We start from the raw sequence: 576,716 nt of genomic DNA on the forward strand, positions 1-576,716 counted from the left end.
CCCATATGCACGCGCAGATGTGCGAACATTGCTCGGGGCGAACGAGCGGCCACTTACGAGCGGCTCTGAATCAGGCCCTCAGTTTCAATGATCAGATCGGTCAGACTAGGCAGATGATATCAACCAAAAAGGTACCGATATTGTACAATAGGCCTGATTCTGCAAGGAATGCACGCACTCTGCCGATGTTGGCGAACTGCGCATGTGTATGCATCGCACTGCGCGTGTGCGCAGTGTGATCGGGTTAGGGTACACAGACTACACGCAGTGTGTATGCAGACCCAGAGCCGGATTTAGACCTCACGGGGCCTTAGGCAAGACATTGTTTAAGGGTCCCCTTCTTCAAACAATCCTGTGCATATATTACAGTAGGTGTCACTGGAGCAAGACGCATCAATATATACAGTTTTCTTTCTCCAAAGGAAACCCTGTCCGATCTGTGGAAAGGAATAGGCGGCACTCTTGAATCCTTACGAAAAGGTCTTAGGACCTTGAAACGTTGACTATGTATTTAATCCATCGGTGAGCAATACACATTTTTTTGGAGACAAAAGAATGCCGCCTATTCTTTTCCACACTGGAAGGGCCAGGTTTTCCTTATCCTGCTCCAGTGACACCTACTGTACTATATGCACAGTTACTACAGTCTTCCTAGATCACATTATTATATATATATATATATATATATATCATCCTGTAACAAATATTGACATGAAATGAATGTGCATGTATGTGTGTGTGTGTGTGTGTGACGGTTCTAGGTGTGGGCTAACAGGGCAGTCGCCCAGAGCGCCGTCACCTAGAGGGCGCCACTGAGTCCCCCCCACCTGAAAAAAAACCTAGAAGGAAGAAAAAAATAAAATAAAAATACGCCGGTGACCCCCCCCCCCCCCGCCAGCCACCGCAGGGTGGCTGCATTTGCCGGAGCCCGCTGATATTTGTTATCAGCAGGCACCCGGCCCCCTCCCTGGAGCGGCAGCCGAAAGCCAGAGCTCACTCCTGAGCTCCGGCCTCCGGCATAGAGAGTACTATGGGAGGGACGTCATAATGTCATGATGTTTCCCCATAGATCCGAGGAGCCGTGGTCGGTCTGGACGGCAGCAGAAGCAGGAGCGGGGCTAAAGGTAAGTATTGTGTTTTGTTTTTTTTCAGTCCGAAGCACCAGCACTGGGGGCACGATTATAGGGGCATTACTACTGGGGGGCATTACTACTGGGGGACGACTATAGGGGGCATTACTACTAGTGGGCACAACTACAGGGGGCATTATTTCTGGGGGCATTACTAATGGGGGCAGTACTACTGGGGAGCATTACTAATGGGGGCTCTACTAATGGGGGCTCTACTAATGGGGGCACTACTATAGGGGGCATTACTGTGGGCAATACTACTGGGGAGAATTATTAATGGGGGCACTACAATTGGGAGGATTACTAGGGAGCATTACTAATGGGGGCACTACTATAGGGGGCATTACTAATGGGGGATTACTACTGGGGAGCATTACTAATTGAGGGCATTACAACTGGGGGAACTACTATAAGAGACATTACTACTGTGGGCATTACTACTGTGGGCACTACTAATGGGGGCATTACTACTGGAGAGCATTACTACTGTGGGCACTACTAATGGGGGCATTACTACTGTGGGCACTACTAATGGGGCATTACTACTGGGGAGCATTACTAATGGGGGCACTACTATAGGGGGCATTTCTAATTGGGGGATTACTACTGTGGAGCTTTACTACTGGGGGAACTACTATAGGGGGCATTACCACTGGGGGTACTACTAATGTGGACACTGCATGGGGGACACCACTACTGGGGCCATTGTTTAAGGGGCACCACTGCTGTGGGCATTGTATAAGGGGCACTACTACTGTGGGCCTTGTGTATAAGGGACAGTAATTTTGGCATTATGTAAAAGAGGCACCACTGTGTATCATAACATAAGGGAGTACTGTGTGGTGTAATTTGAATTGGGGATAATGTATTATAAAGGTAATTACTGTGTGTGGCACAATGTATTATACAGGGCATTACCGCATGTGGCATAATGTGTTATAAAGGGCATTACTGCACGTGGCATAATGTGTTATTACTGCGTGTGGTATAATGTGTTATAAAGGGCATTACTGCGTGTGGCATAGTGTTATAAAGGGCATTACTGCGTGTGGCATAGTGTTATAAAGGCATTACTGCATGTGGCACAGTGTTATAAAGGCATTACTGCGTGTGGCATAGTGTTGTAAAGGGCATTACTGCGTGTGGCATAATGTTGTCTTATCTAAAATACTGGGAACTTTCGCCCTGAGCTCCACAATGTCTAGAACCGGCCCTGCATACATACTTAAAGAGTGTGATAGGCGAGACGGGGAACAGGGAAAAGATAGGAGGAAATATAGTGTGAGACTGTAGGAAAGGGGGATGAAACAGAGGGAGACGGGAGAAGGTGAGGGAACAGAAAATAAGTTAAAAACACCTTCACAATAGGTAGTAACTCAGCAAATTATATATAATATATAATCTAGTGACATTGTAAAAACTGTGCATAAATCCAGTAGGTGTCACCAGATCAAGTCTTGACCTAGTGACACCTACTGGATATATGCAGTTTTTATATATACAGATATATATATATATATGTACACATATATATACATATATATATATATATATATATATATACACACACAAATATATATATATGTATATATATATATATATATATATATATATTTGCTCCCATTGACATATACATTTTCATAGGCCCTACCTGCCTGGCCTTGCAGGGTGCTGCTGGTGGGCGGCGGTGGTCCTGAAAGGCTGGCAGAGTGGCTGCGGTGGGGCCCGGCTAGATGGGTGATGGACGGATTATCAGATGCGAGGGAAAGGGCGGCGGGCGAGTCACTCTATCTCATTGCAAGTGTGGAGACCTGGCTTCTCCTAGCAAGCAGCCGCAGGCAGGCTGCCGGGCCTAGTACTGTCTCTCTCCTTGACAGAGAGACAGAAGCGCGGGACTCTCTGGGAGAGGAGGAGGCGGGACCGTGTGACGTTGTGACGTCACGCGGTCCCGCCTCCTCCTCTCCCAGAGAGGAGCACTGTCATCGAGTAATTTCTAAGGGCAAAGGGCCCCGTCCACGGGCCCCTTGGGTCCCACCGGGCCCTAGGCGAGCGCCTTGGATGATTAGCGGGAAATCCGGCCCTGCGCAGACCCCTCTGACACTGATTTACAGGTAGTGCCGTTTGTGGGTGGTGACGAGGGGTGGTCAGGCGAACGCAGGTGTCATAACGCCGTCATAGGGGCATGCATAATTAAGGCAGTGCGGCGGCATACGCAGCCATACCGTAAGCTGTACACAGGAAGCACCCACAATCCTGCGGCAGGTCAGGTCAACCACTACACTATTATGCTAATGGTTCAGATGGTTCTCAATGTTACTGATGTTTAGGCTATCTTGCGTGCTGATCAGGCAAAGTAAAGGGAGATGGGTGGCTTAGTATGGGGCTGGGCTTCTGCATCTTGTGCTGCGGTCTCTGTGCGTATGCATTGATTAGCATATGCTCGCAGGGGAGGGGTGCGTGCGTTGCATCCGTGCGTTCCTTGCTGAATCAGGCCCAGTTTGTTTACCTCATCATTCTTGTGGGCGGGCCTATGCAAATGATCAGTGCCTGAGCCAAAACTATCAGCAGATTTCTCATTTAAAATGTATACTGTGTGCTGCCTGTATGTATGTTTGCATGTCTGGAGCATCCAGAGGACTCTCTGTGCAACAGCGATACTGGCTGCAGGGTGCCGTTCCAAGGTGTGTCTGCAGCGACAGTGCCGTCCAGGGTGCTGTGCTCTCTGTGCGGCGGCATCGCTCACTCTCACTCTCCTCTAGTTGCGGCCCTGAGTATAGGTAACACTATCTCAGTAGGGAGTTACCTAGTTGTGGAAAGCAAGCTTATCTGCTGCTTGATAGACTGACCATAGACGCCACAGGCTATGGACATGGATTTCTCTATGGTATCCATGCTATTAAATCGGAGGAAGCCATGATAACCCCTTTTTCGTACAGAAAAGTCAGATAAAGGGGTAATCACAGCTTCATAAATAGACCCCTATGTGCTCTATTTGCCACAGTTAAATTGCACTGAAAGCAGGCTTGCCTACCCTCCCGATTTAGCCGGGAGCCTCCCGATTTTCGGGTGCCGCCCCGGAAAGGCAGGCAAGCCTCCCGGAAACCTGTGACCCTCCCTATCTTCCCACAGAAAAAAATAGAAACCCCCGCAGCATGGAGGCCGGTGACGTGGTTCGCGCTGAATCCCGTCATCGTGGCCCCGCCCGCTGTTTCACAATGCCTAAAATAACGGCATTGTGAAGAGGGGGCGTGGCCACGATGACGTGATTGCACGGCCCCGCCCTGGCTCCACCCCCAATGTGCTGTCATTGGCCAGATCAGAATCCCGGCACCGGCAATTAGCGGGCTTGGGGGGACGGTTAAGGTTAGGCACTAAGGGGGGAGGGTTAGGTTTAGGGTGTGGGGAGAGGGAGGTTAGGTATAGGCACTAAAGGGGGTGGTTTGTTTCAGGAACTGGGGAGGAAGGGTTAGGGTAGGGAGAGAGGAAGGGTTAGGGTAGGGAGAGAGGAAGGGTTAGGGTAGGGAGAGGGGAAGGGTTAGGAGGATACCTACAGGTGTTGGTATGCTAACCCTGTCGGGATGCCGGCGTCAGGATTTTGACCACCGGGATCCTGAGTGCCAGCATTCCCATACCCATTCCGTTTTGCACTACAGTAGCTGTTACCAGGTTGGTTTCTGGTCATTGGATATAGAATGAAGTACCATTGCCAGTGGAAGGCCCATCTCCCTATTGATTACATGGGGTTGCCAGGCAGTAATAGTACTTTCGTTTCTAGCAAAGCTTAAAGAGTTCAGTGCACAGGGCTAGGATGATCACGCATTCTGGTCAGAGCACATAGAACATGGATCATGCACTCTAATGTAGCTATTAAACTAAATCTAAAATAGATAAATAAATAATTGTAAGCACCCATTTGCCATTCCCTGGCGGACAATAAGGAAAGCCTGGGATTTGCACTGTGGATGATAAATCTGTGTGGCACGGAATTTGGAGCTGCTAGGCCGCTGCTGATAACACTAAAATGTTTTATTAAGTTAGAGATTAAAATGTGTCCTCTGCAAAAGCCTGTGATGGGGCAGCAAGTAAATGATTTATCATGACTCTTGTTTTCAAACTCTGTGATGCTTTAATTAGATTATTTATCATAATTATTATTAATTGATCTCAGAAGAGAAACATATGCTAATGTTTTTTGTTTTTTTAATCAATGAAAACTAAAGGACATGTAGCTAATGGAGTAGACCTGGAGAATTGTGTATAACCTCAGCGCTGCACACTTATCATAATCACGTTCACAGTTAACATAAAAACACTTAATAATGCATGTTAGTTCATTGGATGGTGTTCAAGGCTCCGTCTATCCCACCTCATCTAAATATGCTGTTCACTGAGAGAGATGTGGGACAATTAGCCTGATATTAGCCAAAAATGAGCCCAATGGCTGATAATAAACAGAATTGATCAATTTATTATGCATGTATGTGCTCCTGGCCACACTAATGGGCACCAATGAAGAGGAAGAGTCTGGCCGCTTGTTTTGGCCAGTTTGGCAACAGATGTGGACATAATGGGCCTGATTCAGAGGCGCTCGCTATTTGCGAGCGCTCGCTCTGAATCAGGGCGTTTTTTTTTTTTTTTTAATGTTTCGGCCTCCAGGCCGCTTGGAAAGCTGTGGGTGATCACCCACAGCTAGTGTGAGCGGCCTGGCGATGGTCGCGATTATCGCGACCATCGTGCTTGCGTCGAGACCCCTGCGGGAGGGTCTCGGCTCTCGCAAGCCCGAGTGGACTTCTTGCTCTAATAGAGCAGGAAATCCACTCGTGATGTCAGTAGGGCCGCCCACAAACGGCAGGCGTTCCTAAGGGAACGACTGCGTTTGTGCAGCCACCCCCCCGCCCCGCCTACAAAACGGGTCGAGCTGTCAATCAACATCGACAGCCGCCCCGTCTTGTAGTGAGCCCCGGAGTGACGGAGCTGTCGTCGCTCGCGCATGCGCATACCGGAGATGGCGCATGCGCAGTGGGGGAACATCGACCCGCTTGCGAGCGCTGTGCGCCCGCGAGCGGGTCTGAATCAGGCCCAATGCCCCTTCACTAAGGTGCTGAGCAGCGCAATATCGGCCCACATGTGACTAGTTTTATTGGTTGCTCTGTAATATTACGCCACAAGTCCTATACCATAGAAGTTACAGTATGTTTCCATGTCATGCAGGTCATAAGCTAAAAGCAGTTATATGAAATCAAGCCGGAATATAAACAGGCCAGCGTGTGGTGGAGTTTTGCACTATGAGGTACTTCAGTTATTTATATACTAATACTATAGATCTGCCCCATCCCACCTACGTACTTCCCCCACACTGTAATACCTACCTGGGCCAACGCAGGTTTCGGTCTGTGTGTATAGTTATCTGCAAGGACTTCTGCTAATACCGCTTTTATACCGAAACTCCGGGTCTGACCCAGAGGTTGGAACAGGGTTCCAATCCGGAATTTCCCCAGCGCCGACCAAGGATATTCCTGTTCACACCGGAGCCGGGTCTGCAGAGACCCGGCTTTTCCGGCGTTGAAGTGGACGCTTGGAGATGACGTCATCTCCAAGCGCCACTGAAGCCGGCCAATCGGCAGGAGAGCGGCATGATCCAGGTCACCTTCACCAGGATTGCGCAGTCTACACTGCAGGGTTTCACGGGTTACTCCCGTGTTAAACCCTGTTAGTTACCGGAGTTGGATTGCTGGGTCACTCGACCTAGCAATCCAACCCTCTCCCCTTTTACACCAAGGAGCTACCCGGGTAAACCCTGTAATAACCCAGGTTTTAGCTCTGGTGTAAAAGGGGCATTAGTGGCTTTAATGTCTCTGTGCACAATTCATGAAAATACATTTCAGATGTATCAAACCTTTTAAAGAGTAGCCAATAGCAACCAATCATCTTCCAGCTATCATTTCCTAGAATGAATTAGATTATTGATAGCTAACAGCTAATTGGGCAACTAGTCCACGTGCCCTTTTTTTAGGTTTGATACATTTTTACCTTACAGATTTAACAGTGAATCACCTCCCTACATAAGGGAGGGGATCCCCTATCTCTGGGCTGTGGGGACCACATGCACAGCAGACTAAGTACTAAGCTCTCCGTCAGGGCTGTCCCCCAACTGTGTTGTTTTGCTTTCCCAACCTCATGAGATTTAATGGAAATGTCCCGGAACCCTTGTTACAATGTTGGCACTTTTCCAGTGGCAGCAGCTGTCATAGCTTTGCTGATGTAAATGAAGGGTCACCCTCACGCAACGCTGGTGACACATTGCCGCCAAGAACAACCAAGTTCTTGCTTTGATTTGCCAAGTACAAAACATCCCATTGAAACTGAGATAACTGTGGTTTTTCACCTCACTCATAGGGGCCTATTCATCATTGGGAGACGTTTGGGTGGGACACTTTAGTATCCCCCTTACCGTGGGGGATACTTATCACTGGAGCAATTCAGAATTGCTCTGGTGCAGGGACAACTGCTCTGAAAAGCAGCTGTCACCGCGATTAGTGGCGCAGCTACAGAAGTATCTGCGTTACTTACCTTTCTCCGACGCTGGCTCCTGCGAATGTGTGATCTGAGGGCACGCATATGCAAATACGCCGGGGAGCCAGCGAGGAGGCGGCAGAGGGATCCGCTCGGAACCCTCTTTGCATCCCCGGATCTCCTTCCCATAGGAAGGAGCAGGGCTCCAAAAACAAGCGCCATCTGATGATGGCGTTTGCTCTCGCCAGCACACTCCGAAAACTTTTAAGTTTTCTATAGTTTACTGAATATCAGGTGGTCTTATCGGACTCCTGAAGATGAATGGCCCGTTACCTTAAATACTGTATGCGGGAAATTAGGGTTTCTGCATGGTTAATGGGCCGTGTTAAGTGAATTACTTTCAAAGTCAGTAATATTCCCATTGAGGGGTAAATGTCAGTAACACAGCCTCGGTAATATTATGTAACGGCTCCTGAGACAAATAATGTATCTTTAGTATCCCCAGCAGGACATGGTTTCAGGATTTCTTTTTAATGATGTGATTAATTAATCTGTGTGAGAGATCCCTTACACACAGTCTGCTGGAGACCCTGGCAGACTGGGCTGACAATTAGCACCATAATGGAAGTGTGTGTGTGTGTAATGGCCGGTAATTTTTTCTTAACATTTTGAACTAAAAAACACCAAACTAAAGGTAAGTAGTAATAAAAAAAACCTAACATACTGTGCTTTCTGTAATGTAGAAATGATATAATATTACATATACTGTAGGAAACAAAGGACCAACCCAGCAATAGAAATGATGGAAGATAATATTATTTTGGATAAATGTTAAAGTGATCAGCAGGCTTAAATGATAGCTGTTTTGGAGCTACAAGTCTCACTATGCCCTATAAACCAGCTTGACGCTACTCAGGCTTGCTGGAACACTAATTAGAGAGCCGGCTTGCCAATTGTTGTGGAACAACAGCTCCTAGCATTTTATGGCATGCTGGGACTTGTAGTTCCATGGCTGCTGCAGAGAGCCATATAGGCTGCCTACTCCTGTTGTAAGCAAATAATAGCAAAACTGATTGCTGTGAATGTGTTAGACTGTCATTGTAGTACTACCTGGTCCCACAAGGTTAAATAGGAAAGAGTGAATATGTTTATTACTGAGCATCTACATTTGTTAAAGTGAAATACACTTACAGTATGCTATTTATCATCATTTTCATTTGCAATATACGTGTTCTCAAATGTATACTAATTACTTGTACAAATATCATTGTGCCTCCATTTGTATCTTAACACAAAGCAACAAAACAACTACAGCCACAGTAAAAGCAATATAAAACTGTAATAGGTTTATACTCTAAAGTGTCTAATGTTTTGTGGTTGCCAGAATACTTTCAGCTGGACACAAACATTTACCTGAAATATTTGATTTGAAGGAGGGGTGTGTTATCTATATACTGTAGCCATGAGCATCATTTGACAATATATTTTAGTAACATGTAGTAAATGTGGCTTTTATTAGTACAGGACAGAGGATGAAAAGGAGCTTTGTACCAGGACAGAACACAGACTCCACTGCAGACCTGACTATGCTTATCCAACTTTTATTTGATTGTAATATCAATATTATCAGATTGATATAAATATGTTTAAAAACTGTGCAATTTCATGCTGCTCCTGCTAATTTCTTATATACAGACAGTACAGTATACAGCATAATAATATATATACAAAAACAGAGGTGAATGGGATCATCTTCCCCATAACAAATCCTATCTTCAAAAACTTTGATGCAGTAGGGGGCAAAACAGACTGTGGCAACAAAAGTTACCAATGCTTCTGTCCAATGATTTTGCCCAACTTCTCTGAAGTCCCATATGAATAATATCCAATATTAGAAAGTCACACTGTCCACAGATTGCCCCAGCATGCAGAAGACATGTGGGGGTGATCACATTGGTCCCGGAATGCCTCACCATCACAACAACATCCATTCACACTGGTCCTTTATTGTTGGATATTTCAGAAGTCCCATCCAGAAGTGTGTCCATCATTAATAGATTAGCTGGACTTGCTCAGGGACTTCATAGTCCTCAGATGTCTATGGGACCAATGTGGCCAAAGAAGATCCAGGTAAGGCTATGTCCCCTTGGAGTTGTTGAGAAGGGTGGTAAGCTCCTCAATGTAAGAGATGGTGCACTTTAACGTCTGTATCTTGGTGAGAGGTTGCCTGCCCTGGCTGTACATTGGAGGTAAATTTGTCCTCAGAGTGTGGAGCGCCTCAGCTATGCCTCTCATTCTCATCTTCTCCCTCTCACTGGCCTTTCTCCTGCGTTGGGAACTCATAACAGCTTTGAGACTTTGCTGACCCCGTTTGCCATGTCCTCCTTTGCTACTTTCCAGTTCACGCTGGCAGTCAGTAGGGTACTGCAGCAACCTGTAGGCAACCAGGTCATCGCCGTAAGATATCTCCTCCAGGCTGGATGGATGTGAGCAACCAGAGAATGGAGACTCATAGGAGGCAGCAGGCGACAAACTTTGAGGAGATGGGGTCTGGCTTAGAGAATAGTTCTCAGTGTTTTGTTTCCAGTCCCAAGATCTGGACAAGTAAGCGGATTCTGGATCAGAGTCTGAACCCAGGACGTAGTCCTCTTCCATCTTTATAATAGGCTGATGCACAGGGTCCATGACAGGAACAAGAGCAGGCAGTGAGGCCTGGGAAGATACCTGAGCCATGGAAATCAGCAGATGACATCCAGCTTCTCTGTGTTGTGTTGACTAGTTCTGTGTAGGAGGGGGGGTGGAGACCCTTTTATACAGACCTGACAAATCTGCAGTGGGTGTCTAAATGGAACAGTTCAAAGGAGTCTGCAAAGTGTTAACATGGAAAATGAACTCCTGAAGTGTGACTTTACTCTCATGGAGAATTATCAGCTCTCAGCTAAATTGTCTTTCAATAAACAAGACCGGGAGAGCAGGGGAGAGGAGGTTGGGGGGATAGATCTTAAAGATGCAAATGGACATATTAAAGAAAAAAAAAAAGTGTGCAAGACTTTAAAATGCAAGTTATTTTCTCAGTCATTTTTATATCAGCTAATTAGGGGGGAAATTAGGTTTTGCATCTGGGCAATTTTATACAACCATCATTTTACATAGGACTTTAGGTACAGTACTATTGTTTTAAAACACTATGGGCCGTATTCAGTTAGAAGCGAAAGTCAGTTTCGGCAATAATTTTTCGCCCGATGACGTCATTTTCGCCAGTTTCAACTTATCCCCTTATTCAATTTCAGCGTCTTTTCGCTGGTGCAAAAACGCAATGCAATGTAATTTAGCGAATAAGTTTCGTCTATGAATAGACGGCGGAAAAAAGTGCAGAATTGGGGTTTTGGGATGCAAACTTGTGGGAACCGCCCTACACCCTTTGGACACCCCCCTTGACGCTAACTGCGTCAAAAAATGCAAAAAAACCAACAAAGGACACGCCAAAAAAGCACTTTGAAAATGCTTGACTTTAGCAACTTTAAAATATGCTTGCACCCATTTTCATGTACCCCAAATTTGATGGGACTACTTTTTTGCCCCCCCAAAAAGTTGCTAAATACTATTCTTCACCACTTAACCAAAGACGCTAAATTGCTCCTATTGAGACCATTTAAAAAACCCAAATACCTTTAGCAGGGCTGTTCGGGGATACCCATAGTGATCCCCCATTTCAGAGCATCTTTAGGGGGGTGTCAGGCTGATTTCCCCAAAAACTACAGGACTTTTCGCCAATTTCGATGGGTCCCGTTTTCGCACATTTGCAATTGAATACGGCGATTCACGGGATGCACTGGCACCTGCCATACACTTTTTACTCCAGAGTTTTGACTATAAAAATTATTAGAATAATACAAAGAAGATATTTATAATACTTTTTTTTATTTTTCTTATAATTTTTATAGTCAAAACTCTGGAGTATACCTAAAGGTGCATACACACGGTCAGATTTGTCAGAGGTGTCAGATGAACGATTGAACGATATGAACGATCTGAATGATTTGATGAACGATTTGACCAATGATTTGAACTAGGAATGATTTTTGACTGCATTAAAATGAATGGAATCGTCCAAATCTGACTGCAACACATCAGATGTCAGATATCGTTATCTGACAAGTGGGAACGCGCATCGTTCATTTTTCTTCTGACAAACATGTCAGATATGTCAGATTTTCCTTCCGATATGAATGATTGAACGATTTTTAAAATCGTTAAGATCTGAACAAAAATCTGACCGTGTATATATATGCACCATTAGTATAACAGGAAAGGCTCTGCCTCACCTCACCACACATCACTGCAAATTATTTATCTGAGAAAACATTTGTCATTTGCAACGCTGTAATTAAAAATAGAGCACAGGACTAAGGATTACATATACGTGAACTAAAGTAAGATTAAATATACTGTGGTAGAATGGAAGAAATTTCTGACAGTGTATTGTAATAAATGCATGATATAGGGGCATATTTATCACAATCCACATCTCAGATGTGGATGGAATGTGATAAGTTTGCCCAATGTCGCCATGTGATATTTGAATACATTGCAAGGATGTATGAAATATCGCTTTCAGGGACAGAGCTTGCGAGAAAGCTCTGGGCCTGATTCAGACCCGGTCACAAGCGCTGAGCGCTCGCAACCGGGTCGATGGTGGGCCACAGCGCATGCGCACGACGGAGCCGGCACCGTCGTGCGCATGCGAGACCCGGCTAGCAACGGGCAATCCGTCGCTCCGGGTCTTGCACCAAAGGGGACGAGCTGTCGATGTTGAGTGACAGCTCGCCCCGTTTGGAAGGCGGGCCGGGGGGGTGGCAGCCCAAACGGTGGCGTTCCCATGGGAACGCCTGCCGTTTGGGGGAGGCCCCACTGACATCACTAGTGATGTCAGTGGAGAGCTTCCGGCTCTGACAGAGCCAAAATCTCTCTGGGGCTTGCGGCCACGAGACCCTACCACAAGGGTCTCGTCGCAAGCCCGATGGTCGCGATGGTCTTGACCATCGCAACCATCATCATGGCCACTCGCAATAGCTGTGGGTGGTCACTCACAGCTATGCGAGTGGCCAAGAGGCCGATCCAAAAAAAAATAAATGCCCGGCCCTGATTCAGAGCGAGCGGCTCTGAATCAGGCCTCTGTTCCTGCGAATCCTCTCCCCGCACTTCTCAGTGTATTTTTCGCAAATAATACCCTGAGAGTGTGACCGCGCATGAATCTTATTGGTTGCTATGGACAACTTCTCCACTTTATCTTTCTCGAAGGTTTGAGACATTTCCACATATATACAATACTGTGCAAACGTTTTAGGCAGGCGTGAAAAAATGCTGCAAAGGAAGAATGTTTTTTTTTTACAAAAGAAGTGTTAATAGTTTATTTTTATCAATTAACAAAATGCAAAGTGAATGAATAGAAGAGGAATCTAAATCAAATCAATGTTTGGTGTGACCAGTCTTTGCCCTCAAAACAGCATCAATTCTTCTAGGTACATTTGCAAACAGTTCTTGAAGGAACTCGGCAGGGAGGTTGTTCCAAACATCTTGCAGAACTAACCACAGATCTTCTGTGGATGTAGGCTTGCTGAAATCCTTCTGACTCTTCATGTAATCCCAGACAGACTCGATGATCTTAAGGTCAGGGCTCTGTGGGGGTCATATCATCACTTCCAGGACTCCTTGTTCATCTTTATGCTCAAGATAGTTCTTAATGACATTGGCTGTATGTTTGAGGTCTTTGTCCAGCTGCAGAATTAATTTGGTGCCAATCAGACGCCTCCCCGAAGGTACTGTGTGATGGATAAGTACCTGCATGTATTGAGGACACCATTAATCCTGACCAAATCCCCAACTCCATTTGCTGAAATGCAACCCCAAACTTGCAAGGAACCTCCACCATGCTTCACTGTTGCTTACTGACACTCATTATTGTGCCGCTCTCCAGCCCTTCGGCGAACATTAAAATTTTGACTCATCAGTCCAGAGCACCTCCTGCCTTTTTTCTGCACCCCAGTTCCTATGTTTTCATTCATAGCTGAGTTGCTTGCCTTTTTTTCTACATCGAAGGTATGGCTTTTTGGCCTCAATTCTTCCATGAAGACCACTTTTGTCCAGACTTCTCTGAACAGTAGAGGAATGTACCTGGTCCCACTAGTTTCTGCCAGTTCTGAGCTGATGGCACTGCTGGACATCTTCCAATTTCGAAGGGAAGCATGATCTGTCCTTCATCTGATGCACTAAGTTTCCTTGGCCAACCACTGTGTCTACGGTCGTCAACGTTGCCGGTTTCTTTGTGCTTCTTCAAAAGAGCTTGAACAGCACATCTTGAAACCCCAGACTGCTTTGAAATCTTTGCCTGGGAGAAACCTTGCTAATGCAGTATAACTACCTTGTGTCTTGTTGCTGTACTTAGTCTTGCCATGGTGTATGTTCTGTGAAATGAAACTGTCTTCCACAACCTCACCTTTGTAGCAGAGCTTGGCTGTTCCTCACCCAGTTTTAAGCCTCCTACACAGCTGTTTCTCTTAATGACTGTGTTTCAACATACATATATAAAAATGATGATCATTATCACCTGTTTGGTATGATTGGTTATTCATACACCTGACTTTGGGGTCTATTTGCTAAGCCTTGGATGGAGATAAAGTGAACGGCAATAAAGTCCCAACCAATCAGCTCCTGTCATTTTTAAAACACAGCCTGTGACATGGCAGCCTGTGACACAGCCTGTGACATGATTGGTTGGGACTTCATCTCTGTTCACTTTATTGCCCCCAAAGCTTAGTAAATAGATTGTGTGCAAGTGTACCTAGAAGAATTGATGCTGTTTTTAAGGCAAAGGGTGGTCACACCAAATATAGGTTTGCTTTAGATTTCTCTTCTGTTTGTTCACTTTGCATTTAGTTAATTGAGAAAATAAACTATTAACACTTCTATTTTTTAAAGCATTTTTACTTTGCAGCATTTTTTTCACACCTGCCTAAACCTTTTGCATGGTATTGTATGTCTCAAACATAAAATTACTTTTTGAAATAGGTGCAAATAGTACATTTTAGGGTAACAAGAAAAATAACCCTAAAAAACCACACATATTATCGTCAAATTTTAATATAGCGGTATAAATTTTGCCATCACGGGGCCTGTTTCAGAGTTGTACGTTATGCAGGGGCGGAACTATGGGAGGCAAAGGAGGTGCCTGCCGCCAGCACTGAAGGGGCACTTCCTCCATTGCGCACAATATTTACCCCACTTAGGGCTGTGAAAATGTGCCCGGAGTGTACAGTCATGGCCGCCCAATACATGGCACCTCTTCCTGGCACCTGATAAGCCACCATACACTAGTGGAGGGCTCCGTGTCAGACCATCAGCTGCGGCCTCTTTCCCTCCGTTTATCTATAGCCTGTCCCTGCTCATTGGTGTCCCTGCTCACCCACAACTCTCCGCTCCACTCCTATTTGGCAGCAGCCCTAGCCGCGGACCTGTGCAGCAGTCCTGGCACCCGCCCACACTCACAGCTCCCCATTCCACTCCTCCCTGATGGCAGCCCTAACCGCGGACCCATGCAGTAGAGTCCTGTGCTTCGGGTTCGAGCATAAGTGCAGCAGCAGATCTTCTTCCAGGAGCTGAATGCCAACAATGATGCACCGGACAGAGCTACAGGTAAGAGGGCATGGAAGGTGGGGGCCTGGGGCACCAGGGATTGAGTCTAGGGATCAGATCTTTGGTGGAGCGACTTCCCATCATGTGAAGCAGTCAGCGGTAGACTGGGCATTTTGTGATTTGTATTCAAACCACAGTGGCAGTCTTATCTTCACTCTGAACAAACTCAGGGTCTCATTCAGACCCGCTCGCGAGCGCAGGACGCTCGCAAGCGGGTCGATGGTACCCAAATGCGCATGCGCACGATGGAGGCTGCTCCGTCATGCACATGCGCGAGACCCGGCAAGCGACGGGGAAGCCGTCGCACAGGGTCTCGCACCAAAGGGGGCGTGCAGTCGATGGTGAGTGACAGCACGCCCCCTTTGGTGGGCGTGCCGGGGTGTGGCTGCCCATGGGAACGCCTACCGTCTGTGTCCGGCCCCACTGACAACACTAGTAATGTCAGTGGGAGTGATTTTGGCTCTGATAGAGCCAAAATCACTCCAGGGCTTGCGGTCACCGAGACCCTACCGCAGGGTCTCGTCGCAAGCCCGATGGTCGCGATGGTCTTGACCATCGCGACCATCATCATGGACGCTCGCATAAGCTGTGGGTGGTAACCCACAGCTATGCGAGCGTCCAAGAGGCCGCTCCAATATTAGGTAGGAGGGCCCTGATTCAGAGCAAGCGCTCTGGTCAGAGCATCCGGCTCTGACTCAGGCCCTCAGTCCTCAAAGCCAACCATATCAGGTAGTTTTCCCCTCCATTAGGGGTATCAGGAGGGAGGCGCCCCACCCCACATCAGGTGGCTTTCATCTCCATCAGGAGGACTCTGAGCCTCATGCTAATTGCACTATGCAGGTCGCTATCTTATCTGTGACTAATGCATAGCTGTATACAGGGCTGCCATTAGAAATTGTGGGGCTCGGGACTGACAAAATAGGCTGCCCCCCCCTGGGTGAATGAACGGCATACTTTCCAACTTTCAGTTGCTCCTCTCCAGAAGAAGCCCGGAGAGGAGATGCAGCTAACCATTTTGGGGACGCGCTCTGGGCGTCATTAGGCCCCACCTTTATCATGGTATAATGCTGTGAATGGCGACTCCGTAGGGAAGGGGTAGGATCAAATGATGAACTAGAGCCTGTGAGTGATATTGCCCATTGCTTGTGAATTTGTGAGAATCTGGTCAGTAGTTCTGTATGTTCAGGGTATGTTATATAATAATGTGTAGTCAGCATGTGTGGCTGCATACAGTAAGCTAAATGGAGACCATAGATCTGATTTTCCCATTGTTTCTTTAGATGACCTATGTCTACTTCCTTGCTAACATTTATAAACAATTTCCAGGGACATTTTTCTGAATGAACAGATGAATCTGTGTGTCAGGCTCAGTACGGTCTACAACATGATGGATAGTGCCCTTAATTGGCCACAGTAAAACGTAGAACTGTAGAATGTATTATAGTTATGCCATAATCAACAACATTATCACATAAGTCCCACAGGGATAGAATTGTGTGTGCTGCAGTTTAGCATAGGGGGCATGTGCACATGGCATAGGAGGCCGCCATGTACCACCTTTGACCCCCTCACCTTTATAGTAACATATTCATTCATGTAGCCCATCCTCCCTCTGTGACATCACACCTTTCTCCCCCAACCTGCCCCATAACCCATTTATGTATCCCTGTAGTAACACAGCCCACCCCTCCTCTATAGTGACATATTACTTCCTCATTCCTCCCCTGTAGTCCATCCTCCCTCTGTGACATCTCACATGTCTTCCCCAACCTGCCCCATAACACATTTCTCCATCCCTGTAGTGTACAAGCGATTATATGTAGCCTAAATATAATCACTTGTACATCACATACTGAAACAAGTCATCCCATTCCCATAAATTACAAGTCTCATGACTTACCTCCTTGAAGAAAGCTCCTTCTGGCGGCATCTTCTCCTGGTCCGGCTAGCTGGCTGGTGCTGCTCCTCATGTGCCGTAGCTCCTCTCCCAGCCGCGTGGCAGGTGTGACATCAAGCTCGCTGACTTTAAAAAAAAAAAAACTTTATTGAACAAGGGGATGGAAGGGATCAAGTGGGAGCTGACGCTGACTGCCTGTCAATCAAAGAGGCAGTCAGCGCGGCATGGAGGTTGGAACGGGCCTCCTCTTCACCCAAGGAGGGCGTAGTGCGGACGACAGGAGCGGGCTCCCTCTTCACTCATGGAGGTAGTACTGCAGGCGGTAGGAGCGGGCTCCCTCTTCACTCATGGATTGGGTAGCACCGGCGGTAGGAGCGGGCTCCCTCTTCACTCATGGATGGGGTAGCACCGGCAGTAGGAGCGAGCTCCCTCTTCACTCATTGATGGTTAGGTAGCACCGGAGGTAGGAGCGGGCTCCCTCTTCACTCATGGATGGGGTAGCACTGGCGGTAGGAGCGTGCTCCCTCTTCACTCATTGATGGTTAGGTAGCACCGGCGGTAGGAGTGTGCTCCCTCTTCACTCATGGATGGGGTAGCACCGGCGGTAGGAGCGTGCTCCCTCTTCACTCATGGATGGGGTAGCACCTGCGGTAGGAGCAGGCTCCATCTTCACTCAGACGGGCAGTAGAAGTAGCAATCGGGCCCCCTTTTCTGCAGAGCAATCGGGTCCAGGACTCCAGTCCCGGCAGTCCCCCCCTGATGGGGGCCCTGGCTGTATATACTTCAAATTACCCTCAGGGCTGTATGAGGTTGCTATTCATACAAACATACATTACATGTGCAGTCCCCATCTTTATAATAGACAATGTTGCAATATTATCCTTATCTTATGACTCTGGTATATGATGAGAGAACTGTATGCCTTTGCATATGTACCAGGCACATTAACTGAAGGGGATCACAACCCTAATGCGAACCCTTCACTTCTCCTTCAGTTCTACTGTGTATGCGTGGTCTGAGTGGAGGGTGCCAGGGAGAGATGCTATGGATCCCTCTCCCAGTATTTTTTGTGATCTGTAGCCAGAGCCGGCCCGAGCCTAATATTTTTGGTAAACGAAGATACATTTTGGCGCCCTCTGGCGAAATTTGCACGTGTCGAAGGTGCGTGCACCCGACAAAGGAAAGGAGTGTGGTATAATGGGAAAAGCCATAATCATGAGCGCCGCCCTGTAATTCCAATCATGCTGGGTACATGCCCAGTGCTCTTGGAGCTGCTGGGCAAGCTCTGTCCCTTTCTCCAGTCAATAGATGCCGCATGCATGTGCATGGCATCTATTCACCATCCCCCCCCCATCTGGAACACTTTCTCGCCATAATCGGGGTGGTTAGGAGGTATGCTAAAGGCGAGGTCTCAAAAGAAAGGGATGTGGTCACACAATAGAATCCCCAATTCAAACTACACAACACAGTAGTGCTCCTTATACACAATGCCCACAGTAGTACTGTCCCTTGTACAATGCCTACAGCTATAGTGTCACTTACACATAATGCCCACAGCAGTGGTACCCCTTATGCAGTGCCCCCAGTAGTGGCGCCCCTTCTGCAATGCCCCCATTAGTTGTGGCCCCAGTAGTAATGCCCCCAGTGGTAGTGCCCCTGCAATAGTGCCCCCAAACGTAATGCACCCTGTAAATGTACCCCCTGTAGTAGTGTCCCCAATAGTAATGCCCCATGTAACAGTTCCCCCATTAGAAATGCCCCTGCAATAATGCCCCCCAGTTGTACTGCAGCCAATAGTAAGGCCCCTGTAAAAGTGTCCCCAATAATTATAATGCACCAAGTACTTAGCCCCCAGTAGTAGTGCCTCTGTGATAATGCCCCCAGTAGAAGTGCCCAAGTAAGTGCCCCCAGTAGTAATGCCCCCTGTAAATGTGCCCCCAGTAGTAATGCCCTATGTAAGAGTGCCCCCAGTAGTAATGCCCTATGTAAGAGTGCCCCCAGTAGTAATGCCCCCATAAATGTGCCCCCAGTAGTAATGCCCTATGTAAGAGTGCCCCCAGTAGTAATGCCCCCTGTAAATGTGCCCCCAGTATTAATGCCCTATGTAAGAGTGCCCCCAGTAGTAATGCCCCCTGTAAATGTGCCCCCAGTATTAATGCCCTATGTAAGAGTGCCCCCAGTTGTAATGCCCCCATAAATGTGCCCCCAGTAGTAATGCCCTATGTAAGAGTGCCCCCAGTAGTAATTATCCCTGTAAATGTGCCCCCAGTAGTAATGCCCTATGTAAGAGTGCCCCCAGTAGTAATGCCCCCTGTAAATGTGCCCCCAGTATTAATGCCCTATGTAAGAGTGCCGCGCATACTATACACACAAATAAAAACACAATACTTACCTCAAGCCCCGATCCTGCGTCCTCTGCCGTCCGCCGCTCCTCGTTACTATGGGAGAGACGTCATGACGTGTCTCCCATAGTGCCTGTGGGGGAGCCGGAAGCCGGAGCTCAGGAGTGAGCTCCGGCTGCCGCTGTGAGGAGCCGGGCGCCCGCTGGTAGAATCACAGCGGTTGCCCGGCAAATGGACCTCCCTGCGGCGGCCGGGGGGGAGTATTGCGGGAAGGAGTGTGGCGACGGGAGGGGACAGGAAGGAGTGTGGCCGCGCTATTGAGCTGTGGCCTGGTGACTAATCCAAGCGCCCTCTGCTGGCCGGCGCCCTACGCAGCTGCGTAGTCGGCATAACGGGCGGGCCGGCCCTGTCTGTAGCCCATAGGCAACAGCAGCTAATGCCACATCGAGACAGCATTAGCTACCAGGGCCAATCTCTGTAACACAGATACATTCAGGGGATTCAATAAATTTGCAGATATCTCTGGAAAAAGGGTGTAAATTTACTTTATTAAATAGGCCTTATAGAAACAAATTAACATATTCTATATTAGTGTGTTTGTGCAGATAGATACATATAAGATAGATAGATAGATAGATAGATAGATAGATAGATAGATAGATAGATAGATAGATAGATAGATAGAGCTAGAGTGCATCTTTCCGTACAGGAAATCTAGCTCTATTTTGGGACCTAGTCGTCCTTGGAAGCACCCTGAAGATGACAAGCTTAAGTTGAGAGTGCAGGACTTCTGGCGATATATATATATATATATATATATATATATATATATCTAAGATAGATAGAAGATAGATAGATACATACCTGTATAAGATAGATACATATAAGATATATATATATATATACACATATATATACACATATATATTTATATACACATATATATATACACACACTGTATATATAAGATAGATACATATAAGATAGATAGATAGATAGATAGATAGATGCATATAAGATAGGTAGAAGATGGATACATATAAGATACTGTAGATATAAGATAAATATAAGATAGATAGATAGATAGATAGATAGATAGATAGATAGATAGATAGATAGATAGATAGATAGATAGATAGATAGATAGATAGATAGATAGATAGATAGATAGATAGATAGATAGATAGATAGATAGATACATACATACATACATACATACATACATATAAGATAGATGGATAGATAGATAGATAGATAGAAGATAGTTAGAAGATAGATAGATACATATACGATACATATAAGGATAGAAGATATATACATATAAGATAGATAGAATTTAGATACATATAAGTTAGATAGAAGATAGATACATATAAGATAGATAGATATGCACCATATTTATTTTTCCTTTCATTGGGGGCACCAAACTATAACTTGCCTTTGGGCGTTTGAGATGAACTTATGCCACTGACGCTATGCCAATATTTACGCAGTTGATTGATCATCGGAAAACTGCGCATACATCTAAGTTACACTGCGCTGGCATGAAGGTACATTACCATAGTGGTGACCCATCCTGCTATCAGAATGGTGATATTGGTAATCCCCAGCACATATATTATAACAATAGCGATAATGACCCTGTTACTATGAATGCAGCAACTACGGCCATTGCAGACAGTGTGGCTCATAGGTGATGAGAGTCTGCCAATGCTTGTCTCTTCTGAGGAGAGGGTGATGGAACAGCACTGCCCAAAATGCTGCTCTGATGCCCAGTGATGGGGTGTTATGCCCCTGCTCACTGCATGTATTATGTGAATAGTGGTAGATAGCGCCGACACTATATAGCTTTTTAGGATAGTAGTAGAAAAAGCCCAGTATAAATGACATGACAGTAGTGCCAGAGATACTCGGTGCATATATATATATATATATATATATATAATTTGCGGGGGTGACCAGCAGCGTATACGTTGTCACAGTAATGTTAATGACTCTTGTTACATGTTATCGTAATAGTGGCAGCCGCAGGCACTCCTAGTATATATATTGTCAGAACGGCCGTAGTGACTCCCCATATATTATCACAATAGTAATTGTAAGACCCCAGCGGTATCTGGTCAGAATGTTCACATGGACGTTATGTTAACATGTAACACGCCGCAACACAGAAATGTCCACACGTTAGAAAGCATCGCGCTATTGCACAGTCTCCTCACTGTGCATACATGCTGGGCACTAGATTATCGGTATAGTGTTATTTACCCCAATACATAGATTATTAGTATAGTGTTATTTACCCCACTACATAGATTATTAGTATAGTGTTATTTACCCCACTACATAGATTATTAGTATAGTGTTATTTACCCCAATACATAGATTATTAGTATAGTGTTATTTACCCCACTACATAGATTATTAGTATAGTGTTATTTATCCCACTACATAGATTATTAGTATAGTGTTATTTACCCCAATACATAGATTATTAGTATAGTGTTATTTACCCCACTACATAGATTATTAGTATAGTGTTATTTATCCCACTACATAGATTATTAGTATAGTGTTATTTACCCCAGTACATAGATTATTAATATAGTGTTATTTACCCCACTACATAGATTATTAATATAGTGTTATTTACCCCAGTACATAGATTATTAATATAGTGCTATTTACCCCACTACATAGATTATTAGTATAGTGTTATTTACCCCAGTACATAGATTATTAGTATAGTGTTATTTACCCCAGTACATAGATTATTAGTATAGTGTTATTTATCCCAGTACATAGATTATTAGTATAGTGTTATTTACCCCAGTACATAGATTATTAGTATAGTGTTATTTACCCCAGTACATAGATTATCGGTATAGTGTTATTTACCCCAATACATAGATTATCGGTATAGTGTTATTTACCCCAATACATAGATTATCGGTATAGTGTTACTTACCCCAGTACATAGATTTTTAGTATAGTGTTATTTACCCCACTACATAGATTATTAGTATAGTGTTATTTACCCCAGTACATAGATTATTAGTATAGTGTTATTTACCCCACTACATAGATTATTAGTATAGTGTTATTTACCCCAGTACATAGATTATTAGTATAGTGTTATTTACCCCAGTACATAGATTATTAGTATAGTGTTATTTACCCCAGTACATAGATTATTAGTATAGTGTTATTTACCCCAGTACATAGATTATTAGTATAGTGTTATTTACCCCAGTACATAGATTATTAGTATAGTGTTATTTACCCCAGTACATAGATTATTAGTATAGTGTTACTTACCCCAGTACATAGATTATTAGTATAGTGTTACTTACCCCAGTACATAGATTATTAGTATAGTGTTACTTACCCCAGTACATAGATTTTTAGTATAGTGTTATTTACCCCACTACATAGATTATTAATATAGTGTTATTTACCCCAGTACATAGATTATTAGTATAGTCTAGGGGCTCAAGTCTCGTACATTTGTTCGGATCCCAGCTACTTAGGTCTCACAAACTCCTCCAGCAATTCTTCTCCTATTCTCTGGCGCATCTCTCAGACATGCAAAGAAACTTCATCAAGCCAGCAAGTTCCCAGCATACTGTATCTTCTCTTATTTCCCTCACTGAACCCTGGGCCTGATTCAGAGCCGCTCATAAGCGGCCGCTCGTTCGCTCCGAGCGATGTTCGCACATCTGCGCATGCATATGGGTTGTAATGCGCATGCGCCAACCAGTCAGTGTGGTCGGAAATCGTGTGCTCGCAAAATAGCGAATGCCTGCTAATTTGAGTGACAGAATGAGGCATTTGTGGGTGGTAACAGGGGAAGGTGCTTGAAAACGGGGAGAGGAGATCCGAACGCAGGCTTGCCAAGCGGTCAAAACAGGCATTTTAAGGGTGTGCATAATTAACAAAGCAGCATCATCGACCACGTCACTTGGTTGTCTTTTATCCTGAACTGCTCGCATGATTGCGGTAGGAAAATGCTACCTCAAGAATAGCGAGCAGTTCATACGCCTTTCGATGTTCTCGATTAATCTAATAAATAGCAGAGATGACGTATGATGCGAGCGGCCAAGGGGCGTCTTTACAAAATAGCGAGCGCATGTTTCGTTCGCTCGCTCAGACATAGAGGCGTCAACAGACCGCAAAGAGCGAGCGCTCAATTTAAATATCCGGCCCCTTTTTTAGAACGACCGTCCGCAAATAGCGTCCGGCTCTGAATCAGGCCCCCAGTCCGAACTCACAAAAACCCACCAGCGTGACAGCCCTTAGTTTTCACAATTGTGGTAGCGATTTAAAACTCATATATTATCATTATAATGGTAACAAGCTGTGATAGCCAGCATTGCCTGTCTTATCTATTTATTTATTTGTCTCCACCCCCCTCTCTCTTTCTCTTCACCTCTCCCGCCCCACATTTCCAACATTTTATACACACACCTCTGCTCCCCCCACTGTCTCTATCACCGTCCCCTCACTCTCTCCTGTGCATCTCTGACAAATGTGGGAGGGGTCAGAGTTCATACTAATTGTCATTACATGCCATCTTAATGACAATTTTTATCAGCAGTCAATTTTATTATATAGGGATGACCTCTATCTCTCATATATTATTGCACTAGTCAGGGGTACTAAGAGGGGGAGGAGTACACATTACCCAAGACTGGACCTGTCTGGGAGGCCTTCTGTGGTAGCTTGAAAGGCAGAACAACAGTGTGCACATTGTTCACAAGGAGCTGTACGCAGAGCATGGCGTGGAAAGGACAGTCCCGCCATAATTGGGGTGGTTGGAGGGAGGGGGTATACCATACTTACCAACTCTCCAGGATGTTGCAGCAGACTCACGATTTTTTGGACAGTCCCCTGCAACCCCGGAGGGGAGATGAAAAAAGGTTGGCAGGTATGGGGTATACATATATAGGGCGGATGTACTAACCGTGCAGTGCAAAAATACTAATCGCATATGTACTAACATATACGATTAGTATCGCAAAGGAGAGCTCTTGCGATAAGAGCTGCCCTTTGCGAAGCTGCCGCCGCCAGGGGAGGGTGTCTCTGCGGGTCTCCTCCTCCTTCTAGCCCCAGGAGCTTCCAGCTGGTGACCTCTGCAGGAAGCCCCCGGGCTCCTCCTCCTCCCTGAACCAGGAAGAAGAAGAAGAGAAGGAGGAGGGGGACCCAGGAGGAGCCCTCAGGAGGATGAGGTAAGGAGAGGCTGGGAGGGAGAGGTGCTGGGCGACTGCGGGGCAGCGGCGAAGCGGCGGGGAGCGAGATGCGGTAAGAAGCCCATAGGCTTCTATTAACACCAGAAAAACCTGGCGGCCGGGGCTTAGTACATATGAAATGCTGTAAAAATCCTGATAAATGGAGTTTTTAACGCATTTTCGCTTTAGCACATTCTGGCCATAGTCACACACATACTGTATACCGATACATACATACTGTCACACACATATACACATACATATATACAGTCACACATATCGGTGGGGATGTATCAATGATAAAAATGCAGTAAAACCTATGAAAATGACATTTTTGGGGGTTTGATCGCTCTGTTTATATGCACCAAGCTTCAGAAAGCTAATCTTGGTGCATATGGGCTTCTATACAGGTGACTTCCCAGAGAGTGGTCCAATAGGATTCTCCCTCCGTGGCTCGCATATGCGCAGAGGAACTCCCGGGTCATAAACCCAGAAGTCCCAACACCTCAAAAGGACTATTGGGAGAGCCAGGGGCAGAACTATGGGAGACAATGGAGGCGCCTGCCACCGGGCTCCAGCTCCGAAGGGGCACCTTGTCCACAACATATTCATCCCACTTAGGGCTGTAACTATGTACCCTGAGTGTACCGTCACGGCCGCCCAATACATGGCACCTCTTCCCGGCATCTGAGAAGCCACCATACACTAGTGGAGAGCTCCATGTCAGACTATCAGCTGCTGCCTTCGTCTATCTATAGTCTGTCTGCATGCAAATTGCTACATTACAGTGTCAGCGACTGGGACGGGGGGGGCACCAAATTTTAACTTGCCTCCAGGCATCTGGGATGAACTTACGCCACTGGGGAGAGCTAAATATTATCATGCATGCGGCGTCACGAAACACATACTGTACATAGTGACACACATACATGCACACATACATACAGTTGCACACTTAAACACATACATACATAGTCATACACACAAATACATACATTCCCCTCTCCTATAAGCCCTACACTGGCTCCCCTTCTCCTTCAGAACCCAATTCAAGGTTCTTACACTCACTTACAAAGCCCTCACCCAATTCTCTCCTATTTACATCTCTGACCTCATCTCCCTTCACACTCCCACCCGCTTTGCTCAACAAATACACGCCGCCTCTCCTGCCAACTGATTATTTCCTCTCACTCCTGCCTCTAAGATTTTTCCTGTGTTGCTCCTTACCTCTGGAACTCTCTCCCTCTCCCTATCAGTCTCTCTACCTCTCTACAAATCTTCAAACGGGCTCTCAAGACCCACTACTTCATCAAGGCCTTCCAGCTCTCATCCTAACCCACTACTACATGCTCCCTCCTCCTTGTCTACCCCATCTGTGTCACACCTGTTTATCTGCCCCTCCATTAGAATGTAAGCTCTCACGAGCAGGACCCTCTTCCCTGAAGTGCTTATCCTTACTTATAGGTTCATCTACTCCTTACTCACAACAAGGGTACCTAACACTTGGTTACTTATGCTCTGGTGCTTATTTAAGTGTTATGATGGCTAATGCAGCAATGTACAGTGCCTTGCAAAAGTATTCACATCCCTTGGCTTTTAATCTTTTTTGTTACATTACAACCGGTCATTTATTTATTTTTTTAATCTGAATTTTATGTGATGGATCTGCACAAAATACTCTAATTTGGTGAAGTGAAATGTGAAACATATATATAAAAAAAGAATCTTTAGAAATAAAATTCTGAAAATTGGCATGTGCATATGAAATCTAAGTGTCACATGATCTGTCAGTATAAACTCACCTTTTCTGAAAGGCCTCAGAGGCTGCAACACCACTAAGCAAGAGGCATCACACCATGAAGACCAAGGAGCTCTCCAAACAAGTCAGGGACAAAGTTGTTGAGAAGTTCAATTCTGGGATGGGTTATAAAAAATATCCAAATCTTTGAGGATCCCCTAGAGCAGCATCAATCCAACATCATCAAATGGAAAGAGCATCGTACCACAACAAACCTGCCAAGAGAGGGCCGCCCAACAAAACTCACAGACTGAGCAAGGAGGGCATTAATCAGAGAGGCAGCACAGAGACCAAAGGTAACCCTGAAGGAGCTGCAGAGTTCCACAGCAGAGACTGGTGTATCTGTGCATGTGACCACAGTAAGCCGTGCACTCAATAGAGCTGGGCTTTATGGAAGAGTGGCCAGAAAAAAGCCATTACTTAGTGATAAAAATAAGAAGACACGATTTGAGTTTGCCAAAAGGCATGTGGGCGACTCCCCAAATGTATGGAGGAAGGTGTTCTGGTCAGATGAGACTAAAATGTAACTTTTCAGCCACCAAGGAAAATGCTATGTCTGGCGCAAACCCAACACATCCCATCATCCGAAGAACACCATCCCCACAGTGAAACATGGTGGTGGCAGCATCATGCTGTGGGGATGTTTTTCAGCAGAAGGGACTGGGAAACTGAATTGAGTCGAGGGAAAGATGGATGGTGCTAAATACAGGGAGATTCTTGAACAAAACCTAAATCAGTCTGCCTGTGATTTGAGACTAGGATGGAGGTTCACCTTCCAGCAGGACAATGACCCGAAGCATACTGCTAAAGCAACACTCGAGTGGTATAAGGGGAAACATTTAAATGTGTTGGAATGGCCTAGTCAAAGCCAGATCTCAATCCAATTAAGAATCTGTGGTCAGACTTGAAGATTGCTGTTCACAAGCGGAAACCATCCAACATGACGGAGCTGGAGCAGTTTTGCCTTGAGGAATGGGCAAAAATCCCAGCGGCAAGATGTGGCAAGCTCATAGAGACTTATCCAAAGCGACTTGCAGCTGTAATTGCTGCAAAAGGTGGCTCGACAAAGTACTGACTTTAGGGGGGGTGAATAGTTATACTAGCTGTGGGTGGTTACCCACAGCTATGCGAGCGGCCAGGAGGCCGCACATAACAAAAAAAACACCCTGATTCAGAGCGAGCGTTCTTTCAGAGCATCCGGCTCGGAATCAGGCCCTTGGTCCAGCCAGCTGCTGGTCATCCGGACCCGCACTCCCAAACGCTGAGGAGCCCTTCCACTGATGCTCCCTCCTCCTGCTGCAGTTAGTTGCTACCAGCACTGCCATTGCAGCGATGCTCTGCTGCCGTCTGTTTCGGCCAGCTCGCCTCTGCTTCACAGCCTCCTAGGCTATATGTCCTGTGCACCTTGGCGTGAGCTCTATCTACCATCTCTAGTCACAACTAGGGATGTGCGCCGGACCATTTTTGCCGGATTTGGATTTGGTTCTAATTAGTCATCCGGCTTTGGATTTGGATTTGCCAAACTGCGGTGACTGCCTTTGGCTTTCAAGTTTTTTACAAAAATTGACAAAAAAAAGCTAAAATCACATAAATTGTTTTTTTTATTTTTCTTCCTAGAGTATTAACCTCAATAACTTAATTTCCAGACAATTTAGACCACCTCACAGCTTATAATATTGTTTTCAACATTATTTGCCAAAGGTTGCAGTGAGCTGACTGGTTACCAAGCGACAAAGCAGCGGCACAACGACACAAACACCACAGTATAAAGCACATCTATGACACATTGCCACACAGCAGTGGCAGAAATTAAAAGTAGTGCACCCACCCAGTGGGGTACGGCCAGAAGAATCACAGTACTTGTTTACAAAGTGGGCTACGGCCCAAGGAGTCACAGTGCACAATCTTATTCACATTACACCGCACATAGGCCCTCATTCAGACCCACTCGCAAGCGGGCGCACGTACGTTAGGCGTACGTACAAAATTATTTAAATTCAATGGCTCGCTCGTATTTTCGTTCGCATCTAAAATTCCTCCCTAAACTCAGACGACCCCTCCTCTAACTAACGAGCGTGCGAAATAGCGAGCATACATCCCCGAAATGGCTTGAAGGGAACGCACGCACAAGTATAAACCGGAAGTGGCCTTGTCAGATGTCGATTACCTGCTCCTTTATTCTGCCTACCTCCATCAATCGTATCATGCCAATCAATGTATCAATTAGCTTAATTGTTTTTTTTTTTCAACACAATGCAAGAAACTTTACTCTTGTCCGTGTTTGTGTTTACCCGCAGAATACGTACGGATGGAACATTCGCTTTTATTGTTCCAAAAACATGTGAACCACAATTAAACAATTGTTCTATTGCTGTGGATCCCCGCATATTTCCCGGGGTTCATTTCTTTATTTAAATTTGCTTACGCATGTCACTGCATCAAGCCTATCATAACTCTCAAGAGATTTCTAGCCCTGTTGAACACATGACTCATACACTAACCAATAAAATTGCTCCTGTTAATTTCCAAAATACATTAGCCAATCAGAAATTTTTGGCACACTTTATCAAAAATGATTTGTATGAAAAACACCATTGCCATCATGAGAGCCTCCGCATTCACCAGGCGCGAGCTGCTGGTGCTTACGGAGGTGATGGATCGCCGTATCACCAGACAGCCTCCACCCATCACCAACCGGCAGAAGCGCTCCGCGTATGCGGAGGCACGGTCCCGCCTGCGGTCCTTCGGTTCACGCCGCAACATTGGGCAGCTGGAGCGCAGGTGGTCAGACCTGCAACGGCGAACGCCCCGCTTGCTGGCATGCTTTCGCATGCAGATACAGGAAAGTAAGTGTTATGTATTGTGGTTTTCATGTTTGTGTTTGTGGGGCAAACTGCGTGTGCATGTTTTCCTGTCTGTCCTATTTATTATTTGTCCTCATATCTGCGTGTGCATGTTTTCCTGTCTGTCCTATTTATTATTTGTCCTCATATCTGCGTGTGCATGTTTTCCTGTCTGTCCTATTTATTATTTGTCCTCATATGTGCGTGTGCATGTTTTCCTGTCTGTCCTATTTATTATTTGTCCTCATATCTGCGTGTGCATGTTTTCCTGTCTGTCCTATTTATTATTTGTCCTCATATCTGCGTGTGCATGTTTTCCTGTCTGTCCTATTTATTATTTGTCCTCATATCTGCGTGTGCATGTTTTCCTGTCTGTCCTATTTATTATTTGTCCTCATATCTGCGTGTGCATGTTTTCCTGTCTGTCCTATTTATTATTTGTCCTCATATCTGCGTGTGCATGTTTTCCTGTCTGTCCTATTTATTATTTGTCCTCATATCTGCGTGTGCATGTTTTCCCTCTATTTCTGTTTTTTTCATTCTACTCCTATTTGCATGTTTTTTGTTGGTGGGTTTTTGTTTTTTTTTGGGCCCCGGATTTGGCCAGAAACTAACCTCAATTTGTTTGACATATTTTAGGTGGCCAGCCAAGACTACGCCGTCACCGTCCGGCCAGACGGCGTTCCCGCCCACTATCCCCAACCCCCAGCCAACACTCCACCCCAAATATTTCCCCTATACCCCACTCCTCCCCAGCCTTCCAAGACCCTCTCCCGGAACTGTCGGGCCTCCTTCCCCTCCGTCCCACTTCCCCCTCTCCTCCACCCACCCCTCTTCCAATTACCCCCTCCCCGGAGTCCGTCATTACCCCTCCCCGTTCTTTGGGGAATGAAGGCTCCTCCGAGGAAGAACATGGAGGGACTTCCGGAGCTCCCGTTTTGGCTCCCGGTATGTTTTTCTTTCTCATTTTTTTTAAGCACAAACTGTTTGTATGTAATCATGTGTCGTGCCTTTATTCGTGCTTTTTTGGTTTACTTTTGGTGATTTAGCAGTTTGCCTTTACCTCTTCCTGCTGATTTCAACATACACATATCACACCTGTGGGAATTTGTACATAGGCCTTGTATTTTTGGCAGCACCCCCTTTTTGTTTTGGTTTCTTTTTTTTAGGTTTAGGAGTGATTTTGTTGTGTTTTTGTTTTTTTAATGTGGATTCCCTATTGTTTTATTAATCCACACACTTTTCGCACCCACAGAGGAACAGAGGCGTCGGCAAGAGGTGGACGAATGTGTTGCCCAGATGCGCCAACATGTCATTGGCGTTCTTGTGGGCCTTGACCGGCTGTCTGGCATCCTTCGCCAGTAGTTTTTTTTGTTTATTTTCGTTTTCTAAATAAATTTGTTAGTTCTAATATACGTTCTGGCGAATTCTTTTTTTCCAAAACAAAAATAGTTTTCCCTGACATAAGTAGACTGTTCCTGCAAGGATTTCCCTTTTTTAAAAGTAAGATTGTGTTTTGTATTTGTATGTTAAACAGCCACAAGAAACACATAACAGTAACAATGTCATTTCCCTTTTTGGGTGTAGTGTCAATTAGATATTTCTACATTGTACAGGTTCCTAGTTGGTGTGCAAGCTGCTTAGGCCAATCTTCCAAATCCAAAGGTTTGGACAGGCTTCCTTTTGGTGTGGGTTGGGAACCTGAAAACATATTTCAGTTTACATCAACTGGTGTCAGTACTGGATTACCCCTTAGTCAAATGTAAGGTGTGTTAACCTGGTTACACTTGCTGTTAACGTCCAAAAAAAGGAAGACCATTTCACTCTCCAAACATTTATTCACAACATAAATGAGAAATCAAAGTGGTCACTCCCAAAAAAAAAAACAGTGATAATCTCAAATACAACACATACAAATAAAATATTTAAATAAAAAAAACAATCAAGAACTGGTTGACAAAGGACCATGCCAACATGATTCCACAAACATGGCGTTGTGATATGGGTTCCAGAATATATGCCCAAAATCACCAGATCCAGGTTTGGTAAGGGTAGCAGGAAGTAGTGAGCGTTGGAGTGCCAAAGATTATGTGAACAAACAGAAGATGGTGAAAAAAATAAAAATCAATTAGATGTTCGCAAACAAACACAAACACATTAGGTATAAACACTGTAGTTTTGGTAAAACTTACCTAAAAAATCTGGCCACCACATCATCGCGTATGGCCCCCCCACATACTGACCTCCGACCAACCTCGGGGGGGCCATCCTCAGGTAAGGCATCCTCTGGCTGCATTGGGACACCACTCCTTATGGCGATGTTGTGAAATATCCCACACAGGACCACAATTTTCGACACCATATCCGGCAAATACATGAGCTCGCCACCAGAGCGGTGGAGGCATCTGAATCGGCCTTTTAAAAGGCCGATACAGCGCTCCACCACTTGCCTGGTGGCTGTAAGTGCGGAATTATACTCACTTTGTGGGCCTGGTGTGGGAGCCAAATAAGGAGTGAGCAGCCAGGACATGCAAGGGTATCCTCTGTCTCCTGTGAAAAATAAGAGACAACATCAGGAACACTGTGTATCAAGCTTAACATTGTTATGTACTAAAGGTCTCCACTTACCCAGAAGCCACGCATCACCAGCTTGTAGGTTGGTTAATTTCTGCCATATCCCTGATTGCCGGATGACGAAGGAGTCATGTGCACTTCCTGGTAATTTAGCATTCAGGGACAGGATCTGGAGGGAGGCATCACATACCACCATTACATTCAGGGAGTGATAGTGTTTCCTGTTTCTAAATATTGCCTCCAGCCGTGCTGGAGGCTGAAGTGGTATGTGAGTACCATCCACAACCCCTATGATGTGTGGGAAGCCAGCTATTTGGGAAAAATTGGCCTTGGCCACACTAAGGGCACCCATATCCAAAGGTATTTTAATAAAATGATGGAGGTGCTTGAAAAGTGCCTCCATCACTGCCCTCAGGATCCGGGAAAAGGAGGATTGGGAGATGCCCGCCACTATTCCGTTGTTTGAAACGATCCTGAGGCACAGAAATGTAACACCGCCATAAATTGCGTCAGTGGTGGTATTGCTGTTGGACTGTCAATTTGCCGCTCAAGATCACTTTCTATTAATGAGAGAGTGTCTATGATGATTTTGGGAGGTAGACGGTAGCGTCTTAAAACCTCATCATCGGGCATTCCAAAAAGGGTGACACGTGTTCGAAATATCTGGGGCCTTGCATGCCTACGATGCCTACGCCTGGGACGAGATTGAGGTTGGTCGGCTTCCGGGAGCAGGGCCAGAACAATTCGACCCAGATCTACCTGAAATTCAAAGTTTACAATGTAAGGCTTTTGAGCCACCCCAAAAGTAACATAAAACAACTTAGCTTTAGGATACCATCCATAGCTGCTTACATGCCGGGGTATTGTCATGATACGTCAAAACTGTAAACAAGCCAAAAATTATACATCAAAAATTTACAGGGTGAATTTATGTTTGTCAAATTGGTGCAAGCCAAAACATAAAATAGGCAAAACACACATTTGGGCATCGATCAAAACGACATTGCACACCGTACGTCAAATAGGGGTCAAATGTAAGGCAAAAACGGAAAAGGGAAAACAAAAACTGGTTTACATGATGAATAAGCATCCCAAAATGCGCAAATTAGTTTGCAAATGCAAGTCACTAGACCAACAGTGAAAAATGCGCTAATTAGTTCGCAAATGCAAGTCACTAGACCAACAGTGAGAAATGCGCTAATTAGTTCGCAAATGCAAGTCACTAGACCAACAGTGAAAAATGCGCTAATTAGTTCGCAAATGCAAGAAAAATAATGGACTTACCAAGAGCTAATATAAAAGATTTCCCTCAAAAAGGTCTTTGGGTCCGCAAGCCAAAAAAATCTAAAAGAGATGAAATTAGTGTTAAGCTGAAAATATTAAATTAAAAACAAGAAGTAGACACCAATTGGCCACAAGTTAGACTTCACCAAACTTACCAAATCAGGAAACGAGGCCCAAAAAAAACAACAAAAATGCGAACGGATAAAAAAATAAACTGTAGCAAACCCAAAAAAAGCCAAAATCCGCCAAATCAGGAAACCGTAAACCACAAACTCCAACCAACTTAACCACCAATAATCCAACAACGCAACCTCGAATCCACACACACCAAGCCATAAATAGTGTTTATTTTCCTGCACAAATTAAGGATGAATCATAGGGACGCACAATCAATAATGCGGCCGCAAACTAAGGACGCATGTATAAATACGTCACGAAATCACATAGAATTTCTGGATGATTTCATGCTGGAAGCAGAGACATGGCTTCAAACCAGGGAAACAATGGGCAAAATTCCGGCGGTAAGGCCTTCATGCATTTTGTCTCAATGATTATTTTCAAACATAATATTGTGCAAGTTGTGAAGTGGCTAAATCAGCATATTTACCCAAATAGGTGAGGACGATGACATGGAAGAGACTGCTGGCCCCAGTCAACCCGCCAAAGCTGCCAAAAAAAAAGGCAGCCACATTTCACAAGAAAGGAGATGGAGGTTTTGATCCAGAAGTGTGTGGACATCCTGCCACAGGCAGACAGGAATATGAGTCTAAGCCAGAAGGGGAGAATGTGGGAAGAGGTAGCCATTGCTGTCAATAGGGTGGGTGATTATGTCCGTCTAGCCCGGGATGTAAAAAGGCGGTAAGTAAACACTTTCCCACCCTATAAACAAGCCCCATTTTAAACAAAAGGATAATGGTTCCAATTTCATTCCACAGATGGGGCGACTTCAAATATCGTCTCAAGCAAAAACTTGCCGACAGGGCTAGGCATGCAAGGGGGACAGGTGGGGGTCCCACCCCTGTGTCATTGGAGTTGACAGACTTAGAAGAGCTGGCACAGGGGTGTGTGCAGCCTGTGGAGGTGTTTGGCGTGTCCAACATGGATACGGACATGCCAGACTTTGCGGCTCCTCATGTTGGCCCAGGTAAGTCTTGTGATGTCACCAACTCTGAAATGCTATTGTGCCAATATGTAGATTCTAATGTGACTCTTTTCTCATTTTTCCAACAGAGACACAGGCGGATGAGTCTGCTCCAGAGGGGAGCCTTGGCCGCAGAATTTCTGCTGGCTCTGCAGGGGAGGAACCAGTACATCCGGCTGAGGACCCTGCAGAAGCCAGTCCAGGGCATGCCCCCTCGCAGGCAGTGGGCCTCCTCACAGAACTCAATTTAAAATCGGATTTCCATACGGAGATTCTGCAGAGGATGGACGCCAGTCTGCTACGGGTGGCTGAGGCCCTGGAGCAAAATGCTGCGGCCAACGTGACCATTGGTCAGGCCCTGGCGGAAAATACCAGGGCCAACATCCGCATCGCCGATGCCCTGGAGCAGCTCGTTCGCCAGCACATGGTGGAGCCGACCTCCCTTCCTGCCGGAACATCAGGATCCTCCACCTCTGGCACAACATCAGCCAATCCTCCAAATGTGCCTAGCCCTGTGCCTAGTCCAGAGGCCACAACATCTGCCTCTGGACAGGCCAGCCCGATGGCATCCCGGACCCGGTCTGTCGCCCACCCTCCCCCATCCAAACGGGCGAAAAAACGGTGAAAGCAATGGCGACTTTTCCCACACTCCTTCTGTGCTTGGCTCATATTCCTTTCTGGTCAAAACTTCCCTCTCCTTTCTTGTGAAATGTTTTTAATTTATTTTTGTACGTTTATGTTAGCAGTTATTGATTATTTATTTTTGTGAAAAAGTATCTTTGCCAGAAAAAAAGGCAACAAAATATTATGCCAATTGGTTTGTGTTTAAACAATAAATTTATGATAAAAATCTGACATTGTATTGTGACATTATTGTACAAATGGGTTACATTTAATCCTGGCCCTAAAGGCAAAAACTGACCAAAAAAACAATTTCATTTATTTTAAAAAAAGGCCTCTTGAAGGAACGTTTAAAAATTCACCTAACGATGCAAATTCCACAGTAAAAAAAAAAAGGGGAGCTAATTAAAACATGATGACATTATTGTCACAATAGGCCATAAACAACAAATTGAGGCCAAAATAAAACCCAAAAAATGTACGCCAATTGATTGTGTAATCCTGACATTAGCAGGTATGATTTCCACCTGCGTACGCTTTTGTGCTATCCCAATAAACTGCTTTCCAAACACATACCAAGCCGGTTTTCAATACAACACTAATTGCTTTTGTGACCACCCGCGATTAATCGCTGCAACATCGTGGAGTCCCGGGACGGAGGAGAAGGCCATCGCCAATGTGGTCGAGTAATCCAGACCCTAAGCTGTGCGAGCATTTTGAAGGGAAAGAGGATGTTCCAGTGACGTATGAGACGGTCCGAACACATTTGACGTTCACATCTGCTAATGTATGTACGCCCCAAAAACGCCTCGCCACGCCTGCGTTTTTCCATCTCCACCCCCGTGAACACCCAAAAATGCCCTGTTCTGTCAATCACATTTGACATGTCACTTCCTGTACGCTATTTTAGGAACAAGAGAAAAAAAGCTCGCAATCTGCCGTACGCACATGCGCAGTGTAACACCGACGCATGCGCGGTTAGTCAACATCGGAACGCAACGAGCGTACTGTTGTTAACGTGCGGCTCTGAATGAGGGCCATAGTGCCCCTGATTCACATTACACCATAAAGTAGTGTCTCTTATTTATGTTACGACACACAGTAGTGCCCCTTTTACACAATGCCCACAGTAGTATGGCCCCCCAAGTAGTATGGCCCCCAGGAGTATGCCCCCCCCAGTAGCAGGCCCCCAGTATTATGCCCCCCAGTAGTATGCCCCCCCAAGTAGCAGGCCCCCCCAGTAGTATGCCCCCCAGTAGCAGGCCCCCCCAGTAGAAGGTCCCCCAGTAGCAGGCCCCCCCAGTAGTATGCCCCCCCAAGTAGCAGACCCCCCCCCTGTAGTATGCCCCCCAGTAGCACCCCCAGCCCTTGCACACATAAAAAAAAAAAAAAAACGTACCTGAATTCCCGCTCCCGCGCCGTCCGCTCTGCATCCACGCGACGAGGAGGGAGCCGGAAGACGGAGCTCATGAGTGAGCTCCAGCCGGCTCCCTCCGTGCAGCAGCCAATGAGAGTCTATGTGATTCTCATTGGCTGCTGTAACAAACACACAGCTGCCGCTGGCGGCTGTGTGTTTGTTCTGTGTAGGGCAGACCGCTATCACAGCGTTCTGCCCTACACTCGGGGAGCACTGATGTCGGATTCTCTAGCGACAATCTAACATCAGGCGGCCGCCGTTCGGCCCCGAACGGGGATCCGAGTCAGGCGGGGAACACCCGAACAGCGTTCGGGTGGACTCGGATCCCCTATATTCGGAGCGGTTCGGATTCCACAGAACCTGAACCGCTCATCTCTAGTCACAACCTCTGGGCAGCCACAGGTAACATATCTGTCCTGCCACCAAGGACTGTCAGCCCTAGCTGCTGAGCCCACAAGCTCCCTCTCCGTCTCCACCCCCCCTGCGCCTGTCAGCCTGTCCATAGCTCAGCTGCTGCACAGGAAACAGGGGGGTGAGCACCCCAAGAATCGATCTCTAGACACCCTTGTCAGTCGACTGCCAGCTCCTCCTTTTTTTCCTCTCTGTCCCCTGCCCTTTTTTTCTAACAGGAACCCAATCACTAACAGATATATCACTCCGCCCCTTCTTCTAGTGTATGTGTATCCTAAACACTGAGGCACGTCCTCACTAAAGAAAGAAGTTCCTCATACATGAATTATGTAAATGTACATTTTCACATATATGTCAAATATTTATAGGAGTTCCTGCACATTTGCCATATTTTAGCATACCTTATTAGTACTACACTTCTATTAACCATACAGACAATATAGTGCCCCCCCCTAACCTTACAGGGTACACTGTATGTACAGTAGCAGCTCCTCCTCCTCTGTCTTTCATGCTGCTGGCACTGTACAGTAGGGATGGCCATCGAACATCAATGGTTAACAAACATCAATGGTTAATGACTGATGGCAAATGGTTAACTGTCATCGATGGCACAGAGCCAAGCGATGGTTTTTAATTTCCTCCGTGTCGGGACACGGAGCTTAGCTCCGCCCCCCGACACAACAACCCATGAAGCCCCGTCCCCACTCCCTGATTTTCACACTGCCCAGCCAGTATTAAAACAGGGGTGACCATCGATGGATGAAATCAGTGATGGTTCACATCAGATGGTTTTATGCCATCGATGTCAACCACCAAAGGTACCATCGATGGCGACCATTGATGGTTAACCTACCGATGGCCATTCCTACTGTACAGCGCCTTGTAGCCCCACCCCCCTGCTTTGACTCCACCATTCAGTCTCCTCCTCTTCTACAGAGTGAAGCCTCACAGTGCAGTCCTGCCCTGCACTGCAGCTGTAATTAGCGGCCGGTGGGGCCCCTGAGAGAGGGGGCCAGGGTGACATAGTCCCTGTTCTACTCGGCCCCTCCCGTCCCTTAATCTGGTTGTGGCCCCAGTACATATATTGTCACGTTAGTGGTAGTGACCCACAACAGATATATTGTTACAATAGTAGTAGTGACCAAAAAAATTACTTAAGCTGTCATGACACTACTAGTGACCTATGCAGAAGTATTGTCACAGGTAATTAAAATACATTTTATTTACACAACAACAAAAAAAGAACCTACAGCAACATAATGTAATAAAATAGTAGTTTATTTGCCAAAATATCTTCATATATTTGCCAAAATATATGAAGATATAAGATGTCAAAAAAATGTGACGGAGGGGATTAGATTGTAAGTAAAATCTACTAAGGGCAGAGGTGCTGTGAGATGTAATACATATATATTAGAGATCCCACTATGACCCTGTGTGAAGTTTGTATATTCTCCCTGTGCTTGCGTGGGTTTCCTCCAGGTGCTACGGTTTCCCCCCACACTCTAAAAATATACTGGTAGGTTAATGGGCTTCAAACAAATGTAACCCTAGTGTGTAAGTATGTGCGTGTACATATCGTAGGGAATATAGAATGTAAGCTCCACTGGGGCAGGGACTGAAGTAAATGGACAAATACTCTCTGTAAAGTGCTGCAGAATATGTGTGCGCTACATAACTAACTTTTAATAAATAATATATATTAGAGATGTACGTTGACCCCCCATTTTTTTTGTTTTGGATCCATCTTCCTGTTTTGGTTTTGCTATACAACCCTCAGGTGTTTTGGTTTTGGATCTGTTTAAAGAAAGAAAAAAAAAAGCTAAAATTGTGTAATTTAGACCTGCTAGCATGTAATGCAAAACCCAACTTCAGTTTGTAATTCCGAGTTCTGAAACGACTGATATACAATTGCAAAGCCGCAGGTGGGCGTCTCATACATCTCCTGGCGGCTGCCACATTTGCATATTTTCGCATAACAGCTGTGCACAAAGATGCAGCTGCGTTGCCATTAGTGTACATCTCTGAATCAGGCCCTATGTTACTTGCATTCTCCTGTTTCCTGTAATTCTGTCCACGGGATTTCCCTGCAGACCCTACTTAGTAGCGTTGTTAGAAGATCCCAGGCCTTGGTACAAAATTAGAGCCGGTGCCACCCTAACCATCCTGTATTCCGCCCATTCCTTCTTCCTCCACAGGAAAGATCTCTGCGATTTCTGATTCTTTTTTTTAATACACGTGTCCACAAACATCTTACTTCCTTGCATCTCAAACAGCCCTTCTAGTTGCGCCATGCGTGGCGAGACTCGGTAGCACTGTGTGTTTTTGTGCGACTTTTTCCCTCCAAATGTGTCTTATTCGCAAAGTGATGCAAAAAGGATGCGCGGGCATATATTCTGTGTGCGACTGCGGGCGTATCTGCATGCGAAATGCTACGTTACAGTGTCACAGGCGCTTGAATAGCCAGAAAAAAGACAAATTCTCCTATTGCGCAGGTGACCTGCAGCTCACAGACAGTGACTAAAAGAGTGTACCCCTCACCCTACAAACATGCAAAATAAAAAGACCACATAAAGGGTTGAAACGCGTCGGTGTTAACAGGACAGTGTGCTGGAGTGGGATACCCGGGACCCCAATCTTATGGTGTCTGAGGACACAAAGCACATAAGAACTGCCCGCTGTCAGTTCTCACCTGCCGCTGGTAATAATCCCCATTCTCACAGCTACAGGGATCGGATATTTAATGTGTGTTTGCATCATTGTTTTATGTGAATTTTAGATTGTATATTTTATATGTGTTTGGTCATACATATGATTAATAACGTATTGCACTATATATCGCCTCTCTGTCTCTTTTGGGTTGAAATTTGATTCTATACCCCCAGGGCCGGCGCTACCATTAGGCAAACTTAGGCGGCCGGAAGAAGAAGTACCACTAAGGAGACGAACATACTTACCCTTCCACCCCTTCATTGCCGGGCGACACAATCAGTGTCTGCAGCACTGATGGTCAGTAACACCCACCACTGGACTCGGGACTCCCGAACATCAAAACATCAATTAATAACGATCAGTAATCCTGACATTTTTCTATAATTTATGTTTGCACCCACTGAAAAAGCATCAGAATTCCCTATACTGAACTTATTTGGACTTACAAAATCCTTTTCTCTCTGGCATTATAAAACTATATATACCAGATAATCCACAATAACAAACTCTACTTGGAAGTCAGCTATTTTCATTCATCAACTTATTTTTCAATTATCAATTTATTATAATGTTTTGAACGTTTTACTCAGAAAGTTTTTATACAAGTTTTTAATCCTACCCTTTGAGCAATTCCCTCCCTTTCCCTTCGTGTTTCCCTGTGATCATTGTATGTGTTTGTTTGTCCTTACATAAGTATATGAGTTTAAGACTACAATAAAACTCCTCAATTTAACATAGTCCCCTTACAGTTATTTGATTCTATCAGTATATTTTTTTTTTTTTTTTTTTATTCATTTCCTTACATATATAGATTTTTTAATTATATTTTTATATACATATATATATATATATATATATATATATATCGAAAAAATTAACAAAGGGTGCGCCACATAGTGCTTCATCAATGACATTTATTAAACGTATCATAAATGATAAAACGTACCAACGGTGGCGGTCAGACCACCGCGAGTGTTAAAAGCTCCAAACATAAAATCTCCGGGTGGTACAGCAACCTGCTCCGGTAACATCAACCATGGATTAAATCACGCTAGGCCACGCCCCTACACGTTTCGTCACACGGACTTCGTCAAAGGGCTGGCCCAGCGTCACCAGTAATCCCCTTAAAAGCACATGGTAACTAATCATTCATTAGACTCATTAGAGGGTCATACACCTGTCGACAATTACAGCGGCATTTATATGTTAATATGCGGTTGCGGTAAGAAATAGATTGGGAAGACAAAACGCGCGTTGATAATCAGGATCCCGGAACATCCCAGGAATATCAAGTATTCGATTGATAATCATTGCGTTCCCAGACACTTTAAATCCTGTCAAGCTAGTAATTTAAATAATTTGAGGTTCATTGGACTTGAACATGTAACGTTAGACTTAAGAGGGGGTGATGTGCTAAACTTATTGTCCAAACGTGAGACATATTGGATTGTTACATTGAATACATTGTTCCCCATAGGGTTAAACGAGGGATTTGAAATTACTCCCTTTTTATCTAAATAATTTATTTTTAGCTAATATAATTGGTGTTTCTCATTCCTCTATATGTTATTATTTGATGCCAGAAATTAATCTTATAATGTTAGAGTATAAATCTGTAGCATTATTGAAAGATACGTGTATATATATATTTATCTTATTTGTATTTATTTTATATGCAATGTATATAGTTTGTCTGTATGTTTTAATTGTTTTTAATGCATTGGTTATATATGTACTGTATATGATTGTATTATGTTGTATCGACAAAGTATATTAAGATCAGTACATTATTTGCTGCCGCTGTAATTGTTTACAGGTGTATGACCCTCTAACCGCCGCCCGTTGGTACGTTTTATCATTTATGATACGTTTAATAAATGTTATTGATGAAGCGCTATGTGGCGCATCCTTTGTTCATTTTTTAGATAAATTTAACCCGGTGTTTGGATACGGGGATCTTGGAGAGGGGAAGACGCCGGCCTAATTCACGAGGCATTGCTTACAGACCGGCATTGAATTTTTTAAAAACTACCGGGACTGTTGCTGTATTTTTAAAAGAATTTGCGCACCATTTGATTTATATATATTATATATATATATTGTGACACAGTTAGGTTAGGGGGTCCCCCTCCGGGGTAGAGGACTCCTTCCTTACACACACACACACAGCAGCAGGGAAGCAGCACACCAGTCTGGATGCAAGTACAAGCTGGTCGGCGCCAGTCTTTATTGTACAATGTCAGAAACATAAAGAAAACATAAATATTAATCCTAGCCCTGTCGGGCCACTAACTTCACAGGTAGTTCCCTCACTACCAGAACCTGGCAGGGCCTAATTCCCTCGCCAGCAACAAAAGCACAGCACAACACTCACGATTAGGTATCCAAATGTCTCTGAGCAAACTCCCTGCCTGCTCTCCCAGGTGAGACAATCAGCCCTAAACAAACTAGGCTTATATTGGCCACTCTCAGGTGGAAAACCTAACAAGCCTGTTACCAGGCTAAGAGAACCAAAACCTGGAGTGGCCGTGGGTGGAGCCCTCCCTCTCCTCTCACCCACAACCCCCAGGTCCCAAACCGGCTTTTCAAAAAGCCGAGACTCAAGCCTGCTACACTGCAGACTTTCTCCTGGGGATTTTAAACACATAGGACAGGAATCTGGGATAAATGTCCCTGCCACAGACCACTTTACCAGTGATCCTATCACATATCCCCCCCCCTTTGTTTCGACCTATGGGGCGGAACAACTGAAGCACCCAAACAATGAACGCGTGACAACGCGTCTGCATTAAACAACAGGCCCCCTGGCCTGTGTTCCACGGAAAATTTAAAAGTTTGTAATGCCCACTTTATGGCCAACGCCTCCTCCTCCACTGTGGCACCGGGTAGGCATCGAATTTTGAAACACTGTTCAACTTTCGGAAGTCATTGCAGAAACGCACACTCCCGTCGGGCTTTGGAATCAACACAATGGGACTTGACCATTCACTATGTGATACTTCAATAACCCCTAACTCTAGCATATTTTTAATTTCTTTCGACACCGATGCTCTTGGTGCTTCTGGTAACCTATAGGGCTTTAGATTAACTTTAACCCCTGGGTCAGTGATGATGTCATGTTTAACGACCGAGGTTTTCCCAGGTACGTCAGAGAACAGCACCCTATTTCTAACCAGAAACTCCTTGACCTCTCGTTGTTGAATTGCCAACAGGGTTTTTGCCACTGTCACTTCGGGAACTAAGGGCCCTGGACTTACTGGAGGGGCTCGGACGGCCGACAGTACCGTTCTATCTTTCCAGGGCTTTAACAGATTTATATGGTATATCTGTTCCGGCTTTCTTTTCCCCGGCTGGTAAACTTTGTAATTGACCTGTCCCACTCTGTCTAAGATTTCAAAGGGCCCTTGCCATTTAGCCAAAAGTTTATTTTCCACAGTGGGAACCAACACTAACACTCTGTCCCCAGGAGCAAAGCTGCGTAACCGAGCATTGCAGTTGTATACCCTCTGCTGTGCTTGTCGAGCCTGTTTCAGGTGCTCTCTCACTATTGGCACCTCTACAATAGGCAATGGAACTAGTGGACCCTTAAAACGTGGTCTGGGAGCATGATACTGACACTCAGGGCAGGATAAATCCTGACACATTGCCATGTGGGGATAGGACAAAGGACTATCAGGGTCTACGGGTTTACCATCAACTACCTTTACATTCTTCCTGGCTTTTACCAAAGTAGGGTCTTTCAACTGCTCCACGGCAAAGACCTCTCTTCTGACCTCTAAATCATGCAGACGATCAACTGGCCCAACAACACTTCCCACCTCAATGGGAGGCACATCAGTTGGCGGGCCACCGTCATGCTCCGTATTCTCTAGTTCGCCAATCATAGTAGAAAAAGGGAGTACCCCTGACTCAGAAGAAACTCCTTCCTCCACTACATCGACAACCTTCTCAAATGGATCGGGGTTGTTCACTTCTGGAACAAAACGGCTTTCCCACAACTTCCAGAAGTGAGCAAAGTCTCCCCCCAATATTGCATCGCACATCAGACCATGCACCAAACCCACAGAAACTATAGCCGAACCACATGGTGTCTCGATGTTCACCTCGGCAGTAACATAATATCGAGTATCCCCATGTATGCAGGTCACACCAACAGTTTTCCCTGTATGCCTCAAGGGGTTCACCAGCTCAGCTTTTATAAGTGTCACCAAGCTACCAGAGTCTAACAGTGCCTCTACTCGGTTGCCATCTACAGTGAGTACACACATGTGCTTATCAGCCTCAGCCTGACGGTCAGCCGTACAGGCTGTCTGTGCAAAGAAAGACCCCCAGCGGTAGACATGAGCAGTATCACATTGCATAGGTTCAGTTGTAAGTGAACAATTAGCGGAAATATGGTCGAAGTCACCACACCGGAAACACTGAATCATATTAATGTCTAGTCGTTTACGGGGCAAGAACCTTCCTGGCCTGGCAGGCCTGTCTCCAGGTTCTACACCCTCAGTCTTAGGTACATCCCACCGCCCAGCACCCTTCTCCCCTGGAACAGTCTTACCAGTGTCTGTGGGAGTTCGCCGGTGCGCCATCGGGGCTTGGTGGGGCATACTCCTCAGCTCCTCAGCCACCATGTACCTCTCCACTAGCTCGACCAACTGGTCCGCGGTCTTAGGGTCTGCATGGCTCACCCACTTGCGCAGAGTCGAGGGTAATGATCGCAGGTACCGGTCCATCACGACCCTTTCCACGATCTGTGGTCCCGTCAGCGTCTCAGGCTGTAGCCATTTTGAGGACAGATGGACGAGGTCATGCATCTGTGAACGTGGAGGCTTGTCCATATGGAACTCCCAGTGGTGGACCCGTTGGGCACGAACAAAGGTGGTGACTCCCAAGCGAGTTAGGATCTCCTGTTTTAGTTTTTTATAGTCCTTGGCATCAGCCAGGCATAAGTCGAAATATGCTTTTTGTGGCTCCCCAGACAAAAAAGGTGCCACCAGACTTGCCCACTGCTCCTGGGGCCAACTCTCCCTTTCGGCCATTCTTTCAAATGCAGCGAGATAGGCCTCCACATCATCGCCCGAAGTCATCTTTTGGAGGAAGTGACTGGCTCGTACGGAGTGAGTGGTGGTGGGAGGACCAGTATTAACATCTCTGGGCCGGGCGACCAGGTGCTGTACCACCTCTCTTATGGCTTGGCTGTTTTCCGCTAAGGCCTGGCGGGTTTCCTGTTGTTGCCTCTGGGCTGTCTCCAAGGCCAACAGTTGCACCCTGGTGGATTCCTGCTGAGCCCAGGTAGCTTCCTGCTGAAGTTTGTTCGTCTCCTGCTGAGCTCTGGTAGATTCCTGCTGAAGTTTGTTTGTCTCCTGCTGAGCTCTGGTAGATTCCTGCTGAAGTTTGTTTGTCTCCTGCTGAGCTGCTGTAGCTTGGAGCAAGGCCTTAATAATGTCCTCCATTTTGTCCTGGGGTGTAGTTTGGAAGCTGAACCTTGCCTCTCTGAGCATTGGCTGATGCCTCCTCTATGGGACTCCAAGGACACAGTGTTATTTCCACACTCACAAATTGGGTGTCTGTCCCTTTAATTTTTAAATGGAAAGTTTTCCTCTTGCTGCAACTTCAGTGTGTGTGGGTGCCCGCATTCTCCACCATATTGTGACACAGTTAGGTTAGGGGGTCCCCCTCCGGGGTAGAGGACTCCTTCCTTACACACACACACAGCAGCAGGGAAGCAGCACACCAGTCTGGATGCAAGTACAAGCTGGTCGGCGCCAGTCTTTATTGTACAATGTCAGAAACATAAAGAAAACATAAATATTAATCCTAGCCCTGTCGGGCCACTAACTTCACAGGTAGTTCCCTCACTACCAGAACCTGGCAGGGCCTAATTCCCTCGCCAGCAACAAAAGCACAGCACAACACTCACGGTTAGGTATCCAAATGTCTCTGAGCAAACTCCCTGCCTGCTCTCCCAGGTGAGACAATCAGCCCTAAACAAACTAGGCTTATATTGGCCACTCTCAGGTGGAAAACCTAACAAGCCTGTTACCAGGCTAAGAGAACCAAAACCTGGAGTGGCCGTGGGTGGAGCCCTCCCTCTCTTCTCACCCACAACCCCCAGGTCCCAAACCGGCTTTTCAAAAAGCCGAAACTCAAGCCTGCTACACTGCAGACTTTCTCCTGGGGATTTTAAACACATAGGACAGGAATCTGGGATAAATGTCCCTGCCACAGACCACTTTACCAGTGATCCTATCACAATATATATGCAAATCTTCTCCTTAGGTGAGCGCTAGCTATCCCAAACGTTTGTTTTAGCAGCCGATGAGAGTCAAACAGACTCTCATCGGCTGCTGCGCCCACTGCCGGAGCCGGACTGGAGCTCTGGCTCCCGCAGTGGGTGATGGGAGAGACATCATGAAGTCTCTCCCATCATGCAGAGCGGGCCCGCGCGGGGGACAGAGGAGCGGACGCCGGAGCGGGGATTAAGGTAAGTGGAGTTTTTTTTTACGTGTGATTGGATGGGATTACTGCTGGGGGGGGATCACTACTGGGGGCACTGCTGGGGGGAGGCTACTACTGGGGACACCGCTCGACTACTACTGGGGGCACCCCTGGGGGGAGGCTACTACTGGAGGCACGATTACTATGGGTGCATTGCTGTGGGGAGGCTACTACTGTGCGCACGACTACTGCTGGGGGCACTGCTGGGGGGCTACTAGTACTGGGGGTCCTATATAAGGGGCACTGAACAGGGGGGGACTAGTACTGGGGGCACTATATAAGGGGCACTGCACAGGGGGGGGGACTACTACTTGGGGTATTATATAAGGGGCACTGCATAGGGGGACCACTACCTGGAGCAATGCGTAGGTAGGACTACTACTGGGGGCATTATATAAGGGGCACTGCATAGGGGGACTACTACTGGGAGCATTATATAAGGGGCACTGCATAGGGGGACCACTACTGGGGATACTGTATAAGGGCTTGTGTAGCTATCCAAGGGTGGTGGGGGGGCACAAGGCTGAAGAAATGCCTAGGGTGCCAAGAAACCTTGCACCGGCCCTGTATACCCCACATATGTGGATCGTATGATGAGAGAGTGAATTACAGAGGAGGAGATGGTCATGCAGACTGTTGGAAAATAGGATGGACATTGGTGGACTTCATAAAGAATAATGCCATACCTTCAGGTTCTTTCTGTGAAAATGCCCACAAGACGGTTTCTCATTTTTGACTTTTTACACCAAGGATCGCCTTCCTGTGAATCAAATTGGGTTGTTACAACCAGGAGTGCCACAACATTTTTAGGCTGAGAGGGGGAGCAAGATAGCATTTCATTTTGGTGCCCCTAAGATGCCCCCTAAGGGGCAGCTGCTTTCCTAACTTTATTAAACCAGACAAACCTATGTGTGCTATGTCCATCCCTGCATCAGAGCCAGATTAAGACCTCGTGGGGCCCGAGGAGAGATTATAGTTCGCCTCTGCAAAAATAATTTTTTTCCAGATAAATGAAATAACCCCAACCCTAATTTAAACCTCAGTAAAGTGCAGATATGTGCTGTGTAATGATGCAGCATGGGCAGGTCTTATTACAGTGCACAGTGCAATCCACGACCAGGGTCTTCCACCTGTATACCCTCCACACTCCCCTTTCTGCAGCAATCAGCGTCACACAATCGGCCATAGACCAAACACAGTGGGCTCAATACTATTAGGTGTGAGTTTCATGAAGCTCTGAGATATCGCACGAATGTGCACACCCCGAGAAATGCTAAATGATTTATTTATTACCAGTTATTTATATAGCGCACACATGTTACGCAGCTCTTTATAGAGAATATTTGGCCATTCACATCAGTCCCTGCCCCAGTGGAGCTGACAATCTATGGGCCTGATTCAGCAGCGATCGCTAATGCTGCTACGTACGCAGATCGAGCTATTGTTAGCAACTGCGTATGACGTTGCGTTCCTTTGTATCTGCGTAGGTGATAGCAGTGCGACCACAATGCCAACTCCCGCACTGCACACTCAGTATGCACCATCATCCGATCTGCATACACGGGCCAGAGAAGCATGTGATGAGCTCCACCAATCAGAGCTCAGCACATGCCTCACTGACCTTTTGTCGTGTCTCACTCTCAGCAATGCACTGGACTTGTGCACTCAGTGTGCCCTGATGCTCAATCCCTACATGTAACTGGCGCCTCTCCCGGATGTTGGGGGAGGGGGGAGCAGTCGCTCCCTTGCCCCCCCCCCCTCACCGTGTCGGTGCCTATGGTTGCAACACACCCCTGTCCCCTCTTTTTGTTGGCTGTGGGCTCGCTCTGAATCAGTGCCTGCCTATTGTATTTTTAGAGCGTCCTCCTGGCCGCTTGCATAGCTGTGGGTGACTACCCACAGCTAGTGCGAGCGGCCAGGATGATGGTCGCGATGGTCAAGACCATCGGACTTGCGACGAGACCCTTGTGGTAGGGTCTAGTTGCCGCAAGTCCTAGTGGACTTCTTGCTCTTACAGAGCAAGAAGTCCACCCACTGACATCACTTGTGATGTCAGTGGGGCCGGCCCTAGACGGTAGGCATTCCCATGGGAACGCCTCCGTCTGGGCAGCCACGCCCCCGGCACGCCCATCAAAGGGGGCATGCTGTCACTCAACATTGACAGCACGCCCCCTTTATAGCGAGACCTGGAGCGATGGAGACGCCTCCGTCGTGCGCATGCGCACTGGCCCAACATCGACCAGCTCGCGAGCGAGTCTGAATCAGGCCCACAGTTCCTGCCAGTGAATGCAATGGCATTGTAGCTCTACATTTATTTACTAACCTACAACTAAGTCATCCCAGTGGTCAGAGATTAGATAGGTTACAATGACCTAATGCAGTTCTCAATAAGTATTAGACACTGTACAGTCAGTACCAGAGTCCCCTATTACATGTACAGTGTATTATTGTGGTAAATATAGACAGGATCACCATCATGTGCTTAATTATTACACATCTGTTACATTATAATGTATTACCAGGACTATGGTGTAGTCACTACAATGCATTGCTGTTATCAATTTTGGTACATTATGATGCATGCACTATCAGTATTTACTATATACGTTTACTAACCCTGCGTCAGGCGCAGTGCGCCTGACAGGCGCCTGTTATAAAATCGTCATTAACACCTAATTAACTCAATTCTAACGCTCTTAAAGGGAGTCGGTATGTAATACCGCCGGCCGCATGGCTGGCAGTTCGATTCCCGGCAGCATCAGGCAGACAGTGGAACAGATCCCGGCAGTGGCAACCCGACAGCGCTGGAAATCCCGATCGTCCCCAGGTATGTATGAACCTAACGTAACTTACCCCCCTAACCCCCCCTCTAAGTGCCTAAACCTAACCCTCCCTCCCCCTAGCCTAACCCTAAATTCCCGGGGGGGGGTACCTAACCCTAAGTCCCTCCCGGGAGCCCTAAACCTAACCCTTCCCCCCCGCGGCTGTCCGCTCGCGGCGCCCAGCATCCCTTCGATCGGGATGCCAGGCGCCGGTCTCCCAGCGTCGGTCAAATGAGTGGCGTCTACATCTAGATGCCGGTAATTTCACCCTCACCAGGATATGACAGTCGGGAAGCCGGCTGTCGGTATTATGTCAGCCGGCTTCCCGATTGCATCCCCTCTTAAAGTGATCAGTGACCTTCATTAGGATGTACAAAGAGAGAATATATGGAAATCTGATTCACAAAACCACATTTATTAACCTTTAATGTAAGTAAAACAAAAAATACTACATTGTAAGAGGCGCAGTGTGCCTAAGAGGCCGCCCTGGACAAACCTACATATTTCCGCATAATGCCCACAACCTTTGTAATTTTCATTCATAAAATGAGCAAAATACACAAAGTTGTGAGAAAATAAAAAGAAATACCTCAAAAGTCGGACGAGTTCGGGCACAATGAGCCTGAGAGGCCAGGAAGGTCACTACTGCACTCCCTGCAGGCGGCGGGAAAACTGACTAGGGGGGTTTCAAACAGCATCTAGAGATAGGAAGGTACTAGGAGGGGCAGGCCCCTGCGCCCCCTTGCGGCGGAGAGGTGAGCGAGAACAGCTTTGTGGAGCATGTCAGGCCAGCTGCGCCTGACGCAGGGTTAAGGGACCCAGACCATAAACTCTTTAATGGTTAGCCAAACCTCTGTGCTGGCTGGCCACACCCCCTTTGGTGGCTGACCACGCTAACTAAGCATGGGCCCCTACCACTGAATTCTCCCATTGGGCCCTTCATAAACTAGTCTGATACTGGCCGTGAACAGACAATCTCTACATTAAATGTATTATTATTATTTATTAACATTTTCTTATATGGCGCCAGCATATTACCGACATCGGCCTACTGTGTAAATATCGGTATAGCGTGCAGTTCACGTGGGCCTCTGAATCAGGCCCAATGTCTCTTACATTAAATAGTAACATTTTACGTTATTGCAGATTAAGCTGTGATCCTTTAGAAGGATAGAAGGACACACAAATTGTGTGTAGCAGGTTGCCCATCACTACTGTACACAATCTCACTGTTTTTTTTTTTTTCCATCGCTGGGGGAGATTTGATGGTTCTCCACCATCGATTGTGGCTTGTCATTAAAGTCTACTTGAAATTGATTGATTTATCGGGCATCTAGTCTAATACTGTAATGAGATTACCACTAGTGGTCAATGCGTAGCGATTGTCTCACTGCACTTACATGCTTGCACTCCATTTTTGTTATCTTATGATGCAGACCCTCGCCGAGTAGTTCCGGTGGTCTTTCTGAGTAAGCTCAGGTATACTCAGATGGCCGATGGCTGCGTCTTTTGTTCTCCTGACCCAGGCATGCTGGCTGGAGGCGTCTTTATCCTTCAGACACAGCTTCTGTGTGCATAGTGTACAACTCTGCATCAGGATCTATTTGCCCCTACTATAGCATCCAGGGACTCTTTACCCAACCTGCTACTATCCATAGTATGAAATCTTAAGTATAAAAAGTTTGAACTGGTCTTTAAGTCACACTGTAATTTCAAAGGACAAAACCAGGCTTCATACAACTGCATAATTTGCATTGCACTTCTGTACCTGTTTCAGCTACTCTTCCCTACTCTCTATACCCATCCCAGCTCTGTAACTTACACCCATGTTATTGTCAGAACTATCACTCCATCATCCACCTGCCTAATTCATCTTCTCTGCTTGCTTTACACAATTCCACCAGACTATTCCCCTGTCCGGCTATTCCACCACACTGCTCCCCTGTCCGGCAATACCATCAGACTACTCCCCTGTCCAGCTATTCCACCACACTGCTCCCCTGTCTGGCAATACCATCAGACTACTCCCCTGTCCGTCAATTCCACCAGACTACTCCCCTGTCCAGCTATTTCACCAGACTACTCCTCTGTCCGGCAATTCCACCAGACTACTCCCTTGTCCAGCTATTCCACCAACCGCTCCCTTGTCCGACAATTCCACCAGACTACTCCTGTCTGGAAATTCCACCAGACTACTCCTCTGTCCGGCAATTCCACCAGACTACTCCTCTGTCCGGCAATTCCACCAGACTACTCCCCTGTCCGGCAATTCCACTAGACTACTCCCCTGTCCGACAATTCCAACAGACTACTCCTGTCTAGCAATTCCAACAGACTACTCCCTTGCCCGACAATTCCACCAGACTACTCCCCTGTCTGGAAATTCCACCAGACTACTCCCCTGTCCGACAATTCCACCAGACTACTCCCCTGTCTGGCAATTCCAACAGACTACTCCCCTGTCCGGCAATTCCAACAGACTACTCCTTTGTCCGGCAATTCCACCAGACTACTCCCCTGTCTGGAAATTCCACCAGACTACTCCCCTGTCCGACAATTCCACCAGACTACTCCCCTGTCTGGCAATTCCAACAGACTACTCCCCTGTCCGGCAATTCCAACAGACTACTCCTTTGTCCGGCAATTCCACCAGACTACTCCTCTGTCCGGCAATTCCACCAGACTACTCCTTTGTCCGGCAATCCCACCAGACTACTCCCCTGTCCGGCATAGTATCTTCTCTGCCATCATTATTTCCTACTCAGACCTAGAGACGAACTAGAAGGCACCATGGGCGCCAACAGTATAGTACCAATTAATTGATAAATTTGCTTCACAGCTCCTCTACTTTTTATTTTTTGACCTACCCTCCCTCATCCTAGGTGATCTCAGTATCCCTATTGATAACCACACTGACTATGCTAACGCCTAACCTCTCCCTCTTCTTCCTCTTCCAGTGGATTTCCTCTCCCAACCACTGTATAGCTCAGTCCCTAAACCTCATTATCTACCATCTCTGTTCCATGCTGACTTTTCCAACTTTACCTTTCCGCTCTCTGACCATATTTTCCTTTGCTTCGAACTCTTTCCACTTAACCCTGGGCTATTCTCATTGTACACCTCCTCCTTTGGTGAATTAGTCAAATCCATTGGGTTCCGGCACCAAGCTATATGACGATGGTACCCAAATCCTCGTCTCCTCCCCCCAACCTTGCCCCTTTTCTTCTTTCTTAGGTGCCCAGCCATCTCTCTGCTATGTGCTCATGAACGTTCCAAAGTTTACTATAACTCAATGTCTAAAAGTGAGCCCACATCTTCCCTCCCGTGTATGTAAACCACCCACATTACTCTTTCCATGGACAACAGCACTTTCTTCTGTTCTTTATGTCTGCAGCCTTTAGCCACCCTGAACTTCGTTCTCCCCTTAACTCCACACATTCAGTCTCTCTTCTGAGCCTCCTTCTTCAAAGCATTGCTAAGATAAAGACCCTTTCTTACTGATTATGCTATAAAATCTCTGTCCTTACCTCCCGCTTAGATTACTGCAACCTCCTCCTGTCTGGCTTCCCTGTAGCGCCCAAATTGAATCTATTCCCAGCACTGTGCCTAGCCTGATATTCTGGTCTGCTTCTGCTTTCCAGCTGTGCCAATCTCTGCGATGGCTCCCTGTTCCATACAGGATACTATTTAAGCTCTTCATCCTCACCTACAAAACCCAGTGTCACTTATCACCTCCCATTCTTGTCTCGGCCCTGCTCATCACCATTAGATTGTAAGCTCTTATGAGCAGGGGGGTTTTTTTGTCTATATTTGCATCCTTATATCATGACTCCTGCATGTTCTGTACAATTCTGGTTAATTATACACGTCACCTAATATGCCTTTATGTGTATTATAATGTTATACTAGTTGTTGCCAGCAGCTTCGCTCATGATGAAATCGCTCCTGCCACCTTTTTTTATTTGAGGTGTTTCGAGTTGTATTGCTTTGCATAAGGGCCCTGTTTTGGGAGTGGCCACGTGACCAGCAGCGCTATACAGACTGGTGGCAGCAGCACCTTCACCCACCACTCACACCAATGTCAGTGTGCCCTGTGCACAGACTATGTAGCCTATCCTATTCACCCACCACTCACACCAATGTCACTGTGTGCCCTGTGCACACACTGCTATGTAGCCTATCCTAGTCACCCACCTCTCACACCAATGTCACTGTGTGCCCCGTGCACACACTGCTATGTAGCCTATCCTAGTCACCCCCCTCTCACACCAATGTCACTGTGTGCCCTGTGCACAGACTGCTATGTAGCCTATCCTAGTCACCCACCACTCACACCAATGTCACTGTGTGCCCTGTGCACAGACTGCTATGTAACCTCTCCTATTCACCCACCACTCACACCAATGTCACTGTGTGCCCTGTGCACAGACTGCTATGTAGCCTATTCTATTCACCCACCACTCACACCACTGTCACTGTGTGCCCTGTGCACACACTGCTATGTAGCCTATCCTAGTCACCCACCTCTCACACCAATGTCACTGTGTGCCCTGTGCACAAATTGCTATGTAGCCTCTCCTATTCACCCACCACTCACACCAATGTCATTGTGTGCCCTGTGCAGACTGCTATGTAGCCTATTCTATTCACCCACCTCTCACACCAATGTCATTGTGTGCCCTGTGCAGACTGCTATGTAGCCTATTCTATTCACCCACCACTCACACCAATGTCACTGTGTGCCCTGTGCACAGACTGCTATGTAGCCTATTCTATTCACCCACCACTCACACCAATGTCACTGTGTGCCCTGTGCACAGACTGCTATGTAACCTATCCTATCACCCACCACTCACACCAATGTCACTGTGTGCCCTGTGCACAGACTGCTATGTAACCTCTCCTATTCAAGTGACTGCAGGCCCAAAGCACCTCTTCCCCCACCCCTTACTGGCCATGCTCATTGTAACGCACCTATATCTTGTATTGATAATATCAATACATTTTTTTTTTTTTTGTTATTGCTCCGCTTTAAGTTGACGGATCGAGATGAAACAAAGTGCAGGTTATTTCTAGGAGTCTCCACTACAAAATGATGTAGTTTTCAGGAAAATCGGTTCAGTAGATTTTGCGCCAACTTGGAACAAACAGACACAACGCTCCTATTATATTAGTATAGATTTCCTGTTTTTCCAGCATTTATGCTTCTTGAACATCTTCTAGTTTGCTTGTTAGTCCTCAGTGAATTTGGAATATGATCTACTTTCCCTCTGCAGTCATTTGCGGTGCATTATAAGTAATTTTAAAAGCTAATCTAGATATCAAAACAACTATTACTGTTACAGTTCAGAATGTCTGCAGTTAGTTCTCTCTCTCTCTCATATATATATATATATATATATATATATATATACACATACACACACAGTCTGATCCATAAATATTGGGACATTGACAGAATTTTCATATTTTGGCCTCTATTCACCACCACAATGGTTTTGAAATGAAACAAACAAGATGTGCTTTACCTGCAGACTTTCAGATTTAATTTGCCGGTAATTACATCCAAATCAGGTGAACGGTGTAGGAATTACAACGGTTTCTATATGTGCCTCCCACTTTTTAAGGGGCCAAAAGTAATGGGACAAACTAAACAATCCTAAATCTAACTTTCACTTTTTAATACTTTGTTGCAAATCCTTTGCAGGCAATTACAGCCTGAAGTCTGGAATGCATAGACATCGCCAGACGCTGGGTTTCATCCCTGGTGATGCTCTGCCAGGCCTCTACTGCAAATGTCTTCAGTTCCTGCTTGTTCTTGGGGCATTTTCCCTTCAGTTTTGTCTTCATCAAGTGAAATGCATGCTCAATCGGATTCAGGTCAGGGGATTGATTTGACCATTGCATAACATTACACTTTTTAGCCTTAAAAAACTCTGGTTGCTTTTGCAGTATGCTTCGGGTCATTGTCCATCTGCACTGTAAAGCGCCGTCCAATGAGTTCTGCAGCATTTGACTGAATATGAGCATATAATATTGCCCGAAACACTTCAGAATTCATTCTGCTGCTTTTGTCAGCAGTCACATCATCAATAAATACAAGGGGACCAGTTCCATTGGCAGCCATACATGCCCACGCCATGACACTACCACCACCATGCTTCACTGATGAGGTGGTATGTCTTGGATCATGAGCAGTTCCATTCCTTCTCCATACTCTTCTCTTCCCATCAGTCTGGTACAAGTTGATATTTGTCTCATCTGTCTATAGGATGTTGTTTCAGAACTGTAATGGCTTTTTTAAATGGTCTTCCTGTTTTTGAGGCTCACCAATGGTTTACATCTTGTGGTGAACCCTCTATATTCACTCTTGTGAAGTCTTCTCTTGATTGTTGACTTTGACACATATACACCTACCTCCTGGAGAGTGTTCTTGATTTGGCCAACTGTTGTGAAGGGGTTTTTCTTCACCAGGGAAATAATTCTTCTGTCATCCACCACAGTTGTTTTCCGTGGTCTTCCGGGTCTTTTGGTGTTGCTGAGCTATCCGATGCGTTCTTTCTTTTTAAGAATGTTCCAAACAGTTGATTTGGTCACACCTAATGGTTTTGCTATCTCTCTGATGGGTTTGTTATGATTTTTCAGCCTAATGATGGCTTGCTTCACTAAAAGTGACAGCTCTTTGGATCTCATATTGAGAGTTGACAGCAACTGATTCCAAATGCAAATGTCACACCTAGAATCAACTCCCGACCTTTAACCTACTATATTGATAATGAAATAACGAGGGAATAGCCCACACCTGTCCATGAAATAGCTTTTGAGTTGATAGTCCCATTACTTTTGGCCCCTTAAAAAGTGGGAGGCACATATTGAAACTGTTGTAATTCCTACACCGTTCACCCGATTTGGATGTAATTACCCTCAAATTAAATCTGAAAGTCTGCAGTTAAAGCACATCTTGTTTGTTTCATTTCAAAACCATTGTGGTGGTGAATAGAGGCCAAAATATGAAAATTCTGTCAATGTCCCAATATTTATGGACCTGACTGTATATACATATTATAGTGTTCCCTCTAGCTCCGGCGGCAGGCAGGGCGCCGGAGCTAGAGAAGGCAATCATGTGCGCGCGCCTTAGGCGCGTGCGCCCAAAAAGGGGCGTGGTCATGAAAAGGGGGCGTGTCTATAAGACGCGTCCCCTTTTCGTCATACTTGGGGGCGTGCCCGGCGCTTACGGACATGCCGGGCAGCCCCCAAGCGCTGCAGAAAGGGAGAATAGATGACGAGCGCGTGCGCCCGGCGTCTATTCTCCGGCGGTGACCGGGTCACCGCATGTTTGTCCACCCGCGGGACACTGCGTCCCGCGGGTGAGAACGGCTCCCGCAGGCTGTTAGGGCAGGGCGCTGCTTTTTGCCCTCCAGAAGGAGGGCAGGGCCATGCTCCCCGCCCGCTAAAACAGCCTAGCGGGAACGCTACATATTATATATACATACATACACACACAGTATATGCATTCGGTATGATTCAAATCCCGGCAATGCCAGCCCGACAGAGGAGGAAATCCTGATCGTCCTAAAGGTAAGTATAAACTAATCTAATTCTACCCCCTAACCCTCCTTTAGGGTGCCTAACCCTAACCCCCCCTTCCCCGCCGCCTAACCCTAACCTCCCCCCGGGGTGCCTAACCCTAACCTCCCGGGGGTGGTGCCTAACCCTAAGTCCCCCCCGGGAGCCCCTAACTTAACCCTCCCCCCTCGGCTGTCTGTGGCCGGCGTCACTTCGATTGGGATGCCGGGCGCCGATCTCCCAGTGTAGGTAAAATGACAGGCGCCAAGATTTCGATGCCTACCCTCGCCGGGATTCAGTAGTCAGGAAGCCGGCTGTCGGTATTGCATAAGCCAGCTTCCTGAACGTATACCATTATATATATATATATATATATATATATATATATTTATATTAACTAAATGCATCCTCTGTATTATCCATTCTTCTGCCCCAGCATAAGACACATTTAGAGTGGCCCATATTACCTTTATAATGTAATGGATTATCACCTTTTAGCTCGCCGCAGTGGAAATCCATGAAAATGTGATTTGTGCCCTAAAGGGTTGTTCTTCCACAGTGAAGGATTATTGGGAAACATGTTACGGACTGTGACGCATATAACAGATCCAACTTCACAGTTCACATGCAGATCTCTATTGAAATGTGTCTCTCATGCATTGTAATTCCACCATCATCAGGATTTCAGGGGCCTCAGGCAAACAGACAGGGGATAAATAAGATATAGAAGCACATAAATGGAAATTATATTAACATGGAAAGGTCCCATAGATGCATTCATATATGTTCTGGAAAAAAATAGATGCGTGGTAAGCGAGAATCTTAATCTTTATCCCTGATCATATAAATCAACTAAATCTAAAGCAAAAAGAAGGAGAATATCAGCTGCACTATATAGCAAATCTGATTGCTTGTTCTAGTAATTGCATTCATACTGTCACATACTGTAGCATTTCGGGGGCCATCTTAGATCAGAAAATGGCTTATATAGGTTCTTTTCTGGTATGCAATGTGCAGAACAGGGCAATGAACATGGGGGTCTATTCATGAAGCAGAGAAAAGCCCTGTTTACTTGAAATCAGGGCTCCTCTCTGCTTTGTGCTACTCATGGAGACAGTTTACCGTGGAGAAGTGTATTACCTCCATGCCTGCATCGCATCACCAACCATACTATGAAGCTCTGCTTTCCGTTCCACTCCTGCGGTACAGATTTGCCATCTGAGGATGGCGTTATCTGTACCGCAAGCCGAGCAGGGAAGTTGCATACCTTTTTCCCAGCATCCATTGCAGCTGGTCTGAGCTGACGCCGGAGGATGCGCAGTGAGGAGCAGGCATATCGGGCTCCCGTTATATATCTGTATTCTCACTGAGTACAGGGATTGCGAAGGGGATGGACAGGTAAGTATACATGAATGGCTACTAAACATCACTATAGATTGCATCGATGTGATGCGATATATAGTGATATCTTTTAGTCGCCATTTCATGTTGTACATGAATAGACCTTATGGTGAGGAGGATGGAACGTCATTAATCAGTGTATATGTGATAATTCAATCATGTGAGGTGGAAGTATTGTTCGGTTGAAATTCTCTTGAGTGCGTATATTTTAAGTTGAACAGTAAGGGGGATATTTACTAAAGTGTGGGTTTTTAGAAGTGGAGATGTTGCCCATAGCAACCAATCAGATTCTAGCTATTATCTTCTAGAAGGTGCTAGATAAATGTCAAGTAGATGCTGAGTGGTTGCTATGGGCAACATCTCCACTTCTAAAAGCTTGCACTTTAGTAAATACATCACTGAAATTACAGGAGAATTGAACAAGAGGGGACCGGAAAAACATACAGTATATTACATGACAAGTGAAAGATATAAACTCCCTTTCAAAGCATTTACCGATGTTTCCTAAAGCTGCCCCTTCCCATTGTCCACTACTGCCCCCTATATCCCCACCAGTTATTTATATAGCACATACATTTTCAGCAGCGCTTCACAGAGATTATTTGGCCATTCACATAAGTCCCTGGCTCAGGGGAGCTTACAATCTATGGGCCTGATCCAGAGACGTACACTAATGCCATTACAGCTACTGCGCAATAATATGCCAGTGTCGTAGACGCCGAGGTATGTATCGAGATGTCCACTTGAGGGCTTTGCAAATCCAAGCATCTGCGTACAAAGCATCGGTCGCAGATCATTCGATTATCGGTCTTCTGAGTAACTCTATGGTCGTGCCGAATAGGTGCGGGAACTGAGACACCATAGCCAATCTCACTAAGTACTGGGTCGCAGTCGCAGAAAACGGTCACGACACGCCTGCGTTCTATGCCGCCACTCCCCATTACCCACAAACGATCCCTGACTGGCAATCATACTATGAGTAAAAGTGGCTGTGAGCGACGACGGTAATCTATCTGGGAACATGCGAAGCGACTTAGACGCATGTGCGTTTTATTATTATCTTTTATTTATATGGTGCCTCAAGGGGTCGGCAGCCCTGATCAAAGCACATAGAGAGAAACAGTTTGAAGAAAAGAAGAATCAACCTGAAAGCAACAACCTGTGTGGCTACTGCGCAAGGTGGATAGCAATAATTGGTATCAATACAATGTATTGTATGTACTCTCTGCCCAAACAGCGCCCCCTTGCCCTGCGGTACCCTGTGCCATGACACTGGTCGTACTACCCTAGTTACGGCCCTGACCATCGATACCCGATGGCCATCCCTACTTCCAAGCTACTTGAGAAGCTTCTGCACAACTGCTTATCCCAGTTTCTCTTCTCTCATTTCCTCCTAGACCTTCTCCTTCTATCGGTTAGGATACCTCAATTCTCTGTACTTGGCTCTCTTCTGTTTGCTCTTGATTATCCAATGTGCTACTTCGACTTAACCAATATCACCCAGCAACACAATCACAGTCCACCATTTTATACATTTGTAAGTATAATTACAATGGTCGTTTCATTACATGTAGTAAACAATTATCTAGAAATAAAAGAAAAAGGTACCTAGCAACCTAATCTTCGTGACTTTGTTATACCCATAGTTGTGCGCAGAAGCCGACACAGGGGTGCCGGAACAGGACCTCCCCCTTCCCTCCCAGACATAGTCTACTCACCTGGGTGCCCGGAGGGAGGAGGGACGGGGTAATCCATGTCTCAGAGGAGGGAGAGGTCATGTTGCGGCACTCCTTGCCGGCTTCTGCGCATGCCAATGTTATACCTGAAATACGAATTATCCTTCTATCATACCTATCTTTTAGTAAATACTTGTGACTAGGAGTCCGATATGTACCCTGTAAAACTGAAAGCCTATTGGTAATATAAATCCTCAATCATGTCCTGTAGCCCTATGGAAAATATAAATGAACCATTATCCATTTATGAACTGATGTTGTGGTTTGCGAATAGTATTGTTTGAGTATTAAGCAGTGCAAAGTGTGGAGAAGAGAAGTTACCCATAGCAACCAATCAGCTTTGAAGTAGCATTTATTACGTACAGTCTATAAAATAACAGGTAGCAGCTGATTGGTTGCTATGGGCAACTAAACGCTTTGCACTGATTTTATACATAAACCCCAGTATTATTTATGCTTTGCAAAAAAACAAAAACAAATCTATCCTGAACCACAGATATAAGAGAAAGGCTCATGCCAATTTAATGTGTAATTCCAATGGCCTGGAGTATCGTCAACCTTCAACTCTTTACGTTCATTATTAATCCCCATACCAAACGTTACAAGTATCGGGCTGATCCACAGATTGATCTATGTATTAGATATATTGAGCTCACACTTAAGAGCTTTTTTCCCCCCTTTCTTGTAGTCATTGTTTATTATCTTCATTGTCTTTTTGTAAGTTCTCACAAAACAAGGGGTTTGATTCGGAGTCGCAAGCAAGGTGGATATTAGCGCGATTGGTTGCTATTTTTCAACTGCACATGGGTCTAAGTCGCTAAAAAGACACAAAGCACGTGTCCCAGTGTGTACGCACAGAGGCGCAGTAACGATTGAGACGCACACTCTTTCTGAAATGTATTGGAAATGTTTTGGGCGCTCCTGGGAGACGGCTATTTAGACGTACAGAGATCTGCTGTCTTATGGGAGTGTCACAGGTGTGTTGCATAACTGGCTGCAAACTCAGATGCTTAATTGCTTGCGGTGGAGGCCGTACTCTGATAGAAAAATCTACAGATGCCACACTGAGGGGGCATGGCCACCAGCACCAGAGAGCAGCACTGCCTGGAGCACCTTGGAATATTCCAGGTGGCTCTACAGTAGGGGTGAGCAACTGGTTTTCTGCCGAGGGCCATTTTGATATATATATATAACATTATTCGCGGGGCCGGTGCAGGCCACGCCCATCCGGGTGATGACACAATCGCCGGTGATTACAACAATGCCGAAGCATCCTGAAGATGCTGCTGGGATCTGTAAGGGCAGCGGTGTGACCATCTGAAGTGTCCTAAGGACGCACCTGCTGCATATATTCTGACGGCAGGGTGCCATTTTAGGCACCCCGCTAGCCAGATGAGGCTAACAGAAAAAAAGCTCAGACGGCCAGACCAAATGATTCCGCGGGCCTTATACGGCCCCCTGGCCCGAGGTTTCCCATTCCTGCTCTACAGGTTGCAGGGTGCTGTTCCAGGCATCCTGCAAGCCAAATGCACATGCCATGGGGCAATGACGGCACCTCCTGCACACCGCTAGTTACGCCTCTCGGCCCAGTTCCTGTGCTAAAGAGACAGAGCGTTGCATGTAGACTGCTTGTGGATGTGCTAGATTTTTTTTTTTTTTTTTTACTGGCAAACTTTATGCGCCACAAAACATTGGATTCATCATCTATATAGTTTTTCGGTGACAGACAGGACAGCATTGGATAGAGAGACATGCATTGACATCATGGCATAACATATTTTTGGGGCCCTTTGATCGTCTCTAGCTTACAGTATGCAGTAGACCCAGCTATTACCTCTAACACACGTTACCTACACAGCAGAACAAAGCAAATCTCTTACAATTTAAATAATGTTCCATAGCTAGTGTTAGCCCGTGTCCATCTTAATTAACTTAGGATTCACTCAGAATTATGTTTCTTACTGTGCTTTATCGGCCTAGTACTTCTTGAGTGGTCTTCTAGTTGGTCGTCAGTCTTCTGTCTGCACCACTTCTCTCCCAGGCAACGTTGTGTTGTTACTACATCATCTCCGCCATGCTGAGGGAACAGGTGGCCCTAGGGCATCACACAGCGCTAGGACCTCGGAGCCCATTGCGGTCTGACTGCACTACCTCCCCGTAGCCGCAAAGCATGCAGCGGGGAGAGGCACAATGCTCACAGTGCAGATCGTACATTGCCCAATGTAGTGGGGGTCGGGGTCCCCTGAGCAGCTACGGCCTCATAATTTCATACAACTTATTCTTCACGTGAATGGAAATCCCTGTATTCTCTGGCTTCGGGTCTCAGAGGAGAGGAGAAAACATTTTATTTGTTAGAAAATTTGGGGCCCAAGGTAGCTTCAGTGAAAACCCATCCGCTGCGGTCACGTCCCAGGCAACTGTGCAAGTTAAGTGGTTAAAATGTTTTTTTTTTTTTTTTTTTTAAATGGGTGTTTTATGGTATTTTTAGGCACAACCACCACCATTGCCGATCACATAGAAATGATCAGAAATCTCAGCTTAGTACGCACATTTACTACATATACAGGATAAAAAGTTCTTAGACTAGAGAGACACTTTATCCATATAGATGTATATAATAATCTCGGTAATGCGCTGTGGAACATGTGTGCGCTATATAAATCACTGTAAATACATTTATTAGACCCAAGAGCGGACCAGAGAAAAACATGGGGAATCTAAGAGGGAACAGGACGGATTTTCTTTTTGTCAACATAAATTGACTTTTGTGGCCTAATGTAAGTTTAGATTTTGAATAAAAACTTTACACGAAAGAAAAAATTAAGTAACACAAGCAGCAGAAACAAAACGCTGCAAAGTCAGGTGAAGGTGGAAGAGCTGAGGCCGGATGCGGCCTTTTCATGTCTACAGAGGTGACAATCCCTGCTGTACTACATCCCCAGATAAAAGGCATTCCCCGCTCCCTGTCCTCATAGACCCTGTTCAAGCCCAAGTGCTAGTGACAAAACCATAAAAGTCCATGGTCTGTTTTACACTTTCCTCTGCAGGAAGCCAGCCCTCTCCACACAGCCTGTGCATCCACTTATCAGCTCAGAGCCAGCGGCCCTTCTCCTGTAAACGGCGAGTCTCGCAGCTCAGTGACAAAATGACAAGAAAAACACGCAGAACTCTCGTACCTGCCTGTGACCAGACTGAAATAACACCAGGACTTGCTCAGTGCACTCCAATCTATCTCTCAGGCCGGCCAGTTACCCTCAACGTTACAGAGGGAGATGGGCAAGGAGCAAAATAAACAGTACAAACTTTCCTGCATGACGTAGAACATAGATCATGCATATACTATATATATATATACATACATATATATATGCATACACACACACACACATATATATATAAATAAATAAAATGTACAGCAGATCATATATATATATATATGTGTATTGACAATTGATAAATGGCTCATTCCAGCAAAACTTAAGAGGCCCATGCTTCTGCGATGGATTGCTGCAATTCCCCGTTCTGACGACATCCGGGGCAGGGGATTGGAATATTCAATACGTTAAAAAAAAAAAATCTCGATTTCCTGATCCTGACCCGAAAATGTTTGGAATTGGCAAATCAGGGGGATTTTTAACATGTTGAATTTCCCCAATCTGCCGTCAGATTGCCGATCATTGATGGCCGCGGTTCTGTGGTTTTGGTCACGGATCGGAGTCAGTAGAATAGGAAATACGGACTCAGTTGTATGGGGGCCCTTTATGTAATGTATATAAACTGAACAAATAAAACTGTTTCATATACAATTATTGCCTACTCAAAGCACATTAACCGTTCGTTTAGTAAGAGAATGTGGTTCCTTTCTCACCTGTGATTTTTACAATATCAGTGCGCAAGTAAATGATCTAGCCCTTGATAAATCCTTACATTTGGTAGGTCTGTTTTCAGACAATAGATTTTATTTGGTCATTAAATAAACAATCACGAAGCCATGCGTGATAAAGTAATACAACACCATTCACCTACATTCAGTAGCTTATAGAAAAACCTTTAGCAGCTACACATTATTTATTGAACATGCAGTTAATGTATTACCGTATAATTATCTACTTGTAAATACAATGCGATAATTATTGGGAGTTTAGTTGCCTAATGACCCAGAGTTTTGGCTTCTAGACGTAATTTCTATGCCCATTTCCAAATAGCAAAAACAAACCCTCTATATGACACTTGAGTTATGCCGTGGCACCTGTCTTGTCCACTCAATGAATAACATATTCCATCAGGGCCGTAGCTAGGGTAGTGCGGCCGGTGCCATGGCACAGGGCACCACAGGTCAGGGGGCGCTGTTTGGGCCTGTCAAATTTTTGTTTATTATCATTCTTGCTTGTGGCTTCCTCTTATTTCATCCCCAGCATCTCCTGGCCTCCCCTATCTTTTCCCTGGCCCTTCCCCATGAAGCCATGGCCCTTTTTTGGGTGCATTATGTCCCTTTGAAAAATGAGGTGGGCGCCAATGCTCTTTCTGGCACAGGGCACCAAAAAGTCTAGTTACGGCTCTGTGTTCCATCCCCTTCTTGGAGAAACTGTTTCATAGATTGTTACACCTATGAATTATGATGTTGGTTCAAGACCAGTACTAAAACTGTATTTGCTTAATGGTACTCTTGGCTCGAATTTAAAGATCCATATTGTCCCCTACTAGCCTTGTACTCTCCAGATGGCGACAAGTAAACCCTCATATAGCAAAACATATCCCCATTTGGCTCGCCATGGACTTTGCAACTATTGTACGTACGCAGAGATGTGTCTGATTTCAGACAGATCTCCTGTATAAAGGATGAGGCTGGTGCCAATGCCGATAGTGAAAGCGGCTCCTCTCACGCACAGAGGGATTAGTGTTATCCCATACATGCCTCAGGCTCATGATACCGATGGATGTGCGCACCTGACTGCCGATCGCAGATCGCGTCCAGACCTGTGGCCACATTACGTGTAGCTCAGAATCCGGTCTTGCAAGAGCATCTCAATGGGGGAATATATTTGGATTTTGACCTGACCATTGCAAAGCATTGTTTTCTTTTGTTCTTTTTCGAACACTCAATTGCAGATTTTCTCTGTTTAAGGATTTGTTTGGACAACGGACGGCCATTTTATCTAGCATTGGTAGCACTTCCGGATGGGTAGAAATATAAAGGATGACAAAGTAAAACACAGTTTTGGAGTGTTTGTAACACAACATTAGATGGATCAAATTTTTTTTGCGAGTACCTGTAGTAGAGATTTGTGTTCATTGAAAAAAGAAAAAGCACTGTCCCATGACTGTACATAGATCTCTCAAAATGAAGCTGGAATCACTCGTAAATGTTTTCTACATATTGGCAATTACTTGCCTTTAGGCAGCTGCAAGACTTATTGTTTTATGACGGCTAAAATAAAAGTTTATCTGCCACCTATAGAGTGAAATTGGCCATTTTGTGACAGTCGATCGATTCACTAGGAACATTGCTGTATTACAGGGCTCCCATGATGCAACTGGTTTCTTATAAAATTCATGGTACTTCAGCCCACAAATGGCTGCTTCCAATTTATTGTTGCGTACACTTTAAATATTTTCAACATTGCCCATTATGGTGAAAACATAGTGGGGTCAAAGCAATTAGGGGCAATATGCCGTTGTGACGGCATTGGAACAATGCCAACGGCACCCTTCATCGTCCCACTAAATGGCACATTGTAGTTTGCAGCCCAATAGGGGTGCATATAAAAATGTGCAATGTTGTGGCAACTGTAAGTATTGCTAATGCGCACACTGCACTTAATTAAATCGACCCCCAAGGGGTACTCTACATACATTTTTTTTTTTTTTTTAATTGAGTACATTTTTATTGGTTTATAGAAATACATTAACAAATAACCAAACAAAATATATATACACATAGACATAAAACATATATATATATAAAAAAAAAATACCACACTATACAAATATTGGAATATTGTCAAAAATAACACCTGAAAAATTGGCAAAATCAACTAGATCCCAACAAATTCTCAACTTATCACACAGCACAGTACCTCCAACAAAGTAATAATCTACCTAATTATCCTAACAATAATATACCGGTCAATCATTAGGCAGTGCACGGGCATAACAGGATTTAAGCCAACTGCTCCAGATACGTTCATACTTCTTCTCAGCTATGCGACAAATAAACACATGTTTTTCATGTTCAACAGTGGTACGGACCAAGGACAGCCAAGCATTATAATCTGGTCCTGTAGGAGCCATCCACGACCGAGCCACACATACCTTAGCTAGTGTACACATATTGACAATGTATTGTTTAAGATATCTGTCCACTACCTCATCGTCCATAGAGCCTAAACAGCACGTCAATGGCGTAGCTAAAGTGGGAGCAATACCTGTATTGGACAAAACTCTCAGAACCTTATTCCAAAAAGTGCTAACCACCGGACAATCCCATAGAAGGTGCCAGTAAGTACCGCTACTAATTTTACACTTAGGGCATATGTCAGATGCTCTCCCCCCAAATCTCAGCAAACGAACAGCAGTTAAATAGGTACGGTGTAAAATAAACAGTTGAATCTGTTGAAATCTTATAGAAGTTGTGGAAATACGAGGAGCTTCTAGAGCATTATCCCATTCCGCATCACTTATAAGGCCAATATCTCTCTCCCACTTTGATCTAAGATGTGGTAAACTATCCTTATGATAAGAAGACAATATATAGGAGTATAAGTAAGAATGCGTCTTCCGGGGACCTAAAGATAAAAGGAATGACTTCAATGGGGATATTTGAATTAGAGGAGGGCCATCTGAAAATTGAGCCGAGAGAGCATGCCGTAATTGTAAATATCTATAGAAATATGATTGAGGGAGATGATGAGCTTCTTGGAGTTGTGCAAATGATTTAAGAATTGAAGTGTCATATAAATGACCCAATGTAGTTACACCGTTAGAACCCCATGTCACCTCAAGCTGTAAAGAGGCCAGTTCAGGTAATATATACGATAACTACATAGAGAAGTGTCTGGATCTAATCCCGTAAACTGTAGAATACTAGATACCAATTTCCATATCTTAATAGCTTGCATCAACAGGGGAGGGCCTTTCTGTATAATTCTACCCGCAAGCAAGGCCTGCAATGGTGTAAAGTTAGGGAAAATCTGAGAAACCAACAAAACGTGCAGGGCATTAGGGGAGTCATCTTGAAGCCATAACCGTATATGTGCCATCTGCGCCGCATAATAATAAAATTTAAAATTTGGAAGAGCCAAACCTCCCCCAGACCTAGATCAGGTCAGAGCTGCCAATTGAATACGTGGTCGACGATTCACCCAGACCAATGAAGAAAGAAGACTATTCAAACGCCTAAACAATGTATCTGTAATAAAAACAGGAGAAGGCTGCAAAACGTACACAAATTTTGGCTGCACCACCATCTTTATTAAGTTAATTCTACCAGTAACGGTAAGAGGGAGCCGGCGCCAAGACTGAAGTTTGCCCTTTAAGTAGACAAACAGGGGCTCAACATTCAATACTATATAGTCCTTTGGGGAATTAGTTATCCAGATACCTAAATATTTAAATTTATTTACCCAACAGAGAGGGAGAGTGACAATGGGAACAGTCGGATACAACCCCCTAAGAGGAAGGATAGATGATTTGTCCCAGTTTATCTTAAGACCAGAAAAAATACCAAATTGTTCTATGACTTGAAGAATCACAGGCACAGCTGTTACATAGTCAGACAAAAAAAGTAATAAATCATCTGCATATAAGGAAACTTTGTCCATTCTATTACCCAATTGTAGACCTATAATATCATGGTGAGAACGTATAATACAGGCTAACGGCTCAATAGCCAATGCAAACAGGGTTGGGGACAAGGGGCAACCCTGTCTTGTGCCCCGAGACAGGGGGAAGGATGGGGAGATAAACCCATTCACTGACACCCTGGCAGTAGGGTTCGCATACATAAGCTTTACCCATTTCAAGAACACCGGCCCAAACCCAAAACATAACATGACCTCCCACAGAAAGGGCCACTCCACAGAGTCAAATGCTTTTGCAGCATCTAATGACACAATAACAGAGGACGATTCTTCGCCATGGGAGGCCTGTAAGTGAGTGTGCAGCCTTCTAATGTTCTCCGACGTCGACTTGCCTGGCATAAATCCTGATTGGTCTGGGTGAACAATCGAAGTAATAACAGTGTTTAGCCGAATAGAAAGGATCTTAGCCAAAATTTTGGCATCTGTGGGAATTAGAGAAATTGGCCTATAGGAATCAGGGTATCTAGGGTCCTTCCCGGGTTTAAGGAGCACAACAATTATGGCTTCAGACATAGATGGAGAGAACAAATTATCTTCATAGAGCCCATTAAACAGATCTAAAAGTCTTGGAACAAAGATACGAGCATGTTTTTTATATATCTCTATGGGAATCCCATCAGATCCGGGTGCCTTGTTACCGGGAAAGGAACTAATCGCAGCATCTACCTCCTCCAGGGTCAACGGGGCATCTAAATACGCCCGAGCCTCGGATGACAATTTTGGAAGCCTAGCAGAAGCAACATATAATGACAAAGCATTCACGTCCTCAGTCAACTGTGTTTGAGATAAGTTTTTATAAAATAAACTAAAAACCTCTGCAATATCTTGTGTAGATGTGACCATAGAACCCTCAGGCCCAATTAGTTCCGAGACAACAGCAGAAGGATGATCAGCTTGAACCAAGTGTGCCAAAAAACTACCAGTTCTGTCAGCCTGCATATAATATAAATGAGAACGGAATAACAGTCTACGGTTCATTTTATCTGTCAAATGATCAGTCCACTCTGTCTGTGCAGTCAACCATTTTAAACGTGAAGATTCCAACCTGTCCCCCAAGTAATCCAACTCAAGATTTCTACAGGCCATCTCCAAAACACGTTCTTTTTCCCTATAAAATGTTTTTAATTCTGCTACCCTTTTGATCAGAGACCCACGTAAATAGGCCTTGAAGGCGTCCCAAACATTAGCTACAGAGGCAGATCCCACATTGTCAGTGAAATAGCCATCCCACATAACTTCCAGCTCTGAACCTGCACCCATTTGAAGAAGCCAAGAGGGGTGTAGTTTCCATAAACGGAGACCTCTAGGACTACACATATTCAATTCTACTAGAAGTGGGGAGTGATCTGAGATTCCTCTGGCTTTATATTCAATGTTAGTTATATTAGGTACAATAGATGGGGACACCAGGGACAAATCCAATCTAGAGAAAGAGTGATGCGCGGAGGAAAAACAGGAGAATTGTTGTACTCCAGGGTGTTTAACTCGCCACGCATCAACCCATCCCAAGTCAGTTACAAACTTAGCAAAGGCCTCACCACCTTTAGAAAGAGAACTTGAAGACTCACGCCACTTATCCATAGACTGGTCCATTATATTATTGAAGTCTCCCAAACAGAGCACTGGCGTATCTGGAGAACGGGCCACAAATTCAGCACCTTTTTTTAAAACGTCATATGAAAAAGGAGGGGGGATGTACACTGCTAACAATAAAATGGGCTTAGAAGTTAGAATACAGTACACAATCCAGAAACACATATCTGCCAAAAGGGTCAGTTTGGACCGCAGTAAAAGAAAAAGGGACAGATTTATTAATAAGAATGGAGACACCCCTGGATGATGAAGTATGCGAGGAGTGATAAGCCCATCCCACCCATGGTCTTTTTAGAGCTAGTACCTTACTCCCGACCAAATGCGTCTCCATTAGACAAGAAATATCAGGCCCATATTGCTTAATCATTTTAAAGACCAAAGAGCGCTTTAAACGATCATTAACCTCCCGGACATTCCATGTTAAAAGTTTCACCATTGTAATACATTGAACTATAAAGCATAATTGAAGTTACCTTAAAAATAGTGTGGTACAGAAAAAATAAAAAAAAACATTTGTAAGAAAAAGACTGGACAACCCATCCAAAACCACCCCCCACCCTGTATACCCACCCGAACTTAGGCATACTTAAACCCAAAACTAAACTAAACTACACTAAAACCCACTCTACATACATTTCTTACAGAATGTAGAAAAGCTCAGCATGACTACTCCTTAGGTAGAATATATAGTTACAATTTAGGGTATCCGAATAAAGGGTCGACAGACAAACGGTTGACAGTGTATAGGTCTACACGGACAAAAAGTCAACAGTGCAAAAGGTTGACAGGTACAAAACTGTGTGTCCATGTCGACCTTCTCACTGTTGACTTTTTGTCCCTGTCGGCATTTTGGTGCTGACTTTTAGTCATTCCACACCTGCAATTTAGGTAGCAGGATGGACAATAGTTTTGGGTTACCAACTCACAGTTCCACAGACTTATTACCCGGAACTTTGGATCATGTTTGTGCCTGATATTTAAATGGGCAATGGTTTTACTAGTCGTGTCTTGCTATGCCATTTTAATTATCGGGCAGAAACATGATGTGAAGCTTCGTAAATAAACCCCTTATTGTCATTTCGTCTAAATCAGTGCTTCACAACTCCATCCCTCAAATACCCCCCACACCATGTCATGTTTTCAGGATTTCTGTCTGTGGAAGCAGGCGGGATAATTACTAAGAAAGAAAAATAAATTAACTCACCTGTACATGATTAATGGAATCCATAAAACATGTCCTTTTGGTGTAGTTGAGGACTGGAGCAGAGAACCACTGGTCTAAAACAACAATATGGATTTTTGAAGTTGAAAATAAAAAACAAAACAAAAAAACTTCTCGTTTTCTAACAGTTAACGCAAAAGGACAGTGATATATATTCTGCATTTCTCATTTTTTTTTATTATTATTGCGAAAATAAACTGACAGTATGTCTAGCAAATGTTTAAGCCCATGATACAGAATTATTATTTTTCCAGGCTTGCTTTTCTTTAAAACAGGCATTTTATACACTACAATGATTTAGTAAAAACAACAGTTAGAGGAGTTTTTTTGTTGTTGAAATGACTGGGAAAAAACAGACAAGGAATAAAAGAGAACATAAAATATATTAGGAGTTCTGTAGTAATCGGAGCTTCAGTCTTTCGGACAGAGGTAATGGACTGTCTACAGACACTATAGACTCATCACCATCACTCTGGTCTCCCGGAGATTTGGCAGGGACTATCCTTCCAGTCTTGCATTCAGGACTTAAAAATACATCGTCACCATTTGCTGGTATGTCAGGAGATACAGTTTTCATTGGTATCTTCGTTTCTGAGCCTTTGCTCCCCTTGTGGGCCCCATGTTTATCTCTGCCATCTTTCACATTTGTATCCTCGTCATCACTAGACAATGTCATTTTGCGGCAGACGCTCTTCTTTAGCATGGCTTTTGGCGCTGCTATGGGCGCCATATTGTTGGCTTTGTAACCACCAGAGAGATATCTCCCAGGGGCGACAGTGCTCTTCTTCACAAAAGTGAATGTTTTTGTTGCGGGTGGTCCAAGGACACTTGGGGCTGCAACATTTTGCTTTTGACATTTTGGCGGACTCGCCCGTTTTGATAGCTTGTTCTGCTTTGGGATATTTTCCTTAACACTGACACAGCTGGATTTGATAGTTTCCCTAATATCATGGCTACTGCCCAGAGATTTCAAAGGCAGGTGATTTTTGTTAAGGTTTTGAGAGCGTGAAACTACAGACTGGGCAGCGTTCTTTATCAGTATTCTCTCTCTCAAGGGCAGCTTTTGTAGATGTGAATTGCCAGGAGAGTTCAAGGGAAGACAAGGAGGCTGCTTCATTTTATCTTTCGAATGATCTTTACTTGGTACAACAATTTCTAGGCTGCAGTCAGTAAAGTCACAAGCTGTGTTTCCTGCCTCATCCGTGGTGGGATTCTCTTTGGAGCTCACGTGAGACTCTACGATGGGAGACTTACTAAATGAGGTGCCTTCCCAATCAATGCTGCTGAGATACAGCTCTGAAATCAGAGAGGAGATATTAGGGGAAGACACGGTGGGGTCATGCTTCATGTCCTGTGATGGAGAAGAACATTGCCCAGGAAGCTTCTCTTGGTCATCTTCAGCATATAAAGCCGTTGTAGAAACACTGATGACCTTTTCTGATGCTACCACGGTCTCTTGAGGTGGTGGAGGTTCTGCCGGGACGAGTAAGGCAGGCACGTGGCTAGTCATTTCTAGACTCTTTGTGGCCAAAGGTTCTCGATTAGCAATGGAGATCGGTGGTGGTGATGAAGGTCTTTCCATCGTTGGAGTTAGGCTCATTTCAGACAGGAGAGAAGTGACATCGTCCACATTAGGAAGGACCTTGGATTTAGCTTTGCTTTTCTTACCTAAACGACAACAAAATATATCTTAATGACCCGGCTTCATAAATAGTCAAAGGATCACCTCTCAATAGGAACAGCCAATGTGATTACACATTGTTGTTAATGAAAAAAGATTTTGATATCAAATGCAAATTCAGTCTATATCATCTGCTATCACTGCTCAGTCTGGGTGTAACTATTTCACCAAATTACTGACCAGCATCCGAATATATATATATTTATTACACACACACACACACACACACACACACACACACACACACACACACACACACACACACACACACACACACACACAAATGACTTATTATACATTCAACACGAGTGGCTTCAGACTGCTGGGTCACCAATACCTTACTGTAAATAGCCCTCACAGCACAGCAATTCCTGCTCGATGCGAGCGGCTACGTACGGCAAGATCGCCAATATTTTACAGCAAATGGCCCATCACAGCTCAGCAATTCCTGCTAACTGTAGTTATAATTCATCGGCTCTTAATAACAAACACACAGAGAAGGGAAAACACTGGCACATTTCGAAAGCGTCTGACACTGCACTAAAACTTAGATGTTCAGAATATATGGAGGACATTATCAAGTGAATTATGAATCCGTACTGCATAAAATAATCACTAAATATATTACTGTCTAGTCGGCGTTAGGTGTAAGTGTAGACAGGGGGAGGAGGGGTTCCTGTAACTGTGGAATAATTATATACCTATGCTTTGTAACTTCGACAAGCAAGAGATAAATACTGTCATATCCAGGAAGAGAAGTGGCACAAAGCAAATATCCTTCGGAAATGAAACAAGTTATTATAGGTTAAAAACTCTCCTGATTTGTTCTAGTTTTTTTCCCCAGAAAACAATAATATGAATAATTTATATATACACTTGTACATAGATATGATGGTTTGTGCGTATATTTACTGTAGATACTCAGTGGCCACGTTATTAAGAACAACTTTATCATACTAGGTAGGATCTCGCTTCGCCCCAGAACTGCCTGAATAGTTCATGGCATGGATTCAACAAGATGCTGGAACCATTCCCTAGAGATTCTGGCCCATGACAACACAGCGGCATTACGCAGTTGCAGCAGACTTGTTGGCTGCACGTTAATGCTGCAAATCTCCTGTTCCACCAGGCATTTTTACCCACAGAACTGCCAATCACTGTTTTTTTGTGTTGCGCACCTTTCTCTGTAAACTATAGAGCCTGTTGTGTGTGCAAATCACAGGAGATCAGCAGTTTCTGAGATACGCAACCACCCCGTCTGGTGTCATCATTCATTCCATGGTCCGTAGTCACTTATATCTCATTTCATTGTTGGGAACCTGCGCATGCACAGGACCCGTTCTGCGAGTGTGCAGAATGGGTCTTGCGTAGTTGCACGCAGACCCTTCTATGTCTTTAAGGGGTGGTGCGGAGGTGGCCAGCGTTCCCAGGACTTTCATACCTTTTCCTAAATGCAGCGTCTTATTCACAAATTCGCTTAAAGTGTAATATGAACTAGGATTTGTGTTTTTGCTACAAAGGAATTGGTACAAAGTCGCAGACTGAGCACAATAGGAATCGGACCTCGACAAGAGATGCATATTTTATGAAAAAGTAGGCGTAGTCGCAAAGTCTGTGGCGCGACAAATGTCGCAATTTAAGTATAAGTGCATGTGGACACATCTGTAATGTGAACGAATAAATAGAACGAATATTCTGATTGTACAGTGCAGTGTAATGTTGGTGTGGCGCTATATATATCTTTTCTAATATATTAAGAACGTTGTGTCGGTCTATCTGTTCCACATTGACACAAAAACTACTAACCAATTTTCGTGAAAACTGCATCATTTTGTAGTGGAAACTGCTATAAATAACCTGCACTTTGTTCCAGCTCGATCTGTCAAGTTAAAGCTGACATCATCAATGCAAGAGATATGTGTGGTACTATGCGCACAGCCGGTAAGGGGGTGGGGGCAGAGGTGCTTTGCGTCATTTGAATAGGATAGTGACATTGGTGTGAGTGGTGGGTGAATAGGACAGGTTACATAGCAGTCTCTGCACAGGGCACACAGTGACATTGGTGTGAGTGGTGGGTGAATAGGAGAGGCTACATAGCAGTCTGTGCACAGGGCACACAGTGACATTGGCGTGAGTGGTGGGTGAATAGGAGAGGCTACATAGCAGTCTGTGCACAGGGCATACATTGGTGTGAATGATGGGTGAATAGGAGAGGCTACATAGCAATCTGCGCACAGGGCACACAGTGACATTGGTGTGAGAGGTGGGTGAATAGGAGAGGTTACATAGCAATCTGTGCCCAGGTCACACAGTGACAAGGGTGTGAGTGGTGGGTGAATAGGAGAGGCTACATAGCAGTCTGTGCACAGGGCACACAGTGACATTGGTGTGAGTGGTGGGTGAATAGGAGAGGCTACATAGCAGTCTGTGCACAGGGCACACAGTGACATTGGTGTGAGTGGTGGGTGAATAGGAGAGATTACATAGCAGTCAGTACACAGGGCACACAGTGACACTGGTTTGAGTGGTGGGTGAATAGGAGAGGCTACATAGCAGTCAGGGCACAGGGCACACAGTGACATTGGTGTTAGTGGTGGGTGAAGGCGCTGCTGCCACTAGTCTGTATAACGCTGCTGGTCACATGGGCCACTGCCGCAACAGGGCCCCTATACAAAGCAATACAACTAGAGCACCTTAAATTAAAAATATGTTGGCAGAAGCAATTTTATCGTGGATGAAGCCGTGGGAAACAGCTAATTTATTATATATATATATATATATATATACATACATACATACATATATATATATATATACACGCACACAGGTTGAGTCTTCCATATCCAAATATTCCATTGGGCATGACTGAGATAATGAAGCCTTTGATTTTTGATGGTTCAATGTACACAAACTTTGTCTAAGGCACAAATTATTAAAAAATATTGTATAAAATTACCTTCAGGCTGTGTGTATAAGGTGTATTTGAAACATAAATGAATTTCATTTCTGTACACAAACTTTGTTTGAACCACAAATTATTGAATATATTGTATAAAATACTTGCAGGCTGTGTGTATAAGGTGTATATAAATCATAAATGCAGTCTGTGTGTATATTTGTGCCCTATTCCCAAGATATTTCATTATGGTATGCCAATATTCCAAAATATGGAATATTCTGTTATCCAAAATACCCCTGGTCCCAAGCATTTTGGATATGGGAGACTCAACCTATATATATGTGTGTGTGTGTATATATTATATATATATATATATATATATATATATATACATATACACACATATACACACACACTTTATTAATAATTACATTACAAGCTTTATAGAGCAGTGTTATCATATCCATTATTAGAAGCCTGTTTTCTACTATATATCGTACTTAATAGGCAATGTTCCGAGAATGCAACAACTAAAGAAAATAAAAATCTATCTACTGTTTATATGGAAGAAAAAATAAAAAAAATAAAAGTTTGTAGGAAAGTGAAGAATGGGAAAGATAGTACAAAGTAATATACACATAGATGGATTATAGCCCCAGGGACCTCATACTGTATAACTCAGAGGTAAGAGTCCCGCCAGTGATAGTCATAGAGAGACACGGTAGAAATCAGTAAGGTGATATTAAACAATTATAGGGGTAAATAAGCTCCAGGTTCCAGAGCTTCACTGTTTAGGACTAGCTTTGGGGCGAATATATATATATATTATATATATATATGATATATATATATATATATATATATATATATATATATATATTAGGGGTGTGCACCGGCCACTTTTCGTGTTTTGTGTTTTGGTTTTGGATCTGGATCTTTCTTCGTGTTTTGGATCTGGATTGGTTTTGCCAAAACCACCCTTCCGTGTTTTGGGTTCTGGGTTTTGTGTTTTGGATCTGTATTTTTTTTTAAAAAAGCATAAAAACAGCTAAAATCACATAATTTGTTGGTTTCTCTGCTCCTATGCTATTATTAACCTCAATAACCTTAATTTCCACTCATTTCCAGTCTATTCTGAACACCTCACACCTCACAATAGTGTTTTCATGTCCAAAAGGTTGCACCGAGGTAGCTGGATGACTATGCTAAGCGACACGAGTGGGCGGCACAAACACGTGACCCATCTAGGAGTGACACTGCAGTGGCAGACAGGATGGCAGTTAGAAAAACTAGGCCCCAAACTGTACATAATGCAAAGAAAAAAAAGAAGTGCAAGATGGAATTGTCCTTGGGCCCTCCCACCCACCCTTATGTTGTATAAACAGGACATGCACACTTTAACAAATCAATCATTTCAGCGCCAGGGTCTGCCACACAACTGTGGCTGAAATGATTGGTTCGTTTGGGCCCCCACAAAACAAGCTGGAAATTAATGTGTCCCTGCACAAACTGGCTCTACGGAGGCAAGATGTCATCCTCATCCTCCTCATCCACCGATTCCTCACCCTCTTCAGTGTGTACATCCTCATCCTCACAAAGTATTAACTCGTCCCCACTTGAATCCACCACCACAGGTCCCTCTGTACCTTCTGGAGGCTGGTCTCCCTGGAAGAGCTGATAATTCATTTTGATGAACATCATCTTCTCCACATTCTGTGGAAGCAACCTCCTACGCCTTTCGCTGACAAGGTTCCCGGCTGCACTAAACACTCTTTCGGAGTACACACTGGAGGGGGGGCAACTCAGGTAAAATAGAGCCAGCTTGTACAGGGGCCTCCAAATTGCCTCTTTTTCCTGCCAGTACAGGTATGGACTGTCTGACATGCCTACTTGGATGCTGTCACCGATGTAATCCTCCACCATTCTGTCAATGGTGACAGTATCATATGCAGTGACAGTAGACATGTCAGAAATTGTTGCCAGGTCCTTCAGTCCAGACCAGATGTCCAAACTTGGTCCTGCCTGCCCTGCATCACCGCCAGCGGGTTGCTTAGGATACCTAAGTTTTTTCCTGGCAGCCCCAGTTGCGGGAGAAAATGAAGAAGGAGCCGTTGACGTGTCACGTTCCGCTTCAGCTGACAGTGTGTTCACCAGCAGGTCTTTGCACCTCTGCAGGCTTGTGTCGGCCGGAAAGAGAGACACCACATAGGCTTTAAACCTAGGATCAAGCACGGTGGCCAAAATGTAGTGGTCTGATTTCAACAGATTGACCACCCTGGAATCCTGGCAAAGCGAATGAAGGGCTTCATCCACAAGTCCCACATGCCGAGCGGAATCGCTCCGTCTTAGCTCCTCCTTCACTTTCTCCAGCTGCTTCTGCAAAAGCCTGATGAGGGGAATGACCTGACTCAAGCTGGCTGTGTCTGAACTGACTTCACGTGTGGCAAGTTCGAAGGGCTGGAGAACCTTGCACAACACGGAAATCATTCTCCACTGCGCTTGAGTCAGGTGCATACCCCCTCCTTTGCCTATGTCATAGGTGGATGTATAGGCTTGTATGGCCTTTTGCTGCTCCTCCATCCTCTGAAGCATATAGAGGGTTGAGTTCCACCGCGTCACAACCTCTTGCTTCAGGTGATGGCGGGGCAGGTTCAAGAGTGTTTGCTGGCGCTCCAGTCTTCGGCACGCAGTCGCTGAATGGCGAAAGTGGCCAGAAATTTTTCGGGCCACCCAAAGCGTCTCCTGCACGCCCCTGTCGCTTTTCAGAAAATTCTGCACCACCAAGTTTATTGTGTGAGCAAAACATGGGACGTGCTGGAATTTGCCCAGATGTAATGCCCGCACAATATTGGTGGCGTTGTCAGATATCACAAATCCCCAGGAGAGTCTAAGTGGGGTAAGCCACTGGGCGATGATTTCCCTCAGTTTCTCTAAGAGGTTGTCGGCGGTGTGCCTCTTACTGAAACCGGTGATACACAGCGTAGCCTGCCTTGTAACGAGCTGGCGTTTCTGAGATGCTGCTACTGGTGACGCTGCTGCTGTTGCTGCGTAAGGTGATACATCTACCCAGTGGGCTGTCACAGTCATATAGTCCTTAGTCTGCCCTGTTCCACTTGTCCACATGTCCGTGGTTAAGTGGACATTGTGTACAACGGCATTTTTCAGGACACTGAGGACACTTTTTCTGACGCTTCTGTACAGTCTCGGTATCGCCTGCCTAGTGAAGTGGAATCTAGACGGGATTTGGAACCGGGGACACACTACCTCCATCAATTGTCTAAATCCCACTGCACTAATGGCGGATACCGGACGCACGTCTAACACCAACATAGCAGTCAAGGCCTCAGTTATACGTTTTGCTTCAGGATGACTGCTGTCGTACTTCATCCTCCTCGCTAAGGACTGTTGGAGGGTCAATTGTTTAGTAAAAGTAGTGGTGTTCCTACTTCCTCTCTGGGATGATGAACGACTCCCAGCAGCAGCAACAGCAGCAGCGGCAGCAGTAGGCGTAGCAATGCAGGATCCTCCAGAGGAATCCCGGATAGGAGAGTCAGTCATGCCAGTGACATGGCCTGCAGGACTACTTCCGATCCTGACTAAGGAGGAAATTGACGAGGAGGGAGTTGATGGTGTGGTTTGCAGGCGCTTGGATACAACAGGACAACGGGATTTAGGTGTCCCTGGACTGCTTACGGTCTTAGCCAAAGTTTCTGAACTTGACAGTAACTTTTTATGAACGCGCTGCAGGTGCCGTATAAGGGAGGATGTTCCTAGGTGGTTGACGTCCCTACCCCTACTTATTTCACCTTTACATATGGTACATATGGCAAGACAGTTGTTGTCCGGATTTGGATAGAAATATTGCCAGACCAAAGAGGTGGAATGTTTGGTCTTCTGCCCAGGCATGACCGTGATGGGCTTTTTCATCCCACGGACAACAACTGTCTCCCCCGGAGCCTGATTTAAACAAACCACATCACCATCAGAATCCTCCTCGCCAACTTCCTCCTCAGCGCCAGCTACACCAGTATCCTCATCCTGTTGTACTTCAACAGTGACATCTTCAATTTGCATATCAGCAAGTGGACTGTGGGTGCTCCTTTCAGCACTTGCAGGGGGCGTGCAAATGGTGGAAAGAGCCACCTCTTCCCGTCCAGTGCTGGGAAGGTCAGGCATCGCAACCACCACCACACTTGGACTCTCCTTGGGGATTTGTGATATCTTCTTAGAAAGCACAGTTCTTCGCTGTGCTTTTGCCAGCTTAACTCTTTTGATTTTTTTAGTGGGAGGAGGGCTTCCATCGTCATGTGAAGCTGAACCACTAGTCATGAACATACTAGGGATCGACCTTAGCCGTTCCTTGCCACTCCGTGTCGTAAATGGCATATTGGCAAGTTTACGTTTCTCTTCAGCTGATTTAAATGTCTTTTTCAAGGTCATTTTCCTGAACTTTGCCATTTGGGATTGTATGTGCCCTCTACTATGACATTGGGCATCGGCCTTGGCAGACGACGTTGATGGCATGTTATCGTCTATGTCATGACTAGTGGCAGCAGCTTCAGCACTAGGAGGAAGTGGTTCTTGATCTTTCTCTATTTTATTTTTATCGGAGAAAGTTTGGTCCTCCATTTATGTTATATCGATTTGATATATACGTGCGGCTAAACACAGAAAATAATTTTTTTTTGGTTTGGACTGGAGTGTACTTTCGGGGGTTACAGCACCCTTTAACGGTCAAGCCAGCCGGCCCTTTACTTATGACACGGGCGCACGCTTGGCACTACTTTGTTGATGCACGTGCGGCTACTGCGCACACAATTCACAAACACAGAAAATAATTTTTTTTTGGTTTGGACTGGAGTGTACTTTCGGGGGTTACAGCACCCTTTAACGGTCAAGCCAGCCGGCCCTTTACTTATGACACAGGCGCACGCTTGGCACTACTTTGTTGATGCACGTGCGGCTACTGCGCACACAATTCACAAACACAGAAAATAATTTTTTTTTGGTTTGGACTGGAGTGTACTTTCGGGGGTTACAGCACCCTTTAACGGTCAAGCCAGCCGGCCCTTTACTTATGACACAGGCGCACGCTTGGCACTACTTTGTTGATGCACGTGCGGCTACTGCGCACACAATTCACAAACACAGAAAATAATTTTTTTTTTGGTTTGGACTGGAGTGTACTTAGGGGGTTACAGCACCCTTTAACGGTCAAGCCAGCCGGCCCTTTACTTATGACACAGGCGCACGCTTGGCACTACTTTGTTGATGCACGTGCGGCTACTGCGCACACAATTCACAAACACAGAAAATAATTTTTTTTGGGTTTGGACTGGAGTGTACTTTCGGGGGTTACAGCACCCTTTAACGGTCAAGCCAGCCGGCCCTTTACTTATGACACAGGCGCACGCTTGGCACTACTTTGTTGATGCACGTGCGGCTACTGCGCACACAATTCACAAACACAGAAAATAATTTTTTTTTGGTTTGGACTGGAGTGTACTTTCGGGGGTTACAGCACCCTTTAACGGTCAAGCCAGCCGGCCCTTTACTTATGACACAGGCGCACGCTTGGCACTACTTTGTTGATGCACGTGCGGCTACTGCGCACACAATTCACAAACACAGAAAATAATTTTTTTTTGGTTTGGACTGGAGTGTACTTTCGGGGGTTACAGCACCCTTTAACGGTCAAGCCAGCCGGCCCTTTACTTATGACACAGGCGCACGCTTGGCACTACTTTGTTGATGCACGTGCGGCTACTGCGCACACAATTCACAAACACAGAAAATAATTTTTTTTTTGGTTTGGACTGGAGTGTACTTTGGGGGTTACAGCACCCTTTAATGGTCAAGCCAGCCGGCCCTTTACTTATGACACAGGCGCACGCTTGGCACTACTTTGTTGATGCACGTGCGGCTACTGCGCACACAATTCACAAACACAGAAAATAATTTTTTTTTTGGTTTGGACTGGAGTGTACTTTCGGGGGTTACAGCACCCTTAACGGTCAAGCCAGCCGGCCCTTTACTTATGACACAGGCGCACGCTTGGCACTACTTTGTTGATGCACGTGCGGCTACTGCGCACACAATTCACAAACACAGAAAATAATTTTTTTTTGGTTTGGACTGGAGTGTACTTTCGGGGGTTACAGCACCCTTTAACGGTCAAGCCAGCCGGCCCTTTACTTATGACACAGGCGCACGCTTGGCACTACTTTGTTGATGCACGTGCGGCTACTGCGCACACAATTCACAAACACAGAAAATATATTATTTTTTTAGCACTTGGGGGGAGCACCCCTGATGGACAGAGCACCCCCTGGACAACACTACAGCACTCCTTTAGGACTGGGACACTGCACAGGACTTTGGAGTGGACACAGCCCCTATGGAGAACTGACTGCACAACACAGTCCAGCCAGCCCCTATGGACTTTGAAGTAGTGGACACAGCCCCTATTAACAACAGCAGCACAACACAGCCAGCCCCTATGGACTTTGAAGTAGTGGACAACAGCAGCACTACACTACACTACACTACACAGCCCTAACTCCCACCCTCCCTCTTCACTGTCCACAGCCGAGTGAGAAAATGGCGCCGACGCGGGTACCTTATATAGGATCCAAAACCCGCGAGACTCGGAAGGCGGGATGATGACGTTTTGCCTCGATTTCAGATCCGAGTCAGGCGGTAAAAGTCGAGCCTGACTCGGATCGGACTCGGATCGGGGGGGCTCGGGGGGGTTCGGATTTCAGAAATCCGAACCCGCTCACCCCTAATATATATATATATATATATATATATATATATAGCAAATCTCCGCAGTAGAGAGTGGAGCTCATTCTTACGGTTGATAGATTGGCTCGTTATTTTGACAAAATGGGAACTACATACAGAATCCCACTTACTAACTTTTAAGAGTGGGGCTTGTACTATACTTACATTTCTGCTTCAGCAGCTCAGCTTCAAGTCTGTCCTTCTGGAACAATTCTACAACGTGTGGATAGGCCGCAGCGAAGAGGGACTCTTCCTCTATAGTCAGTAGCGGATCCTCGGGCGGGTGATCATCGGGGAACACATAACCATCTGGCATAGGGAGAGATCACAACATAACGAAGACTGAAACAAGATAACAACAGCTTCAAATGGCAACAGAATAATTCTAATCGCCCACATGCAATAGGACAAAGGGGATGGGCATAAGATGCAGGCAGTCGGGATCCTGGCTTTCAGAATCCCGACACCGGCATCCCGACAGGGCTAGCATACAGACACTTCTTGGTCGGTATGCTAATCCTCCCCCTCTCCCTACCCAAACCCTCCCTCTTTGATGCCTAACCCTAACCTCCCACCTCCTAGTGCATAAATCTAACCGCCCCCTCCACGCACCTTAAAGCTGACCCTCCCCTCTTAGTGCCTAACCCTCCCCCCTACTTCCCTTCGGTATCAAAGCGGTCGGGATGCCGGCGTCGCTATTTTGAGAGGTGCTGGAATGCGCCGGTAATATCAGCACCAGCATCGCAGCCGCTGGGATACTGACTGAATACCGGACAAAGACATAGATGAAGGTTCGGCTTTTACTTTATTTTTTTTCCCTTTCTAATTGTCCAAGGTAAATATAAAAAATAATAATAATAATGAGACAAGTGTTTACAAAATTGATGCATTAGAACCTTACTTTAGCTATTAAAAAAGGGGTATGCAGTCTTGAAGCAGGCGGACCTAATCCCGACAGCCGGCTTCCTGACTGCTTTATCCCGGCGACGGTTAAATGACAGGCGTCTAAATCTAGACGCCTGTCATTTTACCGACGCCGGGAGACCGGCATCCCGACCGAAGTGATGCCGGGCGCCGCTGCAGACAGCCGCGGGTTTTAGGTTTAGGGCTCCCGGGGGGGGGGGGGGGACACTTAGGGTTAGGCAACCCCCCCCGGGAGGTTAGGGTTAGGCTAGGGGGAGGAAGGGTTGGGCACCCCCGAGGGGGGACTTAGGGTTAGGCACCCCCCGGGCGGGGAAAGAGGGGCTAGGTTTAGGCACTTAGAGGGGGGATTAGGGTTGGCACTGGGGGGGGGGGGGGGAAAGGTTAAGGTTAGGCACCCTAAAGGAGGGTTAGAAATAGTTTAGCTAATACTTGCCTTCGACGATCAAGATTTCCTCCTCTGTCGGCCTCCTGGTGTCGGGATTCCAACCGCCGGGCAGGGGTCCGGCGGTAAATCATACCGCTTCCACAAAAGAAGTTACCTGCCCTTACCCTTGCTTAGGGTGTACACTTGATGGTCATTGTCTGTCTGTCTATGGGCCTGTTTCAGAGACAGTCGCAATGCCGATGTTTTGGTAAATGACCAATGTTTTTTTTTCTACTGCGCATGATCGACCGATGTGCATCCGAAGGCTGAGGCAAATTTGCGGAAACAACCAGTGGGCATCTCAGTACAAGTCCCGGCAGCTGCGACAATTGCATATTTTCGCACAGCCTCTGCGTACAAAGACAAAGTCTCTGCGTCCCTCTGTCCCATAACCCCCGTCGGTCCAGGTAATGTTATGCAGGCACGACATTATTCTTACATTCCAACTGACATAGGGCATGGTCTAGTGGTAAGGAGCCAAGGCTGACGTCACAGGGGGCAGTCACAGGGTACACTTTGTTCCTGAGCTGGACGGGAGTATGCCAAAATATGGGCACTGCCTGTACGGAAGATCTCATACAAACCTGGTTTCTCCCAAACAATCTCAAAGCAGGGAACTCCATTCCTGACTCTGGTCTTGCTTATACTACAAAAGAAAAGAAACATGTATAATAGTAATACTGTTTCTTATTCAAGAACTTTCATAACTAAGCTAGAGTTGTGTCGTGGAGGAATTATGATCATAAAAGTTGTTTTATGTATTATTTAGTTTAAAATAAAAAAATAAATTACATACACTGAAACAACATTATAAATAAAATATCACATATTGGACAGGTCATATGTGCTATACACACTAGGAGAGACAGCAGATAACCTTTAGGCTCAGATACCACCTCGTATTACAATCAGACACTTCTCCTTTTCAACCCAAGCAGCCTGTGGTATGATGTGATATGTAATTGCTGCATTAACAGAAGTACCTATATGGGATACAATGCCCTATATCTCTCCTGCTGTGATTAGTGTAACCCTCTATAAGCCAGCCCACCCATTCCTCAGCAAGTAGCACTTCACCAGTCATCAATGTGGCTGCTAGACTAATATTCCTTACTAATTCTTTTACAATGCGCAATCTGTGCAGCATATTACCGGACAGCCCGGAGCTGGGTGTCTGGCACTCTGCCCGCCTTCCTCTCATGCATGTCATAATACGTCAGTAGGACCAGCAGCTTCTCGCAGGAATAATGCCTCGGCCACTCCATCCGCTCCAGAGCAAATTTCTGCCGAGTGAATGCAGAAATGTCCAGTTTAAATGACACAGCAAGAGATGGGGCACATCCTGAATAATTACATTCATGTAACATGGACAATGTTTAAATCACCAATTGTAACTTTTTCTTAAAAAAAAAAGAGGTGATCTGCATTCCTCTTTGCTCGTGACCTGCTCCCTATGTAGCAAATAGGAGTCCCTGAGACGTCTCGCTATAAAGTGCTCTGTGCGGGTGAGTGGAACCTGTTCAGTCCTCTTCAATAGTGCAGAATGGAGCTTACTAAAGAGGAATGGCCAGATGCAGCCACCTTGTGCAGTTACCATAGCTGGCTCCCTATGGCTCTTGGCTTTACTGTAGAATGCACACACCTGTAAACTGCCCTTCACCCCATGTGCTGCTCTGTGGGCTTCCATAATTTGTTTACTCCCCAGTTACCAGATCCACACACCAAACCGCCCTCCCATATTCTCCAGCGGGGGTTGTAGTCAGCATACAGATGGTTAGGGTGCTGGCGGTCTGAAATCCAGTGCCGACAGCAGACGTACTAGCTGAGATACCCGCCGTTGCCCGGGTTGAAGACTGGACCCTGAAGTACACCTACAGCCTTTATTTGTTTACATTGTCCTCGCCTATAACCCCATTCCATTCATCCTGAAAAGGACCCCACTGTTTGCCTTCCTATGGATCAATAGTGGTTTTTAGGGATGAATGTTGAACTTGATGGACAGGACATATGGGTTTTTTTAATCCTAAACCACTATGTGACTATAAATAGGCACCAACGTGTAACAGAATAAACACAAAGCTTCCTTGGAGGAACTCCCAAGCTGTTTGTGTAATAACAACGACCAACTTTTTACTTCAAGCCATCCAGGTTCCCACCAGTTATGGCTATAAATAGGAATGAGAAGAAAAACAGAAAACCTGCTAATTTCCCCACTTCTCAGCTTAGCGCCTGGCCAGGAACATGATCGGGGAGGGGATGGGACAGGGTGCACTGTAAAATGCAGCCAGAACATAGAGAGATGCAGTTGTTCACAGCCAGTGTACGTATAATACACACATCAGACACAACTTGCTGGGAGACATTTATATGAACTGATTTGCAGGTATTTGTGGAGAAAAGTCAGTGCTGCCCACAGCGACCAATCTGATTTTTAGATGGATGTTCTATGAAATTGGTGTGATTTACAAATATTCCTAAAAATACAAATTGACATTTATATGCTATTCAAAAAAATATTCATATTACTCCTTATTAAGGTAATTTTCCTACTTTAAGAAAATAATTTTATTAATTGTTTTCTGTTCTTTTTTTTTTATTCAATAATTTGTATTGATGTTTTAACATACTAATACAAAAAAAAAAAAAGTATGGATATATATATATACATATACACACATATATATACATACATACACACACACTACGTGCTATACTTTGATCAGGATACATTCCTATTATTATAGTCTGGAGTGCTGATTTAGAGGGAGGAGGGGGGAGAGAGAGAGGGGGGGCAGAGAGAGAGAGAGAGGGGGCAGAGAGAGAGAGAGAGGGGCAGAGAGAGAGAGGAGGGGGAGAGAAAGAGAGGAGGGGGAGAGAGGAGGGAGAGAGAGAGGAGGGAGAGAGAGAGGAGGGAGAGAGAGAGGAGGGAGAGAGAGGAGGGAGAGAGAGAGGAGGGAGAGAGAGGAGGGGGAGAGAGAGAGAGAGAGGGGGGAGAGAGAGAGAGGGGAGAGAGAGAGAGAGGGGAGAGAGAGAGAGAGAGAGAGAGAGAGAGTGAAGTGGACGGAGATAAAGTACCAACCAATCAGCTCATGTAATTTTTTGAAACAGCCTGTAAAGTGACAGCTAGGTGCTGATTGGTTGGTACTTTATCTCCATCCACTTTCTCTCTCTCCAAGGCTTAGTACATAGACCCCTGTGTTTGAAAAATTACAGTTATAAACTAATTGGTTGGTACTTTCTCTCTCAAATACTAAGTACATAGATCCCAATGTCTTAAATAAATTGTTTGAGGTTTTACTGTGATATAAAAAAAACCCACCATGCCCACTTTTTACCCATTAGCATAAGAGGAAACAGACGTTGCAAAACAAAATGGAGGTACAACATTCTATGGAGTATAAGCCAAACAGATGAGTAAATTAGACACAATTACCTGAAAAGCCAAAAGGCTGGGTCTCACCCATTTGATCACTTTTACCAACTTATCCTTATTGATGAGAAATTCCTGAATAACCTAGGTAAAAACAGAAATGTGTGACAAAAAAACCCCAAAACCTCAAGAATGCCATTTAAGACCACATAGTTTCCATTCTACAACTATCTTGACAAAATGGAGGCCAATTACCTCACAGTATGGAAATCCTTCCCGTTTTTTCGCTTTCCTGCAATGTAAATAAAACAAAATATAAGACCATTACAATAAATAATTTGCATCAAGGACCAATACTGTATGTTTCCATGGTAAATACTGTAGATACACACATTCTAAGGGTGTATTCCATGGGGTTGTTGTTTTTTTCTTGTTCTGCTTTATGCCAGTCACACGGGCAGCAGTAATCATAGTCGTGCGGCTCGCAGTATCGCTCACTTCCGCAAAGCTTGCAGCCTTTCCGCTCATGCTCCTTAGTGGAACCTAGACAGGAAAGGAGGAGTTACTAGGGCATCATAAATTACAATAGTTCGCTACAAAATTAAAATAAAACATTTTTGTATTTATGCCAAATTATCTTCTCGTTGTCGATTGGAGGACACTGGATTATGTTGGGGTTTAGAGAGCAGCTGCAAGGAGCTTGAGCACTTTAAATTTACTAAATATCTCAGACTCCACCCCCCCATTGGCTGCCCGGAAACTTCAATTTTGTCTAACAAAGTTCCATAAGACAAGGCAGAAGTACAATATAAGAGGAAGGTGAGGAAAATAATCCTAATGAGGATAACTTTAAAATAAACAATAAACTAAAACAGAAGCACAAGAGAGTAAATGTCACCATTGGAGTACGAGAAAAGGATGTAACGCAAGTACAAAAATACTCAGAAGTGCGGAATGCGGCACCTTATATCCAAGAGTGCCATCACTGGATGTAGAACATATTTAATCGTTAATATTTGTGAAGGTGGATGCCAAAGACCAGGTGGCTGTCCCATGACAACTGCTCAACAGAAGCTTGGAGAATGACCAAAATGATCCATCTGGCATTGGTCTAATTGGAGGCCGGACTGCCTTTCTTGTGATCATCATATAGGACCAAAAGATCACCTGTCCAGTGCCAGTCCTGGGTTCTACTGAATAATCGGAGATCTATCAAACTTTCTGGACAGGTGGTGAAGATACTGTATCCATAGCAACCAATCAGCTTCAGGCTATCATTTTAGACTAGGTACTTGATAAATGACAGCTGATTGATTGCTATGGGCAACTTCGACACTTGTCCTCTTTAGGTTTGTTACATCTCCCCTATAGACTCGCAATGCCTTGACCACTACAGGACTCTTATCCCAATCTAATGCCAGGATCACAACATCCTGATTCAAATGGAACTTAAAGACCACCTTTGGCAGAAAAGGTCCGGACCTAGGAAGACCCCTATTGTTGTAATGGAAAATGAGTAAAGGATCCTACAAGACAGAGCCCTGGCTCCGATGCTCTTCTAGCTTGGGTTATAGCGACAGGAAGCCAATCTTCCAAGTGACACCACTGAATCAAAACGGTTTTAACAGAGGGTGCTGCAAAGGAATCAGCATCAGGCTTAGATCCCAAGGAGCTATTGAGGGGGGGGATGTTTACAGATGCTGCACATGCATCACTCCCTGCAATGTCTTCATTTCAGGTAAGCCAGTTTCCAGTGAAAGATGCCACCCTAATGCCTCCTGCGGCGATGACTGGCATAAGACAAAAAGTATGACCGTAGTAAAAGTTTCAGGTAAAATATTATACAATAATGATGGAGCAAACCCAGGGAGCAGAGCGAATGTGTTTTTTTTTTATAAACATCATGCATAAAATATATATAATAACCACAACTGGATCTAAATTATAAAGTGGAGAACACTATTGCCAAGGAAATAGGGATCATTACTGCATCACTCTATGACCCAATGAACTACCGCCAGCAATAACTTTGTTATTATAACATCATTCTTTAAATAAAATGTGTTTTTTTTTTGTTTTTTTTTTAACGTAGTAATTAAAAAAATAAAATAAAAAAAAAAACACCTGAAAAATGATTGGCAAATAAACGTACGTTTATTCATGCATTAGGCATTCCCAGGAGCGCAGTATTAATATCTTTACCAGTCTGTAAACCCAGGGACAAATAATAAAGGATATGTAGTGCATGCTGAAATACCTGGGTGGCGACAAACAGAGCAATGAACGGCTTTTTTGGAAGATTTAGGAGTTATTGTGGGATCATCAAACTGCTTCTTCCACTGGTAAAACCTATAAAGAAGGACACATTTACCGCCCAGCACATGGCAATGGCTCTTTAACACCCATGGTTGCCCCTCTCGCCAGCTTCTGCGAGACACAGGCCAGGATCATTGCACCGAACTGTATCTGCAGCTTTCCAGGAGACTCATCATGGTTTCCTCACCATCCTTGTATGTGGCCCCTAACGCTAGACTAATGGTGCGTACACACTGGCCGATTAAAGTGGACGACTGAACGATAACGATATCGTTCAGTCGTCCACTTTATCGTCCATTTTTAAACACAAAAACGATGAACGATAACGACACGCGTTCCCGCGGGTCGTTCGTCATCATCGTTCATCGGGTTAACATGCAGGCCAACCTGACGATGTCGTCAGGTTGCTGCATGTTATGGAATGGGGGAGAGAGCCCGGTGCTGAACGATATCGTTAATGATATCGTTCAGCGGGTGTGCTCAATGTCATGAACGACATTGAGCACAGCCTGCCGGGGACAACACTAGCCGATATCGCTCAGGGAGCATATCGTCTAGTGTGTACGCACCATTACAAACATTCCCACATTCACTGCCGAACCGCTTCTCAATGCCAGGTTACAAAAACTGGCAGCAGGAACAGCAGCGGTGGAGGTGGGAATGTAGACAGAACTGTATTCTATGCCCTGCCCCAGAAGTAGGAAGCCTCTTCAATTTCAGCATACAGATGTGTCCTCACTTTGCCTCCATACGGCATTTGAAGCGTGAGAGCCGCCAGGTGAGCCTCTTTATTGCTTGAAAATGCTTCTTAGTCGCAAACGGATGCGTCAAACCGCTTCCTGAGACTACACTGATTGATATGTGACAGTCATATCTCTGAGTGCGACTGAATGTGTTACGAAGCCCAATGGACTTGGGCGTGGAAAAAAAAAACCGCGGCTGCCGCATCGTAACACTTCATATACAGATTCAGGCTCAGTCGCACACAGATATACTAGTTTCTCATATCAAATGAATCCGTGCAGTGCCATGAGGTGGTTTGTCACATCCGTTTGCAACGTATTTTTGGGTGAAAAATCTGCAAAAGGCCGCTCGGCACAAGAGTATTCAGACGGTACCTGGCGCGCCAAGATGGGCTGTTTGGTGCGACTGCAACAATAGTGTATGAGGACACATCTGTATTCAGATACTTTTCTAGAGAGTGTATCTCATCTAACATGCAATTTATACAAACAAAAACTGGAATATATTTCATCTAATTCAGAAAGTGGACATTTTATTTAAGGAAAATGGGGGAAGTCAGATTTACTACAGCTTCTAAAAATGTAAAGTGGTGGTACTGTTATTAGCAGCCAATCAGAATCTGTTTATCATTTCCCTATTGCATTCTAGAAAATGATAGACAGAATCTGATTGGTTGCTATGGATAACACCTCTGCTGTCGGTTTAAAAGCTTTAGTAAATCTACCCGTAGTCTCAAGTATAATGAACTGGTGGTCATCAGATATTACACTTACACAAAGGGCCCAGGATTACCATGGTAATCAACCACATTGTCACAGAGAGTGGCAGCCATTCCTTCATCACAAAAATTCCATCACTCAGCTTTGTTATATGCAGATTAAAATTGTTTATTAAATTTTTGGGGGACAAAGAGGGCTTTTCATTTGGTAACTTTGCGATATAAATATATTTTTTATAGTCATGTCTGTTAGCAGAAAACAATTTTAAAATTCTTCATTTATACTAGCAAGTTGCCTGCGGCTTCGCCAACGATGAAATCGCTTCTGCCAACTTTATTTGAGGTGCCCTAGTTGTATCGCTTTGCATAGGGGCACCGTGGCAGGAGTGTCCCATGTGAACAGCAGCGCTATACAGACTGGTGGCAGCAGCTTCTTCACAAACCACTCACACCGGAGTCACTGTGTGCCCTGTGCATAGACTGCTATGTACAGTAGCCTATCCTATTCAAGTGAATGCAGGCCCAAAGCACCGCTCCCCCGACCCCCTTACCAGCCGCCGGCATGGTGCCACACCTATCTCTTGCAATGATGATATTAAAACATTTTTTTCCTTTCTTATTGCACAGCTTTAACTTGACGGATTGAGATGAAACAAAGTGCAGTTTATCTCTAATGGAGCATACACACGGTCAGATGTGTCAGATGAACGATTGAACGATGTGACCAACGATTTGAACTACGAACGATTATTGACTGCATTAAGATGACTGAAATCGTCCAGAACTGACTGCAAATACATCAGATGTCGTTATCCAACCATCGGGAACGCGCATCGTTCATCGTTCAGACATGTCAGATATGAACGATTTTTGAAATCGTTATCGTTCAGATCTGAAGAAAAATCTGACCGTGTGTGTATGCACCATAAGAGTTTCCGCTACAAAACGATGCAGCTTTCATAAAAATCGGTTCAGTAGCTTTTGTGCAAACTTGGAATAAACAGACAGACACAATGGCCGTATAGTATTAGTATAGATTAATTATTTATAATGTGGCAGTCTGCTTTCTATCTAAGCCCTGAAGATACAGGGGCTGATTAGGAGTTGTACACAAGTGACAATGCGTACGGTTCTCACGGATTTCAGCACACTGCGCATGCGCCAAAGAAATGCACATGTGCCAACTCAGACTTGAGTGCATGGATGAACTTTGCTAGTGTGTGTGGATTGATCTGTCCTTCGACGGACCACACTATGGGGGGGAAATTAAATTAACAGTGGTAAATTACTGCGGGTAATAACGGGAGTTAGCACTCTGGTTTTAACAAGGAATGTGCAGGCTCGGATTAGTTCTGATTTTCCCTACCAAAAATCGGGTCTCAGAAAGAGGCAAAACGTCATCTTTCATGGACAAACATCTTTCATGGACTTTTGTCCATGACAGATAACGTTTTGCCTCATTCTGGGACACAGATTTTTGGCGGGAAAAATCCAAATTTGACGGGAAAATCTGAACTAATCCGAGCCTGCACATCCCTAGCTTTAATGCCTGGGGCTATTCAATTAGCCTCCCACATTCGCCCGATAGCCTTGTTAACGCACGGTAAACACGTGCGTTAACATGGGTTATCGACTGTTAACGCACAGGATCCGTGTAAAGATCATGGACCCGTGCGTTACCTGGCAGTTATCACCCGATAACAGTTAACGGGGATTTCTTTTTGTGGTCTCGGGAGAAAACCCAGATAAGCGGGGCTGACTGAATATGGGCCGGCGATCAATCATCACCCGCTCAGTTAACGGGGCTAAATGAATCCCACCCTATATATGAATAAAATGGGCATTTCTAGGTGCTAACCAGGAGGCGATTATGTGATCGCACAGAACTAAACATGGGCAGAACCCACGTCTACATGCAGTCACATGGACTTTTAGTATACACTGGTGGATGGTCGCATTTCAAGAATGTATTAGTCAGTCAGCCCCGTAATGAATTTGTTTGATGGCTCCAAAATGAAAATACAGGATTGTATATTTTTTCTAAGGCTTCTATGACAATAAAAGAATCATTCAGAAAAATAACTGCATGTCCCTTTTGTAGAATAAACCAGTAATTGTATTCATCACTGAGGTACGTCTCATCTAATATTCATGAGGTACCCCGGCCTGACTAATATCCATGAGGTCCCCCAGCCTAATATCCATGAGGTCCCCCAGCCTGACTAATATCCATGAGGTCCCCCGGCCTGACTAAAATCCATGAGGTCCCCCGGCCTGACTAAAATCCATGAGGTCCCCCGGCCTGACTAATATTCATTAGGTACTGGGTTCCTAGTGAATCACTAGGTTAATCTTCCAAAAATATTACTTCAGCCCATAAAACAGGTGTGTGTAATTGACAGGACCACTTTAAATAGAGCATATATGTAAGGTGGTATGCACAATGCAGTGTTCAGGGTAAAGGCACCATATAAATTGCTCTGCTGCTCCTTGAGAGATCACAATAGGAACAACAGTCACCAGACAGACGCCATCTTACCTCTGCAGTACACATTCTCCATTAAGAGATTTCATGAACTTCAAGGCCAGCTCTCTTCCAACGCCAGGCAATCCCTTCATTTAGGAAAATAAATATGATCTATGTAAATACTTGTAATATTCAGGGAATAACAACCCAAAAGTACAACACTCCCGCTAGCAATCATTCTAAGAGATTAAAAATAAACTATACATACAGTTTTGAGAGGAGTTGTAATGTGCTTACATTGCCTTTAAAAGGCTTGCCAACCCTCAGATAACTAATTAATTGGCTTGAGCCCTTATGCGCCAAGTTGAGTGATGACCTTACTCTCTTCTATCTCTGGTATATCAGCCAGTTATAGTTTAGATTTTCTGCCCTTGGATGCAACACAGATCAGCTATGTCCTGTGTGACAGACACGTGTGTGTTAAGGGGCTGATTCTTAGATTGAGCAAAGAGAAAAATAGCAAACCATGTTGCAATGCAAGGGGTGCGAATACATTTATTTTCTTTTTACATTCAGGGTAAATACTGTTTGCTTTTGCATGTAGCCCACAGATGCTGGACAGCTTTATTCTTACACTGCAATTTAGATTGGAGTTTGGACACGCCCCTCAGTTATAAATCTCTCTGCACATTTTACATTCGCCACCTCCCCCCCTCGTCCTCCCCCTGCAGCGCAGCATGGTTTTGCCAGGGTGCACAGTTACAACTCTAAATCAGCACCTAAAGCTGGGTAAACACTAGACCATTTTTTAAATGATTTGTTGATTTCTGGCCAATCGTTCAAATCGTCCAGTGTGTACGCATTGTGCGCGCTCCTGCGGGCTTGTCTGACACATCTTCCGATCTGCTGTAGATGCTGCTCAGAGTATATCGTCAACGATTTTCTGCAAATTGTACAGTGTGTACGCACAACCGGGCGACATGTTAACATTATATCTTTTTTTTTGTATATTTAGTAATTTTTATTGGAATTTCAAAACGCCAACAGAAAAACCAAAAATAAAATACAACACAAAAAAGTAACATGGCAAATATATGGACACAAAACAATGTGGTACATGATTGTAGCAATACATATACAACCATATCATTATAGTATACTAGTAGAAAGAGTCCAAACTGTGCAAAAAACATTTTTATTATATATATATATATATATATATATATATATATTTTCACATACATACACATATACACACTATATATATATATATATATATATATTATACACACACACACATATACACAGACACACGTGTGTGTATATATATATATTAGGGGTGAGCGGGTTCGGATTTCTGAAATCAGAACCCCCCCGAGCCCCCCCGATCCGAGTCCGATCCGAGTCAGGCTTGACTTTTCCCGCCTGACTCGGATCTGAAATCGAGGCAAAACGTCATCATCCCGCCTTCCGAGTCTCGCGGGTTTTGGATCCTATATAAGGTACCCGCGTCGGCGCCATTTTCTCACTCGGCTGTGGACAGTGAAGAGGGAGGGTGGGAGTTAGGGCTGTGTAGTGTAGTGTAGTGTAGTGCTGCTGTTGTCCACTACTTCAAAGTCCATAGGGGCTGGCTGTGTTGTGCTGTGCTGCTGTTGTTAATAGGGGCTGTGTCCACTACTTCAAAGTCCATAGGGGCTGGCTGGACTGTGTTGTGCAGTCAGTTCTCCATAGGGGCTGTGTCCACTCCAAAGTCCTGTGCAGTGTCCCAGTCCTAAAGGGGTGCTGTAGTGTTGTCCAGGGGGTGCTCTGTCCATCAGGGGTGCTCCCCCCAAGTGCTAAAAAAATAATATATTTTCTGTGTTTGTGAATTGTGTGCGCAGTAGCCGCACGTGCATCAACAAAGTAGTGCCAAGCGTGCGCCTGTGTCATAAGTAAAGGGCCGGCTGGCTTGACCGTTAAGGGTGCTGTAACCCCCAAAGTACACTCCAGTCCAAACCAAAAAAAAAATTATTTTCTGTGTTTGTGAATTGTGTGCGCAGTAGCCGCACGTGCATCAACAAAGTAGTGCCAAGCGTGCGCCTGTGTCATAAGTAAAGGGCCGGCTGGCTTGACCGTTAAAGGGTGCTGTAACCCCCGAAAGTACACTCCAAAACAAAAAAATATATATTTTCTGTGTTTGTGACTTGTGTGCACTGTGGCTGCACGTGCATCAACAAAGGAGCAGCGCCAAGCGTGTGCCTGTGTCCCATAAGTAAAGAGCCGGCTGGCTCATTTCTTAAAGGGTGGTGTAACCCACAAAGTGCACTACTCTCCAGCAAAAATAAAAAAATATTTTCTGTGTTTGTGTGCGCTTTAGCCGCACGTATATATCAATATAACATAAATGGAGGACCAAACTTTCTCCGATAAAAATAAAATAGGGAAAGATCAAGAACCATTTCCTCCTAGTGCTGTTGCTGCTGCTGGGAGTTGTTCATCATGCCAGAGAGGAAGTAGGAACATCACTACTTTTACTAAACAATTGACCCTCCAACAGTCCCTAGCGATGAGGATGAAGTACGACAGCAGTCATCCTGAAGCAAAACGTATAACTGAGGCCTTGACTGCTATGTTGGTGTTAGACGTGCATCCGGTATCCGCCATTAGTGCAGTGGGATTTAGACAATTGATGGAGGTAGTGTGTCCTCGGTTCCAAATCCCGTCTAGATTCCACCTGCATCCTCAAAGCAGCAGCGACAAGCGTGCATCTGTCTGTTAAAGGGTGGTGACACCCTCAAAGTGTGCTACACAAACAATTAAAATATTGTTCTTTTTTTTTCTGTCTTTGTGAATTGTGTGGGCTGTAGCCGCACTTGCATCCTCAAAGCAGCAGCGACAAGCGTGCGTCTGTCTGTTAAAGGGTGTTGTAACTCTCAAAGTGCTCCAAAAAATATATATATTTTTTAATGTGTTTGTGACTTGTGTGCGATGTAGCCGCACTTGCATCCTCAAAGCAGCAGCGACAAGCGTGCGTCTGTCTGTTAAAGGGTGGTGACACCCTCAAAGTGTGCTACACAAACAATTAAAATATTGTTCTTTTTTTTTCGGTCTTTGTGAAATGTGTGGGCTGTAGCCGCACCTGCATCCTTAAAGCAGCAGCGACAAGCGTGCGTCTGTCTGTTAAAGGATTACATCGGTGACAGCATCCAAGTAGGCATGTCAGACAGTCCGTACCTGTACTGGCAGGAAAAAATATGAGATATGGTAAGAACTTACCCTTGTTATCTCTATTTCTACGAAGTCCATAGGGTTCCACAGGATACCTTGGGGTATAGGTGTGACGTCAGTCGCAGGGCACCAAAGAGTTAAGCTTTCAGCCTCCCAGGATGCACTAGGTCCCCCTCCTATACCCCGCCCCCGGGCCAAGGCACCTCAGTTAGTTACCAAGCCATAGGCCGGAGGAGGAGAAGGAAGAGAGAGAACAAAGATCTGGACACATACAAGAATCACATTCTCACCAGAGGGAGACGGAAAACCGGTGACCAGAGCAAAGCCCATCTGCAGCACAGGTGCGACAGGGCGGGAGTCCTGTGGAACCCTATGGACTTCGTAGAAATAGAGATAACAAGGGTAAGTTCTTACCATATCTCATATTTTCTACTTCAGGGTCCATAGGGTATCCACAGGATACCTTGGGGATGTCCCAAAGCAGTATCCTTTAAGGGTGGGGACGCTCCTGTGCAGAAAGGAGAATCCGCCGCCCGAAGGAAGCATCCTGAGAGGCGAAGGTGTCAAACCTGTAATACCTCACGAAGGTATGGACAGAAGACCACGTAGCAGCCTTGCAGATCTGAACTGCCGAGGCACCACGTCGAGCTGCCCACGAAGGACCCACAGACCTAGTGGAATGAGCCTTCAGAGAAGGAGGGACCGGTAGGCCTTCATGAAGATAAGCTTCAGAAATAGCCATACGGATCCAGGCTGCCAAAGTTTGCTTTGAAGCAGGCCAACCCTTTTTACAGAAGCCATAGAGGACAACAAAGCGTCCGACTTCCTAAACAAAGAAGTGCGGTCAACATAAGTCCTTAAGGCCCGCACAACATCCAAAGAGGCCTCACCCACGGAAAGACCCGGTGATTTAAAGGCCGGAACAACTATTTCCTCGTTAACATGAAACTGGGAAACAACTTTGGGAAGAAACTCGGGCCGAGTGCGGAGCACTGCCCTGTTCCCATGAAAAACCAAGAAAGGGGGTCTACAAGAAAGAGCCCCTAACTCAGAAACTCGTCTGGCTGAAGCAACGGCCAGAAGGAAAACAGTCTTAGCTGTTAGCCATTTAATATCCACTGAGCCCAGTGGTTCAAACGGCGGTCCTTGGAGAGCCCTCAGGACCACAGCCAAATCCCAAGGCGCCACAGGTGGAACAAAGGGCGGCTGAATACGGAGAACACCTTGCATAAAGGTGCGCACATCCGGGATTGTAGCAATCCTACGGTGAAACCAGACAGATAGGGCCGAAACCTGTACCTTCAAAGAAGCAAGGCGAAGCCCATGATCTAGTCCCACTTGCAGGAAGGCGAGAATCCGAGACAGACGAAACTCCCGCGGTGCATAACCTCTCGGTCGACACCACTGGAAGAACGTATGCCACACGCGATGGTATATCCTCGCGGAAGACGGTTTCCGAGCTCGTAACATGGTACGCACCACAGAGCTGGAAAACCCCCAGGACCTCAGCATGGCCGTCTCAACAGCCACGCCGCCAAAGACAGCCGAGTTAGGTCCAGGTGAAGACAAGGACCCTGAGACAGAAGGTCCGGTCGTAGCGGCAACAGCAGAGGACTGTCCACGGACAGACCCTGAAGGTCTGAGAACCAGTGCCGTCTGGGCCACGCGGGAGCTATCAACAGGAGCGTCCCTCCTTCCTGTTTGAATTTCCGGATTACCCGTGGAAGAAGGGAGACCGGAGGGAACAGGTATGCGAACCTGAACGTCCACCGGACGGACAGAGCATCCACCAGAGACGCCCCTTCGTCTCTTGTGCGAGACCCGTACACCGGCAACTTGTTGTTGTGCCGGGACGCCATGAGGTCGATTTCTGGAAGACCCCACCTGTCCACCAGTAGTTGAAAAACGTCCGGGTGCAGGGACCATTCCCCTGGATGAACGTCCTGGCGACTTAGAAAGTCTGCCTCCCAATTTAGCACTCCCGGGATGAAGACCGCTGATATGGCCGGAAGATTGCGCTCCGCCCAAACCAGGATCCGAGAGACCTCTACGAGAGCCGCCCGACTGCGAGTTCCTCCTTGCCTGTTTATGTAGGCCACGGTGGTAGCATTGTCCGACTGGACCTGCACCGGGTGACCCTGGAGAAACCGCTGTGCCTGCAGGAGAGCATTGAAGACCGCACGGAGTTCCAAGATATTTATTGGAAGCTCCGCTTCTGTCGGCGTCCACCTGCCCTGGAACAAGTGTGGACCCGAAACTGCTCCCCAGCCCCGAAGACTGGCGTCCGTTGTCAACAGGACCCAATTTGGAACCCAGAACGGACGTCCCTTGTTGAGGTGGGTCGTCTTTAACCACCACGCAAGGGACAGGCGAACCTCCGGGGTGAGCACAATCGTCTGGAACTTCAGAGACTGAGGCAGCCCGTTCCACTTGGACAGGATCAGGTGCTGCAGAGGTCTGGAGTGAAACTGGGCGTATTCCACCATGTCGAACACCGACACCATGGAGCCCAGTAACCTCATCGCAGAGTGTAAGGACACCCGGCGGCTGTGCAGACAACTGCGCACCCTTGACTGTAAAGCAGAGATCTTGTCCTCCGTCACGAAGATCCTTTGCTGTCCCGAGTCTAATAAGGCTCCAAGATGCAGAATCCTCCGAGACGGGATTAGAGTGGACTTCTGCCAGTTGATTAGCCAGCCATGCCGTTGCAGCAGTGCAATGGTCAGGTCCAAGTGGTGTAACAGGAGCTCTGGAGATCCTGCCACCAATAACAGGTCGTCCAAGTACGGCAACATGCGGACTCCTTGCAGCCGCAGAGAAGCCGCCATGACCGCCATAGCGTCCTGTATGTCCAATGACACCATGTAGTCCCCAGGTTCCAGCGCCAGAATGATGGACCGTAGGGTCTCCATCCGAAACTTCGGGACCCGCAAAGACTTGTTGAGTGCTTTGAGGTTGAGAATCGGACGATATGACCCATTGGGTTTCTGTACCAAAAATAGATTTGAATAGAAACCCTGGCCCCTCTGGGAGAATGGAACAGGCACTATAACTCCAGCCTGGAGCATAGTGTGCAATACCTTCCGCAGCTCCGTAGCCTTGTTCCGGTCTGATGGTAGACCCGTGGTGAAGAATCGAGCCGGGGGTCTGTGCCGGAAGGAGAGGGCGTACCTGTGAGAGACCACCTCCAGAACCCAAGTGTCTGTCGTAGTGAACGACCAACACCGGGGGAACTGCAGCAGGCGGCCTCCCACCCTGGGATCCCCCAAGGGGAGACCCGGACCGTCAGGCCGCAGGCTTGTCATCTGGCTTGGGGGCCGGACGTCTGGTACTCCATGCCTGTTTCCGGGGCTTGACCGATTTCTTAGGGCCAGCCTGTCGAGGAAACGACTGTGGTTTGGGCCTGCCCTGGGCCCTAGATGACCGAAAGGACGATGGTCCAGAACCAGAAGGAGCAGCGGCCGACGGGAGACAAGCAGATTTGGCTGCCGCCAGCGTGGCCACAATCTTATCCAGATCCGGACCGAAGAGAACTTCTCCGGTAAACGGCAACGCTTCCAGACCTTTCTTGGATCTGCGTCCGCCTTCCAGGATCGCAGCCACAAGGTGCGACGAGCAGCTACCGCTGCTGAAGAAATTCTAGACACCAGAGTACTAATGTCTAGAGCCGCCTCGTTGATGTAGGTGGCCGAATCACGGAGATTGCCAATCAACTCCGCCTGTTCGGCCGGACAGTCGGATTCAAAAGAAGCCTCTAATGAATCCGCCCAGCGCTCCATCGCTCTGGCAACCCAGCAAATGGCCATAGCCGGCCGTGCTGCCCCCCCTGCAAGGGAATAAGCGGACTTCAGGCAGATTTCTACCTTGCGGTCCGTAGCATCCTTAAGGGAGGACATGGATGGCATCGGCAATGTGGCACTACGGACAAGACGGGTCACGTGAGAATCCACCTGTGGAGGGGATTCACACTTAGCAAAATAATTATCCGCGAACGGATAAGCCACCGCCAGGCGTCTCTGCGGCTGGTATCTTTTGCCAGGTTGTTTCCACGCCTCCTCTAAATGGTCCACCAACTGACCCGAAAGAGGAAAGACTGTGGCATCGCCCTTCACATCTTTGAAAAAGGCATACTTAGATTTAGCCGCTGGGGGAACTTCGTCCTCAATCACCAAGGCTGTGCGGACCGCCCGAATAAGTCCAGGAATATATACTTTGGACTTAGCATCAGCGTCCTTAGTATGGAGAGGTTCCTGATCGTAAGGATCCAGAATCTCCCCATCATCAGACGTCCCTTCGTCATCCTCATAAGGAGCGGACAGAGACGCCACCGGCCTTTTATGAGGCCGCATCACAGACTCCCCTTGCAACACATCCGACAAGTGCTGTACAGAACTAGTCAGGGAGTTAACCCACGCTGGCTCCTGAGAACCCGGGAGCGGGGAAATAGGGAGACTGTGTGGTACCACCAATTGTCGTGGGAACCCCTGCATGGGTGACGACACCACAGACTGCTGGGACAAACCCATCGGAGTAAACGCGGGCTGCGGAGCTAACTGGCCCACTAAAGCTGTAAACGCCTGAGCGAAACAAGCCCAGGGCGGCTCCTGTACCGGTGCTGTAACCGTAATAGGCCGCGCCATGGACAAACACTGCCGGCAAAGGCCCTCCGCGCTACCCTCCCCCTCCGCTAACGGTACTTTGCACGTGGTACACTGTAGCCGGAGGGGAAAATCACTTTCAGACATGATGGCACCACGTATGTGACCTCTCTCACCAATTAAGTATTAAATAGGCGAGAGACCACCCTGCAGCACCGCACCGCAAGGGCTTTAGCAGAAAGAACAGGGACAGTAATAAAGCTGACAGTTTAGAGAAGAAAAGTTACAGGCAGCGCTAGCACAGTCACATACAATGCAGAGAAATAACAATTCCTGCACTAACAGCGCTGATCACTCAACTACACAGACACAGGGCCTGGTAGGACACAGCGCTGCATACACAGACCTGAGCCACAGCGGAGGAGAGGTATGCGGGGGGGCCCAGACCACGATGCTTCCTTCCAGACTTCCAGCAGCGTTCACCATGCGTTGCAGAGAAGATGGCCGCCGAGGAGCAGAGAGAAGCTGGCCTGGGGGAGGAGCGCTGACACAGGACCAGTCAGCACAGTGCAGAGAGGGCTGTGTGCAGCGGGGGAGGAGCCGGCTGTGAGACAGGGAAGGCGCGCTCCCCTGGCATGCATTTAACCCCTGGGACGCTGCAGCGCTACCGCTCTGCTGCGGTCCGCTGTCCCAGGGGGTAGTGGAAGCGCAGGTTGGTCGCCTGGCTCCACGCTGCAGCCAGTCCCCAGGGAGCCCCCTGCCTGGGGACTTAGGACCATGTGATCAGCGGGGACCCACCGCGGGACCCCGCTGCTTACCTCTGTCCCCCTTGAATCCGGCCATGGTCCGGAGCATCTGGGGTCACCGCTAGCTGTGACCCCAGACGCCCACCAGCATCCCCGGATCAGTACCGGCGTTCTGGTACCGGCGGGGTGTAGGGAAGACAGCATGGACGTCAGGACTGACTGTCCATGCTGTTCATCCAGATGTGCAGCCACAGCTGCATGAAGAAAAAGCTTCAGGGGCTCTTCTAGCCCCCACTCCAACAGGTGCACCCGACTCCGGCCGGGCACCAAACTAAACTGAGGTGCCTTGGCCCGGGGGCGGGGTATAGGAGGGGGACCTAGTGCATCCTGGGAGGCTGAAAGCTTAACTCTTTGGTGCCCTGCGACTGACGTCACACCTATACCCCAAGGTATCCTGTGGATACCCTATGGACCCTGAAGTAGAAAGAAGCAATTTGGAGGTCCCTGTACAAACTGGCTCTATTTTACCTGAGTTGCCCCCCCTCCAGTGTGTACTCCGAAAGATTGTTTAGTGCAGCCGGGAACCTTGTCAGCGAAAGGCGTAGGAGGTTGCTTCCACAAAATGTGGAGAAGATGATGTTCATAAAATGAATTATCAACTCTTCCAGGGAGACCAGCCTCCAGAACGTACAGAGGGACCTGTGGTTCCAGCAGGGACGAATTAATACTCTGTGAGGATGAGGATGTACACACTGAAGAGGGTGAGGAATCGGTGGATGAGGAGGATGAGGATGACATCTTGCCTCCGTAGAGCCAGTTTGTGCAGGGACAGATTAATTGCCAGCTTGTTTTGTGGGGGCCCAAACGAACCAATCATTTCAGCCACAGTTGTGTGGCAGACCCTGGCGCTGAAATGATTGGTTTGTTAAAGTGTGCATGTCCTGTTTATACAACATAAGGGTGGGTGGCAGGGCCCAAGGACAATTCCATCTTGCACCTCTTTTTTTTCTTTGCATTATGTACAGTTTGGGGCCTAGTTTTTCAAACTGCTATCCTGTCTGCCACTGCAGTTTCACACCTAGATGGGTCACGTGTTTGTGCCGCCCACTCGTGTCGCTTAGCATAGTCATCCAGCTACCTCGGTGCAACCTTTTGGACATAAAAACACTATTGTGAGGTGTGAGGTGTTCAGAATAGACTGGAAATGAGTGGAAATTAAGGTTATTGAGGTTAATAATAGCATAGGAGCAGAAAAACCTACAAATTCTGTGATTTTAGCAGTTTTTATGCTTTTTTTCAAAAAAATACAGATCCAAAACACAAAACCCAGAACACGGAAGGGTGGTTTTGGCAAAACCAATCCAGATCCAAAACACGAAGAAAGATCCAGATCCAAAACAAAAACACGAAAAGTGGACGGTGCACACCCCTAATATATATATATATATATATACACACACAAATACATATACACAGACACACACACATATATATATATATATATATATATAAATACATACACACACAATATATATATATATATATATATATATATATAAATATATATAAACATGTATACTTTAGTTCAGTCCTAGGCACAGAAATATACTAAGAATTATATATTGAGTAGGACATCTATTACACATTAGTAACAAACATGCCCCAAGCTGGACAAGTACACATTATATTGTTAAATAACATAAAAATCAATGACAGGGAGAAGAGGAGCTTCTCCCAAGCCTGCACCGATATCACACCTGAACATTAAACAACAGTTGATCAGTGTGATAAATATATTGAAATAACAAGCTCCGCGCCAGCGCACACACATTGGTGGAGAGCGCCAACGTGAAGCAGGTGGGCACAATGGCTGCAATTTGCATGCAGGCCTGGCTGTCTAACACTCTGGTCAGTACAATTAGCAGAATATACAGGGTAATACGTATGCCAAGTGCCAGACACGGAGCCTTCCCAGGGCAAGAGATGCTACAGGTTATTTAACCATAAATCTAAAAACAAACAAACAGAGATAACAACAGAGGAGACCGTGCTGGCAATGTACCGTAGACTAGCAAAATAAGAATGAAACACATATTATAAAGTATTCCACAGTGTGGATTGAATGCAATGCAGTATAAGAAATACACATAATATGGCTTTTCCAGCTGCTATTGATGAACATCCCTGAAACTCCCAGCAAAGTGCCTCTGCTGCAGATTATGGGCCTCGCTTCAGCAATACGGTATTCCCGTCACACACAGAGCAGAGCAAACATGAATAGCTCTGCAACCATCCCAGGCTGCAGCAATTACGGAGCAGAAGAGAATGCTGATTGGGATTCTTTCTGATAATGGAAATATCAGGCTCGCTAGTTAAATGCTAAGCAGTTCCGGCCAGGATTGTTTTTGATAGCAATGACAATAAAGTGCAGCACAATACTAAATTATCGCCATAAAAGCATCAATTTCTACTTACAGAGGAGGAAACTGGAGGTTGGATCGCAGAATTGGAACGGTGACATTGCTGTCAGTGGCGCGTTTCTTATGGCCTGTGCAAATTACAGCATCCGTAACAAATCTATTATGCAAAAGTGATAATGACTAATGCCCGGTGCACTGGAGGTTCATGGATTCAGGACCTAATCCATCCTGATGTGGACTGGTGACAGCAGGGGAGATAATCTCACAGAGGTTATTGTTGCCTATGGAGAGATGCTGGTGCAAAAGACGTTGCGGCCTCTCATCCGCGATATGCTTCTAAAGCCATTAACAATAGTAAAAATAAGCTCTATAGGGTAAGAGGTGCCTTGCGTCTTGGTATGTTTAACCCAGAAACTTAAAATTGCAACGATGATAAGGAGCAGAACACTGCGCAAATAACTGAGTGAGCTCACGAGCACATGACTTTGAACAGTTGCAAGAGATTGCCGGAAGTTACAGTGATGAGTTAGGTTCTATTACCAGTGACCGTTCTTGTTCAGACTATGATTTATACACCAGCTATTGTCCAAGGAGGATGCATGGGAACAGGCACACGCTCACCTGGTGCATGCCAGGTCCGACGTACATGCGCACGCGCCAACGTGAGGACCTAATATTTTTTTATCAGCACTTGATTTTATTATATAGTGGGCGTGGTAAGCAAGCTCACAGGGGTTTGGTATATTTTGTCGACACTGATTAGAATATTGACAAAAAAACAGTCCCAGTTGTACAGCGATCATTTACCGGTCTTCTGGTTCCAGCGACCAGGCGATTATGCCTAATCTTTCCCTCCCGCAGCCTACTCTAACCCTCATTCTAGTGTCTAGCCCTAACCCTCCCACAGCCTAACATTTAACCCTCCCCCTAGTGCCTAAACCAAGCCCTCTCCTTCTTCCAGAGCCTAACTCTAACCCCCCCTCTAGTGCCTAAACCCAAACCCTCCTCCTAGTGCAGGGATGGGCAATAAGCAGCCCTCCAGCTGATGTTAAACTAAACATCCCAGCATGCCTTGCAATATTTTCAGTATGGCCAAATAGCAAAACTGTGGCAAGGCATGCTGGACGGTATAGTTCTACAGCAGCTGGAGGGCCGCTTATTGCTCACCCTTACCCTAGTGTAACTCAAACCCTCCGATTCTGCGGCCTAACCATAACCCTCCCCCCTAGTGCCTAACCCTGACTCTCTGCTCCCGCGACCTTCCCCTAATGTCCGCATTCTGCAGATGTTCCATGTCAACACCCTGTGGTGTCGACATAATGACTGTCAACATGGTGACTGAATTCCGCCTCACATAAACTTGCTGCATTAATACAGTTTTTATTACACGCTATATCAGGGGTGGATAACCTGCGGCTCTTTTGAGTTTCCGATGCGGCTCCCGGCTCGGCAGACCCCCACTAGTACTGAAGGGATCAGAGACTAAAGAAGCCTCTTATCGCTTCAGAGGCCAGAGTTCCCAGTAATGCAGTGCGCGGGTGACGTCATGATGTCACCCGCAATGTGAGGAGCCTGCACGCCTGCTGGATCCAATTAGATCCAGCAGGCAGCGGAAGCAGCGACGGTGGGACTCGGGAGCCCTGGTGGTGCCAGCATGAAGACATGCAAGTTTCTTCATAGGGGTGTGGGCGGGGTGGGGACCTAGTACTGGGGGCACGACTACAGGGAGCATTGCAGAAGGGACACAACTACTGAAGGCATTGCATAATAGGCACAGCTACAGGGGCATTGCTTAATGAGCAAAACAACAAGGGGCATTGCAGAAGGGGCACAACTATTGAAAGTACTGCATAATGGGCACAGCTACAAGGGGCATTGCATATGGGCCACAACTACTTGGGGCATTGCTTAATGGGCACAGCTACAGGGGGCCTTGCATAAGGGGCACAACTACAGGGGGTACAGCAGAATGGGCACTGGCATTCTCAATGTATTTTATGTGGTTCTGGATTTCAATATGTATTTTATGTGGATCTGGCTTGTTTCTGTGTATGTTATGTGAACGTGGCTATGTCAATGTTTTCTATATTGCTCTGGCGGGAGGCAATCGGGAAGCCGACTGCCTAAATACCGGCAGCCGGCTTCCCGACTGTCTTATCCCGGCATGGGTGAAATGCCGGGCGTCTAGATATAGACGCCCGCATTTCCCCGACGCCGGGAGACCGGCGCCCGGCATCACGATCGTAGTGATGCCGGGCGCTGCGAGCGGACAGCCGCGGGGGGGGGGAGGGTTAGGTTTAGGGCTCCCGTGGGGGACTTAGGGTTAGGCAACCCCCCCCCGGGAGGGTTAGGCTAGGGGGAGGGAGGGCTAGGGTTAGGCACCACCAGGGGGGCCTTTGGGTTAGGCACCCCCCCGAGGGACTTCTGTTTAGGCAACGGGGGAAGGTGGTGGTTAGGGTTAGGCCCTTAGAGGGGGGATTAGGGTTAGGCAACCCTAAGGAGGGTTAGGGTTAGGGGGGTTAGGTTAGTGGATACTTACCTATCCACGATCGGGATTTCCAGCGCTGTCGGGCTTCCGCTGCGTCGCACTCTGCTTCTGTCGGGCTGCCGCTGACGGGAATCGAACCGCCGGCCATGCGGCCGACGGTATTTCATACCAATTCCGCTCTGGCTTTTTCTTTCACTTCAGCAGTGAAAAATTTATATTGGGAAGTGTATGTAAATTGTGTACTTTTAATGTGCTGGGCTCGCCCCCAGCGTGACTAAAAACGGGGGTGTGAAACAAGGTCATGCTCCTGCGAATGTCATACCAAAAACGTGAGCAGAAAAATGGGGCGTGACCTTGTGACAGCTAGGCCACGCCCAATTTTTGTTGCATGCCCGCATGCTATCGGCTCTTTAACTTAACCACAGATAGTTTTTGGCTCTTTGCCTCTGACTGGTTGGCTACCCCTGTGCTACATAATCTTCCTATGACAATCCGTCAATAGCTTCACAATATATTCAGTCCTCTTCCAATTAGAGAAATGTCATCTGTCCACAGACCCAGCAATAAGGGCTCAGATTCATGTGGGCAAACTATCAGTCCTTCACCGCAGTGATACAATCAATTATTTTTGTACTTCAAACTAGATCATCACAATACCAGGAAAATACGAAGCATCAGATTTCGGTATGAGGAGTCCAAAACAATGATTGGTTAAATTGGTAGAATGAACAAAATAAACTAATGGACAGATTACAATGTAACAACAACTGAAGCATCCTACAAAAAGTCTGTATATTCCACATACACAAGGGGCGGTGATTTAGGTATAACGAAAAACGCACAGGGCATATTTTTAATAAGGCTTACATTGGAACACACTCTCATGCGGCTTTTTGGGGTTCACCTGCTCAGATAATTTGCACCCCATTTTACGGGCTGATGTCCGGGACAGAAACCCCCATGCCTGCAGACGTTAAAACATCAGATTTGGGTCACTCCCTAATTAAATGCATCACTGGCAATTTGTTTTGTAACTAAAATATTATTTGCTGGAGCCTCATTTAAGTCTTACATACAGTAGCAGAGAGAGTCTCTATGTCAAGTTCCACAACTTTACCATTTTGTTGTTTTCCTATGGGTTTATGTGCATGTGTAGTGCATACTCACTGCGTTAAGTGCTTGCATGGCACAAACGCCATCCATGGAACGTAACTGGGTCATTGCACAGTAACTCACGTTACAAAGTGACATAGCAAACAATTAGCAATTCCTGAATACTGGTTTTCAAAACATGACCTGTCTTATTTTTTTACTCAATAAATAAAATTAATTTCACATAAAATCCTTTTGCTGTTGATAGCCAGACATACACTTGCTACGTCACTTTGTAACGCGAATTACCATGGAATGACCCAGCAGGTGGTGCAAATCTCTGGCTGTTTTGAACAATACAAAAGATCTTCAAACTCTTTCTTAAAAGTCTCCAACACTTTGGGGCTGATGTAAATTTGCGCACGAGTCTTGTGATTTTTAACACTGTGCGTGCTCCAGAGCCGAGCGCACGTAACAATGGGCAGCTACAGACTCAGAACTCTGTCATATATCCACCTGCAGCTGAAGAAGTGACAACGGAGCGTTGGCATGAAGGCTAAATTTACGGAGGGTGTGTATATGCAAATTGGGTGCTGTGGGGAGATGGGCATACGCAAAATTGCGTCTGACTTGAGCTCAACTCTGAATTGAACCTTCTGTGCAAATTACCTCATAAGTGAATAAAAAATGTAATAAGATTGTCCAAAAGCTTCATTTTTTTCTCTAGTGAAATCTACTAAACATTAATTAGTTTTTTTCCCTCCTCTGCAATAAAGTGCTGCAGTAATGGAGTCAGCCTCTAGTAATTGACTGTGCAAAGTCACTTCATTGGGATTCCTCAAACATTAATAGATAGGAAGTGCTTCCCTGGGTAATTAACACTTGAGACCTCTCTGGTATGAAGGTGTTGCCCATTTAGCACAGGTATGAGAGGCTGTAGCAAATTGGGGCCAGATGTCATCAAAGACTGCTGCTCATCTGCATTATATGGGTAAAACCTGGTATGACAGACTTTTATTACTCTTGTCTGGCACGGAACCCGCATCTCTTCTCATCCAAATCTAAGGAGCAAATGTTTCTACTCGGCAGCACTATAACTGGCACATACAGGGCTATACTCTGGCTAAGAGAAGTGTAGCCATAGCCCTGCAGTATACCTGGCACATACAGGGCTATACTCTGGCTAAGAGAAGTGTAGCCATAGCCCTGCAGTATAACTGGCACATACAGGGCTATAATCTGGCTAAGAGAAGTGTAGCCATAGCCCTGCAGTATACCTGGCACATACAGGGCTATACTCTGGCTAAGAGAAGTGTAGCCATAGCCCTGCAGTATAACTGGCACATACAGGGCTATAATCTGGCTAACAGAAGTGTAGCCATAGCCCTGCAGTATAACTGGCACATACAGGGCTATAATCTGGCTAACAGAAGTGTAGCCATAGCCCTGCAGTATAACTGGCACATACAGGGCTATACTCTGGCTAAGAGAAGTGTAGCCATAGCCCTGCAGTATACCTGGCACATACAGGGCTATAATCTGGCTAAGAGAAGTGTAGCCATAGCCCTGCAGTATAACTGGCACATACAGGGCTATACTCTGGCTAAGAGAAGTGTAGCCATAGCCCTGCAGTATAACTGGCACATACAGGGCTATACTCTGGCTAAGAGAAGTGTAGCCATAGCCCTGCCGTATACCTGGCACATACAGGGCTATAATCTGGCTAACAGAAGTGTAGCCATAGCCCTGCAGTATAACTGGCACATACAGGGCTATAATCTGGCTAAGAGAAGTGTAGCCATAGCCCTGCAGTATACCTGGCACATACAGGGCTATACTCTGGCTAAGAGAAGTGTAGCCATAGCCCTGCAGTATACCTGGCACATACAGGGCTGTACTCTGGCTAAGAGAAGTGTAGCCATAGCCCTGCAGTATACCTGGCACATACAGGGCTATACTCTGGCTAAGAGAAGTGTAGCCATAGCCCTGCAGTATAACTGGCACATACAGGGCTATAATCTGGCTAAGAGAAGTGTAGCCATAGCCCTGCAGTATACCTGGCACATACAGGGCTGTACTCTGGCTAAGAGAAGTGTAGCCATAGCCCTGCAGTATAACTGGCACATACAGGGCTATAATCTGGCTAAGAGAAGTGTAGCCATAGCCCTGCCGTATAACTGGCACATACAGGGCTATACTCTGGCTAAGAGAAGTGTAGCCATAGCCCTGCAGTATAACTGGCACATACAGGGCTATAATCTGGCTAAGAGAAGTGCAGCCATAGCCCTGCAGTATACCTGGCACATACAGGGCTATACTCTGGCTAAGAGAAGTGTAGCCATAGCCCTGCAGTATAACTGGCACATACAGGGCTATAATCTGGCTAAGAGAAGTGTAGCCATAGCCCTGCCGTATAACTGGCACATACAGGGCTATAATCTGGCTAAGAGAAGTGTAGTCATAGCCCTGCAGTATAACTGGCACATACAGGGCTATAATCTGGCTAACAGAAGTGTAGCCAAGGTCCTTACACACTACACAATTTTGTTAATGATTTGGCCAATTCAGACGCATCAGAACGACAAATTGTTAAAATCGCAGTCTAACCCTAACTTCCTCCTGTCAACATTGTGAGACATTATGTAGTCACTGTTCTGCCTCAGGAGGAGCTTTAGCAAACCTTATAAAGACAACGAGTGGAGCTGTTACCCAGAGCAACCAATCAGCTTCTGTCAATCATACTAGATCAGTGTTTCTTAAACCCAGTCCTCATGGCCCCCTCACAGTCCAGGTAATGAGGATATATATGCATGAGCACAGCTGGCTTATTACCTCATATTGATTTACCCACCTGTGCTGAAGCAGGGATATCCCTAATGTCTGGAATGTGAGTGGGCCATGAGTACTGGGTTTGGGAAAAACTGTACTAGATCAATGATAACTACAATCTGATTGGTTGCTATAGGCAAAGCTTGGAGATAGATAATGTACCAATCAATCAGCTCTTGTCATTTTACAGGCTACTCTAGATAAAGATATTTAGAAGCTGATTGGTTGGTACTTTGGGCTCCATGTTTCTAGAAAAAAAAAAAAGGCGCTCCTGCGATGTTTACGAATTATAGCCCAACCCGAACATTCATCCAGAATCCAGAACTTTTCTCTGCTGGAGGCAGGTAACGGGACCATCTAGTGACAGTATCAGCGCTGGAGAGGACAACTGACGGTAAGCGTCTTTTCTCCTTAGTAACACAGCGCTATGGCCCTGCCAATATTCCAGCCTGCTAGTATCGTTAGCAGGCAGAAGAGAGAGAAAGCCCTGTAGTACATATCGAGAAGAGATGTGTACAGGGATTTCTCCGTGTTTTTCGTTTTGCCTCCTAATCTCCTCCCTTTAGCTCTCTCCACGTTATCTCGCTCCAATGGGTCAGTCCAATTAGCCGTAAGTTATCTCCAGACTGGCGGATTTTTGTACGAAACCCCATAGTGGTGAGATCCAGCCGTGACGGGGGGCTAGTTGAGATCTCGTTGCCGTCGTTTCTGTGCTGTTGCAACAGCGACTCGCCCCCCCTGGCGGCTACTAGGATTGAGCCTCACGGTTTGATAAATCTCCCCTCTCAATGTGCTTTCATTTCGCAGCATAACAGTAGGTAGCGCAGTAGCAGAAAAGCATTAAATGATGGTTAAACCAGAAATAAAAGTCATCTTATAGAACTTCGTGTCACAGGTAGTTCTTGTACACATGTACAGCTGGCCGCACATGCAGATATCACCAGCAATCCCTAATACAGTGATCAGGATCATTACCGGACATTGGTATTTGCAGTAGACAGATGAAACCAATCAATATGTACATGTGGTCAACTTACAATAACCTAATAAACTCCAATGTAAGCCAGAGATGATCCGGTCTGCTGGGCTCAGTGGATCTCGCCTGATTTAGCTGTCCGTGTGTAGGCGAGCCGGACTGATACTCTATACAAACATACTCGCCAAACATTCCTCTCCCCTAAAGGCCCCCATACATGGTAAGATGAGTTGGACAATTGCCCTTGAAATTCTTCCCTTGAAATTTTTCATAAGATGTGGTCAAATGGTGCAAGATTGATCATTACAATGCAAAGCCATCTGATCTGCGATCCAACTAGACTACGGCGGGGACTCACATCGGGGGTCACAGAAGACTCAAAATACAACTATTTTCAAACGATTGGTCTGTCCAACCTGTAGAAGCTGCCAAAATCGTGTTAAAAATCGTCCCGTGTATGGGCACCTTAACTCACAGAATGATGGTGATCCCATATCAGGAATCCCAACAAAATGGGAGATTTCACAACATTGTAGATTTGTACATAGATTATATGACACACACAAAGCACAATTATTACATACATGTCACTCACCCTCGGGATATAATCACATCCGAGGAGGATAGCCAGGCCGACCAGTGACTCTCTGTCCAATCTCAACTTATCCTTAATGGCAGACATTTCATAGCTATCCACATGAGGGTCCTATAATAAGACAAACAGAAGCTAGAATCATCAAAAAAAGATAATAATATCATTAATAATAAAATTACTTTTCTATATACATTCCATTGCTGTAATCATTTTCAGTGAATTCTGGCCTAGGAATATAGCGCCAGAAAGTGAGTAGATTGACTTGAGGAAAGTTTCTAGTTTTCTATCTGTGGCATCCTTAAGGGAGGATGTAGACGATAAAGGCAGCGTAGAGCTTCTGACTAAGCGTGCCACATGCCAATCAACAGTGGGAGGGACTTCCCACTAGTACACTCCTTAGTAGGGAAAGGGTTAAAAGATTCTAGTCTTTTTGGGACCTGGAGCAGTTTGCCAGGAGTACCCCAAGCTTCTCCCATGAGCTCAGTGAGCTGGTCTGATTGAGGGAATTCAGCCTTAACCACCTTTTGACATTTAAATATCAGGGTTTTAGGCTTAGGGGCTGGTTCATCATCCTCTATATTCAGGATTGATTTAACCGCCCTCAGATGATGCGTCAGAATCCGAAAGCTGGATGGACTGAGAGGATGATATGCAGTCCGCCTATGTGCCTTGGTGGCTAACGAGTTTGTCCGCCTGTAACCTTTGTTGATAGACGGCAGGCGTCTGAGCCATATTCTGAATTGAGTGGGCATAAACATCCATCCAGATAGAATGCATAGGGGGTACGGACACAGTAGGCTGTAATAGCTGTGGGTACCCCATGGCGGGAGGCAGCGTGGAGGCCGATAAACAGTCCACTAACTGCGTCATAACCCAAGGAGGACACCCACGGTGACCCCTGAACAGGTGCTGGTAAGGTGGGCTGGAGAGGTGGTACATAACAATTAGCACACAGACCATCCTGTATGTAATCCTGAGGGGACAAGCCCGCTAAACAGGATTTACATGTAACTAGAACAGGAGCCTTAGGGTCTATTTACTAAGCTGTGTTAGGAGATAAAGTGAACGGTGATAAGGTACCAGCCAATCAGCTCCTAACTGCCATTTTTCAAACAGCCTGTGACATGGCAGATAGGAGCTGATTGGCTGGTAATTTATCACAGTTCACTTTATCTCCTAACACATCTTAGCAAATAGACCTCTTAATCCTGAGGTTCCCAAACGCGGTCCTCAAGGCTCCCCAACAGTTCAGGTTTTAGAGCTATCCATGGTTGAGCACGGGTGGTTAAATCAAATTGACTGAGATAGTAATTAAGTCGCCTGTGCTCAACCATGGATATCTCCAATACCTGTACTGTTGGGGAGCCTTGAGGACGGCGTTTGGGAACCTCTACCTTAATCTCTTGTTTGCCTTAAGACATAGTAATAACCAGCAAGCAGCACACAATCAGTGTATAGCTAGTAATGCGGTCCGACACCTTCACAAATAAATGTGAATATATATTGAAACCCCTACACACCTGGTAGCTCAGTGTTAAACAAGAGCAGCAGGGATAGATATAACTGACAGTCAGAGAGTTTAAGACAGTATATCGAGTGTTCACTCTAGCTCCAGCGGCAGGCAGGGCGCCGGAGCTAGAGAGGGCACTTCCGTGCACGCGCCGAAACGGGGGCGTGGCCATTGGAAAAGAGGCGTGTCTATAAGACGCGTCCCCTTTTCGTCACTCTTGAGGGCATGCCCGGCACTTACGGACACGCCGGGCAGCCCCCAAGCGCTGCCGACAGGGAGAATAGATGCCGGGTGCACCGCATATTTCCCCACCTGTGGGACACTGCGACCCGTGGGTGAAGACGGCACCCGCAGGCTGTGAGGACAGGGCGTTTTTTGCGGGAACGCTGTATATCACCACATCGTAGCTAGCACAAGTCACATACAGTGCTTATAAATATACTTAGGCTTGAGTAGTTGATTTAGTGCTCATTCTACCAGGGCTGGTAGGATTTGTGCACTGTATAACCTGGCTCCGGTGAGAGGTATACAGGGAGACTGGACCCAAAACTCCTGAGACCAGTAGCTTCAGAAGAGCCCTGATTAATGGCTGCTGAGCGTCTCATATAGGGAGGAGGGTGAGAGGAGCTCAGAGGCGGGAAACCTCTTGTGAGGAATCACACTCTGGGCTGTGGGAGGGGCTGCCGGGGGAGAGCCTACCTTCCCACTGCTGCACCAACCACCGGGTGCCGCAGGCCTCTACATGGTCCCAACACCAGCTTTTAACTGCCCCGGTGGTCTAGTGGGGGAGCGGACGAACCAGTCGCCCCACTGCAGCGTCCTCTGCCAGGTCTCCACCGTCGGGAGGTAAGGACTGCACAACACGCAATTCCCCGCAAGCGGGGGAATCACCTTACCTATACTTATCAGTGTATCCGGCCGCAGTCCTGGGTCCCCAGTGGAGCGGCTAACCGAGCCCCTCTGGCGCCAGACATAATCACCGGACCACTCACCGGTGTTACGGCGCCAGCAGAGGTAGCTAGGGCAGCCGCACAGGTGCCCGGTAGGACGCCTTGCTGCTTGCTCAGGTAAATAAAATAAAAAAACTCATAAATATAAAGCTTGGGGCTTCCTCAGCAGTCCTCCTGTCTAAAGGTGCGACCGGTCCTGCTGGCACCAAACGAAAAATTGTCTGCCCCTGGCTGGTTTATATGTGGAGGACGCCCAGTGCATCCTGGGAGCTAAAGCTTTAACTGTTTGATGCCTGGACCTTTCCGACCACACTCACCCCATAGTATCCCCGTGGATCCCCTATGGATCCTGAAGAAGAAAAAATAATTGGTGTTATATAAATAACATAAATGATAGACATATCTGTCCTACAGGTCTAGTGTATAACAGCTAGAAAAATTCAATATCCTCAAATGTTGCCCAAGCTGCAATGCCACCTATGGAAGGTTAGTGGAGTTGCAATTAAGTTTGCTTTGTCACAATAATAATAATGATAAAATGTATTTCTATAGTAGCTGAACTCTAAATTGCAGAGTAAAAATAAAGCAATGTTTCTAGGCTAAATCATAAGCAACCAGTATTTACCCTGCATGCAAAAAAAAATAAAAAATTTAATGTATTTGCACCCGTTGCATTGTTAAGGTGCAAAGTTACTCCAAAAGCAAGACTTGGCAGATTTTTGTGGTAAGAATCAGGTCATGAGACAGTTTTCGGTAGCGCCCATCAGTTAGAATTTTGCTGGGTGAGTCAGTGGCGCCATCTAGTGTATATAGGTGAAATACTTATGCTTAGTTTTGCAGTGGTGCCGTATCTTTTAAATGTCTTTTAGTGATCAGGTTTTTTTTTTTTTTTTACCAAAGCAACTAACACTGGTGACCAGCGCACACTGTGAGCTTAAACAAAAATATATTTAAAAGAGAAAGCAGAAACAATGACAGTATTAAGTAAATAATAGGCTCACAGTCATAGCTGTGATAATTCCTTCAGTAATGTTGCAGACAAGGCTCTTCAATTTTACTTTCATTTATGATTTTATTACTGAACCTGTGGAACAGAATTTTAACCGAATGACCAGTAAATAAAGCAAAATTCTTGTTCTGTATTTCACATGACACTTGAATAAATGACTTTGGCAAATGATTAATTATGTGGGTGACTCTCAAATTAATTGAACGATCACAAAGCCATTGCGCTAGAAAATTAGAAAACCAGCGTTGGAATTATGTACAGAGTACACTAAGTTCACATAACACAAAATAAATGGCAGCAATGTTTTAGGTACAGTAAAGGAGCCTAATGCATAGAACTGTTAAATAGCTGTGTGGCCTATGCACAGGAGTAACGCAATGCACAGCGTAGTCACCATCTAAGCTTTTATTATGGAAAACAGGAATAAAGATACAGTGTGGGAGAAAGTAACACTTAATTCTAGACACGTAGGAGCCCGTTACAACATGGTGCAGGGATGTTGCAGCGATGTTGCAGCCAATATGGGGAAACTGATCCCCACATCACAGTGTGAGGCTCCAAAACTCTCTTATGTGGAGAAGGACCTGATGCCTGAGGAAGGAGCTGAAAGCTTAACTGTTCGGTGTCGGGATCACTCGAACCACATTTCTCATGGTATCCCTGTGGACCCTATGAACCCTGAAAAAGAAAATTCTGCTAAGAGACAATCGCCCTCAGCCCATCGGCGGCTGTGAAGCTGGAAGTGACCTTGTCGCTTGGCCCTAGAGCCAAACTGATGGATCTCAACTCATTTGAGCCAGATGGCAGGCTCTACAATCTCTTGTAATATTCTGACTACTCGGAGCACTGTCAGATTGGTATCTATATCCAAATATCCATCTATGTATTTGCTGTAAGTAGTAAACGCATAATGAAGGAAGCAGCTGCACTCTAGCCGTGTACAGTAAAAACTGTTGGTTGGATTCAGTGCTGCACGCAATGTTGTTGCCACACGCAGCGCCGCCAATGTTCTCAGGCTGCGCATGCCGTCCAGATGGTTACTGCTCTAAGGCATAGGGCTATGCAATTTAGGTGGGCGTCTTAGGGAGGTGACAGTGACTAGCCTAACGCGGGCGTGTTGAAGTCAGCGACTGCAAAGATGCGGTTATGCTGACCCCGGTGATCATGTTCAGGGCAGGTGCAATCTCCGATGGTGCAACATAATACGCACAGCTGTTAGGCGCCTGTATAGGAAGCCCAACAACAGCGGCATTAGTGTAAAGCCACAGTAGCACTATGGCAAAAGCCACAGTTACAATAGCACGCACCTCTAAACCAGGCCCTGTATCTTCATTTCAATCTGTTAAAAAAAGGGTGACGCAGGGTTGCTCAGCTGCCTATCTAGCTGCTCCTTGCAAACAGCACTTTTATCAGACCCTAAAGGATTGAGAAGAAAATACACTTCTCTGGGCGTTTCACATACCCAGCCGCGGGTTCCTTCATTCCTGGGGGTATATTTACTAAAGTGCAGGTTTTAAGTGGAGATGTTGCCCATAGCAATCAATCAAATTCTACTTAACTTTTATCTTGCACCGTCTAGAACAGAGGTGGCCAACCAGTCGGAGGCAAAGAGCCAAAAAAGATATGTAGTAAATCGAAAGAGCCGATAGCATGCGCGCGCCGTAGGCCACGCCCCATTTTTGTGCGCACGCCTTTGGTATGACATTTGCAGGAGCATGACCTTGTGTCACACCCCCGTTTTCAGTCATGCTGAGGGCGAGCCCAGGACATTGAAATTAAACATTTTACATAATCTTCCCAATATACATTTTTCACTGTTAAAGTGAAAGTAAAAGCCGGAGCAACATAGAAAACCTCATAGAAATAGTCACGATCACATAAAATACATATTGAAATCCAGAACCAGATAAAATACATTGAGAATGCCAGTGCCCATTATGCTGTGCCCTCTTGTAGTTGTGCCCCATATGCAGTGCCCTCCTGTAGTTGTGCCCATTAAGCAATGTCCCCAGTAGTTGTGGCCCTTAAACAATGCCCCTTGTAGCTGTGCCCATTATGCAATGCCCTCTGTAGTTGTGCCCCTTCTGCAATGCCCCCTGTAGCTGTGTCCATTAAGCAATGCCCCCCATTAGTTGTGGCCTTTATGCAATGCCCCCTGTAGCTGTGCCCATTAAGGAATGCCCCCTGGAGTTGTGCTCATTAATGCCCCCAGTAGTTGTGGCCCTTATGCAATGCCCCCTGTAGCTGTGCGCATTATGAAATGCCCCAAATAGTTGTGCCCCTTATGCAATGCCCCCCAGTAGTTGCCCCATCTGCAAAGCCCCCTGTAGCTGTGCCCATTAAGCTATGCCCCCTGTAGCTGTTCCCCTCCTGCAATTTTCCCTGTAGTCGTGCCCCCAGCCCTAGCTCCCCCCCCCATGAAGAAACTTACCTTCGAGCTGGCACCACTCCACGACGTCAGGACTCCCGAGTCCCGCCGCTCCGTCGCTGCTTCCGCCGCCTGCTGGATCTAACTGAATCCAGCAGACGCGCGGGCTCCTCACATCGCGGGTGACGTCATGACTGGGAACGCTGGCCTCTGATGGCTTTAGAGACCAGCGTTCTCAGTAACAATGGGGGTCTGCCGAGCCGCATTAGAAGCTCAGAAGAGCCTCATGAGGCTCGAGAGCCCGGGTTGGCCATCCCTGGTCTAGAAGATAATAGCTAGAATCTGATTGGTTGCTACGGGCAACAACTCCACTTCTAAAAACCTGCACTTTAGTAATTATACCCCCTGGAGTGCTGAATGCTCGCATGTGCTTAAGACTTTTTAAGGCGGTCTGATGCACAAACATGATTCTACAGGAGGGTCACTCTGAGAGCTGCCAATTCTCATCTGCTTCAATACACAGGGCATTTTAGCCTGGGACATAATAAAGCCAGCGGGTGCTGCCATGCCAAGTATAAGATAAAGGCCCTGATTCAGACCCACTCGCAAGCGGGCGCACGTACGTTAGGCGTACGTACAAAAATATTTAAATTCAATGGCTCGCTCGTATTTTCGTTCGCATCTAAAATTCCTCCCTAAACTCTGACGACCCCTCCTCTAACTAACGAGCGTACGAAATAGCGAGCGTACATCCCCGAATGGCTTGAAAGGAACGCACGCACAAGTATAAACAGGAAGTGGCCTTGTCAGATGTCGATTACCTGCTCCTTTATTCTGCCTACCTCCAATCGTATCATGCCAATCAATGTATCAATTAGCTTAATTGTTTTTTTTTTTTCAACACAATGCAAGAAACTTTACTCTTGTCCGTGTTTACCCGCAGAATACGTACGGATGAAACATTCGCTTTTATTGTTCAAAAAACATGTGAACCACAATTAAACAATTGTTCTATTGCTGTGGATCCCCGCATATTTCCCTGGGTTCATTTCTTTATTTAAATTTGCTTACGCATGTCACTGCATCAAGCCTATCATAACTCTCCAGAGATTTCTGGCCCTGTCGAACACATGACTCATACACTAACCAATAAAATTGCTCCTGTTAATTTCCAAAATACATTAGCCAATCAGAAAATTTTTACACACTTTATCAAAAATGATTTTTAAGAAAAACACCATTGCCATCATGAGAGCCTCCGCATTCACCAGGCGCGAGCTGCTGGTGCTTACGGAGGTCATGGATCGCCGGATCACCAGCCAGCCTCCACCCATCACCAACCGGCAGAAGCGCTCCGCGTATGCGGAGGCACGGTCCCGCCTGCGGTCCTTCGGCTCACGCCGCAACATCGGGCAGCTGGAGCGCAGGTGGTCCGACCTGCAACGGCGAACGCCCCGCTTGCTGGCATGCTTTCGCATGCAGATCGAGGAAAGTAAGTGTTATGTATTGTGGTTTTAATGTTTGTGTTTGTGGGGCAAACTGCGTGTGCATGTTTTCCTGTCTGTCCTATTTATTATTTGTACTCATATCTGCGTGTGCATGTTTTCCTGTCTGTCCTATTTATTATTTGTACTCATATCTGCGTGTGCATGTTTTCCCTCTATTTCTGATTTATTCATTCTACTCCTATTTGGCTTATTTTTTGGGTTGTGTTTTTTTTTTAGTTTTGGTCCCCGGATTTGTCCATAAACTAACCGCAATTTCTTTGACATATTTTAGGGGGACAGCCAAGACTCCGCCGTCACCGTCCGTCCAGACGGCGTTCCCGGCCACTATCCCCAACCCCCAGCCAACACTCCACCCGAAATCTTTCCCCTATTCCCCACTCCTCCCCATCCTTCCCAGACCCTCTCCCGGAAATGTCGGGCCTCCTTCCCCTCCGTCCCACTTCCCCCTCTCCTCCACCCACCCCTCTTCCAATTACCCCCTCCCCGGAGTCCATCATAACTCCTCCCCATTCTTTGGGGAATGACGGATCCTCCGAGGAGGATCATGGAGGCATTTCCGGAGCTCCCGTTTTGGCTCCCGGTATGTTTTTATTTTGTTTTTTTTTTAAAGCACAAACTGTTTGTATGTAATCATGTGTCGTGCCTTTCTTCGTGTTTTTGTGGCTTGACTTTTGGTGATTTCGCAGTTTGCCTTTACCTCTTCCTGGTGATTTCAACATACACATATCACACCTGTGGGAATTTGTACATAGGCCTTGTATTTTTGGCAGCACCCCCTTTTTTTTTTTTTTTTAGGTTTAGGAGTGATTTCGTTGTGTTTTTGTTTTTTTAATGTGGATTCCCTATTGTTGTATTAACCCACACACTTTTCTCACCCACAGAGGAACAGAGGCGTCGGCAAGAGGTGGCGGATTGTGTTGGCCAGATGCGCCAACATGTAATTGGCATTCTTGTGGCCCTCGACCGGCTGTCTGGCCTCCTTCGCCAGTAGTTTTTTTATTTTTGTTAACTTTTCAAAATAAATTTTTTCATACAAATATACGTTCTGGCTCATTTTTTAAATCCAAAACCAAGATAGTTTAGCCTGACATAAGTAGACTGTTCCTGCAAGGATTTCCCTTTTTTAAAAGTTAGATTGTGTTTTGTCTTTGTATGTCAAACAGACACAAGAAACACATAACAGTAACAATGTCATTTCCCTTTTTGGGTGTAGTGTCAATTACATATTTCTACATTTTACAGGTTCCTAGTTGGTGCGCAAGCTGCTTAGGCCAATCTTACAAATCCCAAGGTTGGGCCAGGCTTCCTTTTGGTGTGGGTTGGGAAGCTGAAAACATATTTCAGTTTAGCTCAACTGGCGTCAGTACTGGATTACCCCTTAGTCAAATGTAACTTGTGTTAACCTGGTTACACTTGCTGTTAACGTCCCAAAAAAGGAAGACCATTTCACTCTCCAAACATTTATTCACAACATAACAGAGAAAACAAAGTGGTCACTCCCAAAAAAGAACACAGTGATAAATTCAAATACAACACATACCAAGAAATAATTAAATAAAAACAAAAAATCAAGAACTGGTTGACGAAGGACCATGCCAACATGATTCCACAAACATGGCGTTGCGATATGGGTTCCAGAATATATGCCCAAAAGGACCAGATCCAGGTTTGGTAAGGGTAGCAGGAAGTAGTGAGTGTTGGAGTGCCAAAGATTATGTGAACAAACAGAAGATGGTGAGAAAAAAAACACAAAATTAGATGTTCGCAAACAAACACAAACACATTAGGTATAAACACTGTAGTTTTGTTACAACTTACCTAAAAAATCTGGCCACCACATCATCGCGTATGGCCCCCCCACATACTGACCTCCGACCAACCTCGGGGGGGCCATCCTCAGGTAAGGCATCCTCTGGCTGCATTGGGACACCACTCCTTATGGCAATGTTGTGAAATATCCCACACAGGACCACAATTTTAGACACCATATCCGGCACATACATGAGCTCGCCACCAGAGCGGTGGAGGCATCTGAATCGGCCTTTTAAAAGGCCGATACAGCGCTCCACCACTTGCCTGGTGGCTGTAAGTGCGGAATTATACGCACTTTGTGGCCCTGGTGTGGGAGCCAAATAAGGAGTGAGCAGCCAGGACATGCAAGGGTATCCACTGTCTCCTGTGAAAAATAAGAGACAACATCAGGAACACTGTGTATCAAGCTTAACATTGTTATGTACTAAAGGTCTCCACTTACCCAGAAGCCACGCATCACCAGCTTGTAGGTTGGTTAATTTCTGCCATATCCCTGATTGCCGGATGACGAAGGAGTCATGAGCACTTCCTGGTAATTTAGCATTCAGGGACAGGATCTGGAGGGAGGCATCACATACCACCATTACATTCAGGGAGTGATAGTGTTTACGGTTTCTAAATATTGCCTCCAGCCGTGCTGGAGGCTGAAGTGGTATGTGAGTACCATCCACAACCCCTATGATGTGTGGGAAGCCAGCTATTTGGTAAAAATTGGCCTGGGCCACACTAAGGGCACCCATATCCAAAGGCATTTTAATAAAATGATGGAGGTGCTTGAAAAGTGCCTCCATCACTGCCCTCAGGATCCGGGAAAAGGAGGATTGGGAGATGACGGCCACTATTCCCACCGTTGTTTGAAACGATCCTGAGGCACAGAAATATAACACCGCCATAAATTGCGTCAGTGGTGGTATTGCTGTTGGACTGTCAATTTGCCGCTCAAGATCACTTTCTATTAATGAGAGAGTGTCTATGATGATTTTGGGAGGTAGACGGTAGCGTCTTAAAACCTCATCATCGGGCATTCCAAAAAGGGTGACACGTGTTCGAAATATCTGGGGCCTTGCATGCCTACGATGCCTACGCCTGGGACGAGTTTGAGGTTGGTCGTCTTCCGGGAGCAGGGCCAGAACAATTCGCCCCAGATCTACCTGAAATTCAAAGTTTACAATGTAAGGCTTTTGAGCCACCCCAAAAGTAACATAAAACAACTTAGCTTTATGATACCATCCATAGCTGCTTACATGCCGGGGTATTGTCATGATACGTATAAACTGTAAAAAAGCCAAAAATGAGACATCAAAAATTTAGAGGGTGATTTTATGTTTGTCAAATTGGTGCAAGCCAACACATAAAATAGGCGAAACACACATTTGGCCATCGATGAAAACGACATTGCACACCGTACGTCAAATAGGGGTCAAATGGACCCCAAAAATGGAAAAGGGAAAAGCAAAACTGGTTTACATGATGAATAAGCCTCGAAAAATGCATTAATTATTTCGCAAATGCAAGTCACTACCCCAACAGTCAAAAATGCGTTAATTATTTCGCAAATGCAAGTCACTACACCAACAGTCAAAAATGCGTTAATTAGTTCGCAAATGCAAGAAAAATAATGGACTTACCAAAATCGAATATATAAGATTTCCCTCAAAAAGGTCTTTGGGTCCGAAAGCCAAAACAAACTAAAATAGATGAAATTAGTGTTAAAAAAAAAATATCAAACAAAAAACCAGAAGTAGACACCAATTGGCCACAAATTAGACTGCACAAAACTTACCAAATCAGGAAACGATGGCAAAAAATAAACCAAAAAAATGCGAACGGAAAACAAAAAAAAATACAAACACCGCCAAATCCTCCAACCGCAAACAACCAAATCCAACCAACTTAACCGCCAACAATCCAACAACGCAACCTCGACTCCACACACACCAAGCCATAAATAGTGTTTATTTTCCCGCACAAATTAAGGATGAATCATAGGGACGCACAATCAATGATGCGGCCGCAAACTAAGGACGCATGTATAAATACGTCACGAAATCACATTTAATTTCTGGTTGATTTCATTCTGGAAGCAGAGACATGGCTTCAGACCAGGGAAACAATGGCCAAAATTCCGGCGGTAAGGCCTTCATGCATTTTGTCTCAATGATTCTTTTAAAACATAATACTGTGCAAGTTGTGAAGTGGCTAAATCTGCATATTTACCCAAATAGGTGAGGAGGATGACATGGAAGAGACTGCTGGCCCCAGTCAACCCGCCAAAGCTGCAAAAAAAAAAAGGCAGCCACATTTCACAAGCAAGGAGATGGAGGTTTTGATCCAGAAGTGCGTTGACATCCTGCCCCAGGCAGCCAGGAATATGAGCCAAAGCCAGAAGTGGAGAATGTGGGAGGAGGTCGCCGTTGCTGTCAATAGGGTGGGTGATTATGTCCGTCTAGCCCGGGATGTCAAACGGCGGTAAGTAAACACTTTCCCATCCTATAAACAAACCCCATTGTAAAAAAAAGGATAATGGTTCCAATTTCATTCCACAGATGGGCAGACTTCAAATATCGTCTCAAGCAAAAACTTGCCGACAGGGCTAGGCATGCAAGGGGGACAGGTGGGGGTCCCACCCCTGTGTCATTGGAGTTGACAGACTTAGAAGAGCTGGCACAGGGGTGTGTGCAGGCTGTGGAGGTGTTTGGCGTGTCCAACATGGATACGGACATGCCAGACTTTGCGGCTCCTCATGTTGGCCAAGGTAAGTCTTGTGATGTCACCAACTCTGAAATGCTATTGTGCCAATATGTAGATTCTAATGTGAGTCTTTTCGCATTTTTCCTAACAGAGACAGAGGCGGATGAGTCTGCTCCAGAGGGGAGCCTTGGCCGCAGAATTTCTGCTGGCTCTGCAGGGGAGGAACCAGTACATCCGGCTGAGGACCCTGCAGAAGCCAGTCCAGGGCGTGCCCCCTCGCAGGCAGTGGGCCTCCTCACAGAACTCAATTTTAAATCGGATTTCCATACGGAGATTCTGCAGAGGATGGACGCCAGTCTGATACGGGTGGCTGAGGCCCTGGAGCAAAATGCTGCGGCCAACGTGACCAATGCTCAGGCCCTGGCGGAAAATACCAGGGCCAACATCCGCATCGCCGATGCCCTGGAGCAGCTCGTTCGCCAGCACATGGTGGAGCCGACCTCCCTTCCTGCCGGAACATCCGGATCCTCCACCTCTGGCACAACATCAGCCAATCCTCCAAATGTGCCTAGCCCTGTGCCTAGTCCAGAGGCCACAACATCTGCCTCTGGACAGGCCAGCCCGATGGCATCCCGGACCCGGTCTGGCGCCCACCCTCACCCAGCCAAACGGGCGAGAAAACGGTGACAGCAATGGCGACTTTTCCCACACTCCTTCTGTGCTTGGCTCATATTCCTTTCTGGTCAAAACTTCCCTCTCCTTTCTTGTGAAATGTTTTTAATTTTGGTATTTACGTTTATGTTACCAGTTATGGCTTTTTTTTTTTTTTTAACAAATATCTTTGCCACAAAAAAAAGGCAACAAAATATTAGGCCAATTTGTTTGTGTTTAAACAATAAATTTAAAACAAAAAACTGACATTGTATTGTGACATTATTGTACAAATGGGTTACATTTAATCCTGGCCCTAAAGGCAAAAACTGACCCTCTTAAAAAAAAAGAAAGGCCTCTTTAAGGAACGTTTAAAAAATCACATAGCGATGCAAATTCCACAGTAAACCAAAAAAAAGGGGAGCTAATTAAAACATGATGACATTATTGTTACAATAGGCCATAACCAACAAATTGTGGCCAAAATAAAACACCAAAAATGTACGCTAATTGATTGTGTAATCATGACATTAGCAGCTCTGATTTCCACCTGCGTACGCTTTTGTGCTATCCCAATAAACTGCTTTCCAAACACATACCAAGCCGGTTTTCAATACAACACTAATTGCTTTTGTGACCACCCGCGATTAATTGCAGCACCATCGTTGAGTCCCGGGACGGAGGAGAAGGCCATCGCCAATGTGGTCGAGTAATCCTGACCCTAAGCTGTGCGAGCATTTTGAAGGGAAAGCGGATGTTCCAGTGACGTATGAGACGGTCCGAACACATTTGACGTTCGCATCTGCTAATGTATGTACGCCCCAAAAACGCCTCGCCACGCCTGCGTTTTTTCATCTCCACCCCCGTCAACACCCAAAAACGCCCTGTTCTGTCAATCACATTTGACATGTCACTTCCTGTACACTATTTTAGGAACGAGAGAAAAAAAGCTCGCAATCTGCCGTACGCACATGCGCAGTGTAACACCGACGCATGCGCGGTTAGTCAACATCGGAACGCAACGAGCGTACTGTTGTTAACGTGCGGCTCTGAATGAGGGCCAAAGTCAGGAAGGGAAGAAAACTGTAGTGGCGGCACTCTTAGAGCCATAATCCTCAGCCGGACACATCCATGGCCGCGGCAGAGTGTCAGATCACAGGGACCCCCATATACGCACAACGGAATCCCTCCACACATTGGCACCAGCAATTTCAGCTTAGCATGTTGAAGTGTCCAGCAGAACATAGAGGAACACACATACACAGTACATGTCCTTACCTTCACGTTCATGGTGAAGTTCCTGTAGACAGTTTGTGCTCCGTAGAGGAAGACGTCCCCATCGTTGGTAATACATCCATCCACATAGCCATTTGCATTGAGGTATGCGCACATTGCTTCAGCTTCCCCAGCAGCTTCAACCCACGGCACACCCAAGCTGTCCAACATACGGAGACACTGTGCAAAGACATGGCAAGGAGCAATCAAGATATGAATAACTATGACCAACAGGCCTAAAACCATGGCTTCTCCACAGTATATCCAACAAGCAGGCCAAATGGTCTGAAATTCCCCATATAAGCACATGAAGAATAACATGCTCCCAGCAAATAAGTTTAGATGGATTTTTGGGTGTAGGTCATAAATGAGTTTACTGCAATGTACAGTATGTAGAGCTCAGGGGCACATCTATTATATGTGCGGTGCACACTGGCACCTGAGTCAAGTGGGCCCTCACTGCTCACTCTGCACCCAAACACTGCAATTTCCTTTAAGCCGACAGTGCCGAAATTACTGGGAACACCGACATCATTTTCCTCGAGATATGTGGGAGTATCACGGGAAAATGGTGCCGGCTTTATTCATTCTGAGATATGTGCAAGGGCAGTAGATGAGGGCACAGTGCCCAGGGTAAAGTTAATGGAGCAAGAAAAACCTTCAACAGATTTAGGTTCTTTTCACCAAGTGCAGTTTATGACAGGCCTTGCAGCAGAAGGTGCATCTCTTCTTCGTGCCCGAAAAGGGGCGTGCCCATGAGAAAAGGAGCGTGTGTTTAAGACATGCCACCTCTCCATCACTCTTGGGGATGTGCCCGGAACTTAGGGACATGTCGGGCAGCCCCCGAGCTCTCCCTACTCTGTGAATCGATGCCCGGCACATGCGTCCGGCATCTATTCCCCCAGCGGCGATCGCTACACTGCAGTTTTCCCCTCCCGCGCGACACTGCAGCCCGTAGGTGGGGACGGCACCCGGCAGGCTGTTTTAGGGGGGGTGTCGACAAAAGGGGCAGGGCGTATCCTGATCTTTTAGAATCCGGCAGGGCGCGGCATCTCGCTAAAACAGCCTTGCGAGAACGTTATAGCCTGTTATAACTGTTCTGTTGATGTATCAGAAACCGGTCTCTATCCATTACGAACAGCAAAATGTGTTTTATAGAAGTTAGCTGAAGGGGCTGGTGGGATAGACCCACATTACACAGATAAAGCAGGACGGTGTGGCCTGCAGCCTGATCTCATTAGAAAACACATGGACGTACATATAGTATATCCCGGGTGTAATATATTTTGTCGACACTCATAATGTTGACACTAATCAAATGTTGACAAAACATCCCTGGGGATCTAGGGGTGATAAATCTGGTATGGCAGCTCCTGCGGCTTTTTCCAGGTCCGGTGGTAACGTCAGGATGACTTTCGACAGATCCTGAAGTGCTTCCGGCTGTAAATATGATTTATCCTAATCCCTAAACCTCCCCTTATTGCCTAACCCCAATGCTCTTCTGCCTAGTGCCTAACCCTCCCCCTAGTGCCTAACCCTCCCCCTAGTGCCCAACTCTAACCCTCCCCCTAGTGCCCAACTCTAACCCTCCCCCTAGTGCCCAACTCTAACCCTCCCCCTAGTGCAAGGATGGGGAACCTCTGGCCCGCTGAACCATTTGGTCTGGCCCTCTGATCTTTTTTCTGCTAGCCTCATCTGGATAGCAGGGTGCCCAAAATGGCTCCCTGCAGCCAGAATCTATGCAGCAGTGCCACCTTCAGACGGTCACACCACTGCCCTTACAGCTCACCAGAGCATCCTCAGGATGCTCCAGTCATTGCTGTAAACACACGAAATTATGACCCCACCCTCGTGTGATGTCACACGGAGGGGGCATGGACTGCACCGGGCCCATAAATAATGTTATATATATATATATATATATATATATATAATCAAAATGGCCCTTGGCAGAAAAAAGGTTCCCCACCCCTGCCCTAGTGGCTAACCCTAATCTCCTCTGCTGTAGTCTAACCCTAACCACCCCCCTAGTGGCTAACCCTAACCATCCCCTGCTGTAGCCTAACTCTAAGCCTAGTGCCAAACCCCCTGCTGCTGGTCAGTGCAGAATGTTGACGTTTCAGATGTGAACATGTCGACATTCTGCAGATGCTAACATGCTCAATGTAGACATTACAACAATATCGACATCATACAGTAACTATCAACACCCTGTATATGCCATATACAATAATTGGAACACCACCTCATCAACATACCTCTTTCAAAACTGACTTGAAATAGGAGCGTCCGGGCCTGGCTGGTGGTGGTTTATTAGATGCCCCGTACCTCATCTCATTCCTCTTGTTCATTGTGTCAGCTTTAACCTTCGGGGCTTCTCCCTCAGTTACAAAGACCAGCTTCACTTCCATCAGACTCAGCGAGGAGACCCGGAAAAACAGGTTCCTGTGCAACGCACATACAAATGCCTGAATTAAAGTACACTTGCACTACATGGGTGTCTTTAAATCATCAAATAATAAGAGTTATGGTACAACATACCTTAGTTAACGCTTTAACTTCGAGGTCCATAGGGTCCACAGGAACTACCTTGTGGGGGGGGGGGGGGGATGTAGTTGGAGTAATCCATTGCACCAAACAGCTACAGCTGTGAAGCTCCCAGCATGTATTGGGCCTCCTCCCTATATACCCCGGCCCCAGGCATTCGTTTTGTAAATAAGCCTAACGGCAAGAGACCTTAGTGTCATATTTTCTGTGGGAACACCAATGAAAAACGTAATGGTAAATCCTGTGATAGATGCAGGCGGAAGGAGACTTCTTTGCCCTAAGCATCGTCTGGATCACAGAAGTAGAAAAACCTTTGGCCTTTAAGACTGAAGACTCAAGAGCCATGCCGTCAAAGCCAACCGAGGTAGAGATAGGCAGGAACCCTGCACTAGCAAATCTGGCCGCACAGGAAGTGGACTGTCTATGGATAGACATGTCAGATCGGTGAACCAATGTCTCCTGGGCCAGGCAGAAGCTATTAGTATTCTGCCGCCTTCTTGCTTGAATTTTCTGACAACCCTTGGGAGGAGGGAGATCGGAGGAAACAAGTATGCCAACCTGAAGTCCCACCTTACCGCCAAAGCATCCAAGAAGGCGGCTGACGGGGTCCCTTGTTCTGGACCTGTACCTGGGGACCTTGTAGTTGTGATGGGATGCCATGAGGTCTATGTCTGGTAGTCCCCACTTGTCTATCAGGCCCTGAAAAGACGTCCGGATGAAGAGCCCATTCTGCGGCATGTATGTCCTGACGACTTAGAAATTCCGCTTCCCAGTTGAGGATTCCTGGGATGAATATTGCCGAGATTGTCAGAATATGGCATTCTGCCCAAACCAGAATGTTCGCCACTTCTTCCATAGCTGCCGGACTTCGTGTGCCTCCCTGATGATTGAGGTAGGCCACTGCGGTTGCGTTGTCGGACTGAATCTGGACAGGCTTGCCGTGAAGGAGGTCCTGCACCTGAACGAGTGCCCTGTGCACTACATGAAGCTCCAAAATATTTATGGGCAGGTGACCTTCCTGAGCTGTCCATCTACCCTGAAAGATGTGATAACCTGTCACCGCGCCCCATCCTCGCAGACTTGCATCTGTGGTGAGGAGCACCCAATCGGGGATCCATAATGGGCGCCCCTTGTCTAAATGAGTCAGGGAGAGGCGAACTTCTGGCGAGATGCAGATCATTTGAGACTTTAATCAGATGGTACCGACCATCCCAATGAGACAGAATCCATCGTTGCAGGGTCCTGGAATGGAACTGGGCATAAGCCACCATGTTGAAGGTGGATACCATGGACCCCAGTACCTGCATTGGTAAGTGAACTGATACCTTCTGCTTGCGGAGCAGTTTGCGTACCCGTACTTGTAGGGCAGCAATCTTGTCTATTGGTTAAATAATCCTTTGACTCAGAGAATCCAGCAGCACCCCCAAATGTACCATCTGCTGAGTTGGAGAAAGAGAAAAAAATTTCCAATTGATAATCCAGCCGTGCTCCTGCAGACAGGCAATGGTCATTTGGAGATGGTGCTGTAAACCTTCCGGAGATTGTGCCAATATAAGGAGGTCGTCCATGTATGGTAGTATCCTGGCTCCTTGTCGTCTGAGAAGAGCCGCCATGACTGCTATTATCTTGGTGAATACCCGAGGTGCTGTAGACAGACTGAAGGGCAGAGCCTGGAATTAGTAATGTTGCTGACCCACCGCAAACCTCAGAAACTTTTGGTGATATCGAGTAATAGGTACATGCAGATACGCATCCTGTATATCTAGGGAAACCATGAAATCTCCAGGCTACATTGCCAGCATAATTGACCGTAGGGTTTCCATGCGGAATTTGAGTACATGGATGAATTTGTTGAGAGATTTCAGATTAGGGCGAGGAGACCCATTTGGTTTCAAAATCAGAAACAAATTTGAATAATAACCCCTTCCCTGTTGCGTCACAGGAACTGGGATTATAACCCCTGGCCTCAGGAGGGCACAAATAGCCTCTTGGAGGGCCAAGGCCTAGACTGGGTCTGAAGGCAGAGTTGTACAAAAAAAAACTTCTGAGGGGGATGCCTCAGGAACATAAGGGCATACCCATGAGAAACCACTTCTCGAACCCAAGCATCCATAGTTGTCTGATGCCAGGGGTAAGAAAACTGGAGAAGTCGGCCTCCTACCCTGAGATCTCCCAGGGGGAGGCCCGCTCCATCAGGCAGCGGGCTTAACATCCGGCTTGGAGGCTGGACGTTTGAATGACCAAGATTTCCTGGTCTCTGTCTTCCTGCGGGAAATATCCTGTCTAGAAAAAGACTGTCCTTTTGCCCTTCCCTGCGAGCGAAAGGGCGTCTTATACTTGGGGGGTAGACGTGGAGGGAAACCCGCGGTTTTAGATGATGCCAGCACAGTCACTATGTTACCCAATTCCGGCCCAAACAGTACTTTCCCGACAAAAGGTAAAGACTCAAGGGCTCTCTTGGACCCTGCATCCGCCTTCCAGGTCCTTAGCCACAGGGTCCTCCGAGCAGCCACCAAGGTTGAAGATACATTAGAAGCCAAAATACCTGCATCAATAACTGCTTCCCCAAAATATGCAGCTGCTTCTCGCATTTGGCAGAGATAAGACCGCTGTTCTCTGGTAGCATCTGCCATAATATCTTCCAGAGACGTTGCCCATTCCTCCGTAGCATTAGCCACCCAGGCTACGGCCATAGCTCCAGATAATGAAAAAACTGATTTAAAAAAGTTTTCTATCTGTAGCCTCCTTAAGAAAGGATGCGGCCGGAATGGTAATGTAGAGCTCTGGGCTAATCTTGTCACTTATCTACTGTTGGAGGAATTTCCCCCAGGTAAAAATGGGTACAGAGAAGTTAAATTCTTTGTCACATGGAAACGCCTATCTGGAGTATTCCATGCTTCAGACATGAGATCTGTCAATTGTTCAGCTTGAGGGAAATAATCCTTTGCCACCTTCTGACGCCTAAAAACCGGAGTCTAATTCTGCCCATCCACTACTAGATGCCGGGACGACGGCACGATTACGACAATGTAATCACGCCGTCCCCCCCCCTAGGGGTGAAGTGCATACACTGAACATTTAGACGTTCAGTGTATGCAGATCAATCATCCCCGAACATGGCAACCTGACGGCGGTCGTCAGGTTGACTGTCATGTTCGGGCGATGATAGATGTTAAAAATGACCAGCGGGCGCACGCATCGCTGGTAATTTTTAAACATTTTACTACCCGATTTGCGGCCGATTACCAAGCGATTGAGCGATAACGACGGTCGTTATCGCTCAATCGCTAGGTTTAATCGCCTAGTGGATGGGCACCTTTAGATTTAGGCGGAACATTTTCTTCCTCTATACTTAGGACAGATTTAACTGCTCTTACCAGAGAGGGGACATCTACTGAGGATTGGTGGTCTTCCTCAACAGAGTAAGAACCAGAACTCTGAGTATCAGAGTCTGATGATGATTATGCATGTGAGGATCCTGAGGCAATGCCTGAAGAGATGCTCTCATTTTTTTCCTGTACCACCACTGGACTATTCGCTTGCATTACCTTCTGAGCGGCTATAGATGGCAGCATACTCTGACTGGAGTGAGCATAAGCATCAAACCAAAAAGGATTCATGTGAGACATATACATAGATGGATGTACAGTAACTGTTGTGGGTACCCCATAGAGGTATGCAGCACCGTTGCACGCGCCTATGAAGCTGCTGCATGGTCCACTAAATTCGACAAGACCCGAGACCCCCCAAGGTGCTTCTTGTGCAGGTGCTGGTGTACCAGAATGGAGAAGATGCCGTTTACAGCAGGCCCTACATAAACCATCTTGCACAAAATCCTGTTCTGACAAGCCTGCCGTACAGGATCTACATGATACCAGCGTAGGAGGCTCAACCTCCTTCTTTCTTGTGATTTTAGACATAACAGTGTATCACAGGTATAAAGTATAAATGTAATGTGACCGTCTTCACAAGTAAATGAAAAACCCTGTACAGAGGGATGAGGAGAAACACAGTGATAGATATATCTGACAGTTCAGAAAATAAAAAGACAGTATCAATACAGCAGCTAGCGTTAAAGTCATATACAATGTTAATATATTACATATACAGGTTGAGTCTCCCATATCCAAAATGCTTGGGACCAAGGATAGTTTGGATATCGGAATATTCCGTATTTTGGAATAATTGCATACCATATTGAAATGTCTTAGGAATAGGGCCCAAATCTAAACACAGAATGCATTTATGAATCATATACACCTTATACACACAGCCTGAAGGTAATTTTATACAATATTTTTAATAATTTTGTGGCTCAAACAAAGTTTGTGTACATACATGAAATTAATTTATGTTTCATATACACCTTATACACACAGCCTATAAGTAATTTTATACTTTATTTTTAATAATTGTGTGCCTTAATAAAGTTTGTGTACATTGATCCATCAAAAATCAAAAGTTTCACTATCTCAGTCATGCTAAAAATATTCCGTATTTCGGAATATTTGGATATGGGAGACTCAACCTGTACCTCGCAAATGTAAATGGGCTCTGAATCAGCTGACCAAACCCCTGGGGGCTTGGTAGGATATAGAGCACTGTATACCTGACCCAAGGTGGAGGCATACAGGGAGACTGACCCACAACTCTGAGAACCAACATCATTCAGCAGCGGACGCTAGGTGAAATGCGAGCGTCTCAGTACACGGGGTGGTCATAAATAACAAACCAGACGCAGGAGAGCCCATCTCCCCATAACTGCGATTTTGACGACCCGGTACGCTGGCCTCACAGTAGTAGATGCTTACTAGTACGCTGCTAGTGCGTCTACTACCCATCCCCAGCGTCACACGATAAGGTCCCGGCCGCCTTAGTGAGGCATTCCGACGAGCCCTTCACCCACAGCAGCCTCCGATGCGTCTACTGCACCAGAAGCGAGGACTGCAGCGCACGATTCCACGCAAGCGAGGAATCGCCTCACCTTGCAATCTCATCGGATCCGATTGCAGTCCGGGCCCCGGCATCGCTGAGACCCGCCGAAATCCCCAAAGCCCATTGAGGAGCTGGCGTTTCGGCGTCAGCGGAGGTAGCAGGAGTCGTAGTGCATGCGTCCCCTTAGACGCTTCCCCGCAAGCGAGGTTAGTACTATCAACCCAGTATATATAAAATAAACTAAGGTAAATCAACAAAATAAAAAGCCTAGGACTGCCTAACCAGTCCCGCTGTTATAACAGGTGCGTCTGGACACTTGCCGAGCACCAAACCAAAAAACAATGCCTGTGGCTGGGGGCGGGGTATAACAAGAGATATGGTAAGAACTTACCTTTGTTATCTCTGTTTCTACGAAGTCCATAGGGTCCACAGGGTTGACCTTGGGGTATAGCTGGATCTGGATCCACAGGCACCACGCAGTTAAAGCTTTGCTGCTCCCAGGATGCACTTGGGTCCGTCCTCCTCTATACCCCGCCCCCGACCACAGGCACCTCAGTTGGTAAGCAGCTAAGGCCGGAGGAGGAGACTAAACAGAGAGAAGGAAGACTGGAACACACAAGAAACCATACTCACAGAAATGGGAGACGGAAAACCGGTGACCAGCCACACAGCCCATTTGAAGCCAGGTGCGTCAGGGCGGGCGCCCTGTGGACCCTATGGACTTCGTAGAAACAGAGATAACAAAAGGTAAGTTCTTACCATATCTCTTGTTTTCTACTTCAGGATCCATAGGGGGTCCACAGGGTTGACCTTGGGGATGTCCCAAAGCAGTTCAACTAAGGGCGGGGACGCTCCTGTGCTGAAAGGAGTATCCGGCGCCCAAAGGATGCATCCTGAGAGGCGAAGGTGTCAAACCCATAGAACCTCAAAAACGTCTGAATTGAAGACCAAGTAGCCGCCTTACACAGCTGAACAGCGGAGGCGCCACGTCTAGCAGCCCAAGAGGGACCCACAGAACGAGTGGAATGAGCCTTAACAGAGGCTGGCACAGGTAAACCCTCCTGTGCATAAGACTCACAAATAACGGAACGAAGCCAACGGGCTAACGTTTGCTTGTTGGCAGACCAACCCCTCTTGTGAAAACCGAAGAGGACAAACAAAGAATCCGACTTCCTAACCGAAGCAGTCCGGTCCACATAGATTCTAAGTGCCCGGACCACATCTAAGGAAGCCTCACCAGCAGAAAGATCAGGTGACTGAAAAGCTGGCACAACAAGTTCCTGATTAATGTGGAACTTTGAAACCACTTTGGGCAAAAACTCAGGACTCGTGCGGAGCACCGCCCTGTCCTGGTGAAAAATCAGAAAAGGAGGGCGACAGGAAAGCGCCCCCACTTCTGACACCCTCCTGGCAGAAGCAATTGCCAGGAGAAAAATGGTATTAAACGTCAGCCACTTGAGCTCCACCGACTCAAGCGGCTCAAAAGGAGGACCCTGCAAGACCTGCAGTACCACCGCCAAGTCCCAAGGAGCCACCGGAGGCACGAAGGGAGGCTGGATCCTGAGAACACCTTGGAAAAAGGTGTGAACATCTGGCAGTGTAGCAATCCGTCGCTGAAACCACACGGACAAAGCAGACACATGAACCTTCAGAGAGGCCAGGCGTAAGCCGAGGTCCAAACCCGATTGAAGAAACTCCAAGATTCTGGAAACCCGGAACACCTGCGGATCATAGTTTCTGGATTCACACCACTGAAAATAAGTGCGCCACACCCTGTGGTAAATCCGCGCGGAAGCAGGCTTGCGTGCCCTAAGCATGGTACCAATGACCGAACTGGAGAAACCCCTAGACCTCAAGACGGCTGTCTCAAGAGCCACGCCGTCAAAGACAGCCGACCCAGATCCGGGTAAAGGCAGAGCCCTTGAAACAACAGGTCCCGACGCTGAGGGAGAAGGTACGGAGCTTCGATGGAGAGGCACCTCAGATCGGAGTACCAAGGACGTCTGGGCCACGCCGGAGCCACCAGCACGAGCGTGCCGCCGTCCTGCTTGAATTTCCGCAGAACCCGAGGAAGCAGGGATATCGGAGGAAACAGATACGCCAGGTGAAACGTCCATTTCACCGACAGAGCGTCTACCAGACAGGCGCCTGCGTCTCTTGTCCTTGACCCGTAAACGGGCAACTTGTGATTGTGACGGGAGGCCATCAAGTCCAGCTCCAGCAGCCCCCACCTGTCCACGAGTAGCTGAAACACCTCTGGGTGAAGCGACCATTCCCCGGGATGCACGTTGTGACGGCTGAGGAAGTCCGCCTCCCAATTGAGGACTCCGGGAATGAAGACTGCCGAGATCGCTGGAACGTGACACTCCGCCCAAGCAAGAATGCGAGACACCTCCGACATTGCTGCCCGACTGCGAGTTCCAACTTGGTGGTTGATGTACGCCACCGTGGTGGTGTTGTCGGACTGCACCTGAACCGCCCTTCCGTGAAGAGCGGGGCCGGACGACTGCAGGGCCCTGTATACCGCCCGCAGTTCCAGGATGTTGATGGGGAGAAGTGCTTCTTCCGTGGACCAACGACCCTGAAGCGATAATGAGCCGGTCACTGCCCCCCAACCCCGGAGACTGGCGTCCGTCGTGAGCAGGACCCAGTCCGGGATCCAAAAGGGGCGCCCCTCAACCAGATGCGCTGTCTGAAGCCACCAAGCCAAAGACTGCCGAAGCTCCGGGGACAACACCAGCATCTGAGAGCGGATCCGGTGAGGTAACCCGTTCCATTCCGATAGAATCAGCCCCCGCAGGGGCCGGGAATGGAACTGGGCAAATTCCACCATGTCGAATGTTGACACCATGGACCCCAGAACTCTCATAGCCGAATGGACCGACAGGCGGCAACTGCTCAGGCAACTGTGTATCCGCAGCTGCAGGGAGGAGACCTTCTCCGGAGTCAGGAAAATCCGTTGCTGACGAGAATCCAGCAGGGCTCCCAAATGAACCATCCGCTGTGATGGAATCAGGGAGGACTTCTTCCAATTTATCAACCACCCATGTGCTTGAAGACAAGCAATGGTCAGGTGGAGATGTCGAAGAAGCACCTCCGGGGAGCTCGCCAGCAGCAGAAGATCGTCCAGGTACGGCAACAGACGTAGACCCTGACCCCGAAGGTGGGCAGCCATAACTGCCATCACCTTGGTGAACACCCTGGGAGCCGTGGAAAGGCCGAAAGGCAATGCCCAAATTGGTAGTGGTGGTTCAGGATAGCAAACCTCAGATACCGCTGATGTGCCGATGCTATGGACACATGGAGATAGGCGTCCTGGATATCGAGGGGGACCATATAATCCCCGGGTTCCATCGCCAGAATGATGGAACGTAACGTTTCCATCCTGAACTTGGGAACTCTGAGGAATTTCTTCAGAGACTTCAAGTTGAGGATAGGGCGATGAGACTGCGGAACGGGAACAATGACCCCTGCTTGTAGCAAGGATTCTATAGCTACCTGAATCTGACCAGCTTTGGTCTTGTCCAGAGAAGGACTCGTGCAGAAAAACTGGTGGGGCGGCCTGAACCGAAAAGACAGGGCGTACCCCTGAGAGACTACTTCTCGAACCCAGGTATCCGTGGTGGTATTGTGCCAACACTGGGCGAATTGGAGGAGTCGGCCTCCCACTCTGGGGTCCCCCAGAGAGAGGCCCGTCCCATCAGGCTTATCCTCCTGCTTGGAAGAAGGGCGCCGAGCACTCCATGCCTGCATCTTGGGCTTGGGTGCGGCCTTGGTCGCCGAATGTCTCGGGAAGGACTGGCACTTGGCCTTACCCTGAACCCGAAAGGCAGAGCTCCTCACTTTAGCCGGCGCAGAGGCCGAAGGGAGGAAAGCCGACTTGGACTTAGCCAAAGTATCCACTATTGTGTCCAAATCCGGACCAAATAGTAAATCACCATTAAAAGGCAAGGCCTCCAGACCCTTTTTTGAATCTGCATCAGCTCTCCAGGACCTTAGCCACAGGGAGCGCCGAGCAGACACCGCTGCAGCCGACACCCTAGAAGTGAGCAGGCTGGCATCCAAAGACGCTTCCTCAATATAGGAAGCTGCATCCCGCATCTGTCCCACTAACGCTCTCTGGATATCCGGAGCCTCATCAGGAAAGGTATCCTCCAAGGCATTGGCCCAGGCCTCAATGGCTTTAGCCACCCAGGAGATAGCCATGGATGGGTCTCCACCTTCCTGTCCGTGGGATCCTTCAAAGAGGAGATAGACGGCAATGGCAGCGTCGCGCTTTTGATCAAGCGGGTAACGTGGGAATCCACCGCTGGCGGAGTCTCCCATTTCCTGCAATGAGCTTCAGGAAAAGGATAGTTCGCCACCAACCTCTTCTGTGGATGGAACCTCTTACTGGGTAATTGCCAGGCCGCCGCCATATGATCCGTTAATTGATCAGACAGGGGGAACACAGTTGAAGTCACCTTGGCCTTTTTAAAATTAGGAAACTTCGACCTAGGAGCCGGCGCATCATCCTCAACATGTAGGATAGCCCGCACCACCCTAACTAAGGCCGGAACATTAATGGAGGACTTAGCTTCCACCTCCTGCCCCATGGCATCAGAGTCAGAGTCCTCATGGATTTCTCCATCATCTGAGGACACTTCCGAGTCCGACAACTGCGCAGCTAGTGAACTCACAACCGGACGTTTAGATGCCCTTGGTGGCACATCACTTTGCAACATCGACTGAAACGCTGAGGATGAAGCCGCCAGACTCTGTACGGAGCTGGAGAGAACATCCACCCAAGGCGGAGGAGCCGTCGGAGCAAAACTCTGCAAAGGCACTACAGACTGACGCGTCACTGGGGGAGACTGCACATACACAGGCAGTCCCGAGTAAGGACCCACAGTCTGGGCCCCGGGGGAAGACCGCAATATTTGTGGAACACCCGGGGAATGGGGGATGGTGGGCTGAGGCAATGCCCTAGAAGGGACCGCTGATGGGACCGATAACCGGTCAGCAATAGACGCCAGCACCTGTGAAAACATCGCCCAAGGAGGGTCCTGTGACACAGGGGGGTTGGAGGGGCCCGGTACCAGCTGGCACCGCCTGCACAGACCATCCTGAGATAAGTCCTCCCCATCAACTCCAGCAGCACAGCGTCTGCAGGAAAATAGCACAGGAGCCACAGAGCGCTCAGTCTCCTCATCAGACATGATACCGTAAATACACAAGAAGTACGTATCATCAGAGGAATTACGGTTTTAACACCCGCGCACTCACCAGTATGCGACACAACAGCCCAGATATGGTACTGTGTAGCACACAACAGTATGTGACTGACCCCACAAATACGTGATTTATATAAGTGAGGGTCTCAGAAAAACGCCCTTCCCCCACACACCTGCCGGGCCGTATGAGAAGTAAAGGGATAGTTATAAGTTGACAGCAAGGAGAATAAGTCACAGACAGGCAGCACTAGCAATAGTCACATACAATGCAGAAAAGTTAGTACTCACTGCACCTTCCGCTACAATCAACCGCCCAGATTCAGTGTCTGGGAGGGCTATAGCGCTGTGTACACTGTCCTTTAGCAGGGGAGAGGTACACAGGGGGAACGGTCCACTTGATTCCGCCTGGGAGATCTGCGATGCCTGCCAGTGAAGATGGCCGCCGGAGACCTCAGAGGAGGAGTGGCCGTAAGATAAGAGCAGCTCAGCGACGCCAGACTGCTAGTTGAAAGGCGCGCTGAGCTGAGGGGAGGAGCCGCTAGACAGGGAAGGCTGCCTCCCCTGGCTAGCAAATAACCCCCGGGTTGCCGGTCCCGCTACCAGCCTGTTAACCTGGTGGTCTAGCGGACACGCGGGGTATTCCTCAATAGAGGGGGAGCCCGCCGCCGCCGCTAGCGCCTCCGGTCTGTCCCCAGAGACCGGAGGCTTCTGACTGCATACAAAGTATCTGTCCCCTGATCCCCGTCGCGTCCGGCAGCAGTCAAGGGAGCCCCCAGAGCCCGGCTAGTACAGGCTCTGGGGTCCCGCCGCGATCCCCAGAGCTGTACTGGCGTTGCGGCGCCAGCGGGGAGAAGGAGCGGCAGCGTGGACGTCCTAAAGGACAGTCTGATGCTGCCGCACTAAAAATGTAAAAAAAGTAGAAAAAAATAAAAAATTTTCTCTTTTAAAATAAAGCTTAGGGGCTGCTCCTGCAGCCCCACTGCGACAGGGTGACCCGACTCCGGCCGGGCAAAAACTAAAACTGAGGTGCCTGTGGCCGGGGGCGGGGTATAGAGGAGGACGGACCCAAGTGCATCCTGGGAGCAGCAAAGCTTTAACTGCGTGGTGCCCGTGGATCCAGATCCAGCTATACCCCAAGGTCAACCCTGTGGACCCCCTATGGACCCTGAAGTAGAAATAGGGTATATATATATGCATGCTGGAAGCTTCAAAGCTGTAGCTGTTTGGTGCAATGGATTACTCCAACCCCCCCCCCTCCCCCCTCCACGGTAGTTCCTGTGGACTCTGAAGAAGAAAAGAACTTATCTCGGTCATATAAGAGTTGCTCCTGTTACATTTGCCATCCCCTCCGCACTGCTACTTAGTAGAAAGCCATTACACCCAAGCTGGAGTCGCAGCTACAAAGAGCAGGGTAACCCCCATTTCTCTTATAGCCTTGGCCAAAAACAAAGGAGGAGAATGAGGGTGTGTGTGTTAATGTGAGAACCAACCAATCACAAGCTGCAAGCAAGAAATTGTGGCATGACATCACTGGTCCTCTTCTAACTCCCTAAAAGATGGTGGGCTTTATAGATTTGCTGGTTCTGTATCACAACTCAGGCAAATTCGTGGATCCATGTATCAGCCCTCAGGGCTCCGACTATAGGGAGGGGGCACTTTGTGGAAAAAATGTCCTAGGTGGTTGTGCAGCTTTACAACTACAGTGGCAGAAAACATCTTTCTTCTACTACTAGAATGCCTGCTGAATGTGTCTCTCTCATTATAATAGGGAATGATGGCCCAATTATATGAGAGCATTAACCTTTGGGTAGGAATAGTTGAAGCGATTAAAAGAGATGTAAAGTATAGGGGTTTGGGGCTGGTGTGAGGATCCAAAAGAATTATCTATATACGGAGGATTCGAAAGAGAAGAGCTACTCGTGACAGTAGAGAAATCCATGGGACCCCTAACTTGGGGGTTTGTTCATGAAAGGTCAAAAAGCCTAAACAGGCATGTTCGCTGTTGATGAGACTTCACCCGTAATCATGGCTGTAAACCGCAGTCGGCAGTAAGATTCACTGGTTCTCAATGTCTTGTGTAAGGATGCTTACCAAGGATTGCATGAGTACAATTAACACTGCAATTCGTCTTCTGGAAGGATAATAATTAATAAAATCCTTTTTTCTTTTTTTAAATACCACTATAGATTGTCGTGTATGCATATCACGCATAGGGCCTGATTTATCAACGAGTTTTATCACTCGCAGAGAGTGATAAAACTTGTTGCGCATGATAAATGGTGCTCCAGCCAATCAGCTCCCAACTGCCATTTTCAAACGGATGACAGTTGGGAGCTGATTGGCTGGAGCACCATTATCATACGCAACGAGTTTTATCGCTCTCTGTGAGTGATAAAACTCATTGATAAATCACACCCATACACTCAAAATAAATAACTTTAAATCCTGTCTTCATATAGCCTATGAACTACTGTAGGTAGCACAATAATGGATATAATTGGGTGGGCATATAAACGGTCTTCCCGCTCACCCCCTCCATAAGAAAAAAGGTTTTATTATTGCGCATGCCCGAGATGCCTTTTGTTATTGCGTTACCTGAGATGAGGTTTGGCAACGACTCCAACCATCTGTTTCACAGACTGAGCTTCACACACCCAAATGCTCAAATCCACAGCGAGGGTCTTCCCGCTAAGACTTTGCAGTGGGACATGCCGCTTCACTGGCTCCAGGATGGGCCACAATTCATGGACACCCATTATGCCACGTCCACTTCCACAGCTGCAAATACAGGCGAAACACATGACCATCTCTATACAATCACATTATTATACCATCCGGGGCACACAAGTTACTATTTAATGAGGAGGCTGGATTTCAATGTATGGCCCATTTTATTTTATAAAGAATTATAGCTTAAAGAAAATAGGTAAGTATAATAACCAGTTCACTCCAGATATACAATAAGGAATAATGGATAGAATTATGTGATTTTAACTCATTGAATTGTGCGTTCTCTCCTCATCTTTTACAAACTAGATTGCTTGATTTTTCTGCAGTTCTTCAGTGTTTTCAGCAAAGTTTTGAATTACGAGTTGCGTTGCCCAGTGGCGTAAGTTTATGCCAGGTGCCCGAAGCTAAATTAGGTGGTGGTGCCCCCACTCCCCCCGTAGGCTTCGACTTGCTCCAGCCCCCGTGTGTATCTAGCTTCAGCCATCCCTGAATTTCTCTCTAGCCAGACCCCCACAGAACAGCACACACATGGCAGCAGGGAGCGCACACACACTACATACAGCACACACATGGCAGCACGGAGCGCACACACACTACATACAGCACCCCACACATGGCAGCAGGGAAGGATCACACACTACATACAGCACAGCACACACATGGCAGCAGGGAAGGATCACACACACTACATACAGCACAGCACACACATGGCAGCTGGGAAGGATCACACACACTACATACAGCACACACATGGCAGCAGGGAAGGATCACACACACTACATACAGCACCCCACACATGGCAGCAGGGAAGGATCACACACACTACATACAGCACCCCACACATGGCAGCAGGGAAGGATCACACACACACTACATACAGTACAGCACACACATGGCAGCAGGGAAGGATCACACACAAGGAGTGACATACAGACACAGGGAGGCCAGGGGTGGCAAGCACAGCAGCGCACATACAGCATTTAGAGAGAGGTGGCTCACATGTTGGTGGCTGTTCAGATAACAGCTGTTCTGGTCGGGATCAATGAAGAAACCATTGGCCGGGAGGGGGGGGGAGGGGCAGTAGGAGGACCTTCCCCAGGTCCAGCCCCCGCCTATCGTTGGAACAGCTTCACCCAGGCCATGAGATCCCTGGCAGCGTGAGTTGAGAAGCTGCAGTGGTACCGCTGTTTTTGGCTAGCGGCATCCTCTCTCTCCCGGTTCCCGGCCATTCTCCACCATGGTCCGGACTCAGCCACAGGTGCACTGTCGGAGGCTCGTCAGACAGAATGGGCAGGCATGGGGTGAGGTTGCGGGCGGTCACATGATGCGTGATGTCCGCAACCCGCCGAGACCACAGAGTGCACTAGAGCCGGAGGAGCGCCGCTGATGCTGATTGGTGCTCAGCTCAGCGGCTCCTCTGGCTTTCCTTTTACCATAGTTAGTTAGAACGAAGCCGGCTGTAGGTGTAGGTGGAAATGGCCGGGACCCTGGAGACTATGGAGCCAGATGCCCCCTTCAGGGCTGACGCCCGGCGGCAACTGACTCCATTGTCTCCTGGAGTTCCGCCACTGGCGTTGCCCTCGGATGCAACAAAGCTTTATTGCTCTCTCCAAATAGGATATAATTGTGTATATACGTTTAATAGGACGGGGGACGGGGTCCGGACGCCGATATACAGACGCCCGGCATATTGCCGACGAGGATATCCCGAAGAGATCAGGATACCAACATCGGCATCCCAACCCCTGCCAACCCTAAGGTAAGTATATGGATAAGTATGATAGTTAGCCCAGGGAGAGAGTGTTAGGTTTAGCCCTCCCCCTGGGGAAAGTTAGGCTACAGGAGGGAGAGTTAGGCACCAGGGGAGATTAGGGTTAGGCACCGCCCCCAGGGAGGGTTAGGTTTACGGTGCGGGAAGGGGGGGGGGTTAGGGTTAGTTACCACCAAGGGTGAGGGTACTTACCGCCCCTGTTAGGATTTTACATGATCAGGCTTTTGGCATCGGGATTTGAACTGGTGTCTATTCAGCCGTCGGCATATCATACCGATCCCTATAATTGTATATTGCGATCAGTTTGCACTGTATCCAAGATCTATTTAGTAGAGTCGGGACTCGAATGATGGTTTGTCAGAACCATAGATTGTTTAGGGGTCTATTTACTAAGCCTTGGATAGAGATAAAGTTAACGGAGATAAAGTGCCAACCAAACAGCTCCTAACTGCCATGTCACAGGCTGTGTTTGAAAAATTAAAGTTAGGAGCTGGTTGGTTGGGACTTTATCTCCATCCAAGGCTTAGTAAATAGAACAATGGCTAATGGCTAACCCTTCAACGGTGAGGATACAATGTTTCCTCACCATTGCAATACAGGGGTCTATTCAAGCCTTGGAGATAGATAAAATGGAGAAAAATGACAGTTAGGAGCTGGTTGGTTGGTACTTATCTTTCTCCATTTTATCTCTCGCCAAGGTTTAGTGAATAGACCCCTAAATATGTCAGTTTGCATTTTAAATTTAATACATACAAGTGTAAAAGTCAAATCAACACTTAAAGAACTCTGCTAAAATCTTTTCTTTCCCGCTAAGGCCTCCATCCCAGGGGCCCAGAGCATAGGGTAATAGGCACCTCTGCAGCCAAATGTAGGGAAGGCCAGGTCTGATCCCCCCCCGGCGATGCAGGGGGCATGTACAAATAACTATGCCACTGATCAGACAGGGTGGCAGTGAAGATGCGCACAGGGCAACTTCTCCCGTGAGCCGCTTCACTGCCAGCCTGTCTTCCCTGCCTGATAAGATGAAAGTACTTTTTCCATTGAGTAGCGGGTATTTGATGGTTGCCAGCCATCGGATGCTGCTTTCAGATGCCCACAAACTGCATCAGCTGACAGCTTGTGTGCAGCTAAGGATACCTGGAAGCGGTGTCCGCAGCTCAGCTTATGTGCGAAACTGACTGCTTCTGCGCACATAAGAAACATCAGTGGTTTTGAGGCAATGGCTACTAGCCATCAAATCACTTGATTTGGTGTCGGACGCCCGCCAACCATTCGATGCCCACCCATCAGCAGTGCTGACCAAACCTGGCCAACATGTGACTCTCCAGCTGTTGTAAAACTACAAGTCCCTACATGCCCTGCCAGTTTTAGCATTCCCTAATAGCAAAACTGTGGCAGTGCATGCTGGGACTTGTAGTTTTACAACAGCTGGAGAGCGACAGGTTGGTCTTCTCTGCAGTAAACCATTGATGTTTCCTTGTCGACAGCTCCTTGCCATCAATGAAAAAGCACCAGTGGCCACATCGATGGTTAGCCATTCCATAGCCAGGGCTGAACGCCCTGGTCATTTAATAATCTTCTTTATTACATTTGTTTGCCATTCTATTTTCCATTCCTCCACCCCCCCGAATGCTTTAAACTAGGGATGTGCAGGCTCGGTTTTACTCGGATTTACTCGGTTCTTATCGCCACTTTACCGCAAATTCGGATTTATTATATTGGCTACCCAAAACACATGATAGGCGATAGCCAATAAAATGCCGTTTAAAGATCCGAGTAAATCCGAGTAAAACCGAACCCGCTCACCCCTACTTTAAACACATAGGGGTACGCTATAACGCTTCGCCTCTTTACCGAGGCGAAGCAGGAAGCACTACTGATGAGATGCAAGAACATCTCATCGGCCGGAGAGGGGGAGCGTTAACTCCCCCCTCCGGCGCTACCCGCTAGAGACAGCAGTGCATCAGCCTAGTGCTGATGCCCTGTGTCTCTGTCCCGGCCGGCTCCACTGAGCATGCGCGGGATCTCACAAGTATCGCTAGATCCCCGTTTGCAGGCTGGAGCCGGCAGCTGCCGCAGCAGGGACAGCGCTGTCCCTGCTGTGGGATAGGCTAGCGCCAGGCTATAGCTGTCGATAACGACAGCTACAGCGGGCCGAACGGTCAGGCGATATGACTGTTCGTACATGGCCCAGGCTATCGGCACTGCCATCTTATAGATAGCAGCGCTGATAATGACAGGGGCGCATAGTGCCCCTGTCACTTACCGCCCAGACCCCCGATCATACATCCGGGAGAAGCGGTATCAGCGCACATAACGTGCGCTGACACCGATGCTGGGCTTCATACATCTCCCCCATAGTCTCAACGTGACCCCCTTCCACCAGGTACAAAACTCAATGCTCCTGGACTTCATTCTTAATTTATGATTGCCGTCACCTGTGCTGAAACGCCTTTTTTCGTAAATTAATCAGTTCAACACAGGTGGCTGCAATAATTAATTAGGACCAGGAGCAGAGCATTTTGTACCTGGCGGAAGGGGTCATGATGGAGGGTCTGAAAAAAGGGATCGAAAAACATGCCCCCTTCACCTGTCTAATGTAATGCTGCATACACACGGTACAACTTGAACAACCATAGATATCGTTGATAGACTTCCCTCCAACTTTCTGTAGTGCAGGGCAAACGATTTTGGTTGTACACACTGATAGATACCTATGGGGGCGATTCAATACACCGCGCTGTTTGGGCGCGCAAAGGATTTTTTCTCGCACCCCCCTGGGGATGCGAGGAGAAATCCTACCAAGGTGCCGGGCGTGCAGCTGGTTTTCTGCATAGTGCGGCGCTAACAGCCGCGTGCCTGGAATTTTGGTCAGAGAATGCCTGTTACAGCACCTTTACGCCCTTTTTAAGGCGCGATAACCAGCATTCTCCGACCACACAGCGCACTGAATTGAATAGCTCCGGGAGCTCGCTCCCGGCGCTTTTCAATTCGTGTTAAATTGATCGCCCCCTATGATAGATATCTATGATATATATTTCAGTGAAGCTATCTTTTTACAGGCAAATCTTTACAAAATCGTCCAAGTTGGCCTGCACGCATGAAAGACCATAGAAATCGTTATCGTTCATGCGGGAGAACGCGCATCATTGGTTGATCGTTCACTGCATAGAAATGAACGATTTATCATTGGACAATATCGATATCGTTCATATTGTTAAGGAAAATCATCCCATGTGTATGCAACTTTACACTTTGTGAACATTTTTTCTAATGATGCATACACACGGTCAGATTTTTCTTCAGATTTGAACGATAACGATTTCAAAAATCGTTCATATCTGAAGGAAAATCTGACATATCTGAACAATGAACGATGCGCGTTCCCGATGGTCAGATAACGATATCTGACATCTGATGTGTTTTGCAGTCAGTTTTGGACGATTTCAGCCATTTTAAAGCAGTCAAAAATCGTTCGTAGTTCAAATCGTTTGCAAAATCGTTGGTCAAATCGTTCATCTGACCGTGTGTATGCTCCATAAAGCTGCATACACACACACACAACGATTTAGTAAATGAACAATTTTAGTAAATGATTTTTGTTAATTTTTTCATGGAACAAAAATTGTTTACTAAACTCGTTCAATAACTAAATGTACTGAACGATTTTTTTTTAACTACAAACAATTTTTGCATATTCCCTTACTGAAAATCGTTGAGTTGGTCAGTCTGACTGAACTACAAACGTGAACGTGCATGAACGATAATCGTTCATCGCTCAGAAAGTGAACGATTTTTTTGAACGATAAACAATATCGTTGATGATTCAAAAAATCATTGTGTGTATGCACCCTAATGGAGCATACACACGGTCAGATTTGTCAGATGAACGATTTGACCAACGATTTGAACGATTAACGATTTTTGACTGCATTAAAATGAATAGAATCGTCCAAATCTGACTGCAAACACATCAGATGTCAGATATCGTTATATGACCATCGGGAACACGCATCGTTCAGGCATGTCAGATTTTCCGATATGAACGATTTTTTAAATCGCTATCGTTCAGATCTGAAGATAAATCTGACCATGTGTATGCACCATTAAACTTTAAAAGACAGTGTGGGTATTTATCAAAGCTCATTCTCTTATAACAATACAGAGATAGACATGTCATACAGAGCTTGCAGGTTGGTGTAGCAGTACTCCCCCTCTCCTAAACACTGCTCATCTACCCAGTGAGCTCACCTTTTATCCGTATTAATAATCCGCAGAGCTAATGTCACAAGCGGCTGCCAGGCTTCCCCCTTCCCCCATTGTTATTGTATCCCCTAGTGCAGATTTCCCGCCGCTCAGTTGAATAGTAGCAGAAGCTGTCAGCGAGCCGCTTCCGGGGCCCGTCACATGACACGGATGACGCAATGTGAAACCGCTCTATTGATTTGCAGTGTTGCAGGCAGCAGCAGTGCCATAGCTGTTAGAATTATACACCTAGTACATACATACTCAGAAATGTCCATGAGTGGGACTGGAGTTTTTTTGTATACATTGGCAGTTGCAAGGCTCATACTGTGCAACCCAGGTTACAGAAAAACGAAAATAAGAGGGTAAAGCAGGAGCAGCAGTGTCGTGGCATTGCATTAGCTCAGGTGGGCGTGTATTGCCTAGACTTAACCGTGGCACTATATACGTCCCAGCGTGCTCTGCCCTGCATTGGCGACCATATTGTGAGCGCAGTTCGTTCTCTAGTGATTGAGATGGAGAAGGGCACAGTACTTCCGGGTAGTCGGGTAGGGGGCGGGGCCAGCGTCGCGATGGTTCGACGAGGGGGCGGGGCTCGGAGGTGTGAGCGCGCCATGCTGCACGGTCCGGTCAGGTGAGAGCGGGGATGTGCGCAATAACGGACAGAGGGGACCGGGAGTGACGGCGCCGGTGTGTGAAGGGATCCCAGGCTAGGTGAGGAGCCATTGCCAGGGAAATAGTGTACAGGTGACATCACCTGGGATGGTACAGTACATGTAATCTGGGACATAGTGTACAGTGGGGTAGGGGGAAACAGGACCCGTATCCCGTGACACTACATATACAGTACATATAATCTGACATGTATAGTGTACAGAACACATTACCTGCGACAGAGTATCCAGGACACATAACTTGGGGCTGTACAGTACATGTAACCTGTGATGTATAGTATACAGGAACCATATACTTGGATATATAGTGTACAGAATACATAGTGGTGGTCTATGTACAGTGTAATAAGCCTTTTATATAGATACATTGGATTAAAATACCAACCAATCAGCTCCTGTCATTTTTAAAACAGTCTGTAAAGTGACAGGAGCTGATTGGTTGGTACTTTATCTCCATCCACTTTATCTCTCTCCAAGGCTTGGCACATAGACCTGTCTTGTAACCTGGGAAATACAGCGCACAGGATCCCTGGTCAGAGACATCCTGGTCTCGTACATACATACATACAGTGTATCTGACTTATAGCTGGGATGAATAGTAGTGTCCAGGACCCATACCTGCGACATCCTGGTCCCATTACACCTGTGTAAATACAGACAGTACATGTATTTTTCAAGATGCACACACTAAAGACAGTCAGTCCCTGAGTGCAGCCATGGTAAAAAGTTTTGAGAATGACACAAGTATTGGTTTTCACAAAGTTTGCTGCTTCAGTGTATTTAGACCTATTTGTCAGATGTTACTATGGTATACTGAAGTAACATTACAAGCATTTCATAAGAGTCAAAGGCTTTTATTGACAAATACATTAAGTTTATGCAAAGAGCCATATTTGCAGTGTTGACTCTACTTTTTCGAGACCTCTGCATTTCGCCCTGGCATGCTGTCAATCAACTTCTGGACCACATACTGGGGTAGATGTACGAAGCCTAGAAGCGGTGCGCTGATACCGCTTCTCCCCGATGTATGATCGGGGGTCTGGGCGGTAAATGACAAGGGCGCTATGCGCCCCTGTCATTACTGGCGCTGCTATCTACAAGATAAAAGCGCCGAGCGGCAGGGCCATGTACGAACGGTCATACCGCATGACCGTTCAGCCGGCTGTAGCTATCGTTATCGACAGCTACAGCCTGGTGCTAGCCTATCCCCACAGCAGGGACAGCTCTGTCCCTGCTGGGTCTGCTGCCGGCTCCAAAGCTGCATGCGGGGATCTCGCGATACTTGCGAGACCTCGAGCATGCTCAGTGGAGCCGGCCGGGACAGAGACGCAGCGCATCAGCTCTAGGCTGGGTGAGCCGGAGGGGGCAGTTAACGCTCCCCCTCTCCGGCCGATGAGATGTTATTACATCTCATCGGTAGTGCTTCCTGCTTCGCCTCGGTAAAGAGGCGAAGCGTTATAGCGGCACTGATGGCTGCCCATTCTTGCCTAATCAATGCTTGGAGTTTGTGGATTTTGTTTGTCCACTCGCCTCTTAAAGATTGACCACAAGTTCTCAATGGGATTAAGGTCTGGGGAGTTTCCTGGCCATGGACCCAAAATTTCGATGTTTTGTTCCACGAGCCACTTAGTCATCACTTTTGCCTTATGGCAAGCTGTTGGTGTTCCATCATGCTGAAAAAGGCATTGTTCATCATCCTGAGACCATTCATGTGTGGGGTTGCTTCTCAGCCAAGAGAGTGGGAAAACTCACAATTTTACCTAAGAACACAGCCATGAATAAAGAATGGCACCAAAACATCCTCCAAGAGCAACTTCTCCCAACCATCCAAGTACAGTTTGGTGATGAACAATGCCTTTTCCAGCATGATAGAGCACCTTGCCATAAGGCAAAAGTGATAACTAAGTGGCTTGCGGAACAAAACCACGAAACTTTGAGTCCATGGCCAGGAAACTCCCCAGACCTTAATCCCATTGAGAATTTGTGGTCAATCCTCAAGAGGCGGGTCGACAAACAAAACCCCACAAATTCTGACAAACTCCAAGCATTGATTAGGCAAGAATGGGCAACCATCAGTCAGTATGTGGCCCAGAAGTTGATTGACAGCATGCCAGGGCGAATTGCAGAGGTCTTGAAACAGAAGGGTCAACACTGCAAATATTGACTCTTTGCATAAACTTAATGTAATTGTCAATAAAAGCCTTTGACACTAATGAAATGCTTGTAATTTTACTTCAGTATACCATAGTAACATCTGACAAAAAGGTCTAAATACACTGAAGCAGCAAACTTTGTGAAAACCAATACTTGTGTCATTCTGAAAACTTTTGGCCATGACTGTATACAGGGATCCTAGTTACAGGAATAAAAGTAAAAAAAATATATATATATTAATTACAGTACTATTGTTTGCATGTACAGTTCATTCAAATTGGTCTTGGGCAAAGATGCTAAACACTTTTTGTGCTAGTTGTTTGTGGACACCTTTTTGGTATTTGCCGACATAGGGCGGTATGCAATTGTTTTCTCTAAAGTGACAGGAGTTCGCGGAGTGTGGTTCAATTAATTTGAATATTGCGCCCAATGAAGTTGGTTTAGCCGAGTAAAACAGCCACACCCGACCAAAGTGCTGGGCGTGATCGAGAAAAGTGCCTGCTTGGGAGCCCAAATGGGTCACTTTTTTTTTTTTTTTTCGGGGAGGGTGGGGGTGTGAGATGAAATGCCGGCGCCAGCAGCTGATCGCGTCAGACAAGAGCAACAATTGAATAGCTCCATCGGGCGCGTAGTTGGCTGCAAACAATTGAATACCACACACAGAATGAAATTCAGTTAAAAAACAGAACTTTTATTGTGCACTTAAGAAAAGTCAAACACTAATGGGATTCCCTGATAATAAATAAACTACAAAGAATGTCTATGTATTGGAGCCTAGAAACACTTGTGGACATTTAGGTAAAGTTTGTTTTTGTATACTCATAAGTAAGTTGGGTACATTTATAATCTGTAGGACAGGCTAATGTTTACTCTGTGCCCAATTATATGTGTCTAGTGAAAAAAAAAGTTCTTACAAACAAATACAAATGTACGAGGGTTGTTCAAAAAGTAATGCCTGAATGCTCACAACTCAAATTTTATTATGGATACAGATTGGAAATTTGCAGTAAAATACTTTGAAGTCTTAGTAACAGAATGAATCTACTCAAAAAATTCACCATCTGCCCTCAAACATTTTCTCCACCTCTCAACCCAAGCTGTGAATCCACTTTGGAAGAATTCCAGTGATTGGTGTTTGACCCAGGAACGTATGGCGTTTTTCACAACCTCTATGTACTCAAAATGTTGACCCCGGAGACAGTATTTGAGAGGGCCAAACAGATGAAAGTCAGAAGGGGCCAAATCAGGACTGTATGGTGGATGTGGCATTATTGCCCACCCCATTTTGGCAACATCCGCAGATGTTGCCATCGAAGTGTGAGATCTGGCATTGTCGTGGTGTAAGATGACATTTGACAGTGGAGTTGTATACCTTTTTTTGCGGATGGCTTCTTTCAGCTTCTTAAGGGTAATAATGTATCAATCACTGTTGATTTATTGGTTTGGTTCCAAGTAATCGATAAGAATAACACCTCGGCAATCCCAGAGGAATGTGGCCATGACTTTGTTTACGGATCGCTGTTAATTTTGGCCTAGGTGAACTTGGGTGTTTCCATTGCTTTGATTGGGCCTTTGTTTCTGGGTTATAAAGGAATACCCAGGTCTCATCTCCTGTAATGACATTTTCCAAAAACTTCTCAGAGTTGGCTTCAAAGTTGGTCAAAAGGTCATTGCACACTTCCACCCTCTGGGCCTTATGATCCCTGGTTAATTGCTTTGGAACCCATTTAGCACACACTTTATGATATCCCAAATCATTGATTAGTGTTTCTACAGTGCCATGGCTACATTCAAGTTCATCACTGATATCTCTGATGGTCACACAACAGTCTTTCTGAATCATGGCATCGACTTTGTGTCGGTTCTCTGCTGTCACTGCAGTTGATGGTCTGCCACCACGAGGTTTGTCGCACCGAACGATTCTCCCGATTAAAAATGCTTCATCCACCTTCTGACATTGCTATAGTCAATTGTACGCTCACCATACACTTTTTTTCAGTCTTCTGTGGATTTCTGTAGCACTGCAGCCTTCTTTTTCCAGAAATTCAATGACTGCTCTTTGTTTCATCTTGGATTCCATGGGATTTCTTGGACTACCTAAACAAAAATACATATATAGCTAGCAGACATATTAAACTACAAACTGACAAAGTTTCAAATAAATGTTGCATATTATTTCAGAGTTATGAGCATTTAGGCATTACTTTTTGGACAACCCTCGTATATATGACTCAACGGCAAGGAAAGTCCGTAATGAAAACTGTTCTGAACTTTTGTATTGATAATGATGATATGAGTGTTTCTCCAATCCCGGGATACATATTGCAATGAGGGTCAAACACCCAGCAGCTGAAAGTGTGCAAATAAAAAAACAGGGATAACCCTCCAGAAATACATTCTTACATCAAAGACCCTTGCCACGCCTGTAGCAGGTTCTTTAGTAATTCCAAGGATCCTTATATAAACAGCTGTCAAAATCATCCTGCAATACATATGTGAATAGAAGAAAAAAATCACATCACATAAGTGCCTATGTACTAAGCCTGCAGGGGCCTATCCACTAGGCGACCTGAAAGACTGAACGTCTAGCATTCAGACCTTCATGTCGCCGAGGTGCGGTGCCCGCACTGAACGTCATTCAGTGGAGGAGCCCGACCTCCTATCCCTGAACATGCCGAACCTGATGAGCGACATCAGGTTGACGGGCATGTTCCGTAGATAGTCGGGGTCGGCAAAGACCCAGCTTGCACGTGCATCACTGGTCCTTGCCGCCTATCCATTAAACGAGTTTGTGAACAATGCAACCAAAACCACTTGGTTTTGGTCGGATTGTTCAAAAAGTCATGTAATGGATAGGCCCCTTTAGAGAGAGATAAAGTGGAGTACCAACCAATCATTTCCTAAAGGTGGGTACACACTGGACGGAATTGGTGGTTCGATTGCCGGCAGCGGCAGCCCGACATCAGCAGAGATCCCGGCAGCGGAAGCCCGACATCGCTGGAAATCCCGATCGTGGATAGGTGAGTATCTACTAACCTAACCTAACCCCCCTAACCCTCCTTAGGGGTGCCTAACCCTAACCTCCTTCCCCAAGTGCCTAACCCTAATCCCCCCTCTAAGTGCCTGACCCTAACCACCCCCTTCCCCGCTGCCTAAACCTAAGTCCCCCGGGTGGATGCCTAACCCTAAGTCCCCTCCGGGGGTGCCTAACCCTCCCTCCCCCTAGCCTAACCCTCCCGGGTTGGTGCCTAACCCTAAGTCCCCCCTGGGAACCCTAAACCTAACCCCCCCCCCGAGGCTGTCCGCTCGCGGCGCCCGGCATCACTACGATCGGGGCGCCGGTCTCCCGGGGTCGGGGTAATGCCGGGCGTCTACATCTAGACGCCCGGCATTTCACCTTGCCGGGATATGACAGTCGGGAAGCCGGCTGCCGGTATTTAGGCAGTCGGCTTCCCGATTGCATACCCAAGGGACCGATATATCTGCAGACTGTACAGAACATATGTTCTGTATACAGACTGCCCGATTCGTCGCGTCACAACTGAGTTGAGCTGTCAATTACCGCCTGCCCGTGCAGCAAGTGCATTGGGCGTTTGCCCGTACACACAGCACGATGCACCAATATATCTGCAGATTTATTGGGCATTGGCTGTGCAGCACAGCCAAGGTGATATGTCTGTGAATGACGTCGTTCGCACACACATCGCTGGTACACACTGACAGACGCACAGTGTTCGATTGAACGGCCGATATGTTGTAGACTTCATTCTAGCACCCTGTACCTGTCACAACCCGTGCAGTTCCTCTTTCTGCCTGGGGTGTCGTTCTCTGCTCTGGTACTTCTAGCACACACTGGTCTGTATATCAGAAGTTTGTTGCATCAGCTGTGTGTGCTAGAAGCACCAGAGCAGAGTGGGTCGGCCCAGGCAGGAGAGAGGAACTGCATGGATTCTGACAGGTGCAGGGTACTAAAATTAACACTGTCGGCCAGTGTGTACCCAACATTACTGTCACTTTACAGGCTGTGCTTGAAAAATGACAGGAGCTGATTGGTTCTTACTTTATCTCCGCCCACTTTATTTTTCCTCCAAGGCTTAGGTCATAGACCCCATAGTGTAATATATAAATATGTTAAAATAACATCAAAACTTTATTTACACTTATGCTGGGTACACGCTTTACTGGATTGACTGTCTGGACATGCTCATGAAATTGGTGTTTGAGCTGAGACTTCTTTCATCAAAAGCTTTATGTGATCTTTAGCAAAGGTCTTCCTGTGTTGGAGTTGTTGTGAGGCATACCATCATACTGGTCTGGCTTTTACATAGTCGCTCGGTACACACCTTTTCAATCAGAGGCAGGTCGGGTAAAACTCTCCTGATCAGCCATGCAGTGTGTCCCGAAAGTGATCCCCGGTCAGCTGCCTGCGAGCACCATACACACTGCAGGCAAATCAAAGTGTTTACGGGCTTCTATGGTATCGGGAGGTTGGGTTGACAAATATTAAACAGAACAGATGCGACCTCCCGATCCAGACCGTTGCAGGAGCGTTATAAACAATTTATAGGCTAAATTTCTTGCAACGATACAGCATACACACCTACAGTACCTTGCAAAAGTATTCACCCCCTTGGTTTTTTACCTTTTTTGTTGCATTACAACCTGTAAAAAAAAAAAAATGTTTTAATCTGAATTTTATGTGATGGCTCTGCACAAAATAGTCTAATTTGGTGAAGTGAAATGAGAAAAATATATATATAAAAAAGAATCTTTATAAATAAAATTCTGAAAATTGGCATGTGCATATGTAATCACCTCCTTTGCTATGAAGCCCCTCAAAAGGTCTTGTGCAACCAATTCCATTCAGAATCACATAATTAGTGAAATGAAGTCCACCTGTGTGGAATCTTAGTGTCACATGATCTGTCAGTATAAACACACCTTTTCTAAAAGGCCCCAGAGGCTGCAACACCACTAAGCAAGAGGCATCACACCATGAAGACCAAGGAGCTCTCCAAACAAGTCAGGGACAAAGTTGTTGAGAAGTTCAATTCTGGGTTGGGTTATAAAAAAAATTATCCAAATCTTTGATGATCCCCCGGAGCACCATCAAATCCATCATCATCAAATAGAAATAACATGGTACCACAACAAATCTGCTAAGAGAGGGCCGGGCAAGGAGGGCATTAATCAGAGAGGCAGCACAGAGACCAAAGGTAACCCTGAAGGAGCTGCAGAGTTCCACAGCAGAGACTGGTGTATCTGTGCACCTGACCACAATAAGCCGTACACTCCGTAGAGCTGGGCTTTATGGAAGAGTAGCCAGAAAAAAGCCATTAGTGATAAAAATAAGAAGACACGATTTGAGTTTGCCAAAAGGCATGTGGGCGACTCCCCAAATGTATGGAGGAAGGTGCTCTGGTCAGATGAGACTAAAATTTAACTTTTCGGTCACCAAGGAAAACGCTATGTCTGGCGCAACCCCAACACATCCCATTACCCCAAGAACACCATCCCCACAGTGAAACATGGTGGTGGCAGCATCATGCTGTGGGGATGTTTTTCAGCAGCAGGGACCGGGAAACTGATTCGAGTCGAGGGAAAGATGGATGGTGCTAAATACAAGGATATTCTTGAGCAAAACCTGTTTGTCTGCTCGTGATTTGAGACTGGGACCGAGGTTCACCTTCCAGCAGGACAATGACCCGAAGCATACTGCTAAAACAACACTTGAGTGGTTTAAGGGGAAACATTTAAATGTGTTGGAATGGCCTAGTCAAAGCCCAGATCTCAATCCAATTGAGAATCTGTGGTCAGACATGGAGGAGCTGGAGCAGTTTTGCCTTGAGAAATGGGCAAAAATCCCAGGAGCAAGATGTGGCAAGCTCATAGAGACTTATCCAAAGCGACTTGCAGCTGTAATTGCCACAAAAGGTGGCTCGACAAAGTACTGACTTTAGGGGGGTGAATAGTTATGCACGCTGAAGTTTTCTGTTATGTTGTCCTAAATGTTGCTTGATTCACAATATAAAAAAACACAACTTCACAGTTGTAGGCATGTTCTGTGAATGAAATGATGCACACCTTCAAACAATCCATTTTAATTCCAGGTTGTGAGGCAACAAAACATGAAAAATGCAAAGGGGGGGGGGGTGAATACTTTTTCAAGGCACTGTATACAATTGTCGTCCCGATCATGCAATAGTGTTATATTATGTTTAGCTACCATAGGGTCTGCGCCTAGTGCATCATCCTACTGTACATTGTTCTTTTTTTAAGAAATGGTCCCATAGCGCTCAATCAGATTGTTTAATTTTCTTGAAATGAAAGCTACACCTTCTAGGTTGCTGCAAGTGTTGCATCAGGTTTCAGCATATACTGTATGTCACCTGCTGTGTTTCAGTGGAGGGTTTATTCCAATTAAATAGATTTTTTACTACTATTAAACTAGCACCTTCTCGAAGATAATAGCTAGAATCTGATTGGTTGCTATGGGCAACATCTCCGCTTCTAAAAACTCTCACTTTAGTAAATTTGCTCCTCTGTGTTCATTCTAGCACCCTGCACCTGTCGCAACCCGTGTAGTTCCTCTTTCCTGCTTGGGGTGTCTACTGTTCACTCTAGGTTTGGCGAATAGGGGACGTGGTCAAGAAAGTGGGCGTGTTTTTTGACGCCTCCCCTTTTTGTCACTTTTGGGGGCGTGGCTGGCACTTACGGTCATGCTGGGCAGACCCCAAGCGCTACGGTCACTGTGAATGGATGCCGGGTGCATGCTTTGGTCTGTATCTCAGCAGTGTGGTGCATAAGCTAAGGGTAGTATCTAGATGCCCTTCACCGAGCGGTGACGACATCAGTTACTGTCCAACGTCATTCCTTACTATCCATGTGGAATATAAACCTGTGGCTAGAGAACAAATGTCGTCTTTTGGTGGCCTTTATGGGCATGGAACTGCACTTCCGCCCTCACTCACTTCACTTCCAGATCTTTAGGATGAAGGGGAAATAGGTTCAACCATAAGCTAAGTGTGGTAGAAGCACTAGAGCAGAGAGCGACACCCCAGGCAGAAAAGAGGAACTGCACGGTTTGTGACAGGTGCGGGGTGCTAGAATAAACACAAAGGGGCAGATGTACTAAGCTCTGGAAAGTGATAAATTGGAGAGTGATAAACTACCAACCAATCAGATCCTAACTGTCATTTTTCTAACACAGCCTGTAACATGATAGGAGTTGAGTGGCTGGTGCTTTATCACTTTTCAGTGCTTGGTACATCTCCCCCAAAGTTTCTTATCTCTACTCTGAATTCAAAGTGTGAGTTTTAATCATTGACACTGTTTCTGTCTATGGGTAATGTAAACTAACTGTAGAAATGTGAATTGTGAATACCTCCTAAAGGTCTTTGCTGTGCCAATGTATTATGTCAAATCTGTGTTTGTAAAAGTTAATGCTGTTAGTTAATTTTCCTTTTTTTTTTTTAAATTTTATCATCTTTAGTTTTTACAACTTAAACAACAATGGGTAAAAGGAAGGAATCGAGTCCGCTGAGCACCGCTGGACATAATAAGAGAGCAAGACCGGATGAAGAGCAGGATTGTAATTCTTCCTATGCAGCACGTGAATCTCAGTCTGTAAGTACAGGTTTGTCTGTTAAACACTTATGCTGGGTACACATTCAACGATGTGTACCCAGCACGATCTCGCAAGTGATGGGACCCGGCGGGGGTCCCGGCATCGGCAAGAGGATCGGGAGCGACATCGTGACGGCAGGGGCAATCCTGTATTTGGCAGCATGGCCCTCGCTAACTCGTCAACGACGTAGACGGTATAGACTAGACGATGTGCCCGATACGTTGTCTGATCCTGCCGGTTTGGACGACATATCGTCTAGTGTGTAACTGCCATTAGGGCTAGATGTACTAAGCTATGGAGAGCGATGAAGTACCAACCAATCAGCTCCTAACTCATGTTACAGGCTGTTTGAAAAATTAAGTAGGAGCTGAATGGTTGGTACTTTATCTCCCCTCACTTTATATCTCAAAGGCTTATTGCATCTCCCCCCCTAATCTAATTGTTCCAAATACGTTTACTGTGGAAGACACACTGACTATAGCATCTATCACATTGTCTATGTCCTAGAGGCGTTAAAGCTTAAACAATGGTTGTTGCTAAGCGTAACGTATAGTTACAGTTATGCTGGGTACACACCTGGGCACCCTATCCACCGAGCAGCCGATTGGCAAGTGTGTATTGTCTCACCAATCAGCACACCTGGGCGGGCATTTCAATTTGCAAGGTGTGCCCATATAACAGCATTGGCTGTGCTGCAGGGCAGATGCGATATGTCTGAATGATGTCTGCAGACACCCGCCGATACACTATGCCGTATTATGTTTGTCTGCTAGTGTGTACCCAGCATAACAGGCCGCTATTGTCAGCGTTTGATTCCTATTAACCGGTGTCTTCTCATAATGCTTGGGGATTTTCTTTTACTTTTTTGGGGCTCAAAATCACCCACAAACCTATTTATTCTGACATTGACTAGCATTTGCCTGTGAATTTGGTAAGAAATGATATATAGGGCGATTCTCCTGTTGATGCACGGGACAGCTACACAATTTCAAACGACAAACTTTTGCCAAAATACCAAGATTTTAGTGGGTCTTAAGTTATAGGGTAAGGCATTGCTACTAAGCATTTAAGTTTTCATATAACACATACAGTCAGGTGCATAAATATTGGGACATTGACAGAATTTTCATATTTTGGCCTCTATTCACCACCACAATGGCTTTGAAATGTAACAAACAAGATGTGCTTTAACTACAGACTTTCAGATTTAATTTGAGGGTAATTACATCCAAATCAGGTGAACGGTGTAGGAATTACAACGGTTTCTATATGTGCCTCCCACTTTTTAAGGGGCCAAAAGTAATGGGACAAACTAAACAATCCTTAATCTAACTTTCACTTTTTAATACTTTGTTGCAAATCCTTTGCAGGCAATTACAGCCTGAAGTCTGGAACGCATAGACATCACCAGACGCTGGGTTTCATCCCTGGTGATGCTCTGCCAGGCCTCTACTGCAAATGTCTTCAGATCCTGCTTGTTCTTGGGGCATTTTCCCTTCAGTTTTGTCTTCATCAAGTGAAATGCATGCTCAATCGGATTCAGGTCAGGGGATTGACTTGGCCATTGCATAACATTCCACTTTTTAGCCTTAAAAAACTCTTTGGTTGCTTTTGCAGTATGCTTTGGGTCATTGTCCATCTGCACTATGAAGCGCCGTCCAATGAGTTTTGAAGCATTTGACTGAATATGAGCATATAATATTGCCCAAACACTTCACAATTCATTCTGCTGCTTTTGTCAGCAGTCACATCATCAATAAATACAAGGGAACCAGTTCCATTGGCAGCCATACATGCCCACGCCATGACATTACCACCACCATGCTTCACTGATGAGGTGGTATGTTTTGGATCATGAGCAGTTCCTTTCCTTCTCCATACTCTTCTCTTCCCGTCACTCTGGTACAAGTTGATCTTTCTCACATCTGTCCATAGGATGTTGTTCCAGAACTGTAATGGCTTTTTTAGATGTTGTTTGGCAAACTCTAATCTGGTCTTCCTGTTTTTGAGGCTCACCAATGGTTTACAACTTGTGGTAAACCCTCTATATTCACTCTTGTGAAGTCTTCTCTTGATTGTTGACTTTGATACATATACACCTGCCTCCTGGAGAGTGTTCTGGATTTGGCCAACTGTTGTGAAGGGGTTTTTCTTCCCCAGGGAAATAATTCTTCTGTCATCCATCACAGTTGTTTTCCGTGGTCTTCCGGGTCTTTTGGTGTTGCTGAGCTCTCCGATGCATTCTTTCTTTTTAAGAATGTTCCAAACAGTTGATTTGGCCACACCTAATGTTTTTGCTCTCTCTGATGGGTTTGTTTTGATTTTTCAGCCTAATGATGGCTTGCTTCACTGATAGTGACAGCTCTTTGGATCTCATATTGAGAGTCGACAGCAACTGATTCCAAATGCAAATGTCACACCTAGAATCAACTCCAGACCTTTTACCTGCTTAATTGATAATGAAATAACGAGGGAATAGCCCACACCTGTCCATGAAATAGCTTTTGAGTTGATTGTCCCATTACTTTTGGCCCCTTAAAAAGTGGGAGGCACATATAGAAACCATTGTAATTCCTACACCGTTCACCTGATTTGGATGTAATTACCCGCAAATTAAATCTGAAAATCTGCAGTTAAAGCACATCTTGTTTGTTTCATTTCAAAGCCATTGTGGTGGTGAATAGAGGCCAAAATATGAAAATTCTGTCAATGTCCCAATATTTATGCACTTGACTGTATTTCTTAACAGACCAGTTTAACAGGAAAAGAAATGTAAAAGAATGTGATGCACGGGACTCATAGAAAATAATATTTCTACCTTAACAGAATGTAATGAATAATTCTGTGAAGTGTGAAAGGATACATGCTTGTTAAATGCATTTTCTATTTAAATGTACTTCAGAGATTGCTTTGGTATAAGTTAAATTAAATAATGAAACAACTGCGAAGTGTTGTGATTTTTTTTAAACCTTGTGATGCACGGGACAATTGAAAGTGATGAATCAGAACGTATTTCCTCCTTCTAGACTCTCTATCAGAGTTATGGAGCCTGCAATTTATATATGTTATACAGCACATACTGTGTTTGCTAAACTGTGCTGAAGTAAGAACTAAAGTGTCTTCGTTTTGCATAGAAATAGCTGCAACACACTGATGTGATCTCAGTTGTTAGTTTGTAAACATCCCAGCATTAGCAACAAAGTTTCATTAGTACTGTGCTCCAGGAAGTCTCTGAGATTATTATTACTGGAAAGTTTGATGGCTCAAAAGATGTTAATAAGATTCTGGCGCTGTTCCTTGGTCAGGGCTGAACACTATATCATCTCTGTACTGACTGGGTACTTTCATTACACTGCCCAGTCCTGGCTCCTCCTATAAAGGCGGAGCTATTAGCTCTGTGCGATCAGCAAACTGACTCTAGTCTTTTCTGGAACTCTTATGGTGCGTACACATGGTCAGATTTTTCCTTCAGATATGAACGATAACGATTTAAAAATCATTCAGTCGTTCATATCTGAAGGAAAATCTGACATATCTGACATGCCTGGACGATGAACGATGCTCGTTCCCGATGGTCAGATAACGATATCTGACATCTGATGTGTTTGCAGTCAGACTTGGACGATTCCATTCATTTTAATGCAGTCAAAAATCGTTCAATCGTTTAAATCGTTCAATCGTTCATCTGACAAATCTGACCGTGTGTATGCTCCATTAGAGGAACTGTCTGTTACATTATGGCAGTAACTCCTCACTCAGTGGTATTAACAACACTGTTATGGGAAGCGGCAAATAGTTGGGACTATGGGCCTGATTCAGACCCACTCGCAAGCGGCTGTCCGCTCGCAAGTGGGTCGATGGTGTGCACTGCGCATGCGCACGACGGAGGGAGCTCCGTCGTGCGCATGCGCGAGACGCGACGAGCGAAGGACTTTCCTTCGCTCGTTGTGTCTGATCAAAGGGGGCGTGCTGTCGATGTTGATTGACAGCACGCCCCCTTTGGTGGGCGTGCCTGCGAGACGGAGGCGTTCCCAAGGGAACGCCTACCGTCAGAAGCCGGCCCCACTGACATCACTATTGATGTCAGTGGGAGTGATTTTGGCTCTGATAGAGCCAAAATCACTCCTGGCCCTGCGGTTGAAAAACTCAACCGCAGGCTTCTGCTCACAGTGGCGATGGTCGCGATGGTCAAGACCATCGCGACCATCATCCTGCATGCTCGTATATGCTGTGGGTGGTGACCCACAGCTATACGAGCGTCCAGGAGGACGCTCCATATTTATGGAGGTGGGCCCTGATTCAGAGCGAGCGCTCTGGTCAGAGCGTCCGGCTCTGAATCAGGCCCTATGCTTTGTTCAGCTAAAGGGTTATACTGTCTCTGCCGTTGTCCCTTTCTAATATGGACTTGGGCTGTGTGTGGATAGTAATGCAGGGCTACCGACCTGTACCATACACTAACGCTGGCTCCAGCTGATACCTGAGGGCTGACAAGATGTCCTCTTTATCTGTAGCCATTGCTCTCCCCAACTGATTGGATACCTTCTTCTGCAGCCCACCGAGGGCCTGTCAAGGGAGAAGCCCTCCGGTCACTGGGAAATACCACTGGGAATCCGGTGAAACCAACACAATGTACAGCTTTGCTCCCACTGGCAGTGACCTCACCACAGTGCAGCCACCAATTGCCGTTTTTCTCTAATTCATATCCTTGAGCCTCCTACAGTACTCACTGGTCCCCTAACGTCCAGCACCGCTAAAGGGGCAGTGCAAAAAGTCTCTGAACCTTAATGAAACCAGTTAAATCATGCCCTATATTAGATAATGGCAGGAGTCAAATTAATACTTTATATTTTTATAGGGGCACATCAGCGTGGGTAGGAACACAGGGTATTGGTGGGGTGCCACACCTCTGCTCTGTAACTCCGCCCGCTGCTGAGCTGCGCCCAGTGGGCTGCCCTGCTGTAACGCTGAGGAGATTCCTGATTAGTGCAGGAACTCCTCAGCAGTGTCTGCTGTGCTCCTATTGGCTGAGTGATGCATCACATACTGTCACTCAGCCAATCAGAGCACATACACTCCCATCCCCACATAGTGACTGTCTGGACTTCTGGATTCAATATCAGGCAGAAGTCCAACATGAACTCAACAAAAATGTCCGTGTGTCACATATAGGACTGTACAGGGAATAAATCACTTTTAGAAGTGTGACACCCCTCCCTCCCCCTTGAAACCTCCATGTTCCTTATATCTCTATTCTCTAGATGTAGCAGCCCCTCCTGTAACCCCCTAACCCCTTCAGGTTATTGGGCCTGAAGTTGAAGTTTCAGTAATCATTCAGGACGGGAGAACTAAACAGTGTACATGGCCAACACAGGAGGATAAGGTGTTTTACACCCAGGACAACATTGTAAGAAAGATGCAGCCTCCAGAAGTTGCAAATGCAAGAGGGTACCTGTATTGCTACTTCCCAGATTTAGGGCCGTATTCAATTAGCGGCGAAAAAAGACGTTTTTCGGCAAAAAAATGCGATATTTTTGCCAAATAACAGGTAAAAACGCAATTGGCATAAAATGACCGCGAAAATTTTGGGTAAAAAAAAAAGTTGAAAATGGTTTTAATGCATTGGGTCTGATTTTTCAGGGGACGGTATAGATGTGTGAAGTATTTTAAACATCGCACGCGGTCGCAGCAGGCGGTTTTCTTACGGTTTTTAAGATTGCATTTGTACGACACAAAAATATACTTGCACCCATTTTAACGTACCCCCAATTTACGTGGAACAGTAGTTTCCTCAAAAAAAATAGCTTCCTATCATTTTCAACGGTTTTTATTTTTATTTTTTCACCTAAATTTGCGTGGTCGTTTTTCGCCAAAGTGCACAACTTACAATTTTTTTGGGGGGGTCATTTATCATTGGGGGGCTGTGCCAAAGGGTTCTGAAAGAAATCCCCACATTTTTAGACAAAAATAAGGTTTTTGCATTTTTTTTCACCTAGTCTGGGATGGAGAAAACCTTTTCTCCAGTTTTTTTTGCCAATTGCGTTTTCTCCTGTTTTATTGCACAAATATCGCCCTTTTTTTGGCGAAAAAACGTCCGTTTTCGCCGCTAATTGAATTCGGCTCTTTGTTTGATTTGTGTGATGCATGGGACACTTTTTGTTTTTCTCTATTTTAGAGCAAATATAAACAATTATCTTAATTTGTTTATGGATTTTAGTTACATATTCAGACTACAAAGATGAGCTGTGGTGGTTTTGTTTTGTGATTATTATTAGTACAATATGAAAATGTTGCCCCTCACAGTGATGCACAGGACGGAGCTGCTTAGCATATTTACATGTTAATATTTCTGTGCATATTTAAGCTATATGGCAGGTTTCATATTTAATTTGGAAATACCGCATATTGGGTAGAATGAACAAAGATAAGGTACCTCCAAACCGTACCAATTACAGAACAGTGTGCTGTGAAAACTTAGTTATAATTAACGATTGTATTTTATGATTTGTAACTTCTACATTGGTGTAATTAAAATCTAAAATGTAGCTTAGAGGTAAATCAGAGTAGGTTCTTATACTTTGGAATGTGTACATTTAATAAATATAAACAAATTGCTGGTTAGTGAAATTAAATTTTTTGTAGTTTATGTTCACATTCTGGAGAATCGCCCTATACGTTATTTTACCAGCAACACACAAATGTGTAGTAATGACTAGTGCTCAGTTAGCTGCGAGTGAAGGGAAATTCCATTGCATTGGCTTGGAAACGCTGACATTGGTACCTCACCTCGCTGTCCTTGTAGCCCGATCTTCCCCAAACTCGCTGATACCTCTTTCACATCGCATAAGTAACCCGGTATATTGTCGGGTCGAGGTGCAGTGTGAACACGCCAACAGAAAAATTGCCGGATTCGGCGACTTGCATTTCAATCCTGCAATCGACCATAGTTGAACTCGGGAACAAGCCGGGTTGATGTGCAGTGTGAACGGGCCCAACCTGGGTTATCCAACCCTGGACTCAGCAAACAACGCTGATTGGATGTTCCTGGGTCACACTTGATGTCAGCAGCCAGACACACAGGCAGCACACTGCAGACTACAGCAGAGGCAGCATTCCGGCAGTCTGAAGGGGGTTATTACTACTACTACTACTGTCATTACAGAGTAATGAAGAAGTGAAATGTACAGTACGCTGCCAGAAGCTGCTTCATGCTCTCACTTGCTGAATCAAACAGCAATAAAGCACAAACACTCATGAACCCAGGGCTACACAGTGGTAATCCATCAACCATGATTCCTGCAGTCATGGGAGCAGTCCCCACCCCTCCCTTGTGTTCCCTTTTGTAATCTTATCTTTGTGAGCCTGAAAAAGTAAATTTTTAATGACATCCATAGGGTTTTACAGGGTAGACCCAGGTTCAGTTTGAACGGGGCCAACCAGGCAATAACCAATGTCTAAGGTTCAGTTTGAAAGGTGTCTGACCCGGGTCACAGCCAAATCCGACCCGGCTTCAAAATCCCGAGTCAGAGCCGGGTTTGCGATGTGAAAGGGGTAAGATTTATGTACGCAGCCACATAGGCGAGTCCAGAGCTACCGTAACTGCACTTACTCGTGTGGCTGAGATCATTTAAGACACGCCCTCTTTTCATCTCTCTTGGGGGTGTGCCAGGCACTTACGGATGTGCCGGGCACGCCCCCAAGCTCTCCTCTCTCTGTGAGTACTCCCCTATTCATCGGCGGTGAGCCCTGCACCACTGTTTTTTCTGCCATATTTTAAAACCACCTGACACTAATGATAAGAATATTTTTCTTTAGTTGGAAGCCCGGTAGTGCAGTGTTTCTTAACTCCGGTTCTCAAGGCAACCTAGCAGTGCAAGTTTTCTGAGTCTCCTCACAGAATCACAAGTGAAATAATTAGTATCAACTGTGGATCTTTTAAAATCTGTTACTCAGTAATGAATGCACCCATGCTCCAGGATAAGATGCACTGTTAGCGTTCTCTGAGTATAGGAATTGAGAAACTCTGCGCTAGTTTGACAACACACTATGGGGTACTCAATAAACCAAATGCAAAACCAGAAGTGTTTTTGCATTTAAGGATATTGCAGTTTTAAATCCCACGGACAGAACTGCTGACAATCGGCAGCTTTGAAAAGCCTCTGTTTAGGAAATATACCCCCTTGTCTGGTTACGGATCTGCAAATACGACCCTAGTGTTTTTATCCATTCAACTACCATGTGACTATGGGATTGAACCAAATGTATAGACAAAATAAAGTTTTTCGGACACCATTGCAGAGCATTTATTAATACTGTTCAGTTAATTTCGGTTTTGATATATTCTCTCAACGCACATTTAAAAACATTATGTCTGATTTGGAAATCAAGCAAAAAAAAAAAAGAGCAAGTAACTGTACATCTTGGTAAAACCACGCTGCAGGGGCGGCAGATGTAAACTGTGCAGAGTTTTACAAACGCAAATATATAAATGACAGTATAATAAAGCTGTCCAGCAGTAGTGGGCTACATGCAAAAGCAGACCGTATTTACCCTGTATGCAAACATAATAAATGTATTTGCACCCCTTGCTTTGCTAAATGGTTTGTTCCAGATACAGAGTTACTGGCTATTTTTGATTTGCCCCCAACTGAGGATCAGCCCCCTTGTGCCTTTGTAGATCCAGTTTTCAGTGTCACTTTGTTTTGCTAGAGCACTGCTGAAGTTGGAATAATTGAGAGCATTTCGCTGAAGAACTTCATGTGTCATTCGATGCTTGGGCCTTTCCGATTTGGACCAAATGTCAACTTTGTTGTCGGGAACAATGGAAGTAAGTTTCCAGGATCACTAACTTTTACTATGTTGTGAAGCCACCTCTTCCAATCATCACTTTGGATACCATCAGTAGATCTGTTCTCATACCTCCAGTAGGTATACAGCTGGCCTGCTAGAGCAGTAGCCACCAGATTCTTGGAGGACCTACCAGGTGTCAGATAAAGTATTGATTACATAGTATCTCGTGTACTACATACAGTATTTTTAACCTCCATCTACCTGATAATGAGTATGGAGGATCCCAAAACACTTACATGTACAATATAGGGTACCTCAGTGATATGAAAGTTTCCCTGATGTTAGTCAGGTCCTGGTATAGTTTCCCGCTAGACCACGGGCAGGGAGTCTTATGTACTCTCGAAAAGGAGGTGTGACTGACCAGGGAGGGGATGTGTCACAAGGACACACCCCTCCCAGCCTGCCCACGCCCACTTTTCTAGATAGAGGGGAGGCGCGCAGAGACACCCCTGTCCGTGGTCTAGTTTGAAAACTATACCTGGACCTGACTAACATCAGGGAGGGGGCGTGTCCTTGTGACACACCCTCAATTAGTTACATTTGGGGGCGTGCCCAGCACTTACAGAGGTACTGGGCTTCCCCCAAGCTCTCCCCTCATAGTAAATAGATGCCGTGCGAATGTGCACGACATTTATTCACCCGGTGGAGATCGATCACCACAACGCAAATTCATACAAAGCTTTTTTTTTTTTGAGTGGGCCGGGCCCCATAATTGTAGATAACGTGTTGAGTTTTATTTTTTTCTTTAGGTGGGAAAAGTGCAGTTTTGACAGCTCTTATTGTAGGTCTGGGTGGAAAAGCTGCCATCACAAACAGAGGTTCATCAATAAAAGGATTTGTGAAGGACGGACAGACGTAAGTTATAATGGTAACCAGGTGTTCTGCCAAAGCATTTATTGTCAAAGTTAATATTCCTTTTCTGCTGGCTATATGTCTCTGTTTAGTCCTGATTCTGGGTCGCATGCAATGCGCTCACAAACCCGTCTGCTTTCTGCGATCGGAAGTCCAGTGTGAAAATCTGCCGATACTGTGACTCCCGACGCATCTGTGAGAACGCACCAAAGACAGCCCCCCCCCCCCCCCCCCCCGCATGGGAAATCAGCCATCATCACTATTATCAGCTAATGGACCAAACCAGCCTTAGATCAGGAGAACCAACGAAAACCGGACAGATCTCTGCGTATGCACAGCTCAGAATAGGATGCAGTGCTGTGTGCAGCAAATTTATTCTATGAGACACCCTGCCGCAAGTGAGACGCGACCCTGCCGCAAGTGAGACGCGATCGAGAACCGTACAGCTCACTCATGCAGTTTGCTAAGAATCACTCCGTCTGCATTCAGGATTGTGTGCAACTCGGAATTAGGCCATTTTCTATCATGGTAATCTGTAAAGTAGATCAGTGCTCGACGATCACAAGCATGGATCATTAACATAGCATTGTAATAGAGGTTTCATGTCTAAATTAGGATCTAGTTCAGTGATGTCTGTATAATGACAAGAATAGGGCAGGATAAATGTTCTAACCATGGTTTTTGCAGACTGATTGTTATAAAAAAAAAAGCCATCCTACAGCTGTCTGCGGAGGTCGTCAGAAAGTGTGGGCTGCATCTGCTGTTTGGATAGTTCCTTTGTAATTCATTATCTCTGGGATGTTGTACATGTTGCAATTATTTTGTGTAACCAGGAGTGCCCCTTTCTAGCCCCTGGCGCCGACGATTTTCTGAATCCGACTTCAATACAATTTAATACAGGGAAACATATTTTGCCTTGGTGATGCATTGTTTTCTCTCCTTTATGGCACTGCTCTAACCATCATGGCAGTGCTCTAACCATCATGGCAGTGCTCTAACCATCATGGCAGTGCTCTGACCTTCATGGCAGTGCTCTGACCTTCATGGCAGTGCTCTGACCATCAGGGCAGTGCTCTGACCATCAGGGCAGTGCTCTGACCATCAGGGCAGTGCTCTGACCATCAGGGCAGTGCTCTGACCATCAGGGCAGTGCTCTGACCATCAGGGCAGTGCTCTGACCATCAGGGCAGTGCTCTGACCATCAGGGCAGTGCTCTGACCATCAGGGCAGTGCTCTGACCATCAGGGCAGTGCTCTGACCATCAGGGCAGTGCTCTGACCATCAGGGCAGTGCTCTGACCATCATGGCAGTGCTCTGACCATCATGGCAGTGCTCTGACCATCATGGCAGTGCTCTGACCATCATGGCAGTGCTCTGACCTTCATGGCAGTGCTCTGACCATCATGGCAGTGCTCTGACCATCATGGCAGTGCTCTGACCATCATGGCAGTGCTCTGACCATCATGGCAGTGCTCTGACCATCATGGAAAGAGCACTTGTGATATTGTATCTGCATGTCTCACCGCTATGTGTCCCTTAAGCTGAGTACACACTAAGCGATCCATTGTATCATATATCGTTCCCACTCCGATGGGAACAATATATTGTGTGTATCGCATAGTGTGTACACCCGGGTCGTTCATCGCATCGTCCCATCTGCTGTGCTGCACATGATGCAGTGAGCAACGCCATGCTGCTAAATGCATGTATCGCCCCCATCGCGTCATCCCGCTGCTGGGTACACGTCGTTTAGTGTGTACCCAGCATAACGCAACAGCCAACTGTCTGACTTCTTCTTACCTATGGCTAATGGTCACTCTTGGTTTCAGTTCTGCAGATGTTTCCATTACGTTGCGGAACAGAGGACACGATGCGTTCAAACCCGAGGTGTACGGAGATTCCATTATCGTGCAGCAGCATTTCACTACGGATGGCAGTCGCAGTTACAAACTGAAAAGTTCTACAGGTAAATGGTAGCCATAAATGTGATTGTATGGCAGGCAGGGCACAGCTAATGTATATGATACGGGCAGAGGCTTGTGTAATAGCCCTCCTACTGCCCACTGCTCTACCTTACATAACTGAGAAAACAATAACCAAAACATAACTTTTGCTACACTGCTAAATGGTAGAGCCTGGATGGGTCACTGTGTGCTACTCACATGTGTGACTAAGCTACTATTATTGTGTGACTAAGCTACTATTACTGTGTGACTAAGCTACTATTATTGTGTGACTAAGCTACTATTATTGTGTGACTAAGCTACTATTGTGTGACTAAGCTACTATTATTGTGTGACTAAGCTACTATTACTGTGTGACTAAGCTACTATTATTGTGTGACTAAGCTACTATTATTGTGTGACTAAGCTACTATTACTGTGTGACTAAGCTACTATTACTGTGTGACTAAGCTACTATTATTGTGTGACTAAGCTACTATTATTGTGTGACTAAGCTACTATTATTGTGTGACTAAGCTACTATTATTGTGTGACTAAGCTACTATTATTGTGTGACTAAGCTACTATTATTGTGTGACTAAGCTACTATTATTGTGTGACTAAGCTACTATTACTGTGTGACTAAGCTACTATTACTGTGTGACTAAGCTACTATTATTGTGTGACTAAGCTACTATTACTGTGTGACTAAGCTACTATTACTGTGTGACTAAGCTACTATTACTGTGTGACTAAGCTACTATTATTGTGTGACTAAGCTACTATTATTGTGTGACTAAGCTACTATTACTGTGTGACTAAGCTACTATTACTGTGTGACTAAGCTACTATTATTGTGTGACTAAGCTACTATTATTGTGTGACTAAGCTACTATTATTGTGTGACTAAGCTACTATTATTGTGTGACTAAGCTACTATTATTGTGTGACTAAGCTACTATTATTGTGTGACTAAGCTACTATTATTGTGTGACTAAGCTACTATTACTGTGTGACTAAGCTACTATTACTGTGTGACTAAGCTACTATTATTGTGTGACTAAGCTACTATTACTGTGTGACTAAGCTACTATTATTGTGTGACTAAGCTACTATTATTGTGTGACTAAGCTACTATTATTGTGTGACTAAGCTACTATTACTGTGTGACTAAGCTACTATTACTGTGTGACTAAGCTACTATTACTGTGTGACTAAGCTACTATTATTGTGTGACTAAGCTACTATTATTGTGTGACTAAGCTACTATTATTGTGTGACTAAGCTACTATTATTGTGTGACTAAGCTACTATTACTGTGTGACTAAGCTACTATTACTGTGTGACTAAGCTACTATTATTGTGTGACTAAGCTACTATTACTGTGTGACTAAGCTACTATTACTGTGTGACTAAGCTACTATTACTGTGTGACTAAGCTACTATAACTGTGTGACTAAGCTACTATTATTGTGTGACTAAGCTACTATTACTGTGTGACTAAGCTACTATAACTGTGTGACTAAGCTACTATTACTGTGTGACTAAGCTACTATTATTGTGTGACTAAGCTACTATTATTGTGTGACTAAGCTACTATTATTGTGTGACTAAGCTACTATTACTGTGTGACTAAGCTACTATTACTGTGTGACTAAGCTACTATTACTGTGTGACTAAGCTACTATTACTGTGTGACTAAGCTACTATTACTGTGTGACTAAGCTACTATTATTGTGTGACTAAGCTACTATTATTGTGTGACTAAGCTACTATTATTGTGTGACTAAGCTACTATTATTGTGTGACTAAGCTACTATTATTGTGTGACTAAGCTACTATTATTGTGTGACTAAGCTACTATTATTGTGTGACTAAGCTACTATTACTGTGTGACTAAGCTACTATTATTGTGTGACTAAGCTACTATTATTGTGTGACTAAGCTACTATTATTGTGTGACTAAGCTACTATTACTGTGTGACTAAGCTACTATTACTGTGTGACTAAGCTACTATTATTGTGTGACTAAGCTACTATTATTGTGTGACTAAGCTACTATTACTGTGTGACTAAGCTACTATTATTGTGTGACTAAGCTACTATTATTGTGTGACTAAGCTACTATTACTGTGTGACTAAGCTACTATTATTGTGTGACTAAGCTACTATTACTGTGTGACTAAGCTACTATTATTGTGTGACTAAGCTACTATTATTGTGTGACTAAGCTACTATTACTGTGTGACTAAGCTACTATTATTGTGTGACTAAGCTACTATTATTGTGTGACTAAGCTACTATTACTGTGTGACTAAGCTACTATTACTGTGTGACTAAGCTACTATTATTGTGTGACTAAGCTACTATTACTGTGTGACTAAGCTACTATTATTGTGTGACTAAGCTACTATTATTGTGTGACTAAGCTACTATTATTGTGTGACTAAGCTACTATTACTGTGTGACTAAGCTACTATTACTGTGTGACTAAGCTACTATTACTGTGTGACTAAGCTACTATTACTGTGTGACTAAGCTACTATTATTGTGTGACTAAGCTACTATTATTGTGTGACTAAGCTACTATTACTGTATTGCTGACAGGTCCTTTCTTTTACCATATTCGGGCACTAATACATGAAACCGTATACCACACAGGCGCCATCTCTGAGTCGATGATGAAAAACACAGGCTTTGTCACACAGAAATTGCCAACGTGGTCTCTCACTTGGGTTTTAATACCACAAAAGATTAATAGATGAAATAGTATGTGATGACAAATAAGGCAAGATTATATCATCCGTTTAGGGATTATAAGTGTGATGTACACAGGCTCCGGAACAATCTCACAACATCTGAGAGAGGCCACAGCTACATGTAGGGATTGAGCATCGGGGCACACGCAGTGCACAAGTGCAGTGCATTGCTGGATAAGTCCCATGAGACACTACTAAAGGTCAGAGAGGCATGTGCTGAGCTCTGATTGGTGGAGCTCATCACATGCTTCTCTGATTGGTGGAGGAGATCAGCAGCAGCCTCATGGGAGGGATGCATGTGAATGAGGCAGCGCCTGCTGCTGCTGGGTCTGTGTGACCTTTGCTGAATGCTGAGGAAGAATCATGGAGCCCCCCATAATGAACAGCAGTGAGGTAATTACTATGTTGGATACACATTTACTCCTGTATGTAACATGTCTGACTTATTAGAGGACACATTTTAGGGAAACTGAGTTTGCATATTTGTTTATTTTTGATCATATTTGCCAAATCACAATACTGTACATACTACTGACACCACCTACTATTGTATAGGACTAAACAAAATCAACTTAAATGTGCAGCTATTGTGATAAACTTAATGCATTATTAGTGGTTGCATGGATTAGAGGGATTGGGAGTCTCTTATGTCTGTTTGTGGGTGGAGTCTGACGTAGTCCCTATATGACCGTGTCCATGTCTGTACATAGGGCGGCCCGCTAGTGCAAAGGTTGTGGTGTTTGATATGAGTATTCTTTTTTTTTTCTTCAGGGTCCATAGGGCTCCACAGGTGGGACTTGCAGGACCGGACACCAACAGCAAAGCTTTTCAATCCCAGGATGCTCCGGTCCTTCCCCCTATACCCCACCCACGCCTGACGGCAACTCAGTTTTATTGGTGTCCGGCAGGAGCTGGTCACCGGTTTAACAGTGGGGCTGCTATTAAGCAGCCCAAGCTTATTTTTATGATTTACTTTTATTTTCATTTATTTTACTACTGAGCAGCAGCGCGAGACAGTCCTTTGGTTTTCTGCACTGCTTCATCACCCCTCCGCAGCGCCGTGACACCAGCCCTCTGCTAGGTACTCCCGGCGGGGCTCTGAGGGGGACCTAGCTAGCAAGGCTCCCCGGACCCCAGACTGCAGTCGGGACTCAAGGGCTCAGGTAAGACTGTTCCGAGCTGGTTTGCGATCCGCGTCTATGCGCAGTCTTGCCTCCGGTCTCAGGAGACAGACCGGAGGCGCTGATGTGAACACCACTTCGTCCGGGACTCCACTAGACCACCAGGGCATTACAAACTGGCGCAGGGCAGTTTCCTATTACTGTCAGCGTATACCTTTCCCTTTATTCTACTATAACCCTGGCATACTAAGGTATAGGGGGTTCATTGTACCTCACATCTCCCTATATTTGTGAGGGCTAACACATACTATATATCGCTGTTGTGCACTACACTGTGCCATATTACACATACATCTGGGTTGCTTGCTGAACTATGTCAAATTGTGTTACATTATTCTTGCAGCTATGGATAGACCATGGGTAGATTTACTTTCTACCTCCGTGCAGAGTCTGGCGGATACCTCTACAGCCTTTCAACAAATGAGAGACCCTTACCTAGTAAACCTACTAAGTGTGCTGTGTTATCTTCCCAGTCCACCCAGCTATCAGATTCTGAGTTAACATCTGGAGAGGCAGAAGATGCAGTTCTCTCTCATTCTGACTCCCCCTCGGCAGACGAGGAACCCCTCTCTAAATTGAATATACCTGCACTTGTGAGAGCTGTAAAATCTATTCTTCAAATAGAAGAGACAGAACCCGTTCCTAAAGCCACTCTTTCAACGACAAAAGGTAGTTTTACTAGAGTTTCCTCACTCTGATCAGCTATCTGATCATATGAATGAAGCATGGAATATGCCCAGTTAACGATTTCAGCTGCCAAAACGTTCGTTTAACTTCCTTTTACCCTCTTCCCACTACTGATTGTACTAAATAGGAAGTTCCCGCAGCAGTGGATTCCCACATGACACGCCTGGTCAAGAATGCTACCTTGCCTATCCATACTGCAACCTCCCTGAAGGATGGAAGCTTGCCTAAAATCTATATACTCTCTTACAGGAGCTATTGCTCATCCTGCTAGGGCTACGGCCTGGGTGGCAAAAGCCATTGAGAGTTGGGCAGAGCCCCTAGAAGATGCATTTCCCTCTGATGCTTCGAGGGAACATCTGTCCTATGTATCTCACATTGGAGATGCAGCCTCCTATTTTGGTGAAGCAGCTATGGATACGGCTCTCCTAGCCTCCAAGGCATCTCACCACTTCTGTAGTAGCCCGCCGTATTGTTTGGCGTTGCTCATGGAAGACAGATTCGGGCTTTAAAAAGCCTTTGGAATCTCTGCCTTATTCTAGGGATATCCTGTTTGGCCCAGAGTTGGAGAAGATTGTGACTACCTTGGCAGCTTACAAGACGGCGTTCCTGTCCTCTGCATACAATGCGATGCCTCGGATTTCATCCTTTCGGTCCTTTTCGTCTTCAAGGAAAAATTAAAGGTCAAGCATCAACTAAGGCCTCCAAGCCTAGGACCAAACAGACCTGGGCTTCTAGACGTCCACCTACCAAATCTGAGGACAAGCCTTCAACCTGATGGGGCGGACCTCTCCCTAGGGTGGGAGGCCGACTTCAATTCGCCCAGTTCTGGCGTCAGACCACAACAGACGCCTGGGTAAGAGAAGTGGTCTCCCACTGATATGCCCTCTCATTCCTGAGGTGACCCCCCCCCCCCCTAGTAATTATTTTGCACAGGCCCTCCATCGGACCCAAGTAAGGCCATTCTGCTCCAAAAGACCATTCAGTCCTTACAGCTCACAGGAGTACTTATTTCAGCAAGGGAAGGGCTATTATTCTACCCTTTTCTTAGTTCAAAAGCCAAATGGGTCTCATCGGCCTATCCTTAACGTCAAGTCTGTGAACAAGTTTCTCAGAGTACCCAGGTTTCGTATGGAAAGCCTCCGCTCTATTATCCTGGCTAAGGAACTTGGAGAGTTTATGGGGTCTCTGGACATTCAGGACGCTTACCTACATAGCTACCTACATAGGCGATATATATGTACCTATATAGCGCCTTCTCATCAACAATATCTCTGGTTTGCTATACTACAGCAACATTACCAATTTCAGGCTCTGCCTTTTGACCTTTCCACTGCTTCTTGGGTCTTTACCAAGATCATGGCAGCTATGACGGCCTGTCTTCGTCGTCAAGGGATCAGACTGCTCCCATATTTGGCTAGCTCCCCAGAACTTTTTCACTGCTATCTACAGATGAGCATTGCCTTTCTACAAACGCATGGTTGGCTAATCAACTGGAAAAAGTCTTCCTTGACACCTTCTCAAAAAATTTGGTTCATCTGGGAGACCTGGACTCTGCAGGTTCAGAGGATTTTCCTAACTGCAGACAAGATCTCGCTGTTAGAGCTACGGGTGCGCAGGCTACTACATATAGTCGCCGAGTGTCAATTCACTATGCAGTGCAGACCCTTGGATCCATGTGTCCACCTTTGATATGGTGGCGTTCGCTCAGAGCTGCTTCATCTGCTCATATCCCAGATGATGAGCCTCTCCCCAGAGGTTCGCCTGTCTCTGGCATGGTGGCTACATATGTCCCACTTGAACAAGGGATGCCCCTTTTGGATCCCGGACTGGGTACTCCTAACCAGGATGCAAGTTTCCGTAATGGGGCCTGGTGACCGGCCAACACTCCTTCCAGGGCCGCTGGACTACAGCCGAGGCGGTTTTACCAATAAACATCCTAGAACTCCGAGCCATCTACAGAGCTCTGACTCAGGATATCATTCAGAGCAGGCCAGTACAAGTACAGTCCGACAACGCCATGGCAGTGGCCTACCTCAATCACCAGGGAGGCACTCGAAGTCGAGCAGCAATGGCAGAAGTGTCCCGCATTCTCACATGGATCGAATGCCATCTCTGCAGTGTTCATTCCAGGAATTTTCAATTGGGAAGCGGACTTCCTAAGCCGTCACGACGTGCATGCAGGAGAGTGGTCTCTACATCCAGAAGTCTTTCAGCTTCTGATGGACAAATGGGAAATAACAGATGTGGATCTCATGACCTCAAGACACAACCCCAAACTTCCAGTGTGTGGAGCCAGGACAAGGGACCACAACACGGGCTTCGTGGACGCATTATCTGTGAGCTGGACCTTCCATTTGGCATATCTCTTCCCTCCAATATCCCTTCTTCCTCGAGTTCTTCGGAAGTTCAAACAGGAAGGGGGCACAGTCCTGTTGGTAGCTCCAGCTTAGCCCAGGCACCATTTGTACTCTGACCTTCAAAGTCTCTCCATAGACGTTTCTCTTCAACTTCCTCTACGACCAGACCTGTTGTCTCTGGGTCCCTGTCTACATCCGAACCTGGCGTGCCTATTTTTAACGGCTCTGCTCTTGAGACACCCCTCCTAAGGTCTAAGGTATTTTCTAGCTCTGTGGTCCAGACAATGATCAGAGCTCGTAAACCGGAAATCCCGATCGCCGATAGGTAAGTAATGACTAACCTAACCCTCCTTAGGAGTTCCTAACCCTAACCTCTCCCCCCCCCACCCCAAGTGCCTAACATTAATCCCCCCCCCTTCCCCGCTGCCTAAACCCAAGTCCCCCCGGGGGTCCCTAACCCTGACCCTCCCTCCCCCTAGCCTAACTCTAAACCTCCCGGGGGGGTGCCTAACCCTAATTCCCCCCCGGGTGTCCTAAACCCCCCCCCCCCCCCCGCAGCTGTCTGCTTGGGGCACCCGGCACCCCTACAATCGGGATGCCGGGCGCCGGTCTCCCGGCGTCGGGGAAATGTCAGGCGTCTACATCTAGACGCCCTGCATATCACCCTCGCCGGGATATGACAGTCGGGAAGCCGGCTGCTGGTATTAAGGCAGCCGGCTTCCCGATTGTATACAGTCAGTGGTTCTCCATGCACTTCAGGAACTTCCAGTCGAACCTTTGGAATCAGTGGCTCACTGCGAAGACTGTTTCTTCTGGCTATAGCATCTGCCGGTGGGGTATCGGATTTAGGGGAGCTTTTCACGTCTCTCCCACTTTTTAATCTTCAGGACAGGGCTGTTCTTAGAACGTGCCCGGGCTTGCTTCCCCACATTAATGAGGAAATTGCGGTTCTGGCCTTTCAATCACCAGACCTCTTGGCAGGTGAGGCCTCTTTGGATGTGGTCCATGCTCTAAAGATTTACGTGGACCGTACTAGTGCCATCAGGAAATCTGACTCCCTCTTCATCTTATATGGATTCCATAAGAAGTGATGGCCAGCTATCAAACAGACTGTCCAGATGGATTTGCATGACTATCTCACAGGCTTACACGCAGACTGGCCTTCCTGTGCCAGCTACAGTATCTGCTCATTCTGCTCGCTCTGTGGGTCCCTCGTGGGCAGCCCGGCGTGGCGCCTCTGCTAAACAACTATGCAAGTTGGCTACGTAGTCTTCTGTCCACACCTTTCTTAGGTTCTCTATGCCTTTGATACATTTGCCTCTCAGGATGCTTCCTTCGGGCGCCGGGTTCTCCTCTCCGCTCAGGAGCGTCCCTGCCCTTGAACAACTGCTTTGGGAGATCCCCATTGTCTCCCCTGTGGTGTCCTATGGACCCTGAAGAAGAAAAGTAGAGTTATGGTAAATCTTAACTTTGTTCACTCTCTCTCTTCGAAGTCTATAGGGTTCACAGGGCACCCGCCCTGATGCACCTGGCTACTATGGGTTTCTTCTCTTGGTCACTTGTTTTTTTCTCTGTGTGAGAGTGTGATTCCTCAGTGTACTAGTCTTCCTTCTCTCCTATCCTGCTCCTGCCTTTGGCTTGTTGACATAACTGAGTTGTGGGCGGAGTATATGGGGAAGGACCGGAGCATCCTGGGAATAAAAAGCTTTGCGTTGGTGTCCGGTCCTCCAAGTCCTACCTACACCCCATTGTCTCCCCTGTGGAGCCTATGGACTTCGAAGAATGAGAGTTAACAAGGGTAAGTTTTACCATAACTCTCCTTATTTTTCCCCCGACAGGATCTTTGGTTTCCTCTAAGAAGGATGAACTTACAGCAATCCTTGATCATTTTAACATACAGGTAATTTTGTTAAGACATTTTGTTGTTTGTAAACCACAATGGCTTCTGATAAACAAATTCTAATTCTCGTTTTTAATTATCACCCTGGCTTTACAGAATGGTCATGTCATTATGGGATTGCTCATCTATTAACCACAGGACATTGCAACACACCTGTGGGAACTTTTAAGGCCGCTTACAACATAAGTGGATACAAAGGCGTCTGCTTTGCTTACTTGCAAATACCAAGATCACTTATCCTGATACAAACTCTTTTGTTTTCAGTCAGTTATTTTTTAACAGCATATTATCAGACCTACTGTCAAGTGCTCTTATTTTCCATTTTGCTCTTGTTTCTGTATTTGGGGTGCAGACTATCAGGAACATATACCCACCAGTGACCTAGCGCCCGGCAGTGTGTGGGTTGTGTGGTTAATGGTACAATAATGTATACCCATCAGCACTTGTTTATAAACTAAGTTAAACTCTACAGCAGAGACATTCTATGCACCAGTTGTTCTCAAACATGGTTCTCAAGGCACCCTAACAGACCAGGATTTAAGGATATCTATGCTTAAGCGCAGGTGACTTCTTGAGTGCCTCCGTCAGTTTGATTCTACCATCTGTACACAAGCATGGATGTCCTTAAAACTTGCGCTGGTAAATGGCAACTCATTCTACCACATCAGCAGCACAGACAGTACTGGGTACACGTTAGATGATGGATCGGTCAGTAGTTTTCGTTTGGTAATTTATATACACTTACCATTCGGGTTGCTCGATGTGTCTGGGCTGACATCACAACTGGGAGGGCATTTAAATTTGCCCTCCCATTTGAGAGAGCTGTGTCGTCTGCCCCTGCAGCAAGTGTATGGTTCATCTGGACACACAGCCAGGCTGTACTGCTGACCTGATATGTCATATCGGGTGTACACACTCGCGTTTTATCGCCAAGTGTGTAAGCCTTAGTGTCAACTGTTCCAGATCCTGCAATTACAGCTTTAAGTCCCATGTTTATTGCTAATAAAAATTAACTCCCTTTTGAGGCTAAAAAATTAGAGTAGTTTTGTGTAATTATTATCGTTTATATGGTGCCACAAGTGTTCCGCAGCTCCTTACATATACATAAACAAATAAGTGACCCATGACTTACAGTACAGTACAGTACAATACAATGCAGGACATGGAATAATAATATACATTGTTACATTAGCGACCATAAGACCCAAATAAGCAACAGAGCATAAGCAACCACGTGTTAGGTGCCCTATTGGGGAGTAAGGAGTTGATGAAAGTAAATTAAAGAGAAGCACAAGAGGAAAGAGGGCCCTGCTTGTAAGAGCTTACATTCTAATAGGGGTGACACAAATGGGGTAGACAGGAAGGAGGGAGCATGTAGCAGCAAGTTAGGAAGAGAGCTGGAAGGCTTTGAGGTTGTAGTGGGTCTTGAGAGCCCGTTTGAAGGATTGTAGAGAGGTGGAGAGTCTGATTGGAAGAGGGAGGTAGAATAGATCTTCCCACCTTTATTGGTCTAATTTTTTTTCTCCTTCATCCACTAGGGGACACTGGAGCTTCATGACAGTAGGGGTATAGACGGTGGGTTGAGTTGAGCCTGGCACTTTAAAAATGTACGTGTGACTGGCTCCTCCCCCTCTATGCCCCATCAGCCCCAGTTTTTAGAATGTGCCCGAGTAGAGCCGGTGCACAGGGGCTGTCTCCAGCCCTTAAGTTATATTATATTAATTTTAATGAAGAAACAAGCAAGAGGGCAGGCAGACTGTTAGCTGTGACAGTCTGCCTGCATCGTGGGAGCCGCCAGAGAGGGGACCACACGGCTACTGCAGCCTGTGTCCGGTCACCCTATGGAGGGGAGGCTGCCTTTTGGCAGTTAAGGAGTCCTCAGACTCAGCGGGGCCCGTCACAGCTAACACTGGCTTGTGTCCGGGTCCCCGCTCTCCCCTCACTGCCCAGCACTCTGGCCGCAGCAGCCCTGTGCCGCAGGAGAGGTGAAAATAATCTGCTGGGGTTTTTTAACAGCGCGCGGCTGTCAGTGCCACGCTGGTGTTGCGGAAGAACACCGGCACTGGCTGTTAGGTAGGCGTGCTCTGCAGAGTGAAGCGGAGGTCCTACCTGTACGTGACGGTGCTTGTGTAAAGGCACCGGCACGTTAATCACTGGCGGCAGTCGTGCCGCTGGCCCCCGCGTGTGGCTGGGATGCAGGGCTATGCCGCGCGCATATAATAGCGGCGGCCATTAACAAAAGGGGGTGGAGCTTATAGGCCCTCCTCCTCTTCCTCCTTCACTGCTGGGCTCGTTTGGCGCGCTCTGAGAGGGAGTGGCGCCTCAGTAGAGCTAGAGCTGATCGGAGGGGAGAAGACTGAGCTTCTACAGGGGATCTGTAATTACAGTAAGGTAGTTGACGACCTTCTGTTTTTTATTTATTCTGCTCCTCCCTTATATTGCACTGTCTGCCCCTGTTACTGAGCTGCATTATTATACCTCCTATACTGCTCTGTCTGCATCTTGAGTAGCATTATTATAGAAATTCTGCTCCTCCCTTATTGCTCTGTCTGCTCCCATACTTGAGTAGCATTATTATTGAAATTCTGCTTCTTCCTATACTCCTTTTGCACTACTGAGTTGTATGTGGTGTCTGTCTGTGAGTAAATGATGACATCCAGGACAGAAAAAGCTGCATCACAAAAGCTGTTTGCCTGCACTAAGTGCAGGAAAAAATTTACCCATGCTCGCTCCGAAGGGTCTTCCCTGTGCGAGACGTGTGAAGCAGAGAGTGCTAGCATGCAGTCTCACTCCCTCCTTCATAAATAGTTTGGCAGGGGTCATGGCGGATCTTTCTTCTGAACTAGCTGCTTCCCGTAGGGAACGGGAGGCCGCCAGAGATCTACCTAGCACATCTCACCCTTCTTTTCTAGCAACAGAACCAGCGTGGGCTCAGAATTTAGTCCGCTCGGTGAATAGCCTTGCTCAGGTTATGGGTTCTGCGTCTAAAGCTCCTGAAGCTACGGTAAGTCGCTCATCTAAGAGGGCTCTTCCGGCGGTTCTCCAGTCGGATGAGGAATCGGCAGCGGATCACTCGTCTCAGGAGGAAGGGGAGATGCTGGACGAATCAGACGTAGAGACTTACTCACAAGAACCTGAGGCAATGCAAGGTATTGATTCACTCATCCTAGCGGTGAGGGAAGTTCTTAAGATTTCTGGCCCGGAAGCTCCAGAATCGTTAGAAGACTCCTTGTTTGCCAGGTCACAGAAGATTGCTGTCACATTCCCTGTTTCTCTCCAGTTGGACGAACAGATGATGGCAGCTTGGCAGAATCCGGACCGTAAATTCCAGATTCCTAAGCGGTTTTTCTCTCTTTACCCGTTTCCTGCGGAAAATAGAAAGAGGTGGGAGACCCCGCCACCTGTGGATTCTTCGGTTTCTCGGTTGTCAAAGAAGACCACATTACCTGTTCCAGGAGCTACTACATTGAAGGAAACCTCAGAACGGAGATTACAAACCACTTTGAAATCCATTTATACGGGTGCATTTGCTCTTCTCCGGCCGGCCTTGGTAGGATCTTGGATCAACAAGGCTGTGGAAAAGTGGACGGAACAATTGACTGAGGGTCTTAAATCCAACACTCCGCGGGCAGATCTGATTACCTTGGCAGAACATATTCAGGAGTCTGCAGTATACTTAGGAGACGCCTCCAGAGATATCGGTCAGGTAGGCGCTAGGATTTCTGCTTCGGCGGTCTCTGCTCGCCGGGCACTTTGGCTTCGTGCCTGGCAAGCGGATGCTGAGTCAAAGAGAGCAGTGGAAGCTCTTCCTTTCACAGGCGATATTTTATTTGGTCCAGAGCTGGACAAGTGGATCTCGCTGGCCACTGGAGGTAAGAGTACTTTTCTACCTTCATCAGCACCTCCTCCGCGTCGCTCGTTTAGGGGACCTTCCTTTCGTTCCTTTCGAGCATCTGCAAGATTTCAGGGATGATCCCGAGGTTCGTCTTCAGCAGGGCGAGGAGGCCGTGCTAGAGGACGTCAAGCGACTAATGCCCGCCGTCCAGATCCCAAGCCAGCAGACAAGCCTGTGGCATGACGGGCTCCCATCCCATCTTGGAGATCCGAAGGTGGGGGCTCGCCTCCAGCGTTTCTCGGAGGTTTGGAGACGGACTTCTCCAGACACTTGGGTTCGGAATCTGGTATCTCAGCAGGAATCCCTCTTACCAATCAATGTTCTCGAACTGCGGGCAGTCTACAGAGCTTTGATACAGGCTGCTCTTCTGTTACGAGGACTTCCGGTTCGGATACAATCCGACAACGCCACGGCAGTGGCATACATAAATCGCCAAGGAGGAACCCGCAGTCGTCTGGCAATGAGAGAAGCCGGTCGCATCCTTCTGTGGGCAGAAAGACACGTAGAGGTAATTTCCGCAGTGTTTATTCCGGGAGTTGACAACAGGGAAGCGGACTACCTCAGTCGTCAGGATCTTCATCCCGGGGAGTGGTCCCTTCATCCCGAGGTCTTTCATCAACTGGTTTGCAGATGGGGGAAACCACAGACCTGATGGCATCACGGATAAATCATCAACTACCCCTTTACTGCTCCAGGACCATGGATCCGGCAGCGGTGGGAGCAGATGCTTTACTGATCCCTTGGCCGTACAGCCTTGTGTACCTGTTCCCACCGTTTCCGCTTCTCCCTCGGATTCTCAAGCCGATCAAACGAGAGTCGTCCACCGTCATCCTAGTGGCTACGGATTGGCCTCGTCGGGTTTGGTACTCCGATCTATTATTCCTTCTGGCAGACGAACCTTGGCCTCTTCCGCTACGATCGGACCTTCTACAACAGGGTCCATGTGTGTACCCAGATTTACGGCGGCTTCGTTTAACGGCGTGGCTATTGAGACCGCCATACTAAGAAGCCATGGTGTTCCTAGGTCGGTCATTCCTACCATGCTTAGGGCTAGAAAACCGGTAACATCAGCGCATTATCATCGCATTTGGAGGGCTTATATCTCCTGGTGTGAGGGTCGTGGATCTTCCACTTCCTCTTTTCATTCTTCTTTTTCTTCAAAAAGGCCTTGATGCGGGCTTACGCTTGGGATCGCTTAAAGTGCAGATTTCTGCTCTTTCTATTTTTTTCCAGCGTCGCCTAGCTCTGATTCCGGAGGTTCAGATCTTTTTTCAAGGGGTACTTAGAATTCAGCCCCCCTTTGTGCTACCCACGGCTCCTTGGGACCTGAATCTTGTTTTATCTTTTCTTCAGTCATCCACCTTTTGATCCTTTGCAGGATGTGGAATTGAAGTATTTGACTTGGAAGATGATCCTTTTATTGGCCCTGGCTTCGGCCAGATGAGTGTCTGAACTTGGAGCCTTGTCCTGCCGTTCTCCTTACTTGATTTTTCACGAAGATCGGGCGGAACTTCGTACCTGCCCTTCCTTTTTGCCCAAGGTGGTCTCGGGTTTTCATCTGAATCAGCCGATTGTAGTCCCAGCGTTGTCGGACTCTTACGGGGATTCTCACTCCTTGGATGTGGTTCGGGCACTTCGCATTTATGTGGCCCGTACTGAGCGACTACGTAAATCAGAGGCTCTGTTCGTCCTTTATGATGCCAATCGGCGTGGCTGGCCTGCGTCTAAGCAGACTTTGGCCAGGTGGATTCGTCTGACTATTCGTCAGGCATATGTTGCTTCTGCTCGACCACCGCCGGTATCCATTTCTGCGCATTCTACGCGCTCTGTGGGTACTTCTTGGGCGGCACGTAGAGGTGTCTCGGCTTCACAGCTTTGTAGAGCAGCTACGTGGTCTTCGGTTCATACTTTTGTACGTTTCTACAGATTTTACACTTTTGCGGCTTCTGCTTCAAATTTTGGTCGCAGTGTCTTGCAGGGTGTTCAGCACTCTTCCCCCCCCTGGAGGGTAGCTTTGGGACGTCCCCACTGTCATGAAGCTCCAGTGTCCCCTAGTGGATGAAGGAGAAAACAGGATTTTGGTACTTACCGTTAAATCCATTTCTCCGATTCCACAGGGGACACTGGACACCCACCCAGTGCTTCTTGCCTGTTATCAGTTACTTGTTCTGCTTCAGTTCTGTTGCAGTTTGGTCTGTTTTTGTTGTGTGACTGTTTATCCCTGCAGCCTGCTGTGTTCTTGCAGTGTGTCAGTATGTTGGATTGTTTCTTTCCTGTTCTTCTCTGGTCTTCAGTCTGTTCTTCGTCTCCTCTCGGGCTCAGTTCTTTAAAACTGGGGCTGATGGGGCATAGAGGGGGAGGAGCCAGTCACACTTGTACATTTTTAAAGTGCCAGGCTCAACTCAACCCACCGTCTATACCCCTACTGTCATGAAGCTCCAGTGTCCCCTGTGGAATCGGAGAAATGGATTTAACGGTAAGTACCAAAATCCTGTTTTTTTTTTTTCGAGGACCTGTTCCATATTTTTGTCTCTTACAGGTTGACAATCCAGTATCTGTTCTAACTCAAGAGATGAGTAAACATTTTCTACAGTCAAAGAATGAATCTGACAAATATAAAGTGAGTCACTGTAGTTATAGTAAGTCTCCTGTTATTGTGATGTGTGTGCATTAACTTGCATGAAACACTGGTTTGTTCTCATTGTCTCCTTTTTATTCTAGTTTTTCATGAAAGCTACACAGTTAGATCAGATGAAGGAAGATTACTCGTATATCATGGAAACCAAGACCAGAACTCATGACCAAATTTGTTTTGGTATGGAGGTAAGAATAGAGCTGGTTTGTCAAATGTCAAATTGGGCCACGGTGGAATGGTTTAGTCTGTTGTGAACTTTAGCAACAATGATTTTTGCATTCACGGAATATACGCTCTCAGGTACCCTAGTAACAGGTGCATGTACCTGTGTGTGCACTGTGTTCTGCATCCATCATCCTCCACCTCTGCCGTTACATTAGCTGGAAACTATTTCAATTGGTTCCTAACTACTTGTACCTTCTGTGTACATCATTATTAACAGTTTCTTATATAGCGCAGCATATTCCGTTGCGCTTTACAAATGGAACTAACATTAATACAGGTTGAGTCTCCCATATCCAAATATTCCGAAATACAGAATATTTCGAAATACGGAATTTTTTTTAGCATGAGTGAGTGAAATCTTTGCATTTTGATGGTTCAATGCACACAACCTTTTGTTTGAGCCACAAAATTACTGAAAATATTGTATAAAATTACCTTCAGGCTGTGTATATAAGGTGTACTTAAAACATAAATGCATTATGTACTTAGATTTGGGTCCCATCCCCAAAATATTTCATTATGGTATGCAAATATTCCAAAATACGGAATATTCCGATAACCAATTTACCCCTGGTCCCAAGCATTTTGGATATGGGAGACTAAACCTGTAGAACTAAACTGGGTGACAGACAGACATAGAGGTAAGACGTCCCTGCTCGCAAGCTTACAATCTATAGGGAAATAGGTGTTGATACACAAGGATAGGTGCTACTTATTGCTAATTGGTCAAGCCAAATTGTTACTGCTTGAGCTGTATGATCCAGTCACACAGGAAAGTTGACCTAGGGTCAGGAGGATGTGAAATTGAAGAAAGAGAAAATATGTGAGGTTATGTGTAGACTGTAAGAAGGGATGTAATTAGATAGGGAAGCTATGAAGGTTATGTGGACGGTTCTGGAATCTGATAAGGTTGTCTGAAGAGGTGAGTTTTCAGGGAACACTTGAATGTTTGGAGACTAGCGGAAAGTCTTATTGTGCGTGGGAGGGCATTCCACAGGGTGGGTGCTGCCCGCAAAAAGGTCCTGTAACCGTGAATGGGAACAAGTAATGCAAGTGGATGATAGAAGCAGATCTTGTGCAGAGCGGAGATGTCAGGTTGGAAAATATTTTGAGATAAGTGAAGAGATGTATGTTGGTGTGGTTTGGTTAATAGCTTTATGTGTGAGTGTAAGTGTTTTATATTGAATACGGTAGAAGACCGGTAACCAATGGAGGGACTGACTGAGTGGGTCAGCAGACAATGAACGTTTTGGTGAGAGCCTATTTTTGGGAAGACCAGTAAGGAGACTATTGCAATAGTCAATGCGGGAAATAATGAGTGCATGGATTGGAGTTTTTGCAGTGTCTTGGGTAAGATGAGGTTGAATTTTAGCTATGTTTTTTTTAGATGTATGTAACATGATTTTGAGACAGATTGAATGTGTGAAACAAAGGACAGTTCAGAGTCAAGGTTGACACCTAGGCAGCGGGCTGGTGGGATGGAGTGGGGTGTGGTTGATTATCGAGTTGTCAACAGTGATAGAGATATCAGGTTGGTAACTACAATTGGCCGGTGGAAAAATAATTAATTTTGTCTTGGATATATTAAGTTTGAGGTGGCGAGATGCCATCCAAGATAAAATGGCAGAGAGCCACTCAGTGACACGGACCAGCACAGATGGTGACAAATCTCGGGAGGATAATAATCTCATTCTCCTCTCGCCTCTTAACTCTGTCCCTCTCTCCTGTTCCCTCTGGAAAGCCAGTTTTGTCTATAATAAACTGGTCCCTGTTCATGAGCAATTCATCTGTAATGCCTTGATTCTCCTTGCCATCACCAAACCCTGGCTATACCCCTCTGACACCACTGCTCCTGCAAAATTCCTCCATCACTTGGCTTCCTGGCTTTTAATCTTCAACTGGGCCCTCAAGACCCATTTCTTCCTCAATGCTTTCCAGCGCTCATCCTAACCCACTACTCTATGCTCCTTCCTCACTATCTAGCCCATCTGTGTCACCCCTGTTTGTCTGACCCTCCCCTCAGAATGTAAGCTCTCACGAGCAGGGCCCTCTTTCCTCACGTGCTTCTTCTTGCCTTACTTTTACTTTCATTTACAATGGTGCCTAAAACTGCTTACTGACACCCTGCTGCTTATTTAGGTGTTATGCAGCATTGTTTATAAATCATGTACTTGTCCTGCATTGTCTGTACTGTTAATAACTGTTGTCTTGTGTGCTCGTTTGTTTTTGTACTTTGTAAGGCGCTGCGGAACCCTTGTGGCGCCATATAAATAAAGGATGATAATAATAATAATAATAATAGGTAGATTTGAGTATCATCCGCGTGCAGATGATACTGAAAACCAAAAGAGATGATTAGTTTTCCAAGAGAGGTGGTATAGATTGTGAAAAGCAGAAGACCAAAGACTGAGCCTTGTGGTACTTCAACTGATAGAGGTAGCGAAGAGGAGGCAGAATCAGAAAAGCGAACAGTGGAAGAGCGATCAGATAGGTAGGATGAGAACCAAGAAAGGGCTGTGTCTTGAAGACCTAGGGATTGTAGTCCTCATCCTATTAAACTGACCAGAGGCTTGGACGTTTGAGCTGGGGTAATAGCACAGTCCAGCAAGTGGTACCCAATTGCAGCTGTTATGTTGGGAATATGTTGTAGGGGCACAGGGGCTATAATGGTGGGCTGGATGGGGGTGCTAGAATGTTGGGCTCAGAGGGGTTTGTGTATTAACAGTGGGCTATAACAATGGGTTGGGATGGGATTATAACAGTGGGCTATAAGTGGGGGAAAGGGGTGTCTATGAGTGGGCTTAGAGAGGGGTCGCGGCTGGGTGAGGGGTGGGGCTATGTGTTGGCTTGGGGTGGAGCTATAAGTGGGCTTGGGGTGAGGCTGCTAGTGGGGAGGGCTGTGTTTGAATCTGGATTGTACCTGTCGGTGATCCACGCATTTCAAATGCAGTCCTGTGCCTCTGGTCTCAGGGGACAGACCGGAGGCGCCGGCAATGGCGGCGGGCCCCCCATACCCCGTGTGTCCACTAGACCACCAGGGACTTAACGATCGGCGCATGGAGCCGGCGTCCCGGGGGTTAATAGCCGGCTAGGGGAGCAAGCCTTCCCTGTTACAGCGGCTCCTCCCCTCAGCTCAGCGCGCCTTTCAGTACTATAGTCTGGCATCGCTGAGCTGCTTCTTCCGCGGGCGACTCTTCTTATGAGGTCTCCAGGCGGCCATTTTCTATGTGCAGCAGCAGAGCTCCGTAGATGGCAGTGAATCCAGTCCCCCTGCGTACCTCACCATTAGTTCAGTGTACACAGCGCTGTAGCCTTCCCAGACACTGAATCTGGGCAGTTGAATGCAGTGATATAGTGCAGTATATTATGACATGTTTATGTATATATCTGCATTGTATGTGACTTATGCTAGTGCTGACTGTCTGTGCTTTATTCTCTCACCTGTCAGTGTTTATCTATCCCTTTTCTTTATCTGCCCTAATACAGCTGTACTTCGGGTGGTTCTGAGACCTCACATTTATATACTTGTTAATAATTGTGAGGTTTGTTACATACTGTTGCGTGCTGCACGTTGCCATATTTTAGATGGAACTGTGTTGCATACGCTGAAAATGGGTCCCTGCAGCTAATTTTTGGCATCAGTCAGGATCAGTATAGCGCCGCTTGATATTTCCGCCAAGAGGGTTGGTCAGTTATGTCTGACCAGGAGATAGAGCGTTATGCTGCACCCATTTTTACTATCCTGCAAGTCATGTGCTGCAGGTGTTAGTGCGGAGGATTTGACGCATAAAGGGTTCTGTATGTGGCGTCATCTGGTGCCGGCCCCCTTTCACAACCCCCTTGGGCGGTTTGTTTTCTCGGGATCCTCTCAATTGCGGATCGCCGGGCGGGCCCCATTGTTGTACCTCACTTGGGGTTACTTCACTATACTGCCCTTTTCATCTCAGGATATCTCACAGTTTCTTGCACTCTTCCCCTGTGAGACAGACTACCGCTTCCTGCAGGGGTTTTTCGCAGTATATGAATTCCACCTGGTGCCACAATAGTCTTGTTCCCCTTGCAGGGATTACCACAACAGCCACCCTGGGTGGATGTCGTTTTCTACGAAACGCAAATTGGCGTGGTTGACGCCCTGTGGTTACTTTCCAGTTGGCTCTGCCGTGAACGGGATACTGTTTTGTGCTCTTTCCCTCTTACACGGGGGGAAGCCTATTTCAGGTATTATTATCCCTGCTTTAGGGCTGGTAGCAGGTCCATTCTGGTTAGAGTGAATGTTGACCTGCACCTGTATCATACACCCTCAGTCTCACATGCTTTCACCTGTTACTGACTAGCGGGTGGATCGCATGGCGGGACTCTGGCTATTGCCAGTTACGAGGTATTACAACAGTGTTTGGCCTCCTGTCCCAAATTCCCTGAGGGTCATCACGAGCCCCTCCTGGGGTGGATGGGCGTGTTACTCGTCTGATTACAGACGTTACTACGCCTCCCATTCCTGCGTGGTCGGATTCTTCGGATCCGTAGGTGGTAACTCTGCCTGAAATCAGTATACTCGCTTTCAGGGATTGTTACCCATCCTACCATGGCTATAGCATGGTTGGTTAATACTATTGCATACTGGGCTGATGCATTTGTAACGTTTTTTCCCCTCCAACACGTCTGGGGTTCAAACGTATTTGGTCGCTCACGTAATATATGCAGTTGTCATAGGTGGAAATGCCTATATTGGATACCAGTCTCCTAACTTTCAGAGTTCCGGCTGCGACTGTATCCTCTGCAATACCCTATGGCTGTGCTCTGGGAATGCAGAGGTGCAGATACCATCTATAGGGTAGATCTTGTTTGGCCCTGACCTTGACAAGATTGTAGTAACATTGGCAGTATTACTAACAACAAGTTTACCACCTTCAGCTATGCCCACTACAAGGCCTCAGACTAAGTCTGTTAAGTCCTTATTGTCCTCAGGGTCAGCCTAAAGGTGTGTTTCTTTGTAGACTGTCGGCCTCTACAAGGGCTGACCTATCCAGTACCGAGCAGGCCTGGACTGCCAGCCGATCCTGCTTCTGAACCTACGGATATATCTTCAGCCTGACGGGACAGGCCTACAACTGGGAGATACCGATTTTCTCAGTTCGCCCGGTACTAGTGTCAAGTTGCCGCGGCTACGTGGGTAGGAGGGTACGACCTCTATTTGCTCAGTCGGCCTCTTTACATATGATGGTACGCGGGCACTTATTCAGACTCGAACAGGGCCTTACAAATCCAGAAAGCTATACAGTTGTTGCGGTAAGCAGAGCTAATTAGGCCATCCCCACTATCTCAGCGAGGGACTGGTTGTTCTGCTTTCTTTCTGGTGCGGTGGCTGAATGGTCCTCTTTGGCCTATTCTCTGTCTCAATTCTCTGAACCAGTTCCTAAAGCTACCTGTGCTCAGGAGGAAATCCCTATGCTCCATCATATGATGTTTGGAACCTGGGGACTTTATGGTATCACTGGATATACAGGACGCGTGACTACGGGTACTTACAGAGACCTTTCATCAGCATGGGTTGAGGTTTGCTGTATCACAGCAACACTTACAATTTATCGGGCTCTGCCTGTTGGGACTGTCCTCAGCCCCACAGGGGTTTACCAGCGTTTTGGATTTTCTGACAGTTCTCCTGTTCAGTATATCCCAATGCCTCCTGCTCTTAGCGGGATCACCGGGGTACTTTACAGCCAGGTCAGGATGACCGTGGCTTCTTCAGGGTGCAGTCGTTTAATCAACGGGGAAAAAGTCCTCCCTGCATCCCTCTCTGGGTATTCTTCATCTAGGAGCCCTGCTGAATTCTCAGAATCTGAGAATTCTTCTGGCGTAAGACGGAATCTCCACTCTTCCATTAGGAGTACATGGTTGTCTACGCAGTAGACATGTCTTTACACTCTGGGATGCATGGTCAAATATTCAGTGTCTGCCTTTGGAAGGGTGGAATGGGCTCAGTTCCATTCCAGGCCTTTCCATAATTGGCTCATCTCCAGATGGAACGAGTTTTTTCTGTCAGATCACTGTTCAAACGATGATGCTCTCTCCGGAGGCAAGTCGGTCCCTGTCCGGGTGGCTATGGCCATCTTGTCCAGGGTATTCTTTGCTATGGACAGTGTCTGGTTCGCATCCATTTCAGTGCAGTTGGACGTCTGTCGATTCCACCCTGTCAATTAACTTGTTGGAACTTTAACCTGTCTTCGGCCTTCACTCTGGCATAACTCCTTGTTTCCCGGTGAACTTGAAAAGGTTCAGTCCGACAGGGTCAGAACAGTGGCTTCCTTTTTAGCAACACTGTTCGTTGGGTGGCAATGACAGGTATGTCACAAATTCAGATATAGTCCGAGGGTCTCCTCCCGACCATCTCGGCAGCGTTCATTTCAGGAGCTCTCCATTGGGAAGCGGGAGTCCTCAGCCGTCACGACATGCATCCCGGGGACTAGTCTCTTCCCCAAGAGAGGTTTCATCTCCTGGTGAGCAGTGGGGGCCGCCCTGAGGTGACCCTCATGGCCTTCTGACTTTATCACACTATGGTGTTACAGTCCAGCTCTGGGGATTCTGAAGCAACCTTCAGTGACTCTTTGTCGGTGAAGTGGTCCTTCCACTCTGTGTACCTGTGTTCTCCGGTCTCCCTTCTTCCTCGAGGTCTTTGGAAGTGTTTCAATTGAGACGGAGATGCTTTCCTGCTGGTGGCTCCTGGTTGCCCCAGATGTCAGGGGTACTTGGATTTTCGGAGTCTCTCCATCGATACTCCATTCCTGATGCTTCACTGCCCGGACCTGTTGTCTCAGGGTCCTTGGTTTTGCCTTGGACCTGGGTCGTTTGTCTTTGACTGTGTCCCTACAGTGGTCTTACGGCTTCTCTGGCTTTGTCATCGTTGGAATGATTACAGCACATAGATCAGCTTTTGCTGGGACCTACCACAAACTGTGGCAGCCATAATTCTTATGGTATTGTTCCTGTCGATACGATCCTCCGGTGTCCAGGATTTCCAGATATTCTGGCATTCCTTCCGGCTTGCTTGGGTTTCACCCTCGGCCTGGCCTTCCTGACAGTGCGGATCTCTACACTGTCAGTATGGTTAAGATATGGAATTGCTCCACTCTGGTATCCAGTTCATCCTTTGGAGTGTTTTCTTGATTATGCCTCCATTTGTCCTCCCTAGGGAGTTAGTAGTGGTTACTCGCTCCCTCCGGGGACAGTCAATGGAACCACTGGTTGTGATAGCCATTACATGGTCTATTGCTTTGGCTCTCTCTTTTTCTCAGGGTGTTTTATATCAACCAGGAGAGTGTCTGTCTGAATTGGGAGCGTTCTCATGTGGCTCCCTCTTCTGGAAGGCATCATGTCAGGGTGTGAGTTGCTCTCGCCCTTTGTTTCTTCTTAAAGTGGTTTTTAGGTTCCATATTATTCTGGAACTTATGGTACGGCCATTCAGTCCCCAGTCCTCTCGGCTGGTGTGGCCTCATTGACTGTGGTCCGGCCTCTTTGGAGTTCCTTAGGGAAATTGGACTCCTTATTGGTGGTCTGAGATTTCTGGTGTTCACAGGAAAGGATGGCCGGCCTATAACAAATGTTGGCTGGATAGCCTCGTATGTCTTCCTCAGGGGCCTACCCATGGGTAGGCCTTTCTGTTGTTGATTGCTTGTTTTTTCTCGGGCCATGTAACCCTCGTGGGCGGCTCGCTGTGGCGCCTCGGCTGTTTTGCCTTACTAGGTGGCCACGTAGTCTTCTGTCCACACCTTTTTAAGATTCTAGGCATTGGTTTCCTTTGCCTCTCAGGATGCTTCCTTTTTGGCGACGGATTCTCCTCTCAGCACAGGAGCGTCCCCACCCTTGGTTGAACTGCTTTGGGACATCCCCAAGGTCAACCCTGGGGATCCCCTATGGACCCTGAAGTAGAAAATAAGAGATATGGTAAGAACTTACCTTTGTTATCTCTGTTTCTACGAAGTCCATAGGGTCCACAGGGCGCCCGCCCTGATGCACCTGGCTTCATATGGGCTGTGTGGCTGGTCACCGGTTTTCAGTCTCCCATTTCTGAGAGTATGGTTATTGAGTGTTCCAGTTTTCTCTCTTTTTCTCTCCTCCTCCGGCCTTTGGCTACTTACAAACTGAGGTGCCTCTGGCTTGGGGGTGGGGTTATAGGGAGAGTGGACCCAGTGCATCCTGGGAGCTAAAAGCTTTAACTGCGTGGTGCCCGGATTTGGTTCCCAACCTAGACTCCCAAGGACAACCCTGTGGACCCTATGGACTTCGTAGAAACAGAGATAACAAAGGTAAGTTCTTACTTTATCCCAGGAAAAACAAGAGATATGGTATCGGGTGCGCGCCTGCTTTATCCCCGTATTCAATATAAATCCTACGAAAACGGGAATGTGCGAAGTGGGATTTGCGATAAAATACGAAATTTATCTGGAAAAAATTGTAGGACCCCCCTAAAACTGTAAAAACATGGGGGATCACTATGGGTACCCCCGTTTTAGCCTGCAAATGAAAGTCAGGGATTTAAATAGCTGCGGCAGGTGCATTTTTCCCATCATTGAAGAAGTGATGCAGAAAGAGGACTTAGGTTATTTTTTTTTATTTTTTTTAAGTGGTCCAATCAAATTTGGGGTACATGAAAATGGGTATTTTAGCATATTTTGATGTCCCTAAAGTAATTTTTTAAAAATTCTGCAACTGTGCACCTGCCGCTATAAATTTATTCTAGAATACACCTGCCGCATATTTGCAGAGTAGCCCTGAACCTATTTGCCTAGTTTTAAACAATTTTTTCCCATTTTTTTTTTTTCACCCCAATTTTTAAATTAATTTTTTGGGGCGTCCCTAGTTTTTTGATTAAGTTTTTTTTGACACAGTTATTTTTAAAATGTCATTCCCAGGGGTGCAGGCTTTTTTTTTAAAGCCTGCACCCCTAAACCCCAATTCTGCACTTTTTTTTCCGACACCTTTTCAGTGGTGAAAAGTTATCCCCGTTTTTTTTCAAAGACTTTTCAAACCTGCGAAAAGTCTTTGAAATTGAATACAGTGTAAAACCAAAACCTGCGGTAATGACGTCATAGATGCGAAAACATCGCAAAAACTGAGTTTTCGCTCCATATTGAATACCCCTATAAATATAAAGAGATTATTATTTCCCACAGATATAACCTGTTTGTTTTCTGTGATAAGGAGACTCCACACATATGTGCATTTTGAAATTGGTTTATTAGGTACAGGGATGGAAGATCTGCAGTGTCTAAATGGACAGTCAATAGGTCGACACCAGATGGTCGACAGGGTCAAAAGAGCAACAGGCTCAAAGGTCGCCACACAAATGGTCAACACAGAATAGGTCGACACATGGTATTTCATGATTTTTAGGGTTGAGGGTTAGGCACTTGGTGTAGGGTTTAAGTACCAGAGGGAGGGGTAAGATTAGGGTTAAAATAACAAAACATTTCAACCTTTTCTTTGTGGACCATTTGTGTGTCAACCATTTGACCATGTCTACCATTTAACAGTCGACCTTTTGACCCTGTTGGCCATTTTGTGTCGACTTATTGACTGTTTATCTAAATACTGTAGATCTTTCAGTCACCCGTTTTATTATCTATCTCCTTGTTTTAACTTACAAGACTGATGTTTATACAAAGGATCAGTAAAGCTGCCCATCCATTACACGATGCGGGGGACGACGGCATGATTACGATGCCGTCGTCTCCCGCGGGATGAACTGTGGGATGAACTGCATACACTGAACGTTCAGACGTCCAGTGTATGCAGATCAATCATCCACGAACATGGCAACCTGACCACACCCCCATCCGCTGCAAACATTGCTTTCACCAAACAGCGATTTTACATTTTTCTTTTCCAGAGACTGCAAGAGCTGAAACGAGAGTGCGTGGAAAAGGAGGGGAGATTTAAAAGTCTGGCATCGTTGGCTGAAACGAAGAAAAAAATGGAAGAACTCGGGTGTGAAATGGCCTGGGCCGTGGTGAGACTCGTGTTTTTGTGTGAACACTTGGCTCAATTGCGAACCATTGTTGGGAGTAAATATATATATATACACACACACACACTAACGTTCAAAAGTTTGGGGTCACCCAGACCATTTTGTGTTTTACATGAAAACTGACTTTTATTTATCAAATGAGTTGCAAAATGAATAGAACATATAGTCAAGATTTTGGCAAGGTTAGAAACAATTATTTTTATTTGAAATAATAATTTTGTCAAACTTTGCTGTCGTGAAAGAATGCTCCTTTTGCAGCAATTACAGCATTGCAGACCTTTGGCATTCTAGCTGTTCATTTGTTGAGGTAATTGAAGATATTACACCTCACGCTTCCTGAAGCACCTCCTACAAGTTGGATTGGCTTGATGGGCACTTATTGCGTACCATAAGGTCAAGCTGCTCCCACAACAGCTCAATGGGGTTGAGGTCTGGTGACTGTGCTGACCACTCCATTACAGATAGAATACCAGCTGCCTGCTTCTTCCATAAATAGTTCTTGCATAATTTGGAGGTGTGCTTTGGGTCATTGTCCTGTTGGAGGAGGAAATTGGCTCCAATCAAGTGCTGTCCACAGGGTATGGCATGGCGTTGCAAAATGGAGTTCCTTATTCAAATCCCTTTTACTTTGTACAAATCTCCCACTTTACCAGCACCAAAGCAGCCCCAGACCATCACATTACCTCCACCATGCTTGACAGATGGCGTTAGGCACTCTTCCAGCATATTTTCACTTGTTTTGCGTCTCACAAATGTTCTTCTGTGTGATCCAAACACCTCAAACTTCGATTGTCTGTCCATAACACTTTTTTCCAATCTTCCTCTGTCCAATGTCTGTGTTCTTTTGCCCATATTAATCTTGTCCTTTTATTGGCCAGTCTCAGATATGGCTTTTGCTTTGCCACTCTGCCTAGAAGGCCAGCATCCCGGAGTCGCCTCTTCAATGTAGACGTTGACACTGGCGTTTTGCGGGTACCATTTAATGAAGCTGCCAGTTGAGGACTTGTAAGGCGTCTATTTCTCAAACTAGAGACTCTAATGTACTTGTCTTCTTGCACAGTTGTGCACCGGGGCCTCCCACTTCTCTTTCTACTCTGGTTAGAGCCTGTTTGTGCTGTTCTCTGAAGGGAGTAGTACACACCGTTGTAGGAAATGTTCAGTTTCTTGGCAACTTCTCGCATGGAATGGCCTTAATTTCTAAGAACAAGAATAGACTGTCGAGTTTCACATGAAAGATCTCTTTTTCTGACCATTTTGAGAGAATAATCAAACCAACAAATATGAAGCTCCAGATACTCAATTAGCTCAAAGGAAGGCCAGTTTTATAGCTTCTCTAACGAGCAAACCCGTTTTCAGCTGTGCTAACATAATTGCACAAGGGTTTTCTAATCATCCATTAGTCTTCTAACGCGCTTAGCAAACACAATGTACCATTAGAACACTGGAGTGACGGTTGCTGGAAATGGGCCTCTATACACTTATGTAAATATTCCTTTAAAAACCAGACGTATGCAGCTAGTATAGTCATTTACCACATTATCAATTTATAGAGTGTATTTCAGATGAATTTAATGTTATCGTCATTGAAAAAAAACAGTGCTTTTTTTTCAAAAATAAGGACCTTTCTAAGTGACCCCAAACTTTTGAACAGTAGTGTGTGTGTGTGTATGTGTATATATATATATGTATGTATGTGTATATGTATGTATGTGTATACACATACATCCATATACACATATATATATATATATATATATATTATATATATATATATATATAATATAAATATAATGTGTGTGTGTATCTATACAAATTACATGTAGATGGGCACTCCGGATATATATTCAGCTGCCAAGGTGCCTTCCTAAGTGCGATATACAGTAAACTATTCTTCCATGCAGAAGAAGGTGGCAGTCATCTGGACTATAATATATATATAAATATATATATATATATATATATATATAATTTTCCATAGACAAAAAACCTTACGGTTTCATATGTCCCATTAAGGTTGCTTAGATATGATCTGAAAATTCACAGGACCTATTGATTTTCTGCCACTCAAACTTCAAAAAGCAATGAAATTACGATTATTAAGGCTGATGCCTTAATGGACGTGTTCCTTACACAATACAGATATGGTATGCCATCACACCCTGTGGTTAACGGCAGATTCAGCACTCTCACAGAAAGAGATTGCTGTCACTCACAAAATGGTGGAGCTGCTAATTCACAGAATTGTGTGCTCATTGGAATACACACATGCAGTCTATGCAACTGAGGTTTGAGCAGTTATGTGGCTCCCACATCCCACTCAGTGCCCACAATCTTCCCATTTGATCACCAAAACAATCTCACTGGCTTCCAACATACTTCTCACTGCATACATTTATCTCATTTAGAATACACCTTCAGCTGCCTTATTTTTAAAAATATCATACTCGGTCTATGCATGTACACTTTCTTCCCCTATATGCCTCCATGCTGCTATATATTCCCCAATCCCTACTGCTGTGTGGTCTCCCAACTGTGATAGTCTGTGTTCCCTCATCCACACCAATGTTTTTCCCCAGCCGCACCGCCCTGCATCTGTGCCTTCTCCACAGCCTCGTTGCTGTCTTTCTCTCATCTGTGGCACTCTTTCTTCCTCCATCTGCACTACTCTGGTCCCCCAACTGCGTCTCCCCCCACCACCCACACCACTCTGTCTTCCTCCCCATCCACACCAATCTGTCTTCCCCAATCCCTACTGCTGTGTGGTCTCCGAACTGTGCTAGTCTGTGTTCTCTCATCTGCACCAATCTTTCTTTCTCCATCTGCACCGCCCTGCATCCGTGCCACTCTGTTTCCTTCTGCACCACTGCCTTCCCCTAAGCCACGCTGCTGACTTCCTTTCCTCTGTGGCACTCTTTCTTCCTCTTTCTTCCTCCATCTGCACCACTCTGTCCCACCCAACTGTGCAACTCTGTCTCCTCCCCCCACTCACACTACTCTGTCTACCCATCCACACTAATTTGTGTTCCCCAATCCTTACTGTTGTGTGTTCTCCTATTTGTGCTAGTCTGTATTCCCTTACCCGCACCAATCTGTCTTTACCCATCTGCACTGCTCTGTCTTCCCATGTCCATGCCACTCTCTTCCCCCATCCATGTCGCTGTCCCCCCCAAACCGTGCCACTCTGTTCCCCCCCAGCCGCACCACTGTTTTCCACCCATCTGCACTACTTTGGTAACCCCCCTCTGTACTGCTTAACCTTCCCTCCTCTACACGCCTTTGTGTCTCATCTATCCACGCTGCTGTGTCCCCCCCCCCCATCCACACCACTTTTATCCCATCTGCACAGCTCTATTCTCTGCTTTGACCTCAGTTGCATAGACTGCATGTGTGTATTCCAATGAGCACACAATTCTGTGAATTGGCAGCTCCACCATTTTGTGACTGACAGCAATCTCATTCTGTGAGAGTGCTGAATCTGCCGTTAACCACAGGGTGTGATGGCATACAGTATCTGTATTGCGCAAGGAACACGTCCATTAAGGCGTCAGCCAGTTTGAGTGGCAGAAAATCAATTAGATTTTGTGAATTTTCAGATCATGTCTAAGCAGCCTTAATGGGACATATGAAACCGTAAGGTTTTTTGTCTATGGAATCTCATAGCTTTTTTAAAATTTATTAACTATCAGGGTTTGGATGAGCAAACTGGGCCACCTGCAGGAGAGAAGGGCAACAAAATGGTACACTAACGCAGGTGGAAGAGGGGACAGCACACAGGAGGTTGGTTTGGGAGGTGCACAGTGCGAGACGGCTGTAGGCGTGTGAGGTAGCAGCAGCAGCAGTCATGCAGAGCAGTGGCAGTGCAAAGGGGGCATCAGTGGGCGACAGAGGGCTCACTGGTAGTGCGTATACACCTGAGAAAATCAAATCAATAAGTCACAGATGGACGAATGCAGCAGTGAGAGCTACGCATCTGTTAAAAATTGAATGTGCAAAAAAAAAAAAAAAAAGCCCCTCCTCAGGGCACTCCAGGCCCATAGCCCGGAGCTATCCCCGGCACCCCTGGGCAGTGGGTGCCAGGTTGATTATATGTTATGTATAGTGTGGTGCATAAGAAAATATAAAGTCTTTTGCAGTAGTACTACAGGTCCCAGCAAGCCTCCCCCGCATGCTGATACTTGGAGAACCACAAGTACCAGCAGGCAGTGCATTAAGGGCATGCTGGCACCTATAGTACCCCTGCAAAAGAAATATTACAATAAAACAAACAGACACCATTTTTAAAAGTATTTTATTATGCCGCACCTTCACCTGGAAGCGACAGCCTTTAAGCTTTTTTACATGGCCGTCGCCCATCCAGGGCTTCTACGGCTTGTTCACCTGGAGCGCGGCGGCCATTAAGATCTTTTGCGCGGCCGCCGCCCATCCAGGGCTTTTCAGCGTCATGTTGCTTCAGCTGGTCTCTCCAGCTCCCCGGCAGACGGACTGAATGGACGGAGAGCGCGCTGGCTCTATTTAAGGCAGCCGAGGGGGTGGGACGATGACGTTGAAAGCCGCGATTGGCTCGCGGCGGCCATCTTTGAATTTCAAAAATGGCGCTGAGGCGCCATTTTTGAAAAGGGCACGCTCGGTACTCACCATTGAACTCAATGGTGAGAACCGCTCATTGGCTGAGAGGCGGAAGGCTTGCCTCTCTCAGCCAATGAGTGCTCCACACCGGGATTTCTGTACTGAAATCCCGGGCGGAGTTGTCATTCGGGTAGTAGTGTTCTTATAGAAAACTACTAATGTACGAGGGTTCCAGGTATCTCTGTTTTTTTTTTTTTGCCAAGACCCTGGATTGTGTGCAGAGAACCTGATCCACGCATAGGAGGAGGTGAGTATAAAATTTTTTATTACAGGTACACCATTGGATTGTCTACTGGAGAAGAGGACAGACTGGCTTCAGGGATACTAGGTGAGTGTGTGTGTGTGAGTGTGTGTGTGTGTGTGTGTGTGTGTGCATGTATGTTTTAATAAAAGTATACTTTTCTACGGTGTGTGTGTTTTGTTTTTTCTTAATATTGCTTTTGCTGTGGAACTAAAAGTACCAGCAAACCCGTAATGCCCCGCATGCTGATACTTGTGGTTCTCCAAGTACCAGCATGCGGGGAGGCTTGCTGGGAACTGTAGTTCCACAGCAAAAGCCAATATTTGTTTTCAAATGCACCACACTTTACATAATCAACCCGGCACCCACCGCTCAGGGGTGCCGGGATAGCCCCGGGCTATCAGCCTGGGGTGCCCTGAGGAGGGGGACCCCTTTTTTGTGGGGGGTCCCCAACTCCCCAGGGATCCCCGGCCTGGGCTGACTAGCGGTCAGGGGTGATGCTGCGGCTGGGGGGCCCGGTGAAAGGTCTGAGAATGTCAGAAAAAAGTGACAGTTGGAGCTTTAGATCACTCCCAAATCCTAATTTTTTATGTTTTTGCCCTGAAATTTGGCATTCAGCACCGTGCAACAGTTCTACCCGCCCCTACCAAATTTCAGATCCGTACCTCCTATAGCTTTTGAGGTGTAGCCCCTTAAACACTCTGCCCTCCCTTCGGAATTCTCTATGGAGAAATCCGTTTATTTAGATGCAGCCTTAATATAAGGACACGACTGTGCTATATATATATATATATATATATATATATATATATATATATAAAATACATAATACATAAGATTTACAGCATAGTGGTACACTGCAGAATCTATCATTTCTAGAGGCGTATTTGACACTTTGTTTTCTTTTGTAATGTATATAAAAAAATAAAAACAAACAGTTTAAATATTTATTTCAGGTGTTGGAGGCTGAGAGGCGTACAGAGCCATTCAGGGATCAAATTGCAAACCAGGAAGGGCGCACTGTTAAGTTTGAGCAGAAGACCACTGAGTGGCAGGTAATTTAATGTATGTGTTGTGTTCTGCAGGGTATCGTTCTTCTGAATCCGTCATGGCCATGATATTAAGAGATTTGTTTCTCTCCTTTTTCCCCTATTGGTTTTTATGTGTGGCGCCCAAGATGACCGTGATGGCGGGAAATTTACATACGGTGGGAGTATGAAATGGGGCTGCCGATTTTCTTAATTTAATTCTTAACATCCAACTACAATACCTATAAAGGTTTATTGTGGAAAATGGTAACCTCTTTAGGACACTTCCATTCTTTAGAAAATATATATTTCTACTTCAGGGTCCATAGGGGGTCCACAGGGTTGACCTTGGGGTATAGCTGGATCTGGATGCACGGGCACCACGCAGTTAAAGCTTTGCTGCTCCCAGGATGCACTTGGGTCCGTCCTCCTCTATACCCCGCCCCCGACCACAGGCACCTCAGTTTTAGTTGGTGCCCGGCCGGAGTCGGGTCACCCTGGCGCAGTGGGGCTGCATAAGCAGCCCCTAAGCTTTATTTTTAAAAGAAGATAGAAGATTTTATTATTTTACTTTATACTCTTCAGAGCGGCAGCATCAGACTGTCCGTCTGGACGTCCACGCTGTCGCTCCAACAGCCCTGCTGGCACTGCGACGCCGGTACTGATCCGGGGATCGCAGCGGGACCCCCGGAGTCAGTGCTAGCGTGGCTCCGGGACCTCCCACAGACTGCTGCCGGACACAAGGGGCCAGGTAAGCCGCGTGCAGCACTTCGCGCTGCGCGCGGGGGAAGTAATGCAGTCTTCATGCCGCCGGTCTCTGGGGACAGACCGGTGGCGCTAGTAGCGGCGGCAGGCTCCCCCCTCTGTGGAATACCCCGCGTGTCCGCTGGACCACCAGGGTGTAAGGCCGGCAGGGACACGGACGGCGTCCCTGGGGTTCCATTACTAGCAGGGGAGGCAGCCTTCCCTGCTTGAGCGGCTCCTCCCCTCAGCCCAGCGCGCCTTCTCTCAAGCGTGCTGGCGTCGCTGGGCTGTGCTCTCGGCCACTCCTCCTCAGAGCTCTCCGGCGGCCATCTTCCCAGGCAGCAACGCAGAGCTCCCAGGCAGGCTTCCAGTGGACCGGTCCCCCTGCGTACCTCTCCCCTGATCAGGACAGTGTTCGCAGCGCTATAGCCCTCCCAGACACTGAATCTGGGAGGTTGATTGTAGCTGAAGGTGCAGTGAGTATACTTCTCTGCATGGTATGTGACTATTGCTAGTGCTGCTGTCTGTGCTTTTTCTACTTAATGTCAGCTTTTTACCTATCCCTTTCGGGTGTTCTTTCTGTGTACCTCACTTATATAGATCAACGTATTTGTGAGGTCTGTCACATACTACGGTGTGCTACTCAGTACCAGATTGTGGGCTGTTTGTGTTGCATACTTGGGAGTGCGTGGGTGTTATACGCCTTACCTCGTTTCGGTGATACACGTTTATTGCAAAAAGTTTGTGTCATGTCTGATGAGGAGAATGAGCGCTCCGAGGCTCCTGTGTTGTTTTCCTGCCGACGCTGTTCGGCAGGGGTTGACGGGGCGGATTTGTCTCAGGACGGTCTGTGCGGGCGGTGCCAGCTGGTGCCTGGTCCCTCTAAACCCCCGGTGGCGCAAGATCCTCCGTGGGCGATGTTTACGCAAGTGCTGGCGTCGATCGCGGACCAGCTTGCGGTCCCGACTCCGGCCCCTTCTAGAGCGTTGCCCCAGCCTACCATTCCCCAGGTGTGACGCGTCTGGTGCAGTCTCCTCCCGGGTCTCAGACTGTGGGTCCTTATGCGGGTTTGCCTGTATTTGTGCAATCTCCCATGGTGCCGCAGCAGTCGATGGTGCCGTTTCAGGGGTATCCTCAAACGGTACCCCCTCCCTGGGTGGATGTCCTTTCCAGCTCTGTTCAGAGCCTGGCGGCTTCGTCATCGGCCTTTCAATCTATGTTGCACAGTGATTTGCCCCCACGGGCGTCCAAGCGACCCGTTCCGGCTTCACTGGCGGCTCAGTTCACGGACACGGACGTGTCTTCGGATGACGGGGAGATCCATGAAGACTCTGACTCGAATGCCGGGGCCCAGGAGGTGGAGGCTAAGTCCTCCATTAATGTGCCGGCATTGGTTAGGGCGGTGCGGGCCATCCTTCATATTGAGGAGGATGTGCCGGCTCCCAGGTCAAAGTACCCTAACTTTAAAAAGGCCAAGGTAACTTCGACGGTTTTTCCTCTGTCTGACCAGTTAACGGATCATATGGCAGGGGCCTGGCAGTTGCCCAGCAAGAGATTCCAACTGCAGAAACGGTTGGCTTCAAACTATCCGTTTCCTGAGGCTTATTGCAGGAAGTGGGAAACTCCGCCTGCGGTGGATTCCCACGTTACCCGCTTAATTAAAAGCGCTACGCTGCCTTTGCCGTCGATCTCCTCCCTGAAAGATCCCACGGACAGGAAAGTTGAGACTTGTTTAAAGTCTATCTACTCTCTCTCGGGGGCAGTGGCCCGTCCGTCCATGGCCATCTCTTGGGTGGCTAAAGCCATCGAGAGCTGGGCCAACGCTTTGGAGGATATCTTTCCGGAAGATGCTCCGGAGATCCAGAGAGCGTTGCTAGGACAAATGGGGGATGCGGCTTCCTACATTGGGGAAGCTTCGTTAGATGCGAGCCTGCTGACCTCTCGGGTGTCGGCTGCAGCTGTGTCGGCGCGTCGGTCCTTGTGGCTGAGGTCTTGGAGAGCTGACGCAGACTCCAAAAAGGGCCTGGAGGCCTTACCTTTTAATGGGGAGTTGCTTTTTGGTCCAGACTTGGACAAAATAGTGGATACTCTGGCTAAGTCTATGTCAGCCTTCCTCCCTTCAGCTTCTGCACCTACCAAGGTACGGAGCTCTGCCTTTCGGTCCTTTCGGGTTCAGGGCAAGACAAAAGGTCAGTCCTTCACGAGGCAGTCGGCGACCAAGGCCGCTTTTAAACCCAAGAAGCAGGCCTGGAGTGCCAGGCGCCCTTCTTCCAAGCAGGAGGATAAACCTTCTGCCTGATGGGACGGGCCTCCCTCTGGGGGACCCCAGAGTGGGAGGCCGACTTCTTCTATTTGCCCAGTGCTGGCACAATACCACCACGGATGCCTGGGTTCGAGAAGTGGTCTCCCAGGGGTGCGCCCTGTCTTTTCGGCACAGACCGCCCCACCAGTTTTTCTGCACGAGTCCTTCTCAGGATACGACCAAGACTTTACAGATTCAGGAAGCTATAGAGTCCTTGCTGAAAGCAGGGGTCATTGTTCCCGTTCCTCAATTGCAACGAGGGACGGGGTACTATTCTTCTCTGTTTCTGGTGCAGAAACCCAATGGTTCTCATCGCCCTATCCTCAACTTGAAGTCTCTGAACAAATTCCTCAGAGTTCCCAAGTTCAGGATGGAAACGTTACGTTCCATCATTCTGGCGATGGAACCGGGGGATTACATGGTGTCCCTGGATATCCAGGACGCCTACCTCCATGTTCCGATAGCACCTTCGCACCAGCGGTATTTGAGATTCGCTATCCTTCAACATCATTTTCAGTTCCGGGCGCTACCCTTTGGCCTCTCCACGGCACCGAGGGTGTTCACGAAGATTATGGCAGTCATGGCCGCACATCTTCGGAACCAGAATGTACGGCTGCTGCCGTATCTGGACGACCTCCTGTTGCTGGCGAGCTCCCCGGAGGTACTGCTTCAACATCTCCACCTGACGATCGCTTGCCTGCAAGCGCACGGGTGACTGATAAATTGGAAAAAGTCCTCCCTGATTCCATCACAGCGGATGGTTCATTTGGGAGCCCTGCTGGATTCTCGTCGGCAACGGATGTTCCTGACTCCGGAGAAGGTCTCCTCCCTGCAACTGTGGATACACAGTTTCCTGAGCAGTTGCCGCCTGTCGGTCCATTCGTCTATGAGAGTTCTGGGGTCCATGGTGTCGACATTCGACATGGTGGAAGTTGCCCAGTTCCATTCCCGGGACCTGCAGGGGCTGATTCTATCGGAATGGAACGGGTTACCTCACCGGATGTGCTCTCAGATGCTGGTGTTGTCTCCGGAGGTTCGGCAGTCTTTGGCTTGGTGGCTTCAGACAGCACATCTGGTCGAGGGGCGCCCCTTTTGGATCCCGGACTGGGTCCTGCTCACGACGGATGCCAGTCTCCGGGGTTGGGGGGCAGTGACCGGCTCATTATCGCTTCAGGGTCGTTGGTCCGCGGAAGAAGCACTTCTCCCCATCAACATCCTGGAGCTGCGGGCAGTATACAGGGCCCTGCAGTCGTCCGGCCCCGCTCTTCACGGAAGGGCGGTTCAGGTGCAGTCCGACAACGCCACCACAGTGGCGTACATCAACCACCAAGGAGGAACTCGCAGTCGGGCAGGGATGTCGGAGGTGTCTCGTATTCTTGCTTGGGCGGAGTGTCACATTCCAGCGATCTCGGCGGTCTTCATTCCCGGAGTCCTCAATTGGGAGGCGGACTTCCTCAGCCGTCACGATGTGCATCCCGGGGAATGGTCGCTTCACCCAGAGGTGTTTCAGCTACTCGTGGACAGGTGGGGGCTGTCGGAGCTGGACTTGATGGCCTCCCGTCACAATCACAAGTTGCCCATTTACGGGTCAAGGACAAGAGACGCAGGCGCCTGTCTGGTAGACGCGCTGTCGGTGAAATGGACGTTTCACCTGGCGTATCTGTTTCCTCCGATATCCCTGCTTCCTCTGGTTCTGCGGAAATTCAAGCAGGATGGCGGCACGCTCGTGCTGGTAGCTCCGGCGTGGCCAAGACGTCCTTGGTACTCCGATCTGAGGTGCCTCTCCATCGACGCTCCGTACCTTCTTCCTCAGCGTCAGGACCTATTGTCTCAAGGGCCCTGCCTTTACCCGGTTCTGGGTCGGCTGTCTTTGACGGCGTGGCTCTTGAGACAGCCGTCTTAAGGTCTCGTGGTTTCTCCAGTTCGGTCATTGGTACCATTCTTAGGGCACGCAAGCCTGCTTCCGCACAGATTTACCATAGGGTGTGACACACTTACTTTCGGTGGTGTGAATCCAGAAGCTATGATTCTCAGGTGTTCCGGGTTTCCAGAATCTTGGAGTTCCTTCAATCAGGTTTGGACCTCGGCTTACACCTTGCCTCTCTGAAGGTTCATGTGTCTGCTTTGTCCGTGTGGTTTCAATGACGGATTGCTACACTGCCAGATGTTCACACCTTTTTCCAGGGTGTTCTCAGGATCCAGCCTCCCTTTGTGCCTTCGGTGGCTCCTTGGGACTTGGCGGTGGTACTACGGGTCTTGCAGGGTCCTCCTTTTGAGCCGCTTGAGTCGGTGGAACTCAAGTGGCTGACGTTTAAGACCGTTTTTCTCCTGGCAATTGCTTCTGCCAGGAGGGTGTCAGAATTGGGGGCGCTTTCCTGTCGCCCTCCTTTTCTGATTTTTCACCAGGACAGAGCGGTGCTCCGCACTCGTCCTGAGTTTTTGCACGAAGTGGTCTCAAAGTTCCACATTAATCAGGAACTTGTTGTGCCAGCTTTTCAGTCACCTGATCTTTCAGCTGGTGAGGCTTCCTTAGATGTAGTACGGGCACTTAGAATCTATGTAGACCGGACTGCTTCGGTTAGGAAGTCGGATTCATTGTTTGTCCTCTTCGGTTTTCACAAGAGGGGTTGGCCTGCCAACAAACAAACGTTAGCCCGTTGGCTTCGTTCCGTTATTTGTGAGGCTTATGCACAGGAGGGTTTACCTGTGCCAGCCTCTGTTAAGGCTCATTCTACTCGTTCTGTGGGTCCCTCTTGGGCTGCTAGACTGTTCAGCTGTGTAAGGCGGCCACTTGGTCTTCAATTCAAACGTTTTTGAGGTTCTATGCGTTTGACACCTTCGCCTCTCAGGATGCATCCTTCGGGCGCCGGGTGCTCCTTTCAGAACAGGAGCGTCCCCGCCCTTAGTTGAACTGCTTTGGGACATCCCCAAGGTCAACCCTGTGGACCCCCTATGGACCCTGAAGTAGAAAACAAGAGATATGGTAAGAACTTACCTTTGTTATCTCTGTTTTTACGAAGTCCATAGGGTCCACAGGGCGCCCGCCCTGACGCACCTGGCTTCATATGGACTATGTGACTGGTCACCGGTTTTCCGTCTCCCATTTCTGTGAGTATGGTTTCTTGTGTGTTCCAGTGTTCCTTCTCTCTGTTTAGTCTCCTCCTCCGGCCTTAGCTGCTTACCAACTGAGGTGACTGTGGTCGGGGGCGGGGTATAGAGGAGGACGGACCCAAGTGCATCCTGGGAGCAGCAAAGCTTTAACTGCGTGGTGCCCGTTGATCCAGATCCAGATCCAGCTATTCCCCAAGGTCAACCCTGTGGACCCTATGGACTTCGTAGAAACAGAAAAGTTCTTACCATATCTCTTGTTTTGTTCTTTAGGGTCCATAGGACTCCACAGGGAGACAATGAGGTGTAGGTGGTACTTGGAGGACCGGACAGCAAAAAAAAAAAAATTCTATCCCAAGATGCTCCGGTCCTTCCTCCTATAACACCGCCCACGGCCTGAAGGCAACTCAGTTTCGTTGGTGTCCGGCAGGAGCTGGATCACCGTTATACAGTGGGGCTGCTTTTAAGCAGCCTAAGCTTTATTTTATAATTTATTTGTATTTTTTACTACAGAGCAAGCAGTGATGGACAGTCTTTTGGATGTCTGCACTGCTGCTCCGTCACCCGTCCGTGGCACCGTGACTCCAGCCCTCGGCTAAGTCCTCTTGGGGGGGGGGGGGGTTGGTGGTACCGGGGGGATCTAGCTAGCAGGGCTCCTCGGACCCAGACTGCAGCCAGGACCCAAGGGGACAGGTAAGAGGTAAGGTGACACTTGTGGGGACCCACGTCTATGCACAGTCTTAATTCTGGTCTCAGGAGACAGAACGGAGGCGCGGATGCGGTTTGTCCGGGACTCCACTAGACCACCAGGACATAACCTATACTGGCGCAGGGGACGGCTAAGGCCAGGGACCCGGTGGTTGATGTCAGCATAGTGGAGAAGGTCCTCTCCCTGCGGCCTCTCCCCCACCTCAGGGCATCATTCCACTGCCGTGTGGCCGCCCCTGAGCTGCTCCTCCCTCACCCTCCGCCACCCTCAAAGACTCAAGGCAGCCATTTTCTGCAACAGCCTCAGGTCTCTGGGAAAGCTGGGTCCGGTCTCCTTGTATACCTCTCCCAGGAGCCAGGTTATACAGACCTATTTCCTACCAGCCACTGCGGTCTGAAATTAGTGCCCACTGCAGTTATATTGTATGGTCTGCATTGTATGTGACTTGTGCTAGCGCTGCTGTCTATTTTTCTCAACTGTCAGCTTATACCTTTCCCTTGCTTTCATTATAACCCTGGAATATTGAGGTATAGGGCATTCACTGTACCTCACATCTACCTGTATTTGTAAGGGCTGTCACATACTGTAGATCTATGTTGCGACACTACACTGTGCCATATTTAATATATAGCTGGGTTGCTCACTGCACTGTGTCAGATTGTGTGCTACAATTATCCTTGCAGCTATGTCTAGCAAAGGCAAGAATAACAAGCAGCCTGCTCCTCCCACTCTGGTTTCTTGTAAGCTGGCTTAGCTTCAGAGGATGTCATTCAAGATGGTCTATGTGCATCTTGTTATACAGCATCTGGTCCATCAGCCCCTCCATCCTCTCCTCAGGACCCCCCCCCGGGCTTCTTTTTCACATGTGTTGGCAAAAATTGCGGACCACCTTGTGGTCCGTAGCTCCCCCTATGGGATGGCCACAGCAGGTACTGCCTGCAAACCCTTTGCCTCCCCCATGGGTAGATGTACTTTCTACCTCAGTGCAGAATCTAGCAGCTACCTCTACAGCCTTTCAACAACTGTTGCAAAAGGAGAGACCCTTACCTAGTACACCTACTAAGTGTGCTGTGTTATCTTCCCAGTCCACCCAGCTATCAGATTCTGATTTATCATCTGGGGAAGCAGAAGACGTGGATCTCTCTAAAGGGGCCTATCCATTAACAGATGTTTTTCTGAGCGATGAAAGACAAAAGATAGCCCTTGAAAATTCCGGTGGCTGTGCTGAACGTTATCTGTCATGTACATGACCAATTTGGGCAAACGATGAACGATATCGCATAACATCATTCAGGGAGTGGATTTTTTTTTCTCTGCAGCGCTCTGTAGCTGCTGCTAATATCTTTCATCGGTTACCGCGTATAAACTGCCAGATATTTCTAATATCTGGCAGCGATATGCAATAATTGAGCACATGTTGGAGAGATAAAAGATTCAATTTATCGGCCGCGGGAGTGCGCATCTGTCATCGTTCAGGACCTATCCATAGCAGATAAATTGAACGCTATATCGTTCTATAGTTCAATTTATCTGCTAATGGATAGGCCCCTTAACGCTGACTCCACCTCGGGAGAGGAGGAGCCCCCCACTAAACTGAATATACCTGCACTTGTGAGAGCTGTACTATTCTTCAAATAGAAGTGGTAGAACCCACTCGTAAGGCAAAAGAGCCACTCTTTAAGCAACAGAAGGTAGTTTTAACATAGTTTCCTCACTGATCAGCTATCTGATCTAATGAGTGAAGCATGGAACATGCCAAATTATATGTTTCAGCTGCCTAAACACTTTATTTCTTTTTATCTTCTTCCAGCTGCTGACTGCACTAAATGGGAAGTTCCCTCTGCAGTGGATTCCCACATGACACGTCTGGTTAAGAACGCTACCTTACCTGTCCATACAGCAACCTCCTTAAAGGAGTCTACGGATAGAAGGATGGAAGCTTGCCTGAAGTCTATATACTCTCTCACAGGATCTATTACTCGTCTTGCCAGGGCTACGGCCTGGGTGGCAAAAACCATTGAGAGTCGGGCAGAGGCTCTAGAAGATATATTTTTCTCTGATGCCTCGGGGAACAGCTGTCCTACATCTCTCTCATTAGGGATGTAGCCTTCTATTTAGGAGAAGCGGCTTTGGATACTGGTCCCCTAGCTTCCAAGGTATCTGCTACTTCTGTGGTAGCCCGCCGTATTGTTTGGCTTCGCTCATGGAAGGCAGACTCGGACTCTAAAAAGGCTTTTGGAGTCTCTGCCTTACTCTGGACAAGATTGTGACTACCTTGGCAGTTTCTAAGATGGCGTTCTTGCCCTCTGCATCTACTACGAAACTTCGGATTTCGTCCTTTCGGTCTTTTCGTCCTCAGGGGAAAGCTAAAGGTCAGCCCTTTCCACGGCAGTCTGCATTCACATAGGCCTCCAAGCCTAGGACCAAACAGGCCTGGGCTACTAGACATCCTCCTGCCAAATCTGAGGACAAGCCTTCAGCCTGACAGGGTGGGCCTCTCCCTCGGGGCCCCCAGGGTGGGAGGCCGACTTCTTCAGTTCGCCCATTCTGGCATCAGACCACAACAGACGCCTGGGTACATGAAGTGGTTTCTCATGTACAGTCAGGTGCATAAATATTGGGACATTGACAGAATTTTCATATTTTGGCCTCTATTCACCACCACAATGGTTTTGAAATTAAACAAACAAGATGTGCTTTAACTGCAGACTTTCAGATTTAATTTGAGGGTAATTACATCCAAATCAGGTGAACGGTGTTGGAATTACAACGGTTTCTATATGTGCCTCCCACTTTTTAAGGGGCCAAAAGTAATGGGACAAACTAAACAATCCTAAATCTAACTTTCACTTTTTAATACTTTGTTGCAAATCCTTTGCAGACAATTACAGCCTGAAGTCTGGAACGCATAGACATCACCAGACACTGGGTTTCATCCCTGGTGATGCTCTGCCAGGCCTCTACTGCAAATGTCTTCAGTTCCTGCTTGTTCTTGGAGCATTTTCCCTTCAGTTTTGTCTTCATCAAGTGAAATGCATGCTCAATCGAATTCAGGTCAGGGGTTTGACTTGACCATTGCATAACATTCCACTTTTTAGCCTTAAAAAACTCTTTGGTTGCTTTTAGAGTATGCTTCGGGGTCATTGTCCATCTGCACTGTGAAGCGCCGTCCAATGAGTTCTGAAGCATTTGACTGAATATGAGCATATAATATTGCCCGAAACACTTCAGAATTCATTCTGCTTTTGTCAGCAGTCACATCATCAATAAATACAAGGGAACCAGTTCCATTGGCAGCCATACTGATGAGGTGGTATGTTTTGGATCATGAGCAGTTCCTTTCCTTCTCCATACTCTTCTCTTCCCATCACTCTGGTACAAGTTGATCTTTCTCTCATCTGTCCATAGGATGTTGTTCCAGAACTGTAATGGCATTTTTAGTTGTTGTTTGGCAAACTCTAATCTGATCTTCCTGTTTTGAGGCTCACCAATGGTTTACATCTTGTGGTGAACACTCTATATTCACTCTTGTGAAGTCTTCTCTTGATTGTTGAATTTGACACATATACACCTACCTCCTGTAGAGTGTTCTTGATTTGGCCAACTGTTGTGACAGGATTTTTCTTCACAGGGGAAATAATTCTTCTGTCATCCACCACAGTTGTTTTCCGTGGTCTTCCGGGTCTTTTGGTGTTGCTGAGATCTCCGGTGCGTTCTTTCTTTTTAAGAATGTTCCAAACAGTCGATTTGGCCACACTTAATATTTTTGCTATCTCTCTGATGGGTTTGTTTTGATTTTTCAGCCTAATGATGGCTTGCTTCACTGATAGTGCCAGCTCTTTGGATCTCATATTGAGAGTCGACAGCAACTGATTCCAAATGCAAATGTCACACCTAGAATCAACTCCAGACCTTTTACCTAATTACCCTCAAATTAAATCTGAAAGTCTGCAGTTAAAGCACATCTTGTTTGTTTCATTTCAAAGCCATTGTGGTGGTGAATAGAGGCCAAAATATGAAAATTCTGTCAATGTCCCAATATTTATGCACCTGACTGTATATGCCCTCTCATTATTAAGGCCGCCCCCCCAGCAGTTGATTTGCTCAGCATCTCCATCGGACCCAAGCAAAGCCCTGCTTCTCCAGAAGGCCATTCAGTCCTTGCTGTTCTCTGGTGTAATAATTCTGGTCCCCTCATCACAGCGAGGGACGAGTTATTATTCTACCCTTTTTCTTGGTTTAGAAGCCCAACGGGTCTCATCTGCCTTTCCTCAACCTCAGGTCTCTGAGCACGTTTATCAGGGTGCCCAGGTTTTGTATGGAAACCCTCTGCTCTATTGTACTGGCTATGGAGCATAGGGACTTTACGGTGTCTCTGGACATTCAGGACGCTTTCCTACATTTACCTATAGCGCCCTCTCATCAGCAGTATCTCCGGTTTGCTGTACTACAGCAACATTACCAATTTCAAGCACTGCCTTTTGGGCTTTCTACAGCTCCTAGGGTCTTTACCAAGATCATGGCAGTTATGGCGGCCTATGTTCGTCGTCAGGGGATCAGACTGCTCCCGTACTTGGACGAGCTCTTGCTTTTAGCAAGCTCGCCAGAGACTCTTCACCACCATCTACAAGTAACCATTGCCTTTCTACCAACGCACGGTTGGCTGATCAATTGGAAAAGTCTTCCCTGACCCCTTTTCAAAGAATGGTACATCTGGGAGCCTTTCTGGACTCACAGGCACAGAGAATTTTTCTGACAGCAGACAAAATCTCTGCACTACAGCACCGAGTGCACAGGTTACTCCACAGTTGCGGAGTGTCACTTCACTCTGCAATGCAGCCCTTGGGATCCATGGTGTCCACCTTCAACATGGTGGGGTTCGCTCAGTTCCACTCCAGGCCCCTACAACACCTGATCCTCTCCAAGCGGAATGGGCTGCCCCATCTGCTCAGATACCAGACGATGGGCCTCTCTCTGGAGGTTTGCCTGTCCCTATCCTGGTGGCTACAGACATCTCACTTAAGCAAGGGTCATCCCTTTTGGATCTTGGACTTGGCACTCCTCACCACGGATGCAAGCGTCTACTGGTGGGGTGCAGTGACCAGCCAGCGCTCCTTCCAGGGATGCTGGACTCCAGCCGAGGCGATCTTACCAATCAAGGTCCTGGAACTCTGAGCCATCTAGCAAGCCCTCACTCTGGCTCAGGATATTCTTCAGGGCAGGCCAGTACAAGTACAGTCCGACAATGCCACGGCAGTGGCCTCCCTCAATCACCGAGGAGGCACTCGAAGTTGGTCAGCGATGGCAGAAGTGTCTCGCATTCTCACATGGGCCGAACGCCATCTCCACATTGTTCATCCTGGGGATTCTCAATTGGGCAGCGTATTTCCTCAGCCGTCATGACGTGCATGCAGGGGAGATCTCTCTACATCCAGAAGTTCTTCAGCTCCTGGTGGACTAATGGAGTCTACCGGATGTGGACCTCTTGGCCTCACGACACAACCACAAGCTTCCAGTGTACGGAGCCAGGACAAGGGACCCCGATGCAGCCTTCGTGGACACCATATCTGTGAGGTGGACCTTCCATTTGGTGTACCTCTTTCCTCCAGTTTCCCTTCTTCCTCGGGTTCTTCGGTTCAAGCAACAAGGGGGCATGGTCCTGTTGGTACCTCCGGCTTGGTCCAGGCACCATTGGTACTCCGACCTTCAAAGTCTCTCCATAGACGCTCCTCTCCGACTTCCTCTGTGACCAGACCTGTTGTCTCAGGGTCCCTGTCTACATCCGGACCTGGCCCGTCTGTCTTTAACGGCTTGGCTCTTGAGACATCCCTCCTAAGGTCTAAAGGGTTTTCTAGCTTTGTGGTCCAGACCATGCTCAGAACGCGTAAATCGGCCTCTGCCGGGATTTATCACCGGTTGTGGCATCCACATTTCCAGTGGTGTTCTACTAGAAACTATGACCCTCAGGTTTTTAGGGTTTCTCGAATCCTTGCCTTTCTTCAGGCTGCATTGGATCTCTGACTCTGCTTCGCTTCTCTGAAATTGCACGTCTCTGCTCTGTCCATCTGGTTCCAGTGCAGAATTGCTCCTCTCCCGGATGTTCACACCTTCCTGCAGGGTGCTCTCTGTATGCAACCTCCCTTTGGCCCTCTTGTGGCTCCGTGGGATTTGGCAGTGGCTCTCCACGCACTTCAGGAACCTCCATTTGAACCCCTGGATTCAGTAGACGTCAAATGGCTCACTGCAAAGACTTTTTCTTCTTTCTATAGCATCTGTCTGTAGGGTATCTGATTTAGGGGTGCTCTCCTGTTGTTCACCATTTCTCATATTTAATCTGGACAGGGCTGTTCTTTGAACGCGCTCTGGCTTCTTTCCCAAGGTGGTCTCTCGTTTCCAACTTAATGAGGAAATTGTGGTTTCGGCCTTTCAATCACCAGACCCCTCAGCAGGTGAGGCCTCTTTGGATGTGGTCCATGCTCCGAAATTGTACGTGGACCGTACTAGTTCCATCAGGATATCGGACTCCCTCTGTCCTATATGGATTCCTCAATACGGGATGGCCAGCTAACAAACAGACTCTGGCCACATGGCTTCGCATGACTGGCCTTCCTGTGCAGGCTACAGTATCTGCTCATTCTGCTAGCTATGTGGCTCCCTCGTGGGCAGTCCGCCTTGGCACGTCTGCTGAACAACTATGCAAGGTGGCCACGTGGTCTTCTGTCCACACCTTTCTTAGGTTCTATGCCTTTGATACATTTTCCTCTCTGGATACTTCCTTCGGGCGCCGGGTTCGCCTCTCTGGAGCGTTCCTGCCCTTTAACAACTGCTTTGGGACATCCCCATTTTCTCTCTGTAGAGCCCTATGCACCCTGAAAAAGAAAAGGAGATTTATGGTAAAACTTAACCTTGTTAACTCTTTCTTCAAAGTCCATAGGTTCCACAGGGCACCCACCCTGACGCACCTGACTTCTATGGGTTTATTCTCTTGGTCACTTGTTTCTCTGTGTGAGAGTGTGATTCCTCAGTGTACCAGTTTTCCTTCTCTCCTATCCTGCTCCTGCCTTGGGCTTGTTAACTAAACTGAGTTACCCTCAGCCTGTGGGAGGCATATAGGGGGAAGGACCGGAGCATCCTGGGATAGAAAAAAGCTTTGCATTTGGTGTCCGGTCCTCCAGGTCCCACCTACACCCCATTGTCTCCCTGTGGACCCTATGTACTTTGAAGAAAAAGAGTTAACTAAGGTAAGTTTTACCATAACTGTCCTTATTTTTAAATGGATTACCCACCCTCCACACCTGTGTGTTGTGGGATCACCTGAGGAAAATGGGCCTCCATGAAGGAGAAACATATGTTGCAGAACTTGCCGCATGGAAACAGCATGTCGGTCTGGCCCATAATGAAACTTGCTGCAAATGTCATGGTTTGGTTACTTATTACCATATCAGACTGAAGCGGCGCCATGGGAGGGATGTGTCTAATTTGATGTCCTGATGCAGATATGTTAAGCAAACCAAAGAGGCGAACAAAAGAGCACATAATGAAGACCTTCCTGAGGATTGTCATGTAGGCACGGAGCACTGTGCCGTTCCCACACCGTTAATAAATAAAAGGCACATTTAAGCTGGCTACACACTAAACGATGTGTACCCAGTGGCGGGGCCCGGAGCAGGTACCGGCATCGGTAAGTGCATACACACGTGCCGATGCCGGCAACGGCGGGGTGGGGGGAGTTGGGCCATGCTGCATTCAGCAGCAAGGCATCGCTAACGATATCCCCAGATTGTGCTGCAAGTACAGATGAATGGGGATATCGCTAACGACCCGCGGGAGCGTGCAACTTTAACTATCTCGTGCGTACATACTAGACGATTAAACCAAAATGTCGTAACGATGTGTCATTATCTGCAGTATCGTTTAAAAAAATCGTCTAGTGTGTACGCACCTTTAGTTGAGAGTTCTGGCATTATGTTGGCATCAGAAATGCCATGACATTGTACACCTATGCATATATCCACAGACTGTTCACAATAGTATGTTTTACACCATTCTGTTTCCTTATAAGGATAAAGTGAACGATGCTAAAGAGATGTTCAGAGCCATCCAGGAGAAGCTGGAGGAGATCAGTCGGGAGGCCGAGGCACTGAAGCCGCAGTGTATTACTCTAAAAAATGAGGTACAGCAGAGAAAGAGGGCCTGCAACGAGTCAGAGGTATGTTTTATAGGTTACCTCTTTTTTCTCATATGTTTGCTTTGTTTTGTATCTGTAGAAAAGGACTATTTCCACACCTCAAGGGCAACCTCGTCATGTAACCTCTATGTCAGGCCTTGCCAACCTGTGGCTCTCCAGATGGTGTGAAGTCCCCAGCATGCTTTACCAGCTGATCGGTGGAAGGGGTATGTTGGGACTTGTAGCTTCACAACAGCTGGAGAGCCACAGGTTGGCCAGGCCTGCTCTATGTGATCTGTGTCTTGCGTGCGCAATACATTTGGCGATAAAAGCTCTCATTGCATCAATATTCTTGGAGTTTGGCTACTGCACTCAAATTAGTCGACAACAGGATTACTTTATTGGGTGATCCCTGAGAAGGAGGTTTGGGGTATTAGAAGGTGTGAAAAATATACAGACGGCAGACTGAGATGGGGCTGCCGAGAAGGATGAAAACACAAAAACAGTGTGTGCGAGAATTGCCCCATCTTGCAGCTGTCTTATTTCTGCACCGATTAAGCGGCTGTATCTAGGTACGATCTCTTCACTCCCCCTCCCGTACAGAGATTACCATTTCAGTGATCTCTCTGTGGTCTGTGGATTATTTGCTATGGAAGCTGCCAGTGTGCGCTTTCTCTCGCATGTTCCCCTCTGTATTGTTCTTACTAGTTGGTAATTGAACATTGATCTGATTATTCTTTTGTATTCTGCAGTTACAATTGCATTTTGTATCTGCACTTGGAATACCCTCTTTGGGCAAGAACTAGAAATGCAACAAGATGCATTAGTAACTTTATCTCCTCAACTACTGGTTTGGACTGGAGGGAGCAGACCAATGTCTTCTGCCAGCCATGCTGCGGTCGCAGTTTGCGTTAGACCCTCAGTGTTATTTATCAGGGATACCCAACGTTCTTTTTGAAAATCCCCTTGAACATTTTTCTTTCATTGACTCCCGGAACCGCTGAGCACAAGTGTGCATTACATATATGATGATTTAGTCTAGTACCTGCATATGCCCATATGATAGGGAACCTCAGGGGTTCTTCCACTTGGTATTCCTGGTAGCACAATGTCCTGTTCCAAAAAGACCACCAGCAGTTTAATTGGTAGGTGGCGTGGTTGCAAAGCGTGGCCTAGGGAGTGTGCCACAGTTACAGAGGCTGCAGAAGGGTGACTTGATAAAGTGTGTTTGGCCAAAGTGTACAGTGCATCCGGAAAGTATTCACAGCGTTTAACTTTTTCCACATAACAAAATGTGGAAAAAGTGAAGCGTTGTGAATACTTTCCGGATGCACCGTAGTTCCAGTTTTCATTTATGGCTTCAATAACAGTCTTCAAGTACTTGATAAAAAATATTCACTGCTTCCAAAGACATTCGGAGAGATGTATGAAACCTTCTAATGAGGACAAGCAGAGGCATTGACCAGAGCTAAACAATCGGTTTCAAGCTATCCTTATCTAGTAGTGTGGCACTCCAGCTGCTGTGGAACTACACACCACAGCATGCCCTGCCACAGTTTTAGCATGCCCTAATAGCACAACTGACTTGGCATGCTGGGATGTGTAGTTCCTTAGCAGCTAGGGTGCCCACAGGTTGCCTATCCTGATCTAGTACATTGTATAAAATGGTAGGAAGAATCTGGTTGCTATGGGTAACACCATCACTTGTCTTTAAAAAGTGTGAACATTTCCCCCAATGTCTGATAAGGTACTGCAGGGGCAAACAGCTTGCTTTGACATTTTTTAATTTATAAATATTCAATCGGTCAGTCAGACTTGGACAGTTAGGTTTGGTCTATTAGTTTTGTTTTATACAGAAAGCATTCTCACACCGCAGTCTTTATGTGCTAACATGGGATCCTCGTATCAAATACTTCGTGTTTAACACCTTTGTTTCTGGGAGGCCTGTTTTTTCACATATACAGGCCCCCATACATCTGCCACTGATTGCTGCAATTCCCCGATCACCTGGGTTGGGGCATCTGGAGATCCAACATGTTGGGTTTCCCTGATTTGGCAGAATATGATCGAGATCTGGACACACTTTAACCAATTCCCCGACGAATCGCTGATCATCAATGCTCGCCGATCGACAGGTTGCAACCGGTAGATTGGATCGACAACGGGGAATTGCCGTGCCGATGTATGCCCGCATAAGACTTGACTACAAATAGACAAGCAGGTGTTTGCGGAGCTCAGCAAACACAACTATATCTTAACATTCGAATGCTCATTGTGGCTACAAGGTGTTCTCTGTCCATTTTTCTCAGAAGTGGCTTATTATGGACATGCAGATGATCGAAAATGTGTGCGCTTCCTATTTTTTAGGCTAGTCATGCACCCCATATAAAGTTATACCTACAATACAATATAATGTAATTGTGGTTCTGTTAGAACTATGTAATACTAGCTGATATACCCAGTTTCAACTCATCTCACCCCTGCAGTAACACATTAATCCTTCACCTCCTATAATAATGCATCACTCCTATAGTAAAACATTACCCTCCCTCACCTCTGTAGTAACACAATTATCCTTGCTCACCTCTGTACTAACACTTCTGCCTCCCTTGCCAGTGTTGTAACACATTCAACATTCCCCTCCTTCACCTGTGTAGAAATACAATCCCTCCCTCACACCTGTAGTAACTTATTCTGCTCCCTCACCTCTGGAGTAACACATTCCCCTCACCTCTAGTAACACATTATTTCCGCTCACACCTGTAGTAACACATTCCCCTCCCTTGCACGATTTGTAACACATTCCCTTCCCTCATCCCGTAATAACACATTTGACATTCCCCACCCTTACCTGTGTAGCAACATATTCCCATCCCATACCTGTGTAGTAACACATTCCCCTCCCTCACCTCTACAGTAACACATTCCCCTCTCACGCTATTTTAAAATATTTTCCTCTCTAACCTCTATAGAAACACATTCCCCTCCCTCACATCTATAGTAACACATTCCCTACCCGCACTATTCAAATAGGGGAGCCTTACCAACTGCCAGTGATGTTTGGCAGCACTTGGGATGACAGCTGGTGTTTGAATATGACCTGTGCTGCAGTCAGGCTGAGACAGTCAGGCAGGATATTGCACAGGGGGCGGAAACATTTTAGACCTTTTCACCCCCTTAGAAGTCGAATTTAGAAAAATCCACGCTTAGTGGGTGCCTACATCAATGAAGGAATATACTCCCCAATTTTCATGTTTCCTAGGTCCAGGGATTTGGGCTGGGCGTTGATGAATCAGTCAGGACATTTGATTTCATATATATAACCGTTTCAAGTATTGTATTATTGATGCAATTATGTATAAAGGGTCTGATTCTGCATTTGGGAGCAAAGCCAAAATAATGATTTAACTTTGTATTGGAACAAATCACATTGCACTGCAAGTCTGCAGATAATGTTGTTTGTTTTTGCATGCAGGGTAAATACTGGCCGCTTTTGCATGTAGCCCACAAATTCTGGACAGCCTTATTATTACACTGCAATTTACATTTCAGTTTGTGCATACCCCTCCCACATCTAAATCTCTCTGCATATTGTACATCTGCCCACCTGCAGTGCAGCATGGTTTTGTCCAGGTGCTCGTTTTTTTTTTGCTTTGCTCCCAACTCTGAATCAGTTCCAAAATGTAAATCGCTATTTAAACGTTCTGACGTCATTGATTATAATTGGTGATTTATTATGTAATTACTTAAGAGTTCCTAATAAAATGTGCGTCTCTTACATCATAATATAACACCCCTTATTAGATAGTTTCAAAATTGGTGAGATGTATAACTTAGTGTTCTTCCTTCATATGGTCACAGAAATTCTGAGTTTTTATTCCCTAACTTTCAGTAAGTGGGTACACTATGCCATACATTATAGCGTTACTCCACCTGACTGTATTACCTGCTTCATAGCTGACATGTCATTGCTTTCTCCAGGTCATCTATAACCGGCACAGGATGGAACTAAAGCGCCTGGAAAGAGACGCGCAGCAGCTCCACATGCGTATCCAAGAGTTACAGAACAGGTTTGTGTTACGTTACTCGTGTTTCTCCCTTAGCAGTAAGAGGCATAGATGGTGGGCGAGTCTCGCCCCCTTGGAGCCATGGCACTGGAGAGGAAAAAAGCCTACTTCTCATTTCCCTTACATTGCCTGTTACCCTCTTCTTCACCCTTTTATTATTTAGTTATTTTTCCCTACATAAAAAGTGGGAACTGTACTGTAGGCCCTAGTTTCTTTTTACTTTTTTTTCTTTTATTCAAAAACATAGGAGGTCGCCACGCCTTCCACGCCCCAAACAGCTGCAGCATGTGGCTTGTGGGCAATGCGTGCGATCTCACAGAACTAGAGATCAACACATCCTCAGTGCCTAGATCCCACCATCGGAGATGCAGGGAAACCTTCAGGTCACTTGTACTTTCCGGTCTCCCTTTGGGAAGGGACCACCTCAGCTGTGTTTCCTGTGGTACCACTAGTTAATGGTTTTTAGATTTAGGTTAAGAAATAAGGTGACGCTTCATGGAGTATTTAAATTAACATGTTAACGTGCTCCAGCCATCAACACGTAGTGATGGCAGTTTTTTCATGGCAATACATATCCATTTCACTAGGAGTCACTGAACTGAGAGGCACAAAATTAGTCTGAATAACCTAAATATTGTGTTGCCAAACTTTTATCATTGGCTCTTTGTATAATTCAGAGGAATATTTTATCAACTATTTTGTAAATGTTAAAAACTTTAACTTTAGAGAACGTTTTCAGAATTGTCACAATATTACTACTTTGGCTTATTGTAACTGCTAATAACCGAAATTTAATTATCTTTTCATTTTTAGTGCTGACAATAATTCTGAAGGTGAGAAGATGGAGAGGCTGAGGGAAATAGAGCAGCTAAAAGACCAAATGAAAGAACTTCATGATCAAGAAATTACAACTACTGAGCAGATCAACCAGTTCCAGCAGGCGATATATCGGAATAAGGAAGAACGTAACAAGCTTGTGTATGTTCCTTCTCTCCCATGCTAATAATTTGCCTATGTAAGGGGACCATTGCTGTAACGTGTATCATTTTGTGAGACTGTGCTCCTCACAGTGTATTTTTCTTCTTCAGGGTCCATAGGGCTCCACAGGGAGACAATGAGGTGTACAGCCATGACAAAAAGTTGTGAGAATGGCACAAGTATTGGTTTTTACAAAGTTTGCTGCTTCAGTGTTTTTAAACCTTTTTGTCAGATGTTACTATGGTATACTGAAGTAAAATTACAAGAATTTCATAAGTGTCAAAGGCTTTTATTGACAATTACATTTAGTTTATGCAAAGAGTCAATATTTGCAGTGTTGACCATTCTTTTCCAAGACCTCTGCAATTTGCCCTGGCATGCTGTCACTCAACTTCTGGGCCACATACTGACTGATGGCCACCCATTCTTTCCTAATCAATGCTTGGAGTTTGTCAGAATTTGTGGGTTTTTGTTTGTCCACCCGCCTCTTGAGGATTGACCACAAGTTTCTACTTCAGCGTCCATAGGGGGTCCACAGGGTTGACCTTGGGGTATAGCTGGATCTGGATCCACGGGCACCACACAGTTAAAGCTTTGCTGCTCCCAGGATGCACTTGGGTCCGTCCTCCTCCTATACCCCGCCCCCGAGCACAGCACCTCTATATTAGTTTTAGTTGGTGCCCGGCCGGAGTCGGGTCACCCTGGGCAGTGGGGCTGCATAAGCAGCCCCTAAGCTTTATTTTTAAATGAAGATTTTATTTCTTTATTTTTACTATCTTCAGAGCGGCAGCATCAGACTGTCCATCTGGACATCCACGCTGCCGCTCCAACAGCCCCGCTGATGCTGCAACGCCAGTACTGATCTAGGGATCGCAGAGGGACCCCGGAGTCAGTACTAGCATGGCTCCGGGACCTCTCACTGACTGCTGCCGGATTCTACGGGGCCAGGTAAGCCGCGTGCAGCGCATCGCGCTGTGCACGGGGGAAAAGAATGCAGTCTCCCCCGTGCTAGTAGCGGCGGCAGGCTCCCCCTCTTCAGGAATACCCCGCGTGACTGCTGGACCACCAGGGAATAATTGCTGGAAGGGACCAGCGTCCTTGGGGTTAATCACTAGCCAGGGGAGGCAGCCTTCCCTGGTTTAGCGGCTCCTCCCCTCAGCCCAGCGCGCCTTCTCTCATGCGTGCTGGCGTCGCTGGGCTGTTATCTCTCGGCCACTCCTCCTCAGAGCTCTCCGGCGGCCATCTTCTCAGTGGCAGCTACGCATAACTCCCAGGCGGTATCAAGTGGACCGGTCCCCCTGCGTACCTCTCCCCTGCAAAGAACAGTGTTCGCAGTGCTATAGCCCTCCCAGACACTGAATCTGGGAGGTTGGTTGTAGCGAATGGTGCAGTGAGTATATCTTCTCTGCATGGTATGTGACTTTTGCTAGTGCTGCTGTCTGTGCTTATTTATTCTTACTGTCAGCTTATACCTATCCCTTTCCTTCTACGGCCCGCAGGTGGGGGAGGGGGCGTTCTTTCTGTGTACCTCACTTATATAGATCTACGTATTTGTGAGGTCCGTCACATACAGTGGTGTGCTACACAGTACCATATTGTGGGCTGTTTGTGTTGCATACGTGGGAGTGCGTGGGTGTTACACGCCTCACCTCTTTTCGGTGATACACTTTTGCAAAAGTTTTTGTCTCATGTCTGATGAGGAGAATGAGCGCTCCGTGGCTCCTGTGTTGTTTTCCTGCCGGCGCTGTTCGGCAGGGGTTGATGGGGTGGATTTGTCTCAGGACGGTCTGTGCGGGCGGTGCCAGCTGGTACCTGGTCCCTCTAAACCCCCGGTGGCACAGGATCCTCCTTGGGCGATGTTTGCTGGCGTCGATCGCGGACCGGCTTGCGGTCCCGACTGTGGTCCCTTCTAGGGCGTTGCCCCGGCCTACCATCCCCCGTTCCCCGGGTGTTACACATCTGTTGCAGTCTCCTCCCGGGTCTCAGACTGTGGGTCCTTATGCGGGATTGCCTGTATACGTGCAGTCTCCTCCCGGGTCTCAGACTGTGGGTCCTTATGCGGGATTGCCTGTATACGTGCAGTCTCCCACGGTGATGCAGCAGTCAATGGTACCCTTTCAGGGGTATCCTCAGACGGTACCCCCTCCCTGGTTAGGGCGGTGCGGGCCATCCTTCATATAGAGGAGGATGCGCCGGCTCCCAGGTCTAAGTACCCTAATTTTAAAAAGGCCAAGGTAGCTTCGACTGTTTTTCCCCTGTCCGACCAGTTGACGGATCGTATGGCGAGGGCCTGGCAGTTGCCCAGCAAGAGATTCCAACCGCAGAAACTGTTGGCTTCTAACTATCCTTTTCCTGAGGCTCATTGCAGGAAATGGGAAACTCCGCCTGCGGTGGATTCCCATGTCACCCGCTTAATTAAAAGCGATACGTTGCCTTTACCGTCTATCTCCTCCCTGAAGGATCCCACGGACAGGAAAGTGGAGACTTGTTTAAAGTCTATCTACTCTCTCTCTGGGGCTGTGGCCCGTCCGTCCATGGCCATCTCTTGGGTGGCTAAGGCCATCGAGAGCTGGGCCAACGCTTTGGAGGATACCTTTCCGGATGATGCTCCGGATATCCAGAGAGCGTTGATAGGACAAATGAGGGATGCGGCTTCCTACATTGGGGAAGCATCGTTGGATGCAAGCCTGCTGACCTCTAGGGTGTCGGCTGCAGCTGCGGTCTTGGAGAGCTGACGCAGACTCCAAAAAGGGCCCTTACCTTTTAATGGAGAGTTGCTTTTTGGTCCAGACTTGGACAAAATAGTGGATACTCTGGCTAAGTCTAAATCAGCCTTCCTCCCTTCGGCTTCTGCACCTACCAAAGTACGGAGCTCTGCCTTTCGGTCCTTTCGGGTTCAGGGCAAGGCCAAAGGTCATTCCTTCCCGAGGCAGTCGGCGACCAAGGCCGCTTCTAAGCCCAAGAATCAGGCCTCGAGTGCCAGGCGCCCTTCTTCCAAGCAGGAAGATAAACCTTCTGCCTGATGGGACGGGCCTCCCTCTGGGGGACCCCAGAGAGGGAGGCCGACTTCTTCAATTTGCCCAGTGCTGGCACAATACCACCACGGATGCCTGGGTTCGAGAAGTGGTCTCCCAAGGGTACGCCCTGTCTTTTCCCAAATTCAGGATGGAAACGTTACGTTCCATCATTCTGGCGATGGAACCTGGGGATTACATGGTGTCCCTGGATATCCAGGACGCCTACCTCCATGTTCCTATAGCACCTTCGCACCAGCGGTATCTGAGATTCGCTATCCTTCAGCATCATTATCAGTTCCGGGCGCTACCCTTTGGCCTCTCCACGGCACCGAGGGTATTCACAAAGGTTATGGCAGTCATGGCCGCACATCTTCGGAACCAGAATGTACGGCTGCTGCCGTATCTGGACGACCTCCTGTTGCTGGCGAGCTCCCCGGAGGTACTGCTTCAACATCTCCACCTGACGATCGCTTGCCTGCAAGCGCATGGGTGGTTGATAAATTGGATTAAGTCCTCCCTGATTCCATCACAGCGGATGGTTCATTTGGGAGCCCTGCTGGATTCTCGTCAGCAAAGGATCTTCCTGACTCCGGAGAAGGTCTCCTCCCTACAGCTGTGGATACACAGTTGCCTGAGCAGTTGCCGCCTGTCGGTCCATTCGGCTATGAGAGTTCTGGGGTCCATGGTGTCGACATTCGACATGGTGGAATTTGCCCAGTTCCATTCCCTGCCCCTGCAGGGGCTGATTCTATCGGAATGGAACGGGTTACCTCACCGGATCCGCTTTCAGATGATGCTGTTGTCCCCGGAGGTTCGGCAGTCTTTGGCTTGGTGGCTTCAGACAGCTCATCTGGTCGAGGGGCGCCCCTTTTGGATCCCGGACTGGGTCCTGCTCACGACGAATGCCAGTCTCCGGGGTTGAGGGGCAGTGACCGGCTCATTGTCGCTTCAGGGTCGTTGGTCTGCGGAAGAAGCACTTCTCCCCATCAACATCCTGGAACTGCGGGCAGTATACAGGGCCCTGCAGTCGTCCGGCCGCGCTCTTCACGGAAGGGCGGTTCAGGTGCAGTCCGACAACGCCACCACGGTGGCATATATCAACCACCAAGGAGGAACTCGCAGTCGGGCAGCGATGTCGGAGGTGTCTCGCATCCTTGCTTGGGCGGAGTGCCACATTCCAGCAATCTCGGCGGTCTTCATCTCCTGAGTCCTCAATTGGGAGGTTGTTTCAGCTGCTCGTGGACAGATGGGGGCTGCCGGAGCTGGACTTGATGGCCTCCCATCACAATCACAAGTTGCCCGTTTACGGGTCAAGGACAAGAGACGCAGGCGCATGTCTGGTGGACGCGCTGTCGGTGAAATGGACGTTTCACCTGGCGTATCTGTTTCCTCCGATATCCCTACTTCCTCGGGCCCTGCGGAAATTCAAGCAGGACGGCGGCACGCTCGTGCTGGTGGCTCCGGCGTGGCCCGGACGTCCTTGGTACTCCGATCTGAGGTGCCTCTCCATCGACTCTCCGTACCTTCTTCCTCAGCGTCAGGACCTATTGTCTCAAGGGCCCTGCCTTTACCCGGATCTGGGTCGGCTGTCTTTGACGGCGTGGCTCTTGAGACAGTCGTCTTGAGGTCTCAGGGCTTCTCCAGTTCGGTTATTGGTACCATGCTCAGGGCACGCAAGCCTGCTTCCGCACGGATTTACCACAGGGTGTGGCACACTTACTTTCAGTGGTGTGAGTCCAGAAGCTATGATCCTCAGGTGTTCCGAGTTTCTAGATTCTTGGAATTTCTTCAATCAGGTTTGGACCTCGGCTTACGCCTTGCCTCTCTGAAGGTTCATGTGTCCGCTTTGTCCGTGTGGTTCCAGCGACGGATTGCTACACTGCCGGATGTTCACACCTTTTTCCAGGGTGTTCTCAGGATCCAGCCTCCCTTCGTGCCTCCTGTGGCTCCTTGGGACTTAGCGGACCCGGGTCCTGCAGGGTCCTCCTTTTGAGCCTCTTGAGTCAGTGGAACTCAAGTGGCTGACGTTTCAGACTGTTTTTCTCCTGGCGATTGCTTCTGCCAGGAGGGTGTCAGAATTGGGGGCGCTTTCCTGTCATCCTCCTTTTCTGATTTTTCACCAGGACAGAGCGGTGCTCCACACTCGTCCTGACTTTTTCCCTAAAGTGGTCTCAAAGTTCCACATCAATCAGGAACTTGTTGTGCCAGCTTTCCAGTCACCTGATCTTTCAGCTGGTGAGGCTTCCTTAGATGTAGTCCGGGCGCTTAGAATCTATGTGGACCGGACTGCTTCGGTTAGGAAGTCGGATTCATTGTTTGTCCTCTTTGGTTTTCACAAGAGGGGTTGGCCTGCCAACAAACAAACGTTAGCCCGTTGGCTTTGTTCCGTTATTTGTGAGGCTTATGCACAGGAGGGTTTACCTGTGCCAGCCTCTGTTAAGGCTCATTCCACTCGTGCTGTGGGTCCCTCTTGGGCTGCTAGACGTGGCGCCTCTGCTGTTCAGCTGTGTAAGGCGGCCACTTGGTCTTCAATTCAGACGTTTTTAAAGTTTTATGCATTTGACATTTTCGCCTCTCGGGATGCATCCTTTGGGCGCCGGGTTCTCCTTTCAGCACAGGAGCGTCCTCGCCCTTAGTTGAACTGCTTTGGGACATCCCCAAGGTCAACCCTGTGGACCCCCTATGGACCCTGAAGTAGAAAACAAGAGATATGGTAAGAACTTACCTTTGTTATCTCTGTTTCTACGAAGTCCATAGGGTCCACAGGGCGCCCGCCCTGACGCACCTGGCTTCATATGGGCTGTGTGGCTGTTCACCGGTTTTCCGTCTCCCATTTCTGTGAGTATGGTTTCTTGTGTGTTCCAGTCTTCCTTCTCTCTGTTTAGTCTCCTCCTCCGGCCTTGGCTGCTTACCAACTGAGGTGCTGTGGCTCGGGGGCGGGGTATAGAAGAGGACGGACCCAATGCATCCTGGGAGCAGCAAAGCTTTAACTGCGTGGTGCTCGTGGATCCAGATCCAGCTTTACCACAAGGTCAACCCTGTGGACCCTATGGACTTCGTAGAAACAGAGATAACAAAGGTAAGTTCTTACCATATCTCTTGTTTTTTAATGGGATTAAGGTTTCTGGAGTTTCCTGGCCATGGACCCAAAATTTTGATGTTTTGTTCCCCGAGTCACTTAGTTATCACTTCTGCCTTATGGCAAGGTGCTCCATCATGCTGGAAAAGACATTGATCGTCACCAAACTGTTCTTGGATGGTGGGAGAAGTTGCTCTTGGAGAATGTTTTGGTACCATTCTTTATTCATGGATGTGTTCTTGTGAGTGATCCAACTGCCTTGGCTGAGAAGCAACCCCACACATGAACGGTCTCAGGATGCTTTACTGTTGGCATGACACAGGACTGATGTCCTGCGTCACCTCACCTTTCCTTCTGCGGACAAGCTTTTTTCCAGATGCCCCAAACAATCTGAGAGAGTATTCATCAGAGAAAGTATCAGAGAAAATAACTTTACACCAGTCCTCAGCAGTCCAATCCCTGTACCTTTTGCAGAATATTAGTCTGTCCCTGATGTTTTTCCTTGAGATAAGTGGTTTCTTTGCTGCCCTTCTTGACACCAGGCCATCCTCCAAAAGTCTTCGCCTCACTGTGCGGGAAGATGCACTCACACCTGCCTGCTGCAATTTCTGAGCAAGCTCTGCACTGGTGGTGCCCCGATCCCGCAGCTGAATCAACTTTAGGAGACGGTCCTGGCGCTTGCTGGACCTTTTTTGGTGCCCTGAAGCCTTTCTCACAACTATTGAACCTCTCTCGTTGAAGTTCTTGATTATTCAATAAATGGTTGATTTAGGTGCAATCTTATTAGCAGCAATATCCTTGCCTGTGAAGCCCTTTTTGTGCAAAGCAATGATGACTGCACGTGTTTCCTTGCAGGTAACCATGGTTAACAGAGAAAGAACAATGACTTCAAGCTCCACCCTCCTCTTAAAGCTTACAGTCTATTATTCTAACTCAGTCAGCATGACAGAGTGATTTCCAGCCTTGTCCACTTTAACCTGTGTTAACAGGAGAGTCACTGACATGATGTCAGCTGGTCCTTTTGTGGCAGGGCTGAAATGCAGTGGAAATGTTGTTTTAGGAATTAAGTTCATTGTCATGGCAAAGAGGGACTTTGTAATTAATTGGTGTAGGGGAAGAACTGGAGCATCCTGGGATTGAAAAGCTTTGCTCTCGGTGTCCAGTACTCCAAGTCCCACCTACTCCCCAATATCTGCCTGTGGACCCTATGGACTTCGAAGTAAGAGAGTTAACAAGGGTAAGTTTTACCATAACTCTCCTTTTATGCAGTGACTTCTTCTCCCAACCTCTGTTTCCTCATTGTGCAATTTTGGCAACCATTTGTCTTTTAGATCTTTGTCTATATATGAGGGACTATGATCCATCTCCTATGTTTTATTTGTGGACGTGGGAGTCATGGTACATAGGCTCAAGCCCAGGGAAGGATTGGGATTTTAAAGTGGCCCTTGAAAAATTTCTGAAAGTGGCCCTATGTAGGCCAGCTCACAGTGGAGTTTGGGGACTTTTTCGCGTCCAAAAAAGGGTGTGTGACCCTGTGAGAAGTGGCATGTTCTCATGTGAAATGCCTTCCCGCCCGCCCCTCCCCCTGTTTTTGTCGCACCTGGGGCATGCCAGGTGTGTCCTCAGTTCCTCTCTCCAGTGAAAATACACCCTCTGCATGCGCACAATATCTATTCACCTTTTGCTCTGTTCAGCTGTGATTTGGCCTCTGAACCTGACCCCCCCCACCGCAGGGGGAGTTCTGCCTCACAAGACAAGGACGATCTCTTCTTGCGTTTTAAGAGATTCTCTGTGGGCCACTCTGTTTGCTAGGACAGTCGCCGGCACGGTCCCTGTCATGCCAGTGTGTCACTACTTGGAGTGCTGGTTCTAGACCACGTAGAGCCCAAGGTGAATGTCCCATTTGCGCTTGTGTGTAGTATACACAAATATACCTTATTGTGGTTTTTCTGCAACGAGGAACCTTTGAAGAAATTGATTCTCCCTGGGCTGTGTTTTTAGCAGGTTATCACTATTTCTACTTCAGCGTCCGTAGGCTCCACAGGGAGACCTTGGGGGTATAGGTGATGCAGAGTCATCCGGGCACCTTACACAGTAAATTTTTCTTCCCAGGATGCGCTTGGGTCTCCCTTTATACCCCGCCCCCGGATCAGAGGCACCTTAGTTTCGTTGGGTGCCCGGCCGGAGCCGAGTCACTGAACGCAGTGTTAAAACAGCCCCTGAAGATTTTTATTTTTTGAAGATTTCTCTTCTACAAGCGGACAGTCCAGGGGACGTCCGGCTGCCGCTTTGTCACCCCGCTGGCGCCAAGACGCCGGATACTGTGTTGGGGATCGCGGCAGGAGCCGGGAACTGTGCTAGCCAGACCCCGGATGCTCCCAGGACTGCAGCCGGATTTACGGGGACTTCAAGGTAAGTGCGGATCACGGCTTGCGGTGGTCTGCTTGAGCAGTTTGCGTTGGTACGCTTGAGCAGTCCTTTTTCCCCGTGTCTCTGGAGACGGACCAGGGGATGACTGTGGTGGAGCCAGGCCTTATACACCTGCACTTCCACTGTATAACTGCCTGGGGACATTCGGGGTGCAGTGCTTGTGAACCACTGCGCTTCCAGCGCCTCAGGGGTTAATCACCGGCCAGGGGAGGCTGCCTTCCCTGTTCACAGCTGGCATCTCCCCTCTGCAACAGTGCACTGCGGTCTGGCTCAGCTAATGCAGCTCTTCTCCCGCACAAACGCCTCTCCTTGATCTCTGGTGGCCATTTTCTTCCTGGCAAGGTCACAAGGGATGCCAAGACTCTCTTGGTAAACGCTCTGTCAGTCAAGCGGACCTTCGTATCTCTTCCCTCCAATCTCCCTTCTTCCTCGAGTATTTTGGAAGTTCAAACAAGGAGGCACTGTCCTCCTGGTTGCTCCAGCGTGGCCCAGATGTCACTGGTACTCAGATCTTCAGAGTCTCTCCATCGACACTCCGTTGCTGTTGCCTCAACGTCCGGACCTGTTGTTTCAAGGTCCTTGTCTTTACCTTGATCTGGGTTGTCTGTCTTCGACGGCTCTTGAGACATTCCTCCTAAGGTCCAAGGGTTTTTCCGGCTCTGTAGTTAACACCATGCTCAGAGCAAGAAAATCTGCCTCTGCCAGGATTTACCACAGGTGTGGCATACCTATTTTGAATGGTGTCGTCCCAGAGGTTATGACCCCTGGTTTCCTTCCTAAGGTGGTTACTAGCTTCCACATTAATGAAGGAATTATTGTGCTGGCCTTCAATTCCCCTGACCTCTCAGCAGGTGAGGCCTCTGGATGTGGTGCGTGCCCTCAGGTTTTATGTGGACCGTACCAGTTCCCTTCGGAAGCCAGACTCCTTGTTTGTCCTTTATGGTTTCCACAAGAAGGGTTGGCCAGCCAATAAACAAACTTTGGCTAGATGGCTTCTCATGACTATCTCTGAGGCTTACACTCATGAGGGCCTTCCAGTGCCGCCCTCTGTTACTACTCATTCTACTCGGTCTGTGGGTCCTTCGTGGGCATCTCGGCTGTTCAGCTTTGTAAGGCGGCCACGTGGTCGTCTGCCCAGACTTTTTGAGGTATTATGCTTTTGATACCTTTACCTCTCAGGCTGCTTCTACTCTCTGCACAGGAGCGTCCCCACCCTTGAAGGCACAGCTTTTGGACATCCCCAAGGTTTCCCTGAAGTAGAAAATGAGAGATATGGTAAGAACTTACCCTTGTTATCTCTTTCTTCGAAGTGCATAGGGTCGACAGGGACCCACCCTGACACTCCTCTGCATTGGATGGGCTTCGCTCTGGTCACCGGTTTTCCGTCTCCTTCAGTGTGAGAATGTGATCCTTGTGTGTTCCAGATTTTCTTCTCTCTCTCTTATCGTCCTCCGGCCTTTGGCTTGCTACGAAACTGAGGTGCCTCTGGCCCGGGGGCGAGGTATAAAGGGAGACCCAAGTGCATCCTGGGAAGAAAAGTTTACTTCGTAAGGTGCCCGGACGGCTCTGCATCACCTATACCCCCAAGGTCTCCCTGTGGACCCTATGGACTTTGTAGATAGAGAGATAACAAAGGTGAGTTCTTACCAGATCTCTCATTTTATGTGTAAGATCATATGATCCAGAAGCTGCCTGATTGCATAGGAATAAAGCCAGTGTTGTCATCATGCAATAGATGGTGTATGACAATCTTATGGATATGGTTATATTACATGTCACTCTTCTTCACCAGCACAGTCTTTAAGTATAGTTACAGTTAATGCTTTTCACTTTAGACACACAGGTCCACCTGGCCCTAAACTGGCTGGTGTAGTTCTTCCACCTCATACACGCAGGTCCACCTGGCCCTATGCTGGTTGTTGCCTGTAGTCCTCCACTTCATACATGTAGGTTCACCTGGCTCTGTGCTGACTGGTGCCTGTAGTTCTGCACCTTATACACTACCTGCAGGTCCACGTGGCTCTATGCTGGCTGGTGCCTATAGTTCTCCACTTCATACGTGCAGGTCCAACAGGCCTTTTGCTGACTGGTGCCTGTAGTTCCCGACCTTCACACTCAAATGATTTCTTTTGCACTCTGCCTCTTCTTTGTCTCTTCTGAGACAATATACAGAGTGTCTCACACCCAGTCTGCCTGTCTTTGCTCCTCCTTTACATGGGACAGCAATATACAGACTCTTCCATTGTAGTTATCACACTCTCAGATACAAATTCCTATCCTACAGGAATGGCTCCTATAGCCACACTGTTACCACAGTGAATCCCCACCTTTAATGGATGCTGGGAATCCCATCCCCAGGGTCTCAGGCATGTAGTATCTGTGACAGGCAGCAATCTTTAACACTGAGAGGAGTGTATTTATCAATACCATCCCCTGGAGGGTGTTACATATTAATAAAATATATTTGCTACTTTGGTACCATTTGTGTCAAAATTAGGGTGTCTTTAGAATTTTTGTCTCACTGAAGATCACTGTGCCCCAGCCTTTTCTTATCCTACCAGTGGTTTTACCTGGGTGTCCCCAGCACCAACCCTCTGTGTGTCACCAGCGCCATTCCCATGTGTTTTTTCAGCACCAGCCCCCTGTGTGTCTCTCTAGCACCAACCCCGTGTGTCACCACCGCCATAACCCTGTGTCTTTTCATTGCCATTCCTGTGTGTGTCTCCAGCGCCAGTCCCCTGTGTGTGTCTCCAGCGCCAGTCCCCTGTGTGTTCACAGGGAGGGATGACACTGGGCTGGATGGGGAGGGGGTCGCTTGGAGGTAGAGACTGATATGAGCGTGACACTGGGCAAGATGAAAGGACAGTGAGCTGGGGATGCACTGGGCTGGATGGAAAGGAAGGGCAGTGAGATTGGGGGGTTTGGAGGGGACGGACGGACACTGGCCTAAATGGAGGTGCACTGTTACTGTGCTAGCTGGGGGTTCTAGGTGGTGGGGCAGTGAGAAGGAGGCATAGGGCTGGTTCTGGAGGGAAGGTGCAGACACTGGGATGGGGGAGGGGTCAGTGAGATGGTGGGGGACACTGGGCTGAAGAAGGGGGAGACACTGGGATGGGATCACTGACCTGGGGTTGTTGATGATCCAAGCCTGGCATGCCCTTCCAAATCAGGAAGCGGAGTTGTTGCCCCATACCTATGTCAAACAATTGTTGAGGATAAAGGGGGAGATGTATCAAACCTCCTAAAGAGGACAAGTGAAGTATACCATAGCAACTTATCAGCTTCTAGCTATCTTTTTATACAATTTATTAGATAAATGATAGCTACAAGCTGATTGGTTGCAATAGGCAACTCCACCACCTCTTGCTGTCAGTAGGTTTGATCCATCTCCCCCTTAATTTTTCTATTATATTTTAATGTGTTTAAAAGAAACTATTATTCTATATGTACCCCACATTGTTTCACAGTGTGATAATACAGAGTGTGTGTAATCATTCCCATTAGTCCCTGCCTAACTGGTACTTACAGTATAAATTCATTATGTGGCATACCCACGGATTAGCAGCCAGCTCTCTGACAGTATGTTTTTGGACTGTGGAAGGAAATTGAAGCAAACACAGTGAAAACATACAAACTCTACACAGTGGGGACCTGTGATGAAAACAAACCACGTTGATGCAGCAATGCTAACCCCTGTGCTGTCACCACTGTTAGCATCTCTAGTATTTATATATTTTGTACTTTTCCTTTTTATTTTCAACATCAGATGAATTGTATAAATGAGGATGTTCTCATTGCTCTTACAGTAATGAAGAACGTGATCGGAAACATGCAATGGATGGACTTAAAAGTCAAATATCAGCTTTCAAGGACAGTAGAACGGACAGGTTAAAGAGGTTTGGACAGCATATGCCATCTCTGCTCACAGCTATTGATGAGGCTTACAAGCAGGGCCGGTTCAAGAAGAAACCTGTTGGTCCGCTAGGTATGTTATGTGACCGCTGTGCAGTTATCAGCACAGTCAATGCTGTTTGGTTCCATAAAGCCAAGTTGTATCTGTGTTGCATATGTCACACTGTGATCTGTTTTTTTTTTGTTTGTTTTTTTGTCATTGGCTTTATTTTACCTTCATAACTCTTAGGTGCTTGCATACATCTGAAAGACCCCCAGCTTGCCCTTGCAGTGGAGAGTTGCCTGAAAGGGCTGATTGCTGCTTTCTGCTGTGATAACCATCAGGATGAGAGAAGCTTGCAGAACATTATGTCAAGGGTATGCCCGTATGGTCACAGGCCACAGATCATTGTCAACGCGTTTCGCAATGAAGTATATAATGTTTCACAACGGTGAGAAGTGTTTTACTGTTTTTGCCCATGTTACTGACACAGCTTTAATCATGTATCTGGATCAGAAATCTCAGAGGGTGTTTTAAAGTTGTACGTGTTGCAAATAGGAAATATTGATCATATACAGGCTGAGCAGTTCATCTGGACGAGCTGCGCAGTTTACAGTAATATATAAAACCGGCATGCTAATTTATCTTCTACTGCGCCACACTTTTCTTGGGATGGAGTGAACAGGGTTACTGCATTCTAATCTGGCACAACGTGTTCTGTGCTGCATCTGTAATAATCCAGGCTATCTAACACACAAACAGATGATTACTTTCAGTGCCGAGTTACGTTCTGCTCTATTTGATAGGAATCCTTTTGGTGCTTCACATGTAGTTAATTATTTAAAAAAAACCATAAGCTTCAAAGATTGGCACTACCAGAGTGCACCTGAGCTGCTATTCAGTAGGTAGTCAGCCACCTATCACATATTGGGGCAGATGGAAAGTGATAAATTGGTGAGTGATAAACTACCAACCAATCAGCTCCTAACTGTCATTTCTTCTTCAGGGTGCATAGGCTCCACAGGGAGACCTTGGGGTTTAAGTGATGGCAAAGACAACTGGGCACCACGCAGTTAATTTTTTCACTCCCAGGATGCACTGGGCCTCTCCCTATACCCCACACCCTGGCTAGAGGCACCTCAGTTTCATTTGGTGCCCAGCTGGAGTCGGGTCACTGTAACTCAGTGGGGCTGTTCAACAGCATCGGACAGTCTAGTCACCCCGCCGGCGCCGAGACGCCGGTACTGATCCGGGGATCGCTGCAGGACCCCTGGGGTCTGTGCTAGCCAGACCTCGCGGGACTCCCAGGACTGCAGCCGGACGCACAGGGAGCAGGTAAGAAGCGGATCACCGGTTGCTGTGATCCGCTTGTGGCAGTCTTTTCCTTCGAATCTCGGGACAGACCGGGGTTGATGGCAGTGCAGCCAGGCACACACAACCTGCGATTCCACTAGACCACCAGGGACACAAGCTCGTGCGCAAGCCAGCGTCCCTGGGGTTAATTGCCGGCCAGGGGAGCCAGCCTTCCCTGTTTACACAACTACTCCCCTCTGCTCAGCGCGCCTTTCCACTGCGGTCCGGCTTAGCTGAGGCAGTACTCCTCCCACGGGTATGCCCTCTCTGGGGTCTCTGGCAGCCATTTTCTCCCTGGCAAGTAGCAGATCTCTCAGGACACGCGGAGCCCGGGTCCCCTTACATACCTCACCTCCTGGTCAACGTATGTAGCACTATAGCCTTCCAGATACTAAGTGTGGGTAGTTGACTTGTAGTGCCATTGTGCAGGTGTTTTTTTGCATTGTATGTGACTTTATGCTAGCGCTGTCTGTCTGTTTCTCTTATTCATTCTGTCAGACAATATTACTATACCTTTTTGTTTTTCTTGGCCCTTACATACAAGTGTTGTCAGGGTGTTTATTATACCTCACATTTGTGTGTGTGTGTGTGTGTATATATGTGTATATATATATATATATATATAGTGTGGTTTGTCACAATCCGTGTCATGCAAATCATGTGCAGCAGGACTAGGTGCGGGGGATATGGTCTCAGAGATTGTGTGAGGTATTGTAATCCTCCAGGCCCCTCTAAAAGTCCCAGCCATCTCGCAGGAGCCTCCCTGGGCGTGCTTTGCTTAGGCATTGACAATCATGGCAGGGCGGTGGGCAGTACCCCCTGTGTTTCCACAGATGGGGTTCACACAGCAGTCTGTTTTGCCCTCACAGGGCCTGCCTCTACAGTTTTCACCCGTGCAGGTTCAGTCTGTGGCCCCTCCATGGATAGATACACTTTCTACTTCAGGGTCCATAGGGTATCCACAGGATACCTTGGGGTATAGGTGATGACGTCAGTCTTCAGGCACCACAGAGTTAAAGTTTTCAGCCTCCCAGGATGCATCTGGGTCCCTCTCCTATACCCCGCCCCCGGGCCAAGGCATCTCAGTTTCGTCGGTGCCTGGCCGGAGTCGGAGGCACTGTGCAGAGGGGGGCTATGAAGAGCCCCTGAAGTTTCTTTTAAAGGCAGCGCTGGCTGCACATCTGGGAGTACAGCATGGACAGTCAGTACTGACGTCCATGCCGTCTCCCCTACACCCCGCCGGTACCAGAACGCCGGTACTGATCCGGGGATGCTGGTAGACATCTGGGGTCACGGCTAGCGGTGTCCCCAGATGTTTTGGACCATGGCCGGATCCAAGGGGATGCAGGTAAGCAGCGGGGTCCCGCGGTGGGTCCCCGCTGGTCACATGGTCCTGAGTCCCCAGGCAGGGGGCTCCCTGGGGACTGGCTGCAGCGTGGAGCCAGGCGACCAACCTGCGCTTCCACTGCCCCCTGGGACAGCGGGCCGCTGCTGAGCGGCATGCGCTGCGGCGTCCCAGGGGTTAAATGCATGCCAGGGGAGCGCGCTTTCCCTGTCTCACAGCCGGCGCCTCCCCTGCTGCACACAGCCTCTCTGCTCTGCCTGATTGGCCACAGTGTGTCAGCTGTCCTCCCCAGGCCGGCCTCCTTCATCTTCTGCTCCTCGGTGGCCATCTTTAAAGCATGGTGAACACTGCTGGAAGCCTGTGAGCGGTGGCATTGCGGTCTGGGTCCCCCAGCATACCTCTCCTCTGTTTGTCACAGGTCAGTGTATGCAGCGCTGAGTCCTACCAGCCTGAGGGTCTGAGTAGTTGAGAATCAGAGCTAATAGTGCAGGGATTTGTTTCTTCTGCATTGTATGTGACTGAACTGCTAGCCTGCTGTCTGTACTTTCACTTTCTACTGTCAGCTTTATTACTGTCCCTGATCTTGCTCTGCTCAAAGCCCTTGCGGTGCGCGGTGTGCAGGGTGTTATTCACACTATACCAATACGTATAGGTGTGAGTGTCACATACTTACCATCATGTCTGAGACTGATTTTCCTCTCCAGCTCATGTGTACTAAATGTAAGGTACCAATAGCGGAGGGGGAGGGTAACGCGGAGGGGTTATGCCCCCAGTGCCTGGCACTGTCATGGCCGATTATGGTCACGGTCCCGGTACAGGAACCTCCCTGGGCTTGTTTCGCTAAGGCGCTTACAACCCTTGTGGGCCAGCTAGCTCCGCCACCTGCGTTTACCCAGACGGGTTTGTCCCAGCAGTCAGTGGTGTCGTCACCCATGCGGGAGTTCCCGAGACAATTGATGGTACCCCACAGTCTCCCTGTCCCTTCCCAGGTTTCTCCGGAGCCTGCGTGGGTTAATACTCTTAACTACATCGGTTCAGCATTTGTCCGATGTTTTACAGGGGGAGTCTGTGTTGCGGCCTCATAACGGCCGGTGGCGTCTTTATCTGCTCCTTATGGGGATGACGATGAGACGTCAGATCATGGGGAGATTCTGGATCTATCTGACCAAGAACCTCTCCGTACCAAAGAGCCGGACGCTAAGTCCAAGGTGTATATCCCTTGTCTTATTCGAGCGGTCCGCTCGGCTTTAGTTATTGAGGATATTGATCCTTTGGTGGCCACATTCATATATGCCTTTTTAAGGATATTAAGGGTGAGGCTACGGTGTTCCCTCTTTCTGATCAATTAGTGGATCATTTAGAGGAGGCGTGGAAAAATCCAGGTAAACAGTTTCAGCCCCAGAGACGCTTAGCCGTGGCTTATCCGTTTGCGGTCAATTATTTTTCTAAGCGGGAATCCCCTACGCAAGTGGATTCACATGTCACACGCCTAGTCAAAAGTGCCACATTGCCTATGCCTTCGATGTCATCCTTGAAGGATGTCACTGACCGCAAGGTGGAGATCTGCCTCAAAGCCGTTTATTCCCTTGCAGGGAAGCATCCAGACCGGCTCTGGCCGTGTGTTGGGTAGCCAGAGCTATGGAGCGCTGGGCGGATAATTTGGAGGCGTCTTTGGACTCTGACTGTTCGGCTGAACAGACCGAGTTGGTGGGCAATCTCCGAGACTCGGCCACTTACATTAATGAAGCGGCCTTATATATTTGTATGCTCACCTCTAGGATCTCTTCTGCAGCCGTGGCTGCTCGTCGCACCTTATGGTTGCGTTCTTGGAAAGCGGACGCGGATTCCAAAAAGGGATTAGAAGGTCTGGACAGGTACTATTTGGTCCAGATCTGGACAAAATTGTAGTTACGTTGGCAGCAGCAAAATCTGCATGTCTTCTGTCTGCTACGATTCTTTCTAGTGCTGGTGGGTCGTCCTTTTGGCCTCACAGGGCCCAAGGTAGGCCTAAAGTACAGTCCTGTCCACGGCAGGCTGGGGCCAAGAAATTGTCCAAGCCCAAGAATCAGGTCTGGAGTACCAGATGTCCGGCTCCTAGGTCAGATAACAAACCTGCTGCCTGACGGTCCAGGCCTCCTTTTGGGGGACCCCAAAGTGGGGGGCGCCTGCTTTAGTTCGCCCGGTGCTGGTCGCAGTGCATGTTCCAATTTCCCAGAGGGGCCTGGGTTTCTATTCCATTCTATTTTTGGTGCAGAAACCCAATGGGTCTTACCGTTCAATACTAAACCTAAAGGCCCTCAGCAAGTCCTTGAGGGTGCCTCTGTTTCGGATGGAGACCCTGCGGTCCATTATTCTGGGGACTACATGGTGTCATTGGACATCCAGGACACTTACCTGCATGTCCCTATTCTTTTGCGCCATCAGCAGTTCCTCAGATTGGCAATCTGCAACGAACATTTCCAGTTCCGGGCACTGCCTTTTGGCCTGGTGACTGCTCCACGGGTATTCACCAAGGTCATGGCGGTCATGGCGGCTCTCCTGCGGACGCAGGGAGTCCGACTGTTGCCTTATCTGGACGACCTCCTGTTGATAGCGGGGTCTCCAGAGTTTCTTTTACACCATCTGGATCTGACGATTGCGGTACTGCAACGTCACGGCTGGTTGACAAACTGGCAGAGGTCCACTCTCACCCCGTCTCAGAGGATCCTGCACCTCGGGGCCTTATTGGACTCCAGGCAGCAGTGGATCTTTGTGACGGAGGAAAAGATCCTTGCTTTGTAGTTGAGGGTGCGCAGTTGTCTGCAGTGTCGTCGAGTGTCGACACACTTGGCAAAGAGATTATTGGGCTCAATGGTGTCGGTATTCGACATGGTGGAGTACGCCCAATTTCACTCCAAACCTCTGCTGCTATTGATCCGGTCCAGATGGAATGGATTGCCTCAGTGTCTCAAGTCCCAGACGATGGGGCTCACTCCGGATGTTCGCCTGTCTCTAACCTGGTGTTTGCAGACGCCCGTTCTGGGTGGCGAACTGGGTCCTGTTAACAACGGACGCCAGTCTCCGGTGCTGGGGAGCTGTCACGGGTCCACACTTGTTTCAGGGCAGGTGGACTCGGGCGGTAGCGGAGCTTCCAATAAACATTTTGGAGCTCCATGCGGTGTCAAGAGCTCTCCAGTGGGCACAGCCGGTTCTCCAGGGTCACCCTGTGCAGGTCCCGTCGGACAACGCCACCACGGTGGCCTATTTAAACCAGCAAGGAGGAACCGGGAGAGTGGTCTTTATACCAGGACGTCTTTCGGAGTCTGGTGGACAAGTGGGGTCTTCCAGAGATAGACCTCATGGCGTCCCGGCACAACAACAAGTTGCCAGTGTACGGGTCTCGAACATGAGACGAAAAGGCGTCTCTGGTGTATGCCCTGTCCGTCTAGTAGATGTTCCAGTTTGCCTACCTTTTCCCTCCGTTTTCCCTTCTTCCGCGGGTATTACGGAAATTCAAATCAAGAAGGAGGTACGCTACTGTTGATAGCTTCCGAGTGGCCCAGACGGCACTGGTTCTCCGACCTCCAGAGTCTGTCAGTAGACGTTCCTCTGAGGTTACCATTACGACCGAATCTGCTGTCATAGGGTCCTTGTCTTCACCCGGACCTGACTCGGTGTGGCTGTTGAAACGGTCATGCTAAGGTCCAGAGGGTTTTTCTAGCTCCGTGGTGCAAACCATACTAAGAGCTTGTAAACCTTCCTCGGCAAGAATCTACCATCGTGTGTGGCATACTTTCTTCCGGTGATGTAGACCTAGAGGTTATTCCCTTAGGGAGTTCCGCCTGTCTAGGGTGTTGGCTTTCCTACAGGCTGGACTGGATCATGGGCTTCGCCTGGCTTCTCTGAAAGTGCAGGTGTCTGCCCTGTCAGTATGGTTTCATCGTAGGATTGCTGCGCTCTCTGATGTGCACACCTTTATGCGAGGTGTTCTTCGCATTCAGCCACCTTTTGTTCCACCGGTGGCGCCTTGGAATTGGGCTGTGGTCCTGAGAGTTCTCTAGGGACCGCCGTTTGAACCACTGGACTCAGTGGACTTTAAATGGCTTACAGCTGAAACCATATTCCTTCTGGCCATTGCCTCGGCCAGACGGATGTCGGATTTAGGGGTTCTCTCTTGTAGACCCCCTTTTCTGAATTTTCATAGGAATAGGGCGGTGCTTCGCACTCGTCCGGGATTCCTTCCCGAAGTGGTATCCAGTTTTCACATCAATGAAGAAATTGTTGTGCCGGCTTTCAATTCACCTGGACTTTCAGTGGGTGACGCCACTTGGGATGTTGTGCGGGCATTGAGAATTTATGTTGACCGCACTTCTTCTTTTAGGAAGTCGGACGCCTTGTTTGTCCTCTATGGCTTCCGTAAAAAGGGTTGGCCTGCTTCAAAGTAGACTTTGGCAGGCTGGATTCGTATGGCAATTTCAGAAGCTTATCTTCATGAAGGTCTTCCAGTTCCCTCCTTGGTGAGGGCTCATTCCACTAGGTCTGTGGGTCCTTCGTTTGCAGCTAGACGTGGTGCCTCTGCAGTTCAGATCTGCAAGGCTGCTACGTAGTCTTCTGTCAATACCTTTGTGAGGTATTACGCTTTTGACATCTTTGCCTCTCAGGATGCTTCTTTCGGGCGGCGGATTCTCCTCTCAGCACAGGAGCGTCCCCACCCTTAAAGGATACTGCTTTGGGACATCCCCAAGGTATCCTGTGGATACCCTATGGACCCTGAAGTAGAAAATATGAGATATGGTAAGAACTTACCCTTGTTATCTCTATTTCTACGAAGTCCATAGGGTTCCACAGGACTCCCGCCCTGTCGCACCTGTACTGCAGATGGGCTTTATTCTGGTCACCGTTTTTTCCGTCTCCCTATGGTGAGAATGTGATTCTTGTGAGTGTCCAGATTTTTTTTCTTCTCTCTCTTTCTTCTCCTCCTCCGGCCTATGGCTTGTGACGTAACTGAGATGCCTTGGCCCGGGGGCGGGGTATAGGAGAGGGACCCAGATGCATCCTGGGAGGCTGAAAACTTTAACTCTGTGGTGCCTGAAGACTGACGTCATCACCTATACCCCAAGGTATCCTGTGGAACCCTATGGACTTCGTAGAAATAGAGATAACAAGGGTAAGTTCTTACCATATCTCATATTGTCTACTACAGTGCAGACCCTGGCGGATACCTCTAATACCCTCCAGGCTATGTTGCAGGGGGATAAACCCCTTAGACCAGCTAAAAGGCCTATGCCGTCATCACAATCTACACAATATGATGACGATGACACTGATACCGGAGATTATTGAGGAAGATGACTCGGAGCCCTTTCAGCAAGAGGAGGAGTCTAAGATCAATATTCCAGCTCCGATACGTGCTGTCCGTTCGGCCCTAGTCATAGAGGAGGACGAACCACCAGCTCCCCGGTCCAAACATGCTCTGTTCAAGGAAATAAGAAATACTTCAGCAGTATTTCCTTTATCTGATCAGCTGGTGGAGCACATGTAAGTAACCTCGGAAATCGCCTGGAAAGCGATATCTGCCTCAAAGACGCCTGGCCTATCCCTTTCCTGAGGAACATTGTACTAAATGGGAATCACCTCCTGCCGTGGATTCTCGTGTGACTCGCTTAATTAAAAGTGCTACTCTGCCTATGCTGTCCATTTCTTCCTTAAAGTATAGCACTGACAGGAAGGTAGAGGTGTGTTTAAAGTCAATGTATTCCTTTTCAGGGGCAGTCTCCAGACCAGCTATAGCTATCTCCTGGGTGGCCAAGGCTATGGAGTTCTGGGCAGACTCCCGAGAGGAGTCCTTTCCTTCAAATGCTTCCACAGATCAAGTGACTCTGGTGGGTTACCTCTGTGATTCAGCTGCATATATTAAGACTGCTTTGGATGTTACCCTCTTATCCTCCAGGATTTTGGCTGCTGCTGTGTCAGCGCGCCGTTCCTTATGGCTGCGCTCGTGGAGAGCGGACGCGGACTCTAAGAAAGTATTAGAGTGTCTACCTTATAATGGTAAGATCTTGTTTGGTCCTGACCTGGACAAGATTGTGGATACATTGGCAGCGGCTAAGTCTGCATGTCTGCCTTCGGCATCTACTTCTTCAGGATCCCGGACCTCGTCCTTTCGGCCCCAAGGTAAACCTAAGGGTCAGCCCTTTCCTAGGCAGTCGGCCCTCAAAAAGACAACCAAGCCCAAGAAGCAGGCCTGGAGTACCAGACGTCCGGCGATCAAGTCTGATGATAACTTTTCAGCCTGACGGGACGGGCCTCCCCTTGGGGTATCCCAAGGTGGGAGGCCGACTTCTTCTGTTCGCCAAGTGCTGTTGTCAGACCACCACAGACACTTGGGTAAGAGAAGTGGTCACTCACTGGTACGCCCTCGCCTTCCGCAAAAGGCCTACCCATCAGTTCTTCTGCACAAGCCCTCTGTCAGACAAAGACAAGGCATTTCAAATCCAGAAAGCCATACAATCCTTGCTCAAGCAGGAGTTGTCGTCCCTGTCCCGTTACCTTAGAGAGGACTGGTTATTACTCCAATCTCTTTCTGGTCAGGATACGTTCGGTTTCTTATCGACCTATCCTCAATCTCAAGTCACTGAACAGATTCCTCAGGGTACCTTGGTTCAGGATGGAAACTCTCCGCTCAATTATACTGGCTATGGCAACGGGGGATTTTATGGTATCGCTGGATATTCAGGATGCATACCTGCATATTCCAATTGCTTCATCTCACCAGCGTTCCCTCCGTTTTGCTATACAACAATAACATTTCCAGTTTTTGGCCCTGTCATTTGGTCTCTCTACAGCTCCTCGGGTGTTTACCAAAGTTATGGCTGTCATGGCAGCCCATCTACGGCATCAGGGGGTTCGCCTCATGCCTTACCTGGACCACCTCTTATTGTTGGCAGGGTCTCCAGAATTACTTCACCACCATCTACAGCTGACAGTTTCTGTGCTTCAGACTCACGGGTGGTTGATCAATTGGACAAAGTACTCCTTGATGCCATCCCAGAGGATGCTCCATCCGGGAGCTCTGTTGGATTCCCAACAGCAGAGAATCTTTCTGACCGCAGACAAGATCTCCACTTTGCAGACGCGAGTACGCAGATGTCTCCACATTCGCAGAGTGTCAATCCACTCAGCAATGCAAGGACTGGGATCCATGGTATCGACATTCAACATGGTGGAAAAAGCCTAGCTTCTTTCGGGGCCTCTGCAGAAATTGATCCTCTCCAGGTGGAACAGTTTACCCCATCGGTTAAAAGCACAGACGATTGTACTCTCTCCGGAGGTACGTCTGTCTCTTGCCTGGTGGCTACAGTCGTGTCACCTCACCAAGGGGTGCCTTTTTTGGATTCCGGAATGGGTCCTCTTGACACCAGATGCCAGTCTCTGGGGTTGGGGCGCAGTGACAGGACCACACTCGTTTCAGGGCGGTGGACAGCAGAAGAGTCTGCTCTACTCATCAACATATTGGAGCTTCGGGCGGTCTTCAGGACCCTACAGCAAGCCAAACTCATACTTCACCCGTGAAAGTTCAGTCAGACAACACCACGATGTAGCTTACATTAATCATCAAGGAGGAACTCGAAGTCTGGCGACACTGACAGAGGTGTCACACATTCTGACATGGGCGGAAAGGTCATATCCCAGCCATATCAGCTGTTTATTCCAGGAGTTCTCAATTGGGAAGCGGACTTTTTCAGCCGTCGCGACGTGCATCCGGGGGAATGGTCTCTTAAGTGGTGTTTCAGCTCCTAGTGGACAAGTGGGCCCTTCCATACGTAGACCTCATGACCTCCCGGCACAATCACAAACTGCCAGTGTACGGGTCCAGAACAAGAGATGCCGAGGCGTTCCTGGTGGACACTCTGTCGGTACAGTGGACCTTCCAGTTTGCGTACCTGTTCCCTCCAGTCTCCCTGATTCCTCGAGTAATTCAGAAGTCCAAACAAGGAGGCGGCACAGGTCTGCTGGTGGCTCCAGCGTGGCCCAGACGACACTGGTACTCGGAACTTCGGAGTCTCTCCATCGACACTCCATTGCTGTTGCCTCAAGGTCCTCAGTCGTCTGTCTTTGACGGCGTGGCTCTTGAGACATCCCTCCTAAGGTCTAAGGGTTTTTCTAGCTCTGTTGTAGATACTATGATCAGAGCGCGGAAACCAGCCTCTGCCAGGGGGTACCACAGAGTGTGGCATACCTACTTCCAGTGGTGTCATCCCAGAGGTTAATGATCCCTGGACATTTCGGATTTCCAGTGTTGACCTTCCTTTAGGCGGGTTTGGAACCTGGTCTCCGTTTGGCCTCGCTGAAGGTGATTGTCTTGGCCCTGTCCGTATGGTTTCAGAGAAGAATTGCTCCTCTACCTGATATCCGGACCTTCCTCTAGGGTGTCCTCCGGATTCAGCCTCCCTTTGTCCCTTCCGTGGCTCCTTGGGATTTAGCTTTGGTACTTAGGGCCCTCCATTTGAACCCCAGGCTTCAGTGGTTCTCAAATGGCTTACAGCAAAGACTGTTTTTCTTCTGGCCATAGCTTCCGCCAGAAGAGTGTCAGCTTTAGGGGCAGTCTCCTGTCATTCACCAATATCGTTCATACAGCACATCGTCTAGTGTGTATGAGCCATACAGGGGTATTCAATATGGGTGCGATAACATCGTTTTTGCGTTAATATCGCAATTATGACGTCATTATCGCAGGTTTTACTTTTACACCCTATTCAATTTCAAAGACTTATCGCAGTTTTGACAAGTCTTTGATAAAAAACAGTGATAAGTTTTCATCATTGAATTGGTGTAAAAAAAAAGTGCAGAATTGGGGTAAAGGGGTGCAGGCTTAAAAAAAATAGCCTGCACCTATGAGAATGACATTTAAAAAAGAACTGTCAAAAAAAGTAAAAAAAAATAAATGAATAGGGACACCCCAAAAAATTAACTTAAAAATTGGGGTGCAAAAAAAGAAATTGGGAAAAATTGTTAAACAATAGGGAAATAGGTTCAGGGCTATTCTGCAAGTATGCGGCAGGTGTTTTGAAGAATAGAATTATAGCGGCAGGTGCACAAATGCAGAATTTTTTAAAACTTACTTTAGGGACATCAAAATATGCTAGTACCCATTTTCATGTACCCCAAATTTGATGGGACCACTTAAAAAAACTAAAAAAATAACCTAAGTGCTCTTCTGCATCACTTCTTCAATGTCGGAAAGAAACACCTGCTGTGGCTATTTAAATCCCCGACTTTCATTTGCAGGCTAAAACGGGGGTACCCATAGTGTTCCCCCATGTTTTTACAACTTTAGGGGGGTCTTACAATTATTTTAAGGAAAAATTGGTAACTTTACGCAAATCCAACTTCGGAGTTTCCCATTTTCGTAAATTTTATATTGAATACGGGGATAAGCGGGAGCGCGCACCAGACTTAACGCAGAAAAAAAGTCCAATATGAAACGTTAACTTTGACAGTGAAGTCTTGGAGAGAGATAGTGGAGAGAAAGTACCAACCAATCCTAACTGTAATTTTTCAAACACAGCCTGTAATGTGACAGGAGCTGATTGGTTGGACTTTCTCTCTTTACTTTCTCTCTCCAAGGCTTAGTACATCTCTCTCCCCCAAAGTGAGAAACATAAACAAAGAAACAGCACTAATGTAAATTAATATTCAGTATTAATAATCACTTTTTAAGTCTCCCTTTCAATTATGTGGAAAATCTATATAAAATGACGGCCAATAGATTGCTAGGCACACTTGTGTAAAATATTTTTTAACATACATTACCATAACAAGTCGTAAATAGTTAATGGAACAAATGTAATTTACCAAGATACATAAATTGTATTACCGTCCAAGACAGTTGCCCAGCAGTCCGATAGAGCTTGAATCATCCAAAATAAAAGGGAATCCTCTGTGAAATCTCAGTAAGTTCTCGCAATGAATGTCCACATCTACAGGGTCTAATTAATAGATTATAGCTCCAGGATAGGCTGATGAGGATCGGTGTAAATATGCTCCCTGAGCGATATCGTCTAGTGTGTCCTCGGCAGGCTGTGCTCAATGTCGTTCATGACATTGAGCACACCCGCTGAACGATATCATTAACGATATCGTTCAGCGCCGGGCTCTCTCCCCCATTCCATAACATGCAGCAACCTGACGACATCGTCAAGTTGGCCTGCATGTTAATCCGATGAACGATAATGACGAACGACCCGCGGGAACGCGCGTCGTTATCGTTCATAGTTTTTTTTTGTGTTAAAAATGGACTATAAAGTAGGTGACTGAACGATATCGTTCGGTCGTCCACTTTAATCGCCCAGTGTGTATGCACCTTATGGGTGGCGAATTCCAGCCAATCTTTATGGAAACAGTTGTCTTTCTTACAGCACTCGAGCTCCTTCCAGTTCCTCCATACCTCATTGTTAGTGTCTCCCTCCCCCCAAACGACTGTGAGAATAGGATTTAAGCATATATGTTTATTTTGTATTTACTAGAAGTCCCATATTGATGGTGTAGCTCATGGATATGCTAATATAGGGACTTTATATCAATGTTTGTGTTTCTACAAGGAGCTTCAAGCAATATCCCTAGCCGTTAAGTAATATATAACATGCATGTCTTTCCCCAAGCATTCCTAGCTGTTAATTGTTCCTGCATTGTTTCTCGTAGTGAGTCGTGATCAGCAGAAGTCATTTTGTTCTTTGTCAGTATAAGGTGGTCCTGAATAAATCCTCCCGTACCTTAAGTACAGTAAGTGAATGGTTTAGCTAGCATGGACATTTCTCCAGGACACCCGTTTCTGCTACAGTGATTACTAGATACAGGCACGTATACTAGAGCTAAAGGTTTTACTTCCTCGCCTTTCAGAGCCGTGGTTCATCAAAATTATCCATCCGTCTTGACGGCTTTGGAAATTGATATCCCTGTGGTCGCCAACTGCTTGATTGATATGCGAGGCATAGAGTCTGTGCTACTAATCAAGGTACCTAACTTCTCCTATTTATATCTGTCAATCATAGCGTGTCATAAGGATCAATGATTGTCAATTAAAGATCACAATATATGTGTTAATATTATTCAGTGACACTAACACATATTAGGCTGTAGAGATTTTCCTCTATTCCTGTACTCCTGATTGTCCAGTGAGCTTTTATTACTCTGCTATGTACACAATTGTTTCTGGATTATACATGTAAAGATATTGCTAACGTGCACGCAGAAGTGTTTTGGTGACGCCTCTGTTTCCTCAGAGCAACCAAGAAGCCCGGGAAGTCATGCAGAAAAGGAACCCGCCTAGAAATTGCAGGGAGGCCTTTACTGCTGATGGCGATCAAGTGTATAAAAACCGGTACTATTCGTCAGAGTTCCGCCGAGCCAGATATTTAAGCAGCGACGTGGAAGTGGAAATAAGGTTTGTATGTGATTTGTGTTTTCCCTGTCTCCCTGTTTTTGGCTTGTGTAGTGAAGAGCAATAACTTACTCTCTGTCACCCAGCTTTTTACATCTCTGGTCATTTCCTTGGGAACCTTTTTAGTAGAGGTTTTTCACGCTGCAGTGTATGACTGGATTGGTAAGCACATTAGAGGCCATAGGGATTCCATGGTCATAGCACCTTTTAAATAGTTTTTTCTTCTTCAGGGTCCATAGGGCTCCACAGGGAGACAATGGGGGTGTAGGTGGTGGATAGGAGGACCAGACACCAAACCGTTAAGCTTTTGCTATCCCAGTATGCTCCGGTCCTTCCCCCCCCCCCCCCCCCCCCCTATATCCCACCCACAGCCTGAGGCGATCCTTTTGTCTTGGTGACCGGCAGGAGCTGGATCACCGTTAGATCAGTAGGGCTGCTTTATTTTATTTATTTTAAGTTCAAGACAGAGCAAGCAGCACTAGACAGTGCTCCATCACCCCTCCGCAGTGCCACGCCTCCAGCCCTATGCATGGTACTTTCGGTGGAGGCACTGGGGGGGCCTTGCTAGCGGGCTCCTTGGGTGGACCCCAGACTGCAGCTGAGACACGGGGACAGGTAAGGCGGGTTCCCGCTCGCGTGCAGTCATACCTCCGGTCTGAGGAGACAGACCGGAGGTGCTGAGGTGGACACCGGTCCGTCCGGGACTCCACTAGACCACCAGGGCTAACGTTACTGGCGCAAGAGGCCAGGGAACCGGTGGTTAATGTCCGCTTAGGGGAGGTCAGCTCTCTTTTTCTGTGGCCCCTCCCCCAGCTCAGAGCGCCATTCCACTTGCCGCCTCTGAGCTGCTTCTCCCTCTCCCCCCGCCCCCCTCAGAGACCTTTGGGGGCCATTTCTAAACACCAGCCACAGCTGTCTCTGGGAACGCTGGGTACAGTCTTCTAACACACCTCTCCTAGGAGCCAGGTTACGTAGCGCTATAGCCTACCAGCCACTGCGGTCTGAGTAGTTGATTTTAGTGCCCATTGCAGTTATAATTATTTTCTACATTGAATGTGACTAGCGCGGCTGTCTGTGTATTTCTCACTCTACTGTCAGCTTATGCCTTTCCCTTTTCTTTCACATTAACCCTGGAATACCGGTGTATAGGGGGTTCCCTGTACTTCACATCTACTTGTATTTGTGAAGGCTGTCACATACTGTGTGGTTACACGCTGCACAGTGCCATATTGTGTGCTGTACTATACTGCAGCTATGTCTAGCAAAGGCAAGTGTAGCAAACAGACTGCTGCACCTATACTCTTTTGCAGGTCCTGTTCAGCAGACTTAGCCCAGGAGGATTTAATTCAGGACGGGCTATGTGAAACTTGTTATAATACACCAGGCCAACGAGCCCCTCCAGCCCCTGCCCATTAACCCCCCTGAGCTTCCTTCTCAAAGGTGTTAGCACAATTACGGCGGCCTAGCAGTCCTGGCAGTAATTCCTTCTATGGGGTTGCCACAACAGGTACAGTAGTAGATACCTGTACCGCCTAGGCCTCCTCCATGGGTAGACCTGCTTTCTACCTCAGTGCAGAATCTAGCGGCTACTTCTGCAGCTTTTCAACAATTTTTGCAAAGTGAGAGACCCCTTCTCAGTAAAACTACTAAGCGTACAGTGCTATCCTCATAGTCTACACAGCTCTCAGATTCTGAGCTGTCATCTGGGGAGGCAGAAGACGCAGATCTCTCTCTCCCGGAGTCTCATATTAAAATGAATGTACCTGCACTAGTGAGGGCTGTCAAATAAATTCTTCAGATAGAAGATGCTGAGCCCGCTCCTATAACAAAACAGTCACTTTTTAAGAGACAGAAAGTGGTTTTAGCGGAATTACATCACTCTGATCAGCTTTCTGAGCTCATGAGCGAAGCATGGAATACGCCAAGTAAAAAGTTTCAGCCCCCAAAACTCCTGGTTTCTTTTTACCCTATTCCAGCAGCTGATTGCGCTAAATGGGAAGCTCCCCAAGCAGTAGATTCCCATGTGATGCGTCTAGTTAAAAGCTAGTATCCTTCCTAAAGGACACGTGGCAACGGTCATTATTCCACCCTTTTCTTGGTTCAGAAACCCAATGGGTCTCATTGGCCAATCCACAGCCTCAAGTCTCTGAACAAGTTTATCAGGGTGCCCAGGTTTCGTATGGAAACCCTCCGCTCTATTGTCCTAGCTATGGAACCTGGGAACTTTATGGTATCTCTGGACATTCAGGACGCTTACCTACATGTACCTATAGCGCCCTCCCATCAGCGATATCTCCGGTTTGCTGTCCTACAGCAACATTTCCAATTTCGGACACTGCCCTTTGGGCTTTCTACAGTGGGTCTTTACCAAAATCATGGCAGTTATGGCAGCCCACCTGTGTCGTCAGAGAATCAGGCTCCTCCCATACCTGGAATACCTCTTGCTCTTGGCACTCTCTCCACCGCCATCTTCAGGTAACCATTGCCTTTCTATAGAGGCACAACTTGTTGATCAACTGGAAAAAGTCTTCCCTGACCCATTTACAAAGGATGGTACATGTGGGAGCTCTTCTGGATTCTCAGGTTCAGAGAACTCTCCTGACAAAAGACAAGATCTCCGCACTGCAGCAACATGTATGCAGGTTACTACACAGTCGCCGAGTGTCAATTCACTCAGCAATGAAGACCTTGAGGTCCATGATATCCACCTTCAACATGGTGGCGTTTGCTCAGTTCCACTCCAGGCTCCTACAACACCTAATCCTCTCCAGGTGGAATGGGCTGCCCCATCTGATCAGATCGCAGACGATGGTCCTCTCTATAGCATTTCCCCTGTCCCTCTCCTGGTGGTTACAGATGTCCCACTTAAAAAGGTCTTCCCTTTTGGATCCCGGAATGGGTACTTCTCACCACGGACGCAAGCTTCCGCGGGTGGGGCACAGTGACCGGCCAGCACTCCTTCCATGGATGCTGGACACCAGCCGAGACGATCTTACCAATCAACGTCCTAGAACTCAGAGCCATCTACAGAGCCCTCACTCTGGCTCAGGACATTCTTCAGGGCAGGCCAGTACAAGTACAGTCTGACAACGCCAGGGAGGCACTCTAAGTCAGTCAGCAATGGCAGAAGTGTCACGCATTCTCACATGGGCCGAACGCCATCTCCACAGTGTTCATCTCGGGATCTCAAAGGAGAGCAGATTTTCTCAGCCGTCACGACGTGCACGCTGGGGAGTGTTCTCTACACCCAGAAGTCTTTCAGCTCCTGGTGGACAAATGAGGTCTACCGGACATGGACCTCATGGCCTCACAACCACAAGCTTCCAGTGTACGGGTCCAGGACAAGGGACTCCGAAGCAGCCTTCGTCGAAGCCTTGTCAGTGAAGTCGATCTTGCATTTGCCGTATCTCTTCCCTCCAGTCTCCCTTCTTCCTAGGGTCCTTCGGAAGTTCAAGCAAGAAGAGGGCACGGCCGGTTGGTAGCTCCGGCTTGGCCCAGACGCCATTGGTATTCAGATCTTCAAAGTCTCTCCATAGACGCTCCTCTCCGACTTTTTCAACGACCGGACCTGTTGGGGAAGACAGCACGGACGATGCTTTAAGGTAAGAGCGGCTCCCTGCTTACAGGGTGCTTCGCTGCAGTGGCTGTTACAGCTGGTGTGGGGGACCACTGGCCGTGCTGACAGCGGTCAACCCAGGCCACCTGGCGCCTCCGCTAGACTACCAAATCACAGGCAATGGGACGCTTTATTAGAAGCAACCATTGCCCTGGGGGATCTGGTTCAGCAAGTGGGAGGTAGGGCTCACCCATTCAGCCCCTCCCCCGCACCCTTGGCACGCTCGCTCATCGCAGAAGCCATGCCACAGGGATTCTTCCTCCTCTCTGCCCTCCCAACTGAGACACTGAGCAGCCATTTTATCTTGTGCCTGAGTCAGTCGGTCTCTGGAGAGCAGTAAAGGGCTCCTGTCTTCCTGTATACCTATTCCCATGGGGTCAGGTTATACACTATGCAACTTCCTATCGACTGGGGTATAGATTGTTGAGCATTAACTGCCCATTAATACAGTATTGAATGTTTGTATGTGTTGATGTATTTGTTCATACATTTTATGTTTCCGTTTCTCCTGACAGTTTGGTAAATCCATCGCCTGTAAAGCCCCGCTTATTGTAGGGTGAGGACATATTCATTGCACTCCCCCTTTTATTGCACACAGTAGTTTCCTAACTGGTGTGTGTGGAGACTGCTCTGGATTGCTTATCAGGGTCTCCAAGGGCAAAGCACCTAGGGATGGGGCTGTTTCAGGGTTGTGTAACTGCAGGATGTACCTCTGTACTTTCTCCTCAGGCACCGTACCACGATCGACTCTGCGGCGTTTCGCAGATTTGCAGCAGAGCGTCGGTCAGCCATGACTTCCTCCTGGAGCCGGCCTGGATTACCTCTCTTATAGGTAAGGTTGCAGCTGGCTAAGGACTAGTCCATTTCCTCTGTGACTGTCACATAGATTGGCAACTCCAGGGCCCGCTCCCCCTACTAGTATCCCTACTGGGGCCTAGCTGGGTACCTTATAGCATTCTGCCTTAGGAGCCAGGGATGCAGCCCTTCTCGTTTTAAGCGCAGGTGCCTGCATCTTTCCAGATGAGGATGGACAGAAACTGCACTTCAGGCATGCCTCACAGCACTGGGGTCGTAAGTTTGATTCCCACTATGGCCCTAACTTGGGGGAGTTTGTATATTCTCCCTGTGCTTGCGTGGGTTTCCTCCGGGAGCTCCGGTTTGCTCCCACACTAGTCTAGATAGTGCTGCGTCCCAGTCTAAATAGTGTTGTGTTCTTGTCCGGTCATTGGAAGTTCCTCTGCCCATTGGGACACTGTCTAATATTTCAGACCTTTGTCCATTCCATACCGCAGCTAAATGTAGCGCCCTGTTTAAAGTGATAAGAGCTGTTCTTAGCTTCAAAGTTACCAGGGCCTCTAGCCACATCACTCTGAATGCGCCCAATATCGTCTTATCTTGGAAGCTAAACAGGGTCAGGTCTTGATTAGTACTTGGGAATAACAAGTGCGGTAGGTTACAGACCCCTAAGGCTAGCACTTTGGTTTTCATGCTTCTGTAGACTGTTTCTACATTCCTGTCTTTTGCGCAGTGTGTGGACCTTCTGCGGAGGGCTCGCCCTAATAGGGTTTCTTAGCTCCTTGCGACCTTCATTTTTCTACCTGCTGCGGGACGGGCATAATGAGCCTACTCCTCAGGGAATACTCACTTGGCCTGTCTAGTCAAGAACGCTGCCTTTCCTAGTCCAAATACGGCATCCCTTGGGATCCATCGGACAGGACAATACAACTTTCCTCAAAAACATCTTATATTCTGCAGACGCTATCGCGCACCCAGTCCTGACTTCTGCTTATGTAGCAAAAGCCATTGGAGGTTGGACAGATGCTCTTTAGGAGAACCTCCGCTTCGTCAGGTGAGAACATCAGGGGATGGCCTCTTATTTTGAAGAGGCATCAGTAGCTACTGGTGTCCTGACTTCCGGTGTCAACATCCTTGATTAGGCGAATTCTGTGGCATAATTTCTGATGCGCTGACTTAGACTTCAGGAACGCCATAGGGGCTCTTCTGCTTTCAGGTCATTTGCTGTGCTCCTGTTTTGGTCAGGGTGGTAGCCACAATGACGGCATCCAAGTCGACCTCCCCCCCCTTCTCTGACTTAGGTCGCAAACTTCGATTTTCGCTCCTTTCCTCTTAGGTTGGCCCTTGGACCTTCCCTTTCTCAGGGCTCCGGTTACCCAGGTCTACCACATATCCTACCTCCAGGCCTACTGACAGGCTTGTGCTTCACTAGGCAGACCTCTACCTGAGGGGTCCCACCGTAGGAGGACGACTTTTGCTGCTTCCATCACCTGGATAACGACTGCGTAGGATGCCTGAGCATGACATTTTCTTTACTGTAGCCTTTCAGGAACGGCCTTGGATCCAATTTTTTTTTTTTTTACTGGTCACGCCCTGCTAGCCTCCTAACTGGATTTTTTTTGGTCAGTCTCTTCGTTGTTCTCCTGGAATTCCTCAACAGGCTTTTTGGTGAACCAGGGAGTGTCTATCCATCATTCTGGCTCTGGGGGATCTCTGGGCCTCCTTGGTTTTTTGGGAGGCCTATTTCCAGGTTCCTATCTGGCCCAGTCACCAGAGCTTTACTCTGGCTTGCAGTGCAAGAGGCGCATTTTCATTTTCAGGCATTGCCATTTAGTCTTTCCAGAGCCCATAGACTTTTAACAAAAGTCATGAAACTGTCTCCTCAGATTTGTTTTACAGTCCCATCAGTTTCAGGCTTTACCACTTCTTCGATCTTCCCAGCGGTGTTCGCCTAAATCATTAGAGTTATGGCTGTCCTTTTGAGATCCCGGCATTTGACTATAATTACTTACCCTTCAGCCCTGGTAAGGAGGCAAACCAATTAGATCATAGGGTGGACGGTTCAGCCATCGCAGCGGTGTTCATTGCAGCAGTAAAGAACCAGGAAACAGATTTTTTTTTTTTTTTTTTTTTATCAGGAGGCAGAACATTCACCCTGAAGTATGGTACCTTTACCTGGAAGTCTTCCAGCAGATTGTGAACAGTGATCGCTCTGAGCGAAAAAAATGTATGGGTCCCAGGGGAGCCTAATCCACTTTTTCTGGGTCCCATCATATATTATGGTACAATGCTAGAGGCAGGGAGCAGTAAAGCTGCATATATAGACAAGGAGAAGTGGGGGTAGGGGGAATAAGGGCAGGCTGGGAGGGGGTAAGTGCAGACAGTAGATGGGGCAGTGCTGGGGGGCAAGGATGAAACTAGGGGCAGACAGTGCTAGGGGTAAGGTTAGAATTCAGCTGGGGTAGCATTGGAGCAAGGAGGGGGTTAGGGGCAGGCAGTGCTGTGGGAGTAGGTAGATAGTGGCTAGGGCAGTACTGGGGGGCAAGGATGGGGTTAGGGGTAGGGAGGGAGTAAGGGTAGGTAGTAGCTGAGGCAAGCAGGTGCTTAGGGACAGGCAGCTCTGGGGGTAAGGAGGAGTTAAGAGTAGATAGTAGCTGGGGCAAAAAGGGGCTTAAGCATAGACAGTACTATTGGCAGTGCTATCTTAATACTGCTGACTGAGCCTCCCAGTATATACCAAGCCCAGTTAATTTCATTGAGGCCTGCAGGCACAGGTAATGCACATTAAAGCATGTAGCGCGTAAAAATGCGCTATAGCGCGTCTTTTGCGAACCCTGGTGAACAGGTGGTGTCAGTCAGATGTCAACATGATGGCAGCAATGTTGGAACATGAGGTGGTGAGCTTATTCTTTAGTGAAAGGGAACCGAAGATGTTATTTGTAGATGCCATGTTGGTACCTTTGGACTACAGTCTGCTTTGACCTTTCCCTCTGGTGGTAATGCTTCCGAATCTCCATAGCCAGGAGACTTATGGGGACTGGAGAACTTATAGGTCTTCTTTTACATTCTTTTTTTTAAGACAGGGCTGTTCTTTCGGCAAAGCCTTTCTTTCAGGACATTGTTATCCCAGCTTAGAGCAGGGTAAGGCTCTGGAAGAAAGTGGCTTTCTTCAGTTACTGGACGTGGTCAAAGGGCCTTGGGGAGCTGTCATCTGGTCTTTGTTACAAACACACTCTCTGAGCATACCCCCCTAAGGACAGCGTTGGGTTGTCCTCACTGTTACATGTTTAAAAGATAAACTATGGTTTCTATACTTACATTAAATGCTTTTCTCTGATTCTTTCCGCCCTTTGTACGCTTGTTCTTGTTTCTATTCCTATTGTTAAAGATCCTTGTTCTCTCTTACTTTCCCTCTCCCTCCTTCTGTTTTTTTTTCTCGGAGCCGGCAGCCTATGGAGAAAATATTTTTTAAGCTGCCCAACTCATGTACTGGGCCTCCGTACTCCAGTGTTCAGTGTCCTCCATGCTGCCGTGTTCAGTGTCCTCCATGCTGCCGTGTTCGGTGTCCTCCATGCTGCCGTGTTCAGTGTCCTCCGTGCTGCCGTGTTCAGTGTCCTCCGTGCTGCCGTGTTCAGTGTCCTCCGTGCTGCCGTGTTCAGTGTCCTCCGTGCTGCCGTGTTCAGTGTCCTCCGTGCTGCCGTGTTCAGTGTCCTCCGTGCTGCCGTGTTCAGTGTCCTCCGTGCTGCCGTGTTCAGTGTCCTCCGTGCTGCCGTGTTCAGTGTCCTCCGTGCTGCCGTGTTCAGTGTCCTCCGTGCTGCCGTGTTCAGTGTCCTCCGTGCTGCCGTGTTCAGTGTCCTCCGTGCTGCCGTGTTCAGTGTCCTCCGTGCTGCCGTGTTCAGTGTCCTCCGTGCTGCCGTGTTCAGTGTCCTCCGTGCTGCCGTGTTCAGTGTCCTCCGTGCTGCCGTGTTCAGTGTCCTCCGTGCTGCCGTGTTCAGTGTCCTCCGTGCTGCCGTGTTCAGTGTCCTCCGTGCTGCCGTGTTCAGTGTCCTCCGTGCTGCCGTGTTCAGTGTCCTCCGTGCTGCCGTGTTCAGTGTCCTCCGTGCTGCCGTGTTCAGTGTCCTCCGTGCTGCCGTGTTCAGTGTCCTCCGTGCTGCCGTGTTCAGTGTCCTCCGTGCTGCCGTGTTCAGTGTCCTCCGTGCTGCCGTGTTCAGTGTCCTCCGTGCTGCCGTGTTCAGTGTCCTCCGTGCTGCCGTGTTCAGTGTCCTCCGTGCTGCCGTGTTCAGTGTCCTCCGTGCTGCCGTGTTCAGTGTCCTCCGTGCTGCCGTGTTCAGTGTCCTCCGTGCTGCCGTGTTCAGTGTCCTCCGTGCTGCCGTGTTCAGTGTCCTCCGTGCTGCCGTGTTCAGTGTCCTCCGTGCTGCCGTGTTCAGTGTCCTCCGTGCTGCCGTGTTCAGTGTCCTCCGTGCTGCCGTGTTCAGTGTCCTCCGTGCTGCCGTGTTCAGTGTCCTCCGTGCTGCCGTGTTCAGTGTCCTCCGTGCTGCCGTGTTCAGTGTCCTCCGTGCTGCCGTGTTCAGTGTCCTCCGTGCTGCCGTGTTCAGTGTCCTCCGTGCTGCCGTGTTCAGTGTCCTCCGTGCTGCCGTGTTCAGTGTCCTCCGTGCTGCCGTGTTCAGTGTCCTCCGTGCTGCCGTGTTCAGTGTCCTCCGTGCTGCCGTGTTCAGTGTCCTCCGTGCTCCAGTGTTCAGTGTCCTCCGTGCTCCAGTGTTCAGTGTCCTCCGTGCTCCAGTGTTCAGTGTCCTCCGTGCTCCAGTGTTCAGTGTCCTCCGTGCTGCCGTGTTCAGTGTCCTCCGTGCTCCAGTGTTCAGTGTCCTCCGTGCTCCAGTGTTCAGTGTCCTCCGTGCTCCAGTGTTCAGTGTCCTCCGTGCTCCAGTGTTCAGTGTCCTCCGTGCTCCAGTGTTCAGTGTCCTCCGTGCTCCAGTGTTCAGTGTCCTCCATGCTCCAGTGTTCAGTGTCCTCCACTTGGTTAAAGGAAAAGGAAGTACAAGTATGAAAAATCTTGTTTTTTACATAAAGTGTTGTGTATTTTAGGAGGTAATTACTGTTATTTTTTTGTATATTTTGTATAGTATGATAAGATTTAGCTCTATAGTTCATGGTAGCGCACACGGCTTGTGATGAGTTCTCTCTTTCCAACATATTTCAGATAAGTGTCACTAAATCAGGACCACTTTACAATCTCCACATGATTTCTCCATTCATATAGTGTAATATTGGGCTCTTCCTATAAACACTTTATCAGTACTGCATTACTTTGATCCATTGGTTTCATATCAACAGTCACCTAGAGAAAGAAGTCTGTGCGATTGAAGCCCAGCTGTCTAACATCCAGCAGCGAGTACGTGAAATGGACGGTGACGTCCGGGGAAATGAAGTCTTTTTGCGCCAGCATCATGATACAAAAAAAAGGATACAGGTGAGTTATACTCTACATGCTGTATCAATGATTAGCAGGGTCCCATATGCTTTGTCTGTAATGCAAATGAAATTAGCCAGTGGTTTTCCCAGGCGCACATATTCAACAATATTTCAAAATACTCAAGTGATTGTTGAGAAAGGGTTGGTTGGGTTCCAAGTTTGGTTAGTTCTACCCTTAAGAGATGGGTCTATTCTAAGGGGGAATTCAATTGTTTTGTTGACGCCCATTACATTAGGGCGCGAGTGCAGCGTGTGTTCACACAGAAGCTCCGGGTTTAACCACGCAAATCTGCTAAACCTGTCTAAAGTACTGATTTGGACACCCAAAGTATTGACTTGTTGCAAATTTCTTCTCACAACCTTAATAAATTTAATTGCCCCCTAATAATCAATTTAATCAATGTTGCTATGGGCAACATCACTTTTAAAACTCACTTCTAAAAACTCTCACTTTAGTAAATTTACCCCTAAATATAAAATTGTGCACAGCAAATTGGACCTGTCTTTAGCCTCAATCTTAAGTCTGCCTTAGATCTTATATACCAATATTCCATTTTCCCCAGTGGCAGGAGGTGATGAACATGCTGGATTATTTCTCAAAGAAAGCGGTGGAGAGGCTTTTGTAGGCTGATGGTCAGAAATGCCTTTCATATTGTCCTGGGACATAATTTTGGTGCTGTGCTCAAAAGGGTGCAGCACATTTCACATTGTTTTGGACCTAAAAGCCTTCAATCATCTTCAGACAACTTGCTTTCAGTTTCAGGCACCTCCGATTAGCCAGTTGTCATCATTGTTTCCTTACTCAGGTCATAGCGGCTGAAGCCGGTGGGTCAAGGTCATCCCCCCATCTGGACAATTCGGTTTGATGTTCAACATCTCAAGTTGACTGTCCAGAACCTAGAAAGCCATTGCTGAATTACAAACAGATTGAAGTAGTCGCTGACCTCATTGTTTTTGCTTTACCACAGAAAGTATTCTTTCACCAAAGTAAGAGCCACTGTATGGAATAGCTAAATCTTTCCTATCCTGACAAACTCTGCACAGTGACCAAATTGTGGCCCTGGGCACCTAGAAGTCACTTTGCGATCAAGGTTCAATGCCACCCCAGTGCCTTACATGAATCTCAGGACACGGAGATGGAAACTTCTTGAATCATATCAAGAATCTACATCCATATAGACAACTTGGAGCTTTATTTGCTTCTCGGTGGGTTGCAGGTGAAAATTTAAAATTGCACCTGCAGCCAGTATAAAGCGGCTGCTTCGTAAATAAAGCACTAAGGGGTCTATTTACTAAGCATTGTTGGGAGACAGAGTGAAAAGTGATAAGGTGCCAGCCAATCAGCTCCCAACTGCCATCTCACAGGCTGTGTTTGAAAAATGACAGTTGGGAGCTGATTGGCTGGCACCTTATCACTTTCTTATCACTTTTCACTCTGTCTCCTAACACTGCTTAGTAACTAGACCCCTAAGATTTGTAGAGCTCTTTTGCTGTTTTGTGGGCATTTGTGATTCACCAGAGAGAAATCCACTGGTTTAGGACTACAATCAAAGGCTCCCTTTCCGCAGTGCCACGTTGCGGAGCATATTTTACCAATGTGCCATTGCTGTTTATTCTGACCGTTCACACCCAAGATCTCGGATACCATGAATTGTTTGAAAAATATTTTTTTATTATGTATTCATTGGTCATGGGCCTAGCCTAGCCAATGTGTTCCTGCGACTCTCTGATTACTTTGTATACCAGCCACGGCTGTACCTTGATCAACCCTCTTTCTAAATAGAACAGCACTGTGTGGTAGGCATATTGTCCTACGTATGCAAGACATTTTAAGTATTTGATAGTTTTTTTACTTTGAGAGTCTCCTTCTATAGATCCAGTGGAGGTTGCTTGCTTGGAGCTAGTCTGTTTCCTTCCCTTATGCTTCCTCACCTGGGAAAAATGTTACTTCCCTTGTTCTTCGTTAGGAAGCCACTCTGTGGGCGTGCCGAAGCCAGTGGTTGCGTCCTTGGACGCAGCGTCACTGACCCAGTCAGGGGTGAAAACAACGGCCATCCAGTGTAACTTGAAGGTTTCTTAGATGTCCAATGGTCATGCAGTTGATCCGATAATTGCGTCTTCAGACGCAGCAGCAGAGAAGCTGGCAGAGGGCGTCTTATTACTTAAAATGCCTCCTGCAGCTTTTGCGTATTGTTGCACAGCCGCTGGGACTTTGCAGCGACTGTGCTGCAGCGTTCATCTCTGAATCAGGTGCTGAGTACTTACGATTAGGGTTTTGTGGACACACAGTAATTGGTATAAAGTAGCAGACTAAGCATAACAATGGTGGAGTACCTTTTTAATACCCCTTTGCATACTCTCTCCTGAATTTTGTGTCTTAAGCATCAATAATGTAGTAAGTATTTAGGGTTAGTATCTGTGTCGCAAAATAATTGGTAGAAGGTAGCAGATTAAGACACATTTCAATATAAAGCCGCATGATGCGGTTATGTTGCAAAGTCCAACAACGTGGCTGTTTGGTGCTAATTGAGGATGGATGTATGTGGACACCATCTGTACACAACTCCCAGGTGTACGAGTTGTCGTAAGTTCTTGAGCGTATGGATGGCTCAGGCTCTTCAATGATGAGCAGGGTCCCTTAACACATAAAATTATTTTATATGAACGTATTTGGGGCACAATGCTCACCTTGGGGTATAGAGGTTGCTGAGCAGGATTGTTTGTAATGTAGCTCATACCCTCTCTAGCTCCCCAATGCAATAGGCTCCTTATTTCTTCCAAAGCTCCCAGGATAGGACTGAGAGAAAGAATCGGACAGTAACACAGAGCTATCCGTTCAGGACTCAATGCCACAGCGGGCTTGGTAGGGGGGCGACCTGGTAGGGGACCCCACAACATTAACCCGCAGTGATGTAATCCTGTCTGGACACAAACCAAAGTATTCCACCTGGATCATCATTAAGCATAAAACCCCCAATCCCGTACCTTTATGTTAAAACTGGAGTTGGAAGGGGAACCTATGCCCAGAGTTCCTGCAGTGAATTTGGGTGACCCTGGCTCTGCTAGGGTTAAAGGACTGAAACAACTTACAGATGGGAAACCACTCCTAATGAGGATCCACCAATGTGGGAAGGATAGAAGTAAATCTGTTGCCTTTCTCCCTAGAACGCCAACTGTGTCTGTTAGAGTTCTGACTGGGGATAAGACGGCAGCTTCCTAGTGCATTCCATGCGTGCAGGTTGTTACCGGTAGCGGTCCTCTGTCACCCACCCGGCACTGTAGCGCTAGATGAAGGTGTCACATAGAAGAATAGATGTAGAATATACAGTATATTACAGCAGTATGGATAATCACAAGAAAGTCAGTTCCTCCTCTGAAGAAAGGTAATAAACTAAGGTGTTCCCCAAATAACATTACTTATAATCTTACTGTATGTAGGTCAGGTCTGCAGAGTTGTTTCCTGTCCTTGTAATCACCATGGAGGTACCAGGCGTACTGTGACCGCCCATGGAACCACCTAATGGATAGAGGGTACAGCTATATTGCAGCAGGGTCTGGTCACTTCTCTATACTCTCTGTGGATAATGGAAACGACTCTGACATTTCTCAGTGTGTGTATCGGAGAGTGACAATCCCATCTAGCTCCTCATTTGCAGCAAAGGGAATTTTCTCTGTTAATTGAAAATGATCTTCAATGCAGTGATTTTCTCTGTCAGAGAATGATTAGTCCTCTCCGTCTCTGTGACTTCAACAGACGTTATCCTGGAAATTGCATAGCACATCTATAGTAGGCATAATACAGTGCCCCCTAGCGTTGTATACTGTAACTAGTCTTTTTTTTTTTTATTCATTTACAAACCATAGATAAACTGAGGGAGATTAAAAACATTGATGTAGAGGTTGCTGGCTGTAATTGGAGGGGAATATATACTACTTTCAGATTTTTGACATAAAAAGAATAAAACAAGATGTAATGTGGGCGCTATATACTGCATGATTTTTCTACATCGTAGCCTGAAGTTCCCGTTGTTATGCGTTTTCTTTTACACTTGCAGATGAAGCTCAGAGAAGTACGTACTCGGATAACAGATCTGGAGAATGTGGAGGAGCAGCCGTCTATTGACATTTCCACCTTGGTAAGATGCTCTTCATTATATTTCACCCATTGCTGTCATGGATTTTGTCTCCTTTAACCTGGTAAAAACCAAATTCATACCAACTGTGATTTTCTCTCGGCTCTGGCAGGGAGGCCTCTCTTGGCCCCCACAGAGCTGGTCTGGTAGCCTCTCTAGGCCGCCCTGACACTCCCTCTTCCTCCCATCTCTCTCACCTCCCCCTCTTAATCCCATATCTCATACCTCCTCCTCTTCCTCCCATCTCTCTCACTTCCTCCCATCTCTCTCACCTCCTCTTCCTCCCATCTCTCTCACCTCCTCCTCTTCCTCCCATCTCTCTCACCTTCTCCTCTTCCTCCCAACTCTTTCACCTCCCCCTCTTCCTCCCAACTCTTTCACCTCCCCCTCTTCCTCCCAATTCTCTCTCTTCCTCCCAATTCTCTCTCTTCCTCCCAACTATCTCACCTCCCCCTCTTCCTCCCAACTATCTCACCTCCCCCTCTTCCTCCCAACTATCTCACCTCCCCCTCTTCCTCCCAACTATCTCACCTCCCCCTCTTCCTCCCAACTATCTCACCTCCCGCTCTTCCTCCCAACTATCTCACCTCCCCCTCTTCCTCCCAACTATCTCACCTCCCCCTCTTTCTCCTAATTCTCTCACCTCTCCCTCTTCCTTCCAATTCTCTCACCTCTCCCTCTTCCTCCCAATTCTCTCACCTCCCCCTCTTCCTCCCAACTCTCACCTCTCCCTCTTCCTCCCAACTCTCTCACCTCTCCCTCTTCCTCCCAACTCTCTCACCTCTACCTCTTCCTCCCAACTCTCTCACCTCTACCTCTTCCTCCCAAGTCTCTCACCTCCCCCTCTTCCTTCCATCACTCTCACCTCATCTTCCTCCCAACTATCTCACCTCCCCCTCTTCCTCTCAACTCTCACCTCTCCGTCTTCCTCCCAACTATCTTACCTCCCCCTCTTCCTCCCAATTCTCTCACCTCTCCCTCTTCCTCCCAATTCTCTCACCTCTTCCTCCCAATTCTCTCACCTCCCCCTCTTCCTCCCCATTCTCTCACCTCCCCCTCTTCCTCCCAACTCTCACCTCTCCCTCTTCCTCCCAACTATCTCACCTCCCCCTCTTCCTCCCAACTATCTCACCTCCCCCTCTTCCTCCCAATTCTCTCACCTCCCCCTCTTCCTCCCAATTCTCTCACCTCCCCCTCTTCCTCCCAATTCTCTCACCTCTCCCTCTTCCTCCCAATTCTCTCACCTCTCCCTCTTCCTCCCAATTCTCTCACCTCTCCCTCTTCCTCTCAATTCTCTCACCTCTCCCTCTTCCTCCCAATTCTCTCCCTCTTCCTCCCAATTCTCTCACCTCTCCCTCCCAACTCTCACCTCCCCCTCTTCCTCCCATCTCTCTCACCTCCCCCTCTTCCTCCCAGCTATCTCACCTCCTCCCATCTCTCACCTCCTCTTCCTCCCATCTCTCTCACCTCCTCCTCTTCCTCCCATCTCTCACCTTCTCCTTTTCCTCCCAACTATCTCACCTCCCCCTCTTCCTCCCAATTCTCTCTTCCTCCCAATTCTCTCTCTTCCTCCCAACTATCTCACGTCCCCCTCTTCCTCCCAACTATCTCACCTCCCCTCTTCCTCCCAACTATCTCACCTCCCCTCTTCCTCCCAACTATCTCACCTCCCCCTCTTCCTCCCAACTATCTCACCTCCCCTCTTCCTCCCAACTATCTCACCCCTCCCTCTTCCTCCCAATTCTCTCTCTTCCTCCCAATTCTCTCTCTTCCTCCCAACTATCTCACCTCCCCCTCTTCCTCCCAACTATCTCACCTCCCCTCTTCCTCCCAACTATCTCACCCCCCCTCTTCCTCCCAACTATCTCACCTCCCCTCTTCCTCCCAACTATCTCACCCCTCCCTCTTCCTCCCAATTCTCTCTCTTCCTCCCTCTTCCTCCCAACTATCTCACCTCCCCCTCTTCCTCCCAACTATCTCACCTCCCCCTCTTCCTCCCAACTATCTCACCTCCCCCTCTTCCTCCCATCTCTCTCACCTCTCCCTCTTCCTCCCAATTCTCTCCCTCTTCCTCCCAACTCTCACCTCCCCCTCTTCCTCCCATCTCTTTCACCTCCCCCTCTTCCTCCCATCTCTCTCACCTCCCCCTCTTCCTCCCAGCTATCTCACCTCCCCCTCTTACTCCCAATTCTCTCACCTCTCCCTCTTCCTCCCAATTCTCTCACCTCTCCCTCTTTCTCCCAATTCTCTCACCTCTCCCTCTTCCTCCCAATTCTCTCACCTCCCCCTCTTCCTCACATCTCTCTCACCTCCCCCTCTTCCTCCCAACTATCTCACCTCCCCCTCTTCCTCCCAACTATCTCACCTCCCCCTCTTCCTCCCAACTATCTCACCTCCCCCTCTTCCTCCCATCTCTCTCCTCCCCCTCTTCCTCACATCTCTCACCTCCCCCTCTTCCTCCCAATTCTCTCACCTCCCCCTCTTCCTCCCAATTCTCTCACCTCCCCCTCTTCCTCCCAATTCTCTCACCTCCCCCTCTTTCTCCCAATTCTCTCACCTCTCCCTCTTCCTCCCAATTCTCTCACCTCTCCCTCTTCCTCCCAATTCTCTCACCTCTCCCTCTTCCTCCCAATTCTCTCACCTCTCCCTCCCAACTCTCACCTCCCCCTCTTCCTCCCATCTCTCTCACCTCCCCCTCTTCCTCCCAGCTATCTCACCTCCCCCTCTTCCTCCCAGCTATCTCACCTCCCCCTCTTCCTCCCAATTCTCTCACCTCTCCCTCTTCCTCCCAATTCTCTCACCTCCCGTTCTTCCTCACATCTCTCTCACCTCCCAACTATCTCACCTCCCCCTCTTCCTCCCAATTCTCTCACCTCTCCCTCTTCCTCCCAATTCTCTCACTTCTCCCTCTTCCTCCCAATTCTCACCTCCCCCTCTTCCTCACATCTCTCACCTCCCCCTCTTCCTCACATCTCTCACCTCCCCCTCTTCCTCACATCTCTCACCTCTCCCTCTTCCTCCCAATTCTCTCACCTCTCCCTCTTCCTCCCAATTCTCTCACCTCTCCCTCCCAACTCTCACCTCCCCCTCTTCCTCCCATCTCTCTCCTCCCCCTCTTCCTCCCATCTCTCTCACCTCTCCGTCTTCCTCCCAACTATCTCACCTCCCCCTCTTCCTCCCAATTCTCTCACCTCTCCCTCTTCCTCCCAACTCTCACCTCTCCCTCTTCCTCCCAATTCTCTCACTTCTCCCTCTTCCTCCCAATTCTCACCTCCCCCTCTTCCTCACATCTCTCACCTCCCCCTCTTCCTCACATCTCTCACCTCCCCCTCTTCCTCACATCTCTCACCTCCCCCTCTTCCTCCCATCTCTCTCACCTCCCAACTATCTCACCTCCCCCTCTTCCTCCCAATTCTCTCACCTCTCCCTCTTCCTGCCAACTATCTCACCTCCCCCTCTTCCTCCCAACTATCTCACCTCCCCTCTTCCTCCCAACTATCTCACCCCTCCCTCTTCCTCCCAATTCTCTCTCTTCCTCCCAATTCTCTCTCTTCCTCCCAACTATCTCACCTCCCCCTCTTCCTCCCAACTATCTCACCTCCCCTCTTCCTCTCAACTATCTCACCCCCCCTCTTCCTCCCAACTATCTCACCTCCCCTCTTCCTCCCAACTATCTCACCCCTCCCTCTTCCTCCCAATTCTCTCTCTTCCTCCCAATTCTCTCTCTTCCTCCCAACTATCTCACCTCCCCCTCTTCCTCCCAACTATCTCACCCCCCCTCTTCCTCCCAACTATCTCACCTCCCCCTCTTCCTCCCAACTATCTCACCTCCCCCTCTTCCTCCCAACTATCTCACCTCCCCTCTTCCTCCCAACTATCTCACCCCTCCCTCTTCCTCCCAATTCTCTCTCTTCCTCCCAATTCTCTCTCTTCCTCCCAACTATCTCACCTCCCCCTCTTCCTCCCAACTATCTCACCTCCCCTCTTCCTCCCAACTATCTCACCTCTTCCTCCCAATTCTCTCTCTTCCTCCCAACTATCTCACCTCCCCCTCTTCCTCCCAACTATCTCACCTCCCCCTCTTCCTCCCAACTATCTCACCTCCCCCTCTTCCTCCCAACTATCTCACCTCCCCCTCTTCCTCCCAACTATCTCACCTCCCCCTCTTCCTCCCAACTATCTCACCTCCCCCTCTTCCTCCCAACTATCTCACCTCCCCCTCTTCCTCCCATCTCTCTCACCTCTCCCTCTTCCTCCCAACTCTCACCTCCCCCTCTTCCTCCCATCTCTTTCACCTCCCCCTCTTCCTCCCATCTCTTTCACCTCCCCCTCTTCCTCCCATCTCTCTCACCTCCCCCTCTTCCTCCCAGCTATCTCACCTCCCCCTCTTACTCCCAATTCTCTCACCTCTCCCTCTTCCTCCCAATTCTCTCACCTCTCCCTCTTCCTCCCAATTCTCTCACCTCCCCCTCTTCCTCACATCTCTCTCACCTCCCCCTCTTCCTCACATCTCTCTCACCTCCCCCTCTTCCTCCCAACTATCTCACCTCCCCCTCTTCCTCCCAACTATCTCACCTCCCCCTCTTCCTCCCATCTCTCTCCTCCCCCTCTTCCTCACATCTCTCTCACCTCTACGTCTTCCTCCCGATTCTCTCACCTCCCCCTCTTCCTCCCAATTCTCTCACCTCCCCCTCTTCCTCCCAATTCTCTCACCTCCCCCTCTTTCTCCCAATTCTCTCACCTCTCCCTCTTCCTCCCAATTCTCTCACCTCTCCCTCTTCCTCCCAATTCTCTCACCTATCCCTCTTCCTCCCAATTCTCTCACCTCTCCCTCCCAACTCTCACCTCCCCCTCTTCCTCCCATCTCTCTCACCTCCCCCTCTTCCTCCCAGCTATCTCACCTCCCCCTCTTCCTCCCAATTCTCTCACCTCTCCCTCTTCCTCCCAATTCTCTCACCTCCCGTTCTTCCTCACATCTCTCTCACCTCCCAACTATCTCACCTCCCCCTCTTCCTCCCAATTCTCTCACCTCTCCCTCTTCCTCCCAATTCTCACCTCCCCCTCTTCCTCACATCTCTCACCTCCCCCTCTTCCTCACATCTCTCACCTCCCCCTCTTCCTCACATCTCTCACCTCCCCCTCTTCCTCACATCTCTCACCTCTCCCTCTTCCTCCCAATTCTCTCACCTCTCCCTCTTCCTCCCAATTCTCTCACCTCTCCCTCCCAACTCTCACCTCCCCCTCTTCCTCCCATCTCTCTCCTCCCCCTCTTCCTCCCATCTCTCTCACCTCTCCGTCTTCCTCCCAACTATCTCACCTCCCCCTCTTCCTCCCAATTCTCTCACCTCTCCCTCTTCCTCCCAACTCTCACCTCTCCCTCTTCCTCCCAATTCTCTCACTTCTCCCTCTTCCTCCCAATTCTCACCTCCCCCTCTTCCTCACATCTCTCACCTCCCCCTCTTCCTCACATCTCTCACCTCCCCCTCTTCCTCCCATCTCTCTCCTCCCCCTCTTCCTCCCATCTCTCTCACCTCCCAACTATCTCACCTCCCCCTCTTCCTCCCAATTCTCTCACCTCTCCCTCTTCCTGCCAACTATCTCACCTCCCCCTCTTCCTCCCAACTATCTCACCTCCCCTCTTCCTCCCAACTATCTCACCCCTCCCTCTTCCTCCCAATTCTCTCTCTTCCTCCCAATTCTCTCTCTTCCTCCCAACTATCTCACCTCCCCCTCTTCCTCCCAACTATCTCACCTCCCCTCTTCCTCCCAACTATCTCACCCCCCCTCTTCCTCCCAACTATCTCACCTCCCCTCTTCCTCCCAACTATCTCACCCCTCCCTCTTCCTCCCAATTCTCTCTCTTCCTCCCTCTTCCTGCCAACTATCTCACTCCCCCTCTTCCTCCCAACTATCTCACTCCCCCTCTTCCTCCCAACTCTCTCACCTCCCCCTCTTCCTCCCAATTCTCTCACCTCTCCCTCTTCCTCCCAATTCTCTCACCTCCCCCTCTTCCTCCCAATTCTCTCACCTCCCCCTCTTCCTCCCAATTCTCTCACCTCTCCCTCTTCCTCCCAATTCTCTCACCTCCCCCTCTTCCTCCATATTCTCTCACCTCCCCCTCTTCCTCCCAATTCTCTCACCTCTCCCTCTTCCTCCCAATTCTCTCACCTCTCCCTCTTCCTCCCAATTCTCTCACCTCTCCCAATTCTCTCACCTCTCCCTCTTCCTCCCACCTCTCCCTCCCAATTCTCTCAGAGGAATTGGGTGAGGGCTTTGTAAGCGAGTGTAAGAACCTTGAATTGGGTACTGAAGGGGAAGGGGGAGCCTGTGTAGGGCTTGTAGGAGAGGGGAGGCAGATGTAGAAAGTTTGGAGAGGTAGATGAGAGGAGCAGCAGCATTGAGAACAGATTGGAGTGGAGAGAGGTGGGAGTCAGGGAGGCCAGATAAGAGGATGTTACAATAGTTTAAACTGGAGATGACCAGTCAGTGGATGAGGGTCTTAGTTGCCTCCAGGGCAAGTAGAACCTATTAATTATTCAGATTTCCTTATGTACATTTTTCTTAAGGTCATCCCAAAACAAGCTTTTCTACTTCTGGGTCCATAGCCTCCCACAGGGAGACCTTGGGTATAGGTGATGCAGAGTCATCCGGGCACCTTACGCAGTAAATTTTTCTCCCAGGATGCACTTGGGTCTCGGTCTCGCTCGCTCGCTCGCTCTCTCTCTCTCTCTCTCTCTCTCTCTCTCTCTCTCTCTCTATTTATATATATATTTATTATATATGAAGATTTTTTTTATTTGAAAAGATAATTTCTTCTAGAACGGACAGTCCAGGGGAAGTCTTCGCGCTGCCGCTCTGTCACCCCGCCGACGCCGGTATTGATGCTGGGATTTTGGCTAGCAGAGACCCCGGAGGATCCCTGAACTGCGGCCACACGCTACAGGGATTCAAGAGGTAAGTGGTGTGTCACCACGGTGGTGACACGCCGAGACGCGGTCCTTTTACCCCAGGGCTAGCGACTCCCTTGGATTACAGCAAGTGGAGCCAGGCACTGAGTCCTGCGCTTCCACTAAACCACCAGGGACGGCTTGTCTGCCTTCTGCTCCTGCTCCCGCAGGGGGCCCCAGGTAAGTTTCCAACTCAGTCCTTTCCTAGGCAGTCAACCTCCTCAAAAAATCTACCAAGCCCTAGAAACAGGCTTGGAGTACGAGACGTGCCTGACGGGGCGGGCCTCTCCCTGGGAGATCCCAGGGTGGGAGGCCGACTTATTCAGTTCGCCCAAAACTTGTGTCAGACTACTACAGACACCTGGGTGAGAGAAGTGGTCTCTCAGGGGTACGCCCTCTCCCTCTGCAGTCGGCCTCCCCATCAGTTCTTCTGCACAGGCCTCCTGTCCGACAAGGCTTTGGCTATTCAGGAGGCAGTACAGTCCTTGCTTCAGGCAGAAGTTATTGTACCGGTTCCGTAAACCAAGAGGGGGACGGTTATTGTTCCAGTCTTTTTCTGGTTCGAAAACCGAACGAATCCCACCGACCTATCCTCAGTCTCAAGTCCCTGAACAAATTCCTCAGGGTGCTTCGGTTCAGGATGGAAACCGTACGCTCGATCATACTGGCTATGGAACCTGGGGATTTTATGGTGTCGCTGGATATTCAGGATGCCTACCTGCATATCCCGATTGCTTCAGCTCACCAGCATTTTCTTAGGTTTGCTGTGTCACAACAGCATTTCGAGTTTCGGGCTCTGCCGTTTGGCGCCTCTATTGCACCTCGGGTGTTTACAAAAATTATGGCGGTTATGGCAGCCCATATGTGTCTGCAGGGGGCCCACCTGTTACCATACCTGGATGACCTCTTACTGTTAGCAGGGTCTCCAGAAGGACTTCACCACCACCTGCAGCTGGCAATATCTGTGCTGCGGATGCACGGGTGCTTGAACAATTGGAAGAAGTCCTCCCTGATCCCGTCTCAAAGGATGATCCATCTGGGGGCTCTGTTGGATTCCCAACAGCAAAGGATTTTTCTGACAGCAGACAAGATCTCCACTTTGCAGACGCAGGTACGCAGATGCCTCCACAGTTGCCGAGTGTTGATACACTCAGCAGTGCAGTTACTGGGATCCATGGTGTCGACGTTTGACATGGTGGAATATGCCCAGTTTAATTCCCGGCTTCTGCAGAAATTAATCCTCTCCAGATGTGATGGATTACCCCATCAGATAAGGTCACAAACGATGGTGCGCTCTCCGGAGGTGCATCTGTCTCTGTCTTGGTGGCTCCAGTTGGTCCACCTCCCCAGGGGGTGCCCCTTCTGGATTCCGGACTGGGTCCTTCTGACGAAGGACGCCAGTCTACAGGGTTGGTGCGCAGTGACAGGTACACACTATTTCCGGGGATGGTGGACAGCAGAGGAGTCTGCTTTGCCAATCCACATATTGGAACCTAGAGCAGTCTTCAGGGCCCTGCAACAAGCTGACTCATACTTCACAGACTACCCGTGAAAGTTCAGTCAGGCAACGCCACAACATAAACGAACAAGGAGCGACTCTTAAGTCCGGCGGCTATGTCAGAGGAGTCTTGCATCCTGACATGTGCGGAAGGCCATCAACCAGCCATATAGCCGGTGTTCATTCCAGGAGTTCTAAGCGGACTTCCTCAGCCGTCACGACGTGCATCCCGGGGAATGGTCTCTTCACCAAGAAGTGTTTCAGCTCCTAGTGGACAGGTGGGGCCTTCCGAACGTGGACCTCATGGCCTCTCGACAGAATCACAAACTGCAGCTGTACGGGTCCAGGACAGGGGATGCCAAGGCTCTCTTGGTGAACGCTCTGTCAGTCAAGTGGACCTTCCAGTTTGTGTATCGCTTCCCTCCAATCTCCCTTCTTCCTCGAGTACTTCGGAATTTCAGACAAGAAGGAGGAACTGTCCTCCTGGTGGCTCCAGCATTGCCCAGACATCACTGGTACTCAGATCTTCAGAGTCTCTCCATCGACACTCCGTTGCTGTTGCCTCAACGTCCGGACCTGTTGTCTCAAGGTCCTTGCCTTTACCTGGATCTGGGTCAGCTGTCTTTGACGGCGTGGCTCTTGAGACTGCCCTCCTAAGGTCCAAGGGTTTTTCTGGCTCTGTGGTTAACACTATGCTCAGAGCAAGGAAACCTGCCAGGATTTACCACATGGTGTGGGATACCTATTTTGAATGGTGTCGTCCCAGAAGTTACGACCCCCAAGTGTTTAGGTTAACCAGAGTTTTGGCTTTCATAACCAGAGTTTTGGCTTTCCTGCAGGTGGGTTTGGACCTTGGTCTCCGCCTTGCTTCACTGCATGTCTCTGCCGTTTCAGTGTGGTTCCAGCGAAGGGTCGCTCCTCTTCCTGATATCCGCACTTTCCTACAGGGGGTCCTTCGCATTCAGCCTCCCTTTGTCCCTCCTGAGGCACCTTGAGATTTGGCTGTGGTTCTTAGGGCCCTCCAGGGTCCTCCATTTGAAACCCTAGACTTGGTGGATTTCAAATGGCTTACTGCTAAGTAATTTTTTCTTCTGGCTATTGCATCTGCAGAAGAGTGTCAGATTTGGGGACTCTCTCGTCGTTCACTTTCCTAGTTTTCCACCAGGACAGGGCGGTGCTTCGGATTCGTCCTGGTTTCCTTCCTAAGGTGGTCTCTAGTTTCCACATTAATGAGGAAATCATTGTGCCGGCCTTTAATTCCCCTGACCTCTCAGCAGGTGAGGCCTCTTTGGATGTGGTGCGTGCCCTCAGGATTTAAGTGGACCGTTCCACTTCCCTTCGAAAGTCTGACTCCTTGTTTGTCCTTTATGGTTTCCACAAGATAGGTTGGCCGGCCAGATGGATTCGCATGACTATATCTGAGACTTACACTCATGAAGGCCTTCCAGTGCCGCCCTCTGTTACTGCTCATTCTACTCGGTCTGTGGGTCCTTCGTGGGCAGCTCACCATGGCGCCTTGGCTGTTCAGCTTTGTAAGGTGGCCACGTGGTCTTTTGTCCAGATTTGTTTGAGGTATTATACTTTTGATAGCTTTGCCTCTCAGGATCCTTCTTTCGGGCGGCGGATTCTCCTCTCTGAGCAGGAGCGTCCCCCCCCCCCTTGAAGGTACTGCATTGGGACATCCCCAGGGTCTCCCTACGGAACCTGAAGTAGAAAATGAGAGATATGGTAAGAACTTACCTTTGTTCTCTCTTTCTACGAAGTCCATAGGGTCCACAGGGCACCCACCCTGACGCACCTGTGCTTCAGATGGGCTCTGCTCTGGTCACCCGTTTTACGTCTCCTTCTGTGTGAGAATGTGATTCTAGTGTGTTACAGACTTTGTTCTCTCACTTTTATCCTCCTTTGGCTTGCTACGAAACTGAGGTGCCTCACTCCCGGGGGTGGGGTATAGAGGGAGACTCAAGTGCATCATGGGAGAAAAATTTACTGCTTAAGGTTCCCAGATGACTCTACATCACCTATACCCAAGGTCTCCCTATGGACTTTGTAGAGAGAGAGATAAAGGTAAGTTCTTAACATATCTCTAATTTTTTCAAGCAGTTATAGCTAATACATGTTCATTCATTCTCCCCCGTTAATTTTATGTATTATTTGCCATGAAATGTCTTAAAACTGCACATGTTTTCTGTAGTAACTTATGCTGGCCATACATGCTACAATTATCGGGGCGATCCGCCTGATATATCGGCGGATCGCCCCAATAATTGTAGCTTGTGTGCGGGCGACCGAGGGATTGTCCAGCATGCCCGTCCGATGCGATATTTACCCGGTAAACTGTCGGCCGCATCGGGCTGTGTATGCCCAGCCGCGGCCGACAGACAGACATTTCCTGTGTTCCTTCCTATGGAAGGAACAGGGAAATATCTCCTCCGCCGGGGGCGGAGCACAGATGTCGGGCTGATACACTGTGAGATTTGTATTATTATCTTTGTTTTCTAACATGTTTATATTTATTTCTTCCCTGTAATAGGAGGGTGAAGTTCAAGATAACAAGAGAAAGATGGAGCTTGTTAGACATGAGGTGGAGAGGACAAAGACACACTTTGATGAACAGAAATCCTTGCTTATGATATCTGAGCAGCAATACGAGGATATAAGAATGAAAATCAATTCGGTGGCTGATGTTGCGGAGCCAGTGAAGGTCTGTTATTCCAGCTCGCAGTGTATTCACATTGTAGTCTGGGCAGAGCTTCAAATGATGCGTCATAGTCAGATGTACACAGTACAACCATACACTTAATTATACTTGAAAAGATCAGATAACGTCAAATCCATAATAGATTAACATTGTTTCCTCGTGAAACCTCCATGGTAAGCATTACAATGGGTAGCTTCCCTTCCAAGGTAGGTAGAAACAGGTAGATAGGAAATGCAGCCGCCTCTTTAAAGGGGACATTAGTGAAATGCGTGAGCAATCATCTAAGTCTTTAGCCAGTTTTTGAAGGGTTCTAGAGTGGAGGCCTCTTGAAATGTGTAGGGAAGATCATTCCATAGTCAGGACTACAAAGCTAAAAGCTCAACTCTCAAATTAATTCAGGGAGATTCTAGATCCTGCTAATAGTCCTTCATCTACAGATCGCAGTAATCGAGTGGGACAGTAAGGATCAGAGGCTGCTTCAGGCCCCTTGGGCCATGGTCATGTAGGGCTGTAAATGTCAGTAAGCCAATCTTAAAATATTCTCCATCTTACAAGCAGCCAGTGAAGGGAGTAGGTGGCTGGTTGGTTAATAACCTGGCAGCTGCATTTTATACCAGCTGCAAGCTGTGCATTTCTTTTTCTTGGTAGAGGGCGTTGCAATCGTCTAATCGTGATGCTATAAATGCATGTATGACTTTAGGCAGATCTTCTGAGGGAATTTAGTGCTTGATATGTTCCTCAGATGAAAGAATGAGGATTTGATTGTGGCTGATAACTGATGTATAAGTGTTTAGCCACAATCCAGGACAACACCAAGATTCCGCCCACATCTTCAGTGTTTTGTAGTACTGAACCCCCAAGCTTAAGTCCAATTGGTTGGCTCATTATGTTGGTCTATATATGGCTCACATAGCCTCCTCCCATCATCCCTGTTACTTGTAGTCACTGTGACTATTACTTAGCCTCATTGAGCTGAGCTTGTTTTCCTGTAAACCAGGGCACCCTGTTAGAACTTGGAGAGATATAGATCTGAAAGTCCCCATGACTGAACACAATCACCCGTCCCTTCACAGAAAACATATATCGGCTCCATAGCAGAGGAATGCCAAAGAGTGCTAAGTTCTTTATCATAGACAGGGTGTATACAGAGAAGAGACTGAATTGTAAGCCACTGTAACTTTATTTTTTTTGTACATATTTACACAAGACATGGCCATTGACTGGTCTCTATCAATTGTGCCATTGGTGGTTTACATCGATAACAGGAACCCATCGATGAAGGTGGATGGAGGCGACTCTTGGTGGGCCAATAAAAAAGTGGGGTGCGTCGCTCCTTGTCAATAATGCAAGGGACAGTGCAAGAATTACAAAAAAAAAAAAAACCTTGCCCCCTGCTCTGCCATTGATATCTGATCTTCGCCATTGATGGCAAAACTATTGACCCTCAGTGGCAAACCATCAATATTCATCCCTAATTTACACATTGAGATGGACACAGCATAAGCTACTTGTAAGAGTTTTTCTTTCCAATCGTAAACGTAAGCCCTAAACCGTTCTAATTCTGGTAATAATTTCATTTGGAAAGCAATCAGGCTAGTGATAATCAAGCAAAAGCTGGGAGCTCTGTTCCCCTCACATGATGAATAGAATTTATTCTGTCAGTATTGTAGTGTGTGCGGTTTTATACCAATACCACCTATGAGCCCATCTACAAGGTGCTGTTCTGGATCAGCTGCTTCACTGCAGCTTCTCCAGCTGTTGTAAAACTGCAACGGAAGCTGGGATTTGTAGTTCCACAGCAGCTGGCTAGCTTCCTTCCACTAAATTACTGATGTTTATGTAAATGGTTCTCTCAATGTAAAATAGTGTACATTTCTTACTGACCAGCTGTACAGGATGATGTAACCTATTCTGTCTCCTGTTGCAGGAAAATCTCCAAAAAGTGGACCAAGAAGTGGAAAATTGTAAACATCATAAAAAGCACTACGACGAAAAGCTGAGGCAGCATTTAGGGGAAATCCAGAAGCACAAGCTGGAATTGGCAACCAAAGAAAAAGACCTAGAGGTAATCTGACTGGCCCATACACACAGCACTATGCACCAATACATCGGCTGTGCAGCACAGCCGACGCGATGTCGGTGAACGTTGTCGTTCACAGACCTATTCCTGGTACAAGCCTGCCGATGCGCACACGATATATATCGGCCGTTTGAGTGAATGGCCGATGTATCAGCCAGTGTGAACCCAGCATGAGGGAAACAAAAATAAACCTGTATATTCAAAACAAAATGGGAGTTCTTAGGTAGATACGTATTGCTTTATATACAGCCTTTAATCATTATTTTGTGACAATGTTTTTTGCATTGTGAATTACTGGTGAGTTTTAGGGACAGCCACACAGTTCAGGAGGGAAGGTGTTAACTGAACAAACACTCTCACAAAGGGGAGGGCTTGGAAGAAGAAGCCATTTGATTTTGGGCATGCAAGAGGTAGGAACAAAGAAATAAACAGTCAAAGTTCTGCTGGTAATACACACTGCAATATAAGGCATTCTGTCCCATACCTCTGCCCGTGTAGCCTGAAAACTGGCAGTGCTCGATTATCAAGTGAAGAATCCGTTATCCGTGGGGCAAAGGCTGACACAGGGGTTGAGTAACCCCGGTCCCACCTCTATCGGGCATCCCCCCTGGCCAGAGCTGTTACGACCCTGCTCTGGTGCTGCTGCCCAGGGACAATTTTTCTAGTCTCCAGTTCGCGCCGCCAGCAGCAGCAAGCAACAGTTGCCATTTTGCTGCTGGGAGAGCTACTGCTGGCAGCGGAGGCTGGAGATGAGCAGAACTAATTCCCGAGCTGCCTGAGAGGAGGCTCCGCAGTCTGCCCCGCAGTCTGCCCCGCTGCAGGACTGGAATTAGGACCTGCGCTGCTTCCTCGGGGAAGTGTGGGGGAAAGACGCACACCGTGGGCACAGCCAGAGGGGAGGGCCCCTAGTGCCCCTGTGCCAACCCGAAGGCTTAATCCAACCATGGTGAGGGGTCATCTACTAACCACATTAACAGGCCCCGGTGACATCAGATGTGCTATAGCTCATTGGTTCTCAATTAACAAGACCAGGTCATGTTTTCTGGATTTCTATTATCATGCACAGGTGAGTTAAGCTTTTTTGCTGGGTCAGCAATTATCCCACCTGCTTTCCACAGACAGAAATCCTGAAAACATGACCTGTTGGGAAAACTTGGGAATTGAAGCTGAGAACCACTGATCTAGCTTCCTGGCCTTCGCATTCGGTGACTGGATTTCCACCAACTCGGCCATATGACGTGTGGCCGGCTTTAGAGAGAGTGCGCTTGTGGCACAATGAAATATATACAACATATACAAATTTGGTGCTTACCAGTCCTTTAATTAATCTTACAATGGATTCAGCCATAGTTTACATTTAATACAGAAATTGTGAAGGCTGAAAGCCTGTAGCGTGTGAGATTGGCAGAGCCTGACATAAGCTAATTGTCAGGAGATAAAAAGGGAATATATTGCAGGGTGTTTTAATGGGTTCCCTCTTTATATTGGTACAGGGAAAAATCTCTCAGGCAAAGCAGATTTCTCCCGAGCGGATTGAAGTTACCCGAACGGCTAAAAGTCTGGATACTGAAATTAACCGTCTGCGACAAAAGATAAACTCAGAAGAGGATCTTCACGGAAACAGAGAGGAAATAATGAAGTAGGTTCTGGCTCCGCTCTCTGTTTTACTGATGGGTACAGGCATAAGAGTAGCGTCTTGACCCACTTCCAGACAACCATATAGCATGTAAAACATTGTCCGACGTTACCGCAGTGACTTCTGAATAGGAGACGTCGGCTGTTTCATGTCTGTTGGCTGTTTATGTCAGCAAATCTTGTAAAGGAGACTTATTGTATTCCTTTTCCTAGCGACCATTATATATTTGAATATTGCTAAATGCCTCCTCCATTTTCTGTGTGAAGTCTTGAACCTGGCCACACCCCCTGATGTCACATTTTTTCATTTATTTTTTTATTTTTAAGTGTTCATGGATGAAGAGATGGCTTCCCTGCGTCTCAAATAACTTGATTACGTTTGATTATGTTTTCATTTACTCAGGCTGTCCAAGCTTTACATTGTAGCATTGTTGGTATACAGTAAATTTGTGATTTACTATAAAACCTAAAAACTGTCCGTATGTCAGTTGCTCCCACATACTGTGTGACTTATGGAAAGTATATATTGTACACCAGCGTGGTTACAGTGCTTAATTCCACTTTAGATAACGTATAATAATATAGTGATTCACCCACCGGCTGAAGCAAGAATTAACCCTGACTCTGAGGTAGTAAGAGCCCACTTGCTTTGATCAGTATTGATATTTGCCTTCAGATGAGCGGTTGAACACACAACCTGGTTCTTGGCTGAAGAAAAAGACACAAGAGGCAGCGTGAAGCATTACTGCTCTTCCATGCAGGCCGCGAATCTTGTCGCTTAGTAAAAGTTCTGCATTGCTGTGAAATTAAGTTTTAAATACACAGTAAAGTTCATATATATGGCGATTTTTGCTATTATGTGTGACACCCGCCCCCTCCCCCCAGAAGACACACCTGATATGCTTTTGCAATGAGTGTACTATTTTCTGATTCCCCTGAGTATTCTAATGATGGCTTTATATGTCTTCCTTGTTCAGTACTGCTCTCAGGATCTGTCACTGCTGTAACGCTGCCTTCCGGTGAACAAATAGCAGTATCTCTCAGTTTCCAGGGTAATTAGACCCTTGTACCGTGTCCCTTTCAATTAGTGTGACACGGCATACTCTGCACAATGTGATGGTGATTACATAGTTGGAGAGCTGCTTTGGATATGTGACACTTGCTGACTGTTGTGTTGGTGGGCAGCAAATACCTGCATCACTTAATGAGTGGATGGATTGTGAAGTTAGATCATCTGTCGCTGCCAGGCTTCAGTGAGCCCTATGCTTCTTGTCTGTCTTTATTTAATATGAGCACCAGTTTGTGTTGATCTGTGTTACAGGGAATACCACGCCGCAAAAGAGAACTACCACGATATGGAAAGTAAAGTGAAGAATCTGAAGATGTTTGTGAAAATGTTAGATGATATAATGACGCTGCGATACAGGACTTACCAGCAGTTTCGGAGGTAGGATTTCTCATTTTACATCTGCTAAATTTGACATTCTGTATATGAGTGTTAGAGCTTATACTGTACACATGTCCCAAAACGTGTGATGCTCAGAAGGCTTAGTAATATCATTTTTATTAAAGGGGGTAGAAATAAATACAAAATATAATAAAACTTTCTAGTGCTCTAATAAACCTCTTCTTGTTTTCCCTTATTTATTAAAATCAATTTATTATAATTCTCAATCTGGGTAGACAATATACGATATACATCTTTGCCGCTTGCGCTGCAAACGCACGCATCGCACCATGCTTTTTGCCATGCTGCACGCTGCGTTCGCACTTGTTTGCGGACGCGTGACTCACCATACGTGTTGCGATTTGCTGCACAAGCGACAAAGATACAAGTGGACATATCTGTATCGTATGATATATCATTCCGACGTGGATCCAAATGATATATCCTACACATCGTAGTGTGTGTACATCCGATCCGTCGCTAATGACAGATGTTCATCGCATCGCCCTATCTGCTGTTCTGCCCAGCAGATGGAACGCTGCAATGAACGACTTGGCGCTGTTACATGCAACATGTAACGATACATACTGCCGACATAGACGGGATCGTGCTGTATAGAATGGGCTATTGAGTGACCATTGTTGAGTTGCACAGTTATGTTATTAGTCTGTCTCCCGTAGGGGAGTTTTTGGTGACATATAAAAGTTAAGTTCAATTTTAACTGATGAAATGAGGAATGCCCCCACAAAGACGGCTTCCTTCTGTCTGATGTGTTACATATTCCAGTAACCTCTAGGGCAGGGGTGGCCAACCAGTCAGAGCCCAAAAATATCTGTGGTCAAGTTGAAGAGCCGATCACATGCGCGCGCCAAAGGCTGTCATAAGGCCACGCCCCATTTTTGTGGGCACGCTTTTGGTATGACAATCGCAGGAGCATGACCTTGTGTCACGCCCCCGTTTTTAGTCACTCTGGCGGCGAGCCCAGGACATTGCAAATACACAATTTACATAAACTACCCAATAGAATTCTTCCACTGTTGAAGTGAAAGTAAAAGCCAGAGCAATATAGGAAATATTGACTTAGCCACGTTCACATAAAATACACAGAAACAAGCCAGATCCACATAAAATACACAGAAACAAGCCAGATCCACATAAAATACACAGAAACAAGCCAGATCCACATAAAATACACAGAAACAAGCCAGATCCACATAAAATACACAGAAACAAGCCAGATCCACATAAAATACACAGAAACAAGCCAGATCCACATAAAATACACAGAAACAAGCCAGATCCACATAAAATACACAGAAACTAGCCAGATCCACATAAAATACACAGAAACTAGCCAGATCCACATAAAATACACAGAAACTTGCCAGATCCACATAAAATACACAGAAACAAGCCAGATCCACATAAAATACACAGAAACAAGCCAGATCCACATAAATACATTGAGAAAGACAGTGCCCATTATGCTGTTCCCCCAGTAGTTGTCCCTTCTGCAATGCCCCCTGTAGCTGTGCCCATTATGCAATACCACCCAGTAGTTGTGTCCCTTCGCAATGCCCCCTATAGTTGTGCCCATTATGCAATGCCCCCAGTATTTGTGCCTCTTATACAGTGCCCCTTGTAGTTTTGGCCCTGTATTTGTGCCCTTTATGCAGTGCCCCTTGTATTTGTGCCGCCTAAAGTAGTGCCCCTTAAGCAGTGCCTCCTGCATTTGTGCTCCTTAAGTAATGACCCCTGTCTTTGTGCCCCAAAAAGTAGTGCTTCTTAAGCAGTGTCCCCTGTATTTGTGCCCCCTAAAGTAGTGCCCCCAGCCCAGTACTTACCTGACCGCGCCGGCTCTGGCTGACGCTTCTTTGCTTTGACTGGATCTAACTAGATCTAGCAGACCTCTGACGTCACCCGCGCAATGCATCACTGGGAACGCTGACCTCTGAAGTGATCAGAGGCTTCTTTAGTATCCAGTGGGGAGAAGCCGCATTTTAGAAACAAAGGAGTCGCAGGCTGGCCACCTCTGCTCTAGGGAATATATAATCATAATTACTGTCTCTGGATTTTCTTCTCAAAAAAAAAAATAGCAGATTATAGTCTTACTCAGGCTGCATAATATACTGTTGAACCCGTGCAGGAATAAAAAAATATATATATATATATATATATATAGTTATGTCAGCATTAATTCTCTTGTCCCCCATGGCTGTAAGAGTCACAGACCCGGTACTCTTGCAGAATGTAGTATCAACTTATTAAACTAAGTTCTCCTTGCTAATATCACACATTTTACCATGCACAGGGCACGTAGAGAGCAGGCCCTGGTACTGAGGAGGGCGTAATCACTGCATCTCTTAAAAAATAATTATTTGTTTATGGTGCCGCACACTGTACAGGAGGCGCCGGTGGCCACAAAGGGGTCAGTGTTCTCCTTTACAGCTGACCCGTACTGGTCCCCTCTAACAGGCCCAGGTAATTAGTACCTGCTACCACCGCCCCCTCTCGGCGCCCCTGACCATGCACCCAATAGCAGTACATCATATGCAGTTGAATTGCACCTTTGAGTGTTGCTGTTGCCTACACAGGGAGCTTGGATGGTCCTTCTGTAAGCTAGAAAAATATCTCCAGAAGTTTATGGGATGTACAGATATTTGAGCTTACTATTTAATTGATAGTCTGCAGTCTCGTGAGCATTAGTTGAGCCTATAGAGAGAAGTTGATTTTACTTTGTATAGATAAAAGTATTTTACCAAGTCAGCAATCAACAATATACATTATATTTATATATGTGCCTTGTTCAACATCTTCCCAGATGGGGACAGCAATTCTCTTGGGTGTGATATAATAGATCTACATGAAAAGGTCAACAATGTCTAGATAGACACCAGATGTTAGACAGACAATATGTCGACAGGGACAAAAGGTCAACACGGAATAGGCTGCCAGATACAAAAGGTCGATAGAGAAAGCATCGACCCACAATTTTTTATATTTTGTCTCCCCCTAACCCTAATCTTCACCCCTAAGCCTCCCCTTGGTGCCTAACCGCTGGGGTAGGTGACTGAACTTAACTGTCCCTTCTAGTGCCTAACTCTAACCCTCCCCCCTGGTGCCTGACCCTAACCGCCGAGGCAGGTGCTTGACCCTAATCGTCCCTTTTAGTGCTTAACTCTAACCCTCCCTCCTGGTGCCTGACCCTACCTGTCCCTTTTAGTGCTTACAAAAAGTCAACCATTTGTGTGTCAACATTTTGAATTTGTCGATTTTTTTATTTTTTTTTGTTCCTGTCGACCTATTGTCTGCCTAACATCTAACCATCTAACATCTGGTGTCTATCTAGACATTGTCGACCATGTAGATCTATAGTCCGGTTACCAACTCCCACATTTCACCATATCCAGCCGGGAATTCATTTGTTGCTTATCATGTCTTGACGGTGAAAAATCTTTTTAAAAACCTCGAAAATGAATTTCTCTTATCTGCCTCTTTGTCTGCATATGTAACCTGTGATCTGGATAGAAATGTCTGCCTATGTAATCTGTGATCTGGATAGAAATGTCTGCCTATGTAATCTGTGATCTGGATAGAAATGTCTGCCTATGTAATCTGTGATCTGGATAGAAATGTCTGCCTATGTAATCTGTGATCTGGATAGAAATGTCTGCCTATGTAATCTGTGATCTGGATAGAAATGTCTGCCTATGTAATCTGTGATCTGGATAGAAATGTCTGCCTATGTAATCTGTGATCTGGATAGAAATGTCTGCCTATGTAATCTGTGATCTGGATAGAAATGTCTGCCTATGTAATCTGCTCTCTGTGACCTGGATAGAAATGTCTCCTTATGTAATCTGCGCTCTGTGACCTGGATAGAAATGTCTGCCTATGTAATCTGCTCTCTGTGACCTGGATAGAAATGTCTGCCTACAGTATGTAATCTGCTCTCTGTGACCTGGATAGAAATATCTGCCTATGTAATCTGCGCTCTGTGACCTGGATAGTAATATCTGCCTATGTAATCTGCTCTCTGTGACCTGGATAGAAATATCTGCCTATGTAATCTGCTCTCTGTGACCTGGATAGAAATGTCTGCCTATGTAATCTGCTCTCTGTGACCTGGATAGAAATGTCTGCCTATGTAATCTGCGCTCTGTGACCTGGATAGAAATGTCTGCCTACAGTATGTAATCTGCGCTCTGTGACCTGGATAGAAATGTCTGCCTATGTAATCTGCGCTCTGCGACCTGGATAGTAATGTCTGCCTATGTAATCTGCGCTCTGCGACCTGGATAGTAATGTCTGCCTATGTAATCTGCTCTCTGTGACCTGGATAGAAATATCTGCCTATGTAATCTGCTCTCTGTGACCTGGATAGAAATGTCTGCCTATGTAATCTGCTCTCTGTGACCTGGATAGAAATGTCTGCCTATGTAATCTGCTCTCTGTGACCTGGATAGAAATGTCTGCCTATGTAATCTGCGCTCTGTGACCTGGATAGAAATGTCTGCCTATGTAATCTGCGCTCTGCGACCTGGATAGTAATGTCTGCTTATATAATCTGCGCTCTGTGACCTGGATAGTAATGTCTGCCTATGTAATCTGCGCTCTGCGACCTGGATAGAAATGTCTGCGCTCTGTGACCTGGATAGAAATGTCTGCCTACAGTATGTAATCTGCTCTCTGTGACCTGGATAGAAATGTCTCCTTATGTAATCTGCGCTCTGTGACCTGGATAGAAATGTCTGCCTATGTAATCTGCTCTCTGTGACCTGGATAGAAATGTCTGCCTACAGTATGTAATCTGCTCTCTGTGACCTGGATAGAAATGTCTGCTTATGTAATCTGCTCTCTGTGACCTGGATAGAAATGTCTGCCTATGTAATCTGCGCTCTGCGACCTGGATAGTAATGTCTGCTTATATAATCTGCGCTCTGTGACCTGGATAGTAATGTCTGCCTATGTAATCTGCGCTCTGCGACCTGGATAGAAATGTCTGCGCTCTGTGACCTGGATAGAAATGTCTGCCTACAGTATGTATTCTGCGCTCTGTGACCTGGATAGAAATGTCTGCCTATGTGATCTGCGCTCTGTGACCTGGATAGAAATGTCTGCCTATGTGATCTGCGCTCTGTGACCTGGATAGAAATGTCTGCATTATCTGTCTATCACCTCTTTGGAGGCTGCTTTGTATTCTGTGCAGGTTATACCTGTAAATGAACTGATCTGTATTAATGTGTGCAATGTCAGCCTGCGCATAGCACAAAGGATATCCTCACTGTAAGGGCATTATGAAACCACTGCATCTACATTCACAATACAAAGCTTTCAGGATGACATTACATTTCGTCATGGTCCAATATTCATGTAATTGATGTAGCTGATGCAGTCTCCGCATAGAGAATTGCAAATGTCGTTACTTAACCTTGGATTCCTCTCAAGGCCCTTTGTACATAGGGGGAGATGTATCAAGCCTTGGAGAGAGAGAGAAAGTACCAACCAATCGGCTTCTAACTCATTGTACAGGCTGTGTGTTTGAAAAATGACAGGAGCTGATTGGTTGGTACTTTTTCTCTCTCCAAGCCTTGATACAGCTCCTCCTCAAAGGTGATATTGCTTAATATTAGGTTGAATGAACTCTCCCTGCACTAGGAAGTAACAGATCAGATTGAACCTTTTTGAGTGTTATCACTGAAGATAGACCCACATGGGGAGGGGCAGGGGGTCACAAGTTATCCCTTTAATATGTGCATTGTTCTGCTATTACCTGTCACAATTACACAGTCACTGAACCACATTGGGGCTCCATAGTTACAATGTAGCTTGTGTGGGGGTGACTCCCCTCCCCAAAACTGCTCCATATAAAGAGGAAATAAATGGACTGGCCCCCTATTTATGGCCGCACAACTGGAAGTTGTTGTTTTACCTTTTTTTATTTTTTTTATTTATCCCTCTCCAGGTACCTTACTTTACGGTGCAAGTTTTACTTCGACTCCTTGCTATCTCAAAGAGCTTATTCTGGGAAAATCTCATTTGACCACAGGAATGAAACGCTCTCAATAACTGTAAGTCTGTCATAAGCGTTTGGCTCTAAATAGTTTACAAACAGTGAACTTGTCCTCAGCATGCTCATAAACTGTTCCCAGCACCACAGTAGGCCAAATTGGGGGTTTAAACTAGCCTAAAAGGTCCCCCCAGAGCTGATAGCTGAGGCAGCAGCCGGGGAGAGGACGGGGCTTGATGGACACCGCTGGGGATGTGGTGATATTAGGCCCCGCCCTCACAGCGAGACCACTGCAGTCACTGTAGGAGGTCTTCACTCCTTGTGAGGAGATATAAACAAACGAATACTTTTTGTTTTCTGAAAACTAAGTCTGAAAAAAAAACATTGTAGTAATGGTAGTACGAGCATGGCTTCTGCATAGAGAAATTACTGCTATTGGTGTCTGACCAGCTCGCAAAGGGCCAAAATAAGATCAGCGCAGTGAGAGAAGCCTTGTAGGGGATAAAACAACCTTTTCAGTATATGTAGGTGACATTCTGGCTATTTGAAACTGGAAATCTGAGTGTCTGTAAAGGGAAATGGACCCTTCATGGTAATATTAACCACTTGGGGTCCTCGCAGCCTGAGGCACAGGGAACAGCTTGTCAGCCATTATGGGAAGAAGCTAGCTAGAACAGATCTGCTTACACAGGCTAGCAGCTAATCTGTGTTATGACCATCGGGAACTGTACGCTAGCAAAATATTTCTTCATTAGCTGTTAAGCTCAGTTGCTTTCTATGGTTTTTTTCTTTATTAAAGTAAATGATGAGTGTAATGGTTGGTTCAGCACTAAATTGTTTAATTTACAGCCCAGATTTATTTCCCTGTGCGGCATAATAATGGTAATTCCTGCTTACTCTATATCAAACAATGTTTTACAGCTGCTGCTGTTTATCATTAATAATATTGAGAGGTTAATTTCTCAATTGAACATAAAGCTTTTTCTTTTTTTGTGGATTGATATTTTTACATGTAATAGTGTATTTATTGCTTATAAGAGTAAAGGGAGCCATTTTGTGGACACTATTTAGGAAAATACAGCTAAGTACTAGCCACGTCGCTGAGGTACAGAATGAGAGAGGTCCCTGGCGAATGGTCAGGCTGCGTTCCCATGAGTATTGGTTCAGCTCACAAAATGGCTGACTTTGCTTTTTTTGTAATGTTAGACTTTGCGCCAGTTAAACTCCAGTAACTCTACCACAGGTCCAGCCTGGAGAAGGAAACAAGGCCGCGCTGTCTGATATGAGATCTCTTTCTGGAGGGGAACGATCTTTTTCTACTGTCTGCTTCGTGCTCTCTCTTTGGTCGATTGCAGAATCTCCCTTTAGGTGTCTGGATGAATTTGACGTCTTCATGGTAATGTTTCATATTGATTTTTCACCTGCCTGCCAGTTTTATGGTATGCTTCATTATGAAAGACCAAAAAAAGAGTTTAATTTTTGGCGGGAATATGTTTAGTGATCATTGATAGTGAATCAGTGGTTTTCCTGTTCCCCTCACCGTACTACAACATGTTTATTCTTGTCGTCATACAGTATTTCATTGCTTAGTACCTGTACGTGTAACTCTGGCATATCAGACTGTATTGGTCACGCTGATGAAGAATAATAGAAATGTATTTAGTCAGTCAAAAAATGGTGTCACTTGAACTTATTCCTGCTCATTAACCATGCCCATCACAGCCGCTACCACGTATTATAAGACTAATAAAGGGACCCGGCATATGCCAGGTCACCATGGCACCGACCAGCCCCCTGCTTTGTTCCACCCGCCCCCTCTGTTCGCTGTTTTGTTCTGCCCCCACTGTGAACCGCACACCCTCTCCGCCTGTTCCTCCACCACACGCTGTCCCTCTCCGTTCCCTGCTCTACCACCCCTTCCCCTGGCTCAGACCCCCCCCCCCTCCTGCTACCTACCGCAGCTGTATACTCACCTCCCGATGGGAGCTCCCCCTCTCCTGCACTAGTCTGTCCTGTCTCCTTAGCAGTGGCTCCCGCTGCTCATGCGTGTATGAGACGGGACAGACCTTAGAGAATTATCATATGTTTATGTCCATTCCTTACTAAGGGCAATGGGATGAACTGGATAATATGGTGCCCTGGTAGTGAGAGCCTCTTGGTATAAATAGAAGCTTGCTACATACAAGGCTGGGGTGTAAAATGTTTCTCCCTGTTCCACACACTCATTAAAAGATGTCTAAGCAGCAGAGCAGGATAGTGATGTACAGATATGCGCACATACATCTATTCGCCGCACGCTACAAGTTGCGTTACACATAATGTGGGAGCTCCATGTGACCCAGTAGCGCTGAGCGTCTTTTCGTGCAACTTTTTACAACATTGTTTAATCGTTCACCATCCTGTGCAGTGGATAATGTGCCCACACTGAATGATCAGTCATTCAGTGCAGACACCCTCCCTCATCCCTGAACATGCACAGCCTGATGATAGCGGCAGGTTGGCCTGCATGTCCAGGCGATGACAGATGCCTACAACGACCAGCAGGAGTGCGCATCACTGGTCGTTGCCGGCATTTTACTGCACGATTAATGAACGGTAGCAATGTCTCAATCGCTCATTTTTCTCGTCTAGTGGATACGCACCTTTAGATTATTACCTGTGGGCTGTCGTCCTCGCTGCTCTTACACATCGCCTGCGGTAATGGAAAGGACACAGAGATATGATTGGTAACGTGGGAGAGGTCTTCACGTTCATGAAAGATGAAGATGTCTGCATTAGGCACTAGATAATCAGCACTAAGAGGTGCATACATAAATTGTTTCCTTTTATACCAGTCACTACTAAGCTTTTGGAATGTAGTACGGTCCTGTGATTTGCTATTAATGTAACTGTACATCTAAGAAACCTCTCCTGATGAGCATATATCTCACAGGTGCTCTATTTCATGCGCACCTTATCTACCACAGTGACTATTGCAGGAGCCTCCTAAGGCGGCCCATACACTGTAAGATTTTTTGCACGATTTAGATCGATTGAAATGATCAATCGTGCACATCGTGTGTGGTTTGGCATGCTGTACGACGGCGATGCGCGTCCCTGCCGTTGTACATCGGCATCGTAGATCTTATGGAAAAACCATAAGATCTGCGATCCGTCATGCTGTTAAATAGGTAACCAAAGCATCTTGTATGATGCATAGTTTACCATTCACAGCAGCATGCGATGCATCAGGCTGAATTTGAAAACGTACCGAGGTGTTGTACGTTTTCAAATCGCCCCGTGTATGGGCCGCCTTACTTGTCTGCCCCTGACCAGACTTTCACACCCGCAATCTATTTTGATTGCAGTGACACGGCTAAATTTCTTCACAAGCGTTCTACTGCTGCTCCGCTCTGTCTCTACATCGGTTGCCTGTATTTTGCCCAATTCATTATTAAATACTTCTTTTAATATACAAGGCCATCAACCAAACCACACCAACATTCATCTCTTCACTTGTCTCAAAACATTTACCAACTCCTCAAGATCTAGCCCTCTTACCCACACTCATTACTGTCTTCCATTCCCAATTACATAGGCTTACCATACTATCCCTTTAAACCGGGACACTCATGAACTACAGGTTCTGTGACAGGCTGACTTCTAGCCCGCATTTCACCTAGTTTTAGTCAGCAACAAAACTTTTATAATTCATGAATATACCGGTTTAAATGGATAGTATGGTAAGCCTACAGTTATAGGACTCTCTTAGGCTGCACCCACTCAGTGGAATGCACTCCCTTGTACGACAAGACTTTCTTCTAGCAAACCTTCAAGAGTTTCCTGAAAACTCACCTCTTCAGGAAGGTTATCAAATTAATCAACCACCCACATAACCTCCATAAAGTTTTCTTCCCAATTACTTACCCTATACACAGTTCACACAAAACTTTCATGTTATCTTTTTATACTCAACAACTCCTTGATCCCAGACATAGCTGTGTGACTGGATCATCTAGCCCAACAAACACTTAAGGCGGGTATCCACGACATCGTTATCATTCAATCGCTCGTTAATCGGGGCATTGCAAATGTCAGAAGTGACCAGCGATGCGCGCTCCCGCTGGTCATTTCCGACATCAATCATCGCCTGAACTTGCTGGTCAATCTGCCAATAACAGATTGACCATGTTCGGGGATGATGGAGGGTGCCTACACTGAACGACTGATCGTTCAGTGTAGGCACTGCAGGGGATGGGGAACGACGGAAAAATTTACGATGTCATAATCGTACTGTCTTCCCTGGGTCGGGTAGTGGATGTGCGGTATTGTTGTCCCCTTACAATGTGGCTGGACTATTATACAATATGTAGCACTTGTGATCATGTATCAAACTCCTGTTGTCTTGTAGAGTGAAATTTTGAGAGCAGGGCCCTCTTCCCTCTCTGTTATTACCCAGTCTTTTTTTTTTTTTTTTTAATACTCTGTGTGTTACTAATTGTGAAAAATTACAGAGTAGGCTGGCTCTATATACATAATTAATAATATATTGTATGTTACAGGATATGGTAAATAGGAGAATATCTATGGATATGATGCTGACGATGGCAGATTCACAGAGGTATCGCCAGTTCATTTTGTTGACCCCACAACATATGAGGTAAAATATTATTTTCTTATTAAAGCGCAACAGTAGGCAAATGTCTTGTAATTGAGATAAAACATTGAGCTGCCTGGAAGCTGTACTGTAGCATAGAGCAGAAGACATAGGTGTTATCCTACATTAGGCCTGGAAGGTGGAAGCTGTACTGTAACATAGAGCAGAAGACATAGGTGTTATCCTACATTAGGCCTGGAAGGTGGAAGCTGTACTGTAGCATAGAGCAGGAGGCATAGGTGTTATCCTACATTAGGCCTGGAAGGTGGAAGCTGTACTGTAACATAGAGCAGAAGACATAGGTGTTATCCTACATTAGGCCTGGAAGGAGGAAGCTGTACTGTAACATAGAGCAGAAGACATAGGTGTTATCCTACATTAGGCCTGGAAGGAGGAAGCTGTACTGTAGCAAAGAGGAGAAGACATAGCTGTTATCCTACATTAGGCCTGGAAGGAGGAAGCTGTACTGTAGCATAGAGCAGAAGACATAGGTGTTATCCTACATTAGGCCTGGAAGGTGGAAGCTGTACTGTAACATAGAGCAGAAGACATAGGTGTTATCCTACATTAGGCCTGGAAGGTGGAAGCTGTACTGTAGCATAGAGGAGAAGACATAAGTGTTATCCTACATTAGGCCTGGAAGGAGGAAGCTGTACTGTAACATAGAGCAGAAGACATAGGTGTTATCCTACATTAGTCCTGGAAGGTGGAAGCTGTACTGTAGCATAGAGGAGAAGACATAGGTGTTATCCTACATTAGGCCTGGAAGGAGGAAGCTGTACTGTAACATAGAGCAGAAGACATAGGTGTTATCCTACATTAGGCCTGGAAGGAGGAAGCTGTACTGTAGCAAAGAGGAGAAGACATAGCTGTTATCCTACATTAGGCCTGGAAGGAGGAAGCTGTACTGTAGCATAGAGCAGAAGACATAGGTGTTATCCTACATTAGGCCTGGAAGGTGGAAGCTGTACTGTAACATAGAGCAGAATACATAGGTGTTATTCTACATTAGTCCTGGAAGGTGGAAGCTGTACTGTAGCATAGAGGAGAAGACATAGGTGTTATCCTACATTAGGCCTGGAAGGTGGAAGCTGTACTGTAACATAGAGCAGAAGACATAGGTGTTATCCTACATTAGGCCTGGAAGGTGGAAGCTGTACTGTAGCATAGAGGAGAAGACATGGGTGTTATCCTATATTAGGCCTGGAAGGAGGAAGCTGTGCTGTAACATAGAGGAGAAGACATGGGTGTTATCCTATATTAGGCCTGGAAGGAGGAAGCTGTACTGTAGCATAGAGCAGGAGGCATAGGTGTTATCCTACATTAGGCCTGGAAGGAGGAAGCTGTACTGTAGCATAGAGCAGGAGGCATAGGTGTTATCCTACATTAGGGAAGGTGGAAGCTGTACTGTAGCATAGAGCAGGAGGCATAGATGTTATCCTACATTAGGCCTGGAAGGTGGAAGCTGTACTGTAGTATAGAGCAGGAAGCATAGGTGTTATCCTACATTAGGCCTGGAAGGAGGAAGCTGTACTGTAGTATAGAGCAGGAGGCATATGTGTTATCCTACATTAGGCCTGGAAGGAGGAAGCTGTACTGTAGTATAGAGCAGGAGGCATAGGTGTTATCCTACATTAGGCCTGGAAGGAGGAAGATGTGCTGTAGCATAGAGCAGGAGGCATAGGTGTTATCCTGGAAGGTGGAAGCTGTACTGTAGTATAGAGCAGGAAGCATAGGTGTTATCCTACATTAGGCCTGGAAGGTGGAAGCTGTACTGTAGTATAGAGCAGGAGGCATAGGTGTTATCCTACATTAGGTCTGGAAGGTGGAAGCTGTACTGTAGCATAGAGCAGGAAGCATAGGTGTTATCCTACATTAGGCCTGGAAGGGGGAAGCTGTACTGTAGCATAGAGCAGGAAGCATAGGTGTTATCCTACATTAGGCCTGGAAGGTGGAAGCTGTACTGTAGCATAGAGCAGCAGGCATAGGTGTTATCCTACATTAGGTCTGGAAGGTGGAAGCTATACTATAGCAAAGAGTAGGAGACAATTTATGTCTCTGTTCAAGTTATGATTTATTTTTTATATTTTGCTTATTTATTTGAGATATCAAGCATGTGTAAAAACATACTGTACATGAATTCGATGTAGACCAAAGCACATAAAAGTGCATACAACAGCATTAGGTCACATAAGTAGTGAAACTAAATGAACATGAACAGACGTGCCCACATACAGGTGTCCTCTTTTAGCATAGTTAAAAGTGCACAGCACAGGAATCGCACCAAGTGGCTGATATAGTATAGGTGCATGAGGACATCTGTAGAGATTCAGTAGCTTGTGGCTCTGTGAGGGGCTGATGCCTCTCCCGTGTCTATTTTGTTGCTGATTAGGATCCTGTATTTCAGTTAGTTAAGAGTGCCAGAAATGTTTTTGGTTTTTCCTGTATGTCAGGTCCTAGCAATATTGATTAACTATTTTCTCGGTAACTGTGGTTTGTTCCTTCACCACTAGGAGGCAGAACAATCCATAGAATGCTCCTCGCTCTGGGCACCAATATTGCATTGAATTAGCCCTGAGGATCTTGCTGGTAGAATAAATTGAGCGAAGGGATTGTTGTGTAGTTTTTGGTATGGCAGGATATTTTATTTCTCTTGGGCATGTCCTATGATTTTCCATTAGGGAGTGGCCCAGTCCCCTCTTTACCTCTGGGACTGGGGTACAATCAAATCTTGCAAACCCCCTCTGAGTGTTAGGCCAAACACCACTGTAGGGACTCTCCCGGCTTAAATGTCTCCCTCTGTTTTGCGGCCATAGTCACTTTGGCTTCTTCTGATTCTGAGGCACGAGTCTGCTTGATGCCACTATAGACTGAGGCAATCACTGTAAACTAAAAGCAGGACCAGATCTCAGGAACGGTCGTATTTTTTTCTTTTTCTTAATGCGTGTCTGTATCCATCGCTGTTTTTACAATAGGTTTGGAAAAACTGTGACAGATGCACTCCTTATAGTATTAAGATGTTGACGTTTAAGAAAAATGTCCAGTCAAGACTTGGCTGTTCCCCCACCACCTGATCGAACTGCACTCCGTGCAGAGGCCCTGATTCAGAGCCGGATGCTCTGACCAGAGCGCTCGCTCTGAATCAGGGCCGTCCTATTTAAATTTGGATCGGCCTTTTGGACGCTCGCATAGCCGTGGGTTACCACCCACAGCTTATGCGAGCCTCCATGATGATGGTGGCGATGGTCAAGACCATCGCGACCATCGGGCTTGCGACGAGACTCTGCGGTGGGGTCTCGCTGCCGCAAGCCCAGGAGTGATTTTGGCTCTATCAGAGCCAAAAGCACTCCCACTGACATCACTAGTGATGTCAGTGGGGCCGGACCCAGACGGTAGGCGTTCCCATGGGAACGCCTCCGTCTGGCAGGCACGCCCACCAAAGGGGGCGTGCTGTCAATCACCATCGAAAGCACGCCCCCTTTGGTGCGAGACCTGGAGCGACAGCTTGGATGTCGCTATCCGGGTCTCGCGCATGCACACGACGGAGCTCCTGCGCTCGCGAGCGGGTCTGAATGAGACCCAGCGTTTGCAGTTTCTCTTTGCAGACCCTTTGCCTCAGTAGCCTGCACGTCTGTAACAGGAAATAGCAAGCACATCTCTTCCCACCCAGCACTGTCATTAGGACTTTTGCCTTCACAGTCATGGCCATCATCAGCTAAGGCATTCGTTGATTATATTTAGCAAATAGACTGTGCTATTGCTAATAATTTACGAGTTGTGAATTATACTTGAATGATCACCGGCAGGCTTTTCTGTATCAAATATTACATTTATTGCACAACATTCCAAATTTATATAGATAAAAATATTTCTACTTCAGGGTCCATAGGGGATCCACAGGGTTGACCTTGTCGTATAGCTGGATCTGGATCCACGGGTACCACGCAGTTAAAGCTTTCACTGCTCCCAGGATGCACTTGGGTCCGTTCTCCTCTATACCCCGCCCCCGAGCCACAGGCACCTCAGTTTTAGTTGGTGCCCGGCCGGAGTCGGGTCACCCTGTCACCCTGTCGCACTGGGGCTGCAGGAGCAGCCCCTAAGCTTTATTTTAAAGAGGAAACATTTTTATTTTTTCTGCTTTTTTACACTATCAGAGCGGCAGCATCAGACTGTCATTTAGGACGTCCACGCTGCCGCTCCTTCTCCCCGCTGGCGCCACGACGCCAGTACAGATCTGGGGATCGCGGTGGGACCCCAGAGTCTGTACTTGCCGGTCTCTGGGGACTCCCTGTGACTGCTGCCGGATGCGACGGGGACCAGGTAATACTTCAAATGCAGTCAGGAGCCTGCGGTCTCTGGGGACAGACCAGAGGCGCTAGCAGCGGTGGCGGGCTCCCCCTCTATAGAGGAACACCCTGCGTGTCCGCTAGACCACCAGGGTGACAGGTTGGACGCGGGACCGGCAACCCGGGGGTTAATATGCTAGCCAGGGGAGGAAGCCTTCCCTGTCTAGCGGCTCCTCAGCTCAGGGCGCCTTTCAACACGCAGTCTGGCGTCGCTGAGCTGCTCTTATCTCTCGGCCACTCCTCCTCTGAGGTCTCCGGCGGCCATCTTCACTGGCAGGCATCGCAGATCTCCCAGGCGGAATCAAGTGGACCGGTCCCCCTGTGTACCTCTCCCCTGCTGAAGGACAGTGTACACAGCGCTATAGCCCTCCCAGACACTGAATCTGGGTGGTTGATGTAGCGGAAGGTGCAGTGAGTACTACCTTTTCTGCATTGTATGTGACTATTGCTAGTGCTGCCTGTCTGTCACTTATTCTCCATTACTGTCAGCTTATACCTATCCCTTTCCTTCTCCTACGGCCCGGCAGGTGTGTGGGGGAAGGGCGTTTTCTGATACCCTCACTTATATAAATCACGTATTTGTGAGGCCAGTCACATACTGTTGTGTGCTACACAGTACCATATCTGGGCTGTTTGTGTCGCATACTGGGAGTGCGCGGGTGTTTACACCGTAATTCCTCTGGTGATACGTATTTCTTGAGTATTTACTGTATCATGTCTGATGAGGAGACTGAGCGCTCCGTGGCTCCTGTGCTATTCTCCTGCAGACGCTGTGCTGCTGGAGTTGATGGGGAGGACTTATCTCAGGATGGTCTGTGCGGGCGGTGCCTGCTGGTACCGGGCCCCTCCAACCCCCCTGTGTCACAGGACCCCCCTTGGGCGATGTTTTCACAGGTGCTGGCGTCCATTGCGGACCGGTTATCGGTCCCATCAACGGTCCCTTCTAGGGCGTTGCCCCAGCCCACCATCCCCCATTCCCCGGTTATTCCGCACATATTGCAGTCTTCCCCCGGGGCCCAGACTGTGGGTCCTTATTCGGGACTGCCGGTGTATGTTCAGTCTCCTCCAGTGACGTGACAGTCTGTGGTGCCTTTTCAGAGTTTTACTCCGACGGCTCCTCCACCTTGGGTGGATGTTCTCTCTAGCTCTGTACAGAGTCTGGCGGCCTCATCCTCGGCGTTTCAGTCGATGTTGCAAAGTGATGTGCCACCAAGGGCGTCCAAACGTCCGGTTGTGAGTTCACTGGCTGCGCAGTTGTCGGACTCGGAAGTGTCCTCAGATGATGGAGAAATCCATGAGGACTCTGACTCTGATGCCATGGGGCAGGAGGTGGAAGCTAAGTCCTCCATTAATGTTCCAGCCTTAGTTAGGGCGGTGCGGGCTATCCTACGTATAGAGGATGATGCGCCGGCTCCTAGGTCGAAGTTTCCTAATTTTAAAAAAGCCAAGGTAACTTCAAATGTATTTCCCCTGTCTGATCAATTAACGGATCATATGGCGGCGGCCTGGCAATTACCTAGTAAGAGGTTCCATCCACAGAAACGGTTGGCGTCCAATTATCCTTTTCCTGAGGCTCATTGCAGGAAATGGGAGACTCCGCCGGCGGTGGATTCCCAAGTCACCCGCTTGATCAAGAGCGCGACGCTGCCATTGCCGTCTATCTCCTCTTTGAATGATCCCACAGACAGGAAGGTGGAGACTTGTTTAAAGTCCATTTACTCTCTTTCCGGGGCGGTGGCTCGCCCATCCATGGCTATCTCCTGGGTGGCTAAAGCCATTGAGGCCTGGGCCAATGCCTTGGAGGACTCCTTTACTGACGATGCTCCGGATATCCAGAGAGCGTTAGTGGGACCGATGAGGGATGCGGCTTCCTTATCGGGGAAGCGTCTTTGGATGCCAGCCTGCTCACTTCTAGGGTGTCGGCTGCAGCGGTGTCTGCTCGGCGGTACCTGTGGCTGAGGTCCTGGAGGGCTGATGCAGACTCTAAAAAGGGTCTGGAGACCTTGCCTTTTAATGGAGAATTACTATTTGTCCAAGTCGGCTTTCCTCCCTTCGGCCTCTGCGCCAGCTAAAGTGAGGAGCTCTGCCTTTCGGTCCTTTCGGGTTCAGGGTAAGGCCAAGGGTCAGTTCTTCCCGAGACATTCGGCGACCAAGGCCGCACTCAAGCCCAAGAAGCAGGCATGGAGTGCTCGGCGCCCTTCTTCCAAGCAGGAGGATAAACCTGCTGCCTGATGGGACGGGCCTCTCTCTGGGGGAACCCAGAGTGGGAGGCCGACTTCTCCAATTCGCCCAGTGTTTGCACAATACCACCACGGATGCCTGGGTTCGAGAAGTAGTCTCTCAGGGGTACGCCCTGTCTTTTCGGTTCAGGCCGCCCCACCAGTTTTTCTGCACGAGTCCTTCTCTGGAAAAAACCAAAGCTGTCCAGATTCAGGTAGCTATAGAATCCTTGCTACAAGCAGGGGTCATTGTTCCCGTTCCGCAGTCTCAGCGCGGGACGGGGCATGGTTCTCATCGCCCTATCCTGAATTTGAAGTCTCTGAACAAATACCTCAGAGTTCCCAGGTTCAGGATGGAAACGTTACGTTCCATCATTCCGGCGATGGAACCCGGGGATTACATGGTCTCCCTCGATATCCAGGACGTCTATCTCCATGTGCCCATAGCATCGGCACATCAGCGGTATTTGAGGTTTGCTATCCTGAACCATCACTACCAGTTTCGGGCGTTGCCTTTCGGCCTTTCCACGGCTCCGAGGGTGTTCACCAAGATGATGGCAGTTATGGCTGCCCACCTTCGGGGTCAGGGTATACGGCTGTTACCGTATCTGGACGATCTTCTGCTACTGGCAAGCTCCCCGGAAGTGCTTCTTCGACATCTCCACCTGACCATTGCTTGTCTTCAAGCACACGGGTGGTTGATAAATTGGAAGAAGTCCTCTCTGATCCCATCACAACGGATGGTCCATCTGGGAGCACTTCTGGACTCTTGTCAACAAAGGATTGTCCTCCCTACAACTGAGGATACACAGTTGCCTGAGCAGTGGCAGAGTGTCGGTACATTCAGCAATGAGAGTCCTGGGGTCCATGGTGTCGGCATTCGACATGGTGGAATTTGCCCAGTTTCATTCCAGGCCCCTGCAGGGGCAGATTCTATCGGAGTGGAACAGGTTACCTCAACGGATCCGGAAGTGCGCTGGTCTCTGGCGTGGTGGCTTCAGTCAGCTTATCTTGTCCAGGGTCGCCCCTTTTGGATCCCGGCATGGGTTCTGCTTACGACAGATGCCAGTCTCCGGGGTTGGGGGGCAGTGACTGGCTTGTTGTCTCTTCAGGGCCGTTGGTCGGCGGAGGAAGCCGCCCTTCCCATAAACGTTCTAGAGCTGCGGGCGGTGTACCGTGCTCTTCTGTCGTCAGGCACCGTTCTTCACGGAAGAGCAGTTCAGGTGCAATCGGACAACGCTACCGCGGTAGCGTACATAAATCACCAGGGAGGGACTCGCAGTCGAGCTGCGATGTCGGAGGTGTCTCAGATCCTGGCTTGGGCGGAGTGCCACCTTCCGGCTATCTCGGCAGTCTTCATCCCGGGAGTCCTCAACTGGGAGGCAGACTTCCTCAGCCGTCATGACGTGCATCCCGGGGAATGGTCGTTTCACCCAGAGGTGTTTCAACTTCTCGTGGACAAATGGGGACTGCCGAGTTGGACCTGATGGCCTCCCATCACAACTGCAAGTTGCCCGTGTACGGCTCAAGGACAAGAGATGCAGGCGCAAGCCTAGTGGACGCGCTGTCGGTGACATGGACGTTTCACCTGGCGTACCTGTTCCCTCCGATCTCCCTACTACCTTGGGTACTGAGAAAGATCAAACAGGACGGGGGCACGTTTCTGCTGGTGGCTCCAGCGTGGCCCAGACGTCCTCGATACTCCGATCTCAGGAGCTTGTCCGTAGACGCTCCGTTCCTTCTGCCTCAGCGTCGGGACCTGCTGTCTTGAGCCCTGCCTTTACCCGGATCTGGGTCGGCTGTCTTTGACGGCGTGACTCTTGAGACAGCCGTCTTAAGGTCCCGGGGTTTTTCTACCTCTGTCATCGGTACCATGCTGAGGGCGTGCAAGCCTGCCTCTGCACGGATTTACACAGAGTTTGGCACACTTACTTTCAGTGGTGTGAGTCCAGAAACTTTGATCCTCAAGTGTTCAGGGTTTCTAGGATTTTGGCATTTCTACAGTCAGGTCTTGACCTGGGCTTACGTCTTGCTTCCCTGAAGGTTCATGTATCGGCTCTGTCTGTTTGGTTCCAACGACGGATCGCTACCCTGCCTGATGTTCACACCTTTTTCCAAGGTGTGCTTAGGATTCAACCTCCCTTTGTGCCTCTGGTGGCTCCCTGGGACTCGGCGGTGGTTCTTCGGGTTCTGCAGGGACCTCCCTTTGAGCCTCTTGAGTCCGTTGACCTCAAGTGGTTAACACTGAAGACTGTGTTTCTCCTGGCATTTGCTTCAGCCAGGAGGGTATCCGAGTTGGGGGCACTTTCCTGTAGTCCCCCCCTTCCTAATTTTTCACCAGGACAGGGCCGTGCTTCGTACTCGTCCTGAGTTTTTGCCTAAAGTAGTCTCTAAGTTCCACATCAATCAGGAACTTGTGGTGCCAGCTTTTCAATCTCCTGATCTTACAGCTGGTGAGGCTTCATTGGACGTTGTCCGTGCTCTGAGTTTATGTTGATCGGACGGCTTCTGTAAGAAAGTCCGATTCCTTGTTTGTCCTCTTTGGTTTTCATAAGAGGGGTTGGCCTGCCAACAAACAAACGTTAGCCCGTTGGCTTTGTTCTGTTATTAGGGAGGCTTATATACAGGAACGTTTACTTGTTCCGGCCTCTGTTAAGGCTCTTTCCACTCGGTCTGTGGGTCCTTCTTGGGCTGCTAGACGTGGTGCCTCCGCTGTTCAGCTGTGCAAGGCAGCCACTTTGGTCTTCAATTCAGACATTTTTGAGGTTTTATGCGTTTGACACCTTTGCCTCTCAGGATGCATCCTTCGGGCGCAGGATTCTCCTTTCTGCTCAGGAACGTCCCCGCCCTTAGTTGAACTGCTTTGGGACATCCCCAAGGTCAACCCTGTGGACCCCCTATGGACCCTGAAGTAGAAAACAAGAGATATGGTAAGAACTTACCTTTGTTATTTCTGTTTCTACGAAGTCCATAGGGTCCACAGGGCGCCCGCCCTGACGCACCTGGCTTCAAATGGGCTGTGTGGCTGGTCACCGGTTTTCCGTCTCCCATTTCTGTGAGCATGGTTTCTTGTGTGTTCCAGTCTTCCTTCTCTCTGTTTAGTCTCCTCCTCCGGCCTTGGCTGCTTACCAACTGATTTGCCTGTGGCTCGGGGGCGGGGTATAGAGGAGGACGGACCCAAGTGCATCCTGGGAGCAGTGAAAGCTTTAACTGCGTGGTGCCCGTGGATCCAGATCCAGCTATACCCCAAGGTCGACCCTGTGGACCCTATGGACTTCGTAGAAACAGAGATAACAAAGGTAAGTTCTTACCATATCTCTTGTTTATCCAATATTGTTAGTAACAATAAAAAATATGTAGCTACCCCCAAAAAATCTTCCATTGTAACATATAATCACAGTGATATGTAACTCATATAATATTGTCATCAGCAGATCTATGATTTTAAATTCTACAACCCTATTGGTTAATCAAGACTGGTGTTGTCACCGTTTTTACTTGAAGAGAATAATATAGTATCCTACAGTAGATAAATAGTATCCAATAGTCAATAACGATAGCTCAGTCGCTCCAGCGGGTATCTTTTTAAAATGTAGCCAGCTTATTAATTCTTAAGAAGCAGGATAATATCTGTAGTGCATCGGTCCAATAACTTACTTAGAAAATCTCTCTGATTATGGGTTGTAATCCAATATATAGAAGCATAGTTTGTAATCAATTTCCCTTGAAAACAATTGGAGTATTTGTAAATAGCAACATATCCGTTCCAGTAAGCTATACCGCCTAGTACACACAGACCCCTTGATCACTGGGGTCTGCAGCAATATGAGAGTTTGCCCACCTTCTTGAGAGTGAGACAGCTGCAAGTCCCAGCATTGTGTCTCCCGGCTCTCTGTGTCTCGGCTCACCACGTTACGTGAGGATCGCGGCCAGCAGCCCGGCGTGTGATTAGTCCCGGGTGCAATAGCGCTTGCAGCTGCCGCTTTCACCTCCTCCTGGAGCCATGGGTTTGGAGCTTGTCGGTATTTTGGGACTGTCACTAGGGAGATTTAAAAGGTCGCTGATTGTCCTGGACAATTGGAAGTATTTCCAAAGTAGCACACGGATAAGTGTCCCAATCGACGCGTTTCGCTCGCACCTTGGAGCTTTTTCAAGCTTGAAAGTGGTGGTTTGTGTATGTGTCAGAATTGCACCTGACACATAGTCCAGCTGCATTGGTCAAATTAAATCTATGTAATATATTTATTATTTTATAGAGATTAAAGATATATATATATATATATCATCTCTCTTTATATATTCACATTTTTAATATATCTCCCTACGAGCGCTGAGACAACTATAGCTTCCAGGCGATTTTGATTATATGTCATGCTCCATTCTTCATGAGACATTAAGAGCCCTTTGTTTTACACTTTGGTCTGACGTTGCCAATTCCACAAATAAGCTCATGTAGCCGATCCAAACTGCAGACGTGGAAGGGGCAAAAGTTCCTTCCATCGGGGAAACTTTTACCTCCGTATCTACGTGGCCCGTACGGCGGGCTTGCGTCAATCGGATTCTCTTTTCGTTCTTTATGAAGCAGCCCGGCAGGGTTGGCCTGCGACCAAACAGACTTGGCCAGATGGATCCGTCTGGCTATTAGGCAGGCTTACATTGCCAAAGCTCGGCCTCTGCCTGTATACATTTCTGTGCATTCTACACGCTCTGCGGGTACTTCTTGGGCTGCGCGCACACTCGGGAGGGAAGCTTTGGGACGTCCCCAGTGTCTTGAGCTCCAGGGTCCCCTGGTGGATGGAGAAAATAGGATTTTGGTACTTACCGGTAATTCCATTTCTCAGATTCCACAGGGGACAGTGGACGCCCACCCAGCACTGCTCGCCTGCTGTAGAGTTTTTCCTTTGGATTTGTTCTGCTCCGGTACTATAGCAGTTTTTGGTATGTTAGTGTAACTGCCTGCATTATCTGCAGTGTGTTCTGTCCTTCTAGTGTGCTGCTCCCTTTGGGGTGTCGTCCTCCTTTTTCTGTCTGTTCTCCATCTCCTTTTAGTCCCATCAGTTCCCTAACCGGGGCTGATGGGACTAAGGAATCTATATTTGGACCTCTATATACCCCTGCCTATACCTTCTAATATCCTACCTATAAACCTCTAAGGATGACACCAATTTGCGTAAGCAGTCATACAGTAAATAAAAGACTCCAGACTTGGAACGTGTGGTTCCGAAGCACAAAGAAGTATTCAAGTAAAAAGTACAGTCAGTTACACACTATTGATCCAGACACAATTAGACACAAAGGAATTATACAGACCCCAAGTACAGTATAAATACGCATGCGCTCTGGACCAGATTCCGGCATTCAGAAAGAAAACCTCCGTCAATCAGCATTCAGCAAGAAGACTAAAGACCCAGTGTTTGAGCACACATGTTTATACCCCCTAGACAGGACATTAGAGAAGTTTCTTGCTTATGCCATTGGTTCCCATGGGGGAACCATCTGTTACAGAGCGTTTAACAGGCTGATTCAAATAGACTCAACCCAGCCTCCAACAACTGGAGGTCTCTGCCCACCCGCCCCCTAACAGTCATCCTAACAGTTGTTCATAAAATATACATTTTGTTGCTTGTAGTCTCTGTGGTCCATAAGTTGAGAATGCATGATGCGATCTCCACACCGATAGTACCGGAATTCTGTTGAGAGTACGCATCAGTACGAAACCAAACACTGCTTTCTTAGCATGTATAAAACCTTAGTTATCAAATATCTTTATTTCACAGCATTTATACTAACTGAACCAACTTAAATCTTATACCTTAAAGCTTATTAAACCTTTTATGTGGATATGTAATGTGTGAGTATGCGGGGTTTGATATAAAGACGCTAGTTAACTTGGGGCAGATACGTGCGTATTAATGTGTGTATGAGAAATGGTGCACTTAAATCTCACTAAGTGATCATCTAGCAGTGTGCATTGCTGAGCATGATAGTTCCACATGCCCCCGTCTCAGCAGCCCCCACCTTTCCCGTGTTCAAAAGAAAAGCTCTTTATTCTCTCAGACTCTTGTGTGAATACAAATGTGTTACCCCAAGCTGTGAAGCTAGGGCCATCCTGTCTGTGTGCAGGGCTAAAACCTGTTTAGGATTCAGACAAATCCAATTGTGTAGATCAATGCCTGGATTATATTACAATTGCCACAACTATACTTGTCTGCATACAGGGATTCCCAATTTGTATGTAAAACACTCACAGTTTCTGGTGCATTGTCTATTCTATTTACTTTTTCGCATGAGGCTGTTCTTCTGGTTGCCCTTGGTAGATTATCTAAAACATTGCCATCTGTTCTTAGCTCGTGAGTTGTAACTTAAAGTGACGCTGGTCGCAAAATGGCGTCTTGCAGATTCTTGTTTCTAAAATGGAGTCTAGCTGCCAGTCGCAAGATGGCATCGCGCACGCTTCAATTTTAAACTGATCTTGTCTCAGCCAATTATCCAGCTTTGACAGGACATAGAGGAGGAAGAGCCAGTCACACTTTTATTTTATTGTAGGGCCAGGCTTGACTCAACCACCGTCTATACCCCAGTGTCTTGAGCTCCAGTTTCCCCTGTGGAATCGGAGAAATGGATTTACTGGTAATTTACTGCTAATCCATTGCGATCGCAATGCAATCTCAGCACAACACAAGGACACCCACTTTACCTTACACACATCCGTAATGATCATCGTAAATCATCAGTACAATCCAGTACCATCGCAGCCTCACGCACACTTGCACAAGCTCTGACCTTACTCAGGAATTGCTAACTTCATCGCACGTTATGAGACCTTTGTCTCCCTCCCCCGTTACCACCCGCAAACGACACTTCCTGTCAAACACTCTGCGATGGGTCTGCATAGCCGCTGCGATCGCAGTCCCCGATCACAGTGGCTAGTTCACTCACTGCGATGCGTGCGCAATATGCAACAATCATTTCTTCCTGAATCAGGCCCAAAATCCCTAAAAAAAAAAAAAAAAACAGGTGGGGGCGCCTACCATTGTCCCTCGTCCAGCCTTGTAAAAGATCTACATCTAGATCATTGAAGTAGAAATTCTGCTGACTGTCGCCCGAGCCTCCTTCCCAGAGAGCCAGAATCTCACGTGATAACATTCTCTGCTTTCAGGCTGCTTTAATAAAGAATGAACTTTTGAAAAGCCACATATCCCCTTAGTCTGCAGCTCCTTAATGGATGTCCTGGCATGAGGCCTGGTTAATTCTCTCTGGACTGGACTATTTTGCCACAGGAATGCCCAATGAGCTGTGTGTAAAGCTGGGTAGTTCAAAGTCGGCACGGTCCTGGTTATGGCACAGTTTCTCGCCATGTAGCGAGATGTATACAATCCTATGTCTGACGGCAATTCATAGCCCCTGATGCAAAAGAGTGATTCGTACACTTTCATTTTCTAAACAGTAAAAAAAAAAAAAGGAAAGGATGAATCTGGTAATGAAGACAGTACCCAACCTAGCAAAGACCCACAGCACAGCAGAAAGAAAATGTTACAGCACATTTATAACAATAAATCTGAACACTCCTGGTGGCACTGCAGTAGCAACTCTGGCTACACGGTGCTGTTCAAAGCACCTAGCTAGCTAGATGCAGGGGCCATGGGGCAGCCCTCTGTGTATTATGTGTGCAAAAACTGAGACAGTGCATTCCATTCCCAGTACCACCCCCCCCCCCCTCCCCATTAAATGGTATTTCTTCTTCAGGGTCCATAGGGCTCCACAGGGAGACCTTGGGGTGTAGGTGGTGGTTGAGGACCGGGCACCACACAGTTAAAGCTTTCAGCTCCCAGGATGCACTAGTCCAACCCCCTATACCCCAAGCCTGAGGCTCCTCGCTTCCGTTGGTGCCCGGCCGGAGTCGGGTCACCATTATGCAGTGGGCTGCTTTGGCAGCCCAAACGCCTTTTCTTTTTTTTCTTTTTAGTACTTTATCTACTGTCTGCAGGACGTCTGTGCTGCCGCTCCGTCAACCCTCTGGGCGCCGTAACGCCAACTTCGGATGGGGATTTCGGCTGGCGTCCCGAGGTCTTCACTAGCCGGCCCTGTTGGCGGACCCAGTGCAGTCCAGACACAAGGGGACAGGTAAGGTGGGTCATCGCTCACGGTGACCTGCAGATTGGCCATCTTACCTCCTGTCTCAGGGGACAGACCGGAGGCGCTGAGAGTGAACACATGCTTTGTCCACAGTGATCCACTAGACCACCAGAGTACGTATGGAGCTGGAATCCAGCGTCCTGTTGTTAAAAATCAGCATGGGGAGGTCAGCCTTCCCCATTAAAGCGGCCCCTCAGCTCAGGGCACCATTCCTCTGAGGTCTCTCTTCCCTGAGCTGCTCTCCTCCTTCGACCACGCCCCCACAGACGTCTCCAGTGGCCATTTTCTTCAGGCTTCGCCACAGCTCTCTCAGGGAAACACTGGGTCCGGTCCCTCTACATACCTCTCCCTGGAGTCAGGTTATGTAGCGCTATAGCCTGCCAGATGTTGAGTCTCTGACCACAGAATCTGTGTAGTTGATTGTAGTGCCATTCTGCAGTTATACTGTATTTCTGCATTGTATGCGACTTACGGTAGCGCTGCCTGTCTGTTCATTTCTCTATACTGTCAGTATATAGCTTTCCCTTTTTTCTTACTTTGCCCTAACATACAAGTGTATTCAAGGTTTTTCCTGTGCCTCACATCTCTACAACAAATGTATTTGTGAGGGTTGTCACATACAGTTGGTTACTGCACTGTGCCATATTTGTGCTGTGCGCTCCTGCAGCGTGCCCAAGCATAAGACAGGATGAGTATATTGCATTCCTACTTGTATTCTGCATACCTAGTAGTTACATAATACCCAGTGCAATATTGTGTGCTATACTACTCTGCACCTATTGTCTAGCAAGGGCAAGAGTAGCAAGCAAGCATCTGCATCCATACTGCTATAATGCAAATTATGTGCTGCAGGCTTAAGTGAGGAGGATTTGATACAAGATGGGTTATGTGCTAATTGTTATACCCCACCAGGCTCGTCAGACCCTCCAGCTCCTGCACAAGAACCCCCCATGGACTTCCTTTTCTCAGGTGCTGGCTACTATTGCACTACCGGCTCTAATTCCCCCTATGGGGTTGCCACAACAGGCTGTAATTCCCCCTCTGGCTTTGCCACAACAGGTTCAAACTACACCGGTATCTCCTGTGCCCCCATCCATGGGTAGACGTACAGTGTCTGGTGGCTACCTCTACATCCTTTTCAAACTATGTTGCAAGGTGAGAAGCCCCTACCCAGTAAAACGTCTAAGCGTCCGGTGTTATCCTCACAGTCCAGATGAACACTGAATCTCCTCTGGGGGAGGAAGGGAGTCTGTCTAAAATTAATATTCCTGATTTGGTGCGAGCTGTTAGATTCATCTCACTCATAGAAGATGATGAGCCAGCCCCTAAATCAAAGTACCCACTGTTCAAACGACAGAAAGTGGCTTCAGCGGAACAACTAGCTGAACACATGGCAGCAGCCTGGCAGACGTCTGGTAAGAAGTTTCAGCCCCCAAAATGTCTGACCACCTGTTATCCATTTCTTGTAGCCCATTGTTCAAAATGGGGGACTCCCCCCTGCGGTGGATTCACATGTTACGCATTTAATTAAGAGTGCTACTTTACCTATTCCTACAGTATCCTCTTTGAAGGACCCTACAGATAGGTTGAATCTTGCCTTAAATCGAAGTACTCTCTATCAGGGGCTGTTGCCCTTCTGACCATGGCTATTGCATGGGTTGCTAAAGCTATAGAGAGCTGGGCTGACGCACTCGAAGACTCTTTTCCCTCAGATGCTTTTAGGGATCAGATGTCTTTCATTGCTCACATATGAGATGCAGCTTCCTATATTGGAGAAGCGACATTGGATGCCAGTCTTCTAACCTCCAGAGTTTCAACCACGGCGGTGTCTGCCAGCCGTACCCTGTGGCTACGCTCATGGAAGGCAGATACGGATTCCAAGAAGGGCCTAGAAGTATTACCCTACAACGGGGAGATCTTGTTTGGGCCAGACCTTGACAAGATTGTAACCACATTGACGGCATCAAATACTGCATTTCTGCCTTCAGCGACTACTACTAGAAAGCCTCAGACTACATCTTTTTAGGTCCTATCGTCCTCAAGGAAAACCTAAAGGTCAGTCCTTTCCTAGGCAGTCTGCTTCCACTAGGGCCACCAAGCGCAGGACCAAGCAGGCCTAGACCACCAGACGCCCTGCTTTAAAATTCGAGGACAAAGCCCTCAGCATGACGTGACGGGCCTCCCCCTGGGGGACCCCAGAGCAGGAGGCTGACTTCTTCAGTTTGCTCAGTGCTTGTGTCAAACCACCATGGATGCTTGGGAAAGAGAAGTGGTCTCTCACGGGTATGCCCTCTCATTTCTACAGCGGCCACCCCACCAGTTTTTCTACACAGGCCATCCTTCAGACCCAAGCAAACCTACAAATCCAGAAAGCCATACAGTCCTTGCTGCAAGCAGGGATAATTGTGCCCGACCCGCTATCTCATAGAGGGACTGGTTATTATTCTACTCTTTCTGGTTCAGAAGCCGATTAGGTCTCATCGGCCTACCCTCAACCTCAAATCCCTGCACAAATTCCTCCGGGTAACCAGGTTCAGGATGGAAACCCTACACTCCATCATCCTAGCTATGGAGTCTGGGTACTTTATGGTATCTCTGGATATTCAGGACGCTTACCTACATGTACCTATTCCGCCCTCTCCTCAGCGATATCTCTGGTTTGCTATTTTACAGCAACACTTCCAATTTCAGGCTCTGCCCTTTGGATTTATCCACAGCTGCACGGGTAGTTACCAAAATTATGGCTATTATGGTGGCCCATCTGACTGGTCAGTAACAGACTGCTACCATATCTGGACGACCTCCTGGTCTTAGCAGGATCTCCAGTGGTGCTTCAACGCCATCTGCAACTAACCATTGCTTTCCTTCACAAGCACAGACGGTTAATCAACTGGAAAAATTTCTCCCTGAATCCTTCTTGAAGAACGATTCATCTGGAAGCCCTGCTAGATTCTCAGGATCAGAGAATTTTTCTGACATCAGACAAGATCTCCACACTTCAACTACGAGTGCACAGATTCTTCCACAGTCACTGAGTGTCAGTCCACTAAGCAATGCAGGTTCTGGGATCCATGGTATCCACCTTCGACATGGAGTATGCTCCGTTCCACTCCAGGCCTTTGCAAAGGCTGATCCTTTCCAGGTGGAACGGGTTACCCCATTGTATCAAAACTCAGACGATGGTGCTCTCTCCAGAGGTGCGTCTGTCCCTTTCTTGGTGGCTACAGACATCTCATCTAACCAAGGGTTTTGGAACCCGGACTGGGGTACTCCTAACTTCGGATGCTAGTCTTCGGGGCTGGGGCGCAGTGACCGATCAACACTCCTTCCAGGGTCGTTGGACATCGGTCAAATAAACCCTGCCAATCAACATATTGGAACTTTGAGCTTTCTACAGGGCCCTCATACTGGCCCAGGACATACTTCAGGGAAGACCTGTACAGGTACTGTCAGACAATGCCACAACAGTGGCTTACATCAACCATCAAGGAGACACTCGAAGTCGGGCAGCAATAACAGAAGTGTCACACATTCTGTTGTCTCAGGGTCCTTGCCTTTACTCGGACCTGGGTTGTCTGTCTTTGACGGCGTGGCTCTTGAGACATCCCTCCTAAGATCCAAAGGGTTCTCTAGCTCTGTGGACAAAGCTATGCTACTCTGATCTACCGCAGTGTGTGGCATACATATTTCCAGAGGTATCGTTCCAGAAACTACGACCCTCAATTGTTTAGGATTTCCAGAGTCCTGGGCTTCCTTCAAGCTGGATTGGCCCTTGAACTCTGCCTTGCCTCTCTGAGAGTGCATGTCTCTGCTCTATCCATTTGCTTCCAGCGTAGACTTGCTCCACTACCGGATGTCCACACCTTCCTCCAGGGTGTCCTCCATATACAACCTTGCTTTGTCCCTCCAGTGGCTCCATGAGATTAGTTCATAGTTCTTCGTGCCCTCCAGGGTCTTCCGTTTGTGCCCCTGGAATCTGGGGACCTCAAATGGCTCACAGCGAAGACACTTTTTCTTTGGCTTTGGCGTCCACCAGAAGGGTGTCAGATTTAGGGGCGCTCTCCTGTCGCTCCCCATTTCTGATATTCCATCAGGACAGTACTGTGCTTCAAACTCACCCTGGGTTCCTTCCAAAAGTTACTAGTTTTCACATGAGGACATTGTAGTCCCGGCCTTTCAATCACCAGACCTATCGGCAGGTGAGGCCTCCTTGGATGTGGTCCGTGCCCTCAGGATCTACGAGGACTGTACCAGTTTTCTTTCTGGAAATCAGACTCCTTATTTGTGCTCTATGGATTTCACAAGAAGGGATGGTCAGCCAACAAACAGACATTGGCTGGATGGCTTCACATGACTTTCTCACAGGCTTACATGCAGGCAGGCGTTCCTGTACCTGCTACTGTTACTGCTCATTTTACTCGCTCTGTGGGTCCTTCGTGGGCAGCTCGCCGTGGCGCCTCAGCTGAACAGCTTTGTAAGACGGCCACGTGGTCCTCTGTCCATACCTTTCTGAGGTTGTTATGCCTTCGATACATTTGCCTCTCAGGAAGATTCAATTGGTCGCCTGATTCTCATCACAGCGCAGGAGCGTCCACTCCCTTGAATGACTGCTTTGGGACATCCCCAAGGTCTCCCTGTGGAGCCCTATGGACCCTGAAGAGGAAAATGAGTTATGGTAAAACTTAAGGTACCCATCCACTAGAAGACATGAAAACGACTGCACGATTACGACATTGAAATCGTGCAGTCATTTGTCAGTCTGTGATGTGCCTACACTGAACAGTGCCCTCAGTAGTAGTCCCCCTATACAGTGCCCCCAGTAGTAGTCCCCCTATACAGTGCCCCCAGTAGTAGTCCCCCCTATACAGTGCCCCCAGTAGTAGTTCCCCCTATACAGTGCCCCCAGTAGTAGTCCCCCCTATACAGTGCCCCCAGTAGTAGTCCCCCCTATACAGTGCCCCCAGTAGTAGTCCCCCTATACAGTGCCCCCAGTAGTAGCCCCCCTTATGCAGTGCCCCCAGTAGTAGTCCCCCTTATGTAGTGCCCCCAGTAGTAGTCCCCCCCCCCCATACAGTGCCCCTTAGTAGCCACACTCCCTCACTGTGCTGTGCCAGAAAAAAAAAAACTTACCTGATCCCCGCTCCTGCCGACGATCGCCAGCTGTCCACTCCTCCGGGCCCGCTCTTGCTCTGCACTATGGGATCCCATCACTCGCTGCGGGGGGAGCCTGAAGACGGAGCTCATGAGTGAGCTCCAGCCGACTCCCTCTGTGGACGCAGCAGCCAATGAGAGTCTGTCTGACTCTCATTGGCTGGCTGTTATGACAAACAGACAGCCGCCGCTGGCGGCTGTATGTTTGTAAACTGTGTAGGGCAGACCACTCTCACTGCGGTCTGCCCTACACTTGGGGCCCGGGGAACTAGCGGGGTAGTCCACCCATTGGTTGCTGGTGGCACTGCCGGACGGCGCCCCTGGCGAGTGCCATCCTGGCCTATGGGTAGATACGCCCCTGCTGAACAACGCCGTATAGCATAGAGATTCCTCCTGAGTTCCATTCCCCATCCTTCTCATCTCCTATATACAGTCAGGTGCATAAATATTGGGACATTGACAGAATTTTCATATTTTGGCCTCTATTCACCACCACAATGGTTTTGAAATGAAACAAACAAGATGTGCTTTAACTGCAGACTTTCAGATTTAATTTGAGGGTAATTACATCCAAATCGGGTGAACGGTGTAGGAATTACAACAGTTTCAATATGTGCCTCCCACTTTTTAAGGGGCCAAAAGTAATGGGACTATCAACTCAAAAGCTATTTCATGGACAGGTGTGTGCTATTCCCTCGTTATTTCATTATCAGTTAAGAAGCTAAAAGGTCTGGAGTTGATTCTAGGTGTGACATTTGCATTTGGAATCAGTTGCTGTCAACTCTCAATATGAGATCCAAAGAGCTGTCACTATCAGTGAAGCAAGCCATCATTAGGCTGAAAAATCAAAACAAACCCATCAGAGAGATAGCAAAATCATTAGGTGAGGCCAAATCAACTGTTTGGAACATTCTTAAAAAGAAAGAATGCACCGGAGAGCTCAGCAGCACCAAAAGACCCGGAAGACCACGGAAAACAACTGTGGTGGATGACAGAAGAATTATTTACCTGGTGATGAAAAACCCCTTCACAACAGTTGGCCAAATCAAGAACACTCTACAGGAGGTAGATGTATATGTGTAAAAGTCAACAATCAAGAGAAGTCTTCACAAGAGTGAATATAGAGGGTTCACCACAAGATGTAAACCATTGGTGAGCCACAAAAACAGGAAGACCAGATTCGAGTTTGCCAAACAACATCTGAAAAGCCATTACAGTTCTGGAACAACATCCTATGGACAGATGAGACAAAGATCAACTTGTACCAGAGTGATGGGAAGAGAAGAGTATGGAGAAGGAAAGGAACTGCTCATGATCCAAAACATACCACCTCATCATTGAAGCATGGTGGTGGTAGTGTCATGGCGTGGGCATGTATGGCTGCCAATGGAACTGGTTCCCTTGTATTTATTGATGATGTGACTGCTTACAAAAGCAGCAGAATGAATTGTGAAGTGTTTTGGGCAATATTATATGCTCATATTCAGTCAATTGCTTCAGAACTCATTGGACGGCGCTGCACAGTGCAGATGGACAATGACCCGAAGCATACCGCAAAAGCAACCATGGAGTTTTTTTAAGGCTAAAAAGTGGAATGTTATGCAATGGCCAAGTCAATCCCCTGACCTGAATCCGTTGAGCATGCATTTCACTTGATGAAGTAGTAGTCCCCATATACAGTGCCCCCAGTAGTAGTCCCAAGAACAAGCAGGAACTGAAGACATTTGCAGTAGAGGCCTGGCAGAGCATCACCAGGGATGAAACCCAGCGTCTGGTGATGTCTATGCGTTCCAGACTTCAGGCTGTAATTGCCTGCAAAGGATTTGCAACAAAGTATTAAAAAGTGAAAGTTAGATTTAGGATTGTTTAGTTTGTCCCATTACTTTTGGCCCCTTAAAAAGTGGGAGGCACATATAGAAACCGTTGTAATTCCTACACCGTTCACCTGATTTGGATGTAATTACCCTCAAATTAAATCTGAAAGTCTGCAGTTAAAGCACATCTTGTTTGTTTCATTTCAAAGCCATTGTGGTGGTGAATAGAAGCCAAAATATGAAAATTCTGTCAATGTCCCAATATTTATGGACCTGACTGTACATATAGTGTGTCTGTAGAAGAAGCATTTCCTTTCCACTTATTGAATATGACTCTGCACATATTGTATTTGCCGCAACGCTCCCCAACTGCAAACCTTCTAACCGTTTTCCAGATCATCCTCTATCAAGCTTAGATGAAAAGTACAAAAATAGCAATTGGCAGCTCCTTTCAGCCAAATCCCCTCCGGCATCTTCTGTAATAGACCGCCTGTCAGAGTGCTGGAACGCTGCCACGTCTCCGGATATCTGAAAGCACTGGCGTGGTAGATACAGCCACTAGCAATAGCTATGTATCAGGCGCGCAGCAGCCATGTCTGCTGTGATTTGTGCGCAGTAACAGGTAGCTTCATTGTGTAGGCTAGTGAATGTAACCCTTTAAGTGCCACAGATTTTACTGAGATGTATAGTTGTGACCGACTTGTACTTTGAAGGGTCATTGTTGGTCACCGATGCTATAGCTGACTCCTTTCCTGCCTGCTGCACTGCACTTGCTACTCTTCAATGTAAAACATTGCAGGCGCTGCAGGTGGTCTGCGCCCTGCCTTCCTCTGCGTGCCATAGTCCAACATCGATGGGTTGGCATGCCCCGACCAGTTATTGTTTTGCCACTGTTATTGAAGACCTTTGAAATTATTCAAATGCTATGGCATTGCCAATGTCTTATGTGCACTGTGTACAGGAAATCAATGTGACCTTTTGAAAAATGATCAGACATTAGATATATGCTGTTATCCTCAGAGGCTACAGGAAAAACATCATACGGGGCTTGCCGTACTGCTCGCTCTATCCCTACGCCCCTCATAGACACTCAGCCTTACACAACCTACTGTACTACTGGGAATCTAATTGTAGTTGTAGAAAGGAGCTGGTTACTGGTCCCTACTGCGCCTTCTCTCTTCTTCTGTACATGTTATAATAGCCCAGATAATATAATTCATCAGTATTTTAATGAGTATCCCCAAGTAAGTAATCCAGCGTTCCATTCTCCAGGGGATGTGCATTTCCTAATTATTTCTGTCGTTTCTTAATTATTCTTGGCATGACCCATTTCTATGTGCTGCTGATTATCTGTTGGTACGAACCAGTAATTCTGTCGCTGTCTGTAAACTTCTCTTTTTCTAAGACCTGTTCATCTAGCGCTGTATGGTCGCAGTGTATATAGCTCTATTGCTCAGCTCAAGTGATGCCATTTTGAAGGTACTCAAGGCCACAGTGGCGATATACAGGTGTGATTTACAGATGTGTCCTCACAATACACCTATAATTTTTAACCCATATGGTGTGAGACACTGCGCCTTGGGTAGCGATTTCCGTTTATGTACTTTTCCCTGAACTTTGCATCTTAATTCACTAATCGTGTACTAAGTAGCTAATCATGTATTAAGGGGGGAATTTAGTTAGACCCGTTTTTTTTGACTGGTGTGAAAAAGGGTGATAGCCTCAGGCTTTATCGCCCGGGGCTATTCAATAAGAGCCCCTTTTTCATTCGATACCCTTTTTTAATGCCTTTTAAATTATCAGAGCTATGCGTTAACTGGGTCTTTTCATCCGTTAACATGCTTGATCGGACCCCGACACAAAATCCCCCTTAAGTGCAGCCTCCGGGCTGCCTTTAGGGCAAATTGAATAGCTTCAGGGGATCAAGTAGGTAATTGTGTAGTAAGTAGGTAATTGTGTAGTAAGTAGCTAATTGTGTAGTAAGCAGGTAATTGTGTAGTAAGTAGCTAATTGTGTAGTAAGTAAATAGGATTAGTATTTTATAGTTGCAAAGGAATTGGTATGAATTAGCAGATTAAGCATAATACGTGGCACAGGTCACTCGTATAATAACGATATGTGGCACAGGCCACTCGTATAATAACGATACGTGGCACAGGCCACTCGTATAATAACGATACGTGGCACAGGCCACTCGTATAATAACGATACGTGGCACAGGCCACTCGTATAATAATGATATGTGGCACAGGTCACTCGTATAATAACGATACGTGGCACAGGCCACTCGTATAATAACGATACGTGGCACAGGCCACGCGTATAATAACGATACGTGGCACAGGCCACTCGTATAATAACGATACGTGGCACAGGCCACTCGTATAATAACGATACGTGGCACAGGCCACTCTTACAATAACGATACGTGGCACAGGCCACTCGTATAATAACGATTAGTGGCACAGGTCACTCGTATAATAATGATACGTGGCACAGGTCACTCGTATAATAACGATATATGGCACAGGTCACTCGTATAATAACAATACATGGCACAGGCCACTCGTATAATAACGATACGTGGCACAGGTCACGCGTATAGCTCCTCTGTCTTTTACCGTTTTACCCAGATTACCAACTTTTACCTGAATTTTATGTCTTAATTTGCTAATTCAGTAGTGTACGAAGCACTGAGGATTATTATTTTTGTCCCAAAAGAATTGGTACAGTATAAACAAAAGGATTATTGCCCATATTTTATGTACAATTTGCAAAGTCCGTGACGTGCCAAATGGGGCTATTTGGTGCGATTTGAGAATAGGTGTATACAGATAAATCTGTAATCCAATATATTAGTAGTATTCCAAAAGTAGGTTCTGTAAGACGTACTGGAATGCAGGACTGGCCATAGACCTTCTAGTAATGGGTGTAAGCAGGAAAGAGCCTGTATTATCCTCTTGCTGTTTCAGATTTGCAAACTGTTTCCTTTGGTTTCCAGTGATTCAGCCAAGGAAATGGGCATCTCTCTGTAAGCATGTTTCTATTGCTTCTATAAGCGTTCCCCACCTTCATGCCCTTAGTAAAAGTTGCAGGAGCAGCTGGTACCAGCTGCTGTTGTGTAGTTTTCAGTTTACATCTTGCTTCTGTGCTCCTTAGCCATGCATTTATATCATCATCATCAGACACAAGTGCTTGTGTTCATTGCTAGAAGTTTACAATGATGCACACACGGTACATTTACTATCTGAAGGTGGAAAACCCTTACACATTGCAACATGTAAGACAATGTCCTAGAAACATGGCTGCTAATATACAACTAGTAATAGTGTCTTTTATGTTCGTTCCCAGCTCTCTCCCTTCCTCTAATCTTATCCGAATTCTTCGAATGCAAGACCCCGAGCGAGGACAAAGCACTCTGCCCTATCTCACACGTGGCCAGGAGGAGGAGGAACAGGACTAATGGGACTATTCTGATGGTAGATTGCGCATCCATTGAACGGAGAAGATCCGGTGCCGTTTCCATTTTAGACTGTATGATAAAAAGCTTCTATAAACTGTCCCTTTTTCATACTTGTCCTTGTTTTGTATTCAACTGTTAATACAGAGAAATGTGTATTTATATTTCTGTAAATATCCTATGTGTTTTATATGTTTTATTTCTCCTATTTGTTTGCATTTAGACTGGTGCTGCCCCACCGTTTTCTTTCTCAAGAATTTTTACTCTGAGAAACGGAATGCTAAAGGTCAGCTATTGTTTTATGGGCCTTTTTTTTAATTTAAAGCATTGTTCCTGCAATTCTAGGTGGCATTATATACACTCTGTACAGCGGCTGGAGGCAGCGAGTGGCTTTCCCGCTGCAGGGCATGATGGGACTTCACCACGGCTGAGCCATGTGATTCCCATCTCTGCTCAGGATTGCTGCAGGATGATACAAGACTGACTTTTCATGTCCTTAATATGTAGAGAAGCGGCATTCATAACTACAGATTCCGCCATGCTATGCCAGCCAGAGGTATGCAAAGCATGCTGGGAAATGTAGTCACTTGAGTTCCAGCATACCTCCCTCAGTACAGTATTGTAGCACCGTCCATAATAAAGTGTATAGTTCTGATTTAATGACCTGTCTGCTTTCATTTTATCACCATCTGAGCTGCAGAACTACAAGCTGTGAGAGGGGCTAGGGGGCCAGATGTATCATTTATATCTCCCAATTTATTACACATACCATCCGGGCACTTTTTCTGTTAACTGCCACAACTGAGTTATTGGAGGCATCGGAACAATCTGTCCACCCTTGATACAGGCACTTTAAGACGGTTTGGATGTGATTGAAGCTGACTGATTGTCACTCCTTCTCTACGGACAATGCAAGTATTGAGTAAAGGAAAATGGCAGACAATACCCAGGTTGTTTGAAGGGTAAGGCTAGGCACGTGTAGGATTTCCTAAGGCCGCTCCGTGCCGGCAGCCTTTACTGTTAGAGGCACAGGAGCACGCAGTCTGCACCGATGACTGTACAAGCTGTGCTGCGTTACCAACCAGCCTCTGCAGACTGCGCACTAACAAAATTATTTACACTTTTATTCCAGATACAGCAATGTATTAAGCTCTAACGCAACTGGGTCACTGTTCCCAGCATTTGTTTTAGTGACCTGAATATACTTTGTGATACCCGGGAAGTGGTTTAGCATAATGATCTTACTATATCTATGTAGTATTGTTACTCTTAATATTCATTTGTTTGTTGCTGTGTGTGATGCACTGTATTGTAGTGTGTGAGGGTTCATGCGCCTCCTCTTTTGCTCGATTTGGGGGTGGGGGGGGAGGTTTACATCACATTTATGTATTTTAATGTTTGTTTTACTATAATGTGTTTCTCTAAAACAGACTGAGCACATTTCTTTGTCTTACAGTAAGTGGCGTATCCAGCGCAGCGAGCTACAGTGCAACACCGAATCGCATTATACTATACCTGCCCACACAAAAAGCAGTACTATTACAGAGTGTATATATTTAGCTTTAGATAGATATTGTTAGATATAGGTAGATAGAGAGAGAGAGATACTGTAGATATCATATATTTCCTTTTTTTCTTTTTTTAATCCGGCACCTGATTAATTGTTTTTTCCCATCATTCTCTAATAACTTTGAAAAGAAAGGCGTTTAATAAGAAATGGAGTTGAACGCTTTGTGGGGAGGAGTGCTGTCCTGTATCATACCAAGGACTAAGTAATCTGCTATGTAGATGTATTGATCTTGACAGATTGTCTCATTGACAGTTCCTGATGTGCGCCAAACCTCCCGACAACTAAAGCCCGACATATTTTTTTATTTTAGAGGAGTTTACTTATATGTTTGTTCTTTTTATGTGACTGACATTGCTGAGGTCTGTTATGTGACTGACATTGCCGTGGTCTGTTATGTGACTGACATTGCCGTGGTCTGTTATGTGACTGACATTGCCGTGGTCTGTTATGTGACTGACATTGCCGTGGTCTGTTATGTGACTGACATTGCCGTGGTCTGTTATGTGACTGACATTGCCGTGGTCTGTTATGTGACTGACATTGCCGTGGTCTGTTATGTGACTGACATTGCTGTGGTCTGTTATGTGACTGACATTGCCGTGGTCTGTTATGTGACTGACATTGCCGTGGTCTGTTATGTGACTGACACTGCCGAGGTCTTTTTATGTGACTGACACTGCCGTGGTCTGTTATGTGACTGACACTGCCGTGGTCTGTTATGTGACTGACACTGCCGTGGTCTGTTATGTGACTGACACTGCCGTGGTCTGTTATGTGACTGACACTGCTGTGGTCTTTTTATGTGACTGACACTGCTGTGATCTGTTATGTGACTGACACTGCTGTGGTCTGTTATGTGACTGACACTGCTGTGGTCTGTTATGTGACTGACACTGCTGTGGTCTGTTATGTGACTGACATTGCTGAGTTCTATCACATTAAGGGTTAAGATGGAACAATGAAGGAGACGTGAAGGATCTGCAGTGTCCTTGTCCGCAGTCACCCAGTATTGTGTTAGAGGCCTGTGTTCTGCAGCACGGAGGCCAATGTACCGTGTACAATGGAAATGAATCAGAGTAAGTCCTACCACGTACGTGCAGATGCCATGCAGCCTGTGGTGCAATGCAGACAGATGCCGAGACCTTTCCTCAGCTCGCACAGCTGCAGGGTCTATAAAGGTTCTTGTTTACTCTCCTGGCTGCAGCTCACAGATTTGTACGTTTGCGGTTCTCAGTAATAACTAGTAGTATTGATATTTTTACCCATATATCACCTTCAGGTTGGAATCTGTAGCTGCTGCAGCAGGTCTCGTGGCAATGTCTTTTAAGCCTCCATTTAAGGTGATTATTTTGGTATAAGTCTACAGCAAGACAACTGTGTGTTCCTGAGACCCCTCCACCCCATGCTGAGTTCCTGCCCATTTCCTGCACACACTTCTGTCTTTAGGTCATAACGTGAGATAGCAGCTGCCTTTGTGTCCGGCTGGGGCAGCCGCCTTATTAGTTTATGCTGCTACATGCGTATGAGTCGCACCGCCCACTGTGTTACTGTCCGCAGCCATCTCAGTATCGGCAAATGCACCCACAGTAGTCATCAGGCTAGGGCAGGCAGGGGACAGGGCGTCTGTCAGAAAGGGGCACTTCAGTGCATGCCGGAAAAAGGGGTGTGGTCACTCAAAAGGGGCCCACGTCCTTGAGACACCCCCCCCCCCCCTTTTCATCACTTTAGGGTCGTGCCCAGCACTCAGAGATGCTGGGCTGCCCCCAAGCTCTCTCCGCAGTGTGAATAGATGACATGCACATGACATCTATTCACTCACCGGTGGTTGTTTCACCAGCACCTCCCCCCACGTGACACTGTAGCCCACGAGTGGGGACAGCTGTTTTAGCAGGACATGGTGCATTTCAGTGCTTACAAATCGGGCAGGGCACAGCGCCCCGTTAAAACAGCCTAGTAGGTACACTACTCACCATGCTGAGTGCAAAAATCAAAACATCAGTCAGACACAGGCGTCCCATCTGCGCACATAGGGACTACATGCCTATGAGACCCGGCTATGCTGTTCATCCACGTGGTTGCCACACCCATTTCACTAGAGGCTACATCCGCTGGTGATGTGACTGGCACAGCTGCTTGTTACTGCGGGCACCGCATCATGCACAGACACCACCGGCTGCTTTGTGTGTTGCAGGTGCAGTCTGCGGAAAGCCGTGAGAACCAGACCCACAATGTCTAGTACAGGTCTCATGTAAGATGCAATGCTCTGCATAAAATACATAGAATGCCAGAACATGTGCAGCTTCTGTCTATATACTTAGCTGGAACCTGTTGTATTTTAAATACCTGATTCGGGGATTTGGTCACAGAATACTGTTTTATACTTTAAAAAATATAAAATTATAATTTTCATTGGTCAACAAATCTGTTTTCAGAACATGAGCTGCTAATCCATTTCCTAATGTATGGTAATCTATACACGGTAACGTACACATAAATAAAGTCAGGCTTTGTAAATGCTTTTCAGTTTGACACTAAGTCCCTGAATCAGAGCCGGACGCTCTTTGTGAGCGCTCGCTCCGAATCTGGGCGGCCTGGTGTTTTTTTTTTTTTTGGCAGGCAGCTCGCTAAGCTGTGGGTGACCACCCACAGCTTTAGTGGACGGCCAGGTGATGGTCGCGATGGTCTTGACCATCGGGCTTGCGACAAGACCCTTGTGTTAGGGTTTCGTTCCCGCAAGCCCCAGTGAGCTTCCGGCTCTACTAGAGCAGGAAACTCACTACTGACATCACTCGTGATGTCAGCAGGGCCGCCCCCAAATGGCAGGTGTTCATTACGGGAACGCCTCCGTTTGGCCAGCCACCCCCCCCACCTACAAAACGGGGCGAGCTGTCGATCAACATCGACAGCCGCGCCCCGTCTTGTAGTGAGTCCCGCAGCGAGTGATTTCTCGCTGCGCAGTGCACACTGCCCGGCCATCGACCCGCTTGCGAGAGGGTCTGAATCAGGCCCTAAGCTCTTTATGGAAAATTGGGACATATACAGTATGTGAAACTCACTGTTTACTCTCTCTCTCCCCCCCCAAACCAATTGTACTATACAGAAATATCCTCACACATCTAGCCTCAATACACCATGCTACGCGAGATGCCTGGCGCGAGGCTGCTGCTAGGTCCCGTGCTGCTGGCTAGCGCCAGGCGCCTCTCTTGCTTTACAATTAGAGTGTGTGAGTCAGAACACACCAGCACAGAGCACTGATTCATTTGATATGTGATACTTGTATATCTGTGTGTGACTGAGTCTACGTGCCGCATAGCGGACTTGGCGTGGAAAAAATCTGCGCCCGCTGCACTGTAGCACCTCGTATACAGATTTAGAGACTGTCACACACACAGATATTCAAGTGTCGCATATGAAATGAATCCGTGCAGTCTTCCGGTGTGTCCTATGTGCATCGCTTTGCGACGAAGACACATTTACAGTAAATAAGACGACCGACACTAGCAGAATCGCATGAGAGCTGGCACACTGAGCGGGGACTGCAGCAAAGATGTCAGGATGGTTTTAGCATGCCTCAATAGCAAATCGGTTACTACTTTACTTTGTCATTAGCAGCACAGGTGATGGAAACGAAAAAACCAAGCAGCACTATACCGCGTAATGAGACAGGCAGCAATTACACTACTATTAAAGTAATAAGGAAAACAAAAACATCATAATAACAACCATCGATCAGGATTAATACAGTCATTTATCATACGCACTGCAGTAGGAGAAAAAACTTGTGCAACCGTATTTGTGATGAACGCACAGCTCTAAAACGCTTATTTGTTAGCAATTTCTCAAAGCATGGCTACTAAAATGGATATAGATTTCTTCAGGAGCCTCTTTTCATTGATCTCCTGGGTGCATGGTAGCAAAACTCCAATAATTCTACTAGCCGCCCCAACCACCCAATCCAACGCCCTACGTTCAGCCGCAGTACAGTTCCCGTGCCAAACGACAATCCCGTAAGTCAGGATACTTTCCACAATACTACAATAAAAATGTAAAAGGGTTCCCCCTACTCTCACATGCTGATCTTAAACTACGCAGGAATAAAAGGCGTTGATGTGACTACTTAGCCAAAAAGATTGAGTTCAGGGACCATGCCAGAGTATCTGAAATAAAAAAAAAACCCAACAATTTAAAAGCTGACACTATCTCGATAGTCAGGCCACCCAAACAAACAGGGGCCTTTATAGGAACACTACGCCTCCTGAAATCAACAATCATTTCCTTTGTTTCTTATCGTGTTTGAGTGGAGAGCTGAAAACTTCCTACTCTTAAACATTCTAGCAACCTCAGCTCTATAAGCAAGTTCATCCCCATTGGTGATCAGACCAACGATGGTGATATCATCTGCGAACTTAGCAGACCAAGATTCAGACGCGCAGTCATAGGTGAACAATGAATACAGAGCTGGGTTCAGGACACACCCCTGCGGAACTCCAACATTAAGCACCGTCTCCTTGGAACTAAAAATTCCCCAGCTTGACCATCTGAGGTCTATCAGATAAAAAGTTTAACAGCCGTCTGCAAATAAAACCATTTAAACCCAACTCAAAGAGCTTAGCAACAATAGTAGGTACAATAGTGTTAAATGCTGAGCTAAAATCTCCAAATAAAATGCTTGTGTATGTATCCTTAACTTCTAAATGAGACTGCAGCTGCAAGACAGTTAAGACAGCATCCGCGGTCGAACGGTTAGCCCTAAAGGCAAACTGCCAGGGATCAAAGCCCACTACAAAGTGTGACTTAACATGGTTCAATACTAATCTCTCAAAACATTTCATCACAAGTGATGCCAAAGCTATAGGCCGATAAACATTTAAGCATTTCGGGGGTCCATTCTTGGGAATAGGAACTATAGTAGTTAACTTAAAGCACATAGGGACCATGCAGGAGGCCGGGGTAAGTTAAAAATTAACGTGAAAACCCCAGCTAACTGATCACTGCACTCTCAAAACTTTACCCTTGATACCATCCGTACCTGCAGCCTTCCTAGGGTCCACAGAACGCAGACACTGACGGAGAGCTGATTCTTGCAGCACCAAGGGAACCTCCCCTACTCTCTGGTTCAAAATAGGAACAGTTGGCTTATTTGTGCAATTAAATCTGGAGTAGAACCCATTTAGGCCCTCTGCAAGGGAATTATCTACACTACAAACATCAACTGATATAGCTTTATAGTCAGTGAGCCTCTGCAAGCATTGCCACATGCTCCTTAGGTCACTATTCAGGTTCGCGTTCTCCATTTTCGCTACGTAGGCAACTTTGGCCCGCCTAATTCCCATACGAAGATCTGCCCGCTAATCACACCCCTCTGAAGAAATCCTGATTGGAAGAAGCGCGTTAGGGACAAACCCATCTCCTCCTAACCGTATGGTTTTTCCGGTGGACCAACAAAGCTCCGGTATGACCCCGTTACTCCCTTTGATTACTTTCGCTACCAAGGACTGTGGGCAAAGTGCAAGTACCTGAACGGCTTGATCGCCAGCTACAGAGGCACAGCCTAGATAATCGCAGCTCCCCGATTATCACATGTGCACGGGTCTCCGGCACAGCAACGGAGCGAGCAGCTGAAAAGACTGTGGGGCACAGAGCAACCATCTGAATGGATTGACCTCCAGATACAGAGGCCCAGCTCCGTACAATCCTTGTTTCCTGCTCAACTCATGTACACTGGTCTCCAGAGCAACAACAGAATAAGCAGCGGAAAAGTTTTTGAGTTTCAATTAACAGCGGCATTACTCCCTTTTCGTGCTGACTGTGTATTTCTGAGTTGAGCTACTAACTTGAGATTAAAGAACACAACACATCCATAATAAAATTCATTAAATGAGTCTGTTTTTTTATTGCATTCCTTTTCATGGCATCTATTTTGAATATTATTACTAACATTATTATTATTTTCTAAGTGTTTTATGGGGCATATATCCTTTATTATTTAATTCCTATCTGGCATTTTCTGTAAGTGCAGTCACTTTCCCCTTTCCTTGATTTAGCTTTATAGTCAGTGAGCCTCTGCAAGCATTGCCACGTGCTCCTTAAGTCACTATTCAGGTTAACATTCTCCTCCATTTTTGCTGCGTAAGCAACTTTGTCCCGCCTAATTCTCCTACGAAGATCTGCCTGAGCAACTCTGTACCCATCCTTGTCGCCAGACCTAAAGGTACTATCTTGTGCCCCGAGTAAAGAACGGACCCCCATTCAGCCAAGGTTTCTCATTTGAAAACACCTTAAAACTTCTAGTCGTTACACTCTCCACACAGCAATTTATATACCCTATAACCATACACGTTAAAAGATCCACATCTACCGAGCCGTTTGCCACAGATTCCTCTACAAAGAGATCCCAATTAGTATATTCCAAGCTGTCTTGCAAACATTCAACAGCCATATCAGGCCAAACCTGAACACATTTCCAGGTTGGTTTCATACGCCTAACAGTACATACGTAGGAACCATAAAAAGGGACACCTGGTCAGATTTCCCTATATGGGCGCATACAACAGTCTCATATCCAACCTTAAAGTTCGTATAAACTTGATCTAGAACGTTTCCTCCACGAGTCGGCACCACAATATTCTTATAGAATTTGGGCAGTACAGATTTTAGGTCCACTCCATAAAAGTCTCCGGCCACAACAAACGCCCATTCGACATACACAGATGGCAGTTTGGCCACAGCATTATATAATAAGTTCAAAGCACAGCCCCCATTTACCTGTGGGGGGATATAAACGGCCTTTATTATCACTGCCGTGAATTCTCTAGGCAGATAGAATGGCCTACACTTCCCCCAAATTATACTCCTCCACCTCCGCGCAGAATGACTCAATAACCTCGGCATCCGAGCACCACCGATTCTTTACGTAGATGCAGAGACCACCACCTCTACGCTTGCCCGAGTCCAAAGACCTATCTGCCCTAAATAAAGTCATGTTATCCTACCTGCCGTATCTGATATCCCGCTATGCGGCTATGGAGCAGTTCCTCATAAAACATTTATTTGCCACCTAAGCTTGTATAGCATCCAAGGACTGCACATTGGCCAAATACAAAATTGGCAGCAGGGGGTGCACAGGGCGCAATCTCACCCCCACACCAGCTCTCTTTCCCCGCTTCTGCCATCTAAGCCTACGCGGATGGCGTTTCCAGCGGCAGCCACTTAACCAGCGATGCTCCCTCCATTGCCTCCACGGCCCTTTCCAAAGTTGTGCCCCTTGCCCTCCACACCTCCCAAAACAGCTGACAACAATCAACGAGAGTCTTGCCTTATACCTGGGCTGCCCAGTCTTGTCAAATCCTTGCCATGTCCTGGCTGGTCCTTCCCCGCCGCCAGCCTCTAGTCCAGTGTTGGCTAACCTTGACACTCCAGCTGTTGTGGAACTATATATCCCAGCATGCCCTGCCACAGTTTTAGCATGCCCTAATAGCAAAACTGTAGCAGTGCATGCTGGGTTATGTAGTTCCATAACAGCTGGAGTGTCAAGGTTAGCCAACACTGCTCTAGTCCCAGGCCGCCGGCTCCGACGCGGTCCTGCCGACCCACCGGCACTGACTGGATGCACTGCTTCACCTCTAGGCGCAGTGTCGATGACGTTGCTGGCAGCTGCTAGATTGTGTAGTTCTACAGTAGCTGGTGGGCCACATGTAGAATAGCCGTATTGTACAGCCTTTAGCATTTAATATGTTCACTAATTTCACTTTGAGAGGAGTAACTTAGGTTTTTGTTGATAAGACCTGTATTTATCTAGTGCTTCCTCTCTCTCACAGTATAACTGTTACATGAAATGCATTTATTTATGTTTCCTATATTTTTATTGTTGCTCCATCTAGGTCTTTATAGCGCTCATCACTAAATGCATATAATAACTTATGGGCAGGTTTAAAATAATCCTGATATTGACCAACCCACGTACAGTACTGGCAGGATGGCAGGAAAATGCTACGTGCGTTCCTGAGAGGGTGTTTAATAAGGGGTTTATTTACTAAGCATCTAGTAAAAGCATTGCCATTTTACATTTCGGGCATAAACCCGATCGGAAGCGCGGGGTTTTATATCAAGACCTATAAACCTGTAGCTATCATTTATATAGTACACCCTAGGAAATGGGTAGAATGATTGGTTGCTATGCAGGCAACACTGCCATTATTCCTCCTTATAGGCAGCTTTACATGACAGGAGCCTGATACACAATGATGATGCTATATTACACTGACTGTGATTAACCATTAGTTCATTATTACTCCAGTGTGAGTCTTAAGCGCAAAGACCGGCTATGGGATGTTGTAGTACTAAAATGCGCTTCTTTCTAGCTCGCAGTAAAATCCGATAAGGTGCTTTCTCTGATAGCCGAAAATGTGCTAGAAGCACATAATAGATGTATTGTACCAGCACCTCATGCTTCATTGTATGGAAGGCAATGCAAGGTAAATTATAGACTAGGAATTGTAACTATAAAGGGTATTGGACTAATTTGAATCAATGCAATTAAATGACTCTTACTAACAAGATCCTGGGCATACACGTAATGTTACACAATAGGACGTCTGATCTTCATACGTCAGACACGGGAGCTGGCATAGTGTTATTCTGTGCTACCGTCCATGGGGGAGTCTGCATCTCGTATTATGTTGCTGGGGGCCCTGCGTCTCACACTACTGTATGTTGCTGGGGACCCTGCGTCTCTTACTGTGTTGCTGGGGGCCCTGCGTCTCACACTACTGTATGTTGCTGGCGACCCTGCGTCTCTCACTGTGTTGCTGGGGACCCTGCGTCTCTCACTGTGTTGCTGGGGACCCTGCGTCTCTCACTGTGTTGCTGGGGACCCTGCGTCTGACACTGTTGCTTGACCACTGATGATGAGGTTTGAACGAATCAATGTTCTATATCACAGGTTCTCAAACTCTGTCCTCCGGACCCCAAATGGTGCATGTTTGCCAGATCTCCTCACAGAATCACAAGTGAAATAATTAGCTCCACCTGTGGATATTTTAAAATGTGTCAGCGAGTAATGACTCCACCTGTGCACCTGCTGGGTGACCTGCAAAATGTGACCTGTGTGGTTGCCTGAGGACCGAGTTTGAGAACCACTGTTCTATATCTTAGACACAAACTGCTCATGGTGAGTTCTTTGTCAAAACAAAATACATATTATTGCCTCCCCAATAGCTCAGATACATTTATAGTGGTCAAGCTGCAGTGAATGAATCTTTAATGTGCCATTAGTGACGCACCACCCATAAGTATATGTTTACTGTTTTATATTGGTGTAGCCACTGAGTCTATTTATTTTCTATGTACCACATAGTATAACCTAATAATGGCCTCATAAACCGCTTCAAGATTTTGGCCCAATCTGTTTCTGTGGCTCCAAAACAGCTGTGATCCCTGTGCCCTGGGCTAATGTGCCTCAGTGATGCAGGGAGGGATTCAGGCTCAGGCTGTGAAGCCCACCGGTTCAGCATCCTCATGATTGGCCATCTGGCACTATCTTGGGTCTGGGCTGAGCGGCAGGATAGCTGCATGTGTGCTGTGACCCTTAGTAATGAGACTTTAGCTCTCTCCTTGGTCTAATATCATTACATTGCTGTAGTTATCGGTGCACCATGGCTATAGACTAAGGGCCTGATTCAGCAAGGATCGCTATAGTGATTACATACGCAATCTGACTGCGATCACAATGCCATATGCAGCTTAACATAAGGACGCCCACCTTACTATACACACATCCGTAAAAAACTTAGCAAGACTGCAAAACCATCGGTAACATCGAGTACCATCGGAGCCTCACACACACTTGCACAAGGTCAGACCTTACTCAGGAATTGCTAACCTCATTGCATGCAGTGGGTACACAAGCTGTGTATGGCATCATAGTGGCTATTTTATGCACGCCCCTGCAACGGCATTGAAACGCACTGGCACGCCTGTGTTTCACATACTGCGATGCATACACAGGACACAACGATCGCCGATTGCGTGCGTATTCCCAATAGCGATCCTTGCTGAATCAGGCCCTAAGTGTAAACTTCAGATTTTGTATTATCCTGTAGCTATAAATAATGCTAAATAAATGAAAAATTTGCAAAAAATAAACCATTTCATGCCGCCGTGCAGCGTTCAGTGACATCACTACCCGCCATCTATCTCATTACACAGGAAACGGGCAATTATTCAGTCTCTGTTAGAATTATATACTGCCCAGCTCTAAGTGATGGTATTAATAATGAATATATAAGTCCATACAGTGTTACGGACCTACGGTTGGATTTTTAGTAAACGGACCATGACTAATAGTACCAATTTTTTCCTCATTAAGCGAAGTACTGTGTGTGATGGGGCTTATGTGTATTACCACAGAATCTGTTTGTATTCATAGGCTGACCTTCCTGGATAAGCAGGTTGCTACTATTTAATGCTTTACTGGCTTTGGATGTCTTCCAAATTCTCTGAAACATCCAAAGTCATAAGTCTGGTACTGTGCAGAGTTAGAAGTTACCATGAAGGCTCCTATTGTAAGCTTGTGAGCCCTCGTACCTCTATGCCTGCCTGTTCCTAACGGCACAGCTCTATGCATCAGCCCTCCCAGCTGCTGAGGAACTACATATACCAGCATGCCTTGTCACAATTTTATCATACCCTACAAGCAAAACTGTGGAAGGGCATGCTGGGATGTGTAGTTTCACAGCAGCTGGAGGGCCGCATGTTGAATTGCCCTGCTCTATGGTGTATTTTGGTGTTCTACAAATACATTTTAATGGAGGAATTGCAAATAGGATCACAGCTGCTGAAGTACCCCTTTCACTCAGTAATTTCTTCTCAACAATCCTGTTTACGCTCTGTTCTAAGATTAATATATATAATAAACACCTTGTGCCTTCTCAGATAAGCTACTATGGGCCATACTCAATTAGGCTGCGAAAACGGGTTATTGGCGATAATTTATTGCCGATGACGTCATTTTCACTTATGCCCATAGTCAATTTCAAAGACTTTTCGCAGGTGCGAAAAGTCTTTGTTAAAAATCGGGGATAAGTTTTCACCACTGAATAGGTGTCGAAAAAAAAGTGCAGAATTGGGGTGCAGACTTAAAAAAAAAAAAAGTAGCCTGCACCCGTTGGAATGTACCCTAAAAGTAATGTGTCAAAAAATAAAAAAAAAGTTCCTCAGGACACCCCAAAAAATGTACTTTCATTTTGGAGCTGAAAGAAAAAATATTGGGGGACAAACTTCTAAACTAGCGAAATCGACTCCGGGGGGTCCCCAAGTATGCGGCAGGTGTGTTCTAGAATGCGGGTGGTTGCAGAAGGTGGATTTTTGAAGAATTTTAAAAGTTCACTTTAGGGACTTAAAAATATGCCTACACCCATTTTCATGTACCCCAAATTTAATGGGACTAGTTATTTATATTTTTTTAAATGAAGCTAAATGCTATTCTTCACCACTTCTTTAAATACACATAAAAGCACCTACCGCGGCCGTTTAAAACCCCCAAATACTTTTTGCATGCCAATTTGGGGGTACTCATAGTGATCCCCCATGTCAGACCATCTTTTGGGGGGGGGGGGTGACAGGCTGATTTCCTCAAAAACGCGCCCGATACTTTATCCCCAGGAAAACCGGCGATGATGGCGAAAGTCCGACCTCAGACTTTTCGCCTCAAACTGAATATGGCCCTATAACTGTTATTACTGCTGCCACAGGACATGGGGAACAAGTGTCCAGCAATGACAGGATGCTAAAGGAAATCTCCAGCCTACATACTCTAAGCTGCTGGATAAAGCCAAGACTACCCACACTGCACAAAGGTGACAGCCTCCAGGCTTAGTAATAAATGGTGAAGGACAATTATGGTCGATGGCGACTACTTGATTTAAACAGTCTGTTTTCATGTCTCCTCATTCTGTGGCCATACCTCATCACCGGTAGCTGCATCCAATGGCGCCTTTACTATCACTGATAATACACATGCTATGCAGCTGCCCGCACACCTTCCCCACCAGCTGCTGTAATTATGCCGCTGCAATCTCCAGCCAATGGCCTATATCAGGGATGAACAACTCTGGGGGTCAGAAGGCTGCATTTGGAGATGGTGCTCATTTGTGGGGGCAGCAACAAAACATAGACTGTACTACAGGTAAAGAGGACTAACTTACAGTACGAGTGTCTAGCAATACATTACTCCCCCCTCTTCCTCTACCCCCTGCTGGGGTGTGGGCATCATATAGGGAGCCAGCCATGCCAGTAAAAAAAAAAAAAAAAAATCATGCCCTGAAATCCTTGGACTCATGGGTCAACATGCCGAAAAAGCCATTGGCATTGCATGCTGGGAAATGCTGTTTCACTGCAGCTAGTTGTATATACTGGATAATGTGGACGCATGAATGGAAGAGGACTCCACAATTCTATATACAAGAGAATCCTGAGGAAGGTGTGTTCTGAGTTTAGGTGGCCAGTGTGCTCTCCCTTTCCCGCTTCACATGTGACCAGGGAAAAGGCGGATTATACTCACTCCACACCCCTGTATGCTTGACCCACCATTCTACACTTCCCTGTCTACTAATAGCTTCCATCAACTTAATGTAATACATTTATTTGGGAGGATGTTCCCTGGGGAAGAGGCCAGTCACAAAGAAGTGCCCTGGGGTGGCACAGCAGGGATTTCCCCGGTACCCCTCCGTTGACTACTAGGTGTCAGGGAATCTGATAACGTAATATATCAGGATGGTTCTATTTGTTAGGTTACAAAGGAGATGTATCAAGCCTGCTAAACACAGGGGAAGTTGCCCATAGCAACCAATCATCTTTTACCTATAATTTAATAGGAATTACTCTATGTCAGAGGCTCCCAAGCTCGGTCATTAAGGCACCCTAACATTCCAGTTTTTAAGGGTATCCATGCTTGATCACAGGTTCCTTAGAGCCTGATTCAGCAAGGAACACAAGTGTGCGCATGCACGCACTCGGCCGCTGCGAATATATGCTAATCAATGAATACGCACAGCAACCGCAGCATAAGATGCAGACGCCCAGCACTACACAATGTTGCCCACTTCCCTGAGTAGTCCGCAAGACAGCGGAAAGATCAGTAACATCGAGAACTATCGGAACCATACGCACAATAGCAGTTCACCTGATCTCGTGGAAGATTTAGGCCATTTCTTGCGTGCGTCGAGTCATCTAGCTGCGTATGCCGCCGCACTGCCTTCCTATAACGGCGTCCAAACGCACAGGTACGCCTGCGTTCGCACGACCACCTCCCGTTACCACCCACAAACGGCACTTCCTGCCAATCAATGTCAGAAGGGTCTGCGTACACACTGCGTGTAGCCTGCATACCCTTACCCGATCACACTGGCTAGTTCGCACACGCGCTGTGCGATTCATATGCATGCGCAGTGTGAAAACATCGGCCGCGTGCGTGCGTTCTCTCACTTGATAAATGCCAGTTTCTCCATCCTTTGGAAGGTTTGAATAATTTCCCGCAGAGCTATTACCCTGGTCACTGGCTCTCCCATCTACGTCTGCCTAACCCAGGCTCAGTCTATGGAACTAAGGTAAGAGGGTGAGGGACATTTTCTAATAAGGGCAGTGTAACTGGCTGTCCATACACATGGCAGATCGATTAACCCACTGGTGACCACTGCCATGCATTGTGACAGGAAAGTATGGTTTTACATGTTCATATTACCTGCAGCATGGAAAAAAGCATCATGTTTGTTTTTTCTCAGAATTTTCTAAATCAGTGGTTTCCAACAGGCTATGTTTTCAGGATTTCTGCCTGTATGCAGGTGGGATAATAACTGCAGGGCTTACACTATACAATTATCTGTCCAATCTGGCTGGTTGGAATGAAAACCTGGTAATGTATGGGAGCAAATGACAGTCGATCATATGGTTTTAAACACTGGAAAACGGACAAAAAAACAATTGTTCAAATTGGTTAAATTCCTGTGTTTTAACCAATTTGTCTGAACGACCATTTTTATCTGTTTTCCAATGGTCGATTGTCATTTGCTCCAATACATTACCAGGTTTTCATTCCAACCAGCCAGATTGGACAGATATCTGACAGATAATTGTATAGTGTATGCCTAGCATAACCCAACAAAATATGTTCACCCACCTGTTCATGATTAAAGAAATCCACAAAAAATGACCTGTTGGGGGTACTTGAGGACTAGCTTTGAGAACCACTGATCTAGACAATTATTGTGCATGTACTGCAAGTGATATTACCAACTCAGAGCAGGGAGAGAATAGAATACTTGCCCGATGGCAAACGTAAGGGCTTCACATTAATGACCGCCTGACCTGCAGTCTCTTCAGTGGATCCACCCTCTATCATCATCATCATCAATACCACAATTGTAACTATTCTCCAATTAACGCAATCTATCCACCATTATTCCTCATCTAAGCACAAGCAGGTGAGCGCAGAGGAACGCGGACAATAAAACGCAGCAGGGTACCCAGTGCCGCCATTATGCACTGATAACAAAGAGCGGTGGACAATGTGTTTTGTTGGCAAATAAAAAAATAAAGCTCAAAAATGTAGCTTTTTATTTTGCCTCATCCATTTAAAAATAATGTAATGTAGCATCTAGTGTGTATTTCGTTGGTCTCTATATGTATCCAGTATATTAGTTCAGTTTGTGACTTTATCAGTGCCTCATGGTACTGTCGATATTTCTGCAGTTAAACCACCTTTACAGTAAAACCCCCGTCTTATGCTCCTGGCGTAACATTCTGTCTTCTGCTTGCAGCTGATGACCCCTTGTCCTCTGAAATATAAATCATATTACTTTGTCCATCTATTTGCCCCCCCCCATTGAATTTAAATTGTATAATTCCACCTGACATGGGAAAAAATAATAAACCCACCAGTGACACCTTATACGAAGCACTTACCAGTTTGCCCAGGATCATTGTTTCGATGCCAATGTGTTCTTCCCTGTACTCTCAGCACTCACCAGGCTGATTGGGGGTTGATCTGGCTAGCGGCTAGCTAGCATCCCCACCCACCCACATGATCTTCCCACTCTCAAACATAGGAAAGACACAGGCTAGCCGCTAGCTTTCTGCATAGGGGAATGGCTAGAGTATAGGCAGAGCAGGGTGGGTCTGAAGAGGCATTGGAGACCGTAGTGGATTCATCCAAATGCCATGTACAAAGTTAACTTTTTGTTTTAACCCAGTGGTTGCCAAACTTTCTTAAATCACGGCGCTCATAGTATCCGCATTTGTTTATGGAACCGCTTAGGCCAAATGGTTCTCCTATAAATTATTGAGTAAATTGTGCTTAGCTGCCTTGCCCAGTTACGTGGTGGTGGTGGACAGGGTGGCACTCCTGTTACATGGGCGTGCATAAATTAGCCACTGCGATGGTATTTACAGCTTGAGTACTCACTGCGATGAGACTTGCTATTCCTGAGACAGGTCAGGCCTGCGTGAGGGTTTGATGTCACCGATGTACACGCAGGACTGTGTAGTCTTACGGATGTGAGAAAGCGGTAGTGGGCGTCTCTATGCTGGCTGTGTGGTTGCAAACATTAGCATATTTTCGCAGCACAACTGTGTGCGTTTACGCTGCCACTGCCGCATCAGCAGCGATGACAAATGAACAAAGTTTTCAAAAACACATCGTACAAGGAAAGAGCCGTCTCTGTGCCATTGGTGCCCCCAGGGGGATGCCTACCATGCCTAATGGTGAATGCAGCTGAGCCCAGGACTAGGAACGTGTGCGGCCGGAAATACCTGGGAAAGTATCAGTAAGCTCAATGTTCCGTACAGGTTCCAGTCATGTTCTAACAAAGCATTTTATGTGTCAGCAAGTTCATAGTCATAGCCTGGGGCCATGCAAACCCTTTGTCACTTGTGTAATCACCTCATCATAAATGAAAGCAGTGCGATTAGTAGCATGGGTGGGTGTTTCTGGCATCTTACTTTTTTTTTTTTTTTTTTTTTTTTTTTTGTCTTATTGTTCGAAATCTGGTTATGCAGAATAGTGTGGCTTAATATGCTTTTTCCTTTGGTGTGAATGGATGGGATTCATTGTAATTGGCTGAATGATATTAAATCGGATTATACTACAGTGTCAATCGCATTACAGTGCGATTAAATCACACATGGATCCGGCCCCATTGATAACTGGTTATACCCCCATCTATGGTGGCGTAGTTTCCATGGCTGGACAAAGTATGTGTGTTTTGGGGGAAAGCACAGATATTTGGAGACATGAGTTGCATCGATAGGGGCAAAACATAACATTTACTGAGCTCCATTATGCGAATGTTGGGAACTATTTCATAAATATATTGCAAAATTTTTCGGGCAGATAAACTACTGTGTACACGATATATCGTACAGTGTGTACCCAGCATTAGCCTATATCAGTGTTGGCTAACCTTGACACTCCAGCTGTTATGGAACTACATAACCCAGCATAGGCATGCTAAAACTGTGGCAGGGCATGCTGGGATATATAGTTCCACAACAGCTGGAGTGTCAAGGTTAGCCAACACTGGCCTATATAGTGGCTACAAGGTGGCTGAATACCTCAATGACATTAAAAAAACAAAAAGAAAACATTTTCAGATGCACAAGGCCCTCCGCAGTCTGTACCAGAAGTCTCGTGTTTTATTCATATGTAACTTGGCAAAGCTAAACTACTGCACATTATTTTGTGGAGAACGGTTTCCTGGCTGCCCTCAGAGCTATAAGCGGTTTGGCAGATTCATAGGCACTGATGCGGACATAGAAGTAAATCAGGCGTACATTGGTCAAAAGAACCGTGCGCAGAAACAAAATGGCCATATTCCCAATAAGCAGAGCTGACCTCAATCTGCCTGTGTAGCATATGCACCTGGGTTACACTTACGGCCAGCTCTGCGTTTGTTTGCACATGCCTTCACTAAACATTGCCTATGTGAGAACGCCGCGTCACGCCCGGTTCCATGCCTGCGGTCACAAGTCTATGTGTGATCAAAATGCATATGAGACTGCATAGCCCGTCCTTGCGTGTATCCGTTTCTGGAGTATACGCTCCAAAAACCGTCATCTTCGCATCAGGACCCCGGCCTCAATCAGTCACCATGCCTGTGATGTCTCTGAGCATCCTAGGGCCTGGTCTCTGAGTGACCTTGCTGGGAAGACTGACAACTCTCTTCAGTGGTTTCCATGTGTGAATAATCTTTTTCACTGTTGAATGACTGAAGACTGCAGAGGTCTTTTCTGTATGACATGGTGATAGCACAAACCTGAAATCTCCAGGCCGCACTCTACACGGTCTTGTATACAGAGGTGGGGACACTTCTGATGATGAAATAATGAATTGCATCGTATGAGCAGCACCTGGCTCCATTATGTAGGGCGTAAGGTTAAGTAACCAGGCGTTAGGAATGCTACATGACCAGCAAACATAGGACTCTTTGGCTGATTTTAAGTCATGTGCTGCTGCAACCGTATATTGGCGTAGTCGCGTCAGCAACTTTACGCTAATACCAATCTCAGCAATTCCCGGGTACACGCCCTGCTTCTGAATGTGCAAGGACTAAGATGCCAACTTTTAAGCATCTTTATACCTCACCATCTGCCGTACCATCGAACTTACATCAGCCCCGTGCTCCAATATGAGCGACACGCCTATATTCATGCCCATAAGTCAGTGCATCTCCAAGCATCTCAATAGCCACCGCGCAGGAACGCCCAATGCGTTTCTTATACACACCGTGGGACGCATACGCCGTGAGACTTTGTAGAGACATAGGCCTTGAAAAAAAAATGACCATTTGCGCAAATATCGCCATTGCGTGCAACTCAGACGCTCTTTTTTTTTTATGGGCCTGATTTCAGAGGTGGAGGCAGTAGCGATGTTTGCGGAGTTGAGCAATTATTTTTGTACTGCGCACGCATCTGAGACACGCTGCGCATGCATCGCGATGGATTACTGATGGTGGCCGCGGTGGGGATGTGGACGCAGAGTAATTGACAGTGAGCGTTTGTGGGAGGTAATGGGGGGGGGGGGGGGTTGCGACCGTTTTGGAGGTGTCTCAGCCTGCAACTGCGTATGCAGTTACAATGGCTCAGATGGCCCACTTCTGGCATTCTGGGCAACCAATAGGAGCGATGGTGCATTCTTGTACGTAAGTGGTGGGATGAGCCTCTGTACAAATCCAGGCAATTTGCTCCCTGGGAGGTTTCTGACCTCCCTTAGCTCGCCTTAGGACACCTGCGTTACGGTTTGACAGGTGCACCACCCCCAGTATGGGCCTCTGAATCAGGCCCTATGTTATAAATAAGACAGAATATATATACATACAGGGTGGTCTATAAGTGTGGATACACCCTTATAAAAAGGAAATGGGTAAGGAAATATTAGTCCAGTGTCTACATATATGATATGGGAGTGGGGGGAAACTTTTTAGGGTTTGTCAGCAGTATGGTGGCCATCTTGAAGTCGGCCATCTTGTATGCGCATCTTATGGAGCACTGTGCATATTAAAATGTGGCAACTATATGAGGTATTCACCGTAAATACACCTATTTTTCCTTAATGCCCACCTGCCAATTGTGTACCCCTGCCCCTATCACTGACAGCCATATCTAACCTTAATATAAATTGTGTACCAGAATGATCTCATTATCCATTCACCAGAAATGACCACCAATCCTGGAAAGAGATTCTAGATCCCGGGTGGGGAAGAGTCAAATGGTATAAATTATTTATTTTGGGACATATATTGCAACCTCTCTTTAAAGTTCACTCAGAAATCATCAATACAGTTTTCTGATAAATCAATACTGCGCACACTCCCATTGAAACAATAGGTCATCTGTATATTTCTTCAAATATGCATCTTCTGTATGAGTACATATGTATATAATGTTTATATACATCATCATACATGTATCTGTGAACTAATCTATATATACACATACATCTCTCTATATAGTATTTTATCATATTTCTCTGGATGAATTTGGGGGTTTCAGTGGGACTTGCGTTTTGTTCATACTCCATTTCTCTTTGATACGGCTCTTTCCAAATTCGCTAAGGGTGCAAATGAGGTAAGAATTAAGGCAAACCTAAGAAGGCATGCAAATGATTTACATTTATATTCACCGACATCACGAGCACATGTGTGAAAGGGACGTGGCAGATCCATGAGCCGAGGTAATGTCCCTCCGCCTGCCCGGGACTACTTTACAGCAGGTGAAATGAGCTAGTTGGAACAGTAACATCGCCATGGCTAATCAGTGTCACTACCACGAACACGTAAAAGGGGGACACACAGCTAGCATCAGTAAAACAATAAATAGTAGCGTTATGCATTACGTTACTGATGCACAGGCTTCAGGGACTTATGAAATTACATTGCACACTTCACATTGTGGAAGTTTTTTTTTTGTTTGGTTTTTTTTTTCACCTTTTTTATGTTTTTAATATATATTATATATTTTTTAAAATCTTCAGCAAATGACATTCTCATGCACACGAGTGTCTCAAACACAAGAAGCAAGTCCATTTATAGGTAGTCCAAGCAATTATTTTTGATTATTTTTTTTGTTTTTCTGTATTAGTCGTGGAGATAGCTGCAAACTGAATGAAACATTGACCTTTTTTTTGTGCAGTCCTAAACGCGCCAGGGTGAGCTCATTTCTGAATGTCACACTGGAGCAGTAATACGATGGAAGGGTCGCTCTTTGCGGCTTCTTTGAACTCATCCAATGTAATTTGGTCATCTTTGTTCTTATCCATCTTGCTGAAGATCTTGTCCACCCGCTGCTCAGGTGTGAGACCGTCCTCGTTCATTTTCATCATTATCACAGTGCCCACCATTTTATAGATAGCCTGGGGGGGGGGGATGGGGAGGAAAACAGACAAGAGAGTCATCAATCATTTCTGTCCATGCCAGCGGTGTAAGAGTCTGTGGGAAGAAAGGAAGAAATAATAATAGCACAATAAAATAGCACAAACGTGTCCAGTGGCAGAAAACTGATAAAGGCTCATACACACTACTAACTAGACGATGTGCTGAGCGATATTGGTGAAAGGTATTGGGTGCACACACTGAACAATATCGTTCAATGACGTCATCCTGCCACATCCCCGTACAGGCACTTTGACGATATTGTCAGATCGGCCTGCATGTTTGCAGGACAGCAAACATCGTTAAGGACTCGCAGGAGCGCTCATCGTTGGACGTTTGGTGCATACACACTGGACGATATGAACGATATATCTTTGAACGATATTGATATTATTTATCGTCTAGTGCAGTGGTTCTCAAACTCGGTCCTCAGGACCCCACACAGGTCACATTTTCCAGGTCACCCAGCAGGTGCACAGGTGCGTTCATTACTCACTGACCCATTTTGAAAGAACCACAGGTGAAGCTAATTATTTCACTTGTGATTGTGAGGATACCTGGAAAATATGCACTGTGTGGGGTCCTGAGGACCGAGTTTGAGGACCTGTGGTCTAGTGTGTATTCGCCATAGGACTGTACATTAGCTGATGAGACTAATTTTGCCGGGCACGGACATCATTGATGACATCAATATTGTTTCTTGATACATATAATCATTATTTGAATTAACATAGCAACTCAAAAGATGAAAGTGAAACGTAAATACTGTATAATCCATTCATTGATCAACTATAACTGTTATTTACTGCCACAGGTGCAAAGTAAAGAAAGGTGTACATAGAATGAACGCTAGCACCCTGCACCTGTCACAATCCTGTACAGTTCCTGTTTCCTGCCTGAGGTTCTGCTCTGGTGCTTCCAGCACACTCTGGTCTGTATCTCAGCAGTTTGTGCATCAGCTGAATGTGCTAGCAGCACCAGAGCAGAGAGCGCCACCCCAGACAGGAAAGAGGAACTACACGGGTTGTGACAGGTGCAGGGTGCTAGAATGAACACTAGGGGGTATATTTACTAAAGTGCGGGTTTTTAGAAATACAGATGTTGCCCATAGCAACCAATCAGATTCTACTTAACATTTAACTAGCACCTTCTAGAAGATAATAGCTAGAATAGAATCTGGTTGCTATGGGCAACATCTCCACTTCTAGAAACTCTCAATTTAGTAAATATACCCCTAGGTGTACAGTACTGCCAATCCTTTTCACCTAGTCTAGTGCAAGTTAGGATAGACGCACCCCCGGAACATGGTGAGGACACTCGGGTAGTGGACAACTAAATAAGCCCTAGATAACGAGGGACACCGAGCATACTGAAAATAAAAGCTTCCACACAGGTGTGATGTATGCCTTTCTTAACCACCAGGTAACAGCTCAGCCTTGTCAAATTATGTATAGAAATACTGGACCATCCTGGTTGGCAATAACTATTGCTGCAATAGGAGACCTAGAATGACTTATGGCCGCCAATATCACCTGTATGCCGAAGTTGCCAATAATTGTTTTCTCCTAAAACCTCTCTCCTTCTGTCCTCTCCCATGTCACCTCCTGTGTGTCGGCTGTCTACTATGTGTCGGCTATCTCCTCTTGGATGTTGTCAAACTCAACATCTCTCAACCCGCTACCCTGTCAATAGACAACAAGTCCGCTGTCTGGGGATAATCCTGGACAATCTCTCTCCCCCCACATTCAGTCCAGTCCCTCCCCCAATCCTGACACTTCCACCTCCATAATAATTCCAGGATCAGGCCCTCTCTCACCCTGGAAGCCAATAATACTCCTTATATCCGCACTCTTATCTCTTGCCTCACCTGCTGTGCCCTACTTCTCTCCAGGATCCTGAGCTCCCCGCCTTGCCACTCTTCAGCCTCTCCTTAAATCCTCTGCCCGACCAATTTTCCTCTCTTGTTGCTCTAACTCTGCTTCCTGTCCCCTTCAGATTCAAACTTCTCTCACTCACCTACAAAACCCTCAACCACTCTTCTCTCTACGTCTCCAGCCTCCTTCAGGGCATGCTCTCTCCCAGCCACATCCCTCTGCCAATGACTGCTGTCACACCTTCATAAATTCCAATTCGTTTTGGACCATAGCGGCTGACAATCGTGGCAGTCATGCATGATAAGTGTAGCTGGCTGGTGACCACAATATGAATGTGTACATGGGAAATGGCTGGGCCCCATGTAATCAGGTTACGTGCTCTGAGCCCTGGACTACATTTTCTCTCCTTCACATGTGGTTGATACAACAATTTTCGGCATGGGTGTGACAGGAGCCTCACATCACTGCTCTGTACAGATGGGGGACCCTGCTCTTTACCACTATCTAATTCCCTATGGGGGGGGGGGGGGGGTCGATGTCTTTTTGGAATATGTTTGAGATAAAATATCGTGAGTCACAGAGTATTACTGCATGTACATTTTTTTGCGCAGATGGTTAGAATGCGATGGCGCGATTTTCAACAGCTCAGAAATGTGAATAATAATGATACATCGACCCCATTGTCTGGTCCTCACTAACATCATTGATAATGAATTGACAGGTCCCACATGATCAGCACATTCACTGAAATACTCTGTGCTGATGTGAACACTGCAGTCATTGGAAGTGAGCAGGGATAGAACAACCTCTAGCAAGTCAGAACATGGGAAACAACAGGTGACCTGGGGTTTTATATACTGTACATAACTAAAACATGCTGTGACGATAGTCAAATACTCCATAAAAGCTTCTGAAATGCCACGATCATTTCTTTCCAAAAGTCAACGGCAGTGGAAAAAAAATCAACAAAATCCTAGGATTCTATTCATGCTTTGTACTACAATTCCCCCAACACTAAAGGTGGGGGTGATAGAAAAACATACAATTAATGGGCCCGATTCAGATTTGGGAATAGAGTAAAGGCGCATATCCACTACACGATTCGCTCTATGGAGCTCATTCAGACCCGCTCGCTAGATGCGTACGCTCGCACCCAGAATATGCAAATTCGGCTAAGTGATGGCATGGCAGGCGATCACACGGCAAGGCATAAGCACGCCAACTATGTCTTGGCATGCAATTGCTTTGTGTATGCAGACGCCCACCAGCCTGTCTTAAGACGCCCACTAGCGCACGTCATCTCCAAGAACGAAGCGCTTGAGGTTGACTACACCCTTCCGCAAGCACTGCGATCACTTCAGAGTGAAATACAACCAGGTGACGTGTACTATGGCGCTGCCTGTTAATTATGCTTGCCTCTGAAACGACGTTAAGACGCTCAGGCACGCCTGCGTTCGCACCTCCACTCCCCCGTTTATAGTAGCCAGCCCTGTTACCACCCATAAACGGCTTCTCCTGTCACTCACTCTGCTGGGCTGTCTATGCGCAACGAGCGACCGCTGCCCGAGCTCTCGCACTGGTTCCCACATGCGCATTGCGATGAGTACGCATGAGCAGAAAACGTTTGCATCATAGCGAGCGGGTCTGAATCAGCTCCCATGAGCAATATTGTGTAGTGTGTCCCCGACAGCGTTCTGCTCAATGTCCTGAACGACACTGCGCACACACACTGAACGATGCCGGCAGCTTCCCTCGTCCCCGAACCTGCACAACCTGATGATATCGTCAGGTCGGACAGCAAGTTTGAGCGATGAGCGACGTCATCATGACCAGTGGGAGCACGCATCGCCGGTCGTTGACGGCATATCCACTGGACGATATCGTTAACGTTCAATTGTTCATTATATCGTCTAGTGGATACGCAGCATTGGGGTGCCTCGGGACACTTGCAGGGGTGCCTCAGGTTGGTGGTCCAGCACCAGATCAAATTCTTTATGGTCAATGTAATGTAATTATGTGAACAAGCAGAAGCACAACCTGTCCACTATATAACCAAACCTAAGGATGACGGGTCAGCACAACTTACATCACTTTACTACTTCACTACAGTTTTTTCTGAATTTCTCAATAACAAACTTCTGGCTTAGAGGTGCCGTGAAAACACTGCTGATACACTAGGGCGCCGTGATTCAAAAAAGTTTGGGAACCACTGAGCTATTATTGCTAACAATCAACGTGACTTTCTCTAAATTACAAAGCAGTTCAAGGGCCTGATTCTCGGACACCATGCAGATATTCCCACCAATGGTCGATGTTTCTCAACTGCGTATGCGCCGAAGTCGCGGAAAAGATGCACAGCGCGTGTGTCAAATAGGGTGTCCCTACAAAATCACAGTATAGATTGAGACGCACGGACAGAATTGTATTGGAAATGTCATGGGCTTTCCTGGGCGCAGACTATTCGCATACACGCAGATGGTCCGTCTTATGGGCGTGTCAGAGATGAGTGGCGCACAATTGCGCTGGGGGCCATACCTCTAATTGAGATTCTGCACCTAGTATGAGGCTGGCGACTGATGGTCATGTACAAAGACGCACAAAGCGGTATTTCAGTGTCTAAGGATGCTGAAAATGGGCGCCTTGGTCCTTGCACATTCAGACGCACTGACGTACACCGTGGAGGGCTTGTAGCGCCATTCGCTGCAGCGTCCATCTTCGAATTAGCCCCCAGATGTGCATTTCGTCCCATTATATAAGATATTCCTCCAAACAGTGGAAGGAAACACATGAGAACATGTGTAAAACATATAAACGTAACCCAACCCTGGGCTTTAAATGAAGCACAATTGAGAAGTATGACGATATAACCCTTCTGTAATATAATACATTCTACTGCAATAAGAGTCCAATTATTACTGGCAAGGAAAAACAATGGAATATTTCGTTCCTATTGCATCATAATGTTTTCCTTGACTTAAACCAATATTAACCACAATGAGATAACAAACTAATAACCATGACTTCACATTCAGCAAAGGCAATTTCTACCCCAGGAGGCTGAACATCTGATTAATGTTATTAATTAACAGCTGAATGATGTGTCCGTAACCCTGCAAAGCTTAATCACAACAGTCTAGTCGCTTGGCTCAGTGAAGCAGAGCACCTCTCTTGGATCGCTGAACCGGGACACAATATCAAGTAAATGTTTGTTCAGAAGTGAATGTATTTCCCGCTGTAGTGTTGTCGTTATTGTGTTGTATGGGTTCTCGCTATGTTTTCAGGCTACAGGTCCCGCAGATACCGCGGCGATTCAGTGACAACACGTATCACAAACCCTTGGACAACATACAACGTTACATGACAGTAGCTACAAGATCTCTCACCACTGAACTGGGGCACCAGGAAGTTTACAGAATAATAAATTGGGTCATACAGAAATGCTTTATTCATGACTCGTTGGGTTGGCACAAAAATCTGCATTTCTAACTATAGTCACACGCTATAATAATAAAAGAGAAATACATTTGGGAAACAAATTCAACTGGAAAAGCCCCGAAGAGCAAATAATAAGCTATTGCATGTACTGTTTTCTCCAGCAGTTACAGAGCTCACATAAGGAGCACAGCCACGTCTGGGAGATGTAGTGCGCTGCTCAGCGATTATATATTCACTATTTTGCACTGATACGAGTCGGCTTAAATGTTTGTAAGAGATTTTTAGGTGCGTTTATTCCCTAAAACAACTGTATTAAATAGAAAAAAAATAACGTACAGAGGGCCTGATTCAGACCCGCTCGCGAGCGCTATGCGCTTGCAAGCGGGTCGATGGTGGCCCAGTGCGCATGCGCACGACGGAGCCGGCTCAGTCGTGCGTATGCGTGAGACCTGGATAGCGACAGGCAAACCGTCGCTCCGGGTCTCGTAAAAAAGGGGGCATGCTGTCGATGTTGAGTGACAGCACGCCCCCTTTGGTGGGCGGGGCGGGGGAGTGGCTGCCCAAACGGAGGCGTTCCCATGTGAACGCCTCTGTTTGGGGCCGGCCCCACTGACATCACGAGTGATATCCGTGGGAGAGATTTCGGCTCTGTGAGAGCCGAAGTCTCTCTGGGGCTTGCGGCAACGAGACCCTACCACAAAGGTCTCGTCGCAAGCCCGATGGTCGCGATGGTCTTGACCATCGCGACCATCTTCCTGGCCGCTCGCTATAGCTGTGGGTGGTCACCCACAGCTATGAGAGCGGCCAGGAGGTCGCTCTAAAAAAACAAGAAGGCCGGCCCTGATTCAGAGCGAGCGCTCTGTCAGAGCGTCCGGCTCTGAATCAGGGCCAGAGTGATTTAAGAGGTACAGGGCACAGAGTTATACACTATACCGATGTTTTCCGATTATCGGCCCGCCTGCGATTGCATCAAAGTACATTAACGTCATGGCTCGCATCGACTATTTACAGTGGTTGACAGTCAGGGAGCGTTAAGGGGAGGTATCGGGGGAGAGGCATCAAGGAACGCATGTTTCTGGGTCGTGTCTCCTGTGTCTCCCTGTGACTGCGAGCCTGTACACAAGGATTATGGCTCTGGTTTCTCATTTCCCATAGCCATTCTGCAGGACAATAGACTCACTCAAGATTGCAGCAATCGAATATTTTGCGACCAATGTTGCGTCGTTGGGCCTGCTGACTCAGATATATACGTAAACCCGATCTACATGCAGTGGCTGTTTGGGGGAGGAGCCGGGCTGCATTTCTGGAAACGAGGGGGCGTGTCCTGGGAGTGCTGAGGCCGGGGTCTGCGTCGTAGGATGCAAATTTCCTGGCCTCACAAGCAGCCAGGAGTCAGCTTCGGCTTATGTAACCATAGCGCTCTGAATCAGGGCCTCTGTATCTCTGCTTACAGCTGTAATTTTGCATGTGCATTTGGTTACTGCAATTTACCAAACTAGGCTCCCGATGAAATGTACTATGTGAGGACATAAAATGCTCTTTGGGGGTCATTCAGACCTGTTCGCGAGCAAAGGACGCTCGCAAACAGGTCGATGTTGCCCCACTGTGCATGCGCACGACGGAGGGAGCTCCGTCGTGCGCATGCCTGAGACCCGGCGAGCGACGAGAAATACGTCGCTCGGGGTCTCGCACCAAAGGGGGCGTGCTGTCGATGGTGATTGACAGCACGCCCCCTTTGGTGGGCGTGGCGGCCAGACGGAGGCATTCCCATGGGTACGCCTACCGTCTGAGTCCGGCCCCACTGACATCAGTAATGATGTCAGTGGGAGTGACTTTGGCTCTGATAGAGCCAAAATCACTCCTGGGCTTGCGGAAGCGAGACCCTACCGCAGGGTCTCGTCGCAAGCCCGATGGTCGCGATGGTCTTTGACCATCGCGACCATCATCATGGACGCTCGCTCATCATTATGGTCACCCACAGCTATACGAGCGTCCAGGGGGACGCTCCATTTTCATGGAGGAGGGCCCTGATTCAGAGCGAGCGCTCTGGTCAGAGCGTCCGGCTCTGAATCAGGCCCTTTGTCTGTAGTGTAGAAGTTTGGTAGAAGGCCCCGGCCCATGGCAGTCAGGTAATTGCACATCCACGCATGTCCAGTTAACATTTGAACTTTAACTGAAACTTTACATGTGCAGGTACATCTTTCCACATGTCGGCATTGCGCATGAGGACGGTCACAATGTCGACACTACATTTAAGTGCTAGATTTAGGTTTAGGGTTGGATTTAGGGCTTAAACACTGAATAATGTTGTACTATGTTGTCATGCTGACTGCTGACATGCACAATTTCAACATAAGGTCGACATGTCACATGGTGATATAACGTTTATGTCGTCATTCAGAACAAGTCAACATACTGGTGTCGACATAGCATACCAGACCCACTAACACACAGCGGTCCCCACATCAGGCTATGAGGGAGTGGGAAACAGAAAAAACAAAGAGATACCATGAGAAATAAATGATTTATCTGAGGTAACCCTTCTGGTAAGTGACAGGAAAACATGCTGAGCCTTTTTAAGCTACAAATGATGGAAAAAAGGGTATCACGGCTTAATGAACAGAGCCTAGCATCCGTGTGTACCCGAGGGCATGGGAAGGCGAAACAGGGTGACCGACATTTTATTTTTTAAATAAAACCTACAGTCAGGTGCATAAATATTGGGACATTGACAGAATTTTCATTCTGCCCCTTAAAAAGTGGGAGGCACATATAGAAACCGTTGTAATTCCTACACCGTTCACCTGATTTGGATGTAATTACCCTCAACTTAAATCTGAAAGTCTGCAGTTAAAGCACATCTTGTTTGTTTCATTTCAAAGCCATTGTGGTGGTGAATAGAGACCAAAATATGAAAATTCTGTCAATGGCCCTCATTCAGAGCCGCTCGCTATTTGCGGTCGTTCGTTCTAAAACAAGGGGTGGCTATTCAAATGAACCGTTCGCTAATTGCGGTCTGTTTACGCCTCTAAGTCTGAACGAGCGAGCAAAACTTGCCGCTCGCACCATACGTCATGTCCGCTATTTATTAGATTAATCGAGTACATCGAACAGCGTATGAACTGCTTGCTATTCTTGTGGCTGGTTTTTTCAACCTCTATTTTGCGAGCAGTTCTGAGTTAAAAAGACCAAGTGACGTGGTCAATGACGCTGCTGTATTAATTATGCACTCCCTTAAAACGCCCGTTTTGACCTTTAAGCACGCCTGCGTTCGAATTCCACACCCCCGTTTTCAAGCACCTTCCCCTGTTACCACCCACATACGCCTCCTTCTGTCACTCAAAATAGCAGGCATTCGCTATATAGCGAACAAACGATTTTCGGCCGCACTGGTTCGCGCATGCGTATTAAAATCCATACGCATGCGCAGATGTGCGAACATCGGTCAGAACGAACGAGCGGCTGCTTACAAGCGGCTCTGAATGAGGGCCAATGTCCCAATATTTATGCACCTGACTGTAAATCAGTTTTGTCTTTAAAAAAAAAAGCTAAATCAATTGTAAGTCACAGTATTACACAATATCACACTTCTACACTTTCCACTAAATTTCCTTCTCATTATGTAAATAAAACAAAATTCAACAGTACAATATAAAACGTAGCTCCCAGCAATATAAAGTTATGTGGAAAACAGCAACTTACCACAAACAAAGTGAAATAACAATGTTACAGTCAGTAACCGAGCGAGTACATCGTAATTAGCACTGCCGCAATGTGGCAGATGTAAACCATCCAAATTTTATTTCATGTGACTTACTATTGCCTTAGTCATGGCCATATAGGAAAAGCAGTGCCATGGGCTGCCCACACGGGATGTAGTCAGCATCCCGCCGAGTGGAATGCTGACGGGCGAAATATTGGCGCCAAAACTCTGACAGCGTTGGGATTCCGGCACCAGAATCCCGACTGCCGGCATCCCGGTAAGTATCAGGCGTTATGTGGAGGGTTAGGGTGCAGGGTTAGGCATTAGGGGGAGGGTTAGGTTTAGGCACTAGGGGAGAGGTTAGGTTTAGGCACTAGGGGGGAGGTTGGGTTTAGACACTAGGGGAGAGGTTAGGTTCAGGCGCTAGAGGGGGAGGTTAGGTTTAGGCACTAAGAGGGAGATTAGGTTCAGGCACTAGAGAGGGAGGGTTAGGTTTAGGGTGCGGGGAGGGGGAGGGTTAGGTTTAGGCACTAGGGGAGAGGTTAGGTTTAGGCACTAGGGGGGAGGTTAGGTTTAGGCACTAGGGGAGAGGTAAGGTTTAGGCACTAGGGGGGAGCTTAGGTTTAGGCATTAGGGGGGAGCTTAGGTTTAGGCATTAGGGGGGAGGTTGGGTTTAGACACTAGGGGAGAGGTTAGGTTCAGGCGCTAGAGGGGGAGGTTAGGTTTAGGCACTAAGAGGGAGATTAGGTTCAGGCACTAGAGAGGGAGGGTTAGGTTTAGGGTGCGGGGAGGGGGAGGTTAGGTTTAGGCACTAAGGGGGAGGTTAGGATTAGGCACCGGGGAGGGAGGGGTCCTTATGGGTATCGGGATTCTGACCGCCGGGATCTCATACCCAACTCGCCCACACTAACCTGCCCCAATGATGTACATTACAGTATAACAAGGAGCTCGGCTCTCACTAACCTCGATAATCTCCAGCATCTCCACCCTGGTGATTTTACCATCGCCGTCCAGGTCGTACATGTTAAAAGCCCAATTTAGTTTCTGTTCAAAGCTTCCCCTTGAAGTGATGGACAGCGCACATATAAACTCTCTGAAGTCGATGGTCCCATCTCCGTTCTTATCAAAGGTCCTGAAAGCGTGTTGGGCGAATTTTGATGCGTCTCCGTATGGAAAAAACTGGAAAAAACAAAAATAAGAGAAAGAAAAATGGATATTAACCTTATACAAAGAATAAAACAGCTCCATAATGTGTAGTCCAACTGTATTCAATAGAGCAGTGGTCCCGAACTTGCGGGGGTGCCACGGATTGGTGGTCCAGGGTCAATTCAAAAAATGTATGGTCGATGAACACAATTTACTTCATTTAATGATTTGTTCTGAATTTCTCAATGAGAAACTTTTGGCCTATGGGTGCCATGAAGACAACGCTGATACTCTTGGGCGCCATAATTCAAGAAAGTTTGGCAAGCACTGCAATAGAGCGACGCATTGTATAACAGTCACTAATATGGGCGCGGAGCTCTTCTATGGTTTTTTTATCTGGACAAGGAAACCAAATGCACGGAGTCAGAGCTGGCCGCTAATGCTGCTGTGCGGGAATATACCTACGTCGCAGCCGCTGGGATCTGTATTGAGACGCCCACCGGTGGGCTGCGCAAATCCAAGCGACTGTGTGCAAAGTCGCAGCATGGTGGCAGAGCACTTGGTCAGCGGAGTTCTGAGTGACCCTATAGTTACGCTGAATGGCGGTCAGAGCTGAGACGCCGTTTTTCTGCGGATGGGATCGCAATTGCATATTGCGACATGCCTGCGTTTTCATCGCTACTCCCTCCTGACCTCCCTCAAGCGCTCCCTGACTGTCAACCACTCTGCGACCAAATCCTCGCCGCGACTGGTAATGAAACGTGACGCGTGTGCGACTTATACGTAGGCGCAGATCACGATGGTTCCTTTACTGCGTAAATATCGACAGTGAGTCCATCTCTGAATCAGGCCACAAAGTACCAAGTTAATAACTTTCTGTCGGTTTTAATTGTAAGAGAAAATACTATATATATATTTAATGGGGAACATTGCATTTAGTGCTTTATATATACATAGTATAAAATAAAGTCCCTGGTAGGCGTCTGTCTGTGTGCTCGGGGTAATCTCGAGAACCGCTAGATGGATTTTGATGCAGTTTTCCATATTCTATAGAGCATTTGTGGAGGAAGGATTAGGTGTATAACACATTAATGTATGACAATAAGGAGCCGAGCAGTGATGATTTTAGTAAATCAAGTCAATGAAAAAATGGCCGTCCAAGCGCTTTCTTGGCTTACCCTGCCTAAACCGTTACAGATATATCACAACGATGGAATTTATTTTATACTATGTAGAGATTGATATGTATTATCCAGTTTCTACAGAAAATTGATGTAAGCTCTGATTACGGATACATTTCAGCTTTTCCTTTTTTTTTTACCGTTCATATTTCATTTATGTGAAAAACGATTCTTTAATTTCAAACGAGTCCAATTCCCGGTAAGAGTCGGCTTTGGCATGGCAATAAATAGCACAGGGACAGACACATAACGCAGCTGGAGTTGACCTAAATGGAGACTGTTTTCTCATTAACAACTTTACGTGGCCCTCTTGTGTAACGTCAAAACGAAGGGGCCTATTCATCATCGAAGGCTGTATGGCCTCCGATGATGAAGTTTACAACTAAAGTATTCCTCGCAGTTGGGGAAGCCTGACACCGGGGCAATTCATCATTGCTCCGGTGAGGGGACAACTCCCCTTACTGCTCCCCGTCGTCCCGGCAACGCATGCGTGACATCGGGTCACACATGCGCACAGCCGCTGGTGAGGCGGCAGAGGGATCCGCTCGGATCCCTCTCCACATCCCCGGAACCCCTTCCCATAGGAAGGAGCGGGGATCCAAGAACAAGCGCTGTCTGAAGATGTCGTTTGTTCTCTACAGTAAACTCCTATAATGTTCAGTTTTCGGAATTTGCTGAACACCGGGGTGGCCCAGTAACTAAAAATGCGGAAACTAGCGTTTCCGCATGGTTACCGGGCCATTTATCGTTTGATGAATAGGCCCCTAAATCTTTTCGTGTTGACGTCAGGAGGAAAAACTACTAATGTCGTCTACAAGGCAATCTTATAAGACCTCAGTTAAAAATGACTATCGCCGTAAATTCAGAATTTCTCCCGTGCGAAGCCGGGGCGGATCGCTAGTAATCTATATTATTATCATCCTTCATTTATATGGCGCCCCAAAGGTTCCGCAGCGCCTTACACAGTACATAAATGAGCACACAAGAAAAAACTTTATTAACAGTACAAAACAATGCAGGACAAGGACATGGTTTATAAACATTGCTGCATAACAATGACATAAGCAGCAGGGTGTCAGCAACCAAGTGTTAGGGAGTTAGGAGTAAATTATAGTATAAGTAAGGGAAGGAGAGGCACGTGAGGGAAGAGGGCCCTGCTCGTGAGAACTTACATTCTAAAGGGGAGGGGCAGACAGACAGGGGTGACACAGATGGGGTAGATAGGAAGGAGCATAGAGCAGTGGGTTAGGATGAGAGCTGGAAGGCTTTGACAAATAAATATATATACTATATATATATATATATATATATATATATATATAATGTTGTTAGCCTTAGAAACATGAAAAGTATGCCTTTGCTATTATTACAATTATATCTATGCAACATATATGTATTTGCATCTAACAGCAACAAAATCCACGTGAAGACCAAATAAACTAAGGGCAGACTTTCCCCTTATATCATATTACCACATAAACTACAAGTCCCAGCATGCCCTGCCACAGTTTTAGCAGTCCCTAATAGCAAAACTGTGGCAGGGCATGCTGGGACTTGTAGTTTCACAAACAGCTGGAGACGGAGAGCCACAGGGTGGCCAGGCCTGGCATATACCATGAGCTGCGTGACTGAACCTGGGAGCTGTACAGTGCAGTCTCCAATTATACAGAATATCAACAGTTTCTGAGAACTGGAATTAGCACCCAGCATAAGAGAAGTGGCACCGGGGCATCCAATCCTGTGTAAGTCATGTAAATCAACCATGAAGTATATACAGCAGCGGGGGAAATAGAACTGTACGGGTTTGGAACGGCCTCCTGGGGTACTATGGTAAAATCAGCTGGGAGAGCTCACAGCATTCAGCACATACAACGGGAATGTTCCTGAGTGAGAACAGTTCTGTAAGGGAGAGTGAGTAAAGATCATTCCTAAAGCAATAATAGATGGTTCTTAGCTGGTTACACGTAATGTTGGGGAGCTGTGATATCTGCTGAAGAAGGTGTTACTACTGCGTACTGACTGACAGGGTGTCCAGACATGTGCCTATGCCACCTTCCCTGGTTTATGTCTGTTAACTTTAACAAGTAACAGTAATTGTGCATTGTAATGTCCAGGAATAGGCCGCGTCCCACCGAAACGTCCGCCTAGTTCACTTCATAAAATGTATGTATTCATGTCCAGTGATTACTTCCGTCCTACCCACAGACTCCTATATTGTGTAGCAGTCGGTTAAACCTCTTCTTAGCAGACTATGGGGCATATGTATCAAAGCTTGATGTGAGATAAAATTGTGAGATATATATCACCAACCAATCAGCTTCTAACTTACATTTTGCAGGCTGTGTTTAAGAAATGATAGTTTGGAGCCGATTGGTTGGTGATATATATTTCACAATTTTATCTCACATCAAGCTTTGATACATATGCCCCCTATAACCTACATTTTTCATATAAACATAAAATCCCTTTATACTCTTCTCACTGCTCTGTAACTCCCAGATAAATCTGCAGTGAAGCACCAAGGCTACAGCGCAGGACGTGATTAAGCGTCGGACGCTGGCCGCTCCATGCAGACGTACAGTATGTCAGCAGGTTGCTCGGGGTCCCTCCGAGTTGTCATCTGAACATCTGCCACTTGCACAGTCTCCTGGACTCTGACATACAGGGACTAGGACACTAGCTGGAGATATGCTGAAAATGTAATTCTGCTCTGAAGTACCATTGGAAAATAAACAGGTATCCAGTACATACCTAATCCCAGCCTCACTTTGCTGCTGGAAGAAGGTTACATATATACACTGGGTCATTCACACTGTACTCCACTATACCCCGTTAGCATGACATGGGAAGGCCGAGGTTAGGTCAGCAGAGGTGCTGGGCTGGCAGAATGCCGCATGGAGATCTGCAAAGATGAAAGCAAAGGGCTCGGGAGGTGGCCAACGCTAAGCCTTGAATGACAACTGGACATGGTCATGACTCATTAGGGCTGGGTTTTGAATGTTTCAAAATAAAAGTATAAGAACTTCTGATTTTCAAACGGCGTTTATCACCGATTTCATACAAAATATAATATATATTGTGACACAGTTAGGTTAGGGGGTCCCTCTCCTGGGTAGGGGACTCCTTCCTTACACACACACACAGCAGCAGGGAAGCAGCACACCAGTCTGGATGCAAGTACAAGCTGGTCGGCGCCAGTCTTTATTGTACAATGTCAGAAATAACACAAAGAAAACATAAACGTAAATCCTAGCCCTGTCGGGGCACTAACTTCACAGGTAGTTCCCTCACTACCAGAACCTGGCAGGGCCTAAAGCCCTCGCCAGCAACAAAGCACAGCACAGTACTCACAGATAGGTTTTCCAAGTGTCTCTGAGCAAACTCCCTGTCTGCTCTCCCAGGTGAGACAATCAGCCCTAAACAAACTAGGCTTATATTGGCCACTCTCAGGTGGAAAACTAACAATCCTGTTACCAGGCTGCGAGAACCAAAACCTGGAGTGGCCGTGGGTGGAGCCCTCCCTCTCCTCTCACCCACAACCCCCAGGTCCCAAACCGGCTTTTCAAAAAGCCGAAACTCAAGCCTGCTACACTGCAGACTTTCTCCTGGGGGTTTAAAACACAAAAGACAGGAATCTGGGACAAATGTACCTGCCACAGACCACTTTACCAGTGATCCTATCACAATTTATTTATATATATATATATATATATATATATATATATATATATATATATATATATATACACACACACACACACACCACTTGTCAAAAGTCTGAGCACACCCCCTGAAATCAAAAAGGAGCTTGTTTATCGTACATTCTGCTACTTGTGTATGAATGGAGTATGATGAAAATAACAAAATATATTATATCCGTACCGATGCAACCCGGAAAATCGATAGATATGTGTCTAAAAAATGAGTATACTATAATAATGGCCTTGGAATTAACGAACATTATCAACGTGTGATTGAGCTGCTTTCTTACGTTCCAAATTGTCAACGAGTTTCCTGAAAGCTCCAGTTAGTAAAAAATAGCCAAAAATAACTGAGTTTAGTGTGGAAACACGTTCTCAAGTCATTGTTTTGAGGGAAGAAGGTTATTCTTTGCGGCAAAGCCACAAACGGTTGAAGGTATACGCTGGGGCCGTGCGTCGGGCTATTGAATTAAAGTCAAAAACCAGTTAAAATGTTACAAAAAAAACGATCTGGTCGTCCAAAAACAACAACTGTTCTTGAGGACAACTTCATTGTGACTACTAGCAAGCGTAACAGACGTTTGACCACTCCGAAAATAGGGAGTTGCGGAAAAGTCGTTCCCAGCCTGTGTCAGATAGGACGGTGGCCAGGCGCTTGCAGGAATGTGGCCTTAGTGTTAGGGTTGCGGTAAGAAAACCACTTCTACGTGCTACAAATGTAACAAAAAGGTACGCATGGGCTAAGAAGCACAAGGATTGGACTGAGGAACAGTGGAAGAGGGTGCTTTGGACCGACGAATCGAAATTTGTACTTTTTGTCTCGCATCGCCGGGCTTTTGTACGTCATTGTCCAGGTGAGCGCTTTCTCCCAGACTGTGTAGCGCCAACAGTTAAGCATGGAGGAGGCAATGTGATGGTTTGGGGATCTTTCGCGGGCAACTAAGTTGGTGACTTACTCAGAATCGACGGAATAATGGATCAAATGGTGTACCACAACATATTAGTGCGTCATACGATTCCCTCTGGAAGGCGACTTGTGGGTCAGAACTTCATTTTCCAACAAGATAACGATCCAAAACATACGTCCAATTAGTGTACTAATTATTTGCAAAAGAAACAAGATGCTCAAGTCGTAACAAAAATGGAATGACCACCTCAATCACCAGATGTTTCACCCATCGAGCTTTTGTGGGAAGAACTAGAAAGGGGAGTCCGAAAACAGGTGCCTACCAACACTGAGGGCCTCTGAGAGGCTTTTCCCAGCTGCTGGAGTCAAATGGATCGCCAAAAGCTGGAAAAATTAGTAAATAGGATGCCAAGGATATGCAAAGCGCTTATCAAAGCTAAGGGTCGTAACTTCAATGAAAGCAGACTACCTAAAACTACCTAAATAAACTTGCCTAAAAGTCAAAACAAGTATTTTGTTTTGTTTCCTTATTGTTCAAACAGTTGTTTATTTTGTAAACAAAGCCACTAAAACAGGTTTTATTGCGTTACTGCGCAGTTAAATTGAAAATTCCTTAAAATATACTGGTGTGCTCAGACTTTTGATAAGTACTGTATATATATATATGTGTGTGTGTGTGTGTGTTCCCGCAAGGCTTTATTTGCAGGGCGCTGGAAACGGCTTTTACAGCAGAATCATCCTGCACTGGCTACGCCCTACTATGCTGGTAACCTAGTGATGCCTACTAACACTTCTGCCACCCAATGATGGCCAGAGCGGAGAGATGGGGAGCAGGCACTGTCACTCTCTTCAGATAGCAGGAGACAACAGTGAGGCACAGCCTTTAACAATCCAGCCCTGCGGCCCAGTTCATCTTCATGGGGACAGACTGATCAGTTGTGGAGTGGTCTGAAGGGCATGTGGAGTGGACTGAGGGGCATCGATGGGGCATGTTGGGTGGTCTGAGGGACATTGATGGGGCATGTGGAGTGGTCTGAATGGAATGTGGGATGGTCTGAGGGGCATGTAGGATAGTCTGAGGGGAATGTGGGGTGGTCTGAGGAACATTGATAGGGCATGTGGGGTGGTCTGAGGGGTATGTAGGATAGTCTGAGGGGAATGTGGGGTGGTCTGAGGAACATTGATGGGGCATGTGAGGTGGTCTGAGGGGCATGTAGGATAGTCTGAGGGGAATGTGGGGTGGTCAGAGGGACATTGGTGGGGAATGTGCGGTGGTCTGTGGGACATTGATGTGGCACATGGGGTGGTCGGTGGGACATTGATGAAGCATACAGGGTGGTCAAATGGCACAGAGTTTAAATATTATGCTACACTTTAGTGCCCCCTATCACTTCCAAAAATTTGCCCATCAAAAATTCAAATGCTAGAGTGGAATTACTGCACCAAAAATGTACAAATCTAAACATTCTAAATGCATTTTTTTTAAAGTATTTTTTATTTTATTTCTTCCAGAATTGTTTATGTCTCATAATTATCACTGAGGTAACCTTAGGCGTGTCGCTAGATTCAATGTATGGAGAGACTGCGTTCTCATGAATGTCTATGCAATGGCATCTGCAGCTGTGCATAGGGGGCAAGAACACATTATAGGAAAACAGGTATCAGCATTTACTGAGGGGAATTTAAAATTTGTGATACATGTTTCTTTTTTTTTTTTTGCACCCAAATTTTAGATAAAACTTTAGTGAAAACGATTTATGAATGTCTGCATGGAGCAAACAGCCCTGGTCTTCAGGTTGTTGCAACGAGAACTTCATACACTAGGAAAAACACGTCTGCAAGCAATATTCCTTCAGGATTCTAGAATGTGATCTGCGGGTCTCGTGACCATTTAAAACACCCATGAGGCATCATCCTTTAGATGTCCAGACACACCACAGTATGTAGGAAAGTCCTGTATACAGTAATACGCAGCTGAAGATAGCGGAAACCAGTAGACAATGGCTATAAAAAGTCTTCACCATCCATAATGAAATTGCAGGTTTTTGTGAGATGGAGACTATAATCAAGATAAACCATGTCATCATTTTTTTTTCTATCTTTCATGTAAGCCTCAATGAAATTAGTACATCCAAAATTTGCAGGTCTATCCCACTCTTCCTTTCAAAAAGTTTTAAAGTCCATCATATTGTGAGATGATCTCCTGTGCACAGCCTTCTGTCGGTCATTCCAATCCTCAGGCGTTGAATGGGAATGGGCCATTCCAAGGCTTTGGTCTTCCTTCTCTGAAGGCTTCTCTCTGTTGATTGGGATGTGTACTTTTTAATTATTGTGTTGGTAGTTAATCTTCGGCTATCTGACAGGTTCTGTGCCAAAATATCTTGATATTAGGAGCTATTCATTACACCCCCTATGCTGACTATGCCTCTGTCTTAGCGGAAGAGAAGCAGCCACGGCACATGATACTGCCAACAGGTGTAGCGCTGATCTGTTTGATCATCTAGAATTAAAGCCCTAAAGATCAACCACAGCCTCATCAGACCGTAAGGCATCTTCACCAGGTTTGGGATGACTGAATGTTCTTTTTGCCAAAATTTAGACTTGCAGCCCTATCCCATCGCACAGATGTGCGTAATGAAGCGCACCTACATAAATGGAGACTTGTGCCCCCAGCAAAACCCCGTCTGTGTGTGTAATTGCCAATTACTGGTGTCAGTAAAAACAAAGCCCTCTGAGCTTTCTCTGCAGGTTCTCATTTTTTCATTATCTTCCTTTGTGCATGAACCTGTGTGTGACTGCTCCGTCAGTATATAGTTTGTGATACACTAGATACCTATAATTATTATTATTCTCGCTTCTATTACTTAATGAAGCCTAGACACCGTACATCACAATGTGAGAACACCACAGTGTTTCACTGGTTAATGTTCTGAAATACATTATGACCGAGTGTTCTAAAGGTCTTTGTTTATAATTGTTGATAATCACTGGCAATATCATTTATCTATTTAGGGAGAATAAAGCAGTAATTAGTCTATAATTGTAACATGCATTGTAAGTAAAAGTAATAGGGCAATGAGCTATGCCGTAGTGTTTCTACAGCAAAAAAAATGCAACAGACTCCAGGAATGGGAAGCAAGCTCAGAGGTGAGAGTTTTTACTTTGTAATTATACACTATATTCTTATTGTGGTATTTCTTGCTACTAGTATTGAGGATGCGAAACGCGTGGTCACAGGTGCGAGGAGGTCATCTAGACAAGGTTATAGGTGCAATATAGACAATGACCAGATTTCATACACAGTGATGCATCCTTATTTTTTGGGGTTCAAGAAAAGTGTGGTAGGTAATAATAAGAGCAATCAATAATATAAAATAAACAAGTCAGAATTCTAAAAAAATGCAGCATAAGTTATAGTGTTTTGATGACAAGCGCTAAGCATCTGGAGAAGTCCAGGAGACATGGTAGATGTGCTGGTGTTGCTATGAATTAAACAACTTGAACCCAGTTTTAAACATTAAAGGTGCATACACATGTAACGATTTTTTGAACGATTTGTCGATAACGACGTCGTTATCATTAAATCGTTCAAAACAATCGTTCAGTTTATGAGTTATAACGATGAACGCGCTCCCGTTTGTAGTTATCGTTCATCATCCATTTCAGACTGTCCAACATGACGATTTTCATTAAGGGAAAGAACATTGGGTCTCATTCAGACCCGCTCGCGAGCGCAGGACGCTCGCAAGCGGGTCGATGGTACCCAAATGCGCATGACGGAGGCTGCTCCGTCGTGCGCATGCGCGAGACCTGGCGAGCGACGGGGAAGCCGTTGCTCGGGGTCTCGCACCAAAGGGGGCGTGCTGTCGATGGTGAGTGACAGCACGCCCCCTTTGGTGGGCGTGCTGGGGCATGGCTGCCCAGATGGAGGCGTTCCCATGGGAACGCCTACCGTCTGGGTCCGGCCCCACTGATGTCAGTGGGAGTGATTTTGGCTCTGATAGAGCCAAAATCACTCCAGGACTTGCGGCAGCGAGACCCTACCGCAGGGTCTCGTCGCAAGCCCGATGGTCGCGATGGTCTTGACCATCGCGACCATCATCATGGACGCTCGCATAAGCTGTGGGTGGAAACCCACAGCTATGCGAGCGTCCAGGAGGACGCTCCAAAAAAAAAACGCCCTGATTCAGAGTGGGCGCTCGTTCAGAGCGTCCGGCTCTGAATCAGGCCCATTATTCGTTCATCGTTCAAAAACTCGTTCATTACACTTTAAAAAATCGTTCACTTTTTCAAGGGAAAATCTGACAGAAAATCATTGGTTACAAAATCGTTACTTGTGTATGCGCCTTAAGAGTATTTACCTTTAGTCATTAAACATAAAAAAATACATATAAAATGTTATATAAAGAAGTACCCACAGGATCCGCAAAATTGTATATAAATATAAAAACCCCCCACAAAAGTGACGTCAGACTAGGATATAGCAGCGGTTCTTGATCAGCAGCATAAACAATAGATACATTGGATGTGAAGGACTGATACGATAGAAGCTGATTAGTGTGCACAAAGTGGGTGTGCGGATTGAGAAGGCTTACCCACTGTCGACTGGCTGATGTAAGGAGGTATCCAGAGATGTGTGCCCGAAACCCTAGCTTTGTCGCAAAGCAGATGGATATACGTATGGAGATTGCAACAGTGGTTACATGCCTCCAAGTTCTCCTTAAAAAGTTGCCGGTCCCTGGTGTCTGAATGAGGGGCCACATGTCTGCAGACAGGTCTTTGTAGCTAACAACCCACAGCTCATTGTTCAGCTAATAGTCACCTTGTACTATTACACCCAGAACTAATAGATTACAGGCCATTTTACCCGCATGGTAAATCTGCGGCTAACACGCGTTAACTCATAGATTCCAGGATAACTTGCTGGAGCTACGGGTTAATGCAATAAGGGCAGATAGCCCTACAAATTACGCGGATATCTATTCGAGCCTCATGGAGGAGGTGAACAGAAATCCGCGTTGTGCAGCCTGCAGGGTTTATCGCGGGCTGCAATTGAATAGCCCCGGGCACAGCAACGTGGCTAATCCGCACTTCAAGGATAAATGCAATTGGCCCTTAGGGGGATATGTATAAAAAATGCAGTACATCCCTGAGGCTTTCCGGCAACTTGCTGTTATATGAATCAGCTATTTTTTGGCGGGAATAAGAACACGAAAAACTCCCTGAAATGTGAGAACATCGTATTTTAGTTTTTCGATTCCAATAAAGAAAAATGAACTGCGTATGTTCTGCTTGTGTGCTGGGCGGGCACAGTGCATCGATGTCGGCGTCCTACGCATGTTACAGACCAGACGGATAATTTAGTCTCCTGACAGAATCATCTTCAGCAGAATAAGGGGACAAACAAAGGTAAGTGACAAATGTACACAAATCGGTTAGGTCATATATCAGTGGTGCCAATATTTAGATATTAATTGATCACATGGAATTGTGATGAAAAGTCTCCTCCCCTTGATTTTCCCTCCAATTCCCCATTTCTTCCTGGTAACAATGTTACATGCTGTAGTTCATGTGTTTCACCATAGAAACATCCTTAAACAGTGAACTCTTTCATCAGATATCACAAGCCAATGGTCATTTAATTATTATTATTTGTATAGTATTTGCCAATTAAAATCTATCTCCTGATAGATCACAGAGAGTCTTTTCCTAGTAACAGCAGTAGCTACCGTTAAAAAAAACAAAAACACATCAAACATCGGTTAGATTACGCGATCTGGGAATAATACATACAATTCCCACTCACTTCTCATACGGAACAGAAATTTCCGATCAGAGCTACGAAAGTGACTGATTACCGAAAAAAATGTGAACATTATAGGGAAACTGCTTCTTTCATTCATGGTGATATTTAGGGCATAAAATTAACATTTATTTTTTTTATTTGAACCTATTTTGTTTTTTGAAAAACTATCGTGATGCAAATCCTGCTTAATGTTTACAACTGGTCTCAAGTTGATTGATTTACAGCAACACCAGCGCCTCCTACATTAGTTTTCTGAGTCATTTCTCTTAGGAAGCTAGCCATTTATTTTTGAGGCTGCTGTGTTGTCTATACAAGAAGGTTCTATACTGTCGGCGCAGAACATAGTTGGTGGAATTTCACCCGGTACACGTATAGTACCTTAGTGATGTCACTGGTCCCTAGTGAATCGGTATGTGCTAGGCTTAGAATGGCTATTGCCAGTGTGTGCACCCAATGGGCTAAAAATGGTCAGACAAATGTTTTATTGCTGTCTTATCATTAGTGTAAAGGCCCCCATACATCAGAGATGGATTGCAGCAATCGTGCAATTTGCAATCGATTGTGTATAAAAATCTGCAATGTATGGGCTTCACAGATCGCAGATTGCAACCAAAAAGTGATTGGAATTGTTTAATCAGATTGTCCAACATGTTGGATTTCACAGATCCATTGGGGATGTAGATTGCTAGTGTATGGACATGATCAGCAGATTTGCAGACCGTTTCTAGCAAAATGATGGGCCTTTCAAGATTGCCAGATCTGTGTTTGCTGCAATCGATCTGCAAATCACTGAAAAAGATCTGTAGTGTATGGGCGCAGATTGCTCGATTGGGAAATCCTAAGATTGGGCAATAAATCTTCAAATTGTTCAATTGTGGTTTTCAGATTGCTGATGTATGGGGGCCTTAACACAGAGGTTCCCAAACTCAATCCTCAGGATAATCATGATTGAGCACAGATGGTTAATTCAAATTGACTGAGTTACTAATGAAGTCACCTGTGCTCAAGCAAAGATATCCTTAAAACCTGGACTGAGGATGCCTTGAGGACTGGATTTAAGAACCTCTGGTTGAAGAGTTCGTACACATGGGACGATGTGCGCCCTGAACGAACATCGTCCCTAGTGTCCCCGGCAGGGGTGTGCTCAGTGTCGTTAACGACACTGAGCGCACACACTGAACGAAATCAATAACGATTTTGTTCAGTGCCAGGCTCCCTCCCTCATCCCCGAACATGCCCAACCTGACAATATCGTCAGGTTGGACAGGAGTTTCGGGCGATGAACGAAAACTAGAAACGGCAAACCGGAGCGCGCATTTGTAGTTTTCGTTCATCGTTTTGGGGCATATACTGAACGATTTTATGAACGATTTGTCGTTAACGACAAATCGTTCAAAAAATCGTCCCGTGTGTACGCACCTTTACACAATAAAGGTTATTGCTCATTAGAGTTGTTAGTAATATGTCTGTCCATTTTCATGTCGTTTTCACATTGTAAAATATTAATTCTCATCAGTCCCTACTCCAGTGATGCTTTACAGTCACAGGGGGGAGATATACATACATAGATATATAAATGCAGATGTGTCTCTGTGCGCTACAAGTCGCTCTACACATAACGCGGGAGCTCTGTCTGACTCGACAGCGCCGAGCATTTTTTCGTGCAACTTTTTGCCTTCAAATGCGTCTTATTACAGCCGCTGACACTGTAACGTAGTGTTCTGCATACAGATACACCGGCTGCCGCTCACAGAACATAGGCATGCTGCATGTCATTTTAATCAGCAGAAGCTGCTTGTGCTAACTTTTCTCATTGATATGCAAATAAGACACATTTGAAGTTAAAAAGTTGCCCGGAAAGACGCTAGGCGCTACCGAGTCACTCCACAGCATGGCGCGACTAGAAGAGGGCAGTTGAGCACGCAACGATGCTAGATTTATGAGGAGAGAGAGAGAGAGAAAAAAAAAGAATGGAGGTAGTAGAATAAGCAATGTATTATTCTGCAAGGTTATCACACAGGTTCCTTACTCCAGTCTTTCCTACAAGACAGGTTTCTCAGCTGGCACTTGGCGGAGGGTATTACCGTGTGATGCCAGGAATTGGGTCTGAGTACATTATAAAAGGAACTGGGCACTCGCTACAAGGTTTCTGTGACCTTTCCACACACAGTTGTGTCATTGTTGTCAAGTGCGCCTTCAGAATTGTACTGAACGCCAGAACCACATACTAAGTTGCTATACATAGATATAGAAATGAAAGTGAAAGTCAAACAATAGACACAAAAAAAAAAAGTTTTAGATTTTTATATAGTATGTGAGAGGAGGTGGTTCCTGTGCTGTCTCCGTGTGTTCGCCCTCCTCTCTCGCCGCTCTCTCTCTCTCTCTTCTCCTCTCCTCGCACCCCTGCCCCTATTAAGCCAGGTACACACTAGGCGATATGTCGCCCAATCCGGCGGATCGGACAACATATCGTCCACATCGGCCAGTGTGCACCGGCTATGTCACTGACGATGCGTGCCATGCCGCCGCGCACGATGTCGTGCTGGGTACACAGCGTTTAGTGTGTACACAGCATTATAGATACACCGCTGATATGTATAAAATTAAAGATGGCCCTACAAAAAAAAAAAAAAAAAACATTAATAAAAAGTATTGACATGAAACAAACCATTTTTTTTATCACTTCAGGGCTCATTCACACATAAGCGGAGAGAAAATGGATGAGAACGCATGAAAACTAACGTGCTTCATGTGAGTTGTTTTTTTTTTCTCGTGTGGTTTTCATGCGTTTTACATGTGTGTTTCATAGCAAACAGGCAATGCTGTGTTCTATCATTTCATATGCAACGTTACAAGGAAGCTCCATGTACAGTATAAAGGGAGTAATAATAGCAGCATGCTGACATGAGCTGTCCCTACTGTACTTTATTCATGTTAATTTCCTTAGCCAAACAATACTAGTTATCGCCAGCAGGTGGCAGGTAGTGGAAGCAGAGGCACAGGACGGTGCATACATCTGTAAGGTCATGGGTCAGGCATAATGTTTTATGCTAGTATAGTCAGAGGTATAATGTAATAAGCAAACGTTAGTTATGATATGCTGATCATGTGCTTTATTCTATTTTAGGAAATAATATATAAGTAATAATGATAATATGAATTATTATTATTATATGTCATAATTATTAACAATAATACTATCGCTAGCCAATGTGCAACACACAAACACAAGCAGCTTGCCAATGTTTTACTGTGGCTGCTACTTTTTGCCTCTGGCTTCTGACTTTTTAAGAATTATGTCCATGCTTACATATGTGCATGTGTATGTGTGCAGCTGTATTCATTTATTTATCAATTTTTTGGGTAACACCCTATTTCTCCACTTCCCAACTAAAAAATTGCTCACATTGAGATTAGTACATGAGAATTTTGGTGCAATCATTTAAAAAACAAAACACAGATCTGCACTCGAAAAAAAAAACTCTTCTATGTCTTCCTTCTATGTACTGTTATCTCTCACATTGTAACCTGTGCAGTGCGCCCAAGATGGCCGCCTCACCAGATACTCTAGTAGTGGGTAAAATTAAAAATCAAAATGGCTGCCCTATGTTCATGGTTTCTGTATTTTCTGCAAATCTAATCATGAATTATGTTCCTGAGTTTTGATTCATGATAAGCCTTGAATCCTTTTGGACAAAAGTGCTATATAAATAAAATTATTATTATTACTATAAAAAGGGTAGTGTTCTGTTTATTGATCTGTTGAGCCAAATGTAGGTTACTTCAGTAACTGAGGAAAGCTGCTATTAATGATACCTGATGCCTGTGGGTGAATCCAGTATAACATTTGGGGCTAGATTTACTAACGGGTGGTTTGTCAAAGCAGCCGAGATCATCAACCATTTTAAAATGACAATAGAAATAATTGCTAAACCAGCCTTGTTGCCGTTTTAAAATTATCTGCAGCTTTGACGCCTTAGTAAATCTACCCCTTGGTGACAGATTGGCTGAATATATAGGACTTCAGTGCTCAGTGCAAACAAGTAACATTTAAGGACCCCAGCTGTAATCCCAGTGCCTGGTCTGTGGACAAGTCATTTGTCTCTGTGTCCCCTGTGAGGCTAGTAATCTGCCTGAAAATCTGTGTTCCAAGCTGGATATTATATTATTATTATTAACTTTTATTTACAGGGTACAACAAAGAATGTACAGTTAGTGTAATATTTTGTAAAAAAGCACACAAAAAAAAAAAGATTGTTAATCGCAGGTTCCTTACATCTCTCTGTTTGTTAGTATCCAGGGGTCTATTTACTAAGCAGTGTTAGGAGACAGAGTGAAAAGTGATAAGGTGCCAGCCAATCAGCTCCCAACTGTCATCTCACAGGCTGTGTGAAAAATGACAGTTGGGAGCTGATTGGCTGGCACCTTATCACTTTCTTATCACTTTTCACTCTGTCTCCTAACACTGCTTAGTAAATAGACCCTCCAGTCTTGTTTTATTAGTGGCTTTGTTCCTAATTGTAAAGCAGATTATCTATCTAATCTAAGGATACTATTTCCAATAACTGATAAAATACAAAATTGTGTATTCAAACATGCGCGGTTCAGCGCCCACTTTGCTTGGCCTTTTTCCCGTTAATATTAAATCTGCAAAGAGTGGATCCCCGTCACCGTCTGACGGGACTAATATGAGGCTATCTCCAGTCTCACCACTGTCCTCCTCTCGTTTCCATTTACTGAAACGTTCCTTTCCTCTTCAGCACTTTCCTGTAAGTGTGTCCTGCTGGCTCGGCGATGGGGTTAAATCACATAGCAACCACTTCTAAGTGCGTCTACGCCTTTCATCTCACAGCGGGCTGACAATATGCTATAGCGTGGAAGGAGCCTTCGCCGGCATAGCAGGATCCTCCATTTGATGACAGATTCTTTGAACTGCATGTCATAAAAAAAAAAAAAATTTGATAACTGCAACAGCGCGGGTGCGCAACATTTTGTGTTACTCCGGATTTTTTTCTCACGCGAACTTAAAGTTACTTTTCATTTAAGTATTTGCCTGTTTTAAACATTATATAAAATAAGCAACTGATCTATTTTTCTATTAGTTGCTATATCAGACATCAGAGGCCAGTTTTATTGTGCTTATTTGGGGCTGATGCAGAGCTGAAGGAAAGTTGAGTCTTGCAGCCGAACCCTGTGTGTTTTTACCCCGTGCGTATGCTGTAGCTGAGCGCAGGCAAACATGGACAATTCAGAGTTGTGCGCAACTCAACCGCATCGCCACTTCCAGCAGAAGGGGCAGAACTCGGCTATTAAGGGCTCGTTGGCATGTGGGCAGGGCTCAGTAAGGGCGTGTCGATGTGGAGTTGTGCGCACGCGTAATTACCCCTATTTTCAGATGGATCTTTTGCACCAGGGATAAAGCTGGTGCAAGATCGCACGGATAATGATGACAGCTATGAGAGCTAGGGAGAGATGTATCAGGCCTCCTAATGGAGAGGAGAAGTGAACATGCAGAGAAGTTGATAAAAGCAGCCAATCAACCTCTAGCTAGCATTTATTTAATAAATACCTATATCTATACTGCTTGTGTTATGCAGCTATGTCTATAAACCATGTCCTTGTCCTGCCTTGTATTGTACGGCTAATAACGGTTTTTCTTGTGTGCTCATTTATGTACTGTGTAAGGCGCTGCGGAACCTTTGTGGCGCCATATAAATAAAGGATAATAATAATAATATCTATAAAATGATACGTAGAACGATATGTAAAATGTCGGCAACTGGAAAATGTTGACATGGACAGAATGTCGACATATGTTATGACAAAACTGCCATTAGGGTTAGGGTTACCATTAGGGTTAGCAATAGTATTAGCAATAGGGCTACCGTTGGGTTTAGGGTTAGCGTTAGGGCTTTACCCTAATGCTAACCCTAATGGAAATGTCGACATTGTACAGGTTTCGGCATCGGGCCTGATTCAGAGACGTACGCAAATGCGATTCCGCAGGCAAAAGACCGATTGATTGACATCACGCATGCAGATAAGCCGCTCCGTGCATGCGCAGCGATCGCACTGCGATTACGGACGCACATAGGAATCCGTGGCAGAGTGAGGGACAGGCTGTCAGCGTTTGGGGGAGGTAACGGGAGGCAGTCAGAAAAACACAGGCGCGTCTGACTGCTTGAACTCCGTTACATGGGCGTGCATAAATTAGCCCTTGCGATCTCCTACACAGCTCTGCATTTCAGGAGAGCTGACAGGTCTGCAGCAGGTTAGACCTTTCGCAAGGGCAAAATGGCTGCTTGATGTGCGTTGATGTAACCGATATTTACCGGGTATGCATCATCGCACGCAGGTAGCAAGGCAGCAGTGGGCGTCTTTATGCTCGGTGATATGTTCCCTGCTGCGTTGCATACGAAATCGCAGCTGCAGTCGCAATACCGTCCATCTCTCAATCAGGCCCATCATTAATATCGACTTTCTGTCATGGACATTTTGAATGTTGACATTCTGATTGGCGACTTGCTGACTGCATACCGATAGGGACTGTCCGACCGCAGAGGTGCGTACAACGCTGCATTCTGGCGAATATACGCATATTGTTTCTGTGCAGGCAAGGAGGGAGAAATTAAGTCTGACTCACACTCAGTTGTGCATTTACTCCACAATCTTTACTTCAAACTAAAGTGTTCACACATACAGTACAGTAGAGCGAGATATATTGTGGGGTGAGCCAATATTCAGCCTGTCAAATGAATATAAAGTAATGACATCACTGAGGCACGAGGCTCAAAGTTCCTCTGGTCACAATGATGCCACGGTGTGCGGATATAATGAGCTGTTTCAGGTAGAAAGTTTTGTCATAAATGAGCTGCTGCCGCTGGACGTAGGTGACAGGTGTGCGTGACATGAGCCATGTGGTTTCTGGACAGTATATAGTAACATTATGTACACGAATCCAGCGATTACCACTCTCGCTTCCAATGTAAGTGTCTGCGATCTCTCTGTACCTTGCTGTGAGGCACAATTTACAGCATGTACTCAGTATAGTGTACACAGGGGAGGGCCTAAACATGCTTCTGACCAAGGCGACAATTCCCCCAGGCTCCATTATTTACCCAAATAATCCTAAACATTTGTCTACCTGCAGAATGCACGGTTAAAAGATAAATACAATCATATGTAGATTATAATTATTACATCAGCCAACAAGATAGATACCACTAATTTAGCTGTGGAGTCCAGTCCAGACAATCAGAGCTGTTGCATGCTGCATTGTAGGGGTATTTTTTTTTTTTGGAGGGGGGGGGGAGGGGAACAAGGGGCTGCAGGCAAAGTGACACTCACAAAGTGGATCGAGTGTGGCAAGCAAGTCCCACTCCCAACATGACGTGTCCAAGTCCCCAATGTGGCACTTTCCCAGCAGTGCGCTCTTACTGTCCTGATTTCCCCAGGGACAATGTTGGGAGGTATGTTATAGTATACTTGTCAACATCCCCATGTGGAGATCCATGGAAGGGAGATTCAATTGGAACATTTCAGGGTGTGTAGTGGCGCAAATCGCCCCCCAACCCTCATTGCACAATGCCGAGAATTACGTCATCAAGCCTCAAAGACCCCCCCACATCACTGGTGATATGTATATATGTCATATATTATTTAAAAAAAAAAAAAAAAAGAAAACAGAACACCATGACGATGAACATAATAGTTCAGCATGGAGCCGTGAATTGTTACCACATAGTAGTTTAGATAATGTTTGCATGGGAGCCCATTAATGTAATAGCCACGCCCGTTGCACAGCAAGAGCAGTGAGGCACTTTCTTTTCCCTCCACCGCAGATACAGCTAATGATTAAATGTAGAAGAATGCAATTACTTTTCATCGCACCGTGATTCACCAGTCCCACAGGTGATGACGAAGCTTCCGCAGGAGCGATTTTCACCTGGACGATCTTCCTCCACAGACCAACGTGATAAGTCCACAGAAAACATTTTTTTTTTTTCCAGTGAGACTGTGGGAAATGAGACTTTAGCTAGCAGTAAATTAATTGATTTTCAATTGCAGCTGTTCGTTAATTAGATCTGAGCAATGAAATGTTCTGCTGTGGTCATCTAGCATTAACAAGTCTTACCAATCGATACCTCAGGGCTAGTTTAGTGGAAATAATTAATATCAACGCATTAACTCAAGTCACTGGCTAGGTCTGACTAACTGCAAATGTGCTTTCTGCGGTTCTAAAAAATTTGGACACAGGTGTTTTCCTTGTTTATGCAGACTGTAAATTAAATTGTCTGTATCAGGGGTAGGCAATGTGCGGAACTCCGGCTGCTGTGGAACTACATATCCCAGCATACCCTAACACAGTTTTCCTGTTAGGGCATGCTAAAACTACGGCAGGGAATGCTGGGGTGTGTAGTTCCACATCAGACGGAGCGCCAGACAGTGACTACCCCCGGTCTATGCTATATCTATATAAAGCTGTGTATAAACTGTGGCTTCAGTTGCGCCAAACAGCCCCTCTTGGCGAGCCAGGTCCTGTGAGCGACTTTATTTGTACAAAATCTGCGTCTTATTCACACAAATAAAACAACCGGAAGTGACAAAACTAGATTGCACTGATCAATTTGATATGAGGTATTTGTATATCTGTGTGAATCTGTGGGCCTGATTCAGAGCCGCTCGTAAGCGGCCGCTCGTTCGCTCAGCGCTGTTCGCACATCTGCGCATGCGTATGGGTTGTAATGCGCATGCGCCAACCAGTCGGTGCGGTCGGAAATCGTGTGCTCGCAAAATAGCGAATGCCTGCTAATTTGAGTGACAGAATGAGGCGTTTGTGGGTGGTAACAGGGGAAGGTGCTTGAAAAAGGGGAGTGGAGATCCGAACGCAGGCGTGCCAAACGGTCAAAACGGGCGTTTTAAGGGTGTGCATAATTAACAAAGCAGCGTCATCGACCACGTCACTTGGTTGTTTCTTAGCCTGAACTGTTCGCATGATTGCGGTAGGAAAATCCTACCACAAGCACTGCGAGCAGTTCAGACACCTTTCGATGTACTCGATTAATCAAATAAATAGCGGAGATGACTTAGGATGCGAGTGGCAAGGGGGCGCCTTTACAAAATAGCGAGCGCATGTTTCGTTCGCTCGCTCAGACATAGAGGCGTCAACAGATCGCAAAGAGCGAGCGCTCAATTTAAATAATTAACAAAGCAGCGTCATCGACCACGTCACTTGGTTGTCATTTAGCCTGAACTGCTCGCATGATTGCGGTAGGAAAATGCAACCACAAGAATAGCGAGCAGTTCATACGCCTTTCGATGTACTCGATTAATCAAATAAATAGCGGAGATGACGTATGATGCGAGCGGCCAAGGGGCGTCTTTACAAAATAGCGAGCGCATGTTTCGGACGCTCGCTCAGACATAGAGGCGTCAACAGACCGCAAAGAGCGAGCGCTCAATTTAAATAGCCAGCCCCTTTTTCTGAACGAGCGTCCGCAAATAGCGTCCGGCTCTGAATCAGGCCTGTGTACGAAGTGAAACGATGTAGTGGCCGCGGCTTCTTCTCACGCCAAGTTCTGCTGCGACTTTGTACGTGTTTAAAACTAATTCCTGTGCAGTTAAAGTTGCAGCCCGGTGTCTGTAGTACACTTTGGGGCATATTCAATTGGGCACGAGGTTTAGCGAGGAAAAAAACTTGCACTGTTGCAATAAAATAAATTTTAAAAAAATTTACACTTACCTGCCCGGGGGTCTCCTGTGGTTTCCGCATCTCCCGGTGGCCTCCCATCCATCTTCTCACTGGAGAGGGGACTGCTGGGAGGCTCCAGGGGCTGCTGGGAGATGTAGTTCTCCCAGCGCCCATTACGGGGGGAACATAGACACTGGGGGGTGGGGCACACACACCGGGGGTATATCACACACAACACTCACACACACTAACAAACACTCACACACACTGACATACTCACCCTGCTGCAGAAGACACGGCTTCCGACGTATGCAGAAGACAGAGCTGCAGAAGGTAAGTAATTAAGGACTAATTAAGCTAATTGGAAACTTCCAATTGCTTAATTAGTCCTCAGGGGGGTGCCGCCGGGCTCCCAGAGCAAGTCCCACTGATTTTTCCTAAAATTAACGATTTTAGGAAAAATCACTCTTGCTCTGGAGGTGCGAGAATAAAAACCTCCCGGCGCTCAAAATAGAAAAAAATCCGCACCTGACTGAATAGCAAAAATCCCGCACCTGCAGGAAACACCTCACAGATGCGGGATTTTTGCTATTCTCGCCCCCAATTGAATATGCCCCTATGAGTGGTGTTTTGCTTCTTCTGTGATGCGACTGAGACGCAAAAATTTACAGGAAAAGCCGGCGCGCTACACCTCTCACAGAGGCTCTGTCGCAGCGGGCGTCTTGCACTGTATGGCGAAATAAGGTAAGTGTATGAGGTCATATCTTTATGGTGTCTGTAGTGCAACTGCCCAATAGCCCAATTATACAATCCCTATAGCTGAGACCAATGTCACTTGCTGGCCTTAATCTTTACAAAGAACAGATGGAAAAGAGAAACTGATTTATTTATTTTTTCTTAAGACTTGTGGGTCAGTTCCTTCCCTTCAAATGCTTGTGAGGCCCTTTGCCATCTAGCAAAGTGATTAAATCCGCACTAAGGAGTAAGTATTACTTTCTCATCTCCTGCCGGCATGAAAGGTGCAGCGGACTGCCATCGGCTGAATTACCTCAGGACAAAACATATGGCTGCAGGAAATTATGCTGCAGAGCAAGTAACACAAGTGAAACAGCTTATTCATTGGTGTGGAGATATCAGACGAGTCAGGGAATCCTACACAGAGAGAGTTTGCCCGTTAAATTTTTTTCATATGAGTTGAGAGAGAGTATTAAAATTACATCCCAATACCTGTTCTGTAACGCCATTTTACAATGACGGATTCAAATCATTAAAAATACTTTATTCTTTTATTTTTTTTATATTGTATGTAAAGATTTTTTAAATAACTTTCATCAATTTTAACATTAGTGGAACTGAAAGCCCAACACTTAGCAGAACATGCAAGAAGCGCGGATTGACCCGGCGAAGCGGTAAGGTAACCAGTATCGCTAGCCGAACCAGAGACAGAGGCCCTGATTCAGAGCCGGACGCTCTTTCAAAGCGCTCGCTCTGAATCAGGGTGGCATTTTTTTTTTTGGTGCTGGCCTCCTGGCCGCTCACTAAGCTGTGGGTGACCACCCACAGCTTTTGCGAGTGGCCAGGTGATGGTCACAATTGTCGCGACCATTGGGCTTGCGACGAGACCCTTGTGGTAGGGTCTCGTCCATCGCAAGCCCCAGTGGACTTCCTGCTCTAATAGAGCAGGAAGTCCACCTACTGACATCACTAGTGATGTCAGTAGGGCCGCCCACAAACCTCCGTTTGTCCAGCCACCCCCCCCTGCCCTACTCCAAAACGGGGCGAGCTGTCAATCACAATTCAACAGCCGCCCCGTTTTGGTGCTAGACCCGTAGCGACGGGGCGCCCTTCGCTGGCCGGGTCTCGCGCACGCCAGAGGCGGTGCATGCGCAGGGGGTAAACATCGACCCGCTTGCGAGCAGGTCTGAATCAGCCCCAGAGTCGGTAAATTGCGTCAGTGAGAGATTTTTTTTTTTAATCCCGCTCATAAGCGACAATAAAAAATTCAGCTTTATAGCTCGACACAGGTGTCCAGTCTTTCCGTCGTGCCCCTTAATAGGAGATCACCAGACAAAATAATGACATACAGAGGTGTCCTGCTACATCTTTGCTGATTGCGTAAGAAACTAGCGCACGCATCGCGCCATGCGATTACCCGCAGCAGCGTACGCTACTCTATGGTGCTGCAATAGCAACATGCATTCCTACGGCGGACGCTGCTTTTTTCATTCCAAGTCTCGTCTTGTTTCATATACAGACTCAGTCGCACACAGATATACAAGTGTCACATATCTAAATAATCAGCAGCGTCTCCTGGTGCGTCCTAGTCGCCTTGCATTGCGACTTAGACGCGTTTTCGTCAAAAAAAGACGGCCGATGCTAGCAGAGTAACACAGGACCTGAGGGATCACTCACGCCAGCCAAGTCGCGCTGCGTGGCGTATTGAGGCGAGATGTATGAGGACACATCTGTACACCGGTTTTGGAATGTGAACAGCTCAAAACAGTGGTCCCCGACACCAATCTCTCTACCGCCAACAGTCCAGGTGCTATGGATATCCATGCTTGAGCAGAAGTGATTGAATCAAAATGACAGAGGTAGTATTACTGTAAGTCACCTGTACGACGAAACGCCCAATTTCGCAATAAGAGAGATCCAGACAAGTTTTGTTCAACTCAGAAGAGGACGGCAATACGTGTAAATTTGCATCTTGCGCATACGCTCTATGCAAAAACCCGCCATATGCGTATATACACAAAGATCAGACCGACGCAGAATACGCCTCGTTGGGGAACACTGGTAAAAAGACAAAGGGTAAAGTTTACAGTCCAATAATAAAGGAGTTAAGACCCACCAGCTCCGCTTCAATACAAAACAAAACGATTCCCTTCAACTCATGAGTCCGATAATCACCTGTGTCCATGGCGTGCACACCTTGCTGAGCCCTTGGCAAACTGGCTATCAAGCACTGACATCAGGGTTATGTGCACAAGAACCAATACAAATTCTAGCATCGGGCCTGATTCAGAGTTGTACGTAAACACGATGGTTTGCCTACAACTCCGATATTAGAAGATCTGCGCATGAGCGTGATCTGTACTGCGCATGTGCAGCTCTCCTTCTGCGAGCTCGCATGCAGTTGCCCAGGTTCCGCAGCATGACTGACAGGCTGCAGCCGATTGGAGGGCGGAGCAGAAGTGGTTTCAGGCAGCGTCCCAGAAAACTGGGGGCGCGTCGGTCATGTTTTCTGGGCGTGCTAAAGCCAGTGTCTGTGCCCTTCACTGGCTTCAGCTGCGTGAAAACACCATCCATCCTGAGTAAGCTAACCTAAAGTTACTCATATGACCGATGTTCACGCAGAGTGATCCGATGCTGAGTCTTCGGATGCAGCTGCAGATCACATAAGCCATCAGGAGGCGGCTATTTACACAAGGTGCCTCCTGCAGCATTACCATAGTTTTAGCACGGTAGATGCGTCCAAAGATTCAGCTACTGTGCTACTGCGCCCATCTCTGAATAAGGTCCATTGTCAGATCCTGGTAAGCCAATAGATAAAGGCGATATTACACACCCTTTCCATATCATTCCAGAGCTGCAAATGAATATGGACATGTTCGGATTCAATCAGCAAAATAAGACTTCCGGATCAGCAACTCACTTCAGACATCAGCGGAGGCCGGGGGAAGAGTCTGCTGACTCGGCTGACACTAATATTGAGCGACTGTTTCAGGTACTGATCACGGAGATGAGAACATCAGTAGACAGAACATATTTAAAAATAGGAACAAACAGACCTAGAAACCAGTATTAGGAATTATATAAGTGACTATTCGTTGGAAAGTTTTACTGGGAATGCCATCCAGATGGTCTGCAAACAGAACAGATGCTAAAATGCCAGGCCCATGAACGCAAATCGCTGCACAGCAAAAAGACTATTAAGGCTGATGCGGTTTTTATTTACAGAGAAATCTGTAGAAAAAAAAAAAAATGGAAATGTGCGATATCTGTAATAAATAAAATCTGCTCGATATCCTCACAGGAAGCCAATAGGAACCCAAGTAGTTCAACGAAGAAGTTCCTTCAGCCGTTTCATTGGATCTCCTCAGTCTGTAGCGACATCAGCTGTAGAGACTTGTGGGAATATTCTTGCAATGAGCCAATACATACGCTTTAAAACATCAAATAAAAGGCTGTCTATTTGTCTGTTTAAAGTAATATATAAGTGGTAGAATCATTCCTTTATTAAGCTACAATGGATGGTGCCACATAATACCTATTCTCATTTGGAAGTATCTGGAAATGGGCTGAGGAGTAACTAATATATATTACGTACATTAAACAGTGGTGCTCAGCAGTTAGAGATGACCGATTTCTGGTGCACAAGGGATGTTAGTAGAACATTAATCATAGTTATTTCTACCTCACCGGTAACTATACAGCAAGCTACAGGGAGCCTGGCACGTCGAGCAGGGAGAGGATAGGAAGAACACACAATTAAAGGGTCAATCTACAAATCCTTCCTGTCTTCAGAATCCTAATTATCTGTAAGACTGCTAACACTGCATCACCCCAAATACTCCCCACTAATATTTACACTGCAGGTCAATTAACTTCTAATGGAATTTAATTAAAGGCTTTATGTTCCTGTGAGAAAAGCTGTACAACCGGAAACACCTGAATTTATTAACCCAGTAACTTGGATTTTTGTTAAACTAAAATACCACTGCTAGTATATCTATAACACGGGAGTACTGCTGGTATAATGTATTAGGGCACTGCTGGCATAATGTGTTTCTGTGGCAGTGGTTGTGAGTACAGCCTGCAAATTAGAAAACTAAGGGGCGTTATTATCGCATTATCGAGAGTTGGCTACTGAATTAGCCCCTAAGTTACAACATTAAATGGGCGGCTAAATGTGATGAATGTGAGGAAATGCCCCGCCCACAAAGCTGGAGCAGGGCTCCCAGCACACCTCCAAGCTCGCCAATCAGAAAAAAGCAGATCAAGCCGCAAAGAGCTTTAGCTAGTTATCGTGAGCGGTTTCAGCTGGTGAGTAAGAGGCAGCTGAGACAGTAAGGCCGGGTACAAATCAGCCGATAAATTGGACGATATATCGTTCCGACGCTCATTGGAACGATATATTCTCAATATCCACAATCGTGTGCTCACGTGCATCGTCAGAAACGTCGTCCCATCTGGTACGGCGTCGCTGATGACGGCATGCAGGTAAATGCAGGATGGAAGGGTATATCACACGGCCGTACACCGGATCGTGCAGTGTGTACGGCCGCCCGATGTATGCTTAGACCAGGCATTGGGTCGGCTGGGATACACATTGTTCTGTGCCTAACAGTGACGACAGAGTTGCAGAGAGATAGAGGGGAGATGGGTAAAAGCAGAGCCAGGCAGCAGAATCAATAATTATATGCAATATAACAGTGAGGAAGAGCTGAGTGAATGACATGGACAGGACCAATCTTAGAGCAGTCTGAGAAAGCAAAGTGACAGCTAGAGCAAGGGGAAGGGGAAGCATTAGAGGGAGATTAGGGATTGCCGGGAATTGCCAAAATAAAGGCATATGTTGGTAAGTGAAGAGCAGCTTAGAGAGGAAAGTAGAGCAATGAGTTAGTAAAGATCATCCAGCATATTGGTTCTAGAACCAATTCGAAGAATCAGTACAACAATTGCCGACATTTCTTAACTCAATAAACACTTGAAAAACAGAAAATAAAAAAAAGACAGTTTGGCCACAAGTTTTACCACCGCTGCTAGTGTGTAAGCACTGCTGGTATAATGTGTGTGGGAAGCACTGCTGGTATAATGTGTGTGTAAGCACTGCTGGTATAATGTGTGTGGGAAGCACTGCTGGTATAATGTGTGTGTAAGCACTGCTGGTATAATGTGTGGGGAGCACTGCTGGTATAATGTGTGTGGGGAGCACTGCTGGTATAATGTGTGTGGGAGCACTGCTGGTATAATGTGTGTGGGGAGCACTGCTGGTATAACGTGTGTGGGGGGCACTGCTGGTATAATGTGTGGGGAACACTGCTGGTATAATGTGTGTGGGGAGCACTGCTGGTATAATGTGTGTGGGAAGCACTGCTGGTATAATGTGTGTGTAAGCACTGCTGGTATAATGTGTGTGTAAGCACTGCTGGTATAATGTGTGGGGAGCACTGCTGGTATAATGTGTGTGGGGAGCACTGCTGGTATAATGTGTGTGGGGAGCACTGCTGGTATAATGTGTGGGGAGCACTGCTGGTATAATGTGTGTGGGGAGCACTGCTGGTATAATGTGTGGGGAGCACTGCTGGTATAATGTGTGTGGGGAGCACTGCTGGTAGGTATAATGTGCGTGCGGAGCACTGCTGGTATAATGTGTGTGGGGAGCACTGCTGGTATAATGTGTGTGGGGAGCACTGCTGGTATAATGTGCATGGGAGTACTGCTGGTATAATGTGCATGGGAGTACTGCTGGTATAATGTGTGTGGGGAGTACTGCTGGTATAATGTGTGTGGGGAGCACTGCTGGTATAATGTGTGTGGGGAGCACTGCTGGTATAATGTGTGTGGGGAGCACTGCTGGTATAATGTGTGGGGAGCACTGCTGGTATAATGTGCATGGGAATACTGCTGGTATAATGTGTGTGGGGAGCACTGCTGGTATAATGTGTGTGGGGAGCACTGCTGGTATAATGTGTGTGGGGAGCACTGCTGGTATAATGTGCATGGGAGTACTGCTGGTATAATGTGTGGGGAGCACTGCTGGTATAACGTGTGTGGGAGCACTGCTGGTATAACGTGTGTGGGGAGCACTGCTGGTATAACGTGTGTGGGGAGCACTGCTGGTATAATGTGTGTGGGGAGCACTGCTGGTGTAATGTGCATGGGAGTACTGCTGGTATAATGTGTGTGGGGAGCACTGCTGGTATAATGTGTGTGGGGAGCACTGCTGGTATAATGTGTGTGGGGAGTACTGCTGGTATAATGTGTGTGGGGAGCACTGCTGGTATAATGTGTGTGGGGAGCACTGCTGGTATAATGTGTGGGGAGCACTGTTGGTATAATGTGTGTGGGGAGTACTGCTGGTATAATGTGCATGGGAGCACTGCTGGTATAATGTGTGTGGGGAGCACTGCTGGTATAATGTGTGTGGGGAGCACTGCTGGTATAATGTGCATGGGAGTACTGCTGGTATAATGTGTGTGGGGAGCACTGCTGGTATAATGTGCATGGGAGTACTGCTGGTATAATGTGTGTGGGGAGCACTGCTGGTATAATGTGCATGGGAGTACTGCTGGTATAATGTGTGTGGGGAGCACTGCTGGTATAATGTGTGTGGGGAGCACTGCTGGTATAATGTGTGTGGGGAGTACTGCTGGTATAATGTGTGTGGGGAGCACTGCTGGTATAATGTGTGTGGGGAGCACTGCTGGTATAATGTGTGGGGAGCACTGTTGGTATAATGTGTGTGGGGAGTACTGCTGGTATAATGTGCATGGGAGCACTGCTGGTATAATGTGTGTGGGGAGCACTGCTGGTATAATGTGTGTGGGGAGCACTGCTGGTATAATGTGCATGGGAGTACTGCTGGTATAATGTGTGTGGGGAGCACTGCTGGTATAATGTGTGTGGGAGGACTGCTGGTATAACGTGTGTGGGAAGCACTGCTGGTATAACGTGTGTGGGGAGCACTGCTGGTATAATGTGTGTGTGGAGCACTGCTGGTATAATGTGTGTGGGAGCACTGCTGGTATAATGTGCATGGGAGCACTGCTGGTATAATGTGCGTGGGAAGCACTGCTGGCATAATGTGTGTGGGGAGCACTGCTGGTATAATGTGCGTGGGGAGCACTGCTGGTATAATGTGTGTGGGAGTACTGCTGGTATAATGTGTGCGGGGAGCACTGCTGGTATAACGTGTGTGGGAGCACTGCTGGTATAACGTGTGTGGGGAGCACTGCTGGTATAACGTGTGTGGGGAGCACTGCTGGTATAACGTGTGTGTGGAGCACTGCTGGTATAATGTGTGTGGGAGCACTGCTGGTATAATGTGTGTGGGAGCACTGCTGGTATAATGTGCATGGGAGCACTGCTGGTATAATGTGCGTGGGAAGCACTGCTGGTATAATGTGCATGGGAGCACTGCTGGTATAATGTGCATGGGAGCACTGCTGGTATAATGTGCGTGGAGAGCACTGGTGGCAGGGCCGGACTGGCCATTTGGCACTCCTGGCAAATGCCAGAAGGTCCGATGGTCTAGTGCCAGCTCAAGGAGTGCAGCTCAAGCCTGCTGCACAGGGCAGAAGTCACCTTCCGGACTTCGGAGGTGTCCCCACCCTCCACTCCCCTGCCAGAGTTCATGGTATGAGCTCAGGGGGAGGGAAGGGGTGGCAGCAGTGAAGGGGTTGGTGCATTCTGCTCGGCCGGGAAGAGCCGGGAGTGTGCCGCGAGACCAGGCTCCTGTGACTTGCAGTACTCCCCCTTGAAACTTAACCAGGACCCCCTTTGCGAGCGTGCCAAAGGTGCGCGTACAGGGTGGACTGCCAGGGCTGATCTACAGCCCCAGTCCATCCCTGACTGCTGGTATAACATGTGTGGGAGCACTGCTGGTATAATATGCGTGTTGAGCATTACTGGTAATGTTTGTGGGAAATACTGCTGGTATAACGTGTGTGAGGAATATTCCTGCCTGTGTAAATATTTGGACATTGTTGGTATAATATGGGCTTTTATACCTAATGCTGCGTACACACTGGGCGACAATCGGTCGTTCAATTGATATATCATGTGTTCGTCATCCAGTGTGTACAGATGATATGTCTGTGAACGACGTAGATATATCTGCACATCGTGCTGTGGGCCTGATTCGGACCCGCTTGCGAGCGCTTAGCGTTCGCAAGAGGATCGATTGCCGGGCAGTGCACACGCGCGAGTCCCGGAGCGAACGAGAAATCACTCGCTCTGGCGCTCGCATCCAAAACTGGCGGCTGTCGATGTTGATCGACAGCACGCCCCGTTTTGTAGGCGGGGTGGGGGGTGGCTGGACAAACGGAGGCGTTACTGAAGGAACGCCTACCATTTGGGGGCGACCCTACTGACATCACGAGTGATGTCAGTAGTGAGCTTCCGGCTATTGGCTATTAGAGCCGGAAGTTCACTGGGGCTTGCGGCAAACGAGATCCTACCACAAGGGTCTTGTTGCAAGCCCGATGATCGTGATCATCGCGACCATCACCTGGCCGCTTAGAGAGCGGCCAGGAGGCCGGCTCCAAAAAAAAAAAGACTGCCCTGATTCAGAGCGAGCGCTCTGAAAGAGCGTCCGGCTCTGAATCAGGGCCCGTGTGTACGAGCGGTCGTACAACTTGCTGCATAGGCTGCCGGGGAGGGGGCGTGACGCGTCCCCCGGCCAGCGGCACCCCTTGCCAGATGGTAGTGACGGTTGTTCTGTGTGTATGAATAACCATCATCTGCAGATATATCTTTCAGGTATTTACCGAGATTAACATTCCACTAACCAACATATATTTACAGACTGTACAGTCTTTATCTCATAAATATTATCAGTGATGTCACTGGTTCGGAGTGAATTTAATGGTATCATGAATATTAGTCCAGCCCACAAAGATGGCTGTCTAGTGGTTGTAGGTTACAGCCAGAGTTTAATTGCAAATTAGCAAGTAGTAGTTATACACAGGATCCTAACCTCCCCCCCCTAACCCTCTCTGAGGGGTGTCTAATCCTAACCTCCCCCCCCTAACCCCCCTCTAAGTGCCTAAACCTAGACCCCCTTCCCCGTCGCCTAAACCTAAGTCTCCCGAGCGGGTGCCTAACCCTAACCTCCCCCCGGGGGTGCCTAACCCAAACCCCCTTCCACTAGCCTAACCCTAACCTCCCTAAGTCCCCCGCCCCCGGGAGCCCCTAACCGAACCCTCACCCCCCCCACCCCCTGCGGCTGTCCGCGCCCAGCTTACCTTCAATCGGTATGCCGGGTGTCGGGCTCCCGGCGTAGGTCTAATGACAGGCTTTGGGATTTCGACGCCAGTCATTAGACAGTTGCCGGGATTAGACAGTTGGGATGCCGACGGTCAGCATTTAGACAGTCGGCATCCCGACTGCATCCCTTATACACCTACATTCCTGGACGAAAGGGGATTCTTTTGTGTCTACAGTAATTCAAGATCAGATAGGAGCAACAATATAAATAACTCAACAGAATATAACTAAGAAGATTTTCGTTTATAATCTACAACACAGTCTGAGTTTTTTTATGACTAATACTATAAAAGCAGAATGTGTATTTATAGAATATATTTGACATTTAATAGAACTTAGTTATTGATTCCTAACAGGGTTCGTTGTTTAGGTCACAGAGCACTCACAGTAATCAGTTTCTTTAACCTCTAACAGGATGAGAAGAACAAATAAAGGTGGTTTGGAAATGCATTACAAATGGCGTATCTACAGAATAAGGACAGGAGCGAATGAAAGAGATTAATCATCGAAGCCCGGCCTGGCCACCATTTCACTCACTTCACAGGCTCCGCTTCTTATAAATACATAGGAAACATTGGATCTTCTCTAGCCAGTTTAAAGGGGTTGGTAGCTTTTATTTTTTATTTAACTTACTGGTGACAAAAGCACCTTTAATGGCTGTAAAGGTGAATAAAATAGACCCCATATACAGCAAATAAGGGTTAAGTGGGCTTCTTCCCCTTAAGAGGAGCGTTGGTTTCCATGCTTGTTTTCCCTGCAGAAATGCTGGCTTTCGACTTTGGGTAAAATATGTCCCCATGTACAGCTAATAGGTGGAGCCTGTCACAAGGAATTACTGACACAAACGGGGTTCCAGGCCTCGTTATCTGACGCGGCAGAGCTGCTTCATCGCCATTGGTCCTCCTGCTGGCTGCCGGAGACATCCCTAAGTTCCATGCCTGCCAACTACAGCAGGGTGGCTACCACAGCAGGGTGGCTGGCGTACTTACGACTGCCAACAAGTACGCTATCACCTGAATGTCTAACTGCCAACCAGGTTCCACTATCTGCCCACCTGTTTGGCACCGCCTATTTAAACCAGCTCTGGCAGTACACCCGTTGTCAGGACAACTTCTCTCCATGAGTCCTGCTTCCTGGCTGTTACATGTGCAGCTCTCTGTCTGATTGGCTCTCAGTCGCTGCCTAGTACTTGGACGCCGCTGTGGCTCTGTCCTGTCTGTATCATAGTTACCTGGACTCTGGCTGCTATGTGCAGCTGCTCACCTGTCTCATTACCTGACTGTTCTGTCTCCGCCTCCCTGCAATGATTGGATCTCCTTCCTTTTTTACCCCTGCTGGCTCTCTGCTCTGATGCCGGGTATAGCGTTTGGTTCTGGCTTCCGGTTCTAGTGAGAGGTTCATCCTTCTGTGTGTTCCAGATCTTCGTGTTCAGCATCTGTGTAACTCCCTGCAGGTTACATCTAAGCAGTGGCTGCCGCTTCCCAGTGTATGTGTGATTTACCTGCAAGTCATCAGAGCAGTGCCTGCCACACCTCCGCATCTGTGTATCCCCTGCAGGTTACATGTAAGCAGTGGTTGCTGCTTCCCAGTGTATGTGTGATTTACCTGCAAGTCATCAGAGCAGTGCTCGCCACACCTCAGTGTCTGTGTACTTCCTGCAGGTTACATCTAAGCAGTGGCTGCCGCTTCCCAGTATATGTGTGATTTACCTGCAAGTCATCAGAGCAGTGCTTGCCACACCTCAGCGTCTGTGTATCCCCCCTGCAAGTACATTATAGCAATGTCAGCTGCACTTCAGTTCTGTGTGAACTTCTGGTTTATTCATTCCAGCAGTCTCAGCAGCTTCTCTGTGACTGTGTGGCCAATCAGCTAAATAACCCCCAGCTGTCTGCTCTGTAATTCAGTGTTTATGTGAACTATCTGCTATTTACAACTCCTCAGTTTCAGTTGCAATTTGTTGTCTATATAGCACTAAACATTTACAGCAGTTTCTGATATACCTCAGTGCATACCAGCTCTCAAGGCTGCAACTAGCCAAGTACTTACCAGCTCTCAAGGCTGCAACTAGCCAAGTGCATACCAGCTCTCAAGGCTGCAACTGGCTTAGTATATACCAGTGCTCAAGGCTGCAACTAGCCAAGTGCATACCAGTGCTCAAGGTTGCAACTTGCCAAGTGCATACCAGCTCTCAAGGCTGCAACTAGCCAAGTACATACCAGCTCTCAAGGCTGCAACTAGCCTAGTGCATACCAGCTCTCAAGGCTGCAACTAGCCAAGTACATACCAGCTCTCAAGGCTGCAACTAGCCTAGTACATACCAGCTCTCAAGGCTGCAACTATCCAAGTGCATACCAGCTCTCAAGGCTGCAACCCACCAAGTATTTATCAGTCCTCAAGACTGCAACCCGCCAAGTATTTATCAGTCCTCAAGGCTGCAACTGCCAAGTACATATCAGCCCTCAAGGCCACATTTCAGTTAGGAGCCTTCTTATCCTCACTACTCCTTATCAATCAACTCATTATCAATTGATTCTTCAAATATCTTTTATCAATCGACTCTTAATCAATTGAATCTCTTAAACTCCATAATTGGTTGATTCATTGTTTATTATGAGCTTCATTTAATGGTTCAACTGTGAATCTTCCCTGAGATTCATAACACTGGATCAGTGTGCTAGCATCTGTTCCAGTCCATTCCAAGCAGTGTGCTACACACAGCAAGTTCCACCATCCATTCCAAGCTGTGTGCTACACACAGCAAGTTCCAGCATCCATTCCAAGCTGTGTGCTACATACAGCAAGTTCCAGCATCTATTCCAAGCTGTGTGCTACACACAGCAAGTTCCAGCATCCATTCCAAGCTCCGTGCTACACACAGCAAGTTCCAGCATCCATTCCAAGCTGTGTGCTACACACAGCAAGTTCCAGCATCCATTTCAAGCTATGTGCTATACACATTAAGTTTCATCATACATTTCAGGCGGTACACAGCAATCTCCAATGGAATGGGTATGTAATGCCGGCTGTCAGGATGCCTCCTGTCAGAATATCGACAGCGGCATCCCGATGGTTGGTATTCCAACATGGGTCGGTTTAGTATACTTCCCCTCCCCCCTTGCCCCTCCTAACCCTCCCTTCTTGTAGCCTAAACCTAACCCTCCTCACCCCGCACTCTAATCCTACCTTTCCCCATTAGTGGCTTAACGTAACCCCCCCTTCATGCCTAAATCTAACCCTCCCACCTTAGTGCCTATCCCTAACCCCCCCAGTGGTGCCTAACCCTAACCCTTCCCACTAGGGGTGCCTAACCCTAACCTCCCCCCCAAAACCTAACCCTAACCCTGCTATGATCCCTAAACCCAACCCTCGCCCCCCTTCCCCCCACGGCTAATGCTAAGGGCACCCTAGACGTACCTCGTTCGGGATGGCGTTCCGATATCGGGGTTAACATACAGTAGGCACCGGTATTTCAACACCTACAGTATCTAAGTCCCTTGTCTTGATCTCACTGTCAGTATTAAGACCGGCGGCATCACGGGCGCCAATCTCATAACTACATCCCATTTCCAACAGCCATTCTAGGTGGTGCACTACATACAGCAAGTTTCAACATCAATTCTATACTGTATGTTATATACAGCTTACATCAACATCAATTCCTGACTGTACTCTATAAATGGCTGACTTCAATATTTATTCCTGGCTGTGTGACATCAGTAAAGTTATTTTGTGCCCTGCTTCCAGCAAGACTCCATCACCAGTGCCAAGGGGTGCGCCATATTCAGCTACTGCTGTCAAAAAAACCTGTCAGATTGTAGCAACTATTCCAGGCTGTGCACAAGATCCGACTCTATCTCTCACCTGCCTCAGCATGGTACTATACTTGCTAAGCCTCACCAACCTGCCTCCTGTTGTTCCAGTGCCTGCTGCGTTTATCAGTCTGATCCAGTCCTTGCCAACTGCTTCATGTTTCAATCAGTTCTTTACTATTAAACTGTTCCAGTTGTCTCAGTATTCCAGGCCACAAGGCGGCTCACCAGCCTGCTCCGCATTCTGCCTGTCATCCACATTACTACCTACCTGCAAGAAGAGGAGCTTTATCAGGCCGCTTAACTTCAATGACTCTACTAATACAGAAGCCAGCGCTAGGGTTCCTGGCCCAGGTCAACAAAACCACAGTGACCTGACAAGTACTATTTATCCTTGTGAAAGCTGTAAGCCGTACAGTGCAAGGGGACAGTGAAATGGTGTGTTGGAAGCAGTCTCATCTCCTCTGAGCCTCTGTCTCCACTCTGAGGCGCTCATCCCACAGTCTCACCTTTGACAGGAGTGACGTGTTCGCTTTCTGACCTGAATATTATTTAGTCTAATTGCATTCTTGCACTGCGCTACGTATCGGGCATATAGTCTATTGTATACCCAGTATGTCGCTGACGATGCGCTCGCCCGCGCGTCGTCAGCAACATCCTGAGTTGGCCATACATGCAGGGCTGACATGAGAAGTCGTTAGCCGAATGCTGCATGACCCTCACCGCCGCTTCTTCGCTGCCCGTATCGGCAAGTGCCGTCGCTGAAGATGTTGGGCACACTAGACGTTGTCTTGTGTGTACCCAGCTTAACTCCACCCAATAATGCATACTACAACCTCTATCAGCCAATCAGATATTTGCTTTTTTAGTCTGTTGAAGGTTGTTATCTGATTAGTTGCTATGCGTTGCTACAGCATTAGGATCATATAAATAAGTCTACCAGCATTTGCAGAGACCATAGGCTGTGCGTTATTTTCATCTAAGTGTCCTAGATAGACAAAAAAAAAACACTTTTTCTGCAGGTGGAACAGACAGCGCACGAAGAATACACATATACTTATTCTGTGCAAGTCATCTAGCCCGAGTCACTGATCTGACATGATGCAGCCTGGTACTATTACAATACATCAAATCCCTCTGGGTTTTAAGGAAGAGAATCTGAACATCCGAGTGCAGAGGGGTCTGAAATAAATTGCTAAAAGGTTGCTGGTTTCATTGTGCTGAACAAAGGTGTAGCCAGCGGCAAAGCTAAGGAAAAAGGCCCTCTATAATGAGATACGAGTGGGCTCGGGTTCCCCCGCATCACAAATTGCAGTGTGTGTATAGGATGCAGAGCTAGTTTTTACACTAGGATGCAAAACATTCACAGAACACACAGTACTCATCTTCCTAATGGCATTACCCACAGAAGCCTATGGGCTTCTATCGGGAGATGGCTGAGAGAGGGACCCAATAAGATCCCTCCCAGCATCCCCCGCTGCCTGTGCAGAAGGACGCCAGAGGGGCTTCTGGGTCATAGACCCGAAAGCCCCTCCATCGCAAAGGGCCGCTCTTCCAGACAGAGCAGTCCCTTGTGGGGATCGTCATGCATACCGGTTTTACTAACGCCGGCATGCATGCGATAGTCGGCTGAATGCATCGCAAGTGCGATACGTCATGCATCCCGCCCGAGAACATACAAGAACACAGTCACACACAAAGCAGAATACAATTTTGTCAGAAGCCAAATTAACCTCTAACTAGTATGTTTTTGGAGAGTGGGAGCAAACTAGAGCACCCAGAAGAAACCCACACAACATGGGGAGAACATACAAACCCCACACCGACAGGGCCCAGGTTAGGACTTTAACTCATGACCCCAGCGCTGTAAGGCAGCAATGCCAACCACTGTGCCATTTTGTCAGTTTACATACAAGTGCTTTCAGTGAAAGTGAAACAACCCCCTACTCACAGAGGGCCTGATTCAGACCCGCTTGCGAGCGCTATGCGCTTGCAAGCGGGTCGATGGTGGCCCAGTGCGCATGTGCACGACGGAGCCGGCTCCGTCGTGCGCATGCGCGAGACCCGGATAGCGACGGGCAATCCGTCGCTCCAGGTCTCGTACCAATGGGGGCGTGCTGTCGATGTTGAGTGACAGCACGCCCCCTTTGGTGGGCGGGCATGTGCGTGGCTGCCCAGACAGAGGCGTTCCCATGGGAACGCCTACCGTCTGGGGCCGGCCCCACTGACATCACGAGTGATGTCAGTGGGAGAGATTTCGGCTCTGTTAGAGCCGAAAGCTCTCTGGGGCTTGCGGCAACGAGACCCTACCACAAGGGTCTCGTCGCAAGCCCGATGGTCGCGATGGTCTTGGCCATCGTGACCATCATCATGACCGCTCGCTATAGCTGTGGGTGGTCACCCACAGCTATGCGAGCGGCCAGGAGGCCGCTCTAAAAAACCAGAAGGCCGGCCCTGATTCAGACCGAGCGCTCTGTCAGAGCGTCCGGCTCTAAATCAGGGCCAGAGGGTGCAGCAATTTTGTGGGATGAACCAAACAACAGCAAATACATTAACAGTGTAGGGTCTCATAGATTAGAGATTTCCCTAGTTCACAGGTACTCAAACTCGGTCCTCAGGACCCCAAACAGTGCATGTTTTCCAGGTCTCCTCAAAGAATTACAAGTGACATAATTAGCTCCACCTGTGGATCTTTTAAACTGTGTCAGTGAGTAATGACTACAGCTGTGCAGCTGCTGGGTAAAGGCCCCCACACATCAGAGATTGATTGCAGCAATCGTGCAATTTGCAATCGATTGTGTATAAAAATCTCTCCCTTTTTCAATCGATTGCAGATTGCAGAATTGCCACAATCGATTGAAAAAGGGAAAGATTTTTATACACAATCGATTGCAAATTGCAAGATTGCTGCAATCAATCTCTGATGTATGGGGGCCTTTACCTGGAAAACATGACCTGTGTGTGGTCACTGACTGGCTACACTAAGGGCCTGATTCATGTCCGGGCGCTGTTGTGGGGCCTCACGGCAGATTTCCGATTATTGACCCATTCTGAGCATGTGCAGAACGGGTCCTGCAATCTCGCTCTCTGTGCCCCAAGCCGCAGCATGGCTGACAAGCTGCCGCATTTGGGCGGCGGAACGGGGGCGTGCCTGGCCTGCGACCCCGTTTTCTGGGAGTCCTGAGGCCAGGGTCTGCCTTGGTGGATGCAGATTTCCTGGCGTCACATGATGCTGCCAGGTGGTCGCGATGGAGATCTGAGGCAGGGTCTAAAGACTATTCACTCGGATCGCTAGTGCTGTCAGGAGGCGTCTACTTCCTATAGACGCCTCCTGCAGTATTTTACTATCTGTTGGGCGGTATGAATCAGCCCCTACGTGAGCTCCATGTGATCGTTAACCACAGTGTGTGGCCAAATCAGACACTAGAACGGATCTAACACTTGGTTTTGAACGACTAAAAAGTTGACTAATTGAATTCTGATACTGGAGTTAGGACTGAACCATACATTAGAAATGGCTAGAAAGTAGAGATGAGATTACTGTTAAGAGGATATGTGTCTGCTGACCCTACCACTGACTCTATAGCATTCCCCATCACAAACAGCTGCTGAGACAGTTTGTATACAACAAAATAAATTTTCCGGTTTTTAAAACACTTTGCTGTGGGAACAAAAACTTATTTTTATGGATGGAATACCGAATACCCTGCCAAACTTGATGATCGAGGAGGAGGTGGATTATTTAGCGCAAATACAATGCGATCATCTCCTCCTGTATTTGACTACAAGCCACCCACCATTTTAGATCATCTAAATCATCATTCTAGTTATCTAAGAAAATTAGTATGAATCTGTGGACAATTTGGCCATACTCACGGTAAGCCAAGTTGAGCTCAATGGTGGGCATGCTGAAGGAATAGTTAACTAGTGGTCATGCAGTTTTTGCCCATTGGATTTTTTTTTCCCCGATATGAAGACAGCATTATCACCTGTTGGGTAACATTGTTATGCCAATATCCGAAATGACAAAGCTCTATATGTGGCTAGAGGGAAGGGACAAAGCTCTACATGTGGCTGGTGAGAAAGGACAAAGCTCTACATCTGGCTGGTGGGAAAGGACAAAGCTCTACATCTGGCTGGTGGGAAAGGACAAAGCTCTACATCTGGCTGTTAAGAAAGAAGAGGTTAAAGAAAACTTTAGAAATGGAAGAAAATGCAATAAAAAGCTCTACATCTGGCTGGTGAGAAAGGACAAAGCTCTCCATCTGGCTGGTGAGAAAGGAGAAAGCTCTACATCTGGTGGTGAGAAAGTACAAAGCTCTACATCTAGCTGGTGAGAAAGGGCAAAGCTCTACATCTGAATCACAAAACCAGATGGGATGTAGTTACAATCCTGACAGTCGGAATGTCGGTGCTTAAAATGCCGGCGCTGGAATCCCGACACTTGTCAGAATCCCAGCACTGGCATCCTGACCACCGGCATCCCGATAGCAAGTATTGGGGTTAGGGGGAGGGTTAGGGTTTGGCACCAGGGGGAGGATTTAGGGTTAGGCACTAAGGGGGGAGGGTAAGGCACTAGGGGGAGGTTAGGTTTAGGCACATGGGGGGGAAGGTTAGGTTTAGGCAGCGGGGAGAGAGGGTTAGGGAGAGGGGAAGGGTTAGGATACTGACCGACAGGTATTGGTATCCTAACCCTGTCGGGATGCCGGCATCGGGATTCTGTCTGACAAAATCCCCAGTGCCAGCATCCCGTACTCAACCCGAACAGACAATGCTCTACATCTGGCTGGTGAGAAAGGACAAAACTCTACATCTGGCTGGTGAGAAAAGAGAATGGGGTCTATTTACTAATCCTTGGATGGAAATAAAGTGAACGGTGATACAGTACCAGCCAATCAGCTGCCAACTGTCATGTCACAGGCTGTGTTTGAAAAATCTCAGTTAGGGGCTGGTTGGCTGGTACTCTATCTCCGTCCACTTTATCTCATTGCAGGGCTTAATAAATAGACCCCAAAGCTTTTTAACTGGCATCTATGAAAGGACAAAGCTGTACATCTGGCTGGAGCAAAGGGACAAAGCTCTACATCTGGCTGGTGAGAAGAGACAAAGCTGTACATCTGGCTGGTGAGAAAGGACAAAGCTCTACATCTGGCTGGTGAGAAGGGACAAAGCTCTACATCTGGCTGGTGAGAAGGGACAAAGCTCTACATCTGGCTTTTGAGAAGGGACAAAGCTGTACATCTGGCTGGTGAGAAGGGACAAAGCTCTACATCTAGCTGGTGAGAAAGGACAAAGCTGAACATCTGGCTGGTGAGAAGGGACAAAGCTCTACATCTGGCTGGTTGAGAAAGGACAAAGCTCTACATCTGGCTGGTGAGAAGGGACAAAGCTGTACATCTGGCTGGTGAGAAGGGACAAAGCTCTACATCTAGCTGGTGAGAAAGGACAAAGCTGTACATCTGGCTGGTGAGAAGGGACAAAGCTGTACATCTGGCTGGTGAGAAGGGACAAAGCTGTACATCTGGCTGGTGAGAAGGGACAAAGCTCTACATCTGGCTGGTGAGAAGGGACAAAGCTCTACATCTGGCTGGTGAGAAGGGACAAAGCTGTACATCTGGCTGGTGAGAAGGGACAAAGCTGTACATCTGGCTGGCGAGAAGGGACAAAGCTGTACATCTGGCTGGTGAGAAGGGACAAAGCTCTACATCTGGCTGGTGAGAAGGGACAAAGCTGTACATCTGGCTGGTGAGAAGGGACAAAGCTCTACATCTGGCTGGTGAGAAAGGACAAAGCTCTACATCTGGCTGGTGAGAAGGGACAAAGCTGTACATCTGGCTGGTGAGAAGGGACAAAGCTGTACATCTGGCTGGTGAGAAGGGACAAAGCTGTACATCTGGCTGGTGAGAAGGGACAAAGCTCTACATCTGGCTGGTGAGAAGGGACAAAGCTGTACATCTGGCTGGTGAGAAGGGACAAAGCTCTACATCTGGCTGGTGAGAAAGGACAAAGCTCTACATCTGGCTGGTGAGAAGGGACAAAGCTGTACATCTGGCTGGTGAGAAGGGACAAAGCTGTACATCTGGCTGTTAAGAAAGAAGAGGTTAAAGAAAACTTTAGAAATGGAAAAAAATGCAATAAATTTGAAGTTGATGGTACATTGTTTTATTTGTCTTCTACACTGCAAGTAGTTTGACATACAGTGCACGTAGCAATATACTACACAATGGTCTATCATGCCCTGAACGCTAACAAGAAATTTGCTACCGCTCCAGAGATATGGAAATTATATAAGCCTAATAAATATGTATAAGCAAAATGAATTATACATTTGGAGAAGCCAGTAGCCTTAAATTAAAATAATAAAACATAACCCTCTGACATATTCATTTAATTCAATAATTGTTGCATTTTCCTGGCCTCTATGAAAAACATTTAACAAAGAAGAATTAAGTGTGCATTCAAATAATGGTTCTATTTGGAAAGGTAAACATAGAAAAATATGATAGCGTTGGCACTAATTAATATACTGATTTGATTCTTTTCATCCCTGCAGGTATGTAATCCAGTCTCAAGCTGCATATTCATACTACTGCTTGCGATCACTTAGATCAGCTGTTTTTTAAAAACGTATGTAATCCATTTCCATCTAGCAAGCTATATATTGTTACTTACATTTCTGCCTCATTGAATTTATCTCTGTTAGCAAATATTTAGATGTGATGACTAGATTGTAATTGGTATTACCTGGGTGGGGGATGTTGTTCAGTGGAGCCTGGTGGGGCATTTGTGTTCAGCTGTAGCATGTCTCAATCAGACTTACTTTAAATCAGAACCAGTCTAGAGGCAACCGTTGATGACGATGGCAGCCATGTATTATAAGCACTAGGGACCTCATTCAGAGCCGCTCTCAAAATGCGAGCGCTCACTCTGAATGAGGGTGGCCGCTTCCATTTTCAGAGCCGGTCTCCTGGCCGCTCGCTTAAACGACCCACAGCTCGCTTAAACAACCCTGGCTGCTCGCTTAAACGACCCACCCACAGCTTAAACGAGCGACCAGGATGATGGTCGCGATGGTCAAGACCATCGCAACCATCGGGGCTTGCGACGAGACCCTCGAGGTAGGGTCTCGGCTGCCGCAAGCCCCAGAGGGCTTTCAGCTCTAATAGAGCCGGAAGCTCTCCCACTGACATCACTGGTGATGTCAGTGGGGCCGCCCACAAACGGCAAGCGTTTGCTTGGGAACGCCTCCGTTTGTGAAACCACCCCCCCGCCACGCCTTTTTCTCTCTCGTTCCGGGGCTTGCGCACGCGCAGTGTGGCCGCTGCACGTTCACACAGCCAAACTTCGACCCGCTTGCGAGCGCTCAAGCGCTTGCGAGCGGGTCTGAGTGAGGTCCTAAGTGTGTTATAACACCAAGTGTAATTTATGTAACAGTTAAAAAACAGTTGAACAACATCTACAACAAGGTAATTCCAATATTTTTTTATTTTTTTTAAAAAATGTATCAAAAACTTCTATTAGTGAACTCACTCCATGGAATCATCTCTAAGACTACTACATCCTTTACTCTCCCTGCAGCCCATCCTTCTGTACATATTGCTGCCTTATTACTTTTCTCTCCTCTTACAAACACACATGAGCTTTTAAATTATCTATACAAATTGACAATAACATCCACAACCTGTCGCCATAAAAATCATTCAGACAAATCCCACAAATATATTTATATCTCTCTCCTGTTGCTTCTATTAGCTGGTGACATATCACCAAATCCAGGCCCAACCCACATGCCACACCCACAGCGAACTATAAATCCAGCTAACCTCATAAACATTGCATGCCTCCCTTCACCCTCCAAGTCACTAAAATGTGCCTTATGGAATGCAAGCTCTGTCTGCAACAAACTAACATCAATCCATGACCTCTTTATTTCAGCTAACCTCAACCTTCTGGCAATAACACAATCAGACATGGTAACCTACACTTCTCACACACCTCCAAGCCTGTTAATTGTAAAGGAGGTGGGGTAGGAATATTACTCTCCCAAACTTTCACATTCACAGTTCTCCCACAGGTACCTTCACTTACATTTACATCATTTGGAGAACATTCTATCTGGACTTTCACCCCTTTCTCTCTGCGAGTTGCTTCTATCTATCGCCCGCCTGGGCCACCTCAACAATTTCTGGAACATTTTTCAGCATGGCTCCCGAACTTTCTATCCTCAGACATCTCCACCATCATTATGGGTGATTTCAATATCCCCATTGACAGTTCACAGTCTCCTCATGCCTCTAAACTACTCTCTCTAACCTCCTCTCTTGGCCTCTCCCAATGGACTGACTCCTCTACTCATCAGGAGGGCCACTGCCTTGATCTTGTGTTTACCAGACTATGCTCAGTTTCTGATTTCACTAATGCTCCTTTCCCTCTCTCAGATCACAACCTTATCACCTGCACACTCTCCTCCATTACATCAACCTCAATGTCAGTGAAATCACCCAAACCTCCTAAAACCCGCAGAAATATTAATGCTATTAACTTTCAACAACTAGCTACCTCTCTACAACAACAACTCTCACCAATTTCTACATTCACTTCTCCTGAGACTGCTGCATCACACCTAAACCAGATTCTAGAAAAAGCCCTAGATGAAGTACCTTCAGCTACCCATCAGACACCACGTACACTTAGACGTCAACCGCGGCATTCTAACTTAACAAGGCATCTACAAAAACTCTCACGTAAAGTAGAACTTCAGTGGCAAAAGTCTCGTACTCCATGTGACTTCCTCACACATAAGACTATCTACAACTCTTATCGTACTGCTCTGGAAACTGCCAGACAAACATATTTCCAATCTCTTATCTCTGCTCAAGACTCTAACCCCAAGCGACTTTTTAATACATTTAAACTGCCTCTTACTCCTCCCTCACCCAAGCCACCTGCTACTATCTGTGCGAATGATCTTGTTTTCTATTTTAAGGACAAGATTGATAATATCCGAAATGAAATGGTATGTTCTTCCTCAGCTAGTGACCTGCTCAGTTCCCTACCTGAACCCTCTGGCACATTCTCTTCATTTGACCTCACAAACGAAGATGAAGTATCTACACTCTTCTCATCCTCCTACTCTATTACCTCTCCTCTAGATCCTATAACCTCACAAATCAGTAAAGCTCTGTCTCCTGTGCTCATCCCAACCCTAACTAAAATCTGTAATCTCTCTCTCTCTACTGGCAACTTTCCATCACTGTTCAAGCATTTAGTGATTACTCCCATTCTGAAAAAACAAAATTCTGACCCTAACACTCTCTCAAATTACCGTCCTATCTCCCAGCTCCCATGCCCCTCTAAGCTACTGGAGAGACTTGTCTACACTCGCCTCACACACTTTCTTAACACCCACAACTTATTGGACCCACTTCAGTCTGGCTTTCGTACCCAGCACTCCACAGAGACAGCACTGACTAAGGTAGTAAATGATCTGGTCACTGCCAAGGCTAAAGGCCATTACTCACTCCTAATTCTTCTAGATCTCTCTGCTGCTTTTGACACTCTTCTCATACAAACACTACAATCCCTAGGTTTTAAGGACAAAGCTCTTTCTTGGTTCTCTTCTTATCTATCTGATCGCTCTTTTTCTGTTTTTCTGATTCTGCCTCGTCTTCGCTACCTTTTATCAGTTGGAGTACCGCAAGGCTCTGTCTTAGGTCCTTTGCTATTCTCAATCTATACCACATATCTAGGCAAACTAATCCACTCTTTTGGATTTCAATACCATCTGTATGCGGGTGATACTCAAATCTACCTATCCTCTCCAGAATTCGTCGTCTGCTGCCCCGCTCTGTCAGTCCCTCCATTGGTTGCCGGTTTTCTACCATATTCAATACAAAATACTGTTATTTACACATAAGGCCATTAACCAAACCACACCAACATACATCTCTGCACTCCTCTAAAAATATCTCCCAACCTGACCTCTACGCTCAGCACAAGATCTGCGTCTATCATCCCCACGCATTACTTGCTCCCATTCACGGTTACAGGACTTTCGGGCTGCACCCACTCTATGGAATGCCTTACCAGGCACAATAAGACTTACCTCTAGTCTTCAATCCTTCAAACGTTCCCTGAAAACTCACCTCTTCAGACAAGCTTATCAGATTCCAGAACTGACCACATAACCTTCATAGCTTCCATGTGTTATTACATCCCCTCTCACAGTCCACACATAACCTCACACATTGTCTTTCTTTCACATCCTCCTGACATTTGGCCGACATTCCGGTGTGACTGGATCATGCAGCCAACCAAGAAACTCTGCATTCTGGCCCGACTAAATTGCAATATATAGCACCTATCCTTGTGTATCAATGCCTATTTCCCTATAGATTGTAAGCTTGCAAGCAGGGCCCTCTTACCTCTATGTCTGTCTGTTATTACCCTGTTTTGTTCTATAAATGGAATATGCTGCACTATATAAGAAACTGTTAATAAATAAACAAATAATTAATAAATTATATGGGAAAAAAACCCACATGGTGTCAGTGGTTATCAGGAATAAAACACCAATTTCTATCAATACCATAAGTCAGGAATAAACACAAAATATAAAACACATGCAAATATAAACTAATGTCATTTCAATAAGAGACATGGGTAGGTAATCAATTAGCCGCAGGGGTTTACCCCGCGACTAATTGCCAGCCAAAATCCCTGCGGCGCGGGGAAAAGCTATTGAATAAAATAGCCTTTTTCCCACGCAGAAAAATCGAGACTCACATTGCAGAAAACACACTGATTCCGCGTAAACTGCGGAATCGACAAGTTTTTTTTCCCGCACGCGAGCCCGATTTGGTGGCTTTTACGCGGGTTTTACCTCGCATCTCCATGAGCTGCGAGGTAAAGTCTGACTGCGGGGACTTGCGCGCCGTCTCTAAGGGACTCCCGCGCGTGGAATCCCCGCTAATTGAATATGCCCCATGGTCTTATCACCTGAAACCAGGCTGTCATAGTCATTTGAACGGAATCCCACTGGTATATATAACATCCAGAACTAGTGTCCCATAGGCGGATAGTACAGGCACGGCACGGCCGCCGTGATAAAGCTGGGAATATCCACTGACAAGGACGGTTGCCGTGCCGTGTCCGTGCCATCCCATCAAGGCAATGGGGTATATGTTACAATGTTTCCTTACACACATGCCGGCTTTTTCTGAGCTACTGCTGCGACTTTTGTGCGTGCCCAATACATTTAGAAGAAAATAAAACATCATTAAAAACGGCTGAAAGCCGTTCAAACACACTGACGGAAAAATAACGGCCGGCTTCTGCGTGTTTTTTTTTGCCGGCCGGTCAAAACCAGCAGGTGTGAAATAGTCCTGAGGATGCCAAAAGGTTGTCACCCTACAGTAGCTGCACTTACAGCAACCTCTTGTGTTCGCGACCTCGGAACACGGCATCAATATGCAACAAGCGAGGCACGTCCCCCATTTTGTCACCATACTGCTCCCTGAACAGACTACATACTGTATCATTTAGCCTGCATTTACTTTGCCTCACATCCATATAATTTCTTCTGACATGTCTGCATGACGTTAGACATCCTGGGCCTGATTCGGACGCAATGCGGATGGATCCGGCAGAACTTACTGATGATGACGGTTGCGGCTGCGGACACAAGATCAGTGGGCGAGATAGGCTTCTACATGCAGACGCACAGAACTTTGGCATAAAGGGACCGATCATTGCATTAGCGTCAGGCAGTAAGTAGGCTGCCGCGGTCGTACGGAAAAACGGCCGCGGATGCATGATACCCCGAATCAGGCCCCTTGTTGGTAAGTACCATATAAATAAGTATTAATAATGAGTATGTTATTGTGTGAACAGTTGGGGAGATGCACTAAGCCTTGGAGAGAGGTAAAGTGGAGAGATATAAAGTACCAACCAATCAACTGTCATGTTACAGGCTGTGTTTGAAAAATGACAGATAGGAGCCGATTGGTTGGTACTATATCAGTCTCCACTTTATATCTCTCCAAGGTTCAGTGCATCTCACATATCTAACGTATACAGTATATATAACTGAATAAACATAGAAGAAGAAATAGGGTGCATATTCTGTGCACATTAAGGGGAAAAAGAAAGGTTCTAAAAGAAGTTCTAAAGCAATTATTCTAAATATCTCTCCATGTTGTAACACAGCTTGGTATCCAGCGGCGACTCAAATTGATCCATGCCTGGGATCACAAACCTGCCTTCTGTTTCATTCCCAAAATCAGCATGAAATCTCTTAGCCAACATGAACTATACCTTAAATTAAACCGCCGGCAATAACCGAGCAGCACAGGATCGAGAAAAACATACTGCAGGAGAAAATCTCTATTATCATGCTAATGCATTATTTACTCACAGTTATTGTTACAGAGCTACAATAAAAATAAGCACAGTAGTGTAGAGACTCAAGCAGAGCTATCACCAGGTCCTATGATGTGATTGGTTTGCTCATTGCTCACGTCTTGCGCACTATGCAGCAAGCAAAAAATGGAGGTCCCGCCAGGAGAGAGCAATTTTACCCAGCATGCACTGCTCTCTCTCACACAGGCCACTCAGCAGGGGAGATGTGAGGTATAGAGAATATCAGCTCAGAGGTGAGCATACTGTAGGGCAGTCTGAAGGTCCAACTTGGAAAAAGCGATGGGCTGTCAAGAGTAGAAAGATCTCCTCCTGCATGATGCAACATCTGTCTACTAAGCGGGAAAGTGTGTGTGTGTGTCTATAGGTGCGTACACACAACAATTTTTTGAACGATTTAACTATAACGATGTCGTTATCGTTAAATCGTTTATAAAATCGTTCATCTTTTTAAGCTGAACGATGAACGATAATCGTTCACGCGCGTTCATGTTTGTAGTTTGTAGCTCATCGTCCATTTTGACTGTCCAACAAACGATTTTCGTTCAGAATGCATAATGAACGATAAACGATGAACGATTTCCATTCACTCACTGTATGCATGACTAAAAAATTGTTCATGAAAATCGTTCAGTAATTTAGTAACCAATGATTTTTAGTGAACGACTTTCGTTCACTTTTTCAAGGGAAAATCTGAACGAAAATTGTTCACTAAAATCGTTGGTTACTAACATCGTTATGTGTGTATGCACCTTATCTGTCTGTCCTATTTGCACGGCCAGAGTTAAGTACCTAGCTCCACCAAATTTGGCATGGTGGTGTAGTTTGATCAGGATTAAGTTTTTGGCTATGTCTGAAATTCAACAGGACCATGGAGGTCTACATGGTACCCACCAAGTAGGCCACAGAGTCTCTGATTTGAGATTTTGGTTTAAGCAAGTTTGCTCAGGATGTCTTCCAGTACCTAAAACTGCACTGATCTGAAGGCACAGGCTGATGTGTGCCAATGAGAGAGGGAGGGGGGGCGGGCAGTGCTCCGACAGAAGAGCAGTGAGTCGGAGGATCAACTGTCACACTGCACCTGCACTGACAGTTACTCATTTCCTCCAAGCACATTTCCATATGCCATGGTCTCCAATGTTGGTCTGCAATGTAAAAAATTAAGGCTGCAGATGTACTCCAAGGTCCATTCTTCAACCCAAGCAACACCGGGTATCCCAACTAGTAGTGAATAAACAGCACTCTGAATAAAATGCACTATATAACATGGATGCAGGCTGTGAACTATTCCTGGCACAGACAATGATCATTTGACATCTCACACTTTACTACCTGTAGAAGTAAACAGAGGTAGTTTCTATGCATGCACCGAATTTGGATGAGCACTGAATATTAGAAATTAATTCAGCAGACTCCCAAGTCAAATCCTATTAAAAACCGACAAAGCTGAGAAAATTAGCTAGTCATACACCAGGGAGGGGGGAGTCGGGAAATATAATTTGAGCACAGGATCATGAGATGTTATTAGGTAATATTCAAGTATGTGAGTCAATCCACAATTGTCAGAGTATAACCCTATCTAGGGTGTCCTAAATATCAGGTGTGGAGGTGCTCCCATGAGAGTATGGGTATATGTAAGAGTGGTTTTGGGGAGAAAAAGAGTTTCATTTTTCTTCTCAAAACCACTCATAAAATGAGCTAGAGGTAAGGAATATAGAAGTTACAGTTACATGGTTACACTTAAGCTGGGTACACAATATAAGATATATCGCACCATACTGTACAGTATATCGTTCCGACATGGATTGGAACAATATACCGTACACATCATATAGTGTGTACGCCTGATCTGTCCTTCATCGCATCTTCCCATCTACTGATCTGCACAGAGGACAGGACGATGCAGTGAACAACGCTCTCGGGAAGTGTGACATGAATGTACTCAGGGCCTGATTCAGAGCCGCTCGTTCGCTCCGAGCGACGTTCGCACATCTACGCATGTGCATGGGTCGTAATGCGCATGCGCCAACCAGTCAGTGCGGTCGGAAATTGAGCGCTCGCAAAATAGCGAGTGCCTGCTAATTTGAGTGACAGGATGAGGCGTTTGTGGGTGGTAACAGGGGAAGGTGCTTGAAAACGGGGAGTGGAGATCCGAACGCAGGCGTGCCAAACGGTCAAAACGCGCGTTTTAAGGGTGTGCATAATTAACAAAGCAGCGTCATCGACCACGTTACTTGGTTGAGTCTTAGCCTGAACTGCTCGCATGATTGCGGTAGGAAAATCCAACCACAAGCACTGCGAGCAGTTCATATGCCTTTCGATGTACTCGATTAATCAAATAAATAGCGGAGATTACGTAGGATGCGAGCGGCCAGGGGGCGTCTTTACAAAATAGCGAGCGCATGTTTCGTTCGCTCGCTCAGACACAGAGGCGTCAACAGACCGCAAAGAGCGAGCGCTCAATTTAAATAGCCGAACCCCTTTTTCTGAACGAGCGAGCGCAAATAGCGTCCGGCTCTGAATCAGGCCTCATCACATCCTGGGGTTGATTCTGGGTCGCAGCCAATGCCGATATTCACGCAATGGTCAATATTTTTCAACTACGCATGTATGTCAGTATCTGAAAAGTGGTACAGTGCATCTGCCCCACGGTGTGTACGCATAGAGGCGCAGTAGTGATTGAAACGATTGGTCTCATGTATTGGAAATGTATTGGGCATTCCTGGACGGTGACTATTCAGACGCACTGTCTGATGGGCGTGGTATGGGAGCGTCGCATATCCGGCTGCAGACTCAGGGCCTGATTCAGCAAGGAACGCAGTTGCTAATACGCACGCAATCGGCCGATTGATGCATTCTGCGCATGCGCACGCATCGCAGTGCTCGTGCGCAAACCGTCCACTACGATCGGACTGCGATCGTAGAGTCTACGCAGACCCATGACAGAGTGATTGACAGGAAATGCCATTTGTGGTGACGGAGGGGTGGTTGGGCAAACGCAGGCGTTCCAGGGCGTTTCAACGCCGTTGCAGGGGCGTGCATAAATTATCCACTGCGATACCAGATGCAGCCTGAGGTCTCATAGCGTGCGCTGAAGTAAGCAATTCCTGAGTGACGCCTGACCTGCCTTAACTGTGCATATGGGTCCGATGTTACTCGATGCTACCAATTACTTTGCTATGTTGCCCAAGTATACGGATGTGTGTAAGGGGAAGTGGGCGTCCTGATGTTAGGCTGCAAGCGCAATGCAAATGCAATTATTTGCATATCACCGCTGATATTAGCAAGTGCGTTGCGTGCGTATTAGCAGAATAGCGATCCATGCTGAATCACTCACATTGGAGACCATACTCTGATGGAGAATCTGCACCCAGCACGGGGCTGCTACAAGATTCCATAGTGCGACTGATGTGGCATCTAGTGGTGCACTAAGCGGGATAGTTGTGTCTAAAGATGCACGCGTGTCAGTCCCTGCACAGTCAGACGCACACTTGTACACCACGGCAAGGGCTGATGCTAGCACAAACATAAAGTCGCAGGCACGACTAGGGCAAAAGGCACTAAAGCGGTCGCAGCAGTGTGTGAATATGAAGCTACCCCCATTTCTAACTCTCTTCCTAGTTAGTGGTCATCAAGTTATTTGCAGCCAATTACTACAATTACACTATACACGTGTCTTTTCATTGTATATACTGTATGTATTATTTACTCCTGTTATTTTGTGACAATGTTGTCCTATCCCCCTATATGTATACTGCCATTTATTTGTCCAATTTCCTTGTCACTGTTTTTACACCATGTACAGTAATTATATAATTTGTTGTCATCACTTTGTCACCCTCTATTAAATTTGTTGCTGTCGCCATTATTTTGTCCTCTCCCATCTGTTTTCACCATTTTATCCCACTCTACCGCCTGTTGCCACCAATTTGTCCCACTCTCCCGCCTGTTGCCACCACTTTGTCCCACTCTCCACCTGTTGCCACCACTTTGTCCCACTCTCCTGCCAGTTGTCACCACTTTTTCCCACTCTCCCTCCTGTCGTCACCACTTTGTCTTCCTTACTCGCCTGTTGCCATCACTTTCTCCCAATCTCCCGCCTGTTGTCACCACTTTGTCCCACTCTCCTGCCTGTTGTCACCACTTTGTCCCACTCTCCGCCTGTTGTCACCACTTTGTCCCACTCTCCTGCCTGTTGTCACCACTTTGTCCCACTCTCCGCCTGTTGTCACCACTTTGTCCCACTCTCCGCCTGTTGTCACCACTTTGTCCTACTCTCCGCCTGATGTCACCACTTTGTCCTACTCTCCTGCCAGCTGTCACCACTTTGTCCCACTCTCCGCCTGTCATCACCGCTCTGTCGTCCTCTTCCTCTTGTTGTCACCACTTTGACCTCTTCTCCCTCTTGTCCTCCTCCCCCTCCTATCTTCAGCACTTTCCTTTGTCTCCATGTTATCACCCTTTTGTCCTCCACTCTTCTACATGTATGCTGCCATTTGTCCTCCTCTCTATCCTGTTGTTTCTGCATTTTGTCCTCCTCTCCCCTATATATAGATAATTACTATCTGTCCTTCATTACCTCTGCATTTGTTGCCACCATTTGTCTCCCTGTTGCTGTTATGGTTCTCCAGTCCCACCATATAAATGTATTTTCCTACCATGGTACCCTCCTCTCTGTAATGATCGTTAACATTTTCTACCTGTCTCTGGTATCGCTATGATAAGTAACAGTATCTGCACACCCATAACTGACACCATTGAATGACATCACTGTGTCCACACTTCATACTGAACAGAGTTAAAGAGGAGGTGCCAATGTGGTGTAGTGTACATGCCCTTATGCACCATGAGATTAAGGGACTTCATTGATGTTCCTTCATTACTGCTCTCTTCAGAGTTGATCCAATGCTGGTAATTGATTTGTCCAAAGCCAAAACCCAAGAACAATGGGCCTGATTCAGACCCACTCGCGAGCGGTTGTCCGCTCGCAAGTGGGTCGATGTTCTGTACTGAGCATGCGCACGACGGAGGGAGCTCCGTCGTGCGCATGCGCCAGACGCGACGTGTCCGACGTGTCCGATCAAAGGGGGCGTGCTGTCAATGTTGATTGACAGCACGCCCCCTTTGGTAGGCGTGCCGGGGGCGTGCCTCCCTGACGGGGGCGTTCTCACGGGAACGCCTCCCGTCAGAAGCCGGCCCACTGACATCACTAGTGATGTCAGTGGGAGTGATTTTGGCTCTGATAGAGAAAAAATCACTCCGGAGCTTGCGGTTGAAAACCTCAACCGCAGGCTCCGGCTCGCAATTTCGATGGTCGCGATGGTCTCGACCATCGCGGCCATCAAAATGCACGCTCGTATAGCCTGTGGGTGGTGACCCACAGCTATACGAGCGTCCAGAAGGACGCTCCATTTTCATGGAGGCCGGCCCTCATTCAGAGCGTGCGCTCTGCTCAGAGCGTACGGCTCTGAATGAGGGCCAATGTCCGGATTTGACCAGAGCAGCAAACTGAATCCACAAACCGATACATCCCTAATATTATCACAGACAGATGCACAATCAGGAACATTTCTGGTAACCCGTGTAAAGGACTGAAAGTCATGTTGCCATGCAACCCAATCAGATGTTTCATGTAACCTTCTAACTTGCACTGGTAAATTATTGTGATAAGTTTCTATGGAAAACACCAACATTTTCCTTTGCACTAGTATTTACATATGTACCCCATTACTAATTACATTTTAGTCAACGTAGGTATGGCGGGGAAGAGAAGAAGATAACGAGAGGTCTATTCTATGTTTTTCTGCTTGGCCACTGGCCGGTGAAAATTCATTTGAAAGCATTTCCTCCAAACCAGGCTTGGGTAGCCAATGGTTCTACAGCTAATCTTGAATGTGAAGCATTGGCCTGCACAAGCAGAGCAGAGGAGCCCTGGCAGTGGACTATTGCAGACATCACTTAAGCACAGGTAAATTATACTCTGGGGTTGAATTATCAACCCTTCTGAAGAGGACACATGGAGATGTTGCCCATAGCAACAAATCAGCTTATAGCCATCACTTATGTAGAAGCTGATTGATTGATATAGGTAACACCTCCAATTGTCCTCTTAGAAGGTTTGATAAAGCACCCCAATTGTATTTTATGTTACCTTAAGGGCAAGTAAAGCACTAATGATGATAATAGACATCAAAACTAAATATTACACAAATAAACGTAATTATTATCCCCCTGCAGCAGGTGGTCATGTCAGGAGGGAGGTAATAACTCACTACCACTAACACCTACTTGTAACATATTACCGGTCACTTACACATCTAGCCACTACCTCTGTTCTTACCAAAGCCACAGGGGAAAAGAATGCCCCTTCTGATAGGCCCTTCCAGGTGACACACTCTGCCTCACCAGTTTAAAGTGTTGAGCAAAATGGTATTACAGAACTTGGGATCTGAATGGGCCAATCACCAGGATAGTAAAATATGTGGTATGCAGAATCATTACATTGAAAATTTGAATTTTGTGGTCCTTCACTTCCAACCACAACTATATTGATAATTTTGGGTGGGATTAGCTTTTCGACTTTCCTTGAAGCACCCTGTTCGATCGTGAAACATAACACAACTCCGTGTTCCCTTTTAAAAATTCCAATATGTTTCCCTGTCACTTTGTTATCAGTTATTGCCGTAAGAGTGCTTTAGAGTGGATCGGTGCCGCATCAAACTGCAGTGTTATCTTTCACACATCAGATAAGGATTTATCTAGATGTCCTCTGGATGAAAGTAAAACAGACCGGAACTGTTGTCATTAACTTTTCATTTCTCTTCTAAAAGTCAGACACAACAGGTTTCTTTGTAAACTAATAGTAATGCCATTTAAGGGACAACTAAACTGAATTATTAAAACAAGCAAAGAGAATGTGATACACCATACTTACCTACTTTTGGTTTCTCCTCCCCAGGAGAAGCCCGAATAGAGGGGATGCAGCTGACCATTTTCAGGGAAGGGACCTGACTCTGTAAATCATTAGGCACTGGCATGTCAAAATGTCAAAAAATTACGCGTTTTGGGTCATATTAGAGCTGCCCCCTCCCTGCAATATCCGGTATTATCTCCCCATCCTGCTCACGTCACCAGAAAGTGGCAGGATGCAGGAGATCTACCCACTGTTCCATAGGGTATGGGAGACTAGCCGAAAAACTGGGTCTCTCGCCACTTTTGGGAGAGTAGATAAGTATATGATACACAATAGTGTTATATTGTTTATTACTATCTGAGGTGAAATAAGATAAGCACAAGAGAACAAAAAAACATGTAGCTTATCTATTGCAGAGGGCATTGTGTTAGCAATAGTCCAGAGAGGTTCCTTATGCACTTCCTGTGCAAGAATGTAAACAAGGGTATATACAGGTTGCGTTCAGCAATATTCCTAGTGTGTATACTGATATGTCTTCGTAACCTAGTGCCTTTACGCTATATGACACGAGGCGCCTGGCATGACTGAGATGCTCCGGCACAGATAGTATAATAAACATTTGACTAAATACAGATGTGGCCTTACAGTATATACTGAATGCCTTTATGCTATACAGCGCCAGGCAACACTGAGACTTGAGTCTTAGTCGCATGAAAAAGCCGCTCAGAGGGTACCACAGAGAAACGCCAGGCTGCGACTTTGACCACAAAGGAAAGAACCGGTTTTAGACACGTACAAATTAGCAGATGAAACACAGCGGAACTTGGCGTGGGAAGACGTTGCGACTGCTCGTAACGGGGCCCCTTGTACACAGATTCAGACTTAGTAGCTGCATACAAAGCCACTCACAGTGTTCCAGAGACGCTAGGTTGCGACTTTTGTCCCATCCTCGACCGGCGCCCCTGGCGAATGCCATCCTGGTCAAGGGGTAGATACGCCCCTGAGCCTGTGTCTGCATAGCTGACTAACAGTATCTGTGTTTATCACCTGACTAACAATATCTGTGTTTATCACCTGACTAACAGTATCTGTGTTTATCACCTGACTAACAGTATCTGTATTTATCACCTAACTAACAGTATCTGTGTTTATCACCTGACTAACAATATCTGTGTTTATCACCTGACTAACAGTATCTGTGTTTATGCACCTGACTAACAGTATCTGTGTTTATGCACCTGACTAACAGTATCTGTGTTTATGCACCTGACTAACGGTATCTGTGTTTATGCACCTGACTAACAGTATCTGTGTTTATGCACCTGACTAACGGTATCTGTGTTTATGCACCTGACTAACAGTATCTGTGTTTATGCACCTGACTAACAGTATCTGTGTTTATGCACCTGACTAACGGTATCTGTGTTTATGCACCTGACTAACAGTATCTGTGTTTATGCACCTGACTAACGGTATCTGTGTTTATGCACCTGACTAACGGTATCTGTGTTTATCACCTGATTAACAGTATCTGTGTTTATGCACCTGACTAACAGTATCTGTGTTTATCACCTGACTAACAGTATTTGTGTTTATCACCTGACTAACAGTATCTGTGTTTATCACCTGACTAACAGTATCTGTGTTTATCACCTGACTAACAGTATCTGTGTTTATGCACCTGACTAACGGTATCTGTGTTTATGCACCTGACTAACGGTATCTGTGTTTATGCACCTGACTAACGGTATCTGTGTTTATCACCTGATTAACAGTATTGTGTTTATGCACCTGACTAACAGTATCTGTGTTTATAACCTGACTAACAGTATCTGTGTTTATGCACCTGACTAACAGTATCTGTGTTTATCACCTGACTAACAGTATCTGTGTTTATCACCTGACTAACAATATCTGTGTTTATCACCTGACTAACAGTATCTGTGTTTATGCACCTGACTAACAGTATCTGTGTTTATGCACCTGACTAACAGTATCTGTGTTTATGCACCTGACTAACGGTATCTGTGTTTATGCACCTGACTAACGGTATCTGTGTTTATGCACCTGACTAACAGTATCTGTGTTTATCACCTGATTAACAGTATCTGTGTTTATGCACCTGACTAACAGTATCTGTGTTTATCACCTGACTAACAGTATTTGTGTTTATCACCTGACTAACAGTATCTGTGTTTATCACCTGACTAACAGTATCTGTGTTTATGCACCTGACTAACGGTATCTGTGTTTATGCACCTGACTAACGGTATCTGTGTTTATGCACCTGACTAACAGTATCTGTGTTTATCACCTGATTAACAGTATTGTGTTTATGCACCTGACTAACAGTATCTGTGTTTATAACCTGACTAACAGTATCTGTGTTTATGCACCTGGCTCACGGTATCTGTGTTTATCACCTGACTAACAGTATCTGTGTTTATCACTTGACTAACAGTATCTGTGTTTATCACCTGACTAACGGTATCTGTGTTTATCACCTGACTAACAGTATCTGTGTTTATCACCTGACTAACAGTATTGTGTTTATGCACCTGACTAACAGTATCTGTGTTTATCACCTGACTAACAGTATCTGTGTTTATCACTTGACTAACAGTATCTGTGTTTATCACCTGACTAACGGTATCTGTGTTTATCACCTGACTAACAGTATCTGTGTTTATCACCTGACTAACAGTATTTGTGTTTATCACCTGACTAACAGTATCTGTGTTTATGCACCTAACAGTATCTGTGTTTATCACCTGGCTAACAGTATTTGTGTTTATCACCTGACTAACAGTATCTGTGTTTATGCACCTGACTAACAGTATCTGTGTTTATCACCTGGCTAACAGTATCTGTGTTTATCACCTGACTAACAGTATCTGTGTTTATCACCTGACTAACAGTATCTGTGTTTATCACCTGACTAACAGTATCTGCATTTATCACCTAACTAACAGTATCTGTGTTTATCATCTGACTAACAGTATCTGCATTTATCACCTGACTAACAGTATCTGTGTTTATCACCTGACTAACAGTATCTGTGTTTTTGCACCTGACTAACAGTATCTGTGTTTATGACCCTCCAGAGAGATTTTGAAAAAGGATAAAAGGCACACTTAGGGCCATATTCAATTTGAGGCGAAATGTCATTTTCGCCTATTTCAATTATCCCCATATTCAATTACATTGATTTTTCGCCGCTGCGAAAAGTCAATGTAAAAAAACGGGGATACGTTTTCACCAGCCTTTTGCTGGCGAAAAAAAGTGCAGAATTGGGGTTTAGGGGTGCAGGCTTAAAAAAAATAGCCTTCACCCTTGGGAATGTCCCCTAAAAAAGATATGTGTCAAAAAAATTAAAAAATAAATAAAAATCGAGACACCCCAAAAAATTACCTTTAAATTTGGGGTGAAAAAAAAATAAAAAATACAGAACACACTTATAAAAAAGCCAAATTAAATCCAGAGGGGTTCCTTTATATGCGGCTGGTGTTTTCTTCATTGCCGGACTAGCGGCAGGTGCATTTTTGAAGATTTTTTTAAAATAATTTTAGGGACTTTAAAAGTTGATTGCACCCATTTTCATGTACCCCAAATTTGATGGAACAAGTTATTTTTCCCCAAAAAAAACCTAAGTGCTATACTTCACCACTTCTTCAATAGCCGCATTTATGCACCTGCCGCGGCTATTACAATCCTCGACTTCCTTCAGCAGGCTAAAATGTGGGTACCCATAGTGAACCCCCATGTCTGGACATCTTTAGGGGGGACCCAGGGACATTTCCCGAAAATTCTCGAATTTTTTCCGATACTTACCTTTCCGCCGGTTTTCGCTGCTGCCTAACTGAATACGGGGATAAATCGGGCACGCGCCCGATACTTTATCCCGGAAACCCGCCGATGTGGAGCGAAAAGTCCAGCACGGACTTTTCGCTCCCAAATTGAATACCCCCCTTAGTTACTTTTAGGACTTCCCCTCTGGGAGTCATCGAGCAGGAAGGTTTTGGGCTAGAAATATAACGGAGGTTTGGGCTAGTACCGAGGGCACATAAACTTCCAGTCAGGGATAGAGGGGGTTAATAAAGTTAAAGATGTTTGTTTTGTGTTTCGACGAATCGTGACGACAGATCATGTAAAAAATGGCCAAATCGTGAGTTTCTACTCTTGATCACGATGCCGATGCTCATCCCCGCTCGTCGTACCTCGCATCTTCAGATCTGCCGTGCTGTAGGGCAGATTAGCCAATCTGGGATACAATGCACTGGCTGCAAGATAGATCTTTAGTCAGATTGGACATTTTTAACCACGACTGCCTGGGGAGAGTTCAGGGGAAATCGTGTACATCGGCTGATTGGGAGCAAGTCGGTATGTGTGTGGGCACCTCAAGTAAGCAGATGTGATAGGATGAGAGGTTAGGGGGCGTGTTATGTGAGAGGGTGTGGTGATAGGATGAGAGGTTAGGGGGCGTGTTATGTGAGAGGGTGTGGGGAATCTGATGTTGTAAATCTGCCTCTTTGAATTTGATCTCCCACCCTCCCTCCCCTATTGTGTCTTGTGACGGCTTTATTTCATAGCAGGGAAAGACCGGCAATATTGAAGCGTCCATCTTGCGGTAGTAATAGCGGTGCACACCCCTTCAATGCACTGATTAGGCTGATTTCACCCTATTGGGGTCAGCGGCACCTCTAGACCGAGCAGGATGAATGGTGCATTGGCATGGGTGTTGGGGCAGCATCACTTGCTCTGAAAGGGATAGTTGGCCCTTGCAAGTTTAAAGATCACCCTACCCTTGTCTGGGATAGTTGGGCCTCACAAGTTGTGATATATACTTTTGGCCTAAGACAAGGGGACGATGGTTGTTTGCCGCTCTTTCTCCTGCCACCATACCTACCATTGTAACTAAATAAAGCTGACCTGTTCATTTGAAATGGCATAACTTGGTCTCGTGTGTTTATTTTTTTAGGTAAGTTTAGTTTAAGTTTATGGGTCACATCTATCATCTGACGATAGAAAGTTTATGAAACAATTTGCCCTACTCTCCCAGGATTCAATGAGAATTACCTATTACCATTCTGGGAGATTAGGAAAATATAATATAATGACATCTATAAAAGCATAGCTAATAAAAATACTTAAGAGTCACTAAAGTGGCCATTTAAAGAAAAAAAGTAATAATAAACTTTCTATGTTGGATAGCTTCTTTCAAAGTGGAGGCCTAAGATAAAGCTGACTGTGTATGACATAATGGGACTGATTCAGGGGAGGGCGCAGTGTCCATGCCGCACGCAGTTGGCCGATGTTTTAAGTGTGCGCATGCGTCCGAGTCACACTGTGCATGTGGTCACGCTGGCTACCGCAGGGAGACGCTGAACAAATTTGTACGCAAAAGAGCCGTGGATTTCAATAGACATTCCTTGGAGTTAACAGGGGGTTGGTTAGGCAGACGCGGACGTGTCGCTGATAGTGCTGACACAGGATGCCATTTTCAGACTGAGAACTTTCACCTGCCATAGGGCTGGTGCAAGTTTCAAGGGTGCGACCGATGGTGCAGCGATGGTGTGTCTAATGGTGTGTACACACTAGACGATTCGCTCCATGAGCGATATCGCCTAGTGTGTCTCCGGCAGGTGTGTGCTCAATGTTGTTAAGGACTTTGAACACACACACTGAACGATATCATGCATAATATCGTTCAGTGCCGGCACCCTCCCTCATCCTCGAACATGCAACAACCTGACAATATCGTCAGGTCGGCCTGCATGTTCGGGCGATGAACTACTATGACCAACAACCCGCGGGAGTGTGCATCATTGATCGTTTGTCGTTTTAGTGTACACACTGGCCAATATAGTGAACGGCTGAACGATAATGAAATCGTTATCTCCTTTCAAAATATCGCCAAGTGTGTACGCTCCTTAAGCACTCACCGAGACGGATTAGCGGCGCTGCAAGCGGGCATCTCAGTATGAACTGGATCGCTTGCGGCATTAGCAGAAAGGCGCAGACACGGCAACTAAACTATACTGCTGCTACCTTTTCCTCTGTTCTGTATTACTGCATCTACAAACGCCCCAGCGGCTGAAGTGAGAGGTCTCTGACGTCTATACCAATAACACACACAAAGCCCACCCGGCCAGGTGGAGCTGCTGACCCCAGTAGGGTGAAATCAGCCTAGCCAGTGTAATGAAGGGGAGCACACCTCACCAGTGCAGCAAGATGGCTACAGCTTACAAAATGACATACCAAAAAGGGGAGGGAGGGAAATTCAGGTTACAACGCGGCAGATCCCAAGCCAACCGCCCCCACTATAATAGACCTGAAGACACACCCAATCTCTGCCATAGCTATAGGCTGACCAAGCTGACATGATAGCCCAATCCCAAAATGTAATCCACAATGTAAATAATAAACTACACACATCCTGTCCCAGCCTTAGGGCTTATAGGCCGTCATGTTGACTTCAATGCTCTGTTATTTTTAAGCTGCTCAAAGGATCTATTGGATATGCTCAGACCACCAGACCTTTAAAAGAACTTTACATATTTATGCTATCTGGTATGCAGGTTGTTTTTACTTTTGGGCATACAGATGTGTCCTCATACATCTAGCTTCCATGCGCGTTAAGCAGCCCTTCTATTTGCGTCATGCCGTGGCGTGACTTGGTAGCGCCAAGCGTCTTTCCGCACGACTTTTCCCCCTTCAAATGCGTCTTCGTACAGCGCTGCGAATAGGACGCGCAGGCAGCTTCTGCTGATTAAAATGATGTGCGGCGTGCCTATGTTCTGTGTGCGGCAGCGTCTGTATCTGCATGCCAAACGCTACATTACAGTGTAACGGGCGCTGACACTGTAACATTGCATTTTGCATGCGAAAGTCTCACGAAAAGACGCCCAGCGCTACTGAGTCACACAGCGCTCATGTGTCATGTGTGGCACGACTTGTAGCGCACGGTGGATAGATGTATGTGGGCACACCTGTAGTGGCAGTTCCTCAACCTACTGCACTATTAGGGCCCACTCACAGTATATTATTCATTCACAGATACTGCATTTGCTTACAACTAGGGAACATCAGTGAAGGCTGCCACCATGCAATATCATGGGTATCAGGGCCGTAGCTAGGGTAGTGCGGCCAGTGCCATCGCACAGGGCACCACAGGTCAGGGGGCGCTGTTTGGGCCTGTTAAATTTCTGTTTATTATCATTCTTGCTTGTAGCTTCCTCTTATTTCATCCCCAGCATCTCCTGGCCTCTCCTATCTCTTCCCTGGCCCTTCCCCATGAGGCCATGGCCCTTTTTTTGGGTGCATTATGTCCCTTTGAAAAATGAGGGGGGCGCCAATGCTCTTTCTGGCACAGGGCACCAAAAAGTCTAGTTACGGCTCTGATGGGTATCGCATAGTGACTTGTGCCAATCTTCCTCATTTACCTAGTGTTGTTGATGCTCATTTGCATTTTCACACCTAAATACCTAAATATATCGATTGTCAACCATTTTGTTTAGGTCTACACCAACAAACATAAAAACACAGGATATCAGCCTATGAGAAACCTTTGGCATCACTTTAAAACTGTCACTGAAAAAGAAAATCTAGGCTCGCTACTAAACAGTATTTAAACAACAGACCGCGAGCATAACATCTGTATAGCGTTTATATGCCGCTGACTGAGGAGAGGTTCATGCTTTGGGACAGGTGCATCCAAGGTGCAACATTCAGCGGATGTGAGGAATTATTTTGTTTTGTACCCATTGATAAATGTCTGCTTGTTTTGAACCGTTCTCAGTGTGATCATCTCTATCTGTGTTGCTACACGTGGATCTGTTGCCTAGCAACCGGTGTCTCGTTAGCTTGACAGGAGTTGGGGCTCAAATCTATTGAATTATATATTTAGTTACAGCAGAGCAGAGAGGGGGCTTTAAATAGCAACAAAAGAATGACTCTGTTCCTGTTACGTTGTATTGCTGGGGGATTTGAAAGGCAGACTGCGGCGATAAACCAGTCCAGTAATAATACTGGGGGTTTTTTTTCACTAAAGGGCAGGTTTGCAAAAAAAAGACCCACTGAGCTGAATTGTTTCTATGATTATTTGCACCAAAAATGTTTATTCGCCAACATTAGAAAGAAAAAAAAATAATCTACACAAAGCAATGTTTAAAAAAAAAAAAAAAGTTTTTACTAGAATTTACTCCCACAATAAACCTAATTACAGCAGCAATATGACGGTTTTTTTTATTTAAGTGGCAAGTTAAGTATCAGCATGCAGATCTGTACACTAACATCTAACCAGGTCACAAGCACAAGACACTTTTATAACATTTGTGCTCATAGCGAACAAGCATTTTAATACCAGATTACATTTAAATTAAATAAAAATGTAAAAGACTGTATAATACAGCAGGTATAATCTCACATATCAATCATGAGCACAAGAATCAGCTTTAGCAGTGGATCTGCAGTCGGGTGTGGATTGTACAGTAAAAAGATAGACAATGTCTACTCTAGATAGACACCAGATGTTTTAGAGCAGGGATGGGGAACCTTTTTTCTGCTGAGGTCCATTTTGATATATAGAACAGTATTTGCGGGCCTGGTGTAGGCCATGCCCCCTCCATGTGATGTCACACAGGGGCGGGGCCACAATCGCCGGTGATTACAGAAATGCTTGGAGCATCCTGAGGATGCTCTGTGGTGCTGTAAGGGTAGCGGTGTGACCGTCTGAAGCGTCCTAAGGATGCTCCTGGCGGCACTACTGCATAGATTTTGGCTGGAGGGTGCTATTCTAGGCACCCTGCTAGCCAAATGAGGCTAGCAGAAAAAAGCTCAGAGGGCCAGACCGAATGATTCTAGGGGCCTTATACGGCCCCTGGGCCCGAGATTCCCCATCCCTGTTTTAGACGGTCAATAGGTCGACAGGGCAAAAGCTTGACAGGTACAAATGGTCGACACACTAAATGTTAACATGCAAGAATGTCAACAGGTGCAGATGGTCGATATGGTCAACATGTCGACCAGAAAAAAATGGTCGACACAAAAATGGTCGGCACATGTTTTTTTGTGTGTGTGTGTTTTCTAACCCTAATCTTCACCCTAACCCTCCCTTTGGTGCCTAACCCTAACTCTCTCTCCTGGTGCCTAACCCTAACCGTCGGGGTAGGTGTCTGACCCTAATCGTCCCTTCCAGTGCCTAACCTTCAGGTAAGTGCTAACTCTCTCTCCTGGTGCCTAACCCTAACCGTCGGGGTAGGTGCCTGACCCTAATCGTCCCTTCCAGTGGTGCCTAACCTTCAGGTAAGTGCTAACTCTCTCTCCTGGTGCCTAACCCTAACCGTCGGGGTAGGTGCCTGACTCTAATCGTCCCTTCCAGTGACTAACCTTCAGGTAAGTGCCTAACCCTATCCCTCCCTCCTGGTGCCTAACCCTAACCGTCGGGGTAAGTGCCTAACCCTTACCATCTGGTAAGTGCCTAACCCTACCCTTCCCTCCTGGTGCCTAACTGTCGGTGTAAGTGCCTAACCCTAAACGTAACCCTAACAAAACAAATTGCGTCTACCATTTTTTACGTTGACATTTTGACCGTCGACCATCTTACTTGTTAACCTTTAGTGTGTCGACCTTTTGTCCCGGGCGACCTATTGACATCTAGTTTCTATCTAGACATTGTCGATCTTTTTACTGTAGATCTTTTGACCGGATCCCCTGAGTTAGTCAGTCAGAAGTAGTAAGCACCCTGTATTTGCACCAGCACCTGAGGCACACCAATTGGTCGCAATTACCCAAACACGCCCTTACTGTACTATAGGGGAGATGCATCAAACCTTCTAAATGGTGGAGAAGTTTCCCATAGCAACCAATCAGCTTCTACCTATCAATTTATAGAGTGTACTTCAGGAGCTATGGGAAACTTCTCCACTTCCCTGCGCTTTAGAAGGGAATTGGTATGAAATACCGTCGGCCGCATGGCCGGCGGTTCGATTCCCGTCAGCGGCAGCCGGACAGAAGCAGAGTGCGACGCAGCGGAAGCCCGACAGCGCTGGAAATCCCGATCGTGGATAGGTAAGTATCCACTAACCTAACCTAACCCCCCTAACCCTAACCCTCCTTAGAGGTGCCTAACCCTAAGTTCCCCCCCAAGTGCCTAACCCTAATCCCCCCTCTAAGTACCTAACCCTAACCACCCCCTTCCCCGCTGCCTAAACCTAAGTCCCCCGTGGGGGTGCCTAACCCTAAGTCCCCCCTGGGGGTGCCTAGCCTAACCCTAACCCTCCCGGGGGGGTGCCTAACCCTAAGTCCCCCCCGGGAGCCCTAAACCTAACCCTCCTCCCCGCGGCTGTCCGCTCGCGGCACCCGGCATTTCACCCTTGCCGGGATAAGACAGTCGGGAAGCCGGCTGCCGGTATTTAGGCAGTCGGCTTCCCGATTGCCTCCCTTTAGAAGGATTAATACCCTCATTTCTGAGATTGTATGCCTCCTCCCTCCACTGGTTCTGCCCTCCAAGCCTAAGATGGCACAAGTACTAATCATATATACATATGTAGGCATAAAGTTTTCATGTGCAGCATCAGTGCTTATCAGACATACATTGACTTATTGTTTGCAGGCAATAGGTATTCATTCAAACTGGTGAAGACAACGATTATAACAAACAAAGATTATAAATATATATATACAGTATATCTTGAATACATAAGGATGGACAGACATACAGATTTGTACTCATACATTATTGCTGCAGTCACACCTAACAGCCCTTCTCATTTGTTCTGAGCATCTTTTTCATCTGAAAATGCGCCGTGGGGGGGATTCAATTAGAGGTGAAATCAGACTATTTTGCTGTCTTTGGCGAAATTGAGCGACTGATCAGCCGATTTCACCCACGAAAAAACTGCTGATTCTCGCCTAAAAAGTGGAGAAAACTTTTCTCCTTCCTAGGGCAGGCGAAAAACAAATGTGAAAAACCCCTATTTTGGGGTAAAAATGTGGGGATTTCTTTCAGAACGATTTGGCCAGCCCCCTTAATGATACTTTAGTGATTTTTTTTTTCGTAAGTTGCATACTTTGGCGAAAAAATGACAGCTGAAATTTTGGTAAAAAATATTAATTGCACGTGCCTGGCGCAGGTGGTTTTTTAAAAACGGTTAAAAAAAACGCCTGCACCAGCCACGTGCAATGTTTAAAACACTTGGCACATATTTTTGGCCCTCCGAAATACCAGACCCAATACGTTAAAAGCATTTTTCACGGAAAAAAATTAATCTTTACCGAAATTTTAGCGGTCGTTTTTCACCAAAGTACGCAACTTACGATTTTTTTTTCAGCTGAAGTATCATTAGGGGGCGGTCCAAAGAGTTCTGTAAGAAATCCCCACATTTTTACCCAGAAATAGGTATTTTGCACATATTTCCCCATTTCTCAAAATGGAGGAAAGTTTTCTCCATTTTTACATGAGAAATAAGCGATAATATCTTATTCGGATGTGATATAAAATCTCCATCATACTGCACTGATTACTCTGATGTGCGACACTTGCATACATGTACATGACTGAGCCTCTATCTGTATACGAAGTGCTACCATGCAGCGACCACGGCTTATTTCTACTCCAAGTTCCGTTCTGCTCCGTTTACACACTCAGTCGCACACAGATATACAAGTGTCGCCTATCAAATTGGTCAGCGCAGTCTTGTAAAGCGGTTTGCCGCATCCATTTGTGACTAAGAAGCATTTTCAGGTGTAAAAGATGCTCAGCACAATCCGAGTCGCATGGGCCCAGGTGACTCAAGCGTGCCAGGCTTCTCGCACCGCATGGCATATTGAGGCATATTGAGGCTAGGGGGTATATTTGCTTAAGTGCAAGTTTTTAGAAGTTGCTCATAGCAACCAATCATTCTATCTATTATCTTTTAGAAAGTTCTAGTTAAATGTTAAGTAGAATCTGATTGGTTGCTATTGGCAACATCTCCACTTCTAAAAACCTGCACTTTAGTAAATATACCCCTAGGTGTATGAGAACACATCTGTAACGGAATCGGTATGTAATGCCGGCATCTGAATAGCCACCGGATCAAATACCGCCAGCAGAAGACCTCCCTTAGTAGTGCCCAACCCTAATCTCCTCCCTTAGTGCCTAACCCTAACTTCCCCTTGTTGGTGCCTAAACCTAACACCCCTCTTCCAACACCGTAGACCTAACCCTCCTGGGGGGGTGCCTAACCCTAACCTCCCCCCTGTCAATCAAATTAGCAGCCCCTCGCTGTTTTGCGAGTGCGCGATTTCCGACCGCAATGACTGGTTTGCGCATGCGCCTTACGACCCATACGCATGTGCAGTTGTGCGAACATCGCTCAGAGCGAACAAGCGGCCGCTTACGAGCGGCTCTGAATCAGGCCCTGAGTGTGGGAAGAGAGATTAATACTGCAGTTCCGGAAACTTCCGCCCAATTACCTACCACCCACAAAGCGCAATAATGCCCACAAAGGTCCATGGGTTTAAGAAAGGATTGGAGGCCAACACAAACCAGTTGGTAACTGTAAAACAGAAAGCTTTGACCCATACGTAACATCAAAACCAACCGTGCAGCCAAGATCTGTAATCCGAATCACACTGATCACTAAGCGTTTTTCCGTCTATTTAATCAAAGTTCTTACGTCTGCTCCAAATTCTCTCTCTTTGAAAGTGACTTTTATTATTTTCCATATTAAAAGTGACACTGCTTGTGATGGAAACATAAGCTTGTTCTGTTCCACCTGAGGCATTGTTTTTTTTTTTTAATACTTTTTTTCAATTAAAACATTTTTCCATTGCTACGCGACATTATATGATTTTACATGAGAAAACTATGGCAATGAGCGATTATGCCATTAGACAACTTTGTGGGTTAATTAGAAAATTCAGTGAGTTTGTCTGGACTGTAGGGCAACCATACAAAGAGCAAAAACAGAATATTTTACTGAAAGTTCCACTTTTAGTTTTAGTGGATAAATCAGTTTCCCCCCCCCCAAAAAAAAAATCTCCTGAAACAGATTAGGCATATAGGTGCTAAAAAGTATATATATATTTTTTTTTAGCTGGTCTAAGAGGCAATAAAAACAAAAACATACTGGTAATACTAGCCTGTATCTAATAAAGTTATGTATCACTTCGCCCGGAAAGTCTTTTTCCTTTTGTTTTTTGTTTTTTAATACTTCTGCTCTGATGGTATCCAGTCAGTTTGGTACAGATTGTCAACACTGAACATGTCGACATTCACAAAGTCGACATTGACAGAATATCGACTGCCACCATGGTGACACCCTATTTAGGGTTAGTGTAGGTTTAGGTTGCAAATGGGAAATCCCATTGTCGACATGCGATTGTCAACAAAATATATCACACACCCGCTCTGATAACACCGATGCCTGATAGCGTTATGGGAAGAGGCATGGTGGCACTGCCACAATACATGATAAATAGGTTACTGCATGTAAAAGCATGGAAGACATGATCTCATTAGTGGGGTTGTTGCCAGCGGGAACCTCGCTAGCCTATAGGACAAAGAAAATAAGTCTTATTGATCTACTGTGAAAATGGTAGAAAAACGTAACCGGTAACCAAAACTGTAAAAATATTGCTATTGTTGGTGGTGATGATGGTCTAACAAGGGGCAACCGCATATTACTTATCAAATTGGCAGCAGCCGCCAAAAAGGTTATTTTAACACACTGGATTTCAACTGCTCCCATTCCTATACATTTATTTCACACCAAATTTGCCTTCTTATTTTTTATGGATTGGACAGAAGCTTTGTTACATAAGGACAAACAGACAAAAAATTTTCTGAAATCTGGCTTCCTTATGTCCATATATTTTCGGATGTACTGAAAGAAGCATTAAGGAAATGTTTTGGTTTAACGGAATGGTACAATTTGGAAATTCTAGCTTCTGGTATAACTTTTTGAGTGATGCGGTTAGTCCTATGACCAAATTTTCTATGTGTGAGCTATATATATATTTTACATATATTTTGTGTATATTTTAATAATCTGTATTCCGTATATTATTGTCTTTGGGATACCGGATATTTTGTGACAAGTATTTTTATCTGACTTTGTATCTGTGTTTGTATTGCTTTGTCAATCTGTCAATAAAATTGTTTTGGAAAAAATATATATATATTGCTATTGTTATGTTATTACAGTGGATAACTTTTAAATCCACTCTTCCCATATAATAATATATAAAAAAAAAAACAATAAGGATGGCATTTAAAAAAATAACATAATACAGGTCGAGTCTCCCATATCCAAATATTCAGAAATTCTGAATGTTCCGAAATACAGAATTTTTGGAGTGTGACTGATATAGTGACACCATTGCTTTTTGGATGGTTCAATGTAAACAAAATGATTAAAAATATTGTATAACATCATCTTCAGGCTGTGTGTATAAGGTGTATATGAAACATAAATTAAATTTAGGTATGTACACCAAATTTGTTTGATGTACAAAATTATTAAAAAATATTGTATAAAATGACCTTTAGATTATGTGTATACGGTGTATATGAAGCAAAAAAAGCATTCTGTGTTTGGGCCCCATTCCCAAGGTATCTCATTATGGTATGCAAATATTCCAAACTACGGAAAAATCCAATGTCCAAAATATTTCTGGTACCAAGTATTTTGGATATAGGAGACTCAACCTGTACTGCACCATAAAAGTTGTAACAGTATATTGATTTGAAACAAACATTCACTACAAGTAAAAACTATGGGCCTGATTCACTATCGTACAGAACTGCGATTACGCACGCGATCAGTCGATTGTTGCGTTCTCCGCATGCATATGCATCGCAGTGTGCACGCACGAACTTGTTATTGCGATCGGGACTGCAATCGCAGTGACTACGCAGACCCATCGCAGAGTGATTGACAGGAAGTGTAGTTTGTGGGTGGTGACGGGGGGTTGGTCGGGGAAACGCAGGCGTACCAGTGCCGTTGGAGGGGCGTGCATAAATTATCCACTGCGATGCCATACGCAGTGTGAGGTCTCATAGGCTGCAATGGTACTCGACTGTACTGATGGTTTCGCTATTCTGCTAAGTATTACGGATGTGTGCAATGTAAAGTGGGTGTCCATATGTAGTGCTGAGTTTGCACTGCGATCGCAATGGATTAGCACGCTACATGCGTGCGTACGCATTATTGCGATCCGCAATGAATCAGGCCCTCTATTTCATCACATATATTACTTTTGTAACGGTTTCATTATTCGGCAGAACTGTTATGACTTGCTTGTGGTCATGTTTTATCCTCTAATGTGTGTGTGATCACATGCTATTTTTTTTTCTTTGGTTTTTTCTTTTAATTTTTTGATTGACATTTTTTTCCTTTTCACCTTTAGCAGTGCGGTGCTCTGCCATTTTTGAAGATGTGTCCTTTCCCCTATCTCATTGACAGTCTCCCCACCTGTCTAACCATCAATTGCCAGTGAAAGTGGTGTCTATGCCAGTGTCTCAATTCCCGATGACCAGTCTACTTCTAGTGACTGTTAACTACTAGATTTGGATTCCGTGACTGCTGCTTTGGATTAGTAATAGGAGGGACAATGAAAGAAAGCACCACTTTTATACATATCATGGCCCCAGTATTGTAAGACAGCAATGCAAACCTCCATGCCAATGTGCCAACTGTTTGACCAAATTTACCAGATCAATAATGAATCAATTTGCAGAAAAGATGGATGTGTGGTTATAGCCCAACTGCAGTAACTGAACACAACAAGGCTGTTTGGCACTTGGATAAAATGAATGTGGCTGTACTGGAGAGAGATACAGTTGCTCAGCGAATAGAACCTGAAGCTGTATGTTATCTGCCCATACAAGGTGCCGTGATCATCCTTTAGCAGAGAATGTCTGATTACACAGACAATAAAAGATTGCGCTCAGCTCAGCTGCACGGCATGTCAATGTTCTGTCACACTCCTCAGATTACGGGTAACTTTTCTTTATTTCAATTTATAGACAAATGACAATTTAGGTCTTGCGGTCCTTTAGCATACAAGAATAGTTGGGGTCAGTAAAACGTGCTCGTTGACCTCTAGCCCCAGTATTCAGTTTGTTTGCCTGAAAACGTGCCAAAAACCTCAATATCTTAGTGACCATTAGCTCGTACTGAGTGCACTGTTAATCAGAATCTTTTCAGCTTTAATCACATTCCTCTACCAGCGGTGACATGCAAGCCGGCTTACTATCCTTATCACCAGATGCCTTGTCATTAGAGGAGGCAATGCCTATAAATAGGCATAAAAAGAAATAAACTCTATTAAAACCTCTTCTAAAAAAAAAACAACAACCAACCAACCAGCCAACCAACCAACCAACCAACCAACCAACCAGCCAACCAACCAACCAACCAACCAACCAGCCAACCAACCAACCAAGCCACATGTTAGGTTGTTCAAAGGCTAATTTCACTTTCTAAAAAGAGTTTACATTACACACATGCCCACCTCCCTTGGGGCCCACTGTTCTGTGCCACAGAGATTCCCGATGAATGCCCGGACCTTATGATGTAATTATATCAGCACGCTTCCCCCTTATGTGCAAGGTAAGAGGGTAGGTACAGTGGGCGAGGTATAAAGGTCGACAGTCAATAGGTCGACACTAAATGGTTGACATGCAATAGGTCAAAAGGGACAAAAGGTCGACTGACAAAAGGTCGACAGGGTTAATATGGCGACAAGTTCAAACTGTCGACACACAAATTGTCGACACAAAATGGTCAACACATCTTCGATCAGGACACCGGTACAGTAGAAGGCACATTTTTTAAACCACTGTAATTAGATAGGATACAGCTACATGCCGTTCACATAATGAGGCAAGAGATTGTTACTAGCAAACACTGTTACTATACTCAATACAAAGTCGCACTTGTTTGCAGAGACGGACATCGCTGCCAACTGTTTTGTTTATCTAAACCATTGCTAAAGACCTTTTTATATATATATATATCTGCAAACCTCTAAATTATATAAACAACATGGTAACACAACAGAAGGCTTTGTATTGTGCATTAAAATTAAAAAATAAAAATAAACACAAAAAAATGGCCTACAACTATCTACAACTCGCCGTGCACCTTCATAAACACGGAGTAGGTAGTGACGTAATAAATATTTTAAAGCGGAGTGGCGTTTGAGGCGAGGAAGAGGTGTATCTGGATGGGGCTAGAGATGAGTACGTATTGACTGTAGAACTTCAGGCCTTTACAAAGGCGCAGAGATAAAAAGGTCATTTCTTGACAGGAGTAAAATCAATGTCGTATTGTATAACACTGGCCTATTTCTCTAGTTTGCAGTATTTTCTTTTGTATTGTTCTGTTTTAGGCCTCGTCTTTTTTGCTCAGGAGTATTGTGTCGTTTGAAAAAGAAAAATGTTGTACAACAAAGCAGATACAGTGGGCGCCCTCTATAATGTGACCCTGGCTGATCACCTGGCAAGTTGTCTTCACAAAAGTGCCTTAAAATGGATCAACATTATTCATTCACAATTAAAGGCTCCCTCCTTTATACCAGCATGTAATCTGGCAGAGTATTAAGGATGCTGCACATTGTAATTTGGCTATAAACGTCTATGCACGCACTGTGTACAAACACTGTAATGTTACAGACAAGGGACCGGGTGATGGTACCCTGATCTGTTTGCACAGGTAGCAATGTAATTAGGTTATGCACTTCTACACATGGCCAACTGATACTTAGGCCCGTATTCAATTAGACGTGAAAAGCCGAGATCTGTGGAAAAGTATCGCTGATCTCGGCTTTTCGCGTGGCGGAAACGTATCTCCTTATTCAATTCCAGTCGCTTTTCGCGTACGCGGAAAGTCAATGCAATGTAATGGGCGAAAAAGATGCGCAGGAGAAAAGAAGTGCAATTTGGGGTGCAAAGGTTGGAAAAACACTCAGAACCCTTGGGACAGCCCCCCCAAAGGACAACTGTGTCAAAAAATTCCGAAAACAAAACTTAAGAACACCCCAAAACAGTACTTTCATTTTGGGGAGCTAAAAAGTAAAAAGTGGAGGGACAAGTATAAAGACTAGCAAAATGTAATTTTTGGGGGTGCATGCAACAGGGGGGTTTTCACAATTTTTTATTACTTCACTTTAGAGACTTTAAAATATGCTAGGACCCATTTTCAAGTAACCCAAATTTGACGGGACTACTTATTTCACCAAAAAATACTGCTTAATGCCATTCTTCACTACTTGTGCAAAGACACTAATAAGAGACTATTGACACAACTTAAGTACCCCAAACAGCTTTATTAGGGCTACTCAGTCACATCTGCATTGATCCCCAATGTTAGTGCATCTTTTTGGGGGGTTCAGGCTGATTTCCCCATTTCTGACAGCACTTTCCGCCTGTTCCGACATCGCGGCTTGACGTTTTCACGTGGTTTGGAATTGAATAGGGCGAATAGCGGGGGCGCCCACGATTTTTCCGCATCCAAAATATGCGATGTAGATGGAAACTCAGGCAGGCAAAACTTTATCGCAGACGCAAAACTAATTGAATACCGCCCTTAGTCTACCTGCATTTCACTAGTGTGCACTGATGGCATCATTCAGAGATTTACGCAATGTCCCAATATTTACGTAACTCGAGCGATTTTTAGCCATTGTGCGTGCGTGAAAGCTGTACTGTGCACACGCAGAGATTGGTTTGCAACTATGTTTGGACAGTGGATTAATTCGCAAAGTGAGTGACAGGTAGCCAGGATTTGGGGGAGGTAACGGGAGGGTGGCTTAGCAAACGCAGGCGTGTCGGAACCGCTTAAACTCCGTTCCATGGGCGTGCATAAATTAGCCATTGCGATCTCCTTCGCAGCATGAAAGCTCTCAGCGTGTCAGGAGAGACGCAGTGTTTGAGACAGGTCAGACTTCACTCAGAAGTGGCATGGCTGCCCCGATGTGCGTTGATGTTCCCGATGTTTACGATGTTGCACGCCGAGTGACAGATATAAGAAGGCAGCAGTGGGCGTCCCTATGCTCGAGGAAGCTTTGGAAGGCATTAGCATATTTTAACAACTGCGATCCGTGAGAGATCGCAGTTGCGATTGCATTAGCGTAAATCTCTGAATCTGGCTGCAAGGCAACCGAATAGACAATAAAAAAATAATTTGCTTTTTCAATACATTTTAAACCCTAAATGACAGCCTAAACCAGGCCTGGACAACCTGTAGCTCTCCAGCTGTTATGAAACTACAAGTCCCAGCATACCCTTCCACCGATCAGCTGGTAAAGCATGCTGGGGATTGTAGTTTCACAAAAGCCGGAGAGCCGCAGGTTGGCCAGGCTTGCCCTAAACAGTGCCTTTTAATAGAATTGGATACAGAAGTGTCCTCCCTACATCTATCCTTTTTGAGCCATGTGGTACAAGACACCTGGTACAATACCCTTATCATGCACTATTTTGACATATTTGCTTGTTTTTCCTCAACCTTGCAATTTAGGGCACACTTGCCGACTTCTAGCTCCCTCCTTCAGGGAGGGAGCTGTCGGGCGTCCTCAGCAGGGGGGCGTGCCACATCAAAAGGGGGCGTGGCCCAGAAAATGAGTCGACAATGGGGGCGGGGCATGGGCGTGACAGCGCGATCGCGTAATCGCGGCCCCGACCCCTCTTCACAATGCCCAGATAAATGGCATTGTGAAGCAGGGGGCGGGGCCACGTTGAGCGATTCAGCGCGAATCGTGTCACCGCCCCCCCCCCCCACGCTGCCGGGGATTATACTGTATTCGTGCGGGGGGGGGGGGCAGATAGATCGCCGGGGACCAGGAGGCTTGCCTACCTTTCCGGGAGGCCGGGAGCGGCACCCGATTTTCGTGAGGCTCCCGACCAAATCGGGAGGGTAGGCAAGTATGATTTAGGGCCTGATTCAGATTTGGGAAGAGAGTAAGAAAGAGCAAGTAACTGAGCACCTGGGCAAACCATGTTGCAATGCAAGGGGTGCAAATACATACTTTATTTTTGCATGCAGGGTAAATACTGGCTGCTTTTGCATGTAGCCCACAAATGCTGGACAGCTTTATTATTACACTGCAGTTTATATTTCAGTTTGGACATGACCCTCCCAAATCTAAATTTCTCACATTCTAAACATTAACCTGCAGTGCAGACTGGCTTTACCAAGATGCAGGTACTTGATCTTTCTTACTCTATTCCCAATCTGAATCAGGCCCTTAGCTCACATATTCTCGATAGTCTGGAATCTGCGAGTGCGCAGAACCCGTTATGAGCAGAACAGGTCCTGTGTAATCGGACGCAGAGCGGCAGCAGACTGAAAGTCTGCTGCCATTTGGGGGCGTGGAGAAGGTGGCGACAGCCTCCGTTTTAAAAAATGGAGATGTGACGCCACCATTCTGGGGGAGGGAAGAGACCAGGATCTTCGTCGGCAGATGGAGAATTCCTCCCCTCCTTTGGACATCTGCGATGGCCGGCCTGCGTGACCTCTTGAAGCTATCCGCAACTCAGTACACAAACGCAGCATTGGACGCAAATCCGTAAAACACTGACTCCTCGAGTGAGTCTATGGTCACTCAGACTGGCCATGTTAACTGAGACCCTGGAGCTTTGTTCTCTGATTGCACGATCGCAGATGCTGGCTAGTACACGCCCAGGAAACGGCCCCCGACACGCCCCCGCGTTGATTTGACTCCCTGTCACCACCCACAAAACGGTCTCTTCCTGTTACTTAATTGCGAGTGATTCCTCACAGCGAGTGCAATTCATTTGCAGTGCGTGCACAATGCGGCTATGACACCTGCGCAAACCACGGATAATCGCTCAACTGCGTGAACTTTGGAATAGCGTTTAGCTCTGAATCAGGCCCTTGGTGCAGGTTTGTGTCTATTATCTATGTTCGTAAATAACCAACGCTGTTGTATTAATTAAACAATGACAGTGACATCATTAACAAGTAACGGAGAACATAAATAACAAAAAGCAAACAAAAAAAAACACCCACCAGTATAATGTGGATAAGGTTTAAGGGTTTGGGAAATAAACTGATATCACTAATATTTAAGTAATAGGAACCATTTATCATTTAAATGTAGGAAAAGGCTCAGGCCAATACTGTTATACTCTCAAGTAGGCGGTAAGACTTCTAATCTCTACTGAAAAAAATTCCCTTCAGATGTATTTTTAACACTGATGCTATGCAACTTGAAGCAACTAAGTAAGCTGTCACTACCAAGCTGTCTCCTCTGATCATTTTAGTGGCCTCTTCAAAAGCTCTTGAAATGTACATATTTACGGTGATTGTGCTACATGTCTCGGGTGATGAGGTGGATGTATTAATCCTTCAGCTAGGTAAAGGGGTCTATACTACTGAAACACTGCCAGACTGGTGTATTTCAATTATCAAGTCCACAAATGGCCTTTTCTTGGAAATATCCTCTTCTAAGATCAGAACACAGAATAGAGAATTGAGACATCCTAGGTAAGTTATACTCTATTGCTGGCAAGACAGCCTGGGACATACCTCTATCAATTCACTATCTCACTCTACGACAGCATAATCATATAGGTAAAAGTCAAACGGAGAAATCACTAGCCATCTGCAACGGACGCTCACGCTTATCTCTAGGATTCTGTAATATTCTGTCATTTGCTTTTTGTTTGTGACATAGGCTCGTATTCAATTAGACGTAAAAAGCCAAGATCTATGGCAAAGTATCGCGAATCGGGGCTTTTCCCGAGGTGGAAACTTATCTCCGTATTCAATTCCAGCCGGGTTTCGCGTACGCGGAAAGTCAATGGAATGTAATAGGCGAAAAAGATTCGCCTCTGAATAGCAGGAGAAAAGATGTACAAAGTTTTGTTTTCGGGTGCAAATATGGGGAAACCACTCAGAACCCTTGGGACAGCCCCCCAACGGACAACTGTGTCAAGAAAAAACACCCCAAAAAAGTACTTTCAATTTGGGTGCGAAAAAGCCCAAAGTGGGGGGACAAATTAAAAAACTAGTGAAATAAGGATCTGGGGGTGCTCTAAGAAGGGGACAAGTGTTTTTGGGATTGCAGGTGCTTTTATGAGGGAGGAATTTAACTTTTTTTTTTAAATGTCACTTTAGAGACATTAAAAGATGCTTGCACCCATTTTCAGGTACCCCAAATTTGCTAGGACTACTTATTTTCTCCAAAAAATACTGCTTTATGCTATTCTTCACCACTTGTGCAAAGACGCTAATTAGTGACAATTGTGCCAACTTAAGTGCCCCAAACAGTTTTATTAGGACTATTCGGGCACTACTACATTGATCTCCAATGTTTCTGCATCTTTTTTGGGGGGTTCAGGCTAATTTCCCTGATTCTGACACCATTTTCCGCCTGTTTTAACTTTGCGTGTCGCCGTTTTCGCATCTTTTGGAATTGAATAGGGTGAATAGCGGGCATACGCACGATAAGTTTCTGCGGCCAAAACATGCGATGTAGGCGAAAAGTCCGGCTGGCGGAACTTTATCGCGGGTGCGACACTAATTAATTACCGCCCACAGTCTGCATAAATAGCTCCCAAATTTTCCAAAAAATTAATCAAAACATATTTTGCATCTGAAAAGGACACGACCCTAACACAATGAGAGTGTACTTTATCTTCAGCTCTAGGCTGCCCCTTTGCCCCCTCCCTTCATAACACAGATTCATTGCCACAGACCAGTGTCAGATCGGCCCCATTTCTATGCTATGAAGGGAAAACCGGACTCATCTACGTCCAACTGCTGGGACAATAGGTACAGGCGATTGGGACAGCAGGATAGTCCTGTGGGAACGATGCAGACCCATGTGCACACTAGATATGTTCTTTATGTCATAATATACACCTGCTACATTCGATATATCTAAACAAAGATTGCATAAAAGGAGGTGAGTTACTAGGTACACATGCGACCCTGGGCCACCAGTTTCCAATCACTATCCTACTCCATTCAATGCTTCAAATGAGGAAGACATGAGATTGGTGGAAACAGATGTAGGGTCCCTCAGGTCAGCAGATTTGCTTGCCCCAGGGGATCATTGGATCAGCCCTCTCTCGCTAGTACTGGTATACATGACTTCTGTATGGTATATATTACTGCTACATGTCTATTGGATGACTTTTAGATCTATACAATGTATCTATAACAAACAGTGGCGGAACTAGGGTATATGGAACCCAGGGCAATGTAAAAATGGAGCGCCCCCACCCCCCCATGTGCGCGCACCTTCGGCGACACTGTATTCACTTTCAGTCGCCCAGGAAAGATAGTCCTCCTTTTTTTGGAATCCCGGGAGCTTTCTTGCTTTTTCAATGCGTTTTGAGAATCAGGGTTCTCTTCCTCAGGGCACTACAGATTACATAAACGTCTGATTGATTCATCACTCCAGTAAAAGTCCCCAGATTGGACTATTGTATTGAGATTTATGTGCAGATTTGATGTTATTAGTATTTGTTTAATAAATACTATTTTGTACTCTATACTGCTTCTTGTCAAATATTTAAATGTATGATTTAGTACCTACTAAAGTGGACATAAAATATTGAAGCACACTATACACTATTTACAGCATTTCACTATATCATTATATTTATAAACATACAAAGTGGGAGTCCTACAATTCTCTTCAAACCATCTGTTCCCCCCCCCCACTCCCTTTGGGGCAAATAACAGGCAGCTATGGCGTCCCCTCAACCTTGCACCTGGTTTCTATTCAAATGGCAAAAGGTCTTCCCTTGTTATGTTATATTTTTCTATTAAAATGACAAAATCAATCAGTAACTTTACACAGTACATGGCAGCCATTTTGTATTTTCAATTTATTTTCAAAATGACAGCTACTAGTGATCTAGTGATGGCCCTCCCTGAGGAATGCCTAATGTAGAGAAGTCACTTGTTCCTAATGGAATAATAGGTGACCTTTTATAAATAATGGTTAAGATGCCAAGATGGGCTAAATGTCAGCATAATAGAGACATCTATTTTGACACACGAGGGAACTTCACTAAGGGACAAGGTCAGGGCTGTGCCTGGATATTTTAGCCCCTTGGCTAGTTAGGACAGGTCAGACTGTGTCATTTCCCCGGTCTTGCAACCTAGGCAAAAGCACTGGGTGCATCTCCCTCAGAAGGAGCCTGTATGAGGTAGGGGTTCATAGTAAATCGATAAGTATCACTTATTTGTGCCTCGAACCTCTCTGGGACTATTTTCTATTGACAAAATGGCAGCATAGTCATTTATGTTGACTCTGCCCACTAAGCAGTTTAAATGACCTAGAAAATATATATTGGATTCTCTGAAATGTCACTGCTAAGCCTTCACATTATTCAAGATAAGTTCTCATCAAGTCCCATCTGAGTGACTGCTTGTTTCCTTTATATCTCTATCTCTATATATATAAAATAAAGTTCCACGCTTTAGAGGTCTGTCTGTTTGTTCGGGCTAATCTCTTAAACCACTGCAAAGGTTTTTATGAGGTTTTCACTATTCTATACAGCATTGGTCGAGGGAGGTTTAGCTGTATGAACCATTCATCTGTGACAAAAGGCAAACAGTGACTATTTTAGTGAAGCAAGTCACGGAAAAAAAATATTGTACCAAGCTGCTGTATAGGAGCTAGCCATGGTGCTGAAACAGCAAGAGAGCACCTGAAACTGAGGCTTGGAATAAAGCAAGTCACAGAAAAACCTGTTGTGCTGTGTTAGTAAGTGACCACTGCTGCTGCAGGGCCGAGGGCTGTGCTCTGAGTGGTTCTCTGAGACAGTGAGAGACAATCAGAGATAGCAAAGTGTCCTGTTGCTTAGCAGCAGCCGAGAGAGGGGAAAGAGTCAGAGACTGAGCAGGGTCGGGTCTGAGGCAGACAGAGAGTGAGAGACGGCCTCCAACGAACCCATGAAGATGTCCTGATGCAGAAACAGTAGTCAGGAAGGAGCTAGGGAAGGCATAGCTATATGGCATTTAAAAAAAAAAAAACAACCATCGGAATACCATCAAATGGTTTCCAGTCAATCGTGGCAAACATTGGACGGCCACCATCAAATGGTAAAAAAACTATCATCGGAACAAAAACATCACTACGCTGAACCTGCAGGCGGACTCTGGCCACCACGCCACCACAGTGAAGTGCACCTTCTCCAGCGAGATGTTCCCCCTCAGCCACACGCTCTTGGTGAACAGAAGGTGCCTCCCATGGAAGTCAGTGATGTTCTTAGACAGGGACACCACGGCGAGGAAGTTCAAGGAAGCCCAGGAAATACAGGATACATTGTGCAAAGAGGACACCGCTCATCGCCATGTTCGGCAGCTGGGTAAGGGTGCGCATTTAGGCTGTGAAAATATGCACAGGTGCCCCAGCCCTGGGGACATATTGCTGATAATGCTAACAGTAGATGCAATACATATCTCTAATCCATGATCCTTCTGCCCTTCCCAGAACATCCCAGTGGTGGGCCCCAGCAAGCTGCATGTCAGCAGTATTAGGGGTTGTGGTGACACTGGTGAAATGAAGGGGGCAGGAGTGAGAAGCAGGGGCTGTGATGAGATTTAGGGGACTGTGGTAATGTGGCATAGGTTGTTATGAGATGCAGGGGGCTTTGGTGAGATTAAATTGCTCTTGTGCAAAACCAGCGGTGGGTCACTGGTGTATATATGTAATAGAGATAATCCGGCACTCGCCCCAGCCTCCACAGCATGCCCAGGTGCCTCTTCAGTAGATAGATATGGTATATACAGTAGTGGAAGGATGGCACTCAGGGTCTCAACAGCACTTCTAATAAATAACAGGCACAGCCAGGATATATGATCAACGTTTCAGAGCGTTGGCTCTTTTATCAAGACATGCAGTACAATGAACAAAAAGAGACATCCACCCAGTGAGAGTCAATGTCCTATAGATTGCAAGCTTGCGAGCAGGGCCTTCCTACCTATATATCTGTCTGTTATTACTCAGTTTTGTTCTATTAATGTTCCAATTGAAAATCGCAACAAAATATATGCTGTGCTATATAAGAAACTGTTAATAAATAAATAAATGTTCCCGCCCCTGCCACACACACTGGAGTCCTGGTGACACCATCAGTAAGCGACGACACCCGGGATTCAGCAGAGAGGTGTGGTTAGGGCTGTGCATACCATTACCATGGTGACAAAATAAACTATATAAAAAAAGGGAGGCATGATCATACATAAAGTGCAACAACAACAGATAAACTTATAGAACATTACAGCGGCTACTCAGTAGAGGTTCACACGCATCGACCACATTGTTTGCGATAGGGATAAATGTTAAACATGCACAATCAAGTGAAACCATGTAAAATGGATCTGGGTGCTGGACACTCCAAAATATATGGTACTGACCATAAACTAACTAAGTGCAACAAGCTACTGGGGAAATAAGGAAAATATCACCTATACAATAGAATAATTAAAAATGATGTAAATGCATAGTGAGCAAAGTATGGGGCTATACAATAACAATGCCTGGTTGCAAGCGTTGTGGACTAACCTGGAGGTGTAATACACAGGTTGTCCAGCTTGCTATAATCATACTATATATGGGCATAATGGCAATACTGATGTTATAGACCAACTAGGTGACAGCTATGGAAAAAATATTATTAATGCATTTCCTTATTTCCCCAGTATTTTGTTACACTTAGTTAGTTTATGGTCAGTTAGTAAGTTAATCTGTTGTTGCTGCATTTTATGTATGATCATGCCTCCGTTTTTTATATAGTTTTTTTATATAGTTTATCTTGTCACCATGGTAATGGTATGCACAGCCCTAACCACACCTCCCTGCTGGATCCCGGGTGTCGCTTGCTTACTGATAATGTCACCAGGACTCCAGTGTGTTCATTGTACGGCATGTCTTGATAAAAGAGCCAACGCTCTGAAACATTGACCATATATCCTGGCTGTGCCTTTTATTTATTAGAAGTGCTGTTGAGACCATGAGTGCCATCCTTCCACTACTGTATACACTATATATATATATATATATATATATATATACACACACACACACGTTTGAATATCTACCACCCGGGGATCATAACTGAACATTGTCCAGTTTATATGGAGAACAAAAAACTGTTAGTATTGCAGTCACATATACCCCAAAATCTATTAATTTCTTCACCGTCTTTTCTACCTCAAGTGTTTAATATTCTTCCTGTGCATATTTCATGTTTCAGAACAATGTATGTGAGGAGGCGGAACACTGTCAGTCAATACAAAATAAGAGGAAACACTGAAGATGAGAGGTAGTCAGCACAGTGACTTTTGCACAAATCTCTTCTATACTGTATCACATTAATCACATTATTGCAAGTTAGGGCATCGATAAAACTAAGCTCATTAGAGCGCAGACATACACTGCTCTTTATTGTTTAATGAAGAAGAAGTAGGTACATTGCTATAAATGTCAGTGCAGCACGCCGCACTGTGCAGGTAAATGAGCGTTCCCATAGAAGTCTATTGTAGTTTGGGGTGTTACGACTTCTGAAAGCTGAATAAATGATTGCAAGCTCAACTGGGGCAATGACGTATGTTAATTGCTGAATGTTCTCTGTAAAGTGCTGCATAATCTACATAAAAAGGGAACTGTTAATAACTCCAATTTCTTCTGTAGATATTGATAGTAAATATCTCATTGGCTGCTATGGGTTACAGCATGTGGTGCACCATTTCTATACAGTGTATACACCCTTCCCTAAAGCCATCACTTATATAATTTGCTCTAGATAAATGATTACTACAATCTGATTGGTTGTTATGGCCTACACCTCTCACCTCTTAACTTTTTAGAAGTTTGCAAACACATAAAGAAACCAGGATTATATCAACTTTAGTTCACATAGATGTCCTCACTGACACAACCACAATAGAAAAAAAATTATTATTAAAACAAAAATGTGTTATTGTTGGAAGAGAGTGGCAATAATCTAATTTATTTTTTAAGAATAATAGATATATTTTTTGCATTTACTTTAGTTTAACACATGGCTGTGGAAACCCGACTAAGGGCCACCAGTTTCACTGTGCATGTGTGATCCAGTAAACCAGGTCACTGATGCCCAATCTGACCCTGCACTTTCATACCTCCTAAGATTGGGGAGTTTGCAATTGGGACATTGGCATTGGCACATTTCATGAGGGCCTGTACCCAGGGAAAATTAGAGAGGAACACTCTGTACCGAGGGGCATGTCCTGCACAACCCAAGGGCATGTCTAGTACTATTTTCATGTAATCTATCCCCCCCCCTCTCATCATCAGGTCCCCCAAACTCACCAATATCATCATATCCCCCCTAATCCCCCCAACTATGAGGTCTATGTTCTAAGCCTTGTAGTGAGATAAAGTGGAGAGAGATAAAGTACCAACCAATCAGCTCCTACCTGTCTTTCCAACACAGTCAGTAATGTGAGTTAGCTGATTATTTGGTACTTTATCTCTCTCCAAGGCTTAGTACATAGACATCTTTGGCAATATTGTGCCACACTGTAGTTAACTCAATTCATATTGGGCCAACTGGAACTGGTCTGTATATTACACACAGTACAGCACTCCTCCATCCTCAGGAGGGCGCCGTTGATACATCGAAGTGACTCAATCACTGAAACTGAGGTCTGAGGGTTTGATTCAACAGTGGACGCAATGACAATGTTTACGCGGATCGAGCGATTGTATGCTATTGCGCATGTCCGAATGCCAAACTGGCACGCGCAGCAATTGCATTGCGACCACATTCGTACAGAGGAACCATTCGCAAAGTGAGCGACAGGTAGTCAGCGTTCAGGGGGTGGTAACTAGGGGATGATTAGGAAAACGCAGGCGTGTCTGACCGTTTAAACGCCATTTCATGGGCGTGCATAAATTAGGCACTGCGATCTCTTTTGCAGCACAAGAGCGCTCTGCGTGGCAGGAGAGCTGCAGTGTTTGCAGCTGGTCAGACCTGCCGCAAATGAAGCATGGCTGCCTTTTGTGCGTCGATGTTACCGATGTTTGCGCTGTTGCACGTCGTCAGACGGATATGAGAAGGCAGCGGTGGGCGTCCCTATGCTCGGCTGTGCTTTGGAAGCACATATTAGCAACTGCGATCCGTGAGATAATGCAGTTGCAATTGCACTAGCGTAAATCTCAGGCCCTGAGAGTGGGGTGTACACACCCTCGACTCTATGTGCGCACGTCTATGGACATTGGACCTCGGCACGCTGGGGAGTGACTGTGTCATACTGGATGTGGCCTCACCAATCAGAGTTTGTAATAAAAATAAAATGTAATTTCCACACACTCCTAACCACCCGCAAGCCAATAGCCTCAAATCAGGTTTGTGCTTCCAAAATGAATACATACGGTACTAGGGCAGGGGTTCACAACCACGGTCCTAAAGGCACACTAAAGGTGGGTACACACTATACAGATATATCTGCAGATGATGGTTGTTCGTACACACTGAACAACCATCATCTGTGCCTGCCCGCAGGTGTCGGCAACCAGGGGGCGTGTCCCGCCCCCTCCTCGCGGCTGCCACTGTGTGTGTACGGGCGTTCTGCCAACTGCCTGTACACATCTGCCGATGGATAGATATGTCTGTAGACATGTCTGTCCATTGGCTGTGCAGCACTGCCAATGCGATATGTCGATGAATGCCAACGTTCACCGACATATCGCGGGTACATAATGCACGAAAGGCAACAGATCAATTGATCGCCCAATGTATCTGTCAGTGTGTACCCAGCTTTACAGTCCAGGTTTTAAGGATAGCCATACTTGAGCACAGGTGACTTTATTAGCACCTCAGTTACATTGATTTAACCATCTGTGCTCAAGTATGGGTATCACTAAAGCCAGGACTGTTGGTGTACCATGAGGACCGAGGTTGGGAATCACTGGTCTAGGGGCACACTGTCCAAGTACGGTCAGTTCTATCCCTGTGTCCTTCTGTAGGGGATATATATGAGTATCTAGTATGTGACAGCACACCCTTTATTAATGATCACTGCTTTCTCCAGGTTTAGGTGATTAAGTTACCACATAAAAACAGATTATGTGATTTTTGTATTTTTTTTTTGCTATCTCATTTACTAACCTTCGGGAATCAATAACTAATTTAGGATACTGAGACATCAATTCCTAGAATGACTCTGACTGTATTCTGGAGTATATAATAGAAATGTTCCCTCTTCTCTTCCAATCCTGTAGCTTTGCCACTTCCCGGCCATGGGCAATTCTGCTCTGTAACACCAGTGATGCTTATGTAATAAGAGGTGATGTCACTCACATGAGCGCTGGACTGTGCACGCACCTTCTTGCTGTAACACACTGCAGATGGTCAGCGAAAATGCAAAAAGTACTATGTGCTATAAATACTGCTGGGGCACCACATGTCACATCTCCCTGTATAAGACTGTACTAAATGCAAACATGAGAGATAGCAAAATGCAGTTTACATAATTATAAAGTCTGGGTAGAATTGTACGCTGCATAATGAGCCTGATTAAGAAGTACGCAATTCTCATCGCTGCTGCGTCTATGGACACTTAAGCATACAATACACTTATTGATAATGTGTACTTTGTATGGCTCTGCAGACACCATGTGATGTCCTGTAAATAAAGGGTAAATAATAATAATAATAATTCATATAAAAAAAATAAAGTTATGTAAACAACTATAGGAGCTAGGCTAATATTATCCTTCCATTTTAATGAAGTAGCAAAATAATAATAATAAAATTATTATTATTATTATTAATAATAATAATATTAATACTACTACTACTAATTCATATTACAAAAAATAAAATTATGTAAACAACTATAGGAGCTAGGCTAATATTATCCTTCCATTTTAATGAAGTAGCAAAAATAATAATAATAAAATAATAATAATAATTAATATTTAAAAAATAAAATTATGTAAACAACTATAGTAGCTAGGCTAATGTTATCCTTCCATTTTAATGAAGTAGCACAAATAATAGTAATAATAATAATAAAAATAATAATAATAATAATAATAATAATAATAATAATAAAAAAGGGACCACAGAAACCTGCTACAATGTAGAACTTAAGAGAACAATTCAGTTTGGCTTCCAAGCAAAAAAAGTTTTTTTATATCAATGGGCCCGACATTGCTCAAAAACAGAGGGGTTTGGCAAGTGAAAAGTCTGGACGTAAAACTGGAAAATCTGCGCATTCAACTTTGAGGAAAGGCCAGTGCAACTTGTGCCACAACTATCTCATCCTAGTAATCATTGGTGGCAGCAGGTTGACTGGAAAGATGGCAACCACTTGGACATTTTACCGTGAGAGTGAAATCCTGCTACAGTAGGTAAATAAATGGTGCAAGTAGTCTTATGCCAGGCAGCATGACACCCAATCCTGCTGGCATATCAGCCAGGTACCAGCTTGCCGCTTGCTGCTTACTGCCCATGCCACTGTTCTGCCAATTCTTTGGGTCTGTAACAGCTTACAGTACAAGTCCAAGCAAATCCATTTATATATCCAAATGAAGCCTGTGTAATAAACTACTCTGGGCGGAAAGCACTAAAGTGAAAAATGGCGTAAAACCCCCGAAAATGAAGTTTTCGGTGGTTTTACTGCATATCCCATATGCACTAAGCACCGGAATGCTTCGTCCCGGTGGGTAACGCCTATGGGCTTCTTATCGGGATACCCATGAGAGGGATCCGACCAAATCCTTCCCATCTCCCCCTGTGGCGCTAGCGTACTTCTGCGCAAGAGGCGGATGCGATGCTTAATACACCCCGCCCTCTATATGAAAATTTCCTATGGCTGCGGGCCTTAGGGCGGTTGTTTTTAAGGAAGCATTCTTTCTATTACCATGGCATAAGCAAAGAATTGATTAAGGTGGAGATGACAGAGGTAGATCAGATGACAAGGTCAGGGCCAGACAAGAAACAGGGCCAAGGCTGGCACACACACACCTTACACTACAAACACCAATTGCTCTCCAAATAAACAGTGCTGTCTCCTGGTCAAGTACAGATATGATGTCTTTAAGAAAAGAAGTCACTCATTTTAAAGTCCATGTGGATAATTTGGCATCACCGACTACCACGGGTAGGGGATTCTGCTACAGTAAAATTCCCTTTTTCAATGTTGGTGGTGAAAGTGCCTTTACTGAGTCATACTGGGTGCCCCTTGTCTCAGCCCTGGGGGGTATATTTACTAAAGGTCAATTTAGATCCATTTTTAATCGATTTTATTTGATTTAAAAAACAATCTAAATGGATATTTTGTTTCTGGAGCTAAATGACACATTTACTAACACTTAAAAAAAAATAAAAAAACTGTCTGTTAGTAAATGCGTGATGCAGCCTCTGAAATTTACCCCTTGGTCTTTAAATATTATTGTTTAAATACTGTACAACGGGAATCACATATGACACTTGCAATATAAAGTTACTGGAGACGTAAAAACAAAAACTGTAGGCAAAGTACAGGTCACATAAATGATATAAATACAAGACAAAAACAAACACACAGAATGGTCTCTCCCTCTGCGTATACTGTCCCCTGGAAATATTTTCAGCCGATAAATTATAATTATTATTATTATTTCCAGTCCCGTGACTCAGCAGTCGGTGACAGTCAGATATTTCCAGGCAATCGGGCTGAGGCTCGAGAGTGAGTCACTGACTTGGGAAGATGCGTCTTAACATGCGATGTACAAGAGAGAGAGTACAAAGAGTGGATACAACAGAACCAGTCACTCATTTGCCTTTTGAATCCAAGTTAATTTACGTAGGAGGGGAACTGCATCTAGGTCGCCTGTGAATAAACTACACTGAGTGATATGTTTATTAAGGCACCGCAGTGAATGAGTCTCATTACATTTTGGGCTTTCTCTAGTGTGTGCTTTTCCAAATCTTAATTACAACCCACATGTTAGCTGTGCTCATTGTCACGTGCCGTCTCTTTTGTTCTATATCTGTAGAGATCCGTATTACAGCTATTTTTACATATGCTATGTCAGAATACAGTACAACAGAACGGAATCACATGTTATGTGCTTTTAATGCAACATCGCAGCAAAAAGCCAAAAATTAGGGATTTAACTCCCTACTTAAGGAACTGGGCAAGAATATGTTCACATCACTCCATATACTGTAGATCTTCGTTTATATAGAATAACTCATTTAATAGCCACATTTTATATACAGAAATTAACTAAAGCACTGGCTTTGGTGGTAAAAAAGGAAAAAAAATTGCAATGGAAGTACTCCAGCAGGGAGTGCCACCAATTCCAACAAAGACTAATGAAAAACAGGGGGGGGTAAAATATACCTTTGTTGTCCATAAAACAGGAAAATGATCATCAGTGCTTCCTGACACTTATGAAAAGGTTAATCCCGGGACAAATCAGAGACTTCTTCTGCTTTAACTCATCTACCGTCACTTACCGCCATCCCCACAGACCTCTAAGGGGACGGAGGAAAATGGGATTTTGGTACTTACCGGTAAATCCTTTTCTCTGATTCCACAGGGGACACTGGAGGTTGCTTACGCTGGGGGTATAGAGGCGTGGATAACTGGAGCCGGCACTTTAAATAATTCAGAAGTGTGATGCTCCTCCCACTCTATGCCCCATCAGCCCTCAGTTTAGAAAATGAAGACCAAGAGGAGATGGAGAACAAAGAGTAAAAGGGAGAGAAAAACACACAATAAATCAAAACATACAACACACGGAACAAACCGAACAGGCAGGCTAAGAGCGCTGAGGTGGGCGTCCAGTGTCCCCTGTGGAATCAGAGAAAAGGATTTACCGGTAAGTACCAAAATCCCATTTTCTCTTTCATCCACTAGGGGACACTGGAGGTTGCTTACGCTGGGGACGTCCCAAAGTTTTCCCCATGGGCCGGAGCGCTCTGCGGCACCTGCAGAACAAGGTGGCCGAAACATGATGCTGAAGCAGCAAAGATGTAAAATCTGTAAAATTTTACAAACGTGTGAACAGAAGACCAATTGGTCGCCAGGCACAATTGTGACGAGGAGGCACCCCTACCAACCGCCAATGATGCACCCACAGAACATGTGGAATGAGCTGAAATGGATGAAGGAGGCCAACCCCTCCAAATAGCATCATAGAGGCCAAAAAACGACTCCGACTTACGGATGGACGCTGTCCTGGCAACATAGATGTGGAGAGCTCTAACCACAGCCACGGTAGAAGAATCACCCGAGTCCGCCACCAATGACGGAACCACAATAGGCTGGTTGATATGGAAAGACTACACAACCTTGGGAAGGAAAGTGAATACCGTCTGGAGTTCCGCCCTATCAGCATGAAACACAAGGTAAGGTGGCTTATAGGATAGAGCACCCAATTCCGAGACTCTACGAGCCGAAGCTAGAGCCAGAAGGATGACCGTCTTCCAAGACGGGTACTTAAGATCAACCTGTTTCAAAGGCTCGAACATGGGCGACTGAAGGAACAGAAGCACTAAGCTCAGGCCCAAGAAGCCACCGGAGGTACAAAAGGAGGCTGAATACGCAAGACCCCCTGAAGAAAACGTCTGCACCTCAGGAATGAGGACCAATTTGCGTTGAAAGAAAATGGAAAGGGCAGAGACCTGCACCTTTACTGTTCCAAGGTGAAGGCCTGAATCCAATCCCGTCTGAAGAAAAAAACATAAACCGGGACAAACGAAAAAAGTCCTAGATGGAAGACCCCGACTGGAACACCACAAGACATAATAATGCCAGATACGATAATGCGCAGCCGAAACTGGCTTCCTGGCGCGCAGCATGGTGGGAACAACAGAGTCTGGGATATCTTTACAAGATACTGGTTTCAAGAGCCACCCCGTTAAACGCAGCAGCGCTAAGTTGGGGTGGACGCAAGGACCCTGCTGTAGAAGATCCGGCCGCCAAGGAAGGGGCCACAGATCATCTACCAATAGGGACCAAAGGTCCAAGAACCAACCTCTCCGAGGCCAGTTTGGAACCACGAGAATGACAGAGGCCAATTCCTGTTTAATTCTTCTGAGAAGGTAAACGAAGTTGTAGATCCAAGGAACTGTCAGAGCATCGACTGCCTGTGCTTGCGGATCCCGAGTTCTTGACACGTATACTGGGAGCTGGCGATTCATTCGTGACGCCATGAGGACACCCACATCGATGAATCAGTGCACTGAACACGTATGGCTGAAGCTTCCATTCCCCGGGATGGATGTTTTAGTAACTTAGGTAATCTGCTGATTTTCGGCCCACCGGAGAATCGGAGTCACTTCTCGCATGGCCATGCGACTTCGAGTCCCGCCCTGTCGGTTGATGTAAGCGACGGCCGTCGCGTTATCTGTTGCACTCTTACCTGACAAGACCTTAGAAACTCTGTCGCGTCTATCGGAGCATTGTAAATCCAACACATTTATGGGCCACTTCTGTACCAGAGGGGACCATCGACCCTCAAAGTGATGATCGAGGACTACTGCTCCCCATCCTCAAAGGCTGACATCTGTTGTTACAATGATGCAGTCCCACGATTAGGATATTTGGATGGTGTCCACCAGGGCATAGCCACTCTGGTACCGGGTTCAGACGGATCTGTCTATGTAGAAGCAGATGAGACCCTGAGCCACAGTGACAGCAGGTCCAGCTGAAACACTGTTGAGTGGAACCGTCTGAACTGTAGTGCCTCAAAAGCAGCTACCATCTTCCCCAAGAGACACAGACAAAGAAGTAGGGACACTTTGCTTGGTCTGAGAACCTGCTGAACTAACAAACGGATATCCTGGGCTTTGTCTTGTGATGCTGTATCCAGGATCATGCCCAGAAATAGGAGTTTCTGGGACAGAATGAGATTTGATTTCTTGAAGTTGATTATCCAACCGTGTTGGATTAGAGTGTGATATGTCAGTAAGGCCTGGTCTGAGAGAAGGTTACCGATGGAGCCTTGAGTAATAGGTCGTTCAAATAAGGGATTATGTTCACTCCCAATGACTGAAGAAGAGCAGTCATGACTGACATGTGAATATGCAGTGAGCAGAGGATAACCCGAACGGCAACGCTCAAAATTGGTAGTGGTCCTACAGTATAGTAAACCGCAGGAAGGCTTGATGCAGTTTTCAAATTGGAAACTGGAGATAGGCATCCTTGATATCCAGGGATAATAGGAACTCCCCTGGTTCCAAGCTCGCAATGACAGACTGCAGAGATCCCTTTTGAAACGATACATCTTTAGATATAGGTTTAAGGACTTGAGGTTTAAGATGTGCCTGACCGAACCATCCAGTCTGGGCACTACAAACAGGTTTGAGTAAAACCCCATACCTCGTTGACGCTCCGGAACTAGCACCGATGATACTATTAGAGACTGGATAACCTCCTGTAGAACCCTGGCCTTGTCTGCAGGTATAGGCAGACTTGTAGTAAAGGACCGAGGTGGAGGGGGGACTTCGAAGTCTATTCGGTACCCCAGGGAAATTAGTCTCCACGGTTCTGAAGAGATTTGAAATTTCTGCAAGCAGGCTCCCACCGCAGGGAACCACAGGTGGGACGGAAGACCGTCATGCCACCTGTTTTACAGCTGGTTTTAGGCTCCTGTCAACGTACAACAGTGTGTGGTCGACCTCTACCTCTGTTTGCTAGCGTGGGATCACCTCTGGCTCTACCACAAAAGGAATGTGGTGCACGAAAGAAAAGAAACGAAGGTTCAGTGTAAGATCTTCTGGGAGCCTGAGCAGTAGACGGGAGGACAGAAGACTTACCCCCGTGGCCTGAGATATCCATTCGTCCAATTTCAGGTTAAAAAGCAAGTCACCAATGAATGGAGAATCGCACGCTTGGATACTGCGTCCGCTTGCCAAGCGCGCAATCAGACCCAAAATAGCAAACGCAGATATGCGATTCTTAGAAGCTTCTCCCAGGTAAACTGCAGACTCACAACTGTGTTCTGCTAGTAGGCGTAATTCTGCTCTGGTAACAAGGGTAGGTCTAAGTTGAGCTCCCACTGCAGTATAGATAGCTGTTAGCGTCATCTTCCACTTACGATCTAAAGTGTCTTTTAGTACAGTAGCTCCCGGTACTAGAAGTGCTGTTTTCTTAGAGATGGGAGGTAGACGCATCTACAGGAGGAGGCGTTTCCAACTTTTCCAGCGTGGATGATGGAAAAGGATAGCTAGACGGAAACAGACGTGGAATTTTGAACCACTTATCCGGCTGTTTCCCGGCCACTGAAAGCTGCTGTGATAAACGGAAAAACAGCAGTGTTCATGAAATAATTCACACTCCTGGGACGCAGGAATTATATCCTCAGTTAAATTGAGGATATTTCTGACTGTCAAAATTAGAGATTCCACCCCGGGAGAGGCGGACTCTAACTCCTGAGGAGTACCGTTAAAGGGAAGGCCTTCAGGAGATTTGAACCAGGGGTTCCACCATCACTGCCAGTAGTGAGATCAGCGTCTAACCCACTAAGCCACATGGGCTTCTCCTGTAAATGGTGTGAATTGGAGGGTGCAGACACCGCTGAACCCATAACCTGTACCATGGTGTCTAGAGACTTGGGTAACCCAGCCACCCAGGGAGGATGAGACCTGCGTGCCTCTGCTAACTGTGACGTTATGTCCGTCATAACTCCTACCATGTCAGCGGCTATGGAGGCGAGTTAGTAATCGTGGTATACAAGCATCACATAACTCGGATGCTTGTTACCCTTAGAACAGCAAACAGCTTTTGAGAAGCCTTTATTCAGTTTGACATTGATACACACAGTCATTCAGAATGACACACATTAATCAGAACTGAACAGATATGAGACAGAAGGCTGGTCTTGGACACAGAGGAGGAGATACACCCCACTACCTTCCCACAGATAAGACTCCCTGCACTTACACCCCAGTCACAGTCTGTACCAGGGATGTAGTAGGATTACAGATGTGCAGGAGTCCATCCTTCTGTAGCCTTACAGCTGCACTCTGCCTTCAGGAGGGAGAGAATGCAGGCATTAAGAGCAAAATATGCCAGGCATGCTGTTTGTAATAGCTCTGTGCCTGAGCTTTCCGCGCTGTGTAGGCTCCGCCCCCCGTCCTTATCAATTGTCCAAAATGGCTGCCCCTGTCTAACGGAGGAGCTCCTTCACTGTCAGTCCAGCTATGCGCCCCCGCCGTCCCTCTGCAGCTCTTAGCAGCGAGCAGGGACTGAGGACAGCTCCTCCGGCTGTTTCCCTTTTGTCTGCCCCCCGCCTGAAGCAGCGCAGTAACGCTATGTCACTGGGCAGCGGGCGGGCGGTCACGCGGCGGGCGGGAGGGGGGAGTCGTAGCGGGGAATGCGCAGCCATACTCACTGCGTTCCCCGGAGGTAGGATCATCAGCGCAGTAGTCGGGTTGACACACACCCTGGTTGTTGGTCAGAGCGGTGCTGAGGATCAGGGTACTCATATACTCAGATCCATTCATCATGTCTGTTTCTCCATAAGGAGGACAGGTAAGGAACACCCTCACTGATGATCTCACAGCTGCAGCACACTCTTCTCCTTGTTAGAGCTGTGCTGTGGCGATAAGGAGCTGTCAGTGCTTTTGTAATAAGCACTGCGCACTCCTTCCTGTTCTACTAAGAACAGGGCGCCAGGTACCCGGACCCCACCTTTAGAGAGGTGGCGAAGGGTACCTAATATAGTGTAAAAAGATGCTTAAAAAACAAATTAAAACCTAAATGTAAAATAAAAATCATGTATTGCTGGAGCACAGCATAATGTGACCAGCTCCTAGTAGGCACATTTTCTAAACTGAGGGCTGATGGGGCATAGAGGGGGAGGAGCTTCACACAACTGAATTGTTTAAAGTGCCAGCTCCAGTTATCCACACCTCTATACCCCCAGCGTAAGCAACCTCCAGTGTCCCCTAGTGGATGAAAGAGAAATAGGCGATTTAATAAGCAGCAAATATCTAGGCAACGCCATATTAAGATCTAAGATGGCATTACTTATACCCCTCAAAAGGGAGCAGCGAAGCTGGAGGCCTTGCCTCATACCGGCCTGGTTAAACAATTGTGGGCATCGGCGTGCTTCTGCCACTCATGCACATTTGGCGTTGCCCTTTCGTCAGCAGCATTAGGCTCCGAGCAACTGGGAAGAAGGCATCATGATACATCACCTAAGAAATGTACTAAAGACAGCTCTAAAGCCACTACTAAGTACATACTCTTAACCTTGTCATCAACTACACAGGAAATGTACACTAAATACACTGTCACATATCTTAAGTTCTATGGGAACGTCTACATACCCTATATGTTTGCTCATGTTATCAGTATCTCAATGTATATTTATTGAGTTTACTTGTTCTTTTATAAGCACAAATATGCACATCCAATTGGAATGGCTAATTACATTCAGCTGCAGAAAAAAAAAGTAAAAAAAACATAAAATCAGCTTAAACAAGTGCAGTCATGAACTAGCAAATGCAGCTATGCTAAGAGCTGGGAGTACCAGTGTTCAGCAAGGTAGAAGCGGCAGTAAGTAAATGCTATTTGTATCCACAGAAAAACCCTGGCAAACTCATGTATTTAAAATATTAACATATGCATTAGTATATTTACATATACCTAAACATTGTGTACTAAAACCTTCAGCATTTTAATTTTTTTTTTTTTTTTGGGGGGGGGGGGGGGGGGGCATAAATAAAAAGCAAAGACAGAAAAATGAATTTCGTCCAGCGCAGGTTTTGGAAATGTCATGTCTGCACGCTGGCCGCTCGTGGACATTTAGAGTACTCTTTATACAGCAGCTGACCTTTTGATCACTGTTGCGCTTTTCTGTTTAAAATGTGTCTTTTGTCATTAATTAGTGGTATAAAGCGGAACACAAATGTTACATGGTTTACGCTACAAGCCGCATGAGGTTGAGAAGAGCATGGAACACTATTTTAGTCTAGATTTTTGTAGCCAATGATAAAAAAAATATTGCTTTGTTTGTTGGTTGTTGGTTGATTGCCCCCATACTACAGTATGGGAGCAATCAAAGTGCAAAATTCTACCTGTTACATTAAATAGTAAGCTCCCTGGTCCAAAGAGCCTAATTACAGCTCCTGTAGCTGCATCCAGCCTCCCTTTGTTTGATGTGCCGCAAATTTCTTTTCCACTTAATTAAAGAGGTTTATATACTTAAAGGGGGAGATGTACTAAGCCTTGAAAAGTGATTACGTGGAGAGTGATAAAGTACCAGCCAATCAGCTCCTAACTGCCATTTTTCAAACATAGCCTGTAAAGTGACAGTTAGGAGCTGATTGGTTGGCACTTTATCATTCTCCGCTTTATCACTTTTCAAGGCTTAGCACATCTCCCCGATAGGGGTATATTTACTAAAGGGCGGGTTTTTAGAAGTGGAGATGTTGCCCATAGCGACGTGATTCGCACTGAATCTCGTCATCATGGCCCCATCCCCTTCCTCACAATGCCATTAATCTCTGCATTGTGAAGAGGAGCAGGGCCACAATAATGCGATTGTGTGGTAACGCCCCCAGCTCCGCCCCCAATACCACAACATCGATGCGTCATGCCCCCTTCTGCCATGACACGTCATTTGTTTATGTACTTTGTAAGGCGCTGCGGAACCTTTATGGCACCATATAAATAATGGATGATAATAATAATATTACTAACAATAATAATAATAATGTGCCTAGAAATACGCTTCTCTGCCAAAGTGAAGGATGATGACGGGGTCCCATTAAAAGCATAGGATGAGACCCAAATCCCACCATCTCTGAACTGGTGCAAACGTAAAAGGTCTTCTGGAGAGCGGGAAAAACTGCGCACCTCTCTGCTAAGCAAAGAACATTCCTTATAAGAAGACTGGGCAAAAATCAAATAACATTAAAAGGAGTTGCATACTTCTTCACTAATAAATATGCTAGACATGGAATAGGCAATCTGTGGAACAGCAACTGCTGTGGAACTAATCATCCCAGCATGCCCTGTTTTGCTTTAAGGGCATGCTGAAACAGTGGCAGGGGATGCTGGAATTTGTAGTTCCAAAGCAGCTGGAGTGCCGCAGGTTGCCTAGCCCTCGGCTAAACTATTAGGACTTATTAGGACTTGGGTGTGAGAGAATCAATGTAACAGTCAGTAATAACACTGGAAAAATGTGGGATCACTATGCACATAATTCCCAAGGTTTAGGCTGATAACCAGGAATAAGCACCAGCAAAATGAAATCTAGGACATGATCAGTTAAACACCCAACACAGAAGGCCTGATTCAGAGCCGGACGCTATTTGTGCTCGCTCGTTCAGAAAAAGGGGTTCAGCTATTTAAATTGAGCGCTCGCTCTTTGCGGTCTGTTGACGCCTCTATGTCTGAGCGAGCGAACGAAACATGCGCTCGCTATTTTGTAAAGACGCCCCCTGGCCGCTCGCATCCTACGTCATCTCCGCTATTTATTTGATTAATCGAGTACATCGAAAGGCGTCTGAACTGCTCGCAGTGCTTGTGGTTGGATTTTCCTACCGCAATCATGCGAGCAGTTCAGGCTAAGAAACAACCAAGTGACGTGGTCGATGACGCTGCTTTGTTAATTATGCACACCCTTAAAACGTCCGTTTTGACCGTTTGGCACGCCTGCGTTCGGATCTCCACTCCCCGTTTTCAAGCACCTTCTCCTGTTACCACCCACAAACGCCTCATCCTGTCACTCAAATTAGCAGGCACTCGCTATTTTGCGAGCGCTCGATTTCCGACCGCAATGACTGGTTGGCGCATGCGCATTACGACCCATACGCATGCGCAGATGTTCGAACATCGCTCGGAGCGTACGAGCGGCTCTGAATCAGGTCAAGAGTTCCTACAGCTCTTATAGAAAGAATCAAGAGGGAACTGGAAAACTGGCTTTGTTACTGAAGATCACATTGGAGCGGGTAAGTTCACTGGAAGCATAGTAAAGAAATGACATGTTGGGAATCAGATGCCTACTGTAAATCAGTATATAATGAGAATACAATAGAGAGCCAACACTGAATCCCAAATCCCATAAAGACTGGCAAAGTTATTCAATGTTCTTATTATGTCCAGTCTGAATACTGACATCTGAGGCTGGGTAAAAGGAGCACTACATTAACCAGTTTTAAACATACATTTTAGAGGTATAGGGGTCTATTTACTAAGCAGTGTTAGGAGATAGAGTGAAAAGTGATAAGTTACCAGCCAATCAGCTCCCAACTGTCGTCTCACAGGCTGTGTTTGAAAAATGACAGTTAGGAGCTGATTGGCTGGTACCTTATCACTTTTCACTAACATTGCTTAGTAAATAGACCCCAAGCCTACAGGGCTTAGCTGTAATCACCGATGACATCCAGGAGTATGGACACAAAGGCTGTGCCTGATGTACACATGCTAGAAACCTGCAGAGATAAGCAAAGGAAATGTATACCTGACACAATGAGACTAGGAGTAGAAGAGGCATCATATTTTGGACACATCCTAAACTGTGAAGGTATAGGGCGTAATTCAATTAGCCACGGGACTTACTTTTAGCTTCCAGCGTGATTCAGAGGTGGACGGTAATGAGTACGCAGCCGCGCATTCCCACGCTCGCAGCTGTGTAAATATGCTACTGTTAGCAAAGATCACCCGAGCATAAAGACGCCCACTGCTGCCTTCTTACGTGCATGCGTGATCGCAAACATAAATATCGGAAACATCGAACATCGGCGGGCATTTTACCCTTGTGGAAGGTCTTTCCTGCCGCAGCCTAGGAAGCTCCTCTGCCACGCAGAGCTGCGTATGCACTTGCAGTGGCTAATTTATGCACGCCCATAAAACGGCGTTTAAACGCCCAGGCACGCCTGCGTTTCCTTAACCGCCCCCCGCCAACACCCCCAAATGGTCACTTCTTGTCAATCAGTCTGCAATGGGCCTCCGTGGTCTGCGGACTCGACACGGCGAACGCTGAGGGATCGCACAGCAGCCTTCGCGCGCACACACTGCGATGCATACGCATGCGCAATGGCAAACAATCGCTCAGTCTGCGTGCGAATTGCAATAGCTTCCACCTCTGAATCAGGCCCTAAGTGCCCGTATTTATTCCATTACCACCCATGATAAGTCCGTATCTAGCCCAGAGGGTGCACTTGAATCCTACTGAGCTACATACAGAAATCTGCGTTAATTAGTGCTTTCCGGGGCTAGTTGCAGTCTTGCCGGGTGTGGTAATTGCATAGTTCTGGGCACTTCATCTGGGAGCTATTGCTTACCATGCGTTAGTCGTGGGAGATAATTGACCAGCTCCCGACACTTAACACGGGAGCTAAAGCCCATGTTTGACATCTCTCTCACTGTGTTTCGAATGTACAGCTATTGGGCTACATTTTCCCAGGGATCAGCACAAGGGACAGGCCCTATGCCCTAACCTCCTGCAAATGAAATGGATATTGGATGAAAGCACAGAGAAAGCTCTGGAGAACATCAGAAACCCGAAAAGGAGAAAGCAGGCCAATACCTGTGACACCAACACAGGTTATTAGACAGACTGGGAAGGAAATGTCGTCTTCAGTAGAGGGATGTGAGAGGTTCCATCACTACATTTCTGGTCGCTGTGGTTAGCGGTTCAAACAAACCACAAACCACCGGAACACACACGTTGAAACCCCCTCACAGCTGCTCCGTCATGCCTGCTTTACAAAAATAAACCACAAACCAGATAGTGACATATGTCCCAGTACCGGGGGAGGACAATGCCAGCTTCCAGCTGCAGCTGGTAACTCAGATTTGCTTTGGAGGCACCTTCAGCTACATCTGGTCTCTGTTAGGGAGGAGGAGCAAAGCTAGATATGTGAGCAGTCCAGATATAACAGCAGACACCGACATTCATAAGCAATAAACCAGATTTAATGTAAGAAGTTCATAGAAACACTAATAACCACAGCGATCACACCGACATTAAGGAACCTACATATACAGACATGTGTATGGTATTACTGCTCTTTCATACTCTTCCTGGTGACGACGAATCTTGGTCCCTGCAGAAACATTTTCCACAAGTGTCCCAAATAGTCTAGCTAGGGGTGGGCAATAAGCGTCCCGACAGCTGTCGTAGAACTACACATCCCAGCATGCCTTGCAAATTTTAGCATTGCCAAATAGCAAAACTGTGACAGGGCATGCTGGGATGTGTAGTTCTACAACAACTGGGGGGCAGCTTAATGCCCACCCCTAGGACTCTAGCCTGAGCAGAATAGCAATCGCAAGCCCTGGCTTTCCGAAAGAAGAACCACACCACAACCAAAGACTCTTATAACCCTCGCCACTTCTCATGTACTCAGCTATGGAGAGAGATAAAGTGAATGGAGATAAAGAACCAACCAATCAGCTCCTAACTGTCACTTTACAGGCTGTGTTGGAAAAATGACAGTTAGGAGCTGATTGGTTGGTACTTTATCTCTCTCCACTTTATTCACAACCGCTGATTAAAAATGTAAATACATTTCCCCTATGTCTGCAGCCCCCATCCTTCCCCTGTTCCGCCTCTACAAACCGAAGATGACACAAGTCCTCTCATAAATCATCCACTTTGTGAGAAGTTGAGCCTGGCTTTCATGATGGAGCCGGGTAGCACTTATTACACCATAACATATGATGGCACGCCCACTATGCATGACACTCGCTCCAAAATAGGATGAAACCTGATCTGGAGAAAGACGTATATACTACTATAGCTCCCTACAATGTATGGGGGATAATTTGTAAGGGAAAAGAGAGTGCAGCCCATGAACGCGGACTGAGGGCACCTGTGGAAATTGCTATCAGAGGCAAATGTATAGACCCCTACATACATACATACGTACGAATGGCGGGACTGTGATTTGAGGGTCTATGCAGAGAAACATTGACAACATCATTAGTGAGAAAAGCCTTGGCCATAAGATGTGCAAGTAATACTGTCTTCTCGCCACACATAAATTGGGATATTGAGGCGTTTATAGTAAATTGTTAAACGTGTCCAGCAAATGACAGGAGAAACATCAAGTTTGCATAGTCATGAAAACCCGGAATGGGACAAGTCGCAGGATCATATCAGGTCAGACGGGATGAGGAGACTTTGCTATGTGTGGCTGATTATTACAGCAGGTTTTCAGAAATTGCCAAGCTACAAAACTGTGCATCCGTCACAGTAATAACATAGCTCACAGCAATTCTGGGAAGACATTATATATGTGACTACAGACAATAAATAAAACCGTACCGTATCTTAGAGCATAGAGAGTATTGGAGCAGCGGATTTACCTGAGACGGTCTTAAGGCGGGTATCCACTACAAGATCTGTAAACGACTGCAGGATTACGACATTGTAATCGTGCAGTTGTTTGTCAGTCGTGTGATGAGCCTGCACTGAACGAGCAGTCGTTCAGTGCAGGGTCATCAATCATCTGGAAACATGCTGAGCCTGACCATATCGTAAGGTTGACCAGCATGTTGGAAAGGTGATAGATGTCTAAACGACCAGCGGGCACGCACGTCGCTAGTCGTTTTAGACACTTTTGCAAACGATTTGCAAACGACTGAATGATCAAATGATCGTTATCGTTCAATCGTTCAACTTAATTGTCTACTGGATACCCCCCTTTAGTTTCCACAATTTGTGACCTCTAATAAAGGTGTGCAGTTTGGTGGTATGGCTTGGGCAGCTGCGGTCGCGGTTTGGGTGTATTAGAGGAAGGGGGTGGTGTGCTCTTTATATCAGGAATATGGTCAGGTACAGTACATATGCGCATTGTAATGAATTAAGCAGATTATTCAGTTCCTGCCATCCAGTTATCCAGTCCTTTGGTCCGATGGCTTGTTCTGTGCAATGAAGCAGTTGCTTATTAATCCAGGCTGTGGGTGAATAGACGGAAGAACCATTTGTATCGTGTGTGGGCCTGGCTGCGGAAGTAAAAAGATAACCTGAAGATTAACATGTCCTTAGTTATGTTACAGCAAAGTGTGGATTCATCTGGGAAGATATGTGGCACCTGTACATCTTGGGAAGATAAGCGTCCTTTTTAAAATGAGTTAATAGTTATACTATCGCCAATAACAATCTTGCTATCACTTAGCACAAGGATATGCAATACATAGCAGCTGCGGGTTTATCCATAGCCCATAGCAACAAAGCAGATTCTACTTACCATTTATCTGACACCTTCTATAAGATAATAGCTAGAATCTGATTGGTTGCTATGGGCAACATCTCTACTTCTAAAAACCCGCACTTTAGTAAATACACCCCTTAGAGGGCAAATCTGGACTGTGGGCCTGATTCAGCAGCGATCGCAACTGCGATTACGCACGCACTCGGCCAATTGTTGCTTTCTGTGCATGCGTATGTATTGCGGTGTGCGTGCGCGAACACTCCACTGCGATCAGGACTGCAAGCGCAGTGACTACGCAGGCCTGTCGCAGAATGATTGACAGGAAGTACCATTTAGGAGTGGTGATGGGGGGGTGGTTGGCGAAACACAGGCATGCCAGTGCATTTGAACGCCATTGCAGGGGTGCGCATAGATTAGTAATTGCGATGCCGTACTTGGACTTTCACTGCGTGCGATGAAGTTAGAAATTCCTGAGGAAGGTCAGAACTTGTGCAAGTGTGCATGAGGCTGCGATTGTACTCGATGTATTCGCAGACTTGCAAAGTATTACGGATGTGTGTAAGGTAAGGTAGGCGTCCTTATGTTGTGCTGCGACGGCATAGCGATCGCAGACGTTAGCATATCTTCGCAGTGAGATTGCGTGCGTAGTCGCTATAGCGATCCGTACTGAGGGCCTGATTCAGAGCCGGACGCTCCGAACGAGCGCCCGCTCTGAATCAGGGCGTTTTTTTTTTTTTTTGTAAAAAGTGCGGCCTCTTGGACGCTCGCATAGCTGTGGGCTACCACCCACAGCTTATGCGAGCGTCCATGATGATGGTCGCGATGGTCAAGACCATCGCGACCATCGGGCTTGCGACGAGGCCCTTGTGGTAGGGTCTCGTTGCCGCAAGCCCTGGAGTGCTTTTGGCTCTATCAGAGCCAAAAGCACTCCCACTGACATCACTAGTGATGTCAGTGGGGCCGGACCCAGACGGTAGGCGTTCCCATGGGAACGCCTCCGTCTGGCAGCCACGCCCCCGGCACGCCCACCAAAGGGGGCGTGCTGTCACTCAACATCGACAGCACGCCCCCTTTGGTGCGAGACCCGTAACGACGGCTACCCCGTCGTTATTCGGGTCTCGCGCATGCGCACGACGGAGCTCCCTCCGTCGTGCGCATGTGCACTAAGGCACCATCAACCCGCTTGCGAGCGCTCATCGCTCGCGAGCGGGTCTGAATCAGGCCCTGAATCAGGCCCTATGCCTGAATATTGCAATCTTGAGGCCAAATGTAATAGGGGGAGAGTTTAGAAAATGTCAGAGTTTAGCAGTAATCTCTCACATTGGTCAAGTTTTATCTTCAAAATGGGAAAACATCTGGATGAAAGTTTAAATCATGAGAGTTTATTGAGTCTAAAAACATGCGAGTTTGCCTGTTCCCGGTCTCTATTACATGGGCCGAGTTTAAAGTGTGAGAGTTTACTGCTTCACCTATTACATTTGGCTCTTGGGGTTTAATGTCCCTTTGAAATGACGTGACACCCAGCTAAAGTAAACTCCTCCTCGCTTCCTCTTGTCTTGTTTCATTAAAGCTCAGAGCTGTGCAGTAGAAATTGAATGTGGTTAAAAAATATTAAGCGATTCATTTGCCCCAATCATTATGAAATATCGCCTGCATTCAACCTGTGACTTTGTGGTGATGAACAGAAGATAAAAATGACACGTCAGTGGAAATGATTTACCAAATCTTGTGTTCGCAATATATTAAAATGGCACAAATAATAAATAAAATACATTTTGTTGGGTAAAATATGTGCACAAGACATGATGAAGGGATGAAAGCTTAGGAAGAAAATATTTTTTTGCTCTATTGATATGTTTCATGTACGGTAGCGCAAGTTTACCAAATAAATCACGACTTGTACAAGTGAATTGCTCAAAAGGAGGCATTTCAAGCTGACAAGGAAATTAATCGTACGTTGGGAACAAGGTTTAGGTCCAGAAAAGCATTTGTTTTGTTACAGAACTGTGCGCCTTGGGTTGATGATTGATCCATTTCTGGTGGGAATAGCAGCGAATGTACCACACATATAAGCTAGCAGTGTCCTACCTTTACATAGAGCTGCTGAAACTCGTCCAGGTTCAGTCTGCCGCTGGGACAGTCCTTCAGGAAGCCTTTATACCACTGTTTCAGTTCATGTTCGTTAAACTCTGTGCTCTTCACCAGATCCTCCATCACCTCAGGGGCAAGTTTGCTGTTCTGTTTACCCATTTTGTTTCTAGGAGGAAAGAGAACACATTTGTTTCAGTTAATTCTGAAAGATGTCAAACGTAAGCACAATATCTATATATTGGGAACTTTAAGACGTAGACTGATAAAGGTGCAACATAAGCCATAGTTTATTGACCATGAAGCAGCCATTTTGGATCAGAGACACAGAGACTTATACACAGACTGAAGTAGCACTTTCCCTAGTGTTATATTCAGGAGACGGGCTGAGGAAGTTTGTCAACCTGACATAAATCTGTTGCCAAAGAAAACAACTCATTTGAAAAAGAACAATATTTGCACTTTCCATAAACAATATAGCTTTGTAGCATAATACAATGGCACACTGTGTACTTTGCAAAAATATAACTGTTGGATATAAAGAGCTAACAGCCATATCACTTCCTGTCCTTCTCTCTCCTGATACACTGACAGGATGATAAATTCATTACAAACACTGTTAAAGTTATCGGGATAAAACTGAGTATTTACACCTTTTAAAAAAAATCTAGCAATCACTTACACACGTCAGGCCTCATTTACAAAGCACACTGCAATACACAGAGACGCATCTGTCAGACATCACAGACCAAGAGGTCTAATTATAAATTGGTGATAACCCCTTTTTCCGTTATGACATTATCACCACTTCATACAATTCCTAAAAAAATAAAAGGGTCTACTGAAATGAAATCACTATGGTTCTTAAGGGGTCCTTTTATAATCAGATTGTATCGTGTCCTCATAGTTTGTTATGGGGACAGCGATCTGACTGCAATTTATTAACCTGAGGTAAGATTTCCATATAGCAGTATTTATTGGAAACTGGATGCCATCTCAGGCTGGCAATGTACAGTACGCCATCTCAGGCTGGAATTATACTGTACGCCATCTCAGGCTGGAATTATACTGTACGCCATCTCAGGCTGGCAATGTACAGTACGCCATCTCAGGCTAGAATTATACTGTATGCCATCTCAGGCTGCCAATGTACAGTACGCCATCTCAGGCTGGAATTATACTGTATGCCATCTCAGGCTGCCAATGTACAGTACGCCATCTCAGGCTGGGATTATACTGTATGCCATCTCAGGCTGGGATTATACTGTATGCCATCTCAGGCTGGCAATGTACAGTACGCCATCTCAGGCTTGGATTATACTGTACGCCATCTCAGGCTGGCAATGTACAGTATGCCATTTCAGGCTGGAATGATAATGTATGCCATCTCAGGTTGGAATTATACTGTATGCCATCTCAGGCTGCCAATGTACAGTACGCTATTTTAGGCTGGAATTATACTGTATATCATCTCATGCTGGCAATGTACAGTACGCCATCTCAGGCTGGCATTGTACTGTATGCCACATCAGGCTGGCATTGCACTGTATACCATCTCAGGCTGGCAATGTACAGTATGCCATTTCAGGCTGGAATGATACTGTATGGCATCTCAGGCTGCCAATGTACAGTACGCTATTTTAGGCTGGAATTATACTGTACATCATCTCATGCTGGCAATGTACAGTACGCCATCTCAGGCTGGCATTGTACTGTATGCCACATCAGGCTGGCATTGCACTGTATACCATCTCAGGCTGGCAATGTACAGTATGCCATCTCAGGCTGGAATTATACTGAATGCCATCTCAGGCTGGCAATGTACAGAACACTATCTCAGGCTAGAATTATACTGTACACCATCTCAGGTTGGCAATGTACAGTACACCATCTCAGGCTGGCATTGTACTGTATGCCACATCAGGTTGACATTGCACTGTATACCATCTCAGACATGGCATTGTACTGTATGCCATCACAGTCTGGCTTCGCACTGTATACCATCACAGGCTGGTATCCGAATAACTTTCAAATACATCTTTGGATCCAGTTTGGAACATGGTAGACACAGCATAGAAAGTACAGAAATGTGGAGAGAACATACAAACTCCATACAGACTGTAGCTTGATCAATACCAAACTCATGCGTCTGGCACTGAGGGAGAAGTTGTACCAGTCTAACAGGGTTAGGCATCGTTGTGGCACTCCAGCCACATCGCAGCAAGCTCTGACACAGTTTTGGTGTTAGGGCATGCTATATTATAAACAGGGACATTTTATATTATAAACAATTTGATACATTGAAAGTTTCAACTTCCTAAGGAACATGCCAATATTTTGCATGCCAAAAGAAGGTTCTATAAAAAAAATACTTATATTTAACACGTATCACTCCCTAATATCTCACATTACCTTCTGTTAGAGGTGCCCTCTGATGTACTCGCAGAACGAGGGCCCGATACTCTCCAGAGTCAGAAGCATTAAACTGCATTAATGCCCAGACTGCTTGTAATGTGTCTCATATCATCCATTTAGCTGCTTAATATCCTTGTGAAGCCTGAAATCATTTATACATGGGCAATCAGCCAATCTGACTTCTTACAGTCCGCAGTGGCACAGGAAACATTTCACCTATCACACCTTAATAATTCCGCCAAAGGAATAGTCTTAATTAACCACTATTTCATTACAGATATAAAAGTCATTACGGTCTCCATTAGAATTTTGTATTTGTAGAGACGGGCGTCCTAAGAATCAGTGGGAGAGGGCGCGTGTCCTTAAAATAAGATAAGATTACCAGTACAATTACCAGGCCACATATTAATACAGGGCACAAAATGGCACATACTGTATTACAGGTCGAGTCTCCATTATCCAAATATTCCGAAATATGGAATATCCCAAAATACGGATTTTTTTTAGCATGACCGAGATAGTGAAACTTTTGCTTTTTGGTGGTTCAGTGTACACAAACTTTGTTTAAGGCACAGAATTATTAAAAAATATAAAAAAGTATAAAATTACCTTCAGGCTTTGTGTATAAGGTGTATATTATGAAACATAAACACATTTCATGTATGTACACAAACTTTGAGCCACAAAATTATTGAAAATATTGTATAAAATTACCTGCAAGCTGTGTGTATAAGTTGTATATAACACATGAATACATTCTGTGTTTAGATTTAGGGGGTCATTCAGAGCCACTCGCGAGTGGCAGTACGCTCGCAAGTGGGTCGATGTTCCCCACTGCGCGGCGAACGACGGGCTTTCCATCGCTCCGGGTCTCGCACCAAAGGGGGCGTGCTGTCGATGTTGATTGACAGCACGCCCCCTTTGGTGGGCGTGCCGGGGGCGTGCCTGCCAGACGGAGGCGTTCCCATGGGAACGCCTACCGTCTGAAGCCGGCCCCACTGACATCACTAGTGATGTCAGTGGGAGTGATCTTGGCTCTGATAGAGCCAAAATCACTCCAGGGCTTGTGGCTGGGAAACCCGACCGCAGGGTTTCCCTCGCAAGTCCGATGGTCGCGATGGTCAAGACCATCGCGACCATTTTTTTGGACGCTCGTATATGCTGTGGGTGGTGACCCACAGCTATACGAGCGTCCAGGAGGACCCTCCATTTTAATGGAGGAGGGCCCTGATTCAGAGCGAGCGCTCTGGTCAGAGCGTCCGGCTATGAATCAGGCCCTTAGTTCCCATTCCCAAGATATCTCATTATGGTATGCATATATCTCAAAATACGGAATATTCCGGTATCCAAAATACCCCTGGTCCCAAGCATTTTGGATATGGGAGACTCAACCCATAGCTAGTCTCTGTATCATTTACTTTTGACAGAAAAACAGATAAATAGAAATTCACTGTTTTTAGGGGCTTGGGAAAAAAATACTGCGCAAGCCAACGGAAAACCAGAAATTCCTTTCACTGAAGTATATTGCATTTTTTTAAGGTTTTGGGGGAAAATAAATCTGAACTTTAGTGTTAAACCCTCTGGAAATCATTTTAATTACAAAGTTACATTTCGCTGACGTAACTGTTTGACAATCCCAGGCTTAATATAAAAGGACTTAACTAGGTATGAGATCCAAATTATATCTGAATTAGGCGTTATCCTATCATCCTCTATTTAGTAGTCCATTAATACTAGCACAGCTGGACAGTGTTCTAATGGTAATTGTCACATACCAAAGAGTCTTCATTGAGGATTTAGGATTTATAATTTTTTTTTTAATTATCATTCAATCACAAAAACTAGATTAGTCCTTTTTAAAGTCTCTTTCTGTTCTTTAAAGAGGAACATTAAGAACGTTTTGTCTCTCCATTTATTTGCACAGTAATGTGTGCGCTATATAAATAACTGGTAATAATAATAATAAAAGAGAATAAAAAAAGATAAGAGAGAATAAAAAGAGATAAAAGGAGTGAAATAGTGAGAGAGGGAAAAAAAAGAAAAGTCAAGAAAAAAAAAAATGAAGCCCAAATCTTTTTCCCCAAATGTTAAACTGGCCAGCGCACGCAGGAGGGGTATAGATAGAGAAAGGACATTCATAAAGATTTTGTCAGCAGACATGCAGAGTGTAGCCCTTCTGTGAAAATCCCGTCCTTGTTCGGCCTGGTTTAGGGCACCAGGTGGTGGCATGATATTTCCATTTATTTCACTTTTACAAGCCTAAAAACTGCTAAAACACAATTACCTGGTCTTAATGTCCCTGATATTCTGCTCCTCCTACAGTGACTGTCATGGTGATCCTCTGGGCTGCACAGTGCTTAGCAATGCTACCTCATGGCGTTGGGGTCAGGGATTAAGTTCTGACCGCTGTATATGTGTGGAGTATGTATGTTCTCCATAGACCTCATTCAGAGTTGGAAAACTTGTAATCCCCCCCTTTTTAGTGCAGCCTTTTTATTTCAGGTAACTTGCACTTGTTACTCAGTACGACATGGGGGCCAGGACGGGGTGTTGGATAGGGCAATGTACGAGCTGATGATGATGATGACTGTGATTTAAAAGCAATATTACCTTGTAATGAATAATCATTTTACAAAATTAAAGTATGTTTACTACACTGTTTGGGAAGGGGAAGACAGACCATATGTTTATCAGTGTGGCCTATAAAACAAGAAATTGTATTTTCACCAGTTTGAATAAAATGTTATATGCTCCAATAGACTTCGATAGTGATAATTCTAGGATGGGCAGGGTGGCTCTCACTGAAAGGCGAGTCCAAACAGGGGCATGGTTACTAGAAAAGGGACTTGTCCTTGAGACGCACCCCCTTTTCGTCACTGTATGGGGCATGCCAAGCATTCATGGAGATGCTGGGCTGCCCCCAATCTCTCCCTGCAGTGCCCTCACCAGACTTGCAGACCAGCAAAAGGGTCTTTATTCACAGATAAGCCGTCACAGGAAAAATGTGAATAAAGACCTTTTTGCTGTTCTGCAAGTCTGGTGAGTGCACCTTATTTGGACTTTTGCCTTTGAAGTCATGGGGGTGCTCATATCGGTTGCTACCCCAGCATTTTTGCATACATAGATGAGAGTGTGGACCACATACAGCCCAGATTTTGGTATGTACCCTGATCAACATTTTGTCAAAATCATGTGTAATAAAACTCACAAACACATTGTGTACATTTTGTGTGCGTCTATGTAGGTGTGAGTACACACAGAGACACACATAATAATATTACTATTCCTTTAAAATAATAAACTCATAGTATCCATCAACTGGTTTGTACAACAAATAGTAGGTTTAGAAACCAGACAACGAGCCATTGCCATGTAGGAGTCTGGGAGAGGAAAGCATCAGTAGGTGGAATATATTTCTCAGTCGTCTTCTGTTCCACGTGGCAGCAGGCAACAACAAGGTCATTCCACACAATGCCACCGAAACGTGGGTGTAAGAGAAAAACAACATGACTGGAAGAAATAGGAAGATAATTGTATTCAAGGACACAGACGTACATTGTTATTCTCCCAGTATATACAGCAAATGTAGAAGATAAAAATAACCCATAAAAGAGATAAAACTTTCCATGGCTGCACTATGTTTGCCAACTGGCTGAGATTGGAAACAGAGATTACCGACTGCAGGTAAACAGCGACCGGGCTCATCTAGTTGGCACATTTTAACTTGTGCTCAGGAAACTTCTTCAGGGTCATCCGTCAAGTGCCACCTACACCTCCTAGAAAGCCTCCGTAAACCCTGCTATATTCATTTTTTATAGATGTCATCTTGCAAGCATTTTGCTATTCTATAATATTATACAGTAATAATTATAATATATTGTTAATTGTGCAAGTCAGAGAGTTTCAAAGCGTAGGAGCTGTCCAGTTAAAGGCTTGAGTTGCAGAGGAGCTTAGTAAGATTCTAGGTACCACTAATAGACTTTCTCCTGTGGAGACTGCCGGTGGATAAGAAGGGTTCAGAAGTTGCTCCAAGCATTTGGGACAATGATTATGTCGGGTCTCAAGTGTAAGCTCTTGTCGCACCTCATACTAAAGTGCCTGGTTCTGGTATAGTATTCAAGTACTCTAATTGCATAGAGAAGGGTTGGACAGACTTTTGGATTTGGTGATCTATCCTAAAGGGGCACATCCACTAGGTGATATTAATGTGCGATTCCACGATTACGACATCGTAATCGTGCAATCGCTCATTCATTAATCGTGCACTATAATGTCGGAAATGACCAGCGATGCGCGATTTCGCTGGTCGTTTCCGACATCAATCATCGCCCGAACATGCTGATAACAACAGATTGGCCATGTTCAGAATGGAGGGTGCCTACACTGAACAAAACCGCTATTTAGCAGCTATTGAGCCCGTTTAAAACCACCAAATACATTCAGCAAGCCAAATCGGGGGGTACCATAGCTAACCCCCATGTCAGAGCATCTTTAGGGGGGGGTGTAAGGCTGATTTCCCCAAAACTGATATTACTTTCCGCCTGTTCAAGTTTTGCCGGGTCCTGTTTTCGCGTACTTCCATATTGAATATGGGGTAAAGCCGGGACGGCCGCGATACTTTTCCGCCTACAAACAGGCGAAGTAGACGGAAAGTCCGGCCGCGAAAAAGTATCGTGGCTCGGCTCAAATTAAATACGGCTCAAAATCGGGACTGTTAGGAGGTATGCTTTTAAAAGGTTCTGAGCAAATGAAATACAGATGGGTCGACATACATCTATCCTCCATGTGCTTGCTACAAGTCGCGCCACACATAACGCGGGAGCTCCGTATGCCTCGGTACTGCTGAGCATCTTTAATGCGATCTTTTACCTTCAATTGCGTCTTATTCACATAGTGAAGTGAATAGCTAGCACAAGCAGCTTCTGCTGATTAAAATGATATGCAACATGCCTATATTCTCTGTGCATCTGTGGGTGTGTCTGCATGTGAAATGCTACGTTACAGTGTCAGCGGCTGTAACACTGTAACGTAGCGGTTTCGTATGCATATACACCCGCACTCGCTCAGAGAACATAGGCATGCTGCATATCATTTTAATCAGCAGAAGCTGCTTGTGCTAGCTATTCACATCACTGTGTGAATAAGAGGCATTTTAAGCTAAAAAGTCACACAAAAAGAGGCTTGGTGCTACCGAGTCATGCCACGGCATGATGCAATTAGAAGGCTGTTTAACGTGCAAGGAGGCTAGATGTACGAGGACACATCTGTAACAGGGTGAGAAATCTACACACAGGACACATACACCATGGTATGTTACCCAGATGATTGCTGCCAGGCCCAGCGGATATCCAGCAGCAGCTCCCAACTCTCCCATAAGAAGCACTGGAAGGCCTGTCATCCATCCTAGTAGCACAGGATGAGAAACAGCCAGGATGCCCTCATCTATTACAGGACAAGGCTGTTGCAAATAAACCCATGGCGATATAAGGGCAGAGGGGTCTCCTGGGTAAGTAGTCAGGAAGTCGGTGGTCGAAATGCCGACAGCCAGCTTCCCGACTGTGAAATTCCGGCATGGGACTAATGACAGGCATCTAAATACTGACGCCTATCATCAGCCCCACGCCGAAATCCCAATACCCGGCATACCGAACGTATGTGGCCACAGTGACAGGTCCTCGCTCTGCTGTGGCTAGTGACAGGTCCTCGCTCTGCTGTGGCTACAGTGACAGGTCCTCGCTCTGCTGTGGCTACAGTGACAGGTCCTCGCACTGCTGTGGCTACAGTGACAGGTCCTCCCACTGCTGTGGCTACAGTGACAGGTCCTCCCACTGCTGTGGCTACAGTGACAGGTCCTCCCACTGCTGTGGCTACAGTGACAGGTCCTCGCTCTGCTGTGGCTACAGTGACAGATCCTCGCTCTAATGTGGCTACAGTGACAGGTCCTCCCACTGCTGTGGCTACAGTGACTGCTGTGGCTGCTGTGGCCACAGTGACAGGTCCTCGCTCTGCTGTGGCCACAGTGACAGGTCCTCGCACTGCTGTGGCTACAGTGACAGGTCCTCCCACTGCTGTGGCTACAGTGACAGGTCCTCCCACTGCTGTGGCTACAGTGACAGGTCCTTCCACTGCTGTGGCTACAGTGACAGGTCCTCCCACTGCTGTGGCTACAGTGACAGGTCCTTCCACTGCTGTGGCCACAGTGACAGGTCCTCGCACTGCTGTGGCTACAGTGACAGGTCCTCCCACTGCTGTGGCTACAGTGACAGGTTTTTGTTCTGCTGTGGCTACAGTGACAAGTCCTCGCTCTGCTGTGGCAACAGTGACAGGTCCTCGCTCTGCTGTGGCTACAGTGACAGGTCCTCCCACTGCTGTGGCTACAGTGACAGGTCCTCGCACTGCTGTGGCTACAGTGACAGGTCCTCCCACTGCTGTGGCTACAGTGACAGGTCCTCCCACTGCTGTGGCTACAGTGACAGGTCCTCCCACTGCTGTGGCTACAGTGACAGATTCTCGCTCTGCTGTGGCTACAGTGACAGGTCCTCGCACTGCTGTGGCTACAGTGACAGGTCCTCCCACTGCTGTGGCTACAGTGACAGGTCCTCCCACTGCTGTGGCTACAATGACAGGTCCTCCCACTGCTGTGGCTACAATGACAGGTCCTCGCTCTGCTGTGGCTACAGTGACAGGTCCTCCCACTGCTGTGGCTACAGTGACAGGTCCTAGCTCTAATGTGGCTACAGTGACAGGTCCTCCCACTGCTGTGGCTACAGTGACAGGTCCTCGCTCTGCTGTGGCTACAGTGACAGGTCCGCGCACTGCTGTGGCTACAGTGACAGGTCCTCCCACTGCTGTGGCTACAGTGACAGGTCCTCGCTCTGCTGTGGCTACAGTGACAGGTCCTCGCACTGCTGTGGCTACAGTGACAGTGACAGGTTCTCGATCTGCTGTGGCTACAGTGACAGGTCCTCCCACTGCTGTGGCTACAGTGACAGGTTCTCACTCTGCTGTGGCTACAGTGACAGGTCCTCCCACTGCTGTGGCTACAGTGACAGGTCCTCCCACTGCTGTGGCTACAGTGACAGGTCCTCCCACTGCTGTGGCTACAGTGACAGGTCCTCCCACTGCTGTGGCTACAGTGACAGATTCTCGCTCTGCTGTGGCTACAGTGACAGGTCCTCGCACTGCTGTGGCTACAGTGACAGGTCCTCCCACTGCTGTGGCTACAGTGACAGGTCCTCCCACTGCTGTGGCTACAATGACAGGTCCTCCCACTGCTGTGGCTACAATGACAGGTCCTCGCTCTGCTGTGGCTACAGTGACAGGTCCTCCCACTGCTGTGGCTACAGTGACAGGTCCTAGCTCTAATGTGGCTACAGTGACAGGTCCTCCCACTGCTGTGGCTACAATGACAGGTCCTCCCACTGCTGTGGCTACAGTGACAGGTCCTCCCACTGCTGTGGCTACAGTGACAGGTCCTAGCTCTAATGTGGCTACAGTGACAGGTCCTCCCACTGCTGTGGCTACAGTGACAGGTCCTCGCTCTGCTGTGGCTACAGTGACAGGTCCGCGCACTGCTGTGGCTACAGTGACAGGTCCTCCCACTGCTGTGGCTACAGTGACAGGTCCTCGCTCTGCTGTGGCTACAGTGACAGGTCCTCCCACTGCTGTGGCTACAGTGACAGGTCCTCGCTCTGCTGTGGCTACAGTGACAGGTCCTCCCACTGCTGTGGCTACAGTGACAGGTCCTCCCACTGCTGTGGCTACAGTGACAGGTCCTCGCTCTAATGTGGCTACAGTGACAGGTCCTCCCACTGCTGTGGCTACAGTGACAGGTCCTCACACTGCTGTGGCTACAGTGACAGGTCCTCCCACTGCTGTGGCTACAGTGACAGGTCCTCCCACTGCTGTGGCTACAGTGACAGGTCCTCGCACTGCTGTGGCTACAGTGACAGGTCCTTGCACTGCTGTGGCTACAGTGACAGGTCCTCCTACTGCTGTGGCTACCGTGACAGGTCCTCCCACTGCTGTGGGTACAGTGAAAGGTCCTCGCTCTGCTGTGGCTACAGTGACAGGTCTTCCCACTGCTGTGGCTACAGTGACAGGTCCTCCCACTGCTGTGGCTACAATGACAGGTCCTCGCTCTGCTGTGGCTACAGTGACAGGTCCTTCCACTGCTGTGGCTACAGTGACAGGTCCTCCCACTGCTGTGGCTACAGTGACAGGTCCTCCCACTGCTGTGGCTACAGTGACAGGTCCTCCCACTGCTGTGGCTACAGTGACAGGTCCTCGCACTGCTGTGGCTACAGTGACAGGTCCTCCCACTGCTTTGGCTACAGTGACAGGTCCTCCCACTGCTTTGGCTACAGTGACAGGTCCTCGCTGACATTTACGCAGCTGCAAAATATCGCTCGACTAGGTGAACATTGGCATTAAATGCGCATCAGAGTTAAGCCCATAGTTTATTGTTGTTAACTGCATGAAAAGGACAATTAAATAAAATCTGAGCCATTAACAAAATATCTATCATGTTATCACAGCACAGATTTAATCTGCATATGTACTGTAAGTGGTCCAAAATATCACTGTGTAATAAAATGGATGTGGCACTCAGCCACAAACAGAAGGTGTTCGCTTTGCCTAAGACTTCAAGTGTAGTTCAGACCATATTTGTTTACATATTAATTTTTTTTTCTTTAATAGTAAATTCCATATTGAGCAGACACCATTATGTCAGAAGCATTGAGGTTCCAACTGCAACATGCCCGTCTACAGAACACAGCGCAGTTCCTATATACACGCACAGATTCCAAACCTGTTTCTATTTCAGAAGTATCTGCACATCAGTAGGAAGCACCCTAATAAAGGTGGTCTGTACAGCACCGAAACCTTGATATCTGTTCTGCGGAAAATAAAATATTAATCTTTGAGATGTGATTCACAGATTAGATAATGAGATGGAAAAAGAGAGATTTATAGATGAATACATTATTAATTGCACAAACAAGGGTCAATATCCCCCCGAAAGTCACAGAGATACCTGTCCCTGACCTCTCATCTCAGATCCCTCCCACCTCCGGCACTGGCGGTGTAGCGATTATGATCAGTCATATTGTGATGGATTTTTTAGTTTTCTTAATTAAATTATCCTGGCTATGTTCTAAACTTAACTCGCGGTTGTGAGAACCTCTGTCCCTGAGAGTTACATACAGGGCACATCGGAGGAGCCTTTTACATTTTCGGAAGACTCCATCTGAGAATCTGACACTGCGCTTGCTTGCAGTTTTCAGAGGCTGCAGGAGAGGGATCGGAAGATTACTATTATATATGTAATGGTTTTCATATTGATAATCAGAAAGGCTAGTGGTTAGCATTGCTGTCTCACAGCACTGAGGTCCTGCCTTAGATCCCAACAATGGAACTCTCTGTGTGGAGTTTGTATGTCCTCCCCCTGTTTGCGTGAGTTTTCTTAGTGTGTATGTGGTAGGGAATGTGGATTGTAAGCTCCACTGGGGCAGGGACTGATGTGAGTGGCCGAATGTTCTCTGCACTGCGCTGTGGAATATGTGTGCGCTGTATAAATAACTGCCATTTAATAAAGTTTTAAGGCCACAGGAAAATAGTCTCTTTAACCTGTGTTATGTATGGTGAGTGACAGCTTCATATTGCAAAGCAGCTCTGGTTTGTACAGCAAGTTGCACATTAAAACAGAGGACACACAGTTTGTTTTTTTAGATGACCATCAAATGACTCTGATTAGTCCCCGTCTAACTTCCAGCATAATGATTTGCAATGGTTTATGTCTTTGACATTGCCTTCCTGTCTGAGTGCTCACATTGAGATGCAGAACATGAAGGTGACATTTAAACATTGAAATACTTAAGAGACATAATGAGATATGCACCACTCTTACTTTCCGTGGTGAATTTATAAGTAAGCCCGGAGTCAAGCAGGTAAAGTGTCATAAAGAAGAACTCTATCCATAATGTATATTAAAAAGCCTAAATGTGAGAATACTACCATATGGTCTATTACACTTGCTTGAGCTTCGCCTTGATACCAGCAGGTGCTATCAGATGAGGTCAGACAACCGTGCGCTGACCGTGACCATCTAAACAGGGGTAGTTACCTGTGCCAACCCTACGCTTAGGGGTCTATTTACTAAGCTGTGTTAGGAGATAAATCAGCTCCTAACTGCCATGTCACAGGCTGTGTTTGAAAAATGGCAGTTAGGAGCTGATTAGCTGGTACCTTATCACCGGTCACTTTATCTCCTAACAAAGCTTAGTAAATAGACCCCTTAATCTGTTACTGTATAAAGCCTGGGACTTATATATACAACATCAATTGTTAATTGTTTTGGGGGGTGGAAAAAGTACCACAGACTGCCAGAGATAGTCAGCTACATAACAGGCCAAGAATAACGAATAATTAAATTAAAATATCTCACAATTACACTTATGGTTAACTATTTTTTAGTAGTAAAAATGAAATGTCACCAATAATGTACGTTACCAGATGTCTACAAAAAAAAAAAGGCAACCCGTCTCTCGGAGGAGGTGTCCGTCTTTCGTCTACAGCTAAGCTTATCTCATTCATTTTATTTACTAAAAAGCGCCGGTTTTTCTGCAACATTTTTGCATGCCCAGCATCTAAATGTGTCATAAGGGCTGATTTACGTTTAGGTGAAAATGAGCACTAAACCCCAGCAGCCAATCATACATTTTCTTCCACTACAACAAGCAGAAAACACTGTAGACAGATAAGACATAGTTGCTGATTGGTTGCTATATTTTTTTGCACATACATGCAATGTACTGTACAGTAATTCAGTGTTATATGTTGATTATGGATCCCTGTAATCAGGGCAACCATGTGGTACGGGCCACAGAAGTCCAATCACAATTCAACATAATAAAGAGAAATTTAGACTAAATATAGATTAATTTAATGACTTAGATCCTGATTCAGTGGTGGATGGAGGAGCAGTAACGGATGCGAATTTAGGATAATGCCTTACCCACTGGGATTCCTACCGAGATGGTCACCGGCTGCAGTTGCTCACAATATCCGATGGCTCTGTGTTGCTTGAAGGGGCCCCCCACAATTTAGTTGCCCTGGGGCCCCCACTAGCCTTCATCTGGCCCAATGAAAGCCACCAGTCCCCCGGACACCGCCCAGAGACATGCACAGATTAAAAATATCGGGCACTTGCACCCAATGTTCTAAATCCATTCACATCTGAATAAGGCGCCTTGATCATATATTTATTTATTACCAGCGCACACATAAGATATTCCGCACAGAGAATATTTGTTCATTCACATCAGTCCCTACCCCAGTGGAGCTTACAATCTAAATTTCCAACCACATGCTCACACACACACTAGGCAGGGGTGTATCTATAATGTGTGCAGGGTGTGTGGGGAACACGGGCCCCTGGGTCCAGGGGGGCCCCGCACCGCACACCCTGCACCCATAATATTACTTACCTCTCCAGAGTCCCACGTCGGCGCGGGGGTCCGACGCTGTAAAACGGCACTGTACTGCGTGCGCAGTACAGGGAAAATGGCCGCCGCGGCCATTTTCCCGGTGACCTGTGCATTCATTATAGACTCTGGGCACACACTAGTGCCCAGAGTCTATAACTCCGGCGCTGGCAGCACACAGCTCAGTGCGCTGCCGGCTGCCGGGCGGAGAGGAGGGGGCCTGTGTCGGAGACTGCACACGGACCCCCTCCTCTCTAGAAATGCTCCCCTGACACTAGGGTTAATTTTGTTGCGACCCAATTAACCTACCAGTATATTTTTGGAGTGTGGGAGGAAACCGGAGCACCCGGAGGAGGAGACCCACGCAAGCACAGGGAGAATATACAAACTCCACACGTGGTGGGAATAGAACCCACGACCTCAGTGCTGTGAGGCAATAATGCTAACAATTACACCGTCTGGGCTGCCCAATTCAATATTTCAGTAAGAATCTACGTTTATACTTGCACTGTGTAAGCAAGCTTGTATTAAGATTGTAATTTCTTGCAATATAATACATTTTAACTCTCTCATTTTCTGCCTTGAATTTCCATCGCTGGGATGTAAGACCGACTGAAATAATTGCCTACAGGTGGCCATATTGCTTTTTGCACCAGCAGCCATTTTGTCTCTCCATCGTTAGATAATTCCAGCAGCGTAGCACGAATATGTCTATTTGGACATAAAGTAATAAATAATATTTCCGGCAAAAAAATAAATAAATAAATTGAAGAATTGATGGATGCCGTCTGGATCTGTAAAAACTATATACAGTAGCTGTAAATCAGAGAACAAATCAGTTGTGTAACTATAGTGGCTCACCGTCTAATATTCCTTTAAACTCGCTCGCATTTCATGGTCATATTTTCACACGTTTGTTCTCAGATGATTCAACGTTACAACATTTTGAAAATGACTAAATCCTCAAATTGCTTCATGCATTAAAGCATGAAATTATTTGTGATGAAAACCATGTTTTAATTGTGCATTAATTGCACTGCCACTTAGCAGATAAACTGTAGAAATTCCAATATAGGACTAATTATGTGGCCGTTACAACATTACACAGGTCCTGGTACAGGAGCAACAACAAGGCATAAGCAAAATGTCCCATAGAGAGGAAACAATCGAGGTTATCACGTTATCATGTTTTATTGACAAAGCGGTGAAATATTACGCAGAGTTGTACATTGAGGGAATCATAACAAAGTACATATATTATATGAAGCAGAATGTAAAGATGGTCCTGTCAAAATGAGCTTATATATATACGGTATATATATATATATATACGGTATAAATATATATATATATATATATATATTATGGCCAGACCGTCGACCATTGTGTACACCAAATATATTTGTGAAAAACGTCGTTCACAGATATATCACGTCGGTCGTGCAGCAGAGCAGATGCTATATATCCTTTAGATATATTGTGCGCACCTCTTTCTGTGTACGGGTGACCCATCTACCTATATGCTGGCCTCAGGAACCAGCGACAATGACGTCACCACTGGTTCCTTTGGCTAGACATATATCAGTCGGTAAGTCTGTATGCTGAGCGGCTTACTTACCAAATCGGTCGGTCTGCCAGCCGGCTGATCCATTGGCATAGTGTGTAGCCAGCATAAAAGGTGTAGGCAACACTCGATACATATGGTAATTGCTAGAGATGTGCGGGTTCGGTTTTATTTGGTTCTTTTATCGCCAAACTAAAGTTCGGATTTCTCTTATTGGCTATCCAAAACACGTGACAGCCGGGTAGCCAATATGATGTTGTTTTTTTGAGAGCCGAACATATCCGAGTAAATCCGAGTAAAACCGATCTGCACATCTCTAGTAATTAGATAACAATCGTAGCAGGTGGTGGGTAATCTGTGGCTATTGTACAGCAGCAGCATTATCGGCCACCAATAAAGCTGCCATTGGTGACTGGTGTTTCTGTGCCGATACCGGTGGTGTGGTATGGTTGGGGAGTGCAAATCAGATAAATAAAAGCGTTGTAGTAGGAATCTTAAGACACTCAGCTGCTGGAATCCATGACTGTACTTCACCATTTATCTTTCCTGAACTTCCTCCCTCTTCTGGTTCTGGGTAAGATTCAGGGACCCGTGCAGCTATCCTCTAGCTGGTAGCAGCTGGGTGTAGCACAGTATTTTTTCATACTCATCTACTGGACACAGAACTAGGACACATGTACCCCAAAGCTGGCAACAGCTTCTGCCACTAAGGAGACAGCAGAGATCCCCAAAGGAAAAACAAAGATGGCAACAGCAGTTGAACTCAGTGAGTCTATCAACTTGGAGATGCTACCTGGTAGGCCTTGGAAACAACATCGTCCTTGGTGTCTTGTAATTCCCCAATTCACTAATTTTATACTTGAGAGAGGCAGGCTGTGTGGGAGGTAGGGCACAGAGCTGATCTAAAGTAGAGCCATCTCTAACTGTGGCACTTATGCCAAGACACAAATCTGCCTACATAAGTGTACACAGAAAGGTAAACAAAATATATATAGTCAGTCAATGCAAAAAAATAAATTAGGTTTTCCTAAACGTTGCACATACAGTATCTAATAACCTCATCTGTAGTGTAAGCAGGGATTACAAACTACAAAAGAAAAAAAATATTTATTAAAAAATGTAGTAATGCTTTGGGGATTGCCTCCCCTGTATAACGGTGTGAGCTCATTACTGGCTGCTGTTCATTAACATTACAGCGTAGACCTCCAGAGCACGACCGCAGCCAAATACTTCTTGTAACAGGAGTCACCGAAACAATGTTACTTGTGCACAGCTTATGTGGTAAAGTAGCCCTACAGTAGAGGAGTGGGCAACAAGCGGCCCTCCAGCTGTTGTTGAACTACAAAGCCCAGCATGCCTTGCAATAATACTATGGCAGGGTATGCTGGGATGTGTAGTTTTGCAACAGCTGGGGGGCTGCTTATTGCCCACCATTACTTGAAGCGCGCACACTGATTCTGATCTTCTCCACCACTGTTTTATTGTTTTCAGGGTGTTCGCAAAACAGCGTCTTTCACAGAGAAGTATGTTTACAGCACTGTCACTGGGTTGGGTATAGATTCCGGCGGTCGGTATGCCGCTGGTTAGAATACCGACACCCATAGGTAAGTATGCTAGAACTAACCCTAACTCTCCCTCCCCGGGGCCTAAACCTAACCTCCCCCCTAGTGCCTAAACCTAACCTAGCCCTCTTCTCAACACCCTAAACCTAACACTCCCTCCCCGGTGCCTAAACCTAACCTCCCCCTTCCCGCACCCTAAACCTAACGCTCCCTGCCATGTGCCTGTCCCTAACCCTCCCCCTAGTGCCTAACCCTAACCCCACACCCTAACTGCAGCTGGGATTTTGGCGCCGGTATTTAGACCGTCGGCATCCCGCACACCGGGATGCCAACTACATCCCCTGTCACTTACTAACAAAGACGTGGTCAAGACCATCAAGCTTGCGACGAGACCCTTGTGGTAGGGTCTCGTTGCCACAAGCCCCAGAGAGATTTCGGCTCTAACAAAGCCGAAATCTCTCCCACTGACATCACTCGTGATGTCAGTGGGGCCGGGGGCCCGCCCCAAACGGAGGCGCTCACATGCGCTCTAGGCCACCATCAACCCGGTTGCGAGCGCTCAGTCTGAATCAGGCCCTATGTTCCCTATCACATACTCACACACACATACACACTAGGGTTAATTTTGTTAGGAGCCAATTAACCTGCCAGTATATTTTTGGAGTCTGGGAGGAAACCGGAGCACCCGGAGGAAACCCACGCAAGTCAAGGGAGAATATACAAACTCCACACAGGTAGGGCCGTAGTGAGAATCAAACCCACAACCTCAGTGCTGTGAGGCAGTAATGCTAACCATTACACCATCTGTGCTGTCTGAGTATGTTATCAGATGCATATATTGTAAATAACAAAATGAACAGGCTTCTCATAGGTTCAGCTAATGTAGTGTGTTTACCTGTATGGTCTTAGTGAAGTCAGCAACCTGTGGTCTCCATCTAAAATGGAACCTCAAGTCCCAGCATACCTTTCCAGACTGGGTACCACCCTGGAGGGGGTCAGGGGTTTATTAAAGTACTCTTTTTGTGGACCACGTCATTCCCAGGGTTGCTAGTTAGTATGGTAGGAAGAGAACACATGTAAGTTTTGTGTAAACTCAGTAGAGGGTTGGTAATTCGGCTAGAAAACCCTAGGGACGTTAAGATGATGGCTACGGGAATTTGCTGTGTGAGGGAGCACATTCCACAGAGTGGGATCAGCTTGAAAAACACCTGTAATGGCGAGGGTAAGCAGGTGAGCAGGTAATGAGTGTGACTGAGAGAAGCAATATTTCGTGAATTTAGGGGTAGATTTGTCAAACCTTCTAAGGCCAAGTAGAAAGGTTGCCCATAGCGACCAATCAGCTACTAGCAGTCATTTTATAGAATGTACTAGATACATAATAGCGAGAATCTGATTGGTTACTATGGGCATCCCCTCTTGTTCTCTTTAGTGGGTGTCTTCAAGTGTTGAGCTTAAAAAGTTTGAACTCTCTGGCGTGACATTACCTAACTGTGTAGGTTAATAAAAGCAGAAAGAGGGACTCTCTGGATGATGACTGTGTGACACAATCCCTGCTAGGATTATACATTGGCAGGTTAATGTGCTGTTACATTTTGCTCTACAAATGTTGCTAAATCACTGCAATTGTCTTTTTCTCCATTCGCTCTCTATCCCCTTCCCAACAGGCGGCATTGTTTTCCGTCCAGAAACGTAATCTGCAGCCAGCTCTGTTTATCTACTGCAGCTGATAACAGGTGACCCATCACTGGGAGTATAATAATGGGAAAAATAAAAAGGGTAACGTATTGTAAAGTGGCTGCAATATAATATGGCTAAATGAATATTCCCGTTATCGTTCGGCACAGCTGCAGGCCTACTCAGCAGATAAAGGCTCAGAGAGGGCCCATCGCTACTTCATTAGTGGGAAAAGGATTGGATGTAGAAATATATATACTGTATATACATTAGACATCCACATCCTAACTGCCTAAGAGCCCATTTACAGTACAGCTTCAGATTACAGATAAAAGAGAAAAAGCAGACAATGATGAAACACGCGATTAGGGATTTTATCGCCCTGTGCCTCAATTTTACACACCGTCTGGCGCGGCAGTAATTAGCCATTCCATAGGTTGTCCTGATGTTTTTTCCTGTGCTGTATATTACAAGTTTCCCTGATCCTCTGTGCTGGGAAAACACCTGCTGTACTACAGAACTCCAGGGGACTCCGATGCCAGACGGATTTCACTTTAGATGTCCTTCACGAATGAGAAAACGTTATGACTGCGCCTTGCTTCTTATTGCTGCTTCTTCTTTTTTAAATTACAGGCTTACAAGAACCGGCTGACCTAAATTAAACTGAACCTGGCAACTGCACATAAAAGGACATTTTTAAAGCATGAAAGAAAGGGTTTGTCTAGGTAGCTGAATGTGTGCTAGGAACAGAACGGAGAAGCTGGGGCAGGGGGCTGGGCTGGACGACCCTCCCTTATTTATATGCTCTTACACGTATCACCTGCTGACAGGAGACACTTCCTGGGCCAAACCAAGACTCATAAAAAAGGCAGCCTAACTATTCCTGAGGAATCAATGTCCATACTGAGGCACGAGGCACTTTTGGTCTGGTTCTGATTCGGACGCATCTCTCGTTTTACAGCTGACTGCGCATGAATCTAAAACAGAAAATGGGGCTTGTGCATGTGTCACAAGCTGTGGATCTGATTCAGAGCCGAACGCTATTTGCGGATGGTCGTTCTGAAAAAGGGGCCGGATATTTAAATTAAGCGCTCGCTCTTTGCGGTCTGTTGACGCCTCTATGTCTGAACGAGCGAACAAAACATGCGCTCGATATTTTGAAAAAAACGCCCCCTGGCCGCTCGCATCATACGTCATCTCCGCTATTTATTAGATTAATCGAGTACATCGAACGGCGTATGAACTGCTCGCTATTCTTGTGGTAGCATTTTCCTACCGCAATCATGCGAGCAGTTCAGGCTAAAAGACAACCAAGTGACGTGGTCAATGACGCTTCTTTGTTAATTATGCACACCCTTAAAACGCCCGTTTTGACCGTTTGGCACGCCTGCGTTCGGATCTCCACTCCCCATTTTCAAGCACCTTCCCCTGTTACCACCCACAAACGCCTCATCCTGTCACTCAAATTAGCAGGCATTCGCTATTTTGCGAGCACACGATTTCTGACCGCACTGACTGGTTCGACGCATGCGCATTACAACCCATACGCATGCGCAGATGTACGAACATCGCTCGGAACGAACGAGCGGCCGCTTACGAGCGGTCAGTAGGCAGCTGCGGCTGGACGCGAGATCAGGACCTTTGTGCTTCTCTTGGCATCATAGGCGCTCTGTAGTAGCTTTACCCTGTTGCACCTAGTTATTGATTTTATTAAGTGCGCTACGCTTTGTCACTACCGGTCTCAAACCGATTTCCATTTGCTGCAATTTCAGTTGATTGTGGGCTTGGATGCACCTGGGATTTGGGTATTTAATCACTGTAAGTTTCATGTGTTATGTATCTTGGCAAAGGTCCATGTCAGAAACGAAATGTTGATTTCTGTGACGCCCTTATACTATTAAAGTACAAGAAGTCTAGTAATTGCACCAAGACAGCGCACCAAGCTTCCCTCCTTGATTTCGTTCACCATTGTTCTTTGGTCAAGGAATGACTCAATAATCATTCACAGTCCTCCTAAAGTGTATGAGAAGAACTACAATGAAGACAGGAAGAAAACACTCAGGGGTCTAGTTACTAAGCAGTGTTAGGAGACAGAGTGAAAAGTGATAAGTCAGTGATAAGGTGCCAGCCAATCAGCTCCCAACTGTCACCTCACAGGCTGTGTTTGAAAAATGACAGTTGGGAGCTGATTGGCTGGTACCTTATCACAGACTTATCACTTTTCATTCTCCTAACACTGCTTAGTAACTAGACCCCTCAATGACCAATCACTGCTTGTTTCCTGCTGGTGTCGGAGAAGCATTGGTGCTCGAGAACTAGAGTATATATGATAAAGGACGGAATTGGTAATGACTGGTCCGCCATAACATTTTTAAGGTAATATTTGATCTATTTTTAAACAGAGCTCAGATAGAAGCAAGAAGATGAATCTTACCACTAGCAGGTGTGTCAGCGGCATGTATTTGATTTATAGGGCGAAACGGGGGAAAAAATCCTTATCGCAGGCAAACACTCCAGGATTCGCTGACAATGGTAATTTTCGCTCTTTGATGAATTAGCTCCATTGTGACACACAGATACCAATGTACACAGGGTCTTCTAGAGCATACGAGAAGCAGCACTGCAGGCTCCCGGAGGCGCTGGGATTATACAAGGTCACAGCTAGCTAAGTGACAGCAGCTGAAATGTAACCCACTTCTCTCTCAATAAACAATACAACTACTCAAAGATTTGATTACACAAACACAACACAGTAACGCAAATTCAAAGCGTGTTTAAGAGACACAAGGTGGAACCTAGGTAACAGGACTACGCACCCAATACCATTTGCTGGAATAAATTAGCGTTATTTGCAGAGGAACAAGCAACGTAACTATATTTACAGATGTGGAATAAAACCTCGGTGAATGATCTGCTTGTGATACTTTCAGTAATCAGAACAGGACTCTTGGCTTTGCCCTGACAATCAGCAAACATGTGATCAGGTTTAAAAATTATTATCCAGGAAAACCCTGTAATAGAATAATCACTGACATCTCCTGCACTCCTTGGGATTTATTGCTGAAATGTGCTGATACAGTATGCCAACAATCAACAATAAGCCAAAAGAAAAAACTTTGGGAGGACCTGTAAAGGAGTGCATGGTCTGTTATACTAAATAATTATTTTTTTTTATAAAGATAATGTAGGGCGACTCATTTCCAAGGCAATAATTAATATAGTTTATACAAATAAGTTTAGTAGTAACATCTTTTCATATTTTCAGTGCTGTTGCCGTACCGGACAAGCATCTGTCCATTTCCCCTACTATATGACCACCATATAAATGCCATACTCACCGTGGCAAGACAGTGGTGGATGGGATATACTTTCTAACCTTTGGCACAATCGGGATAGCAGCAGAGTGTCTGTTAATTGGAACAGTTGGGAGGTATGATAAAATGGGTTCCATCTAATTATAACAGCCATGTAATATCACAACTCTCAACATTTGAAGATGGGAGTGGAGACGTGAGCATGTCACCGCGTAGAGGTGAGACACCTCCTGAATAGGGGCATGCCACAATGGGGTCATGAATGGGTCACATTGGGGTATGCCTACTGCTATGGACCATGCTGTAGGTCCCATTTTGGACAAGTGCCCCTAAATGACCTCTGGGGCAAAAAAAACACATTTCCTGGTTCACACTGAGCCATATAATAAATCGCCCAAACACACATACGGGTTACCACATGTAATATAAGCAGCTTTGTTGCCCCCTCGCTCTCATGACTCATTTCTGCAATAAATGAAATAGGTGAAAATTTGAACAATGTTTAATTTATTAAAAAATGTGATTCTAAAATGGAAGGAGGTTATGCTCTGATGTGACGTTTACACAGCCACAGCGTGCCTAGGGGCTCTCCTAGTGCAGAGGATAATTGTGCACGCCGAGAGCACCAGGTGGGCCAGGTGCAAAATGAGGCCGGTATTTAGTGCACAATGTTGGCGGGATGTACTAAACGGAAAATGCAGTAAAAACCCTGTTTTCAGGGTTTTACTGCATTTTCCCTAAGTATCATCACCTGGCCGTCGGGTCTCCGATTACTAAATAGATGCTTCATCATCGTACAGTATGTGCAACATATTTAACAAACCATCCCCAGTGCATTGCCCTATACTGAGAGCAAAAGATCCGCCTCTGGCGTATACAGGCATATAAGCACCTACGTGCCGATCAGCATGGGCTGCATTGTGTGAACATGCCCTCAGTGGATTTTGCCGCTGTAAGAGCTCCCTCACACCTCTGTAAATCGCAAGTGTAAACACAATCAGAACGAGTCAGACGCTGCAGTCCCAAATTTGCGTGCACTCATTTTCTGAGCGTGTGCAGCGTGAATTCATCTCTGCATCAGCACCTATGTCTTTAAATATATAAAACCTACTCATTCTAATTTAAGTGGAATAGGTTTTATTTTATTCATTCAAAGTACACTTTCATTCTGATTGTAATATGCCTGGGGGCACATGTAACCCTCATTTAGAAACCCTGCACCAGCCCACTGCCGTGCTCTACTAAGCCTTATTATAAGACAATTATACACATTCCAAACAAACAAAAGAAACCCTTTCAAATCCACATTGCAATGATTTCTAGCATTTTTAACACTGTGGGTCTGATTCAGAGATGTACAGTACGGTAACTTGATGTTAACGCACATCTATGATGGTTCCAGATCTGCGCATATACTGCAAATCACGTTTCGCGATATCGCTCGCAGTGTCCTGGATGCCGCAGCCTGATTGACAAGCTGGAGGCTGGGGCAGCCGCAGTGGTGATGAGGAACGTTTTCAAAATGGGGCATGTCAGCCCCGTTTTGTAGGCATGCTGAGACCAGGGTCTGTGTCTGTGGGCTATGCAGCATGAGGCTTACTCACATGTCCGATGGTAACGCAAGTGATCCAAGGCTGCATCCTCAGACACAGCAGCATATCACAGAAGCCGACAGGAGGCGTTTATTAACACAAGAACCCGCCTGCGGCATATGAATGATTTTGCGCGGCCGTTACATACAAAGGCTTACCAACTCCACAGCCCTGTGACCCATCTTCTTAATTGGGAAAACCGTGTGGATAAGTTGAGCGTTATCGCTTAGAGAAAGCCACTGACCATCAATAGAGAGTAACAATCAATGGATTCCTCCCGAAGGAAAATAGTATTACCGTCAATGGAGGAGGTCCAATGGCAAAACCCCATCGCTTTTCAGCACTGCACATGCGCGGCCTCAGTCCCCGTTACTTTGTGTATGCGCAGACTGGAAACAATCTATTGTTTAATCATTAATGCTTTTCCCCCTATGGTGTAAAAAAAAAATAATACTTGCTTTCAATGGTAAACCAGTCGATGCCATCCCTAGCCTCAACTTTCACTGCTGCTCTGCATAGGCAACAAAGAGGTGTATGGATGGGGAGTATGGAGCAGAACAGAACACCACTGTGATATATGCACACTCCCCAATGAGCGTGGTCATGCCGCTATCGTGACCGCTGTCAAAACTTGGAAACGTGAGCTCCGTGTGCCTCGGTAGCACAGAGCGTCTTTCATGCGACTTTTATACCTTCAAATGCATCTTATTCACACAGTGATATATGGCAGGCTAGATGTATGAGGACATATCTTTACATAGAAACAATTACTACATTGTGACACAGCAGGGGGTGCAAACTGTATGCTAACGACTCTTGCAGGCAGTACTAGGTGATTAGACAACAGGTAGAACCTATTATGTGATGTCCGTGGGCCAGCTCCAAAAGGACCTCAGTCTACTAGAATAAAGTCTGAAAGCTGCATTTTCCTGTTAAGTCCTTCAACCCTCTCCTCCTTACAGCTTTTAACCAGCAAGGCTAAACAACATGCCTATTGACTTTCAAAAGGATAGGAAGTGGGCGTGCGACTTGCCCTCTCCAAGATATATTACAGACTTCCCGGACCTGATCGTTAATGGCTCCTCTTTGCATTTTGTGCCATTTCCCGGCTATAAATAACATCCACGGTTTATTCTTCCACTCAGACTGTGGAGATTGAAGTGGACATCCAGCCCACAGCTGATCCATCATTTATAAAAAAAATGTACCATTACAGGGAGGACAACAAAAGTAGAATATATGTATACCAGTGTGAAAGCAGAAAACACAAGCCGCTTGTCAGGAGCAATCACTGAGTCTGATTGGTATAAGATGGTGCTCGAGTCACATACAGAAGCAGATAACAGCAGGGAACTAAAGGGATAATAAGGAGAGGTTCAGTTTATAAACAAGAAATATAGAAAAATAAAATAGAAGAAAATAAGTCTGATTTTTACTTTGCTGATATTTTAACCAACGTAATTTCTTTACGGGTAGATTAATGTTTTCAGAACCTTAGTTTCATTGTTCAAGAGAACGCCTACTAATATTTAGATACATCTCCTTCATCTCCTTGCAGCCTGCTTCAGGCGCCATTTATCAGTAGGCCACTTTCTACAGAGAAGGAGGATTTCTCACTGCTGCTAATAAAATAAACATATCGCTCTGCAGCCCCAGGATATTAGCCAGGAGCAGTAACGGGTGCAAAGGATAAATCATTTTTTATAAAGATTTTCATCTTATCGTTAACCTGAGAATGATGATTAGGGAACGGGTATTGCAGTGGTACAGGTACTGCCGGGATGCTAAATAGACTAAATAAGGGTATCTCACTGGCGGCGATAGCAGTATCATCGTCATCAGCAACCCTTTGATGTGTAATGCGCAGCGGGGAAAAAAACTCTATCATCTGTTCTAAACAGCAAAATGTTTTTTGGCCCCCTAATATACAAGCCCCTTAGTGCTAGAAGCTCTATGGTTGAGGATCACTGATCCTCGTAACCTTGTAACCAATGATGAGAGAATTTTGCTTGTTAAAAATAGGATACATTAAATATACAGTATATATATATATATTAAAAAAAGCTGCAAAGTGTCCACACTCACGTTATCATGAATGCAATGCTGGGGTAGCTGACCCGAACAAGGTAAATACCCTGTCAAAGACAATCTCCAAAAAATGAGGGTGCATTCACCAGACTTCATAGAATAATCATAAAATATTTTTTTTATTTACGTCATCATAAAAGTACAGCCATCGACGTTTCGGTCCAGTCCATGGACCTTTGTCAAGATGCAAGTACACATAACACTGAACACATATAAATTAAATACACACACTAATTACATGATTAAGCAATTACCTAAAGCAAGTACCTCCCACCTAAATCACCTGCGTGGTATCTATCCATTACTGCATATACAATCATACCCAGCAGCCAGAAAAACAACAATTGAGACTTGATGATGAGAATAATAGGCACATATAGAGCATAGAAAACATCTGAGCAGATCGAATAGAAGACCCGTGATTTGCCATTCGCTCGCAAATTTAGGTACTCCACAGACCTGGCTTAGTGCTCCTAAACCAGGATGTTATCGTTGTGCTGGATGCACCACCTGTAGAAGCATGCTCACTGGCCAGACGTTCTGTCATCCGCGAACGGGTCGAAAATTCTCGATCCGCCATAGAGTTACCTGCACTACTGAATATGTAGCATATGCTCTTATCTGCCCTTGCTCATTATATTATATTGGCAAAACCATAAGATCATTCCACGAGCGAATGGCAAATCACGGGTCTTCTATTCGATCTGCTCTGATAAATGGGACTTCGGATAAACCTGTCGCCCGACATTTCTGTGAAATTAAACATCCATTAGCCAGTCTCAAATGTGTAATTATCGATTGGGTGCCACCACCAAGCAGAGGAGGAGATCGTGGTAAACTGCTACTGCAGAGAGAGGCTTTCTGGACTCATAAACTTGATACTATTTATCCAAAGGGACTTAATGAAGCAGCCCATTTGAGCATATTCTTGTAATATTTTCATGAGAGGTGCACCTCCAGCATTTTTCCGTTATTTTTTCATTATCAATTATTTTTTTATCATCAATTAATTTTTCTAATGGAGACCTACAGGTTGCGTGTCAGTTAAAAACTTTATTTTTTTATTTTTTCCCTATTTTTTTCTTTACATGTATCACCCAATAATATAATGGATTATTCCAACATGGTATACCATTTATGTAATATATCTGTTGTTTTGGGTTAATACAGAGTTTATACTTATTAGTTTTTCGTTTAGCTTTAATGTATGACATTTTACATTTTATGATATGACCCATCATCACCTGTGGTTGTTTAGCATGTGTGCTATTTGGCACACATTAGCTTGAATAGCGTATTATCGCAGCAACATTGTTTTTTTGTTTTTTGTTTCTGCATATCCATGGCAACATGGGGGCGTGTGTTTTGCTAGATGATTCAGCGGCGGTCCAGCCACTGTTATCAGCGCTGGTCATCATGACTCTGGTTGAGTCACATGCTCAGGCTCACTTCCTGGTTACAGCGTTACAGCGCTTCTGGTAACCAGGATGTGTGCGCTCCATGAGGAGGAATGAGCAGAGACTGGAACGCACGCGGGAGTTTCGCGCCTGATCAGAGTATACAGTGAACGGTGAGCTATTCTCAGATGTTTTCTATGCTCTATATGTGCCTATTATTCTCATCATCAAGTCTCAATTGTTGTTTTTCTGGCTGCTGGGTATGATTGTATATGCAGTAATGGATAGATACCACGCAGGTGATTTAGGTGGGAGGTACTTGCTTTAGGTAATTGCTTAATCATGTAATTAGTGTGTGTATTTAATTTATATGTGTTCAGTGTTATGTGTACTTGCATCTTGACAAAGGTCCATGGACTGGACCGAAACGTCGATGGCTGTACTTTTATGATGACGTAAATAAAACCAATATTTTATGATTATTCTATGAAGTCTGGTGAGTGCACCTTCATTTTTGGAGATTATATATATATAGTTAAATGTGTTTTCGGTAAACATGTACTTTTAATATGAACTCACAATTAAAAACACGGTTGAAGCTGTGCTTCTTGTTTTTCCTTGCTGTACTGCTCCAGGAAGCTAGGACATACCTCCCAACATGACCCTCTCCAGGAGGGACACAATGCTCTGGTCCTGGACTTCCCTGGTAAGAGGCGGGGCTGCAGCGCAGTCCAAAATTTAAATAGGGGAGTCACACCAACTGTCATTTCACACACTGCCAAATATCACTGGCTGGGACTCACTGCCAGTTGGTGTGATTCCCCTATTTGAATATTGGACTGTGCTGCAGCCCCACCTCTGGAGCCGCCACCAATCATAAATTACCAGGGAAGACCAGGACCAGAGCACTGTGTCCCTCCTGGAGAGGGTCATGTTGGGAGGTGTGCTAGGATGTAACCCATTCAGGCTAAATGGATTGGACTAAGGGCCTGATTCAGACCCGTTCGCAAGCGGCCGCTCACTCATACGTGGTCGATGTTATGCATTTGCGTATGCATCGCAGTGCGTGAACTATTTCGAGCGATCGGGAAGCACTCGCTCGCCCAGCAAAGGCAGCCCAGTGGAATGAGTGACAGAAGAGGCCGTTTGTGGGTGGTAACAGGGGCAGGGCAGTAGTAACGGGGGAGTGGAGGTGCGAATGCAGGCGTGCCTGAGTGTTTCAACGCCGTTTCAGAGGCGTGCATAATTAACAGGCAGCATCAAAGTACACGTCACCTGGCTATGAAGTGCTCGCAGTGCTTGCGGTATGGTAAAGGCAACCACATGCGCTGCGGTCAGATCCATTGGAACCCGATGTACAAATGGTTGTATATACTTCCTGGACATGACGTACGCTAGTGGGCGGATGAAGACAGGCTGGTGGGCGTTTGCATACACAAAGTGATCGCACACCAAGACATAGTGGGCGTGCTTATGCCTTGCTGTGCGATCGCTTGCCTTGACGTCACTTAGCTGAATTTGCATACGTTGGGAGCGAGCTGCCGCATCTAACGAATGGGTCTGAATCATAAATTAGCAGGACAGGCAATAAATGATTATTATATTTTCAGTACTGTTAAATGTGTACTTTTGCAGGTATAACGAGTATGCTCGATTCGCTCGAATAATATTTAACAATAGTAAATAATATCAGTTGCCGTATGATTTTTGGCGTATTAGATTATGTAATTACACAGACATGTCTTAATGTGCAGAGTGAGTTTAAAACTTTAAGCAATTGTATTCACACTGCCACAGTTAACTGCAATCTTCAGGCTGACTTACAACAAGGGTATTACTCACTAAAAAAGATTTTACCATAACCAAATGGCACAAAGTCAATCATTAAATAATTACCAGTCAATAAGCCTGAGTCTGTACTCCTGATCAAATCTAGGCACTAGGGATTCAGCTTTGTTACCTTGTAGATAAACCGGGCATCTTAATCTTACAGGGTCCACCAATAAGACACAGTAAACTAAGGTGGTCACATATTAGAGGATATGTTGCCCGATCGGGCGGATCGGGCCGACACATCGTCAAATGTGTACCGAATATGTGCGCTCCCACAGGCCGTCCATCGGGGTCGTTCCGTCGGCCTGCATGTAGGGCCGACGGAACGACCCAGCTGCCGACGCCAGGCAGGTGAATGGAACCAGTGCCCCACATATCGGGCAGCTGAGCACCGGATCGTGTAATGTGTAACGGACGTCCGATATGTCGGCCTGGGTACACACATCGGTAAGTGTTTACCCAGCTTTAGATATATATTTCAAAAGGGCAGAATGCGCCCTGCCCTTTTGGCGGAGCCCCGCTAAAACAACCTGATGGGTGCCGTCCCCACCCGCGGGCCGCAGTGTCCCGCGGGTGGGAAAAATAGCGGTGCAGCGGTCACCACCGGCGGTGCGTCCAGCATCTATTCACTGATACAGGAGAACTTGGGGGCAGCCCGGCATGTCCATAAATGCCGGGCACGCCCCCAAGAGATATGAGAAGGGTGCACGTCTTAAAGACATGCCCCTTTTCTCTTGGTCACACCCCCTTTCCGGCCGGGTGGGCCCCTTTCTAGGTCCGGCACTCTGCCCGGGTCCGGACCTAGAATGCACACTACGCCATTGACCATTTTCAGCCTCGGTCCCATGTGGCCCTAATCCTGCCCGGATGGGCAATACAGAGGTTGTGAGCACTGAATACTGTATCTGATATTTGTTCTATTCATTCCTTACTTATTATCTTTATCTGTCTCCTTTGCCAGCAACCCAGAAAAGGTGACACGTAAAGGAGAGGAGCGGGAGAAGACTGATTCAGCACCGTTCTAATAGCCTAAAATAAAGGTGATAAAATGGAAAAGCCAATTACACTCATTTGGAGCAGCCAAGCAGACAAAGCATGATTGAAGACACCGATGTGTTTGTGTGTGTGGCTGATCTATTACGTCCTAGGGAGTGATTAATGCAACGTGCTCCCCGACACTACTCTGTGCGCAGAAAGTCCATCGCTCAGCACAATGCTCTACATTGGTGCATAATAAACGGGAGAGCTCATCGTAATTTATGTAGTGAAGTGCCGCGCGCACAAATTTGTCATGGTGGCCACGGGGTCTATTTAATAAACTTTTTTTTTATTTTTTTTTAAAAGGCTTTTCTCCTGCATTTTAGCTGGGGGAAAGCCTAATATATAGATAAATATAGTTTCAATATACTTAGTATAGAGAAAAGAGCGGAGAAATCAATTAATTCTCCCCCTTTTGATTTGTTTTGGGGGGCCTGCGAACTGCTATATATATGGCTGAGAGAAGCGATGTCATCTCTGGATGGCGTTATGTCTCCTGTCACAAAGAGACATTTCTCTTCCTGCTTTTTCTATCGGGACTTGCTCTGCGCATGCGCCGGGTACAGAGGAACCGCTCTGCTCATGCTCTGGGTGACTTATGTTGGCGTCTTTTGCTGTCACAGGCATGGGAACAGTAGTTGTAGCGTTCCCACTAGGTTGTTTTAGCGGAGTGCAGCGCTCTGCCCGGTTTTAAAATGCTATAATGCGCCCTGCCCTGCCTCTAATAGAGCCGGAAGCTCACCACTGACATCACTCGTGATGTCAGTGGGGCCGCCCCCAAACGGCAGGCGTTCCTTCAGGGTGACAGCGCCGGAGCGAGTGATTTTTCACGCGTGTGAACTGCCCGGCCATCGACCCGCCTGCGAGCGCATAGTACTTGCGAGCGGGTCTGAATCAGGCCCTGTGTGTGTACGTCTAGTGACCTCCTTCAGCAGCCCATGTCTTCTAGATTCAATCGTGCACAGGTGACTTACTCTACAGAGAATTCCTGAAAACATGAGCTGCTGCGGGGAGGTAAACGCCGGGAGTGAAATCAGCTGCTGTAAGCTAATAAGGTGTGTATGGTGACTGCCTATACTGACCCTTGCCCTGTACTGTTATCCACACAGTGTCCTATTACAATGTCCCTGTTCACTGCAGAAGACGCCCATTCCCCATATTAATCACAAGTGTCTTCTTTGTGTGAAATAGGCTGGGCACGCCCCCAGAGTGATGGGAAGGAGGAGCGCCACAAGACCACACACCTCCAGGAGAGGCCACACCCCTTTTGGGGCACCTTCAACATGCGCAGAGGTGCCCTCCTATGTGATCAGCACCCTGCCCTAAACATTTTTTAGAGTAAACACTAGTAGTTGGATGGTATGCTGGTCCTTGTAGTGCCATGTTGGAGAATACTGGGATGCCTCCAGGTGAGTTAGCTCATAATTCAGAAATATATAAATGTATATGCTATTATCATGCATAAGAAAATACATAAACGTATGACCCAAAGTGGGTGCTATTATCATGTAGCGTAGGACCACCAAAACAGAGACACCTTGGTGTGGCTTAGTGACTTACCATATGTTTGCAAATGTATTAAACTGAGGAGCTCATTCAGACCCGCTCGCTAGATGCGTTCGCTCGCACCCAGCATATGCAAATCCGGCACACACCCAGCAAGGCAGGCGATTGCACGGCAAGGCATAAGCACGCCCACTATGTCTTGGCGTGCGATCACTTTGTGTATGCAGACACCCACCATCCTGTTATAAGACGTCCACTTGCGCACGTCATCTCCAGAAAGTGTATGTAACCATCTGTACATCGACGACCATCGGATGCGATCGCATCGCTTGAGGCTGACTATACCCTACCGCAAGCACTGCGATCACTTCAGTGTGAAATACAACCAGGCAACGTGTACTATGACGCTGCCTGTTAATTATGAAACGGCGCTAAGGCGCTCAGGCACGCCTACGTTCGCACCTCTACTCCCCCGTTTCTAGTGGTCAGCCCCTGTTACAACCCACAAACGGCTTCTCCTGTCACTCACTCTGCTGGGCAGTCTATGCTGGGCAAGCGAATGCTTCCCGATCTTTCGCAGTGGTTCGCGCACACGCACTGCGATGCATATGCATGCACACAATGCGAACCATCGGCAGCTACGAGCGATCGCTTCTTAGCGTCCGGGTCTGAATCAGCTCCTGGGATCTCTGCATTGCTCTTATTACAGTATCTAGGCTGAGAATCTCATTTGCTGGTCTTTTGCAATGTGCTGGGGGAATTCTGTGTTTTTTCTTGGAATATAATAAGTACTATATAACAAAACATTATATTATATGTAATGACAATAAGAACAGGAATCAATGATAAAATAGCTAAGCCAACGGCTGTTAAATAAATCAAATGAAAATTATTATAATGGTAATAATACTAAACTAAGCAATTTCATATCCCTTATTAAGTCCTTTGGGGCATATTGTGTCAGTTGTAAATATCCAATACATTTCCCATTGTGATAATATCTTCATAAGATCACCCCCTCTGGGACCTAATTGACATATTCAATGATTTTAAAAGTAAAACACACAGAGTCAGAGTTATGACGGATACAGGAGTGTCTAGAGATAGTGTGGCTTTCACCCTTACTGTCAGCAAGTTTCTTAGTAAATATAGCCCTAGCCGGCGAAGCGTTAATTGGACTGTTAGTAGGTAGACCCCTTAATATTCCTCAAGTGTTTTTATAATCCCAATTTCAGAGGATGTTTGGTTTTACCCACATATTTGAGACCACAATTGCAATCTGGGCAGGATGCATCAATGCAGTTTTTGCGGTTAAATCTACGGAAATTACGTTTTCAGAGGTTTGGCCGCTTACCAGGCTCGGAAATGCGATGCATTCCAGGGCATGGATGCGCATCTTTAGATGGCATTGATGCATAGTTGCCTACCTTTGCTGTCTCTTCCCCGGGAGAAGCCCTGGGAAGAGAGGCTTCTATCAGAAATCCTTCTATCGCAAAGGACAACTCTCACCGGGTAAGCTGACCTTTGTGATTTTTTTTCAAGCATACGGAGTTAATAAATTATGTTATGCTTGCGATAAGTGGCGGGATGCATCGCATTCAAAATGCAAAGCTTGACGCATCTTGCCCTCTAAAAATGTAATTAGAATGTAATTGAAAGAAGATTTTGTATGTGGACATCTGAGTGACATTTCAAGTAATATTATGAAGAACAAATACTAGGGGGTATATTTACTAAAGTGAGAGTTTTTAGAAATGGAGATGTTGCCAATAGCAACCAATCAGATTCTACTTAACATTTAACTAAATACCTTCTACAAGATAATAGCTAGAATCTAATTGGTTGCTATGGGCAACATCTAAACTTCTAAAAACTCTCACTTTAGTAAATACACACCTAGTAGTGACATTCACAGGGCATTTTTGTAGACAACAATAATGCTTTTTTTGGCACCTCTTATGAATAGCGATCTCAGCCCGTATCCCCACACTAAATTATGGCTGTATACTATTAACAGCAATCAGCAGATGTGACATGTTTATTGTAGTAGACTCGGACATACTATAAACTACAAACCTTGTGGATTGTAATATGTGCAGCTACTTCATTCCAAAGCTCTGTGGTAAGCAATTTCAGACTTACTTTCTGCTGTGCAGCACATTGCCTGACACCTGTGTATTTGTATTAGGGATGTGCAGGCTCGGATAGGTTCGAGTTTGCACGTGGAGTTCGGATTTTTCCCTCCAAAAAAACGGAACTCAGAAAGAGGCAAAACGTCATCTTACATGGACGAACATCATCATTCCTGGACTTTTGTCCAGGAATGATGATGTTCGTCCATGTAAGATGACGTTTTGCCTCTTTATGAGTTCCGTTTTTTTGGAGGGAAAAATCCGAACTCCACGTGCAAACTCGAACCTATCCGAGCCTGCACATCCCTAATTTGTATGTATTTTTACTTGAGCTTAGTACAGTATCTCTCTGATAATTTTAAATTTTTTTTACCTTAGTAGTATCTATCTGATACAAACTAACGATCAGTTTGATTGCACTAAAAGTTTGTTTTTTTTGGATGGCATTAGCTATTACAATTTAACATATTTGGTACGTAAATGTCTTTAATTGTATATGTAGAATTAAATTTTCATTATCTCAAGTGAGCTATTCTGGGTCGCCTGGCAGCGATACAGGTCTCCCTAATATGTGTTCTGCGTGGCGGATTTCTTGCTGCACATGTGCATTGGAGCCTACATTCTAACCCAGCCTGTAAACTATTCTCATGTCAATCTATTCAAAGGCTTGGCCATGATTGAGCAACAAACATAAAACGTTTGACTTTTATATATTAATAAGTATATATATATTTATATAAGTGTAGTATATTTTGTCGACATGGTAATAAAGTAAGCATGCACTCTGTCGACATGTTCGCATTGTCCCAAATTGACCAAGTAGACATTCATGATTTAAATAAAAGGGTTAACCTTCTGGCTCAGGAAAGAACCACACCCTTTCTTCAGTTAAGCAGTTAAGGCAGGCCTGGCCAACTTGCAGCTCTCCAGCTGCTGTGAAACTACAAGTCCCAGCATGCTTTACCAGCTGATCAATGGGAGGGTATGCTGGGACTTGTACTTTCACAACAGCTGGAGAGCCACAGGTTGGCCAGGCCTGTGCTAAGGTATATAAATCTGCATATGTGGGTCAGTTGGGGAGAGAGACAGAAGGGTGTGCACCTTCAGCATCACGTGACTCCCGATATTGTTGTGTTCTTTTGAAGCTACATTGCTGTGTTCCGGAGTTTGCTGTTTATACTCCTGTGTAATAAGTTATTGCACTGGCTGTACCGGTATGCTGCACCATCTTATTACAGAAACGGCAGCGCGTTCCATATAGAGCGGTAACCAACCACTAACACAGTAAACAGCCCTGTAGCAACAGTTCTGGTAATCGAGGGACTCAGCTGTACACTGTGGGCCTGATTTAGAGTAGGGATGTGCAGGCTCGGATAGGTTCGAGTTTGCACGTGGAGTTCGGATTTTTCCCTCCAAAAAAACGGAACTCAGAACGAGGCAAAAACGTCATCTTACATGGACGAACATCATCATTCCTGGACAAAAGACCAGGAATGATGATGTTCGTCCATGTAAGATGACGTTTTGCCTCGTTCTGAGTTCCGTTTTTTTGGAGGGAAAAATCCGAACTCCACGTGCAAACTCGAACCTATCCGAGCCTGCACATCCCTAATTTAGAGCCGCACGCAAAAGGCGTGCGTTCGCTCTGAATCAGGGCGGCCGCTTTTTTTTTTAAATTCGGCCTCCTGGCCGCTCGCATAGCTGTGGGTGATCACCCACAGCTTTTGTGAGTGGCCAGGTGATGGTCGCAACCATCGGGCTTGCGACAAGACCCTTGTGGTAGGGTCTCGTTCCCGCAAGCCCCAGTGAGCTTTCGGCTCTAATAGAGCCGGAAGCTCACCCACTAACATCACTCGTGATGTCAGTGGGGCCGCCCCCAAACGGCAGGCGTTCACATGGGAACACCTCTGTTTGTTCAGCCACCCCCCCTGCCCGCCTCCAAAACGGGGCGAGCTGTCGATCAACATCGACAGCCGCTCCTTTTGGATGCGAGCGCTGGAGCGAATGATTTCTCTGCACACTGCCTAACAATCGACCCGCTTGCAAGCGGGTCTGAATCAGGCCCTGTGTCAGTAGTGTCATTAAAAAGCTGTCCGTCTCTTCACGCTGATTGTTTTAAGTCAATAACCCTTTTATTATCAAAAAAGAAAAATGCTGCTGACCTCATCAATATGCGCAAAGCTTCATTTGTCTGCAAATATTTACAGTATTTATAGCAGACGGACGCAATCATGACTCCACAACAGCATCATAGACGAATACACGGTTTCCCGGCGGACTGCTGTAATTCTATCTGGTTAAATGAAATTAAGGGTTAAGACTTCCCTTCCATCAACCAGGGCTGCGCACATCTTGTCTTTCCTGCCAGCAGCACACAGTCCGGAGAATGAGGACTCTCAAACCTTTGTTTCCGAAACGACAGCTTTAGTTGCTTAGCAACTAAATGTGGTAAATGTCCAGCAGGAATGATGTGACAGTTACGGCTGGTTTAGTTACTCATAGTGGGTAGTTCCCCCCCCAGCCATTGTACCCCCAGCAGTTGTAGCAGCACTAAGACTGGCAATCACCACAGGATAGTATAGTATAGATAGCAGTATGTTTTTCTTGTTCTATAAGCAGGCGTCTGATGTGTTCTAAAGCAGGGTGGCAGAGGCTGGCATCTGGGCCTCATGCCAGTGTGAGACTTTCCACTGAGCCTAGGGTGATTCATGTCTGGGCTCAAGAGGAGAAAGCGTGCCAAAGTGTGTACTGGGTGCTGCGTGCATCAGTTTCCAACACCGGCCTGCTGGCTGTGGCTCTCGCGCACCCAACAGGAGTCCCCTGGTTATGTAGCCCACTACGGATAACTAGGCTATTCGCTTCTGCTTAACTGTTGAACCACCTGTGCTTTACAGTATAGCCAGCTTCACCCACCAAGAGACCTCACCTTCCCTTGTATTTAGTGCTATAGTTTAACTAATAGACTAGTACAGTAATACATTATCAGGGCCGTAGCTAGGGTAGTGCGGCTGGTGCCATCGCACAGGGCACCACAGGTCAGGGGGCGCTATTTGGGCCTGTCAAATTTCTGTTTATTATCATTCTCACTTGTAGCTTCCTCTTATTTCATCCCCAGCATCTCCTGGCCTCCCCTATCTCTTCCCTGGCCCTTCCCCATGAGTACATTCCCCTTTTTTGTGTGCATTATGTCCCTTTGAAAAATGAGGGGGGCGCCAATGCTCTTTCTGGCACAGGGCACCAAAAAGTCTAGCTACGGCTCTGTACATTATACATATAGAGCAGTGATGGACAGCCATGGGAGACCCTAGGGCTGCATGGGGCCCCCTGAGCCTTCACCTCCTTCTTGCTTAAATGTTAGGTTTATTTGTAACAGCTTGTGACACTTGTTTAAAACACCAGCTCATACGTTATTACAGATTAATGAACCTTTCTTTCAGCATATGTATTATTTTAACCTAATACAGAGATTAAGAGCAGATGTACTAAAGGGGAAAATGTGGTAAAACCCCCGGAAATGCATCCAGTGCTTTGTCCCGGTGGGTAACGCCATCTTCAGGTGGCCTTACCCTATAGAAGCCTATGGACTTCTTTCCAGGACGCTCCCCCTCCCATCACGCAAGTGCAGAAGGACGTCAGAGGGAGTTCTGGGTGTTAAAACCGAAAATCCCTCTATAAGGAGGCATCGCAAAGGACAGCTCTTATCGGGAGAGCTGTCCTTTGCGATATACTAGGTGATGGCGGATACGATGCTTAGTACATCCCGCCCTAATAGGGATAGGTGCAGCCCCTTTGAAGGCTAGAGGGAAGCTCAGTAAGGGCCCTGAAGTCTATCTGGTTCTCTCCGCAGTACTGTCTTTGGCCACTGACCGCAGGGAGAAGACCTGGTGAAATAATAAAGGTATTCCACAAGCAAACAACTTCTTTAACCCCTTTGCTTTGGTCAACGAGTGAGATTCCTCTTCCACATATACAATATGAGTCCCATTCATCATACGCTTTCAGGGGAATCTTTGGTCAACCATGAAAAACACCTTCCCCACCAGTCCGGATGACTGCTGGAGATTTGCGGGCAGACGGGGAGCCGGGTTCCATGAATGAACGTATGAGGGATGGGACATTAAGGCCCTCTATCTCTTCCAACCTTGGCACATGCAAAGAGTGGAGATCCCTCTCTCAAATGATGTGGTTCCCTAATAGCTATTGTCTAGTGACCAGCAGACATTGTTAACCGCCACTACTTAAACCATCAGTGTTTCTATAGCTAGAGAGGGTACCCTGGCTCCCCCATACAACACAAGTGATATGATCAGAGAACTGAATTTTTATCATTAGGTCACAGGGCCTCACTTATCATCAAGTTTTCTAATTCCCACTGACTGATAACACTCTTTACGTATGATAAATGGTGCTCCAGCCAATCAGCCCCCAACTGTCACTTTTCAAAAAGTTTTATCACTCGTTGTGAATGATAATACTTGTTGATAAATGGGCCCCTTAGACCGGTAAGAAGTGGGATTTTGTATCGCATCTAACAAAAATGGTAAGGGTTTTATTTAACTAAATTTCAGCATGGTTTTTTATGATTTTTAGGGATAGGCTAAAATAGCAAAATCCATATGTTGATATTTTAGTGTCCTCATGTTAAATTGGACACTAAAGTTCACCTTTTGACTGTGTCGACCATTTAACACTGTAGGACCTAAATACATTGTTACAGAATGACTGTCGACCTTTTTACTGTCAACGTGCAGTACTAGTCAACCTTCATACTACCAACTTTTTAGACCACCCCCGCCTTTGGCAGGTGTCATATCTGTCACCAGTGGCGGCTCCAGAGGTGGGGCTGCAGCACAGCCCAAAATTCAAAGAGGGGAGCCACACCTACTACCAGTGAGCCCCGGCCAGCGATGTTTGGCAGCGGTTGGGGTGGCAGTTGGTGTAGCTCCCCTTTGTGAATTTGGGACTGCGCTGCAGCCCCACCCCTGGAGCCGTCACTGTCTGTCACCCTTTCACGTGCAGGGCGAAGCTAAAAGAAATATAATAATAACAATAAACCCTAATCACCAGAAAAAAAACACAACGTTTCACTGGCAATTGGGCTTTTCCACCATTGCTAAATCAGTCCCTATAAAACCGTGTATAAACAATGCAGTATCCAGGAGCGTCATTCTTTGTGTTCCTATAATAAATTATGGTAATTGTGTTATATTCTGTCCTGAAAAATAGAATTAGTAATATTGATTGAAAGAAGTAGTAACGCAATGCTTTGCTACAAGCCCACAGCACATCATTATTCATGCAGCACTGATGCAAAACAGGCTGACTATAAAATCAGACGGCTACAATCCATTATTTTTATGGCATTTAATATTCACGTATAGCGCCTCATTTAGAAGTAGGAGTAGATCCAGTCAAAGGGTGCAAAATTTTTATCTGGACAAACAGTGTTGCGCTGCATGGAGCAAAAATGCTTTTGCGTGTAGCCCACCCATATCTCAGCTCTATGTTTTTCACTAGAGTTTGATGGAGCACCCCTCCTAACTCAAGGGTGTCAATGCAATAAAACCGTAATATGCGCAACCCAGACCTTGGAATGGTGGCCGCACATTTTACATTTGTAAAGCTTGATTTACCGCTAAGGTGCGGTACACACATCACAGATCAGACAAGTAATCCACAATTTATTTATTTTTTCCTGAGAGCTGAAACGATTGAGAGAGCATCCGACCAGTGTACATGTTGTTCAATTATTGTCTGGACGATAAGAGTCCCTAAATATCGTAGAGATGCCATTTTTAAATGCACTATGTCGGCCCAATCACATACACACTACATTTGCAGCATGACATTGGCTCATCGGCACTACTGTTCCAACGTGGTTTGCAACGATCGCTGGGGCCCGAGTGCTACCGGGTGTGTACCTAGCCTAACTCTTACATTTGTCCCATACTGTGCAAAGTACTTTTCCAATGAAGCAGCGGTTCTAATACTATGGGCATACTTCCCAACATAAATGTAGGATCTGTCCCTCCGTCACACCTGCAGGCCTCAGTGTCCCACAGTGGGGAAGGGGGAGAGTTGCGGAGAGCACTCTCGCCGATGCTCTGCGTAGCAGAGAGTGAATAGATGCCGTGCGCATGCGCACAACATTTCTTCACCGTGCAGGGAGAGCCTGGGGCAGCTCATCATCTCCGGGAGTGCTAGGCTCGCCCCCAGAGTGATGAAAGGGGGAAGGGCGGTGCTGTGAGGCCGTCAGTTAGCTTTGTCTAACTGCAATAAACAAACTTACCTCACACCTGCGCTAGCTAGTTCCTGCTGCATCATCTGTTACAGGTGAACACCAGTACCCAATATCCGCCCAGCAAAAAAAAAAAAAAAAATACCCTATATATATATATATATATATATATATATATATATATATATATATATATAGCAGATCACAGCACTGAAACAATAGTTTCAAAGTATCAGATCCTGAGGAAGGAGAAAGAAACGCGTTGATGTGACTGGACACAGGACTGCAGGAGTACTTTATCCCCCTCCACTTTTATATCTCTCCAAATAATAGTGAACGGAGATAAAGTACCAGCCAAACAGCTCCTAACTGCCATGTCACAGGCTGTGTTTGAAAAATTACAGGTAGGAGCTGGTTGGCTGGTACTTTATCTCCGTTCACTTTATCTCCATCCAAGGCTTAGTAAATAGTTAGTACAGTCTATGGGATCTTCCTTTTGCTAAACTATTGTGAATTAGCCACCAATTAACAACCATCTTACTATATACATTCTAATATCATATTTTTGTTCAAACCAACCGATACACAACAACTGGGGGGACAGTTCCAATGAAGCGCATAGTTGATAAAGCACTACCCAGACCAGCCCACACTCATACCCCTTTTACACCGGAGCTAAAAACCGGGTTATTGCAGGGATGACGTCACCTCCAAGTGTCCACTTTCACGCCGGAAAAGCCGGGTCTATGCAGACCCGACTGCGGTGTGAGCGGCGCTGACTCGGGAATATCCTGAGTCGGCGCCGGCTAAGTTCCGGGTCTGAACCGGATAGGAACCCAGGGCCTGATTCATAACCCGCTCACGAGCGTTGAGCGCTCGCAAGCGGGTCGATGGTGCCCAAATGCGCATGTGCACGACGGAGGTGGTGCCATCGTGCGCATGCGCGAGACCCGAATAACGACGGCCAAGCCGTCGTTATGGGTCTCGCACCAAAGGGGGCGTGCTGTCAATGGTGATTGACAGCACGCCCCTTTGGTGGGTGTGCCGGGGGCGTGGCTGCCCAGACGGAGGCGTTCCCATGGGAACGCCTACCGTCTGGGGCCGGCCCCACTGACATCACTAGTGATGTCAGTGGGAGTGCTTTTGGCTCCGATAGAGCCAAAAGCACTCCAGGGCTTGCGGCAGCGATGGTCACGATGGTCTTGATGGTCATTTTGGCCGCTCGCAGCTATGCGAGCGGCCGGGAGGCCGCTCCAAAAAGGAGAATGGACGGCCCTGATCCAGAGCGAGCGCTCTGTCAGAGCGTCCGGCTCTGAATCAGGGCCCCTGTTCCAACTCCGGGTCAGACCCGGAATTTTGGTGGAAAAGGGGTAAAAGTGTGGTCACTTCCATTTGTCCCCATAAATAAATACATTTTACTCAACATATAAACAAAAATAAACCCGGATTATCCACATAGGGTGTCTGTCAATTTAAAAAATGAATACAGTAAAAAAGAATTATCAATAATATATATTTTGCCATATTGAAATCAATATAGTGGTTACAGTATATTTCTGGAATAATTTTTAAATTACTTCTGTCTAAAAAATCTCATTAAAACCTCAGAAACATACTGTTACTGCCCTAAATTGACAAAATAGTCTTTGAGTAATTGGTTCTCCATAGTAACCTCACCAATTGTTTCAATCACTGCAGAGGTTGCTAAGGTAGCTAGGAAATATGATATCAGAATGTAATTAGTAAGACGATTATTCATTTGTGGCTAATTCACAATAGTTTTGTAAAAGGAAGATTGTACTAACTATTTACTATTAAGCCTTGGATTGTCAGACACCCTATATGGATAATCAGTGTTTAATTGTCCCTTAGTTGTTGTGTATCGGTCGCTTTTAAAAAAAAAAGAACCAATTATTTACAACCAATTTGGCAAATCAAGACAACAAAAGTGTGTTTCAGAGTTTAAAGCAGCTTACTTCAGGTAACTTCAAGCATGAGGAGTTATTCATATAAATGGTAGTACCCAACTTATACCCCTTTTCCACCTAAACTCCGGGTCTGACCCGGAGTTGGAACAAAGTTCCTATCCAGATCAGACCCGGAATTTTGCCGGTGCCGACTCGGGATATTCCCGAGTCAGCGCCGCTCACACCGCAGTCGGGTCTGCATAGACCCGGCTTTTGCGGAGTGAAAGTGGTCTCTTGGAGATGACGTCATCTCCAAGCGCCACTGAAGCCGGACCAATCGGCCGTCTAGCAGCGCACTCCAGGTCATCGTGACCCGGACTGCGACGTTCTCACAGCAGGGTTTCACGGGCTACGCCCGTGTTAAACCCTGCTGGTTACCTGGGTTGGATTGCCGGGTCACTCGACCGGGCGATTCAACTCTCTGCCCTTTTACACCAGGGAGCTGCCCGGGTTAACCCTTCAAAAACCCGGGTTTTAGCTCTGGTGTAAAAGGGGTATTAATGATTTCAAATAGGCAATATGACAGCAGCACTCAATAAGGTTTCTATCAATTTTGATTGAATTTTTGTTCTACATGTTGGGAAATTAAATCAAAAGATTATCCCTTTTAGCCCATGTGGCCAAAATTAGCCACTGAATCTGTCACTTGATGCTCAGGGGTAATAGGCAGGATCCATGTGTGGCTGTGTCTTGCTGTTCTGTAGAGGCTGCAAGCTCTGGCTGTAAAGATAAATGATGGAGGTGTAAGAGGCATGTGGGGATGTCTGATGGTTATGTGGTAGTTACCTGATAAGCATGTAAAGAATGTTTGATGGAGATGTAAGGGGCATTTGGGATAGTCTGATGGCATGTGAGGAGTTTTGATGACATGTTAGATTTGATAGCATGTGGGGAGATTAATGGCAAAATCTAATAACATGCAGGGAGATCTGATGGCATGTAGGGAGATCTGATTGCATGTGTGAAGCTCTGATGGCATTTGAGGAGATCTGATGGCATGTGGGGAGATCTGATTGTATGTGTGAAGCTCTGATGGCATGTGAGGAGATCTGATGGCACGTTAGGAGATATGATGGCATATGGCATATGTGATGCCATCTAAGGAGATCTTATGACATGTAGGGAGATCAGATGGTATGTGGGAAGATCAGATGGCATATGAGGAGATCAGATGGCATGTGGAAGATCAGAAGGCATGTGGGAGATCAGATGGTATGTGGGAGATATGATGGCATGTGGCATATCTGATGCCATCTAAGGAGATTTTATGATATGTGGGGAGATCAGATGGTATGTGGGGAGATCAGATGGCATATGAGGAGATCTGATGGTATCTAAGATCAGATGGCATATGGAAGATCAGAAGGCATGTGAGAGATCAGATGGCATGTGGGGAGATATGATGGCATGTGAGGAGATATGATGGCGATGGCATATCTGATGCCAATTGAGGACATTTGATGGCATGTGTGGAGATCAGATGGTATGTGGGAGTTCAGATGGATATGAGGAGATCTGATGGTAAGTGGGGAGATCAGATGGTATGTGGGAGATCAGATGGAATGTGGGAGATCAGATGGTATGTTGGGAGAACAGATGGCATATGAGGAGATATGATGGCATGTGAGGAGATATGATGGCACGTGAGGAGATCTGATGGTATTATGGGCATGTAAGAGATATGAGGGGTCATCTGATCAGCAATGTAAGAAGCATGTGCAGAGGTCTGAAGACATGTTGGAAAGCCTAGAGGGTATGTTGAGAGGTCTGGGGGAGCATGTAAGGAGCATAGTGGGGAAGTCTGGTCGCATGTGAAGAGGTCTGGGGACATATCACTTTACAGTATCTATAGATATTTATCAGCTCTTAAGGTGCGTATCCACTTACAGACTGTGAAACGACTACACGATTACAATGTCGTTCAGTCGTTCAGTGTAGGCACATCAATCATCTATCATTGCCAGCGTGTTCGGGCGATGATAGATGCCAAAAAAGACCAGCGGGCATGCCCGATTTGTGCCCGATTTGCAAGCGATAGAACAATAACGACATTGTTCAATCGCCTGGTAAAATCGAGTAGTGGATACGCACCATTAGTCTCTGACTGCTTGACAACCCCTAAACTAATTGACCTGTACTGTATCTCTATGGCTGAAAAGAAAAAAACTAAAACTATTAATTGCTACATATTTATGTGTATGGTAGACGCTTTGGCGTGAATTGTGATGGGTTGAAAAGTCAGGTTCTCTCAACAAAAACATCTATTCATTTGCTGTAAGCAAAGCTTACCGATGCCAGGAAACGTTCGGGGAAAGAAAGTTTAACAAAACAAATCCGAATCCTGGCCCTGCCAGGTATGATGCAAGGTGATGCAAATGACAATACACAGAAGGGAGGGTGTCAGATCTAAGAATGAGACTGACTCACCTTAAACGAGTAAAACATTTCGAAAGCTAAATAAATACAAGATGAATAATCTCATTGAAAGAACACTAATTCCCAAACGCCACCTGTAAACATTCACAGATAAAGACGTAAACATTTCCAAATTACAACCGTGCTATTTACTATGTAGCAAGGTAGGGTCCTCGTTTTTAAACATAGGTAATTTCCTATAAGCCTGATAGGAAGAATGGTGCGAGTAAGAAAGGAAAACCCTACCCTGACACTTAAAGAAGCCGTCCCATGAACAATTTGCAGAAATCACTGTGTCATGCTATAAGGAGAAAGTCTGTATAGCCAGAGAACTGGACCACGTGGTCAAGATGGCGGCCATGGCACTGAGGGGGTTAATCCCTTATGCTGCAGTGCCAATTTCATATGAACTATCAGCGCTAGAAGCCATGTAAATGCATATTTCATAATGTTTTAGTCAAGCGTACGCAGCAACGTCAAACTAAGGGGGTGATTCAGCTTGGGACTGAATGGCATAGCTGCACGCAGGCATATACTGTAGTGTGTAGTGCACGCAGGCATATACTGTAGTGTGTAGTGCACGCAGGCATATACTGTAGTGTGTAGTGCACGCAGGCATATACTGTAGTGTGTAGTGCACGCAGGCATATACTGTAGTGTGTAGTGCACGCAGGCATATACTGTAGTGTGTAGTGCACGCAGGCATATACTGTAGTGTGTAGTGCACGCAGGCCTATACTGTAGTGTGTAGTGAACGCAGGCCTATACTGTAGTGTGTAGTGCACGCAGGCCTATACTGTAGTGTGTAGTGCACGCAGGCCTATACTGTAGTGTGTAGTGCACGCAGGCCTATACTGTAGTGTGTAGTGCACGCAGGCCTATACTGTAGTGTGTAGTGCACGCAGGCCTATACTGTAGTGTGTAGTGCACGCAGGCATATACTGTAGTGTGTAGTGCACGCAGGCATATACTGTAGTGTGTAGTGCACGCAGGCATATACTGTAGTGTGTAGTGCACGCAGGCAGCTTTGGCAATTCCATCCTTGCTAATATGCAAATGCAGCTGGAGGTTTATGACACCCCCTGCTGCATGTGCGATCCCAGCCCTGCGACCGAGGTCGTAGGCTGGGATCACCATCGCGACCATCGGTTGCGGTGGTGGACGGCGCCGGGCCACCAGTCAGCTTACTCAGGCTGGCCGGCTTGCGAGGCAAGGAAACTGCGTCCATCGATGCAGCCCCTGGCCTCGCTGCTCCCAGAAAAAGGGGCGGACAAGCAGGACCACTTCTGCACAAAGAATTGCCAACTTCTGTGACACAGGAATAATATGGTAATTGTCTTGGTACTAGGGAATCGGTATGAAATACAGCGCCGACAGCGCTGGAAATCCCGATCGTCGATAGATAAGTTTTGACTAACCTAACCCAACCCCCTAACCCTCCTTAGGGGTGCCTAACCCTAACCTCCCCAAGTGCCTAACCCTAATCCCCTCTCTAAGTGCCTAACCCTAATCCCCCTTCCCTGCTGCCTAAACCTAAGTCCCCCCAGGGGTTGCCTAACCCTAACCCTCCCTCCCCCTAGCCTAACCCTAACCCTCCCGGGGGGGTGCCTAGCCCTAAGTCCCCCCTGGGTGCCCTAAACCTAACACCCCCCGCGGCTGTTCACACAGGATGCCGGGCGCCGGTCTCCCGGCGTCGGGGAAATGTCAGACGTCTACATCTAGACGCCCGGCATTTCACCCTTGCTGGGATATGACAGTCGGGAAGCCGGCTGCCAGTATTAAGGCAGCCGGCTTCCCGTTTGTATATACTGGTACTAGCACGGGGGTTTGGTGATGACTGAGCAAGACATTGTTTTTGTGTAAAATGTACATATTGATTGTTTTTCAAGAATTTCCTGTATAAATGTGGAAGTCATATTCTAATTCTATTACTGTTTAAACCACATAAGCTGGGTACATACTGACCGCCCTTTTATTAACAAATCTTAATACCAGCAGCATATTTTGTTTAGTATCGCAGTGATACAAACGAATATGCCGCTGGCATTCATTATTACTTACCTCACCAGCCAGGTCCAGCAACGTCCCCCTCCTCAGCGGTGTCCTCCACTCAGCTGCTGGCAGCCTATCGCTGCCACCGACGGGCTACTCTGTTATGCTCGATGGTCAGTCTGCGCTTGATTGTTTCACCCCGTGGGGACAAAAAAGGCTGCTGGCAATGGGGACCGCATCGCTCTCGCCAACGACGCAGTGACAAACAACGGTAAGCTTAGATTATCTCTTTTTCTTGGATACTTATAGGATGACATAACCCCTTTAGCGAATGCTATAGAGGTTATGTATTTTTGTTAAATGGGGCCCAGAATAAACAAAAAGAAAATTTACATCTGCTATGAAAAAAGCTATGTGGTAAAAAAAATAATCATTCCAAAATCAGAAAGAAAGTGAAGGGGGAGGGTAGATAATGGTGGCAAGTCTAGGGTGACTCAGTGGTTAAGGAAACAGGCTGACTATGATATGTGACGAGGACTTTGGTTTGAATCCCAGAATGAGTTCCTTGTGAGTCTGTATAAATCACTTTATCTCTGTGGCCCAGTTATTATAGGAACAGTCTATTTCTATCATATATATATATATACTGTATACTTCTGCTATGTGGCTTTGTTATTAATGTCTCCATGGTGATGGGCACAATGTTCGGGTCATCACGCATTGCGCGATGACTTCATCAGTGACTGCCGCCGGCCGGGTGCATGGTCCCGCTTCCAGCGCAGTTTTCTCACAGGGTGCAACATGTATATAAGGTAAGCATGTATTGTCTCTTTTCATAATCCTGAAGATGGTATATTAAAATACCGAAACGTTGATTCACAGTATACATGAGTGGTAATATTTTTTACGAGAGTGCCGCACCTTTGGATTCTTATGCTATATTTGTGAGGGCACCTCGGCCAGTTGATTGTGTTGTTTGGAGTGCCGGACCTGGCGTATTCTGTATCTATAGGATGCACGTATTGGCTCCTATTGTCAAGGCACCCAGCATTTTTTTCTATATCCATTTTTCACTCTGAGGATTGATTCTGCTTTTTATGTCACATGGGTGTTGGTCATTTGAACAAAACTTACATATATGTGGAACATTTACGGATTGCTGTGACCATAATTATGACATTCTAAATTTCTACTGAAAAAGTTTGTTGATGACGTGATCTGATACTTAGTAAACATGGCTGAGAAGCACAGTGTGGATCAAGATTTGCCGTTTAATCCTCTATTATTTCCTGTGGGCGATATCTTCAGTTATTCCGAATCGGATGCTGAGAGCATATTGGAAAAAGAGTGTTTATTTGAACAAACAGAGGCTTTACCTATTGAATTCATTTATAGAGATCTTCTGAAGCTGAGGAAAAGGGAAGTTGATTTTCAGCTTCATGGGATCTCTTTAAGCGATTACTTCAGAGCTAAAATGATACCTAGGGGTTTTAGAATGAAAAACTGTCCTACTATAGGACGATATGACCCCCAGTTCTGTAAAAAGTGGATCGCAATTTTGAATAAATGTTCATTTGACCTGATGTTATTAGTTATTGAACAATCAAAAAAAGAATTAATGGTTGTTAAAGGAAAAATTACTGATTTTGAGGATAAACAATTGCCTATTTTGTCTTCTGATGGTGACACAGATTGGCTAGGCAAGCTAAATAATCAGGTTGCCATATACAAACGTGATCTGTTACAGTTCAAAAAAGAAAAACTAAGTAAAGTCCAAATGGACTATGAACAACACAATGTGTATCAATGGCTGAGCGGTGCTAAACAAAACACTCAGAGACGCCCCTTTTTCCGTAAGAGATACTCTAAGTCTAGAATAGATACGGATTCATCACAAGAAGGAGTGAGCACTGCCAGTGATGCTGAACCAACTTTTGATAGAAGTATCCCTTTAGGGACAGCAACCAGATCCAAAGCCATAAGTACAACAGGTGTCTCACAAGACGAGGGGGCCAAAATAAAAGGCAGAGCTCGTGGAAGACCACCTCTCCAAAAGAAGAAATAGTTTTGAACTTTTCATCTTATGAATTAACAACATCTGAACATCAACTATTATGTAAAGGTCTATCGTTTGTTCCAAATGTACCATTTGATGACTTTAAATGGCAAATTGAAAAACATCAATTAAATCGACAATTAAAATTAAAAGAATTCTATAATAAGCCAGAGAACCAGAAGACATTTATTAACGAGTCTATACCAACATCATTACGCAAAATTCAACAACGCTCAAATTTCGAGCCTTACTCCAATAATGCCAGCATTAAAACATATATTCGAATCTTGGAACAGGAGGTATCTAATATACAGAAGAAAAACCACTCGATTCATCCTAATTTGACACCCTCAGAGAGAATGGCCATAAAGACACTATCAGATAACCAAAATCTAATTATCCGCCCAGCTGATAAGGGGGGAGCCATTGTGCTCCAGGATTTATGTGATTATAGAAATGAGGTTTATCGGCAATTGAGTGACGTTAAGACATATTGCAAATTACGGGGCGATCCAACACCAGGGTTCAAGCAGGAACTAAGAACCTACTCCAAATGGCTCAAGATATGAAAATTATTAATGAGCCTTTATTTAATGCACTTCTCCCGGATTATCCATTGACAACGCTGCTGTATACCTTACCAAAGGTGCATAAGGGCATTGTCCCCCCACCTGGACGCCCAATTATCAGTGCTAGGGGCTCTTTATCTCAGCCCTGCTCAATTTTTTTAGACTCTATTTTGCAGCCGTTAATTCAGGATCATGCTAACTTTCTCCTTGACACTACTATGTTCTTGAACAAATTAAATGATGTGGGACCTGTTTCCAGAGATACGTGGATGATCAGTGCGGATGTCACGAGTCTTTACACGGTGATCCCACACAGTGAAGGCTTAAAGGCTTTCAAGAAATTACTGAATGGCTCTGGATTATATGATGAGGGATTTATTGATTTTTGTGTGTTATTGCTTGAATTTGTATTATCAAAGAATTACTTCATGTTTGATGGGGCATATTACCTACAGCTCATGGGCTGTGCTATGGGCTCGGCGGTGGCACCTGCCTACGCAAATAACTACATGTTTGATGTCGAGCATGAGGTGTTCTTCTCTGATATGTTTGTGTCATCACAAATAATTTTTTATACCAGATTTATAGACGACGTGTTTATAATTTGGTCAGGCAATGATAGTTCCTTCATGGACATCATTAATACACATAATGAAACATCTAGTCCCGTAAAATTCACTGTCAGAATGAGTCAAGAATATATTGATTTTTTGGACGTGTTAATTACTAAAAAAGGTCAATCATTATGTACCTCGGTTCACTTTAAATCTTCTGATAGAAATACAATGCTTCACATGAATAGTTGTCATCCAAAGAATCTAAAATTTGGTCTTCCTTATTCCCAAATGTTGAGAATAAGGAGGATTAACAGTGAAGTAGAGAGGGCTGATGCTCAAATTGATGCTCTTATTCAGAAATTTGTTGAACGAGGTTACCATAGTGATAGATTGAAAGAGATCAAGGATAAAGTTATGACCATGGATAGACGGGAATTATTAAAAAAGAGAAATAGAGAAACATCTAAGAGGAAATGTGTTCCCTGGGTTAACCAGTATAATACTTTATCACCAGCGATCAAAGAGGTGGCTAAAAATAACTGGCCAATTATCAAATCTGATGAATCTATGGGTCTATCTAACACGGACATCATGCCTTGCTACTCCAGAGGGAGAAATTTGCGTGATATTCTAGTTAGATCTGACATCACTAATCATAATATAGTATCGGCCAAAAGCCACTTTTTATCTAATAAAAAAACTGGATGTTTTAAGTGTACCTGTGTTACAAGTAGGTACTTAATACCAGGTAACACGTTTAACCACCCCCACACTGGTAAGAAATTTCATATTTTTGCATCAGTTGACTTGTAACAGTACATATGTTGTGTACCAGATTGTCTGTCCTTGCGGCTTGTCTTATATTGGGAAGACCCAATGTAAATTTAAGGAGCGCATGGCAATGCATCGCTCAAGCATTAGAGCTGCATTAATATGCAGTACGAGCGAACAACCTGTCGCTCGTCATTTTGCAGAACTAAAGCATAGTTTGGCAAGCCTGCGTTATCGGATAATTGATCATGTCCCACAATCTGTTAGGGGTGGCGATAGGAATCGCCGATTAATGCAATGTGAAGCAAGGTGGATCCACCGACTCGATGTAATTGCTCCCCGAGGTCTAAATGAATCAATGTCCTTATCCTGTTTCTGAATTAGTGCTTACTTATTAATGATATCTTTTATATGGGGTGTTTTAGAGATTTCTTTGCGTAATGTTTCTCTCATACGATCATATGTGAATTCCCTTTATTTGATCCCTGTTTATTAATCCGCTCCCATTATGGGATTAGTTTGATCTTTTGCCATATGATAATGTGGTTTCAGTCGTGTTCTTCTATGTCCCGCTTTATAGTATGTATTACTTTTCTTCCAGCGTCTTCCGCTATGTGGCTTTGTTATTAATGTCTCCATGGTGATGGGCACAATGTTCGGGTCATCACGCATTGCGCGATGACGTCATCAGTGACTGCCGCCGGCCGGGTGCATGGTCCCGCTTCCAGCGCAGTTTTCTCACAGGGTGCAACATGTATATAAGGTAAGCATGTATTGTCTCTTTTCATAATCCTGAAGATGGTATATTAAAATACCGAAACGTTGATTCACAGTATACATGAGTGGTAATATTTTTTACGAGAGTGCCGCACCTTTGGATTCTTATGCTATATTTGTGAGGGCACCTCGGCCAGTTGATTGTATTGTTTGGAGTGCCGGACCTGGCGTATTCTATATATATATATATATATATATATATATATAGTGAAGTTGTGTTTAGGGACAGTGCACAAATGTAGTGGTTCCCTCAATGGGATGTGTACAGAGGTAATATAAGTGTAGTGAAAATATAGGGTATGTAATACAAGTCACTGATCCTTCATTAAAAGCGGCAGCAGTCTTCTTAGTGTTCCGTTATGGCCAGCGGATTAGGTGATTTCTGAAAAAGGGGGTTAAAAAAGACATGCGCCTGATAGTGTAGTATATTCGGTATAGTGATAGTTGGTGCTCAAAATAAATGTGCGTACCAAAGGAAAGAACTTTAAAGCTTATCTGGGTTCCAATAATATGGTTCAAATTTGGATGGGTAAATGGGATGTCATCTACTGGAATACCTTTGAAAAGGGCTCGGTCAAGCCAGGGAAAGAGAAAATAATATAGCGTAGTATGTTTTTATACAGAAATAGCGAGACAGGACTACAATTAGCTGCGTACCATATTTCGTAGTAAACCAAGCATGTAGTATGTGTCACCAAAGTATCTCCCAGTATTCCTTTTCCTCCTCAATAATCCTTGGAGTAAAAGCTGTGCACAAGCTTTGGGATACACATAAAATAGGTCCCCACGTCAGTGCATTTTATCAAGTAATTTATTTGGATATGTTTAACATCAGTATACAAAAAAAAAAAGGGGGGAAATACAAAATGGGGAAAAAATAAATAAATGCTTATCTTTCAAAATGGTACCCAGTCCTCATGGATATGAGAGTCCACTGTCTAGAGCAGGGGTCTTCAAACTTGGCCCTCCAGATGCTGTGGAACTACACATCCCAGCATGCACTGCACATAGTTTTAGCATGCTGTTATATCAAAAAGGTGGCACTGCATGCTGGGATGTGTAGTTCCACAGCAGCTGGAGGGCCAAGTTTGAAGACCCCTGGTCTAGAGAGCCTGGGTCAGGGTGCCTCGACGCGTTTCGTCCAGCACGGACTTCTTCAGGAGTGGTATACTGGCTGGGCAATGCCTGTTATTTATACTCTAAGCAGAGAGAGATAATCCCTGCCAAATTGCGCCAAAAAACGGGACTTCTGCGCATGCGCAGTGTGCGGCGGCCATTTTGAATTACATCATCAATGATGTCAGTGCTAACTCGTTTTTAGCACTGCCCACAGAGCCAAAAATGTTGGAGAATGCTTTAGTACATACACTAGTGGCTAGTCTGCTAGTCCAGCCGCGTGTATGTGCTTAATAACAGCTGCAGCGATATATGAAAAAATCAGACACACTGACACAAAGAAAATGGACTATTTGAAATGTGTCGGATCATATAAATGTGGCAAATGCAACATGTGCAAGTACTTACATCCAAACAGGAAATCATTCACTAGTGCACAACGTTCAAGACAATACAACATCAAAGACTTTATTAACTGCAATACCACCTCTGTCGTTTATTTGTTGGAATGTCCATGGGGACTAAAATACGTAGGAAAAACAAAAAAGAATTTCAAGCACCGCATTCAGGAACATGTAAGGAACATCAAAAATAAAATTGAGAGTCATTCAGGATCCAAGCACTTTATAATAACCCATGACTCAAATCCAGAACTCCTGACGTTCAAAGGCATTGAACACGTCAAGTTGGGCGCAAGAGGTGGAGATCTGGCTAACAAACTTTCGAAACGGGAAAGGTACTGGATTTTTGAACTGAACACTTTGGTACCTTCTGGTATGAATGACAGCTATGAAATAGCACCGTTCCTGTAATACGTGTGTACTGCTGACAATTGATGTTATTTCTAATATTTGACATTACCAATTTGAAATTTTTTATATACATTTTTTATATTGTTTAGATTTTTTAGAGATAGTATGGCTGCAGTTTTATAATTTGATTCTTAGACTCTCATTTACCTTTATTTATTTATTTATTTATTAAATATATACGTATTTTTTATGTCCATATTACTCGTTTTTAGCATAATAGTCATCCATGTGCTCCTGTATTCTATCATGTTGAACCATTCTCTTAATTTATCCCTTTTTATATATATTTATATAGATGTATGTATATATTTTATATCTCATGTATTTCTTATTTTTAAATCATTACTATTGCTTAAAATAACTGTGAATATGTTTTATCTTACAAAATGGCTGCTAATGTGTTAATTAATTGTCCCCATGTCAAGACCATCGCGACCGTCGGGCTTGCGACGAGACCCTTGTGGTAGGGTCTTGTCTGCCGCAGAGCCAAAAGCACTCCCACGGACATCACTTGTGATGTCAGTGGGGCCGGCCCCAGACAGTAGGCGTTCCTATGGGAACGCCTCCGTCTGGCCAGCCACGCCCCCGGCACGCCCACCAAAGGGGGCGTGCTGTCACTTATCATCGACAGCCGGGTCCGTCGTGCGCATGCACACTGGCCCAACATCGACCCGCTTGCGAGCGCTCAGCGCTCGCGAGCGGGTCTGAATCAGGCACAGAGTGCGCTCCCATGGGGGCGTATGTCGCACCTCCAGATCTTACTGCAGGTTCATTTGATCTGGGGATGCGATGTACGATCCCATGCAGCGCTATGCGGGTGGGGGAGGGGGGTGCTGGCATATCGGGCGGTCAGCCACCCGATCGCACCGTGTGTGGGGACCGCCCAATATGTCGGCCATTGGATCCCCCGTCACGTTGCAAGGTGCATATCGCCCCGTGTATAGGTGGCTTTATTCGCACAGCGGTGCGAATAGAACACACAAACTGCTAAGGGCTTAGGACCTGATTCAGTCCCGCTCGCTAGATGCGTATGCAAATTTTGCAAGGCAGACGATTGCACGGCAAGGCATTAGCACGCCCACTATGTCTTAGCGTGGGATCGCATTATGTATGCAGACACCCACAAGCCTGTCTTAAGACGCCCACTTGCGTACCTCTTATCCAGGGAGTGTATGCAACCATCAGTAACATCGGATGCGATCGCAGCACTTGTGGTTGACCATACCCTTCCGCAAGCACTGCGAGTGAATACAACAAAGTGATGTGTACAATGACGCTGCCTGTTAATTATGCACGCCTCCGAAACGGCGTTAGGACACTCAGGCATGCCTGTGCTCGCACCTCCACTCCCTCGTTTCTAGGAGCCAGCCCCTGTCACCACCCACAAATGGCTTCTCCTCTCATTCATTCTGCCAGGCAGTCTATGAGCAGCGAGCGAAAGCTTTCCGATTGCTCGCACTCTTTCGCGCACGCGCATTGCGATGCGTACGCATGCGCACAATGCAAACAATCGGCTGACTGCATGCAAATGCATCTTAGCGAGCGGGTCTGAATCAGGCCCTTAGTTTCTAGTCTTTATGCTGATTCCATGTCAATAATAGTCAATAAAATTGTGCTTAGATCTGGCCAATGCCCGAAATGTACAGACTAAAAGGCCCTGTTTTTTCATAATTTCTAGGACTGCACCAAAATAAGACAGTTTTGGAATAAATTACTTAATTTGCTTAATACTACCTTCTCACTCAAACTACATCTGGACTCTGGGCCTGATTCAGAGCCGGACGCTCTTACAGAGCGCTCGCTCTGAATCAGGGCCGGCCTTCTGTTTTTTTAGAGCGGCCTGCTGGCCGCTCGCATAGCTGTGGGTGACCACCCACAGCTATAGCGAGCGGCCAGGAAGATGGTCGCGATGGGCTTGCGACGAGACCATTGTGGTAGGGTCTTGTTGCCGCAAGCCCCAGAGAGATTTCAGCTCAAACAGAGCCGAAATCTCTCTCACTGACATCACTCGTGATGTCAGTGGGACCACCCCCAAACGGAGGCGTCCTCATGGGAACGCCTCCGTTTGGGCAGCCACCCCCCGGCCTGCCCTCCAACATCGACAGCACGCCCCCTTTGGTACGAGACCCGGAGCGACGGTTTGTCCGTCGCTATCAGGGTCTCGCGCATGCGCACGACAGAGCCGGCTCTGTCGTGCGCATGCGCACTGGGCCACCATCGACCCGCTTGCGAGCGCATAGGGTCTGAATAAGGTCCAATGCTTCTATCTATTATGTGCTGATTTTCGTAAGTGGCATCCTTTAATTACTCACAAGCATTTAATACCTTTTATCACAGTTGTGGTCACGTTTGCCAAGAAAGTCATTTTGATTAACTGGACTTCAAAGTCTTCACCCCCTATTAGGGACTGTTAAATTAACGTTAATGAAAACATTATACTTTGAAAGACAATCCACACTCCCTGGTGTGTAGAGGGGAGCCCCTCGCTTTTATAAAGAGTGGTGTCCCTACATAGAATCTTTAGATTCTACTGCTCAATGAAATAAGATGCGTATCTTAGAACATATGTAATGGTATTTAATCCATAGACTACACACTCCTCCTGTCACTTGACGACTTGCGCTATGGTTTAAGTTAACTGGGAAGACTGATTTTGATCGGTCACCCTTTGTGGGTAACAAGGTAGACTGTGTAGTCTATGGATTAAATTTCATTCTGTTTAAAGATATACATTATATTTGGTTGAGTAGTAGTATCTTAAGATTCTATGTACGGGTCCCACTTTTTACTCTGTTGAAAGGTATGTCTGACCATCATGGACTGTATAGCTTAGGTTACAATACCTACAAATGTATTTTGTCTATACAGCCATAACTTTTGGTCTGTTTATACGTACTGTTACGTGTATGCAAACATGGAATCTGTGAGGTTCTGAATTTGTTGTGGACCCGGGGTGGTGATAGGAGCAGACACAGAAGCAGACTTATATGAAAAAGTGGAGTTTTTAATAAGTGACTTAGAAGACATTGGAATGGCAAATAAAAGTCCAGGTATAGCACTAAGTGCACTTGATAACTGTAGTGGGGATTAATGAGGAAATGTCCAGATAGTGACAGGCAGGAACAGTCCAGTATACAAGTATGGTGAGCTAAAACAGAATGCAGGTTTGGTGAGCTGTAACTGATGCAGGCAGAGGTAGTGAACTCCAGCTGGGAGTGAAATGAGGCAAGGTGCAGGGAAACGGCAGGTTCAGGTACTCAGGCAGGTAAGAAGGTATATGAAGGGTGCAGGGTAAGTCCAGCAGGTTGGAGCAGGCAAGGTTCAGGCTAGAAGCGTATAACAAGCAGGCAGATAAGGCACAGGTACTTACACGTTGCACTGGCAAAGGAAGGAAGGCTCTGGACCTTCCTTACTACTCAGTGCCACGCTGTGACTGGCTGGAATGAGCACATGACCTACCAGGATTGGACTGCCGGAATCACATGGCCGCAGGCAAGATGGCGGCGCCCATGCCAACGGAACGGAAACACCGCCAGACCTCACCAGGCCTAGTGACAATGTGCCCGCACAGAACCACACACATCCAATGCCTCTCGCCAAATACCAGCACCGCTGCCAGAGACCCCCCCGCCATAACAACCTCACAGGTAATACCCGGTGACTACCATGCCGAGAAACCCTGGCCGTGACAGAATCGATATGAAATTCCGGCAGTCGGGATGCCTGCTGTCAATACAACGACAGTGGCATCCCAATGCTCAGGATCCCGACAAGGGTCCGGTAAGTATGGCTACCCTTCCCCCTTCTCCTCCTAACCCTAAATTCCTGCATCCTAACACTAACACCCCCCCCCCCACCCTAGCCTTAATCCTCCCCGTTAGTTCCTAAAGCTAACCCTCCCCCCTTGGTGCCTAAACCTAATCTTCCCCCCTTAGTGCCTAACTCTAACTCCCCCCCAGTAGTGCCTAACCCTAAACCCCTCAGGTGGTGCCTGAGCCTAACCCCCCCTGGCCGGAGCCTAACCCTAACCTCCCCCCGCCCGCAGCCCAATGCTAACACCACCCGAGCCGCCTAACCTAAGTCCCCCCCTGCGGCTTATACTCACCTTTCCACAGTGTACTTACGATTGGGATGCCGTCTGACGGGATCCCGACGTCGGCATCCCGAGTCATGTCGGGATTTTGGCGCCGGTGTTGTCTCGGCGTTTGGGATTCCGATGCCGGGGTTCCTTACCCTACCAACCACCGTGAAGCCTAAACCTAACCCTCCTTTCATCAGCCCGGATGCCGGCTGTAGGTATAATAACTGCATCCCATATATATATAGTGAAGTAGAAACCATAATTTATAAAAAAAAAATGTTTACAAAACGCTACATAAGTTAATCCCCTACATACTGCTGGCTCTCAAAACCTTCACCTGCATCAGAAATGTATTACTATTATAGATACACCCAAGAGTGTTTTCTACTAGAACAGTCTGCCTCTCTGATGCCCATGATACATCCATATGGCAAGGAGCACAAGGAGATTGGTTCGATTTAATAACGAAACCTGAAAGATGGCCGTCGTAACTGTGAGAAAATAACTGTTGCTTTTCCACTAGTGTGGTTTTATGTTGGGTTAGACCACTGAGCCAGGATAGAGCTGCTTGCCAATTGACAAACTCTAAAGTGGGGTATCCACTTGTAGATATACAAACGACAGCACGATTACGACATTGCGATCGTACTGTCGTTTTGTATAGCTAGTGATGTGCCTATACTGAACGTTCACTCGTTCAGTCCCGGCACATCCCTCATCCCCGCACATGCTGAACCTGACGAGATCGTCAGGTTGACCTACATGTACGGGCGATGTCAGATGTCAGAAGCGACCAACGGGCAAGCGCATCGCTGGTCGCTTCTGACCAAAACATGCCCGATGCATGCGCGATTTGCAAGCGATTGCTCAATAACGATGTTGTTATCGTGCAATCGCTTGGCTAAATCGCTAAGTAGATACCCCCCCACAAAATAATAATAAATCTGAAATTTTACATTTTTATTTTAAATGTTTAAATGGTGGCAGTACTAAAGAAAGGTCAGGATAACCAGCCTGCACACACATAGACCACACGTCCAGGTGGTGGTACCATTTCCCATGGAGTATAATTGGCTCGCAACAAATCGCTGATGCAAGGAGAGTGCACCCACTAATCCTAAAAACTAACAACCAATGAACCAATGAAACTACCATTCTTTACTGCCTCATATACCAACAAGAAGATCACATAACACAGGGCCTGAATCAGAGGTGGGAGAAGTGTCCCTGTTTGCACAGTTGAGCAATTCTTTGTTATGGGGGGTATCCACTTAGCGATTTAGCCAAGCGTTTGCACGGTAACGACATCGTTATTGTGCAATCGCTTGCAAATCGCGCATGCATCGTGCATGCATCGGGCATGTTTGGTCAGAAGCGACCAGGGATGCGTGTGCCCGCTGGTCGCTTCTGACATCCGACATCGCCCGTACATGCAGGTCAACCTGACGATCTCGTCAGGTTCTGCATGTGCGGGGATGAGGGATGTGCCGGGACTGAACGAGTGAACTTTCAGTCTAGGCACATCACTAGCTATACAAACGACAGCACGATTGCAATGTTGTAATTGTGCTGTTGTTTGTATATCTACAAGTGGATACCCCTACGCATACGTGAAAAGTCCTGTAAACGCATGCGTAATACTGAGTGATTGCAGAGTCTGCTGTTGCACATGCCATCGCACTCATGTGAGATGATGACGGCGGCAGGCATGGGGGCGGTGCCTGGGAGGTGGCCTGTACTGAACGCAAAAAAGTCTGTCTCATGGGCGTGTCATGGAAGCGTGGAGAGCGTGTCAGTGAATGCAGCTGAGATCTCAATTACAGTGCCGCAGCCACAGAGGCTATGTTTAGAGAAAGTTTGGAAGGAGGCACTGCGCCAGTCATAAAGCGTTGTACCTGTCGACGGTCATCTCGGTGGTGCACCGATGGTGGAGTGTTTGTCCACCGGGGGATTGGCACTGTCCACGGACATTGAAAGTGGACTTTTCAAGACTTGCACTGTCCCTCGCACACTAGTACACAAGGAGAAGGTGAAAACTAGCATTTGCATATTATCGCAGCTGCATCTGAAGATATCGCTGCCGCACATGCACTATCATCCAACTTTGAATCAGGCCTAAAGGGAAGGTTGCTACAGATTTAAAATGTAAGTAGACCATTCCTTCCTTTCAATGTTGTTACTGGCATGTCAGCATTTCACACCGAAGAGGAGAGGCTCATTTAAAGACATTCATATTACACTGCACAGTAGTGCCCTTATTCACATAACATGACACAGCAGTATGCAGGGGCGCCGAGAGGGGGGGGGAGTGGGTACTAATTACCCGGGCTTGCTGGAGGGGCCCGGCAGGGGCCCGGGTCCAGGACCGCTCCCCCCCTCTTACATCTCAGCAGCCTAGCACACGCTGCTGTGTGCTGGGCTGCACTTGGAGACTGGTCGCGGTTGCTAAGAAGCAGCCACAGCAGTCTCCTATGCCTGTGGGGGGAGCGATCAAGCTGATAGTGCCCCCACTGGATATGCGCCAGGCTTCAGGAGGCTAACTGCGCCCCCCTCACCAGCACGCGTGGCGCTGCAAAACAGGGGTTTTTTTACCTAAGGGGGTGTGGCCACGCCTCCCGTGTTTAGGTCACGCCCCCCTTTTACCCGGGCCTGGCACGGCTCTTGGCGGGCCTGGTAGTATGTAGTAGTATACTGCTGTGTGGTGTAATGTGAGTAAGGGGCACTACTGTGCAGTGAAATATGAATAAGGTTACACTACTGTGTGGCGTAATTTGAATTAATACCAATGTGTGGCCACGACCCTTCCCATAAAGCTACACCCATTTATTTTTGCACATACCTATTTAGAATGTAAGTGGGGGGGGGGACACCAGTCCCTTATTTTGCCAGGGGCGCTCGGACCCCTAGATACAACGCTGTGTAGACTTATCATGCAAGCATGAATTTTCCCCCATAACAAAAAAAGCTTGCTGCAACACAAGCAATTCATATTTATCATCTCTGTTTACAGACGTATCCACATACATCTTACACGGAGGAGCTACAAGTCGCATTAAACCTAACACGTGAGCGAATTTGGCGCTCAAGCAACTACTGTGTATTAAAATGATAAGCGGCATGCCTATATTCTGTGCGCGGGTGTATCTGCATGCTAAACGCTACCTAACAACGTCAGTGGCTGTAACGTAGCATGACGCATGCAGATACAGCCGCTGCCGCACACGGAATATACTGTAGGCATGCCGCATATCATTTTAATCAGCAGAAGCTGGCTGTGCGTCTTATTCACATCACTTTGCTAATGAGACGCATTGAAATTAAATGACGCCTTTAAGTTGCATTTATCTGTGTAGAAACAGAAAATTTACCTCGCTTGTTTTTTTCCTTAGATTCTCTAAGCCCTAAAAAATGTGCATTCAGCTTATGTCCAGAGTAATCGCATTTATCTAGGAGAATTGCTTGTGGTGGTTGTTTTCTCTCTGTTATAGATTTTGGATTTGTACTACATGCTGGTTAATGGTAAAATATGACAGTGCAGCCTATTATGTAATAGCAAATTTCCTTCCTTCACCCCTGTCTGTCAGCTATCTCCAACACAACAGCGCAAAACTATAAAATGTCTCAACTGTATCGGACAGTATATATAACCGCGCTGGCAAAGGTGAAATGTTAATAATTTAATTTATAAACAAATGAAATAATACAATAAAAATATAAATTCACACAAGAGTACATTGAACAACATACAACATATAAACAGTACAATGTATACATAGGATAAAGGAAGAAAATGGTAGTTGAACTAGCTGGTGTGTAGCTGATGGAAATAGTTGTGCTGAGTGGGAATCGCTGAAAAAGGCAGTCACTGTATAAACGAACTCCAAAATATCAGAATCACATAAGGACACGGGAGGCAATCGGGAAGCCGACTGCCTAAATACCGTCAGCCGGCTTCCCGACTGTCTTATCCCGGCATGGGTGAAATGCCGGGCGTCTACATATAGACGCCCGCATTTCCCCGACGCTGGGAGACCGGCGCCCGGCATCACGATCGTACTGATGCCGGGCGCCGCGAGCAGACAGCCGCGGGGGAGGAGGGTTAGGTTTAGGGCTCCCGGGGGGGACTTAGGGTTAGGCACCCCCCCGGGAGGGTTAGGGTTAGGCTAGGGGGAGGGAGGGTTAGGGTTAGGCTAGGGGGAGGGAGGGTTAGTGTTAGGCACCCCCGGGGGGGACTTAGGGTTAGGCACCCCCCCGGGGGACTTAGGTTTAGGCAATGGGGAAGGGGGTGGTTAGGGTTAGGCACTTAGAGGGGGGATTAGGGTTAGGCACTTGGGGGGAAGTTAGGGTTAGGCACCCCTAAGGAGGGTTAGGGTTAGGGGGGTTAGGTTAGTGGATACTTACCTATCCACGATCGGGATTTCCAGCGCTGTCGGGCTTCCGCTGCGTCGCACTCTGCTTCTGTCGGGCTGCCGCTGACGGGAATCGAACCGCCGGCCATGCGGCTGACGGTATTTCATACCAATTCCAAGGACACACCTGGCTAGTTAATAGCTGTAAGCTGTAACGTTGTAACCGCTAGCCTGCAGTTAGAATATTTGCCAGCGCGGTTATATATATTTTTCTATCAGTGTTTGTGGGGTTGCAATTTGTTCCCCTTTCTTTTTAACTGCTGCAGGTCTTTTTGGTAGATTCAGTGTGGTAATTAAGCGCTGGGTATATTTTTCTGTATCGGACAGTATGTCAGCTAGTTGTTAAACAATATACCCAATGCACCCCGGTCACTTCTGGTATTAGATATTCCTGTTTTCTTGGTATCTCAACTTCCGCCTCAGGGCCTGATTCTGCGTTGTACGCCAATGCCACATCTGCTGCGTCTGTGTGCACAGGCGCTGTGCGAAAATTTGCGAATGTCGCAGCTTTGTATTTGTATTGAGACACACCTCGCCCCCCTCCCCGGCGGCTTTTTGAATCCAAGAATTGGAGTACAAGGTAGCAAGTCATTCGATTATAGCAGTTCTGAGTGACCCTACTGTTACTCAGAATGGCTGTGGGAACTGAGACGTAGGAGCCATTTTCTGTGTACGGGATCGCAGATGCAGGCTGTGATGCTCCCTGAGAACGGTCGCGAAACGCCTGCGTTCCTTGCTGCCTCCCACAAACGCTGCTGACTGTCAATCACAGTGCGAGCATCAATGATAATGTACCTAGGTTCCTGCACAGATAATAGCTCAACTGTGAAAATATCAGCATTGACTACATTTCTATGGGCGGGATGTACTAAACGGAAAATGCGGTAAAAACCCTGTTTCCGTGGTTTTACCGCATTATCTGTACGTATCATCAGCTGGCCGCCGGGTCTCCAATGCTTTTGCTGGCGTTACCCTATAGAAGCCTATGGGCTTCTACCGTATCGCGCTGCTATTAGGGATCCGATTGGATCCCTCCCAGCATGCCCTGCGGCCGCTGCGTCACTCTGCGTATCCGCAGATGGACTCCCAGGTCATAAACCCGGAAGTCCACGGCACAGCGCACATCGCAAAGGACAGCTCTTATCGGAAGAGCTGTCCTTTGCGCTACTGATCGCATATCTTAGTACATATGCGATCAGTAGGAATGCGAGGCATGGCGGGATGTACTTCGCAAGGCTAGTACATCCCGCCCTAAATCTGGCCCTCAGATGGGTTGTTTCTGCTGACCATTACATACCCCTCTTTCTTCCCCTTGTTACTTGTCCTCTTGCCTGGTTGTGTTCTGTGTATATGTAAGCTAACTTTTATGGCTTTAGCCTTAGGATTTACACCCATTATAATATTGGATTTTCTCATGTTTCATGGATTGATGTTTTTCTATGTCATGCCGTGTTTTGATATATATATTTTTCCTGTACCCTTTATAGAACTCCTTTAACTTGCACGAGAGAAATGTATCACAATCATATATATGTAATAGATAGGTATGCAGTCGGGAAGCCGGCAGACCTAATCCCGACAGTAGGCTTCCCGACTGTCATATCCCGGCAAGGGTACAGGCGTCAATATGCCGACGCTTGTCATTAGACATACGCTGGGAGCCCGACGCCCGGTATCCCGATCGATAGGAAAGCCGGGCACGCGCGGGGGGTGGAGGGTTAGGTTTAGGGTTCCCGGGGGGACTTAGGGTTAGGCACCCCCCCGGGAGGTTAGGTTTAGGCTAGGAGAAGGGGGGGCTAGCATTATGCACCCCCGGGGGGGATTTAGGGTTAGGCACCCCCCCTGGGGACTTAGGTTTAGGTGCGGGGAAGAGGGGGTTAGGTTTAGGCACTTAGAGGGGGGATTAGGGTTAGGCACTGGGGGGGAAGGTTAGGGTTAGGCACCCCTAAGGGAGGGTTAGGGTGTAGAAATACAGTAGGTTAGTATATACTTACCTTTGATGATCGGGATTTACTCCTGTCTCGGGATGCCGCTGTCGGGATTCCAACCCGCGGGCATGGGTCCGGCGGTAAATCATACCGATTCCAATAGATATACTGTACCTTACTTGTGTGTGCAGTCGCGCTCTAAGACACACTCGCCCAAGAGCGCGAACGCACACCCAGAAGTGGTATATTTATCTTATAAAATGGTCCTGTTCAAATTCTTTGACAAGATCATCACTGTACCAGTCATCTTTGGTGAGGATTGTGGTCAAGTCCGTTAAGGTATGTGGTAGTTCTGCCATTTTTATTCTGTCAGAGTAAGGCAGTGATGTGCTGCTTTTCTTTGAGTAGTTTCCCTGGGAGTGACGGTATTGTTTACACTGGTGAAGTGATACTGCTGTGGTTTTCTGATTAGGTATTGGTCACAGTGGGAAATAGTTCAGGTGTCAGGTGATGTGTATCCAATCATTTTAGTGCCTGTTTCCATTTCCATCTCACCACTCCAGACACAAATTAATCCTTCTCCCCTATAGTAATACTTCACTGCTATAGTAAAACTTTACCCTCCCTCACCTGTGTACTAACACATTCCACTCCCTCACCAATGTATATTAACACATAATGCTCACTCACCTCTGTAGTAAAACATTTCCGTCCCTAGCCTGTGTTGTAACATATTCTACATTTCCCTCCCTCACCTGGGTAGAAATACAATCCCTCCCTCACACCTGTAGTAACACAATACCCTCACTCACACCTGTACCAACTTATTCCCCTCCCTCACCTCTGGAGTAACACATTACCCTCGCTAACCCCTGTAGTAACACATTCCCCTCCCTCGCCCCATAGTAACACATTTGACATTACTCTCCCTCACCTATGTAGTAACACATTCTCCTCCCTCACCTGTGTAGTAACACATTCCCCTCTCACATTTTCCTCTCTCACCTCTGTAGTAACACATTTCCTTCCCTCACTGTTTAAATAGGGGAGCCACCAACTGCCAGTGATGTTTGGCAGCACTTGTGGTGACAGTTGGTGTACCAATAATGAACTGTGCTGCAGTCACATGAGACAGTCAGTCAGGACATTGCACAGGGGGAGGGAACATTTTAGTCCTTCTCACCCACTTAGGAGTTGAATTTTTAAAAATCCCTGCTTAGTTGGTGCCTACGTCATATAAAGCATATACTACCCGATATTCCTGTTTCTAGGTCCAGGGGTTTGGGCTAGGCGTTGATAAATCAGTGAGTCACTCAGGACATTTGATTTTATATATATAGATATAGTGAATCGTCCAGTTAATGAACGGTTAAGGGATTTCTCATATTTGAGGGGATGGTGTATGTAGAAGATATGGCCGGCGGTTAAAATCCCGACAGCGGCAGCCCGGCAAGGGTGAAGAACCCGATCGTCCCTAAGGTAAGTGTCGCTAACCTAATTCTGCCCCCTAACCCTCCCTTAGGGGTGCCTAACCCTAACCTCCCCAAATGCCTAACCCTAATCCCCCCTCTAAGTGCCTAAACCTAATCCCCCCTTCCCCGCTGCCTAAACCTAAGTCCCCCGGGGGGGTGCCTAACCCTAACCTCCTCCCGGGGGTGTCTAACCCTAACCCCCCCCCTTCCCCTAGCCTAAACCTAACCCTCCCGGGGGGGGGGAGCCTAACATTAAGTCCCCCTAGGAGCCCTAAACCTAACCCTCCCCCCCTGCAGCTGACCACGCCCGAACGTCGGTCTTCCGGCGTATGGTTAATGATAGGCGTCGAGTTTTCAACACCTGTCATTAGTACCACGCCGGGATTAGAGAGTCTGGAAGCCAGCGGTCGGCATTTAGACAGTCGGCTTCCAGACTACATCCCCAGTAAATTAATAATATGACTTACATCAATAAAACATAGGGCCTAATTCACAATTGCAACCGCGTACGCAGATAGGCCGATTGTTGCGTACTGCGCATGCACCGCATTGAGCGACAGGCCGTGAGTGTTTGAGGAAGGTGATGGGGGAAGGGTTGGAGAAACGCAGGCGTGCCTGTCCGTTTGAATGCCATTGCATTAGTGTGCATAAATTAGCATTTGCATACGTAGCTTGAGTAGTCACTGCGTGCGATGAAGTTAGCAATTTCTGAGTAAGGTCAGACCTGCTGTGATTGTGCGTGACGGGCCAATGTTCTCCGATGGTACCGATGTATCCGCAGGAATGCGAGGTATTACAGATGTGAGAAAGCAGCAGTGGGCGTATCTATGCTGGCTGAGCGGTGGTAGACATTAGCATATTTTCGCATCTGCATTGTATGCCATTACGGAGCTGCGATCGCAATAGCGAATCAGGCCCATAGTCAATAGATATAATCTAAGATTTTATGCACTAAGATTACTGTTTTAAACCTGAAAATGTTCATTCACTGGCTGACTCACCCCGTATATTTATTTATAAATATTCATCACCAGAAACACATTAGGCTGTGTATTTAGAGATACAAGACTCCTATTTTGGTGAATACATCATTTTCAATAATTCTCAAAAAGGAAAGCGCCACCTGTCCAATTTATTGGCTGTCTAGGTGCTCAAGTATGAAAAAAAGGGGCAGGAATGCTTTATTCTGACCCTGTGAAAGGGAGCCACGACTGTAAGGCACAAATAGATGGGAAGGACATAGCAGATATACAGCCGCAATAGGAGAGCTGGGGGGATACAGGGGAGGCAGCTAAGCATACAACCATGGAGCACAAATCATTTTTGTCATGATGTTAGTAGGTGATTTTTTTTTTCTCCATATGGGCTATGAACTGTAGGATTTGAGAGAGGATATACTTGGGGGGCTGTTTCCAGACCTTAGACATGAGACACTCAGCAGCTGCAAGAGGGGGAGGGTTAGGGTTAGGCACTAAGGGTTTACAGATAGGCACTAGGGTGGAGGGTTAGGTCCTGTCATGTCCTGGGGCTTTCCCAGTCTTTTTGGTTCTTAAGGTCTGTTCAACCTCATCTGTTGTGATGCTACAGTACTATTTGAAAGCCTTGGTTTGTGGGCATCTCAAAGAGGCCTGGGAAAAGAGAAGCAAGGGAGTCATTGCCAGCCTCACCTCGTCACCCCCTCAAGTCCGGTGCCCGGGGCACGTGCCCCCTTAGTTGAGGCCTTGGTTTGATTTATATGTAGGAATTCAATGAGTTTAGTAAGGGATGAGTTAGGGATTGTCTATTTAAGTGTGTGTGTGCTATGCTGATGCCTCTTTCTATGGCTGGAAATTTGTTAAAGTTTAAACGCAGAGTGTTCTTCAACCCCCCTGAGGCCATTGAGCACAGGGGAGTGCGATAAATACTGCGCATTTGATGAAAAGTTCATTGAAACTGTGTCAGTTATGAGCGTTTGCCGAAGCTTCTTTGCTACTAGCCTTTAGTTATGTAAATATTTCAATAAAATGTATTTCTTTTTGCCACACTTCCACGTCTCTGTGTGTTCTCTTCTTATATTTATATAACTTGGTAAAGCGAGTCACATACTAAAGAAAATTTTCAACCAATACGGGGTTTATTCAAAACCTGCACCAATTCTAGCATTACAGACTATTCTCTAAATCAGGGGTGGGGAACTTTTTATCTGCCGAGGGCCATTTTGATACATATAACATTATTTGTGGGGTTGGTTTAGGCCATGCCCCCTACGCGTGACATCACATGGGCGCGGGGCCACAATCGCCGGTGATTACAGCACTGCCCGGAGCATCCTGAGGATGTTTCGGGGAGCTGTAAGGGCAGCATTGTTACCATCTGAAGCGTCCTAAGGATGCTCCAGTTAGCACTGCTGCATAGATTCTGGCTACAGTGTGCCATTCTAGGCACTCTGCTAGCCAAATGAGACTAGCAGAAAAAAGCTCTGAGGGCCAGACCAAATGATACCGAGGCCCTTACCGGGCAGGAGGTTCCACATCCCTGCTCTAAACAGTTGATCTGTACAATTTTTGCTGTGTGCATTGACAACCTGCAATATCATTGGTTATGTATCCCCAATATCGGGACATCTACCTTTTACAGTAGCCAGCAGGACCAGCGTCTGCTTTTTACCCTAGCCACCAGGACCGGGGTCTGCTTTTTACCCTAGCCACCAGGAGTGAAGGCTGCTTTTTACCATAGCCACCAGGACAGAGGTCTACTTTTTACCCTAGCCAGCAGGAGTGAGGGCTGATTTTTTACCCTAGCCACCAGGACCAGGGTCTGCTTTTTACCCTAGCCACCAGGATAGAGGTCTGCTTTTAGGTAGCGACCAAAACAGAGGCCTGTTTTTTACCCTAGCTGCCAGGACAGAGGTCTACTTCTTTCTCTAGCTACCAAACCAACGTCTGCTTTTTACCCTAGCCACCAGGACTGAGATCTGCATTTTACCCTAGCCTCCAGGACCAGGGTCTACTTTATACACTAACCACCAGAACAGAGGTCTTCTTTTTAGCCTTGCCACCAGGACCAGGTTCTGCTTTTTACCCTAGCTACCAGGACTCAGGTCTGCTTTTTACATTAGCCACCAGGACTATGATCTGCTTTTTACTCTAGCCTCCTGGACCAGGGTCTACTTTTATACACTAGCCACCAAAACAGAGGTCTACTTTTTAGCCTAGCCACCAAAACCAGGGTCTGCTTTTTACCCTAGCCACCAGGACTGAGGTCTACTTTTTACTCTAGCTACCAAAACCAGCATCTGCTTTTTACCATAGCCACTGGGACTGAGATCTGCATTTTACCCTAGCCACCAGGACCGGGGTCTGCTTTTTACCCTAGCCACCAGGAGTGAGGGCTGCTTTTTACTCTAGCCACCAGGACTGAGATCTGCATTTTACCCTAGTCACCAGGACCAGGGTCTGCTTTTTAACCTAGACCCCAGGACTGAGGTCTGCTTTTACTAAAGCCACCAGGACCGGGATCTACATTTTACCCTAGCCACCAGGACTGAGGCCTGCTTTTTACATTAGCCACCAGGACTATGATCTGCTTTTAACCCTAGCCACCAGGACCAGGGTCTGCTTTTTGCCCAAGCCACCAAGACTGAGGTCTGCTTTTTACATTAGCCACCAGGACTATGATCTACTTTTTACCCTAGCCACCAGGACGAAGGTCTGCTTTTTATCCTAGCCACCAGGACGAGGGTCTGCTTTTTAACCTAGCCCCCAGGACTGAGGTCTGCTTTTTACCAAAGCCACCAGGACCAGGATCTACAATTTACCATAGCCACCAGAACAGAGGTCTGCTTTTTACCCTAGCCAGCAGTACCAGGGTCTGCTTTTTAACCTAGCCACCAGGACTGAGGTGTGCTTTTTGCCCTAGTCACCAGGACCGTGGTCTGATTTTTAACCCTAGCCACCAAGATTGAGGTCTGCTTTTTACCCTAGCCACCAGGACCAGTGGATCTGCTTTTTACCCTTGCCACCAGGACCAGTGGATCTGCTTTTTACCCTAGCCACCAGAATCAGGTTCTGCTTTTTACCCTAGCCACCAGGACTGAGGTCTACTTTTTTTCCATAGCCACCAGGATTGGGGACTGATTTTTAAACCTAGCCACAGGTCCAAGATCTGCTTTCACACTATTCACCAATATTTATGCTAGCCGCCAGACCCAGAGTTTACTTTCATAGGATTACAGTCCACTTATTACAACAATAGCCATCAGGAATATGGTTTGTTTCTGCCACCACAACTTGGGGTCTGATGTTTACATTATACACCAATATCGGAGTATGACATTTACATTACCAGCCATGATAGAAGTCTGTGGGCCTGATTCAGAGCCACTCGTAAGCGGCCGCTCGTTCGCTCCGAGCGATGTTCGCACAACTGCGCATGCGTATGGTCGTAATGCGCATGCGCCAACCGGTCAGTGCGGTCGGAAATTGAGCGCTCGCAAAATAGCGAGTGCCTGCTAATTTGAGTGACAGGATGAGGCGTTTGTGGGTGGTAACAGGGGAAGGTGCTTGAAAACGGGGAGTGGTGATCCGAACGCAGGCGTGCCAAACGGTCAAAACGGACGTTTTAAGGGTGTACATAATTAACAAAGCAGCGTCATCGGCCACGTCACTTGGTTGTCTCTTAGCCTGAACTGTTCGCATGATTGCGGTAGGAAAATCCTACCATAAGCACTGCGAGCAGTTCAGACGCCTTTCGATGTACTCAATTAATCTAATAAATAGCGGAGATGACGTAGGATGCGAGCGGCCAGGGGGCGTCTTTACAAAATAGAGAGCGCATGTTTCGTTCGCTCGCTCAGACATAGAGGCGTCAACAGACCGCAAAGAGCGAGCGCTCAATTTAAATATCCTTTTTCTGAACGAGCGAGCGCAAATAGCGTCCGGCTCTGAATCAGGCCCTGTGTTTCATCTGTATTGACCAATTTAAAACATAGGTGGTACTAGCAATGTAGCATGAGCCCTGATGGTGGTCTGGCTTCATTACCATCAATAAACATCAGCATTTAAATTACCCATCCCCAACCCACTTCCAAAAAAAAAAAAAACAGTAAAGATTTTTAGACCTATTAGGGCACAGTGAGCAGAGAAGCACAGGCAAAAAAAAAAAATGAAGAACTATCTTCATATTTTAAGCCTGTTTGAAAAGACTAGTTCTCTCCCTTAGTACAGCATTATGCAAATGTGCCGCCTGCAGGCTGGCTGGAGATCCAGTACAGCCCTAGAGATAAATGCGGTTCTAACTACCACTGCACTGAAGGTAAGAGTTGGCCCTTATAACAAATGTCTCAATTCCTGAGCTTCTTTGTGTCTCTCCTCTGCGACAGGAGGACTCAGCTGCCAAACTCTCCCTACACACATCCATTTATTCTGTAAGTGGCCTTTCTGTACCGCAGTATGTGCCAAATACATTGAGGAATTCTATTACTTCCTGAAATAGCAGCTGAAATCCTTCCTCATAAATGCAAATATTATTACACTGCTTCCTGCATGCAATGTAACTACAGAATTAAGCCAATAAGTCCCAAATGTTTAACCGTATATGTTACAACACCTCCAAGGACTGCAATTTGCTAATTGCCTGATTTCACTATACATACCCCTCTCTAGATTAATATACTATGATGCAACATTTTTTAAATGGGCAACAGCGCTGCGTACACCAATGAGGACAATTGTTATATATATATTAAAATAGCAACTGCACTCCTAGAATAATAGAAGTAGTAAAAGAAAGGATTCAGAAAGACATGCAACAAAGGAAGGATTCTATTGAGGTCTGAGCATCCTCTCTGTGTCTGAGGCTCTGAGCCTTCTGTCTATGAATGAGCTCTCTATATGTGTAACATACTGTAACATGGCAAAGTCACTGCAAGGAAGTGTGTGAGGACATTGCAGTAACCAGCATCCTGCAGAGAAGGAGAATAAGGCACTACTATTAGCCTGTCTTCCATCTAGCTCTATGCAGACAAATTCCAAGGTCTTTCTAAAAACCTTAAAATTGTCCAGAGGTCATTTCCTTGTCACATTTCCTTCCAAGCAATAGAAGATCACTACTTAGTCTCTGGGGAATACAGATAAACACATGCAAGGGACTAATGTGATGGGGAGAGTATAGCTATTTGAGCGTACATGACTTACATCCTAATCAGATCGCTCAGCTTTATGCATTTTGTCAGAGATGAAGAAAATCTTTCAAAAACCAAAAAAAAAAAAGCACAAAGATAGATTTCAAATCGGGAAACAACCTCAAAGCAGAGTTAAAACAAATAAATTATTATTATTATTATTTTTTTTTTTTAAATGGTCACATAGCAGGATATATCCAAGATACTATTGTATCAGGTCAGAATGGAGTTGTATTTATTTGCATTTTGTCTCGTTCCATAGTACCGCAGAACCATATGGCACTTTTATTGTTTTATTGGACCATTAATAGCCACGTAACACAGTTATAATGTCCAGGCAACAATTATAAAAAAAAAAACATTATTTATTTTTTTTTATTACCTATCTGCAGGCTGTAAAAACAAATACCCGTCACATAACCGCAAGACAACAAAAAAAAAAACTTGTATGTTGTAGTAATGGACACGTGGGTCAAACAACAGAGTTTAGCGGCCATGCACGATGTGTACGTAAGATTTACTACGAAACCTTGCAGCATTGCGTTGTTGACCCGTCTGTAGGATGAAGGGTTAACATTGGTGTGACCTTGGCTTCACACGCCTGCAGTGGGACTTTGTTCAGAGACCAGTGTCGATCATTATAATGCACATGACAAGAAGAGGGACAATATAGTTCACAGTACCTCGCTGCCATCACCAGGAGCCACAGGGCTGTGGATTATCACATTACAGAACTGCATGCCGCAACATACTGTCTGGAGATGACATGCTGATGCTATGTACCATCCCAATGAATGGGAGGAATCTGCTCTACACATGGAAACCAGATCATATATAAATAGAAAAAAAAACCATTTATATTACACATTTCAAAATAAATACACAGCAGACCTACATGTTGAACCAAACACACTATTACAGTTGTTGCATTCGTTGTACCAATGGAATGTTTACGTCTCATCATAGTAATATTGTGCAATATACTGTATATGCACGCACATTCATTAAGGGTGCAAAAATGAGTTTAGAAAAATATATTGCAGGATCACCTCCCACTGATTTAGTAAATACAATGTGCATTTGCATTATACACCATCAGTATACAGCAGAGTACAAGGTCCACTGAATCAATCTATTCCCAAAAATGGTCCAGTTTATTGGGGGAGTGAGGGGGCTATACAATCACAATGTGGGGTATAAGTCTTCAAATTGTAAGGCAGCTTTGATATCTGCAAATCTAGATCTGTACTCCCATGTTAAAAAGTGACCCTTTGTGTCAAATAAGGTTTTATTCTTAACTTAATCAGAGCCACCCTCACCAAAAGCATATAAATAATACTGCTGCAGATAGAGGACACCCTGCTTGTATTTAGTGTGCCAGGGACACAGGGAAGAAGTCATGCACCCCTCCCACTTAGCACCTGCAATGTGCCCTATTACACTGCATACAGCAGCATTATACACTGCATAGAGCAGCATTGTACATTGGCTGCAGCAGCTTTATGCTCTGCATACAGCAAAATTATACACTGCATATAGCAACATTATACACTGCATAGAGCAACATTAGACCAAGCATACAGTAGCAATATACAGTGCATACAGCAGCTTATACATTGCATACAGTACAGTAGCATTATACACTACATACAGCAACATTATACACTGTACAGCAGCATTAAACATTGCATAAAGTACATCAGTATTATAACATTGCATATAGTACAGCGGCATTATACATTGCATAAAGTACATCAGTATTATAACATTGCATATAGTACAGCAGTATTATAAATTGCATATAGTACAGCAGCATTATACATTGCATATAGTACATCAGTATTATAACATTGCATATAGTACAGCAGTATTATAAATTGCATATAGTACAGCAGAATTATACATTGCATAAAGTAGAGCAGTATAATACGTTGTATACAGTGCAATAGCATTATAAACTGCATACAGCAGCAGTATATTTTGCATAGAGCATAGTAGTATTATATTGCATACAACATATATACACACTAATTGACACTTACATTCTGCGGATTCACCTGCTCGGAGGACAATGGATACCCCTCTGGCCGCCTGGAGGGAGGGTCTGTGTCGGGGTTTGGAGGGTGATGACCCTAGCCGTGCTGATGTCCCTCTTCAGGCGGCTGCAGCACAAGCTCCGGTCTGTGCGGCAGAATTGGGAATCCCGGACAAAATCAGGGCTCCCTGGAGCCGCAGAGCGCAGGCGCGGTGCTCACACAGCAGCAGCAGCAGCAGACTCAGCCTCAGCCTCTCCTTTCCTCCTGAGCCTCCCTCCTTTCCTCCTGAGCCTCCCTCCGCCTCTCCTCGCTCAGCCTCCACACCTTGCCCACTGAGGAGGACCCCCATAGTAACTATCCAGCTGTAGTCTGTGTCTATTGCTGTCCCATACTAATACATATGTACAGTATGCATGTCATAACAGTCTGGAGTATAGTGGTTAAAGCATATGACAATCCCTACATCGGATGAAGACCTAGGTACATATATAGATGTGTAGCTATAATATCTCTCTCTCTCTCTCTATATATATATATATATTATATATATATATATATAATACATATATATCTATATATAGATAGATATGAGATAGAGAGAGATATGAGATATAGATAGATAGATAGATAGATAGATAGATAGATAGATAGATAGATATGAGATATAGATAGATAGATATGAGATAGAGAGAGATAGATAGATATGAGATAGATTAGAGAGAGATAGATATGAGATAGAGAGAGATGGGAGGCAATCGGGAAGCCAACTGCCTAAATACCGGCTTCCCAACTGTCTTATCCCGGCAAGGGTGAAATGCCGGCGTCTAGATGTAGACGCCCGCATTTCCCCGACGCTGGGAGACCGGCGCCCGGCATCACGATCGTAGTGATGCCGGGCGCCGCGAGCGGACAGCCGCGGGGGGGGGGAGGGTTAGGTTTAGGGCTCCCGGGGGGGACTTAGGGTTAGGCACCCCCGGGGGGGACTTAGAGTTAGGCACCCCCCCGGGGGACTTAGGTTTAGGCAGCGGGGAAGGGGGTGGTTAGGGTTAGGCACTTAGAGGGGGGATTAGGGTTAGGCACTTGGGGGGGAAGTTAGGGTTAGGCACCCCTAAGGAGGGTTAGGTTAGTGGATACTTACCTATCCACGATCGGGATTTCCAGCGCTGTCGGGCTTCCGCTGCGTCGCACTCTGCTCCTGTCGGGCTGCCGCTGACGGGAATATTTCATACCAATTCCAGAGAGATAGAGAGAGATAGTTATGAGATAGAGATAGATAGATATGAGATAGAGAGAGATAGATAGATAGATAGATCGATAGATAGATATGAGATAAATAGATATGAGATAGAGAGAGAGAGATAATTAGATAGAGAGATAGATAGATATGAGATAAATAGATATATATGGGATAGAGAGATAGATATGAGATAGATAGATAGATAGATAGATAGATAGATAGATAGTTATGTGCATGTGTAATCTAATGCTGTGCTTCCTTAATCCCAATTAGCTGTAGTGTACCATTGTCACAATACTTACATAGTATTTATCATCTTATTATCTATCGGGACAATAGCTTAACGTTCTCTCTAATGCAGTGTTACCAGTTGCACAGTCTTTTTTTTCTACTTATTTCTCTTTAATTCTTTGTGTGTGTGTGCGTGTGCGTGCGTGCACGCAAATGTGCACACCGCCAGTTACTTTTTGCAGCATTGAACTGATTTACAGTCACATCAGACAGTTACACAACAGGCCTTTTAGAAACACACAAGGGAGAAATGTTTATCCTACTTGTGATGGGTTAACATGTTTCATGGAAAGAGATGCAGAGAACTGGCGCACGGCAATACTGGGAAGTCTGACCTTGCTCTTCTCCTCTATGTCATTACCGCCAGGCCAGGGCTGCGCAACCTTTCTGCAGCGGGGATGGCATTGTGGGTGTTCATGGGAGACAGTAAGAAAATGTATGTCCAAGCAGCAGGAGCAACATGTAATGTGACTTATCATATAATGCTTCTGCCTCTATTATACCCTCATGGGAGCTCAGTACATAAGAGCACGTAAGTACACTATGGGAGTCAAACAAACTTTGAGCTCATCTGCACTTACAGCTCGGCGTTGATTTCCACGTTAGGGTGATGTTGATTTCCACGTTAGATATAGAGTCCTTAGCTGAAACTATTGGGACTACTGGTGCTATTAAAGGTCCCTGTCTAAATGGTTCGTCCCATAAACTTTTTGTTTAAATCTGTGTTATTAGTCCTGAATTTTCCTTACCATCCTTGCATGTAGAAATAGAGGAACATTCTCAAGTGTCCTACTCAGGGGCGATTTTGACAGTCCCGCCATCACACCCGCAGTGTTCCACAGGGGAGTTAGGAGGCCAACTTTAACCTGCATCTTTGGTTAGAGCAAGCGGTGAAGCGAACACACATGCGCGCTGCAACTATTCACTGGAGAGAGGGACTGGGGCCATGCCCAGGGGCTCCCGGAGAGCTGGGTAAGTAAAATATGTATTCAGCTACCAATTGGGCTCAGGCCAGCCCTTCTTAACACGTAGCAGAAAGGGGTCTCTCGTTTAGACAATTTTAGTTTATCGACTACTAATTTAATATTGGAAGGTATTGCTAATATGATTTCTAATTTGAGATCTGATAATCGGAGAGCCAGTGGGGCAATTTCATTGCAGGAGCTTACAGCTGACAGTGCGCTCCTCTCTGTTTGACCAAATTCAGGATAAATATCCAATTTCTTCTACAGATTTTTATAAATAACTACATTTGCGCCATTAGTTACAAAGCTCACAATTGGGATCACACCCACTGATATTCTCCTCAAAGTTATTCGTTTCGATCCCTTTGGGTCAGATACAAGGGAGGTATTTTCTGGTGGTATAATCTATTTTTAAGGGCCAATAAACCTTTGAAATACTCCACCCTAGTTAAATGGGAGGATGAACGCTCCCTGTCTCTCCCTGAGCCCAATTGGTATTTGTATATATGTTGCGTATGTATGTGAGTGTACATACTGTATGTATGTGTATATATGTATATGCATGTATATAATGTGTGTGGAAACCCCCCTGTAAAATCCTGCGTCTGCCCCTGATTATGCCTGGCAAGGCCAACAGCAATAGCAGAGTGCTCCACGAAGCCCCCTGGCATCCTTTCCCCAGACAGGACTCACACAGGAGGCATGGCACCTGGAAGAAGCATTTACCAAATTGTCCCCCTTCAGTGGTCAGTAAAACAGGTAGTGTGATAAGCACATTGGGACATGATTAGTGTATTAGAAGGATTAGACCTCCCTCCAACCATTTCCCTTTCTGGTGATTAATAGGATACCTGAGAAATTGCTTATGACAGTGAAATAGTGGAGGTCACCTGATGGTGCTGATGAGTTTAACTCATAATCAATCACTGCTTCATCATGATCAACCTTGGTTGACTTTTATGCTCCTGTGTACTGCATGATCTGCGTCCAGAGTGGATACTACCCTTTTGGATTATGGGCCAACTACGAGCCCACAGTTGTACAACTGCATCTTGGTGATTCCACCTAAACTGGTCCCAGATGTACATGGTGGAAGGCTCTCCATTGTCCTATCAGTATTGGCACAGACTTTGTCAGGGCAAAGCTCAGTAATGCCATCCTCAGAGTGGGGGAGATGTGTGCCTGTGCTTAGATTTGGAGAGATGTGTGCACGTGCTTAGAGTGGGGGAGATGTGTGTCAGTGCTTAGAGTGGGGGAGATGTGTGCCCATGCTTAGAGTGGGGGAGATGTGTGCCCGTGCTTAGAGTGGGGGAGATGTGTGCCCGTGCTTAGAGTGGGGGAGATGTGTGCCCGTGCTTAGAGTGGGGGAGATGTGTGCCAGTGCTTAGAGTAGGGGAGATGTGTGCCCGTGCTTAGAGTGGGGGAGATGTGTGCCCATGCTTAGAGTGGGGGAGATGTGTGCCCGTGCTTAGAGTGGGGGAGATGTGTGCCCGTGCTTAGAGTGGGGGAGATGTGTGCCCGTGCTTAGAGTGGGGGAGATGTGTGCCAGTGCTTAGAGTAGGGGAGATGTGTGCCCGTGCTTAGAGTGGGGGAGATGTGTGCCAGTGCTTAGAGTAGGGGAGATGTGTGCCCATGCTTAGAGTGGGGGAGATGTGTGCCCATGCTTAGAGTGGGGGAGATGTGTGCCATGCTTAGAGTGGGGGAGATGTGTGCTGGCATGCTGAAAGGACCCTCACACACTGATGGGCAGAGGTGCCAGCAATGTAGCCTAACTGCAAAAAATATATGGTATCTGCTCAGTGCTAAGGGAACTGATGGAGGCGTTAATGATTGTGCAGATTCGGATTATTGTGCTAACATGGATCAATGGTGGTGCTAATAGAAGTGATTATGCTGATGTGGATTGATCATGGGAATGCAGGGATTAATGATGAGTTAAACTCATTGCCATCATCAATTAAACTCCTCCTATTCATTATTGCCATAATTAATTTCTTAGTAATCCTGTTTGTTAATCAAGTATTAAATAGCCATGAGTTCACCTGGCATCTACATTGTAAGCACTTCTATAATATAAGCCGGTACGCCACAGTACCTAGCCTGGCTACAGCCTTCTCTCCACAACCCCTGTGGCAGCTGGCCATGTGCCTTCACAGCACACACAGCTTCATGGGCTCCTACCAATACCTTTCCCCTGTGGTTCCTTTAAGTCCCAGTGAAAAATGGTATGGGGGCTCATGTAGAGTTGGACGCAGCTTAGGTAAAAAATCTAGGTGGAAATTGGTCAGAAAAATACACAAATTCCCATATCAAGATGCAAATTTGTGTAAAATGCCTTCTTATAGCATAACATACACTATTGGCTAGTAGTGTACAACTTCAATGTATTACAATTACAGTGGGGATTACCCATGGACTGACCCCAGACCTTATGAAAACCCAACGGCATAAATAGTAATACACAGCTTGTTTTGCATTTACGTCTGGTCTCCTTAAGGAGCAAGTCGCAAGTAAGTTAGGGGTTCTTTAATTTTTAAATTGTGGAAGCCAACTTCAACCAAAAAGGACCTCCCGCATCCCAGGAATACAAAAAAATGTTCTGCATGTTGGGTTGTGAACAGGTCCAGAAGGGTCTTGTGGCTGCATTGTAGCACTTCAGCCTCCTGTCTTTCCAGCATCCCTCCCAGTCATTCCAGCCTCCTGCTCCTGCACCATGTCTCTCCAGCCTCCTGCTCTGTCATTCCAGCCTCCTGTTACTCCAGCCTCCTGCCCATGTCTCTCTAGCCTCCTGTCCTCTGTCACTCCAGGGACCTGCCTCTTATCACTCCAGCCTCCTGCTCCCTGTCACTCCAGCCTCCTGCTCCGTCATTCCAGCCTCCTGTTACTCCAGCCTCCTGCCCATGTCTCTCTAGCCTCCTTTCCTCTGTCACTCCAGGGACCTGCCTCTTGTCACTCCAGCCTCCTGCTCCCTGTCACTCCAGCCTCCTGTCACTCTAGCCTTCTGTGTCACTTCAAGAGCCAACCCTCTGCCTGGCCTCCTCTAACTTATCTTCTTCTTTGACAGCCTACTGCATGCTCTTCTTTGCTCCTCTTCCTCAGTCAGTGGCGCGGTATGTAAGAAAGACGCAGTGTTGAGTCGCAGATGGTGCATGTTGGAGGTCGTGTCTCCTAGGAGAGCCGCTGAGAACTCATTATCTTTTGTCAGTAGGCAGCACTACCAAACTTAATACAATTTGTAACACCAACAATACGGGGTCTCCATCGAAGTTTGAATAAACTCATGTGTGGAGGTGTATTCATTTATTTGTTTTGGCTATGACTTAATGCTACTGAAGATTATTGCCACGGCCGTAATTTCCTAACTTTTTAGCACAGAGAACACAACTGTGACTACAGATGTGTCTCTTTACACTATGGCTCAAATAGCCCCTCTCGGTGCGCCAGGTCCCGCGTGACTCGGCTGCACCAAGTATCTTTTTTGATTAAAGTGTGCCTCTTATTCACCCAACTGAAACCACTAGAAGAGGCAAAATTACGTTTCTAGCGTACACTGACCACTGGGGCTTGTGGGAAATCTGTGTGCGACTTCATCTGAATCCACGTAAAAAGGGCTCCAATACGAGCAGCCACGGCTTTTTCTCACGCCACTTTTCGTTGTGCTTCATCTGCGACTTGTACGTTTGTTGTACCAATTCCTGTGAGGTTAAAGTCGCAGCACATCATCTCTGGTACACTGTGAGCGGCTTTTCGCTGCGCCTGACATGCAAAGTTTAAAGACAACTATGGTACGCTGCTCTTCTCGGATCGTCTCAGTCATGCCGGGCGTCTCACGCCGTATGGCACAAAGACGCTATGTACGAGGACACATCTGTATCTCTCCTCTCTAGTAGCAAGCGACGCTATCAGTAGGAATGATTTGCCCTGTTGGTGCCCTAAGCCATCACCATCAGGACTTGGCACGCTTACATTTTCCAGTTAATTTGCAAAGAAGATGCCAAAATTCCTTTATGATTATTTTAGAAAATATATGCCTCAGCTACCACAACCACTATAAACCACGCCAAGGCATCATGTGGCTGCCAAAAATGTTAAAATGACTCTGGATAGACCCCTGTGTGAGTAATCATCTTGGTGCATAAGGGCTTATGCACACTGACACCCACATGTGTACCAACATAGTGGCAGCAGCTCAATACTAAGAACAGTGGGGCTGATTCAGCATTGCACGCAAGTGCAATTCAGTACAGTTGGATAGAATATTTAATATTTTATATACATTTTTTAATATGTAGTTCATTAAGGATGTGCCTGGTGTTAAGTAGATGAGTAGAAATGAGCAGTTCAGTTTTACACGGTTATGTTCAGGTCTCAAAAAACCGGCATCTTATAGCTTATCCGATTCTCACATGCTTTGGACAGCCAATAAGATAAATCCAAACTTGTGTCAATTTGGCAAAAAGAACCGAGTCAAAACCAAACCGCTCATCTCTAGTTTTAAGTGGGGAACTAGTACCTCTTTCTGGTACATTAACATAGTGTGGTCTCAAAACTAATTAGTACATTACTACATGACCTCATGTAGAGCTCTTGTTCAATCAAGAGGCTCATAGGTAGTTGCATCCTTCAAAAGGCATTGGACTGCAGTACTTCTCTCAGCCAGCAGGTGTCATTATTGCTAAAGCTGTCATTGGTTATGTTTTCCTTCATAACTGAACCTACAAGCTATAAAGAAAAAAACTATACATAACCTATTAATGAATAGAGGCTTAATAATACAAAACAGCATAATTAAAACAATGTCTTTGTTTCATAGGAGTCTAATTTCTTATGCCTTCATTTTCTATAAAAGTAGTTGACCAGGGTCACGGAGCAGGAGCCCATGGATCAACTTCCGGTGTCATGGAGAAGCTCACTGATCACCTACCCCTGGTGCAGGTGTTATTACTATTCTCATTTTTTTTTTTTTTTTTTTTAATCAGCCTGTGGTCTATCAGACACGCAGGCTGATCACAGAAGCCTACTCTAGGCTCTGCTTTCCCTGACAGCAGGGATGGGAAATGCAATCTGCTTATTAAAAGAATGCAAATTTAAGGGCTTGGAGTATTATTATTTTTTTTGTTTTACAAAAACTGCTCCAAAAGTCCTTTAATACATTAAATGATACGAAAAAAAAGGTTTTCACATTATTTTAGTAAGATAATACTGATAAATATGCCAGAAATTCTTTAAAACCCCAACAGGTCGAGGGAGAGGAAGTGAAAATCAGTTGGGGGCATACAGAGAAGGACCTGTTGGAAAGGTAGGAAGTCAACCAAGAGATAACAAAGCAATGAAGGCCAAAGGAAGGGTGTGCAAGAGGGTGTGCAAGAGAATACAGAGGCCAATAGTGTCAATAGTGACAGAAAGGTCCAGGAGGATGATAAGCCTTAGCAGAGAAGAGATTTTAGGGCAGTACTGGTGGCATGAAGGGTAACAGGAGAGAAAGTTTGTGAAGCGGTTTTATAGATGTATGCTCATTAACCTAGCATTTGTTTTGCACCATATAACGCAAGACGCTTGACTTAGACTCTCCACCATGAGTAGAGACTTGTACTTTTCTGAAATTTGTGTGTCTTAGTTGCATTATAGCCACATACATAGATGCTTACGGTGTACTAGGTGTCACAAAACTGGGACTTAGTCACTCTTACCCGGTCAGGTGGTGCTTTACCAAGGTGAGCCATTCTGTCCCAGTGCACTCTCAATCCATTCCCTGAGGTTCATGGGTGCAGCCATGTTGTCTCTGATCAGGTGAGCACCAGTATCCAGTCATTACCTGTCTCCTGTGCTCACATGACCACCTCATCCCATCTCTGACTAGAACATCCTATTTAAGCCTGCACCTGACACTAGCACTTGTTGGAACAATGTGGTATTTTACCTTTCAGTGATCTCACTCACTAGTGAGTAAGTGCTACCTCCAGTCCACTGCCTGAAATTGTGCTACTGGATTCCTGCAAGCTGCTGCCACTGAGTCCCCTCCATCCACTCTGCAGCACTGCACTGTATGCTACTTCCAGCTTGCAGCTGCTCCGGTTCAAACCTGCGGTCCTACTCTGGCTGGCTGCTGCTATCTTCAGTCATACTCCGGTTTAAGTCTGCGGTCCCATTCCGGCTGGCTGCTGCTATCTCTGGTCCCACTCCAATTCAAGCCTGCGGTTCCACTCTGTCTGGTTGCTAATCTCACCAGTCCCATTCTGATTCAAGTCACCGGTCCTGGTTCCACTCTGGCTACCCTGCTGTTACTTCCGTCCCATTCTGGTTCAAGTCTCAGGTTCCAATCTGGGTACGCCACTATTACATCCGGTTCCATTCCGGTTCAAGTATCCTGTTTCATTCTGGTTCCATGTATGCAACCTCCGGTCCTTATCAGGTTCATCTGCCGTCCCAGTCGGTGAGTTATACTGTTATTCCAGCCTATTTGTATTCTAGTCTCCTGGGTTTTACAAGACCTTCCTAGTGCTTCCAGTGTCAAGTCTTCTGCCACAGTGGCCACGATTCAATTCAATGCTCCCGCAGCTATTCAATTCAGCTCGCCCAAACATCATGTTGAATTGAATAGCTTTGGGAGCTCACTCCCAAGGTCATTCAACATCGCATTGAATTGAATCGTGACCAGTGACCTCATCTACTAGCAAATACATCTCTCCTACTCATTGCTGGTTCAAGTGGACTTTATCCTCACTGTACTTCAGTTTAGTTCTGTCTTGCGTTATATTGCTTTGGGACTCACCTTACCATCGGTACCTCTATTGATGGTGGTTGTTGCTCTGTGGGTACTCTCCTTGAGTGTTGTGGTTTCTGCTACAGCATTCATTCCAGTTGTTGCGGACTGGGTGCTGGACCTAGGCTTCTCCTTAACGATTTGGGCTCCAGTGACCCAGATGTAATAATCAGTCTGCAGCATCTGTTAACAGATTCCAGATGATTAACTGAATTACTCGCTGTTCTGCTCCCTGAGTTCTCAAACACTGATTCCGGCTCCTTATCCCTACATTCAGAGTAAGGGGTTGAGTTCCATTCAATTAATTTCAGGAGCAGACTGAGGACCTTGCAGGTATCACTGATGTTTCTGAAGTACAAGGCATTTACCAGGTGAGCCTCACCCTTGAGTAGACCTCTGATCCTACCACCTCTATTCTGCTACAGCCTGTCAGCCCAGTCCCTGGGTCCTGGCTCGGATCTAAAAACTCTAAATGTGGGACACTAAATTAGTACTTTTGTCACACAGGTATTAGTATAAAGTGTGTATAAAATTTCATATTAAACATAATGTAATAGCCTGGAATGTAGTTTATATCCTGGCTGTCGAGATACTGATGCTCAGAATGCTGGTGCCAGAATACTGACACCAGTCAGAATCTCGACGCCATCACCCCGACCGCTGGCATCCTGACGGTAAGTATTGGAGTTAGATTGAGGGTTAGGTTCAGGGTTAGGCACTAGGGGGAGGGTTAGGGTTAGGCTGCGGGGGAGGATTAGGGTTAAGCTGCAGGGGGAAGGTTAGGTTTAGTCTACGGGGGAAGGGTTAGGTTTAGGGGTAGGGTTAGAACACTTATCGACAGGTATCGGTATCCTAACCCTGTTGGGATGCTGATGTTGGGATTGTGATCGCCGGCATCCCGTACCCAACCCAATACCCTGGTGTGATAAGGGTGTAAATGATATGGTCGGAGTTACCTTGGGGGAGGACTCTTCCTTTGGCAGCAGCAATTGCTTAGCAGAGAGGCAAGGTTTCCCCAGACAGACCCAAAGAAAGGCAGGCAGGGCTTTGCAAAAAGGAATAACATGGTTTATTCCTTAACCTGGCATAGAAATTGGTTAATGTAGGGATGGGAAAGAATGGATTCAGGCGACTTAGGGTGCCCATACACGGTGCGTTTTGTGTATGATGCGATCTCGTATACGATTTCCCTTGAAAATTCTTCCCTTGAAATCCTTTTATGATTTATGCCAACAAATGGTACGAATGTAAAAACAAGCATACGATTAGATGTGTCGTAAAACAGTTGCAAATCGTTTACAATATATCGTATGCAGCAAACAACCTCACGATGCATCTGCTGGAATCTCAATAGGGGAGGGCTTATCTAGGGGTATAAAAGGCAGCATCCATTTTAGATCTGGGCACAAGCTGCTCTGTGACTAGTGAGGCTTGGTTTTATACCCTGCTGAATGCTGTACATTGCTATTGTGCTTTGTTTTTGGCTTGCCTTTAACAAAGTGTGTTCTATACTACATTTTGTGGTGATAGATTCCCAGATGTTGGAGGAGAGAGAGAAAAGATTAATGTTAATAACATGTTTTCTAATATTTTTTTTTCTTTCTTTATTCTAGTTCCCAACAACAGTGGAGGAGTGGCAGACTATTGCAGAGCAATTTGAACATAAGTGAATTTCCCCAACTGCAGTGGAGCCATTGATGACAAACATATCCGCATTAAGGGCCTGATTCAGAGCCGCTCGTAAGCGGCCGCTCGTTCGTTCCCAGCGATGTTTGCACAACTGCGCATGCGTACGGATCGTAATACGCATGCACGAACCAGTGAGTGCGGCTGAAAATCGTTTGTTCGCTAAATAGCGAGTGCCTGCTATTTTGAGTGACAGGAGGAGGTGTATGTGGGTGGTAACGGGGGAAGGTGCTTGAAAATGGGGAGTGGAGATCAGAACGCAGGCGTGCCAAAAGGTCAAAACGGGCATTTTATGGGCGTGCATAATTAATACAGCAGCGTTATTGATCACGTCACTTGGTTATTTTATAGTCAGAACTGCTCGCAAGATTGCGGTAGGAAAAACCAACCACAAGAATAGCGAGCAGTTCATACGCTGGTCGATGTACTCGATTAATCAAATAAATAGCGGACATGACGTAGGATGCGAGCGGCCAGGGGGCGTAGTTTCCCAAAAAACGACCGCTAGTTTTGTTCGCTCGTTCAGACATAGAGGCGTGAACAGACCGCAAAGAGCGAACGGTTCATTTGAATAGCCACCCCTTTTTTCTGAACAACCGAGCGCAAATAGCGTCCGGCTCTGAATCAGGCACTAACCCTCCTGACCACAGCGGATCCTTTTATTATAAGGTTTTTTTAGTATAGTGCTCATGGCAGCGGTAAACGCCAATTGCGAGTTTATTTTTGTTGATGTGGGCAAAAATGGCCGTGCTTCTGATGGAGGGTCATTTAAACAAACCCTCTTCTATGAGAGACTTAACACTAACCGTCTGAATTTGCAAAATACAGAGGCAACGAAGCACGGCCTAAACTACGTTTTTGTGGCCGATGAGGCATTTGCTCTCCGTGGACACTGCTGAAGCCATATGCGCAAAGGGGCCCGACGAAAGAAAAGCACATCTTCAATTACCATCTATCCAGGACACGGAGGATAGTGGAAAACACCTTTGGCATTCTATGCAACAGATTCTGAATCTTCCATACTGCTATAAATCTACGTGTGGACAAAATAGATTGCGTCGTCTTGGTCTGCTGTGTCCTCCACAATTTCCTCCGCAAAACTTCCACTATACAACAGAGGACAATAGAGACAGCTATGACAGATGACCCGGACCATCCAGAGGCGACATTGCAAATGCTCTCTGTGGCTCCATCTGCAGTTGTGGAGTCAACAGGGACTGCGCGGGCTAAAGAGGTCAGGGAACAATGCCTGGCCTACTTTAATGGAGTGGGGGCAGTACCATGGCAGGAGGACAGTATTTGTGTGATATGGACAATTGTGGACTATTGAACTTTGAAAAAACATTTGGCATGGTGTGTATGCACTATGGACCTCATGCAGACCCGCTCGCAAGCGGGTCGATGGCGAGGGCCTGCGCACACGCAGCGCTCGCACTGCGCGTGTGCAAGCCCCGGAGTGAGTGACAAATGCACTCGCTGCGGGGCTCGCTACAAAAGGGGCGGCTATCAATGTTGATCGACAGCTCGCCCCATTTTGTAGGCGGGGTGGGGGGTGGCCGGACAAACAGAGGCGTTCCTGATGGAACGCCTGCCGCTTGTAGGCGGCCCTACTGATATCACCAGTGATGTCAGTAGGGAGCTTCCTGCTATGTTAGAGCAGGAAGCTACCTGGGGCTTGCGGTAGACGAGACCCTACCGCAAGGGTCTCGTCACAAGCCCCGATGGTCGCGATGGTCGAGACCATCGCAACCATCACCTAGTCACTCGCTAAAGCTGTGGGTGGTAACCCACAGCTTAGCGAGCGGCCTGGAGGCCGCCTTTCAAAAGAAAAGTGGCCGCCATCATTCAGAGCGAGCGCTCGCTTTTTGCGAGTGGCTCTGAATAAGGTCCTATGTCTGTACTTACCACATTCAAAGAGCATGGAAGTTCGGGTTCAGCGGTGTTCTCTTGCTGCTCCCCAGGGACACTCTCGACCATGAGCGCTTGGGAAGCTCGCTGCGGCTCCTGTTCGTGCAGGAACTTGAGGAGGTCGAAGTACCAAAGTACACAGTGGTGTAGACCTCATCGGCCTCCGCTCTAGATGTCCACGACTCCTGCTGTTTCATATTTTCTTTAACGTACACTGTACGTAAATTTAGAATTTTGGTTTTAACCCACTTCGGGGAAGCCTCGTCATGGAATGACTTGCTAAAAGCTAAAAGCTCTTCAATTGCAGCAGCTCTCTTGTATTTATTGCTGTCGTCGGCCCCCTTTATGCGTCACAGACATTCGTGGGGGCAATAGTGCTCCAGAAAACCAGTGACAAACTGGTGCTCTCTTGCACTGGTCATTTCTGTGGGAAAACAGAAATTTTTTTTTTTTTTTTTCAAATTTGATAGTTTTAATGTTTTAACAGTAGAATTATTTTAATTAGTTGATATGTTTTTAATGTGTTCTTTATAATGTTAAAGTTTGAATGTTTTACCAATTGAATTATTATAATAAGTTTATATGTTTTTAATGTGTTCCAAATACAGTTTTAAACCTGTTGTCAAGTTTATTTTCATAGTGCTTTTTTTTTTTTTTTAAACAACTGGGGGACAACTTGCATTGTGCTACACTGTCATAACTTTGGCTGGGGCAGTGGGTACATTGCAGGTTCGGTGGAAATTAACCATTGATGGGCTTGTGCATTGGTGGCATAGGGTAAATTGGGGGTGCAGTGGTTAAAATACATAATGGGGGTGCAGTGGATAAAATACACATTGGGGGCAGTGGTTAAAATACACATTGGGGGCAGTTGTTAATATGCATTGGTAGGGCAGGGGTAAATATGCATAGGTGGGGCAGGGGTTAATACACATTGGTGGGGCAGGGGTAAATATGCATAGGTGGGGCAGGGGTTAATACACATTGGTGGGGCAGGGGTAAATACGCATAGGTGGGGCAGGGGTTAATACGCATTGGGGGTGCAGTGGTTATTATGCATTGGTGGTGCAGGGCATTGGTGGTGCAGAGGTACATTGGTGGTACAGGGGCCCTGATCTAGACCCGGGCGCTCTGACAGAGCGCTCGCTCTGAATCAGGGCCGGGTTTTTTTTTTTTTAGAACGGCCTCCTGGCCGCATAGCTGTTGGTGACCACCCACAGCTATAGCGAGCGGCCATGATGATGGTCGTGATGGGCAAGACCATCACAACCATCGGGCTTGCGACGAGACCCTTGTAGTAGGGACTCATGGCCGCAAGCCCCAGAGAGCTTTCAGCTCTAACATAGCCAGAAGCTCTCCACTGACATCACTCGTGATGTCAGTGGGCCGCCCCAAACGACAGGCGTTCTCATGGGAACGCCTCCGTTTGGGCAGCCACACCCCCGGCCCCCCCACCAAAGGGCGAGCTGTCACTCAACATCGACAGCTCGCGCCCTTTGTTGCGAGACCCGGAGTGACGGAGTGCCCGTCGCTATCCGGGTCTCGAGCATGCGCACGACGGAGCCGGCTCCATCGTGCGCATGCGCTCTGGGCCACCATCGACCCAGTTGAGAACGCTCAGCGCTTGCGACCGGGTCTGAATCAGGCCCAGGGTGTACATAGTAGAATACAGGCGATTAATCACTTTTTATTTGCAAACCTCTGCAAGAGACGATGCTGCTGCTGCTTCTTCGCTTCTCCCATCGTCTGTCCCAAAATAGAGGAGGGGAGTGGCCAGGGACATCGTAAATCGCACATCACAATCGTACATCAAGCAAAACCATGCTATGTGTATCAAATCCTACACAATAGGTTGAAATCTTACTGCAGGTTCACTTGACCTGCGATGCCGATACACGACGCCGGGGATGCGCATCGCCATCGTAATCGACCAGGAAAACTACACTTTTTACACGATTGGTCGTTAAGAAAGATGAAAAACGGCCAATTCGTGTAAAAAAAAAACGCACCGTTTATGGGCACCTTTAACACACAGTCTAATACAATAACAAACACTACTGTATGTAGATGGTGATCATGCTGAAATCAGGATGTGGCCGCATTGCGTACCTGGAAATAAATGTGCATCTTCACCCGTATACAGCGTTGGCTGCATCTACATTATACTGTCACACTGCCTCTGTCCACCCACTTGTAAAAGTAGCTGGTATGACAGTCAGTGCACATTTCCATCAGCTCTATGCCTGGTGCAAGAGATTTCTTTGCAATCAGAGGTATCACTGCATATACTCAACTGTACATTGAGCTGGATTCAGCAAGAATTGCAGTTGCTAATACGCACGCAAATCGCCCGATGCATAAGCAGTGCGCGTACGCAAACTAGATATTGCGATAGGGACCGCAATCGCAGAGGCTACGCAGACCCCTCGCAGAGTGATTGACAGGAAGCACCGTTTGTGGGTGGTGATGGGGGGGGGCTGGTCAGGGAAACGTAGGCGTGCCAGTGCATTTAAACTCCGTTGCAGGGGCGTGCATAAATTATCCACTGCAATGCCATACACAGTGTGAGGCCTCATAGCGTGCGTGGTTGTTAGCAATCTCTGAGTAAGGTCAGAGCTTGTGCAAGTGTGCATGAGGCTGCGATGGTACTCGATGTTACCGATGGTTTCGCTATTCTGTTAAACATTACAGATGTGTGTATGGTAAAGTGGGCGTCCTTATGTTATGCTGAGTTTGCATTGCGATTGCAGTGGATTAGCTTTCTATCACAGTTGAACTGCGTGCGTACCCAGTATTGCGATCCGTAGTGAATCAGGTTCTCTATTCCACCTACATGAAACACTCTCATAACACTCAGCCTACCTGTGATGCCCAGCTTCCTCCACACATTCAGCCACAAGTGGAGTTGTGCTTGAGATGTGTACGACTGCATGGCTCCTAGTTGCTCAGAGGTGCATATGGTTGGTTCTCGGATGCAACTGCAAGATCTGTCTGCAAAACGATTTATTTTGCATCACTCAATCAGGCCCTATGCGTGGTTGGTAATAAGCCTAAATTGTAACAGATAGTGCCTGAGTGTTTCTAATGCACATTTAATTGCCAACCCTGCTTTTCAGCAATGGTATGAATTTTCTCCAAGTCATTAAGCTCTGGTAACAAGCCATGCAATGCTCTTCCCTGTCAATATTATGGGTCAGGATTAACGCTGTCCCTACACCTGAGGCCTCTGTCTGCACAAACATATCCTGTTTAACGTGTATTGATTCCAAATCTGGCTGAATGTATAAAGATATCTTTAAAGGCTGAAAAGCATTTTATGCTTCAGGGCTCCGTATCTCATGAGAGAATCGGAAGGGACAGTAAGATGACAAACTTGGATATAAACCATTGGTAATATTCCGTGAGCCCAAAACAGGCTCTTACTTGTCTCTTCTATACAGGTCAGGACCCCTTTAAAAAGCAACAGTTTTATAAATTTAGGGTTTATTGAACCCCTGCCTACTGTAGGGCTAATTCAGAGTCATGTTCTGCTGTGATCGCTTTAGCACATTTTGCAGAACTCGCGGCAGCGACTGTATGCTAATGCTAGTGTCATCCCTCTCTCTGGTGTACAAGTGTGCGTCTGACTGTGCAAGGACTGGGGCGCTCCATTAGAGCATCCTGAGCACCAACCCCGTGCTAGGTACAGAGGACCTCATTCAGAGCCGGTCGCACAGAGCGTGCGGTCGGTCTAAATGAGGGGAGGACCTCTTGAATTTTCAAGACGTACTCCTTTGCGGTGGTAAGGCTGTGGGTTAACACCCACAGCCTTACGACCGCCTAAGGTGATGGTCGCGATGGTCAAGACCATCGCGACCATCAGGGCTTATGACGAGACCCTAGGGTAGGGTCTCCCTTGTCGTAAGCCCCGGAGAGCTTCAGGCTCTGTCTGAGCCAGAAGCTCTCCACTGACATCACTAGTGATGTCAGTGGGGCCGCCCCCAAACGGTAGACGTTCACATGGGAACGCCCCCGTTTGGGCTGCCACCCACCCGGCCCGCCTTCCAAACGGGACGAGCTGTCAATCAACATCGACAGCTCGCCCCCTTTGGATTGAGACCCACTACGACCGGCGCTGTCGGTCGTAGCGGGTCTCACGCATGCGCATGACGGCGCCGTTGTGTGCATGCTCTGTGGGGGGCCATCGACCCGGTCCGAGAGCATCGGCGCTAACGACCGGGTCTGAATGACCCCCAGAATCCCCGGCAGAGTATGGCCTCCAAGGTGAGCTATGAAGCATCTGAGTTCGCTACTAGTTTAGCGACATGCCTGTGACAGTCCCATAACAAGCCCATAAGACATTGGGCGCATTGCAGCAACGTGAGAAATGCATTTCTCATATGCACGATGTGATGCATCCCGGGGCTTCGTTGTGGCGAGTAACGCCATCTTCTGATGGCGTTACCCTATAGAAGCATATGGGCTTCTATTCGGAGAGTGCTGAGAGAGGGATCCAACGCCGGCATGCATGCGAAGAGTGGCGGGATGCTTCTAATCCCAAATGCAATGCGTCATGCAATCGCCCAATGTGCATCTGAACATCCACCTCCCAGTCACCGCCCATGAATGCCCAAAACATTTACAATACATTTCTGTTGCAGTGTGTCTCAATCACAACCAAACCTCTTTGCTTACACACCATGGGACGCATGTTCTGTGTGAATTGCTAGAGACTTAGGGCCTAATTCAGCAAGGATCGCAACTGCCAAATACGCACCCAGTCTCATTGCGATCGTATGCTAATCGCTATGCCGTCAGAACACAACATAAGGACGCCCACATTACCTTACACACATCCGTAATACTTAGCAAAACTGCAAAACCATCGGTAACACCTAGCACCATCGCAGCCTCACGCACACTTGCACAAGCTCTGACCTTAATCAGGAATCGATAACCTTGTCGCACCCAGTGAGTACACAAGCTGCGTATGCCGTCACAGTGGCTAATTTATGCACGCCCCTGTAACAGCGTTCAAATGCACTGGCACGCCTGCATTTCGCTGACCCCTCCCGTCACCACCACCAAACGGTGCTTCCTGTCAATCACTCTGCGATGGGTCTGTGTAGTCACTGCAGTGGAGTGTTTGTGCTTGCGCAGATTGCGCCAATTGGCCGTTTGCGTGCATAATCACAGTTGCGATCCTTGCTGAATCAGGCCTTTAGACACATGTGCAGTTGGAAAGCATCAAAAATTTGCGCCAATATCAGCATTGCGTGGAACTCAGACCCAGGCCATGTGCGTTGCATTACAAAGCACTTCTTTTTAGTTGGCTCTAAACACTGCCTCGCTCATTGAATCTAACACTGCTTCTTACCTCAGTTAATGAGACTCCCAAGCAGAGCTATGGAGGATTACGTGTTCAGACTAGGCAGCAGCATAGTGTCTGTGAAGTTTTAAAATTCTGTCCCACATTCTTAGAAATGTGGTCTGGTCCGTCTTTCCTTTTGACCAATTTGTTAATGCCACTTACCAGTGACCTCTTGTTGAGTCGAAAACCGGTGATGTATCGGGCTGTTTCTAGTCTTTCAATTATCTCTAACACATGGGGCATAGAGAAGGCATCAAACATACAGTATATGCACACTGTAACGTCTGCAGAAACCATTACAGAAGCATACAGTAAGCTTTTATGTTTTCAGAATCAAAACAAAGGGGCTCGACCAATCACTATGTGACTCTTAAGATGCGACTACAACATCTTTTTAACTTCTCTGGAAGCAGCCACTCAGCTAGCTTCTTCCTTGTTTCAGTAACACTGTCATACTTAATCACTGTCATCTGGCCAAGTCTTTCTGAAAACATTACTCTGGGGGTCATTCAGACCTGCTCGCGAGTGGCAGTACGCTCGCAAGCGGGTCGATGTTCCCCACTGCACATCCATCGCTCCGGGTCTCGCACCAAAGGGGGCGTGCTGTCGATGTTGATTGACAGCACGCCCCCTTTGGTGGGCGTGCCGGGGGTGTGCCTGCCAGACGGAGGCGTTCCCATGGGAACGCCTACCGTCTGAAGCCGGCCCCACTGACATCACTAGTGATGTCAGTGGGAGTGATTTTGGCTCTGATAGAGCCAAAATCACTCCAGGGCTTGTGGCAGGGAGACCCTACCGCAGCCGCTCCATTTTCAGGGAGGAGGGCCCTGATTCAGAGCGAGCGCTCTGGTCAGAGCGTTCAGCTCTGAATCAGGCCCTCTATTCCCTATGCTCTTTGGTCTTGCACTCTTTAGCGGCTGATAAGGCTTCCGCTATATTCACTTTAGGAATTCAGGGCATCCAAGCTACTGGAGGGGAAAATCCAGACAATAGGGCTAGCCCATCCTTCCAGGATTTCATCAGATCTACATAAAACATTTGCTTTACCCTAACTAGTGCACTTTATAATTGACCTTGTTTATGTTCTCTAACACAAAATAGGCCTTGCCATTTGGTCACAAATTTATTCTTTACGATGGGGACAGAAACAAACACTCTGACCCCAGGGGCAATGGTAGCCACACGGGCATTTGATAATCCCCCTTCCATGTTTCTTTTGATTTATTAAGAAATCACTCTAGGATAATCCTCTGTTTGTGGATGTTTTTGCAACTTTTTTTTTTAGGGTTTTGTTAAATCTTTCTAACAAATTATCAGTCTGAGGGTTATAAATTGAGGTTCTTAAGTGAGTGACCTTGAACAACCTTTAGCGAGGAAACTGAGGCGGTTCCATGAAGCAGTAAGAATCCTGCAGCCTCTTTCGTTATGGTGGCAGAAACATGTAGCCCAAATTTGGCGTGGTATGTGAAATGGACAGGTAAAGGGTCCAGGTAAGTTCTGCAATATTTTTTTTTTCGAATGATTGATTTTAATGTATCATGGCACAATGGGTGAATTACATATGTAATCAACAATTGTCTCTTGTATTATCTATATAATAAGCGAGAAAGTCTGTGGGGGTGTCTGCCTGTTTGTCCTTTATGCACTGCCAGAGCTTTGTACCTAGCTCCACCAAATTTGGCATGGTGGTGTAGTTTGACCAGGATTAGGTTTTTGGCTATGTTTGAAGTACTGCAAGCATAAAGAGACAAATGCAAGAGCACACTCTAATCATGCTGAACCTAATAATATAACTGCTAAATAGCATCTAAGAGGTTCTTTGCATAATAATGGCCATAATTATGGGCCTGCCCACCGCGTCCAGGTGACCTCTATCAGGCAGGTCCCTAACACTCCTATGGAACAAATATAGGGCATGGGACCCCCCAGGCCAACCCAGCAGAACCGCCCCAATGCATCACACTAATATGAGATTTAAAGTGATGGTTAAAGAATAATAAAGAAAGCCTATGTGTTAAGTCCTACATAATTAGGAGGTTATAGTAAAAAGTGTGTAAAGTGCCACATATATAAAAATCAAACTAAAGAAGTGAAAAAGTGTACAATACATTATGATTCCATGAAGCAGTCCAGCCACACCAGACCAGAGAGCCCCACACCCCAATACCAGTCTCAAAACTGACAAAGCATATATATAATAGGGCTTACCCTCAGTGTAAATGATAACTAGGATATCAGTAGGAGCGCTGTTGTGGGTGTTACCTCTAATTGAACAAGAGCAGCTGGATAATGAGGGGTAGTCAGTCCCTTGACAAAAAGCAAACAGATAGAAGATGATACCAGCGCTCATATATGAGTATATTCAAATAGAAGTAAATAACAAAATTTAATCACAAAATTAAAATCAAAATATGTAAAAGATGCACGAATACTGAAGCGGATCTCAATAATATTAAAAAGTAGCACACTGAACGACATTCAAAAATCAAGATGATCCACCATAAAGGCTGCATACGTGTTTTATCAGATGAATAAATGTCTCAAATGAATAGTCCGCATATTACTGCTGCAGCTGCTGTGCTGGTTGAATATAACGCAATAGTCTTATGGAGACTCCAAATCCCAAATTGGTAATAGGTGAGAGGGGATATGCATTCCCAATGAGCTATAGTTACCAGTTCCAGTGTCCGTATGTTGTATAGGGTCTTTATTAGCAATGCTTGCAGAGCTATTGCATGTAGGTAGTCCCCTTGGGCACGGTTCCTGGTCTCCAACAGTAGAGGGTCTCACCAAAGGATAAGAAAGTGGGTATGCTCCTAGCGGTCAATGGTGGTCACATAAGAGGTTCTTTGCATAATAATGGCCATAATTATGGGCCTGCTCACAGCGTCCAGGTGACCTCTATCTTATATATGTAGCACTTTATACACTTTTTACTATAACCTCCTAATTATGTAGCACTTAACACATGGGACGGTTCTGCTGGGTTGGCCTGGGGGGTCCCGTGCCCTATATTTGTTCCATAGGAGCGTTAGGGACCTACCTGATAGAGGTCACCTGGACGCGGTGGGCAGGCCCATAATTATGGCCATTATTATGCAAAGAACCTCTTTGATGCTATTTAGCAGTTATATTATTAAGTTCAGCATGGTTAGAGTGTGCACTCGCATTTGTCTCTTTATGCTTGCAGCACTACAAGTCTTAGCAGGTAGCACCTCACATTGTGCTTAGGGTGTGCAATCTAGGGTTCCTTCCCCTATGTATGTTTGAAGTTCGTCAGAACCATGGAGGTCTACATGGTGCCCACCAAGTAAGCTGTGGAGTCTCTGATTTGAAATTTTGGTTTAAGCATGTTCACTCAGGATGTTTTTCAGTGCGTAAAACTGCACTGATCTGTAGGCCCAGGCTTATATACCAGTGAGGGGCAGGCAGTGCTCCAAAGGAAGAGCAGTGAGTCGGAGGATCAACTGTCACACTGCACCTGTACTGACAGTTACTATTTGCCTCCAAGCACATTTTCATATGCCATGGTTTCCAGTGTTGGTCTGCAATGTGTAAAATTTTAAGGCTGCAGATGTACTTCAAGGTCCATTCTTCAACCAGGAAAACGCCGGTTATCCCAGCTAGTTTATAATAAAAAAAAAAAAGTTGCCACTACAGTATTTAGGATTAACTGGTATTAAGAATCCCAAAAATAAATTCATTCTGATGCCATGACGTAGAAAAATAAAAAATGGTAAAATGTGAGTAAATAGTTTTTATAGCCACAGTGATTGTCATTTATCATAAATTGGCGGATTGCGGAGATGCCGTTCACCATCTGCTGTCACTGTCAGTGGTATCCACGTATGGCATGTATATTTAGACTGCATGCAGTGTGACATGAACTACCTGAAAATAAACAAGAAATACAAATGACTCTTGCTTGATTCTAAAATCAGCTATAAACAAATCCAAAAGAATACCAGCGCTAAAGATAAATATAAAAAGTTGGACGGTTTTAAAAATTAACCAGAATACATTTATTCAATCTCTAAAAGTATGCATATTGTGCAAAATAGTTTCATAAAGTGCTAGCAACAAAAGTAACAATAATAGTCAATAAAAGTCCACTTTAAAAATGGAGAATATCACACAAATCTGTTCCTGTATATCTAGACTGGAAATAGGACTCTTTCCATTGTATCCACGGATGGAATTGAGGAAGCTGGGTGTACTTTAATCCAGAAAAATGCATTGAGGTTACATCTCTGGATCCCTGTGATTGACTGGACGTGTATCTGGACTTTAATAAACTCCCTGGAACAGATTGCACATTGGAAGACTCCAGGTGGACTATGGCCCTCATTCAGAGCCGTACGCTCTGAGCAGAGCGCACGCTCTGAATGAGGGCCGTCCTCCATAACTATGGAGCGTCCTCCTGGACGCTCGTATAGCTGTGGGTCACCACCCACAGCCTATACGAGCGTGCAGTTTGATGGCCGCGATGGTCTTGACCATCGCGACCATCGCCACTGCGAGCCGGAGCCTGCGGTTGAGTTTTTCAACCGCAAGGCCCGGAGTGATTTTGGCTCTATCAGAGCCAAAATCACTCCCACTGACATCACTAGTGATGTCAGTGGGCCGGCTTCTGACGGTAGGCGTTCCCTTGGGAACGCCCCCGTCAGGGAGGCACGCCCCCGGTACGCCCACCAAACATCGACAGCACGCCCCCTTTGATCAGACACAACGAGTGAAGGAAAGTCCTTCGCTCGTCGCGTCTGGCGCATGCGCACGACGGAGCTCCCGCCGTCGTGCACATGCTCAGTGCACAACATCGACCCACTTGCGAGCGGACAGCCGCTTGCGAGTGGGTCTGAATCAGGCCCTTTGTCCCATACTTGCTTACACCCCCGGAAGGTGTGGGAGGCTCCCAATTTTCCCAGTAGTCCCCTGCATCCCTGAAGAGCGGCGACTCTTCTGCATCCCACTCACTTTCTGCCTCAAGCATCCTTAGGATAATAATAAGGTACTAGCTCAGCTGTAGATATTAATAAGATTCCACTTGGAACAAGCTAATATACCGACTAAAGGCCCCCATACATCTACGATTTTTTTTAACATAAAGGATTTCACTGTTTCCCCGACAGATCGGTGAACATCGATGGGCGCTGATTGCCATTTTCGACTTGTGGATTGGCAGTTCCTGTCTGATCGGGGAATCGGGGAAGCAGCCGCAGATGTGTGGGGTCCTTTAGGCTGTATAGAGTAAGCTTTTTTTTTAGTAAATCAGCAGAACAAGTACAAAACCAGATTATAGTCACTGTATCCTAGTGTGGGAAAACCTCCGTCCTCCAGCGAGTTGTAATAAGCAGTTTACTACAGCTTGCTGGAGGGATTTGCAGCTGTTGTGGAACTATAAGTCACAGAAAGCCCTACCAATCAATACAAAAGTTTAGTTCCAGAAGAGCAGAAAAGACAGAGGTAGCAAAATCCTATTTCCCCAAGCGAACGAAGAGCTTGGATATCTATTAAAAGAAATGAGCTGGCCGGGTGATATTATATAACACTACAAAACGTCCCAAACAAGAGACTATACTATATTTATCATATTGCTGTGCAGAATTCTGTCATTATTTTGGATTACTTGCTAATTGATTACTTTCATTATTAGTGTAATTAGTATTTTCAGTTCATCATTATTTTGTATTATTAGGATATTTCTGTGGCAATTAGCCCTAATTCACAGTGAGCAGATATAAGAGCATGAAGGTCATGTTAGAAGCTGTTAAAGACATATAAATAATAGATTTTATAATTTAATGTTGAAAGAGAATAAGAAATTTGAATGTTACTTGTATCTTCTTACTTATAAATGTATTTACAGTATATATAATTCTAAAATGGAATCAAGGATATAATGATTACTAGTGGGAGCTAGCTGTCAGAGGGAAAAGACATGTTCCTACTGGGGTCGGTGCAAGGTTTCTCTAGACCCTAGGCAACACTTTAGACAACCGCTCCACCCCTCCTTCCTCATCACCAATACAGCCCCCCACACACAGAATTGACTTTTGCATAATAAAAATAATAACTATTACTTTCTTCTGACTGACTGACATGGCTACAAGACAGAGGCACTGATTGCTGATGCAGATGATGTGTGTGCTTATTGCTGTCCAGGCTCCACTTCTGCTTGTGGGCAAGTTAGTACACTGACAGCTGTAACGCATTTAAAATTGGTTGCTGTTGTCATAATACTATATATTACAACTAAATATACAGTAATATTTTTATTTTTTATCCATATAGCTAATTATAGTCCATATACTGCTGCATTAGCATATTAGTTGTACGGTAATGCACGCCAGCTTCCCTACCGCTGTGCAATATCCTACAATTATGAATCATGCCCCACATCCACACATCTCACATGAAAGTCCTTGCGTTGTTAAATGTTATAGGTGAACATTTGCTAAATGGTGTGATCAAGGAGGTGGTAGGGAAACACCAAACCACAAAATAAATACACATTATAAATGCATTTGAATGCATACATATTAAGTTATTTAATAAAACTGCAGAAATACATGCTAGGCATACTCATGTACATACATACTCACATGGTTGGGCCCCTGAACCAGTATCCTGCCTAGGGTCCCATCATATCTTAATCAGCATAGGAGGTGATCCCTGGGTAGGAGGGTGGAGCAGGTAGGGAGGGCAGTCAACAAATGTTTACCCTCTACCAGGGGCTATGCGCTGCACCAACAGGCTTCATGCCCCTGTCTACCCTGTCTCTGCATGGCCCCTCCTTCTCCTCACTGACAGTAGCCTTGGTGCAACCCAATGCCTGACGGTGCTGCTTCCTGCTTCCCTGAATGTTGCTGTGTAAGTTAGGACACTGGTTCCCAAACTTTCTTGAATCATGGTGCCCTGGAGTATCAGCATTTTTTTATGGCACCCCTAGGCCAAAAGTTTCTTATTGAGAAGTTCTGAAAAAAATATTACATGAAGTCAATTGTGGTTACCTGTCATCCTTAGGTCCAGGTATATGGTGGTGGTGGTCAGGGCTGCACTTCTGTTTGTCCACATATTGTATGATTGGTATCCACCAGCACTAATTTTATCCATCACATTGACCAAAAAGAATCTGTGCTGAGATGTCGTGAAAGTGATTTTGACTCGTTCCGAGATCCGAACTTGGCGAGAAGATCCGAGCCAAAACTGAGCCGCTCATCTCTAAAGATAATTTTATTTGATTCTAGACCATCAACCGGTGGTACTCTTACAACAGTCCTGCGATACCTTTGGGTACCACTGCACTCAGTTTGGGAACCACTGAGTTAGGGAGGGGTAAGTGCGCGGTGCCATCGCCTAAGGCCCTGGAAGTGGCACCCTCGCTGCCCCCATAGCCCCCCAGAGCGCCTGGAATGGTACCCTGCACTGATGCATTGCTGCTCAGAGCATCCAAATGAAGCTCTGGGCATGCTACAATGTGTAGAGCAGCTCTCCTCCTTCCGGCTGCCCTGCACCTTCATGTAGCGTCACATATTTGGGGTGCTCGTCCGGCACAGGTGCCAGTGAGCCCTGCTTCGGCCTTACCTCTGGTGATACAGACCACTCCAGAGAAGTGCACTTTCACAGATCTTTTCCCATACAACGTCTACTTGTTTAATATACTGTATAAAGAAATTAATCTTTAGGTTCGCTACCCACAAGTCTGGCTGGACCCCTGTTGCAGCCCACCTTGAATATTTAGACAAAAAAATACAAACAAACATGACATGCTAAACAGTAATGACAATAGCTACCACAATGGACTCATCTATATAGTGACCTACTCTAAAGAACACCTACCTCAAATAATATTGTGGGAAACACCTTTCTGATGTATATATTCCTGCTGTCTTTGTCAAAATGTTGCAAAAGAGCAAAAAAACCCTCAAATCTGCTTCTGGATAGTTCTTCACGAAGAGAGAGAAAACTCCCTCTGTTTCTAGACAACCAGGGTCCAATTCTAGAGGCTCAGCAAGTCCACCCCAACTGATGAAGCCATACCTCCAAGCCCTATTATTTATTCCTATAATATCTTGCAAAAAAATAAATCAGGCAGGAGATGTATTATGCAGCGGTTCTGGCAAAGTCCATTTCTTTTTGTGTGAAGTGAACTGTACAATTTACTAAAAGCCAAAACCACACATCAAATCCCATCAATCAAAACCTCAATCCTGATATTCAGAACTGGCAGATATAAAATTCCATTTACTTGCTTATTAGTAGTAGTGGTACACAAAGGCAAGATAACTCCAACCACATGCTGTATGAGCTATGATGAATAAAAAAAAATAAAGCCCCTGTATGTCAAAACAGGGAAAATAAAATAGTTACATTTAAACAAAGAAAAATAGAAAAAAGAAAAACAGATCCCTCCCATGTACTAAATCTCCAAAATACTCAGGACCGGGTCCAGTCCTCTGGCGGGGACCACTAACATTTTTCTGGCCCCTATAAAGCCCCTGCACAATTCTGAGAAGCACTGGGCCCCTCTTGGCACCCATTATTGGTGTGTATAACGGAATCAATGTGCAATTATATTGCAAGCACTGGTGGTACTACAAGTTCCAGCATGCACAGACAGTCCATGACTGTTCTTGCATACTATCACTTGTAGTTCCATTAGTGTGCACTACAAGTCTTGCCCCATAAATTAAATTAGATGCATTATCTCAACTGAATATTAATAAATAGTATTTCCTAATTTGAATTTACGTAAATAGTGTTGCTTCTATTACAATATAAATAAATCGTATTGAACCAATTAAAATATAAATAAAGAGTATTATACCAATTAGAGTATAGATGAATTGGTGTTCCCATTGGAATATAAATAAATAATATTGCAGCAAATAGAATATAATTGTATAGTATTGCCCTCATTCATTTATAAATAAATATTATCGCTTCTATTAGAATATAAATATATAACAGCAGCAATGTAAAAGGACTTTAATGCTCTCTGTGCAGGCCACGCTCCCCTCTGCGTATGATGTCATGATGTTGCGGATAGGGGAGGGGCCAGCCAGCACCGGGATGCGCTGCAGTACATGGAGTGTCTACACACGACACTGCCGTAGCGATGCAGGCTACATGGACCATGGAGCAGAGATGAACCACTTCTCTTATGCTAAATTAGCAAATTTCATTCATTCACTCACTTTTTCCATACCACCTCTTATATATTTTAATTTTGACTACATTTAGTGGCCTAATTAGCATGTAAATATAGAGTAGCACCCCCATTAGAGTGTAACTGTAAAGTAGCGTCACTATTAGAATTTGAATATATAGTAGTGCCTCTATTAGAATGTAAATATAGAGTAGCACCCCCATTAGAGTGTAACTATAAAGTAGCATCCCCATTAGAATGTGAATATATAGTAACGCCTCTATTAGAATGTAAATATAGAGTAGCACCCCGATTAGAGTGTAACTATAAAGTAGCATCCCCATTAGAATGTGAATATATAGTAACGCCTCTATTAGAATGTAAATATAGAGTAGCACCCCGATTAGAGTGTAACTATAAAGTAGCGTCCCCATTAGAATGTGAATATATAGTAGTGCCTCTATTAGAATGTAAATATAGAGTAGCACCCCGATTAGAGTGTAACTATAAAGTAGCGTCCCCATTAGAATGTGAATATATAGTAACGCCTCTATTAGAATGTAAATATAGAGTAGCACCCCCACTAGAGTGCAAATATAGAGTAGCATCTCCATTAGAATGTAAATATATAGTGGTGCCTCTATTAGAATGTAAATATAGAGTAGCACCCCCATTAGAGTGTAACTATAAAGTAGCATCTCCATTAGAATGTGAATATATAGTAGTGCCTCTATTAGAATGTAAATACAGAGTAGCACCCCCATTAGAGTGTAACTATAAAGTAGCGTCCCCATTAGAATGTGAATATATAGTAGTGCCTCTATTAGAATGTAAATATAGAGTAGCACCCCCATTAGAGTGTAACTATAAAGTAGCATCTCCATTAGAATGTGAATATATAGTAGTGCCTCTATTAGAATGTAAATACAGAGTAGCACCCCCATTAGAGTGTAACTATAAAGTAGCGTCCCCATTAGAATGTGAATATATAGTAACGCCTCTATTAGAATGTAAATATAGAGTAGCACCCCCACTAGAGTGCAAATATAGAGTAGCATCTCCATTAGAATGTAAATATATAGTGGTGCCTCTATTAGAATGTAAATAGAGTAGTGGGATGCAGTCAGGAAGCCTACAGTCGAAATGCCGACCGCCGGCTTCCCCACTGTCTAATCCCGGAAGGGGTCTAATGACAGGCGGCGAAATCCCGATGCCTATCATTATCCCTACGCCGGGAGCCCCGACACCCGGCATACCGAACGAAGGTAAGCCGGGCGGCGAGGGCGGACAACCATGGGGGGGGGGGTTAGGTTAGGGGCTCCCGGTGGGGACTTAGGGTTATCCACCCCCCCTGATAGGGTTAGGTTTAGGCTGCGGGGAAGGGGGGGTTAAGGTTAAGCACTTGGGGGGGGAGGTTAGGGTTAGGCACCCCTAAGAGAAAGTGAGGGCGGGTAGGGTTAGTAATAGTAAAAATACTCACCTGTCGGGATCTTCTGTTGCCGGTCGGGATTTGAACCACTGGACAAGCATTCGGTGCCCTCATTACAATGTAAATATAGAGTAGCGCCCCCATTAGAATGTAAAGATATAGAAGTGCCCCCATTAGAGTGTTAATATATAGTAGTGCCCCCATTAGAGTGTAAATACAAAGTAGCACCCCCATTAGAGTGTAAATATATAGAAGTGCCCCCATTACAGTGAAAATATATAGTAGTGCCCCATTAGAGTGTAAATACAAAGTAGCACCCCCATTAGAGTGTAAATATATAGAAGTGCCCCATTTACAGTGTAAATACAAAGTAACACCCCCATTAGAGTGTAAGTATATATTTTTTTTACTACCTGTTAAAAAATAGAGCAGTGTCATTCAGTTCCACATGGCATCTATTACCTTTACAGTCTGTCACTCTGGGAAGTCTGCACGGTCGATATTGAAAGCAGTGTTATGTTCTGTAATTGCATCTTGTGAGTGGGGATATGTCATGTCACCTGACAGATCTCCTCTATAAGAAGACGCAATGTCTCATATACAGTAATGCTGCATAGTTTTAGAAAGCTTACAAAGAAGAAGATTTATAAAAAGGTGACAGATTCTTATAGCACAGAACAAAGAAATAATGCTGAGAAATCAGTATTTATAGAGAACAGAGCCGTAACAAGACATTCTGGTACCCTGTGCTAGAAAGAGAATTGGTGTCCCCACCCCCTGGTCAAAATGCAATCAGTATGATATACTGCCGGCCGCATGGCCCCCCAGCCTAAACCTAAGTCTCCGGGGGGGGTGCCTAACTCTAACCCCCCCCTTCCCCTAGCCTAATCCTCCGGGGGACTGCCTAACCCTAAGTCCCCCCCGGTAGCCCCTAACCAAACCCTCCCCCCCTCGCAGCTGTCTGAGCCCGGCTTACCTTCGATTGGTATGCCGGGTGTCGGGCTCCCGGCGTAGGTCTAATGACAGGCGTCGAGATTTCCCTTGCCGGGATTTGACAGTCGGGAAGCCGGTGATTGGCATTGCGACCGTCGGCTTCCTGACTGCATTCCGATCAAAATAGGGACAGTACGCGCCAAAGGCGACTGCCAAAAATATAGGGGTGTGGCTTCATGAGGAAGAGGCATAGAATAGTACTTTGCATCAACCCCCAAATATCTGTACTGCTTTCTTGTGTATGAATAGATAATTGGTACTGGAAACTACTGTATTATTATTATTTTGTCTTTAATTCTACTTCCAGTCTGGTAAAAATAGTAACACAAAAAGTGGAAACGATGTTTAAACAAACTGATTATTGAATGATTGATTCATGTAGTTTTTCCATTAAAAAGAGAGATGAGAAAACCATTCAGGGTAAGACTCATCTGATTTATTATTATCAGTACGCACTTGGTAAACTCTCCGGTGTTTTATAACCTGTGACCAGAACAAACCTCAGTGTGATCAATGAAGTTATAAATCCCTCATTGCTCTTATAATATAGCCTAGAATTAGAAGTTAGCTAAGACAAGAACTGAAGTGCTCTCTCTCTCTCTCTCTCTCTCTCTCTCTCTCTCTCTCTCTCTCATCTCTCTCTCCTCTCTCTCTCTCTCTCTCTCTCTCTCTCTCCTCTCTCTCTCTCTCTCTCTCCTCTCTCTCTCTCTCTCTCTCTCTCTCTCTCTCTCTCTCTCTCCTCTCTCTCCTCTCTCTCTCTCTCTCTCTCCTGTTTCTGTTTTCAAAAGCAGTTGAAAGTGAATGATCATTTCTCTCTCGTGTTCCCCAGTGACTGCTGTCGTTTTCAGTCGACTAAAGAAATCAGGCCAGCAGTGGGCAGTGAATGAGCTTCTGTGTAAGGAAGCTTGTCTCAGCATGTCAGAGAATAGCAGGCGGGGGATAGGGCAGATCCTAATTCCGTTAACTGAAATTACAAAGGTTCTTCCTTCGCCAAGGTTAGTCCTGGAGGCTCAAAGGCAAAACTAAATTGGAATTGAAAGAGATTGATGGAGTGCTGAAAATAACGAGAGGGATATATGGAGCTTAGATGAGACGCGGCCTGTTTTATACAGGCTTAAGTGGGAGTTTTCTGAAATGCATTAAAGTAAAACACTGAGGTGGCCATTTATCAAGTGGAAAACATAAGAGGTGCGGCTCGCAAATGTCTGCGCAAATATGCTCTGTTCTGTATGCCATGTACAAACTCTACAGCACATCCTTATTTTGGTGGGTGCAATGTTGGAATGGGGGAGATGTGCAAACCTTCTAAAAAGGACGATTGAAGAAGTTTCTCATAGCAACCAATCAGCTTCTTGCTATCATTTGTTTATTACATTCTATAGAATGACAGCTACAAGCTGATTGGTTGCTATGGGCAACACCTGCACTATGGGAAAGACCTTCTCTTTAGTAGGTTTGATACAGGTCACCCAAAAGTACCCCCTACTAACAAGTGTTGATCGACCTGTTAATTAATTTCTCTTTTATATAACATGACAGCAAGATCTTATGCCTACTACTAATAGCAATTTTAGGCCTTTTACTCAAATTTTTAAGGCTGGTGCAATGCTTGTAAATGGCTCGGACAATAGAACCTGTTGTTCCTGATGACACAACTTGCGTTTTCACTGGCATTTGGGTGTGTTGTGCATCACATTTCATATAATGCGTCTTGTCCCGTGCAATGTCCTTACTGTAATGCTGGGTAAACACTTAGCCGACCCAGTGGCTGACCGATATGTCTGGATGCACGCAATCTGCGATTGCTGTGTACTGCGCATGCATCGCAGTCCACGTGCGCAAACCGGTCACTGCGAGCGAGACTACGATCACTGTGACTATGCACATCGCAGAGTTATTTACAGGAAGTGCCGTTTGTGGGTGGTGAGGACGGTGGGGTGGTTGGCGAAACGCAGGCATTCCAGTGTGTTTCAACGCCGTTGCAGAGTCATGCAAAAATTAGGCACTGCGATGCCTTATGCAGCCTGAGCACTCAGCGTACGATGATTTAACAATATCTGAGTAAAGGTCAGAGCTTGTGCAAGTGTGTGTGAGGCTGCGATGGTACTCGATGTTAACAATGGTTTCGCAGTCTTGCTAAACATTATGGATGTGTGTAAGGTAAAGTGGGCGTCCTTATGTTGTGCTGCATGGCATTGCAATCTCAATGGATTAGCATACTATCGCAGTTGAACTGCGTGCGTAATAAATCAGGCCCAGAGATCACAATAGAGTGAGCATGTCAATTTGCCCGCCCAGTTGTGATGTCAGTGTTGGTGGGTCACTGCAGCCAGTGTATGGGTGGTCGGTGGGTTGCCTGTACACACAGGCAGACTTACCGATATATCCACAAGATATATCGGCATCTGCAGTACTGCAGGGCTGACACGATATGTCTGTGAATGACATCGTTCACAGACATATTGGCTGTACACACTGCCAGATGCACTTAGCGATATATTTTTATTCTGCTGTACGAACAATATATCCCATAGGGGGAGATGTACTGAGCCTTGGAGAGAGATACTGTAAGGTGGAGAGAGATAAAGTACCAACCAATCAGCTCCTAACTGTCACTTAACAGGCTGTGTTTGAAAAATCACAGTTAGGAGCTGATTGGTTGGTATTGATCTCTTTTCAAGGCATAGTACATCTCCCCCTATAGTTTGTACCCAGTGTGTACATAGGGCTTGATTCTGCAAGGATCATACATCTATCATACATCTGCACGCAGGCTATAGATGTATGATGTATGAACGCAGGCTATAGATATATGATGTATGCACGCAGGCTATATATATATGGAGATATGGTAATGCAGGAGACATCACGCCTCCTGTGCATTACTTATCCAAGCTGTGTTGTCCAATGCCGCATCAAATAATCTGCATAACATCGGCCGGCTGCGGTGACCCATGGGGTCCCGCAGCCGCCCGCCACAGTTTAGAGGAATAGACAAGGAAATCTCCGTCAGCTGACGGAAATCCTGGCTTCTTCCTCCCCCGCAACGGCGGCGAGACACCTCAGTTTCGGGAAACTGAGGGCATCGCCGCCCCCTCCCCACCACAAGCGGCAGCAGCCTGTCAATCACTGCCAGTCTGCTGCCAGTCTGCAAGCGAGTTTGGGTCCTGCACCAATTCCCAAATATCGGGAATCTGCGTTCAGCAGTGCACTAGCAGGCACAGCTGAATCAGGCTCATATTGTGTAACAAAGTGACGGTACAGTGACTCTGACACTGTTACAGTAGGCAGATGTGTGACTCCCCCTTAACGTAGACCATCATGAAGAAGATCATATGACCCTACGGCCTGAGTGTGGGCTACAGTCTCATCACAATTGAAAAAATTTGTCGAATAGCCTCTGTCCTGTCTGTCTCTACATGCTGGGGTGCTAAGTTGATGTGCTGTTTGGCCAGGCAACTAGTAAACACTATAAGCTACCCAACCAACTCAAAAATGAAGTCCCATTTAACAGATAACAAACAAATAAGCCTAACACCACTGACATTGCATTATTAACACCACACTGTTAAGTCAATAAATATAATACACACTGCAATACCCTCCATAATACAACAATCATCAATTCCCCTCCACATTGCAGCAGTCACAAATACCCACTCCATATTGCAGCAATCAGCAATACCACTCCACATAACAATAATATGCCCTGCCATTCCACACTACAGCAATCAGCCATGCATTGCAGTAAACCCCCAGAGTACCTCCACATTACATCAAAGCCACCCCCACACCACAGCAATGCCACCCCCTTCTAAAGCAATACCACCTGCACCTTTATAATACAGCAATACCACCCGCAGCCTCAAACTACAGCAATATCCCCACCACACTCACACTACAGTAGCACATACTTGCCTACACTCCTGGAAGGTGCGGGAGTCTCCCGATTTTTCAGGTAGACTCCCAAACCCCCGGAAGACTGGCCGGATCTCCTGCATTCCGTCCACTTCCAAGTGAATTGGGCAGGATGGGGAGATTATTGCCGAGAATCGGGGGTCCGTAGGGAGAGGGTGGGGTTACAATGCAGCAAATTGCATAATTTTTAGCAACGACCCCTCCCCATGGACTTGCGATTCATGGCATTTTTGCCATGACAGAGGTGTGACCTAATGATGTGAGAGTCCAGCCCTGTCCTCTAAATTGGTCAGCTGCGTCTTCTCTCCAAGCTTCTCCCGGAGAGGAGAAACCAAAAGTAGGCAAGTATGGAGTAACAACATCACCAATGCAGCCATACTTCAGCAAGATCACTCCCATGTAAACATAAGCACCTCAACACTGGGTCTATCTCATACTTGCCAACCCTCCCTCATTGTCAGGGAGACTCCCTGAAATAGTAGTAATCTCCCTGTCTCCCTGAAGAGTCTACCAATCTCCCTCATTTCACCTTACCCCCATTATGAGACTTATATAAAAGAAAAACAGAGATATATACATTCAAATGGGATCATTAGTATAATTTCCCTGCACTGGTTATAAGGCACAATGATACCTATGGTTACATGTATTTTCTGAGAAGTATCAGTGTGTTTTCATCAATAAGTAGATCTTACTAACTGCTTTGGGGCTCATTTACATGTGGATGTAAGTCAATTTTAGGACACGCCTCTCAGATGTAGCAGGACACGCCCACTTTACCGCCCCGTTCATAGGCGCTGCTTTCACAATCTCCCTGAAATGCTTTTTCAAAAGTAGGCAAATATGGTCTATCTTCTCCCGTTGCCTCTGCTGCTCAGAGAGGAGTAGTGGGTGAAAGCCCATCATGCCACGTACCACTGACCATGTGCAAGGAGCCACAGTAGATTCTGTACAGACCAATGGATAAGAGTAGAGTTTGGATGGCTTAGAAAGAAGCGAAGAACAGGAAGAGGAGGACATATAGCAAAATGTATAAACAATATAAATACACAATGCTTGCTTTATGATCAGATGCTAAGGGCTCTATTTATTAACATTATTTTTACTAAAATAAAGTGAAAAAGGGTGTTTTCACACCCTTTTCACATTATTTTAGTATCACCTATAGTTATTACAGGGCAATTGGAGTAGAATTCGTACAATTCTGTTCCAACCCCTAAGTATCACTTATTTTTAGTAAGCAGATCACATTTCCCATAATTGTAATGGGAAATGTGATCCGACCAAAGATACTAAAAATAAATTGTAAAAAAATACCTAGGGAGGCCCTGTGATAATAACGCCACCTGGAGGTGGCGTTATCAAGGGTCTCCCCCGGTTACCGGACTCCTGCCCTGCTTTAACAGGGAGAGCAGAGCCGGGAGCCAGCCCCAGTGATCTGCAGTGTGGTCTAAACAGACCGCAAGCTGATACACTGCAAAAAAAAAAAAAAAAAATAGTAAAAAAAAAAATTCACTTACCAGACTCCAGGGACCGGTGGTCGGGGCTCTGGTGATGACTCCTCTCTGGTCAGCTGGTCTCCCATGCTGCACTGTGGCCCGGTCATCAGGTGATCGGTTCCCAGTGCAGTATGGGATATCAGCTGACCAGAGGCATGGAAGACATCACCGGAGCACTGATGACTGCAGGTAAGTGCTATTAAGGGAGGGGGGGGTTTCCGCAATCGCGGGGGGCGGGGCTTAGTGTCAGGGGCGGGGCTTATTGCCGGGGGGGGGTAGCAGCGGTGGCCGGTTGGCGCATGCGCGGAGCACTAGTCACAGTATTTTTCTGCAAAAATATCGTGACTAGTGTGCGGAGGGGATTCGCAGGGACAGAACTTTCTCGCAAGCTCTGTCCCTGCAAGGGATTTGTAGTAAATCCCTGTGATATTGCCTGAATTCGCAATGCGAATTCATTCGATAATATCACACTACAATCTGCATTACAAATGCGGATTGTAGTAAATAGAGCCCTAAAACTTAGATGTCAAATGTATGTACAGTTTCAATACAATGCAATAATCACTAAGGGAAATAATGGGCTAATGGTGACAAGAGCTGATGTCTCAAACAAGAAATTAAATAATTCAGACCCAAATCCATTCAGAAAAAAAAACCATTGATCAGACATTATCAGACTAAACATGGTTCCAATAAAACAGGCTCTGTCTGATGGAGATATCATAGTAATAAAGGCATGAGTGGATCAATCAGTCAGTTAGCAGAAGTATAACCATGCTGTCTCCTGCAGTGAGACAGCTGGAGACTGTCTGACAATGACTGACACATCAGTGTCCTCAGCACAGTTACTATTCATTATTCACCAGTAGTAAAATAGACATTCTTGTCAGGGTGAAAGCTCTGCTCTCCAGCAGTGGCTCCCCGGGATTTTTACTCTCTAGACTCCTGAACAGTAAACATCCTGAAACAATCAGCAAGATGTAAATCGGAATCTTGCCATCTTCCGCGCAGGAGTCACTTGAAGATCAGTGGTGCAGGTATAGAACAATCTTAGCAGTTGGTACTTGGTAGATACAAATGTCAGGTGGGGGAGGAAGGCAGAGGAGCAGGAAGGGGAGGGACAGATGAGCCCGTGGGAAATGTGGTGAAGTGACTTTTCCATGTGGAGTAGCCAGCCACAAGGAAGCCGTCTAATATCCGGGATGGCCCCTAATAGGTCCTCAATAACTTTATCTTAGGTCAGGGCAGGCCCTGCTAAGCTAATAGGTCAGGGCCGGCTCCAATAAGATTTAAAAAAAAAATATTATGAATTTTTTTTTTTAAATAAAAAATGCACTAAGTGACCATAAAATTCACCCGGTGCTATTAGTTCTGGAGGCAGAATGATAGTTTGACTTTAAAGAGCAGAATGGGTTGCTTGTCAGGAAGATTTATCCCTCTCTACTTGGTTGACGGTGATGGTTCTGTTTGTGCAAACTGGTAACGCACTCCTAATGTAAAGTGTTTGTGGTATAAGATGTCATGTTTCTAATTGCTATGTATTGTTACTGATGTATGGGCAATACATAGGAGTTGTATGAGAAATAAGAGTGTGGCATGTTGAATCATGTTGTTTCCGTATAAGACAGCAACGATTGAGGGACACTCTGTGGGTCTCAGGAATAAGGGTCATTCCCCAAATTTTAATAAGGGAGATTGGTGATGCTATGTTCTTTGAAACACAGTTTTCAAAATAAATAGCGAAATGGCCATTGTATGTCATGGAGTATTGGAACTCGAAGGCTGTATTGCTGGACAATGATACTGTACCTTTGCGTAGCGGCCTGTTTTTCAGCAAAATTAGATGCGTATGACACCCCATGCAACTTCACTAACGGAATCGGTATGAAATACCGGCTGACGCATGGCCGGCAGTTCGATACCCGGCAGCGTCAGTCCGACAGATGCAGAGATCCCGGCAGCGGCAGCCCGACAGCGCTGGAAATCCTGATCGTCCCTAGGTAAGTACAAACTAACCTAACCCCCTTAACCATAACCCTCTTTAGTGGTGCCTAACCCTAACCTCCCCCCTGTGCCTAACCCTAATCCCTCTTCTAAGTGCCCAACCCCCCCTTCCCCGCTGCCTAAACCTAAGTCCCCCGGGGGGGTGCCTAACCCTAACCCCCCCTTCCCCTAGCCTAACCCTAACCCTCGCGTGGGGGTGCCTACCCCCAAGTCCCCCCCGGGTGTCCTAAACCTAACCCTCCCCCCCCTGCGGCTGTCCCTTCGATCGGGATGCCAGGCGCCGGTCTACCAGCGTCGGAAATATGACAGGCGTCTAGATTTAGACGCCTGTCATTTAACCCTCGCCGGGATAAAGCAATCGGGAAGCCGGCTATCGGGCTTACGTCAGCCAGTTTCCCGATTGAATACCTTCACTAACCTCTACCTTTCCTGCTGAATCCAGGCCAATGTGATCTATCAAAGCCAAGTTACATCACTTGTCTTATGCCAGTATCAAAGACAGTATATGTAGATCCCATTCTTACTCAGCACAGAGCAGGTACCTTACATATGTGATCATTTATCAATGGGTATAATAAACGTCTATGAGGGATGGTGAAAGGGGAGAAATTATGGAATACACTGAATACTTTTCAACAGTCTAGAGAAGAAAGAACCTTAAGTTCCCTAGACAGCAGCATGGATTTCTTATGGAGTATGATAGATCACATAACACATGGTGTGCTAGAACACAAATGATTGCCGGTAAGACCTGAGTCTTACTCCTGCTTCCTGCAGCCTCATGGCTTTCCTTTGGCGAGCCATCCATGGTTGCCGGAAGCAGCTGCCACTGTGCACTTGTGCCTCTGTTATAAACCCAACAAAACAATCAAGTTGCACTTAAGCCCTGACATTCTATTTGTGGCATCTGAAGTCTACAGTACCTTTTCGGGTAGAGAACACCTTTATTTTGCTAAATGTCATGGTTCTACCATCTTATTCCATAAGACAGATGCCACAGAAATGAGACAGCTGAGAGTATTGAATGATCAGAGGTTCCTTTATTGAAAGCATAGTGTAATTGCATTCCCTATAGAGTAATCTGACATAGAGACCTCGACCCATCTTGCTATAGCTCCCTCCTGAGCCTACAGTACATAATGTACTTTATATACCGCTCTAAATAAATATTGACATTCATGGTCTTGAACTTTCATGAGCAGAGGACGTACACAGTGAATAAAAAAAAAAATGAGTTTGTATAGAAATTAGACCAGCAAAAAAAAAAAACATTGCAAAACAGATATATAGAAAAGAAAGCACTTGAATATTGTGTGCTCTTGGCATACACCTGATACTTGACAGACACTTTTACTGTAGATACAGATGTGTCCTTATACACTGTTGCTCTAGTTGCGCCAAATAGGCCCTCTCTGCACCAGGCAGCTTTTGACTCAATATATGCGTCCTATACACACGAATAAAACAGCTGGAAGCGCCAAAACTGTATTGCTAGTGGACGCACTACGCAGACCACTGTGATTTGCGACATTTGTACATCTGCGTGTGACTGGATCTGATCCTGTGTAAAAAGGGCTCCTATGCGAATAGCCGCAGCTTTCCTGACGCCGAGTTTCGTGGTGCTTAATCTGCGTCTTTGTACGCGTGTGACATTGATTCCTGTGCGGTTAAAGTCGCAGCCCAGTATAGTATATCTTGTACTCTGAGAGGCTTTTCACTGATCATGCGATGCGTATAATACACAAAATATAAAGAAATATATATGGTACGCTACTCCCCTTGCGGTGTCTCGGTTGCGCCAGGCAACTTGTAGAGGATACATCTATAAGACAATTGGGGTAGATGTACTAAGCCTTGGACAGAGATAAAGCGGATGGAGATTTAAGTATCAACCAATCAGCTCTTAACTATAATTTTTTAAACAGCCTGTAAAGTGACAGTTAGGAGCTGATTGGTTGGTACTTTATCTCAGTCCACTTTAGCTCTCTCCAAAGCTTAGTACATAGATCGTGTTGCGAAGAAGGGGATTTAGTACCCGCACAAGAGCAGTTCAATTCTTTACATATTATATACTACACCCATACATATGATCTAGTAAATATATATTTTTTATTTTCAATTTCTCATGGGAGGTGCGCCCTAGAATAAATATCACATGCAAGATAAAGAGGTAGGATTCCAAAGAGGGGAATTCAATAGGCAGTATCTCCTAAAATATAACCTTTATTACATAAATTAAAAGCGAATCATAAAACCAGAATGTGAAGTAATATGTACTGTAACATGTATGTAGTTTATATTGTCAGTTAAAAAACGGACACCTCAAATATAGGGTATTTACCCCAGGCCTTGGAATGTGGGCCTTGAACTAGAATGCAGCTTTTGGTATCGGAGGTGTATTATTATCCAGGTCAATTATCAACCTCAATTAATTGATGGATACCTCTCTCTCCAAACCCTATACCTAAAAATACACTACTATCCGCTAGTGGCTCTTATATATTCTGAATCCTGCTGTTACTAGAATGAAAATGTCATGTAACTACACATAGTAACTATTTCTTCTGTTATAAAGATGCTGATCTTTGTGCAACTGGGATCAATCTCCCCTGCCATTCATTCTGCTGTTCTCAGCAGTGAATCATCTGTTATCCACAAAAGGTCAAATCAATTGACTTATTCAGCCCTCGCCCTACAAACAGGGCTGCCATCAGAAATTGTGGGGCCCCAGACTGGCAAAACAGACAGGGCCCCTTACTTTGAGCGGGTGGGGGGACAGTTTGTCAGAGGTGGGTGTTGCTGTGAATGTGGGTGGAGCTACAGTGGATGTGTGGCATCAATTGGTGGGTAAACCAGTTTAGAGAAAGGTGTGGGAGCAGGGTGAGGTTGAGAGTGCAGGGTGCAAGGCCGGCTCTAGGGGTGTTCGACCAGTGTTGTCGCACAGGGGCGCCACCCGTAGACGGGCAGCACACCTCCCCAGCATCCTGATTTCCTGTTCCAGCCGCAGGCCAAAGTGGCCCGCGGGTGGTCAAATCGGGAGGCTGGGGACCCCCACCGCCGCAGCTGTGCGGTGGTGCCGGACCCCCGGAGAGTGAATGGACCATTGACTGATGGGAGAGGTTGGGGGAAGCCCAGCCAGTGACGGAGTGCTGGGCTTTACCCCCGGGCTTTACCCCCAGCCTGACGTTATTTGGAGGCGTGCCATGCGGGCCTATGGTAATTACCATAGGGCCTATGGTAATGTTAGGGCGCCATCTTGAGGGCCGGCACAGGGTACTCCGAACCCAGGAGCTGGCCCTGGCAGGGTGAAAGTGCAGGCTGAGGGTGCAGGGTGAAGGGTGAGGGTGCAGGGTGAGAGTCCAGGGTGAGAGTGCAGGCTGAGGGTGCAGGGTGAGAGTGCAGTCTGAGAGTGCAGGCTGAGAGTGCAGGGTGAGAGTGAAGGGTGAGGGTGCAGGGTGAGGGTGCAGGGTGAGGGTGAAGGGTGAGAGTGCAGGGTGAGAGTGCAGGGTGAGAGTGCACGGTGAGGGTGCAGGGTGGGTGCAGGATGAGGGTGCAGGGTGAGGGTGCAGGGTGAGAGTGCAGGGTGCAGGGTGAGGGTACAGGCTGAGAGTGCAGGGTGAGGGTGCAGGGTGAGGGTGCAGGCTGAGGGTGCAGGGTGAGGGTGCAGGGTGAGGGTGCAGGGTGAGAGTGCAGGGTGAGGGTGCAGGCTGAGGGTGAAGGGTGAGGGTGCAGGGTGAGGGTGCAGGCTGAGGGTGAAGATGCAGGATGAGAGTGCAGGCTGAGGGTGCAGGGTGAGGGTGCAGGGTGAGAGTGCAGGCTGAGAGTGCAGGGTGAGAGTGCAGGGTGAGGGTGCAGGGTGAGGGTGCAGGCTGAGGGTGCAGGGTGAGGGTGCAGGGTGAGGGTGCAGGGTGAGAGTGCAGGGTGAGAGTGCAGGGTGAGAGTGCAGGGTGAGGGTGCAGGCTGAGGGTGCAGGGTGAGAGTGGAGGCTGAGGGTGCAGGGTGAGGGTGCAGGCTGAGGGCGCAGGGTGAGGGTGCAGGCTGAGGGTGAAGGGTGAGGGTGCAGGGTGAGGGTGCAGGGTGAGGATGCAGGCTGAGGGTGAAGGGTGAGGATGCAGGATGAGAGTGCAGGCTGAGGGTGAAGGTGCAGGGTGAGAATGCAGGGTGAGGGTGCAGGCTGAGGGTGAAGGGTGAGGGTGCAGGGTGAGGGTGCAGGGTGAGGGTGAAGGGTGAGGGTGAGGATGCAGGATGAGAGTGCAGGGTGAGGGTGCAGGGTGAGGGTGCAGGGTGAGAGTGCAGGCTGAGAGTGCAGGGTGAGGGTGCAGGGTGAGGGTGCAGGCTGAGGGTGCAGGGTGAGGGTGCAGGGTGAAAGTGCAGGCTGAGGGTGAAGGGTGAGGGTGAAGGGTGAGGGTGCAGGGTGAGAGTGCAGACTGAGGGATTGAGAGCAAAGTGAAGGTGTGATAATGGGAGTCTCTGTACCTGGTCTCTGTACCAGGAATATCTGGATGGGAAGTGGGATCCCCCGCAGCCTCTACACTTCATACAGTATGGGCAGCGGATGTAGGTAGCTTCTCCCCCACTGATGCTGCTCCCTCTTCCCCCAGCTGCTCTCTTCCGGCCAGCCTCTCCTCACAGGCAGGTGGTTGCCATGCTGCTGCTCCTCGTTGCTGTTTAGTCCCAGAAGCAGCAGAGTGCATAAGGACTAGTGGCATTTTGATATGGTACCAAGCGCGAGCCAATAAAGCTTGCGAACTGGCAACCAATCAGGAGCCGCCGCTGCGGCCGCTCCTGATTGGCTTCCGGTTCACCAGCTATGATTAACTCGCTGCTGGCACCAACTTCAAAATACCGCTAGTCCTTATGCACTCTGCTGTCGGCTGGGCCCCCTCTCTGCCGGGGCCCGGGACTATAGTACTGGCAGTCGCCCCCTGATGGCGGCCCTGGGTACAAATAGTGTATATCTGCCTGCAGTATTCTACAATAACCAGTAAACCCTGTGTAATCACTCATGCTTTTCAACAATCTGTGTTACAGAAAGCATTTAAACATCTGGTACACACTTTAACACAATTGTGTGTGATCCAGTAGGTTATCACACTGCAGTTGTAGACTGCTAAGGCAGTGTGGAAGTATCAGTCCAATTTCATGTGTATAATATTCTCATGGGGTGCTTATATACCCTTATTATATTCCCATGGGGTGATTAGATATTACTATATTAAAGCAAAATATATATAATCATGGCCCTTATATATTTGTAGAGTAGTGATCTTTACATCAGATTCACTGTTAAGTTTGTTCTATTGCTGTGTCAGCTGTAATCAGAAAGTGTCACTACAAAGTATATTATCCCTCCTGTCTGTACATAACATTGCTGCTCTGTCTTCTGTTGAAGACTCCATTTGAAAAAGCATCTTGGATGCGAAACGTACGTCAAACGGACCCAGTTTGATGGACCCCTATATGTCCTTTTAGTGTTAAAACTGGACAAGCTAGTTTCTATTTAGGCAGTTAGCAATACATTGTTTTTTATTTTTATTTTGCAGCAATACCTCCTGCTATGTGCATAATGGCGTTGATGTGTATTGAAATCTAGTATGCAGTGTGACCCTCTGAGTGGAGAGTAGCCCTCAAGGGGATTTATCTTCAATGCTGACAGCATCAGCTATATGACATAATAGTAATACAATAACACTCTCCAAAGTGCAATCCACTACTGAAACATTGCATTTATAATAGTGTCACATACGGGTTATGTTGTACCTGAGAGGTAGAAGAGTCATATACTAATTAACAAGAAATTTTATTCAGCACTTGCTAGTAGGTGAACCTAGATCAGCGTGCCCGTTGAATGGAGGATCCCCAGACATACTGAATGCCTTAATTAACAGGCTACTGTATATCATCTAGAGTTATACCTAACTATAACAATCACCAGAAGACATAGCAGCAATGTTATGTACAGACAGGAGGGATAATATACTCTGTAGTGACACTGTCTGATTATAGCTGACAGAGCAATAGAACGAACTTAGCAGTAAATCTGATGTAAAGATCACTACTCTACAAATATAAGGGCCATATATATATATATATATATATACTATATATATATATATATATATATATATATATAGTACTTGAGAAGGTGATATACACACCCCACTAATTTACTGTAATTATATTTTGGCCAGACTGACACCAGACACATTCCTGCCATATTGCTAGGATCGAGTGAAAGTATTTTCAATAGAACTATATGCATGTTACTAGCAGACATTTAACCTGTGCACATAAATGATTTACAGTGTCTGACATCTATACCTGCGCTTATAAATAAGTATCAAAAATAATCTCCCTGAGAGCGACTATCAGTATGAAAAGTGAAAAAAAAATATCAAGTGCTCTAAACATTATTTGCTTTAATAAAGTAATATCTAAGCACCCCATGGGAATATAAGGGTATCTAAGCACCCCATGGGAATATAAGGGTATCTAAGCACCCCATGGGAATATAAGGGTATCTAAGCACCCCATGAGAATATAAGGGTATCTAAGCACCCCATGAGAATATAAGGGTATCTAAGCACCCCATGGGAATATAAGGGTATCTAAGCACCCCATGAGAATATAAGGGTATCTAAGCACCCCATGAGAATATAAGGGTATCTAAGCACCCCATGGGAATATAAGGGTATCTAAGCACCCCATGAGAATATAAGGGTATCTAAGCACCCCATGAGAATATAAGGGTATCTAAGCACCCCATGGGAATATAAGGGTATCTAAGCACCCCATGAGAATATAAGGGTATCTAAACACCCCATGAGAATATAAGGGTATCTAAGCACCCCATGGGAATATAAGGGTATCTAAACACCCCATGGGAATATAAGGGTATCTAAGCACCCCATGGGAATATAAGGGTATCTAAGCACCCCATGAGAATATAAGGGTATCTAAGCACCCCATGGGAATATAAGGGTATCTAAGCACCCCATGAGAATATAAGGGTATCTAAACACCCCATGAGAATATAAGGGTATCTAAGCACCCCATGGGAATATAAGGGTATCTAAACACCCCATGAGAATATTAAGGGTATCTAAGCACCCCATGGGAATATAAGGGTATCTAAGCACCCCATGAGAATATAAGGGGTATCTAAGCACCCCATGGGAATATAAGGGTATCTAAGCACCCCATGAGAATATAAGGGTATCTAAGCACCCCATGAGAATATAAGGGTATCTAAGCACCCCATGAGAATATAAGGGTATCTAAGCACCCCATGAGAATATAAGGGTATCTAAGCACCCCATGGGAATATAAGGGTATCTAAGCACCCATGAGAATATAAGGGTATCTAAGCACCCCATGAGAATATAAGGGTATCTAAGCACCCCATGGGAATATAAGGGTATCTAAGCACCCCATGAGAATATAAGGGTATCTAAACACCTCCATGAGAATATAAGGGTATCTAAGCACCCCATGGGAATATAAGGGTATCTAAACACCCCATGAGAATATAAGGGTATCTAAGCACCCCATGAGAATATAAGGGTATCTAAACACCCCATGAGAATATAAGGGTATCTAAGCACCCCATGGGAATATAAGGGTATCTAAGCACCCCATGAGAATATAAGGGTATCTAAGCACCCCCATGAGAATATAAGGGTATCTAAAACACCCCATGAGAATATAAGGGTATCTAAGCACCCCATGGGAATATAAGGGTATCTAAGCACCCCATGAGAATATAAGGGTATCTAAGCACCCCATGGGAATATAAGGGTATCTAAGCACCCCATGAGAATATAAGGGTATCTAAGCACCCCATGGGAATATAAGGGTATCTAAGCACCCCATGGGAATATAAGGGTATCTAAGCACCCCATGAGAATATAAGGGTATCTAAGCACCCCATGGGAATATAAGGGTATCTAAGCACCCCATGAGAATATAAGGGTATCTAAGCAACCCCATGGGAATATAAGGGTATCTAAGCACCCCATGGGAATATAAGGGTATCTAAGCACCCCATGGGAATATAAGGGTATCTAAGCACCCCATGAGAATATAAGGGTATCTAAGCACCCCATGGGAATATAAGGGTATCTAAGCACCCCATGAGAATATAAGGGTATCTAAGCACCCCATGGGAATATAAGGGTATCTAAGCACCCCATGAGAATATAAGGGTATCTAAGCACCCCATGAGAATATAAGGGTATCTAAGCACCCCATGGGAATATAAGGGTATCTAAGCACCCCATGAGAATATAAGGGTATCTAAGCACCCCATGGGAATATAAGGGTATCTAAGCACCCCATGAGAATATAAGGGTATCTAAGCACCCCATGGGAATATAAGGGTATCTAAGCACCCCATGAGAATATAAGGGTATCTAAGCACCCCATGGGAATATAAGGGTATCTAAGCACCCCATGAGAATATAAGGGTATCTAAGCACCCCATGAAAATATAAGGGTATCTAAGCACCCCATGGGAATATAAGGGTATCTAAGCACCCCATGAGGAATATAAGGGTATCTAAGCACCCCATGAGAATATAAGGGTATCTAAGCACCCCATGAGAATATAAGGGTATCTAAGCACCCCATGGGAATATAAGGGTATCTAAGCACCCCATGAGAATATAAGGGTATCTAAACACCCCATGAGAATATAAGGGTATCTAAGCACTCCATGAGAATATAAGGGTATCTAAGCACCCCATGGGAATATAAGGGTATCTAAGCACCCCATGAGAATATAAGGGTATCTAAACACCCCATGAGAATATAAGGGTATCTAAGCACCCCATGGGAATATAAGGGTATCTAAGCACCCCATGAGAATATAAGGGTATCTAAGCACCCCATGAGAATATAAGGGTATCTAAGCACCCCATGAGAATATAAGGGTATCTAAACACCCCATGAGAATATAAGGGTATCTAAGCACCCCATGGGAATATAAGGGTATCTAAGCACCCCATGAGAATATAAGGGTATCTAAGCACCCCATGGGAATATAAGGGTATCTAAGCACCCCATGAGAATATAAGGGTATCTAAGCACCCCATGGGAATATAAGGGTATCTAAGCACCCCATTGGAATATAAGGGTATCTAAGCACCCCATGAGAATATAAGGGTATCTAAGCACCCCATGGGAATATAAGGGTATCTAAGCACCCCATGGGAATATAAGGGTATCTAAGCACCCCATGAGAATATAAGGGTATCTAAGCACCCCATGGGAATATAAGGGTATCTAAGCACCCCATGAGAATATAAGGGTATCTAAGCACCCCATGGGAATATAAGGGTATCTAAGCACCCCATGAGAATATAAGGGTATCTAAGCACCCCCATGGGAATATAAGGGTATCTAAGCACCCATGAGAATATAAGGGTATCTAAGCACCCCATGGGAATATAAGGGGTATCTAAGCACCCCATGAGAATATAAGGGTATCTAAACACCCCATGAGAATATAAGGGTATCTAAGCACCCCATGGGAATATAAGGGTATCTAAGCACCCCATGAGAATATAAGGGTATCTAAGCACCCCATGGGAATATAAGGGTATCTAAGCACCCCATTGGAATATAAGGGTATCTAAGCACCCGCATGAGAATATAAGGGTATCTAAGCACCCCATGGGAATATAAGGGTATCTAAGCACCCCATGGGAATATAAGGGTATCTAAGCACCCCATGGGAATATAAGGGTATCTAAGCACCCCATGAGAATATAAGGGTATCTAAGCACCCCATGGGAATATAAGGGTATCTAAGCACCCCATGGGAATATAAGGGTATCTAAGCACCCCATGAGAATATAAGGGTATCTAAGCACCCCATGGGAATATAAGGGTATCTAAGCACCCCATGAGAATATAAGGGTATCTAAGCACCCCCATGGGAATATAAGGGTATCTAAGCACCCCCATGAGAATATAAGGGTATCTAAACACCCCATGAGAATATAAGGGTATCTAAGCACCCCATGGGAATATAAGGGTATCTAAGCACCCCATGAGAATATAAGGGTATCTAAGCACCCCATGGGAATATAAGGGTATCTAAGCACCCCATGAGAATATAAGGGTATCTAAGCACCCCATGGGAATATAAGGGTATCTAAGCACCCCCCATGGGAATATAAGGGTATCTAAGCACCCCATGGGAATATAAGGGTATCTAAGCACCCCATGGGAATATAAGGGTATCTAAGCACCCCATGGGAATATAAGGGTATCTAAGCACCCCATGGGAATATAAGGGTATCTAAGCACCCCATGGGAATATAAGGGTATCTAAGCACCCCATGAGAATATAAGGGTATCTAAGCACCCCATGGGAATATAAGGGTATCTAAGCACCCCATGGGAATATAAGGGTATCTAAGCACCCATGGGAATATAAGGGTATCTAAGCACCCCATGGGAATATAAGGGTATCTAAGCACCCCCATGAGAATATAAGGGTATCTAAGCACCCCATGGGAATATAAGGGTATCTAAGCACCCCATGGGAATATAAGGGTATCTAAGCACCCCATGAGAATATAAGGGTATCTAAGCACCCCATGGGAATATAAGGGTATCTAAGCACCCCATGGGAATATAAGGGTATCTAAGCACCCCATGGGAATATAAGGGTATCTAAGCACCCCATGGGAATATAAGGGTATCTAAGCACCCCATGGGAATATAAGGGGTATCTAAGCACCCCATGGGAATATAAGGGTATCTAAGCACCCCATGAGAATATAAGGGTATCTAAGCACCCCATGAGAATATGAGGGTATCTAAGCACCCCATGAGGAATATAAGGGTATCTAAGCACCCATGAGAATATAAGGGTATCTAAGCACCCCATGGGAATATAAGGGTATCTAAGCACCCCATGGGAATATAAGGGTATCTAAGCACCCCATGGGAATATAAGGGTATCTAAGCACCCCCATGGGAATATAAGGGTATCTAAGCACCCCATGAGAATATAAGGGTATCTAAGCACCCCATGAGAATATAAGGGTATCTAAGCACCCCATGGGAATATAAGGGTATCTAAGCACCCCCATGGGAATATAAGGGTATCTAAGCACCCCATGGGAATATAAGGGTATCTAAGCACCCCATGGGAATATAAGGGTATCTAAGCACCCCATGGGGAATATAAGGGTATCTAAGCACCCCATGGGAATATAAGGGTATCTAAGCACCCCATGAGAATATAAGGGTATCTAAGCACCCCATGGGAATATAAGGGTATCTAAGCACCCCATGGGAATATAAGGGTATCTAAGCACCCCATGGGAATATAAGGGTATCTAAGCACCCCATGAGAATATAAGGGTATCTAAGCACCCCATGAGAATATAAGGGTATCTAAGCACCCCATGAGAATATAAGGGTATCTAAGCACCCCATGGGAATATAAGGGTATCTAAGCACCCCATGGGAATATAAGGGTATCTAAGCACCCCATGGGAATATAAGGGTATCTAAGCACCCCATGGGGAATATAAGGGTATCTAAGCACCCCATGGGAATATAAGGGTATCTAAGCACCCCATGGGAATATAAGGGTATCTAAGCACCCCCATGAGAATATAAGGGTATCTAAGCACCCCATGGGAATATAAGGGTATCTAAGCACCCCATGAGAATATAAAGGGTATCTAAGCACCCCATGGGAATATAAGGGTATCTAAGCACCCCATGAGAATATAAGGGTATCTAAGCACCCCATGAGAATATAAGGGTATCTAAGCACCCCATGGGAATATAAGGGTATCTAAGCACCCCATGAGAATATAAGGGTATCTAAGCACCCCATGGGAATATAAGGGTATCTAAGCACCCCATGGGAATATAAGGGTATCTAAGCACCCCATGGGAATATAAGGGTATCTAAGCACCCCATGAGAATATAAGGGTATCTAAGCACCCCATGGGAATATAAGGGTATCTAAGCACCCCATGGGAATATAAGGGTATCTAAGCACCCCATGGGAATATAAGGGTATCTAAGCACCCCATGGGAATATAAGGGTATCTAAGCACCCCATGGGAATATAAGGGTATCTAAGCACCCCATGGGAATATAAGGGTATCTAAGCACCCCATGAGAATATAAGGGTATCTAAGCACCCCATGGGAATATAAGGGTATCTAAGCACCCCATGGGAATATAAGGGTATCTAAGCACCCCATGAGAATATAAGGGTATCTAAGCACCCCATGAGAATATAAGGGTATCTAAGCACCCCATGAGAATATAAGGGTATCTAAGCACCCCATGGGAATATAAGGGTATCTAAGCACCCCATGGGAATATAAGGGTATCTAAGCACCCCATGGGAACAGTATACACATGAAATTAGACTGATAATTCCACACTGCCTTAGCAGTCTATAACTGCAGTGTGATAACCTACTGGATCACACACAATTGTGTTAAAGTGTGTACCAGATATTTAACTGCTTTCTATAACACAGATTGTTGAAAGGGTGAATTACACAGGGTTTACTGGTCATTGTAGAATACTGCAGGCAGATACACACTATTTGTACCTATACAGGGCGAGGGCTGAATAAGTCAATTGATTTGACCTTTTGTGTATAACAGATGAATCACTGCTGAGAACAGCAGAATGAATGGCACGGGAGACTGACCCCAGTTGCACAAAGATCAGCATCTTTATAACAGAAAAAATAGTTACTATGTGTAGTTACATGACATTTTCATTCTAGTAACCAGCAGGATTCAGAATATATAAGAGCCACTAGCGGATAGTAGTGTATTTTCAAGTATAGTGGGTTTGGAGAGGTATCCTCCAATTAATTGAGGTTGATAATTGACCCGGATAATAATACACCTCCGATACCAAAAGCTGCATTCTAGCTCAAGGCCCACATTCCAAGGCCTGGGGTAAATACCCTATATTTGGGGTGTCCGTTTTTTAACTGACAATATAAACTACATACATGTTACAGTACATACCACTTCACATTCTGTTTTTATAATTCGCTTTTAATTTATCTGATAAATGTTATATTTTAGGAGATACTGCTTATTGAGTGCCCCACTTTAGAATCCTACGTCTTTTTCCTGCTTCAGTACATAGATCCCCAATTTTTTTTTGATAACCAAAGCCAACTATTGCATAACTCTATCTTTATTATATATCTATATATATATACCTATATATATATATATATATATATATATATATATATATATATATAAAATAAAAACAGAAAACCCAGCACTCACCATGTTTAAACACTCACAATGATGTATAAATAAGTAAATAAATAATGGGGATTTAGTTCATGGATTGATGAATGCATTTAAGCCCGCAGCCCACATCACGGGACCCCACTTTCTGCAGGTCCTACACTATCCGTCACACTGATGGAAACCTGTTAGCTGCTATCACATAGTTTAGACTGAAAAAATGTTACCTGGTTTAAAGCTCACCTGCCAGCTAATGGCTTTTAAAGGTAAGGCAGTCACCTGACATAGCTTCTATCACACTACCAAAAAGACAGCTGACACAGGTTAATATAAACGAGTTTGCACATGGGGTGCATGAGAAAGCTATGATCACAAAAGGTTAATAAAAATTAACCGCATAAACAAAGTCAGAAATCCACTGCACTCGCCTGTGACCACATTGCTTAAATAAATAAAAACAGAAAACCCAGCACTTACCATGTTTAAACACCCACAATGATGTATAAATAAGTAAATAAATAATGGGGATTTAGTTCATGGATTGATCAATGCATTTAAGCCTGCAGCCCACATCACGGGACCTCACTTTCTGTTATTATTTATTTAAGCAATGTGGTCACAGGCCACTTGCACCCCAGTCCTGGGAATGGCGAGTGCAGGTCTGCACCCCAAATCTAGGAGTGGCGAGTGCAGTGTTTTTCTGACTTTATATATATATATATATATATATTCTCAGGCACTCCTTACTCTTCTACCCTTAGAAGAATAAAAGCCTGTGCTCAATTTAAGTCTTACCTCTAAATTAACCTTAATGTTATTAACGATTGCCAGTCATTCTCATATCTGACCTGGCACATCAAAAGTTCTCACGTAAAAGTATATGTAAGGAGTCGTATAATAGAGACCATATATAGTCGTATAATAGAGGCCATTTTCTATCTACGTACAGGTCTGTAACTTTCCTGGAACTTTCTCGCTTAATGAAACCTTATCAACATATAATAGATGCTTTACAATGTACTCAAGTACTTCATTATGTGTAATTTGCTCTGCATTTAAACTCTCACATACTACATTATCCAAGGTATTACTGAATTGTTTGATTAAGTCCCTTTTTAACCAAATGCTGATAAAAACTCTGCAGATAATGGAGTGTCGCAGAAATAACACAAAAGCTATTTTAAAACGGAACTAGAACAAGTTAATCTACATACATTACCCGGAGCGTGCTTCACACTCCACCATACAGTATAACTGAAATTAGTTTTATAGGACTACGCCGTCTGAATGCTTACCAGCATCTGAATGGCTTATGGTGGGGCATTTTCTGTTGTGCATGTGCGTTCAGGGATTGGGTCCCTAACAATGTACATATTCAGGTTCTCCCTTTCTTCAAGGCTTCGACTTGCTAAAGCCTGCCACAAACCGCGGCAACCTTCTCTCAATCCCTGAGACATATTGGGCGGGATGCAGCAAAGCCTATTTTGTGATTAAACCTTCGAAAACTGCTGTTTTCAGAGGTTTGGCAGCTTACCGCAGTGATTTTCAAAACTTTTTCAACTCACGGCACACTGAATAAAATGTTATAATTGCCAAGGCACACCTTCAGTCACCCACTGGAAATACGCACGCACGCACGCGCGCGCGCGCACACACACACACACACACACACACAGGTCCCCACAGGAAAAAAATATAATACATTGGCCCCCACAGGAAAAAAAACAAAGACATTGGCCCCTACAAGAAAAAGTATTGCCCCAGTTCCTCACAAAACTTACCTGACCTGATGGTAGCAGAGTTAGGAGTTCCCAGTCATCAATGCCCCTCAGCCATGGATAACACACTCAATCACTTATTGCAAAGTGCAGAACAGTAAGTATGGGTGGGCAGGACGGCGACACGGTGTGCGTGACTAACGATGTCACAGCCCAGGCATTGTCTCTGAGCTACCTGGAAGAGGCCAGAGCTGCCCTGGCTCAGAGTTAAACCGGCGGCGGCTGCGCACCAGCAGGACTTCTCCGATGGCACACTTGAGGACCGCTGGCTTACTGCATATGCACCAAGCACCGAACGGTCATCAAGTGTGCCGCTGGAAAAGAGTTTGGATGCGGCAACTCCACCTTTAGATGGCATTACCCAATAGAAGCTCCCAGCACCCCCCCCCCTGCTCGACGCAAGCGCAAAAAGGCTCTCGGGTCCTAAACCTAGAACTTCTTTTATCACAAGGGACAACCCTTCCTGGGAGAGCTGTCCTTGTATGATTTTCTTCAAGCATACAGCGTTGATAAACAATGTTATGCTAGCCGCATGGTTCAAATCCCGGCAGCGGCAGCCCAACAGAGGAGGAAATCCTGATCCTCCATACAGGCAAGTATAAACTACCCTAATTCAACCCCCTAACCCTCCTTTAGGATGCCTAACCCTAACCTCCCCCTGTGCATATCCCTAATCCCCCCTGTAAGTGCCTAAACCTAACCACCCCTTCCCCGCCACCTAAACCTAAGTCCCCTAACCCTAACCTCCCCACGGGGGTGCCTAGCCCTAATCCCCCTTCCCCTAGCCTGACCCTAACCTCCCGGGGGGGTGCCTAACCCTAAGTCCCCCCCAGGGGGTGCCTAACCCTAAGTCCCCCCCGGGAGCCCTAAACCTTACCCTCCCCCCCCAGTGGCTGTCTGCGCCTGGCATCCCTTCGACCGGGATACTGGGCGACGGTCTCCCAGCGTCGGTAAAATGACAGGCGTCTAGATTTAGACACCTGTCATTTAACCCTCGCCGGGATTAAGCAGTCGGGAAGCCGGCGGTCGGCATTGCGTCTGCCGGTTCCTGAACGTATACCGCTAGCGATGAGTGACAGAATGCAGTGAGTCATGCATCCCGCCCAATAACAGATAAGCGATGCTCTAAAAGTCTTTATGAAGTCTTACTCTTTCATTCTGGACCTTGGTGCTCTGGCTGAGGTGCAGGAGAATATACGTTCTTAATGTTGACATTCGAATTGTCGACAAAATTTTTTTGACATGGTCTGAATGTCGACATTGACAGAATGTCCACATTCAGTATGACAGCCGATGGTAGGATGATTTTAGGGTTAGCATTATGGTTAGGCTTCAATAAGTGTTAGATTTAGGATCAGCAACACTCACTGCGGCTACAGACATCTGCATGCTCAACATGCATACCGATTGGCATAATGTCAACATTGCCAGAAGGTCAATGTTGACACTGTGAAGGTCAACATGTGACATATTGACCTCTTGTCCATGTTAAGATTCCAGTGTCGATATACCGAATGTCTGCATTCTGGGCCTGATTCAGACCTGCTCGCGAGCGCTGAGCGCTCGCAAGCAGGTCGATGTTGGCTCGTCGCTCCGGGTCTTGCTACAAAGGGGGCGTGCTGTCACTCAACATCGACAGCATGGTGGGCGTGCTGGGGGCGTGGCTGGACAGATGGAGGCGTTCCCATGGGAACGCCTACCGTCTAGGGCCGGCCCCACTGACATCACAAGTGATGTCAGTGGGTGGACTTCTTGCTCTGTAAGAGCAAGAAGTCCACTGGGACTTGCGGCAATGAGACCCTACCACAAGGGTCTCGTCAAAAGTCCGATGGTCGTGATGGTCTTGACCATCGCGACCATTATCCTGGCCGCTCGCACTAGCTGTGGGTGGTCACCCACAGCTATGCGAGCGGCCAGGAGGCCGCTCTAAAAATACAATAGGCGGGCACTGATTCAGGGCGAGCACTCTGAAAGAGCGTCCGGCTCTGAATCAGGCCCTCTGTACATTGACAAATTGTACCACACCCGTGCGGGAGGGCTGGTTTGCATAGGTCTTGGGTTGCCAGCTTTGGTTTGGAAATGTTTGCCCCATGAGAGTGTTGTTGTTGCACTAAGACTCACCCATATGCAGATGGAGGGAACTATACTACAGTATATGGACTTGGGATTCATGTTCTCACCAATATTAACCTAGAACACTGACTGTAGTGTGGCCAAGTTATTGTGTCCATGTACCAGTGTCTAGCATTACCTTGGGGCAAATTAAATAGCCTGCAACTTGCAGACACTGGGGAGATCCCAGCAAGTCTGCCTGATGTTTTAAAGTGGCAATCATTTAAAAGGCAAAACCAACCCAATTTTGTCTTTTAAATGATTGCCACTTTGAAACATTGGGCAGACTCGCTGAGATCTCCCAAATGCCTATAAGTTGCAGGCTATTACATTTCCCCCCTCGTGTGCTCTTGAATGATCGCCAGTGCATTGAACCTTTGGCATTGACTTTGACCACACTTGCTGGCAACTCTTTGATTCCCAAGTATATGGAATCTCTGGGATTAAACTTGAGTCCTTGACTGTTCTTATTCATAATCTTTTGACTCCCAAGCGTGCCAAACCTCTGGCATTAACTGTGACTGTGCTCATTAATAGTCCTCTGGCTCCTAAGTATGCCAAACCTCTTGTATCAACCCTGACTCTCCTTGTTGACAACTTTCTGGCTTTCGAATCTTTGGCACTTACACTGACCACGCTTATTGAGAGGACCTGGGAATTCACTCTCATCACAGTTACCAAGGCTTGTTTGGCCTACAGCCACTGGGATTCATTAATGAATACAAGATATTCCTTACAATATTAAATAAATTGTCAGTACATTACAAATTCCTCCTTAGAAATCGGTTGTGGTTTCCCATTTTCATACAGTATATGGAATTGCTCCTTTTAAAGCTGTTTACTCAATCGATTCCTCTTATATCTCTTCAACTAAACTCTATTACGTGTGTCTCAAAACTGTCTACTACAGAGATCACTGTTATTTCCACTTTTAGGAGTTTATTTATGAAATGTCCAGTTCTAAATCCTGGCACTACAAGACAAGTTAAGATAGAAAAAACAATTACTATTAAAGGGATAAAAAAGTAATAAATACATGCAATTGCCTACAAGTATACTTATCAACAGTCCCCAAAACCCACTATATTAGGGTGTCATCTATTATATGATAATTGTTCCCAGTTACGTCTAAAGGGTGCACCCATGGAATATTTTCATGTTGATACTATTCCATTTACTGTAAACTTTCTTGCATATATAATGTATTGATCTGATATTTGTTTTGAAGGTGGGTTTATGGTATTTTTTGACATATATTGGTAAACCTGTATAAATTATGTTGATAATATATGTAAACCTATTTATAAGTTTGTTTTCAGAGGTAAACCTTATATAACATCTATGTTAAATATATGGATAATTATCCTTCCATTTATCAACTGTTAGAGATAGCACCTTGGAATTTTTGTGAATACTGGTGTGTTTTCCTCCCTCCCCCTCCTCTTCTGTCTTTTTTCTATCTTAAGTTGTCTTATGGGATAGAATAGTGATATTCATGTAGATATCTGTGTTGCGTACATATTTGGATTTAGACAGTATATGTATTTCCTTTTTCATATGAATTACTTTACTTATATAATCTACCTACATATTTCAATTAGTTGGTTTGCAGTACAGCAAAGTGGACGTGTATGCGCAGATATTCTTTTGAAGGAGCATTATTTTATTACAGTATAATCTGTATATATTAGCTAATTGGTTATACTGCAGCAGATCGAGTGGGAGATATATGTAATATAGAATTTTTTTTCCAGAATAAATTTATGAATATCAAAGAGAGCAAAATTGATAACCGGCAGAAAAATCACAGTATGATACTGTTTGATGATTTGATTTAGTTAATATTTTGAATTTTGCAGCAGTGATTAATAGTTGAATTTTGTATTCTACATTTTTCAATAATTAACTCCCTTTATCTTATTTTGGTATTATATATTAAAAGTTAAGTTTTAACTGAATTTTCTCGCTATAAGTGTGCCCCCACACAGA

At 46.1% G+C, this 576,716-nt stretch overlaps 4 protein-coding genes and 1 non-coding gene across 6 annotated transcripts; 1 reads left to right on the forward strand and 4 right to left on the reverse strand.

Moving 5' to 3' along the window:
• Positions 1–9,779: 9,779 nt before the first annotated feature.
• MSGN1 (mesogenin 1) lies at positions 9,780–10,328 on the reverse strand. The gene has a single exon (XM_088468155.1). The coding sequence runs from the start codon at positions 10,326–10,328 to the stop codon at positions 9,780–9,782; it is 549 nt and encodes a 182-aa protein (XP_088324281.1).
• Positions 10,329–70,456: 60,128 nt separating this feature from the next.
• Positions 70,457–147,008, reverse strand: GEN1 (GEN1 structure-specific endonuclease). The gene is made up of 14 exons (XM_088468156.1): positions 146,796–147,008; positions 140,639–140,821; positions 127,607–127,793; positions 125,352–125,528; positions 111,575–111,685; positions 92,696–92,769; positions 88,636–88,727; positions 86,771–86,921; positions 86,634–86,670; positions 86,442–86,522; positions 84,161–84,291; positions 83,593–83,654; positions 81,826–81,969; positions 70,457–71,962 (listed from the first exon to the last, which is right to left on the reverse strand). Exons 2-14 carry the CDS (start codon positions 140,797–140,799, stop codon positions 70,680–70,682), a joined length of 2,691 nt encoding a protein of 896 aa, XP_088324282.1. The 5' UTR covers positions 140,800–140,821; positions 146,796–147,008; the 3' UTR covers positions 70,457–70,679.
• Positions 147,009–147,376: 368 nt separating this feature from the next.
• On the forward strand, positions 147,377–313,804 carry SMC6 (structural maintenance of chromosomes 6). The gene is made up of 27 exons (XM_088468145.1): positions 147,377–147,503; positions 157,110–157,243; positions 165,951–166,068; positions 166,841–166,946; positions 168,773–168,909; positions 177,709–177,770; positions 184,205–184,285; positions 184,387–184,488; positions 194,409–194,528; positions 200,370–200,468; positions 215,367–215,513; positions 219,453–219,541; positions 220,352–220,516; positions 232,849–233,027; positions 233,184–233,385; positions 246,511–246,625; positions 246,894–247,054; positions 256,794–256,929; positions 260,987–261,067; positions 272,043–272,213; positions 274,138–274,275; positions 275,784–275,929; positions 277,247–277,372; positions 283,338–283,443; positions 284,626–284,778; positions 287,924–288,021; positions 313,036–313,804. The coding sequence occupies exons 2-27, from the start codon at positions 157,130–157,132 to the stop codon at positions 313,145–313,147; spliced, it is 3,264 nt and encodes a 1,087-aa protein (XP_088324271.1). The 5' UTR covers positions 147,377–147,503; positions 157,110–157,129; the 3' UTR covers positions 313,148–313,804.
• Positions 313,805–333,467: 19,663 nt separating this feature from the next.
• On the reverse strand, positions 333,468–520,626 carry VSNL1 (visinin like 1). 2 transcript variants are annotated; one of them, XM_088468147.1, is made up of 4 exons: positions 520,405–520,626; positions 447,427–447,595; positions 344,609–344,824; positions 333,468–334,614 (listed from the first exon to the last, which is right to left on the reverse strand). In XM_088468147.1, the coding sequence occupies exons 2-4, from the start codon at positions 447,586–447,588 to the stop codon at positions 334,417–334,419; spliced, it is 576 nt and encodes a 191-aa protein (XP_088324273.1). In that variant the 5' UTR covers positions 447,589–447,595; positions 520,405–520,626; the 3' UTR covers positions 333,468–334,416. The 2 variants fall into 2 exon arrangements, with proteins under 2 accessions (XP_088324273.1, XP_088324272.1); XM_088468146.1 differs by having other exon boundaries at positions 520,390–520,625.
• Positions 437,593–437,721, reverse strand: LOC148532221 (U8 small nucleolar RNA). Its single transcript, XR_015877771.1, has one exon. It is a non-coding gene; the product is annotated as a U8 small nucleolar RNA (small nucleolar RNA).
• Positions 520,627–576,716: the final 56,090 nt, after the last annotated feature.

The sequence above is a fragment of the Taudactylus pleione genome, unplaced genomic scaffold, assembly GCF_031769625.1.
Source record: "Taudactylus pleione unplaced genomic scaffold, aTauple2 ptg000081l, whole genome shotgun sequence".
Taxonomy (NCBI): domain Eukaryota; kingdom Metazoa; phylum Chordata; class Amphibia; order Anura; family Myobatrachidae; genus Taudactylus; species Taudactylus pleione.

What these genes read in the sequence shown, in the direction of transcription:
- GEN1 (XM_088468156.1), bottom strand. Translation starts at nt 140,799, where the DNA reads ATGGGTGTCCATGAATTGTGGCCCATCCTGGAGCCAGTGAAGCGGCAT. An exon ending in GATGTGATTATATCCCGAGG is followed by an intron (nt 92,770 to 111,574) that starts GTGAGTGACATG and finishes TCCTAAATGAAG; the next exon opens with GGATTGCCTGGCGTTGGAAG. An exon ending in CTCTGTTTGTCGCCACCCAG is followed by an intron (nt 86,922 to 88,635) that starts GTATTTCAGCAT and finishes TTTCCTGTCTAG; the next exon opens with GTTCCACTAAGGAGCATGAG.
- MSGN1 (XM_088468155.1), bottom strand. Translation starts at nt 10,328, where the DNA reads ATGGACCCTGTGCATCAGCCTATTATAAAGATGGAAGAGGACTACGTC.
- SMC6 (XM_088468145.1), top strand. Translation starts at nt 157,130, where the DNA reads ATGGGTAAAAGGAAGGAATCGAGTCCGCTGAGCACCGCTGGACATAAT. An exon ending in GTATATAATGTTTCACAACG is followed by an intron (nt 233,386 to 246,510) that starts GTGAGAAGTGTT and finishes CTCGCCTTTCAG; the next exon opens with AGCCGTGGTTCATCAAAATT. An exon ending in ATGTTGCGGAGCCAGTGAAG is followed by an intron (nt 272,214 to 274,137) that starts GTCTGTTATTCC and finishes CTCCTGTTGCAG; the next exon opens with GAAAATCTCCAAAAAGTGGA.
- VSNL1 (XM_088468147.1), bottom strand. Translation starts at nt 447,588, where the DNA reads ATGGGTAAACAGAACAGCAAACTTGCCCCTGAGGTGATGGAGGATCTG. An exon ending in TTCAGCAGCTCTATGTAAAG is followed by an intron (nt 344,825 to 447,426) that starts GTAGGACACTGC and finishes TGTTTTTTCCAG; the next exon opens with TTTTTTCCATACGGAGACGC. An exon ending in AGATGCTGGAGATTATCGAG is followed by an intron (nt 334,615 to 344,608) that starts GTTAGTGAGAGC and finishes CCCCCCCCCCAG; the next exon opens with GCTATCTATAAAATGGTGGG.